The 515,761-nt window shown below is 40.3% G+C and overlaps 4 protein-coding genes across 5 annotated transcripts in view; all 4 read left to right on the top strand.

Annotated features, from left to right (window-relative positions):
• SLC13A1 (solute carrier family 13 member 1) overlaps positions 1-815 on the top strand; it is a 24,416-nt gene extending 23,601 nt beyond the window's left edge. The window contains exons 14-15 of the mRNA XM_068401155.1: positions 436-573; positions 675-815. Coding sequence (XP_068257256.1) covers positions 436-573; positions 675-815 — 279 coding nt within the window. The remainder of the gene's footprint in view (positions 1-435; positions 574-674) is intronic.
• An 87,253-nt stretch (positions 816-88,068) lies between these two features.
• CADPS2 (calcium dependent secretion activator 2) lies at positions 88,069-425,870 on the top strand. The gene is made up of 28 exons (XM_068400325.1): positions 88,069-88,392; positions 160,917-161,030; positions 203,371-203,703; positions 235,155-235,235; positions 240,519-240,755; positions 244,900-245,021; positions 268,659-268,770; positions 279,045-279,184; positions 305,591-305,657; positions 311,664-311,772; positions 312,941-313,144; positions 322,289-322,425; positions 326,046-326,233; positions 338,198-338,299; positions 342,075-342,138; positions 344,338-344,461; positions 358,471-358,574; positions 362,212-362,368; positions 372,001-372,142; positions 380,602-380,757; positions 383,496-383,643; positions 384,654-384,668; positions 389,515-389,589; positions 393,076-393,159; positions 393,277-393,309; positions 403,030-403,137; positions 421,335-421,439; positions 424,908-425,870. Exons 1-28 carry the CDS (start codon positions 88,069-88,071, stop codon positions 425,076-425,078), a joined length of 3,756 nt encoding a protein of 1,251 aa, XP_068256426.1. The 3' UTR covers positions 425,079-425,870.
• A 10,103-nt stretch (positions 425,871-435,973) lies between these two features.
• FEZF1 (FEZ family zinc finger 1) lies at positions 435,974-438,383 on the top strand. The gene is made up of 4 exons (XM_068402141.1): positions 435,974-436,771; positions 436,958-437,092; positions 437,337-437,469; positions 438,079-438,383. The coding sequence occupies exons 1-4, from the start codon at positions 435,974-435,976 to the stop codon at positions 438,381-438,383; spliced, it is 1,371 nt and encodes a 456-aa protein (XP_068258242.1).
• A 38,429-nt stretch (positions 438,384-476,812) lies between these two features.
• AASS (aminoadipate-semialdehyde synthase) lies at positions 476,813-510,245 on the top strand. Of its 2 annotated transcripts, XM_068401268.1 has the most exons (25): positions 476,813-476,893; positions 481,171-481,391; positions 482,548-482,724; positions 484,238-484,322; positions 485,053-485,120; positions 485,234-485,380; positions 486,385-486,463; positions 486,553-486,680; positions 486,851-486,999; positions 488,210-488,332; positions 488,487-488,598; positions 489,111-489,170; positions 489,264-489,331; positions 491,145-491,266; positions 495,639-495,768; positions 496,670-496,780; positions 498,070-498,178; positions 498,590-498,730; positions 499,844-499,879; positions 500,645-500,812; positions 503,101-503,196; positions 505,228-505,343; positions 505,530-505,618; positions 505,950-506,126; positions 507,750-510,245. In XM_068401268.1, the coding sequence occupies exons 2-25, from the start codon at positions 481,179-481,181 to the stop codon at positions 507,866-507,868; spliced, it is 2,823 nt and encodes a 940-aa protein (XP_068257369.1). In that variant the 5' UTR covers positions 476,813-476,893; positions 481,171-481,178; the 3' UTR covers positions 507,869-510,245. The 2 variants fall into 2 exon arrangements, with proteins under 2 accessions (XP_068257369.1, XP_068257370.1); XM_068401269.1 differs by lacking the exon at positions 499,844-499,879.
• The last annotated feature ends 5,516 nt before the right edge of the window (positions 510,246-515,761 follow it).

Raw genomic sequence — 515,761 nt, forward strand, 5'->3', positions numbered from 1 at the left:
CCGGCTTAGACACGTACTAATGCCCTTTCCCTCTCTTATGAAGAAACCTTAGTCCTCACTTCATTGAATCCCTCCTATGTATTACATACAAACTCAACTTTATTATCTTTCTTGTAGTGTTTTTTCTTTTAGTGCTTGTGCAGTGTTGCGCACTCTGCAATATAGTCTTATTTTATGGACTCAACTGCAATTAGAAAACATCAGGTGTGAATTCAATGTTCAGTAGCTATTCTGTATTAGAATCACCTTTTCTCCCCTGAAGCATTCCCAGATATAATCTTAAAAATGAGTTATCAGAAAAAGCTATTTCTCACTATTTAAACTGGCACTTCTGTTCACAGTTCACTTGTGTTAATATAATAAGTTTGTATTTATGTATTTCATTTGGCAGATGTGTCCCTTGACAGCTGTTCTCTCTCTTTTATTTTATGATAGGCTGAAGCCATTCATGTGAACCCACTTTTCATTTTGATACCTGCTACCTTGTGTACTTCTTTTGCATTCCTGCTTCCTGTAGCAAACCCAGCCAATGCCATTGTATTTTCATATGGTCATTTAACTGTTATGGACATGGTGAGTTTTAAGCAAAACTCCCTAAAGGGGAATTTTAGCATTTTAAGAACCTTCTTCGGTGTCTTGATGTGAGTTTCTGCTTTCTTTTTCCTCTCCTTTAGGTGAAAGCTGGTTTGGGCATTAATATCATCGGAGTTGCTGTAGTTATGCTTGCAATTATGACATGGATAGTGCCTATATTCGATCTCTATACTTACCCAAGTTGGGCACCAAACATCGCTACAAATAGCACTGGGCTGTAAAAAAAAAAAAAAAAAAAAAATCCTGGGGATTGGTTTGGTTTGGTTTTGTTTCTTTTATTTTCCACTGACATGTGGTGAATCACTTAAAATGCTTTTTGTCACCACAACGATAGGGATCCACATTACTATAAATGCCATATTTCACAGTCCCAGAGACTGACGATCCAGTCTGAGAGTTTAATCAGGAAGAGTGCTAGACTTTCTAAATATTATAAAGTTAGATCAAGTTTCTAATCTAGTTCAGCTAGTCTGAATTTTTGTATCTTCATGTTATGAAGGAAAAAATAAATGTGCATAGCCATTATCACTGACAGTTTGCCCCCATTCTGAGGGTAGTGGAATAATGAGATTTAGATTTTATTACTTCAAATATATTTTCTTACTATTGCTTTGGTGACATTCAGGGTTGTTCAAAGAACATACTGGGTTTCTGTTTTCTAGATTCAAACACTGTTTGAAATGGTGTTGATCACAAAAAAAAATCAGGCAGGGGATTGTCTTGGACACATAGTTTACAGACCTGTCAAAAATGCACAGAATATGGAGAAGAGCAGCACAACCACTTACGCAGCACTTTATCTGTTAAGCACCTTGTAATCTGGAAGGAGAATATATACTTAAGCATACCTTTAGTATAACTCCTTCCAGGACCTCACTGAAACATGTCGTTGTTGTTGTCGTTTAGTATTTTTCTGGATAGACAAGTATTGATAGATCTGAGTTGATCTATATGAATGGAGACTCAATTATCATCATACCTTTCTGCCAAAAGTAGACATATATCCATTTGATGAATGCAAGCACAAAATAGAGTGCTGAAGATGTGACACTCAATCCATCAATCAAGACTACAGTGCATCTTCACCAGGAGGCTCACGATCTCTACAGGAGAGGTGGCAGTTTAAGGTTACTAGACTGTGTTAATGTTGTAAACACAAAACAGTGAAATGTAGTCAGAATGGAAGTTTGGAGTTCAAAAATACCTTCAAATATTGATGTTTTATATGGTTGCTACATGTTTTTCGCAGTAAGGACTACAGTGTTGTTCTTTTCACCTGTTGGGAAGACCCGTAACAATTCGTAAAGAGCATTTAGTTAATAATCTGAATCAAAGCTCATGTATTCAGCTTGGGTCATCCTTTGGGACACCTTTATGATGGTTGTAAACCTTAATCTGTCTTTTACAGGTAGTGTAAATTGTCAATTTTTCCTAGCAACAACAACAACAAAAAAGCGCTTTTGTTTTTTGATTATGGGGTTTACATCTATTTTTGATAGAGCATTTTTAGAGTACAGATGTCAGTCATGACTTCTTTAACGTCAGAAAACAGTGTATAGGATTTTTATATATGTAGTTTGCTTCCATTAGCTACTAGTTGCAGATTCAGCTGCAAGGAGTTACTAAAGAAGCACTTTTTCTTAACGATCATATTTTTGTATAAGTAATTGCTATCCGTACATGCCACCACACTTTTCAGCCTGACTGAGGCTGCTGTCTCTTTAAGATGGCTACCTCCCTTTTCTTTTTTTTTTTTTTAATTTTTTATACAGTGTTTGGCAAAATAGAGCTATGTCCATGACTAGGCCAATCAGGAGCTGCCACTATACGAATAATGTTAACTGATCTGCCGCAGTAATGATTATGATTACAGATACGCAACACTCGGCTAAATTAAGCCTCTAACTCATCAGGTACTAGAGTGAAATGCTTATGCAGGTAGCTAATCCAAGATACACGTCTTGCATTATATGAGAAGTTGTCTTCCCAGAAGGATGTGCAGCACAGGAACAAGGAGCTCATGTTTTATGTAGGCCTTTAGCCCTGCAGGCATAAAGAGGAGAACCAGCTAAGAGAGTGCCTTTACTTAGAGGTTCCCCAGTATCACCTTTCCAGTTCTGCCAGTAATTTCCAGATTATTCAAGAGCAGTGGAAACAGTGAATCATAGACAATTTCAAGTGGAAGGGATCTCGGAAGACCATCTCATCCAATCTCTTGCTCAAAGCAGGGTTAGCAATGAATTCAGATCAGGTTGCTCAGGGATTTGTCTAGTCACATCTTGAAAATCTCCAAGATGCAGACTGCACAACTTCCTTGGATAAAGTTCTCCAGTGCTTTTCTGTCCTTGTCGTGAAATGTTTTGTCTTTAAACAAATGAACAAACATATTATATTAATTTTAGTGGAATAGACTAATTTTTCTTCCTTTTATTTGGGATAGATTTTTTTCTATATGTAAAACTGTTGGGTTTTTTTTTAATGAAACATGAAAAAGGGAGACAGCCCTCTTTGTGGCCTTATGTTCACCACTCCCAGTGGACATATTTTCAGTCTCCACTGGTCTGCTCTACAAAGAATCAACAGTATTATAATCATGTGGCAACTGTTGTTCAGACAGAGGAAATTTGCTAACTGCTTATGAGCTGCCCCCCAGTTTTATTAATGTTCACAATACAGAACTGGCTGTTGTAACTTCAGCCTTGAATATGACATGGAGGTCGACAGAGGTCCCTAAATGCACTGCTCTGTGAAATCAAGCTTTGACACCTGTATTCTCTCCTCAAGTTGCATATCTTTATGGAAGAAAATAATCATTTTGCACCATTTAAGAGAACTCTTCAGAAGTTGTCAACTGTAGTAAGTGATACAGTTTTCAGTGTAAGCTGAAGCTCAGTTTGTGCCAGATGATTTTCAGCTGTTCATTTGCTATACTTTTTGGCTTATTCATAGGATCATAGAAAACATGATAAGAAAGGCCCATCGTGTCTGAATCCTCACGTAAGGCAGACCACAGAATTTCCCTAAACTATTTTTTCAGGACTGACAGTGTGATAAAGTATCTTAGTAAACAAGAAAGAAGATTCAAATTGTTTAATGAAGGATGCACTTTTAAAAACTATTTTCACTACAGTCTGTGCATGCAGTGAATAATGTGCAAAGAGAGAAGGGAGGGATTTGTAAAGTAAAGAAAGTTAGTCATCTGTTGGGCCATGTATATTTATAAGTTATCAAAATGAAATGCAGAATTGCAAATAAACTTTCAGTGACCAGTATCTTAACTGTCATGATGTATCAAATTAGTGACAAAAATGAAATAATCAAACATGAGATTTTTAAAAGATTGTATCCTGTAAGTAAACCAGTCATGAATAAACAAGTTGGTAGCAGTGGGAATGTAAGATTTAACCAGGATTTTTTTCCCTTGTTTTGCTAAAAGTTTAAGGAATGGGTCAGACACAATCTTTGAGCTGAGTTGTTATTAGTGCTAACTTATTTTTAAAGTGTTTAAGAATCTTTTAAGTCAAAATGAACAACTCTGCAGTGCAGACATTAATATTGCTATAACTTCCTCACTTGAGAGCATTGAAATGGAGGAAAAAGAGAATTTCAAAGTGCTTGACTCTCTGGGTACCCAATGGGTGGATTTGGCTCTGACTGCAGGCACAGAGCACCATGCTGACTGCCAGCAGAAAATGTGTTCTTCATATGTCACTATTATATTCATTGTTTTGTCCAGAGTTTATGAGTATTGTGAAAAACAGTGGAAATGCATCTATAATTATTTTAAGAGTTGATTAATATATGATGACTACATGAACTAAATTGCTTTGTGCATAAATTTTCATATAAAATGGTGTGTTTTTTCTTTGTCTCAACTGAGTCTAATTAGTCTACTGTATTAGTACATAAGTAATATTTATTACTTCCTATTTATTTGTGGTCCCATTCCTGCTGAATTAAATGGAGCCTTTGCCACATATTTCATCAGGGGAGATGTGCCAGGTCTTTGTTCTCCTTTTCCATGGCCATGCTATATTTAATATACTTTCACTTTGCTTTTGGATAATGTGCTTTTAGATTACCAGAAACCACAAAACAAGTGGACTCTGGAAAAAGCTTCTTGACTGTTCTATTACTATGACCAGATAGTCAGATCAATCTTGCAGTGTAAATCCCCTTATGTATTTTTAAAATGAAATGTTTGTGTTTGTTTACTGCAAGAGTCTTGCTTGCTTAAAGTCAACCAGACTATAGCCCGAGGGCTCGCTGGGGAGCAACGCAGCACAGCAGCTCAGGAAGGGTGTAGGGGAAAAAAAAAAGCCTTATACCCTGGATCTTAGAACTTTTTGACTAGGTGTAGGCACCAGGCCAGTTTGCACATGAATTAGAACAACCAAAAGACTGTTGTATGTTATGTGCCGTTGCTGGCAGGACTGGAAGGCTTCTAGTGACCCCTTAGATGCACAGAAGTCTATTCCTGCCCCCCTCTCCCACCCTGCTGTTGGCAGCCCGCAGTAGGGTGCCAGCGCCCTGATGGTGACGCTCTGCTGCCCCAGAGCTCCCAAGGCTGAGGTTATTCCCCAGGGGTCAGGTCTGCACAGATTTCACATCGCTTTGCAGCTATTAGTGATAAATGGTAACTGCAAAGTTGATTTGATGATTTATGGTTTTTAACAATTACTGAACTCTTTGTCAGTGTTATTCCTTAATATTTTTGCCTTGTGTTTACGGAAACAGTTGTACTTTACCTGCACAATGCTCAATTTCTGTACGACTTTCCTTTAGAAAGTAGTAGACTCATCTACTATTTTTAAAATAAATATTTCCCAAATGCTGTACAGTCCGACATGTATTTAGTGATAAATTAACAAGAGCTAAAATTGTGGTCTGTGAAGAAAAGTTATCTTTCAATAAAGTGCCTGAGATTTCTTAAACCTTTTTTATTGTTATAATATCTCATCACCTGATATACATAGCAAAGAAGTGTACCTGCTGATAATAATTTAAACTTACTGGATATCAAAAAAGTCCATTTTTAAAAGAATTCAAAAAGGAAAAAGGTCTTTAACTGCTTTATAAACCAGTTAAAGTAAAAATTCTGCTCTCTGCTAGGTTCTTCTACAAACAGAATAAATACATCAGAGTTTTTAACTGCTTGGTGCTTCATTAGAGAATCAGAAAGCAATGCATATAGCTGTGCAAAACAGTCCCTGAGTACCTGGTACTTGACTCAGTGCCCCTTGAAGTCAGGAAGAATCATTTTAGGTCAGGGTGCTAAAGCAGACCCACAAGGATGGCTGGAAGATTCACTTCCAAGCATTTCATTTGGCCATCCTTTGATTAAGGACCTCAGGTTCTGCGGCATTCTGTTGTGGCAGATGTGAAAACTTGGGTGTCAAGCTCCAAGAGTGGGCTTCAGATTGATATCCTAAATTCTCAAAATGCCTGTACAAGGTACTGGGAAAAAACTAGTTACCATATGAGGGCTGAAGACCAGCAAGCCGATAGACCTAAACAATCAAAAGTAAAATGCTACTGAAAAGCATGTGCCTGAAACTCTGTTCTCAGGCATCAATCCAAGACTCCTGCATGGCATTTTTGTGCAACCTGCTTCCTTCACTTAGAGGTTTCCATTTCATCCTCCAACATCCTCTAACAACACAGGAAGCATGAAAACTACTTTTGTGATCCCTCCTCAAATGCTGAGTGATTTGAACCCACAGCTTTTACATCCCAAAAGAGAGCCCAATGTTACCAGGCTGTAACATGCATTCTCCTCCTGACAGACTCTGTTTAGCCAACAGAGGAGAATTTCTAAGCCCCAAAAGGATAGCTATAAGCCCATAGCATGGGCAATCAGCTGTGAGAGGAAGGTCTGGGTCTGACAGCTGGGACCACAATCACACTTTTGCCCTCTCCTATGGGTACCCCTCCAAGGAGCGGGGAGAGACCTTCACCCTGGGCAGCCGAGGGTGAGAATGTCTTGCTGTAGCTGGGTTGTGGTCCCACACCTCACAGAGAAACAAAGGCACAGTGACATTCAGACATGCCTAAAGTAGGAATCAATCTGAACAGTTTGAGAGACTGATTTGATATATCCAGGACTAAGCAGGCAGTCAGCTTTGTGGATTTTTCTTTGGATATAGGCCTTTGCATAAGTAAACATGGAAAAAAAAGTTCAAAGCCTATGTTAAAATACAAAAGTTGGACCTTCAGGTCAAGTGATTTTCTTTAACTAAAAATGAAACTAAATATTTTTATTATAAGTGGATTTTAACACAGGATTCACTAGGATTTATCAGGCTAAAAGGCTCAGCCTTTACCATGCACTGAGCATCACTGAGATAAGCTGTTCTTCACCTCAAATGTTGTAATTCATGCTATATGATGTCCATCTTCGTCTGTGTACATCATGAGTGTAGCTAGCAAAGCAAACATAAAGTGGCAAGCGTATGCACTAAAGCTACACAACACAAGCGTTTCAGGCATGTGTAACTAAGCCACAAACTTTTGATAGTTTTTACTATTTGGCTCAGCAGAAGTAAACAGAATAAAAGTCTCTTATTTATTGTAGTACTTGCTTGAGTGCATAACAAATGGCAAAAGCATTTTCTGCTCTCCTAGATGATTTCTCTGAAAAATTGTCCTTTATCAGACTTTTATGTTGTCTTGCCAAACTCTGTTTCTTATTGTAAAGAAATAAAAGGAAGAAAAGAAAAAAGAAAATAAAGGAGAAGGACAAAGGAGCAGGGAAGAAGGAAAGGAAGGGATGGGGAGTGGGGGAGAAAGAAGCTAACCTACAATCTGCAGTTCTGAGTCTCACCTTTCAAAACTGGTAATGATCCGTGTACAAGTCTGACAACTTTTGCTGACATCCTTCATGGATTTGAAAAGTTCAGTTTGCATAATATAGAAACCCATGTGCTGGCTAGTTCTTTCTTTAGATGCTATTATAATGCATCAGAGGAGAAGGAAATGGATGGCATAGATAGTACCATAATTTTCCCTGTTCACACTGTGAAAGCAGATGGAGTTTTGCACCCATTAAGAACAATTCTTCAATTCCAATAAGTCATTAACCCTTTCCTGGTTGTACTGCATTTTTTCAGTATAGCAATTCTAGAATTCATGGCTTAGGCAATATCTCATGAGTGATATTTTTGAACACCACTCTTGAAATTCTTAGGTGTGGAGCACCCTTCATAAAATAGTTGATTATGACTAAAGCCTTATAATCAGACCCAAAATTCCAGTGCCCTCCTGCAGCAACTCAACCCCTCACTCTCACGTTGTATTGCACTTCCAGGATGGTTTTACAGACCACATGGATAAAATAGATTGTGTTATGCATGATGCCGACAAGGTCAATGAAGGCTATTATATGACGTTGCCAGGAGCATGATTGTCTTCTTCTGCTACACAGTGATGATGGGACTAAATCATAGGAAATCTAAACCTCCTCCTAGCTAATGGGAGATGGAAACTCCCGTCTGCTTTGGTTCCCCTTCAAACCTAGCAAAACACAGGAGTGGACAGCAGATCTCGGTCCAGCCAAACAGGTCTTTTGTCTATAATGCTCCCTCAAATTGTGTCACAACCAAAGTTAGCTAAATGTTAGATGGACCCCCTGCCTCTCACCATGAACTTTACCTTGCTCTGTCACCTGGGAGCACAGCTCTTGGGAGAGCTCTGGAGATGGTCTTCTGACAGTGGATACCGCTACAAGCAGCTTGCAGTCCAAGGAGGGATCCTCAACCTGATTCAGCTTCTGCAGCAAGCTCCAGAAAGAGTCTTTCCTAAGCACATCTTGGGGCTTCTTCCTTGTCCACATCAGAGAAATGTCAAGCTATCTCTGATTTGAAAGCACTGGGGTGTTTTCCTGACAAGTAGATAGTGTTAGCAGAAAAGTAAAAAAATGCTGAGAAAACAATAGTACTAATTACTGCTAGCTACTGTATTGCGTAGGGCCTTAGCAAAATTGTGAGTGATTTTTAGGTTAGCAAAGAAAATGAAAGTAAAAACCCTTTTGAAAAACTGGTGCCAGACAACATTAATGGAAGTTTTGAGCTATTTAGCAGTGGATCAGAGCTATAGAATATCCCACTCCTTTTACTCATAAGAATAGCTGTAAGCCCTTTCAGTGTGACTATCCAAGGTTGTGAGCCACATCCTGCTGAAATCCATTTGTAAATAAAATTCATACACTTTTTCTACATAAATAAAATCACATCCCGTGATTATGGTTGCAAATTAAATAGAACTGTTTCCCAAAATACATGCTCCCCTGGGATAAAATGATGTATCTCAGCGGGACCAAGCAATTCATTGCCAGCATTATATTGGCTTCTTTCAATTGTGAAAATAGCTAAAGACTGATTGGAATGAGGAATTAGTTTGGGCTTTTTTCATGCTTTCTTTCCTGTGGCCACTAAGACCTCAAGGACATAGAAATAGCAAAATGTTTTTGTAGCTACTTATTACTACAGATTCAAAGAGGAAATATTTCTTTGTAATTTTGATTATAGCCAAGACAGTAATGAAATTTTGTTAAAAATACTTGCAAATGCAAAAAGTGTGGTAAAATAATTAAATGATTTGAATTTGGTTAACATTAGTATTTGCAGGTGATAATGCTGCTATTAAATTCAGGAGGTACTACTTCAGCTAGAAATTAATAGCTAATGAGAAAAGAGATCTGCATTCAGATAAATGCCAAATTCTTCTACTGAATCATTCAACAAAGTAGACTTTGGATAGCATGCTACAGAAAGTTGTATAACACAGATTCTAAACCCTGATATATAATCTAAAATTTTCTCACATGAATTAGTCACATCTCAGCTAGCACCAGAGGACATGGTGACCAACTGATCTTTGTTGCCCACAAAGGATTCTTTGCTGTCTGTTTTTTAACATCTGGAGCTGCCATTCTGTCTCTTACTCAGACTTCTGCTTTCTAGCCTAAAAAACAAAGATGTTTCTGTATGTTCCTAGGCATGATACCAATGGCCAGTCATGGGCAGAGAAATCAAGCATGTGCAAAGAGGCAATCTATACCTTATTCATTGTGTTAGTCTGATTAGCTGTACTGCTCATGTCATTATCTGTGTATGGCGGCAGTAGCTCCTTTTTGAAATTCAGTAGCCTGAGGTCCTGGGTACCCAGAAAAATTGACAAAAAAGTATGGGAAAATCCATGTATGTTTTAAGCAAAGTGTAAGTATTAAACTGATAGAAGGAATCTTTCAGTAGGATGTCTGACTGGTGGGTTTTTCAACATTCGACAACTTTGCATTGCTAAATCACCTTAGTTCTTTTCCACTTTATAATAATTATTTTCTAAATATTTTACCTTTTTTGTCCTCTTCTGGACACTTTGCAGTATAGTCACATCCGTCCTGAACATGGGGGTGCCCACAGAGATGGGGATCTCTGTGGACCCAGTAATATAGGCAAATATACCTCATAAATCTAGATAAGGACTCATCAGTTCTGAGTGCAATGCAATCATCATTTTAAACCTCACACCTCTGTTCATACATCCCAAAATTAAGATTTAAAAAAAAAAAAAATTTGGAGAATAGAATAGAATAGAATAGAATAGAATAGAATAGAATAGAATAGAATAGAATTTCAGTTGGAAGGGACCTACAATGATCATCTAGTCCAACAGCCTGACCAATTCAGGACTGACCAAAAGTTAAAGCATGTTGTTAAGGGCATCATCCAAATGCCTCTTAAACACTGACAGGCCTGTGGCACCGATCACCTTTGTTAACCCCCCGCAGGGGGCTTGGAACTATATTGTCTTTAAGGTCCATTCCAACCGAAACCATTCTATGATTCTATGAAGATGCTCCAGGGGAGGTTTAAACAGGACGTTAGGAAGCATTTCTTTAGCAAGAGGATGGTCAAACACTGGAACAGACTTCCAAGAGAGGTGGTCCCCAGTATCAATACAGACTGGGAGATGAATGGATTGAGAGCAGGTCTGCAGAGAAGGACTTGGGGATACTGGTGGATGAAAATTTGGACATGAGCCAGCAACGTGCATTTGCAGCCCAGAAAGCCAATTTTATCCTGGGCTGCACCAAAAGAAGCATAGCCAGCAGGTCAAGGAAGGTCATTCTTCCCCTATATTCTGCTCTAGTGGGACCCCCATCTGGAGTACTGCATCCAGCTCTGGGGTCCCCAGTATAAGACAGACATGGACCTGTTAGAGTGGGTCCAGAGTAGGGTCGCAAGATGATCACAGGGATGGAACACCTCTGCTATGAAGACAGGCTGAGAGAGTTGGGGTTGTTTAGCCTGGAGAAGAGAAGGCTCTGGGGAGACCTTATTGCAGCCTTTCAATATATAAAGGAGACTTATAAGAAAGAGAGAAACTTTTTACTAAGGCCTGTAGTGACAGGACAAGAGGCAATGGTTTTAAACTGAAAGAGGGTAGATTTAGATTGGATACAAGGAAGAAATTTTTTACGATGAGGTTGGTGAGACACTGGAACAGGTTGCCCAGAGAAGTTGTGGCTGCCCCATCCTGGAACTGCTCAAGGTCAGGTTAGATGGAGCTTTGAGCAAACTGGTCTAGTCAAAAGATATCCCTGCCCATGGGAGGGGGGTTGGACTAGATGATCTTTGAAGGTCCTTTCCAACTCAAACCATTCTATCATTCTGTTACTCTAAGTCCCCATTCTTTATTTGTACAGTTGGTGCTGCCTTGCTAAATACAGGTCTCTGCACTTATCTTAACTAAGTTAATATTTTTTAAAATTTCAGATCATTTACCCAATACAACAATACAGTTTTGGATTCTAAACCTGTCTCCAAAGAGCTTACAACCCATAAAACATTTCTGTTATCCGCAGATTTTATTATATCATTCCGTTACATGTGATCTAAATCACAGATTAAACTAATGTTACTGGAATGCTGGAACCACCATATTCTCCAGGGTAAGCTATTAGACATATGCCTCCACTTTTTTGGCAAGTGACCTGTGTTTTTTGAGTGCAGATTTTGAACACAGATGTATGCCCACACTATATACTTTTCTTGTAGGTCATATCACCCTAATTTATTTAGGAGAATGTAATGGAACAAAAGCCTTTCTAAAACCAAGATAGATACATTACTTTCATTGCTTCTACATCTACTAGATCAGCCAAAGACACTGGGTAGTCAGAGAAGGAATTGCTTTCTTTGACATGACTTGCTCTTGACAAATTAGTGTTGGCTGTTTCTTATCAAGTTATTATCCTCTAAATATTTAAAATTGATTATTTAATTACTTGTTTCAATAGCTTTCTGGATATTGGAGTGAGTTTGACACATTTAGTTGATCTTTCTTTACTCCTGGCAGACCTCACTGTCTGCTATGAGGTCTTACACACAAGTGTTAATTATTCAGAAATTGTTTCATGTAAATTCCTTAAGTACTCAAGAGGGTAAATTTGATCAGTTAACCCTGGTCTGAGTACATCGTACTTATCCAAATGTTCTTCCACCTGTTCTTTTGCTATTCTGCCTTGCTTCCTATACCCTTAATAATGACCATGTATTGAGCATCTGATTGCAACTGACCTTTTGTATGAAAATTAAAAAAAAAGTAAAAGGACTGAAGATTTTGTCTTCTCAGTGACATCATTTTAACTGCTCCTCTTCCCTGTAAGTTATGGCCTACACTTTATATTCCTTCTAATTCATTTGTTAAACAATTTTTTGTCTCACCTTTTATGTCCTTTGCTACTTGTAGTGCATTTTGAACACTGGCTGGGGAGGATTCTGAAAAGGCAGGAACCAGTAAGTAGCTACCAGTAAGCAGTCCTAGTTCACGGCTTCTGCTCAGCTTGGTGTCTTTGTGCACGTCAGGCAGCAGAAGTGTGAGCATTATCAGATATCTAGACTTCAGGACTCTTGTCATTGCAAAAGCCATGGGAACTCAGACATTGTACTCAAAGGTACCCTTTATGAGTCTGTTCCTCAAATGTACACAAAAGTGGAATGGATGTGACACATCACTAATTTTTTAAGGGAGAGAGGAGGTATTTACGTTCAACTTATCTGTGAAAAAAAGAAATTACTCTCTGAAGTTTAATTGGAAGTTCAATATTTTACATTAAGTTCTATGGTTTTGTTTTTATTCACATATGGCAACCATGTGGTTTAAGCTATGGCTTTTCTTTACCTGACTTCTTTCTCATTGGCCAATCCGTGATAAAGGATTTTTGCTAAAATTAAAATAGAAGAAATGTTCTCAGTGTGAAGAGACACATAAATGGGCTTTTTTTCCTGCTTCAGGATGCACATCATTATTGAATTAATTATTCATGAGCATGTTGGAAGTTCTTTAAACAGCTGAGCAGAAACTTAAAGGTATCTACCGAGGATGTAATGGAGCAGCAATTTTGTCTATTTTATTTCTGAGGAGTGTCCATATTTATCCATGCTTTGCTGACTTCACAGAACCTTAATGAAATGCCTCCAAGAAGCAAGCAATGGCATCTAAATTATTTAAGGAAACATTCACAGCAGTATAATGGCTACTAACCCATCTCAAAATAAAGGTCAGTAAATCTATTAGGGTCCTTGATCTTTGCCTTGCTGATATTTCCAATTCCTCTATCTAATTTCCCTCCTATTTTTAGGAAAAGTAGTATAATTTGATCTTGAATATATTAATGGTCTGTGCCACTAATTGGACTGCAGGTAGCAGTTAGAAAAACACAAAGATGAAACTAAATAATTATCCACACACTTTTTTAGTTTCAGTTTTAATTGGCATTGCCTCAGCTAAAATCACATTTAAGTGAAGTGAATATGCAACATTACATACTCAGCTGTAAATATATGGCATCAGAAGCTGTTTAATGGATCTGTGACTAAATAATAAATTATATTCATGTAGCAACATGGTACTTACCACTCAGCTCTCACTGGAAAAAAGTTCATGTACAGAAGTTCAGTGTAGTGGCTAAGAGAGGTCCCTGAGGAGACATGGGCTTCTCTTCACTGTTTTGCTGTTGCCTCATGCTAACCAGTAGTTCAACCTTCCTGTGCCTTTTTTTTTTTCCTGGCCGTGCCAACACTATCAAAGATGAAGGAAAAAAACCCTCTCTACTTTCTTCTACGAGATTCGTAGAATCATAGAATAGTTTGAGTTGGAAAGGACCTTAGATCATCTAGTTCCAATCCCCCTGCTAACATTCAAAAGAAATTGCTCTATATTATTAGAGTTAGAATTAATATTTTAACTGGAACAAGGAGAAAAGCCAGAGAAAATGGAGATTTATGAAGGTCATAAGAAGGTACATGCTGTGTTGAAACTTTCACCATCTTCTTTTGTTAAATCTATACATAAAATAAAAATTCAGTACATCATACCACTTTCCAGCTTTAGCAAAATGCAGCCAACTCCAGGATGAAGGGTAGAATCTCTTCAGTAGTAAAAGGGCCAACACTTACTGTGTCACTCAACACTTAACCTGGTAAGAGGGACTCAATAACTGGAAAAAATGCAGAGCCAGGTATTATTGAGAAGGATGGCATGGTTCAAACAGAGGGAAAAATTAGGAAAAAATGATGAGCACTGTCCAGGTGTAGCTCGAAATGTTACTGCTTCATTCCACATAAGCAGACCATTGCTATTAATCACTCACAGCTGCGTAATGCCATCAGCAGCAAATACTAATGGTGAGTGCAGGACTTGTCTGCCTTAGCCAAATTATTCAATCATTTAAATGGGCTTTAGATGACCTGATCATAAGACTGATTTATATGAAGTTGCTTACCCAACCCATATGTACACTGTGACATGAATGTGGCTGTAAAGAAATATTATATACCACTTGCTGATAACTGAGTAGTGTATCATAGGATCATAGAATGGTTTGGGTTGGAAGGGACCTTAAAGATCATCTAGTTCCAACCCCCCTGCCACAGGCAGGGACACCTTTCCACTAGACCAGGTTGCGCAAAGTCCCATCCAGCCTGGCCTTGAGCACTTCCAGGGAGGGGGCATCCACAACTTCTCTGGGCAACCTGTCCCAGTGTCTCACCACTCTCTCTGTAAAGAATTTCTTCCTAATATCTAATCTAAATCTACCCTCTTTCAGTTTAAAACAATTACCCCTCGTCCTATCACTACATGCCCTTGTAAAAAGTCCCTCTCCAGCTTTCCTGTAGGCCCTCTTTAGGTATTGGAAGGCTGCTATGAGGTCTCCCCAGAGCCTTCTCTTCTCCAGGCTGAACAGCCCCAACTCCCTCAGCCTGTCTTCATAGGAGAGGTGCTCCAGCCCTCTGATCGTCTTCATGGCCCTCCGCTGGACTCGCTCCAACAGCTTTATGTCCTTCTTATGTTGCGGGCCCCAGGGCTGAACACAGTACTCTAAGTGGGGTCTCATGAAAGCAGAGTAAAGGGGAGAATCACCTCCCTTGACCTGCTGGCCGTGCTGCTTTTGATGCAGCCCACGATATCGTTGGCAAAGAGGTGTATCAATTATCACTCTGCTCAAAAAAAAAACCAAACCCAAAGGGAAGTGGTGCTTGCATTGTCTTAAAGTAACTGAGATGAGACTTACATTGAGGATGATGTGGTAATATTGCGTATTATTCGGGTCTAGCAATAGCAAAGTCAACTAAGGTTAACTGTTCCCCAGACTGAGAACTACCTGTAGGTGAGACATTCTCCTCTTGAGACGGTAGAGCCCAGTAGGACCAAGCATGATCCCTAGACCTCAAGTTTTGAAGCTAATCAATAAAGAAAACCTCAAATCCGTTTCAGCACCTAAACCAAGGAATGTTGTAAACTTCCTTACTGGCTGGCTGGCTTTCCTATCTAGTTCAGTTTCCAGCTACTTTTTTATAAAAACAATCCTCTCCTCTGTATCGTCATACTCCTTTTATCCTGAAAGAAATGTTCAAGCACGTGCACAAAAGAGGAGGCAATTGTCTAGAGATCCCTCAGAAGACTGGATTAGGGTTTGACTGATCTTGTTCAAATGCCCACAAGACAGTAGAAATGCTTCACTATCCAAAAATACCACACAGTTAATAAATCCCAAATTTCCAACAGCCCTAATAACTGTTTGTTTAGTCGTCATTGCTTTTCCTTTGATGTGACCCACAACCATGCCAGCTGGTATCAGGGTAAATCCCACACACAGACAGGAGTGCTAGCATGTGGAGATCAAAATAAAGAGTTATGACACACTTAAGACACTGTCTTCTTGAAACATCCCTTGAAGACATAGTACCAAGAGAACTTGGCCATTGTAAAAATAACCATCTGAAAGGGTCTCACAGGTGGCAAACTAAGACAGAGTTTTTTGAATAAATACAGTTTATTCACAGAATATAGTTTAAATGAATATTCCCATTTTGTAACAAATCAGTGTCTTTGTACTATAGGAAGAATTACTGTTCTCCGACAATTTAAGATTGTGCTATGTGGTCAGCCACTGAATGAAAATACTATTAACGTGACTTACAGAACTTAAAGCCAAAAGGTGACTTCTGATCAAACAATCTGTCTTGTCTGCCCTTAAAGATTCTGGAGATAGGAGTTTACCCTTTAATACATGTAACACTAGCAACTCTTATCATCCATGGGTTGGATGGTGGTTGGAAAGCATGGCTTGCTCTTTGTTCTGTGTTCACCTAAAGGAAGATATTCTAAATCTTGAGTTTTGCTGGAAATAAATTAGAATGCTGTGCTAGGGTGCATTTTTGTTGTTATTCTAGCCATTTGGGTTGAAGCTGGGTGAGAAAAGTAACCTTTTACTTCAAAAAAAGTGGAGGGAAGAAAAAGCAAATGCTGGTATTTATGATAAGCAAATGACAGATGTGAAAATCTAATAGCATGTTCATAACAAGGTGGATGAAATAAGCATATATGCCCAGACAGAATCTCCAGGTATCCTAATCTGACAAACTATGGCTATATTTCATCAACAGCAGAAATGGAATATTGACATCACAGAAATGCACATTAGCATTCCCTTTTATTCCAATCTCTTTATTAAACATGTGTTCAAAATAAGTGAATTATCATTTATCTGGATGCTAGACTGCAGAGAGAGCAATGATTCTGCTAACTGTATTTAGCTCTGAAAAGAATGGGGGAAAAAGAACAATCTAGGTGTATCTTCAATACATTTTGGTAAAAAAACATTTTTGAATCAACCACATATAGGTGTCTTTAAGAAGCAGCAGGATAGTATTTGTTGCAGGGCTTGTCAAACTGCTTATCACTAGTTTGTTCCAATATGCTGCTGGGTACTCTGGCTTGAAACCAGGGCATCGTGTCCTTAAAACTAAGCAATGTGTAAGTTCTTTACTGGATAGCAGCCAATGATACCAGACAAAATAAAGTCCATTGAGCTTTTAATGCTGCAGTTGTATAGTTAAAATTTACAGATAACATAAACTGGATATACCCAAGAGTATCTTCATCTGTTCATCATATTTGGGAACCTACCCAAGTGCTTTCCTTTCTATTTATTATGAATAGATTTACTCTGAAGACCATGATATTTGTTCCTCTAAATTTCACCTGTCCTGTAGGGGATCCAGCTGCCTGACAGGATGAATACTTTAAAAAAACCAAGCCTAAGTACCTATAATAAGAGATATTATCTTTCAGAAGCAGTGATGACATTTTTAAGCTCCAAGACCATCTCATTCAGTTGTTTTTTGTCCTTACAATTTCATTAATATTGTGCATATGCCTTAAAGAACAAATCAATATACACAGACTATTGGGAACTATTCTCCGTGCCCTGCTGGACATACATCACCAGTGATGCATTTAGTCGGGTGCTCTTCCTGCTCCCAGGCTCCCACGGATTCCTAACATTGCCTCGGAAAGAGTATTCAGCTTTTGTTTCACGCACTTACTATCCTCCAAATTTTCTTTTCTTTCTCATCCACCTCTCCTCATTCCTGGCATCACAAGACCTGGGGTCTTTTCCCTTTCCCAGCTTTTCTCCTCTATGCACATGCTATGTGGAGAGCAGGAGGGAGCACTTGGGAGCTGAGAGGGGACAGGACCTCTTCTCTGCCCCCATCATGGCCTGAGAAGGCCTGGGTTTCTTCCTGGAGCCCTCAGCAGGAGGAAGCATTGCCTGTGAGCTGCTATAATTTAAATGCAATAAACAAGCATGTATGTGAACATGTGTTTAGACAATCGCAGTGCAACCATGCTCTGATGCCTACGGAGGCCTACCTGAGCTTTCTATCACAAATAAATTAATCAAGAACAGCCCATCCATATAAAAATATTATCCCTGACATGCAGCCAGGAACTATGCTGTCTGCAATACTGTGATCTCTTGAATTGATTCTTCCATTGCAAATTAAAACTGCCTAAAGGCAGCTTTATTTAATCTAAAAAAGTTTTCATGTCTTCATATAAAATGATGGAGAGAGACTATAGGCATGCTATTGCTTTTAACTGAGTTTATTGAAAGCAGTTTTGTAGCCTCTTTTGGTCGTTGTCCTCTTCTTTACATGTACAAGATAAATAATTCACCTTTAAAGCCACAGTTGCTGTTCAAAGGAAATCAAAATCTGAGGTTCACCAGGCAAAAGTACAGGCTGAAGTAGGAGCTGAGATATTTAAAAGTCTAGTATTGAAATGGAGAAATGTTTTTCTCTGTATGAAATTCTTCTCACTACATTTTAGCCATCTACAGTATAGATGTTTCAATTAATCCACTTGTCTGGAGTCCCTTCCCAGTTGAGACAGAGAGAGAGATGCCCCCAGAAGAAGACGTAATTGACTCAGCAACTGTCCTACAGAGCACAACTTCAGTCCTCTGAAATGGCTCCTTCCAAAAGCAAGGGAGAGAGACTGGCAAGAGGATGCTTCAGCTAAGATGTTTAACAGTAAAACGGCTAAAAGTTTAGCCTGCTTCAAAATAGTGCCTCAAGCTATTTATCCCAAAGAGCCAAGAAACATCAGCTGGTTAAACATGGTGGCAAATGTCATCAACTCAATGTTCCCCACAGGTACTGGCCGGTTGCAGAGAATGGCTGGGCTGTGCAGACCCTGACCCGTCAATACTAACAGGCATGGCTGTGGTCTGGGAGCAAAACTGAGTAGTCCTAGAGCTGCTGGTTATTGCCTCCTCCATCCATTTTTTGGCTACAAATACTCTCCTGGCAATGCTGCAGTGATACAGAGCTTATTACTGGGTCTTTATTTGTCCCTTTCTGCAATTCCTTTAGGGCATTTTGAGGTTTAAGAGAGGTAGGACAAGCAACTGACAGTCAGTAAACTATGGCAATTTTCAGGGAGCCTATGGCTCCTGAAGTGATCGTTGTCAGCTGGTCTAAATTACAGAAATTTTGAGGCTATTCTATCAGTGTCTGGATTTCTCAGGGCTTTGAGAAAAGAAAGCAAGGATATTTTCTCCTCTGCTCAGTAAAAGGAAAAGAAAATTTCTTCCTGTAGGTTAGCTTAAGACAAAAAGAAAAGGAAAAAAAAAAACCTTTCTTGGGAATTTTGTTCATATGAGCAAGACATCAAAACCTTAAGTAATGACATTAGAATCTTTTTGATATGGTCTCCAGGGCTGCGGAGAAACAGAACAGAGAGAGATGTGTTCAGCCTCACACAACTCACACCGTGATCCCAGCTTGCTCCAAACACTATCCCATCAATCCTGATTCATAAAGGCAGATCAACAGAAGGAGAAAGTCATTATTGATTGTTCAGTGTTTCATCCCAAGTTACATTCTCTCAGAAATAATTTTTTGACCAATAATGAGCCCACTAGATGGCACTTACAAAAAAAAAGAACAGTTTGAAAGATTTTTTTATTCTGTCATCTGACTTCATGGTACTTCTCTAACATTCAACCAGCAATTTATTTAACCATAAGCATAGATTATGTACCTGATAGCTGAAGAGCTCTTAATAAGTGAAAGTGACAGGAAGACAGAAAGACTGAGATTAGCTGACCAGTTCTTTCCTCCACAGAACCCGAAGCTCTAATTTTGAGTCATATCATATTAATTTGCTTTTCTTCCACAAATTATTTTTAGTCCCAGCCCTTTCAGATTGATATGTAGAGATATAAAACAAGGCAGGTGCATGAGCTCCCTCCTTTTTATTCCTCAGTGTTACATTTGAATACTTACCAGTGGAGAAACTAAGAGCCAACAACAAGATTTCAATGCAGGATATCACATTACCTCTTTGGAAAGATATTTGTATGATTAATAATGGTTGTTGAAAGTACAGGATATGAATCAGCCTCTATGTCCTGACAATTGGCTCTGTGAGAAGAAATAAAAATCATCACACCAGCAGAAAAAATGTATTTATAAAAAATTGCTGGAAGTGATTTAAAGCAATCTACTTCTGACTTAGCTAGGTAATCACTACAGGTATGGTCTAAGTAAATAAGGATTTCTGGCCTGGCTTCAGTTTAAAAATATGAATTTATATCTCAGAACATGACTCCTAAGCAGGTCATTTCTGCTTCTTATGCACTGGGCTGTTTAACTGCTCAGTGAAAGGCATAATTGCTGTGAACGCAACGTCCCTAGCATAAAAAGAAAGAAAAAACCTTATTGCACAGATCTGAAAACTGGCCCAAATGCAGACGTACCTGAAAAAAAAAGATGCTGTCTTTGAATATCTTGGATCGATAGTGAATCTCTGACTATACACTGCAAAATAGGTATTCCTGTGCATTCTGAGATACAGCAATTTGTGGTTGCTTTTCCTTTGGTAATAGGTCTTATCTAGAGAAAATTATGGGTGAACGTACTCAATTAGCTTCCTGAAATACAGTGTCAGTATTTCTTTCTCCTACCTTTTTATCCATGGACTTTTTCCCAGTCATTTTTAGTTACTGCCTCCTGTGGGCTTGTGTAGCAGACATGCTGACTCCTTAATTAAAATTGCATGCCAGGAAGTAAGTAACTGCCAGCTGAATGCTTGCCTCCTACTGTTGCATTCTGTCAGCTCTGGGATGGCTTTCTTTCTCCTCCCCCCTTATTATTTTTTTTTTAAGGAAATGTCAGTTGCTGTTTCTGAGAGTAAATTTGGGAAACTCTGGAAAATTCATTTAATCTGGTGATTAAATATAGAAAGTGTCATTATTTTTTGTGTAGAAGGAAAACACAAGCACATTAAAAGTATGAAGTCAGTTTTCTGGGTCTGAATAATCCAAAGACCATGCAGATGAGTACTGGGATAAAAGCACTGATGGACAAACCAGAGTGGCTTACGCTGCATGTTGGTACCCATCTGGGGACATATCTGTGGAACACTCCTGGAATTAAGCAAGAACCTCCCATGTACATGTCCCACACCATAGATATTCTCTTTTCCTGAAGGTAAAGTCCTGTTCAGGGAGGAATGAGAACTGTGGACGCCTGCCTGAAGTTTCCCAGGCTTTGAGAAGAGATGCAGGGCAGCAGCTGGTCTTCAGGGACACACAGGTGAAGTGCACAAGTCTCTGCAAAGCAAGCAGGCTTGCACACTAGCGGTGCCTCCGCAGGCTATTGCCAAAAAGGCCATGACTGGGAGGCAGCAGGAGGCTGGCTGCCCCACGCTACTGCCCTTCTGGAGGCTGCTGCTTCTTCTTCTCTGTGCCTGTGCACTGAGTTTCATCTGGGATTTTTCCCTTTGAAAAACAATCACACCACCTGAACCAGGATGGAGTGGAGAGTTAGAAGCCATTTCTAGAGTGGGAAGGTTGAAGACACAATCATTAGGAAATTGTGAAGACACAATTAAGCTCTTGAATGCCTCGGGTAGAGACCAAGACATCCACTCTTCTCTGCCTACACCAACATTTGTTGATTTTCACCATTGCTTCCTGTGTTGTCAGGCTCAGGCGGTTGCCCATGTTGCTTGCAGGAGATTGAGTAAGAACAGAAACATTCTCCCTAAGAGAGGGAAATAAAAGATGTTTGGCAAAAGTTCCTCCTGTCCTTCCATTTCTTCCTTTCGTTATATTCCTCATCCCATGAATATAAACTCACTCACTGTTCCAAAGCTTTCCAGATATCCACAGAGGTTTGAAACAGGCTGGTTTGTTTGCCCTGATAAGTGGAATCCATCTCTATGTTGGCTGCCTGAGAGTCTGAAATTTCATCTTCGCTCTAATTTGGACAATACATCCCACCATGGACCAAGACTCAGGGCAAATACCAAAGAGGCCAAGCACCTGTGCTCCTTGGCTTCCAGTGTTTCTTCAGGCTCATCTCATTGCTATGAGCAGAAACAGGTGTGTTTGTTACAAGGACAGCAAAAGTTCCAAAATAAGCATCTGTTTCACTACATCAGTACATTTACAATGGCTTGTACCATACGGCATTCACAATGATTGCTGAACACCATTGGTGTTAAAAAGGACAAACAATGAGAACTGCTGATTTCCGGGTAACTTCTGCTCCTGGGCAGCTGGAGGCCTTGGCAGTCTGCAGTTCACGTGCGTGCTGTGCTCCACAGCTTCCAGGGAGAAACAAGAGCTTAGCAGCTGTGCTAGTTGGCTACTTCAGCTTTTCATATCTTCAGGGTACGTTTTTTTTTTTTACAATTGTCTTTGTTTTTTTCACTTAGAATAAAATCTTGACCCCAGGAAACTCGATAGGAAAGTTCCCATTGATTTTAGCTAAGCTAGGATGTCAACTTAATATTGTAAAATGGGAAAGAAAAGCAAAGGTTTAGAGACAAGTAACATCTTTTATTACAGTAACTGACACAGTTCGAAAAAACAAGTAAGCTTGTGGGTGAACACGCTTTGTAGTTCATATTGCAGCAGGTTAAATATTCGTCTGAAGTTAAAATATACATGACCATATGTTAACACAGCAGGATGAATATTTGAACTAATCTCCAAATTAATCACACTTTTCAGAATTAATTTTGAAAATACCACTCATTTCAGGCTTCTGTTTTTAGGTTGAAACTGATAAAGCACAAAGCTCCACCACAACCAAAACACTGAAACGAAAATAAATAAAACAATGGCTAAAAATACCCTTGTGATTTGCTCTAGGCTGTTTTCTTTGCCTAAGCCATCACAGTGCAAATTGAAAACCAGCCAAGAATAGATCCTCATGTAGATGAGATAGCAATGGCTCTCTTGCTCTGGTTTGTATTTCATTTCTTATTTTCCATGTTTATTGCAAGCAGGTAAGGGCAAAGGTTGTGAGTTCAGACGTCTGCTGCATTCAAACTTTTCTCGAGTTTGAATTCCAGTGAGGAGAAAAGGAGCAGAGAAAAACATGGATAAATACATGATAAAATTTGAAACAAACCTGTTTCTTTTATAAAAATACAAATTCCAGTTTCCCTGTTTGAAATTATATTTAGCTTCATAATTTAAGCTAACAAGAGAGATGTTAAAAATGAACCAAAATCTAAAAACCATTCAGAGTCAATTGGAACACTATATTTTTATTGCCACAAACAAACTAACAAACACAAATATGATCATCATTGTGCCAAAAACTTTCAAGATGTCAACTATTTATCTTGAGCTTGGAAAGGAAGTTCTTTTGATATCACAAAAACATTCTTGGAATGAAAAGCTTACTTCCTGGAAGAGTTGAAACAAAAGTTTGGCAGTATTTTTTCTCAAAAATAAGCCAAAAGACAGACAGACTAAGAATAGGAATGCCAGACAGATCACTAATATCTTGACAATTTATGTTTTTATCAGTTCTAAATTTCATCTACTTATACTCTAGCAGATGGCAATTTAAACCACCCAGGGACTAAGATACTAACAACTAATTCCCCCGCCGATCTTCAGAAGACCCTTTGAAGATCTAGATTTGGAGGATGTACTGTGTATCAGAGACCCAGATGTAAAAAACAGTTTTCATAACTCTGTTCCATAGGTGTAAAGTTGATTTCATTTATATGTGACATAGCTAAGTTAGATGCCTAAGCCTTAGCTGATTTTGTGCTCTGTTTCTAACTGAGGGATAAAAAGAGGCACCTCCTGTTGATGGTTTATAAGGCTTATACTAGAAATGTATCTTAGAATAAGCTGAATTGCTCTGCTTCCGTGTTTGCCCATGTAGATGGTAAAGGCACCTTGAATATCTAGCTTAGGCTTGGAGGTCTAAGGTTTGGGCATCTAAGTATACAACTGTGTATACTATTTACTCATCCCTGGAGAAATTATTAGATCTTCATGTAGCTCTAGATATGATTAATCACAAATGCAAGAGTTTTATTAGAACTTCCAATGTACTAAAATGCTTCCAGTGTAAGCAAACTGAAATTGCCCCAGGATAATGGATGCTATCATAATAGCTTTGAAGCTACTGTCTTGCTTCATAATACTGCTCTTTTTAAAAGCATTAAACATCAAATTGATTTTAAATGCTACGATCTGAAATCAAGAAGAGAGTTATAACATAGATTCATTTTACATAAATATTTTTTGAGTTTTAGAATTTCAGAGAAAAAATGAACTAGCTAAATACACTCTCTTACTGATATTTACAGTTAAGAACTCTCACGAAACAGGAGAAAAAATTGGCCATATCCTGACTGGCTTAATAAGGTAGACAGAAGAATCAAGGCTGATGAAATTAGATAACAGACTGCTACAAACAATAAAAACATTTTTAATGGGTTCTCTTTTTATTGTGAAAAGTTGTATGAAACTAACCAATGCACTAGAAAATGAAGGTACTGATGGGCTGGAGGAAGCATGATGCATCAGTCACTAAATACTCCAGACATAAGGCTTTGTACATTTGCAAGCTACAAGGAGACACAACTGAAGAGAAATTTCAGGCAGCTAAAAATTCACGCAAAGTAAGTCACCAGGCTGAAAGGCTTCCTGCAAAAATTTTCTGTAGAAAATTATCAGTGCCATGGATGAGATATCGAGCTTTGTGCTATCAAAAGATTAATCCTGCAAACTTCTAAATAAAGCATGTCTCTCCTTATTCTGTCAACCTATAAGAAATGCATAGAAATACTTACTGGTCTATACTTTTAAACAGAATAAAAAAACCTTGTATTAAAATACAATTATTGATATTTCCAACAGATATATGCCAAGTAAATTTAGTTGACAAGAGGTTAGCATGACACTGGAAATGTACTTCCCTTCCCCTGCACTCTTTCCCCGGCACACTTAAAATTTTTGTCTTATATACTAGAGCTGGAAAATTTTTTGTGGGCTTGCACTGGGTAAGATGACAGGAGAATGACAGGGGAGAGTCAGAACTCCAACTCATTAGTCTAATTGTCTCCCTCCAGAACTCAGTTTCTGAATATGAATTACATCTTGTTGCCCCCTTTTCACCAGCCTCCTACAGTATATCCTCACACATACACATTTTGTTGTGGATCATTTCTAAACTTATAGAAACTGCCTTAAATTAATTTACATTTTCAAGGGGCAGTTACTCTTAACATTGAAAGGGATGAGAGATTTAGTTTTTCAAACAAGCTCCCCTTACAGCACCTTCAGAGGAGGGGGAATTCCCTGCTCTGGCACAATTCAAAGTCTAGTTCTGGAGTTATGTTCAGAATTTAAATGGTTACATACAGCACTTTACAGGTGAAACTCGCTCATATTCTTAGAAACAGTTTATTTTTCAATATTCTGTTTGAAATTTTGTATCAGTTACCTATGTTCCTCATTAACAGATGAATTTGTTTTCAAGAACTGTTGCCAAAACTCCAGGCATTATACAAAAACAAGGAAAGCCTCTTAGAGATCAGTAGAAAAGGTTTACTATCCTGAGGAAATATGGCCTTTGAGCCAAAATCCTGGGTCAGAGTGGACCGAGTATCTGATGTACACTGGGAAATACACGTTCACAGACCTGACAAAGAAAAGACCCTGAGCGATACTTTCATGCCTGACAGAAAATAAGCAACACTTTATTTACAGAAGTTTAATTCTCTTGTCACAGAAGACTTAATCAGCCTCATACTTTGCTACATTCAGTACTCCAGAGCCAATTCTTTTTCTGTATAAAGATTAGCATGTGTGTCTGTACAAAGGAAAGCTCCCCCATGATCAGATGTCTCCTCTAAAATCTGATTTCATTGCCAAAGCATCATGGCTACTGGACAGCTCAAACGGAGGCCAAAGAGGGATAGACAGGCTGATTTAATCATTTGCCTGTCAGAATAGAAAATGAGTTCTCCATTCTATTGCCATTAGCATATCAAAGAGAGTGTGACAGGCATATGTAGTTTTAAAAAATAATAATTCTGTTTCTTCCCAGATGCAGAATCCATCTTTTTGAAACTAGCACCAAAAGAAAAGCAGAGCGCATTGCATATAATTCAAATTCGCTGACACCCCTGATCTCCACTTAAAGACTGGATATGACAAAAATGTTTGAAATTCTATTTGATTTTTGAGCTATTAATTATTTCACCAACAGTAACACTTCAAGAGAATCTGACACAGCAGTAACAAAACCACAGAGGTCAAGTATGAGATACAAAAAACCCCACCCCTACAGGATAGTGTTTAAAATGGCCATAAGGCATAATGCAGTACTTAAGATCAAATGATCTAAAGTGAGCTGCTACTGAATCTGAAACTCACCAGGTGCTTTTATTTTGGCCCTGAAAGTTCTCTTGCCTTTGGCACCTGACCTTAATCTCATGGAGACACCCTCATCACTGACAGCACCAAGTCCTACAAAAGGCACAGCTGCTATCTCTCAGACTCACAGAAAATGGAGAGATGGCAGTGATTCATACAGCTGGATCCTGACAAGCACTACCATCAAGGAAAGCAAGATCAGGGTTTAATTCCCTTCCTAATTTGGTGGGATTCAAAGCCATATCCCCACAAGAATTCAACCATCAGGCTACAAAACACTACCAAGTGGATGGAAGCATCCAATGAGCAGACCTAGTTCATGCTTTTGCTAAGGAGAAACAGGAAGCCAGATACTGCCTGTGCTCGTTCTTCTATTGATCAGCCCTGAGCAGCTCCCTTGCAAAGGGATTTTTCTGTAGACCAAGCTAAGACAGCCGGATGCCTCAAGTCACTCATCATTGAATCATCTCTATAAGGGAACTTAACTCTTTTTCCCTGACTACATTACAAGGAATGTAGTGGCCCTAGTTTGACCTTCCAAGTTACCTAACAGGGTTAGTGCCTAGTTTTATAGTGTTGCAATATCTGATTTGTCAGGGTTTAAATGGATTCTTTTCATCTCAACCTTACTGCACAAGGCCCTCAAGAGGTTCCTATAGAGTGAAGACAAAAACATATTCCCTGTGGCTATATGGGAGTTCAGATTTTTTTTTTCTGTAAATATGTCCTTTGGCTTTATGAATGCCTCCACAGGACAGAATTTTGTATGAATTACCCTACATCAAAATCAAAAGGAATTCCAAAGAAAAAAGTCTCATTTCTAACCTGAATGCATGAAAAATTAGTTCCTTCATTGACTGAAAGGCTACTTACTGTGGGATCGGCCTGTCTGAGCAGGGATCTTCTGCTTGAACTACAGCAAAAAAAGAAAGTGTACAACTGCTGGAAGCGGACTCAGGCGAGGGGGATTACAGAGATGCTGTTTGCCACTGTAGGGAGGAAATCCGTGCGGCCAAAGCTCAATTAGAGCTGAAGCTGGCCAGTAATGTGAAAGATAATAAAACAGGTCTTTTTAAAATATATTGGTAGCAAAAGGCAGGCTAGGAATAATATTGGCCCATTACTCAACGAGCATAGTCACCTCACATACAGGGACATAGATAAAGCGGAGATGTTTAGTGCTTTCTTCGCCTCGGTCTTCAACACCAATGAAGGGCACTGGGACCCCATCAGTCACATCTCTCTGTGCCTGAGATCCATGACTGTGAGAATGATACACTCCTAATCAACCCCGAACTTGTGCAGGATTTGCTGCTCCAGCTGGATCCCTACAAGTCAATGGGGCCTGACAGGATTCACCCAAGGGTACTTAAAGAACTGGCTGACGTCATAGCGAGACCTCTCTCAATGATTTTTCAATAGTCTTGGGAAGCTGAAGAGGTCCCAGTTCATTGGAAGTTGGCAAACATCACAATCTTCAAGAAGGTCAACTGGGATGACCCCGGTAATTACAGGCCTATTAGTCTCACCTCGGTGCCTGGCAAAATGATGGAAAAAATTATTCTAGGAGTTATTGAAACACATCTCAAAGACAATGCAGTCATTGGTCCCAGCCAACACAGGTTCATGAGGGGAAAGTGGTGTTTGACAAATTTGATTTCTTTCTGTGACAGGGTTACCCACCTAGTTGAACAAGGGAAGCCAGTTGATGTAATCTTTTTGAATTTCAGTAAAGCTTTCGATACTGTCTCTGACAGTATCCTCCTGGGCAAAATGTCCAGCATAGAGCTGGATAAACACATAATGCAATGGGTGAACAACTGGCTGATGGTTAGGGCTCAAAGAGTTATAGTAAATGGGGCTACATCGGGCTGGTGACTGATCACTAGTGGGGTTCCTCAGGGATCCATCTTGTGGACAGTGCTCTTCAATATCTTCATTATGATTTGGACACAGGATTTGAAGGACTACTATCCAAATTTGCTGCTGACACTAAATTGGGAGGAGCTGTTGACACTCCCGAGGGCAGAGAGGCCCTGCAAAGAGACCTAGATAAATTAGAAAGGTGGGCGATCACCAACCACATGAAGTTTAACAAGGGAAAGTGCCAGATTTTACACTTGGAAGATGGCAACCCTAGATGTACATACAGACTGGGGAACGAAAGGCTGGAGAGCAGCCCCGCAGAAAGGGATCTGGGGGTTCTGGTTGATGGCAAGTTGAACATGAGCCAACAGTGTGCCCTGGCAGCCAAGAGGGCCAACAGTGTCCTGGGGTGCATCAAGCATAGTATTGCTAGCCAGTCGAGGGAGGTGATTGTCCCACTCTACTCTGCACTGGTGCAGCCCCACCTTGAGTACTGTGTGCAGTTTTGGGCACCACAGTATAAAAAGGATATGAAGATACTAGAGAGTGTCCACAAGAGAGCCACAAAGATGGTGAAGGGTCTAGAGGGGAAGCTGTAAAAGGAGCAGCTGAAGTCACTAGGACAGTTCAGCCTGGAGAAGAGAAGACTGAGGGGAGACCTCATTGCGATCTACAGCTTCCTTACAAGGGGAAATGGAGGAGCAGGCGTTGCCCTCTTCACTCTGGCAACCAGTGACAGAACTCGAGGGAATGGCAGGAAGATATGCCAGGGGAGGTTTAGGTTGGATATTAGGAAAAGGTTCTTCACCCAGAGGGTGGTGGAGTACTGGAACTGGCTTCCCAGGGAAGCAGTCATGGCGCCAAGCCCGACAGCATTCAAGAAGCATTTGGACAATGCCCTCAGACACACGGTGTGAATTTTGGGGCTGTCCTATGCTGGGACAGGAGTTGGACTTGATGATCCTTGTGGGTCCCTTCCAACTCAGGACATTTTGTGATTCTATGATTCTATGATCTAAGTATGTTTACCAAATTCCTAGCAAATAATTCCAGGCAACACATTTGTGTTCCATTTATTTTCTGCCATCACAGCATACGACCTCCAAGGTTCGCTAGGGCTGACCTCTATTTTTTGATGTTGATGAGACTTTTGCTTCACATCAACATGTAAGACAACTGACAGCAAGACTGGGCAGCTTTCTACAAATCTCCCCTTCTTGCTCAGACTAGCTCACTGTGTTCCTGTTATCTTATCATTTTTCTATTGACAAATTTTTTCCTCATTCATATCAAAAAAAGTCAATGGATTTTATTACTTGTATGGGAGAGTGAAGTATTATCCTAAATCCTCACTGAGTATTTGGGAGTTATTACCTAAAACACTATTGGAACTTTGCATGTTTGGATTCTATAGCATGTTTTTTGCTGTCATGGACAGAGTGAAAGATTCAGGCTACATCTCCATGCTGTTAATGGTGTGACTGCAGCAGGGTAGGGACATCAGGCAGGCTCAGGTATATCTATATATATTTGACATCAAAAGCAAAGGAGTCATAGAGACAGGAAATGAAGCCCATACCTTAGGCAAGAAATCAACACAGTTTTCCAGAGTTTGGACACATCAGAGCTGCTAGTTCAGATGTGTATAACACACCTCCCATTGTACAGATGTAGCCAAAAAGCAAGACTGAATGCAGCATCTTTCTGACAGGAGAGCATGTCACATTTCAAGTAACTTCTGCTGGATCACACAAAAAGCTACTTGCAAGCACTTTAGTTCTTTCTGTTAATTCAACCCCAATTAACCTCAGAAGAGTTGGGGTTTATGCCTGGCTCTGCAATGTGACTTTGGGGAAACCAGCTTTGCTTCCCCGGGTCTCTGTTTCCCTTCTTGTGAAATGGAAGAATAAGAGCTATCTAAAGCATCCCAAGACCTAAGAGAGGAAGGAAATACAGAAAGCAAAGCACTGTTGTTACTTCACCTTATCTACACTACAACTTTTCTTCCAAACAGCGTTTTATTCTAAACAAAAGAAATTCATCAGAAGTTCAGCGTTATCCTTGGCCCATCATGTTTCTATGGTTACAGAGCCTGTGTTTTTCATCTGTAGAAACTAGTAAGAATTTTCCCATTTTAAAAGGCAGCCGTGCCCTGTCGCTCTGACCCTCCCTTAGCAAGGACTAGTTATTCTCATTTTGCCAGCCTCATCAAACACTGCACTGAAAGCATCTCCGAATCAGACTGCAGGACAAAGCATTTAAATACAAAGTAAGCATTATTTGCAGTAATACTCAGGAATGTCATCACAAAAAAATAGAAATGCAGGAAGGGATGCTAAACTCTATCCCTGAAGGTTTATCCAGTCTGTTTTTCAGCAGATTGGGCAAGCCTTTGCATGGTGGAGGGAACATGATCCTCTTCTTGTCAACGGCTGTGTGCCTTGGCCTTCCTCTCAAGCCTGTTGCATAGCTCATGTCAGAGACAAGCCACCAAGCTTCATCTCCGATCCAATCCATCTTGGGTATTTTCTCATGCCATTTGATTTTCTATATGAAGCGCAATACAATGCATATACAAGCATATATATTTTTATATATGTATATACAGTCACAGTACATAAGCAATACATGTAAACACACACACAAGCCTGTTTACTACACGAACCACCGTGAGGCAGTACAGATCCTTTTTCTCACCACCAACTGTTCCTTTCCACGATAAGAAGGCATGCTTCTCGGTTAAACTTAAGCTTCCCTTAAGCACAAGCTTGCAATCTCCTTAACATCCTCTAAAAATACTACTACTTTTCTCTTCTCTACTCCCCTGTGAAGAAAAGCAACCATCCCTTAGAAAAGAAGCAAATCCCATCCCTTCTCAGGGTAATGTCAGAATTTGACTGCTGCTGAGCCAGCTCCCTCTCTATTCCCCGTCCACCCCCCAACCTGTATATTCCTCATTTGCATTCCTCTCCTTCACACTTCTGTGGGATTTTATCTGTTGCTGTAGCATTACTGCAAATTACCACATAAAAACTCAAAGTAAGTTTGGTGCAGTGCTCTACCATGACTTCTTCACAGCATGCTTAATGGAGGGTTTTGTGACGACACAGAGAATAACCTGCACCAGTACTGTGCAAGATGTTCAGTGTGCTCTTGAAAGACTAATACTAATGCTGGATGAAGTATCCCTCTCTCTCACATTTGAGGGGAAAACATGTAAGCTCCCCCTAGGCCAGTCATGACCACCGAGCCCCAGCTGGCAGGTTTGTCCATTTGGAGTTGTCTGCACGTAAGCTTTGCTTCCGTGACCACATCCCTCTAACAGAAACCTCTGCAGGTGTTTTCTCCAAGATTTTTTTTTCCAGAATTCTTTGAGAGCTCCCATCCTCCTTGTAAAGAACTCTTTACTGAAATACTATTTCCATGATCATTCCCAGTCTTATTCCTTATTTTTTTCTGAACTACTACTAACTCCACCAGAGCTTAAGGAACCTGCAAGAGTGTCTGAAAGCAGAAGCCTAGGAAAAAGTATAAAGCAGAATAAGTAAATATCTTCCCATGCTTCATTAGAGGAAATGGAGATTTCCTCTAGTTCACTAAAGGCAACTTCTCTGTGTTTAATAACTCTTACTGTACTTGTCTTCCATGAACCAACACAGGCTTACCATGAACCCATGTCAAACTTCCACAATATCCCAGATCAAGGAGGTCTGGTCTAGCTAGGCATGGGGGGTGAAGCACCTCTTCCTTTTGTTTGGCTTTGTACAAATCTCTACCAAACAATTTCACAGTGTGTTTCTTTGGACTGTATCTTCAGTGCTAGTTTGTGTGAATTCACAGTAAGGGGAGTAATAAATCAATAGCCAGCGTGCTGTTCCAAATGATTGGCACAAAGTTTGAACTGAGCAGAGGCTGGCACAACCAAGATGTCATTAATTTAAGAGACAGATCAACTAAAACTCACAGAAGAATGTGTTGTTCACCTTTTCCTCTAGACAAGAGAGTTTAGAAAGAGCATAAATATTTAACTGTGAAAGAAGGTTTACCAGGTGTAACATTTGCCACAAAAGATGTAGGAGGATGAGAGCAGGGGTGCCTGGAGAGAGACATGTCCTGGCCTGTGTCTCAAAAGCTGCTGGTTCAGCACAATAACTAAACCCAAATGTTCTACTATTGCTTCACCTTGTGCCCCCAAATCATTAGAAATACTGTCAGGGCCAGACAGCTGCTCAGCCTAGCTCAGAATGTAGCCAGGACAGAACCTGCTGGATAGGGACTTTTTGGGGGAAAGGAAAGGACTCTTCTCCTACAAACTTTCCAAGATGGGGAAGGATCTATTTCATGGTGCTCCAAAGTGCCATCAGAATTTGTGCTACTCCCTTCTACATTTTTGTGAAAGAGGACAACCAACCACTTTATTTTTTTTCACCAAAAATGCAGCCGCACAATATTTATAATACTAGATAGAACTTTAGAATTACTATTTGCCAAAACTGTATCAACACTCAGTTTCATTGGAATAACTATAAACATTAATAATTAATGATTTTGTTCTGGATTTTTTCCCCCTTTTAAATGCTTTTTTTGTTAAGCCATGTGTAGATTAGAGCTAAATTATGTCTATCAATTTTAGATTGTAAGAGTTGAAATATAGCGATTTCTATAGAATCTGAATAAACTGCAACACCAAGACCAAAGTGTATTTGATGGGTCATTTTTTACTCTTTTGGAGCCTTTGAGGAAGGATGTAATTTTCTGGAAAGTTCTGAGAAGAGATCAATGAATTCTATTTTCAGCTGATGTAAATCAGCAGAGAAAGGCTACCTTCTGTTGACATCAATTTATACCAGCTGTAAATTGGGGGCCATAGCTTTAGATCTGGTTATGGTTAAGATTTATTTTTATAGCCTATCAAAAGCTTAAATGCAGTTTTCATTAAAACAAAATATAGTTTGACGATGAATTGGTTGCCAATTCCTCCTTAATTAACACATTCACCAAATACTAGAGCTAGCTTGTCATCATTTTGAATTTTCTAAGTGGAAAGAAGGAGAGGAAATAGATAAGATGTCAATTACAGCAAACTGCAATTAAGGTTATTGGCAGATGAAGACCCTCAGGGAACTAGAGTCCCACAAAGCAGTAAGCTTGATAATCAGATAGTTCAACTTTGTACTAAAGAAGTGAATGAGTCATGTTATACAATATAAATTAATCATTGAAAAGAAAATCTTAAAAGAAAAATAAGATAGAGAAATACACACACAAAATTCTCTCAGTTTTTATTGTCTTCTAAGGGTCAAATATTTCTCATCTGATCACGGGTTTCTTGACTACATGCAGAGCAGGGAAGCCAGGAGGTCCCAGCACACACCAGCTGTGTCCCAGCTCCATACTGGAGTGAGACCTGGGTGTGCCCCTGCCTGAATAACATCCAACAAGGGAGCCTGAGCATGTAGTCCCTGAGGAGACTAACTGTTCCCCAGCTTAGCTGGGGGGTGACCTGCTGGGCAACCTTGCGAGGTTGTTGATGCAACCTGTATGTCAATTTTCGCCACAGCACACCCCAGCAGAAAGGCCCAGATGCTTTTTCCTTCTGTCATTAAACCACAGCAAAAGCAGCCAGCTGACCTCCTATGCAGATTATCATAACAAAAGAGATGCCTGAGGACTGATATTGAAGACAATATCAGAAAGTAGGGAGGCTTCCTGAATTACTACCTTCTGTGGCAAATTAATTCAAAAATTACTGTGGCGAGAGAGAAAAACTCCTACCCTCTGATACTGAAGACAATACCAGTTGTTTAAAAATGGTGGCAATTGTTCCACCAGCCAGCGACCTTCTGCAACAGCACTTGTGTCAAGTGAGAAGCATGAAAACAAGATTGTTTCAGTTCACATTTCCTCCCACCACATCTCTCTCAAACAATAACTAGGCTGGGGAGAAAGGAAGTTATTGTCATCTTAACACCTGTAATAAAACATTCACACCAGCAGATATCTTGAGGTTAAACTAGATGAGATAACTCAGTGTTGCAAACAGCGTCTCTCTCCTTAACTGTGTAACCACCACCAAGGCTTTGCCATGAGAGATATGCTGCGCTGCCTTTACATATTCTGTTCTGAGAGAGATGCACAAAAGGGAGCTCTACCCATTTTCCTCCCTATTAGCACTGCCTAAGGAGTCGTATAACTCAGAAATACTCATATGACAACCACAGTCTCCCTTTCCTTTCAGCTTGGAACTCCATGAAGCTGTGCTATAATACCTTTTTATTCACTAAAGTCTCTTTTAAATCAAAATAATCCATTTCTTTCAGTATTCAGAGTCCCATCTGCTTACTCAGGGGACAGGAAAAAATTGTCATTCCTTTAGTCAGCAATAAAGCACCAGCACATTTCAGAGAATATCAGTAGAGTTTTAGTGTGACTTCTGCATTATTGTATGTTAGCTAAGTTCTCAATAGTAAAAGAAATTCTGACCTCAGTTTTTCTACTGACAACACTGTGGTGACAGGGATTACACAAGCAAATAGCTTCTATGGACTGCCTGACAGACAATATAGATAAACTAGAAGAGATATAAGTTCACATTGTCTCGTGCATCAGTAAAATTCATCACTGACTTTGACTAGTAGAAAATATATTTTTAGTGAAACTTATGTCGGAAAGAATAGAGCTTGAGTTCCAGAACTAAGATGGACTGGGCATAGAAACTGCTCTTTTGGTTCACAGAGGCAAGACATTGCCACTGTGTCATTTCTTCAGTGGTTACTTGAAAGAATAGGGAGCTTAGCACCCTGGGCATAGAAAGTATGAGAAAACTTGGCAATTATTCCTAATAGTTATCGAGGATGGCAGCTGCTTTTTTGCATACCTGACACATTGTGACTTCCAGCATCCACTGCAGATAATGGGGTTGTGCAGTTGACATCCACATCCCAGTGACAGGTCTTGGGCCACGTGCTTAGAGGGTAACCGGAGCCATGATGCCTTATCAGTAAGTGGCACTTACGCTGTAGTTTCATAATCTGCTGAAAAACACCAGTTCACCAGGCAAAGGGGGACACAACACCCTTCCTCATCCCGTCCGCAGTGGTGAGAAGCTGTCCAGTGCTAGCACAGAATGGGAGGGCGGGCTCAGAGCTCAGGCTGCTCCAGGCAACATTTACTGCTTTGAAAGAGTTTTTAATTTTGAAAAATTGTTATAGGTCTATACAGCTAATTAACATTGGCCCCAAACTCTCAAGTAACTTCTTTAATTTTTTTCTTTTTACTAAAACTTATGACACTACTCCATCTTGGGAACTGACACATCTGCCAGCCTCATGCTGGTGATCTATTACAATAAGACAGCGTAGGAGTGACAGGTTACCTTAAACAGTATCAGTATTAACTAGAATAGCAATGGATGGCAATTGGTTGGAATTATATACTATATATGTGGGGGGTTTTTAAGTAAGCCTAACTTTGGAAATAAAGTATACACAATCAACTGAAAGGAAATGCAGGTTTCCCCCAGTAATCATTAAATTATAATTTCTGAGGAACAAGATGCATTCCAGTTTAGAAAATAAAAAATACTGTAGTGAGAAAGACTTTCTGTTTAACCAGTGATACAGCACATGAAAGTACTGTAGTGGATTTTCCTTTATTTGAGTTCTTTACATGAGAATTATCTTTCCAAAAGACACACTGTAGCTTAAACGGAAAATAATGGATTCAGTGCAAAAATTACTGGCTCTACTAAGTCAAGTGGTTAGTTTACTTGATCACTGTGACTCTCTGCAGTTGAATATACGTAACTTGCTGAATAAAGTTGACCAAGATTAGTTAAGTCAGTGATGTACATAGACCGCAGACAAAGGTGTTGCAAATTATCAGGGTAATTACTTCACTAACAACCAATCCTTCTTCGTAAGCACACTGATACTCCAGCCCAGATCCCATCTTTTCACTAAATAATAACATAGCAACAGACTTAGGAAATAGAAAACTGTTTATTTTGGTGAAAGTGAAATGGATAAAGTGATGCAGGCAACAGAAAAGGGATTAGTGGTAATATTTAAAAATTTTACTCACTTTAGTTCTGATCAAAAGGAAGTTTTAAAGTCCTAAATTGTATTATGCTTCCACTTATTTTTCATATAACTCCTATTGTGCACGACATGAATAGAAACCTGCCTGTAAACTGTACCTTGAGAGCATCAAAAAGAATAAAGTAGTTGAAAGTTTGCTCCATAAGTCCTCACAGAATTTTGCACTCAGACACAAGTCAGGGAGTCACCAGAGTAGAGGACTTAACACAACCAAACTTAGATTTGTGTTAACTAATTAGGTTAACCAACTAATTTACAGCCTTATTTAGAGATTCACATTACCCTCTGGAGTTCTCTACTGTTTTCTCTTGGTGAGACACCTAGACTACTAACTTCTAATTTAGGTCCCTAAATTGAGCTTTTGTGTCCCCATTGTGTTAAGAAGATGAGAAAAAAATTACTCTCTGCAAGATTTGGGAAGGAAGGGAGGGAGAGGAAGATTAAAGAAGTTTTGAAGTAAACTGGGAAAGATATTTTCTGCAGTGTTTCAGAAAAGCTGGATCCAATTTTGTACTTAACCTCAGGGAGGAAAAACAAATTTTGAAGAGACAATAGGTATGTTAAAATGGAGCTACAGAGGTTTTGATTGCAAAAGTCCTTTTAAAGATATATATGCAATTAATTATTTAAGTCTAACAAAATCTTAGGACTGCGTGTAGAATGCTGATAGCCTCACCAAAGTTAATATTGAATATAGCATTTCTATATGCATTTCTATGTGCTTCTAGTATTGAATACACCTTTCAACTCCAGTCCTGTTCTTCCACTTTCTATCAAAAGAGAGAAAATATTATGCAATTAACACATAATAGCTCATCACAGACTAAACAAGTTTTGAAAAGTTTTTGAAAGAAATTATGATAGATAAAGTACTTGTCTATTTTTTAACATTTTTTGAACTTTGTTTTCCAATTTTCTGAACATGGCAATGGGAAATAGCATCATGGGGGAAATGTATTTAAATTAGTACAATTCATCATGAACTCTATACCCTTCTGAAGTTATATGATAAATATCGTCTTAGTAGTGTTTATTAGGAAATTGGGGGCCTATGAGGTCAAAACTGGGAGCTAGTTATTACCCTAAGAATAGCTCAAAGTCAAAGCCATCTTTTGGCTGTAATGGGTATTAGTTGATAATTTCAATACAGTCATGAACTAGCTTCCCAGTCATACCTGTCACTGGTTTAGATCCTTTACCTGTTTTGGACTTTTTTAGAGCAACTACACACACCTGCTTACATGTTTCCCTTCAAATCAGGAGGCACATTATCCTCCCAGTGACATGGGGCAGTCCAGGTAGAGGGCAGCACAAAAGCTGCAGTCACAGCACGAGCCTTGCTATTCCATCCCTCCATTTCTCCCCAAAATGTATCTTTTTTCTTTATCACCAGCTACCACTCCTGAAACCTCCTTCTTCAGGGAGTCCTTCTCTTCAGTCCCTCAAGACACATTTCAGTGGCTGAGAACCAGACAGTGTCTAAAACATCCTTGTATCTCCTCCTTCCTGATGGAAGAAAGAGATACACTTACTGTACTGTGCCTTTTTACTAGTCCTTGCTGACCCACTTTGTGACCTGATTGACCACATTTTCTAGGAAAAAGTGTTGTCTTCTCCTCTTCCTTATATCAGTCCAATTAAAGCTTTTAACCTCTTTGAGGCAGGAAGACCATCCTCTCCTTGGCTAGGGAGGTGAAAACCAGAAACTGTGCATGGCAACCTCCCTCCTGTGTGTTTATCCTACATGCAAGAAGCAGATCATGGGGCTGGCAGCCTCCCCCAATGCTTTGTCTGCAATAACTGCAGTGTCCAAACAGCTCCCGAGATTTACACTGAGAGCATATGCTGCCCTGGAATTTGACCAATACATTCTGCAGGGCTATCATGGCTTTAGAGCAGGCATGACTCACTTTTGTGATGGTAGAAAGCCAGTTATCATGCTAATAAATGCAACATGGAGGAAGCTTCTAGCGCTGCTGTTGAAATGCTCTCCTCTATGAAGTGTACTCCATCCACATCCTTATCTTAATGGATCTCAGATAAAATTGAATGCCTCTCAATCTAACTAACTCTTTCCATCCATCACTCTTCATACCCATGCTTTCTCCCTTAGTCATGCTTGTCAGATCTATGTTCAGTGGATAGTCACAGTGTGCAGATTACAACCTAGCCTTTTTTTCCCCTTTTTTTCCCCCAAAATACAATGACATCCTAGTTGGCCCATCTTATGTATATAGCTGTACAATATAGCTTTACAGTTTTATGCGTAGTTGAACTTTGTTGTCCTGCATCTGCCATTAAACAGTGTTTTTACAATTCTGTTACCTCAAACATAAATATAAAAAAAGAACATATTTACAAGAGTAGTTATGCAAAATTTAATACAATATGATTGATAGAAACAATTTATTTATATCTGAGCTATAATGAAAGCACATAGCAGAGGTTATCTCGAAAAATGGGTAAACATGTATTTACATTATACTAATTTTTAAGATAGTCATTATTAATTAATATTGAAATCTGATTATAATAAATACTTAAGGAGTACATTAATAATTGTTACTAATAACCATTATGTAATTAAAAGATTTTGTTTTCTGTGCATATATTTGTACATTCATCAATGACCACTGGGTTTAAATGACTTCACTGTAATTGTACATTCACTCTTCATGCAACCTTGTCTTTTTTTTTCATACCATTTATTTATGCAATATATACTTTATATCGTTTATGACAAACTTTTCGCCTACACTTTTCAGCTACTTCTCTGGACCATTCAAATCTTTTTCATTTGGATTCCTCTAGGTCAGGCATTGAAAGACCTGATCCAGAGAAACCAAAATCAAGTTGAATGTAATCAATTGACCTCAAGGAGGCCAGCAGCACCCCATTCACATTAAAAGTATTCCTGTCTGGCTCCTGTTTGAATCTTGGTATTTCTGAAAACCACTCACCAGTCTGGAAAGGTAAGACGCAGAGAGGAGGAATACAGAGAAAGGAGAGTTTTGCAAAAGCCCAGGGCAATGGGCAACCCGCTGGCACAAATGCTGGTGCAGCTCCTGGAGGAAAGCAGCTTTCATGCCTGGCAGGGCTGGATGACCTGCTGCTCCTGGGAAGTATCCATCAAGTATTCCCACAAGTGACATCAGCTTAAGCCACCCTCACCACCACTGGAGAAGCAAGGCTAAATTCAGTCTCTTATGTACCCTCAGTGAATACAACTGGAAGTGATGCTTTTTTTTCGTTTTCCCTCTGACATTTAGCACTAAGGATTTTTATTTGGCCTTCAGCTTGTATCATCCCTTTTCAGCAAACCCATCCTCTTCTTTCCTTTCTCTCATTTTTTTCTTAATTTTTCATTTTGAGTTTTAGTAGTGAAACAGAAACCACACTTAGCGATTCCTCCATGGGTTCTTCTTTCAAGTAGGATTTGCAAAGCCCTGTCTTCAGCAGCAAGTGCTTTCCCCGCTCCAACAAAGCCTCTACCTAACAGCACTGTTTACCTGTGTGACAACACTGCCCTTACAGGAATCAGGGACATATGGAAAGATGCAGAATTTAGCACTAGAACTTGTATGAATGTCCAGCTTAACTATCTATCCCGAGCTCTCACTGCCATAATTAGAAAAGGCTTCCAAATATCATAACGAAAAAGAAATGTATATGGCTTTCGCGGAAATGTCTAGCAATCTCACTTCAAGTATTATCATTTCTTCTTACACTTTTCAGTTATGTTGTTGCTTCTTGTAGCAGATGGCTAGTTTATATCTTTTGCCCTTTGCACGGCAATTTTTGTTATTGTTGTTTGATGAAATAACTGGCTTTCAACAGTGTTTTTAATTTAACTGATGTACTTTTCAGGAGATGGGTGAAACTTAAAAATGTTTGTTGAAGCCAAGTGTCTGGTCACAGACACACATTTTTAAAATGAGGAATATGCACAAGGCAATTTGGGTAGGATGTTCAGAATAATGGATTGAAAAAAGCTGCTGTTTATAAATGGCTATTTACATAATCTGCCATTTCTGTTATCTGCAACATTCTGCACAACAAAATTACTGCGAGCAAATGAAATTTAAATGTCACTATGTGAACTAACATTAGCCAAAGCACAAGAAATTTAAATTAGCTCATAGTTAAAGCAGCTTGCATGACACACTTAGAAGATGAAGTAATCTTTTCAGCAGGACAAGGATGGTGGCTCAGCCCTGGTCTATGCTCAGCTGGTAATTTGGCCGTCTCCCCCGTATTTTGAAGGTGAGAGGTGTTTTTCTTTGAAGGCGGCACACCAGCCTGCCAAAATAACACACTTCTCATGCAGGGGACCCACCTGCAGGTCATCTTATGCTTCAGTTTGAGCTATTAAACAAAGAAGATGTTCTCCTTTAACTGCACAATAATTAATATTGTCACATCTGGGACAACTAACCAACAATGAAAAACATTGAGCATTATGGGTTCAGTCCCTGCAAGTGCCTTCTGGCCCTGATTCAGCAAAACAATTAAAGCTATGTTAAATGGGAAGCATGTGAGTAGTCCCACTGAAGTTCAAAAATACCTTGTGCTCTTTAAAATAAGCACGAGCTTACGGTCTCTGATGGATTAAGGTAAGAATGAGCATAAATTGGTGGGAGTGAGGCTGTGTTTTGCCCTGTTCATAACAAGGTACTTGTTCAGCACTATGGGTCCCAACATGCTTTCTGAATGAACTCACACAGTATCTATGTCACTAACAACAGTATTTGGGGAGCTAGCATAGACAAAGGAACACAGAGTAAGGTATGTGCTCTGACCAGCCATCAGCAGTCTTTGCAACAGAAGTGATTTTTAATGAAACATGGTGGGGAGCCCTCTCATTAATAAACCATAAGCCCCCCCATCTATGGGAGTAGTGTGAGGCAGAGAGAAATAAGATGGTGCTGGATGGTTCTCTCCATCTTATCAGTGCATGTCTTCTAGCTGTCAAGGGCAGTCCACTGCATCAACTGATGTCCCTAGTACAGCCTGTGCATCCCCTGAGATCCTGTCTTTCTCCATCTCCAATATCAGTACCCACATGAAGACATTCTGTGAATCTTTGCTCCTGAATCACACCAGAGATATGCACTTGCTCACCAATCCTTGCGGCTGCTGCAGGTAATAAAGTCTCTTCCTTATATCCACCATGGCCTTAAGGGCTGAGGAACTCAAGAGGAAGAACTGTCTCTTAGGCTACAGCATCTGCTTGTGGATGCTCAGCACTCATTGCAGAAGCACATGGATCACAGGAGATTCAAGCACAGCCTTCCTCTCAAAGATCTCATGCAGATCAGCATAGCATGGACAACTATGTTCAGCTGCAGCCAAGAACCACACCTGTATGCATGTGTCCCTCATCTCTTTCATTTTGGATTCACACTGCAATTTAGTTTGTATGAAGCCAGCTCAATCCAGGTGACCCAGTGCAGCTTCACACTGGGACAGGGGAAGGGAACAAGAGACAGAGGAGCTAGAGGAGCTTTCAAATCCCCAAATCCACCAGTACAAACACCACTTTTGCAGATGTTGAACATGGCTCTTTTTTCTCCCATGTCCTTAAATATGCACAAGATGTACCATCCCATACACATCTTTTTGTAATGGGATCCATACATGACTCAATGATAATGACACAATCATGGAGATAAACGATGATGTTACAAAGTCTGCTGATGACACTAAGGTAGCATAGAAAACTGGCACTGTAAAAAGGTGCAGAGACACCTTATGGTCCCAGGTGACAGGATGAAAACAACGGCAGAGGAAATTCAGTATAGATAACCTAAGAGATGTGCATGAAAATAAACACTCCTAGCTTTACATATAAAAAGGATGGTCTTTGAAACAACTATTTCTAAGCAACAAAATTTGGTGTCATACTAGATAGCTTTATGAAAAGTAAGATTTCCCAGTCTTTAGAGGACCACTTCCCCAGAGAGGAATAAATTTATTTATTATTATATGTAGTCTTAAGGAGCACTTTGTAAAATAATTTGTTGTAAGAGTATTACAATCATACTTTAATAGTTTTGTATTTAAATTGATATTGTGAGATAAAACTAATGCAAATTGTTTTATTGGATTATTTCCTGCACTTTGTCAATTCCTTGTCAGGTTGCTTGTAAAGACTACGGAAAAATCCTGAGGGTACCATAATTATGTTTCATAATACAGTAATTATATGTTCATAACTTTAAAAAGGAGAAATCTTTAGGGATATCTTCCTTATATAGACTGTAGTATTACCACAATCTTCTACAGTAATCTAGAAAATTTAAATAATTAAATGCTTGCATTTGTTCCTGTTTTTAACTTTTTCCACTACCTGTGTCACCATGATTTGTTAGTACATATTTTTATACCCATGTATACTGAGTTTTCAGAGAAAATCTACTTATAAATTATTAATATTTTGGATTAATATGACAGAATTAAAATCAACCTTTCCTTTTAAATAATAACTCTTTTAAATAATAACTCTTTTAAATACTTTTTTTTATTATTAACTCAGGACGGCAGCAGGTACTAGATCAGTACAACCGAAATGAGTTTTGCTTTTCTGTAACTGCGTTATAGGACTAGATGCTCTGCCGAGTCCCTACCAACCTGAGCTACTCAATGGCTCTGTGATCACTGCCTGAGAGTGAGCCTGTGGCTAACTATAACTGTCAGACCCTTTCCTGCCCTGCCAGAATTCCCCCCAGTGGTTAACTACACTTTTTGTGGGAGGAAAAAGACCTGGCCATCATTTTTCATTTCTACTCTTTTTTTGTGAGAAAATGAGGAACCATGGTCTAATCCCAGCATTATAACTGGAGTCTGAAACAAGTCTGACTCTTGTATCAGTCTAACTCCATTTACTTTGGCTGCCTCTACAGTGGCATGAGTGTGAAACAAATCATGCCCTCTATTTTTTATCGTCATGCCTACAGCCAAAGTCAAGTGATACAGATCAGCCAAGACAAAGGAGGCCAGCGTCTTAAAAAGCAAACTGCTAAGTAGCTTCCATACCCTGCTTCTAAGCTGGAAACAGAACATTTCAAGGCTGAGACGAATAAAACCAGGAATGGTGAGAATCATCAGGGCTCTGGCAGAGAAGAGGAGGATCCCCGCACAATGCGTTGTCTGGTCTCTGTGCCTTTTCAAGTCCTGCAATAGAAAATTTTCATACTACTACATGTTACAGAAAGGAGTGGTAAAAATCAGAGGAAGAGGAATTATAGCCTTCCTTGGACTGCAGTTTTCTTCCATTTAATTATACTACTCCACAAAACTGTTATAAGCCAGTTAAGTGATCAAAGGCTATATTTATGTAATAATGTTTAGAAAGATTCAGCATAACAAAACTCACTCAACACACAGTTTGTCCTGCTTAACATAAACTCTATTATGAAACACCTAACTACATACTGACTCATCTGACCTGCTTCACCATGATAAATGGGTACCTGTGCCTGTCCATATGTAATGAATCTCTGCAGCAAAGGCCCTCATAAAATGAAAACTTGTAACAGTGGGTGTCACTGCATTAAATAGGATTAAAAACTAAAGGAGAAGTTTTGATATGTGAGCACACACAAGCATAAGAAATTCAAATGCACAAAATAGATGTGTCCTAGAATACTAGATTAAAGGGCAAGTAAAGGCTAAACATTCATTTCTAGCCAAGTGAATCAACAGATAACAGAAGATAAAGCTCTATCCCTCCAAGAACCTGACTCATGAAGAAATTAAATGTGAGCTAAATAGAAAGCTGAAATGTGAGCTAAAAAACAAAGGTGAAGAAGAAGGGTACAGGCATCCATTTACTGGAGTATTTAAAAAAATTTGGAGACTGAAGACTAATTTCTATTTTCACTTTCATCAGTGTAAACCCAAAGAAACTTCCCTGATTTCAGTGGAGTTGCTTCAGACTTTTAGCATTTTTAATGACAAGTCTGTCCTTGAACTCTCCATTTGTCAAAGATCAATCCTTTTCCTAAAGTTTGAGTACTATTGTCTGTTTTTCAGTGCTGTAGGAGTTTTGAATAAGATTGATATTTTATCTATCTCTTGATGTTCATTTTAATATTCAAAGCTACCAGATAGCTTCTGTAATGTTCTGTGTGGATACCTCCATAAACTGTCCTTATTCTGAATTCATTGAACAGGTGTTACATTTATACACCTGCAGGTGGTAAGGCTACCAGAAAGGACATCGAAGCAAAGCTAAACAGGACTTCTGATAGTATAATGCCGATTCCTCATTCGGCGTACAGCTATCATGAGTAACTTCAAAATGGGCAGGCTCCAAATGCTGAACTGGACTTAGATGGAGTAGTGGACAGAGTTAGGAGAAATAGTCCAGGAAGCCTCTCACATTCTACACAAAGATATGCTTTTATTTTATACACAGGAAGGAATACTTATCAGAGCCTCGCAAAAAACCTTTCAGAAAAAATAGACTCACATAAAAAGACGTTTTTAATTTCGTAACAGAACCACTTGGGAATTTCCTTTATTGTTTCATTGCTACGCTTTGTATATATTGTGTTATAATATTAAACAAAAATCAAAATTATTCCCTTTGATATGGTTTGAGAGAGACAAGACAAGTCTGTGACTTGTGAGGAAAAGGACAACTTTGTTTTTTTGGTTTATTGGCTGCCTGGCTGAAGGTGTCTTCCCAGCACTGTTGCTTTTCATGCTTCTGCTAACCACAATTTTTGACTAACCACCATTTCTGACTAGACAATGTCTTTACTGCTCCCCCCCATAAACAATTGCACAGAGTCAAACTGATCTAAAAGCTCCCATGATACAACCTCCTTACCTTAGTTTAGTGCCTTTTTGCATCAAGAGGAATGTGAGCTTCCCATACTGTCTTAGAGATGATCTTGCACCCTTTGCCTCCTCCCCACCCCAGTTCTGCTGTTGGAAGCACCTGCAGTTCAGGAAGGTTACTACAGAAAACTGGAAACAACAGATTCTAAACCTACACTGGCAATTTTCATGCACTGGCTAAGTGTCTAAATGGGATGAAGAATAGGACAGAGGTTATGGTTTTCACACTAAAATACAATAAAAAGTTATGTCGATCTGAAGCAAATGGAATTGCAGTCCTATTGCATGTCAAACAAGATGCAGTCTACACTTTGGATTTAGGGAATATTTAACAATATTTACAGTACACAGTAAGCATTTTGAACTAAGTTACACTAGTAGCCTCCATGACACTAGGTGCTACTTGATACATGCCAAACAAAGGAGGTAGACATTAACAAAGCCTTAAAACATGTTATCAAAGAAAATTATAAAAAATCTGATACATAAATCTTAAGGGCAAGATATGCAGAAGACCAACAGCTATTGATTTAATTTCTTAGGCTCAAGTGCTGAGAAACTTGGACTTTTTTATTTTTAGAATATGCCACCAACAGATCATGTCCATGCATAATAAAGTAATACAATACTATTTTTTTTAAAAGGACGATATTTCTCCAGTCCGAACTATAGGAAAAATTTTATTGCTTTTATGATCAGATCCACCTAGCACTTTTTCTCACCAAAATAAACTACAGTATTAACATGACAGTGGGCTTACACAGCCCTGCTTCTCTCCCACTATTTGGCACAAGGCAGCGACACAGCTGACAGTTGTCATTTACACTACTGGCAACACTTCTGTGTCAGAGATCAATCACTCTATCTACTGCCAAGTCTGAACAAGAATACAGCATTGGTTTATGTACAAATGAACATCTAATTGGCTGTTGGGGATTAAAGCACATAAAGAGTAAAGTCATAGCCACCGAGACTACAGGGAGACTTTGGGGAAAGAATACAGATATTTACTCAAATTTGGGTTAGTCAGGATACATGATAAAAATCTTTACTTCTGATGCTTTTTGTAAAGAGATGTAAATAACTCTACTTTGGTCCTCAACTCTGTCACATTCTCAGCCTTGTATCCAAATGTATTTCTATTCATTAACTAATAGTGATCATTTTAATAAGCTTTTCATCAGCACTGGCCATAAACGTTTTACTCCACCTCAATGACTCTTAACATCCTAAGGCTGTAAGGGAATTGTCTGAGAAAAATCATAAAGTGCGGTCTGGCCATTTACAGCAGGTACAGTTTGTCATGAAAATACCAGTGAAGAATTCCCAGTTGATTGTTAGTTACATTACAATGTTATTAACTAATCTAGAGTTTCCAGGGAAGCAGAGAGAGAAACAACCTCTTGATTTCCAAAGTTACTGGCTCCCCAGTATAATGCACCAGAAATCTGGATAAACTATATTCCAAGGATTCTAACCAATATAATGTTTCAGGCAAATAACCTAAGCCCTAGAGGTATATGGTGAAATGAACCTTCCTCATTACTTAATAATGAACACTAAATAAAGAAAAAGTTAGTTTAATTCTGATTGAAATACTAGTTCTTCAAAACTGCTATGTTATTTATAAAGTCCAGTTGGAAACAACTCTAGATCAGTACCCAGACCTGAATATACCTGCAACCAGCTGAACAGGCAGACAGATTTGTGCAAATACTCACATTTCAAGGTCAATTTATATTTATATGCGAGTCCTAAATATGCATAGATATGAAGTCTTGGAAAGGGAGTTCTGTATTCATGTGCTTGTTTATTTAACACACGAATGCAACACCAGCTACATTAAGCAAGAAAACATAATGTTTTATTAGGCAAGAAAAAGAGCATACAAAGGCAAAGGAAGCACTATTATCCCAGTTTTACAGAGCATGAAATAATGAACAAAGAGTTTAGTAACTTATCTTGGGCTACTTAGGCGCAGATTCACATAGAAATCTGTGGCGCAGGCAGGAAATGAAACCAGGTCTGCCTGCTTCACCCCTGTTTCTTAGCGCAAGATCGTCCTTCATCTTTAAGTCTGCATATCTGAAATCAAAGGCATACACATTCTTTCAGACTAAATCAGGGAAAGTTTGTACAGTTCTGTTCTTGCAAGTAGTAAATCTTTAACTTAATCTATAATTGAAGAGGCAGCATTTCCAGGAGGCAAGCTCATGCCAGGGCTCTGGTTCACTACAGAATATGGCTACTTATGAAATTTTCAGTACTTTTTCTAGCATCACCTCTGTGGTCCTTAAAGTTTTCCATTTGAACTCGCTATATCTAGCAAGATCATGACCAGAAACAACAGGACAGCAAGAAAACGAAGGAATAAAGAATATTGCAGAAATAGTCAGACCAAGAGACCACTAGCTTTTATAGAGCAGAACAAGAAGTATTACCTAATTAGACCTAAAGCCACAGGTTTGTAAGATGAAGTAATGTTGACAGATCATTGATCAGTGTCAGCTCTGGCTGGACATGTCTCCAGTGTGAACTGCACACCCACACAGGTCCCTGTTACACAGGTACCTGGATGTCAAGACCGAGGGACCCGCTGGAGTGTCCTGCCTGGCCACTCTCTTTCCTTTCTGAGAAAACCAGGGTGCACAGAAGAGCGATGTGGATTAGGTTTGCCCTGATGTAAAGTTTGCAGGTGGCCAGACTGGGCATAGTTACCATACTGCAGCCTTACAGTACACACACAGCTTCTAAGCCTCAGATCTTCCACCACATCTCCTGACTTTTGATAATGCTTGGCCCAACACAGCACTAAGACTTTTTTTAACCTTTAGCTGCTACTAAACCTTTGTGAGAAATATTTTCACCATTTGCAAAGAAAACATACCAGGAAAAATAACTGTATACCTGAAAATACAATTTTGAATAGTTTTTCCCCCAGTATAAGACACCCAAGGTAAAACAAATGAACTTCTGTCTAAATGAAGAACAAAATTATGAATGTAACATATCTGTGCTTTTATGGCTTAGAATAATTCCGTGAACTACTGTTGCTAACAAAACATACTTTGAGATCGCACAATATAATGGATTACAGAGCAAATACCACTGAGTTAAAGAGTTGGTGCTACAGAAGTATTTTATGAATGGGGAACCCACAGAGCCAGTTTCCATTAATATCAGTGATTTATCAGTGACATCCTTTACTTGTTTTCCTGAATGGAATGAGAGTCCCTGCTAAGAAGAATAGATTCCTCACCTCAAAATGAGCAATAAAAAACTAAGTGCAAGAGCCATACACCCTGCATATAATTACGTGTTGCTTGATTGATGTTAATAGAATTGCTCTAGGTGATGAGTTGGTCCCTTATAAGCATATAACTGCATGACCTCAAGATTCATATATTAAACATCGCTGGATAAATATATGTATAAAACTAGTCTACCTGTACTTTATCACTGCTACTACTGTTTCCCTGTCATGCACAGGAGAGACATAGATCTTTAGTTATCATAGGGTGTTTACAGAGACTAAGGCAGATGTTATTTCTTTTTACCCTTTCCACTTAATTTTAAAGAAGCTCTTGTCTTCTGGAGACACACAGAAAAAACAGCTTCTAGGAAATTTGCATTTTCACAGCCCACAAAGCTCTTTGGCCAAGAAAGCCTTATTGCAGTCAATGGCAGTTATCCACCCATCAGTCCTGCACAGGGCTGCAATTCTGTTTGCTTCTGTATCTGAGGCCTTCAGAGGGGAGCTCAGGTACATATGGAGAGTGTTTCAGTCTCTCTGGAGCCTAAGTGGAAACTTCTTTCAAAATCCTTTCTATTCTTTCTGCTGCAGCATCTTTACTTGAGCAGAAAAGTCAGAGCGGTCTCACTCGCTGAGGTGCCACACTCCCAGGGCCTCCCGCTTCCCATGGTTAAGCACTCTGCCCTATTTGCCTGCCAGCTATTAGCTGATAGCCAGGGACCTTCCCACTACATCTTCTAGTCCATTAGAAGGAATGCCATAGATTGTCAGCTAGTTCATTAAAGTTCTCCCTGTTTTAATTAAGAACTAATCTACACCCCTTGCTGAACTTCAGGAGCTTACCACATTCTTGATATTGTTTTGCACCCCCTTTAAAAATCTGACAAATTCACCCTGGGTGATTACAGGGCTTTCTATCCCTCATTTGACTTCCCCATGCTCATTGCTTTACCCTCAGCTCCTCACCCAGCCCACAGCTTTGATTACAATTTTCCCAGCTGCCTTGGGGGCCACACAGCTGCCATCATTCGCAGAAAGTGCTGCTCTGCTCTGACCTCCTCGTTTCCGGATTCTCCTCTGTCTCCCGCATCTTCTCACTGTGGCTGCTTGTCCTGGGCTCATCAATTTTTTCTGTTCAACCTCTCTATGACTTTAAATCCATGAGCCTTAATGACTTCTCATCATCTCTCAGTTCTCTCCTGCCTTCTCTGCCCTTTAGTTTGCTAATGTGGTAGTTGGTCCTGTCTCTGTTTATGTCTCCTCCACCTTTGATCATCACCATGGAAACCACCTCCATCTTGCCTGTCAATCAAGCCGGCACAGCCGGCACGTTTGGCTACAGCTCCAAAACGCCAACAGTTTTTCTAAATAATATTTCTAAACTATGATCTGTCTTACTACCCTGCAGCTAAATATTTGGCTAGATCCTTATGATCTCAATATTTGATTGCTGTGACATGTTTTTCACCGATTTTGACACGTGTCTTCTTGACCAACTGTAGCTATTAAAATTCTTCAAGGAGCACCTTCCTGGCTTGTGGTTACGGCAGCGTCACTTTCCTCTCTGTCTTTCCATGGACTGTCCTTTTGCTGCTACACACACATACTTGAATTCCTCCCAGCCTCTGTCTATTCTACCTGAACCTCTTATTTGTTGTTAGGAGTTAACTCGCAGCTTTGATTTCCTGTAACACCAGCTTCCACCTGCAAATTTTTCAAGGAGGCACCTTTGGGTTGTCTCTCCACAAAGACTGGCACAAAGGTCCCGATGGACATTTCCAGCAATGGCGGTTGGCACTGGCTGTTGCCACTGCCCTGACTTGCGTCAAATCTGCTGTTTCTTATGTCACACTTAGGACGCTGCCTTTAATGTGCTCTGTTTGTTGGGATAGATGAATCTGAACCAGGGCCTTGGGTTCCTGGGCATCATGGTGATGGAATTAATAATAAAGATTTCAAGATCTGAGTCCTAATAGACTCTCTCTGAACTTAAATCAGATCAAAGGAGAGCAGGAATCGGTCTGTGCATTGTGCACATCATTTTAATCTGCATAACATTGTTCTGGTCTGAATATGGTTTTACAGTATTCAAGGATCATTTTTTTCCTAGTATGTACTTCTTTAGCTGAGGAAAAATGAAGTGTTGTCACTTAATCACAGGAACCCTTCCTCACCACACATTACATATAAAGTCTTGTTATGATGTATTACACCTTGTAAAAATAAAAATAAATATCTGCATTCATGTGTCAACATGAGTGATTGCAGGTTTCGGGCTTTTTCACGGATACCTTGTCCTGGTTTGGCCCAAACCAGGCCAATTAGTCTTAGAGAAACCAAGGTCACTGCTAAATTCCTCACTGCTTACGAGTGAGGAGCCGAAGGGGGGTCGCACCTGCAGGGAGGAGCAGACAGGGCAGGTGACCCAAGATTAACCAACAAGGTATTCCATCCCATACACGTCATTCTCACTTTCCTATTTATCACTAACCCACTGCCTCCTGGAGGTGGGGCCCAGGAGGGATGGGCCCTCCTGTCTCCCACTGATTGGTACCAGCATTGCCAATTCTCCAGTTAAAAGCCTGCAGGTGTGATGGTAGGGGGAGCTACTGTATTTTCCCCTCTGCCTGTGCTGGGGGAGCAACTCTGCCTGAGGAGGATTTCCAAGCTCTCGATCTTGGTTTTGTATATATTTGATTATTTCTATTATTCTTATTATACTCTTTTTCATTATTATAGTTTATTAAAACTGTTTTAACTTTCCAACCTGTAAGTCTCTCTCCCTTTTCCCTTTCCCTTAGGGTGGTGGGGGGAGAGGGTTAACAGAGAACGTCTGCCACTGGGTTTAATAGCCGGCCCAGCTTTAAACCGTGACATACCTCTACTCTAACCTTTTAGGGTTACCAGTTTAGATTCACTTAGTACTCTATAAAACATACCCAGGAAAGGTCCATTAAAATATTCATCAAATTCAACATTCAATGACTTAAGTAAATCTACAAGATAAAGAAATAAGGTAGAGTAAGCAAATGAAACTGAAAAGCAGTTAAGTCAAGCAGCAGAAGAACTGCCTTAGTCTTAAGTCTTTTCTAGGTGATGAAGTCTTAATTTCCATACTGGGACAATACCTAGTTTTGTGGGGGACTGCTCTCTGCTAACTAAAGGAATGCAATTTATCAAAGAAGGTGAGTTAAAAATTGGGATTTGATATAAACTCCTAGGAGCAAATCTGCTTTGTGTTATTAGGGTGGCAGGTTCACGATGATGCTTGATTATGACCACAATCACCTGTTTAAAACTCTGTGAACAGTCTTTCAGCTCTATTTCCTATGTGGTCAGGGTGTTCAATAAGTGGTGCAAAGAAAAGATAGTCTGAACCAACCTCATTACTGATGATATAACAGCAGTTTAGGGGAAGTCCTCCATAAAAAACAAGTCACAACAGCAAGGAACTGACCTTGTGGGGAACCACAGCACACGCTTAGACAGGTCACACAACTGCACCAGGAATCGCTGGCTCACAAGCGACTAGATGGCACTGTTCTGCTTAGCACAGCTGCACACAGAAATACGTTTGCTTGTCTGGCAAAACACCCTAAGTCCTGGCTGAAGTCGCTCTCATCATCAGTATGAACACAAAAGAAAGAAAAGCCAAGCTTAATATCTTTGTATATGACTGAAATATGTTTTATTCTTTCCACGAAGTATTTTGGAGCCCTTATTTATTATAAGGCTAATTAAAGGTAACTATGCTTGAAAAATAAGTAATCAGACAGAGAGGTTTTAGGTATGAAAAGGTATTACCTACAGGTCAATATACTCAATTGTAGACTGGTATAAAATCCAAGCAGAATAACACTTTGTAACAAAGTGTAGCTTTTAACGTTTTAAGATCATTCTAATAGTTTAAGTAATTCTACACCGTATCTCCTAGTCTGGTAGTCTTGGATATGCTCTCATTAGCTAAATGTTTTAATTCATTATAGAGTCTGAGTTAAAACCAAGATGCAGTAAGCAATGAGAGTTTTATTAAAAACATTTTTCATGTAAGTGTCAATGTTTTTAAGATGAGCTAATTTTAATACTACTGATAGTCTAAGAGGAAGGCAACATCCTCTGTCATTCAGAGGGTGATTCAAAACCAATAATATATATGAAAAGTAATTGTATGTATGAAACTGGGCAACTCAAGGAGACTCAAAGAACAAAAATGTTAACAGTTAAACGATGACCTTTCTCAGGGCAGTGTTTGAACTAAGATAACAATCTCTGATTAACAAAATCAGGGTTTAACTCTGCTTTGCTGACATCCTAGGGTAATTTGTGGACTGCACTTTAAAGCTCAGAGCTGACCTGCCCCTGCAGAGCTAGCTGGAGCTACAGACCTATGCGGATGCATTAGCTGGAGCTCAAGGTTTTTCCAGCTCTGGTGGAATGAGAGGTGAATTCTTCATCATATAACTCAGGCAGAATCAGCCAAATTGACTCAGATCACCTCCTTAGCTGCTCCAAAGAGAATGCTTGTGTGATCCCATCTGTTCAGCAGAAGAGCTTGGGAAGAAAGTATTCCCAGAAAAGAGGCTGCAAGAAATGCTTATGGGTTCATAACTTCTTCAATCATTGCAGCTGTTTGCAAAGTTAATGTCTGTGCTTGACATCTTCTTTCCTTTATTGGCTGTCCAGGGCTTGGAGAAGACCTAATGTAACTCAGATTGCATGGGGGGGAGAGAAAATCTTTCTAATTAAAATAGCCTTTCCTGGGCTGCTTATGCCACTGTATGCAATAACCATGTACATCCCTCACCTCCAACTCAGACTTGGCTTTTCTTTTCTGCCAGAGCTGTGAGGAAGTCTGCACAGAGAGCTTGATGTGTTTGTGTCTGGCAAAGAGAGAATCTGCTACTTGCCAAATACAAAACTTTTAGGATCTCATTCTAGCACTTCAGCCTTTTAATCTGGAATAGAAAAGCCAAAACAGTGGTTGAGGACTTCTTATCTCATATTTATTCAGACTTCTAAAGTATCTTTTTCTACTACATGAAAGAATGCTGCAGACTGTTATGTGACAAAGGATTTGTCTGGTTCATCAAATCTTTTGCCTGGGGACTTTTGTGCCTCCAGTATTGACAACGAGGCACCTTCAATTTCTACTAGCTACATTATTCTTTAACAAACCTTTGCCCTACTATTACTATAGTCCTAATGTAAACTATTCAGCTATGCCCACAATTAACCACAGAATGAATTGCCTTGCAGCACAGAGAAAGAATTTATGACACGAAGACCTTTAAAATCAATTCAATTAAATTGATAGAATGCTTCCAGCACTTTGCCTGGGAGCAAAGCATTTCTCAGCAGGTCCATCAGGTCTGATGAGGGGAAACCAGACTTCCCACTCACGCTGCCTCCCGGCTGGGGCTGGAGCACACACATTTGTGCAGAGCAGCCTCTTTTCCAGCCTCTGATCCCACATGTCAGATCCACTTAGATGATGGGTCACTTCTGGGTGTTCAGAGGAACATTCAGTTATTAGTTTGTTTTTTTTTCCCATTGCAATTCTGTTATACTTAGCTTTGGTGTTAACATAAGACATTATCGTTATTATTTGATTAAGAAGGCTGTGAGGATAGTTTGTAAAATCCATAAGCTTTGTGGGAATATTACACCGTGTTAAAACTAGCTTCTCTGGGGTTTTTGTTTATTATTTTTCTTCTCTTTTTTTGTTGATATGGTGTGTTTTAACCCATTTTGGATCCTAAGTCCTTTGTTGTACAGCTGACTTAGTACAAGGGACCTAATGATGTGGGGATAAGAAGAAGCAGGCATGCGAAACAGTGGCAGGGATAGCTTTTCCTATGGCAACAAAGGGTTATTGTGGCTCGATGTAGAAAAATACAGCCTTTGACTTAGTCTCCTTTGACACAGGAGAGGCTGTTGCCCAAAGTCCTCCTAAAGCATAGGACAGGCAGGTGTTTCACTCCTGGCAGAGGTGGGGAGCCTAAGGTCAGAAATGCAAATAGCACAATGGCAGTGAGAACCACGGCCCTAGGTCTCACCAGAGTGTTGCATTTTTGCCCAGGTATTCAAACCTCATGAGTCAACCACCAAGCCTATGAGAGTACGTAAAAGGGTAATGTAGGAAAGGGTTATTTACTATCTAATATTTATGGCTGGGATATATTTCAAATCTCCTTTTTCTATCTAGAAACTCCTTAATTAAAACCTATTTTTCTTTATTAGCATAGAAAATCAAGAATCAAGCAAAATGCCATGAGATGCTACCTTCTGAATTACCAGTTCATTTTGTGTTATTTTTCTGCCTTATTTCCAGAGCAAATCCATCTTGCTGCCTCACCAGCCCCACTCTGCTTTGCTCATGAGCTCTCGTGATCTCATGATCATACAAGATCACAGCTTGAGGTAGGGTGGTTGTATACAGTAGGCAGAACAAGGTTGTGATCATGGTAATTGGCTGAGACATCCAGGCCTGTTATTGCTTAATAATAACCATATCTGGTCTTTTTTTGCACAGCAATTCTGTGTTAAAGTTCCTTCTGACTGCTTAGCTAACTAAGAGCTGTGGTGCACATAGTACAGCTGCACGCAAATAGTGCGACAAACATAGAAACCATCAGATATGTAAAATCCTTCAGCTCAGGGGGAAGAGACAGCCAGCAGAGAAATTCCTGCTGTGGAAAAACAAGGCTTGAGAAGACCTTGGTTTCCTGAAATAAAACAGTACTTAGCACTTCTTAGGAAATATAGTTCTATAGTTCAAATTATTGTTCTATACAACATACTGACAGAGAGATTTCAGAGAAAGGCCTATTGCCATTGTTAATTTGTGGCCACTTTTTAATTTTTCTTATTTGTTTTCAGCAAATTGATCTGATGGTGAATCCCCACTCCTGACCATGGTTACTTTATTCTCTCAATGCTATTCCTTAAAGAATGCCTTCTGGGTGGGGGTTAGAAAGAGACAGTCTTGGAGAAAAGACTTTTGTGAAATGCCTTCTGTATAAAACTATTTTAAGGACTGTGATTGATTGGCATGAATTTCTGTGGATGAACCACTAGTCACATTAATTTTAGCAAGAGCAAGTCCCGAGGATATTCAGATGACACTCTTTTTAATGCAGAAGGAAATTGATGTTTGGGACAGGTTGTCAAGTAGCAGTCGTATCTGTCACCATCACTTTGTGTGTGTGTAATACCTGAACTGGACAACTGTACAGAATAAAATGACAGTCTGGATGTGAAAGTTAGACAGAAGGATATAGAGTTTCAGATAGGTCACCTAGCTGTCTTTTCTGATGAAATTTTACCATTTTGAATTATATCCCAAGACAATAAGCATGGCAATTATATGAATAAAAATTCAGTCTAGCTATTTTATTTAATAATTTAATGATGAGTTTCTCCATGTATGCTTTTCTTCAGCACTGAGGAGTATCATTACAATGTAGAGAATGCTACTGAGGAGAAACTAAGAGGAAAAAAAAGGGGACCCACGGTAATCAATACAAGGGTAGGAAATCTGGTAGAGGCAAAACAAATGAGTTAAAAGACATGCCACAGGTTTATTAACTACTTAAAACTTTTAAAGGTGGTTGACATTAATCAAATGTCCTGACAGTCCACCACTTAGTCAGCTGGTTGCTCAAAAGTACTTGAGAAAAAACAGATGTTCGCTTCAAAACTGTGTGAAGTTAATTCCTGGTAGCAGAGAGAGAAAATTATGGGTTTCCACATATAAATCAAAATACTTACGCACAGAGAGGGTGGCATTAATGCAACAGCTCCTCAGCTCTGGTGATGATGGGAACGGTGGCTGGAGGTTTGGGACTTGGCGACAGATCAAGTAGATACTGTAGCAAAGGACTGGACTGTGCAGAAAGCAGGTTATACCTGGCATCAGATTCTGCAAGTACTCTTCTGCTTCTGGGGTGATACAAGCTGTGCAAAATGACAATAATGTGCTTAAATCAAAGTGGTCTATTAATTTATACTTTTGCCTGTGGTATGTTGCTATGAACACAAATAACTGTGCGAGGTGTGCATTACAACAGTGTGGAGACGCACAGCTGCAGCTACAGGAAAGAAAGGAAGAATAAATCAAACAAAACTAGCTGGCTTGAGGGTGCACATAGCTGTTAGACCTCATGGTGTTCTCAAACAGACTTTCAAGCTGTACACTTCTCACTGTGCTTAACAGCATTGTATTTTACAAACTTGCTAATAGATTAGTCTAAGGGAAACAGCCCTAAATCTCTAGCAGCTGATTTCATTCTCTCAGGAAGCTTTCTAATCCTCAGGTCCAATCTTTAATGACTTTTTGGAAATTGTAACATTGAAAAAAAATTCTTCCCAGAAATTTCAAGCAGGAACAGAAAAAGGAATTGCTAGTTTGATCAGTCTTACACTGCATGAACTTTCCATACTTAATTTTTACCCGTCAGATCAAAAGACTGAATTCTTCCAGGCTGCATTGAACTTCTTCATTTTCTTACAAATAAAAAGGCAGTAATATCACAGAAGAACCATGTTGTTAATATCTGAATAGATTTTGTGGCTCATGTAATTACATTTAAAAAAAAAAATTTAAAAATCTGGGTTCCCACGAACAGCAAATGGCTTATCAACCTTTCGGAAGTTTTACCTATAGAAAAACATCTTCTGCATTCAAATCCATAAAACCTCAATTTTAAATTGCATGTATACAAATAAATTCCTATTTTGTAACTGAAATCATGTTTACAAATGAAACTCTGAGGATCCTGCCATTTTAAAGAAAGCCAAGTCATACAATGTTTCAAGGCGTTTGTAAACCTAATTAACGGGCGGACTCAAATTATTAAAGGGATTACTGGGCCTCCCAAGTCTAGGTGTCTAACATTGGTTCAGTTGCTGGACTTCAGTGGGAATAAATCTAAGGCCATGATTTGGGAAAATATACACACTTATACATGTTTTTATGTAAAAGCCAAGACATGAACTCATACATCTTCTTAGGCCAGTGTTTTTTAACTAGATGTATCTATCATCTGAGTTGTCTTTCTCAGCAATATTTTCCCACATCAAAACCTGAAATTATATACCTGCTGCAGAATGGCGGGTGTAGAGGATGTTCTTGCATCCTTCGACTCCTGGTGCTCTCCTACACGATCGAACTGCCACAGATGACATTTTCAAGGACAGCTAATCACACTGCACTTAAACAAACAACAATATTCAGCTACAGAGTGTTGGAAAATCCAAGGCTATGAAAACAACATCACATTTTAAAGGAGCATAGTAACCATATTGTAGATTCAAATTCACTGGCAAAGTTAGGTAGCTTAAAATTTAGAGACACTGGCACTTTGTGACCCAAAGACCATTCACACACAAATGTATATTAAAAGAAAAAGAAAAAAAAAAAACAAAACCTGGCTGCGTGCAAGCTACTATTTTGTGGCAAATCATGCTCTTTTCTTTGCAATATACATAATGAAATACAATCCCTCACCAGTTCATCACTCAAAAAGCTAAATCTGATTTTACAGTGAAAATGCAATTTCATCTGATCAGGTTCCATAGTGATGAAATACTAAGCTTAACAAAAGAAACTGATGTGATATGTTTCAAATGAAATTGAACCACTGCAAACAATGGGTTTCTTCAGAGGCTGGCCTTGACTGAATGTGTTTTTCCACTTCATTTTTCAGAGAAATCATCAAGTCTAATGGCTTCAAGCAACCTAAGTGATGTGCAGGTTGAATGAAAAAAATAAGCAATGATGTCACTGAAAAAATGCCACACACAAAGAGAAATTAACACACACTGCACTGAAGGCCTTATCACTTCCCCAGTCCATCTGAGGAGCTTCCAAAGCAAGGAGCCCAACCTTAAACCAATGAAGTCAGTAAAAAAGTTTTTTACTTCATTAAACCCTGGATAAGGTCCAATGTCTGAAGAACGATGTGTGAAGTTAGTGTATAACCTGAAAAAGGTGGATACAGAGGCATGAGTTTGAATTTTTTATCAAATGTCAGAAGTTCTCTCAAGAACGGTCAAGAGGAAAGCAGAGGAGTGAGTTCTCAGCCCACAGAACCTGGCACCTCAGAGCCAGCCTGACAGGTGTCTGTGGCCAAGGCCAGCCACCACCCATGGACAGCATGGGCCATGAGCTGAGTAGAGGACACCAATCGCACAATGGCCCTGACATCTTCCATACCATACTGCTTCCTTCCCTCAGGAGGCTGAACGTGGATTCATGAAAGGCAGGTCCTGCTTGACCAACCTGGTCTCCTTCTATGACAAAGTGACCCGCTTAGTAGATGAGGGCAGGGCTGTGGATGTAGTCTACCTAGACTTCAGTAAGGCATTCAACACTATCTCCCACAGCATCCTCCTAGACAAACTAGTTGCCCGGGGCTTGTATGGGTGGACTCTTCAATGGGTTAAAAACTGGCTGGATGGCCGAGCGCAGAGAGTGGTGGTGAATGGGGCAAAGTCCAACTGGCGACCGGTCACTAGCGGTGTTCCCCAGGGCTCAGTTCTGGGGCCGGTGCTGTTCAGTATCTTTATAGATGATCTAGACGTAGGGATTGAGTGCACCCTCAGCAAATTTGCAGATGACACCAAGCTGGGTGGGAATGTCGACCTGCTGGAGGGTAGGAAGGCCCTACAGAGGGATGTGGACAGGTTAGATAGATGGGCCGAGACCAACGGCATGAGGTTCAACAAGAACAAGTGCCAGGTCTTACACTTCGGCCACAACAACCCCATGCAGCTCTACAGGCTGGGGGAAGAGTGGTTAGAAAGCGGCCCGGTGGAAAGAGATCTGGGGGTGCTGATCGACAGCTGGCTAAACATGAGCCAGCAGTGTGCCCAGGTGGCCAAGAAGGCCAATGGCATCCTGGCCTCTATTAGGAATAGTGTAGCCAGCCGGTCTAGGGAAGTGATCGTCCCTCTGTACTCGGCACTGGTGAGGCCGCACCTTGAATACTGTGTCCAGTTCTGGGCCCCGCACTTCAAGAAAGATGTTGAGGTGTTGGAGCGAGTCCAGAGGAGGGCGACCAAGCTGGTGAAGGGTCTGGAGGGTCTGACCTATGAGGAATGGCTGAGGGAGCTGGGGTTGTTTAGCTTGGAGAAGAGGAGGCTCAGAGTGACCTTATTGCAGTCTACAAATACCTGAAGGGAGGTTGTAGCAGAGTGGGAGTCGGCCTCTTCTCCCAGGCAACTAGCAATAGGACAGGAGGACACAGCCTCAAGCTTCACCAGGGGAGGTTCAGGTTAGACATTAGGAAGAATTTCTTTTCAGAAAGGGTTATTAGACATTGGAACGGGCTGCCCAGGGAGGTGGTGGAGTCACCATCTCTGGATGTGTTTAAGAAAAGACTGGACATGGCATTTAATGCCATGGTCTAGTTGACAGGGTGATGTCAGGGCAACGGTTGGTCTCGATGATCCCAGAGGTCTCTTCCAACCTGATTGATTCTGTGATTCTGAGGTGTAAGGAAAACAAAGGCTGGAGCTAGCCATGCTAGCCATATCTGAGTAGTGAGTAACACCGATCAAGAGACTCCAATGACTTCAGGGTGGGCAGGATTAGGGCTGTGCTGCCCACAACTGCATAGTCAATCTTTTCTGCATGGCTTCTTATTCCACACAGAAAAGTTGGCCATTTTCCTCTAAAGTGGTAGAGTCTTACAGAGATTTCCATCCTCTTTCCCTGGAAGAAGTGGACAGTATAGGCCTGAGAGTGTGTCACTGATATATAATTAGAAAAGGTTTGTTTAAGTCACAAACAATCATTACGAAAAATTACAAGTAAAACAGGAGGCATGTCAGTTTGAATTTAATCTTCCATGGTCTTTTACTTTCTTGCGCATTCTGTGAGAGTTTTCTTCAATACAGTAAAAATGAACTGATTATTATTTATTTTCTCTGTCTACAAATAAAAAATAAAAGGTGGGAGGGAAATACTCAGAATTGTTTGTTTCTTTTAGAGCTGAACTGCCAGCCAATTCTTCCTTTCAAAGCCAGATGGCTGTGAGCTAATTCCAGTACCAACTGTCCAATTCCTAGATGCCTGTTTGACAATATTGTTCTTCTTTATTTGTTTACTTTAGGAATAGGTCTGCAGGGAGGTTTATGGTCTCTATCATCATCCCTACCTAGGGGAAAGCCTATGTGAGCAAAGAAAGGGTTAGGAAAACAAAATCTGGGAGGTTTCCCAAGGAAGGCTTTCTCCTAATCCTTCCAGGAGAATAATGAGCTGAGTGGCTTATTGAAAGCAAAAGCACTCAATTGCCAAAGTGCTCCAGTCCTCACATGATATGGATATCTGGGCCTTCGCTGCAGGACAGTGAGTACATGTCCATAGCAGTGTTCTCACTTTAGGACTGAGCTCCACTGCCTTCTTGTTGGTCTTCAAAGCCCTCTTGCTCGGCAACATACTTCAGAGGGCTCACCTCAGAAGCTACAATGACTTCCAAAGAAGTTCTAGGGGAAATATGTAAATTCCCAGAAACCAGCTCATCGCTCCACATAGGAATCCTGCAACACCCGTGCAGTGGGTTGTCATTGGTGCAGATGCTACAATGGGAACCCAGTATTTACTTAACACAACAGTTATACATTGATGTTTCTAGGTTCACCCTTTCAAAGCTTGCCATAGTCTTTTTCTTGGGGTATTTAGCAATGCTGACACATCAAGCTTGTGAAGCCTGTTAACCAGTCTCAGCAACTAATCCAAGGGACAGTCAGCAATTCAGCTGATAGAGTTTGTCTAATTGATTGTAGATATGAAAATGGACCTACAAGAGTTTGTTGTTTATCCTTTGTAAAAGTACTCATAATGCATCAACGACTCACCTGATCAAACTAATCTTATTTTCCACAACCATACTCAGGGCAGTTGAAAACTGATATGAAGGGGCTCGACTGATAACACATACTTCAAGAGTTGTTTCACCAACTCCAGAACAGTGACTGTGAAGGCTCTAGACTTCCCTCCATGGCTTACAGATAGTGTTTAGTTCATAGTTTCAACAGATATATCAGAATAGTGCTAATAATAATGAAATTTTGCCTTCCTTCCACATTCATGTTGTCGCTCTAGGTAAATTATCACAGAATCACAAAGAATCACAGAATGTTAGGGATTGGAAGGGACCTCAAAAGATCATCTAGTCCAATCCCCCTGCCGGAGCAGGATTACCTAGATCATATCACACAGGAACGCATCCAGGCGGGTTTTGAATGTCTCCAGAGAAGGAGACTCCACAACCTCTCTGGGCAGCCTGTTCCAGTGTTCAGTTACCCTCACTGTAAAGAAGATTTTCCTCATATTTATGTGGAACCTCCTGTGTTCCAGCTTGCACCTTGTCCTGTCAAGGGATGTCACTGAGAAGAGCCTGGCTCCATCCTCATGACACTTGCCCTTTCCATATTTATAAACATTCATGAGGTCACCCCTCAGTCTCCTCTTCTCTAAGCTAAAGAGACCCAGCTCCCTCAGCCTCTCCTCATAAGGGAGATGTTCCACTCCCTTAATCATCTTCGTGGCTCTGCGCTGGACTCTCTCTAGCAGTTCCCTGTCCTTCTTGAACTGAGGGGTCCAGAACTGGACGCAATATTCCAGATGTGGCCTCACCACGGCAGTTATAAGTTATAAAACTAGGGTGAAAAAACAGAGACCTGCTACACTCAATGAGCTAAATCCATTTCTACCAGTTAGGAATCTGACAGATGATATATCAAGAACAGCATGTGGATCAAATTAAGAGATTTTTACATTTACAAAAATAAAGAGACTTTGAAAAATAAAAATATTCACAATTTCCTACTACTCTTATACGAAAAATTAGGTTAGCTTTTTTTTTTATGGGTGACACTTCTGAAAAGTTGACAAGCCAGTTGTTATCCCTGACAGCACAGAATTTTCACTATTTATTTTTTATATGATTATGTTAAAAGCAAAGTCTACTGAAATAATAATGACATAGTTCTCCTGTGATACGACTGCCTTTTTATTTCTAGGAAATGAAAGATGTCTAATACAGTCTTGAAGAATGAAGTCTATTGATCAAATGGGCAAAAATTAAGCATGGAATGCTCACACAGCTAACTACCCCTTTATACATAATTTTATCCTGGTGAAAATAATTTTGCAAAATGACAGCATCTCAGTAATTTCTACATCAAATGTTCCTTTACAATGAAACAGACAATTTTTCAAATGGCTGCCCCTGGAAAGGCAACCTGTTAACTGGGAATCACACCATGATCCTTCTGATTTCTTCCAGCTGTGTTGCTTTGTGGCAATGTTTCTGCAGGTCACATTCTGCTTTGCTTACATTTGTGCAGCTGCAGTGTTTTGGAAAAGTGTCAGGAGGGAGAGAACTGTGCTTGTGCTCTCTTGGGACAAAATTTATGTAGGGCTTCAAAGGGAAAGTGCAATTTTATATAATAAGAGGAAAGGTAGATAGTAATTTAGCAATTATGTGACTAGAGAGCCTGGAGATAGAGATGAATTTTGTGGCACTCTTTCGGTCATGCTGATGTGAACAGAGAGAGTATTAGGGTGAGCGACTAAGTTGCCTTGGGCAGGGCTTTTAATGGTGAGGGAGAGCAGAATATGGGATGTTAATCAGGAAAAAGCAACAGAAATTTGAAAGCAGGTTGATCTTGGGGAAATAGAGACAGTCGTTAGAGAATATGACCCCAATTACATATATTACCTTAGGAGTATTTGTACTTAACTCAGACATTATATATTGAATGTGTCATTCTTTATCAGCCCTTTCTGTTATATTAGAAGGGCTATACAAACAGCCACTTGAAGTTAACCTGAAAATTCCCTTTTTCTTTTTCTTTTTGCAATCAAAGACTTTCTAAGGGCTGGTGAACAAAAGTAATTGGCTTTCACACAAAAGTAGCAGGGTTTCATTCTGATTTGATAGGGGATTCATTTAAAATTGAGTTTTCCATGCCGTCTTTCTTAAAATGATACAAGTATATATGTTTTCTCCATTCTTATGTTCATGCAATCTAATTAACAGTAAAAGGATTAAGCTTTTCTTAAGAGTTGATAAATGTGAGGTTAATGAGCAGGGGAAGGAGAAATTTGAATCATGCAGCCACAATGTGTGGTTCTAAATTAACTGTAACCATTCAGGAAATGGACTTAGGAATCATTGTGGACAGTGCAATACAAATCTCTGATCTGTCTGTGAGAGCAGTTAAGAACCAAACAAACTGCTAGAATTTAAAAGCAGCAGGAGGGAAAGTAATAACGAAAGTATAATAATGCAGTTCTCTGAACTGACAGAAAGATGCATCTGGTTCTAGTCTCCTTATCCTCCCAAAAGACACTGTATAAAAGTAAAGAGCTCAGAGGTAGATGGTGAGAATAATTAGATATAGGAAAGAGAGATGGGAGAGCATCACAGAATCATAGAATTGTCTTGGTTGGAAAAGACCTTTAAGATCATTGAGTCCAACCGTTAACCTAGCACTACCATGTCCACCACTAAACCATGTCCTTAAGCACCACATCTACATGTCTTTTAAATACCTCCATGGATGGCTACTCCACCACTTCCTTGGGCAGCCTGTTCCACTGCTTGATAACCCTTTTGGTGAAGAAATTTTTCCTGATATCCAATCTAAACCTCCTCTGGCACAACTTGAGACTATTTCCTCTTGTCCTATCGCTTGTTACTTCGCAGAAGAGACTAGCACCATCCTCGCTACAACCTTCTTTCAGGTACTAGTGGACAGCAATAAGGTCTCCCCTGAGCCTCCTTTTATCAAGACTAAACAACCCCAGTTCCCTCAGCCGCTCCTCATAAGACTTGTTCTCCATACCCTTCACCAGCTTCATTGCCCTTCTTTGGATGCACTCCAGCACCTCAATGTCTTTCTTGTAGTAAGGTGCCCAAAACTGAACACAGCATTTGAGGTGCGGCCTCACCAGTGTCGAGTACAGAGGGATAATCACTTACCTAGTGCTGCTGGCCACACTATTTCTGATACAAGCCAGGATGCTGTTGGCCTTCTTGGTCACCTGGGCACGCTGATGGCTCATTTTCAGCCAGCCATTGATCAACACCCCCAGGTCCTCTTCTGCCAGGCAGCTTTCCAGCCACTCTTCCCCAAGCCTGTAGCGGTGCATGGGGTTGTTATGCCCCAAGTGCAGGACCTCACGCTTGGCCTTGTTGATTCTCACACAGTTGGCCTCAGCCCATCGATCCAGCCTGTCCAGATCTCTCTGCAGAGCCTTCCTACCCTCCAGCAGGTCAACACTCCCACCCAACTTGGTGTCATCTGCGAACTCACTGAGGGTGCACTCGATCCCCTCATCCAGATCATTGATAAAGATATTAAAGAGAACTGGCCCCAATACTGAGCCCTGGGGAACACCACTTGTGACCGGCCGCCAACTGGATTTAACTCCATTCACCACAACTCTTTGGGCTCGGCCAACCAGCCAGTTTTTTACCCAGTGAAGCATACGCCCATCCAAGCCATGAGCAGCCAGTTTCTCCACAAGAATGCTGTGGGAAACAGTGTCAAAGGCTTTACTAAAGTCCAGGTAGACAACATCCACAGCCTTTCCCTCATCCAGTAAGCGGGTCACCTTGTCATAGAAGGAGATCAGGTCAGTGAAGCAGGACCTGCCTTTCATAAACCCATGCTGACTGGGCCTGATTGCCTAGTTGTCCTTTATGTGCCATGTGATGGCACTCAAGATGATCTGCTCCATAATGGTACTATAGGAGCAGAATGGTACTATTTTCAGAGAAGAATTGTTACAGGTATGCACAATACAGAATGAAAAAATCTCTTTTAAAAAATATTTGTATGTTGTCTCTCTTTCTAAAGCATCTATATTATGGTGCAACCAGTCCTGATGGTGTCCGTACTATACATACTTCAGATCAGTCTTATCTATTTCTTAGGTGATAATACTAGCACCAAGAAATCTATATTAAAGATTTTCTTTAAGCCAGCCCTGTGGGCTCCTTGCTATTTAATCTGCCTTCTACATTTGCCTGTGACCGATCTCCTATGCCTAATGAGGCTTATTGATGCTGTTGAAAACAACACTTATTGGGAAACCAAATCAGCATGTGCATGCTAGCAGCAGGTGAGCCAATGGCAGAGATATGCATGCTACAGCTATGCAGACGACATACAGCTCTAGCTACCCTTCAAAATGTTTGATCATGTCAGTGTCAGCAAATTTCAAAGTGATGAAATCACTTTGAAGAATTTTCTGTGCAGCTGTCTGTGGTTAGAGGTACATAATCATTATGGCCAATTGAGCCTGTTGCTAAGGCATGCTCTCTCATTTCTTGGTGTCATTAAACTCTCACGGCCAGCATCTACGACTGGCCTCAGTTGCCTGGGAGACCCCATTCCACCCTGGTGAGCAGCAGCCAGCCTCCCTTACTCATACCTTCATGGAGTCTCATCCGGGCTACAGCAACCTGCCTTGGCACAAATCAGTCGAGTCAGCGGCACAGAGTGCACTTGCCCATCCCTCCAACAACCTGGGCAACTGTGAAACAACACATGCAGCACTGATTTCCCACAGAGTGCCGTTCAGGTTCACTGGAGCTATACTTTTCTTAATGATGCCCCATGATACAGGCTCAAACCATCTGGAAAATCCAGGATGAATATCATGGTTTATACGTCAGGGACAAAATAATTTTATTCCTAAATTATGGTGGAGAACTCAGATTTTTCAGGTGTATGAAAATGTGATATGAATTCCCATAGGCAGTAAGGTCAGCCACTAAATTCACCCTGTTGCTTCAACTGCAAAGAAAATATCTTCAAAATTACCATCTTTTAAAACAGACAACAGATTATGTAATAAAAATGAAATAAATACATAACCTTAAACAATAATCCCATCACAGCAAAGTACTGTGTTTCAAACATTTCTCTCCTTTGAGAACAGATGAAGAAGAGAATGAAACACGTGTAATTTTGGCCAGTTGGGTCATTTAAAGAACTACTGCCAAAAAACTGGGAGAGCTTGGCTGTGACTCACATTTTTCTATTAAAATCTCATGATGAAAAACCACACATTTGTGACAGATCTTGGCTCCTCAGTAATAGCACATCACATAATTGCTTGAATCTTTGGGCCTTTCTTATTTCTAAATCAAATTTCTTCAAGTTCATAGTTTCCAGGGAGGATTATGGTTATTTTTCTGAAGGACCTAATTTTCATGAGGCTTTTCAAAAAAAAAAAAAAAAACAAAATCCTGAAAATATGTAAAGCATATCTTTTGCTATCACAACTAAAAATCTTCAAATAACCTAGATCAGTGTTCTTTACATGCAAATAAAGTTATCTGGTATACTGTGGAGCATTTTATAAACATATTTAGATCCTGTTGAACATTAGATATGCAAGGAACACAGATGAGATACTGGTTTACACCTCCACTTTATCAGAATTTATTGAAATTCAGCTAGGCTTTCAAATTACCCATACAGATATATTTCCTTCAAATAAGCTTTATTCTTTTTTTAAAAAGTATCCCTTTAAACCTCAATTGTAATCAGGCTTCAGACAAAATTTCCAGATTGTAGTTCAATTCTAGACAATCTGCTTTCTTGAGTGCCTCTCTCTGTAAAGCCCAAAGAGCATCAAGTGCATTTATCATATTCTGATGCAACTCCTATCACAAGATAAATTTATTTTCATCTAATAGTATATCAAATATTTTACATTTCCTCAACAGAGGAAAAAAAAATGCCATTACAGAGCACAGCCAAGCACCCTGACAGCATGACGTGAACCCTAATGAATTAGCTGACAAATGAGCATGATAAGTTCTGCTCAAGTGTGCTCTCTAAATGGCAGTTCAGCAAATCTGCTTTTCACTGTATTTTTCCTTTGTAAGGCTAAAGTCCATGCAAATTAGTTCTCAGCTGGAGTGTCAGGTGAAATGTATTGAAAACATACAAAGAGCAGCTTCCAGTCCCTCTTCCAGCTCTGCATTATGCTCATCACTTCCTTTCTGTACACTAAATACTCCGAGCCTCGCTGCACTAGCCGTGCTCTTAACACTTATGGTCTATGACACTAAGAGGTAGAAGAGACAGAACAAGGACATTTTGACCACAGCACAAACCAGGCTTTGCTCCTCTGAGAAGTGGCTCCCTTGGCCTGTTGTAGCCTTTGTCTGAGAAGAGTCCTGCTGTAGCCTCCCAGGCCCACGCTGCAACTCATGAAACCTCCACTACACTGAATCTGCTAAAGACTTTTTGAAATTCTCTACCTCAATCATAATGCAAAGTCTGCCCATCAAGTGCTCTGCAAATCTTGTGCTGGCATATTTTGGCTCAGGAGCAGAGAATTGCACTTTATTGCAAATAATGTGGCACAGGAATCAAGCTACATTAGTTCCCCCACCTCCTTAAGGAAGTCCATACGCGCTTTGAAGATCACCATTGTAATATTTCTGATCTTAAGCATGTTTTTCACAACCGATTCAGCACCTGCATTTCCTCCACTCTGTCACAGTACTGGGTAGCCTGGATGCTTGTTGGTTCTTCTTTGTGAATTCGTGTTAGTCTTCACCACTCTCAGTGAGTCTTCTGCCCAAATAGAGACAGGACAATTCTCCACCAGATCACCAACCCACAGCTTGTCAGAAACCAAGGTCCTCCTGAACCATCAAAAAAGACTAGCAATATGAAACTTTAACTGTAGGATCATGTGGCTTTGGGATGGGATCACTCTTCATAACAGCATCTCCTACATAGCCTGAAGATCTCACATGACAATGGACATAAAAGCCAATATAATTTGGAGATGGAGGTTCCTTTGCTCTGCTGATGGATGGCAATAGGAAGAACTTCCCCAGTCTCAGCAGTCCTGACTGCTAGGTCATAGGGACAAGTAGATCAGCAGCCACCTCTGCAGGATGGTCTTAACTCAAGAGTGGAAGGATTTCATCTCAAAGCTGCATCCGTATTTGTACTGCCCCTCTGTTAACATCTCGAAGCTAAAATCCCTCATTATCCTCACTATTTAGCTACAGGAATGCCTGACAAACACACCAGGAATACTCAGGCATGGAAGCATGAGGGAAAAGAGAGAAGGCTCAGGGCTGCTCAGCCTATCCCAGCACTCAGGAGCCCTCTGCCCAGAGTGCCTCTTGGAGATGACAGTGACTTGCCGTACATCTGGAAGGAGTGCCTCTGGGAAAGCAGTTTCAGGAAACTGAACCACAACTGTCACATAGGAGACCACCACTGACATTGCAGGGAAAGCACTGCAATTGGGTGTGATGGTAAGAAAAGGTGAAAAAACTGGAGAAGGCCCATGGTCAGGCCAAGGATAGCAATTCTCCATTGCAGAGTTCCACTTGCAGAGGAAGCAAACGTACCTCAGAAATTACCTTTCCCAGAAAAACTGTGACAGAGAGGTCATATATACGCATGGAAAAGATGTTACGAAAAATGCCCAAACTTCAGCCCCCAGTCCATTTACAAAGAGGATGGGAATCCAATATCATAGACCTTTATGAAGCTACAAGTCTCTGCTTTCTATAAGCAGCCCACTAAGGATGTCAAACAAGCAGCAACAGGCAGCCAGGTGACCTCCACCAGCAGCAAAACACTGGTGCCTACAGAAGAAAAGGTGTAGTTGGAGGAGCTTGAGCAACAAGCCAGAATATAGAATCATAGAATCATAGAATGGTTTGGGTTGGAAGGGACCTTACTGATCATCTAGTTCCAACCTCCCTGCCATGGGCAGGGACACCTTTCCACTAGACCAGGGTGCTGAAAGCCCCATCCAATCTGGCCTTAAACACTGCCAGGGAGGGGGCATCCACAGCTTCTCTGGGCAACCTGTTCATGAATACCTGTTGGTATTTATTTATTTTAATACTACTAAATAACATAAACCACAATGATTTGGTAGCTGTTACACCCGAGGGGAGAGGGAGTGAAAAAGCCTTTGACGGGCAGACGGTAGGCAGATTCTACCTCTCTGCTAGAGCCTCTAAGTTCCATTACCATGATGAATAACAAAAATGAATATGGAACCTGGCCGGGGAAAGGAAGTGGTGGTGTGTGAAAGGACTGTTGTGTACCTGTCAGATGCAGGTACACTGTGTGGACCTGGATTATGAGGCTGTCCCACGTCTCAGACACCTGCCCTCTTTGCCTTTCAGAGCACCCATCAGAGATGCGGTCTGGCTCAGGGAAAGCAGGGCTGCAGCGATAAACCTGCAGGAACAGGCCCTGCTCCTCCTGTCCCATACGCAGATGCAGTCTCACTTCAAGACAGGGCCAAGCAGAAACACAATACTACAGTCGAGGACAGGAGTGGTGTAAGTTATGGAAATGCCATGGGATGTCCCCCTGCAGTGGTCACAGTGGATACGTGGGGAATTACAGAGGCACTGTAAGAGTGTATAAAATAAATGCAGGCTGTACCCCAGGCAGTCGTGTCCTCAAGAATCCCTACATCAGGAACAGAGGATGATACCTAAATATTCTTAATGGTATGGACCTGGTTGCTTGATTCATTACCTTCCTTTTATGTTCTCTCACAGAACCTGAGTGCAGAGGAGTAATTTGCTTCTGCTGTTGCTGTTACATGGGACTTGTTAGTGTATGTCTCTCCAGAGGGGACCTTTGCTTGGGGAACCTATTCCTCATGTGCCACTGATATCTTCACTTGTCAGAAAGACTGGTATCTATGACTTTTATGGCATATCTTAGAATTCATTTTAGAAGTTACTTCTGCTTGTATGTCATTTATATACCTACTAAAAACACAGCATTTAGTCATCAGCTCTCCTGGAGATAGCTGCTTTATAAAACAATAAATACAGTCCAGAAATACTTTACACTTTTCTTATTTTGACGATGGTGTAGATATATACATAAAGCAAAACAAGAATTCTGTCATGTTGGTTCATAATGGATGAGTTCATGAGTTCATCTTTTTTTTAACAGGTCTTCTTGGTTTTGAATTATCTAACAAGTTTCATAAAGTGAAAAAGACAAAGCCAAGGGGCATTTTGGCACTGTTGCATATATATAGCTTTTACCCTGAATTCATCCTTGCCACTGAAACATTCCGTCATTGTAGAAACGATGAGAGCACTTGCTTTGTTGATGCAGCACACTACCTAATGTACCAAATGAATGAGGTATCAGGTGGCATTATAATAACACAGCACAACAGCAGGGTTAGCTGTCTCTATAATCAGGTCTTGCATCACTACACTGAAAAGCAATCAGAATGCTGCTTGAAAGATGGCACTGTAGGAAGGAAGAAAAATTCCTGAAGTGTATTTAACAAGACTTCATGGGATTAAAGTAAACCAAAACCTATGGACAGCATCTGTCACATGACACAAGGTAGAAGTTCTAGCCTTACATTAGCATGTAGCCTCTTGAAATTAATCCTATAGTATCTGATGAATAGTCTGGCATACACTACATTTGCTTTATATATGTATATTTTTTAGCCTCCAATTTATATTACCTCCATTAAAGTAGCTTATGCTTCCCTCTTTTCTTCCTTGATCATCTGAACGGGTTCAAGAACCAACTTGCCTGCAGAGAGACTTTATCATATGATCATGTACTATTAAGAATGGTATTTCAGTTTTTGCTTAACAGCTAATTAGCAAGGAGAAAAATGAAAATATCTTCAAGTTTGTGCTGTATCTTTCATGAAAAGCAGTAATTGTTTTGCAATCTAGGGACCAAAATTAGGAGTATAAGCACAGAGGCTTTTCTACATAACATTTACTGGTGAATTAAATTTATTTGCCAGCTGGAAAGGAGTCTCTATCTTTCTAATGAGCTAATCAGGGTTTCACCAGGTCTGGAATCAACAGCGTCACAGGTTTATCCAAAAAGGCAAAGGAGGATGATATCTGCAGAGAATATCATCTCTGTCCCTCAAAAAGAGAGGGAAGAAATTAGGAGTCTCCATCTCCTGGTCTAGCTTGGATCAGCTCAGGTGCACTGCTGACACTAAGTGCTCTCCCTCTCCCTTGACCATGGTCAATTCACTCACCATTTCCTTTTGTCCTTACTGCCTACAGCATGATGCTGCACCAAACCCATCTTTCCTTCTTCCTCTCCTTCTGCATTAGCCATTTTGCATATTGTGTCTTCCCCGACTCTTGTTTTCAAGAAGAAAAACTGACTCAGACTATGTAGCAATAACTCCAGAAGTAAATGCATAACTGAAATAAATTATATTGAGAACCAGAGATTTATTAGCTGATCACTTGCTCCTGTCAGCTCACCCCTTCAGAGAAACAAGCAGGGAGAAAAATGTACGGGCAAACCTGAATGATTCACGCAGGCAAAATTCCCAGTGTAACAAGGTCTTTGGAGGATGGCAGCTTTCTAGCTGAAACACATGTGGAATTGCCAGGACCTTGGCAGATGAGACAATCTTTTCTCAGTCTGGCAGTTTCTTTTCCCTCCTCCTGTCAGCAATTTGGCTGGTTTGGGCTGGGAGCCACGGTACCAGTGGCAGCTCAGCCCTGGCTGTGCATTACTCCAGCCATGAGATGTGGGGGAAGGTGATTACTGAGCTATAATCCACCACCCAGGCTCCAGCAGGGTAATGTTGTAATTGGTTGCTTTCCAGCCAGTCTTCCATTCGACACCATTGTTCTCACCAATATCCTGCAACACTGTGTGTTGGCTGCACACGAAATTTCTGCTCTCTCTGCCTGTGTGGGTGGTTATAATGTCTCAGATTCATTTCTCCCACAGTCTTTTCATTTGCTGGCCAGATTTGGCCGTTATCGCTCATCTTATCCCTTTAAATAGAACCCCCAGTGCACTGTTTTGCCTTTTTCCATTAAAGTCATGTCTGGAGGAGTCCTTGGACCATCACTTGCCTTTAGCAAAAAAGGATGGAATGAAACTCGGTTGTGAAAGCAAGATACTGGCAGCCCATATTCTGAGTGCCACTAAAACTACCTTTCAGCTGTTTTTACATTTTTCAGGCTTGAACAAAGATGCTGTGAATAATATTTTAATACATGTAAATTAACATATTGGAGTGACTGGAAACTAACATTTGCAATATGCCTGCCAAAGAAATTGTGACTGCCACTCAGCTTATAACAAGAGCTCTAAGATACAATCACAACATACTTTTTATTTTTCAATGCAAATGACTGTGGTCAGATTCAAGATACAGCACCATCTTACGGATATTTCTATATAGACTAATGAGTCGAACTGTTTCTCTGCTGGAAAAAATGTTTCTTTGCCAACAAAACATAGCAAGGCAGAACTATCCATCACTGTGCACTTTCTATATATGTGAAAAGTCAGAATGAGCTCTGGGAATGAGAAAGGACATTGTTCTGACACACACACTTTGGCAAATTTTCCATTTAACTACCAAGTCTATGATAAGGATGCCGAGTATTCCCAGTATTCTAGTATCACAACTTCCAATAAGTACTAAAATTTCATGTAAGAGATCTCAAAACACTTGAGATTCATTTCTTAATCATGATATTAAAAAATACATTTAAGTCTCATTTTATTTGTCTCTTGGTTTCTGGGCCATTAAGACAAAGTAGGGTTATATTTTCAAGATTTCTCTCCAATTTTAAAAAATATTGACTATCTTTTTCATTTTTCTCTCCATGACAGTTGAAGTTCATTCCTATTTCAGTGACTCCAGAACCTCCAGAAAAAAAAAAAAAAAATTCAAGTAGCTAGGGCTGGCAATCTTGTTTTCCAGTTTAACTCCCAACTATTTAAGGGACAATGTAATTAAAGGAGGTGTAAATGTTCACTCTCATTTCATGCATTTTTAGTCATAAATGTCATAAAGAATCTTTTGTATAAGTAAAAGACAGACCCTACCTTTTTTTCCTTCCATCAACATTACAAAAATTAAACTAATTCAATTTATTTTTGCTGATTCTCACCTGGCAAGCAAAGCATTAGCTGAGGTTAATGCTTTGCTTGTTAAAGTATTGTATAAAGCATGGGAGACCACTGAATGCCCAAACTCATCAACAGTGACTTTGTACACAAACCCAGACTTCCTCTACTAATGCAGATCTGATTATAGGGAAAGAACATATTATCCCTTAAAAAAAGAAGAAGATGCCTCTTTGGGAACCCACATAAGTATGTGTTTGAATATAAATCTAGGTTTTAGTCTCATTAAACTCAACAGTCTTAAAGTTTTGTAGGTGCCTTCTTGACTTGGGTTAAGTTTACACGTAAAATGAAGTACCTTCCTGAACAGTGGAAAAAGCGTGTGTAGGATGTATGTCTGTGTGTGTATCATACACAAACTTTTTAAATTACATTACTGTTATCAATTATGTTTTATTACAAATACTTCTAAAATACAATCTAAAATTCTATTCACCCTGGTGACCCAGTAACAATACAGTACATACAGTGAAATCCTAAGAGTTTGGAAACATTAATTGATTTCTAAAATAACTTCTGTCTAGGATTTAATTTCTCTAGGAAGCATAGGCTCCAAAAATCCCATTAGATTGTATCCTTGAAACCTTCCTGAAATGTCACCACTGAGGGGCATAGAAGGAGAAAGGTTTTTCTTTGTCTTAGGCCATTAAGAGCATGTTGGTAGCTTTACCCACACTGGTCTATTCCAGGCCACTCACAGCTTTGTGATTTACAATAAACATCTTAAATTCCACTGGAAACCAATGGACAGCCAGTGCAGTATCCTGTTAACCAATAACAGTGTTGAGGCTTCACATCGAAACAGTAAGATCACACCTTCACCAGGTGATCAGGCAGGTGGTGCTGGTGATCAAAACCTCAGTTGCAAAATCTAGCAATGAATGGCAGGTGAATTTGGCACAATTCCTCCATTTCACTTTGCTAACTTTCTATTTAACAGCAATCTCATGCCATGATTTAGCAACCATCCCCAAAGGCTGTAATCCAAAGCACTGACTGCAAGATGCAGGACAGCAAGAAGAAATTATATTTGTATTTGTTGTTTGACTTTGGAATCCATTCAACACAAACATTTAAACACGTTCAATATGAAGAAAGTGTGTCACCTTCTGCTTGCATTATCTATTGTTAAGTCAAATATATTTCAGTAAACTTGTACTGAAGCACGTGTTTTAATCTCGGACACTACTCTCTTCAAATGAGTTTTCGAAAAAAATAGAATTAAATCAAAACAGATGAACTAATTGAAAAACTTATTTGGTAAATGCCCACTTTAGTTAAAATATCTATTATATGTATGAAAAGATGCAAAAAATGGAAAACAAAAGATTACCTTTGCTCATACATATGCCCTTACTTTAGAGGCAAACACAAGAATTATCTGGTAAATGTTTCCAGCTCTGCTTTTAGTATACAAAGTTGTTAATTCCAGAAAAATCACATCAGAGCTTCGTTCAAGATATAAAGCAAAATCTTACCTGTCTTGAACAATAAGAAGAATGAATTTATGACATCCTCCCTGACAGAATCACCAGGGCACTACAAACACAGTTCCAGTAACGACAGTGGAAAGATGAGAAAATGCTGAAGAGTCAAAGTGACACTATAAAAAGATACATACAGGTAAATGCAGTAGTACCAAGCCCAAGTTCTCAGGAATCCAAGATCTCAAATCATAATACTGCCTTTAAAATCATTAGATCTGAAAAAAGCCAGACTCACATTGCATTCTTTTTAGCCATCTCCTTTTTGACAAGCCATTAGAGCGCAGTCACTTCAACTTCCCTCCACAAGTGGAAGGGCAGGGGTTTTTAGGAGGGAGTGGGGGGAATATGAAAGCTTAATTCTCACTCAATATACTAACTGCAGTTGACAAAGTTAAAGATAACTTACCCAGATACTATTAAGATTGTGGCAAATTGCATGAATAACGCAACAATGTAACTTCATGTTGTAAGCACAAATTCCTGGGAAAAAGGAATCATTGGGTCACCTGTGTGGAATGAGCTGAACTGTCCTAAACCAGCACTGAAACTGTACTAAAACACCTGTATTGAAATCAGACCTTCAGCTACCCCAAGGCACCATGTTAGAAGACCAAGAGACTGAGAACATGAGAAAGCAGAAAATTTTCACATGGTGATGCAGAGAAAAGAGTGCAAGGTCACTTCCACTTACATGGTTTAAACTACTGGGCTGGTTCAAAATAAAATCTAAAGAAATATTTGATTCAAGTCCAGCCACGGAATAGAGATTTAAAAATGAGTGATTAAAAAACGGTGCCAGCTTGCTAGGTCTAAAAATATCCCCCTTCAGAAAGGCTACAAGAATGTCTTCTAAATGATAAATCCTGACACTAACAAGACTTCTCTTATCCCTGGTTTAAAAATGATTATGTTCTGGCATATCCAAGTAGCAACTCCATTCAAGTTCAAATGCAGGGCAGAGTTTAGGACCCTGCTGAAAATGAACAGAGAAAAGCCCGCTGAAGAGAAAAAAAGGGCTATTTCTGTCGCCAGTGGACCTTGAATCAAGTCTTAACTTATCAGGATTTACATTCAAAACATGGACAACTGGGTACGACTAGAAGGCTTTTCAAAGAGGCATGATCAGTGACGAGCTTTCTGCCCTTCCCAGAGTGCAGCCTTTGGGTATGCTTGGTACACATGCCTCTATCTATTCTCTGCAACTTTTTTCTGTGCAATAAAGTACATAAGCTGTTTGCAAAGAATTCTTCTAGAAGAAAATATATCAAATTCAAGCTCACACATAAGCATCTGAGCAGATTTTGACTGTCTGAGTACTCAAAATGCAGATTTCAACCGTGACAGCAGGGTCTCTTTTTGTTTTGACCATATGCTGTAAAAGGTCTGTCAATGTGTTCAAACACTCCCTTCATCATGAAACAGAAAATTACCATATATCACCCCATAAGGGTTTGAACCTTGCATGCACTAGGAAGACCTGGTCATAACCACAAAGTTCTCTTGTTGCGATTTCAAACTCTTGAAGAAATTTCCATACACTCTTATGATCCTTGCGGAATGGTTTGATTAAACAGCTAATCTTGTTTTGCCATTTAGGAATATTTCCTTTACCCGAATCATTTAGGATATGAGTTAATGACCCTCTGTACCATTTATTTCATTATCCAGAATTTGACAAAACAAACGTTGACTCTGGCTGTTCTTCTAGACATTAGGGCACCAATGCTTAAAGTTAATCTGTTTTCTTTTCCAGAAGGTTGATCCTCCACTCATCAGTCAGCGTGGTGCAGAACAGGGCCGTGTTAAATGACAGTTCATTTCCATAACAAATGGAATGGAAGATATGAAAAGGACACTGTCAATCTACCTGAACTCCAACATATACCTTAAAGGAAAACAAATTCAGTGTAGGTGACTAGACTGAGACTGAAGTCCAGAGTTTAGAACAAACAAGAAAGGAACTCCCTGAACTATGCAAGCAGTCATCCATCACACTATTCAGTTACAGGCCCGGTCCCTGGTAAGAGTCCACAGAAACTGCATTTTTAGTTAATTAGTCACTTATGTACACAGGAAGGAATCTGAGCTCACACATGAAACAAAATTAACAGGATAATAATGACCTCAAAATATTTTCTAAGTGGCCAGTATGCAAAACTGCAGGCTTGCGTGGTGAGAGTGGGAAGAACTGGAAAGGCTGAGCCCCTCCTGCATCCCTGTGGTCGCTCTCCCCACCTCAGCCCTACCCCTCTCATGATCACAGAGCTGTCCCCACCAGCAACAGCACTGCACAAAATCCTGGCTTTGACTGGAGAGTGGGCCCAAATTTCAAACACAAGCAGAATGACATAGGTGGCTGCTCAGCTCACAGTGTTAGGGAAAAAAGGCAGCTCTACCACTGGAAGTATTCAAAGGCCAGTCATATGTAAGCTCATAAAGTATTCTGTCTGTTCAGCTTGATGTGGTAAGGCTGGCGTGCCTTTGAGAGTACCACTTCGGGAAAAGTGTACTTCAGCTGGGAAGAAACAGGGATAATCAGAATTTGCACCCATCGCCTACGCAGGAAGACTGAGGGATTATGTAGCCCACAAAAAGTGAGCAAAAGGAGAATTCCATTTTATACAAAAACCTTCTATAAATAGGAAGGGAATAAACTGTTTTCCATGTTCGCTGCAGACAGATGAGACTTATAAGTTTAAATTTCTCAGGGACATTATGTAGATTTTAGCAGCTGTGCACTCATTGCTGACAGAGGCTGAAAACTCCCTCTCTTGCTCTTCCACCCCAGCTTTTCCCAGTCACTGTCCCCTCTCATTCTTGTCCTGTCCTCTGTGGGCCTGGAACTAAGCTCCAAGGCAATGCTGAAGGAAGCAGAGGAACGAGCCACTTGGTCTCCTCTGCTCCAGTCCAAAAGGCTCCACAAGTCTCCAGCAGGAACACAGCCAGCAGCGGCTGTGCTTCCTTCTCCACACCCTGGCATCAAGTGCAGAAACAGGCCAGGTCCCCCTTGCAAGTGCCTTTTCAGCACAAAAAGATGGACATTGTGGGGTTTTTCAGATGAACTCCTCTTGCACCCAGGGAGATTCCCCTCAGGGTCTTTCCCTCCAACACAGGGAAAGCTCTTAAGGTCTGCCCTTGTCCAGAGTAAGCAGAACAGGACCCATAGGAAAGTGGAGGCAAAGTGCTTTTGTCCTTCTGCGTGCCCAGGAACTGAGAAAACACAGTGCAGGGTGAGCAGGGCCAGGCTTTGGGACCTTTTGAGCAGCAATAACAGAGACTATGCTGCATGCTCCCATGCGTGGCACAAGTTTCCAGAATGAGAGGCTTAGGGTAACATTAAGACAAGCTTTCTGAATTGAAATAGAATTCAGTGTTGGAACTGTTCACCTAGGGAAGTGAAGCACTAGAAAGTATTAAGAATAAGGTTAGACAAGCGCCAGTCACAAATGAGTTAGGTGTAGTAGATCTTATTTGGGAGCAGAAGTACAAACCCGATAATTTCTTAAGATCCTTTCCAAACCTACTTTCTACTATTGTTTATAGACCTGAACAGGGCTTAAGCAAGCACATTCCTCTGGAGATTTTACAGGATTCACTGAAACTCACTAGCAATGTCTGGTGGTGTCACACATGCAGCATCTGTATCACCCTGTAAGAGATACCACATTCCATTATATTACTCACAAGACTCCACATGGCTCACATCAGCCACTTTTGAGTCATTTGGACTTGCTGAGAAACGAAGTATTTTAGTAAGCATTAACAATCCCTAGTAAAAATAATGCTGTCTGTGTGTTAATGATAACAACCACATGAAAGTATTAATGTATTATGGTTAAACAACAACTACTTTATAGCTCTGTACATTTCTTGGTGTTGCTAATTCAGAAGTTCATTAACCTATAATGAGACTAATTCTAAGATTTCCACTGGCATTATTAAACTATGAGGACAACAGACCCTGTGGTGTATATGGTTCTAACATCCTTCACCAATAAAGACAGGATGCAGGGCAGAGAGGCTTCTTGTGGGTAGAAACATTCCTTTAAGAAAAATGGATTTGGATATTTCTTTAGAATTTTAAAGTAGATATTGATGTCACTTTTTCAACCACACTGAAAAATCAGATTGCCTTAACTACTTGAGCTTAAGGTACGGAAAACAACACTATATTTCAGACACAAGGCTACCCTGAATCAAATTAATTCAAAAATCTCCATTTTTTAGAATAGCTTTTAGTACTAAGTGATGATGTGACACAAATTTTAATCTGGCCTCTTAGCAATAACCTGCTCATTACATTGATGATGCACAGCTTGTGAGTAATGCAGTGCCTCCAAAATGTCAGAGCAGGACATATGATCAGCACTTTCTCACATATTTCTGTACATTTACATACATATGCATGAACTAAACCTGAGCTACAAAACTAGAACCTATGCATGGAAATACTTTGATCCAACTTGGGTTTTTTCTTTACATGGATCAGCTATTGACATCACTTGCCCTGGTCAGCTGCCCCTGGGGACTCACCTGAGGAGAGGATGGGAATTTCTTTTAGGGGTTAGAAAAGCTAGTAGGAATCAAGCATGTGGACTTCCTATGCTCTTGTCTGAGACCTATCAGCTAGCTCATGAACACTGGCATCTAGTTCTGGCACACCAAAAGGAAGTATCAGGACATAAAGGACATTTTGTGCAATGCTTACTCTTAGGGAGTCAAATCACATAGAATAGTTTGGGAGGAACACTTTCGTAAACTCTGCAATTCTGATGCAGATCAGTGGAGCAAAGGTGTTTGATTTAAGTAGGAGAAGAAGAATGTATTCCTTCACTGTCTGCAAATGCAAGAGGCTGTGGTGGACGAGAAAGACTTTGCAGCAGAGCAACAGCATGATGATGGCTGCAAGAGTGAAACAAAAACGGAGAATCATAGAATAGTTTGGGCTGAAAGGGACCTTTAAAGGTCATCTAGTCCAACGCCCTCCTGCAGTGAGAAGGGACATCGTCAACTAGATCAGGTTGCTCAGAGCCCCATCCAACCTGACCTTGAGTGTTTCCAGGGATGAGACATTTACCATCTCTCTGGGCAACACGTTCCAGTGTTTCACTACCCTCATTATAAAAAATTTCTTCCTTGTATCTAGTCTAAATCTACCTTCTTTCAGCTTAAAACCACTACCCCTTGTCCTGTCACTACAGGCCCTGCTAAAAAGTGAGGTAATGTCTTCTCCACCTTCATTGTAATGCTTAGTTACTACTGTCAAACCCATTTTAGGCATGGCCAACACCAAAATGTTAGTGATTTATTTCCACAAATGTCCATCCAAATAGTTGAATCTTCACAAAACACCAGAAGTTAATGGAGACATGCCATCTGACATGCCTCTGGGAGAAATGCATTCCTGAAATGAAATGAACTTATATCCCAGAAATGAAACCTGCAGAAATATTAGCCACCTCCTGCAAACTCTTCACAAAGGAATGAAATAATCTGCTGCATGGGAAAGCTGGAGGACTGGGAAATGTATCAGCTATGCACAAACTTCTCACACCATAGAGCTGAGCACTGCATACTGGTAGCACATGAATGCTGATAAATTTATAATCATGAAGATCTATTGGACACTGTTTATCGCAAAGCAGAATACAAGCTCTATTGCTCTTTCTAACTCATATGATTCCAGGTGGATTGTAAATCCATATTACTTATTCCATATGCTCGTGCAGCATCTCCATTATGTATTCTTGCCTGGGCAAAAACTCATACATATCAATGGACAATAGTGTCAACAGTCAGAGGCCTTCAGAAACTGTAAGCCAGGCCACAAATGTGATATATGCTTAGCTTCACCATCATATTATTTTAAAAAGAATCATAAAAATATGGTTATTTCTTCTACATTACTTTTAGGTTTTGTACTTTTGTGGCAGTATTCCTTCGTGCTTTCAAGTCTTCCTCCACGAGTTCATGGTACACAAACAAAGGTGGTCACAGTGGCTAAGGCAAAGGGAGAGGCAATACTTCACCCACCACTCAGTACTGCCTGGGGTAGTATATTCCCATGATACAGCAATTACAAAGCACCCTAGAAACATCACTATCATGTCTGGCTTTGGCTACAACCTGCTTACGAATAACATAAGGTGAGATTCTTGCTTAATCACATGATTTGGCAATCCAAAGCATTAGGGAAAAATAGTACAAGAAGTGTCTAAACTGGCAATGCACTACATGAAGCTAAAACTCATTATCGTGAACTACTGAGCCTCAAAATAATAATGAATTTTACGACCAAAAGACAGTTTATAAGTGAATTACAAGGCACTGATTCTATAACAGGAAATCTTTACTGAGGATAGATATATTTTTATACACCTTATTTTCAGTCACATATTTTCCTAAATGAAGGCTGTGAAAACATAGCTAAAATTTTTATCTGCATCTTGAAATAAAATCTTGGATTAGTTCAAAACTGAGTTTTTCACCTTTAACTATTTTTACTGCCTTTTTATCTCCTAAAGAGAAAGTTTTATTGACAAAATCCTCATTTCATTGCCATATAAAAAAGAACAGTCCATTTTGTTAAAATAAATATGCTTTACAAACTACCTTAGGCAAAATATAATATCTAGGCAGAAAAAAATGCACTTGAATGAGTGCAACTGTAAATAGACCTGCGCTGAGGTTGGACAAAGCGAAGAGAAAGTACAAATAAAACGGATTAGGATAGATTATCTAATGAGAACTAATTAACGACTTTTCATTGTTGTGCCTGGATACTTTAAGCGTATAGGTATTTGAATATAAACATTCATCATTGACATTTGTGTACTTAACTGGTTGAGCAGCATTTGAACACAAGCATCTGAGGAATTCGGGGACAAGTTCTGACTGATTCTTACAAGACTGATACCACCGATGTTTGATGGTGGCATTATCAGTAAAGTGGACAAAGGGCATTCAGGAAGGGTAGCTTTCATGCTCTGCAGAAAAGTTTAAGATAAATGCACCAGACAAAGAAATAGCACCAAGAACAAAAAAGAGATCAGAAACAAAAACTTAAATAATGTTAGATGAGAGTAGCTTTACAGAATGGAAACACACAATACCAATTAAAGGACTGTGTTAAAAGCAGCTGCAGAAAGTAAAAGTGTTCGTCCTAAGCTGTTCGATATGATGATAGATATTGTCAATTCCTTTTATCAATGTAGTCAATTCCAAGTTGAGAACATTCTATTTTGAGCCTGGTCTGACAGAAAAAAATCTAAATCGTTCTTGTTTTTATCTTTTTCCCCAAATAAGGAGATACAGTGAGAAACGATGAGGCCTGAAAGCAAAGTACAAGATTTTTGCTGCCTTGCTAGAGGTCCTTTGCATGCAGCTCTAGGGAAGATATTTTAAATGAATGTTTTAAGTGGTGGAAGAAAGTAAATAGCACTCCTATCTTCGCTAAAGGTAAGCAAAAAGAACTACAGGCCAGTCAGCCTCACCTCAATCCCTAGGAAGGTGATGGAGCAAATAATCCTGGTAACTATTTCCAAACATATTCAAAGCAAGAAAGTGACTGGGAGTAGCCAGCATGGATCTACACAGGCAAAATCGTGCCTGACCAACCTGATAGGCTTCTATGACCAAATGACTGTCTTGGTGGATGAGGAGAGAGCAGTAGATGTCATTTATCTTGACTTCAGCCAGGCTTTCAACACTGTCTCCCATAACATCCTCATAGACAAATTGGTGAAGTGCAGGCTGGATAAATGGGCAGTGAAGTGGACTGAAAACTGACTGAACTGTCTGGCCCAGAGGGTTATTATCAGCAGCACAAACATCACCTGGAGGCCAGTAAGTAGTGGTGTACCCAGGGATTGATACTGGGACCAATACCATTTCACATCTCCATTAATGACCTGGATGACAGAGCACACTCTCTGACAGTTTGTAGACAACAAGAACTTGGGAGGAGTGGTTGATACACCAGATTGTTGTGTGGCCACTCAGAGGGACCTCAACAGGCTGGAGAAAATGGCAGAGAGTAATCTCAAGAAGTTCAACAAAGGGAAGTGCAAAGTCCTGCACCATGGAATGAAACATCCCATGCACCAGTACAGGCTCGGGGCTGACTGACAGGAAAGCAGCTTTGCAGAAAGATTTAGGTCCTGGTGGACACCGAGCCAGCAATGCACTCTTGCAGCAATGAAGGCTGACAGCCTCCTGGGCTGCTTTAGGATGAGTGTCACCAGCAGGTCAAGGGTATGATCCTTCCCCTCTCCTCAGCACTGGTGAGGCCACATCTGGAGTGCCAGGTCCAGTCCTGGGCTCTGCAGTATAAGAAGGACATGGACATACTGGAGCAAGAGAAAGGTCAGGGAGGTAATTAATGACTTGGAGCATGTGAGCTATATGGAGAGGCTGAGAGAGCTGGCATTGTTCAACCTGGAGAAGAGAAGGCTCAAGGGAATCTTATCAATGTGTATAAATACCTGATGGAGGGGAGTAAAGAACACAGAGCCAGACTCTTCTCAGTGGTACCCAGAGAAGGACAAGAAGTAATGGGCACAAAATGAGATACAGGAAATGAATTCCGTTTGAACATAAGAAAAACCTTTTTTGCTGCGAGAGTAGTCAATCACTGGCATGGGTTGCCCAGAGAGAATGTGGAGTCTCCATCTTTGCAGATATTAAAAAACTGACTGGACTGAGCCCTGGGCAACCTGTTTGAGGTGACCCTGCTCTGGAGGTTGGACTAGATGTTCTCAGGAGGTCCCTGCCAATCTCAACAACTCTGTGAAAATAAGAGATATCTTTCCCTCCAAAAAGGTGCAGGTAGCTAGTGGAGCAAATACGATCTTTTCTATAAAGAAGAGTCGTGTAATCTTGTGTATGACATGATCATCCTGGCCTTAACGCAGCAGTAGTTTTGAGATGACAATGCTGGACTGAGCCATTACATTTAAAAATGTTTGGGACCCGACTGTTTTGAAATTTCAGAGAGTTTATATCCCATGGTGCTTTCCATATCTTTGGTGGCAAGTTCTTTACAGTGTTACTTTATTTTTATTTGCCATTAGAATGAGAACAAAAGACACCCACAAATCTGAGTGCACATTGTATTTCTCTTAGTGAAAAAGTAGTTTACAGTAACCAGTTCCATATTTTTTATGGAACTGCCTCTTGTCTGCTACAGGACTAGCACTGCTTGCAATGATACACTGGGAACACAAGCGCTGATGCCTGACTGGTGATGGTGGTACCCACAAAAACTGTCCTTAGAAATTCCTGGACTAAGGAAATGTGACCAGAGATGTTCAATAGGTTGTCATTCATACTTTTCCCTGCCTGCCTTTCTGCATTTCACAAATTTTGCCTACTATTATCAGTTAATGTTAAAGACATGAGCCAACCATATAAATAACCCATCTATGTTTATATGACTGCTAAGCTTAGGACCCAAACTTTGAAGAAAGCCAGTGTGCTTGTCAGCATGGCTCTCCCTCAGTGCTCCACCTCATTCCTTTGGTAGAGATCCAGAGGCAGAACCCAGACTCCTGATGCTTAATCTTGCCTTCTAGCTAATAGCTGCTACCCACAGCAGCAGTAATTTCACCTTCTGGAAGCAGGTTCACTCAGCAGATAACTGCCGGCTTTAAAGATCTTTTCCTAAATCTTCTCAGTTCAAGAAGGACAGGGAACTGCTAGAGAGAGTCCAGCGCAGAGCCACGAAGATGATTAAGGGAGTGGAACATCTCCCTTATGAGGAGAGGCTGAGGGAGCTGGGTCTCTTTAGCTTAGAGAAGAGGAGACTGAGGGGTGACCTCATTAATGTTTATAAATATGGAAAGGGCAAGTGTCATGAGGATGGAGCCAGGCTCTTCTCAGTGACATCCCTTGACAGGACAAGGGGCAATGGGCGCAAGCTGGAACACAGGAGGTTCCACTTAAATATGAGGAAAAACTTCTTTACGGTGAGGGTGACTGAACACTGGAACAGGCTGCCCAGAGAGGTTGTGGAGTCTCCTTGTCTGGAGACATTCAAAACCCGCCTGGACGCGTTCCTGTGTGATATGATCTAGGCAATCCTGCTCCGGCAGGGGGATTGGACAAGATGATCTTTTGAGGTCCCTTCCAATCCCTACCATTCTGTGATTCTGTGATTCTACTGGAGGACTGGACACTTCAAAATATTGGTAATGGACTAGAGTCTTTCACCACTCTAAATCCAGCCCAGTTCATACAGTGAGAACTGTGTAGGCCTTCTGAGTATGTTGAGTTTCCATTCAGGGCTTTGAAAACTTGCCACTGCTAATCAACAGATGCCAAGAGCTGTGTGGGCAGAGCCCCAGCTGCCGTCGTTTTAAACCAGCATACAGGGCCACTGCTTTTCTGTGAGCCAGTCCATCCCTCCAGCCTTTGTCCTCCTGACCCATTCAGTAGTCCCCACAGAATCACAGAATCACAGAATGTTAGGGATTGGAAGGGACCTCGAAAGATCATCTAGTCCAATCCCCCTGCCGGAGCAGGATTGCCTAGACCATATCACACAGGAACGCGTCCAGGCGGGTTTTGAACGTCTCCAGAGAAGGAGACTCCACAACCTCTCTGGGCAGCCTGTTCCAGTGTTCGGTCACCCTCACCGTAAAGAAGTTTTTCCTCATATTTAAGTGGAACCTCCTGTGTTCCAGCTTGCACCCTTTGCCCCTTGTCCTGTCAAGGGATGTCACTGAGAAGAGCCTGGCTCCATCCTCATGACACTTGCCCTTTCCATATTTATAAACATTCATGAGGTCACCCCTCAGTCTCCTCTTCTCTAAGCTAAAGAGACCCAGCTCCCTCAGCCTCTCCTCATAAGGGAGATGTTCCACTCCCTTAATCATCTTCGTGGCTCTGCGCTGGACTCTCTCTAGCAGTTCCCTGTCCTTCTTGAACTGAGGGGCCCAGAACTGGACGCAATATTCCAGATGCGGCCTCAACAGGGCAGAGTAGAGGGGGAGGAGAACCTCTCTCGACCTGCTAACCACACCCCTTCTAATACAGCCCAGGATGCCATTGGCCTTCTTGGCCACAAGGGCACATTGCTGGCTCATGGTCATCCTGCTGTCCACTAGGACCCCCAGGTCCCTTTCCCCTACGCTGGTCTCCAACAGGTCTGCCCCCAACTTGTACTGGTACATGGGGTTGTTCTTGCCCAGATGCAGGACTCTACACTTGCCCTTGTTATATTTCATTAAATTTCTCCCCGCCCAACTCTCCAGCCTGTCCAGGTCACTCTGAATGGCTGCGCAGCCTTCCGGCGCATCAGCCACTCCTCCCAGTTTTGTGTCATCAGCGAACTTGCTGACAGTGCACTCTATTCCCTCATCCAAGTCATTAATGAATATATTGAATAGTACTGGTCCCAGTACTGACCCTTGAGGGACTCCGCTAGACACAGGCCTCCAACTGGACTCTGTCCCATTGACCACCACTCTCTGGCTTCTTTCCTTCAGCCAGTTCACAATCCACCTCACTACCCGATCATCCAGACCACACTTCCTCAGTTTAGCTGCGAGGATGCTGTAGGAGACCGTGTCAAACGCTTTACTGAAATCGAGATAGACCACATCCACAGCTTTACCATCATCTATCCACCGGGTTACATCCTCATAAAAGGCTATCAAGTTGGTTAAGCATGACTTCCCCTTGGTGAAGCCATGCTGAGTGCCCCTAATGATCCCCCTATCCTTGATGTGCCTAGAGACAGCACCAAGAACAAGTTGTTCCATCATCTTTCCGGGGATGGAGGTGAGGCTGACCGGTCTATAGTTCCCCGGGTCCTCCTTCTTGCCCTTTTTGAAGACTGGAGTGACATTCGCTTTCCTCCAGTCCTCAGGCACCTCTCCCGTTGCCCACGACTTAGCAAAGATGATGGAGAGTGGCCTAGCAATGACTTCCGCCAGCTCCCTCAGCACCCGCAGGTGCATCCCATCAGGGCCCATGGATTTATGGACGTCCAGATTGCTTAATTGGTCCCTGACCCAGCCCTCATCTACCAAGACAGATTCCTCCTCTATCCTGACTTCTTCTGGGGCCTCAGGGGTCCGGGGCTCCTCAGGACAGCCTCCAGCAGTATAGACAGAGGCAAAGAAGGCATTCAGTAACTCCGCCTTCTTTTTATCCTCTGTCTCCAGGGCCCCCACCTCATTCATCAGTGGGCCTACATTGCCTCTAGTGTTGGCTTTACCTGCAATGTATTTGAAGAAGCCCTTTCTGTTGTCCTTGACCTCTCTTGCAAGGTTTAATTCCAAGGAGGCCTTAGCTTTCCTAGTTGCCTCCCTACATCCTCTGACAACAGACTTATATTCCTCCCACGTCCTCCCTGCTACCGGCATCACCATCCATGGGTGTGTAGGGAGCAAGAGGACTTGTTGATCCACATGAAATCTGATGTGCCTTCCCTCCCCAGGGTTACCTTTCCACAGTGCCCTAACCACATTCCAGAAATTTAGCTTTCACATGGTGAAGCCTTTTTTGATTTCATTTTAGAGAGTGATGGTGGTAGGCTTTCTCACGTTTCTCACAGCCCTAACTGTGAAGATAACTGTTGTGAATATGAACCTCGCTGGATCTGCAGCTAGCCTGGCACAACGACTTCAGAGAGATGTCAACTACCTATTTGTGGCGGCGGGCTCCCAACAGAGGTATCCTGCGAGATCATCAGCTCACTCCGCATCTCAGAAGGGCACGGTTTCGGCGGCTTCTTTTTCTGGGGGCATTTGAAATGCCTCTCGTTTTCACCCACGCTCCATGGCAGAGGATGCCAGCGAGCTCGGGGACGGCAGCGAGCCGTGCCGTGCCGTGCCGTGCCGTGCCGTGCCGTGCCGAGCCGAGGGGAGGACCCAGCCCACCGCTCTCCCCTCCCAGCACGGCGTCCCCCCGTGTGGTTAAGCCGGCCGGCGAGCGGCGGGCGCGTTTCCCACGCCGGCCCCGCTGCCCGGGACGCGGGGCAGGGCGCAGCCGGGCTAGCCGCCGCCAGGACCGGCGGGCTCCGAGCGGCGGCCAGGGGCTTTCCAGGTCAGCAGCTGCCCTCGTCGCCGCGAGCCGAGTCGTGCCGCGTCGTGCCGGGGCAGGTGCGGCGCAGCCCCGTCCGGACCAGCCACCTCCGGGCCGCTGCCCCCGCCGGGGCGGGCGGAGCTGTCAGCTCGGCCCCGCCTCCGCCGGGAGCCGCTCGGAGCAATTCCCACGGCAACCCAGGCTCGACCCCCTTCCCAAACCCCGCCTCCCCTCCCCGCCCCTCCGCTCCTGCCCGGCGGCCGCGGCCGGTCGGAAACAGTCTGTGTGTAAACTCGACGTGTCCGGGAAGGTGCGCGCCGCTCCCCGCCTTGCTCCGCGCCCGGCCGCGGGGCGCGCCCGCCGAGCGCGATGCTGGACCCGTCCTCCAGCGAGGAGGAGTCCGATGAGGTGCTGGAAGAGGAGCGGCGGGACGTGCTGGTGGCGGCGGGCGGCGGCTCTCCGCGCTCCCTGCCGCCGCCGCCCCGGGACCCGCGGGGCAGGGAGGCCGGCGCGGCGCGGGCGGCCAGCCCCAGCCCCTCGGTGCTGAGCGAGGGCCGGGAGGAGCAGGAGCGCCTGCAGCGAGAGGAGCGGGAGAAGCGGCTCCGGCTGCAGCTCTACGTGTTCATCGCGAGGTGCATCGCGCACCCCTTCAATGCCAAGCAGCCCACGGACATGGCCCGCCGGCAGCAGAAGGTGAGCCCCCGCCTCCCCTTCCCCCGCCGCCTGCGCTCGCCCCCGCCGGGCTATCCCGTGCCCGCCAGCCGGCAAGTGCCGCCGCTGCCGCGCTCCGGCCCGCAACAGGTAGCGCCGGGCGCCGGCCGGGGCACGGCAGGGGGAGCCGCCGGCGGCACCGCCGGCGGCACTGCCGGCGCAGGAGGTGGTGGAGCAGGGTGCTGCAAAGGTAGGCTCCAGCGCGGCTTCTCCAAAACAGCACGTATGCCTAGAAATCCGCCCGTCAGCGGGGGTAAAGTCTGTTAAGTTTTTAGAGCTGCGCTTAAAGTGGCCGTGCGAAGGCGATAGGAGCGCAGGGCACGGGCCGTAGGGCCGGCTGGCAGGGGAAGAGATGTTGCTGCTTCTCGGCGTTGTGTGATGGATGGAGTTAAAGCTCCCAGAGGTGCCTCCTGCAAATCGTGTTCTGACCATCTGTGCCCAACTCGAGGAAATTCAGCCATAATTCAGAGGTGAACGAGAAAACTCTTTTGTTTCATTAATTATTAAGTGCGGTCGCTCTGTACAGAGAAACAATTAACATGTGTGTTTGTGATGAGAATGGCCTAGTGAAGGTTGACCAAAATTATTCTCTGCATCTTGTACATCAGAGACAAGCCCTTGAGAACTGGCAGGGATGTGGTGGGTATTTATGCTGTAACGGTGCTTATTCTCTGTTACTTTTGAGCTATTGTATACGTAGAATACTTGAAGTCTTGAGACAAAGTGCTGCATTTCCAGATAACCACTTAAAAGCTCAGTTCTTGAAATGTTTGGTCTAAAAAAATTTGTATATTTTTTTTTTGCTTTTAGTTATGTAAAACAAGCAAACAAAGCCAAATCAAAACAGAAAAGAAACAAACAAAAAAACCCCCTCCACTTCACTTTCCAGAGGGAAAGGATTCAGTTCCACTTGGCTTTTTATGATCTTGGTACTTCTGTATCTCTAAGGGTTTGTAAAATCCAATACTAAATGTTTTGGGGTGTCTGAATTATGCCTGCTATAGGTAATTTGTGCTTAGTGAGTTCTCTGACAAGTTAACGTGACGGTAATAATGAGATTATTTCTGGAAGAACATTTTGTTTTTATGAAGTGTTAGGTATTTAAACTGTGAAGCCTGTATAAAGACATCTTGTAAGCAGAAAGTCAAAGAAAACCTGGCAAAATGAGAATTTTCACCATCCCACCGAGGATTCTCCACCCCAAAACAGAGTCATCATAGAAATGATATTCTGAAGGGACATCTGGAGGTCATCAAAGTGTGACCTCCAGTTGGACAAAGCCAAAGCTGACCTGATGTAGTCTTACTATTAGTCTAGACTCAAGCAAAAGGCTCGAAAGCGTCCAGAGATGAGATCCCGCAACCCATCCGTGTGACCTGCTCCAGTGCTGCATTGCCATCTTCTTGATGGAATTTTCCTAATCAGCTTCCAAGTTACAACTTGTGGCTACCAACTGCAGAAGATACTGAACATTTAGAAGTCCTCACTGATCTCAGTCATGAAGTATAGGAACTGCATTTTAAAAATAACTACAGTGTTCATTATTTTTATTAATAAGATGTATGAGAAGAGATTACTGATGTGCAGCAAATAGAGATAAAACAGTTGTGGATTTAACATATGAGCAATGAACAGATTGATTGACAGAATTGACTTGATACCTCAAATTAAATGTTATATATTCTTGCTAATTGCTGGTTTTAAGTGAACTCTGACTTTTGGTTTAACTACTATATGTAGAAAGAGATTTTTTGTCATATTTAAGAATTCAGCTGCAGAACAAGGATGATTTGTCTTTCGCTGGTCAGGAGCTAGTGTTTTTAAATAAGACATAACATAAAAAGGTAATTCTTTCTAGGAGTTTCACTTCTCTCGAGAAGTAATGAAATGCGTATAAACATCCTCTTATTCGACAATTTGATGTACTGCCCAATGAATTACTGAATATAGGGTAGCAGAACTGGTCATGAGTTTCGAGAGTTCTGAAAACCTGCAGTGATAGTTCAGGATCGCTGAGCCCTGTACGAAGGAGCCCTCTTTTGTGCTCTAATTTTTGCAGTCTGTGCTGCGTGGTGGCCCGGTGTCAGCCTTATGAATGAGAGTGCAACCACCTGTTTTACAGTGTCCTGTAGTAAGATACTTTTGGATGTGTGATACCTGGACTCATATTCCATAGGGTGAAAGTCTGTCTTATTTCCTGAATGATTTTTCTGGCTGCCACGATATGATGCAGATGTGGACTGCCTCTTAATCTCTTTTTTGCTTCACATCTGACTTCTGTTGCATGACTGGCTGTCCATTGCGACCTAGCCTGAGATTCTCTACCTGTGTTATTTAACTGGAGCCATTAACTACCGCACGCCCTGTCCATCGTCAGTGGATAAGTGATCCAAGGTATCGTTCAAACCAGAACCTACGATGCTCTGTGGTTCCAGCTCCCAGCCAGGTCTGCCTGTGTCTGGTTGTGCACTCTTCGTAATGCTTTTGCACCAGCAGTCTTTCTGATAACATAGGAACTGTGTCCACCCTGCTAGAGAGCAGAAGTAATTTGTTCTTTCTGCCCATTCTTTTGGCATATTGCTGAGTAAATATTGTAGAATGCAGTTTGCTTCTTTTTTAATGTGGAACATATTATCCAGTAAGGGAATGAGATGGAATTCACATATCAAATATCCTCAATTGCATTGTAATATCAGTAAGAAAATGGTTTACAATATGGCTGGTTTCTTATGTTCTTGCTTCAGTATCAGATTAAAATGTACTATATGGTATCTTGAAACCATCATACTTAATGGACTGAGTTATACTAATTAGCATAAAGAATTTTAAATGCAGGCAGTGTTTCACTCCTCTGTTGTCCTTTCTCATCCTTCTTTCTTCTCACTAAGTAAAATTAGCTCAGCTCTATTGTGATAGATAAGATTAATTAAAAAAAAAAATCAAACTTTAAGAAAAAAAAGAATATCATAATTCACCAGAGTCCATCAGCTCTGCTGACTTGTTTTTAATGCCAAGTTCAATGTAATTTAGCCCAGACTTTTCTGAAACACATACTTTTATAATCTGGCTGCATTTCTTTTTTTTAATCTGTAGGATACATGGTAGAAATACTCTTTTTTAACTGTTCATAGTTGGTGACCTACTATTACATCCTGTCTTACTTTGGTTACTGGGAGATTTGTAGTGGAGAAGGAAGAATAAGCTAATATTAGAGATGGGGAACTGAAGCATGGCTTGATTTTTCAAGGTGGGGTAGCAGATCCTGACGAAAATGGAGTTAGTTCTATAGAGCAGAACTGATACGTACTTAGTAACATATTTTCAATAGATATTTATGGACATTTGGTCATGTATTTTCCAAACTTTTAGAGAGATATTAATGCATCAATGCGGTACATGTCATGCTTTTATCAAGCAAGGTTTGTCTGTCCCAGGTTTAAAGAGACTTCATCACTTTTTTGTAGTTTTCACTTTTTTTAAACGAGTCTTCTGGAACCTATTTCAGCATCTTTCTTTTTCTGCCTCTCCGTTCCTCTTCCTTTCTAGTCCAGCAAAAGAGAAGAATAGTTAGCTAATCCCATTCCTCTTCTTCTTCTCTCCCACCCCAGCCAAACAATCTCAAACCAGCAGATTGAATTTGCCTTCAGAATGGGATTTAGGTGGTAAAAAGAAGTGCATTCCCAGTGTCACTGTCTTCCATCAAGAGAAAGTAGTGTACGTGAACATACGCAGAGTCAGTGATTAGGTGATGACCCTGGTAACTGTGGTTTGTACTAATCAGGTGTACACTTGTATGTACCTACTCAGTTTTACTCAGGGAATGTGTGCCAAAGGCGGGTTCTGTATCTGGGAGATGAATCAGAGTTACATTTCCTGGGGAAGGAAGGAACAGTGAAGTGCTACAATTAACTAACAAAAAGGTGTTCCAGTGTTTTTCTTCCTCAACGTTTTGAAATTTACTTTGGTAATCAAGTGGTCACACAGTAGAAACCCAAGACTGTGAGAGAAGTAACACTCCTATGCTAAACAAGATTTCCTAATGCATGAAAAGCTTAGTACATCAAAGCTGATAATTCAAGTCTTGCTTTCATAGGTGATAAGCAGCAGAAGTAATTGAGCTGGCTGTTTAGAAATCATAACTAAATGAGTTTACTTCCTGAATACATGCCGACCTGTTTTCGTTCCATTTCTTCTCTTCTCTCCACCTGCTCAATCATGAGTACATCAAAACCACTGACTTCTAGTTAATACTCAAAAGTAGGAGTGGTACTATTCAGTAATTTATTTTCATCTGAACTGCATGAGTTTGTTCTTTCCTGTTTCTTGGATTCCACCTCTAAAAGAGAGGTTTGTAATGATACGTGTAACTTTATCAGGAAGACGGTTACACGCATGGACTTCGTTCTCTAGATCACAGTTTTATTCTCAATGTCTTTATTTCTCCTCCCCCAAGTCCCACTTTTCCTTCCTTTTGAGCTGGTGATGTGTGTCTACTTATTGATTGGCTGAGCATGTTTTGGGAAAGAAAAATTGTCTCTTGGCTTCTGAGCCTCCTTCATAAGATGCTTTTTTCCCCACTGCTAAGGTAGCAAGGAGAGTACACCCAAAGCCATTCTTGCCAGAAACTCTAGACACCTTTCAGAGGAAACTATAAAACTTGGCCATCTGGTCAAAATTCTGCTAAAGAGCTTTCTAGGAAGACGTCTTCCATTCCTACCTTCAACATTTCCTTTACAAATTTCTAATTATTTGTGCAGTGTTTCAGAAAGTCATTTTAAATCAAGTTTATTTGCATCTTTGTTTTTCCCCATCACAAACAGGTTGATAACACCTTGTCATGGTGCTCTAAGCCGCGTGTGTTTTTTTGCAGTCAAGTTAGAGTATTTTGGTAAATCCTGTCAAAACCCATTAAGATGCTGACCTACAGAGCTCTGTACATATTGAGACAAGATTACTGACAAACATATCTTTTTACTGCAGTTGGAACTTGCTCTTCGGGGAAGAAGTTGTTCTTGCCTGCAGTAGGAAAGTTGCCCACAATGGGCAATTGAGTCAACCATAGCTGAAGAAATACTGAAGGGTGATGAGAGAACCAGAGCCTTCTAGTTACCAATGTCACTTCAGAAATGACAATCCATCAGAGTTTTGTTTTAATCTCAAACTGTTCTGCTGCCCTGCCAGCTCAGCATTGATCAGTAGGGCTTGGCCAAAAGCTAGGCAATGAGCTGGGAAAATGAGGCTTTGGCAAACAGCTGTGTAATGAAGTGGACACGTAGGGACAGTCTGCAAACTGGTTTGCTATACTGAAAAAGTCATCAGTCTCTTCTTTTGCTTGCTTGTTTTGTTTTCCCTGCCTATTTTATCCATACTTGCCTTTGAAATTTGATTTTTTTTAATTATTGTTATTTGAGGGGACAATTTTAATTATTTTTTTTCTGAATGAGTGACCTCAGATTGTTTGCTTCTTTCAGTCACCCACACAGTTTGACAAGTGTGTTAACTCTGTTGGCAAATACTCCATTTAAAGTGCTTGAGGAAGACTCCTTATTAAGTTTTTTTCTACAGGGGAGATGACAGGAAGGGAGTTTGAAGAATCAGTCGACAGTCGCCATCTCTGCTGGAACAGTACGAGGGAATTAGCTGGCTGGACTGCCTTGCATTTCTCACCCTTTGCAGGCAGTTGTTATTCTCACATTATATTTTGTGTATCTGAACTTTTAGTAACTGGTGACAGAGAAGCAGAAATACCGAATCGACTCGTCTTGTCCTTATAACTTTCTCTTATATCATCTGAGAAACGTTCTCATTGCTGCCATGGAAGAACAAAGCTGGTGAAAATATTCATTTCCCCTCTGAACCATACTCATTTCCCTGTACCTGGAGAGGGGCAGTGTATCAAAATATTCATTACCATGTACTCTCTTTAACTGTAGAATATTGCCAGAGCAGAAAATACCTGTTGGTTGCTAGTTGACTATTCACTGAATGATGTATTTCTATAAAAGCACATTTACCATTTCCCCCCTTCTTCCCCCATGCACACCTGTTGTCACCAGTTCATGTTTGGGGACACTACTAACCAGTCACCTTTCCATTTGCACGCTGCTTATTGGACTTGGGTTTTCTCTTTCTGGCTTTGTACTGTTTCTTTTTAATATTGGTAAATATCATCCTGATGTTGCTTTTGGTATATATTGTTTTGCTTTTTTAATATACCTCTATATTTGTGTTCTACTTTCCTGTTATCTTTGTTTCTTTTTTGTGTGTAGATGTCTCCTACTTTGCTAGCTTAACACATCCGTCTCTCCTGTTGCTTCCCTTTTATTCGTATTCTTGCTAGAACTGGAAAGCTAATAGCTCAGGGGCAAAACTTGCTTCCCATTTATGAACCCAAGATGTGCCCATGGGGGAAGATGGAATGATGCGTCGTCTTTTAGGAAGGTGCTTGGCTCTCCTCTGCTGATTGAGGGATGTGTGTTGGGGTGCTAGTCTTTGTGCCTTGGCTCTGGTCTTACATTTAGTTGTACTGAGCCCCAGTTAGTATATTACTCTGTCTGAACTGGGTGCTAGACTCTCAGGTTTTTAAACTTTTTAATCTTTAAGTCTCTTTCTTCTAGTTTTTTTGGAACAGTGGCTGCAAAGATACCACCTATATTTCTTTCCAACTTACTTCTCTTGCTGCCTGCTGATGGCTGTGGCATGTGCAGGTCTGGTACTCAAACTTCTCCTTGTTTTTTAGCTGTTGCCATTCAGGAGGGGAGGGAGAGGAACAGCATCTGCTGAACTCCTGTTACCTTTGCCTAGTGCCTATCTCCAGTGCCCAGTTCTGCCTAGAAGTACTGGCACTGAATGGAAAGCAGCCCAGTTCTTGTGCATTGCAGCTGATTCCCACAGGTTTCAGAATAGCAGCTGTGAAAAGGCAGTTTTCAGTTTGTTGCTGTGTGGGGGAAACTCTGAGCAGCAGGAGAGGCAGAGTGTTTGCATGTGGGTACCAGGCTGCATCAGCTTAGGTTTGCGTTTTGGAGGTTATTTTCACAGCTGTAAGCACTGAAGTTTTTTCATTTTTTTGTTTAAAATTCTCTAGAAGTTGATGATACTTGCCCAAAAGAATTTATTTCTGGTTCTTATTTATTTTGCAGCAAGGAGATAAAGCATGTGCTTCTCTTCAAGCGTGATTACTTGTATGCATAAGTTTAAGAATGTTCTTGAGTGTTTTTCCTGTCAGGAAGAGAAAAAGCATTCATTAACAGCATAGTGAAGAATGAACAGAGCTATAGCAAGTCCTTCTTTAACTACGTGACCTGGTGAAGAAAAATCAGAAGAAGAGAAGGTGATTGTACAAGTATTTTTCTCGAGCTCTGTTTCCATTTTTCTCTCATGCATTAATTATTCATTTATGTTCAAATGTCTTGGCTGTGCGTTTTGGAAATAGAGGCCGGCAGCTTCTCTTTAATGAAAGTGCTGAAGGGATACTCTGAGTGATAGTATAGACAAAGAAAAAAATAATCCTTAGGACAGTACTTTGAGTAGACTTCTTTGGGCCACAGACAAGGACAAAGCCCAGATAGTGTATAAATGAGATCTCCAAAGAGATGATGTACATTTACAAAGATTAGGGGAGACATGGAAATCAGTGATGGGAGAGTTTCCTGGGCTGAGTTGAAGGTATTGAGAAAGTATGTCGAACTGAATTAATTTTGGAGTAGAGGAACTATTCAGCAAGGACAATGACAAAGTTAAGAGGAATGAATTTTTAGCAGAGAAATCCACTGGTCATGAGAGTTATGCTTTGCAACAGAAATGAAGGAGGAATATCTTGAGGATAAGGGTTTGCAAGAAAGATATTGGGCTAGGAAAAAGAGATAAGGATTAAGCTGGAAAAAAGTGAGAAGTCTCAACCTCCATGTCAGTGTAATACCGAATAGCAAGGGCAAAGAGTTGGTGAGAAACTCGGTGCTCAGAAGTTAGAGCCCGTGGAAATCAGAGTGGTAGGATACAGAGCATTGGGGAAAACAGTATTTTCATGGTCCCAGATATTTTTCTGCAGAAGGTTGCAGTTGTTTTATGTGTTTAGGTTTTTCTTATGGTGAATTCATGAGTTTTCTTTTAAAAAGACAAAAAAAAATCCACCTCCAGGCAGTCTGTGCTGAATATTTATTTTGCTGGCTTTTGCTCATGTCACGGTTTAAAGCTGGGCCAGCTATTAAACCTGCGGCAGATGCTCTCTGTTATCCCCCCCCCCTCCCCCCAGAGGGAAAGGGAAAGGGAAAAGGGAGAGAGACTTCTGGGTTGGAAAGTTAAAACAGTTTTAATAAACTATAATAATGAAAAAGAGTATAATAACAATAATAGAAATAATCAAATATATACAAATATATATACAAAACCAAGATTGAGCTCCCCTGAAGTCAGCCACGTCACCACCGGCACTGCAGGGCAGGCTCCGGGAAGGCCCAGGCTGGGCCTAGCGATGGTCGAGAGCTGGATTCAGGGATGCACGGATCGGGATCGGGGGCAGCAGGAAAACAGACGGAGTCCTCCTTGGACACCGGCCATAGCAGAAAGAGAGCGAGACCCTCGTGATCCCCCCCCTTTATACTGAGAATGACGTGTATGGGATGGAATACCTTCGTTGGTCAATTTTGGGTCACCTGCCCTGTCCGCTCCCCCCTGCAGCTGCGACCCCCCTTCGGCTCTTCACTCGTAAGCAGTGAGGAATTCAGCAGTGACCTTGGTTTCTCTCAAGAACAAGTACAGCAAGAGCCTTTCTGCACAACATCCCTACCGGTGCCTCAGTGATAACTACAAACTTCGAGCGTTATCAGTCCTGGAAGCAGACACTGTCTACGAAAACAAGCAGTTAGTTTCAGAAAGTGCAGTTACTTAGAGGAGACTTAGCTGAAAGTAAAAATCACTGAAAGGAAAATCGGCCTGGTTTAGGCCAAACCAGGACAGCTCAGAAGTGTCCCCGGTTTGTGCCTATTGCTCATACATTCCCTAATTTATTCTAAATCATGTATTCTGAGGTGTAGCAAGGTACTGGCAGCCATTTTTCATTCAAAAGTGTTGTACAAATGTTTTGCCATTCCAACTGTTTAATACATCAAATATGTATTAGTGTTAAAATATTAATATTGACCAGGTTTTATTATTTTTTATCTTGATCTCCTTATGGATGGAGCATAAGCAAAGAAAAGAAATAAAAATAAACAAGAAGTGTTTGTTTGGTTTAGAACTGATATTAAATCATCTTAGCAATCGGTTCCCCTCTGACTCTCTCTTCCTTCCTACAGTGTCACTAAAAGGCAGCGGATTTTTCAGTCTCCTACCAGTGGGGACTGAAGAACAACAAATAGCGGTGTTATTTGGAGATAGAAGTTAACAAACTCCGTTAGAAATTTTTGTTTCTTGTAATCTTCAACTTGCAGACTTGGAGTATTTGTATGAATGGACAATTAGATTCAGCTTGTTGTGACTTAACACCAAATGGAATATCATTCTCGTAACCACATATATGCTACAAACAGAATCACAGAATCAACCAGGTTGGAAGAGACCTCTGGGATCATCGAGTCCAACCATTGCCCTGACACCACCCTGTCAACAAGACCATGGCACTAAGTGCCATGTCCAGTCTTTTCTTAAACACATCCAGAGATGGTGACTCCACCACCTCCCTGGGCAGCCCATTCCAATGTCTAATAACCCTTTCTGTAAAGAAATTCTTCCTAATGTCCAACCTGAACCTCCCCTGGCGAAGCTTGAGGCTGTGTCCTCTTGTCCTATCGCTAGTTGCCTGGGAGAAGAGGCCAGCTCCCACTTCACTACAACCTCCCTTCAGGTAGTTGTAGACTGCAATAAGGTCACCTCGGAGCCTCCTCTTCTCCAGGCTAAACAACCCCAGCTCCCTCAGCCGTTCCTCGTAAGTCAGACCCTCCAGACCCTTCACCAGCTTGGTCACCCTCCTCTGGACTCGCTCCAACACCTCAACATCTTTCTTGAAGTGCGGGGCCCAGAAAATGGAGGTTCTGAGCGTGCTAGTATGTGGTTATGAAGTAATTGGAAGCATTTTAGCTTAAATATTCTGTGATACAGATTCTACCGATCTTGTTTATATGGTTTGGGGTTCTTTTTAGCATGCTTTGGCTCCCAAATGAAATTACTTTAAAAATACTTGAGATTTTTAAGGCCAACTTTTAAAGTTGTCTTTCTCTGCTATCCAAGTTTTTAGGCACCCTTACTTAATGCGTCCAGGCCTTTTTCTGTGATAATAAATGTTAGAAAATGACTAGCTATGTTTTGTGTATATAAGCCTTCTGTTTTACCACTTGGAACATAAAAAAATAAACAACTTTCAAAGGTAATCTGAGAATTATGAGATCTGGCAGCCTGTGGATATATAGATGTATTTTGCTCATGTGTTGCTGAAAAGGAAATAAATTAGAATGTCACTCTTAACCATGTAATCGATAGGTGATCTTCTTGATCTGCAGATCAGTCACCCACTAGTATCAGAATATGTGAGTTTTTGTGCGCGGCTCTCACTTGGACACCCTGTCTGTAGGATCGTCAGTACCTTACGGGACTGCTGTTACAGCAAGATGAAGGTTCGTTTGTCCCGTCTTTGCCCCCACTTCCCACAGGCTGGGGAATGTTTTAAGACCTCTTTACTTTCTAAATTGCAAGGAAGGACAGCGGTGCACTGTGAACAGGGCTGGGTATTATCGGGGGTCTTTGCTTGTCTCTTGCTCAAAGTTGCATTGGCGCAACAGGATTACAACATTCTTTCTGCTATTTTAATACAACTTGTTGTCTGTAGATGAAAAACATCACATAAGAATGAGAAGTATTATTTATTTAAAATGGCAACAAAATTATTCAGATTGTCATTAAACCACTGTTGTATGTGTTCTGAATATTTAAACTCAAATAGATTATTAACACATTAATTTGCTAACTACAGTTATTAGTCAGAACTCAGTCTGGAATGGGCTTCAAGAGGTCACAGACATGTGATAAAATCAATAAACTGGCTGAAGCCTCCATACATGACCCTCTTGCTGTCTTACAAGCCGTATCTCTTACAAGTGCACTTAATTATGCAGGGCAGCACACAAGGGAAGGAGACTGTACAGGCTGGCAGAGTTCTTCCCATATTATAAAAATCTGTTTCTAAACCTGACTGCTGTATTTTGCTAATCCATGCCCGATGGTGTTGGGCTGATGTGCAATGGTCCTGGCTACTGTCCAGTAGCTGCGGAAGTATGATCTGCTGAGATAACTGAGACACTTTTTAAAGGCAAGACCATCCCCAAAGGTAACACACTTAATCAGTGACAACATCAGCATCTGCATCACCAATTTAGCTCAGCTCAGGAGCGTGCTTTAAAGTCACCCTCCTTGTCCCACTTGCAGGGGTCTGGTTTGGACTGCATGAACACGACTGTGTGTGGGCAAAGGTGAACCAGAAGTTGCATTCTGGGATAAGTCTGTGCAACCAGACTCAAGTAAAGCTTCCTGAAACGCTTTTACTTTACGGTGGGTGTTAGGTCCTCAGCATGACCTGCTTCACTGTACAGATGCACTTTTCTGGTGTCACACTACTTGCCAGTGTAGACGTGACTTCGGAGAGAGTCAGAGAGATTTTAAATGCAGCAACTAACACAGAGTCAAGAAAGAGAGATGGCACCTAAATGAGAGAAATAGCACAACAGGGCAGTCTCCTTTCTGAGCCAGTAAAGCAGGACAGAATATGCAACGCAATGATAAAAACAGCTGAAGTAACAAAGTAATAGAGTCTTGCTATTCTGAAGTTAATTAGGGGCAACAAACTGCCCCTAATTACTATAAGTGTGGGATCCTCAGCAAAGCTGCCTGGAATTCTAATTAAAAGAAGTGATTATAAGAAATAGAATGCATAATTAATGACTGAGAAATCATTTTTCGAGAGTATCTTCAGACAGCAAATAAAGTGCCCTTGGAAAATCTTGTGACACCCTGAGCCATCCGCTGAAACTAATCCTGCAGATAAACCTGAACTGATTTGCAAGAGGTCGCTGTACTTACACTTTCTAGTGCAGAGGTAGGGATTAATGGGGGCAGAACGACAGGTAGAATAGGAATAGTATTTCCATTTTAATGTCAAATGCTTTCTTCATTTTTTTTATGTATGACTTCAATAGAACCTGCTTATGAAATATGCTGACATACTGTATTTTGTTTTAATAGTTGCCTTTGCAATAGTCTGCTGGTCATACAGTTGAATGGGGTCTTTAACGCTAGGAGAGGGCCTTTGGGTAGTATCCTTTCTGTGTTGATTAGTAGCATCTGTACGTGTGGCAACTGTTTGCTGTCACGTGTACAGGCCACGAAATGGACTGTGATTTCTCTTTTCTACGTTCTTGAAAAAATAGCGATCTGAAAATTACATCTGACAGAACAAAAAATTGAAAGTTTAAAGATTTATCTTCCCTGCGAAAAAAAAGTCTAACCCAATTAATGGGTTTTTTTAAATCCTAAGAAGTTCTTTAAAGGGGCTAATCAGGGGTTAAGTTTTATGCAGGCACCTGTTTGGGTGTTCCTGCCTAACTGGGCACTCCTTAATTTATGAGCTCGAAATGCTTTAAATAGCCTTGATCCTCAGTTACTTTGACATATTTATAGAAACTTAGATTAGGAATAACAAAGCTATAAACGCTTGGAAGCATCAAACCCTGAGTGTAATTTCCTATGCTGCTTCTAAGCAGGTTGAGGTGGGAGGCTGGAGGTGCCCCAAAGTGCTGGGGTGAGCATGGAGGCAGCCAAGAGGGACATGGGTCTCTTTAAGTAATTAGGCTGTGAGATGAACCCACTGCTGTGTGATGTCCCTCCAGACAGACATTACATTTCATTCTCACTGATCGATCTGCAATCATTGTAGTGAGCCCTGCTTTATGTGGGATTCGTGTTCATGGAGGGAGCAGACCCAGAACTGAAATATCCATATCCTCCATAGTGTCTTTTACTTGTTCTGGGCTTCAATAAATTGATTAGTATCTCTTTGGTCCCATAAGGTTGTGTGCTGTAATAAATTGATTAGTATCTATCTCTTCAGTCCCATAGGGTTGTGTTGTAACTCTGAGTGTATTAATATACTGGAAAAGGGGAAACAATCGACTCTTGCATGCCTTAAGTGAGACCACGACCACACTGTGCGACCGAGTCAGCGGGGTCCTGCTGCTGGTGGTGCATCCCCGCTTCCCTCCACGCTGTGATTCTGCCAAATTCCCTATGGGACGTGCAGAATACTCACATGTATGGTTATGTGTAAAAGGAGGGAGAGTGGGTGTGTATGCATGAGAGAGGCAGGGAAAAAAGCTATACATACTGATGTGAGGGGAGTAGAATGAGTGCTCCATAGCATGTTATGATCGAATCTGTTTTAAACACTGACACACTGAGCGTAAAATGCTGAATACAAGTCATTTAATGCTACTGCTTTTCCAGAAACGTCTTTTTCTGCTTGTTGTTGTAAAAATTGTAAATTGCCATTTACTTTCTTTAGAAACAAACACCACCCACCCTTCACACCCCCCCCCCCCCCAAACCAACCCAACAAACCCAACACCCCAAACCCTACAGATTTATATTTCTGCATTGGCTCAGTTTGGTAGCTACTTCATGTAAAATGGAACTCCTAAACCTTGTGATAAGGAAGCAAAGATGTTCCCATGGCTTCTGTTAGCAGAAGAGGTTTTATTTTTCATTAATGTTGAACTTTCAGAATTGATCTGATTCCGGAGGGCTAGCTCAGAGTGTGACCTGTTGAATACAGTACACTGAATTTCTACTTTTCTCTTTTTGCTCTTTAAGTCTTACAGGTATAAGACTTAAATATCTGATTTGTTTTTGTATTTGAGGATGGATTTATACCTTGGCTGCAGAAACTTGCTCTGGATTGAAACACAGCATATGTGTTCTCAGTGTGAAGGATAATTTATTTTCCTAATGTGATTTAATTTGTATTTTTTCCCTACAGTGGAAAAAATAATTAGTTCCAACAGGAAAACAGCTATCCTGATTGTGTGGTTAAATAAAAAAAAAAAAAGGCAAAAAAAATTACTCCCCCCTGCACTGCACAACTGTGCAGATAGCTCTTACCTTTTTCTCACTCTGACTTTAGTGAGGCTACAGAGCAACTGGCACAGCTGTGATAAGCCACTCCTTGGGTAAAAAAAGAAGTTGGCCCATTTTATTTTTAGTAGTGATGTAGTTAGAGTGGAACAGCTTCTTTGTATCAGTGACCAGAATCACACTGCCTCGGTGCTCATGAGACAAATAGGATAATGCATACTGATTGTAGTAGCTGGAGTGATGTGTAGACTCGGAGTCTGAGTAAAGAGATGTGAGATGTTGGAGCTCTGAGCAATACAGATGGTCAGCGATGCAAATCCGTTTTGATCTGTAATGCTGGAGAGCCTGGAAAATGGACAGAATTGCATAATAACATCAGAAGAAGATAGGTAGCCTCTAACCTTTTCCTTCAGAAAGGGTGAAGGATTTGGAGGGAGAAACTAGATTGTTTTGTCAATGGAGTGAACCCATCCTTGGACAGTATGTGCATTTGTGTGTTTAAGGCAGGTTCAGGGAATATTTATTCACTACAGGCATTCATAAGAGTAAGTAAAAAAAATAGAACTTAGGGTACTATCAAAACTGTAAAACTGTATCAAAATGCTTGTAAGTTGCTTGATAATTGTAAGCCTAATAATTTTAAGCGCAATAAAACATTGAAATAATTTGATTTTTTTTCTATATCAAGTAAATGAATTTGTGCAATCAGTGCAGAAGAGTGAGAAAGACCAGAATAGACTAAACTAATACAGTTTTAAAGAGGGGATGGCATTTAATGCAGGCGATCTTTATTTTTTAAGAGGAGCCATAAACTTGAGGATGCTTTGCGATATGCTGAGTTAGGGACACCATTTCTGATGCAGTAGCTTCTAAGCAGTTCCATGTGTGTGTTTGCTAATTCTGTGCATACAACTTAGCGAAACAAAATAAGGGCTTTTTCTGAAAGGTGGCACAAATAGAATATCTGTAGGTTTCCCCTCAATAGTTCTCGTGATAAAACAGGTATTTTATCCACCTGCCAGTTCATAAGATTCTTTCTGAATCACAAAACAGTTACCAGGGAATAGCACTCGGCTCTGCTACTGTATTTATGCCTTTAGTGATGCTTGTTTAATTAAACGCTTCGCTTTTGACAGAACGTGTAGTAAGCTGGGCTGACAAAGCTGCTGTGCCTCAGGTACGCCTAGTAAACACCCTGACATGTATCATGGCTGAATGAAATTATTGCTTTGCTGTGGGATGGAAAGCTTATCTTGCAAAATTATTGCAAAGCTGATTAGTGTCTTCAACACACAAGCAAGTTACTGTGTATCGTAGTTTTACATCAAATGGGAAGGGACCTCCTGGGTTGAGGCAGTCGCATGTCCAGAAAAGAGACCTGATGTCTCTTTTGTAAGTAGGTAAAACTTCAGTTAGTAGGTGTCCCCGCTGTTTTTCGTTACTCACATAGTTGTGGGACTTCTGTTTCCTGACTGAATGCATTTGCAGTTTGTTTTATACCCCCTTGCTGTTCTGTCAGCTCTGCCCTTCAGTTAAAATAACAGCTTTTCCTTCCTGAAGGATTTAATAGAGGATGGTGTCTCGTTCTGCTATACGAAACAATCCAAGCTCTGAGCCATCCCTCAGGCAGGAGTCTCTCTCCTTCTCTGATTATCCTAATGGCCTTCCTGTGTATGTTTTGCAGCTGGAATTAACGCACCCTCCTCATGTCGCCTTTCACGTTAGCTTAGTGCCTGGGGTGCGCTGAGGCAGCGCGTCTGAGCCTCCATCTCAGAGCAGCCAAGGAGGACGAAAATCTCGCAGAAGTTCTTGTGAGCCCTGGCCTGAAGTGGGGGATGCTGAATTTCATCCCATTTCTGTTACCGCAGCTCCAATGCTGGCTGTTTTCCAGTGCAGTTTTCTTACCCGGTCTATGTGCTAGTGCATCCCAGCCTCGAATTTCAATATTGGTCTTCAAAATCAGAAGATTACAATGTCATGTTCCTATTCTCTCTGTCATAACAGGTATGGAAATATTGCATTTGTGTTTAATTTGCAGGTACAGCCTTTCATAACTTTGCAGCTACCTTTCCAGAGATCTGCTATTTCTCCTTTAACACTTAACCACTACGTTTTTACAGATTTCATCCCCCCCCCCCCCCCGCCCCCGCCTTTGTGGCAGTATCTCAGCTGCTTAACTGTTGTCTAGATAAGATCTACAGCATTCTTTTAGCCAGAATAAAAGCAAATGGATTACTTGATTTTATCATCTTTTAAATAATTCTGGCAAATCTGTGACTTTGTATGACTAATCCTTCCCATTCTGGGTCAGAGTTTGCGCCGTTACCCTGATTCTAACCTTAGGTTCATATACTTCTTCTGAGGAGTCCATGGTCCTCTGAATATAGAGACCTGCTGCCCTGCTTTGGGAAAGAGGTTTCTTTGAGTGATGCTGGACAACTTTCAGGCTCTTCTTCTAAAGAACTTCCACACCACCTCATTCAGGTCTCTCAACTCTTCAGTCTAGATGATTGAACTGACTAACTCCTCTTAATTCCTTGATGTAGAGAATAAATTATCACTTCTCAGTTTCCAGGCTGAAAAGATCTTTCTGACAAAATGCAAACTGCTGAGACCGGATTCGTGTTCAATAACCATATCAACAAGCTCTCAAAAATAATTAAGTGCTGCAGTGATAAAGAACAAAGACTGTTCAGTGGCACAATTCATATGCATTCAGTTGCAGCATTGCTGTGTGCCTGCCTTTTAATTCGTTTTCAGCCTAGCTGCTATCAAAACTCCTGAGTTCCAGGTTGTCCAATAAGCTTCTGACAAGGCTGTTTCTGGCATTCTGCCCTGGCCACGTTTGGCACGCTGTAGAGCAGAGTTTAACAAACATCTGTTGGGTTGAGATTTTTGTTGACCACAGGAGGTTAAATGGTCAGGATGTGCTGATTTCTCTACAGAAAGTCACTAGACTGGTGAATTTTAATATACTTTTGCATGTGGCTTGAATGCTCACAGCAGACAACATACATCATGGTGCAATTATGCCGCAGCACTGGGAGTTAATTCTCCCCTCTAAAATATTATGCAGCGTACTTGAGCCAGTGTTTTTGTTTTCAGACCCACTGACGTGTATATACATTGGTTTTCTGTGCAACAGAAGACATAGGTTCATGCTTCCTTCCTACCTTCCTTTGACACCACAACTCTGTGGTCTAATAGAGCACAACAATGTGTGACTTCTGGGTCTACCTCATCTTTTATCCTGCCTGTAGTGCTATAATTCAGGCATCTCCCAGCACTGGAAAGTTTCAAGCAGCCTTGGCCTGTCTGCCTTTCTCCTGCTCAGCACTTCTAAGTAATTATAATTTTTGGAAAAGCTGGTACAAAGAACATACTGTGAATTATTCTGAAGGTCAGTCATTATTTCTGTGCTTCTTGGGAACAGTGCTTGCACTTGTGCTAGGGACCGACTGAATCACTTGGGAACTCTGTTCTTGTTCCTGTGAGGTTTACTTGCACAAAGTTAAGCAAATCTCATTCACCACAACTCCCTTCCACTTCTCACATGCCTCAACTATACTGGATTTTACAGAACAGCCTGTGTGTCTTTTCTTTTGGTTCAGGATTGTGTTTGTCTGATCCTTTGCACCAGAGGGAAGAGCTTTAGAAAGTGGAAAGGAGGCATCCTGTCCAATTAACTCGGTAGCCTGGGTAAAAGAGTGCAGATCTGGGAGCTGGGGGAAGGAATAAGCTCAATCTTTCCCTCTGAATGATCTGATTTCTCTGTTCTTCGGTCCTTCATTGTTATGCCCTCTGCAGAAAACATGTAAGTAATACAAATATTGAAAGTTGATTTTTATCTGAAGTTTAGAAAGGAAATTGTGTCTCCAGAATAGCAGACTCACCCCTGCCCCCACAATTCACTATGCAATTGCTATACAGGTGTGTCAGCTCTTCCTCTGGCATGTTCCTAGTCACTGTGCCATTTTTTTTTCTGTGACAGTGGGAGAGTTGGAGATGAGGAATCCTATTCTATTGCTTTTGGTTAGATACATAAATTGCCAGCACAGTGTGTACTGAAATCTTCTTAAGCAGCTTTTGCAGGATAAAAGGTAAGAATTTACTTGTGACTTAAACAAGAAAGGCCAGTGCTGAACATCGAAAGATCCATGGCTCAACCCCTCCTGGTGATCTGAGAGGAAAGGGTACTTAATAATTGTATGTGACAAGGTTAGTCCGATTTCTTTTTTCCAAAACTGAATTGTTACTGTTAGAAAAATTCCCTTTAAAGCAAGTGGATATTATAAAAAACAACAAACAACCCAACCTCTAGACTATGCAGTGTTTTGTGGAGGAAAAAAATGCAGGTTTTCCACTCCTACTAGTTTGAGTAAGCCATTGGTGCCACTTTAGACACTGATGGGTTGACTGGGTACCTCACTCGAGTTAACTTTAAACTTGAGGTTTAAAAAGACATCTGGAGACACTGTGTTTTCTTCCTACAGCTTACCGTTCCATTCATAAACAGAAAGCTACGGTTCAGCTGTCTCCTAAACTTGTTGTAAAACCATCTGCAAAGATCTTAGTGATGAGTTTATCTCAAGGTAAGGTAGGGTTTCTTCTTCTGTGTGAACTTAAATGAAAGACCTGAGGACAGAAAATAAACCCTGAACATAAACTGTGGCCAATCAGTGGGTTCTCATTGGACTAAAACGGGTCCTAAGGTCTTTGGAGGAGAAAGCTGTGGCTTCCCCCTATGTTTAAACATGGTGGAAGGAAAGACACTGTCACTCACTCACACACCCAAGAGGAAGAGCGGTTGGTTACTTTTTCTTGGCCATAGACTGGAGACAAACAGGACATGTTCACTGGACAGTGAAGCACATTAACCTGCCAATTTGGGATTTTGTCCTTGCTGCCTGTGCCTTTGTGTTCCTGCTTCATTGTGGTGCCGAGGTGACATGCCAGTCTCTTTCCCTGGGCTCCGTGGTAGTGCTCCCCATCACCTGGAGGGACTCCTCTATAAATGCAGACTTGTAGTGGTCCGTGTTTGAAAGTGCCTTTAGTCTCCCTTGGGTCTGGATTTTAGAGCTTTCGTTCTACTCTGGTAATTCCCCTGTTGGCCCGTTTTTGTTAAGCTTGTCTTTGAGCACGGTTGTTGTCAGCAGGGAAGGCTGGGAGGCTTTCAGCCGACTTCCTTTCATTGTTTCTTTCAAACATCTGATGTTATCTCATCTGCCTTCATGTTATTAAGTATGTGTGCTGTCCTGGAATCACTTAACCTCTTCCCATTCGCGTGCCTGCAATGCCCTGATCAGATCCTGGCCTTTAAGGAACACGAGCAAGCAAACTTTTTTCATTTCAGTGGGATTTTGGACAAGTAGATGCTCCATGAATATATTGTGAAGTTGTAACTAAGTATTTATGGAGAGTAATAGCTTTAAGACTATTTTCTTCTTTTCTTTTTTTTTCCTTTTTTTTTCTTTTTGTGTTTAAGAGGGGAACAAAAAATGGTCACACTGCTAAGCTCTAATTACAGTAGCTTCAGAGAGACCTGCTTGATTTGCCTTTTGAGCTCTGCACTGTGTCAGGTAGGTTTTGATCAAATGTGTTCCTGCCAGCATTCAGTCGTTAGCATTCAGTGTAAGTTAGTCACCAGTGAGTTATGGTCTGTGATATGGTCCAGGTCCCATTGCTCTAGTTCTTTTTCTCTTTATTGATTTCCATTCTCGTTTTCATTATTGCCCTGGTCTCTCACTGCATGCTTCCTAGTGCTTTTATTTTGTAGCTTTTCAGAATGAATATCCATGAGTCATGATTTGACATAAAATGCTAAGAATGACATTATGCAACACTTTGAAATAAACATTTCTGAGATTGTTCCTTAAGGTTTTTAAGTGGTAGACTTTGAGAAAAATCATACCACTGAAATGATAAGGCAGTAGGTCAAAAACAAAAAAAGGGCTGGTAAACTTTAGCATTTTAATTTAAATACCTCATTCTTGAATAGGTTTTCCAGCGTCAGGCAGAGAGAGAAAATTTTCCTGGCCATTTCCTTTAAGCAGAAATCAAGTAATTAAATCGTAGCTGGTGCAGAATTAAAAATATAATTGTACACTTTTTCCTAATCTATACAGATCTGAAAAATGGCTAAATAGCATTGTGTCCTCCTTCCCCCTGGATTCCTGTCTTTATCAGTGTGTAAACATCAAATGTCAGCTCCTCCTAGTTGTCTGCAGGAACACAACATGGTACGGCTACAGAGCCAGCCATGCTATTAAAATAGGTAAGTAAGAGCATGGACTATTATGATACTCAAAACATGCTAGTTTTTCACTGTCTCTAGTCAGCTCTTGGGCCTACATTTCTGGGTTTGTTTCTAGACTGGGAAATTTCCCCACTCCCCTTTATTTCACTGGTTTGCTTCTCCCTGGAAGTGGTATTTTGAAGACCTGCTGATGCAAGTGGGGAGCGCTTATGGTAAAAATGTGTGTGTCCCTTGTCTTCCTTTTCTTTACAACAGCTGTCTTGAAACTCAATGAGATTACGGGATGCAGCTGCAGCTGCCAATGTTTCATGATATGCTTTGCAGCAGTGCAACTCCCAGCCTCACTCCTGATTTTTAATGAAATAATTGAAATAATGTAATCTGAATATTATAATTTTGATAATTAGTTTCCAGGAGGGAATTCTTCTCAGCTGTGCTTGTTGTCATTGAGGAACAGCAAATCTGGCAGCAAGTAACTTGCTGGAGTTGCTGACTGAAACTTTGGGTAACTTGTCTTTAAAACAAAAAATCCCAAACTAAACACAGCCGGAGGAAAAAACTTTCTCTTATCACTCTTATCTTATGGTATTTTCACTTATTCATTAATATTTTTGCAGCGGGATTGGTATGTCGGACACTCTCCAAGCTTTGTTCCTTTGGTTGATGTGTTTTGAAGACTTTTTACCTGTGCAGTTTGTTCTCAGCAATGCACCTTGGTGTGAAACATGTTATTATTTGGGCAGAAGCACTTTGCTCACTCTGCAGTGGGTGCTGGGAGGATCTTTCCTGCCTGCTGCTCTGAGCAAGGCTGTAGGACAAGAATTTGAGAGAGAGAAATTTAAGACTGAAGGAATTTATCTTTTTTCTAAACTTCTTCCTACCTTCCAAAAACCTTTAAGATTCAGGACTACACTACCCTCAGTTTGAATTACCATCAAAACATATTTTAAAGCTCTTGAACTTTATGGCTCAAGGTCTAATCTTATCTGTTTATTACAGGATGAAATTTTAATTTAAGGCAAATTGCCTCCAGTCTATCATGAGGATCTCACATCTTCCTCTAGAGAATTTGGTGCTAGCCTTTGTCACATGCAGAGTACTGGGATAAACTGGCTTAATCTGAAACAGGGTGGAAATGCTTTTGATGCCTTAAGTGTTGTGGTTGCAGGAAATTAGCAAATCTTGATATTTAAGCAGTACTGTGGGACTCTAAAAGGTACCTATGAATTAAATATGTAGAGGAAAACAGGCAGAAACTGTAAAGTGGCTGGTATGTGAGTTTCTGCATGGTCTCAGAATGAGAAATTTTGGAGGCATGTGTACATGATGATACATCAGTTGTCTCTAGTTTTGGGAAAGACGTGTAGAACGTACTTTCTTAACTGTCATTGCAAGAGAGGAGTAATGTCATCAGGAAAGGGGAGAGGTTGGAAGTGCCTCAATTTTGCCTAGAGATTCAGTGACCCTTTGCTAGAAAGTTAGTGAAACTGCTGGCCGGATTGCTCTGCAGGCAAAAAGCCCTCTTGAGACTGAAGGGTACAGCTCTTCGGTCCTGCTCCAGCGGGCGGCTTGAGGGGAAGCTCCAGGTGTGCACGCAGAGCCCGCGCATCTCCCATTCGGGGTGACTGAATGAGGAGCAGGCTAAGTATTAGCAGAGGAGTCAATACATGGCATAAGGACAGGCAGATGAAAGGGTGAATAATTTGTTCTGAGGGAGACACTCTGGATTGTCCCTTACTGGTAGTGACGGACACCCTTGCTCGAATGTTTTGACTTAGCAGAAAACTGCAGGAGGGTTAGCGAAGGAAAATTGTCAGATAGATTTTTGGCATAATTGTTCAGAACTCAGTATACTTTTAGTTTGGACAGTATAGTGTTTCCTGGAAATTTATATTTTTTTCAAAAATGAATTTAATTGGTTTTACCTGCTTTGACAACAGTACCTATGAAGGTCAGACATGATTAAAAAAAAAACACCACCAAAACCTGTCCTTTTTTTTTTCTCTCTTCTACTTTGGGGATACTCGTTTAGTCAAATTAATAGGAATTACAAAACTGTTGGTGGATGGGAGCCTACTGTATATGACTGTGAAGATAAAAAGCAATATTAGAGAAGGGACAAGCATCTGAAAGACTTGGATAATCAAACTGGTATCAGACATTGGTTGTGTGCAGCAAATCTGTCATTATTTGACTTTAAATGCCTGTTGAGCTAATAGACAGCTAAGCAGTTACAATTGGCCTGTGACATAAAAGCAGTGGGATGACCTGAAGTAATGAAAGGACTTCAGTGTTGTTTGCATGAGCCCATACCACTGTGAAGAGGAAGTACTGCGCTGAAAATTAAGTGTGTGGCAATAGCAGCCCATGACCAGATTCTAAAAATGCCTTTTTTTTTTTTTTAAAAATTTATTTCAGCCTCCTGTCCAGAAATAGGTTTTCTCTCTGGCTGCTGTCAGAAATGGACAGGCTGGAAATTTATCCTCATAAAATGTGTTCGTGAAGCTGGCTTAGAGGGAATTGTTGATTTTTGCCAGGTGTGTTCCTCTTGAAAGAAGAGTCATGTACTATTCTTATGTTTATACAAGATTTCTGAGTGGAGGAGAAAAATACTTGGCTTTAAACCAGATGACTCATGGAGACTGTGAATTTGTTCTTTAACATGTGACTCTGGGACTTCATTGTATAAGCAACATAGTCGTTGATAATTAATTTTTTTTAGATTCTTTTCTAGCAGTTGTTCGTAGAAGCAATATGGTGTGGCTAAATATGCCTGAAAGTCCTGCATCTCGTTAGAGGTCAGGAATTTAGGCTGGATATGCATTATTTCCGTAGCTCTGAAGGTTAGCAAAAATGGAGATCAAATACTGGGCGAAAATTCCCTGGTCGAAAGATGAGGTAATGTTTTCAGAAGGTTCACAGAATCCTGTTTCTTTTCCTTATTTTTCTATTGTTTAACACTGTTTATGATTACATAATTAATGAAATACTGTTGTGAAAAACTCCGATTTTTGGCTTGCTTACACAAAATGTATTTTCTAAAGTAAGAGAGGTGTTGGTCTTTAAGTGTTACTCCCCTTAAGTGTGGGTTTTCTACAAGTTGTAGATTATTGTGGATGTTGTGAGTATGCTGCTGTCTTGTCATGAAACGTCTGGTTTTTTGGGTAATAAAACACTCCACTTTCAGAATATCTTGTAACCTGTGATGCTGCATCAAGATGGAAACAAATGTAAAGTTTTGTGTCAGCCTTTCTAGTGACTGTGCAATATTTATGTCCTTCATGCTATGAATGAATCTGTGTTCCTTATGCTACCATGCACTGCAACTACCCTTCATATATTTTACAAATAAAAGAATGGAAAATTTTCAGGGATATACCTAATTATTGTAAATTACAAAATTGTCTGTACAGTAGGATTATTTCTTTCATTTGCTACATGAGAGGCTTTATTACTTCTCAAGTGCTATAATGTTGAAGTGGCAGATATTGTAATGGATTAACCAGTGATTCAGAAATGAGTTAGCTAGTGGGAATGTTTTTATTTAACTGCAGAGATGGATCTGTCACACAAGAAGAAAAGCTTGGGAAGGGTGGAGGTTCAATAAGATCTGTAAATTTGGGCACACTTGTCTGGACTCCCATTTAGTTAGTGGTGATCTGGTCAGTGGAGGCTAGTGAGCATCAGTTCATTCATTAGGTCATGCACTCATTTGGGCCATTTATAAGGCATCTGCTGTAGAGTGAGGTGACTTGCTTGCTTGGCTACATTGACTGCATGGGTAAGGTCTCCACTGAGTGTCCAAAGGAATCTGAACACCTCCAAGGATGAAAACTGTGACCTCTCTCGACATCTGTTCAGGGGTTTGACCATTCTTGGGGCGGGGGGGGGGGGAGGGAGGGATTCCATAGGTGTAGAGAAGAATTTCCCACACTGAGTTCTCCAGCTGTAGGCAGTGTAGGTGGGACATAGCTGCATGAGTCTCTGGCTAGTGGGAAGGCCTAAGCTGGGGTGTGATGGTCGCAACCCAAGTTGTGGTAGGAAATATCTGTGTGACTCTGTCATAAGGAAATATATCCTGCATCCTGAAGTGTTGCCAAACTGTTTACAGTATGAACTGTATCTAGAGTTGAATTTGGGTGCTGGTCTGCTACATTTTTACCACATTGTGTTTCTCATGGAATCTCTTCCTTCAAGACCAGAGTTCATAAAATCCAAAGTGATTAGGGCTCACACAACATTATTTTACTTGCATGTAAGGGGAGCTGAGGGTGGAGGCCTTAAGAAACCTCTGCTTTCTCTTAAGAAAACAAACATTGCTTCCGAAAATGATTTCCCCATGTTTACTGGGACAAGCACCAGGATGAAGCTACCCCATTTAATTTTGGCCAGGTGATAGGATTTAAAAGTTTCTGATCTAAGGGGAGTTCAAGAACTTCTCTGTGAAGATGAATCTCTCTCTATCAGCTTGACTCTTCATTTCCATGCATACATCCGTGTTGCTGTAGTACACTGCTGTAGACAGGCACTTCTCAGCTGGTGGGCTGAGATGCTTCAGGGTCATGAAATACAGTTAGGCCCTAAGTTTGAAGGCATACTGTGCTATCTGAACTCAAGACAATTTTATTCCAGTACACATGACTAATAAAGTGTTCTGTCAGTTGGCCACACACCCTTTTCTATAATAGATATAAAAAAATAGATAGAAAGTACGTTTATTTGATTAAGAGGTATGATTATTTTTTTGTAGCTTATCTTGTGTTTAAGGCTGGACGTGCTTTAAAAAGGAACTGCTAAATATTCAGGAGCAGGCTGTCCCGGTGTGTAGGAAGACAAGCCGTCGGGGAAAAAGACCGTCCTGGTTAAACAGGGAACTTAGACTAGAACTTAAGGAAAAAAAGAGAGCCTATTTGCTCAGGAAGAAGGATCAGGTAACTTGGGATGTCTATAGGGATGTTGCCAGGTCATGTAGGGAGAAGATCAGAAGGGCCTCTACCACTTGCTGAATGAGGAGGGTAGTGTAGTGTCAGGGGATGAGGATAAGGCAGAGCTGCTCAGTGCCTTCTTTGCCTCGGTCTTCAATGACAGGACCGGTTGTCCTCAGGAGACTCGGCCCCCAGAGCCTGAAGTTAGGGGCGGGGGCTGTGTGAAGCCCCCGTAATCCAGGAGGAGATGGTTAGTGACCTGCTGTGCCAATTGGACACCCACAAGGCTATGGGCCCGGATGGGATTCACCCCAGAGTAATGAAGGAACTGGCAAATGAACTTGCCAAACCACTCTCTATTATCTACCGGCAGTCCTGGTTAACTGGAGAAGTTCCAGCTGACTGGAAATTAGCAAACGTAATGCCCATCTACAAGAAGGGTCAGAAGGATGATGCAGGGAACTACAGGCCTGTCAGCCTGACCTCGGTGCCAGGCAAGGTGATGGAACAGATCCTCCTGAGTGCCATTACACGGCACATGGAGGACAGTCGGGGCATCGGGGCCAGCCAACATGGATTCATGAAAGGCAGGTCCTGCTTGACCAACCTGGTGGTGGAGTCACCATCTCTGGATGTGTTTAAGAAAAGACTGGACATGGCAGTTAGTGCCATGGTCTAGTTGACAGGGTGCTGTCAGGGCAACGGTTGGACTTGATGATCCCTGAGGTCTCTTCCAGCCTGGTTGATTCTGTGATTCTGTGGTCTCCTTCTATGACCAAGTGACCCGCTTAGTAGATGAGGGCAGGGCTGTGGATGTAGTCTATCTAGACCTTAGTAAGGCATTCGACACTGTCTCCCACAGCATTCTCCTAGACAAACTGGCTGCCCAGGGCTTGGATGGGTGGACTCTTTGATGGGTTAAAAACTGGCTGGATGACCGAGTCCAGAGAGTGGTGGTGAATGGGGCAAAGTCCAACTGGCGGCAGTCACTAGCGGTGTTCCCCAGGGCTCAGTTCTGGGGCCGGTGCTGTTCAATATCTTTATAGATGATCTAGATGTAGGGATTGAGTGCACCCTCAGTAAATTTGCAGATGACACCAAGCTGGGTGGGAATGTCGATCTGCTGGAGGGTGGGAAGGCCCTACAGAGGGATGTGGACAGGTTAGATAGATGGGCCGAGACCAACGGCATGAGGTTCAACAAGAACAAGTGCTGGGTCTTACACTTCAGCCACAACAACCCCATGCAGCTCTACAGGCTGGGGGAAGAGTGGTTAGAAAGCGGCCTGGTGGAAAGAGACCTGGGGGTGCTGATTGACAGCCGGCTAAACATGAGCCAGCAGTGTGCCCAGGTGGCCAAGAAGGCCAATGGCATCCTGGCCTCTACTAGGAATAGTGTAGCCAGCTGGTCTAGGGAAGTGATCGTCCCTCTGTACTCGGCACTGGTGAGGCCGCACCTTGAGTACTGTGTTCAGTTCTGGGCCCTGCACTTCAAGAAAGATGTTGAGGTGTTGGAGCGAGTCCAGAGGAGGGTGACCAAGCTGGTGAAGGGTCTGGAGGGTCTGACTTACGAGGAACGGCTGAGGGAGCTGGGGTTGTTTAGCCTGGAGAAGAGGAGGCTCAGAGGTGACCTTATTGCAGTCTACAACTACCTGAAGGGAGGTTGTAGAGAAGTGGGAGTCGGCCTCTTCTCCCAGGCAACTAGCGATAGGACAAGAGGACATAGCCTCAAGCTTCGCCAGGGGAGGTTCAGGTTGGACATTAGGAAGAATTTCTTTTCAGAAATGGTCATTAGACATTGGAACGGGCTGCCCAGGGAGGTGGTGGAGTCACCATCTCTGGATGTGTTTAAGAAAAGACTGGACTTGGCACTTAGTGCCACGGTCTAGGTGACAGGGTGGTGTCAGGGCAATGGTTGGACTTGATGATCCCAGAGGTCTCTTCCAACCTGATTGATTCTGTGTGATTCTGTGATTCTGTCATGTTGATAATTATCTGTCCGAATTAGTTTTTTTTTCCCTATATGTCTTATATACCCCTTGCAACTTGCTCTGTTGTATTCGAAGAAAAGAGTAGTTGTGTTTTTAATGGGATATCAAATTATATTGAACTTTATTTAGCAAAACACATATACTTTTTTTATAAACATTTGACAATTATTTTCCCCTGAAAAAGGGCCTTTTTCTGTAGCAAGTAGCTTATTGGTTTGGGTTTATTTTGGTGTGATGTCTTTTTTTTTTAATTGTTTTCTTGTTCAGTGTTGGTTGCCTGCCTGTGCCTGTTTTTAGGGCTTTAGAAACACTGGTTTGAAGGAAGAAATAATCTCTCATGATGAGTTTCCCTTCCTTTTTTTTTTTCTCCTGCTGTATCAAGTGGTCCTAGAAAAGATACTTCTTCCTAAAATCTTCTGTCTGTAGAGAAGTGATTACCACAGTGCTGACTTTATAAAGTCAGATTTTAGGAGACTATATTGCTTGGTCTACCTATGCTAATTTGTTCTCTTGAAAAACAGAATCTCATTCTTTATATGATTTGTTTGCTTTCTGCTTTCTCAAGAGTATTAATCTTATTTTCGGTCATTCTCCTCAGAGAAAATCCTTTCAAGGTAGTTTGCTGCCTCTGAAACCTTTTATAATAACTTCATGCTACAGCTCCCATTGCTTCACAACATGCTTTCATACGTTTGCCTTTAAAATAAGAACAGAAGCTCTACCTCCTTTTTGCCGTTCTTAAAAGCAAACTTGCTTGGGATGTGGGCTTTTGAAAATTAAACTTGCAGGTTTGAAGTTTTATTTCAAAGGAAGACATAATGCCTTTATGAGAATGCTTTGCTTCCCTGCAAGCTTCAGGTTCTTACACATCAGAGGTGATACCTTGGGGAATCAGTGTTTCATTCAAAGAAACGGACGTACAGATTATAATGAATTCTAATATCAGGAAAGATCACGAGGTGGCGTTTCCGTATTTCAGTAATGTTAGAGCAGAATTGTCATTAAAAACTTACTAGTTTCTAATAAGTTTTGTTTTGTTTAGTTTTCAGCTGGCTAGCTTGGAAAGCCAGGTTTGATTACTAAGGTATTTTGAAATCTTATGAGAAAGACATCTGTAAAAGTGAATTATTTAATGAGTGTAGCTGAAGGTGCACGTGAAGTAACTGAAACAGATGAAAACTAAAATATAAAGTTAAAAGTGATGTGCTGCCTTTAGAGAACAGGAGCATAATCTGCAAGACTCAAAAGATGATGGAGTATACCTCCAATATTTTAGGAGTCAATACTTCATAGAAGCCATGTTATCTTGCTGTAGATGATTCTTTCCATGACCAGTTCTGGTCTATTATCTTTGTGCTGCTGTGGAGCTCGCAATCCCTTTTTTCCCCTTCTCTGGGAACTGTGTTCACTTCTGTCACCCATGGGACACTGTAGTAGGTATGCACCGTTCTGCTGGAATTTCTGGTCAGAAACGCTTTGGAAAGTTTTTGTATTGAGTTCTGGACTTATTTATTCCTGTGTTCATAGAAGGCTGTCCTGTATTGCAGAATCTAAATGAAGCTTAGGTCATGCAGCTTTTGTAATTTAAATTACACAGCTGTTTTTTTTGTTGTTTTTTTTTCCCCCCTTTTTTAAATTATTGTGTGTTTCTTTACTATATACCACTATTGTTGCAAGTTGGTCAGCTTGATAAGCTTATTTTGGAGCCACGGTACAAAATGTTTTTCTTTAAAAAAGAACAGGAAAGTCAGAACTTAAATGTCTACATTTGTGAAGTCTTAAGCCATATTTATAGGTCTTTGTACGGCTTTTTGTTTAAAAACTGAAATAGAACCCTAACATTATTCACAGACCTTTGGGGGAAAAAATCATTTTGTTTAGAAATTTCTTCTAAATTGCCTTGGCTATGGGGAAAAGTCATTTTGGCACTAGGTTTAATATCTTTCCCTGTTTGGTTTTTTTTGAACCTTTTGTTGGCTTTTATTTAGGTGGGACTGGAGAAGTTAAAGCGGTGACCCTGCCAGAGCATGCCTGGTGCTCTGGGGTCAGAACTGCCTCCCGTTTCTTAAGGGTGTGAAATTAGACTTCACCTATGGGGGGACTGAATTATAGCTCTGTTCCCTTGAACTTGCGCTCGTAACAACTGTCTGCCTTCAGCATAGGGATGCAGTTACTTAGAGGAGACTCTTACAAAGTGGGAACAAGCACGCCATGGGCATAATGTAGCTTTTCTATTGATTTCTCTCTTTGTTTGCTGCAAATCTTGTGTTCAAGTGTAACATCCTTCTAAGATCTGGCACTCGAGAATTTGTAAGAGCTCTTCCATCAGTGTGGCTACTTGTCTCTCAAGGGTAGAGACACTTTCCATGTGCTGCCTAGTAGTCTTCTGTGCAAACTCTTTGCTATCGAATAGTTCACTTAGGTGAGGGATGGAAAAGAACAAGCTGTTTCAGAGGGATAAACAAAAGTATTGTGGAGAGGCAGTCTTTCAAATAATTGCTACTTGTAATACAGTGGTCTACAGCACTTAAGGTGGTGTAGAAAGCTTACCTGTGACTTAAAGCACAAGAACAAATTGGCACCATAATAGATAAATTAATATTTGTTGGAGTCCAGTCTCACATCTGATCTGAATGCCAGTGAAAAAGCAGATGAGAAGCTTTGTGAAGGGTTGTAGCTAAGAAGATGACATTGCTGGCAAACATGGGCACAGTCCTGACTGTATTACAGTTAGGAAGGGTGCAGCTGATGGTCTAAGCTGTGGTCTTGGGAAACCTGGTGTGCAATTTTTGGAGTCTTCACTCTACCTGGAACAGCATGGAGCTGAGAGGCTGGAGATTTGGACTGGGTACAAGACGAGACTTGTATAGGCCATGGGACGGCAGGGGAAAGCTTATTTCAGTAGCTGTTCAAAGGCCAGAAACCTTGTCGCAAGTGTTCTGCAGTGAATCAGTGAAGGAGCTGCTAAGCTTTACATATCTTCATTCTCTCTGCTTTCCTCTTTTTCATACCATCTTGACCTCTCTTTTTCCTTTGAATGAGTACAGGGCAAAATAAATGACTTTGAAAGCACAGTAAGCTTCTTTGAAAAGAGATGTTAAGAAGCTGAAACTTTTTGGTGTTGCAGTCTTTTCATATGGATAGCACAATAATTACGTTGTCACAAAGGCAGTTTTTGTGAAATCGCTTAATTTGCTGTGTGTTTTGCTTCCCCCCCCACCCCCCCACCAAGTAGTTCTTTATCTGCAGAGGACTCCATTTAAAAAAAAAAGAAAAAATGCTAGGGGATGAGAAAGATGCTGTTTTTCAAAAATACATAAGTGAGCATAGCTGCTGAAAGGCCAAATGTAGGTAATGGTTAGTATGTAATGTCACTCAGAGTGGTGAATAATCAAGTTACTTGAAAACTCAAAGGTCACCTACCAAATGTCCTCTGTCAATACATTTCCATGGAGTCTGAAGGCATTAGAGGAGAAATGGAAGCAAGCGAAAACTGAAGAAAAAACTTGCATTTGATGTATTGTCAAAAATTCCCACATAATTCATGAAATGGGTTGCATTCATAGTTTTGTATTAATCGTAAGATTTATTTTAATTATTAGAGGCTATCAAAGATTTTTTTTTACACAAATAATGTTCAATTGCAGTAACATTTCCCATTGTCTTTATTGAATTGCAAAATTTATGATAAGCAGTTTTAAGATTTTTGTAAAGTATCTGTTTGCGGTAATGTGCTAGGAAATTTAATTTAATTAATGCTGAACTACAGATGGCCATAGGAGACATTTCAAACTTGCTGCAGGTTTGCATTCATTATAAATGATCTTGAGTTTATTTCCTTCAGACCGTTGTCATTTCCCTGTGTCCTGGTTCAATGCAACCACAGCAACTATTTCCAAATGATAACCTATTATCTTGATGTTTTGGTTGTAGGTGTTTTCTGTGCTGGAAGGTGGTGAAGGACTCAGCTGTGTGTAGGTGTGGATTTGGTTCCAGGCTGGACCTTGGGGCTTGCTGCCCATCACACGCTGCAGTTCCCCTCACCACCCTGGTGCACCGATGCTGCTGGAGCCCTCCTTGCAGCGTCGTGCTGTGAGTGTGATGTGACTTGGGCTGCAGCCACCTGGCAGCAGAAGGCCCCGGTGGGGGAAGCCTCAGGCAGCCAAGCTGCAGTGCTGTGAAGCTGCCCTGGCATGCGCTGGGCCCCTCTTTCTGCCCCTCAGGGTGCCTGACAGGCAGCTGTCTGCCATCCTGCCTGGTCATGCCCCATCAGAGGGGACATAACAGTAATAAGGACACTGTGCAAAACATCATCACTGCCCACATGGCTGGGGAGGAGCAATCTGCTGCCAGTGAGCACGGGCTGGGTTTTGGCTTTGATTTAGCCTTTGCCTTCTGCCAGTGCTTGCCACTTTTCGTGCACATGTTGAAGCGTATGCCATAGGACAGGCACCACACAGACAGCAGCTCTCCTTATTTCATCAAATTAACTTGTGGGGGTTCTCCGACCCAGTTCTTGCTCATTTTCCAGACTAATTTTTCTTTCCTTCTAAGAATCATGCTGTAACAGAGCTCTCCTACCAGTCTTGTCTCCTTGCCTTGTCATTTTTCAACTCCCCTGTGCTACCTCCAGGTCCTGTCCCAGCCTCGTTGCACAACCTGCCCCAGCTCTAGTTTTCTGTTTGCCCCAGTTGTCATCTCCCAACCTTTCACCATCCTCCTACTCTCTTTCCTTTCTTCATTCATCAAGTCACCTTCTATTTTACCATTTTTGAGTACCTAGTGTCAAGGATACCCTGAGTTGAGGAGGGTAGTCTCATTGATTTGAGAGAGGGGGGAAAAAGACTGGCAAAGGCAGCATTGCAGTTTGGAGTTTTCCCTTATAACTTTTGTTAGCTTGTTAGCTGTGTCAGAGGGCAGGCCAGCACTTGGGGTTTTGGCTGCAGAGGGAGGCTCTAGCTTCTGGAGGTTTTTCAGGGTACACAGCTGCAAAAGACTTGATTGAGTAGACAGAAATGAGAGTTTTATAGCTGTGCTGGGTTGACCTTGGTCAGCTGCCGAACACCCACCCAGCTGCTCTCTCACTCCCCCTCCTTAATAGGACAGGGGGAGAAAATAAGATGGAAAAGCTTGTGTGTCGAGATAGACAGGGAGATCACTTAGTAGTTATTGTCACAGGCAAAACAGACTTGACTTGAGGAGAATTAATTTAATTTCTTGTCAATCAGAATAGAGTTGAACGGTGAGAAACAAAGATAAAAACTAAAACATGTTCCGCCCCCATACCACCTCATCCTTCTCCCAGGCTCATTATCACTCCTTCATTCCCAACTCATCTACCTCTTCCCCCCACTCTGAGTGGCACAGTGGGAAGGGGAATGGGGGACCACGGTCAGTCCAGAACAGCTCTTCTCTGCCGCTCCTTCCTCCTCGCGCTTTTCCCCCACTCCAGTGTGGGTCCTTCCCAGGGGCTGCAGTCCTTCAGGAAGTACCACATGCTCTGGTGTGGTCTCCATGGGCTGCAGGGGGACAACCTGCTCCACCATGGTCTCTCCGTGGTCTTCAGAGGAGTCTCTACTCTAGCGCCTGGAGCTGTTCGGAGGTATTACAGCTTTTCCGAGAAACCTGTGCTGGTAGCAATGGGCATGGCCTGGGCCGCCCCTCTGGGTGTTGCTGTATTGGCTTGGTTGAGAGTGGGGGATCACTGCAGGCCGATATATATGAAGTTGCGGCCTAAAAATTTGTTTGAAATTTTTGCCGTGTGATCCAATTAAGGGGGTTTCCAGCATAGCACTGTCAGTCTCGCTTACCATAGCAAAACATCTATGTGAGTATGTTTAATCATGCATAAGAAGAGCCAGATTTATTAAGGAGTGAACTGTCTGTTTACACAACACAGTGATTGCTTATTTATTTGTGGATTTTGTTCTTCTCTATGCGTTTGGGATATTTTCTGGTAGAATAATAGTCTTGATTACTTTCTTCTGATAACATTTAAATCCATCTTCCTTCCCCTTTTCTTATTTGAAAAGATATAATTAACTTCTTGTTTGTTTTTTTATAGGTCTAGGTTGACTGGATATTATGCTTTTTCTATTTATCTGCTGTGGCAGCCAGAGAAGGGGTAGTGTTCAATCAAGATCTGCATGGTCCTTTATTGTATTTCTCCTTTTTTTTTATTTAAAACAAAACAATTGGTATAAATAATGCAGGAGGAAAAAACAGTAGGCTTTTTTATTCTGTCTACCAATAAAAGCTTGGGGGGCGGCGGGAAGTTTTTCTGATAAATATAGTCAGTTAAACACTCTTATATTAAATGTTATTGCTTCATGGCAATTATTGCTGTTCTTCATGATTCATCTTTAATATTAAAAAGAGAGAGGGAATGCGGGTCGAACTTGGCCTCCCTGTGTGTGAGGCTGGACCTTCAGAGGCACAAAGCAGGCACTGCTCTCTTTACATACTGGTGGCATTGGTGGGGTTTTTTATTTTGCAGTATCGGTGCCACAAGTATTCATACTCGAACTGGATGTAATTTTGAGGCTGGAACATGAGAGAGCTGTTTTAGTTGGAGGTGTCTTTGGAAGCTACTTATTTTCTATTTTTCTCTCCCTTAGGTTTTATCTATTACTTGAAGGAGACAAAGAAAACATGAATATAAAGGTTTTTGTCCATTGTGGCTTTGATCAGTTCCAGGAGGGGCAATGAGAGCTGCATTGCAGCACCCTGTCTCTAAAGGTGACCCTGTACCGCTGTCAGAGATCAGAGATTGATTTTCATCCTCCTAGCTTTGAATGTGTCAGGGAAGGAAGAACAGGGGACCAAACCTCTTTACAAAAGCTGGGGGGTTCTGCTAAAAGAATTTAGCAGAAATTCTTGGGTTTTCTGTTCTTTCTTTTCCCACCTGATACACTTGAGGGAGTGGTTAGTTTTGGGCTGGTGTTGAAAACTAATAGACAAGTAAAGCTGGTGTGGAGAAGGCTGACTATCATCGGGGCTGTAGCAGGTAGGGGAGAGCTCAGCGCTTGGGACGTGGGAGAATCAGGGAAGGATGGAGCTGGTGCCAGCGCCTGGAGAGCTAACCTCAGTGTTACTTGTACAAGGACATAGGCAACATCAAGTCTTACATCTTCAGTCTGTCATGGGGTGCATTGGCAACGAAGTTGTATTTCTGCATTTCAAGACACTTTCTTATTGTTCAAAATAGCAAGGAAAGCCAGCTAAGCGTATCCAATAGTCTGATATTCAAGCGTACAGAAAGATTTGCATGTGAGCCTGATTCTGTTCACATTTACATGCATTCTTGTACTTTTCTGCAGAAAGGAGGAATTAAAATCCTTTAATTAAAATCAGGCTGAAACGTTGATGAGGAATGGAATTAGTGTTTTACACTGTTATCTGAATAGTCCAGTTGACTTTGAGACTGTTGATATGCTTGAAGGAAAAGCTGTACTGAAGTACAAGTAATTTTGCTGTAAACTCAGTTTTATTCTTTCTTAATAGCTCACTTCTTAGCACTGAGAGATCTTGCTCTGAAGCAATGGAAATCCTAAGAATTGTTGTAACTTCCTTCATACTATTGAGCCCTTAGCATTTGGGTTTGCATACAAAACCAAATAAACAGAATAAAACCCCCAGTCCTACAAATGGTAAAATCTTTTGGCAAGTTAAACTGTAGTTCCTGTTTGTAGCTGTCTAATGGAGAGGTCTTCAAAACTCTGTGTGATGTAGAAGCACAAGACTTAATGCTTTCCAGCAATAACTACTGCTAGGGAATGTTTAATAGTCAGAAGTTCTCAGGCTTTAACTGTGGTAGTGCAATGCATAGATGCATGATGTGAGTTTACATTGTTCCTCTTGCTGGAGAAGTCACCTTGGCTTTTCTAGTGTAAATGGTCACTTGAAATATGAAACAAGGGGAAAAATTATCTGTGAGAAGACTACATCTGTGAAACAAGGTAAAACTTCTTCAGGAAGAATCAAGAAGCTAAAGAAATGCAATTAGAAATGCACTAGTAACCTACGGCTAAAAACTGAGCAGCCTCCAAATACATATAGTAGTGCAACTTGATGTTAAGTTGAAGTTGTTGATGAATTTTAATCAAAAAACATTTCAAATTATATTTGTCTTTCTAAATCAGGAGTTGAATCATATTCCCATTATTGCTTACTGATGCAAATGATACCACAGATTCCTTTTCAGATGCAGTGATTTCAGCTGGACCTTTAATAAGCGTAAGGCATAAATCTTTTTTAGGATTTGGGTAGAATTTTATTTGATACTTACAGTATGGTAATTTTACTGGCTTCTTTAGTTGAAATATCTTTTAATACATTTCTGACAGTTTGTGAGCTGGAGGATGACTTTTATGTACAAATTACATTTAATTTTAAAATAATGGATTTATCTTATTTTTTAATTTTTAAGTTTTAGGAGTTACAGCAGGGTTGAGGGAATTGGACCCTATATGGCAGAACGAGTGGAATTCATCCTACCGAGTGGGGATGTCTGGCTGAGCATGTACTGCAGGTCACTTTCCATCGTCAGCAGAGGAAAAGCAGGCATTTCTGGGCTGCAGTTTGTCTCATCTGTAGATATCTGAGTTAGGATGAGCAGATTGTGCTATGCCTGTTTGTCTCCACTGACTGGAAAGGGCTTAAGCTGATGGTTCAGCTGTGGACATAAATATATATTCAAAAACATCTCAGTTAGATTAGATGAATTATGCCTTTGATATTGACTGTGTATTTTGGGTTGGGCTTTTGAAGGAGAGAAGGGGAGCATTACAGCGCACACTGTCACTGTTGTGTTAAATTTTATGTAACTGGCTTTCTAAACAGCAGTCATGATGGGTGAGAAGGCTTGGGTTTTCAGAGTCGTTTGGACTTTTTGTTGTAGAAGCTTAGTCCGCATTTACTGAGAAAAAGTAGTATCTTATTAATAATGATTTTCATGCTCCTAGTTTGTCATACAGTGTTTTTGCAAATGCATTTGCTCTCTTGCGATTTTTTTTCTACAGTGCCTGTAAAAGTATTTAAAATCCTTCTGCAATCTACAAAAACCTAATAACTTATTTTAAGTCACTAATTTAAATGCTTGTTACTGTCTCCTTTTCCTGTTAATGACTGTCTTCTTTTGCATTACTTGAGTGGATCAGGGGCTTTCTACTTGTGAATTTAAATGAGTTCCTTCACTTGTCCAGTCTCGCCTCAAGATTTTATATTTTTCCTCCCACCTTTCTAGCTCAAATTAAAAGACAGAGCCTAGAAAATTCCTAGGATGTAGGTTGTCAATATGAATCCCTGAAAGTTCTCCCAAAACTTTATAAACTTAGAAATCTGTGTCTTGACATAACATATGCTCCTGAATCTGTGGAGGGAAATTGTCACTGGGAAGGCTTTGAGCTATAAGACTATGGACTTCTGGCACAGGGGTTTTATTGCCAGACAAGTTGCTGTGTAATTAACTGATGAGTTGGAATCACAAGTTCTTGTCAGGAAATGAACTACTACATCATTCAGAATTAAGTGAGATCTGTTTGTTTAAAAACAAAGTAAATTGTCCTCTGCTTCTTAATACTTATGCTTTTTTTTTTGTGGTTCTCTTTCTTTAGGAAATGGATTTTCTTAAAAATTCTGAGTATTTGGTTTATCTTCAGTAATTTTCATTTAAATGAAAACTATGACTTTCGTTTTTCATGCAAGTAGAATATAAAGAAATGCTGATAAAGACATAATTAGCTAGCACTTTCCTTTATGATAATGGTTTGAGGCTTTATAACTGCTTACTAGTAAGATATGGGAGAGGAAAGAAAATTGATAGTGTTGTGCTGTTCCTTCCATACACTCTTCTTCCATAATGCATCCATTGCATATCCTGAAGTTCAAACCAGAAACCTTCTCTACTGGCACGCCAAGTTTTAAGGGATAATTGACCTTCATACTTTCTAGGCTATAAAAGAGATAGTGGTGGTCTGTGTGACTGTGAATGTATACACATATAGAATGTACTGTTTAAGCAAGATGACATTTAGCAAATGGCTGGTTTTCCCCTTCCTCTATGCCCTTTGCTTTTCCATTATGTTAACACAGATTAGAACTAAATGGTCATCTCCTCGAATGCATTTTGTATGAATAAGCAAAGGAGGGGGGAAATGACTGTTGTATTCCCTTACATGCACTTATAGAGTCACCCCAACAATATAAATGGTTTTGATGTGTATAGTATAAGCATATCTGTATGTGTATGAATAAAATGGCAAAGAGTGTAGCTCTGAATGCTTAAAATACTGTACTATCTATAAAATACACTTCTAATATGCACTACGGGAGCTCTGCTATGAAGTATGTGCTTTTGGGAGAGATGTAAGGGGGAAAAAGAGGAGGCAAAAGAAATAGTAGAAGTAAATGTAAGAAGAGGAGATAACCACACACTGTTCTCTATCTTCAGGGAATCTTTGGTAAGCCAGGAGATCATGAGTTTCTCTGTTGTGCGTATGAACACTTTTGGTACTTTCAGTAGGTTGAGGAGAAATAGACTTGAATCCCAGAGACCTTGTTTGCTGAAAGTTTCACTGGTAGGAAAATAGGATTATTTGCTTTTGAAGTAGCAGGTATGATACAGTGGTGGGTTTGGAGGAGGGTTTGGTTGGGTTTTGGTGGTTTGGTTTTTTTTTTGAAAGACAACAATGCCTTGAAATGTCTTAATGTGTTGTGGTGGTATGCATTTATGGGGTAGTATGTATTTAGAGGGCAATGAAAGTATTTGATAAGGAGGCTTTTCTTCTTATCTAAACAGCCCAGATTTATACTTTCATAAAACATTTGTAAAATCATTTGTGCTACAAGGTTGTTGAAAGTGATGTAAACACTAATACATTGAAGTTTCAGCTAGTAGAATTTAGTTCCCTAATATCAGATGGAAGAATATAAGTAAATGAAGAAGTACTCTAAATATAGGTTATAAAAGAAGAAATGAGTTGTTGGAATTGTCTTCACACTGATAGCGCTTTGATCATAGTCTTTCAATCTAAGAAGTTGAGAAATATGAAAGAAACAATAAATCGCTTCCTTAGATTATCTTCTGATTCTCCCCCACTCCAAAAAGTTCTTAACTTTACTTTTTAATTTCTGCTTGTAGAAAATCATAGGCTTGCTTGAAAATCTTTGAATGTCTAGTCAAAGCAGAGCACAGAATAAGTAATAAATGTTATTTTATCTACTCTGCTCAAAACAACACAGCTCATTCAAAGACTGTAGCTGTTAGTTCTGTGGTTTTAGACGCTTTCAGAACTGTTCAAGATTTTGTGTATTATCTTGTGGGATGCAGCTGTTAGTCACCCATTTTACAGTTGAAATCTGTGGGCTTACATGTGGCTTCATGCTGAGTTCTGAAAAGAATTTAGCTCTGTAATTTACAGTGATCATCCAACATAGGAAGTGTGGAGGCTTCTCCACACCTTTCTGCACATCAAATAAAAAATGGTGGCAGGCTCAGAATTTATGATTCGTGTTTGGTTTTTGTAGTCACCAGTGAATCTTACTTAAAGACAACAAACAGCTTTGGCTGTTGCAGTAGTTCACTTACACATTTTTCCACTGCTAACAGTTCTTTCTCAGAGCATTTTTCTCTTTTTTCCCCCTTTGTTTTTATTAATTACCTCCTATCTCAATTAGGACAATACTAACAGTTTTTCCCTGCTTGCTTTTTTGTTTTTTAAGATCTTCAAGAATTAGTGAAAACTGGATTTTATTTTTTTTTCTATTTTAGCTTTTGCATATTTAAATGTGACACAAGTAGGATTTATCACCTTTTAAGGGAAGTATAGAAGATTATTATAATTTTCCTGTCCTAAGCAGTCAGTTTTCCCAAGCTCACTGGATCTTTTCTCGGCTGGTGGTTTTCAGCACAGGACTGTGTGGAAGTTTTCTGCTTTTTGGCCTTCTTGGAAAGGATTTGGGTCAACTTTAACATTCTGTTTGATGATATGCAAATTGTTGCTAATTGGCATAATTTTAAAATGTACAAGGCATTATTTAAATTTTATTTTTTCTTTTAATACGTATTGTCTTTTAGACAGAAAATGCTGGACTGCATTGCCTCTAAACTGAATTCATCCAAGGAACCCGTGGCTGTATTAGTGTGCCTGTGTGTTTTAGCACATTTAGCTGTTTAGTATTCTAGCAGGGGATCATGCCTGTTCTCTTCCCACAGATGACTCTAATGGGATATTTTATAATTGGATATGCTGCCTGCCATCTTTAGGCCACACTCTGTTCTTGGAGCCACGTATAAACATCTCTTACCCTGAAAATTCTGCTGCTGTCACAAAGTTAGTGGTTTCCTGGTGGAGCATATGTTGCCCATATGGGCTTCTCTACATGCTGCTTCCCCTCCAGTCATTCCTATCAACTGTGTTGTGAATCTGAGAGTTTTAAGTTCCAACACTGGTTGACCTACATAAGGCTGAGAAGTAGACTTTTTTTTTTTCTAAGCTACTGTAATTATTTTGGAGCAACTGTTAAAAGTATTTAGGAGAAGTTGTATTTAGAAGTAAATATGTTACACTTGCTTTGTGCAAAACACTTGCATTGTGTGCTTTTGGTTAATGGTGTTTGTTTGCTCAGACCAGGGAGGTGTGCTTTATGGTCTTGGCAGCTGACAGAAGGACGTGGAAGAGCTGCCGGTGTGCCAGGTCCCTCTGTGAGGAACGAAGAATGGTCTTACACCAGCACTGCCTTCCTGCATTGGGCTTACGCACCAGCTTCATGCCACACAGCGAGATGGAGAGGCGCTGGAGCGTATAAGAATAAGAAAAGCCAGGCTGGCAGCTGTCCCAGAGCCTGGTGGCTGGCAGGGAGTCTGTCACCAGTGCTGACCTGAGGAAGGGAGATGAGCCAGGGCAAGGACTGAAATGCGAGCTGAGCTGGATGCTGAATCCACTCTGAACACCAAAAGGACAGGAAACGGGGAAAATGAGTTGATGGCAGGAATGTGACATGGAAAAACCATCGATTGGGATTGATGAGAAGGGAGTGATAGCAGAGGACTGATAGCAGGGGGGAACGGCAAAGAGGTTTCCTCAACAGTAACAAAACATAAATTAAATGAATAACTGCCTAAGCAGTTTGTATTACCAAGCTCTGAGATAATTCACCAATATAATAAAATCAATGACATGCTGCAGTTCCTGTAGCCAAATATTTCTTGGGCAAAACAAACTAATAAAACACAGCACCGAAGGGCCATCTGCTAACGTGAGACACTATATTAAAACCTGTCATATTACCATTAGCATGTGTGCATATGTATAAAATGGAGTCCTACAGTTCCTTAAAAAGAAAAAAAAAAAGAGTAATACTGTTTGTATCTAGCAAAAAAGCTATTAAAATACAATGATTCTAATATTTTGCAATTCTCCTTGTCGATGTACGCGTTCGCGATTGTGTGGATGTTTTTAAGTGAGAGAATTCAGTCCTCTTTCCAAGAGGTAGAAATCATCAGTGTAAAGAACTATTGACAAAAGACTTAGCACCAGCCTCTGCTATTACCATAACATTCAGTAACGTGCTAACTAGTAATCTATGTAGGCAATGTAGTGGGGAAAAAAGTCCTCCCCTGAGAGCTCACTCTGCGTATCTCTGTGAAAAAAGCACTTGGAATTGAAAAAAGATGACACTGATCGGGGAAATCATAATTTTTTGGGACTGGGCCTCTTTGGCTCAACTGATACAAATTGTGTGTGGTTCTTACCGACTCCCTGCTGAAGCTGTAAGACCATGACACGCTGTGTGCGTTACCTCTGTGTCGTTGTCCTGTTGAAGCGTCATTGTTTTTGTCACACTGATAGGAATGTGCTTTTAATCTCAGATCGGCTTTAGTGAGTACAGAAGCCTTTTATTCTGGTAGTGGTTACATTGTTACTTGCTGGCCTTTGTACTGTGAACAAAGGAATAAACCCAAGATTTTTGTCACTTGCTCGGTGGAGTCTGGATTTTCACCAGTTCTTAACAGTGACCTGTTCCCGCTGTACCCTGGAGCCAGATGATCAGTTATTCAGTTCAGCCTGTTGTAGTGAAGGAAAAGCATTTCACTTTTTGTTCTCTGTGTGTTGCTTATACATCTTGCCTGGGAAATTAGGCAGCCTCTCATCTGTAAGATGGCTTCTAGAGGAAGGATGCTTTTGGAAAGAAGCCCTGTCCAGGACAAGAGTGCAATAAGCCTCTATTAAGACTGAGTTCTCCATCTTTTGAAATGTATCTTCAGTGACTAAGGAGTCTGAATTCTTCCCAGGAGCTGTGGTATCTTGATCAGCATCCTAACTTGCTGGAGGATGTCTCTCTCCACTGAGCAGTATTTTAGAATCTTGCATAGTAATACTACCCTGCTGTAGGGATAAGATGAAGGGTAGAAGCTGGAGTAGAGGCTAGTCCTTTTAAGCAATGTCTTAGGAAGATGGGAGAAGATGGCCGATCTTAAATTTTGGTTTCAGTGAGGTTTTCCTGTGCAAATGTAAATAAAACTGGGAATTACCTGTGCTAATGTAAACACTAAGGCTTGAAAGCTATGAAGCTATTTTTTGTTCTCCTCTGTATGTTTAAAATCTTTTCCTCTCCAGGAAAATAGAACCAGCAAAATCCCCAACCCCATCAATGAAAAAAAAAATTGAATCCTGGTCTGTGGCCCCATATGGAACAGGGAGAAGTGACCCATGTTTATATCATTCGTATTTGTTACTTGCAGGGTGCACTGTCAGTTCTGTAGGTCCATCTTCTGGTTTTAGTTCTCAATTTTAGCTTTTTTTAAGGCACAGCTAGTTGTTTTACCCCTTTCATCTGCATTTGCGTTCTGTACAGTTTCTGTACCTTTCTTGCTGCCTTTTGCTTTCCTATATCTCTGCCCTAAATGCTTCTATGAAATCTTAGAGATGTCCCAAAGAAACTGGGAGAGTTGCCTTTTCTAGCATTTCCTGAGGTAGTAATATTAGGGAATTTATGATTTTATTATGATTGCTGGTATACATTGGATTTTGGGGGATTTTTGAAAGTTTCTATTGAGTTTCAATAGCCGATGAACTCCCAAATCTATCAGTTTCATATGTTTGAAGTATATGATTCAACATATTTTCACCATTTTTTGTAGGATGTTGTTTCTTTTGGGAGAACAGGGGTGGAAGAAAAGGAAGTGGAAAGCATTTCCCAGTTTTAATGAATCAGATAAGATTAGCTGATTTGTCACAATTTCTCTGTGTGTAAGGAAGAAGGGGATGGGGCGGGGGGGACCAGTTGATGGTAGTCTGTAAAAACAGGCAATTCTGTGTTTGTTTAACATGTTGTACAGTAAAGACCATGAAAAGCTGCCACATATCATGATTCCAATGCATTTGACAAATTAGGACAGTGGAAAGACAGTGTCTTGAGGCACATCAGAGATGTTAAACACTGGATTGATTTGATTATCTCAGGAGGACTTTTAAATACTAGTCAAATATTACTGACTAGACAGAGCAAATTTCATTTCTTTTGATAACTTTGAAGTAATTTATTGTGTTTTTTTCTTTAAACCTTTCTTATAACAGTTCATCAACGTAGGACTTAAAAATGAAGGATTTCTACATTATCCTGGATAACTATATCCCTGTTAATGCTTTAGGCAACATGATTTATCTTTGAAGTCAGCTTTGTTCTGGTCCTGGGGGTATACTAAATGATTTCCATACATTCCTGCCAACGTAAATTTCTCTATGATTGTATTGGGACAATGGATGGTTCCATGATTAGATTCAACTGATATTTCAAATTAAAAATTCCAGGACTGCAGACATGATTGATCACGTGTGTGATTGCAGATTGGGCAATTAGTTTTTTAAATTCTGTTTGGAACTCATGTTTCACATCAGTTTAGAAAGGACACTTTGTCTACTCTGAAATAAAGGCAAATTTTTCTAGTTACTAGTAATACCTACTGCTGTCTTAGACTCTTCAGTCTGAACTCTAAACCAAGTTTCTAAGATTCAGAATTTGTCACTTGGATTGATTTCTTGCCCGCTCTGGACTGCTAGGCTGCAGGGAGTTCATTAACTAGTTGTTATGCTTCGTTCAACTCTAGTATGTATCCTTTATAGTCAATGTGTTTGGCCAGAGTTATAAACCATCATCCTTTCCTTCATTAATTAGAATACTAATGATCTTATTCCCCCTCCGATTTCCTACTACAAAGTTTATGAAGCAGTCTTGCACAACAGATTTAATAGAAGTGTTTTGGTTAATAAGACATCTGAAAATACTTGATTCAACTGCTTGGTTCAGTTCTTTTCCACAACTGCTTATTTATTTAAACTTTCTCTTGAGATTCATCTTCATCTGTATAAATGAGGTCACCGTATCACAGAAAACAATGAAGTGATTAGTTTGAATTTCCATCAGTTGTTTAACTGCCTATTTTTACAGCAATAAATGATATAAAACGAGTGTTCTTAACCTCATCCTCACTGAGGTAATTGGATTTTAGGACTCAACAACCCATCGCTTCTGTCCTGACAAATGCTCTGTTTGTGGAACTAGAGTTGTGTCAGTTGATTGCAGTTTTCCTGACTTAATTAAAATATCTGCTACTTTTATAAAACTTTACTGAGCTTTTGATCAAACATCTTAATTGTCTGCGCAGTCAACAGCTGGATTTGTCACTGGGGCACTGGGGTACCTCAGGATGGGAACTGTCCTAGATAGATACCTGACATGCAGGGAAGGCAAACATACATATATCTGTGTGTATGCTTTTATTAAGATTAATGTCATGTGAGAAAAACATTTTGTGATTATTTTTGTGGTGTCAGTCAGTGTGACAGTAGCGTGTATAGATATAATGGAGGCAAGTTAAGGTGATAAGTTTAATTATGGTTTTTTTGAGTCCTTGTTTTTTGCGATTTGAATGGGTAATTTAAATGTAACTTCAGTATACTGTTCCTTATCTTTTAACTGATAAAACATATTCCATAATCACTCCATTTTAAACCTCAGAACAAGAATTCCAGTTCTTGAGAACATACTATGAACTGCCTGAAAATGTCTGTTACTACAGAAAAAGAGGTGGGCTAACAATGCTGCTATTGATATAATGTATTGAATCGTAGAATCACAGAATCGTTTTGGTTGGAAAAGACCTTTAAGACCATCAAGTCCAACCATTAACCTAACACTGGCAGGTCCACCACTAAACCATGTCCCTAAGCGCCACATCTACGCATCTTTTTAAATACCTCCAGGGATGGTGACTCTGCCACTTCCCTGGGCCTGTTCCAATGCTTGACAACCCTTTCGGTGAATAAATTTTTCCTGATAACCAGTCTAAACCTCCCCTGGCACAACCTGAGACCATTTCCTCTTGTCCTGTCACTTGTTACTTGGGAGAAGAGACTAACACGGTGACTGCAGTTGGTCCTCTGTGTGGTCAAATATCTTGATGCACACACAATTTTTTAGTTTCTACATGGGAAGCCCAGAGACTTTCAGATGTATACAGCTGCTGAATCTAAACAAAGCTTCAGGGCAAGCATAAAATATATCTGAAGTCTAGGGCTTTGATTTAAATTCAAGGATTTGCTGCCAATAATGTTGAGATTCAGAGCTTCTATGGGATAGTGCATGCATCTTTTCTAAAAGGACAGAATGTCAGGCAGTGAAAATTACAGATCATTACCAGCTTCTTCTTTACCCATTTGTAGAATATTTTAAAATACTGAACTGAGAGAAAACTACATTGGATGTGTTATTTTATGCAAAGAGCTAAAAGCAATACTGGAATCCTGACAGCTTGCAACCTAGCTAATGGGCATCAGTTCTTTCCTCCAAACGGAGTGTTTAAAATAGGTGTAATGTAGCTTTATTGGAGAGAGTTTTGGCCAAAAATCATAAAAAGATTCCATCACTTGATCTAGTGAAGTGTTCCTTTTTTCCTTCTTTTTTTTTTTTCCCCAGTGAAAAATATGAGATGCTGAAGCGAAAAGCGGGAGAGCAGGGAAAAAAACAAACGAACAAAAACCCTTAACAAAAACCACACACCAAACTAAAATCCTGTGTATGCAGCTTTCAAATAATCATGCCTCTTTCTCTCTCTTCTCTCTGCAAGCCAAAGTTTGGGAAGCCCTTGAACTGTGAGATTTATTTTCCTCCTTGGTATTCATATTGTTGCTTTTGAGTGGATGTTGGTGTGGAAGTGGTAGTAACTGATAGGCAGCGCTCAGCTGGGGAGTGGCTGTACTGCCTTGCTAATGCTTCTGCTTTTTGCTTTTCCTCCTTTCTGTAAGTTTGTTGTGAATTGGGGGTTCGTACTCACTCCATTGCTGAGATCAGAGAGTATTTCAGAAGCAAGTATTCCTGCCTCTGACACTTATTTTCTCTCTGGCAAGGTAGCAGGAGCCAGTAGTGCCATCTGGTTGTCTTCTGGACACAGTGCCATCCCGCTGATGAGGCATAAATATCTGATGCTGTGTTTTAAAGCACAAAAAGATACCATTTTGTGTGAGGGCTTTTCCTGCTCTCCATATTGCTGCAGTCCTCCTCTTATTGCTTGCTTATCTTTGTTCTTCTGTTGAAATTACTGTCCTGTGTGCTGGCAGAAACCTGTCTGGGCTTGTGTGAGGAAACCCTTTTTCTCCTCTTTCAAGGGTAGATTCTGCCAGTGTTGAGATAGTTGGCATCTACTCTTCTGTAGTCATGGATGATGGAAAGCCTTGTTCAGGATGGATGGACATTTGGCCTTTGAAGTCAAGGAGAAAATCAATGAGAGTGTGGTGCAATGGACTAAAGACAACATAAGGCTGAAATGCAATAGGGACTGGAAGGGGTGGGAAGGATCATTTTAGGGTAGAACATCATTTTATGGGGACTAGAAGATTCTAATCAGTACTCTTTTAATATCATTTTCAACCTAGTTGAAAGATCCAATTGCTCCATCAGAAGCTTATCTGCTTTCCTGTTGTATTCAGCCTTTGAGTTAAAACTCACTTAGACTATACCAGTCAAGATTCGCTGTCCTCCTTCCCACATTTTCTTGTAGAATAGGTAGAGAAGGTGATAAGGAATTACATATTGATGAACCAGAAAAAAATCTGAATTGATATATGGAGAGTCTTGGCAGACATTTCTTACCATAGTTGGCGTAAGCTAACTGTGCTGCAGATGTATGACTGAATGTAATTTGTAGTTGTGAACATACTCTGTTTGTCTGGTCAGGATGAAAAAATTCAGATGTGTATACACAATACCAGCTAAACCATGCTCTGTTGTTAACAAAAGAGTCCACATGAAGATTTTTAGGCAAACTGATGCTCAAAAATACTGGAAGAAAACATATTCTGGCCCACAGAGGCAGAACATGAAACTTAAGTTCTTCAAAAATAAGTAAAAATTTAACACTTTTTGCCATCATGTCTAGTGAGGGAGAAGCCCCTTATGTAAGGTTGGGTCTTCAGACCTGAGTCATTAGGGAGTCTGTCCTTTAATTCCTTTGCAGTTTGAGTGTAATTCATCTTGAATAAAATAAACAAGAATATTCTAAAGTCAGGTCACTGAAAACTGAAGACACAATATTTAGCAATCCAAGTAAGTCATACTTCTGAATAACTAAGCTAAGCACTCAGCTCTTCTGAAACAGCATCCCCCCTCCCATGCACAACCCCTGCCGCAAGAAGTAATTAATCCTTCACAGCTACTTTCCCCATGCATATATGGTAAAGGCTGATTTGAGAGACGGGACATTACTTCTAAAATATTCATAAAGTATTGCTGTTTTTTCGCTTTAGGAAAAAAACGCTTCTGTATAGTACAATTGGATGAGTAACTCTTAGAAACACAGTTAAGACATCTATAGAGCAGTTGTCTTGTTCTGCTGTGGACCATGCAATAACTGGTGCTCTCAGACATGCTTTGAGATTTGCTCCCCAGTGGGTTTGATCTGACTCTAGTAGAAACAGGAGATTCACAGAATCACAGAATCACAGAATGTTAGGGATTGGAAGGGACCTCGAAAGATCATCTAGTCCAATCCCCCTGCCGGAGCAGGATTGCCTAGACCATATCACACAGGAACGCATCCAGGCAGGTTTTGAATGTCTCCAGAGAAGGAGACTCCACAAGCTCTCTGGGCAGCCTGTTCCAGTGTTCAGTCACCCTCACCGTAAAGAAGTTTTTCCTCATATTTAAGTGGAACCTCCTGTGTTCCAGCTTGCACCCATTGCCCCTTGTCCTGTCAAGGGATGTCACTGAGAAGAGCCTGGCTCCATCCTCATGACACTTGCCCTTTCCATATTTATAAACATTCATGAGGTCACCCCTCAGTCTCCTCTTCTCTAAGCTAAAGAGACCCAGCTCCCTCAGCCTCTCCTCATAAGGGAGATGTTCCACTCCCTTAATCATCTTCGTGGCTCTGCGCTGGACTCTCTCTAGCAGTTCCCTGTCCTTCTTGAATTGAGGGGCCCAGAACTGGACACAATATTCCAGATGCGGCCTCACCAGGGCAGAGTAGAGGGGGAGGAGAACCTCTCTTGACCTGCTAACCACACCCCTTCTAATACACCCCAGGATGCCATTGGCCTTCTTGGCCACAAGGGCACACTGCTGGCTCATGGTCATCCTGTTGTCCACTAGGACCCCGAGGTCCCTTTCCCCTACGCTGGTCTCCAACAGCTCTGTCCCCAACTTGTACTGGTACATGGGGTTGTTCTTGCCCAGATGCAGGACTCTACACTTGCCCTTGTTATATTTCATTAAATTTCTCCCCGCCCAACTCTCCAGCCTGTCTAGGTCCCTCTGAATGGCTGCACAGCCTTCCGGCATCTCAGCCACTCCTCCCAGTTTTGTGTCATCAGCGAACCTGCTGACAGTGCACTCTATTCCCTCATCCAAGTCATTAATGAATATATTGAATAGAACTGGTCCCAGTAACGACCCTTGAGGGACTCCGCTAGACACAGGCCTCCAACTGGACTCTGTCTCATTGACCACCACTTTCTGGCTTCTTTCCTTCAGCCAGTTCACAATCCACCTCACTACCTGATCATCCAGACCACACTTCCTCAGTTTAGCTGCAAGGATGCTGTGGGAGACCGTGTCAAACGCTTTACTGAAATCGAGATAGACCACATCCACAGCTTTACCATCATCTATCCACCGGGTTACATCCTCATAAAAGGCTATCAAGTTGGTTAAGCATGACTTCCCCTTGGTGAAGCCATGCTGAGTGCCCCTAATGATCCCCCTATCCTTGATGTGCCTAGAGACAGCATCAAGAACAAGTTGTTCCATCACCTTTCCGGGGATGGAGGTGAGGCTGACCGGTCTATAGTTCCCCGGGTCCTCCTTCTTGCCCTTTTTGAAGACTGGAGTGACATTCGCTTTCCTCCAGTCCTCAGGCACCTCTCCCGTTGCCCACGACTTAGCAAAGATGATGGAGAGTGGCCTAGCAATGACTTCCGCCAGCTCCCTCAGCACCCGCAGGTGCATCCCATCAGGGCCCATGGATTTATAGGCGTCCAGATTGCTTAATTGGTCCCTGACCCAGCCCTCATCTACCAAGACAGATTCCTCCTCTATCCTGACTTCTTCTGGGGCCTCAGGGGTCCGGGGCTCCTCAGGACAGCCTCCAGCAGTATAGACAGAGGCAAAGAAGGCATTCAGTAACTCCGCCTTCTTCTTATCCTCTGTCTCCAGGGCCCCCACCTCATTCATCAGATTCATCATGTTTCGTGTTTTTTCTTCTCTGGGTGATGTTGTAGGAATAGCTAACTGAGAGTGCCTTAATCGTACTTTTTGCTTTTAGTCTTAAGTTTGCATTTCAGCATAATTAACTCTGAATTTCAACTATTTGTAAGGCATAGTTCTGGAGGATGACTCCAATCTGTGAGCTAAAAACCTTGTGCTGGCACCCATAATTCCAATATACTGTGACTGTTCCTAGTTTTGAAAATATTGTTAAACTGCTTTGCATAGAGAAACACTGTATCAGAAATTCAGTTTCTGATACAGGCAGGAGAGATGATACTGTAGAATCAATGTATGCACTTTTAAGGGGCTTGGCACAGGACCTTCGGTCTGTGGTGCCTTGAATGTGACATCCATGCTTTCTCCTATTGCCAGCATAGTTTGGAGATGAGGAACCTTTACAGAATGCAAAGGTGTTTGTAAGGTAAGTTACCCAGAGAAACTTGAATGTGTGCAGTGTCTCTCAGACAACTAAGAACTTAAGAGTGCTGCTACTTTTTTTTGAACGTGCAAGTGTTCCTGTATCTGCCAATCACATGTGCAGAAGACATATGAAGCTATTTCCTGATGTGTCTTCCTCTTTTCTGCCTGGATATCTTCCATCATTTATCTTTTTTATGAATAACTTTCCTATTGTTATGTAGAGAAATCATGGACAATGGTCTCAAAAGCAATTTCCTGACAGCTTTTGCAGAGGTGGGGTCAGTGGTATAGAAGAAATGGAGCCAGATTCTTCTGAGAGATAGACAGCTAAAAGGATAAGATGCAAAAGTTGCAGACTGCAATAAAGTCAAGTCCAATCAGATATCAGAAAAAAGAAACTTCTGACAATGAATGTGGTTAAGCACTGGAACAGGTTGCTCAGAAATTTTGCAGAATCTGCATCCCTGGAGGTGTGCAGACCGGGACTGGCCAAGGCCCTGAGCACTGTAGTAGCTGTAATACAGGAGCTTTGATTGCTGACCTTGCTTTGAATGAGTTTGGACTAGATGACCTCTACAGATCCCACCCATTCTAAATTTTTCTGTGATTTTTGTGCATGAGCAATACACAAATGGTGTGTACTTGCACAGTATGCTTGATGCTTCCAAGAAATTTTGGATTGATTTATTTGGGCATATGCGTACCAACTGTATGATGTATTCAGACATGGACAGGAAAACAGATGTGTCTCAAAAGTGTGGGACATAGTGAGCTTTGGCAACATTGCCCAAAAATAAGCTACTGTTAGGAAAATCCTGGAAGGAAATATGCTTAGGTATACCAGTTTGGGAGGGCTGGGTCAAGCTTATTTTATGACATGATCTAGAACCATGAACTTAATGTGGCTGTCAAAAAAGAGAAGAAGCTGAACTGTAGCAATGCCACATGCACTGGAACATATGGGCTCTTTTCACAGCTGAAGTTGCAGAGGTGCTGCTGGTACTGTAAATGACGTTGGAAATAATCCTATACCGTGGGAAATACTCATGGTGACAGAGTTGACTTTTGGTGATGTCAGAATACCCTCCCTGGTTAATCTTTGCCTGCTGTCTAGTGTATTGATCAGTTAAATGCAGTTGTTACAAATTAGCCTAATTACTATCTATTTCCTTGAAATATAGCCTATTTGCTTGACTTAAGTAATTGTAACCATATGGGAAACTACACGGTTTTGGGGTGTTCTTTTTAAAAATATTCTTCAAAAATAAAAACTTGAGCAAAAGCTATACCTCTGGAAGAGCTGAGTTAGATTATTAATGGGTTTATTTGTGATTCTTAGAAAGCTTACTGCAGTTCTAAAGTAACAATTCAAACATAACCTTTTGGACATTATATGTAATGAGGTTGAATTACTGCTTCATACACTGGATGTTGCTCAGCCTCAGTTATGCAGTCTTTATCAAGTTCGTTATAGTGAGCCCTTGAAGGCTTAAATTTTTGCTTAATAGCTTAGCGTGTTGGAAACAAAACTTGTTCCAGTGTTTAGTTTAACCAGTAGCTTTATCTGTTGATAGTCAACTCAGCTATTTTGGTGTGTCTGTGCTTGCTTGTTTTCATCCTCTCTCTACTCATTTAACTAGATAGAAAACAGTTAGCATTATTATTTCATTCTTTTTTTCCCCCCCTTTGTTTAGGAAAACTTTTCTCCTTGTGTGGGTGGAAAAGATAGGAAGAGTTGTACATGAAGGCTATAAAATGCATATGGAAAACCCTTTTCAGTTTTATTATGTGCATATTGCAAATTTTGTGATCAAATGCTTGGACTTTGGGAAGAGAGAGGGATGATGGCTTTTTAATTTTCTCCTTTGTGCTGTATAGAATAAATATTTTGATATAACTGATTTTGAAAAGGGGCATCCTAGAGGTAGAAGATGTAATTCCTGTTAGGCAGTGTGTTTCCCATATCACCTGGAACAGCTGCACTGTAACAGGAAAAAAAAAAAAAACAAACCAACAGAACAACCCCCACCTGTAATCCTAAACTTCTCAGATTTTCTGTTCTCCAGGGTTTTTGAGACTTTTAATTACATGAAAAGCAAAGATGTAATTTTTAGTTTAAACTTAAAACATTTTTTTCTAGTATTGGCAGTAGTGCCTGTGTATCTTCCAAGAGCTGTATGATGTGTATTTTATTGCTTCTCTCCTATATTACTTGGATACCTAATTTTTAAGTATGTTAGGATGGTAGCAATTTAAGGGAGTGATATTGCTCTCGGAACCATAACGTATAATATGTTAATCAGACACATCATACAGCAAATACTTGTCAGCATAGAAGTAAAGGTAATTTGAGAAGAGTTCACTGATTCCATTTCTAGACATCATAAATTTGGGAATGAACTTCAGCAGGCTGCAGTGAAAGTGTTCTCGGCAGATTTTTAATGAACGTTCAGGAATAACTCAAGTAAGTAGGAAACCACATCTCCGCTCACTTACCTGCAACCCATGTTGCCCTGAGGGCTAGTCTCTGCTGTTGTACTCAGTTAAGGTTTTTCTTAAACCTCTTTGCTCCCTCTTTTCTTCCTTCTTGTACTTGTCCATGAAAATGTGGCACAGGACATTGCCCCTTGGTGCTTGGATAGCGTTGAGCTTTGTCCTTGCCTTACAGTCTGGCCAGTTTCAATGCCAGAAACCCTGGTGAATCTGGTGCTTCAGACTTCTGCTGTTTGTTCATGACTAACCAATTTCATTTATGTATGTCTTTTTTCCCCTCTATTTCTTAACATTATAAAATAAATTGTTCTAGTGTAAGCAGAAACTAAACACAATATGTGATTAATGTTTTATTGTCTTGTGTTAGGATGTCAGTAGTGAAGGGTTTTCATCCAGTGTAGAAGCTGGTTGACAGACTCCATCCTCTCCTTCATACCCTCCAACCAAGTCTTAAAACCAGTTGTTGTTTCAGAGTTGTTTACTGTGTACATAAAATCCAAGCAGCTTAGTAACCAAGCAGCAACAAATACCAAACTGTATTTGTAACATTATTTTTCTAGACTGTACTCCCTCGATTGCTGTTTTTTCAAATAAATGGTTGTTGAATTCTAATATTTCTTACAACTAGATTTTCTGTAACTGTGTGGTACTTTTCCTTGTCTATTTCCTTTAGCTAGCTCCTAATCAGAAATGTAAGACTTCTACAATATTTATTTAATCTTGATTTGACTTTTTTTTCCCTCTGCACTGAGTTTAACAAATGCACATATCCCAAAATACTGTGTCAATCCAGTTCCCTTTCAAACCTTAATGAACAATCTGTGACAAGCTAATTAGGGATATTTATAACAGTTCTAGACTTAGTAATATATTTATCTGCAAAAGTTATTAGATGCTATACTGTCCTCTGAACAAAGAAATGATCTTGTATGAGTTAAAATTTGGAGGTGGTAAAAAGGGAATTGGTCTATTGCTGTGTCCTGTCATAGAATCACATAATTGTTTTGATTGGAAAGGACCTTTAAGATCATCAAGTCCAGCCGTTAACTCAGCACTGCCAAGTCCACCACTAAACCATGTCCCTAAGCACCACATCTACACGTCCTGGCACTGGTTTAAGTGATTTAATCTCTAGCAAACATTAGAGAAGAGGAAAGGAACACGATCACTTATTGGCTGATTCCTTGGTTGAGCTGAGGGTCAGCAGAATATTGTTGCTATACAATGATTTCCACATTTGGGTTACTTTATCAAGTCAAAGGGCAGTTGTTTCTTCTATCCAAATGCTTTGGCAAGTGACAACCTACTGCACTTGGCTGAAACTTGTCTCCCTCACTTGGATCTCATGCCATCTATCCCTGCTGCACCCGACTTGCATCTGATGCTGTTGCCTTTTCCTGCTAGTCTCTTGTGTTTTATCAAACCTGATTCCACAGTGTGCCCTGGGAATTATTGCAGTCTAAATCAATAGTATAAGGCTGTCATGTTTTCTGTCACTCTTCTCTTTCCAGCCTCATTCCTGCAGAGGTACTACACTTTCACTTCCTAGCAGGGAAGTGTGGACTGTTGATATAAGAAAGGAACACTGAGGTTTCACAGGCATGACCTGTTCTTGCAAAGACTCGTGAATCTTACCATGAGTATAAAAAAGAACATATTTTTAAAAAATTAATCATAGGTAAATCTTCAGATTCACATGTTTTAGTAATGATAGTACTTATGTTTGAAGTAACTTTTTGCCTAACCCGATCATTTGGATTGTTACATTGGAGAATGTCTTGAGGCCTTTGTTCTTCATTACTTGATATATGGAGGCTGTACAAAAAGAGGAGGGAAATAAAACGTGCTTGCTGTATGCTGTGCAGAGTGAGAATGAAGACCTTAGAGGTAACATTACCAGTGGATCCTCTTTGTTATATCACAAATTAAAAAAAAATTCTTTCCTGGGGAATGAGTTTTAGTAACTACCTATATTTATTTATTGTTGAGTTGAATATACCTGTATGGAGTAAACAAATCTGTAGTATTATACTGCACAACCTCATTGTTTGTTGTGATTCATTTGGTTTGCTCTTTGAAGAGACACAAGTTATCAATACATCGAGCATTGTACAGAGTCATGTTTCAACTGGCAGACAGTCAGCTTTTGTTTTCAATATTCTGTCCTCTTTAGTATTCAGAACATGGAGGAGAACGTGATGTAAGGGAATTGGTTTGCTGTTTTACTGACTGACTCAGCCATTTAACTCTGTTCCCTCAAGGAATCAAAGACTGCAATAAGGGAAATACATTTTGCCAATAACTTTCTATGGAAATAAGTGCAGCTTATTAACTTTTTTAATTAATGCTAACATTATTGCACAGTGGAGAGCACCTTAATTAAACTTGTCTTTTGGTTTTCTGTTTCCTCTAAGTCTGTATTACTGATACTGAAATCTTATGTAAATCTAGCCTCTGATTTATAATTGGAGATGAGATTTTTTTTTTTTTAAGTTGAAACTTCAATTGGAAGGTGATTTCCAATTTCTCCCCTGGAGACAGAGGATAAAAAGAAGGCGGAGTTACTGAATGCCTTCTTTGCCTCTGTCTATACTGCTGGAGGCTGTCCTGAGGAGCCCCGGACCCCTGAGGCCCCAGAAGAAGTCAGGATAGAGGAGGAATCTGTCTTGGTAGATGAGGGCTGGGTCAGGGACCAATTAAGCAATCTGGACGCCTATAAATCCATGGGCCCTGATGGGATGCACCCGCGGGTGCTGAGGGAGCTGGCGGAAGTCATTGCTAGGCCACTCTCCATCATCTTTGCTAAGTCGTGGGCAACGGGAGAGGTGCCTGAGGACTGGAGGAAAGCGAATGTCACTCCAGTCTTCAAAAAGGGCAAGAAGGAGGACCCGGGGAACTATAGACCGGTCAGCCTCACCTCCATCCCCGGAAAGGTGATGGAGCTTGTTCTTGATGCTGTCTCTAGGCACATCAAGGATAGGGGGATCATTAGGGGCACTCAGCATGGCTTCACCAAGGGGAAGTCATGCTTAACCAACTTGATAGCCTTTTATGAGGATGTAACCCGGTGGATAGATGATGGTAAAGCTGTGGATGTGGTCTATCTTGATTGCAGTAAAGCGTTTGACACGGTCTCCCACAGCATCCTCACAGCTAAACTGAGGAAGTGTGGTCTGGATGATCAGGTAGTGAGGTGGATTGTGAACTGGCTGAAGGAAAGAAGCCAGAAAGTGGTGGTCAATGGGACAGAGTCCAGTTGGAGGCCTGTGTCTAGCGGAGTCCCTCAAGGGTCGGTACTGGGACCAGTTCTGTTCAATATATTCATTAATGACTTGGATGAGGGAATAGAGTGCACTGTCAGCAAGTTCGCTGATGACACAAAACTGGGAGGAGTGGCTGATGCGCCGGAAGGCTGCGCAGCCATTCAGAGTGACCTGGACAGGCTGGAGAGTTGGGCGGGGAGAAATTTAATGAAATATAACAAGGGCAAGTGTAGAGTCCTGCATCTGGGCAAGAACAACCCCATGTATGAGTACAAGTTGGGGGCAGACCTGTTGGAGAGCAGCGTAGGGGAAAGGGACCTGGGGGTCCTAGTGGACAGCAGGATGACCATGAGCCAGCAGTGTGCCCTTGTGGCCAAGAAGGCCAATGGCATCCTGGGGTGTATTAGAAGGGGTGTGGTTGGTAGGTCGAGAGAGGTTCTCCTCCCCCTCTACTCTGCCCTGGTGAGGCCACATCTGGAATATTGTGTCCAGTTCTGGGCCCCTCAGTTCAAGAAGGACAGGGAACTGCTAGAGAGAGTCCAGCGCAGAGCCACAAAGATGATTAAGGGAGTGGAACATCTCCCTTATGAGGAGAGGCTGAGGGAGCTGGGTCTCTTTAGCTTGGAGAAGAGGAGACTGAGGGGTGACCTCATTAATGTTTATAAATATGTAAAGGGCAAGTGTCATGAGGGTGGAGCCAGGCTCTTCTCAGTGACATCCCTTGACAGGACAAGGGGCAATGGGTACAAGCTGGAACACAGGAGGTTCCACTTAAATATGAGGAAAAACTTCTTTACGGTGAGGGTGACCGAACACTGGAACAGGCTGCCCAGAGAGGTTGTGGAGTCTCCTTCTCTGGAGACATTCAAAACCCGCCTGGACGCGTTCCTGTGTGATATGGTCTAAGCAATCCTGCCCCGGCAGGGGGATTGGACTAGATGATCTTTCGAGGTCCCTTCCAATCCCTAACATTCTGTGATTCTGTGATTCTGTGATTTCTTCCAGTACTATTTCTTGTGGGAAAGCAGAATTTTCCTGTGACTTTACTCCTCCTTATTTTTAAGTAGGACAAGTGATAAGGTTAAGGCCAGACTTTTCCAGACTTTTGTGCTCTATTTTCACAAAATTAAATTTCTCTCAGTGCTTTGTATTGTGCATTGCAATGTGTCTGATGGTCCCTGTTGCTTGCACAAAAGGGCTATATGGGAAATGAGTTACTGGGATACAACTATAAAGGACATGAAGTTTTTAGTTAAACATTGTTTTGAAAACCTAATAAAATATCCTAATGTAAGAATATTACAGACCTAAACCCCAAAGTTTCTCTATTAGTTGATTTAGAAAAATGCATCTGTGTAAAACTGGTGATATGACTGCATTATATCTCAACTGTCTACTTTTTTTTCACGGCAAAAGAAAGGAGCAGGTATTTGCAGTGGTGAATAATCACGTCTTTGGAAGACAATGGTACTGTGCTCATTGGGTAGAATTTGAAATAATAACTCAAGTGTAAGTGGCTTGTGTTGAATGTAGGAAAAGTTGGATCACAGAGATTATTTAGGGGGAAGCAAAAATTCTGCCTGGAAGGAGGACTGAGCTGAAGGCGATTTAGATTTCTTGTAGTCCTGGTCAAGAATTGCGATGTCTATTCATGAGCGGTGAGGGAAGGAAGGAAGGCAAGGGGGACTCGAGCGTGGACGACATTGTGAGCCTCTGAGGAGGGCTGTACTAGACCCAGGTTGACACCTGGGCACCATGGGAGGGATACCAGTATGACAAAGTAACACCTGTCCCTTTTGCTAAGTGAAAACTGAGGTGGGGGAAGAAGAAAAGAGAACTGTGTGTTGTCTGCTTAGATGAGCCTGTTGAATGAGATCTACTTGTACATGTGATCTGGGGTGAATGCAAAGGTGAAATCTTCTGGATCCTGTCTGAAGCATCTGTGAGGAAAAGATATATAAGCAGAAAATTGATTTATGAAAGCTGAAATATTGCAAAATTTTGAGAACAGTATAAAAATGGGGAAGAAAAAGATACAACGTGGGTTGTGATTGGAAAGAAATCATTGAAGATCTTGATGAAAGCTATTCTGATAACATCAGTGCATAGCTTATATAGTTTACGTAGAGTGGTCATAGAGATCTACAGGGAGATGTTATACATGGTGTAGTTTCTGCTTGTATTTTGAGTAATGTAGATTCAAATGTTAAAGGTACATTTTTGTTCATGAGGGTGGGGGGTGCTTGTTTTTCAGGGTCTTCTTCCTTTCTGCTGAGAGCATGCCTGACAGAAGATAAGGAGGAGAGGTGAGATGGGGAGCAGCATGCTAGAAACTCTGTGGTCACCAAAGCTGGAGGCAGGAGTAAGGCAAGAGGGGAGAGCAGATGTGGAGGCCCTGGGTTATTGCTAGAAAAGGGAGAATTTTGAGGGCCGTGGGGAGAAATTAAGGGGATGTTGGGGAGCAGTAGGTGCAGGCCAGCCCTTAAGGGGAGGCAAGCTGGGATGCTGGCCAGAGGCTGGAGTCAAGATCGGGTCTGGAGGCAGTGTTCAGCATCAGGCTCCATCTGGTGGTCCCCTGGGAAGGCCATGGTGATGAGGCAGGTCCAAGGCCAAGCCCAGGAGTCATGTCAGTGGGTGAGGATTGGGCCAAGTATCTGGGAGGCAGGAGACAGGGCACTGACAAGTGCCACGCAGCCACCACGGGGGCCAGGGGTGAGCGGCTCCCAAGGCAGGAGGGTCAGGACCTCCCTGCTGCCCTTCTCCACCAAAGCTCTTTGCCACGAAGGGGCCGATCTCCGACTCATCCAGCACGTTGTACAGCAGAGGTGACAAAACCAGGTATTTTACTCAGAAATGTTAACATACTAATACTGTCTGTTATTCAAGTCATCTGAGGTGTGAACACATGTGTGCTGGAGACCAAATTAAAGCTCAGCAGTTACAGGAATTGTGATGGCCTGAATCGTGAACATCAGGTTGCAGAAGGACTTGGTGAGAACCAAGGAGCATCCGTGTTGGGTTGCTTTATACAGCATTTTCACAAGGGAAGGCAGAATTAACACTCAGGAATGAAATTTGTAGATGATAATTAGTAGGTGGTGTGATAGCAAACACTGTGACTTCATTTCAAATGGTTAAGAAGAGGGAAATATTTAATTAAGTATAAAAGGAAACAGAATCCAGACTCTTGATTATGAAAGAAAAAAACAACAAATGTTTTCTTTTTAATGTATGAAGCTGCTTCTTCCCTCCAGAAAAAGCACAGGAACAAGGATGAGATGTGATGGGAAAAAGATGCTCATAAATAGAAGTAAATTCTAAAAGGCTTGGACGATGTGAATATGTACTGAGCAAAGGAATTAACTTAGCATAGCAAAAGGCAGCACTAGAAATAGGATTAAAATGCTGCAAAAAGAGGAGTCACTATCAGGAAAAGCCTGACAATAAAATCTGTTAGCTACTGTTATAATTTCCCAATTAATGATTATGAAGATCTCATTGCTTAGAGCCTCTAAAACAGAATGGACAGCCATTTATTTGTGATATTCTAGGGGGATTTTTCTGAGTACTTCTCCTTTTAAGGGAATTTTAATCAAGTGTTTTCTTGTGGCTCTTAGTTATATAAAGATTGCCCAGGGAAATATAACTTTGGATAGAATTAGTATACCAATCTCTCGGGCCTCTCAAAAAATGTGTGTAGTCTGACAGATTTATTTAGAATGTGAAAAGTGTACATTTAGATTTATATACTGTATTTTCCTTCTACATTTTAATGTTATAGCTTACAGTCCTGAGACAAGGTCATTTTTCCAGAAAGGTGAGTGAATTTGCACTAATTGATGAATTTACTTTACCTGTTAATAAAGATGCTGCAGAAAAAAAGATGTCAACAGATGTTTGAGTGCTGCATGTAAACTTTTCACAGACTAAAATAACGCTTCAAAAAAAGGGGAAACTATAGCCATGTATGGTATATGTATGTATAACCAAAATGAGATTGTGCAATGCTTGATCTGTGTTTCAGATATGTGGGTCAATATGACCAAGTGTGTAAATATGGAGAGTATGTCTATGTATTTTGGTATAGAAAGGATGAATTGAGTCTGGTGAACATAGACATCTGACAAAACATGTTTGATTGTAGTATTCTCAAGGATCATATGTTACCTCTGCATCCCTTTTGGAAGGCTTTTTTTTTTCAGTTTGAGAATTCAAAACTAAGTGGAGTACTGCTTAAAGCTGCAATCAGATGTCATTATAAAATCTGTATTGCTCACCCGGTAGTTTCAGCTGCATAAATTAAGCCCTGAGAACTTTCTGCAAACTGACCAGAAAGACTGTGATGATCTAGTCTGACTTCCTAATTATGTGCATTTAAAAATGCACCCTGTTGTTCCTTTTTTCAAATCCTTTCTGCTGGAACATGTAGCTCAGGAAGATGTACTTTGTACTTAAGTCTTCAAATGATGGAAAGTCTCCTACATATCTTGATGAGCAAAACCTAGTGGTGTATTTTTTTTTTCTTTAAGAATTTTCATTTGAGTGTATTGGATAGACTGCAGATGTTGAATAATGCTGTGGCCATTACACCTCTTGGATGTAAGAAGAACAAGATTTGTAGGGGAAAATTAATACCTTCTATGAGACCAGTCTGTATGATTGGGGGAGGTGGGGGAGGAGGAGGGAGTTTTAGGCATGTGAGATAGTCAAGTTTGAGATAGAAGCATAAAATTTCAGAGTTAACTGCTAGCTGGGGATAATTGTTCTTCATTTAGCTATGTTATGCTAATCAACCAGACAGTGTTAGAGAATTGATAGCTGTGGAAAGTGTACATGGGTATTGGGGGGGGCATGATAAAACTTTTATCTACGTATTAGACATGTCTCTGGTAGAATTTTATAATGCAACACAAAACTAAACTTTCTTGGGTTCATGAGTACTGTAGTCCTCTAGGTTTATGAAAATTAGTTCCCAGAGATAGCTCTGAGAGATGGGGCTGGGAGGTCAGAGATGGAGCACTTTTCATGAGAAGTGCCCTCTTCGCTGTTAAGGAAATGTTTGTGCGAGTTGGTTGCCATGTGCAGTTGCTTAGTTTCATCCCTGTGGTTTTCATGAGATCATCTGCTGTGCTGGTTCAAAATCGTATTATGTGCTGAGAAATAAATGTATTCAGGGATTTGGTTGCGTCTGTCACAGAGGATGTTTATTGTGAAGGCTATGCAGATGTTTGTATTTTTTGCTCAGATAGTGTCTAGATGTTGTTTGTGATAAATGGATTCCTGCTGCTTGTCAAAAAGTAGGAGATGGAAGTAGAAAGTAGAAATTTCTCCCACTACAGGTTCCCAAGGTAGGAGAGCACGTGACAAATGTAAGTGTAGAAATGAGATGAGGTGATATCTGGATAGCTCATTCAAAGCTGCAGTCTCTTTCGCAGCAGTGGTGTCCTCACCAGATGAAACTGAAGGTCACTTGGGTTAGCACAGTATTTTTTTTGTTTTCCTATGATCCTTAATATGATGGGTCATTGAGCATCCTAGTTCTACCATACCATAGCTGCACTGGGTTGTGTGTGGTCATGTGTAAAGTATGTGTGTCTGTATGACATGAAGACAAAACTGTTAATGACCTTACAGGCCAGGCTTTACCTCTATTTCTTTAGGTTCTTCTGTTTATTAATTGGATCAGAAAAACATTCCATCCAGACAACTACACTATTTCTAACAGTGGCCTTAATCAGATGCCTAGGCAGACATTGAAAATGGAGCAAGTGTATGTGGTAGTTCCCATAATTATATTAATCTCAGGAATTTCCTATACCAGATGGGGGAAGTGGGGGTTGTATTTAGTGTGTAGCATTTCTGTGCATGTAATCTGCAGTAGATTTCTCTTCCATAAACTTGTCTAGTCTCCAAAGTAGAATTTTGGTACCTACAATGTACTTTGGCAAGGTGTTGATACATGTCTGTTATCCGCTAATCTTGTTAAATTTTCTTGACATGAATTTGTTAGCTGGAGTTGAAGGCATGTAATTAATGAGATGATAGTTTTCAAATGTGAATTTATTGCCCTTAACCCGAAGAGTGATTCAGTGGTGTTGACTGTCTGCTCCTATCTAGTTCTAATGAAGCCAGAAAGCTTTAGTTCAAAATAACTGTTTGTGCTGCAATTATCTATTAACAAGTTACCTTTCCAATCTCCATAAAGAAGTGCTATTTTCTTGTTTCTGTTGGGATGATGAACTGGAGGAGCGTACAGGTGGGTTGACCAAAAGATACTGATGTACAAGTATAGTAATTAAGCATAGTTTGGCTTGGAAAATGGAACTGAATGCAGCCTCAGCACGTTCTCAGGTGACATCAAACTGAGAGGAGCACTTGGTAGCAGAAGGGCTGGGCCGCTACTTAGGAGATTCCTGACTTCCTGGACAGATGAGCCAGCAAAAATCTCCGGATGTTCAGCACAGACAAAAGCTAAGCCACACTTGCAGGCCAGAGCCCCATGCATCTTTACAGGCAAGGAACTGACTGGCTGGGTCTTCTGCAGCAAAGGACCTGACGATCCTGATGGAGAGCAAGTAGAGCATGAGTTGGAGGAATGAAGGCTGGCTGCATGTTCAGCTGTACTAGCAGGAGTGCGGCTAGCAGGTCAAGGAAGTACATTTATTTTCCCATCTGCTTGACAGTGGTGTGTCCATGTCTGTAATACTCTGTCCATTTTTGGGTCCCTCAGTAGAACAGTGGTATCAACAAACTGGAAGAAGTCCATCAGGGTCCCCTCAGATGCTTAGGGAGGCAGAAGACATGATACACGAGGGGAGGTGGAGAGGTCTGGGTTGGTTTGCCTGGAGAAGATTAAGAAGTTAACTGCTGTCTTGTAGTCCTTAAAGGGGACAGGGCTATAAAAAAGATGGAGCCATACTCTTTTTAGAGGTGCACAAGAAAAGAACAGGAAGGAATAGTCACACACCATAACACGAGAACTTCTGACTAGATATTAGGGGGCAGGGCAGGAACTTCAGAAAAAGCATCGGAAAAGGTTAGACAGAGAATCTGCAGTATCTTCATCCTTGGAGATATGTGAAGCTTGTCTGGACAAGATACAGAACAGCATGATGTATCTTCAGAGCTAGCCTTGCTTTGAGAAGGAGGTATGACTAGATGAACTCTAGAGATCCCATCCATCCTAAATTTCTCTGTTTCACAGCCATCACAGAGAAGGTAAATGGAGTATGGACACAGTTCTGCTTATTAATGAAACTAGATAAATTTTTGTGGAAAATATTTTGTAAAATTACCTACTTTGGTGAAATAATTTTTTAAACATTATCAGAACCCAGAATAAAATTGATACTTTGTTCTGGATTTTATTCCAACTTTTATTGTTATCACAGAATCACACAGAATCAGCCAGGTTGGAAGAGACCTCAGGGATCATCGAGTCCAACCGTTGCCCTGACACCACCATGTCAACTAGACCATGGCACTAAGTGCCATGTCCAGTCTTTTCTTAAACACATCCAGAGATGGTGACTCCACCACCTCCCTGGGCAGCCCATTCCAATGTCTAATAACCCTTTCTGTAAAGAAATTCTTCCTAATGTCCAACCTGAACCTCCCCTGGCGAAGCTTGAGGCTATGTCCTCTTGTCCTATCGCTAGTTGCCCGGGAGAAGAGGCCAGCTCCCACTTCACTACAACCTCCCTTCAGGTAGTTGTAGACTGCAATAAGATCACCTCGGAGCCTCCTCTTCTCCAGGCTAAACAACCCCAGCTCCCTCAGCCGTTCCTCGTAGGACAGACCCTCCAGACCCTTCACCAGCTTGGTCACCCTCCTCTGGACTCGCTCCAACACCTCAACATCTTTCTTGAAGTGCGGGGCCCAGAACTGGACACAGTACTCAAGGTGCGGCCTCACCAGTGCCGAGTACAGAGAGACAATCACTTCCCTAGACCAGCTGGCTACACTATTCCTAATAGAGGCCAGGATGCCATTGGCCTTCTTGCCCACCTGGGCACACTGCTGGCTCATGTTTAGCCAGCTGTCGATCAGCACCCCCAGGTCTCTTTCCACCGGGCCGCTTTCTAACCACTCTTCCCCCAGCCTGTAGAGCTGCATGGGGTTGTCTATTATCCTGAAATGTGTTGCCACAGAATGTGATTGGCATATAACTTGTACTTGTCAGGTGCCAAACAGAAATTACAGTCTCTTATTTTTGCTTACATTTCCATCACTGAGAAGAATAATTTGGAGTTCTTTTTGATTCCATTTTTCAGAGAAGGGAAAATCTTGTTATTTGTGAAATGTTCACGCAATTGTTTTTCTTAGAACTGATAGAAACTGAGAAGTGCGTGCAGAAGTTACATGTGTAGGGAAAAGCTAAAACATTTGCAGAACCAAGGAAGGACTGTATGATCACAGTGTCTCCTTAGAAAGTGAGCTAAAACGGAACATGAATGTCAACCTTGGAAAGATGAGAGTAGGTTGGAGGAACATGTATTTTGCTGATACTTCCGTTAGTTCAAGCAGCTCTGCTGTAGCCTCCTCAGCTACACTTAGAGATCTTTGCTGGCAAAATGTCCTGGTGTAAGGTTGTTGGCAAATAAAGCTCTTCAGTACAACACCTTTGAGGTAAGAAAAAGCTGTTTCTGGTAGCTTAATTTATATCTGGAGAAGTTTTGCAAAATGAGAAGGCTGATTTCTTGGAGTAAATAGTTTTTCTGACAAGTAGTTATGGGGGTGCACAGTTGACATGGGGTAGAAAAGATGTTGTAGATGCAGAGGAGGAAGGCAGGAGCTGTGCTGTCGGAAGTGATGCAAATCCATTCAGTCCTGCACAGTCTGAACTGCTGTGATTCAGAGCTGTACATCTGTCTACATGTTAGCAGCAGTTACCTGTAAAACATCCCTCAGTTTTCATTTCTGGAAACACACTGGTAGCTGAGGTTCCCACCACGGGCAAGGATCACTGCGTGCATCTCTGCTAGGCATAATTTTCATGGTCACCCGCACAAGCCATCATCAGCTTTCTTGGCTGGAGGTTTGCTTGCATAGCTTTCAGGCATGGCTGGTCTCCTTGTGACTCTGGCAACCTCAAGGAAGTGAAGCCACGGTGCCAGTGTGTACTCTGCGTGGGAGATGGCCCCAAACAGTGGTGGCATGAGGGACAGCAAGATATAGTTGGACTAGCTGCAGCGTGTCTATGCAGCCACTCAAGATTGAGGGGAGATCAGTGAAGTCTGCCGCACAGAATAAACAAATACAATAATATAAATCTAGCTGATGATAGTCAGCTAAAGTCTACAGCAAATCTCAGGCAGTAGGAGTAGGTACAAAGAAAATGATTGCAGCTGCACTAACAACCTCATCTCAGAGGAGATAGCTTATATTGGGATGTGATGTTTACTGCATTTAGGACGCACACATAGCAGATACTTTCTTTCCTAGTGTGGCATAGTCTGTAAAAGGTTGACAATTTTTTTCAACAATGAAGAAATCTATCATTGCTATGTAGTTAAATTTTTCTGCATGTCTTTATATCTTTTCATTCTTCTGTCCAAAAATCAGGAAGAAAGTCTGATTTATCAGCCCCCCCCAATATTTTTTCCTCTTCATTATCAAAATACTTATTTTTCTTTTCCTCTCAGATGGCCAGTCTGACCTTTTTGGAAGCTGTCTTCAGTTCTGTATTTTGGCAGTCAGTGTGGTGCACTTGAATTCCTTCACATCAATCAGACTTTGCCTTTTCTCACTGCCTGTGATTTTTGTCCCATCCCCTCTACTCCCTGAAGAAAACCAACCCCTAAACCTTCTGTTACTCATGAAATGTTTTACAGTCCTGTCAAAGAATCTTGAATATGCTGCTCTGGACAATAAAAATATTTAAAGTTTCAGACAATGATACAGAAAATATTTCTAACTTACAATGAAATACCCTGTAAGTGGAATTGAATGACTAGTACATTATTGTTACTGTTTCTGGTTTGTAAAAAAGTGGCAGACCAACAAAAGGTAAATGCCATGTTGTGCTTGTTTGATGATAAAGAATGAGACATTTGTTTGATAAATGTATTAACGGATTTTGGAAATCTAATATTTGATTCCATGAGGCACTGATTTGTTGCAGAGGGATTATGTACACAGGGTAGTCTGTGCTGAGTGGCAGCAAACAGAATCCTTACAGACACTGTTTTCCTTGGAATAACTTCAACTTTAAGAAAATCAAAGAACAGCTAAGGTTGCTAAGTGACAGCAAAATATTTATCTGTTATTTAGAAAATCAAACCAGTTTATGCAATGAATAGTAAAGGACAGCATATACTGTGTGCCATCCACATGCTGTATAGGACCATTATTGTACGCGATAAAGACCTGCATAATTCAGCACAGTAACCACAGCTATCACCCCTGTCTTAGTACTGAGGTTCTCTAATACTATTTATTTAGTCTTCGTCCTCAGAAGAAAATCTCTCGAGTAATTCAGTATAAATGAACACCCTCCATCTCTGCTCTGAAACACAAGTAATATTCTTGTTTGTGTAGGCAGATACTGGAAGAGGAGGCAAAGTGAGGGAGAGGGAGGGGAAATGGAGTGAGAATCGCTGTTTATAACTGGCTATTTGCTTTGCGGGCATATTCTCACCACTGATGTGAGATGAAGCTCATTAACAGCCAAAGATGTGGCACAGGCGTTTTGTTTTTCTGGAAGGAGGGGATAATGATGGGTTTAGCCTAAGGCTCTGTGCCTTGCTCTCGGCTCTCGCAGAGGAAGTGTGCATCTGGCTTTCCAGAGTCCAGCCCTGTGGATCAAGACCATGGGTAGTGGTGGTAAACTGGGATTACAGCAGGGTTGGTCACGGATGAAGACTTGGGTGGCTCCTGAGTCTTGCTCAGCAGTAGAGTGAGAGTTGTTTCAAGTGTTAGATGCTGTCCTGCCATTTCTAAGTCTCCTTTGGGAAGAGGAAAGCCTGCTGTGATGGGTTGACCAGTACCCCCGCACAGCTAAGCTGGGACACCCCTGCAGAGGAGATGCTGGAAGGGAGTCACTGAGCTCAACATCTTTGAGCATGCTACTGTGGTTGGAGGATTTGGGAAGGTGGGGAGACCAGAGAGATGGCAGTTAGATCAGCACTTAACCAGCTGCCTTCTAAGGCAGAGTGAAATCATATGAAACAAAATCTAAAAAAACATCAAAAGACATGTAAAGCATGTACACGCTCCTTTTGTAGGCATGTGGGGCTTAGGCTGAAAACTTGATGTGCAAGTGAACCTGTTAAATGTATAGGGCCTTGAACGCATGGTCTATTTGAATTGTTGGGAAATTATTGGTAGTTGAATTTTTATTGTGCTGGAAGTGGGGTGTTAAATTGAGCATTGCTGTAAATGCATTAACCTGTTGTATTATCCAGGTTTGGTTCTGGCTGAGAGTATGGGCAAGTGAGATGAATTATCCTATAGTGAAACTTAATTCATGACATCAGAAAGTTAGTCCTTGGCATAATTTCTACTCTTTTTTCCTTTTTTTCCTCTTAACAAAGAGCCTGGCAGGACAAGAAACAAAGTTATGTTCAAAGAAGTGTGTGAGAAGTTGGATGGAAAAGAATTTATTTGTACTTCCATTTCTGTTCATTCAGGAGATGCAAATTTTTATCTCCTGACTGAAATGGAAGGGAGAGACAGCTATTTGAGGAAATGCTCATCGGGTTATTTCTTTTTCCACTCTGCTCTCAAAAAGTATAGTTTTGGCTAAAGTTGTCCAAAAGCAGCTGCTGCTGTGGAAGGCATTGGACAAAATGGCATAGTTTTGAAATAACAAAGCTTCTTATTTTTAGGAAGTATTTAGGGACTTAAGTCATGTTTGGTGCTACAGATCATAAACATTGCAGCTGAGAAATTGGGGAGCGGCTATTTGGTTGGCTCCTCCCTACCCCTTTCTTTTCGTAGTCTGCGTAAGAAATATTTTTTCTAGTTCCCTCTATAATTGCAGTCATCACCTCCTGCTATTTTCCTAAAATACCCGTATGGTCTGGGAAAGGGTAATTTCACACTCCGGTGTGGGAGTAGAGAAGATGCGATGCCGTTGCTTTTGTTAAGGTCGGGGGCTTATCGATACTCGCACAGATTCCAGCTCCAAGCATGAAGACGTGCAACCTGTGGTTATTTCTTTGCTATATTTCTAAAATTGCCACAAGGTGGCAATGGCTCAGAGTGTTATTGCTCCGGTACCAGCTCTTGGGTGACTGCACTTGCGGGGAACAGGGGCAGCAGCAGGCTGTGGTTGCCAGCCAGCATCCGCGGTGCTCTGGGGCATGGGCGGAGAGGCTGGTTGTGGCCAACACAGAGGCCACGTTTTAAGCTTTTTCATTTTAAAGGCCAAAGTTTGTAGGGGACAGTTGTGCTGTGAGTTATGTCTTTGCCAGCTGCTGTTGGCTGCGTATGTTTAGGGCAGTAGTGAGCTGCTCTGTGTACTTAGGCAGGGAGAAGCAGATGAAAATGCTCTAAATCTGGCATCAAACTCTGTGAAGTTAGGGTTGGTTTTTTTTTCCTTCTTTCTTTCAAAGAGAAGACAAGCAGTATTACTGTTACAAATACATACATACATGCTTCGTTTTTCCTTCAAAATGTTGGAGTTTATTATTTAATGAAGTAAAACCTGTGACATTGGAACAACTCCCCAAACTGCCAGATCGGTTTGAAATGCAACGTCTTATAAAAATAAGAATTTAAACTGTAAAATCCATTTATTGAAATTGTTTAAAGGTATGACTGGAGCTAAAACAGAAATGCCTCTAGGTTTTCATATCCAAATTTCACTTTAGAAGGGAGAAAGCAAATCTTTAAATTAGTGCTCAAAGAGGAATATATTGGGATATAAAAGACTTCTTTGAAATGTTAAAATGCAAGGTGAAAATTTTTTTCATAGCTAAAAGCTTGAGGCTTTTTTGATATCTTTGTATTACTCTGTAAATTATGAAAAGTTTAATTGCTACTGCAACTTGAAAAAAGTTATTCTTAATTTAATTAAATAGCTCTTTGAGAAGTTTATTCTATCTTAAATATGTTTTCATTCTTTGATAATCTATTAAGGTTAGCAAATGTAAAGTAAAAAAATAAATGTTACTCTTTGAGAAAGGCACAAGGATGGAGAGGAAGAGAAATTTCTCTGTTGCCTGGCTGCGATAAAGAAAAAGCAAATTTCAGGGCAGTTAATCCTGTTTTCCCTTAAAGTGGTCTGTGCTTATCTTCAGTCATTCTGCAGAATGCAATTGAACCTGATATTCTGAGTCGCCGGGATTTAGTTACACATTCTCCCATGAAGCAGCAGTAGTTATTTATGAAGTATCACACAGAGTTACGACAACAGATTTCATACCACTGGGAGTGCGAAATCCAAATAAGCAATACAAAACTGAAGCAGGCTGATGGAAAGCAACAGAATCAGTGAGGCTTTGCTGTACGCTTCAGGTGATATTCAGAGTTCAGTTTGCATTTGGGGGTACATGTAGTAATGTCAATTTTTTTGTTGTTTTACTGCTCATGGTTCTTTCTATTAGAATTAAAATGTGGACACAGTGGCACTGACAGTAAAGATGTAAAGAAGTAGTGAGGGACTGAAAGCAAAGTCTGACATGTATGGGTCTTGCACAGAGGAAAGGGCACGTGCAGTGGAAAGGTAGTCCTTCTGCAGAAGGATTTTGAGCTCCTTTATGTGAACTCCTACCAGAAAGAATCTGGCCAGGCTTATTGCCCCCAAGTTTAAGCCTTTCACTTGGGATTCTGGTTATGCATGATGTCCTCATCTCTTGTTCCTTGTTAACCAAGATCGACAGCTTCAAATGTAGCCCAGACTTGGATAGGTTGAGTTGTTTGGCAGTGTCCAAGAGTTAATGTCCTGTACAGCCGCCTGTTTCCCTCCATTTGCTATTGTGGCGTTCTAATGCAATTAACTTCCCTTTTATCTCCACATTTCTAAACTACTACTTTTACTGTTAGTTTTGTTTTGTTTCATTTTTAAAGGCACTTGGCTGCAAATTGAAGAGCGTTAATGAAACGACCAACATAAAAAAAAAAAAGATGAGTGAGAATTCACAGTATACTCAATATTCTGACAAAAAAAAAAACAGAGGAACAGTATGCTACAGCAGACTACTGTAAATTGTTCTGTATCTTGACAGTTAACAGAACTGCATCTCTATATATGACAGTACTTGGGACCTGTAAAATAGACTCCAGATCATCCTTAGTGCAAGGTATAGCTTTTCATATTTTCCATTGCAATTGTTATTATTATTTAATTTTGCAGGAGAACTTTATTCCTCTACACATCCAGATTTCACCCTAAAACTTAAGTAATTTAAGAAATGTACAATAATCCTAAAATGCCACTCAACCATTAGAATTGCTAACTACCTGAAGCAGTGAATATGAAAGCCATATATAAATATTTTAAAGGCATTTCAGTTTGCTGAACTGCAGTAGTTACAAATGAGGAAGTCAGCATTAAATTTATATTTCATTGCCTTATTCATAATGTTTTTGTTTGATATGTGAGTAACAGACAAGCAAATCACCTAAAGAATGATGTCTACAAGCATGAAAATACATTTCCATAATTGCCTTGGCAGGAAGCCCGCATGTTCTCGTGGCAGAGCTGTGACTATTCCATGGGATGAAGGAGCTGCTTGCTCAGCAGTCGTGCACCATCTGCGGGAGCACTTGGCCCTTTAAGTCCCCTATGAGAATAAATGTGTGCTGAAAAAAACCATCAAACCATCCTTAATGATTTCCATTTTCCGATATCTCAACTTGTCCAATATCTTTAGAAAATAAGAGAAGAATAAGGGGAACTAAAAAAAGGGAAAGACTTATACTGCATATATGGGAATAAATCATAGAATCATAGAATGGTTGGGTTGGAAGGGACCTTATGGATCATCTAGTTCCAACCCCCCTGCCACAGGCAGGGACGCCTTTCCACTAGACCAGGTTGCTCAAAGTCCCATCCAGCCTGGCCTTAAACACTTCCAGGGAGGGTGCATCCACAGCTTCTCTGGGCAACCTGTGCCAGTGTCTCACCACCCTCACAGTAAAGAATTTCTTCCTAATATCTAACCTAAATCTACCCTCTTTCAGTTTAACACTGTTCCTCCTCGTCCTATCACTACATGCCTTTGTAAAAAGTCCCTCTCCCGCTTTCCTGTAGGCCCCCTTCAGGTACTGGAAGGCTGCTATGAGGTCTCCCCGAAGCCTTCTCTTCTCCAGGCTGAACAACCCCAACTCTCTCAGCCTGTCTTCATAGGAGAGGTGCTCCAGCCCTCTGATCATCTTCGTGGCCCTCCTCTGGACTCACTCCAACAGCTCCATGTCCTTCTTATGTTGGGTTCCCTGGATTCTTATGTTGGGGGCCCCAGAAAAGGTTGATTTCTGTTAGGAACAGCTAACCTTTGTGGTGCAGGTTCTGTGCAAGGAACGGATGTCTGGCAGACAGGTGGAGAGATGCCATTTTTGGTGTATGTGCAGGCATAATACAAATACTTCTCTCCCATTGATTTTTAACTAGCAGTGGTACAGGCTGGCAATGTGTCGGTGTTGGGTTGCTGCTCTCAAGAGCTCATGCAGAAAGTTTTTTCCAAGTCACAGCAACCTCTGTTGAAGTTTGCGTGCCTCAACAGAAGGCCTTTTCTTCTGTAGGGGTTTCCTGGGGCTTGTTCTGTATTGCTAATCATTTTGTTAAGTTGAGGAACAGAATTATCATGTATTTTTAACTAGCTTGGATTTTTTTCAAAGGCATAATTCTTTGGCTTTGCATTGCTACTGCCTACATTTCATCATTTTTTCAGAGGATTTCTCATATCAAGTATTTAGATGTCATCTACACTATTTTTTCCTGTGAAAATAGAACAGCTTTCAGGTTTGCATTCAATTTGGAGAGAGTTTTGTGGTAAATTGCTACATGTTTCATAGAAGCACAAGACTTGACAAACTTAGCAAACTTTATGCAGGATGAAAATTGTACCTTGATGTGAAGGAAATAAAAGATTGTCCAAGGTAGGCATATTATCAGGATAGCAGAGATTTTGCTGATCTTGTAACAGTGTTGTAGCTTAAACGGCTTCAAAGTGTCGACATGAGAGACCTGAAAGCCTAAGGTCACCATATTTACTGTAGATGCCAGAAAGTTCTTCTGTAAGAAACGATGATGTGATTGGGTTAATGTTTATTTGTTGCAGGCTAGCCATTACAAATACAACTCTGCTGTCTGGAAAAATATTTTCAATTTCTGGCTATACATTTATTTGTTTATTTTTAACTAAGCAAAATCCAGGGAGGATGAAAAAACGTTTCAGTCAGGTGTGTTTGAATTTTTGTAATGTTAAATTTAAAGGTCAGGAATGCTCACTGGAATAAACGCTTTACATTAGTTTTAAAGTTCTGGGAAAGCAAAGCAACTATTTTTAACTGTTGCTTTGTTATATTAGTGTGTTAGTGGCAGTCTCCTTGATGTGACATTCTAACTTCTCACAGATATGATAAGGAGAAATATGTTACTAAATATTTCAGGAGTTGATAGGAACCTTGGCAAAAGGCCTGCGTCTGATAAAAATGGGTTGATTGCAAAGTTTAATCATGTAATGTTCTCGGCTAGGAGTCTGTTTTCAAAATGCACTCAATTTTGATATGAAATCCATCAAATGTAATTTGGTATCAGTCTTGGAGCCTTGTGGCTGCTGTTCCCTGAGATTAGTTCTTTCACGTCATTCATAGTGGTATAACATCAGTGGCTAGAAGTCCATTTTCTTCATAGGGAGCATGTTTCATCCATTTTCTTCACAGTGAGCGTGCTTGTACAAACATGCCAGTGGTAGCACCTAGATTACTCCAAAATATGGAGGCATCTCAGTTGTTTTGCACTTATTTGAAGGCTGAAAAAAATTTGAAATATTTAATGGTGCTGTTGCCATGAGGAAGGTCAGCCATTTTATTCAGCATATGCATATAAAATATTGCTCAGAAGAAATATCCATACAGTCTTACTCGTAGCATCCCGAGGACACAAGGGAAAGAGCAGAGGTATAGTTGCATGCTGAGTGAGTGCATGACTTGCTGCAGCAACCTGGCTTGCCCAGGTGGGACTCTGAAGAGCTGCGACTCACTAGGGAGCCAGCTGGCCCAGGAGCCTCTGCCTTTTCTTCACTGTTCACGTCTTCCAAGTGTGTATAGAGCTGCATATTTTTACTTCGAGACTAACTGCATTTATTATTGCCCTCTCTTCTTTTTTTCTTGCCTAGCTCAATAAGCAGCAGCTACAGATACTGAAGGAACGTTTCCAGGCCTTTTTGAATGGGGAGACACAAATCGTAGCAGATGAAGCATTTTGCAATGCTGTGCGAAGTTACTATGAGGTATGTTATGTGCTTTGTTTTCTGTATTGTTTAAAAAGTTCATGAGATCTCTTTTAATGCAGATACAAGGAAATGAATTTTAAGTTTCAAAGGCTGCGAACTTCCAAACCTTCTAGAAACAGCTTCCTCCTACTCCAGCTTTGCTCTTTTAAAAGTTGAAATCCACTGCCTGGGCACAAGAGATAAACTGAACTGGAAAATATCCACTCTTTTTGAAGAAGAAAAAAAAAAAGAAAAGACAAAATGAAAAAACCCTGGTGCTAAAAACCTTTCTGGCAGTGTTTGATACAACTAGGCACCGCTATCTTTATCTCCCTATGTCTAAGTTACCTCTTTTAATCAGCGCTTCAGCTGTAAGTTACTATCTTGAGAAATATGTCTTCTGATTTTTAGTTACCGTGAAGAGTTTTTTTAGAGAGGAACCTCCTGGTCCCTTCTTTCCATGCAGCTGGGCCAGCTCTCATATTCTGCTGTGACCTCCCAGGCGTGCTCAGTGCCTATGGCCACCAGTGCAGATCTGTAGATGTGGTTTTAATTGCCTAAGGGACAGGTCCCATTCCAAACTAAGAGGACAGTTCACTGTACTTTTTGTAACATCAGCAGTGTATGGCTAGAGAATTTATTTCTCACTCTTAGCAAATGGTACTGCGAATTCATTTTGTCTCATCTAACTTCAAAGTTGCTCAATGAATCACAAGGGCTGTATGTTAAACTTGTATTTCTTTTGAGGGGTCTTCCTCCATATTTCAGTCTACCACATCTTTTTTTCAAATTTTTTAGCTTTATTTTTTATATATTTTTTGTCCTTTTTCTCTGTCAGCTATTTTTTGCTAGTGAATGAAACTTTTCTTCATGGAGAAAAAGATGTGACATATCCTAGCTTGGTTTTTATCTACATTAAATTATGTTGCAAAAAAAAGACGGGGTGGACAAATGGTTTCCCTGTTGTACAGAAATGTGAGAACTCAGTTCAAGTTTCTCCAGATCACAGTCTGATCTGTACTGTGGCAGTTGAAATGAAGGAAATCTCATAAAAACACTTGTGAAAGGATGGGGATGGGTCTAACTTAGTTTACAAGTCTGCAGGTGAAACAAGGGAATATGAACATTAACGAGGTACTACGTAGGGGTGCGAGAACAGTATTGTGGTGGGTTGACCCTGGCTGGACCCCAGGTGCCCACCAAAGCCGCTCTATCACACCCCTCCTCAGCTGGGCAGCGGAGAGAAAATATAAACAAAGTCTCATGGGTTGAGGTAAGGACGGGGAGATCACTCGGCAATTACTGTCACGGGCAAAACCAGACTCGACTTGGGGAAAAATTAATTTAATTTCTTGCCAATCAAATTAGAGTAGAGTAATGAGAAAACAAAAACAAATCTTAAAACACCTTCCCCCCACCTCTCCCTTCTTCCTGGGCTCAACTTCGCTCCCTATTTCTCTCCTGCCTCCCCCGAGCGGTGCAGGGGAATGGCAAATGGGGGTTGCGGTCAGTTCATCACTCGTTGTCCCTGCCGCTCCTTCCTCCTCAGGGGGAGGAGTCCTCACACTCTTCCCCTGCTCTACCGTGGGGTCCCTCCCACGGGAGACAGTCCTCCATGAACTTCTCCAATGTGAGTCCTTCCCACGGGCTGCAGTTCTTCACGAACTGCTCCAGCGTAGGTCCCTTCCATGGGGTGCGGTCCTTCAGGAACAGACTGCTCCAGCGTGGGTCCCCCACAGGGTCACAAGTCCTGCCAGCAAACCTGCTCCAGCGTGGGCTCCTCTCTCCATGGGTCCACAGGTCCTGCCAGGAGCCTGTTCCAGTGCAGGCTTCCCTGGGGTCACAGCCTCCTTCGGGCATCCACTTGCTCCGGCGTGGGGTCCTCCATGGGCTGCAAGTGGATATCTGCTCCACCATGGACCTCCATGGGCTGCAGGGGGACAGCCTGCCTCATCATGGTCTTCACCACAGGCTGCAGGGGAATCTCTGCTCTGGTGACTGGAGCACCTCCTCCCCCTCCTTCTTCACTGAGCTTGGTGTCTGCAGGGTTGTTGCTCTCACATATTCTCACTCCTCTCTCCGACTGCAATTGCGCAGGTTTTTTTCCTCCCCTTCTTAAATTCGTTATCACAGAGGCACTACCACCATTGCTGATGGGCTCGGCCTTGGCCAGCAGTGAGGTCCGTCTTGGAACTGTCTGGCATTGCCTCTGTCAGACATAGGGAGAGCTTCTGGTGGCTTCTCACAGAAACCACCTCTATAGCCCCCTCTATCAAAACCTTGCCATACAAACTCAATACAGCTATAGAAGTTGTTAGAAAGTAATCCTTTTTTCTATATAACTGATGAAGAAGTTAAGACTGGGAAGAAAGACAGTTTGGAAGATGGTGCAGGGCAAGGCTGAACTAGTTAGCTGCCCAGCAGTAGGTTTCAGAGGAGTGGGATGTCTCAAGATGCTGAACGTGGGGTAGAACATAATGTTTATGTTCATTCTTTCAGCATGCTGTGTAAGAAGCTTCATGTGTTAGAGGAAGTAGCCTGCCCTTTGGAAACGATGTGACAGTGAATAAAAATGATTTTAAAATAAATGCCTAAAGAGTAACTGTCCTGTTAAGATTTACTTTGTGTCTCTTGTTAATGAGATTTTTTTGAACACTTAGAGAACTATGTTTTCCAGCATATCTGCTGTTGCAGTGAAGGGCTACGCTTAATAATCTAAGATAGTCCTGTAAAATGAAAGGTTCAAATTCTCCAGCTGTTTCCAGCCATTCACCACTTTGAATTAAGTGTACAAATGTTCCAGCTGTCCAGTTTCAAACAGAGGATTTCAAAGATCTTGACATCACTGTCAAAGCTATAATAATACCATGGGCTAGTGGGATCTTCATCCCACGTTAATACACTGTGAGCTCATCTACCAGCTGTAATTTAGTTCTTTAGTCTTTTATTTTTGTTTATTCCACCCCCCAATTCCATTTTCCATTCTTTCCAGAGATTTCCTTCCACACTTGCACAACCTTTTCCAGTTGTGCAGTTAGAGTCAGCATTTGCTAGTCATTTTTCATTCTTTTCAGGATTGTGGTAGATAGTTACCAATATGCAATATTAGATTTAATGAATGTTGCAATGCTGGAATCCAGCTGGAGACTTAGTTCAAGCTACTGCTCCTATTCCATGCATTTTAATCAAATTTAATGCATCTTACTACGTATTCTCATATCATCACTTATGTGTCTCTTGTGCCTTTTTCATTTGCTTCGTTACTCATTTGTTGAAAATATTAATCTCTATTACTTCTTTGTGTGTTCTGTTGCTGCTGTGCTCTGATGCTTTCTCATCTCTGTCTTCCACATGTGATCCAGTACATCTCCTGTTCTATGGTGTTGGTAGTTTGAATTATGGACATTTTGCTTGTTCCTGCCATACAACATCTCATAAGCTTCAGTGTTAACTTCCTTATATTTTAGTTGCTGAGCTACAGTTGGATTTTATCTGACGTGGAAGGAAAAAAATACATGGTCTGCACAGTAATTACTTTACTCTGAAAATGATTAATTTTTCTTTAATCCTATGCAGTAGTTATGGTTTGAGACTTACTACAATATTGCTTGCAAAGCCAGGCTATTCTCATTACAGTAGTTGATTTTCCACACCCAGCTTTTTAATGTTGAGTGTGAAAGAGAAAGTTTGTTTTGGGCATGTGACACAAATCTTGTATCACTAGTTGCAGGTGTTTTGAGTCACTAAATCTGTCTAAATTACTGGGTTTGTTCAGAATTTGTCCTCTTAAGAATCTAAGAGTAAGTTCCTAGGATTTAGGGATTTACTATAGCTCAGTATTTGATTTACTTTTGTAGAAGTATTTGCTGAAAAAGTAATTTATTTACTAAGTAAATAAGTATGAATTTCAGCATCAGTTTTACTGTGTTGTAAGAGGGTCATGCTCCTGTGTCAGGACTACTTGGGAAGGTTTGTAGTGGTCAGTTTTGTTGCCTTATCCTCCAGCATTTTGTCTTTTCTAACGCTGCTGTGGTTTGTAAGACTTTCTGTTAATATTCTGGCATTTTTTTTCATTTACCTTAAAGATCTAATGGGAAAACAATTCCTAGCAAAAGTTGCATAAACTCTTTAACTCTCCAGAAATGGTTATTTTCATGTTCTGCATAATCTCCCTCTAGCATCCCACCACACTTCCTTAAAGTCTCAGTGAAATTTAGCATGATTCGTTTTTGTATACCTATAATTAACATTGTCTTGAGGAATTATTTCCTCTTCCATCCCAGTTTTAGAGAAGGTATGGAAATGTTTACAGTTCTCTTTCTGTAATCACTCTCTCAGAATTAACACAGGATTTTTTTTGTGGAAAATTCCATTACAGACATTGAACCAGATTATAATTGGTAGAACATCAGATGTTGGTGATGCTTTTTGGATAAAGAGAAAAATTCAATCATATGGCAGTTTATTATGAGTAATTATATTGGACACACTGCTAAGTGTAAAATTAAGTGAGAAAGTGACTTCTGAAATCAAGTCTTTCTTTGCATATTTCAACTCTTTTTTTTTTTAAAGTTATCAGTAAAATAGTAGATAATCTTTCATTCATCAATTCTTGCATGCTCTTTCATTGAGATTGGAAAATGCTCTTGTGCAGAGCCCTAAGAGGTTCATTCACCACCTCTAATATACATACCTTTGGTAGATATGTATATACCTTGGGCTAAACTCACGGTGCTAATTCTTTAGTCTTGAATGTATGCAGTCTTAGATATTTGTAGAATGGGTGCTGTCACAGTTTAAAGCTGGGCTGGCTATTAACCAGGTGGCAGATGCTCTCTGTTAACCCTCTCCCCCCCCTAAGGGAAAGGGAAAGGGAAAAGGGAGAGAGACTTATGGGTTGGAAAGTTAAAACAGTTTTAATAAACTATAATAATGAAAAAGAGTATAATAACAATAATAATAGAAATAATCAAATATATACAAATATATACAAAGCCAAGACTGAGAGCTTGGAAATCCTCCTCAGGCAGAGTTGCTCCCCCCAGCACAGACAGAGGGGAAAATGCAGTAGCTCCCCCCAGCACAAACAGAGGGGAAAATGCAGTAGCTCCCCTGCCATCACACCTGCAGGCTTTTAACTGGAAAATTGGCAAAGCTGGTACCAATCAGTGGGAGACAGGAGGGCCCCTCCCTCCTGGGCCCCACCTCCAGGAGGCAGTGGGTTAGTGATAAATAGGAAAGTGAGAATGACGTGTGTGGGATGGAATACCTCGTTGGTCAATCTTGGGTCACCTGCCCTGTCTGCTCCTCCCTGCAGCTGCGACCCCCCTTCGGCTCTTCACTTGTAAGCAGTGAGGAATTTAGCAGTGACCTTGGTTTCTCTAAGACTAATTGGCCTGGTTTGGGCCAAACCAGGACAGGTGCAAAGACCTGTAATGAATATTTCAAATACTGTAAAAACTTCTTCAATATTGTAATGACTGCAAGTTCTCAGCTTTTCAGCTCTCTGCTTAAAGCATTGTGCAGCTGCAAGAAATTTTATGTACTGGTGTTTTTCCTGTTTTTCTTGCTGCTTCTTTTTAAATATGTGGTTCCAAGCCATAATTACTGCATGCTGCTTAAATCTGAATGTTAAATGCAGGATCCGTAGCAGTTCACACTATGAGGGGGTTTCAGAATTTAAAATGAGGCTTAGTTCAACTGTACCTGTTTGCCTGTGAGACAGAGATCATATTTAACTTAATTTCTATTTAAATTCAGGTGTTGTGGTCCTTGGCAAATTAAATTGTTGTCTGCCACTGTCAGGCAATAGGAAAGAACTGAGGTGTGGCCAATAGTGAAAACTGATGAGGCAGGAGATCCCTGTACAACCCTAGCTAATAGATCGGCACTGCCTGGCTTGGGGGGAGGGTTTAGGAGGCTTTAAAGAAAAAGTCAACTCAAAGTAGAAAACAACCAAAATCAACAATAAGAAAGAGCAGAGGTCCCATGTCATAGAATCATAGGATTGTTTGGGTTGGAAGGGACCTTAAAGATAATCTAGTCCAACCTGCTTGCCATAGGCAGGGACACCTTTCACTAGATCAAGTTGTTGAAAGCCCTGTCCAACCTGACTTTGAACACTTCCAATGATGCGGCATCCACAGCTTCTCTGGACAACCTGTTCCAGTGACTCACTACCCTTATCATAAAAATGTCTTCCTTCTGTCCAGTCCAAATCTACCCTCTACAGCTTTCTAAATGGTAAGAAAAACCCTTTCCCTTCCCTCTCCACAGTGGGGGTAGGTGACACCTTTCAGCTTCTGCAGTAAGTAGAGCAAGTGTCCTACAAATATATTCCTCCTTCGGTACCAAATCCTGAACTGCCAGTGCCAGCCATTGTGGGTAATGTGTTGGCAATGGAGGAGCAGGGCGTGAATCCTGACTGCATGTTGCTGTTTAAACGTGCACAGGTGTCTGTAGGCACATCTCTCCTAAACCTGACTGGGCTGCTTTGGTCAGTCTTTGCTCATGCAGCCTCCCTTCCCTCTCCTCTTGAGGTCGGGGACACCTTCCTTCCATGTGCTGCGGGTGGCATACAGGAAGGATTCCTCGTAGGGTTTGGCAGCTGGTTGAGGTGGTCATGGTGTGAAGCAAAGGTGGCCAACCCCAGTCTTGGACATATTCAGAATGGTTGATATTGGGCTGTTAAGGAGTTTGAAAGTTCTACAGAGACTGAGAATGGAAGAAAATTATATGTAAAATAATCCTGTGAAAATCTGCCAGTGTAGATATGCCTGTGATAATATCACTGTTTCTTTGTTTTGATCAAATCTGTGTGAGCATTTACAGGCATCCTGAAAATGCTTTCCTTCCCTTAACACATAGCAGTTGTTTGGCCCATAGTGGAAGCACATGCCAGTGTGACAAAAACATTGATTATTTCTTGCACTTATCCTTAGAAAAGGATGAATTGTGTTTATTGGAGCTTTTTATATGAAGACATTCTGATGTTGGATTAGTCTGAAAAAAGTTGACATATTTCTATAAAGGAAGGAGTGAAGCAATGATGCTATTTCTGCCTGTAATTATGGAAAACTTGGTTTGAAGGTTCTTTGTACGTATGTCAAGGAAGTGAGGGGCAAAAGGATCTTGCTGATGAAATTGCAGAAAAGATCAAGCTTTCTGGACTAAGTGGTATTTTGGTTGCTTTTATGGCTTGATTTTTAATATTAGCTATTTTAGCTACACAGTTTTTATTGAAGGCAACAAAAGGCATAGTTGATCCTGATGAATATTTCAGCAATGAAGAAGACCCCTGAAGGAACTGAAAAGCATTCATTAGAAACAAAACTTAGTACACACAAAATAAATCATAACTGTTGGAACATTGTGTTTTGATATTATTGAGGCAAAATAATGGAATTGGTAAACATTTGTTTAAATACATTAGGATAATAATTTTAGAAGCTAACTGGGTTTCAGGGCATAAATTCACTGTTTTCTGCTTCTGTTTGTTTTTCTCGAAAGTCATAATTAGCACACATATGTATTGAAGAATATGGGCTTTTTGCTTTGTTCAGATCTTCAAAAACCTGAATACTAGGCAAACTTGGGATTTGTTGTTGATACAGTCTCATTTGGAGAAGCTGTTTCAACAGGACGTTTTCTTACATTAGCTTTAGGATAACCTTGTGTTTTGCCTTGTGAGGGAGCCTTTCAACAACAATAGGTTTATAGTTGCACTTATCAGCACTTACACCATTAGTTTCCTTCCAGTTGCTTTAAAACGTTGGCAAACTTAAGGCCAGTGTAATGTTGGCATGGGGGCTGTTATTTCGGGGGTCTGGTTTAGGCCAGCACTTTGAAAAGCTTCACAAAAAATGTTTTTAGGCCACCTTCAAGAAAAAGGCATAACGAAGGTTTATCTAGGTCATGCATTTCATTGCAGAAGCTCTATCTAATGCCTTCAACGTTTTGGATCAGCAACCACAATTTGGCGTGTAATGGAGATTGTCTCAGTGTTAGCACTCTAATTATTTTCCTCAAAGAAGTGAGGGGGAGATAAGATACAACAAATTAAAACACGCTTTACATGATCTAAACCTCTTCCGTGCTAAGGAGAGACCTGATAGCGTCAAATTGCGGGCTTTGCGATGCACAGCATTCTCTTGAGAGAGTGTTGTATTGCTCTTGCATGGAAAGTGTGTCAGTGCTGAAATCCTCTAGTCTCTTGCTTTGTAAATAGCTACATGTAACTATATTCTTTGCGTTTTCAAAGACTGGAAATCCTGTTTTCAGTTCCACCTGTATGGTGTCAGAGAAGCAAAGCGTTTTGCTGTACATCTGCACAAAACATAATTGCTAGCTGTTGAAGCTATGTCTATCCAGTCTCTTCGGACACTGATACTTGTGGATGATCAGTATGAATTTGACTGAGGATGTCATTCATACAGTTTCCGTTTCAGCATTACCAGTGTAGTCATAACAGACCTGTATTTCAAACTTCTAAATGAGGTAGGTAGTTGATGGATGGAGTTTAGTGCGCTAATTGTACCAATCCCAATCTTTTCAAGTGGTGTGTGTTGATAGGAAGAGAGGAAGAAATGACTCTTTGAATTTAGATGAAAAAAAAATCCCAATAATGAGATCCTTTTTGTTCATTTTGTGACCACTGTTGTTCCAGGCAAATAAGGAATGCCTTGTAGATCAGACACTACACTGCAGAAGTAATTAGTGTTCGGTAGTAAGGTTTGTCTCTACTGTAGTAAGCATTGTGTGACATTATTTACTTGTGTGTTAGGTAAATTCTGAATGTCTGTTAATCTGAACCAATTAGAAAACCAGGAATGGCATAAATTATTATACAACAGTGAATTTGGTCTGCCTTGCTTAATTATTTTTCTCCTAATCCCAGTGTTGTTTTACTCAGTCTCAAAGGAAAACAGAATTTGTCTGGACGTTGGTTTTGCACAGCTAACAGCATGTTGCACTGAGACATGGACTATACACATTTTTGTTGATTTTGTCGTCTGGGCAAGTAAAAACAGTGGAGTTTTTTTCATCTAACCTGATACTAATAAGAAATGTGACCGTTTAACATCAGTGCTGCAGAAATCTTGCAGGAGATACCAAAATTTTGTTCTCTTTATTTAATTTGGAAATCATTATTTGGAAGGATTTTTATTTCACTAGATGATGAAAGGATGAAAACTCTTGATCTTTTTAAGTTATCTTTCCCACTACTTTTTCCAGGTCTCAGCATAGAGCTCACCTTAAGGCCCTTTGGAAATGGAAATAATACTGCAAAATATTTCATTAAAAGAGTTATGTTAATGCCAATTTCCTTTGTGCATTTATATTGTGGTATCTGTGTGTTCCAGTCAGCAGTATCTCAGGGACTCTCCAAACTAATGGGGAGCAACAGGACACTTTTTTTCTCCTTCCAGCAGTCAAACAGATCTTCAGCCCATTCTCTGACTTGCTGTCTTCTCCATGACCAGAGGGAGACATGCAGTTTCACATTAATAGTACATTTGAAGTTTCTGAAGACAAGACAAGTGAAAATTTCCGCAAGATGCCTATGGACTCTGTTTGAGCCAAAGTTAGTCCAGCCAGGGTCTCTTTCTTCTGACTCTGTAGGCGCTGGAATTTTCTCACATCATTTCTTCAGGCTTCAAGTTCTGATTAGAGATCCGCTGTAGAAAGTTGCCATATTTTTCTAATTGATCATTCCACTGAATTACAAGCAACTAATAGCTAAGGGATGTCTTGAAACTAAAAACAAAACAAAGAAACAAAAACCCCAAATGCAACCCACCAAGCAAACAAATAGTAAAGGAGAAGACCTCCTATTTTATGTACCATGAGACTGAATTTCTAGGACTGGTATTTAGTCTGGATATTATTTCATTTACTCTTAGATTTGTAGATGATGGGATAAATAACTTCTGTTTGCATATTTTGATTGAACCTCTCTGTTACTGTTTTACTTTGTGATAGAAAGCTTTACCTGTTGAATCCTTAGAGATGTGTCACTTGTCAAAATCTTTTAAACTTTAAAGTAATGTCTTGGAAAAGTGGCATTTTGTTCTTAATGGTGAATTGATAATCTCTGAGTAAACCAAGCTAGAGAGAACATGGCAGCAAGGGATAAAAAAGGTCAGCAAATGCATGGCTGAAATCCAGAAGTCAGTAAATGAGAAGTGAGGTTTTAAATTCTCACTGATCTCTCTCAACCCCATTTCATTTCTGTTCTAGTGCTGATTTCAAAAGACAACAACAAATTCTTATATCCTGAGAATTGTGGAGGCAGAACACGGACAATGATGATGTCAATATTTTCTTAGTAATTGTTTTTAGGTTTTGATTGATCTACATTTCCCACTATAAAAGCCAAATTGGAAAAGAAGATTCTTCTCAAGCTTTTATTTTCTGAAGTAAGCTTTATGGTGCCATAGAGATGGCTTTTTCTATTTCATGTTGCCTTAAAAAGGTTTTACTCCTCACAGAGCAAGAAAGAGGTTTCTTCAAAGTTAAATCCAGGCATAAAGTTGCTATCCACCCAAGATTCTCGACAAGAAACAACATTGTCTTAAACGGAGCATACTAAGAGGAATAGATTACCCAGTTTGTTCCAGTTAGTAAATGCCTGCTTTGAGCACTGCTAATGTACAGTAACTGCCTCATTAAGGAAACTGTTCTTTCCACTTGGCCTTGCCATCAAACCATTTCCCCTAGTTTCCTAGTTCAGTTTTTCTTATTAACTTAAGCTCATTGCTTAGCTTGCTGTTTTTTAAATGCAAATTGTACAATCTCTTCTTTTATTGTATTACCCTTTGTATAAATGGGTCTGTCTTGTGCCTCCTTAGCAAAATAGAAATGCTGAGCAAATTACATATTCTCAATCTGTAGTAAATTATTTGATATCAGGCATTTGTTATGGTCCCTCTCTGGACCTTTCACTTTTCTTATTTCTAAATTAGGCTTCCAGACACAGCCCCAAATCCTGGTGCAGTTCTGATACTTTGTACTGCTTTATATTATACTCCTCTAATTCCCCTCACCCCGCAAGGTGACGGTCCTTACTGAAGTGAGTGATCAGCAGGGATATGAATGTTAAGGCTGATGTAAAGGAAGGAGGATTCACAAGTGACCGTACCAGGGTAGGAAATACTGTGGGCCTTGGAGCTACGTCTGCAGGTGTTTTGAGCAGGTGTGTAGGGTGGCTGCACACAGAGCTGCCCTGCCTGTAGTACCTTGGTTAGCTGGTGCAGAACCAGCTTCTGTCTGTCTGCTTGCCGGCACGTTGTCATGGAGGTGTACTCCAGCGTTCGGAGCCGAGTCCCACACAGCATGCCTGCTTGCATAGCTGCCAGTGACTGGCAAGATGATTAAAGACACTGCTACTGTCTAGTTTTTTTTTTTCTTCTGAAACAAAATAGTCAAAAGATGCAGTTCTGCATCTATATTCATATGGTCCTAGACGTGCATATGATTTCTTTGGTCATCTTCTTTCTCTTTCTTCATCTTTTCAGCAGTGATGGCAAAATAAATGTTAAGATGTTCACCTGTGACATGCTACTAGGCCAGCACTTCCCAGCTAGAAAGCTGCAACTGGGTACTTGGGCCTCGTGAGCATTGCATACCTGTCAGCGTTTTCCATCAGTTTGGAATGTCAGCGTGCTGGCTCACAGCTCGGCATGAGAAAATAAATAATCTCCTGGGGGTGAAACTCTGATGTTTTTGTTACATTTAAGTTTTCTGTTCTTGGTGTACCTTTCCTAAAACCAGGAAAGGTTTTCCTTTGAGACCAGCAGGCATCCTTTGTTTGGTTGTGCTTGTATCTCTGTGTTTCACTGTGATAAATATGCACCATGAATAATCGGTTATTCTGCTCATCGTATGCAGATGCTACTGCAGCAGAGCCTTCCAAATCCAAGTAACAAGTACTTTAATCAGAGATCAGATTTTATTTTCAATGAAATCCAACATTTTCTCAGACCTTTCTTCCTGACCAGCATAAAATTAGCCACAAATGCATACTTCTCTCCCTGTTTTGAGTCTATTCACTTGCAAGTCTTCTAGAATCTCCTTTTGAATAAAGAGAATATAACTTTATCAGTTTATATACAGAATTACAGCTTGTTTATTTGGTCTGTCTTAGTTCCTCTCCTTGGTTTGTTTATGTCCAGACAGTCTAGGATGCTGTGGTAGAAATCTGTGGACAAATTACAAAAGTCAGTATCCTGTTACTGTCCCTGGTCTGTTTTACTGGTTGTTGCTGAATGCAATTCAGTTTTTAATGCCTTCAAGAGTATTTCCTCTATAAGTAGTTAAATTAGATGGAAACAAAATGAAACAAAGCAAAGCAAACTGTCTAGTTCTGTATTGTTTTTCTTTCACTGTCGTAATGAGCGGTGGAACATGCAATGTGATCAGTCGTATTGAAATGCCCACGTCAAAGCCCTTTGGCTTTACCCTCTCGTACCCTTTACCTCTTTCTGCACCTTCCTCCAGGGCAGTGGTGCAGCAATTTCTTATTTGAGATAAATCTGAAAATTAGAAAATATCCTTTATTTTTGCCATTAATTAAGAAATAATTTTATAATTTTAAAATCTAACCTTTTGTAATGGAAAACAAGTTACCTTTTTACTTGGCTTTCAAGATTTTGGTAGCTCAATAAAACTTAGTGGAAAACTACGAAAAAAACACAGAGCCCAAATCTTTTACAAAACTTGATTTAAAAAAAAAAGGCAATGAACAATTACAAATTTCCCAAACTTAATAATATCCAAGCAACAGTGTCAGATCAAAGTCCAAGGAATTCAGTATCCTTTCTCAGATATTGCCAGATCAAAGGAGATGTCTGATGAAAAATACCTGGGCAGGGGCGGCCCACATGATGATTTCCGTGAGTGTTCTCCTTGATTCCAGTCATCAGGGCTCAGGGACATCCTCTACTTGGCCACCTTTCCATCACTGGTCACAGCATAAGGCAATTAACCAGCTCTTCAATTTTGTCTTTCAACAGCAGGAAGAGCTTGTTATTACGATGTTCATATTTTGTGCAGGCAGTCTTCTGTGTCTGGAAAATGAGACTTGCATCAATTGTTAAAATGTTTCCTTTTCTTGTTTCTCAGGTTTCTCAGAAGTTTTTTTGGGGGATAGGAAGGAGGAATGTGGGTGAAGTTTTAGAAGCCCTGTAGTCTTAGCTCCGGAATCAATTAATTTCCTTGTCCTTACTGTAATGGAGCTGGTTTTAGTTGCTATTCATCCATTCCTTCTCTGCTTATATTGGGAGGGAATGATGGACTTATGGAAGGGGTCTTAAAATACAAAATTTCTTCTTCTGGATAGTGGCATCCTGTCCTAACAACTATACAGATGTTCAATTGTGAAAAGACCAAGCAGGCTGGTCCTTGGAGCCCCAATAATGATGTGATTTGTGTAGCTGGAGAAGAAAGTTATTTTGAAATAAAGGTTCTGATCTCAGGCTTGCAGCAGTAGTTGGTGATTAATTGTAAATGATCCCTGTTGCCTTATTCCAACTCTCGTCCTTCTGACTGTGCTTCAGACATGCAGCAAGTACAACTGAGAAAATTAAACAAGGGAACGAAAAGAAGTGATGCTTTCCATTTAGCTCCCTCTGTTTCTCTGCCTGCTTTGAGTTGATGGATCTTCTGTGCCTTGCTCCTGCCAAAGGACTCAGAGGGCAATAACAGTGAGCGTGTGTCTCAAAGTGTGCTGGGAACCCACAGCTCCACCACGGCTGTGCAGCTCACCGTGATGCTTTTAGCTCTGTTTCCCGCTTGGACCACTGATCACATCCCTAAAGGCACACTAGGGAGTAAGCTAAAGCTTTCATCTTTCAGCATGAAAGAGATTTACCACTTTCCTAATCCAACTAGCAGTGAGTACTGCTTCAGAAAGTCGATCTCTGCTGATGATGAATTGATGAAGAAGGAAGAGTGTCCTTCCTCCCTACTTGGTTTCTTCTCTGAGCATGTGAATCGCTTATAACTGCATTTTTCCTTCACTTCAGAGAAGGGTCAAAGAGGATGGACCGCTTTTCTATTTTTGTGTTTACATTTCCATGAACATTTCCGTTGAAATTAAAGATGAACTTGATACAAGTATCTGTACCTAAACAGAAATACAATTCTTTTGTACAATGGCTGTGACGTACAGTGTTAACTATACCAACAGCTGTATACCTTCTTCATATTAGTCATGGTCAGCTTACTCTGCAGCTCAGCTGCCACTGATGCTTTTTTTTTTCCTTCATATGATGGCTATACCATCAAATCTTTTTGTCTCTGAAGGATTTTCAAATGCGCAGAGCTGAATGGTTAAAAGTACATGTTTGTCGTTTGCTAACAACACGTTCTATTATCATATGATGCATCAGATAGGGTACAGGAAATCTCATCATTTGCATGTATCATCTGAGTGAATACCAAAATCTGCTGTGAATCCCATTGCCCTCAGCTGTCTCCTCAGTGCAGTACCACTGTTGGGAACCACTTCTCACCTGAGCCTAAAAGACTCTTCCAACTGTAGAAAAGCTCCTGATGCCACCGTTGTAGTACTCTGAGTGTAGTATAGTTCAACACCAGCGTTGAAACAGTTCAATGACGGTGTTGAACTTCAAAGTTAAGATTGAAAGGAAGGACAGAGCCAAGACCACACCAATTGCAGGCCCTGAAGAGAAGATGAATAGGAGAAGTCCAAGATGAGTTGTCACACTTACACAAGTAGAGAGTTTATCACTGATAGAGGAGTGAGCTTTAAACACACAGGACTTGTGGTAGTGGCCGTTGGCCCAGATATGTATGAATGCTGAAGTCCTTTTTGTGGATGACTCTGAAAACAAGATGTCACCCCAGGGTCTACTTGAAAAGTACTGCTCTCTCCTGGAAGGATGCCTTTTTGCTGGCATTAAGCAAGGATAACTCTCCTACGCTTTGAGGATGAACCCAGAACGAGTATGTAGCCTTTGTTTCCTTGGCAATATCACAAAAATGGGTCTGAGAACTGCAAGTAGGCTGCTATCCTTCCGACGTGCCAGCCTGATCACCGTGACCCAACATGTGTGCAGCTTGTATCTAACTGCATCCTGTAGGTCTGCGAAGAGGAGACTGAATTGTCTGCCAGCATTACAAGACAGGCTGATGATGCAGAGGTCAGACTTTGGTAACCAAAAAAATTGCAGCGAGAGAGGAAAAACTTATGTGTGAGGGTTGTCATAACCATTTAAAGACAGCCTGTGGAAAAAAGATAAGGCAGAGCTCTTTGAATAGGAGTCACAGAGAAATTTCCAAGCAGTTGAGAGGAAAATGTTTTAACTCTTTGTGGTTGTGAAATGCAGATTTTCATTCTACTGTTAACTCTGAGAAGACTAAGTTGTGTGTATCACTTCAGAATCGGATTGATCACCATGGGTGTCTTCAGGCTCAGCATTGTTTTATGGCTCTTAATCTGAATATGCATAGTTATTTCTTCTGAATTTTACAGTATGAAGATTCACAATGGCTATAGGCTTCACAATAATTCTTTCTTTAAACCCAGTCTCCTCTACTGAAAGGGAAGGTACGTCTGTCTTTCCTCAGGTGAGACAGGAGGCAATCGCTGCTTCCAAACCATGTTCATATTCAACAGTTAAGAAGTTGAGTAAGTGGTCCTGAAGGTTTGAAAAAACACGTAGGTAAATAACCTGTGCTACAGGGACTGGAATAACTTCAGGTGTCAAGGAATGAGACATTTCTTTTAGAAGTAGTACACGAGCCCTGTCTGTGTGTGAGCCCAGACCTGAACCTTTGAAAAAGTAATAATGACAGTGAATACTGGTGGCAGGGGAGTCTGCGAAAAAGGAGCTTGCGTAGGCTGAAAGTTGCATTCACTGTAAGCAGTAATGAGAAGTCCTTCTAATTAGTTTTAGTTTAGAAGGGGGAAAAAAAAACTTTTTTAGTCAAAACTCTTAAAATGTATTGAGGTTAACAATCTAGAAAATATTACTTAAAACAGTCTGCAAATTTAATTTTTGGAGATGGTCTTGATTTGTCTGTTAGCCTAAGTTAGAACAGAAGTTAAAGAATGTTAAGTTGATGCTGTTAAACTGTCAGAAAAGGTTACGGTTAAACAGCAGTGTGGACGTGTTAACAGCTTTCAGTAAAGGCAACTTCCCCTTTCCACAGAACAGACTATGGCAAAGGAGTTGATGATTTGAAAAAAAGAAGTCTACTTTTCATGTCAAAATAATGTTGTAGACAGCCTGTGAGATGGAATTTGATTTGTTGCCTTCAGCACCAAAAGCATGACTCTTGACACTCATACTATAGCAGTGTTGCTTCTTTTTTTATCACCTTGTTCTTTCTCTGCATAGAGCAGGTAGCAGAAAGGTCTCCTCCATCTGCTGCATGTTCAAATGTCATTGCTTTGTTTGAGGAAATGCTCAGGACTTCAGTGTCTGGCATTCTTCTGTTTGGATACCAATGTAGTAATAGAATAATATTTATATTAAGAATATTTGAACTAATGGAAGTGTTTAGCTCAGTCATAAGCTCATTGCAATTCAGAGATTTGGAATAAGTACAAAATACCTAAATTACTGTGTTTTTTGGGGTCTGGGTTTGTTTTTTTTTCTTCTTACTTTGTTCAGTAAGCATTATGGTGAAAGAAGGTAAAGTGGGTCTGGAATATATAGAAGCTTTAAAATGGGGGTCTCAAAAAGCCACAATGACACTTTTTAAGATTATTTCTGTGAAAACGTTCCTGGAGCGCTTGAGGTAATTCACACATAGCTCTGTGACCCAAAGTGATCTAGCTGTTACCTGTCAGCTGGATCATGGCTTGGGCAGATGCCCTGAGCATGGCCCGGTAGTAAAACAAAATGCATTCATGAAGAACAGCTACAAGGGAGGATGTTAAACTGAAACTCAGCACACATTTAGCTAATTAATAGAGCTCTAGCAAGGGACTCATCACATTACAGCCTACAGAAATTTGTTTATTCTAGACTACAGTAGCATATCAGGCTATATTCTGGAGAAACACTAAGGTTCTGGTGCTCACATCTGGATTGACAGGGATGTTTAAACTAGAAATCCCCTTCAATTCGTTAGAAGATCTGTGCCAAGTTTCAACATGTGCTGTGCAAGGCCCGGAAACCCACCTTCTCCCTTAAGAAGTTTCAAATTTTTTGAGTTCCTGAATAATAACCAGACATGATGTTTTAAAAAGCAGAATTTAAAATGTTTTTTTCCAGTGGTCATCTGTTCAGTTGAAGGGGGAATAACAGACCAAAACTCCTTGGGAATTTTCTATGCAGTTATTTAGAGTTCTAGCATAAAGTCTGTGTTTTACACAGAAACTGCTGGTACTGCCTTACCTTCTGTGAGGGGTGGGTTTGATAATCAAATGCATACTCTGCAACAGAGGGCTAGTGAACTTAAATGGCAAGAAGCAAGAGGCTGCCATAAGTAGAGCTGAATGTTTGTTTCTTCAAATTTGCATAACTAATCGACAGCTCATTAGGAAAGCTGAAAGCTCGATGCAGGAAAATAAACTCGGTGCAGCAGAGGGAAAGTATTGTTACAGCATTTGGGTAATAGGGAAACTTCAGCCATGTTAAAAAAAATTATCCTTCAGAAGGGTAGATGGAGTGGTCTGTCAGGAGCCCTCGGGAATAACTTTCAGCTGGGTTTGTTGGTGTTGCCACTCGTTTCGAACAGTAGCCGTGATTCTGCAGCATGACGCTTCACTGCTCTAACTGCAACCAGAGCAACAATAAATCTTGTTGCTTGTTCTGGCTTCCTTCTCTGAGTGATCCTGTTGTCCCTCTCCTGGGTCTCCATGCCATGTTGGACGGCTGCGCTGCTCACTTGCACAGGGCCGCGACAAGCAGAGTTCTGGCCCCAAGGGATGCCGCTGGGTGGGCTTGTGAGTGTTGTAGCTGGTCCAAGACCTCTAACGTGCTTGAGGCACCCAGTGCTGCTGCGCAGGGTCCCTCTGTCTGCTAACAGCATCCTGAGACACACTTCTGGAACAGAAACTCTGGCCAGGGCAGTGTCTGCTGTGTCGTACTGATTAACGAACAGGGTAACCAAGGGTAGGGAATGAAAGGATGTGTCCAGCCTCAAGGAAAAGGTGTAAAAAGCAAACAGCCCCGCCCACAACAAATCCACCTCAAGCACCCCAAAACAAAAAAGGTAGTAATTATGTTAAAAAATAACTCTAATCATATATGTCTTGTGGCTATGCATATTTTTTTGTGAGAGCAACAGGAAGCGACAGTCTGAAAGATAAGAAATGCAGAAAAATTAGCTTCATAGATAAAAGAGAAGGCATCTCATGAAGGCCACTGATTTAAGTTTGAGAATGGGAGAAACTTGTTTCTTAATTTTTGTTTCAAAGAGGGGAAAAGTTATCATGGAAAAATTATATTTAGATGGCTTTGGTTGGAGATTTCATGTAACTGGTCATAAAATACCATCAGCTTTTTTAAGGCTTCTTGCAATGCTTTTCCGTATAAGATAGACTTCTAAAGTGAAGGAACTCTTTTGGGTCATGTAAAAATAGGATTTAAAGAGTAGAATTTCCATAGCAGCATTCTGAAGCTCATCTTGCCTGTTTAGCTGGCCCTGTGCCTTGTGCTGGGAGCATTTCATGATGTTCTTGAGGAAAATGTTGCAGGGAGGAGGAGGTTTGTTAAGAACTAGCAAAAGTTTCAGTAGTCAGAGGGCTGTATGAAAAAGATGGGCATCACCCAAGCCAGAAAAGAACTAGGTTGCTGGTACCTAAAATTAGAAAAAGATTGTACCAGATTTTTAGAGAGTAAACTGTAGGAGAAAGCAATCACTTCGGGATAATACATTGTTTGTAAATGAAAACATAACATCATATCTTAGAAAAAATAGGAAAAAATTGTAAAAATCAGTTACTAAATAGTAAAGAGAAATCTAAACAAATAGCAGTTAAGCAGAGCATGTAAATTAAAAGCTGAAAATAATTTCCAGTAAGTTCAGCCTTAAAATCCAAGTGAGTAGTCGTGCAAATGCTCCCTGTAGTCAATTGAAGGGGACAGACATCTTCAGGACGGTGCAGCATATTTTCAGATGGCAGGAACCAAACTGTCATCTGTAGAGAGCAAGTGATAACTCTTCAGAGGGAAGACTACTCAAGAAAGAAAACAAAACAATAATTATTCTGTAAGACTTTAATTGCTGTCTACTGCTGCATTTGTTCCATCTCCAGAAAAGGATATAGCAGAACTAAGAGGGCCATGGGAAAGGATGTCATATATATATATATGTGTATATATTTTATATTTATATATAAAACAGTTTGCAGGGCTCTTCAGCAAGGCTGCTGAGTAAATGCAACCACTCTTGCAGCTCCTGAAATGCAGCAGAATCGCTGACTTCCTGAAGCTTAAAAAACAGGTGAGATTCACTGGTTGTGAGGGTAAAAATGTATGTGGAGAATTAGGAGCTGTTTAATAAAAGTTGATTACCCACAAACCATGATTGCAAATATGGTGGGTGAAAGCAACCATATCCCGGAGGAAGGAAGGCCTGCAATTAAACTAAGAATGAGTGTAAAACAGCTGGAAGGGGCAATTATCAGTATAACTGAGAATATATGAAGCATAGGAGATTGATAAGAGAAGTATTTATTGAAGGTGGGGAGAAAAAGAAAAAGAAAACCCATAGTTTTCAAGGCAAAGATGCATGTTCTCTGCCTTTGATTTAGCACTTCATATAGTTCATAAAAGAAAAAAGAGTGCTATAAATTAAAATGCCAAACGTGTTCCTTAGCATCTTCTGTAACTACTACCTGTAACTACTATTAAACCAATTTTAGTCTAGCAAAAAGAGACAGAGCTTTTATCTATTTTTCTTGTTAACACAAGAAAAAAATTAATATGACAGTAATTAATGTGACAGTAATTAACTCTTTGGGTAGACTTCCATAACAGCTGGTTGATTGGAGCCTTTAAGATCAGAATAGGTACCTTCTTTGATATATTGGTTAAATATAAGCTAGTTTCCCTTGAGTTATCAGGCACATGGTAACTGAGTAAGATTCCTTGCTCCGAAGGTCAGATGTTTGTCTTCTAATGATGAAAACAAGATCAAGTCAAGCTTGCAAGCAATTTCTGACTTTAGGAACTATACTAGCAATAGCTTCTCCAGAGTTTTTATCTATTTTTCTGTCTACTCTGTTGTCATTTCACCTTCTGTAAGGCTTCTCTCCCGTGATTTGTTCATACTCTTGTTTATGTATTTAGATTAATGATCACTGGTTAGAAAAGGTTAACATGCCTTGGAGGAGGATTAAGAATACAGACTACTTCCTCCCAGGTGGATGGTGTAATATCACTAGTCTGGAGAGCCAACTCTTCCCATGTCTCGGCTGTAATAGGAAGATGGAGAAGGTTCCTTGACTGAGGACAGTCAGTCTCCTCATTGATAGAGAATTAATTCTTCTAGGAAATAGGAGATGTAGTTTTCATTCTCTCCATCCCCATCACCTTATTTCATGGATAAAGGGGCTTCTCGTCTGTGTCTGGGAGAAGTTATTTGATCATTTCTCTCCAGGACAGTGTTCAGGACTTTGAGGCAGGTTAGGTTCTCCAGCTTGATGCTTCACACATGAGCTCTGAAGAGGAAGAGGATTTTTAGATAGGATCCCTTTTCTCTGTGTTTAGACATCTGTGCACCATGTAATGTTACGTCAAACCACCTGGTACACTGATTTAGCATATGGAGGCACCTAGATCAGGGCTCTCCACTGCATGGTAAATTCCCACCATCAGAGCACCAGGGGCCTTCTGAGGTCTGTCCCTGAGTTTCTCCAGCTCCTTGCAGTATAGAGAGCATCTGTGGCTTCTCATGTCAGTTTGCCACAATTACTTCAATAATTGATGATTTGAATAAATGGACAGAGTGAAATTAGGTTTTTATTATGTGTATGTAAGTGTTTTCAAAGACAGTGGTTTGAGGATTCAGTCAAGGCAACCTTAGTGAAAACTGCCTGTGGAAGGATTTCTCACCCCTGTCTCACCGTCCCTGCTGCACAGCCATGCTGTGAGCCAGACTCTTCTGTAACAGAGGTCCTAAAACTTTGTCCACTCAGAGATAGCAAATTTCTTTTTTTAATAAAAGGCAACTCCCCCTCCCCCCGCCACACTTTTTCACTTTCAGATATGAATAATCATGACTCTGTTCTGACATGTGAAAGAGCTTTACTATTATGTGCTCCACGTACTGTGTAGCTCATGATTCTTACAAACACAAAGTAAAGTGAACCTAATTAAACACGTGCAGGAATGAAAAAGGAAAAGTCGGGAGAAGGGGAGAAGCCACCTTTGTGTGCTTGGGATACATATCTATAGTACATTTCTTTCCTACTCCTGTTTGCACAGATTAGAAAATGTAACTTTTTTTCTGCAATGTTCCCAGAGTTCCCAACTAGATAAAATGAGAAAAACTGAATTACTGTCCTCTGATCCTAACTGAAATACCAGAAGATGTCATCTAAAAAGATGAGAAAGTCAGTAGCTCAGTTCCATTGGGTTTTAGATAGATGACATTGATTTCTTTTCTACGGTTGTGTTGGAATCAGAAATTCATATTGCTTATATAGCATTTAGACTAAAGTCTGTTCAGTATAATGGATTATTCTGAAGTGCTCTCCAACCCCTCAGTCATTTCTTCTCTGAATAATGTGCCAGAATGGAAGCCCGGCCTCAGGTTTACTCTAAAATTAAAGACAAACAAAAAACCACTAGATGAAGCATAGTGAATTCGAGCATAGTATCCAGAAAGTTCTAGCAAATTAGGGGTAGCTAAGCTACTTCTGGGCTGGAACCATGCAATATTTGATAACATGTAACAACACTGCCTTTTCTTTCACATTGTGACTTGCTTATCAGATAATGGGCATAATGTTCATAAATGGCCACTGTTCATAAACAGTGTTTTCGATGAGGAAAACAGTGTTGTGGACGATGCTTCTGGTGTATTTGTTCAGTTTTGTGGTTACTTCTGAGTGTGTCTGGGCAGGAAAGAGAAAGGGACCTGGCTGTATTTCAGTGGCTGCTGCATGCCGGGTCAGGGGAGACCTCTGATGCGGGGAGGCTCTGTCTTCCTGGATGAAAGATCTCTCGGGGATCTTCCAGCAGGGAGCAGACCCTGCCTAACAGGGAATAAAGAGCAAACTTATTTTCCTGGAGACCAGGAAGCCATTGAAAGTTTCTAGACAATAAAACAAAACTGTGGGGAAAGGGGTCTGCCTTGAAGGGCTTCTTGACAGGAGATTAAGTTTTGAGTTCAAGGACTGGTTTATCTTGATTACCTAGTGGATCTGAGTTCTCGGTATTCAAAGTTTCCTTCTAGATTACTATTTCAAATTTTTTTATAAAACATAGCTTTAGAATTTGGAAGCTTTGATATTTTCTGATGTGCTCAATTTAAACTGAAGGTGGGACAAAGTTGGTATAGCGTCTTATCTCAAATGGGATAGGTAAAGGCAGCTGTTATAAAAGTAGCATCTTGCTTTTAATTAAACACAGGGAAGTATTGCCGGAAAGCTACCATGAACCTTATTTAAATTAAAGCCAAGTTCTCGTCAAACTTCAATATAAATCTGTTTCTGTTGCTGACATTAAGACATAACTGCCTTTGCTGAAGTTTTAATTTAGGGTTTGTTCAAACCTAGCAGTGGCTGCTCAGCTGGATGTTGTTTTATTTTGGTGTCATCCTTTGCATCTCAAAAGAACAAAGGCTGAGAGTGACAGTGAAGTTTTCATCCTTTTTGGCAATGTGTTTATGAGCTACCTCTATGATAATTTCACTGCCAGTCTCTTACTTGACGACATTGCAGCTTTAATTGCTTCCTGATTACAGGAGCGATGCTGCACTTTGCTCTGTGCCTGGAAGCTTCAAGATTTTTGCTATAATTTAATGCAGACAGATTTCAAATGCAACCTGCCAAATTATATATTATCTTGGAAGTTAAAGGTGTTGAACTTGGCTCTGTCAGCGTGTGAAGAATTACCTGCCAAAACCAATTGGATGCACTGAGTGAAGAGAATGAAAGCAGCTCCAGGTAATGCCGAGGCAGCTTTCTTGTGTTTGCTGTAGCTTACGTGTGTTGTTGTAGATGCGTGCGTCTTCCTAGCTGTGGCGGCTCCACTGACACGTGCTCCGGGACGTGGCAATGCTGCTATGCAGCTGTATTCCAATGTGCTGGACTTTGTAGTTTCTATCTACCAATCTTGTAAAAACTCCTTCCTCCTTGACTTGGCAATAGAGAGTTCACTTTTTTCTCTTGTTGGGCAGCTATGTACTTTGTGACTCCAGCAAGTATTAGACTGACCTTCTAATAGGCCGCCTCCTGTTACAGTTTTGTTCCTTCTCTTAATCTTTATCCCTTACCTATTCAAGTTCCCCCGCCTTTTGCCTGTTTCATGATTTATGGGCTCAGTTCTTAGTGTAAGGGTGAGATAATAGGAATTGTTTCACTGAGTGGAAGCATTAATTCTGCAAAACCAACAATATAAATTCTAAATACGTGGCTTATTGCTTTTTTACTAACTGATTTTTTTCATTACTTAAATAGTGATCAAGATATATATGCAAATTCCACAGTAAGTTAATCTGTTTGTAATATAAGTGTCTTGGAAGGTACAATCATTTGTAGAAGTGGCCATGATGAGGATGTTGTTTCTGGCTGTCATAAAATTTATGATTAAAATAAAAAACCTTGAGGGATTATTCTGGGCTTTTCAGAGCATCAAATTAGAAAATCTGTGTTTGAAGATGGCAGAAGGCTCTTGGTATGAGTAATGTGTTTCAGAAGTTGGCAGACGAATAATGCAAACATTTCCAAATAGCCTGACACAGACTTGAGTTACCTTATTTATAAAAACTACTTAGATCAGTGCAAGTCGGCTTCTTAGGTAAGTAAGCGGGAAATATGTTTTCAGAATAGTCTAGAAGAAGCTGTAATAGAATGGTATGCATTAGTGGAATTATGACTAGAAATTGAGTGGAATAACAAAACGAAAACTAAAATGAGAAGAATTTCTGATCAGACTTTGGTTTTGCAGTGTTTAGGATTTAGCCTTAGAGGTGACAAGAGATAAACACTGTTCTTTCTGCGCATTGAAAATGCATTAGGATGTTGACTAATAGGCTAGTCACAATAACGAGGTAACTTAAGCCTTATCGTGGTGTAAGTAGCACTGTTTTTACAGCAGGAGGGTAATCTTTGTTTGCTTATTACATTCAACTTGTATACCATTTGCATTTCTTGCCAAAGCTCTTGACTGGCTTAGCCTGAAAATATTTGGGAATATCTGTATAGTTACTATTGGCATTTAAAAGAAAAAGCTAAAAAATAAGCATACCTTCCTGTATCTTTCTAGTTTATTGAAACCAGTGCCTATAATTGGAGAAAAGAGAAAGAGACTGAAGTCTTGTTAGTGCGAATTTGAAACAGGACTAGGAGCAAACCGGAGAAGGAAAACTTTTCAACATCATGGTGGTTTTCCTTTCTTTTTTCCACCCTCAGTTCTCTACCCCATACTCATTGCTAGGAACTGTTAAGCAAAAAGGTTCTGAGATTGAGAGTTTTGGGGGGGATTAGAGGGTGGGGCTCCATTACAAGAGCTGTATGAAGATTTTTTTTTTTTCCTATTCTACGTGCAATTGTCCAACAAAACCGTCCACACAATCTTGAAATACACCAGATTAGTAACTAGGTTTTGTCTTTTGGTAAACAGCCAAAGTTAGCTTTAAGGAAGAGGTTCCTCTGACTGTAATTTCAGAGTACCCCATTAACTGCAAGTGAAGTTTCATAGGTTTTTCTACTATTATCAGCATCTCCCTCCAGAAGCACAGACAAGGGAAGGTATCGATGTGGAAATGCTGAGGGAGGACGACAAAGCCATGTGGACATCTTCCCTATTACCCCAGCCTGGTTGCAGATTTTCTTACCTCAGCTCTAGCATCCTTTTGGACTTTATGCAATATCTGAACAGTATGGCCACCACGGAGGCCAGGGGCGGTGGGAGCTTGGCAGGTTGCAATTGGTGCTGTAAAAGGTCAAGGCAGTTACTGACTAGTGTGGCTGTAGGGAAGTTACTGTTCACTTTTGTGTCTTAAATTGTTTGCTCAGTTAAATCCTTGTCATAGAATGTACTGCTAGCAAGGCAAAATAACTGATGATTATATAGAATAAATAAATAAGAAATTGAAGGTCTTTCTGACTTGGATCATATATTGAAAAAGAATCTTTAAAATGGTCTAGAGAATACTGTAGTGGAGTGAATTAATATTTTCAAAAACTTAAGTACTCTGAAGAGAGAGCAAACTATGACTAAAAAGCCTCAAAGTTACCATTAAAGTTATTTGGACCTTGACATATAATTGGAATGCATAAAAATAGTCTAATTTATAAAAGTTTGCACTTTGCATGCAAAAATCTAGAGGGATTAAACTGCAGACCAAATGTTCATTAATCTTCCCATTGAAGCATTGCTGTCTGAAGTGTAGCCAGCTGTGTGATTATTAAATCTAAAGAAGGATTTAAGATTCAGAATGCATTTTGAAGCTTTTATGTGTATTATAACTTTTCGACCAACACCATGAATTGATCACCCTTGTGAAAAATTAACCAAGGAAAATGTATTGTTGTTTTCTGACACACAAAGATTACACTTTATAATGGGAGAGAGAAGGGAATGTATTTATGATAAAGGCTAACCTTTTAAGAAAGTTGTATTGGAATAAAAATATTTATAAGGCTACAGTTAACAGCTAAATCCTACATGCCACTGACTCAGTGTCCAACAGCTCTGTATAACCTTTGTACCACTTTCCAGGATAGAAATGCGTTATAATGAGTGATGAGATGGTATTGCTGTAAGAGAAATGTCCAGACAAATAATAATGCATTCTAAGTGTAAAAATAAAACAATTTCCCAAGCACTCCCATTTTAGTGATGCATTGTCCTTGCCTACATTTTCACTCATGTTCCATTATTGATGTCTTCCTCTTAAAACAGAAACACTTTGAAGTACACATTGTCTTTTTTGGGGGGGCAAGAAGGCAATTTCTGTAACACCAAATATGTTGTCATCGTGAAGCAAGTATTATCTATCACTTCATCTTGAACTTAAACTTGACTGTGATGTTCCATCCTTTTTCTCCCAAAATAATCTGAAGTCTTCTGTTTGGCCAGTTTAGAAACTTTCGGAAAGCATTTGCACCGCTTGCCTTGAGATGCTTTGTAGAACAGTCTGGACAATGAATCTTTGTAAGCTTCTCTGTCCTCATTGTGGAGAGATTCCTCCAGGGAGTGCTTCTGAGCAGAGCCTGCGTTAAGTGCTCTGAGTTTTCCTCTGGATGAGTGTGCCCTTTCCCAGCACGTGGAAAAGGGTTTAAAATGGGTGAGTAGCATAGCTAAACGTGGGTTGTAGGACTGTTTGTTCTTATTCTCTTCTGAATGGTTCTTTTCGCTTAGTGCGTAAATACAGATGGAGATACAATACTAAGACATTTCATTTTTCTCTTCGCTGAGAGTAGACGTTGCTAAGTTTTCAACTAGATGGGGTTTTCCTCCTTTAATCTTCTTGTTTGCATCTCTTTATTTACTTGTCTCAAATCTTACAGCTCTTGATGTCTACAGCAGTTTTTACCTTTTTTTTCTTCTGTTCAGCCTATTTGTTCTTACTTGCATCATTTTAGTAATGATGGGATTATTTTTTAAGCAGTTGTAGTGGTTTATCCTAGCAGCTGTTGAGTCATACAGGAGATGACAGGTGCAGACAGCCTCTCTTTTTGGTTTTGGGATGGGAAATACACAGCTGCAGTTCTTTCTCTGAGATCTTTCTCTCTGCCACTTCTTCACACTACATCTAATTCTCAAAAATACTGTTAAAATGATGTCACCCTTCATTAGATGGAATATCCATCCAAGTTTTTTCCTTAGATGGAAAGGGGCTGAGTTTTCCCATGTGTGTTTTGCTTCCTTAAATCCTGGAGATCGGAGTAAGAAAAAGATGCTGTATTAAAAGATGAGACATCATCAGTAAGCCTTGCAAGGCTCAAGAGGGTCTGTTCTTGTCTTTGTTTTCCAGTGACTATCCAAGTTTTGCAGTATTCATTGTGTGTCAATGCTTTTCCAGTTTCCTTAGACCACAGAGTGGACTCAATGCTTTAACCTTTCTCCCCACCCAACAGCATCCCTTCCACCCCACCAAAAAATAAACCACCAAAACTAAATACACAGGGAAAGAAAGTGGCAGGTTAATTGCTTAAATTGTCAGTTTGCTGACACTCTTTTGGTTGCTAAAACAGAGACAGAAAAAAAAATGGAGTTATGTGATGGTGTTTCAAGTAGCTTCAGCCAAATTTCTGGTTGCTCATGTGGGTTTTGAGCGTTCGTCTGCACTGGCAGAATATATAAATTGGAAATGAAAAAGTGATCTTGATGAGTAAAAAAATATATTCTGAAACAGTGTCCTCATTTTAAATGGAAATATTTAGGGTGGTGGTGGGGAATAGGGACTGAGAGTATCTCAGCAGAGCTACTCTGACTGTAGGCTGCCTGGTATCATGTTTAAAAATAGAGATATAGTAGTATGATCATTCAAACTAATAGCTGTTAATCCATACTTAGGTGAAAGTGGTTAACGCAGGAGAACATTAATGGTAATAAGGAAATGAAATAGCCAATTCTTTTCATCTCTGACAAAATAAGCCCAGTGCAACACCAATGATGAAAACTGTCACTTACATAAGTTCCACTTTTCAGTCAAGTGGAATAAAAATTAGAACTGTAAGTGACTCTAGAGGAAAATACAGTGAATGAAGGACTGTTTTCCCTTCCTTATTGTACTTGCCCATTTACTTCACTTTTTCTCAAAGTTAATGCAAGAAATTGGATCTTATATCTAGAAAGATTGTTCCTTAGAGATAAACACTATTCTAACAGATAAAGTGATGGGTTTTGTTGTATTTTGTACAGCACTAAATAAACACCAAAAAAGTCAGCAAACTGAGGACTTCCTTATCAAGGCGAATGGAAATGTGGGCTATTGAATTTGAACAGCTGTGTATTTTTCTCAAGTTTGCAGGTACAAAAGGAGATCGTTATGCATAAACTAATCATCATGTGAAATAAATAAGCAGGCTAAGTAAATTTTTTTTCTAAACCTTTCAGCATGGCTGGTTTTGCTACTCATTGTTTTTGTGTATATATATGTTTCCTTTTTGAAGCCTGTTTCTTTCAATCTTCAGTTTCCTCTTTCTTCTTTCTGCTTTAGTATTTCTAGCTGCTTTTGTTGTCCTTCACCTTCTTCCCTCATGGCCAGGGTCGGACACCTTACTTCTGGAATTTGTTTGCCGGAAAAGGAATGGGACCAATAGTACAGTGAGAGTAAGCCTTTTTTCAGTGATATCTCCAAGTCACGCTGTGGTACACATGCAAGTTAACAGCCTTTTTCTGGCTTATGGTACCTAAAATAGACCCTTTGAAATTCTCGCCACCTGGAGCTTTCCATTGGTTCCCAAAGGGAGGAGTTCTGGTCAGGCAAGACCAGCATACTGGGGAGCAAGTTTTCAGCTCTTCTGTAAAGAGGGGAGAAACTCTGGAAGCAATGTGTTGATGATCTCCTAATGCTCACTGAATTTCACTTTACTAACCAAGAAAATGCCCTTTGGCAAAAAGAGGATTTGCAAATTACTTCTTTGCCAAGTAGATGTATATAACCAAGGGCAGTGAGCATGTTGCAGCCGTACACAGTGGAGGAAGAAGTTCCTTACATGGTCAAGGAAAACCTCTGCTTTGTGTCTCCATGCTGAAATGGTTTCATGTCTGCTTTAATTGCCAAGTGTTGAATAAACTGGGAAAATAGCACAAGAATGGGTTGGTGACAAGACAACCCCTGCACTTAACTTGCAAACAGACAACTGTGTGCTTCAAAGCATAAAACTCTTTTCCCTCCCTTTGGGGTTGCATGTTGTTCCATATAAAATACTTTCACTTGTGTTTATGGCTTGTATCAGTCAATACATTAAAAAGATGGATGTTGAAAACATCTCATGTCTAGCATGAAGTTTAGGTTTCTCTTGCTGTGATGGCAATTAACATCTTCCCCTGAGCAGGCTGACAACCAGAGTACCATTTGTACTGGAACAGGCTGCCCAGGGAAGTTGTGGAGTCTCCTTCTCTGGAGATATTCAAAACCTGCCTGGATGCGACCCTGTGCAACGTGCTCTAAGTGAACCTGCTTTGGCAGGGGGTTGGACTAGATGATCCTCCACAGGTCCCTTCCAACCCTTAACCATTCTGTGATTTCTGTTTTGGAACTATTGAACTTAATGATTTATTCTCGATCCACTCTGTGCAGTCTGTTCTTTCTCCTATATCTGAAGGTCTTGAGAAGCATCAACAGAGATAATACGGCTTTTTTAGCAGGAGAGAGCTGTTGGATAGAAAAGCCTAGGCCTGTACAGAAACTGCTCAGTCTCCAGTGACATTTATGCATTTATTTCCACAGTTAAACGGGAATGATGAGTGGACCGTATAGGTGTGAGTTCAGATCTCATAGCATTGTCAACAGCAGACTTACAATATCCTAGCCAGGAGGAAAGCAATGTGCAGAGGGAACAGTACTTCCTCCCTGGCAGCAGATCAGATGTCCCAGTCCCATTATTGAGCATAGAATTACTGAGACTTCTTTTAACAGCAGGCTGTTTCTTATGTTTCAACAAACCAAGCATCACAACATTTTGAAGTATGCAGATCTATTTCTGCTGTCCTTTTACCTGTTTGTCAGTGAATTTCTCCCTGCCATAAACAACTGGAAGACAAGAAGTCATTTTTGTAATTACTTGCTTGTAATTACCCACATGGAGGGTCTAGCATAAAGGTACTCGAGCCTCATCTTTGGGGAAGAGGATTTGCTTCTTTGTGTCTGCCAGTGTTGAATATGTGGCTGTGGATCAGCCTGCACAGATCTTGAACCATGTGAACTTTCATTGCCTGTGTGAGCAACGTAACTCGGGAGGGAAGCTGGACCACTTTGGAGTTGTACATCCAGGTGATATTTGGAGAATGACTCCTCCGGAGTGCTGGTACCAACTGAGGGCCAATGCCACAGTCCACAAAGTCCCTCAACACGCTTCAGAGGGCCGGTGAATGCTGGAGCTTGGTGGAAGGAGAGACTGTACTTTTAAAGAGAAGGTAGCAGCGGCTGTAGGAGGTAGAGCTATTGCTAAAGTAATCCACAACTGTTCTCATATAGGCAACAGTATATAACTTGCTATGTCTCACCAGGGTGAAAAAACTATTGTTGCTGTTGTCAGCCTTGAAAGGAGGATAAATATCCTTGTTCCAGAGGGGCGTCTGGATAACTTTAATAAATGAATCCAGGAGAAAACACTGCTTCTGGATGAAATAGTTTTGTGGATTTTTTATGGTGATTGTCACTATAGCTCTGTTTGTTCTTGTGCCTAAGGCACAAACATTGCAGTACATGAGTCTGTGAAATGTGTAGCCATCAGGAACAGAAATTTGGAAAGACTTTGGGCAATTGCTTGTGCCAATTTGAAAAAGGAGGCAAAGAAACAAATCCCAGTGCACAGTATTATGTAGTATGCTTACAAGCATGTAAGCCTAGAGCAGTAGCACACATTTTAATTTACGAAAGTTTGGCTTTTAGTGGGTTTTTTTTACAGATAGCTGGTTGCTAAGCTGTGGGAAATATCCAGTGTGCAGCTATGATATTGCCCAAAAGAGCTGAAGAAAACAAAGTAAACCTTCTAAAGATTTCAGCTTGTGATGGTTTCTGAACCGTTAACTCTTGATAAGAAGAAATCATAGCTTAATATACGCCAGAAGGGTAGTAGACATGATATTAAAAAAAAGAAAAAAAGAGGAAAAATATTAAGATTATGGCTCTTCAGATGATGATGGTTTATTACTTTAAATTTTATTTCCTTTTCTCACCTTAATGTAATGTGATGTTTTAAGGAGGTCTTAAGAACAAACGAAAAAACCTACTGTTAACCAAAATTTAAGATTTTTTTTATATCAGCATTTTTGTCCCCTGAATTAGGGTAAACTGTACAGTGTAATATACTTTTAGGAGAAGAAACCTGTGTTTAAAAAAATCATGACAGAAATACTTAAATAGAGAAATAGGAGTTTATTAGTGTGATCTCTTAAAATTTCAGTATCTTTGGCTTTTACCTGAAGGTAAGGACTCTGTTCTGAAGACTTACACAGATAAAGAAAAATGGCCCTTTAACTCTGATAATTTCATTGAAAAAAAAATCAAAATAGTGCCTGGAGGATGCTTTAGGGGATGAAAGGAAACAAGGGAGGGAAGAAGACCTGCAAGCCAGTCTTACAAATATATTTTTTTAAAAAAACATAAAAAATACTTCTGATTTCAAAATACTGAGCAAATCTCAGTAAGTAGCTCAATTCCCACTCATGTTCAGCCACCAATAGTTATTAAAAGTAGTTATTAAAATGCATTGGTAACTATTAGTCTCTTCTTCGAATATAAATGCTGTTTCAATGGCTAATGCGGTAATTTTGTTCAACTAGCATAAAAATAACTAATATGTACTGTTAGATGTACAAAGCTACTGCATAAGCTATTTATTTTTAACCTGAAATGATCTTGTTCTTGTAGCCTGATTATTTGATCAGACTAAACCTAATCTAAACATCAACTTCATAATTTTTGGAGTGTTTTTTTATTTCTTTCTGGAGTCTCGTAAGTGCAGTGAGAACATAATATCTGAAACAATGTTTTTTTCTGCATCCCCAGGATATAGCAGCAAACAGTGTTAGTTACAATATGTGTTAATTCCTACTAGGCATAAGCCTTTGTTCTTAAAATATGTAGCTGTGGAAGCTGTTCTCCAAGCTGTCAGAAGTTTTTTGCACCTTCGTCAAAGTAGACTCAATTCTTGGTGCGATGCATTGTGTGGTTTCAGAACACAATAGAACTACTGAGGGCTGTGTGAGCTGCTCCCAGAGGACATTGTTCATGCTAATGACTGAAATGGGGAATATTTTTATTCCTGTGGAACAGGAAGCACTTTAAGAAGTGGGTGAGAGCTGTTGACTGCTATGAGAGTTGCTAATGAGCTTCTGTATGGGAAGCTTTGAGGAGCTGCTGCAGTAGCAGCAAAGGTGCTATTTAATATCACACAGTAAAAGTCCTTTGTTTTGCATCAAGTAATGCTTCTAGCACAGCATGATGATGCACATCACATAAAATTTTTAAATAAAAAAGTTATTTTGATTCCTCTTAGTTCCTGGAAAGAGAATTATTGTCTTGCAGAAATTTTAGAGCTCAATTTAGCCCTGAAAATTGCTGGCCTTTTTAAAAAATTTATTCTGTGTGTCATAAACTCGAGAGTTCTGGTAACTGTAAGCAGCACATCAGGAGCTTGAGTGGAGAACACACCAGAAAAGCACTTCAGAAACCTGAAAAGCATTCACAAACTTAAGTGTTCCTTGGACTTCCATCAAAGTCCTTTTTGCCCTTATTCAGCCTTTATCAAAGAGGTATTTCTATTATTTTATATTTTTTAATTTTAATTGACAATTTCCAATATGACATAGCTGCCATTAATAGTTCTAGCTTTGTTTCAAGCAAGCTTAAAGGAAAAAAACCCCACTAATACAAGAATGATTCCTTCAGGACAAAATTCTGCCCTCTGTAGTCGTATGTATGTATCTGGTTGATAGGGTTCTCCTGAAAAAAATCTCCAAAGAAAAATATCTGTAAGCCTTATCTGACAACCTTTTTTCTTAGTTATATGAAAAAAATCAGTTTTAACATTAATGTTTTTTAAAGATGTCCCCAAACTTCAGATGCAGTACATTGGCATGAATAAATACATTGGAGATCTACATAACTAACTAGCTGGCTCATCAGTCTTCGTGAGCTGGTGTAGGAGAGACAGTATTTGGCCCTCATATAGCAATACACTTATAATTAATGTGTGGAATATGTTTTAAAAGCCCTGGAAACACTGGAAAGGCGGAATGTGTGATGTTATCGGACTTTCCTTATGTCCTTTGTCCTTATGTCCTTTTTCCTTATGTAACTTTCCTTACATGCCTTACAGTGAAATTTTTTTTTTTTTCCCCAAGAGAGAGTTTAAACTAAACTTTAAAGGTTTATGTGGGGGCATTGATATTCAATGAATGTAGGATTGAAGTATTGTATAGTAAGTAACAATGACAAGCAGATGAAATTGGGGCAGCTGTTATCTTGGGGACAGTGGGTCTATCCCCACCTTCACCAAAATCTTTTGACTTTATTTCTCTGCACTGAGCACAGGAGATTGACATGGCAGCACCACAAAATACAGGAATGGGAAGTGTATCCCACCTGCCCAAGGAGGATCCCACCAGCTGAAGAGCAGTAGTGCCATCGCTGGTGGCGGTAATAGGGTGAAGCAACACAACTCCCAGCAGACTGTGCCTCTGTGACAAGCTCCAAATCCAACTGGGAAAAAATGCCCTTAAAGTGTATTTCTTCATGAACAGGATGTGACTGGGACTTGGAGAGGCCAAATCCTCCCAGTGGTTATGCTTTACAATCTTGATGGTGCCCTGTCTGCTTTGATCACAAGCCCATGGATTGGGAGTTGCTTGCCTAAGCATTTTGTTCCAGGCTGGGAAGAGGACAATGTGGGAGTCAGCACCTGGCAGAGTCTTTGGAAGAACTTCACCATTAAAGAATGTGTCTGGATTGGTGGTGATACCCAGATGACCACACTGCAGTGCTTGCAGCTCCTTAGCAAGCCTTAGGAGGCCAACAGAAACAGAGATGTGGATAGTCCTGATTAGAAGGAGAGAGTGTACTTTCACAAGCAAAATGAAGTGTCCAGCATCAGTTGGAGCAATTGGTGCAATCACTTATAAATGTCCAAGTGTAGGTAATGAAGCGTTTCCTATCGTCTACATCAGTGCAGAGGATACTGTTACAGCTGTGATTGGTAGTCTGGAAGACAAGGGCATTTTATGCTTAATTCAGAATGGCATACAAGTAGCATAGCAATAGAAGTAGGAAGCTACCACAACTCCTAGGTGAACTATTATTTAGAGGCTCTCTTGGTGTATAAGGGCTGTGGTGTTTTATTCCACCTATTACTGTGCTGGAACATGCAGGATACCAAGAGCTTGGATTGAGTAATGCCAGAATTTAACAGAAGTGGGAAAAGCTATTAGGAAGCTTGAACTATGTGTTGTAAAGAAAGGTGAGAAGGAAGCTGGTTCAGATAATATCTAGTATGTCTAGAAGTTTACTGTCCCAGAGATGTAGTGTGCATTTTGAGCTGCAGCCATCTTTTCCATGAGAAGTGCATTGAGCCCTGACTGTTAAGACATAAGATGTGTCTAGAGTGTAAATGTGATCTCCTCAAAGCTAGAGGAACAGCAGTGATTGTCGAAACTGAAGAAATATCTCTAGCTGCTCTTGTGGCAAATTAAGTTCCCAGTGCGGCTTTGCTTAATGAAGAGGAGAATGTCTGTGCAGTTGCACTACCCGAAGGTGTACAGGGGCCAGATGAGTAAGGAGTTTCCTTTCCAGAGACTGAGAAATCATTCTTGTGGTCCTTCTGCCCTTCTCAGTAACATTTTGAATTTTAAAAGAGCAGACAAAGTTTTGCTTAAACAAAATCCTATGTTACCACACAAAACTTGTACACAAAACGTAAGAAGCAATAAGTTATAGCTGAATTCAATTTCTCTCCAAGATGGGTAATGGATGAACATGATGGACTGCAATGCTTTTCTCTGTCTGTGTGTATACACACATGCATTACATAGACAAATATGCATATTTATATCTCTCTATATATACACACACACCCTGAAACTAAAATTTCAGTTTTCACATGGTTAATAAGGCGGCAATTTTGTGTTGAAAAAAGTGTTCATTATAACTTATTACCTACAAAAACAAGGATTTTTATTTTATAGCACTGGATATACCAGATATGAGTGGTGTTGTGCAAGAGGTTTGTATTTTAGACACAATATTTTTGCAATCAAAAATATGGGTGAGGGGAGAGAGTTCTTTCTGTTTTTTACTTTGGAACAGAATGTTACTATGAAAGTGAGATTTTGGTTAAAAATCCTATTGTATACATATTTTTCCCTTTTGAGGTAATGTACTGTTTAAAGCACACTTTTTGTTTAGAAAGTGTGGGGGGCTTAGATCATAAATTTTGTCTTCATCAAACCCTTTTGCAAAGTTTTCTGCCTGAGAATAATTGTAAAATAATTTGGTCAGTGCAAGCCTAGTATGTTGCCAGTTGGTGCTGTGCCTGGAGCTGAGTCAGCCTCTGCTACAACTTATATATAAGCAAGTAGCTGAAAGGTCATATTTTATTGGTATGTGTAGCAGAATTACAAAATGTGGGGTTTTTTTAATGACACCACTTATACAAACTGGTAGAAACATTATAGATATTTATAACTATTTTGTTGGGGTTTTTTCTTCCAAACTTTAATAGAAAACTCCATCAGTATGTGTCTTTCAAATGAAAGAAAACAGGTATAAAAGTTTGTAATGCATGGCCTAATGGGCCTCATATTTAATCCGTTTACAAAGAAAAGGCAAAGGTTATCTACAACTGAGTTTATGCAAACTCTTTTGCATATCGCTTATATTTTTTCTAAGCTTTACAGTAGAGAATAAGATTATCATGTTTGTGTTGCCTGCATATATAATTAGTTAAATTTGGTATGATGTTCAATAAATAGAAATGTTATGCAAGGGGTATGTGCTAAAAGATGTAAAAGCAGTTCTTTGATTAATATTTCTCAAGTTGTAGGCACTGCTAAATAATGATCTTTCATCTTTAAACAGAAATATACTTTTAATGTAACTATCTAGTACTAAAGACTATTTTGAATTAAGCTTTTTACTAGCATTTGCAACAGATGAAATTGCGTATGTATAATGATTGGAAAAAAGTGAATTTAAACCATGCTTCAGTAAATAGATGCAAATGATAATTCTTACTGTAATTATAAGGGAAGAGGAAATTGAGGTGGTTTTTTTTTAATAATTCCTTACCTGATCATCTTTGAATGACTATGATATGACTTTATCCTTAACATTCTGTGATTCTGTGATTCTGTGAGGAGAACTTTATTCATCAAAGACTATGTACGTCTCAGTCCAAGAGTATTTAGAAGGGCTCTAAATAATGTGAATTACACAGATCACAGAATCACAGAATGTTAGGGATTGGAAGGGACCTCGAAAGATCATCTAGTCCAATCCCCCTGCCAGAGCAGGATTACCTAGATCATATCGCACAGGAACGCGTCCAGGCGGGTTTTGAATGTCTCCAGAGAAGGAGACTCCACAAGCTCTCTGGGCAGCCTGTTCCAGTGTTCGGTCACCCTCACCGTAAAGAAGTTTTTCCTCATATTTATGTGGAACCTCCTGTGTTCCAGCTTGCACCCATTGCCCCTTGTCCTGTCAAGGGATGTCACTGAGAAGAGCCTGGCTCCATCCTCATGACACTTGCCCTTTCCATATTTATAAACATTCATGAGGTCACCCCTCAGTCTCCTCTTCTCTAAGCTAAAGAGACCCAGCTCCCTCAGCCTCTCCCCATAAGGGAGATGTTCCACCCCCTTAATCATCTTCGTGGCTCTGCGCTGGACTCTCTCTAGCAGTTCGCTGTCCTTCTTGAACTGAGGGGCCCAGAACTGGACACAACATTGCGGCCTCGCCAGGGCAGAGTAGAGGGGAAGGAGAACCTCTCTTGACCTACCAACCACACCCCTTCTAATACAGCCCAGGATGCCATTGGCCTTCTTGGCCACAAGGGCACATTGCTGGCTCATGGTCATCCTGCTGTCCACTAGGACCCCGAGGTCCCTTTCCCCTACGCTGCTCTCCAACAGGTCTGTCCCCAACTTGTACTCATACCTGGGGTTGTTCTTGCCCAGATGCAGGACTCTACACTTGTCCTTGTTATATTTCATTAAATTTCTCCCCACCCAACTCTCACAGAATCAGCCCGGTTGGAAGAAACCTCAGGGATCATCGAGTCCAACTGTTGCCCTGCCACCACCCTGTCAACTAGAAAAAAAAAGAGTAGGTGTGCCTTCTCTTTCTGTACATACTGTACATCTGTGTCGTGCAACTACAAGTTAGGTGACAGTTGTAGGTATGATCATAGAATCACAAAATCAATCAGGTTGGAAGAGACCTTTGGGATCATCGAGTCCAACCATTGCCCTGACATCGGGCCATGTCCAGTCTTTTCTTAAACACATCCAGAGATGGTGACTCCACCACCTCCCTGGGCAGCCCATTCCAATGTCTAATAACCCTTTCTGAGAAGAAATTCTTCCTAATGTCCAACCTGAACCTCCCCTGGCGAAGCTTGAGGCTATGTCCTCTTGTCCTATCGCTAGTTGCCCGGGAAAAGAGGCTGACACCCACTTCTCTACAACCTCCCTTCAGGTAGTTGTAGACTGCAATAAGGTCACCTCGGAGCCTCCTCTTCTCCAGGCTAAACAACCCCAGCTCCCTCAGCCGTTCCTCGTAAGTCAGACCCTCCAGACCCTTCACCAGCTTGGTCACCCTCCTCTGGACTCGCTCCAACACCTCAACATCTTTCTTGAAGTGCGGGGCCCAGAACCGAACACAGTACTCAAGATGCGGCCTCACCAGTGCCGAGTACAGAGGGACGATCACTTCCCTAGACTGGCTGGCTACACTATTCTTAATAGAGGCCAGGATGCCATTGGCCTTCTTGGCCACCTGGGCACACTGCTGGCTCATGTTTAGCCGGCTGTCGATCAGCACCCCCAGGTCTCTTTCCACCAGGCCGCTTTCTAACCACTCTTCCCCCAGCCTGTAGCGCTGCATGGGGTTGTTGTGGCTGAAGTGTAAGACCCGGCACTTGTTCTTGTTGAACCTCATGCCGTTGGTCTCGGCCCATCTATCTAACCTGTCCACATCCCTCTGTAGGGCCTTCCTACCCTCCAGCAGATAGACACTGCCACCCAGCTTGGTGTCATCTGCAAATTTACTGAGGGTGCACTCAATCCCTACGTCTAGATCATTTATAAAGATATTGAACAGCACCGGCCCCAGAACTGAGCCCTGGGGAACACCGCTAGTGACCGGCCGCCAGTTGGACTTTGCCCCATTCACCACCACTCTCTAGGCTCGGCATCCAGCCAATTTTTTAACCCATTGAAGAGTCCACCCATCCAAGCCCCTGACAGCTAGTTTGTCTAGGAGGATGCTGTGGGAGACAGTGTCGAATGCCTTACTGAAGTCTAGATAGACTACATCCACAGCCCTGCCCTCATCTACTAAGCGGGTCACTGTCATAGAAGGAGACCAGGTTGGTCAAGCAGCACCTGCCTTTCATGAATCCATGTTGGCTGGCCCCGATGCCCCGATTGTCCTGCATGTGCCGTGTAATGGCACTCAGGATGAACTGTTCCATCACCTTGCCTGGCACCAAGGTCAGGCTGACAGGCCTATAGTTCCCTGCATCATCCTTCTGACCCTTCTTGTAGATGGGCATTACATTTGCTAATTTCCAGTCAGCTGGAACTTCTCCAGTTAACCAGGACTGCCGGTAGATAATCGAGAGTGGTTTGGCAAGTTCATTTGCCAGTTCCTTCATTACTCTGGGGTGAATCCCATCCGGGCCCATAGCCTTGTGGGTGTCCAACTGGCACAGCAGGTCACTAACCGTCTCCTCCTGGATTACGGGAGGTTCACACAGCCCCCCGTCCCTAACTTCAGGCTCTGGGGGCTGAGTCTCCTAAGGACAACCGGTCTTGACATTAAAGACCGAGGTCTCTCTGAATGGCAGCACAGCCTTGTGGTGTGTCAGCCACTCCTCCCAGTTTTGTGTCATCATTGTACTTTTTCTAAATAATAGAAGGGTTTCCAAAAGATCATGGCTGATCTGTCAAATCTAGTTCCCTGTAGAAATTTTCTTTGTCCCCACAATAACTTTTTCTGGTATTTTATATTTTATATTCAAACTTCTAATATTTTTTTCTCTCCAGTTCCCCCTTAGTGTTGAGAGACGTAAGATAACATTTTAACACTGGAGGTTTTTGAATGGTTGTTTAATTAGAACTAAGTCTAGCGTTCAGACAATCCAAATACAGGAATAATGGAAAGAAAAGCCGACAATTTAGTGAATGTAATTAATTAGTATTTTGCTTTAAAGATAGATATCAACACAAATATTTTCCCTAATGGGGATGATTGGGCTGCGCATCTAATCCACGTTGAAGAAAAAGTGTTGGACTATGTTAAGACTACTGCAAAAGCTTATATATTTCATTGTAAAAATGAATGCTGCCAAGAAAGTATCACCAGTGTTGTAAAGCATGTATGTATCCCTAGACTCTGGACCCACAGATACTCAGCCAGATGGGCTTTCTGGAACAATGGTGGCAACAATAATTCCATTGGCATGAAACTGGTGGCATGCCATTCTCCGTTTAGTAGCAATTCCCATAAACTTTTATTTAGAATTTTTTAAAAACAAGTAGCCATAAAACAGCTCAGAAAAGCTTTGAAACTGAGGAGACAAATCTCAAGAAATATAACTGAAGCAAAGGATTTTGCATTTAGCATGAAGCGTACCATATGTCTTTCAGGAACAGGAATAATGAGACATTTAATAGCTTTTTAATGCATTTTACTGTGTCAAATTTGAGGCACATATGGTACACTTCTAACTGAATTTTCATTCTTTTATGGTTTTCTGTTGCAAAGTCTTGAAAATTGAGTCTTTCTCTTCAAATGAAATTACTTTTTAATTATCTCAAATACAAGTAGTTCATTTTAAATATGATGTTACATTTTTTTTTCCCTCAGGAAAAATTTTTGGTAAATTGACACTCAAAAAGGAATAGTGCAATAAGAGCTTTAGGTTCAATGGATTCCTTTTCAGAACCAACCATGTACTTTTTGTAGTCTGTTATTCACACCTTAGGTTTATATTTTGAGTAATTTCCTTTAATATCAGCCATATATTTTGTGAAATAATTTTCTTGGAATAATTTTTGGAAATTTAATAAAAATACAGTTTGTGACCCGAAACACTTCAGAAGGGAACATTTTAAGGTCAGGGATACATGCAAATTGTACTTTGTCTTTGCACATACCTGTTGTTTTGCCCAACATGAGCATGCCATCATTTTGTCAATGTTGCGGGCACCAAGTGTTGCAATAGTGCTCCCCTTCCACGGGCAAGTGTTGAAAAAATGGAACCAATTTTTCCTGCAGTCTCCTAGAAAATCAACTTCAAAATCAGAAATAAATTTTAAATTACTCTGGTTCATAAGTCAAGGGAAATGCTAGCAGCTTTTCAGCCATTAATCCAAAATCCAAATCCAAAATGGCTTGGAATAATATGACTGAAAGAAGGTAATGAAAGGTGAATGATATTCTGATGATCTTACAGTGTGTAATTTGCGCCTTCTTTTTTTTATTAGACTGATCCAGTTATATTAGCAATACATAGGGTCATGTAGTCTTGGATAAACATGAGATTTTTGGAAGGGAAGAGCCTATAAATATTCTTAATTTCACTCTTTCTTCTGCATCTGCTTGTCTCTCATTGGGTATGCAAACTAATATGATGGAAGATTTAATGATGTTTATGAACAGTACAAAGTAGCTGACGTTAGTTTGAAGTAATCTTTTTTAAATTTTTTTTTTCTGTTTGCTTGCCTGTGAAGCTGTTGGAGTAATGAATCAATTGTAATTGCAGACTGTTACACCAAGGAAAGGCTTAATATCCTTGTACCTGTTTGTGTTGATAAGTTTTATTGCTGAGTGGAATTTCTGATTTATTTTGAAATAAGATTCAATATTTGTGTAGCATTTTGAGGAAATTAATATCAGCATTAATTGATAGTAACCAAGTCAGGTCCTTTTATGGATAAGAATTTAACCTTAGATATTGATGTTTCCAAAAAAAAGGAAATCTATCATGGTACAGTTAGAGCATAAAATGTGATTAGCAGATATTGGTGATGGTTTTTTTTTTTAATAATCTGTTTGGGCAAGTACTTTTAGGCGTTATCTGCAGCCTTCTGTACTGTGCCATCATTGCATTCTCATAGCTCTTGGTGACTAAAAAGTCTATCTGAAAATGCATCGTTAACTCATCTTCCACTTCATAGCATCTGATTGAAAAAAAGCAAACAGTCACAAAGGTGATGGATAGGAAATCTGTTTAGACTACGTAGTATATGTTTTTTGTATTTCAGCTCTACTTGGGGTATTGGTGTGGCACCCGAGCAGTCCCCAGCAGCCAAGCCTTGCAGGGTGGAGGGCCTCGACCCATCTTACTCTGCTGCAAGAAGCCAGGTGGTTTTCCCTGAGTTACTCATTCAATGACATGATGCAGTTTATCCCTTGTCCAAGGCAGACATCAGTTGTTTATGCAGATGAGCGTGCTGCAGTGGTCATCTTTTTGTTGGCTGCATTTTGTAGAGGAACAGTTTCATGAGACTTGCTGCTATAAATGAGCTGTCCACACACGGTGGCTGGAAAGATCAACCTTGCCAAGGCCCATGTTAGAAGAAGAGATGAATGAACTGTCCTTGAACACTGAAAAGTTCTTAAAGAATGCTGATTTAATTGGTTTGTTGTAATTTGCCTTGTCATATCTTAGAGTATGCGTACTTGGGAGGGGGTTTTTTGTGCTGGTTTTTGTTTGGATTTTTTACACAGAGAATCCCATATTGTGTCTCCAGTATTGTATCTACAGTAGTAGAAACAGTTCTGTATCTTTGAGTCTTTCTTCTTTCTATGGTTAATATTGATGTAGTCTTTCTCCAGTATTTTTTTTTCCTGGATTTCTGTGTCATCTTCCATGAGATTCTTGGCTGGCTCAAAAATCGTATTTTAACTCATCCTCCCAAGTTTTGAGACAGTGTAGCTTATCTATGAGTTACTTACAAGTATCTTTAGACTTCTGCGGTTTTCATGGAGAAAAGATTCATTAAATTTTAAATTAGCTGCTGTTATTTCAAACTTCATTCTAGCTTAGCTATTGTAAATTTATGCATAAATACTTTAAAAGCTACTTAGTTTAAGTACTTATTCAATGCAGAAGCTTACTTTTTCAACATGTTCACTTGATTTTTATGAAAAAATAGCAAACTTGGCCTGTATAACTCTTCCTTATAAAGCCATCTTACATAGAAGCAAAATATTAGCTTGTAATCCCTTTATAAGGGTTTGTTTTGTGTTTGTTTCCATGACTAACTTTTTCTGTTTCTTTTTTTTCCCTCTTCCTTTATTTTAAAAGGTATTTCTCAAGAGTGACCGGGTTGCAAGAATGGTTCACAGCGGAGGATGTTCTGCAAATGACTTTAGAGATGTTTTTAAGAAAAACATAGAAAAGAGAGTCCGAAGTTTGCCAGAAATCGATGGATTAAGCAAAGAGACAGTGTTAAGTTCTTGGCTAGCCAAATACGATGCCATATACAGGGGAGAAGAGGACTTTTGCAAACAGACGAATAGAATGGCCTTAAGTGCTGTGTCGGAGCTGATTCTGAGCAAGGAACAGCTTTATGAAATGTTTCAGCAGATTCTAGGGATCAAAAAATTGGAACATCAGTTGATTTATAATGCCTGCCAAGTAAGTATTGGTGCCACTCGGTTCTGTTGTGTCCAAAATATCTCCCCCCCTGCCAACGGGTCAAGTGCTTCCTCCCTGTGTGTAGAAGCCTGCAGTTTTAAGTACATCTCCACAGTCCAAGGAGATGAGACTCCTCAGGAAGGAATCTTTGCATCATTTGGTCACTGGAGAGCACCTGGCAAAAGAGTATGCCAGAGTATATGGCACTTATGCTACAGGGATCTCCTGAGACTTTTTACACTCTTGCAGCTCCAGTGATTTGGGTGATTCTGCAGAATGTTCTATGGTCTATATACGTGCATACCCTCATACAAATTACATATGTATGTACATACATTTGTGTATATGTGTGTACATCTTTTAAAAGAAATTTGCTGGCATAAATAGATAGGTGACGGGTGTTTGAATTCAGGATGCTCTTGGCCATCCAGTGTCTAGAAGGTCGGTATGTTAGAACGCAATGTGCTTCATTTCAAACACCATCTGTGAAGCTAATTTGCACATTTTACTTTTCTGTTTTGTTGGATAAAAGTGATATTCGCCATAAATTACTGAGGCCAAGACAAACAGTCTATTCAGCAATCATATTTGGATTTATATGTATAATCTATTGCTAATCAGTAGTGTAAATGGTATGTAAAAATATTTTATCTGGCCATTCTTCATAGTGCATAGCATTTAAACTGAGCTCACATATCTTTCTACACTGTCTATAAAATAGCACACCAGACTACAGCTAAGCTGTTTATCATATATTAAGCTGAAGGCTGGCTTGTAGTTATGGGCCATCTTAATGCAGGAACAAATGAGGAATCTTGGACATTGTTGCCTACTCCTTTTACGGATTAGTGTGGCATGAAATCATGTAACTGTTCTATGATTGAAACATCTGTGGTGTTTAATGCTTTTCAGGGTTGTAGATCCAACTTTCATAATGAGAAAGTGTAGTATTTTATTCTGCATCAAATTAAGAGGGCTTCTGTTTTCACTGTGAGCTGTTTTCCGACAGGGTGGAAAGAGACTTCTGAATGAGCTGTGTTTTGAATGGAAAGAGACAGAAAATATTCCTTCTTTTTGTCCTGTTTGCCCCATCTTTTTCCTTTTGCCTCTTAATTCACATACAGAATCACAGAATCACAGAATCACAGAATGTTAGTGATTGGAAGGGACCTCAAAAGATCATCTAGTCCAATCCCCCTGCTGGGGCAGGATTGCCTAGACCATATCACACACGAACGCGTCCAGGCGGGTTTTGAATGTCTCCAGAGAAGGAGACTCCACAACCTCTCTGGGCAGCCTGTTCCAGTGTTCAGTCACCCTTACAGTAAAGAAGTTTTTCCTCAAATTTAAGTGGAACCTCCTGTGTTCCAGCTTGCACCCATTGCCCCTTGTCCTGTCAAGGGATGTCACTGAGAAGAGCCTGGCTCCATCCTCTTGACACTTGCCCTTTACATATTTATAAACATTGATGAGGTCACCCCTCAGTCTCCTCTTCTCCAAGCTAAAGAGACCCAGCTCCCTCAGCCTCTCCTCATAAGGGAGATGTTCCACTCCCTTAATCATCTTCGTGGCTCTGCGCTGGACTCTCTCTAGCAGTTCCCTGTCCTTCTTGAACTGAGGGGCCCAGAACTGGATGCAATATTCCAGATGCAGCCTCACCAGGGCAGAGTAGAGGGGGAGGAGAACCTCTCTCGACCTACCAACCACACCCCTTCTAATACACCCCAGGATGCCATTGGCCTTCTTGGCCACAAGGGCATACTGCTGGCTCATGGTCATCCTGCTGTCCACTAGGACCCCCAGGTCCCTTTCCCCTACGCTGCTCTCCAACAGGTCTGTCCCCAACTTGTACTGGTACATGGGGTTGTTCTTGCCCAGATGCAGGACTCTACACTTGCCCTTGTTATATTTCATTAAATTTCTCCCCGCCCAACTCTCCAGCCTGTCCAGATCTCTCTGAATGGCTGCGCAGCCTTCCGTTGTGTCAGCCACTCCTCCCAGTTTGGTGTCATCAGCGAACTTGCTGACAGTGCACTCTAATCCCTCATCCAAGTCATTAATGAATATATTGAATAGAACTGGTCCCAGAACCGACCCTTGCGGGACTCCGCTAGACACAGACCTCCAACTGGACTCTGTTCCACTGACCACTACCCTCTGGCTTCTTTCCTTCAGCCAGTTCACAATCCACCTCACTACCCGATCATCCAGACCACACTTCCTCAGTTTAGCTGCGAGGATGCTGTGGGAGACCGTGTCAAACGCTTTACTGAAATCCAGATAGACCACATCCACAGCTTTACCATCATCTATCCACCGGGTAACATCCTCATAAAAGGCTATCAAGTTGGTTAAGCATGACTTCCCCTTGGTGAAGCCATGTTGACTGCCCCTAATGATCCCCCTATCCTTGATGTGCCTAGAGACAGCACCAAGAACAAGTTGCTCCATCACCTTTCCGGGGATGGAGGTGAGGCTGACCGGTCTATAGTTCCCCGGGTCCTCCTTCTTGCCCTTTTTGAAGACTGGAGTGACATTCGCTTTCCTCCAGTCCTCAGGCACCTCTCCCGTTGCCCACGACTTAGCAAAGATGATGGAGAGTGGCCTAGCAATGACTTCCGCCAGCTCCCTCAGCACCCGCGGGTGCATCCCATCAGGGCCCATGGATTTATGGACGTCCAGGTTGCTTAATTGGTCCCTGACCCAGCCCTCATCAACCAAGACAGATTCCTCCTCTAACCTGACTTCTTCTGGGGCCTCAGGGGTCCGGGGCTCCTCAGTACAGCCTCCAACAGTATAGACAGAGGCAAAGAAGGCATTCAGTAACTCCGCCTTCTTTTTATCCTCTGTCTCCAGGGCCCCCACCTCATTCATCAGTGGGCCTACATTGCCTCTAGTGTTGGCTTTACCTGCAATGTATTTGAAGAAGCCCTTTCTGTTGTCCTTGACCTCTCTTGCAAGGTTTAATTCCAAGGAGGCCTTAGCTTTCCTAGTTGCCTCCCTACATCCTCTGACAACAGTCTTATATTCCTCCCAAGTGGCCAGCCCCTCCTTCCACGATCTGTACACCCTCTTCTTCCACTTGAGTTTGACCAGCAGTTCCCTGTTCAACCATGCAGGTCTCCTGCTACCCTTCCTTGACTTCCTACCTGTTGGGATGCTCTGATCTTGAGCTCGGAAGAAGCAGTCCTTGAATGCTAACCAACTATCTTGGGCCCCCTTACCTTCTAGAACCCTGTCCCATGGGATTTCCCCTAGCAATTGCTTGCAAACACCAAAGTTGGCCCTCCTGAAGTTCAGGGTTGCGATTCTGCTAGCTATTCTGTTCCTGCCACATGAGATCCTGAACTCTACCATCTCATGGTCACTACAACCAAGGCTGCCCTCAACCTTCACCTCTTCAACCAGACCCTCCTTGTTAGTGAGGATCAGATCCAGCAGCGCTCCTCTCCTAGTTGGCTCATCCACCATTTGCATCAGAAAGTTATCATCAACGCACTGGAGGAACCGCCTGGACTGGGGATGGCTGGCTGAGTAGGCCTCCCAGCAAATATCAGGGTAGTTGAAATCCCCCACAACAACCAGGCCCTGTAATTGAGAGACTGCTCTCAGCTGCCTGTAGAAGGCCTCATCACCCTCCTCATCCTGATCAGGTGGCCTGTAATAGACACCCACAACAGTATCACCCCTGCCAGCCTGCCCCTTAATTCACACCCACAAACTCTCAACTCGCTCCTGATCCGCCCCTGGACAGAACTCAATACATTCTAGCTGCTCACTCACATAAAGAGCAACTCCACCACCTCTCCTTAGCGACCTGTCTTTCCTGAACAGGACATAGCCATCCATGACCACATTCCAGTCATGCGAGGCGTCCCACCAAGTCTCTGTAATTGCCACTAGATCATAGCCCCCCGACCGAACACGGATTTCTAACTCCTCCTGATTATTCCCCATGCTGCGTGCATTGGTGTACAGGCATTTCAGGGAGCGAGCTGGGCACACCGATTTGACCCCAGGGGGATGGGAGGCCTCCTGGTCTACCTCAACACTAGAGCGTTGCCCCAGTGTTGCAAGCCCAGCTACTACCCCATCCCCCTTCGAATCTAGTTTAAAGCTCTCCGAATGAGCCCTGCTAATTCCTGTCCCAGAACCCTTTTGCCCCTACGACATAAACCTTTCCCATGTATCACTGTCACACCTGTTGTCCTATAAAACCAGCCATTATCAAAGAACCCAAAGCCCTGCCTGTAGCACCAGTCTCGTAGCCAGGCGTTAATAGAGAGAATCCTACTGTTCCATCCCACTTCATCACCTGAAAATGGAAGGAGGGAGGAGAAAACAACTTGTGCCCCAGACTCTTTCACCAACCATCCTAGGGCCTTGTAGTCTTTCTTCATCCCCCTCAGACTATGGGATGCAGCTTCTTCCCCACCTGTCTGGAAGATCAGCAGGGGGTAGTAGTCTGTGGCCTTCACCAGGTTGGGGAGTTTCCTGGTGATATCCCTGATTCGGGCTCCAGGCAGGCTGCAGACCTCCCTGTGATGGGAGTCAGCTCTGCATATTGGGCCCTCAGGTCCCTTTAGGAAGGAGTCTCCAACCACTAAAACTCTTCTCTTCTTCCTTGTGGAGGAGGTAGCTATACACCCGTCAGGTTTTTCTGACTGTGGTGGGACCTCTGATATAGGTTGCCTCTCCACCACATCCCCGTTGGACCGGCTGTATTCCACTAGGGCTTCATATCTATTGCTCAGAGGCACCTGTGGAGGCAAGGTAGGCAAGGAGGTCACTCGCCTTTTGCCACGGCCATAGACTTGCCTCCACTCACTCCTCTCCTCGAGGTTATTGTTTTCCACCTGAGAGGGGCAGAGTACAGGGGTCCCTCGATCCTGGGAGCTCTCCGGCAGGTGCTCCCATTTTTGTTGCAGGGAGGGCAGAGCCTGGCTCCACCAGTCTATCTCCATCTCAGCCTCCCGAATGCTCCTAAGCCTTTCTACTTCGGCTTGAAGTCTTTCAACCTGGCTTTGCAGCTGTGCCGTTCGGCCGAGCAGATCATCTACTTGCTCACAGCGCACACAGCCCCCTGTCACCACAGAGACGCTGTAGCATTCCCTGCAGCCCGCAACCTGCACCATCGCCTACTTCCGTGGGAGCTCTGTCTGGGTTCCCACATCCATTTTGGTCTTCTTCCACCGGGTAGATACCATTGTTCATGTGATAGATACATTGATACATGTGAATCATGAAGCTAACCTCTGGGATGTGCAGGATGGTAACAAGATGAAGTAGTACTGAAATCTTGGGGGCTAACTGGGAGGAGTGGCTGACGCACCGGAAGGCTGCGCAGCCATTCAGAGGGACCTAGACAGGCTGGAGAGTTGGGCAGGGAGAAACTTAATGAAATATAACAAGGGCAAGTGTAGAGTCCTGCATCTGGACAAGAACAACCCCATGTACCAGTACAAGTTGGGGACAGACCTGTTGGAGAGCAGCGTAGGGGAAAGGGACCTGGGGGTCCTAGTGGACAGCAGGATGACCATAAGCCAGCAATGTGCCCTTGTGGCCAAGAAGGCCAATGGCATCCTGGGGTGTATTAGAAGGGGTGTGGTTAGCAGGTCAAGAGAGGTTCTCCTTCCCCTCTACTCTGCCCTGGTGAGGCTGCATCTGGAATATTGCATCCAGTTCTGGGCCCCTCAGTTCAAGAAGGACAGGGAACTGCTAGAGAGAGTCCAGCGCAGAGCCACGAAGATGATTAAGGGAGTGGAACATCTCCCTTATGAGGAGAGGCTGAGGGAGCTGGGTCTCTTTAGCTTAGAGAAGAGGAGACTGAGGGGTGACCTCATTAATGTTTATAAATATGGAAAGGGCAAGTGTCATGAGGATGGAGCCAGGCTCTTCTCAGTGACATCCCTTGACAGGACAAGGGGCAATGGGTGCAAGCTGGAACACAGGAGGTTCCACATAAATATGAGGAAAAACTTGTTTACAGTGAGGGTAACTGAACACTGGAACAGGCTGCCCAGAGAAGTTATGGAGTCTCCTTCTCTGGAGACATTCAAAACCCGCCTGGACGCGTTCGTGTGTGATATGGTCTAGGCAATCCTGCCCCGGCAGGGGGATTGGACTAGATGATCTTTCGAGGTCCCTTCCAATCCCTAACATTCTGTGATTCTGTGATTCTGTAATGCTGCTTGTCTGGGTTTTTTATGCAATAGAACATAGAAGCATGGGAGAATACAGTTTGGAAAAGACCTCACGAGGTCATTCAGTCCAACCTCCTGCTCAAAGCAGGGTCAACTATGAGGGCAGACGAGGGCTTTAACCATTCATGTCTTAAAACTTCCAAGAGTGGAGATAGACTGCACAAACTTTCTGGGAAACCTGATCCAATACCTGAAAACATGAATAAATAACTATTTTTTCCCCAAAAAGTAGATAAACCGTTACTTATAGTAGAAACTCTGTATGGATTCCTCCCTCCTCTGGTGTCTGATGATTGCTAGATCTTACTTTGTATGTCACTGTGAACAGTCAAAATCTGCTGTTAGTCTACGTTGTGCTAGAGGAATACAAACAAACCTGACTGTAGAACTTTGAACACTTAAACAAAAAAATTGTTCCCTTAGTCTACAAGTGGTTCTGATGATACAGTCCACTAGGTTCTTATATCTGTATACTTGAAAGTTTCTTTATTTTGGTTCTTAATTGTACAAACGTTGATGGAACAAAACCAGTTGGCAAATATCAACAATTTTCTGTCTGACCCTGGTCCATAACCTACGGAGAGACTGAAACATCTCAGTGACTCATTTTTGTCTTCTACCATGGTAGAATTTTGAGCATGGGATGATTTTCTTTTCTATTTTTTGAATTGCAAGTTAAAGAAGAAATAATCTTGTGGTAGGTAGGAAGGGAGAAAGACTGACTGATCATCGTGATGTGTGCAAAGATGACTCAATAGGATTAAGAGAAGACTCTTCTCTTGCTCTTCCTGGTTTTGAGCACTGAAGGCTGTAAAATCTCCTGTGCAAGTCTCCAAAATACACATAGTTTACCCTGGATTCATATAAGTATTGGAGGATGGGAAGAAAGGGAGACTTACTTCTTTGGGAGAAGATATAGGAGCACCTACGTATTTCAAGCTGGGAAGAATGGAGAGGGAAAGGCTTCAGGCCTGTACCCTTCCTGTTTGGGGTTCTAGCTTTCTGAAGATTTTAGTTTTCCAAGGCAAGGATGAGATAACTTTGCTAAAGCAAAAACTTTCATTGTGTCCTCCAACAGAGCTGCTACCAACCGTATATTTCATATCCTGCTCCTGTTGTCCCGTCAAACACATAATATACCAAAGGTATGAGGAGAGGTCTGTTGCAAAGAAAAAGACACCAATCATAGCCTACCCAGGAAGTGTATTGCCAACAGCAACAACTGTCTGATAATGTAATGCCTTTTCTCTTTTAGCAAAACCCCTTATTTCTCATTATAGTTTTAATAAATATTTTAGTTTAGGCTGTACCATATTCCTTTCTATTGACAGTGTATTTGTAGAAGATGAAATGAAGTTAGACTTGGATTTCAGTCAGCACCAGCAGTTTTCATTCTGCCCTAGAAGCCTCTATCTGTCTTTGTATGAAAACGCTCACTTTCATTTCCCTTTGCTGTGGCTGTTTAGAATACTAGAGACTTGCAGATAATGATAATCAATAGTGTATGGGAGCAGTGAGATAAGTGAAAGTCCAAACAGATGTTAAAATTGTATTTTTGATAGAGGTTTTGATGAGTTGGCTTCTAGCCTGTGCTTCTAGCAGAGAATCAGATATATGAAATTCTGTATATTTTGCAGCTCTGAGAAACAGCTGCCCTTAACAGCAAATCTGTACAGATATAATTTGTGCAGAAAACTCTTCTTCTTTCCCCCCACCCCCCCTTTTATATTCCTTCCAGCCCTTTGGAAATAGGAAAGAGAAAAATGTCTTACAATGTCAATGATAAGAGTAAATTATCCTGCACCTACAGGGCTGCTAAGCAGACAAGGATGCTATTTGTAACAGCAGGAGGTATTGTCTGCCAGCCTCCTCCTTATGACTGTCTCTGCATTTAGAAACTTTTTATTGGTTTTCAGCAGCTTTTGCTCCCCAGCCTGTTCTAAATGGAGTGTTCCCTTCAACTCTTAAACCCTTGGTATCTTGCAGCAGCTCATCAGACAATTCTGCTAGGGTGTGGGTTACTGGTGGTCCGCACAGGTTGCCAGTCTCCATCCTTTGTGTGATAGCAGTGAGAAACAGTCAGCACAGAAACAATCAGCACAAAAACTTAATCAAAAATAAAGTGAATAGTAATAGACCAGCTCTTGGACATTGTCAAACACAGTCCACATAGCTATGAGAATTTTGTGCATTTTTCTCGTTTGTCCTTAGGTAGTGAACATTAACAGGACATTCACATTTAGGATGTTGATGACTTCTTCTGTGATCTTCTTTTCTACTTTACAGTTTAGAGCAACGGCAGCAGCTGCTGCCAACCACCTATCTCTTTGTGATTAAAAGATTCAATTTTGTAAGTGCTAACGCTTTCACCTGATTTTTATTTACATTGTGCTTCTTTGAGCTGTGTTTTATGATAAAGAAGTGATTGCCAGTTAGGTGGGACTTAATGAGCTCCTTGACTGGCTTTTGAGATGCCTGGCCACAATGTGCTGTTACGGTTTCTTTGATTTATAGAGATCAAACATGATATAGTCTTTTTTCTTTTTTTTTTAAATTATTCACTGATGTAGACGACAACTTTGATGCAGAAAGTCAAACTGAAAGTCAAACTCAAACTAATGTGTGGTCATGCACTATTATTACACCACGTCACCAGTACCAGAATTTCTGTACCAGGTAAATCATAACTCACAGAATTCACAGAATTCACAGAATTCACAGAATCAACTCCACACAGTTTATTTTATTTTGAAAGTACCTTTATAATGTTGACTTTTTTGGCTGACCTAAACCCCTTGTCTTGGGTGTGAGGAGGAGAGAACAACACTGATTTTCATAATGAAAAAATTCTTTCAAGTCATATTCTCTTTTCTGAGAGGTAATAAATAATTTTGAGCATAATGTAACAGTTTTTGAGAAGAGTTATTTACTAAGTCTTCTACTGTCGACTTTTTGGGAATCAACCACAAACTAATTCCTCTGGAAATAGCTTTAGATGGTACTTTGCTGCAAGATATAATTTTGTGTTTAAAAGCCTTGTATTGAATCTGGTTCACATCCTTTATTATCTTTAGCTTTTACAAGATGTAACTCTTTGTATAAGTGTCTAATATTGAGAACAATGGACTATATTGTATCTTCCATAATAAATTTTTGTATTTTTAGTTATGAGAATATTTTCTGTCAAGAATTTATCCTGAACTGAAGTCTGCTTATGGTGCTCAATACAATTGGACTTTTTCACCCAGCACTTCATGAAATCCAGTTAATTATGCAGTTTTGGAAATAAGTCAAGTTAAGGGCAATTTAATTTGCAGCAAGGTCCTAATGACTTTTGATGTTTGTAGTTCTGATCCTTTCCTCAGTAAAATCATGAAAAGTAGTGCAGTTATTCATGGATCACAGGATTTCCTGTACTTATGGATATTTTTCTTAGAAACTTTCATAACCTATATAAGCTATAGGGACAAATGCAAATTTATGAAGCACAAAGAATAATGATACCTTTGTACAGAACATTTGAGAGTAGAGTTGATAATCTTCTTCTTGAAGCAATTAAGTAAGTCGAGGCAAGTCACAGGAAAAAAATTGGTTTGGGCTGTATATTGTAGAACACATACTGTTATGCAATATGTATATCTGAGTCTTTTTAGTCAAAAGAAAAGATACTGGCTCCGTGAGATGTTATAATGTGACCAGGGCTTCAGCTAAGCCAGTATCTTTCTGATGGTCACCAATGACTGTCATTACTTATTTCATGATAAATTATACCTGATACAGCAAAGTAACCTCTGAAGAACGTTGGCAAGGTCCATTGCTGTATTTTCAAGGTAGCATCAGGTGTTAGGTAAGACATCCACTGATGTCTTAAACATCCCTCTGGGCTAAAAATGTGGTTTTACCTGGCCCAAGATATTCCTACTTCCCTGTTTAAAAAAAAACAAAACAAAAACAAGCAAACAAACAAAAAACCCCACCACAAAACACAATCCTCGTGCTGATCACCTGCTTTATACGGGAGATCTGCTACAGGCCTTACCTGGTAAGAGGTTGCTGCTGGGTAGCCAGCGCAGGCCCCCGGCGTGGGGCAGGATCTCTTTGCTCTCTAGATAAAAGGCAGTTTTTCAGAGACTGCAGAGCAGATGGCAGATGGGGCAGGAGTGAGGGGAGAAGCTGTCCGGGCTCTCAGTGGGCAGAAAGGACTGCAGTGGTATGGGAGATCTCCTGGGAGAAGAAAAGCAATCATTTTGTGAGGCTGTGGTAGGCTGTAGAGTTATAGTTAGTATTCAGGTGTTGACCACATTTTTATATGATAAATGTGAGTCCAGAAAGTTTCTGCACGCAGTCATGATGCAACAACGATATGCTTCCTTACAGAACAGGTCAATGCTTTAAAATTGTCATATGTGTCTGTCAACCTGAAAAGCGTTTCATGACTTTGATAACAGAAACGTTCAAATGTTCACACTTCAGGCTTGTTCACACATCGACTCTATTGGTTTCTGGTACCCATAAAAACAAGAATATATCTTCTCCCATGCACTCCTCCTCACAAAAAAAAAAAATATATCTTCTTTCTGACTGATTTTCCCCTGTTTTTCAAGGGGAAAAAAGATCTGTCGCTGTCTGTTCTTGAGCGAGAGCAGAATAATTCAAACCAAATATTTCAACGGAGAAGTAAATGGTCATTTCTCACAGGATTTTAGGTGTTGTCTCTTCTTCATGAGATGTCACTCTTGATTACATGCACATAGGAGTTTAATATGAGGTTATTTCAACAGTTATCTTTTTTAAAAGTTTTTTTTTGCTGAGGTGCTTCATTTGTCTTCTGCCTCCATTCGAGAGATCTGGAGAGGTCTTGCTCAAGAGAAAAGTTTCAGTGCTTTGGAAAATAATGCTGCAACATCAAATACTCCTCCTAAGATTAGTTCTGTAATGGGACTGCGACAAATCCAGATCTAGACTGAGCAATGTATGTCAGGCCAGTTTGGAGTTTGATCTTAATAATTGTGAGTTCTAGTGAAAAAGGAATTCTTGGAACCCCCAAGTGATTCAGTTCTCTTAACACACACTGATGATATTTTAAAAGAGAGAAAGAAGTTTTAGCTCCTGTAAACAAGGTTTTTTTCTATAATAGCAGAGTTTACTTTGGAAAACAGTCTCTGATTGCCCCAAAGGGTGTTGATTTGTTCTCATTTACTCTAGTGATAGAAGGATGATTGATAGAAAGAATATTAAAGCATCCTCAGAGAAGCAAGTTACTTTTTTAGCATGTTTAAATATCTGATTCTGAACAACGTTTAAAAGCCTTGCAAGTTACATAATGGAGAAGTACTTTGAAATATTTATGTTTGTAGTTGAAGGAATATTGAAAAAATACCAGAGAGAAATGGTGCGTTGGCAGCAGTAATGCATTTTCAGTACTTGAAATATTGCAGTATTCTTCTTACATTCAGCTATTGGGTGAGAAAAATTGGCTTTGACATCTTCATTTAAAAGGAAAACTTGAGTGGGACATCTGAGAAACATGAAAATATTCAAAGATTTACTTGTTCAGTGTAAGTGTTAAGAAAAAACATAGAGGGATAGTTTTTCACTTTTAATCACTTTTAAGACAAAATTTACTTGTGGATTTTTCTATCACAGTTCTCTCTTTGTGCATATGTGGCTTCTGTTCTTCTTGTTTTTTGTTTTCCACCTGTGTGAAGGAGTTGAACATTTATGATCTCTAGTAGCCTGAGAGCCTACCAGTATTCGTAGACGAGTGGATTTATTTGTGTTTTTCAAAGTTAGCATCCTTCTAGGCCTGTTCTCCTGTGTATCACCTTTTTTGTCACAAGAGGTAAGCCAGGCTGAGAATTACCCATCGCCCCTGCTCTGTCTTGTGCATCCTCTGAGGATTGAAATCATCAGTGTTGGGATTTTGGCTGCAGATCTTCCTTTCGAGTTGTTTTGTTTTCTGAGACTGTCTTTGGCATTCGGTGAGTGCAGGAAAACGGCAGCAGAATGGGCATCGTAACATAAAAAAATAAGTTGTTTTTGGCTTTGTTAAAGCAGATCCTTTTAAACTTCTATTTTTTACCTTTCCCTGTGTTTCTTTACCTAAAATATTCTTTTGGAGCCTTCATTAAGTAATTAATGCTGTTTTGGCATTCTCTTCAGTTCCAGATCCAAGGGAGTTAAGCTGCCTCAGCACTTGAAGCCAAATATATCCAGCATTTAACTTGCACTTATATTAACATCAGCAATGCATTTGACTCGTCATGTTTAATATTACCAGCTGAGGATGAAGTTCCTCTAGTTTGGTATTAAGCAATAAAAACAAATCTTTTCTCGCAAGGGCTGTAGTATTATTTTTTTTAAAAAATGCCTTTTTTTTTTTTTATTAAGGAGAGATTCTGTGTCTTCGGGTAAATAAATACCAAACAAATCATTTTTACAGCCACATTTCCAGACTGATGATTAAGTTTATTAATGTGTCTGGTTCCTAGCTTATATATGTATTTGAATGAATGCTTGTGAGCAAGCTGAATAAGGTAGTGACCCTTAGCATGAATGTGTCACCTGTTCCGCTTAAAACATGGTAGTATTCTGTATTCCCTCTTTATCAATTCAAAGTAAAGCAGTTTTGCTTAGAACAGTCGCTTCCATCCCAGGAATCAATTTGACTATTTAGATTTGTTCCTCTGCAGGGTTTTTAATCCTGTGAGGTGTCTTCAGCAGCCAGTGTGAAGCCAGCAGAAGCAGCTGAAAAAGCCACAGGAAAATAATGAGTCTCTGTTTCCATATCCCTCTCGCTCACTGGTACTGAATATCTTGTTCTGAAGCTTAGCTGCTTTTTTCCACCCATTTTTTGAAATTTTTAAGAGAGAACCCTCTTAGCTCTCCCTTCTTGAGAGGAAGTTTTCTTGCATCTGGCTGCCTGGAGAAGGTTCATATGGGTTCCCACACCCCAGTCACTCCAAAGGGAAAGATGCAAGTAAATTTGGAAATGAGCCAGCTAATATATATGGTAGAAACATATTTTAAACAGAAATGTCAAAGCACAGACATAATAGAGGATAGACTGTCCTATGTCAGAAAAATTGTTTAAGTAAAATGGCTGAGAGATCTGCAGCTCTTTTTGAATATGCTATAATATGTGTTTATTGTTTATCCTCTAGGAAGGTGATTTTATGTCTGTACTGAAAATGAGAGAACTCTCAGGTCACCTTTTCAGCTGTCTCCTCTGCTGAGGCTGTCATAATCTCTAGGATCTGATCTCTCAATCTCTAATCTTCCAGGCTGTCCACCTCAGACACCCTCTCACCCCAAAAGAGGATTGATTCTCAACAGAAGAGCTGTCATGCAGGGAGATGCTCCTTGGCCTGTCATTTATTCCCATATTTTATATTGCAAGACTCAAAGATGGTTGTTCATACCATCCAGACTCAGTCTGCTGTCAGTACTGAGGCTGTCTGCTTTGTGATTAGATGTTCATCATTTCAAACTTCTGACATATTTACAAGATAAAGTGCCTGTTTCTCTCTCTATAGGTCTTCTATAGGTAGGTAGGTTATCTTCATTTTAATTTTCTGCTACAGGCATGGAAAATTCTCAGGCCAACTGAAATAACCCTTTCTTGGTCAGTAACATGAGTAGAGAGAATTAAAAATAATTGCAACCTTCAGTCTAAAAGCTTACAGCCTACTGGGAAGGGGAAGAGTAAGAGGAGAGTAAAAATAGGATTCATCTGTACTTTGTATCCTCTATGGGAATTTGTTTCTTGAGATAACAAATAAATAAATTGACTCGCAGGCATTTTAGATTTAAACAGGAAAAATCTGAAATAAAATTGAGGCTACTTATTTAGTAGAAATGTTGATTTCCTGCTGCTGTTGAAAGGAGCCATTGTATGGTAAGCACTCTAGGGCTATGACAGAATAAATATCCTTTTGCAAATGAAGTAAGGGAAGAGTTAATCCGTCCATCACCTCTGAATAAACTGTTTTCCTAACTGGTTATGCAGTGCCAAGCTTTTCTAATGTTGGAACACTAGGGCTGCCCATAGATGAGGGAACATAATACTGAGCCATGCCTGAGAGAGCCTCCAAAGGTATACACAATTTCTGGAGTAGCTTTGTTTTATTCCTAGGAGCACTGTAAAATCATGCTCCAGTCAATCTGGCACAGCCTTCTCCCCATACCATGTCTTTCCTCAGGAGACTGGAGACAGCAGGATCTTGCCTGAAACACCTGTCCCTCCTTAGGGAAACTTATCTGACCAATATTCCAGTTTTACCATACTGGAACAACTGTTACATTTTACAGATGGATAGCAGACTTCCTGTAACTGGTGTTTTCCCACCTGTTTAATGTTAGTAGTTTCCTCCTATTCCCATGTTTCCAGGAGCATGGAAGCTAGAAGCTTATAACTTCCGGCAGCAGGAAAGGGCTCCCTGTCTCTCTGCAACTGTTCATCTAGAAAACTGGTTCAGGACCCTGGCAGCAGAGGAGTATGAGTGAGTCCTGTTGTGGGAAGAATGCGTGTTGAACACCTCAGGTCATGGGATTGGGACGAAAGCACAAAGAGGAAGCAACAAATGTTAGTATTTGGTGACTCCACCCTGTCCAGGACAAAAGCACCTATCGGCTGGCCATGCATTTTTACTTGCTTCTAGCCTGGATCTGTGATGTTGCAGAGAGATTGCTGAGGCCCAGCTGGCCTTCCAGCTACTTCCCCTTGCTGCTTGTCTGTGTGAGCACCAGTGACGTGACCTTGAGGAGATCAAAGGTGACTGTAAGACTCTGAGAGCAAAGCTGGCCCAGGGTGACACATCCAACCTGCATAACTGATGTCATCAGTGAGGCTTTGACCTTTGGTTGTTGCACATTGTTTTGAGAAGAACTAGTAAGAAGTGATAGAATGAGTCTGACAAGAAAGCGTGGACGTGTTTGTGGACAGGATTGCTAACCTAATGTGGAGGATTTTAAACTAGGTTTGTTAGAAGATAAGGAGCTAATCTCAGGGTTAAATGAGAAAGCAATGCATGTGGAGAAGATATGTATGGTAGAAGACTACAAGGGAGACAATAATGTTCCTTCTCGGAAAGGAGAGTGTTCATAAATGTATCTACACTAATGCCTACACTATAGTATCCACGCTATTTGAGCAACTAATAAGTCCAGTCTCTGGCTTAGTATCAGAAGGGAAAGTAATATTGGTAATGATGTGGTGAGGGTCAGTTACTTACCACCTGAACAAGAAGTTGAGGCTATCTACAAGCAATGAATAGAAGTCTCCCAATGCCAGGCCTCGATCCTCATGGTGGATTTCAGACACTGCCGCCAAATTGCTGGGAGGGTATCATGGCATTGTGCAAGGAATCGAGGAAGTTTCTAGACTATGTTGGTGATAATTTCTGAACGCATATGCAAGAGGAGCAGTTGGGATTAGTGCTCTATTTGACGTGCTGCTCACAAACAGGGAAAAAATGGGGGTGAAGGTGACCACAGGTATCAGCTGGGCTGCAGAAATCATCAGTTGACAGTTCAGGAGTTGGAGGAAGGCTGAGAAGGTAAGCTGTGAACTTACTCTCTATTTAAAGAATTGCTATGCAGAGACCCTTGAGAAGCTGCCATGTGGGGAAAAGGAAAACCCAGGAGTTGGCGGATTTCTTAAGAAAACATATTAAGAGCTCAGGAACAAACCATACTGTTGTATAGAAAGTTTGAGAATTATAGGTATTCCCTTAATCCCTGGAAAGACTGTGGAGTACAACCTCTTGCAATCCATTTTCACATGCCTAAAGGTAATCATTGTTAGTTTACATGGATACCAAGAGCAATAATAAGAATAATTGTGTTAATAAGAAGAGCAGTGGATGGTAATGTACCTCGACTTCAGTAGGGCTTTTAACATCATTGTCCACCTCATTCACATTTTTAAGTTCAGGAAGTATGGTCTGGACAAATTTTCTGTTAGAGGGCTTGCAAATTGGCTAGGTCACCCTGCTGAAAGGTTTAAAAGCTCGGTTGGTAGCTGGGAACACCGTACTCCAGAGTTTAGTATTATTAAGTATTTTAGTGACAGCTTGGATGATAAGACAAAATGTATCTTCAGCAAATTTGTGGACAGTACTAAACTGAAGGGGAGGGTGATGCAGCTGGCATGCTGAATGATTGAGGGTGATCTTGGGCATTAAGCTAACCTCATGAAGTTAATCAAGGAGAAGCAGAAGGTTTTGCACCTTGGTAAGGGTAATTGGGCGTGATTATGGACTAAGAACCAACCGGTTGAGTTGCAGCACTGCTGAAACGCATGGCATGGCATGGCATGGGGGGTCAGGGGCATGCAGGACACATGTCAGGTTGAGTAAGAGCTGACAGTGTCCTTTAGTTGCAGATGAGATAATGCTGGGCTACATTAGAAGAAGCGTAAGTAGGAGGCTGAAGGAGTTGTTTTTCCCTTCTGCCTGGCAGTGGTGAGGGATCTAGACTTGTGTAGCCTGGCAAAGAGGAGTCTAATGGGTAGTCTAATAGCAGCCTACCACAAGCAGCTTGGAGGGACATTTCAAAGACAAATATGACAGGTATTACTGTGTAGTAGCAGATGGTATAACAAGAGTTAACTGGCACAAGTTGTGATGTAGGAGATTCAGAATGATCATTAGAGGAAAACTTCAGTATGAAGGTAGTGGAGCAAAGGAACAGGTGAGTCAGAGAAACGGTGGAATCTCCATCTTGGAGGTTTTCAGAACTTGGCTTGCGTAGCCACAGCTGACTCATCTACTGTTACCAACTAGGAGGCTGGACTTAATAACCTCAAAATTGCCTATCTAACCAATGTTTCTGTAGTTCTGTACCTTGTACTTAGAACAAAAATGAAGAGAATGTTGATAGGAGGAGCTAACAACGGTACACAGTTCTTGATGCAAACACCTAAATATTACTGTTTATATGTTTGCTAGGTATCAAAGTCTTGTTATAGTCAGTGGAGATCTAGCCAAGCAATGGAACCTAGAGACCCTTCCTTGCTGGTCAGCTGAACTCAGTTTGAGGCTTCTTAAATACTGGACTACCGTTTAACTAGAGTTGGCTGCTTAAAGAGCATATAGAGTTTTGGAGTCTATATGAGTAGGAGAAATATGTTTCTAGGCTGGACTAAATAGAGTTCGTCTTTCTTTGGGGATAACTGATGTATGAGGTGTTCTCTGACCTATTTTCTGAGATATGTGTTACCAGTGAAGTTGTTTGTAAATATGGGAATTTTCTGGTTACAAAGTCTACTTCCGGAAGAGTAACAGTTGATTGTAATGTAAACTAGATGTTGGCTCTTTTCTTGCATCACAAAAAAAAAAAAGTTCCCCATGTTAAGGACTTACCAGCTACATGCTCTTAAGCAATATATTTTCATTTTCGTGGTTAAGGTCTTTTTTCTGATCATTAAGTAAGCAGAATACAGACTGAAGTTCTATAATATGATTTCTTTTGGACCTCACTCCAAACATGAGCTCTTTCTTACTATCAGCTTGCAGCCAAGAATCCCGTTGTACTCATTATTAGTCCTGAGCATGAAGAATAGTAAGAAAATGAAAACAATTTGATTAATACAGTACACAAAACTCCTCACTTTTGGGGATGAATGGAGTAGAGAGTTGGTGAAGATCTAGCTGTGGTCACCTTAGCAATTTTTCAACCTGTCTGCTAATTTGAAAGAAATTTGGTGTAAGAAAAGAACTTGGAAGGTTTAATGGAGTACTGTGTAAACAGATTGCTTGATCGAAGTAGCAGGTTACAGTTCTCCATCAAGAACAGATGATCATATCTTATTGTGTATCTAGAGTATACACATGGAAAGAGAGCTTTCTACATGCCCCAGTCGTGGGACGATTTTCAAACAGAACCTTCATAGATACGGAAGTCAGTTTTTCATGGTGCAACACAAAGATGTAGATGGGGTTTGCCTTCCTATGCATTTACCTCTAGATTACATCTATTTTTTAGTGCTTACTCAACTACTTAGGATTTTTATGGATAGATATGTACACATTACTAATACCATTGACTTCTAGAAAAAGGTAGCAATACAGAACATTCTCCAGCTGATGCTACGGTATTGAATGGAAAGGGAGAAAATGGGATTCCATTTCTGTCATCTTATAGCCTCTCTCCATCATATTTACGAACAACTTCAGTAGTATCTTTCTATCCAGCGATTTTCGTAAATAGTTTTTCTTGAAGAAATTATTAGCTGATTTTTAAAAATATCATTATTAAAATGCTCAGATATTGTATATATTTAAATACACATGCAGACTTTCAGCTAAATAGAAACATCTTGCCTATTTGAAAGAAGAACTGTTTATATGCAACTGAGTGTTTTGGTCTGGGTGGGGTTTTTTTTCATGGTGCATTTTGAAAGCAATGTCATACACAGTTTTTTTGGAAATCTGTGATAAATCAGTGCTTCAGTTGTGAGTTGTCAGCCTGAATTTTAAGTTTTCTATCTAGTTAAGTCAGCCACATAAAATTATTTAGGGAAAAATACTGGCATGACAATCAAGGTGTTTTTCCTTACTTAATGCAATGCTCATTAACATTAATTGCCCTAATTGCATATATTCCCTTTGGTTTCAACACTCCAAAAAAAAATCTAATCAGTGATTAATAAGACAAGAAAACATTCTGCATTATATTTTTGGAGAGTGAGGAGGGTAAGCAAAAGGAGAGGGGATTTCCTTCTGAAGCAAGGATAATTTTAGTAAAATATAAACCACTGTGAGCCCATTTAGTATTATAGGACATAAATATGCATATACCAACAAGGTTTGCATGCTAATCTTTGGGTTGTCTTGGGTATGGTAATCTGTGTGCAGGTGGTGGGAGAAGAGGAGAGCGGAAAGGTTTTTCTAAGGAGGATCAGGACATGAGTCATGGCTCTTTTAAGGCTCATCACTTCCTGGTTTGGGTGGATGTGGGAGGGTGTTCCCTGGCCAGGACCTGAAGGCAACTTTTATTGAAGGAGACAGTCAGTATCTTATTTCAGCAGGATCCGGGGGAAGGTAAGAGGGAGAACAAGAACACTCATTTCTTTGATCACCTTACTGGAGATTACCAGTGTGGTTGGGACCTCCACAGTATTTATGGTAGGCGTGTTGATAACTGCTTAAGTGCTTTTAATAACTCTCTGGAGGCTTCTCAGTCTCTCCATTGATTACCTAGGGACCCTAGGTTTCTGACTTAAAAGGTACTTTGTTTGCATGGTACAATAGGCTCTATGCTTAGCTCTAAAGCTTTTTTCACTGCCTAGCTGTAGGAAGAACACCCATACAAATAACAAGGCAAAGACTGGAGTGGAAAATAAATGAAAGTTAAAGTCTTTTGTGTGGAGATTTATAATTTTGTGGTTGCAAAGTTGGTGTGGAAAGCATTTTGCATAGTTAGGAACAACGGAAGGGTTTGACTTACATTTTGGAAGACACAGTGCTGTGATGAGTGTGTAGAGTCTGTCTTGACAGCATCCCTGAACTCCAATATCTGGATGTGAAAAACAAGATACAGTTGGATAAAATATATTTACAGTATGACATATTACAGATCTTAATTTTTCCATTCCTGTTAATAAAAGAATGATGCTTTGCATTCACATCCTTTATTTATCTTCTTAATATTTAGAGATATTAGATCTGTAAATAGTAAGAAACTGCCATTATTCCCCTTCCTTCTCTCTCAGCACAACATGCTTTCCTTGAGTTTTCATCCTGTCTAGCAGAGGTGGTTGAATATTGTAGTCTCGACCAGAAAGAAGGGCAAACCTGTGTTTCAGCTATTGATCTGTGCAATTGTCACAAATGCCAAGAGAACAAGAGGCAGAAATTTCCATTGCTTGTAGTGACACTTTTGAGCTGTGCTAACACTTCTTTCTCTTCTATAGTCCCCTGCTGAGCCACTAATGTGGATCCTAATGTGATTCTAATCATCCTAAGGTGGCTTCTGGAGTTTAATGTTAATACTTGTTGATTTAAAAACAGTGCTGTTCTTAAACAGCCAATGGGCTGACTTGTCATCAGCCCATGACACTTTTTTCTGAATGACCAGTTCTGTAGTGAATATCCAAGGCCTGATGGTAGTGGTTTTATGGTGCAGTCTTGATATTTTAGGAGGTTTGGGGGGAAGGTTTCTTTTCTTTCATTTTGATTGGTTCCTAGAGACTTCAAGTGTGATTTCTATCTGATTCAGTCTATTTAGAAGTGTTGCATCTTTATTCAACATCTTCATGAATGTCCTGGAGAAGGCAATGTAAGGGAAATCTCAAGAGTTTACAGAATATATTAAACTGGTTTGGGTGCTCTAATGTTGCTCTAGTTGCAGGGAACTCCAGAAGGACCTCTCAAAACTGCATGGGCAAAAGCGTAACAGATAAACTCTAATGTAGCTAAATGTAAGGTGATACATCACAGGAGAAATAAACTAGTGCACACCTGCAGGTTGCTGAACTGGGCATGGGCAAAAGCGTAACAGATAAACTCTAATGTAGCTAAATGTAAGGTGATACATCACAGGAGAAATAAACTAGTGCACACCTGCAGGTTGCTGAACTGGGCATGGGCAGTTACAGCTCTAGAAAGACACTTTTGGTTCCCTGTGTTGAAATCATTAGTTCTGTGTGCAACAGTAGCATCATTTTCCTGCTGTATATAACCTTCTTATGCCCATACATTGAGTATTGTGTGCAGCTTTGGTCTCTCCATCTCAGGGGTATAGGGGAAGTCAACGAGGACTAGAGGGTGGCATTGAAAATCACAGAACAGCTGCCTTTCGAGGAGAGACTGAAAGGCTGAAGCTCTTCAGTATGGAGGTGAGAAGGCTGACGGGGAGGAGTGTGGCTGAGGTTTACAAAGTTACAAAGGTAGTGGCCAAGATGAATGTGTACCTTCCCTCACCAAATGCCACACCACTGGAAACTGGGACACTCAAGGAAGCTTGTAGGAGATTTAAAATGGATGCAACGCTTCCTTATCTGGCTTTTGGAGAACTTCCAGAGCATTTTGTAATGGGGAGTGATGAGGGCAGACAACAGCAGGAGGTTCAAAAAAAGGTGCCAAAAAAGATATAACACAGTAGTTTGTAAAGTGAGCAATTTAGAATAAAGCATGATTTATATTTTTTTAAATTCTTCTTATAGAACTGATTTATAGAAGTGAAACGGCTTCTGTAAACTAGATGTTCTATGAGTTTGCTAGCCTTTCTTCCAGTTGTCTGTATATGCTTTTAAGCTTTAAACCAAATAATCTGTCTTGTTTTCTGCAGGCTTTATTGCCTCTTTACCCATTGTATACTTGGGAAAGACAAGGCTCTTGGCTTGCATTGAACTTAAATAGATTCTTCCTGGACCTCTTTTTTGAACAATTTATAAATGCAATATATATACAAATAGGATAAACTAATTGAATTGTTTTTAGTTTTATTAATGTTGATGCTTTACCTAGTGGAAAGTGCATGAAGATAATGCTCATGAAAGCAACAGCCATATTACTTTTAAGCATGCGTCAGAATAAGTGCTGTGGGATATGAACCACTCTTTGGCAACAAACAAGCAAGAATCATGCAAAAGGTTACATGTATACTATTTTCACTGTACACAGTGGCCATTAGATATGTACAACTAGAAGTATATTTAAATTTCTGGCTTTTTTATCTGTTTCAGTAGGGGCAACCATTTGTGAAAGAAGTGAGCTGTAGTTGAATTATGAAGACAATTAGGACTACAGCTAAAACCAAAATGTTATTGGAGAAAGAGGCGTGGTTTGCAATTTTGGGGCTCAGCTTTATAGAATAGAGCCTCTGCTACAAAAATAATTTGAAGGGAATGTTCAAGGAAACTAAGCAAGATTGAAGAGTCTGTTGTTGCAGAAAAGGGCATCAATGTAGTGAAGCTGTTCTTGGTCAATATTGCAGTCAGTGTATATATATGTTGATGTTTATACAGTTCATAAAATGGATATGTCTTGATTCTCCTCATTGCAGAGAAAGTCAGAAGAGCACCAGAATAATGTCATTTATGGACAAGCTTGTGACAGTGTGTCAAAACCAATATGAACTGAAAAGCCATTTAAGTAGTGAATAAAATAAAATTCTGGGGTTTTTTAATGTTGGAGTTTTCTTTTTAAATTTTATTTTTTGGGGGGGGTTTCCCTTTCAGAATGTGCTGGTAGGAAGATCCAAGTAATATAATTATTCCAAGGCTGTGTGAAGAGTCTCTAATACTTACAGAGAACTGCTATAAAGAAAATGCAATCCAAGAAATGTTAGCAAAAGAAAAATCATCAACTATCTAAGTATCTGCTGTCTGATTTTTCTCACCTTAATGTCTAAACAGGACAGATTGTTGTGCATAAACAAATATTTAAAATATTTATATCTAGGTCAGTGTATCTTTTTCACTAAAACCCCACATTGCATAATTAACAGCCCCTGTGAACCAAACAAAGCTTCAGCTTTTATCTTTGCATTAAATCAGAAGAAAAACTAGTAGCTGACTCAGTACTGAGGTAGGGTGATTTCCTCTGTAAATATGTGGGCTTAGCAGACTTTCTTCAAATGTTAACATCCAGATACCAAGGCAAAAAGCTGATTTGCGTGTATTCTTGAATTTTATTTATTTATTTACATACCACATGTCAATATTTGGCTGAGAAAGAGATCTCTCTGCTCTTGAAAGTTAGGTTAGCAGAACACCAATTTTCACTTCAGTTCAGTGATATTAAAAAAAAAATGGAAAAAATATTTTATTTGGGCAATCAGTGCAAAGCAATGATATGAGAGTGTGTTGTGGAAAAGACCATGCATATACATTAGTGAAAATCCTGGCTGGGAAGCTCTACCCTCTTCTCAGCACATATAGATAAAAAGAGTTCTGAGGTCTGTTCAAATCCAAATAGACAAACAAAGAACTCTGTTGTGCAAGGACATTTCCATTACTTTTCCAAGTGTCCTGTTCACAAAATATCAGATTGAGTCAGTAGATGAAAATATCCAATAAAATATTGAAGACTGCATTTTAATTTGGGTTAGGACAAATTTGCAACTGTTAATTTCTTTTTCAATTTTCTTCCATAAAGATAATATTAAATAGAAGATATATGTTGCATTTCAAGAATCCTTTGAAGCTCTTTTTAAAGATTGAATTATTCTGTGCTGTTTGGGTCATATAATTTTGGCTAAGATTGGTGAGTTTAATCAAGTTAGCTGTTAATAAAAGGCATTTGACTTGTTACAGTTTCTCTAAAAGGTTAATATTAGTCAAATATGAAAGACAATTGTTAGGGAAACGGTCATTGAATAAAGTTGCACTGTACATCTGCACATCACAATGTAAAAGAACCTGAGATTTTCTCAATAATACATGGTATGTATTTAATTCTCTAAATGTCTTACCACTTACAGTGTTGGCTAAGTACAGTGAAAGTTTTATCTGTGTACATGTACTTTATGTTAAGTTTTGAGTGGAGTTCATACAAATTTCTAACTATTCCTATTACATGTATTGTGGTCGGCTTGAATACTGTATGTGATTCCTTTCCTGTTTTAAGTCTCGTTGAAGGTTTTCCTGGGGTTTTTGGTATAGGTAGCCCCTGAATAAGCTGAAATCTAGTTGCGAGAGACTTTTCAGTTGGTGATGAAACTCTCAAAACTGCACTTCATGTGTTTTCAAAGCTTGAATGTAAGGAAATGCCATATCAAAGTCTCAGCTTTGATTATTTTGGAAGCTGCCAAAGTGTCCATCCAATGGCTGATTAAAAAGAGTCCAAGGTTTTAAAATTGTATAGTTTTCAGTTTTGTTTTTGAGAACTTTGAAATTTTTTATTTCATTGAATTAATGTAATCTTGACTTCAGATTTTGTTTTGATTTTAATATTTTTATGATAACTATTTTTTACAAATCAATATATAATCAGTATAATTAATGAGTACAAACAATTAGTATAAATGATATCTTCTGCCACCTTAATCAGTCATATATATACAAATCAACATTGAAATCACATAAGCAGGTCCAGAACTTTATAAAAATGTTTCAGAGACCAAAACATCTCACCTTCTGAGGTTGTGCATGAATTTTTTTGTGCTTCTGGTATTGTATAGGGCTTGTAAGAAAATTTTCAGTGAGGTGTTATATCTCATGGAGTTATTGAAGGTATTCAGGCATGGCTTTTGAAAACGTTGATTTGACTGGATTTTATTTTTTTATCCAATTGAAGCCACTGTAGAATATTTGACTATTGACTGGCCTTACTCTTTATCTTCATTATTACTTGTTAACAATATTGGCTACAGAGGAACTGATATGCTAATCACTTGCTCTGTTCATCTATACCCCCTCCATCCTAATTTCAATATTTATATTATTGTAAAACTGCTTCTTCCCCCCCCAAAAAAAATGGAGAAAAAAAAAATAATAGCAGTCAGTAAGAATTTGTATTAAAGCAAATTAATTCAAACTGGTGCTTGAGCTTTTTGCTGGCACTGTGTTGCTGGAAAACTGAGTGATCAGCTTGGCCAGTTGTCTGAAAGACAATCTTCTTGTGCTCTGCTAAAACAAAATCGATAAGAAAAGGCTGTGAGGCCTGACGGCGCATTGTGTAAAGTTGTTAGAGCACCTCATATGGGCTTTGGACCTGCAAGGTTTAGAAGTCTACTTGCTGCAGGCAGATTGAACGAAAAAATGCTTTCAGTGGTTGCTGAGCTTGTCTTTTGACTTAGAATTAACTGAAAATATGTATACTGGTATTCCACAAGAGAAATTATTTCAAAAATAGGTACCTTTTTCCCACATTTATTTTAACCATTAACAGATTTTCTCTCTCTGATATCCTTCCTCTTATGTTTCACTTTGATTCTGTGTTGCACATATTCTACAACACACCTCTGAGTTTATTTGCCAAATCTAGCATTTTGTTGTTGTTTGTGTGTGTTGACTGTTAAAAGGAGCAAGATGGTAAGAGGAAGATTTAGGAACTGAGTTTTTAAAGTTTGTCTGTGGCAGTCCTGTGGGAAACCCACAGGATTTCACCGTCACACAGACAGGGTCACCCATCAGCATAGCCATTTGCGTGGTACATGATAGGGACTTGCAGGGTGCAGAGAACATGAGAGAGTTTTTAAATACCGTTTCATTAATCTGTTCTATGAATCTGAATTAATCCTCTGTATAATCTATACACAAGGAAGATAAAAGATTTTTAGATTGAAGCTGAACGGCATAACCTCCTCTGAAATAGAGGAGTGACTACATTTTCTTGCCTTTTACAGCTGTGTCTGTCTTGCCATGAAACAGGAGGCAGAAGATTTATGAAAAGGTCACACAGAATCACAGAATGTTAGGGATTGGAAGGGACCTCGAAAGGTCATCTAGTCCAAGCTTCACACGTCCTGCCTTTTAATCAAATTTCATTTTTTCCCTCCAGTAGGAAGTGGAAGCAATGTACTTCTGTCATGATTTTGTTCTTCAGAATTTAAGTCCTGTTGAATTCATGTCCAAAAGTGTCTGCTGTCATAGACTGGATTGGGCGCTCTGTTTTCAGCCTGACTTGGAAGTTTTCAGTCCTTCTACTTTTACATTTATAGCTGCTAATGTTGGTTCACAAGCTTGGGAAACTTCGGGAATCTCCGCAGGCTGTTTGTGTTCAGGGCACGGCGGCTCCTTAACGCTGCAGACACCTTTAATCTCTTCCCAGTATGTTCCTTTAGAGCAACTCTGCCTGTGTAAAGATAAGAATGGGAACAAATCCTGCGAATCTTAGAGCCAGCAGGTCTGTCTGAAGCAAAACTCATTTTTTTTTAGAGTCAGAGATAAGAGTAACAAGGACAACGGTCTGAAAAACGCTGGTATTTGCATCTGCTACACCTACTGCCTGCTTGCTGCTTACTTGATTGACAACCAAAACTGAGCACTAGGACTTGTCTGTCCTTCTCTTTCTCTTCCAGCCTTGCTCCTGGATGCTGTTAGTTACTTCCAGAAATCCATTTTTTTTCAGCATGATGTAGTCACAACACTTTTAATCCAAGCCCTTTACTCCATTTGGTGTATGTTGACAGTTTTTGCCTTGTCTGTCAGACACTAGTCAGGGGTGGACCCTGCAGGTTACCTCACGTGGGAGTCCACAAACAACCTGTCAGCTCAGCAGGGCCCAGACTTGGTTACATGTGGCAAAAAGTGGCTATAAAGGAAAAATGACCATTACTGTCACACAGAGTGAAAAGACTTTGGATTTTGCGTTGCAGAAATAAGAGCAAGTCCTAAGACGTGTACTGTCAGTTTAGTCATTAAATGTAGAGAAATTTATATCGTTATGGACAGGTAAATGTAATTGCACATTGATGTTACTGTGACATTAATGAAATAGTTACTTGGAGGAATTATTGGTTAGTTTGAGCATTTGTGACTGTAAAGAACAATAACTTACAGCAGGTCAGTACTCATCCATACTCAAATTGGTCTTGTTTCTTGGGCAAAGGAGATATGACTTACTTTGTATGTAGAGGAATGCAAATGAGTGCCATGGGCTTTAGGCCAGTACCTCTTGGAAGCATTAGTACCTTTTTTACCTTAAGCTGCTCTTGCACATTAACCAGATTTTTTTCCAGTGTACCATTTTCCTTTTGCATCAAAATACAGAAGTATTTTACAGTCTTTTAAGTAATATTTTTTTAAAGTTATTATTTAAATAGGAATCAAAAAGTATACAGTCTTTTCCAACCTTTTAAAATATGTAAACATTAATTCATTCAGCTGTATTTCTGTTTTATGATGTTGAGGCCACACACGAATTAAACAGCAGTTTGTCGAGCAAGATAACATGCAGTTGATCCAAATAGTGATTTTTAACTCTGATAAGCTTACAGTCTTTCTTAAAGGAGCAAATATCTGAGGAGAATGGCCTCCATGCATATTCAAGGCACAGAGCAGCACGACCTGAAGATGAGTCTGAATGCTGAACCTGATTTAGCTTTTGGTAGTGGCTGTTTGCAGCTTGACTGCTGCAAACTTCATTTTTCAAAGGTTCATAACATGGCCAGAGTTGAGCTGATTTTCACAGATGGGGCCTTGCTAAGTTTCAGATCCTTACTTCAAAGCAAGATGGTGCTAGACCTCTTTGACAAGACGTTAATCATTTTTCTTATTACGAATAAAACAGTGTATTGTCTTCCCTGGCCTCTTCAGAAGCAATGACGTGTTTTGTTTGAAATTGTTAGAGCAGAAATTTGGAGTAGAAAACTTCAGTCTGTCTTTTAGAAGTCAACACTTGTATAAGCACTGTAAACATCCTCTAATAAGAATTGTTGGGCAACTTGCATGTTGAGGACATTCCCACTCCATCTCTACTAATAAAGAAGTTAGTAATAAAAATGATTGCCCTTTTCAGAGTGAGAAAAAATAAAAGGCAAGTTCAAGCATTAATGAATAAAAACATTTTTAAATAAATAGCTTGATGTCTAACGGTGACAGGTTTATTTTAGAAAGCTGTTTTTATATAACATCATTGGGGAAAAAAAAAAAGATTATGAGCTACCACTTTTTTTTTAATGAAAACAGCTTCTTATTTACCCAAGCATAGTCATTCATAACTACTGATTTGCTTTTAAAATCCAAATAATCATCTTTACAAAAAGAAAGGGCAGAAGTTACACAGCTGTCTTATTCATACTCTTACTCAGTTGGGAATTTTCCTGCTGAATTAACTAGCCCTCAAAAGGGGAGTCAGTCTTTATGCCTAAGTTTTACAAGTCTTGGGGGCCAGATATATGGCATTTAGGGGAAACAATGGTTTGTTTGGTCAGAACTTCTAATGTATTTTATACTGAAAACAGGTCTCTGCTGTCTGTAGACTCTGCTGTAGTGACGTCCCCTGCTGCTAAAATACTGACTAATTGGTTATGTGAGGTTTAAGCAACATGAGGAGGATCTCTAGTGTTGGTGCAGTCAGCAAATAGCTATGGTGTATAATTACTGCCATTGCAGAAAGCTGAAATATTTTTATTAAATGGAGCTTATATGTACCTTCTTTTAAATTAATCTCTAAGGCTGTGACGTTTTTGAAAAAAAGCATGCCTTCACATCTATGGGTGGGAAGCATTATGTGATGCCACGTAAATTCCAATTATTCTTTTAAAATAAAAACCCTTTGCTTGAATTTTAAGTGATTACTGATTAGTGATTTTTTTTAACCAAATTTCAGTTGCAATGCTGAGAAGAATCTGAGTTGCTATTCTGCAGTGTTAAATTTATATTAATTTCTGTGCATAGTGTTATATGCTTTGCTTGTTTATATTTACAATTTGAAAATTACTACAGTGATTGTCATAACTCTGTATTCCACAGATGTCTTGGGTATGGGTTTGATCCATGAATATGGAATTAAGGAAAAGAGTACACTTAATGTTAACCCTTATCACTGCTTCCTGCCTGTATATTGGGTTGTATCAAGTGTCTTACCTATGTGAAAAAACACAAGTCACAAATTCCAAATGCCACCTGCATTTTCAGAATCTACTCAGTCTTACTGTTGTCACTTCAGATTCAGTACATATACAAAGTATGATTGATTGAACATTCATAATCACTGTTTTGCTTACAAAGTTGTTTTTCATGCATTTTGTTAAATTTAGAATAAAAACAAGTAGAATGACCTTGCATGGAGCATGATATCAAAGTTATTGTTTTTCTCATTGTCAGTTCATTTTGCATACTGCACAAATACTAATACCAACAACTTCACTTCTTACTAGAATGACCTACCAGTTGTTCTTACCTTGCCTCTTTTCTATGAGTAAAGCAGCGTTCTTCAGTGTTTCACCTCTTCAGCTTCTTTCCATACCTTACAAAACATCATTACATACCTACATAACCAAACCATTAAAATGTAGAAGTATCTCAGGAAAGAGTGAAGTTTAACAATAAGTAAGTAAGGAAATCGACACATTTTTAAGTGCTCAAGTACAAAGAAATAATAGGAAGCAATGCACAGTTAAGGAAAAAATGCTAAGATTTACAAAACTAGGTTGCACCTTCATTAACTTAAATTATCATTTCATGTGTTTTTTAACATGGAAAAATAACTAAATATCAATCAATCAACAAAAGTTTTTGCCTCTTCAAATGAGTTAATAATAGAGGTAGTCATTTAAGTTGTGCCTTGACACAGGAAAAAGTTTTAGCTTTGTTCTGCTCTCCCACACCCTCCTTTTTGCAGAAATCAAAATTCAGTCATCAAAATTACCTTCAAGCAGATATTTTTCAAGCAATAGCCTGTCATGCATATATTATTAAAATAATGTTAACCTTCTCTTAGCTCAAAAAGGAAAACAAAATTGTTTTTCGTATTAGACTAACTTTCATAGGTCAAACAAAAATAATTGCAAAAATTATGTGGTTATAATACAAAGGAAAATAGAAGTTAGAAATATTCTTGGTGACAGGTTCAATAAATAGTCTCTTACTCTGTTAAGAAATGGAAGAATAAAAATTTGGGAATTTATTTGAAATACTGTAACTATAATGACATGGCACTTAGTGCCATGGTCTAGTTGACAGGGTGGTGTAAGGGCAACGGTTGGACTCGATGATCCCTGAGGTCTCTTCCAACCTGATTGATTCTGTGATTCTGTGAAAACCTAAAAAAGAACGCTCTTGCCATTTATGCTCACAGTCAAACTAGAAGCAGATTTGCAGACACACTTAGCGGGAGGACCCTTCCAATCTGAAACATGACCCACCTTCTGCTCTCTAGTTTAAACTTGAGCCTCTTCTGAGCCTGACACCCATCAGGTTTTGTTCTCTTGCTTTCTGGTTGTCTGGATCAGTTCCTGCAAGGATCTCGTGAGACGCCAGATTGCACAGGTTGACACATTGCTTGTTCTGTCATCGCTTCTGTGCTAGCAGTAGAAAACTTTTCATCCTGTTGCTAAATGTAGTCAGATTTGCATTTTACATAATGCTGTGACTGACCTGTAAGCACTGGATAGTGTATTTTTAATCATTCCTTTTCTTAAATTGGGTTTTGAAAGAAAAAATGCCTGATTTTCAAGAGCGCCTTGGTTCAACAAGATCTACTGGATTTAGCTGAGCAGCATTGCAAATGAGATGGTGTTATGTGTTGGGCCTGATGCACTGAATAGCGGTCTTACTTAAAAAGCTTAGTTGAATGTAATCAGTCATTTACCAAACTAATTGTGTGTTCTTTAGCTGAAGATCTCATTTAATTAGAGAACCAATTTTTGCGAGTTTACATCCCCAATCAATTTAAGATTTTTTTAGTGAAGAGCAATTCAGGTATCCTTAAACCTTAGCTGCATACTAAATGCACTGGCGTCGTATCAGTGTGTCGCATTGTGTCTGTGGTTAGTCCTAGGGCCAGAGAGTGCCCGTCATTGGGACTCCGTCTTTGTCCTTGTTTGGCGTTTATTCAGGTAAGAAGGCAAATTGTGCCTGATCTTTCCCAGGTGCATCACGCTTCTTCCTCTTAAGCAGCCGTGCAGGTCAGTGCCTTGAGGTGAAGCCCCCCTTCACCTACACTGTCCCCCTGAACCCTTAACAAGTGAACAGGTGAAAAATGAGTTGGGGAGTCTCTTTTCTGTTGAGACCCGGCTGTTCTGTTGAGGTGAAGAGATGTGTCCGTCCCTTTACCTCCCTGATTGAAGTCAGATGTTTAGTCATGATTATTCCCTAGGTATGAAAATATTGGAGACTCAAAAATCGGATATGCCTTGATGTGAGCAGTTGGGCAATATTTGGGGAAAAGAGCTATGTGAGTGAAATAATATCATACTTAGAATGCATAGCCACACAGTTTTCTTTCCCTATACCTATATATTCCTATACAGGAACTCATGGCACCAAAGAGCAAATTTCCTTGCAAACATTTTCTAAGCCTGTCTGTCAGTCCAGTTTTCTGCTTCATGGAGAAAGGTTCTCAACTGCTGTTTTTGTAAGGAAATAATGCTGCTTCTGTTTAGCCTGAGTATTAAAAACTCAAGGGAATGCTGGCTGCCCTTCAGAGACCCTGACTGCCATGGGTAACTGGTGGTCATTACATTTCTTTCATCTTGGTAAGACTCAAAGCCATGTATTTTCTTAGTGTTTCACTGGTTTTAAGGCAAAAAAGATGCAATTAATTTCTGTGTTGTTTTTAACTACATTACTCACTATAAAGTTAAAATATAGTGTGTGTTTGTCACAGTTAACTTTATTTTTGTTCTCTGTCCAAGTTGGATAATGGAGATGAGCAAGCAGCCCAAATCAGACGTGAACTAGATGGACGACTACAGTTGGCAGAACAAATGGCAAGGGTAAGTGGTTGCTTTCATGTACCAAAAACATATCTTCATATGAGATTGACTGGGATGATACATAGTGTGTGTTTCCAGTTTCTGATTCTAAAATTAAGATGATCATCTGAAGATGGTCTGGCAGATACATTTCTTTCTGCTCTGGAGTATCAATGTCAACAGGTGTAGGAAGAAAGCAAAACTTGTTTTTTGTGAAGTCACGTGCTGTGTGATCCTACCTTTCCTTCATCAGCAAGTCCAGTGGTGAAACAAAGGCTATGTTATTTGCACGTTTGGGATTATGTATTTTGGAACTAAAACAAGTCATCTTTTACATACAGAAGTGCGTTATGCTGTGATTAAGGTATAACCATTACAGGCTATAAGTGATATACTTTTTAAGTATATATAACATAGTTTACATTTATAGATTAAGTTCATAATGATTATATTGGTATTGCAAGCAACAAAACTGAGTGAGTCTTGTAGGTCAAATTAGTGGTGATTAGGTAAATTATAAATTCTTTTTGTAAATTTTAGAAAGCCAAGCCTATTTTTCTCTCCTATAGCTTGTATTTTATTTCAGTGGACAGGATTATGCCCTTCTATATTAAATATCACGGGTGGGATTGGTGTTCTCCCTGGCGATATCTTATTAAATTTTGGAGAAAAACTCCTTTTTCACAGACAGGCAATCTCAAGTCTCTTCAGTCTTCTGTGAAGCCTAGGCTTATAATCAAAGTTGTCCAATAATCCTGTGTTTGCTCTGTTGCCTTCTTGCCTTTAGCTCCAAAAGCTACAAAATATTGAAAGCATCGATGTTATACTCTGTGTGTGCAGAAAAAAAAATATTAATATGATATTAATTGTAAAGCAATTAAGTTTGCTTGTTTCTTTAAAAGGAAAAAATTATCTTTTAGGTCTATGAAGTTCATAAATAACAACTTGGAGGTGTAATCTTCCTAAAAAGCAAAATGCTGTCCATAAAAGTTTCAAATTCATTTTAAAGCAAGTGAAAATTATGAGCGCTATTTAAACTGCATAAATCTTGTTCATTCTGTCTCTAATGTCCATTCACTGCACATCTGTAGATCTTTTAAAGAAAAATTTATTTATCCACTTTTTTACATGAACCAGTACTTGAAAATTATCATGATTGCCACAGTGTCATATGCACATTTTTGCATATAATAAGGAACTCCATGTCCTACATGGTACATCCCAGTCAGAAATCAAGAGTTTTCATACATCTATTTTAAACTACTTAAAATGCAGAAATTTGGGGGGGAGACGGGGACTTTGAGAGCTAGTCCTAATTCTAGCAGCTGTGAGAATTAAGATCATTTAAGCCTAAGCAATCAAATGCTGCAAAATACAAGCTTTATTCTCAGAACTCAAGAACAGGGTAGAAAGCTTTTTGATACTGTATTATGTATTCTAGCATCTTTGTTGGTAAAGAAAAGGGGTTTTAGTGATTACCTGCCTGTAAGAGAGTTATTAAACTGCAGTCTCAAAAGATCAGCACAGCTCAAGAGAAATCTCTGCATATAGCTTTTTTGCTGTTGTTGAGGTTTCATTCCTGGTTCATATAATACTGATTTTTCAAGTTGTTAATTATAAATGAGATGTTTATTTTAGCAAAAAAAGATAATTTAGCCTATTTAATGGAGGCAAGCACCTTAGAAATATGTTCATCTATGACAGATGTTAAAGAAAATTGGCAGAGTCCGGGTCTCTAGGTTTGCTGGTTTTATTAAACAACTCAGAGTTGGACCACCACCACAGTGAATGGTACCTGACTCAAATTCACTATCGGTTTATATAGAAACTAATAATCAATTACATCATAAACATTTCATAAGCTTCTGTTAATAATCCACTAACTATTTCAATTCCTCTTTCTTCCTTCATCAAGAGTCCACAAAAGTCCATTCTTTTCCATTGGTTAGCTGATCTTTATGTTCTGGTTCTGCTCCGACTCCGGTCGACACCCCGTCCTCGATGTTCTTGCCGTGATCAGTGTCCCATCCTGATCCAGGCTGACCAGAGTCCGGTTCCCACCGCCAGTGTCTCCTAAACATTCAACCTTAAAAACAACTAAAGTTATATTTAAAACCTTATCTATGCTAATTTTTATTTCTAAGTGTCCTATATTTCTTTTAAGGTAAAGAAAAGGTTAACCATACATCCCCTTTACTAAAATCATCAGAAGGTAATAATTCTAGGCCTACTCCTGCTTAGCTACTCATTAAGCTTTGATTGATGATTTGTTCAGTCATAGATCAGGATTACACAAGGAGCTCTGAGAACAATATCCATGGATTGTGAAAGCCCACCTGTGTTTATTCAGATAGACTTATATTAATTATTCTGTTCTTCATTCTATTTCACCCTTATTGATCCTTGTCTCCCTAACTCCTAAGAACTTTACATTAATTATGTGAAAATTTCTATAACACAGAATAAAATCAATGGGGAGTTTGTGCATCTATTAGAGTAATAAAATGCACCAGTACAGGTTAAGAGGTGATCTGCTAGAGAGCAGCTCCATGGAGAAGGACCTTGGAGTCCTGGTGGGCAACAAGTTATCCATGGGACAGAAATGTGCCCTTGTGGCCAAGAAGGCCATTGGTATCCTGGGGTGCATTAAGAAGAGTGTGTCCAGCAGATCGAGGGAGGTCCTCCTCCCCCTCTACTCTACCCTGGTGAGACCTCACCTGGAGTATTGCATTCAGTTCTAGGCTCCCCAGTTCATGAGGGACAGGGATCTACTGGAGAGAGTCCAGCGGAGGGCTACGAGGATGATTAAGGGACTGGAACACCTGCCTTATGAGGAAAGGTTAAGAGACCTGGGGCTTTTTAGTGTGGAGAAGAGAAGACTGAGAGGGGATCTGATTAATGTGTATAAATATATGAGGGCTGGGTGTCAAGAGGAAAGGGGCAACCTCTTTTCACTTGTGCCCTGTGATAGGACAAGGGGCGATGGATGCAAGCTAGAGCACAGGAAGTTGAACCTCAACATGAGGAAGAACTTCTTTACTGTAAGGGTTACAGAGCACTGGAACAAGCTCCCCAGAGAGGTTGTGGAGTCTCGTTCTCTGGAGACTTTCAAGACCTGTCTGGGTGCGTTCCTGTGTAACCTGCCCTAGACTGGTCCTGCTCTGGCAGGGGGGTTGGACTCGATGATCCCCAGAGGTCCCTTCCAACCCGTAACATTCTGTGATTCTATGATTCTATTTGCCTATCTATTTCTTTGTGTGGCTAAATTTAAAGTAATTTAAATCAAAGCATGTATGACCTAATGGGATTTTCTACCTATTGTAAGTGGTGCTATACTTTTCTAAGATAAACTTTTATGTGGTCTTATGAAGAGTCTACCCAGTGTCTTTTCTCCTTGAGAAATACATCCTGAAAATCTATTTTAGCTCTCTCAGAATCTGGACCTAAAAGCTTGTGTGTACATAAACCTGATCAGTGTCTCACATCTGTCCCCAGGGTCTTTGTTTCAGGATATGTTCCAGTACGTTGCAATCAGAGTTCCCAAAATTCCAGTGTTGTGCAGGGGGATGTGTTTTTCAGACAATCTGGGCTTTTCAAATCAACATAATTACATTCCTGTGCATATGCACTAAAAAGTAGTGGAAAAACCTCACTATTCTTGTTGTGTCTCTAAATTATTTTAAATATTATGTGCTATAAGACGGTTACAAATTCACCGTCTTAAAAAAGCAAAGAAAAGGTGTGGGGGGGTGGGAGGGGTGAAATTTGTAGACCTCAGAGTCTTTATGGAGGATCCTCACCCTTCTTTTGTGAGGGAGAGAAGTGGCTACAAACATTCAGGTTTTACAGAAATAAAGGCATCCAAATATTCTGATAGTGCTGTCTTAAATCATGGAAGATTCTAGTCATAATAAATATACAGCAAAAGGCATTGTAAAAAGTTTCCTCAATTTCTATATTGGGGTGGAAAAAGCACCTTAACAAGATGAAAGATCTTTTAACAACATAACAGTCTGTCTTCTCTGTCTTCTGTGTTGGCATATTATTATTTGAATGATCCTCACAGGATAAGGTACAGTTTGAAAAACACTCTAAAGTGGGGTTTTTTTTGCTAGAGCACACTGAACCTTACCCTATGTTTTTAGTTTCTAACTATAAATAACTTTTTTTTTCTTTTTCAATCTGTAATATACTGGCTCTGTAATGCTGTAATGAGCCAGACCACTGGATTTGCTGCAGGTGTTTTGGGCCACAGTCAATTTGCTTGGTCTTCGTTATTGAAACAAAATCAACTGTAAAGATTTTTTTAATGTAAAACATTTTATGATACTCCTTATAACAGCTAACAATAAAAATTGTCTGGTTTAGTAGCAAGCTGCCTACCTTTGCAGACAATACGTGGGGGGCAGTGTTTGTTTCTCATTTATACGTAAAACATATATATTAGAATACTTTAGGTTTTTCTTTAATCTTGAGTGACATATTCTCCCAAGCTGCCCTATATTCAGTATCAGGGGAGAAACTGTGAGTAAAATTGTCTCTGTACATGTTCATATATGCATCCCTCTTTGTTATAAACACAATATATAAACACTATTGTATTACTCCTACAAAGGAAAAAAGTGATTAAGTTCTTCCTAACCCTTATGTTTAAAATAATCCTGTGTGTAATGTTCAACATTACTTTCAAAATGCATGACCTATTATTAAAAATAGAAATAAACAATTATAGGAATTTCGTGTCATGGTTGTAGTTTAACAGCTTTATGTTAGAAGCATGAATGTGATTGACTTATTTTTGGTAGAATGGGAAATGGATGAGTAACAAAACTATTAGTGGACAGTTCATTTTGTCAATTTATAAAATATTTGAAGGTAACATTAAAGGTATATTGTCAAATGATACACTTAAAACACGTGTATTAGAAATATCAAATGTGTACATATTCAACCTGGGTTTATGGTTAAAAGCTTCTGGGGGGGCAAGAGGTTCCATTTTTACAAATGCCCCTTACTTTATATTTTTTATGTATTCAAAGAGATATTTTTGTGTACTATATTTGAGGAGTAAGATGGAATCCTCAATTCAAATTACATTTCTTCTTGTCAAACTTAACTATTTATAGGATGGGATTAGCCTTCCCATTACTGTTTTAAAGATAGATAGAAAAATAGATAGACACTGGTATTAAGACTTCTATTTTTATTAAATATCTCTTCACTGAGAGTAAATCAGTAAATTAACATGACATATAATGTGGGATGATTTTTTTTCCTCCTAACTTTTAAAATATGTCTTCCAAGGAAAGAAAATTCCCACAATTTGTAACAAGAGAAATGGAGAACATGTACATAGAAGAGTTGCGGTCTTCGGTGAATTTGCTGATGGCAAATTTGGAAAGTCTTCCAGTGTCTAAAGGTGGACCAGAATTTAAACTGCAGAAGTTAAAGCGATCACAGAATTCTGCATTCTTGGACATAGGAGATGAAAATGAGGTTCAGCTGTCGAAGTCTGATGTGGTCCTCTCCTTCACATTAGAGGTAAACACATATTTCACAGAAAACTTGTTGACAGTTTAAATTGCTAGAATATCTGTGTCTTGACACTTTTTTTGTTATTAGTCCTTCCTTGGTAATTTTAAAATTTTATGTTAAAGAAGTAAATGATTCTTTGTCTCTCTGATAATTAGGAGTTAGAATACAGCTATATGATGCTTTTTCCTCTTGCAGCAGTAGTTGCATTTGGGCCCACACAGCAATGTGGGCAGTTGAATGTCCCACACAAACGTCACTTTAAATGAATTCCAGTGCATTAAATAACTAAGTATACTTTTGAATGTAATAATGAAATACTGTTGTTATCAGGAACTCCTTCATGGAATTTTACAAACAAGTTGTGTTTTCTCACTGAAAGCGTTTAGAGAATAAGCAAACAAAATTTTTTACATAGTGGATTTTTATAAATTTCTGCATTTTCCTCAAGGAAGTAGCTCATGTTTACTGAGATTATGCAGGAAGTCTGGTCTATAGGGTTGCAGTCCTAATCCATATAGAGCTGAACTGACTTCAAGAGGAAACCACAAATACAGTTAGTTACCTAAACGTATCTGATGACAGCATCATCGCTCAGATCCAGTTCTGCAGATGTGCATATCAGGAAATGCTGATCTCTCTTTCAATAATAACAAATCAAAACATTTCCAGAGTGTATATTATGTATTTATTGGTCAGATGGTGCCGCACTTGTGTTCTGCACTTGAAGTGGCTTTTGTTTGTTTAACACAACGGATAATGTTACAGAATAAATATTTCAATTGTTAAATGGTTTAAAACAAAACAAAAAAAGTTTATCTTTTAAACAATGTGTTTTCTTAAGTGAAATTAGCATCTGCTTTTTTTCATGTAATATTGAAAATTCAGATCAATTTTTCTTTCCCATGTCATCAATATACACATAGAATCAAAAAAAATGTCAAAAATGGACAGATGAAAAAGCTTAAATCCTTTGTATAACAGATAAATGACTTATCCCACTGTATACAATTTAAATATTACTAGCTAATAATGTAAAATCCCAACATTAACTTTTAAAGACTAGTAAGATCCATCATTCCATATGCCAAAAAGTATTAATTCATCAAGCATGTAAAACTGGAGTGCAAGCCTTAGTACTGAAGTATATGAAATGCTAAAGTAGTTTTATAACTCCTGTAACTGAATCCTGGGCATCTCCATCACATGTGCTGTGTCTGCCTCAAGTGGAATACCAAGCCTGGAATGGTCCATAGATACCAATAACAAAGAGTAGTTCTGAAGCATCTAAAAAGTACCTGAAAAAGTTTGTTGATAATGTTTTCTATCTTGAAGGAAGTTTGCTTGGTGAGGGAGGTAAGAAGAAAAGCTTTCTCTGTGCCTCTAGAGAGAAATTTTATGTATGTACTAAAAATGATGTGATATTTGGGGGAAAAGCACAGTAAACAATTGAAACAATCTTGAAATGAAAAATGACAGGAGATATAATTTCTGGTACATTTGGAACAGGTTTGCTTTGTTTACAGCCCTTCCCCTCTCGCACCAGAAATGCAGACTACTAGGTCTGGTGAACTTAGCTTTTTTTCTTTTTTCTCCCCCATCACTGATAAGAATACACACAATGTTCTGCGAGGTTAGTAATCTACAGTTCATCCTGTGCAAGGCAAAGAATTAAAGTGTTACCCTACATGTAGCAGTTTTTAGTAAGGCAAATTTTCATTTTAAACATGGTGTTAACCACGTAAGTTGAGTTTCTTGGTGGACAAATATGTGCATATCTTACTCTTGGGAAGCTGAATCTCACAGGATATAAGGGCAAGAGGAAACAGCTGAACTGATATTCATTTAGACTGAAACATGGAAGGCGTTCTCATTTTCTATGCAAATGGGCAAATAAGAAAAGCTGATTGCATTTCCTTGGAGACAGAATACTTTATTTTTGGAAAATGTGAGGTCATATGTGCACAATTTCACATTTCTTGAGTAACACGTAAGTGTATTCATGTCATGTCTTTAGTGGCGTGACTTAACGAAGTTGGAGGGTAACCAGCAAAATCCCCACTGAGGGCTGCTGCTCAGGCACATGAACAAACAGAAATCTCTAACGTGTCTAAACATTAGGACAGAGTATAAGAACTCAATGAAAATTTCTTGGCGAGGGGGAAGCAGCTGAGGTTCACACTGTCGCTGTGTGCGGTTATTAAGACAGAATAGCAAAAGACGTTAGTAACATTTATAATGTTCTGGTGGGAATGGACCTTGCTGACTAAGATAAGAGACACCTTTGCATGTCACTGCAAGCAACAGTGACTGGTTTTGCAAGTTGGATGTTTCCTCAGATAGCCTGTTTGCAGAAATTTCTAAAATAAATAAATAAAATATCAAAGTAGTAGGAGAAGACTTAATCACTTATGTTCTTCAGCTGTTGGACAGTTTCAGAAATAAACAAACAATATTTAGGAAGCTGATTATCAGCTAATGAGCTAGTAAATCAGCTAGTGACAGCTTACTTCCTAATGAAATGCAAGTTTTTTCTGTTGCTGGAATCCAGAATTGCTACCAAAGGCAAACGTACTGTGCAATTAAACTGGAAACTCGAAGAAAAGAAGTATCAACATAAAAATCAATAAACATGAAGTCTGCATTCAACAAGGACATATGTTTTGCATGTGGAAAGACCATATAGGCAGCATTAGCTAGAAGCGTCTCTAGTGCAGTCTCAGTGATTGTTCATCACTGTGATAACTGCTTGAATTCCTGGACCACAAAAGGTGAAAAAGAGCGATGATTACGTCACTCTCCCTGAGTTGCTGTTGTTATTTATAAACCATAATAGGCAGTGTTGATAATTTATGAGTAATGTAAAAATGTTCTAAATGATCAATGACTGTCATCTCACTGCAATATTACCAGACTAGCAATTTTATGAGACATCTAACTATTACTAAGGTTCTGGGAGCTTTAAAGCACAAAGGATTTTACAGCTGGGGTGAAGTTTGGCTTAACATACTTGAATTGAAACGAACTGGCAAATATACGAACAGTGTAGTAGCAAAATATTTTAGTAGTTGCTTGCTGACCTAAGAAACCAATTGCCTCTAATGAGACCAAAAGTAGTTGTTACTTTTGTCACCTGTAAAACAATCAAACAAATACTGGTTTTCGTGTATAGTTCAGTTGAGGACAGCTTCTCTGCTGATTAAATGGACTACATTTTCCCCAGTTTCTTCTCATAGGCTCAAATGGGGCTGGGAAGAAAAGCAGCTTTTCCAAAGCAAGCAGGGAAACCTGACTTTCTTCTCAAATCTTCTCTGAATTAGAAACATATGAAGTGTAAAAATTCCAATAATTTCACACATTGACAAACCATAAGGTTTATAAAAGGCAGAGAACATTTGAACTAGGACTGCATTTGGGTCTTCTGAGCTATAACTGAGTAGTTTAGAGGAGCTGAAAAACTATGGGATCTGCCAAGCTCAGAATTTCCCTCATGAGGAAATTTCTCAGGGCACAGCTGGCAGAAGTGGCTTTTTCCCTTTCTCTTCCCCCTCGGCCCCATATGCATGCTGAACCTGGCTGCAAGTACTGAGCTGGGAGAAGAGAAAGGAGTAGGTAGAGGGGAAAAAGAATTACGGCTGCTGATAGTGATGCTCTGACCTGTCTCATGCTCAGCACACCACTGAATAATTTCTGAGATTCAAGGGTTGCAACCTCCAGTGTCACAGCACCATGATTAACCTTTCAAGATGTGATCAGTGTACTTACTTGTCTTGTTTACAGTCTGACTTAGTAACCTATTCATTCTATAAACACTTACTCAAATGACTGACTAAAAGATACATTTCCTCATGTATTAAGATTTAGAATTATATTTAGACATTAGTCTGAAATTCAACGACTAGCATTTAAATTATGGTTGGAGTGAGTGTTTGGACGTTGTCCAAGTAGAAACAGAGAAAAAATTTCAATTCCTACTATATGTTATTGAAAGTGGAAAAAAGAAGGCAAAATTAGAACTCTATCTGTGAAGATTTGAGTGGGGTTTGGAGATTTTTTTTTTCTTTTTTTTTATACCTACATAGAGCTTAGTACTGCAATAGCTGTGCCATGTAATGTTTTCCAAAGGATAAACTATTTGCTTTCTTTTCCTCAGATTGTTATAATGGAGGTACAAGGTCTAAAGTCAGTTGCTCCCAATCGAATTGTCTACTGCACCATGGAAGTGGAAGGGGGTGAGAAGCTTCAGACGGACCAAGCAGAAGCTTCCAGGCCACAGTAAGCTGCTCTGCTGTCACTGCGTCCAGCATCTCTTTCCTTCATATCACGGGAGAACCTAACTGCGTATCTTTCCAGTTTTTACAATTAAGTTAGCACTAGGTTATATGAAGTTTTTTCCTGGGTATTTATCTTAAATTCTTTCTAAAAAATGAAAATACAAATAGTAGTTATTTATGGTGAAGTAAGTACAAAGTGTGAATGCTGTCCAAATAAATGCCATTGAATGTATGTGTGAGAAAAAGAGCTGGAGACAGCAGCATTGTGTTCTTACCTGCATCCTCTGAAAATACAAACTTCTCAACAGATGTTTAGCCCGAGGTGATTTTATGTAGTCAAGGTTAATGTGCAGGTGGCCTTGTGGAGTGTAACTTGTACAATTGGTGAAAAATCAATACTTAGTAATCAGTCTTGACAAAGCTTACTGACCTGCTGAGCCTGTTCCATTTTAAATTATAGGATCCACTTCTTTCAATTAATTATTGAGGGAGGCAGTCAGCAAATTGACTTGGAGGGGAATAACATCATACCATCTGTAGTTGAACCAGTCAGAGTGGCAGAGAGGAAGAAAATTGTGGTTTTTTTGGTTGATTTGTTTGACCTTGCACACTGACTTCAGACACTTTTCTCTCTGTTAAAATGTCATTTGGAATCTTTTGTAGATAAATTCCAGGCAGCATGTTGGGGTTTTACTGGCACCATAGCGTGCCTTGTGAAAAACAATTTAAAAATTGCAGTTGTTACAGTATCTGAGAAAGCATCTTCAACGGAGTTAGGGTGGTAGTTTCTGTTCCATTCAGACCACAAATACGGATTTCTGTTAGGCAAAATTATAAGCACAGAGTGTTATCTGCCTTTTCTAAGGTTGGAAGGAGGAAGAGATCTAATTTGGCGGACTTTCTCCTAGTTACAGGAAATGTCATTGGCAAGTAAGCCAGCAGCCTACTCTAGTACCATATTCAAACAGCTTTGCACAACTCTAAGTATGTGGAACAAGAAGTAAAATTCACTTGTCGCAGTCCCTGGCTGTGTTCCTTCTCCAGTGCATAGGAATGTTCAGTCTTATCATTTACATGTAGTACGTGAGGAGCTTCTAAAAGCAACAATAACGTAAAAGACACAAAGATATACGCATTGAAGCAAGGTCATAAGTGGGTATGCAATATCCTCTGCTCGTTTGTGGACCTGTTGGGGCATTCTGTGGTGCCTCAGGGTCCCAGGAGATTCACAAGACTTTCTCATGGAGGGCACATCTCCAAGCTGTGCTTTGTTTTCAAACTCAGAGTTGCTGTCATATTGTTCCCTGCAACAAGTGCCTCCAACCTTTGCCTACTGTCACAGTCAAGGTTCCTTTTTCTTCTGATGGTGTGTCTCTCTTTTTCTCACCCTTGAACTTGTTAGCTTCTGTTTTAAATTCTCAATTAACCCCTGATGTCATGGGTATGGGTCTTCAAATCTCCCTAAATCAGCTAGAATACACAAATTTGTGAATCTTGGGCACAGTCATTCTCCTTCCAGAAAGCAGTTTGTAGATGTTAAGGGCCTTGTTTCTCTCTAGCTGTTTCCAGATATGGTGGAAAAAACGTGGTAGGCATGGTTCATGGTCAGTTCATGGTTTAGTTATTACATAATGAGGGCTGCAGCTTAAAGTTGTAAAACCAATCAGAAGGTATACATTGTGTATAGATACATCTGGTAAAAGTTAATAACAGATTAATTGTTTTTCCTACATGTCAAAGTAGAAACTTTGTGAAAAGGAAGTTCCAGAATAGATGGAGTCAATTGGAGAACAACTGGAGTGTTTCTAGGTGATGTTAGGACCTGCTCTGAGTGTGTAAACTGATTAAGTGGATTTCAGGCTCAATAGGTATGAGTTGAATGAATATGGGAGAAGGACAAGTTATAGGCTATTCCATATAAGTGATGCTGTATGAACCAAATTCATGTGGATTTGTATGGAAAAAAATATGCATCTTTAAGAAGTGGATGATTGAGAGATCCCCTGAACTGTACACTGGAAGGACAGGAATGGGAGTTACTGGTGCCATTGACCTGCTATCCTACAAAACAGTGTAACTTGAAGGGACACAGCTGACAGCTCTAAAATTGATCTAGTTCTTGTGCTCTTCTGAGTTGTACTCTTCTCCATTTCTGGCAGGAGTAATGATGAGGCATTGGTGTACAGTATGGTTATGAGCATATAGAGACGTGTAGTTTGTGAGCATATATAGAGATGTAGTTTGAGACAACGGAGGAGGATATTAAATTAGACAAGCAAGAAATTAGCAAATTATGGGCAAACAGTAAAGAAGATGGAGGAAGCTGCCTATGGAATGGGAGATCCTTTATTCCACAGTTTAATTTTTCTGTTAGAGCCAGATCAGGTTTTCTTGACAGTAGCAATATTGGGGTTTTTTTGGCTGATGGCAGAGGGAACTAAGAGGGCTTGGCAGTGTTTAACCAGAAAATTGCACTGGTGGAAGAGAGCCTAGGAAATACTGTTATAGGCAGGGAGGAGTCCCCAAGTTTCAGAAGACTTAAGGTGTGTCTCTTTTCTTTCTCCTATCCCAGCCTGTGCCCAGTCCTTCTAAGATCTTTCTTACTTTTATCACCAACACATCCCTTGCCCCACGCAGTCATCTGCCTCCTCTTGCCCTCCTGCTTCTTCCAGCACTCATCACTATTGTCTGATAGAGGCTGGCCAGGGTGATGGGGAGGGTCAGTCACTGAGTGAAGGGCTGGATGTTCTCCTGCAAAGAGGAGGTATGAGAAGAGGTGGAAACAGAAGTGACTTTCTGCTCCCTTTGGTGTTAGTAATGGTAATACTACTGGGAAGAGAGATGCCTCCTTTCCCCCTCAGTCCTTTGCCAGCAATGGGCAAAGTCATGTAAGTAGTGACCAGTGACCAGCTGGGCAAGCACAGCCAGTCCATCTCTCTTCTGATACAGAAAAAACAAGTTGTCAGGTGCCCTAGGCTGCTGCCTACTTTGCATGCTGCTGGAGCTGGCTCCTTACTGGGATAATTTTCGGTACTGTCATTCTGATATGAAGGAAAATAATCAGTGAGACTGGAGGAGAAAACACAAAACTCATTGCAAAAAATAAAAAAAAAAGAATCGAGAACCGTAGTTCAGCTCAGCTCTTCAAATCACCAGCAGTAACATATTTGTACTGACAAATCCCAGATAAATGAGAACATAACTTCAGATTTTATATAGGACGTGCAGCTAGAAAAGGGTAGCAAAGCCCTCGTACTAAGCGCAGAATGAGACAGTGATGAAAAGTGAATGATTACCACCAGCCTGCTGTGGATGACTGCTGCCAAGAGCTCTGAATCATGTGCTTGTCACACACATTTTCTGCCATTGGTTTATCATTTTAGACTCATAGCTACATTTATGAAAAGCAGTATAAAGAATTATTTATGCCTATTTTTTTCATCTGCAAAACATCAGTGTATGCAGTGCAATGCTACTACTCAGTCAGAAGTTTCAAAAGCTTTGACAGTGAAAAGGAGAAAACAAGATACTCAGACGAATGCTTCAAAATGGAGTGCAAGCCAGTGTGACCTTAGAATGGAGATTAATGGAAGCATGAGTCAAGTGGAGACTTAATTCAGGATTTATCCACTATTCCAAAATGCTGAATATTTTCTCAGTTATTTTTATGAATATGTATTTAAGTATTCCTCTGAATCCCTGAATGCTTCCATAAGAGTAATAAGGAAATTAGAAACAATGTTCTTTCTTAAAGGGGAAAGACCTAATTAGAGTCTCAGAGAGGAGAGCACAGTTTTATCCTGACAGTTTATCAGTAAGAAATATTTTCTGGTTTCTTATTACCTTTAACCCCTGTCTGCTTTCTCTCTCTTTGACTAATAATTTTGTGAGTTTTTATTGAAGTGCTTCATTTCTTTCTTTAACAAGGTAAATAAAGCACTGTTTATGTATATGTTACTGAGTAGCTAATGGTCATTCTAAAATGCAAATGCTATAGAACAATATAGTTTGACTGAGCATAAGACTTGGACAATTTGCAAACAGATCAGTTATACAGCTTCACATGCAAACCATATAAAATTTTTATTACTGCCTGTGAAATATTTCTTCATTCCTTCCAACTGTTTCATGCCTTTTAGCCCTGCTGAAAATCCCTCCAACATAGCCTGTGACCTTTTCTGCCAGAGATCAGCAAGCAGAGCCTTCAGAGGACCCCTTCAGTTGTATGAAGCTTTGCATAACTTTCTTGCTGCGAAGCCACAGGGGATCATCTTGCAAAATCCAGCACTAATTTCATTTTTCAAATGTTACTGATGTGGCTTAGTTTTTAATCTTGTGGAGTCTGGTGTCCACATGTTTTCTTATCATTGATATCTTTTCATTCTGAATATTAAATAATGTGATTTCTTGAAAGTGTTGTCTTTTGGTTATGTGTAATCATGCCTAAAGATAAAAGATGGGAATATGCTATCTTTTATCACTATAAGTGACAGTCTGTTGTCACATATTTATGCAATAGGAAAAGATCGCATTTTGCATGATGAGAAAATTTTAATGGAGCCAGGATAGTCTTCATGTAAACAAGACAAATAAGGTGATCATATTTTGCTGTCAGTGATTGCATAACCTTACAAAAAGGAATATTATATATTAGAAGTATGTGAAGAATCCATGATTAAATATCTGACCAGAGGAGGCAGGGAGCCTCAGTTAAGACTGCACAAATAAAGCAAATGCTGCTCACGTTATTTTTATGCCAATATTCTACCATCGTTAATTCCATAAAGTATTTGAAGTATGAGTACTTGTGGATACATAATTAAAGTTTACTTAGCAAAAATTTTATAGAACAGTTTAAAAAAAAAAAAGAAATTAAAGGCTTAATTTCTAAAATTTAGAACTTCATTAAACAACGTGGTCACTCATGAAAAAACTAATACTTTTTTAATAGAATGTTTTGAGGATATAGCCTAAGATGACGTTTCTAAAGGGAAAAAGTATAGACAACTTTTATAACCTGTGACAATCATATTCCAAGCATCAGCTGGTTTTATTTCTTCACCATAATCCCTGTAACTTTCTATTTTTATTTTTAATTAAGGGAAACAAAGAATCTTTCCCTTAATGTTTCTATCTACCGGCAGTCCTGGTTAACTGGAGAAGTTCCAGCTGACTGGAAATTAGCAAATGTAACACCCATCTACAAGAAGGGTCAGAAGGATGATCCAGGGAAATATAGGCCTGTCAGCCTGATCTCGGTGCCAGGCAAGGTGATGGAACAGATCATCTTGAGTGCCATTACACGGCACATGCAGGACAGTCGGGGCATCGGGGCCAGCCAACATGGATTCATGAAAGGCAGGTGCTGCTTGACCAACCTGATCTCCTTCCATGACAGTGACCCGCTTAGTAGATGAGGGCAGGGCTGTGGATGTAGTCTATCTAGACTTCAGTAAGGCATTCGACACTGTCTCCCACAGCATCCTCCTAGACAAACTAGCTGCCCGGGGCTTGGATGGGTGGACTCTTAAATGGGTTAAAAACTGGCTGGATGGCCGAGCGCAGAGAGTGGTGGTGAATGGGGCAAAGTCCAACTGGCGGCCGGTCACTAGCGGTGTTCCCCAGGGCTCAGTTCTGGGGCCGGTGCTGTTCAATATCTTTATAGATGATCTAGACGTAGGGATTGAGTGCACCCTCAGTAAATTTGCAGATGACACCAAGCTGGGTGGGAGTGTCGATCTGCTGGAGGGTAGGAAGGCCCTGCAGAGGGATTTGGACAGGTTAGATAGATGGGCCGAGACCAACGGCATGAGGTTGAACAAGAACAAGTGCTGGGTCTTACACTTCAGCCACAACAACCCCATGCAGCGCTACAGGCTGGGGGAAGAGTGGTTAGAAAGCGGCCCAGCGGAAAGAGACCTGGGGGTGTTGATCGACAGCCGGCTAAACATGAGCCAGCAGTGTGCCCAGGTGGCCAAGAAGGCCAATGGCATCCTGGCCTCTATTAAGAATAGCATAGCCAGCCAGTCTAGGGAAGTGATCGTCCCTCTGTACTCGGCACTGGTGAGGCTGCACCTTGAATACTGTGTCCATTTCTGGGCCCTGCACTTCAGGAAAGATGTTGAGGTGTTGGAGCGAGTCCAGAGGAGGATGACCAAACTGGTGAAGGGTCTGGAGGGTATGACCTATGAGAAGCAGCTGAGGGAGCTGGGGTTGTTTAGCCTGGAGAAGAGGAGGCTCAGAGGTGACCTTATTGCAGTCTACAACTACCTGAAGGGAGGTTGTAGTGAAGTGGGAGTCGGCCTCTTCTCCCAGGCAACTAGTGATAGGACAAGAGGACATAGCCTCAAGCTTCGCCAGGGGAGGTTCAGGTTGGACATTAGGAAGAATTTCTTTTCAGAAATGGTCATTAGACATTGGAACGGGCTGCCCAGGGAGGTGGTGGAGTCACCATCTCTGGATGTGTTTAAGAAAAGACTGGACATGGCCCCATGTCAGGGCAATGGTTGGACTCGATGATCCCAGAGGTCTCTTCCAACCTGATTGATTCTGTGATTCTATGATCATACCTACAACCGTCACCTAACTTGTAGTTGCACGACACAGATGTACAGTATGTAAAGAAAGAGAAGGCACACCTGCTCTTTTTTTTTCCATTTGATACTGCTCTGTGTGTGATACATCTGCATAAATGAGGTTAATTTTGGTCAGTAATACTTTAATTACGCTGTTAGTTTTCAGTAATCATTCCTTATATTGTTTACATGTGTAGGAATCCGTGTTACTGCTCTTGCACAGGAGAAAAAGTAGAATTGAAAAAGTTGTCCCTGCCTCATATTTCTTCAAGTCTTAAGTATAAAACTAGAGACTAAACATAGGAAGAAACAAGGGACAGAAGCACAAGTGTTTGCTAATCAGATAGGCAGTAATCAGATAGGGAGTAATCAAACTAGCCTGTTGCTGACAAGCCGACCAGCTCTCCTTAGGGTGTGGGGGTTTTTTCCGTTGTTTCTCTGCATGCTTTTTTGTTGAAATGAGCATATTTGCATATGAGATTTTTACAGAGGGATAATGAGATTGCAGTTTCATAGTGTCTGATTTAACTGTGCTTGGCTTGTTGTTCATATGCTTCCTATTACACCCTCTGAGGATAAATCCTCTTTAGGATTTAGCTTCTTGAACAGAGTCTTTAACTTGATGGATTTCACCTGTTCTTTTGACTATTACCTCTGGAAGTTTTTTACTTACAGATAAGTGCAGTAAAATCTAGCATTGATCACAGAATCACAGAATCACAGAATGTTAGGGATTGGATCTAGTCCAATCCCCCTGCCGGAGCAGGATTGCCTAGACCATATCACACAGGAACGCGTCCAGGCGGGTTTTGAATGTCTCCAGAGAAGGAGACTCCACAACCTCTCTGGGCAGCCTGTTCCAGTGTTCGGTCACCCTCACCGTAAAGAAGTTTTTCCTCATATTTATGTGGAACCTCCTGTGTTCCAGCTTGCACCCATTGCCCCTTGTCCTGTCAAGGGATGTCACTGAGAAGAGCCTGGCTCCATCCTCATGACACTTGCCCTTTCCATATTTATAAACATTAATGAGGTCACCCCTCAGTCTCCTCTTCTCTAAGCTAAAGAAAGAGACCCAGCTCCCTCAGCCTCTCCTCATAAGGGAGATGTTCCACCCCCTTAATCATCTTCGTGGCTCTGCGCTGGACTCTCTCTAGCAGTTCCTTGTCCTTCTTGAACTGAGGGGCCCAGAACTGGACACAATATTCCAGATGCGGCCTCACCAGGGCAGAGTAGAGGGGGAGGAGAACCTCTCTCGACCTGCTAACCACACCCCTTCTAATACAGCCCAGGATGCCATTGGCCTTCTTGGCCACAAGGGCAAACTGTTGGCTCATGGTCATCCTGCTGTCCACTAGGACCCCCAGGTCCCTTTCCCCTACGCTGCTCTCCAATAGGTCTGTCCCCAGCTAGTACTCATACATGGGGTTGTTCTTGCCCAGATGCAGGACTCTACACTTGCCCTTGTTATATTTCATTAAGTTTCTCCCTGCCCAACTCTCCAGCCTGTCTAGGTCCCTCTGAATGGCTGCGCAGCCTTCCCGTGTGTCAGCCACTCCTCCCAGTTTTGTGTCATCAGTGAACTTGCTGACAGTGCACTCTATTCCCTCATCCAAGTCATTAATGAATATATTGAATAGAACTGGTCCCAGTACCGACCCTTGAGGGACTCCGCTAGACACAGACCTCCAACTGGACTCTGTCCCATTGACCACCACTCTCTGGCTTCTTTCCTTCAGCCAGTTCACAATCCACCTCATTACCCGATCATCCAGACCACACTTCCTCAGTTTAGCTGCGAGGATGCTGTGGGAGACCGTGTCAAACGCTTTACTGCAATCAAGATAGACCACATCCACAGCTTTACCATCATCTATCCACCGGGTTACGTCCTCATAAAAGGCTATCAAGTTGGTTAAGCATGACTTCCCCTTGGTGAAGCCATGCTGAGTGCCCCTAATGATCCCCCTATCCTTGATGTGCCTAGAGACAGCACCAAGGACAAGTTGTTCCATCACCTTTCCGGGGATGGAGGTGAGGCTGACCGGTCTATAGTTACCCGGGTTCTCCTTCTTGCCCTTTTTGAAGACTGGAGTGACATTCGCTTTCCTCCAGCCCTCAGGCACCTCTCCCGTTGCCCACGACTTAGCAAAGATGATGGAGAGTGGCCTAGCAATGACTTCCGCCAGCTCCCTCAGCACCCGCGGGTGCATCCCATCAGGGCCCATGGATTTATGGACGTCCAGATTGTTTAATTGGTCCCTGACCCAGCCCTCATCTACCAAGACAGATTTCTCCTCTATCCTGACTTCTTCTGAGGCCTCAGGGGTCCGGGGCTCCTCAGGACAGCCTCCAGCAGTATAGACAGAGGCAAAGAAGGCATTCAGTAACTCCGCCTTCTTTTTATCCTCTGTCTCCAGGGCACCCACCTCATTCATCAGTGGGCCTACATTGCCTCTAGTGTTGGCTTTACCTGCATGTATTTGAAGAAGCCCTTTCTGTTGTCCTTGACCTCTCTTGCAAGGTTTAATTCCAAGGAGGCCTTAGCTTTCCTAGTTGCCTCCCTACATCCTCTGACAACAGACTTATATTCCTCCCAAGTGGCCAGCCCCTCCTTCCATGATCTGTACACTCTCTTCTTCCACTTGAGTTTGCCCAGCAGTTCCCTGTTTAACCATGCAGGTCTCCTGCTACCCTTCCTTGACTTCCTACCTGCTGGGATGCTCTGATCTTGAGCTCGGAAAAAGCAGTCCTTGAATGCTAACCAACTATCTTGGCCCCCCTTACCTTCTAGTACCCTGTCCCATGGGATTTCCCCTAGCAATTGCTTGAAAAGGCCAAAGTTGGCCCTCCTGAAGTCCAGGGTTGGGATTCTGCTAGCTATTCTGTTCCTGCCACATGAGATCCTGAACTCTACCATCTCATGGTCACTACCACCAAGGCTGCCCTCAACCTTCACCTCTTCAACCAGACCCTCCTTGTTAGGGAGGATAAGATCCAGCAGCGCTCCTCTCCTAGTTGGCTCATCCACCATTTGCATCAGAAAGTTATCATCAATGCACTGGAGGAACCTCCTGGACTGAGGATGGCTGGCTGAGTAGGCCTCCAAGCAAATATCAGGGTAGTTGAAATCCCCCACAACAACCAGGCCCTGTAATTGCGAGACTGCTCTCAGCTGCCTGTAGAAGGCCTCATCACCCTCCTCATCCTGATCAGGTGGCCTGTAATAGACACCCACAACAGTATCACCCCTGCCAGCCTGCCCCTTAATTCGCACCCACAAACTCTCAACTCGCTCCTGATCCGCCCCTGGACAGAACTCAATACATTCTAGCTGCTCACTCACATAAAGAGCAACTCCACCACCTCTCCTTAGTGGCCTGTCTTTCCTGAACAAGACATAGCCATCCATGACCACATTCCAGTCATGCGAGGCGTCCCACCAAGTCTCTGTAATTGCCACTAAATCATAGCCCCCCAACCGAACATGGATTTCTAACTCCTCCTGTTTATTCCCCATGCTGCGTGCATTGGTGTACAGGCATTTCAGGGAGCGAGCTGAGCACACCGATTTCACCCCAGGGGGATGGGAGGCCTCCTGGTCTACCTCAACACTAGAGCGTTGCCCCAGTGGTACAAGCCCAGCTACTACCCCATCCCCCTTCGAATCTAGTTTAAAGCTCTCCGAATGAGCCCTGCTAATTCCTGTCCCAGAACCCTTTTGCCCCTATGACATAAACCTTTCCCATGTATTACGGTCACGCCTGGTGTCTTATAAAACCAGCCATTATCAAAGAACCCAAAGCCCTGCCTGTAGCACCAGTCTCGTAGCCAGGCATTAATAGAGAGAATCCTACTATTCCATCCCACGTCATCACCTGAAAATGGAAGGAGGGAGGAGAAAAAAACTTGTGCCCCAGACTCTTTCACCAACCGTCCTAGGGCCTTGTAGTCTTTCTTCATCCCCCTCAGACTACGGGATGCAGCTTCTTCCCCACCTGTCTGGAAGATCAGCAGGGGGTAGTAGTCTGTGGCCTTCACCAGGCTGGGGAGTTGCCTGGTGATATCCCTGATTCGGGCTCCAGGCAGACTGCAGACCTCCCTGTGATGGAGGTCAGCTCTGCATATTGGGCCCTCAGGTCCCTTTAGGAAGGAGTCTCCAACCACTAAAACTCTTCTCTTCTTCCTTGTGGAGGAGGTAGCTATACGCCTGTCAGGTTTTTCTGACTGTGGTGGGACCTCTGATATAGGTTGCCTCTCCACCACATCCCCATTGGACCGGCTGTATTCCACTAGGGTTTCATATCTATTGCTCAGAGGCACCTGTGGAGGCAAGGTAGGCAAGGAGGGCACTCGCCTTTTGCGGCGGCCATAGACTTGCCTCCACTCACTCCTTTCCTCTAGGTTATTGTTTTCCACCTGAGAGGGGCTGAGTACAGTTGTCCCTCGATCCTGGGAGCTCTCCAGCAGGTGCTCCCATTTTTGTTGCAGGGAAGGCAGAGCCTGGCTCCACCAGTCTATCTCCATTTCAGCCTCCCGAATGCTCCTAAGCCTTTCTACTTCGGCTTGAAGCCTTTCAACCTGGCTTTGCAGCTGTGCCGCTCGGCCGAGCAGATCATCTACCTGCTCACAGCGCACACAGCCCCCTGTCACCACAGAGACGCTGTAGCATTCCCTGCAGCCGGCAACCTGCACCATCGCCTCCTTCCGTGGGAGCTCTGTCTGGGTTCCCACATCCATTTTGGTCTTCTTCCGCCGGGTAGATACCATTGTTCTTTCACTGAGCTGGGAAATACCTGTTGGTGACACCCCTGCTTCACAGCTCCTTGGCACCTTCCTCGCCTTGTGCACTGGGAGGGAGTCAGCGCCCTCCCCAACGAGCTGCAAACGGCTGTGGCCTCCCCGCTCCGGGACTCACACAGTCACTGCTGACTCTCCCTCTCCCCTCTGGCCAGGGACTAGTCCCTGTCCTCCCAGAGGCTCTTTATCACCCGATCGACAGGGGGTGGTGCTACGCCCCCTCCTCTCCTCATTCGTTGCCGGGAACTTCCTTGTCCGGGGTGGGGGGGAAGCAGCTCGGGGCTGCTGCTCGGGGGGCCCAGAGTATGAAAACCGCCCGGTTACAGCCCGATGTCGCCCTCGCCCCCGCACTCACCTCAGTCGCTGCCGCCGCTGCCGCCGCTGTCGCTGCTGCTGTATTGATCTTACAGAGGATAACAAAGTACAATTTTCAGCCTACTTTTGGCATCCAGACTTATTTTCTTTAAAACATAAATACATTTTATGCAACATTTACAAAAGTGAAGTTGTGTGTTAGATAACCTCTGTGTATTATTAGTAAGATCATTTCGAAGGCTAAAAGCCTGAGAGATGTAATTGTGTTCATGTGGACAATGTTGAAAACTTGGTGAAGGTGAGCGTGGTACTTTAATAAGTATTTTGGAATTTTAGGGAAGCCGGTGGGGTAAGGATCATGACAGGAAACAAGTATTTCTGCTTTCATAAACTAGGTTTGATTGAGTTGCATAATGATTATTCTCATTTGCTCTAAGATTCATCTTTATATCTTCAAAGGATAAATTCCATCATGGCTTTCATCGTGTCATATGTCAGTAAGTCTGTCTTTTTTGGATTTTCATGATTGGAGCAATTCACAAAATAGGGTGGAAGAAATTGCTTTTCAAAAAATTGGATGCTATGAGCCAATACCATATATGTCAGTCTAGTATCTAGCTGTGAAGAGGAAAAAAGAAATTGCCAGTAGGAAATTACTTGATGTTTTCTTGGTTCTTCAAAGGAAAGATGGAGAAGAAAAAAAATACACATTTATCCCAGCCTGTGTTCTGGATTAATGATGGAAGATTTTCACAAAAGGAATATGAATTCAGCTCAAAATTTACGTCCCAGTTTTATTCAGTTATTCTTGATCAATGGCTTCCTTCTTTAAAGAAAGGAAATAATACCTAATCAGCTCAGATATAAAGAGCAATATGATATCCACCAGAAAAATATATGCGATTTCTAAAATAAGTAAGTTTCTATGCTATGTTCTATCATTGATTACTATTTTATATTGTCTAAGAGATTTTTTACCTCTCTTATGGCAGAGAAATATGAATTACATATAGGCTCTTAATAGTAAAAGAAATTTGAAATTCAACTGGATAATAACCTGAGCAGCCTGATTTTAACTGGCCTTGCTCTGAGCAGGGTTTGAACTAGATGACCTCCAGAGGTTCCTTCCAGCCTAAATTTTATGGTGATTCTATGATTAACTCCCAAAATATTATCTCATAAGTCTCTCTATCTAAGGGACTTCTGAAAACCACTGCTGTTAGAAGGGAATATTTACTTGTCAGATCAAGACAAGTGTGGCATGGAAGAAATTGGGATGAGAGGAGGAAGGAGAGAATAAAGTTGGTTGTAATCTCTATTCTACTTGAATAGTTAGCAATAAACGTAATCCTTCTGCCACCAGGGCATATCCTTTTTTAATTTTCTTCACCTTAATCTTTTTGATTGTTCTGGCTAAATTCTGGTTGTTCTCCTTGCTCAGCATGCTAATAATTGACTGAAAGTAACCAGGATTTCTGCCCTGGTGTAATGTTTGCACTTGTGAAGACTGCGGCTTTGGTGTATCGCCTTCTGCTGTAGCGCTTAGACCCCAGGCAGAAAGCCAGTGAGATGAAGGCTTTATGATTAATAGGTTCTCTGTTCAGAGTCAGCTTATTAACCCTCCTCATCTAGTGTCCCTGCTTGAAAGAATACCTGTTTTGGGGTGACTGTCTTCTTTTAAAATGTATAATGACATTACATGTCTCTTGCAAGACCGATATCAGTTTTATTTTGTAGTGCTTAGAAGAAAAATGTTTTGGATCAGGCTAAGCTTCATACTAATATAGCTACATGATCTCTGGCTGGGTCAAAGTGAAGGCAAAGGCAGCCTGTAAAGTATTATGTAGAGTGAAGGTGACCTGTCAAAAAAAAAGATGGGTCTGGGAAAGATTACCTCAAATTTTACCTCCAGTCTCCTTCTAGAATACTCTGGTAGAGTGGATTTGAAATTTGTCGTTCAAAGTGGTCTGTACCTGACTCATCTTTGGAAAATCGAATTATTTTTTGTGGGCAATAGTTAACGTGAAAACAATTGCTTTGGATTTCTCTTAAATTTTGATATGATCAGAATGTCCAATTTTACATTTTCAAAATATACCATTCTTGTACCTTGGTTTGAAGAGACCTTTCCAAAATTTGCTTATATTTGTTGTAAGCAATATAATACAGGTACATTCAAAATAATTACTAAACATTTGACTAGATGCAGTGCTTGAATTGGAACAAATTTTATGGTTTTATTTAGTTTTGGTTTGTTGTTTTGAGTGAAGAGAAAGGTTGAGGCAAAGGGTTTAAAAGAAAGAAGTTTTTGCTTTTGAGCCCTATTCAGGCTAAGAATACTTTGTACATCTCAAATGCTCATGACACTCAGAAAACTGTTTTTCACCCCACCACGGGCAGACTCTTCTTTACTATCACTGTGTTAGTATGTGCATTGATCCTCAGAGGTGTCAGGAGGTTCAATACTTTTAGAATACAGAATAGTCCACTGAACAGATGAAGAAAAAAAAATGTATAGATCTTGAAATTTCTTAATAACTGCTTGGCATATAAGGTATGAGTCTACAGGTTAATGTGCCCACTTGAAAGCCGTACCAGCAGATTGAGTGTAGGAGGACAGCAAAAACAAAGGCAGAATAATGTGGACAGCTGATAAGAACAGTAGGAGACAGAAAGAGGAGTAAAAGAGGTTTCAGAATAAAAGAGAAGTGGTAAGATGCCAGATGGAATACTGACATTTTCTGATTTGACTCCTGAGTCTTCCCTGATAAACTGCAGGCTCAGATAGGTCGGCCTATTTTGTGATTTGTTTTCCCACATCTTTGGACTGAGATCATAGAATCATAGAATGGTTTGGGTTGGAAGGGACCTTAAAGATCGTCTAGTTCCAACCCCACTGCCATGGTCAGGGACACCTTCCACTAGACCAGGTTGCTCAAAGCCCCATCCAACCTGGTCTTGAACACTGCCAGGGAGGGGGCATCCACGACTTCTCTGGGCAACCTGTTCCAGTGTCTCACCACCCTCACAGGAAAGAATTTCTTCCTAATATCTAATCTAAATCTACCCTCTTTCAGTTTAAAACCATTAGCCCTTGTCCTATCACTACACGCCCTTATAAAAAGAAAATGTAGATTTTTTTTTGCCAAGAAAAATATTTGCAACCTAAACCACATTTTAAGCATTATAGAAAGGTACAAACATACAAACTCTTCCCCTTGTGGTTTCAAACTTGAATTCCAGATCCCACTGATGTAATTGAGACTATATGAATAAATATATATTGAATAAAATAGTGGTTGTAATGTTACATATAAGAAATAATCATTACCTCCAGAGAGGTTGTGGAGTCTCCTTCTCTGGAGACATTCAAAACCCGCCTGGACGCGTTCCTGTGTGATATGGTCTAGGCAATCCTGCTCCGGCAGGGGGATTGGACTAGATGATCTTTCGAGGTCCCTTCCAATCCCTAACATTCTGTGATTCTGTGATTCTGTTAGTCTATTAAATCCTTGATGCTGCATAATAAACTTCTGTCACTTGTTCAGTAACATTTCAACATCCTTTTTCAAAAACTTTCATTAAGGGGAGAAGGTGGAATGTTTGTATTATTTTGTAAGGTGTGCAAAAGACAGAAAATAAACATGCCTTTGGGTTATACGAGACAGCTGTTAGCATTAAGGCCATGATTTCTTGTGTGGCATCCTGGTGTCAGTCATTGCCAAATGGATGAGCGCTCCTAAGAGCAAAGGAAATGCTTACGATATTTGTCCAATTATTAGTGGAGAAGAACTAGCAGCAATTAGTACCATCTAATGCTGCCTTTGGGAGTCTTAGTAAAAAAAGACAGTATCAGATAAGTATGGATTTAACTCTATTTTTGTTTGGCTGAATTAAGCCCCCTCGTCAAATTAAAGATGTATTGTCAAATTGCTGTGGGGTAACTTGCACTGCTGCTACAGCTGCTTGCTCTCTCACATTTTTTCTCTCTATGTCTGTAATATGCAGTTGTAGTTAGTAATATGCAACACTTAATGAATTCCACATTCACACAATACTTCACTAACAACAGAATGTTTGTCAGACCTGAATTTAAGGTGGTTTGAACTAGGTTAAAGTCCCAGTGTAGTCCGATGTGTCAGGAAGGTGCTGTGAGTCTCATCTGTCTTTTGATTTCCAGGCCTTTCATCTCATGTCTTGCACTGTGATTTCTAACCTGAAATTGTAGATACCTAGTTTTCTATAGTTAAAGTATGTTTCTAAACAAAGTAGAAGCAACAAAGTTGGTATAGATTCCTGAAATATTTGAGACACAGAGACGTTAGGGAGACCTGAACGTTGTGTTTTCAGTCCCAGCTCCAAGACGTGCAAAGATGAAGTGCTGGTAAATCTCTTATTCCTGTGGAGCAGTCAGCTGCCTGACAAACTGATTTTGGTGGGTCTTCCTGCTCATTCCAGCTCTGTAGCACATCCCTGCATGGGTAGGAAATAAGAAACTCTTTCTGAAGACCTCTTAGGGTGATTTAATGAAGAATTAAGAAACCTGTTGAGGTAGAATTATGCAGTAGATTTAAACCTAGAATGAAACCTGGAAAGATACAAAAGGAGGCACCAAGGAGACCAATACACTCTGGTATTGGTTTCAAGAAGGAAAAGATTCCTAATTGCTGAGAAAAATCAGTTCCTGATGGTGTAAAATTCTGTAGACTTGATATTTTGTCACAAATAAAATGTTCCAATAAATAGTGCTAAAATAAAATTTCTAGATATTTGTTTAGAATAATAAATTTTATAACATTCACTCCCATGTAAGACTGGAGATTTAAGATCTCATAAGGAAAAGTTTTGACTAACAGAGCTGTGATTAGAGTGGAAAACCTGAGAGAGAAATTTGCTGCTGTTTCCAATATATGAAATGTGTTCCAAAATGAAGTAGAAAAATAAATTTGCTTAGAGGGGGTTCTGTGACACAGTGATAAATCTTTACCTGAAATAAACATCCACCTCCTTGCTGTTAGTGGGTACTTTTGAAGTGAAGGGAAATCAACTTTGGCAAAGGCCTTTGCTGCTAATTATGCTATCAGGCCATGTACCTCTGACAGCAGTGTAAATATGATGAAAAGACCGGGGCTTATGGCTGAAGATGATCAAACATCAAATCATTGCAGTTTCTATAGTAAAGAGAATGAGGAGGTGACAGCAGAAAAATTATGTATACAAAGGAAAATAATGTGGCAAAGTGAGAGGCTAAAGAGGCATGGGGGTTTTTTTCAGGTTTAAATTTGCTGGTTTTAGAGGTCTCAAGTATGCTACACAGGGTGCAGCTGACAGCACAGTGACACCGCAGCATTTAGCACTGAAATTATTGCTACTTCTGACTACTTTTCTAGCAAGATTTAAAAAAAACCCAGACAATAACAGCAATTTTTTAACTTGATATGAATACTGCATGAGATCCACACTTGTTTTGACAAATATTTCGCAATTCCAATCTAGACACATTCAGCACCAAAATTGTTCACGTTAGCAAAAAACATTGGGCAGATACTCATAAATTGACGGATCCTCTGAATGTGTGGAAGGGGCTGATTTGCTGTTTCCATTGCTTACATACATTTGGTAGTTAAAGCATACGCTATTACAAATATAAAGCATTACATTTTTCTATTATGTTAAGAATTATTAAAGATCTACTTTTTGTAAACAGCAGTTCCAGAAATTAGGTGAATTGATTTGCCTGTTCTTCCCTCTCAATCTTCATTCCACAGTTCAGTATTTCCATAGCAGAGCAAGCTTGAAAGAAATGATCTGCAACATACTTTGACTCAAATGAGATCAAAATAGCACATAGAATTTCCTCCTTCTGTTGTCACCGAAAACCAAGTTACAACCTTCAGGTTCACCTGCTCCACTGTATGAAAAGCAGAAGTCAGATGTAGGATTTATTTTCTTGCAGAAAATATTTCACTGTTGTTGCTATTGAAAGTTAAAATATAAAGAAAAGTAACTTTTCTTTATTCAATGCTCAAATTCTGGAGGCCACGTTGTTAGTTCTTGTTTAAAAACAGTCAAAAAGTTGTTCAATTAAACAACTAAAAAGTTATTCCGTCTTATGAATAATATAAACAATCCTTTCTATGGTGGTTGACTTCTTTTTAATCTGTGGATCAGAAAGACATTTCTGAGAAGTACTATATTTTCTCCAGGACAAGAGGTAACCCCAACTTTAAAAGAAAAATACAGATTTGGCTGGCCTATACCTAGCATCTTAGCTTTTAAATTTAAAGGAAATGTTCTGCTATAGCTAGTCCAATGAGATTAAGCAGAAGTGAGAACAGGAAATATTAGCATTTCGATAGGTATTAATAAATGCATCTGACAGAAGACAAATGTGTTTTGGAAGAAAAATGTTAAATTTTTGAGAAACCAAGTGGATATAATTATATTAGCACATAAAATCCATACATTGAAATAAGAAATTATAATAATGGTGATCAGATTTGCATCATGATAATTACTGTTTGGGTATTAAACCCATCCCATCCTGATGGGATGCACCCGCGGGTGCTGAGGGAGCTGGCGGAAGTCATTGCTAGGCCACTCTCCATCATCTTTGCTAAGTCGTGGGCAACGGGAGAGGTGCCTGAGGACTGGAGGAAAGCGAATGTCACTCCAGTCTTCAAAAAGGGCAAGAAGGAGAACCCGGGTAACTATAGACCGGTCAGCCTCACCTCCATCCCCGGAAAGGTGATGGAACAACTTGGTCTTGGTGCTGTCTCTAGGCACATCAAGGATAGGGGGATCATTAGGGGCACTCAGCATGGCTTCACCAAGGGGAAGTCATGCTTAACCAACTTGATAGCCTTTTATGAGGATGTAACCCGGTGGATAGATGATGGTAAAGCTGTGGATGTGGTCTATCTTGATTGCAGTAAAGCGTTTGACACGGTCTCCCACAGCATCCTCGCAGCTAAACTGAGGAAGTGTGGTCTGGATGATCGGGTAGTGAGGTGGATTGTGAACTGGCTGAAGGAAAGAAGCCAGAGAGTGGTGGTCAATGGGACAGAGTCCAGTTGGAGGCCTGTGTCTAGCGGAGTCCCTCATGGGTCGGTACTGGGACCAGTTCTATTCAATATATTCATTAATGACTTGGATGAGGGAATAGAGTGCACTGTCAGCAAGTTCACTGATGACACAAAACTGGGAGGAGTGGCTGACACACGGGAAGGCTGCGCAGCCATTCAGAGAGACCTAGACAGGCTGGAGAGTTGGGCAGGGAGAAACTTAATGAAATATAACAAGGGCAAGTGTAGAGTCCTGCATCTGGGCAAGAACAACCCCATGTATGAGTACTAGCTGGGGGCAGAGCTGTTGGAGAGCAGCGTAGGGGAAAGGGACCTGGGGGTCCTAGTGGACAGCAGGATGACCATGAGCCAGCAGTGTGTCCTTGTGGCCAGGAAGGCCAATGGCATCCTGGGCTGTATTAGAAGGGGTGTGGTCAGCAGGTCGAGAGAGGTTCTCCTCCCCCTCTACTCTGCCCTGGTGAGGCCGCATCTGGAATATTGTGTCCAGTTCTGGGCCCCTCAGTTCAAGAAGGACAGGGAACTGCTAGAGAGAGTCCAGCGCAGAGCCACGAAGATGATTAAGGGAGTGGAACATCTCCCTTATGAGGAGAGGCTGAGGGAGCTGGGTCTCTTTAGCTTAGAGAAGAGGAGACTGAGGGGTGACCTCATTAATGTTTATAAATATGGAAAGGGCAAGTGTCATGAGGATGGAGCCAGGCTCTTCTCAGTGACATCCCTTGACAGGACAAGGGGCAATGGGTGCAAGCTGGAACACAGGAGGTTCCACATAAATATGAGGAAAAACTTCTTTACGGTGAGGGTGACCGAACACTGGAACAGGCTGCCCAGAGAGGTTGTGGAGTCTCCTTCTCTGGAGACATTCAAAACCCGCCTGGACGCGTTCCTGTGTGATATGGTCTAGGCAATCCTGCTCCGGCAGGGGGATTGGACTAGATGATCTTTCGAGGTCCCTTCCAATCCCTAACATTCTGTGATTCTGTGATTAATTCCATGAATTATTAGGTATCCTCCTAACCTGCTTTTCACCATTAAACTTGAACAGACATATAGTTATAGAATAAATAGCCAAAAGTATGGAGAAAGTTGTCAGAATTTTACGGTGGAAATCACAAGTGATCCAGTAAATTCATATTTATTGGATAGGAAGGCTATATTTATGATCTTGGCATTATATACATGATTGGTACAATTTACTTGCACAGTTCTTAGTCACAGATGATGATGGGACAGTAATTTCTCCAAAGTTATTTTTTGCAATTAGATTATAGGTAATTTTAAGATGATCTATACACTGGAAGTCTGATGTCTCTTTTTATCCCCTCAGATATAGAAGCTGAAAGTGTGATATCCGTTTCAATGGAATTTGGTTAAAATGAAGTATTGTTCATAAACAGGAAGAATAAACAAATAGTTTGTGGAATGGGGTATGACCAGGTGTCATAACAGAAATAGCCAGGAAAAGAAAAGTTGAAAGCTATCACAGCTTGAGCACCAATACAGTTTGATTTCAGAACAGTAAAATGTATTTCAAAATAGGCTAGCTTAGGTGCACCTGCATGCTTTACTCAGTCTATCCCATGTTTTAGATCACCCTTAATACATGTTGGGTGCCTGGTATCTTGTTATATTCATGGCACAATCTTTACAGCTCAGAACTTTATTTTCAACAAGATAAAAGTATATTAGTGGGTGCTGACAGTGAAAAATACAGACAGTAAGGCCATCCTTATTACTACACCTCATTTTATACTGACAAAACAGAAAAATGCAAATTGTGAATTGTTATTAGCAGCAATGTTCATATGGGTTAGCCTACAGATGGGAGTTCAATATGATATGTTTTGGTTATGCTGTAATTTCTAACTTCCACTTCAATTAATGCCTGATGCATTAAGAGCGTGCATAATAACATAATGTGCTTTTACATGTACAGCATATAGATAAACTCAATTTGTGTCTGGATTATTGGATCTCTCGTACCTGTGTTCATTCTTAGAAGAAGCAAACTAAAATGAACATGATACTACTTCTATTTTGGCTGCTTTCTCCCAGCTTCTGATTTCTAACGGTAGGAGGAAGGATACCTCTGCAGCAACAGAAAGCTCCAAAGAAATAGAGCTTGTGTTCTAGTAATTCACAAGGAATAATAAGGAAGATGAGCTATGAGTGTTGTGTAGTTTGCTGTGATATTGGCAGCTGAGAGAAGTATCAGATGCCTGCAAGTAAGTGTAATGCTAAAGAATACAATTGTGGATTTGCCTTTTCTAACAGAACATGATTCCTCACGTGCTCTTTCATGAGGAATGATGTTGAAGTCTAGGCAGCAGAAATCTGTGACCATCTGCTCTACCAGATAATTCACTTCCAAAGACATGATCTTAAGAGGGTATGAGAGTTAGCTGAAGTCCTGATCAGCAAGAAGCGTGAAGATCAATGTGTGGAATGTTTCCACAATGAACATTAAGCTTTAGGTATAGATTCAGACCGTTGCTTTTCAGCCCAGGATTTTCACTTACTGCTACAGATGGAAAAAGCAGTGGAAGAAAGACGTCAGTCAAGGATGGTAATCAGATCTGATATTAAAGATGATTTCCGGTACTACATTAGTGTCAACAACCAGTAGATGACCCAGTGTTAGTCCCATCCACATCAGTCTCTCATTGTGCATCTAAGTTAGAGAAGCAGCAAATTCTGCCGGGCTCCCTGGGCAAGGCTTGCGTGTGCCCTATCCCTTCCTGCTGTGACCTGCAGAAATGGAGCCTGGGTATGTGTCTCCAGAGAAAGCTGTACCACTTTCTGCGGAGGTCCTAGAGGCAGATGCTGGGGTGACCAGACCCCAGCACATCCTGTAGCATGTACCGTCTGCTCAGTTGGCAGAAGCTGAGCTGCTCCTGGTGATGCTCTCTTCCTAGAGCAGGCTGTGTCTCTTCTCTTCCCTTTAGGCAGAATGACTTCTTCTGAGTTCTTTTCTTTTGTCTGTGAGTTAATGCTGGCACTAGATCTTTGTAGAGAGGCTTTTGTTTTGTTTTGTTAATTTAATATGAGTTTCTCTTGATTATTTGGGTGGTCCTATCTATTGCGGTGTGCACAGTTCGAGGCTTCTGGAAGCTCAGGGACAAATTATCCTGGTGTTCGAGAGAAGGAGAGAGAGTGCATCTAACAAAGTGCTTAGATTGTGTTTGCGATTGCAAGGCAGCATTATTCCTGAATAGTGGGATCTGGGGGTGAACTATCTCATCTTTTTATGAAGATGCTTTTGCCTTGGAAATCTCATTTCTGTATTGTGACAAAACCTACCCCCTGGGACCACTGTTGGGAGAGCAGCAGTGCTAGGCGTTGTCTTGTCCTGCAACTGCAGCATCTATCACCAGATCACAAAACAGGTTTTGTCCCTCTCAGGAAGGTAATTTCTTGTCAGAGTCCCTGTTTCAATTACCATTTTAGCTGAGGCTAAGGTTGTGTCCACCACAGACAGAGCGAGCATCAGACAAAGCAAAGAAGACAGAATGTAACGCAAGAGTCGATTAATTTTCAATGAACCTCACTTTTGTAGTCTGTCATGTGTTCAGCCACCTGTGGGACTGGTTTATACAGAGCCACCGCTTTCTTAAAACTTTTGGGGTTCGGTTGTGTTTTACTTTCTAGATTTTGTCTTGAAGACTGTAACTCATGTTAGTTGAAGGATTTTCTTTTACCTATTAGCTCCCTTTGCTGGAGGATTACTACTGTATGTTCGTTTTCCAGCAATGGAGAGGCCGTGTAAATTATTCTTGAAAGTAAAATGAAAATACTGCTTTTGTAAATGAGGCCCTCTAAGATTTTAGCTTGTGTAATACATCCTTTTATAGGGCATACTCTTAAGGTCACCTATTTTCTTTATTTCTTTAGTTTCTGCTAATTGTAATATCTCAAGTAGTGGAAAAAACAAAGATAAACCGGAGCTGCGCTTCTTTTTTGCATTTTGTTTGTGCCTGGAAGCGTAATCAGAATCAGTATCGTCAATGCAATAAATACCATGCAGTTGTTTAGGAAAATGGAATAGCTTGTCGGAGGAAGTTACAATCTAATTTGTATTACCTTCCTTTTTTTGTACCACTGGCACATGGTGGGGGGAAAAGGCTGACAAACCAAGTATTCTAACTGAGATAAGAGATTAAGAGCTAGAAGTTTGTCTGCCTAATGTAGCTTCCCTAAAAGCGTGAAGCTGTGTGGCAGTAATTATCTTGCAGAGCTATAGTCACTCTGATAAATACAAAGTTTTTCCAGTTTTTGCATTTGTGTTTACATTTTTCCTACATGCTTATACTAAGTTGTAACATCCATGAAACACAAAATTTTCTCTGTTCAAGTCTCTTACTTTCTGCATAGTTTGTTCACTTAAAGTTAAAAATATAAGTATTTTTTTTAGAGTTGAGACATGATTCTTTGCTGAATTAATTTGACTTGTATGCACAAGACAGTGAACCTAATATATTTAAGAGAAAAAATATTTCTCTTCCTGTTCCCCCTTTCTCCCTTTCCACCTTCCTCCTCCTCCTTTGCTTTCTTGCTTGGTTCTGTTTTCGCCTATGAGGTTATAATTTCAGTCCTTGGGTTTTGCCATTAAAAAATTTATTACTGATTTTTGATGACAAAAGTCATATGGAAACCCCCTGATTTGCCTTATCACAGAGAAAAGCCAGTTTTCCCATGTAGATGTTTAATCTTGGATGCTCAAAAATATACTACCATGCCCTCTCACCTCAAAAGTTTGGAAATTACGTTCTAGGAGTGCATTAATAAATATTCTGTGCAAAAGATTACAGTCCTATCACTCTCAGGCCTGTCCTCTGCCCCAGTTAAATTCTGTTCTTTTATTTATTGCAGATGGGGAACTCAAGGGGATTTCACCACTACTCACCCTCGACCTGTTGTCAAAGTAAAACTCTTTACAGAAAGCACCGGGGTGCTGGCACTTGAAGATAAAGAACTAGGAAGAGTGAGTATTATGTGTAGAAACAAGAAGTATGTGAGAATTCTTGTGAGAAATGATGCGTGGAAATGCGAGTATTGATAAAACATGCCATAAAACGGTATAAGGTATTCAGTACAGCACCTGCTCTGCTGCAGCTCTACCAAACAGTGATTTTCTTTTAAGGGTGACTTTTTCCAGTGTTCAAAACCTGATATGTTGATTTGGATTGCCTTTCAGAAACTTGCATTGGGGATCCATGATGGTTCCCTTTGTCTTGTTGAAAACTTTTTATAATTCCTAGGTGACCTGCCAATGCTTGTAGCTGTTCAAATTAGGACTGAAGAGGGGAGAGAGAAGACTTGGCACATAGTAAATATAGCAAAGGAAGGACTTAAATGAAGGAAGGACTTAAGTGGTGGAAGGATACAGGGGAAAGGAGTGATGGAGATAATATGTCAGACTAAAATAAGTTCTCATTCTTGTATTGTACGAGCTTCCCTTCCCTCTCGACATTTTCCCTATCTTGACAGGATCACTTATCCTTTTTTAGGCCAAAATCAGGGGCTAGAGAGTGCAATGTATCATAGAAAGAGGAGGGTAGTGTGAACGAGGCAGAGAGGGTCTGCAAATCTCACCCCCCCTCTATCTTCTGTTGAAATTCTCCCCACTGACATGTAACGCATGGAGGATAGCTCATGTTTTAATGCTCAGTTCTGCATTCAGTTATCGCTGTTTCTCATTCAAGCAAGGACAACTTGTTGGAAAGATCAGGGCTCTTCCCTATTTTGTGTCCTCCAAGTGCGGGCAGCTGCAAAAAGACAGATTCTCTCACACATTGGGTCACTTGTTAAGGCCAGGACTATATCCTCAGTATTACTTCTTGCCTTCTCTCATATCCCTCTAAGAAGCCTCCAGGGTGACTTGGTCAAGGATGGCTGAGGTGAAGGTGGGATCTGCATGGGGAAGGTTTCCAATAGTGGTAACATGCTGGCAGGAGCCGAGCAGGCACCTTGGCAGATAGAGGGGAGCCACAGAGGTGCAGCTGAGCAGACTGGAGTCCGCAATATCTGGATTCAAAACAACAAAAAGAGACACTGAAAGGGTGGACTTGCAGGTACTGTGTAGTGCTATTAAATGCAAAGAAGTTTCTTCTCTGTCTCTGCTTACTCAGTCCTTTCAAAGAAGCAAAAGGAAAGTCAAGGCAAAGGTGCAGGGCAGTGGAGAAGGGACTATGTGGCTGTTGTGAACAGTAGCCAGCATAGTCATTGCCAAGGAGTCAGAGAAAAAAAAGAAGCATTAACAGAATAAAGGGGGTAAGAATTACAAGTGTCAACCAGGATCCTCTTGCTCTGCAACCTTAAATAGCCGAACTTCAGATATAGGCTTGGTCTGCTTTCTTACACTGCAACTTGTCTGAGTTTCTAGAACAGGAGGTTAAAATGATTTTAAATTTAAATTATTTTCAGGAATGGAAACATTTCAAATGTAAAATACTGAATATAGCTTTCGCCTTAACTGTATCCTGTGGCCCCAGATGATTTGTTTTGTGTTTTTTCCCTGCCTCCTCTCCCTTCCCACTGCTGACTGCCTTCTGACACATCTGTATTTGTCAGCTGGTCAAACCAGTTTAAAGAAGGTAATAACTTTCCTTTCTTGATTTAGAGTGGTGAGGGGAGAGAGAGAAAATAAAAATTGGTAATTTAGAGGGGCTAGAGCTGAGCTTGCTGCCCTGTTGTTGGAGTCTGGCCCAGGTTTCCCAGAGACAAAGCAAGATACATAAAAGGTGAGTGAGGGAAGAGCAATCTTCTGTTTCTGTGTTGATTCTTACTCTCCTGTTGTTTGTTGGCAGAGAGTCTGCATGCTTTTATCAGATGCTCTGAGATTTAGTAGTTTGTACCAGAATTAGGCTATTGAAATCATTGCTTTTTGCTGTTTTTCCCCCGCTTTGTCACAAAGGACAAAGGCCATCACCTTTTTTCCCTTGCATTAAAGCTTGTGCTGAGATTGGGCGTAGCAAACAGAAGTACCTGAGAGGTGCTTGGATACTGATTTTATATTTTATAATCCATTCCTGATTTACCAAAAATGTCCAGCCCCTATCCTTGCCCAAAAACTACCTTCTGTAAAAGAGAAGTCAGTAAAAGATAAACCTCTCAATGACCTTATGTACAGCGCATGGTCCTTAGCAGTGGAAAATAACATGAAAAAGGTTATGTTGGTTGTACATCAGCCTGTTTGGGCATCTGGTCTGTCCTCCTGCGCCTCCCAGGTCTGGCAATAGCCGGGGCTGCTGTCAGACACCTTCCAGCTGGTGGTGGTGGACGCTCAACTCAGGAGAAGAGGGAAACTGCCAACTTATCTCTCTGGTTTAAGCAGAGTATTTGAGAGTGGTGGTTGCTAGCTTCAGGGGAGATTGGGAGAATATTTGACAGAATTTTACAAAATAGTTTTAAGGTACTATGTACGCTAATGGTATTTATTTTAGCTTTCAAAGGCTTGTTTTGTTGTTGATGTCTTCGTTTTCGGGTTTGAGAGATTTAAATTCAGGTAGCCTTTGAAAATATACAGGGTCCCACGGGGTAAGTTTAATTCTAATAAGGTTTGGCAACTTTATACCTGGTCAGTACACTGCAGTGACTTGCAGGAGTGCAGCTGATTCGGGAAGTTTTGTTATGCTCTGAAAAGGCCTGAAGATACTTCTGCTGGTATTTTTTCTGTACTTAAAAACTTCAACTCAAACCTGCCCCTTCTGAGGTAGGCTTGCTGTGCACATTAATTCTCATCTGTCAAGTACTTTCTTCAAAGCATGTGTCTTGACCTCATACCACTTTTATACATTATTGTTTGCATTTCCCATACCCTGCGGTTATTGTGAAAGTTTTGTTCTATTTAATCTGTAATTAGAAATACAAGACGGCATCAAGCTACATGATTCGAATTTTGAACTTGTGTTACAAACCAAAAGGTTTCTTCTACCACCAAGGGAATGGCTTTTTATGAAAGCAGATCTAAGGTGTGAAATGTGGAGCCAGCAAAGGCTTCCCCAGAGCTGCAGAGGAGGAGGCGTTTCCATTGACCTCATCAGTTCATCGCAGTCTCTCACACTTATGGACTTAAGATGTAGGCCCTGATCTCAACAGAGCACTACAGCTCCTCGGCTTAAGGAGGAGACACTGCTGATTTCCAGAGGTGGCTAGCTCATGTCGGAGCAGAAGGGATGCAGGCTCATGCTTTCAGTGGAGAGGGCAGTCCAGACTTAGAGCATTATATAATCCCTGTTGGGAAGCAGAGGCTGGGGGGCTGCTCAGCCGCTGCTGCAGAAGTCACCAGGTAAGCACCAAGGGACAGAAGGGTTGTTGTCTGTACTTAACATCTTCTCCCTTCGAGGCATTTAAGATGTGGTTAACCAACAGGAAGTAGTACTTACTGTGTTGCTTGTCTGACATTGCTCTCTTCCTCTAAAAAAAAAAAAATAAATCCTGTCATGAATGCCAAGAGAAGATTTTGCTTGCTGGGGGATATTATTCTGTCTCCCTGCTGACTGCTTTAAAAGTGTCTTCAATCAAAAAACAAATCTTAACCTGTATTCTCTATTCTACACAAACTGGAGGACAGTTGGACAAACTCAGTTTTCTACTGAAAGAACAAATGGAGATGAGTGCTGCACAGGAGGGGAAAGGATGTTATTTGGATTTGTATTCTTCAGAACATGAGCTTCTGGAGTCGTGGTCTGTGTCTGTGGTTGTGCGGATCTCTGCGTACAGTGAGCCACTGAATTTAACTTCTAGAAAGTGAGGCACGCTGCATCTTTGAAGCTAAGTTTCTTCTAATAAGGAAATGTTAAGAACTTACTTGATTGAAATATCTTTGAAATGTGTGGCACAGTTCTTATGTGACTGACAGTGATCTGGCCGCTTCAATAATTTTTGTATGGGCGTACAGAAGGCAGAACTGATGTTTGCATTTGTATGTGCAACAACAGAGGAAGCGTGAAGAAGCCTTCAGAGTTTGGAGTAAATATGTCTGAAAAATCAGCCTGGTCGTTTCTGAAACTGAGGAATCTGACACCACTTTTCTTTGTTCAGCACTTTGTGTTTGAAGATGTTCAAACCTAGTAATTCAAAGTGACAGCCATTGTGCTTGCTTAGCACACATGTGAATACAATGTGAGAACAGCAGGTGGTGTTTGATTGCTGATACTTCTTGAATATAAGAATATTTCAGCCTTGTCGCTCTGACTATTTAATTAAAAGGGAACTATTGTCTTACAACCTGCTTATCACAGTCGGCTGCAGCCAGCAATAATTAGCTGTGCAGTTATCGTTTTTTTCATTGGCGCTGGTACTCTCGATTTGATTTAAAGACATTGTAAAATAGCTGTACTGACTAGGTACCCGTACTCACATGGTTGCCTAGTTTCTGAATGCTGACTGCACCGGGTATGTTGTTTATCTTCTGTCCTGCGTTCAAAGGGCTGCTGAGCAGAGACAATTTCATACCATATGTTAATTTAAAGCCTGCCATCCTGTGGAATGTGTTTCTATCCATCACATTTTGAAATGACTGAGGTTTCACACGTCTGAGTTTTTCTGTCTTTTTTTTAAGTTTGGAAAATGATAAGAGATTGCTTCCACTCCCCCTTTTTCTCTCGCTCCCCGAGCAGTCTGCCTGTCAGCACCCTGCTATGTCTGGGTGAGCGTTATTGTTTCCACGCTAATGGGTTTTCTCAGTAGCTTCTCTGAGAATGCCTCTTGTCAGAAATTCTTGAGATATTTTTCATTCAGGCATGCTGTCTCTTAGATTTGGAGGAGAGGCTCTTTGGGAAGGACTTAAAGACAATTTTTATCAATTGATAACATCTATTAAGGTAAGTGTTCAGCTGGCAGCATCCGCAGAGGTCCATTGATATTGCATAAATTGCAAAATCTTCCCGGTTCTTTGTCAACGACAGTATTTTAGTAGCTCTTTCACCATGCGCCTATTCAGTATTTCTGTTTGAATTTTGTTTCTTTTTAACCACCTGTTACCCAAAGCTTTGAAAAGCGAGAGATCGCTCAATAGGTGAGATGATAGAGCTTATGTAAAATACTCATAAGCTCCCTTGGTGATCAAGCTCTTATTAACCCTTTCTTTATGGGTTCCTTAGATGAGAACTTTTCTGAGGGAGTTACTTTCAAGAGAGCCATCTCCTTTTCCCACTTCTACCTCCAACCTTTTCCCTTCCCTTGAGCTTCTTTTGCTTCATCCTCCTAGCAGCAGAGCATCATGACTTAACGCTCCGAGGATGCGAGTGCAGTGCTGTGCTTGGCAGGCTGCTGCTGGGGCGTTCGAGGGATCTTCACTTTTTTTCACACTGACAGCAGCTTCTGGCTTTCTGGCATTAACATTAACCTGTCTTTGGGCAAGGGGCTGACATAACGCAGAATGGCTCCAAACTCTCAGGTTAGGGGAGAAGGTGACTTGAGAGGAGTCAGTAGACATTTCTATCAAAAACAGGTAGGTGTCCCCTCAGTAAGGCTGAGGCCAGAGTTACACAAACATCATAACATTAAAGGATCTCTACACTGTTACTAGTCATCTATTTCCTGTCCCAAACCAGCTTCAATAGTTTTGGTCAGTAATACTGTTTTCAAATCAGTAAAACAGAGTGTATTTAACTAGGAAATTTTCCTATGATCTTTGCTCAGACAATGACCAGCAGCATAAATTTGCATCTGCCAAATAATAATAGGTGCTTATTTCATAACATAAAATTTGCTTGTCCTCTTTGCTGGCACTGGCATCTTTTCAAATCATTACATTTTAAAACATGAAAGAAAAAAACCTTCCATAGAATGAATTAGTCCTGTTGCATGATGAAAGCTTCAACAAATGCAGTTGAGGGAGCATATGATCTTATGTGTCGGGCACTCACTGTTTTTCATAGTTTTAAATAACCACAGATTGAGTTAGAAGTGTCTCTGGTAGAGCACGGGAGCTAAGGAACTTGGTTTGTCCAGTTCATCGTGGGTTTTTTTGCATGACCACAAGTATATTGTTTATTCTGAACAGAGCTCGCAATGCTGTTTATGATTAAGGCCATGTGACATAAGATTCAGTTCTCAATTGCTTGTAACTTAGCCAGACCGTAAGTGCTGAGGCTAAAATTTTTCATCCTAGGTATGGAATAAGATTAAAAAGAAAATGTGGGTTTGGTCAATGGCAAAAAGTGATCATTTGTAGCACCATTTGTCCTCTGGAAGAGCACATCAGGCATGGAAACTTCTTTTGTCTCATAAAATCTTCTGGCTTTCCTGTTGTGGACCATGTAGTTTGAAGAAAGGACAGGAAGCTGGGTGCCAGAAGCATCAGGGGCTCCCTGGGGCAGCAGGGAGTGGGGCAGGTTGGGGGACACTAGGGCAGCCTCAGGCGTCAGGCACCTTCCTGGCGATGGGGACAGGTTGAGGCCATCTGCTTTTTGAAGATGGCCCAGGCTGTGTTATGAAGAAGGTACTGTTGATGGGCTGCATCATATTTTCTTTAAGGTTGACTGGTGTGAGCTGTACTGAAGGCGAAATAAGGGTTTTCTGTAATAGCCTCTTGTCATCTGCCTCTCAGCCAGGGTATTAAGAAGCAGCTGCAGATCTTCACTTTCATCTTTTTTGCTTGTGACAGTGAACCAAAACTCAGCATAGTCTGCTCAGAGCTACAGTGATTACCAAAGTCTGGTGCCCAAGGTCTGAGATCTCAAAATGTGTCTTAGACCATCACAACTTGTAATATCTATCTCAGTTAGAATACTTGGGTCAAAAGAGTGGATAACTCCAGTGCTTGGGTTCAACTCTTGAATATCATGTTTTTGGGTGGAAGTAGGGGATGGGAAGGGGGAGCAGCCAGGATGCAATACCGATAGGAGGTATTTCTGCACAGTACTTTTGACTCTGAACCTTCTGCTTGGTTATCTGCTCTGAGAAAGCAAGAGTGTCCCAAGTTTGGATTGTTCAAGCTTTCAGAGTATTTTGGACAACTCAACTTTTCTTTCATACCTTTAAAGATATGATCAATGTGCCAAAGATAGAGGAGAGTTAATAGTTGCTTGGCTGGATTGACTGTTTGTCTCAGGTGTACTTCAAATAACTTCTTCTATTGTGATCCAGCTGGGGACTTAAATACGCAACTAAATCACAATAAATGATGGTTAGTCAAGTCGTTGAATGATATTAGCTTCATATCTTTCAGCCTGTCATATTGTAAGTCCAGGAGAGAAACATTTTCAGTTACTCACAATTAAGAAACAATGTTTTGAGAACATCATCTTGCAGAAATCCATAAATGTGTTGCTTTATAATATTTAAGATTTCTGTGTTTAATTTACACGTGAATTAAGAGAGGCATAAAGTGGACTTGCTACTTTTTCAGTTACAGTGTGGTCTGGGGAAATGTCATACTAAATATAATTGGATCACATGGTCGAGTATTTTTAATGATCGTGACATGATTGGATGGCGTGGATGTAGTCTATCTAGACTTCAGTAAGGCATTTGACACTGTCTCCCACAGCATCCTCCTAGACAAACTGGCTGCCCGGGGCTTGGATGGGTGGACTCTTAAATGGGTTAAAAACTGGCTGGATGGCCGAGCGCAGAGAGTGGTGGTGAATGGGGCAAAGTCCAACTGGCGGCCGGTCACTAGCGGTGTTCCCCAGGGCTCAGTTCTGGGGCCGGTGCTGTTCAATATCTTTATAAATGATCTAGATGTAGGGATTGAGTGCACCCTCAGTAAATTTGCAGATGACACCAAGCTGGGTGGGAGTGTCGATCTGCTGGAGGGTAGGAAGGCCCTACAGAGGGATGTGGACAGGTTAGATAGATGGGCCGAGACCAACGGCATGAGGTTCAACAAGAACAAGTGCCGGGTCTTACACTTTGTCCACAACAACCCCATGCAGCGCTACAGGCTGGGGGAAGAGTGGTTAGAAAGCGGCCCGGTGGAAAGAGACCTGGGGGTGCTGATCGACAGCCGGCTAAACATGAGCCAGCAGTGTGCCCAGGTGGCCAAGAAGGCCAATGGCATCCTGGCCTCTATTAAGAATAGCATAGCCAGCCAGTCTAGGGAAGTGATCGTCCCTCTGTACTCGGCACTGGTGAGGCTGCACCTTGAGTACTGTGTCCATTTCTGGGCCCTGCACTTCAAGAAAGATGTTGAGGTGTTGGATCAAGTCCAGAGGAGGGTGACCAAACTGGTGAAGGGTCTAGAGGGTCTGACCTATGAGGAATGGCTGAGGGAGCTGGGGTTGTTTAGCCTGGAGAAGAGGAGGCTCAGAGGTGACCTTATTGCAGTCTACAACTACCTGAAGGGAGGTTGTAGTGAAGTGGGAGTCGGCCTCTTCTCCCAGGCAACTAGCGATCGGACAAGAGGGCACAGCCTCAAGCTTCGCCAGGGGAGGTTCAGGTTGGACATCAGGAAGAATTTCTTTTCAGAAAGGGTCATTAGACATTGGAACGGGCTGCCCAGGGAGGTGGTGGAGTCACCATCTCTGGATGTGTTTAAGAAAAGACTGGGCATTGCACTTAGTGCCATGGTCTAGTTGACATGGTGGTGTCAGGGCAACGGTTGGACTCGATCCCAGAGGTCTCTTCCAACCTGGTTGATTCTGTGATTCTGTGATTGAATTTACTGAATTATCTCAACCCACACTGTTCTGATACTATTAATTTGCTTTAAGTCAGCTGAAGCAATGCAGTGCACAGCAGCTATGTTTGATGTGTAGCATTTGGGTCATTAATAGTTCGTTATACTTTTTAATGGAGATTGCCTGTTAGTTTACTTACTGTAAACACAGTCCTAGACTAACAATTCATAGTTCTCTGTGCTGCTGCTGAATAATCTACTATAGTGATATTCACAGGTATAAGAACAACAAAATAAAATAAAATTGGAAAAGTATGATGTCGTAGGAATCTTATGAAACTTTTAGAGGTTTTAGACACAGTGAAAGCATCCTGTAGGTGAGATTTATATCCCCCAGAGAAGACATAGGAGTTGATACCATTTTATTTTTTAAAGTAGATGATTATAGAACAGCAACTAAAAGATTAAAATCTCTTAAGCAGTGCTGAAAGGAAATCTGAGACAGAATAGCCTAGAAAGTTCCTCTATGGACAATGGCAATGACATTGCATCACAGTGTGCCATAGTGGAGAGAATGCTTTTAATACAAATTTCAGCAACTTTTTACATTTGCCCAGTGTTTTGGTTTCAGTGATTTCATGTGAGCTTAGTTTGTGCCACCTGATGATATGGTACACAATGGTTAGTATTGCCCTTAAGGGCAATATTAGTATGCAGATAATTCATGCCTGTCAAATGCTTTGTGTGCATGTGTGTTTGTGTGTAATGATAAAAAGTTTGATGACAAAGTTCTTTTAGCTCTCATTGTTAAAGCTGGAAGACATGACAAAGTGTAATACAAATACAACACAGTGCATACTTAAATATTCTGCCAGATGCTTATTCATTGTGAGAGGTTTGAAAATGAAGCTCCAAAATACTTCTTTAGAAATTCAGAAAAGGAATTGTCAGTACTGAAGTTATGAAATAATTACACACTTGTCTGCTTACATAAATGTTTTAAAAATTAAATATTTAAAATTCAGTGTCTTTTTTATTTTTTTATATGTCTACCACTGTAGATTAAACAAAAGGTTTCTGTCATATCACATGTGAACTGGACATAGTATCTTACATTTATTATACTCCATTTGCAGCAAAGATGCTTTGGAATTAATCTCCAATTTCTGCTATTTTTACTATAACTGGCTTTTATTAATGCTAATGATCAAAAAAAAAAAGGAGTTGGTAAGAAAGAGCTTATTTTGGTTTTCTCCACTCAAGCAGTGTCACTGCTGGAGGGAGGATCTGTTGCATAATGCTACAGCACATTGTTTCAATAGGATGTTTCCAGCAGAGCACTGAGTAATGTAAAGGTTCAGGTTCTTGTTTAATTGTACATAACCATTTTCAAGTGTCAACTGTTCCTTTTTGTTTAACACTATTAATTCAGAATGAACTAACAGAGGAGGAAATTTTATTAACTCATAATATGAAAATTCCCATTTGTAAGAAAATGAATGAGTTCATTTTGGAAATTCATCTGTTACAATAGAGTAACTGGTTTATTAGATTTATGAAATGTTTTTTAGTCATCTTTCAGATCAGAGGATATGCAACAAGAATCTTCACTGCTTAGAAGCTTCCATTAAAGACTAGCAGATTTTTTTTGTATCAACTCATTGAAGTTTTTATTTTATGACTTGCAGGTAGTGTTGTATCCAACATCCAATAGCCCAAAGACACCTGATCTGCATAAAATGATAGTCCCCAAAAACAGCCAGGACAGTGACTTGAAAATTAAACTGGTGGTGAGAATGGATAAACCACCTCACATGAAGCACTGTGGGTAAGTGTCCATTTTCTGGCTGTTTGTATTTGTTATTTTGCCTCATTGTGCCTGTGTTTAAGTGTATGTAGCTAAAAACATAAAGTTTGTAAAACATTATAAATGTGTACAGCAGTTCCTATAGTATGTCATTGTGTTATATCCTCATATTATACATAAAGTTTGGAATAGTCAGGGATAACATTCATTTCAGATGTTCAGTGATGTGTAAAGATAGATGATGAGCTAACTCTGAAATGCAGAACTAAGAGTACAGTGTCATTTAGAAACTGGTTTTGAATGTTACCATTTATAGCACTTTAGGAAAAAAGTTTGTATTGAGGAGAAACATACTTTTCCATTAAAATAGGATTAATTGTATACCTGAATGGGATAATGCTTGTGACATAGTCTCCCCTTTTCTTTCTCTATCTGCTGTATGGTATTTCTCTTGAAAGCAATTTATGTATGAATACCAGTTTAAGGATGTTTTTCCTGTCTAACACTGACACTATATGGAATAGATTATTCATAAAGACCAACTGCAACTGCTATTCCTCATCCCAACTGCAAAACCAGGTAGTGTTGCCGACAGTGAGCAAGACTGTACCTGTTGCTATAAAGAAATTACCAGGGCTATTTTCCATCCTTTAACTTCTTCTGAATTAAGTAGAAGTACATTTCAAAAAAGGAGGACTATTCAACATCATTAATGCAGTGGCCATACTATTTAGATTTCTTTTTAGTCTCCTCCTGTTGATATTCTGCTTGTTATACACAGATAGCAATTGCCAAAATTTCCTATATTTGATACTTTCTTTTAAAAAAAAAAAAACAACTTAAGTTTTGGCAAAGCTGTAATTGGTTGGGCTGAAATTTCCCAGGTATCAACTTCAGCCCTCATTTTGGTTTTGGGAAACTTAGACACAAATGATCAGGACTGTAACAATGAAACTTGCTGGCTGGAGACCTGTGGCTGGTGACCAGGAGCTGGGAGGAAAGAGAGGGAAACCAGTCCTGGAGCCAGTGGGGGAACTGGAGCTACTGTGCTTGGAGACTGGGGCTGAGATGAGAAGATTTAGAAGTAGAGCTGCAAATACATGAATGAGGGAAATGAGATAATGTGTCATGAGAGAGCAGAAAGACTGGGGTGACATGAGTAAATTGGGGTGGAGAGGACCTAGGGAGGAGAGAAAAGTGCTTGTCTGTACTGAAGCATGATGCTCTCCTGTCACTCCCCACCCCCTGCCCCGTTCATTTGCACTCACCAAACACCTCTGAAATGGTTTGGTAATTGTGGCATATTCTTCTCTAGATTCAGTGCACTAGCATGGTTTCAGTCTCCTGCTGCTGGAAGGTATTCAGCCAGCTGAAGTAGTGAGCACTGCAGGGGTGGCACAGTGCTGCCTGCATTCTTCAGTAGTTTGTCAAAAGGCAGCCATGGGGACGGGATGACTTGAACAACATCAGTAATGAATAATACACAACAGATGCATCTAACTTGCATGTGACCTGGTTCGGTTGCATACTCCACACTACAGCTATATCAGGGATGTTGTGTTCCCATGCACTTATCTCAACAGGTGACTGGGAGAAGTCCCCATTTTTGATCAGGTCACTGATAATGTTTGGGTTGTGCTGTCTGCAACCCCAGTTAGGGTATAACATGCAACTTATTTTGACCTGGGTCCAAAAACAAGGACAAGGCTCCCATGCTTCCTCCCATCGTGCTCCTGGGTTTCCCAGAGGCTTTCTTGGCTGAGAGCTATTCTTCTGGGGTCTTCAGAGGGTCTTCCTGACCCCCCAGTTTGTGTTTCCATACTGGTTTATGTCCCTAGTCTTGTCTGAGCATTAGATGGATCGCCCAATCAAATATTACTTTCAATAATTTAATTTAATCATTATCCCTTTCATCTGCCACTGCTGGTTACTTCCTCACGTTGATTTTGAACCCCAGTCTCCTGGCACAGTTGTTTAGTTCTTCATTTTACTTCAGGGTCACTGCTGTCACTATTCTCCAGGCAGATATTGTTCTTCACACCAAAAATGCTCAAGGTCGGTCATTGTTTCCCTTTATAGCCACTAGCTGTAACGATTATTACTTACACATTTGTCTAAAAAAGTTAGGGCACTGAGGAAGGGCTGTATGGACTTCTCCACCATAAATATATGTGAAATGAAATAAAAGGTTAATAATTCCTCCAATAACCATTGAAAAGGTTGATGAAATACTGTATGATGGCACTGGAGTTGCAGTGAGAGTAAGGAAGAGGGTGTGTGTTTGGAGGGAAAAAACACCTGCCAGAAGAATTATTAATGTGTATAGTCAGACACCATCAATGTTATGAAAAGCCATCGTCCAGACACACTCTACAGCCTTCTCTTGACTTCTAGAGTGAGTATAAGTATTAAGTGGTCATTTGCTATTTTTTCAATAGGGATTCCCACCTGCTTCAACACACAGATTAAAGCTATTGCGGTTCTGAACTGATACTGTGTTATCAGAGAAATCCTCATTTGTGAAGAGGCTGGAAACATGCAGTAGAGGATGGACAGTATTATGGGAAGGCAAAGGAATATTTTGTGGTTAAAGTAGTTGAGGGATGCCTGGAAGAACTGGCTTTTGCCCCTGTTTGTGCAACACAGAAGGACCTGCCTGTAAGAGACTTAAACATTTCCACCTATAGTAACTGATGGCATGTTGTGTGTTTCCTGTGCCCAGTTTGATAAAATGGAATCTGATTTCACAGAGGTGCCCAACACTCACTGCTACTAGCTGAATCAGTGGAAACTGGGCTGTAAATATACAGTGTGCTATTAGAGTCCAAACACCTAAGAATTAGATCTTCATCTTAATATCTGAAGCCTAAAGTTTTCAGTACTTCAGGTCTCCCATTATGAAGTGAGAATACCACCTCTCAGTGTTGTAGACATTTGAAGGTAAATCTTGGGAAGCAACTGGTAGAAAAAGTTCCTGCACATCTCACGAGCTGGAGGACGTGGGGCATGGTCACAGAGCTCTGACACACGGTCAAAGGCTTATGCTCTGCCAGGCAGTGTTATTGCGGTGCCAGACTCTGCAGCTGCCTGGCGAACCTGCATGAGGCAGAAAAGCAAATAGCTCGATTCTCTCTGTAAAGCAGTGTTTGCATAACATGCAATGAAACAGGCCGTAGGAAAAAAAGAAGTGTTGAAGAGCTGGAAGGCAGCTGCTGCTCTCCTGAATAGTGAAAAGGGCTGGGAGGTATTTATTTTATTTTTGTTTTGTTTTATTTTATTTTATTTTTAGTATGTGGTCAGATATTTAAGCACAGTGTCACAGAGTACACAAAATGAGGGGAATGAAAGGATGAAAGAATGTCATCATCCTTGCTGCTACAATTTGAGGTTTGCAACCTTACCAACAGACTTGTAATGTAGTTAGTGTGATTATCCCAGTTAAGTTCTAAATCTTCAGTTTACTTTACAGAAACATCTCATGCTTTATCTTTGCTCAGTCGTTGAACTAGACAGCTTACGTTTTCTGTGTCGGTCTGAGTTAACAAGCTAACATACAAGATTCATATTTGTCTTGTAGGAGAAAAAGGCAATCTGTTGGCATTGGATAATGCCTTTCAGCTGAGAATCTCAAAATTTATTCAAAGTTGAATTAAAATTTTACCCCACAGCCAACTGCAGAATAAGGGGTTTTATTAGATTAATGTTCTATCATCGTGATTAAAAAAAAATAATAATGGTAATAAGAGACTGTTTTTTCAGATGTGGGAGCTACACAAATATTTCAGTTTCTGCAGGGTCAGCAAAACCCACAGGCCCAAGCTAATTGTGGGTTTCCCGTTTTACTCCTTCAGAAAAATTTCTCCTCTTTAAGACTGACTGTACGTAGTGACACAGGGGATATGCTGAAAGACTTCAAAACCTGTCTCACACTTATGCTTCAAGGATATTCAGTTTTACAAATTATACTGTCTTGTATTTAAACTGAGATTTTTAATTCACAAGTAGTATTCTGGACTGCAGCACCTTCAGATCATGTTCCCTCTTTGGGTTTCCACAGTCATAACAAAAATTATATTTCAAAAAAAATTATAAACTTGGGAATTTTTCCATTATAAATTGTAACCTTTCTAAGAGCAAGAAATAAAAATCCTTCTGACTCAACACTACTTCCTATATAAAATGCTAAAAGCCTGTTTATTTCTGTCGAGTTAGAATAGCAGCGTTAGGGAGGCACTGTTTGCTTCAGGAAGGCTCACTTGGCTCTCCTTAACTCATAATTAAATAAGAGTTGAAAACCAAGCAGGACAGGTTAATCCACTCAAGATATGTGGGTTACTTTAAGTACTTTTTCTGATGTGTGTCTTTTTTATTTTAGTGTGCCTTTGCACATCCACATACATTTAAAGCATGCATTATTTTTAAAAGTAGATTTTGTGTCAGTTAAGTTGTCTGTTAGCATAGCCTAGTGGTTACTAAAGGGTATTATTCTATCACTTCCAATCTAGAAATAAAAAAGGGATACTGAGATTTTTTTCAAATAGCTTGCTTTAAAGAGATTAGTAATGCTTAATGGTCATACCAAAAAAAGGAAAATAAATAATAACATAAAATTAAATTCTTACAAATTGAGCAGCCTGAACAGGTCAATATAGTATAGTATTATTTGGATTTGTCTTCCGAAGTAAAACATTTCAGCACAGCTCATGTCGAGAACTTTTTCCAAGATTCGAAACGCAAAATTCATTCTTATAAGTTCTGTTCTGCTTTCTGCTATGACATGTTGCATATAGAAATGTTATACCTTTAATTTCTTAAATGTTTGTGTTTGGAATATACATTCTACAAGCACTTGAGTAGGTACATGCACAGATTTTCCCCCCATCTCTTATCTGTAAAGCAATTATTTGGCGACTTTTTCGAACTTGTACTCTCTGATTGTAAGGAATGTTTGTGAAAAAAATTTTGTCTCACAACTTTTATTATTATTATTATTATTATTATTATTGTGTATTTTCAGAATATAAAGATCATAATGACTTTGCTAACCTTTTAGAATTTTTTCTCTTGTGCACCTGGAATTGACTGAAATGTTCTTAGGAGAGCATTTATAAACAATAAATATAGCTACTGGTTCCTATATGTGACTGAAGTATCACATTTCTTCTCCTGCTGCTGTAGTTTTAGAGCTAAAGGAAATCTGTGAGACGAATGCCCTGGCTAGCAGTCTTCCAAGATGCAGAATTAGAGGATAAGTAATTTTCCTTTCTCATTTTTATGACACTTGTCACCCGTTGATGAAAGTGTTCATTGGAGAGGAAGGCAAGTATAATTATCTCTGTTTTACAGATGAGTGAAATGAAGCACAGGAATGAACAGAGATCACCCAAGGTCACAGGCAATTCAGTGACCGAGCTGAGGATAGCACTGGGGTCTGCTGGCTTCTCAGTGGGTAGGGTTGTAGTGCGTGACCTGGATAAACCATTGTCATAGCTACTAGTGAGCTCATAAGTCAACTAAGAAGAGCCATGGGGACCCTGAAGTTAGCCAGAACAATGGTGGTGCCAGCTCTTACATACTGCTTGTCCGAGGTCACCTAGCAAAGAAGGGCAGGAGGAGGAACAGAATTAGCTTTATAACTTCAATATGTGTAACCTGAAGGCTGATCTGAAGTTGAGATCTGCTCCCAGTATCGTTATTTCAGAGAAATGTGCAAGGTGAACACATTGAAATAACTCTATTTCAATTCCGAGTTACTTTTACAGATAAAGTAAGGTGTCAGGAGTACAATCATACTTCTCTTAGCAAGTGCTGCATGCTCCCTGTCTCAGATAGGCCTTTGTGTTGCGCATAATAAATTTGAAACCAGTTTCAGACTTTTCTCTGAGCTGAAACACATAGATATGTACCAGTAGGTATACAGTTGCTTCAAAGTGAAGATAAGTGTTGGAAACCTGTATGTATCCAACGTCTTAGAAAATCTTCCCTAATACTTTTTATAATATGGTAATATATACCATAGGCTTATTCAATTAGTATTTTTTTCCATTAGATAACAACAACAACTTTCTACATTACTTTTCAACAGTTACTGAAATACTTTTCTCATTGGTGAAGGCTGTAACATACATATTTTTTTATGAAAGGGAGAGGGGGCTGCCTGAGAGATTCCTGTTGCTCTTTCTTCTGTTATCAACACAGCATAATTGCTTGGATCCAATGTTAAGATAAGTAGATATTTCTCTAACTGTACCATTTCTTTATCTAGATATGTAAACTCTTCTGTATCTAAGATTTGATTTCACTTTCCACGTTTGTGTGCAGCACATCTAGTTGAAACCAAGAAGTCAGTATATTAGCACCATCTAGCTTTCTGTTTGTTGCTGTTGCACTTGTTCTTCCAGCTTAAAAAAGGGTAGCAAAGCACTGACTTCAGCTGCTGCTTCAAAGAGCAAGATTCTCATTGTCCTTTGGGAGAAGGCTTATTTTTCAGTTTGTAAACATCAAGACTGGAAAGCATAAGGAAAGGCAAATGGAAGAAACTGTGGAGTTTGTTTGAATTTTGCAAAATTTGCATAACATCAGATAGTTTGGATTCCTTTTCTGACCGTTTAGTCATATGGCCTCCCTATAGCACCCCAAAAATGTAGGTATTTAGGCTATGTCAGAGTTCTCTGTTTTCTCAAAGTCACTAGGTAGGGAGGAATACCTTGACAGGTTGGTTTATCAGTATGAGACTTTGGCTATTGAAAAAAAAGGAAAGGTACACTGGAGTTGGTAAGGTAAATTTTTCTCTATATATACTGCGTTCAGAAGAAGTATAGATTATCTACTAAATTAAAATAGATGCCTAATCATCCGAAAACAAAGCTTTGGAAAGATGAATTACCAGAGCAAGAGGTGGGCTTCAGTCATGTCGTCTTTTTTCTTCTGCCTAGTTCACAATTTCTCAAAACTAAATTCAGGTCAGATATAAACTATGCGTAGCTACCTAAGTGATTTTTAAAAGCTAAGTCTCCTTTTATTTTAAATGAAACTCAGGATACTTTGGTAGACAGTAAGACAATTTCTCTACAGCTATAAATATTGAACTTTATAGATAAAATTGTCTGTATATATGCTCTTAGGAAGACGAATGAAATTAAATAGATATTTTATATTAAATAAATGTCACTTCAGTTAATTCCTGTAAGGATTTTTTTGTTTTCACTGGTGGTAGTTTTGGGTTTGCAATGTCCTCTGGCACATATAGCTTGTTCTATTTGGCAGCAGACACACTTGATTTGTATTTTTATCATCTACAGTTTTCTTCAAAGCGTTTTCTTATCCTGTCGTAAGAACAGTAGAGTTGTAAGAAATATGGGTGGAGTATATCAGTGCTCTTTATCATTTCTATTACAATTTCTATTGCAGGTAGTCCTAATTAGTCTCAAATACATTTAGGAGTTAAATCTTTCTACAAATATCCGACACAGATTGCCCACTGCCATTTGCAACATCAGTATTTTGAGATGACCTGTAATCCATATACAAATGGGAGGTTATTAAACTACCTGTTTGTGTGCCATTGATGAAAAGATAATTCCCTGCCACTCGTTCCTCACGTGTGGGTGAAGGGTGCCAACCATGAAGGAGAGTCTTAGTCTTCACCTGAGTCGTGATTCACTAACCATATAACCAAAAATGCTCCTATTTCCTGAGGCTGTCTCAGTTGTTACCTTGTGAAAACTAAGATCCCATCACAGAAATCAAGTGTATATTCGAGTCAGCTGGGTCTAGGTAAAACTTAGTCATTTCCCCTAGCTATGAATTTTAGTGTGCATAAGCTTTTCTTGTCTCTCCTGTTACTGGCAAATGGGACAATGGTTGCTGAGTGTAGCTGGCCTCAAAATTAGCACCCAAGTTGTCCTAAGCAGCTCATTCTCAACTACCCATGTAGATGAACTCTTTTCCAAAGAGTTCCTTAAAAGCTAATGGGGATGTGAGTAATATGGAGGATGTACAAAAGCAGACATATGTAAAGGGAATTCTCTGGTAAAGAAACTTTATGAAGCAAAAGTGAGTTAGAGGTTTCTTTCTAATCTAACAAAGTATTTCAGATATGACCATTTGAGGAGGCGTATCAAGAACTTCTGGCATATAGAATGAGACTGCTGAGAAACTAAGACAAAAATCTGAAAACTAAAACAGTGACTTTACAGTTCAGCAGAAATATTGGTCAGATTTTGGCCCATAATCAACAAACATTTTTATATTAGGGTCCAATAGCAATGGTGTATATTTTTTGTTTAGTCAGAAGGTCAAAAGTGTCATTCATGTAGCTATAATTATCTTATATTTCTTGCCACATTCTGACAAACATCCTCATTTTTACATTCATAAGGCAACATACACTTGTATATACTAAGGTAAAAATTTCATGTGTATGTTATAAGCAGCGTGATAGAGTGGCTTGATTTTTAATTCACTTTTAGTGATGTATGGATGCCTTACTATTATTTTTCCAAGGTATCTCATAGCAGTATTTTCTGTTATGCTAGTTTAAATCGTGCTAAATGCTAGTATTTGATTGTGCTAAATGAATGCTTGCATTTTGCCATGGAGAAAAGTGCTAATGTGTTAACTGTCTTCATCTAAATGATTTTAATATGATGATACACTTTTGCAAAATCAATTGACTGTAATCAGTTACTTTTTAAAAATGAAAATTGAACTCCATGAAAAATGACACGTTAAAATTACATTAATGATTGATTGGATAATGATGATGGGTTAATACAAAATTACTATGGAAGGAAGAAGCAAAAGTGTTTATCCTGCTGCTAGATCCTTAGAGAACAGATTATAGCTATGAGCCTGATTTTCAGTCCTTCCCACAGTAATTGCTTCTGAGGAGACATGGGGAATCTTGAAGACCTTAATGATATGCCACTGCCACTTTAATTGCGAAGGGAAGCCAAGAGAATCCTAATTTCCAAGAGAAGCATTACTAATTAAGGTGCCGTTCTTCATTCATTCCATAGTAATTAATCTGAAATATTTGTAAAAACTGAGATACAAATTTAGATCCAAACTCACTTAGCTTAACCACAACAGACTTTATGTGAAAAAGATCTATGGGTTAAACAAGGTTAATAGTCTGAGAACTTAAAATATAATTTATTTCTTTAAAAAAAAATTGCTTTGATTTTACTCATAACTCTTCTAAACATGAAGTAAAAGAATTGAAAATAGATTTAAGAATCTGTTTTCATGAATATGTAATTTATATTTAAGTCGTGATTCTACTCTCACATTAAAAAAGTCATTAAAACTGTTTATATAGGGTGTTCCGTTTTCTTGTATTTCACTGAAAAGCTGCATGCTTCTGAAAATGTTAAGATGGATTTTCTTCAGCTCTGTGATGAGCAAAATGGTGCAAGTTCAGTTGTGTATGTATTGTCTGTAGATCATAATTTTAACACTTGTTCCATGTCTTCCTCCCTTCACCAGGATTGAGTATGCATAATTGATTCGATATGGAGAATCCCCATAATCAGTACTGCATGTGTGTCAAATCCTTCTTTGGTTCATCTTTGCTAAACTCCTTATTCAGCCTCACAAAATAATCAATCGGAGTGAGCTGGTTCTGTTGGTACCAGTCCGTTTCCTGTGTACTGGTTTTTGTACCTAGTTCTCTCCTCAGCGTTCTTCACTGCAGTTATGTAAGTCTCAGTGGGTTCTAAACTCTTATTCTTTTGGCATGGATTATCTCTCATGGCTTGCCTTCAGGTGTAAATGCAATTTTTTTCTTATCATCTGAGATCACAGAACCTATGACTGAGCATCTCAGTGACCCATAAAACAGCTAGGTAGACTTTTCTAGTCTACACTTTCAAATTTCTGTCTGCAATTCTCACTGTTAAATCTCTGGCCATCTAAACTTCCTGGTCTTTTTTTTTCATGTGTGAGGGGAAAAAAGAAGTGAAAAAAACCCTTGGCAGCAATTTTCAGTTTATCACCTTAGAGAAGGGCTCACTTTCAGACCATAAAGGCGGTGATGAGCTGTGGTACAGCATCACTGAGGATTTGTCATCATAGTTTTTGTGACTGACTCCTGATTCGTGGCTACTCCACTTGAGCAAATTTGAATGCAGCATCACTGTGTGAGAGAGACTAGTTGAGTGAGTACCTTTTAGCAACAGCCACTTGTTGCAGCAGCGGGATGAGATTAAGCCCTATACCCAGATGGCAGATTGCTTGTGATGATCCTACCATGGAGAGAGATGTAAAGGATGAATGGTGTGAAGAGCAGTAATCCGGACTTGTCTAACTGAGGCACCTATGAAGGATTTTTAGCCACTGATCGCTGCCAAAATTATGCTACCCGATACAAAGAGATGGTAATCTGGAAGACATGAACTGTGCTTGGCATGTGCCTCCTTCTTGACTACAAAGGGAGCCAAGTGTGAAGTGTGCCCAAACAGATCCGCAAAGTGACTCAGTGGTTGCTGAGGACATGATAATCAGCTTATATGCATTTCTGGGGATTTAGTTCAGTCTCTGCCTGGTCTTGTCCTAGACTGACTGCCCTTTAGTGGCTGGAATATGTGAGATGCGTTAGCCAAGCACCGCACCTGATTTCACATGCTCTGAATCAGTTCTGCAGTGTGAAACGAGTGCTGTAACTGGGGGCCATGGAGAGGTTCTCTTCAAAAGCACACTCCTTATTCAGACTAAGTTACCAACGTAGATGCATCCTTTTTTGTTTAGGTACTTCACTTAAGTACCTAAAAGTAGTTGGGCAACAGCTTCTATTGATGCCCATGTCAAGGGTTCAGGCAAAGATTCAGTCCTGAAAACATGCTCCAGTGAAACCTTACATTTGTGCTTGTAAATGTTTGCTTTATTGGATTTTTTAAACATATAAAGAATAGTATCTAAACAGTCTTGCCTGTTATTAGAAATGCTCAAATCACAACTTCAGACAGCTATTAATGTGTAAAAAGGAATTTTTCTATATATTCATTACATATAACAAAGCTAGTGGTAACTCAGAAGGCCAAATGATGAACTAATATTTAACTGAAAATAGACCTTAAGTTCATTAAATTATAGGTGAGGAATTGAGAAAATCTAAACTTTAGTGTGATTTATAACTGGCTTTTGTTCTAAACCACTAAGTAGTAACTTTGGTTTAAGTTTAATTTACATATAAGTGTTTTTCATATACAAGACAGGAAGAATAGATGGGTTGACCATTCAGTGCTATGTGGATTGAAGGTAGTATTAAAAAAATAAATGTTGGTATGTTGTAGCAAAATATGTATCATATTAGGTCCTCACATGGGAGATCATGATCTGAGACGTTTAGTCTCTACATATACACGAAGTGAAATACAGGCAGGTCATTTTTTTTCTTATGCATCATTTGTCATACTAAAATGAGAGCATAGAATAGGCTGCTTATTTTTACTACAATAAAATATGAACAGTTTAAAAATTTTTAGCTCATCAGAGGTGTTCTAAAATTTGCAATAATAATTTGAGAGTAGTGGGAACTTCCCAGTAACTTTACACGCTTAATTGAGGAGACTCTGGTCTGACTGGAACGTTCAGGTTGTCTTCTTTAGCTTAAATTTCTTTATGCTATTGTTACACAGTTCCAATAGCTTTGGAAAAGTAACATTCAGAAAACATCTGACTTTTACTCTTAGTTTTGCTTAAAACTTGAGAAAAAAAAATTGCTACTCTGTAAATACACCCAAAATATTGCTGAAAGTATCTTTAGAATGAAATTGCAGAAAAGTATCCCTGCTTCATAACCTATTCCAGAATTCTATATAGTAGAATATATATATTTATTTTGTATTGTATTGTAATTTTTAACTTTTTTGCTGTCTAAGTTCCTTTTAAAAGTCGTCTGGAAACTTCCCCTACGTGCATGAGTCTCTAGTAATGAAGATGTAACTGATTGTTATATTCATAACATTATTACTGTACATAGTCACCTAAGCAATATTCTTATTTTCCCAGACTGCAGGACCAAACATAATTGAAATAATTGTTTTAGTCTTTGTTTTACTTTATTCTACTACAAAGCAGCATAGCACACATATCATGCAAATGAAAGATGCAGTTCTTTTATTAGCCTTTCTGGTCAGGTGATCTGACTTGTTTTATGGTACCATACACTAATCTATGACATAGATTTTAAAGAAAGAGTTATTTCCACCTGGCATACATTGGCATTGCATATTGTGTGGCATGGCCTGGCATTATTTCTATACAGAGAGTGCCAGTACTGTTAACTGTAAGGATGGGGGCATGCCACCTGCCTGTTGTGTCCTTCCATCACTTGTGCTGTCCATCTGTTACTTGTAGGAAGGTAAAATTCACCTAATTTTTGGGTTTTGAAATATAAGCCCTTACAAAATTAAAGGCACTTATGACAGCAAAATTAATTTTAAATGCTAATGGCATGTAACCAATCTAATCCTCTCTATGTGCCAGAATGCTGGCTCAGTTAGATACTGTAGGGTCAGTTGTGCTATACTGTGTCTGAGGATGGACTTCAATTCATAATACTCTATTCTGTATGGGCAAAAATAATTTTAACACAATACTGGATGTGGCTGATAAATTTCTTACTTACAACTTTATATTAGTCGACATGGGGCTTAAACGCAGAGGTAGCTTTTTATAAATGCAATTTAGTGGTGTTTTTTTCTCCATGGTGGTATAATTTCAATGATCACAGTATTGCATTTAATTTTGACATGGTAACAGAGTCCCCATGGCCCTGCGCTACTGTTGTTTTGCCCAAATAGTATATTCATCACAGCCAGCTTCCTTTAAGTAGTCCACGTCCTATTAAATGTCAACACAATTGTGTTGGCAGTTCCGTACTGTACCATTTTGTCAGGGTCCTTGAGTACATCTCACGTCCCCGAGTAAGCAACGTGACAGCATCACCTTGATAGGCTGGTCGTTTCTGCGATGGCATCAGTGTAGCGGTGCTTTCATACAGAGTTCTGCACAATTAGCTCACTCTGTCTTTTTATTTAAGTAAAAACTATAATGAAGAGTTCACCCTGCACTGCAAATAATCTTTTTAGCATGATTACTGTCACAAACCTGGCTTAATATAATCCCATCCTGAATTAATTTTGTTCAGCAATGTTGTATTGCTTTGTCTTTTCATAATGTGTGGGATTATTTTTTCACTTTATGCATAAATTATAAAAGAGAGCAGGTAAGTGAAAAATGCATGTATATTAAATCCTGTGCATCGTTTGTCCTTGAAGCAAGAGACAGAAAAGACCTGTTAGGTTATCTTTCATGCTGCTTGTATGGAGTAAACTGGGGACAAATTGACAGGGGAAGTGTTCTGATAGGTATAGGTTTGAGTTCCACCACTACGTCTCCATTGGGGTCAGACCACCTTCCCTTACTTTACCATGTGGAGAGCTCCTCTATAAGGTTAGAAGATTGCCAACCCAAAGCTGCCATCTGCTTTTCTTCAAAGTTTATTCCAAAGATGAAAAGCTGTATAGTTCTGGTGAAAGAAGTGAACACAATTCTAAATACAAAACTAGTAACCCTTGCTCAGTAAATCAGTGGCTTAGAAGTTACTGTTCTTATTATGTGTTCTTCCATTTGTGCTTTTGACCACTGATTTAAATTTTGGAATAATTTTAAGTTCAAAGTTTTAAGTGGAATGTGCCATGCAATTGACCAAGAAACTTGGTTCATTTTGTAGTAGTGCTGGCATGGAGAAGTCTACCTGAGGATGTGCCCCCTCACAGCCGGACTCCTGACGGACAGTCTCTTTTCTAATATTGAATGTTTGTGGCTCTTTAGCCTTTTTCATCTGGTTGTAAGTCTGAGCTTTGAAGGGCAAGGTGAAGTCTGAAGACTTAGACTACAGAATGATTCCTTTTAGGTTAAGGGCAGTAGGCTGGAAACCGATACCACATTACTTGGGCATGGGATGTCATTTTAAGGATCTTTCAGTCAAGCCATTTAGAAATACATTCTGAGTAATTAATGTATTCAAACGAAATTGGTGTTGTTATGCAAGCACCACAACTGGGGCTTGTATTAAAGATAACAAATGTTGCCAGTAGCTGTGAACATGTGCTAGACTAAGATCTCTAAAAATGTTACAGTTGCTTTTCTTTCATTCACTACTTAGGCAAAAAAAAATGCATCAGACCAGAGGAACCAACAATTTGCATAAATGCAGCTTTACGACTATTTTGTATATTGAGGAGCAATGGATCCATTTTCAAACAGAAAATGACTCTGATCCTTAGATTAGAATTGTATGATTAAGATTAACTTAAAGTAATCATATGTCATGTAAAATTTTATTGCCATTATAGAATGTGAGTGTTCAATTTAATCACAAATGCTACATTCATTTTTAATTGAGCTGTATGTGTATTCTACTTAATGGAAGGCTTGGGTTTTTTCCTTGCACACTCAATACATTTTAATTGAACACCTGATTCCTGACACCAACACATTAACATCTGGACACTATCTATCTTTATGCATATAGAGATGCTGATTAAAACTTGGCAGAAAAGCAGATAATAGGAAAACAAAAAGACAACATTATGGAACACTTTCAGCAATAATTTTTTATTATATATTGAGATGCATTTAATTATCTTATTTCATTTAATTAGCCCCACTACTTAGGTCAATTGTTTTTTATTGATAACGGCATGTTAGCAACTTTGCTAATTGGCACAAAATAGCATGTGACTGTACTAAATGTCTTGTCTTGTCTTGTCCAAAATAATTTCTTATGGTTTTTTTGCTTTCCTGAGACTTTTTATTTCAGTCTTTTCACTAATATATAAAATATGTGAGCAGGGAGTGGCTTAATTTAAAATTTAGCATTTCACTTTTCATTTTTATTTCTGAGTTAAAGACAAAAAAGATTCTAAAGAAAAAGTGTTTATTTCCTAACATTATATTTTAGAATCAAAAAGTATTACTCTACCCTTTGTACCTTTTAGAAATTTCAGTCTTTCTTCAGAAAGGAGTATTTTTAAGCATTCTTTATCATTAAGACATTAAGCATCTTAACGTAAGTTAAGTTACTGATCTGTTGTAGGCCAATGATGTAACAGAACTGACAACTCTAGCAGAGTATAGATGAGCTCAAGTTATATAAATATTTTAGTGCAGAAGATTAATTTCCAGTTAAATAGTAACAGAGATTATTATAACAGAGACTTTATGGAAATGTAATTGATCAAAAAAGATCTTTTTTCTACGTGAGATTATTTCTTTGAATAATTTATTATACCTGTCCTTAATTTTAGATTCTTCTATTCCAAACCATTTTTGATATTTTTCTTTAAAGACATAACATATTTTTGACTCAGTAATTCCTCAAGATGTATTTGGTATCTCCATACCAGGAAAAAAAGATTACAATTTTACCAGTTAGCACTTTTTCAGTTTATCAAATACTGATACTTTTGCAAATTATTTCCATGCTTTTTGAATTTTAGGATAATCTTCATAATACGTGTGTTCAACTGTGTTGGCACTTCAACAGATGAAGTAACTCATCATTATGCAATGAATGTTCTCCCCCTAATTTGAGAATATTTGTATTATTAATATGTGTGACTCTGTGCTCCCATGTATGCATGATTTGTGGAATAATAAGAGAATCTACTTATTTAAAATATTCATTTTAAAACTATTTCAAATATAAGTTTTACAGTCCTTGCACTGAAATTTAATTTAACCACTTTTTGTGGTTACACAGTGGGATTTTCTTTCCTCTTCAAGTCAGTCACAAACAGGTTGCCCCCATCAATTTGAACTAGATTTTCATAGCCTGAGCTGTTGCGTTATATATATCCTGACATCCAGAGGAGGGCAGCATGGTTAAATTAAGAGAGAAGATGGGAATATGGTTATAATGCAGCTAAATGAATCTCACTTTTTATTGTTTATATAGTTTTGTGAAAGCTTTTATAATTTAGAAGAGTGCATATTTTCCTAACCTATACAGATAAAGCAACTGCATGTTAATTTTAGAAGTTTCCAAGTGTAGCTTCTTAGTAGCTATAAAAGTGAAGTTTTTCTATGTATATATACAGTCTATTTTAGAGGAAGGTTTTAAAATATTTAATGTGGGAGTTATTAAAGCCTAGTTGAAAGTTGAGCTCTGCAAATTGCAATACAATCTGTTATAGTATTTTGGTAAATCAAATGTTTGGAGAGTGGAGGTACCTATTCCAGCAGGTGTAAGGGACACGGGAACTACTCTGGTCTCTAACTCTTGACTGAGTTATAGCAGGAAATTAGTCCTTTTTTATACATATATATACGTCTAAAAATATATATACACACATGTAAAGTTCTGTTTGGGGAAAGAGATTGAAAAATCTCAATCTCGGATTTGAACAATAATCAATGAGTGATACTAAAAAGATTAATTATATTTTTTGTTCCACTTAAATTGATCACCAAAACACTCATAGGGGACATTTTACCCTTTGTGTTCTATACAAATAAATGCTATTTTTAAAAAGGTATTTCTAAAACTTCAAGTGAGGAGAAACCACACAAACCTCCCCTCACATCCAATTCATCAGTGTTACAACTTATATTTTCTCTTTGATTTTGTGGATTTTTTTATTTTATTTTTATGTAAGGGCAGTTTCACAGTTGAATATCACTTTAATATTGCTATTTTGGGGAGGCAGTTGCTTGTCAGAGCAAGCCTGTGCAGCAGGAATGGGCTGACCCCAGTAGATGGCTCTGATACTCCCTCACAGGTGGTAAATTCTGTATTCCTGAAGTCCTACTTCTACAGCTCCAAATGCAAATCAGCTCCAGTTTGATAACTCTAGTGCAGGGACAGTGCGTTTGAATGTTTTTATTTTCTATATATTTGTTATGGTAAAGAACTTTTGACAAAGAGCAAATCCATACTGTTCTTATGGGCTTATAACTGTGTCGTATATCACTTTTTGTCTTTGTGTGACCGGACAAAACAAAACCATTTTCAAGATATCCGTACCTTATTAGCATTTCTTTAGGATTTTTATTTTTTTCCTGATTTTAAAAATCCTGAATTCCATGAAGGGATACTAGTGTAAGTTTCTTAAAGGGGATATATTTCTCAGTGATGCAATTCTGTTGTTTCCTAGAATAACTCCTGTGGAATTCTGTTTTAGTTTGTTTCTGTGTGGCATTTCCCAAGAAGAAACACCAATCATGTTAATGGTTCTAACATAAACTATTTTACACTGGAAGCTGTCACTTCCAGTGCCACAAGGCAATCACTAAGTAATACTAGTAGGTGGCAGTTTCAGAGCGATCCAAAAGATCTGCTTCTAGGCACAGGTAGTTGAGATGTGAAACTGTGCTACTAGGTGTAGATTTTGGAATTTTAAAAGGGTTGAGAAAACCGTTATGGAAAGTCATTGAAACAAAAGTCCATTAACAAGTAGTAAATACAGAGACACCATTTCTAGATAAGGAAACTCCTAGAGCCAGTAATAGCATGAGTATAGGAGAAAATCCTGGGGGTGTATAACTGCATGCTTCCATTCAGTTGCTGCTTCCCTCCACATCCTGTTGGGAACATGGATATTTTAAGAGAACTGATTGACTAGGTCATACTATGAAAACTTTCTTCCTTGTTCTTACTCCTATATTGTCATCAAAAGGTGTTCAGGAGTATAAAAGTACTTTTATGACTCTAAGTTTTGATGAAAGGATCATCTACAGTTGCCATTCTGCACTGGTAGCTTTTCCAAGGCGGAATGTCTCTATCAGGATGTTAGATTAACCTTATAGTCTTGGACCAAATGTTCATCCAACCTGGTATCATGTCTCCCACTGTAGCCAGCAGGAGATGACTGGGAAAGTTTATAAAAGTAGTCTCAGTGCTCTTTCAGACTTCACCCGTCTGCAGAGCAAGGCCTTTCTGAGCCAGGTATGATTCTTTGTGTACACTAGCATTCAATGCAATTGAATTTCTCTTTCACAAACCTGTCCAGGAATGCCTAAAATGTACAATGAAATGAAACTAATTTATGTTCATGGAAACAAGCCGTAACAGTTGCTTTGCTGTGTAAGAACGGAAATTAATGTCTGGCACTATTCCTACATTCCTCAGAGGTGCTAGAGATGAAACAGAGACAGTCTGCACCACTGATAGAGGCAGCATCATGTGTTTTTCTCCTGTTGTATGTTGATGAAAAGAGAGTGGTATTCCTTGGTTCCAATGTTTACATGAAGTCTGGTAGATTACAAGGGAGCTTTCCAATCTATGAGAGCATGAAGTGTCAAAATTTTAATCCAGAAGGAAATCACATAGTTCCCAATAAAAACTGTTTTATTTCTGCAACATGGGGAGAGACTGCTATTTCAAAGATAGTATATGCGTTCCAAGAAGGTAACTGCATTCTCCCCACTGTTGCTTAAATTGTACTCCAGCACTTTTCATTCTGGACTGCTCTGCAGTAGCACAACTAAAAAGTATTTTTTTCTACCGAGTATGCCAAGCATTTTGAAATCTTTACGGTCAACGTAGTCTCTGTTCATTATCAGCTAAGTTCGGTCATTACATCCACAGAAGCTTTACCTATAGCACTGACTGAAAAGAGCAAACTAACATGTCTTATTCTGAATTATGCTTTAGAATGAGTACTTTTGTCAGACTGCAAACAACAAACATTTTCCATGAATGTCACATAATCTACTTTTCATGATGCGTAGGTCCTTCATTTCATATATTTTCAGGCAACTAACTGCAACACCTAAGTTTGGAGTCTTGGCACTGTAGGGATCTGGTACAGCCAGTAGAGACAGAAGGGCGCTTCCAAAGGGTAGTTTGCAAAGCTCTGAAGCTGAAATATCCCCCAAGTGGTTTACATGGGATCCATAAAAAGTACAAGGGAAACATGGTCACTGAAAGTGGCATAGTGGAGTTGCAAAGCCAATTTGCTGTTTCCCTTTGGAACATTTTTTTAATTCATTACCAATTTGCATGTTTTGACACATGGAGTGAAAAGGCTGAACAGCTTTACAGGCTTCTGAAATGCATTTTCCAATGTCTGGAAGACAAGGGCTGGTGTGAGGCTTTCCTGAGTGTTTCTTCTGCTGCACTAGAACGTCGGGTTCTGAACAGTTCTCACTTTTCTCTGCTTTGGTTTCTCTCCCACAGAAGCTAATATAATAATGCTAATGTCCCTCACTGGACATGTTGTGAGGAGTAATTACCTGAAGTTTATAAAGCACTACTCAAGTGTCAAGCAATGTTCCTATTAAGAAAATAATGATAGATAAGTTAGGACTTGTTAAACTGATTTGTTTCAAAACTTTGGTGATGTTTTAAAATAGTGTTTTTAATTGAATTATTTCAGGGAGTTTTTAAAAAAATCCAGCTGTCAGGAATTTTAAAAAAGAGTTTTAAAACATCATAACATTCTGAATAAACATCATCTGTCTGCACAAATTGAAGGAAAGTGCTAGACTAATTCATTATCATAATTCCTGTGCTTCGTTTCAAATCACAAATAGGGATACCCGCTGTAACATATATCCTCATGCCTTTGCTAGATCAAATGTAGCCCTTTATACTAATTCATAAGAACTTTAAAAAACCTACTAGTGATGATGAAAACAAATGTTATGAGAATACTTACAACTGACAATCTTTAAGATGGAAATGTATGCATCTTGTTCTGCTTATATGTTTTATTACAAAAAAAAAAAATTGGCTCTGCTGAGGTCTGTATTTACAGTATTAAAGTTATATCAATTCAAAAGTAGCTTTCTAGACAGAGAAAAGACATACATAACCAGCCAGAGATAACGAAAGCCAAGTATCATTCCTAAAAGAGTTCACTGCTCTTACTAGCCTCTGCCGCTCTTCCCAAAAGTGGGCTATTTTCAACACTGGGACTCCAGAATTGGAGTTGCTTCAGTTGGCAGCTTAGTTCATTTGCTTTATACCACTGTGACACTGAGCAGGGTGTTTTGACTGGTTCCATAAGTGGCAGTGTATGACCTAGAAACAAATGCAGACTTTTCATATTAACAGGTCTTCAGTCATTTAGGCTTTCTAGATCACAACTAAAATCACTGCCTGGCTGGAAGAAGGATCACCAGTTTTTCTGCCTAATTGCATTGTCATGTGCTTCGAGTGACATGGAGAGATGTCTAGGCTGGATGCCCGGATGCTTCTGGGTGCTCAGGATCCTTCTGAGTTGATTTAAGGTCTGGCAATGTAAAGAACTGTTGCCACAGCCAAACTGGATGCTCAAGGGAGAGCAGTGCTATTGAAACTTTTTCTACTACATCAACGTTAGCATTTGATTTCAGATTTTCACTTTTAAAACCGGTCTCTTCGTTGTTCCTGCTTACTGTGCTTTGTTTCACATCACGGAACAATTTGTTCACAGACTGTTATCCTTTTAGATGAAATTAAACCAAGAGATGAGCTCCAGGGATGCGCCCATATGTGCCACAACTACTGGTAGCTCTTTGGTCCATGGGTTCAGACTAGAGCTAGTCCAAAGTAAGCTGCATCAAAAAGCACGGAGAGTGTATGTCTGCTCCTCAGCACCAGCTGTTTCGCAGTTGTGCTGCATTCCCTGTTTACATTACAATTAGATTACATTAGAATCAGAGCACTTTCTACATTTATGTTGCATCTGAAGGATTTCATTCTTTTGTTGCCTGGAATTCTCTCAAGGCTAAAGGGTATTTTTCTGTCTTGACAAACACTCCCACTTTACATACCAAATAGGTTTCATGATATGACATAAATTGGATTAATAATTCTCAAGTTGCCATTGCAGTTACTTCACAGGTTCCGTAAGTACTGGCATGCATATTCACAAATGTTGAAGCGCTCTGGAGTGCAGTAAGATATCACTGTTAAAGAATCTAGGGATATCTGATCTTCCAGCATACCGATAACCATTTATACTGTAAGTGAAATGTCATTTAGGGAGGAAAAAAAAAATGTTTTCCTGCTCATATTATTAGTATCTTGCCCAATGGAATAAATGGAAGTGTTTTCTTTGGCTGTGGTGTTTGTATTACTTGACATTCTTCAACATTTCTTTATCCTTAGCAGGCATAATTACAGTAGAAGTTTAGGCTGATTTTTTCGTTCCATATGTTGAAGGCTTATTTAGTTCTCTTTCTCAAGAGCAGAGAAAGTACGAAAATGAATCAGAGAATGTTTACAGCTAGGTTTCTTATGACCCAGGTCATATTGTTGTCTTGAATCAGTTTCCTCTCTCATCCTCAGCTGAAGACAAAAAAAATGGCTTAATCTTGTGGGGTTAAATAAAAGAAGGAATGCGGTGCAAGGAAGATTCCTTTTATGCAAGTGCGCAGGGAAGACTGAAAGTGCCTGTGGGCATTTGGTCCCCATTGGCTCTCAGAGCGAATGCAATGATGCCCACAGATAGCCTGTATTGTTGTCAGTTAAATGGGATCATGAGTGTCTGAAAGGTGTTCGAGAATGAACTGAAAATCATTTTCACAAGTGGATGATTACTTCTGCCACATGTTAACTGAACTCTATCAGAGTGGCCCAGATTTTTGAGACTGCATTAATTGCTCTTTCAACCTTGACTGAGGTTTCTCTTTAAGAAAGGCCTTTGCTGGACTAAACTGCTACATGTATTGATTTTTCTTTCTGTATTTTTTTCATTGTCTGTGATAAATGAAGCCTTTTACAAGTAGAGAATTTATCTTTCAAGATGTAGATAGATTGCTTCATTCCTTAGAATAAAAAGGCCAGTCTAAAAATGATCTCTGTAGAAGTACTAAGTCCTTTCTCATTTCTCTAGCAGTGAATAGCTCCAGTATTCCACACTCAATTATGGTTTTCAGCTGTTCATTAGTGCTGATTTTTTCATCAAAAAGTAGAACCCTGCACTCCCGCAGCATGGACTTAGAGCAAATAAGCTGCCATCTTCTTTCCTGTGTGTTCCATCACATAATTGAAACTGAACTATAATATTTAGCCATATGGTTTTGCATTTTTGTAACACAAGGAAATGCACTTGGAAAACTATTCAACCTTTATATATTTAAAATATAGTGATGCTCAGACTTTTTAAAGAAAATGGTTGTTCAGTTTGTTCAATTTCCAGAGGAGAAAATGATACTGACTGAGACAAGAAGATATATAAAACATTTTTATCCTGATGTTTCTCTGCTTTGTAATGGAAATGTAATTTCTTGTATTTTTATTTGTTTTCCAGGAAAATGAACTTTAAATATTAAATGTTTATTTTTCTGCCATATTGTAAGCATTGTGAGGTATAATCAGGTAAATCTGTGACATCATACAGATCTGATTTTTATTTTTTAATCTGGGAGTAAGTGAAGAGAAAGAAAGCAGTATTAAATAATGTTGAAGAAAACAAAATTCTAGAACTGTTTTTGAGAGCAAAAGTCTCAGGAAAGTGATTTCATGGTTTGTATGTTTGGTTGCATTTTCATATTGCTACAAAACTGTTAGAAAATCCTTACATTGGTGTAACACTTAATGACTCAACATGTTTGATCAAGGTCCTATTTTCTATGTGCTGTATAAAAGCAGGTGTATTAGTCTTAAGTTACTGGAAATTATGAGTAACATAAAAAGACTGAAGAAAACGACCGAGCATATGCGTACTAACTATAAATGTGCTTTCTAATGTGCACATGCACAGATATAGATGTTATGTATACGTATCTTATTTATTATATTAATGTTTTTACATAATAAAAGTCTGCCATCTGTATCTGTTTCTGTGTGCATCAGAAAACCAATCTTTCCTAACTTCTTGTCAGTCTACTCATTAAACACTCTCAAAACATGGTCTTAAAGTCAAAATAAATCTATTTAGTAATAAGCAATTACTATTTCAGTGCTCAGATACAGGGGAACTATTTCAGTATCTTCTTTCTCAGTGTGTGGCTGAACTGTAATAATTCAATAATTATTTTAGATTATCCCAACTCTGGAACCCAAATTAGAGTGAGAAAAATTGTAGCAAATGGTGTGGTTAATTTTTAGAAATATAGAATTGGCTACTTCTGAATATCAGTTTCTTCTTTGTATTGTACAGAATATTTTACCTAAAGAAAGGTACAGTGTTTGAAGGAATGGCTATTGTATGTTTCTTGTTGCTGCTGAGGGTGTTTAAAATAGTCTGAACAATTAACACTCTGCATCTTGTGCATATTTTTTTTGATGGAGAGAGTGAGTGGGGCTTGTAGGTAAATACAGATACACAGATGTGTAGAGAAATATCAGGCTGCTGCTCTGTGAGTTGTTGACTATGAGGGTCTGCTCTGGTTTGTGGTACTGACATTTACCTGAGACCCATGAAAAATTATGCAATTCCCCATCTTAAAAATAAAACATTCTTCAGCTTAGCTCTAGGACTTAGTCCACTTCTGAATCTGTTAACCTATTAATTTTCTGCTCCAGTTGTGAAACCCAGGCGTCATTTAGTTCTGCAAAATGGCTTTTGTAGACTTTTTCTAGACATCAACTGCAGTTTCTACAAATCCTAGATATCACTGTCCCAATTTAACAAGGTTCTTAGGTCCTTTGCTTCCCATTTTTTTCAGTGGAAAATAAATGAGAAAGAGAAGGTCAAAGAGGATTCTAGAAGTCCAGGACATTTGGCTCCTTCTGGTATAAATGTTAAACTCTTGAGTAAGAATTAATCTCCTCATCTTTAAGGAGTATGCACACTTAAGATGAGCACAGGATATATCTGTTGTAAATGGCTGAAACTTTCCACATTAGAAAAAACCTGTCACCATTAGAGATGGCACTGGAAGAGGGATTAAAAACATAAGATTGTAAGTGTGTGTTTATAGTGATTTGTAACACCACGTAACATAAGGCCTTGCACTTGTATGCTAAATCCCAGGTTTGTGTCGTGAATGCTGTTTTCTTTGTTACCTAATCTTATCTAAGACCAGCAGATTTTAAAGTTAGGTGGTTAATGTTCCACTCCTTTGTTTCCCAAGGAAGCTCTTATTTAACATCTTAGTTGGAAGTCATTTAGAGGAGGAATAAAAAGTGCACATTGCTATTTAATTTCTTTTGTGTATGCTTTCTTATTTTATAATTTTGAATTTACTGCAACTTGGGATAGTTCTACCTGTACTGCAGGACCATATGTGGTATATCTTACATGAAAACTAATTTAAAAAAGCAACTTACCTTTCTCTGATAGCAAAATATTCTTTAAATGATCTCTTATTTTAAAAAGCACTTTCTATAGCAGGCTCAGTTAATAACAAAAAAGAATGAATTAAACCTGGTGTTTCTAGGGTTGGGTTACTTATTTTTTGCCGTGTTCCTGTTAGAAAGTAAAGTCACTGCTGATGATGATACCAGGATTACTCACTGCTGATAATACTGGGATTACTCTCAAGCAAGAAGACTCCTCTGTTAGTCTGTGGCTCCTTTACAGTCTTTTAAGGCATGACAAGAGGGTGGGGACATGGTCAGAATGTCTTTGTACTGTAGCATTTGAGGACTGTGTATTCTCAGTTGGTCTTAACAGTTCATGGGACAGTTGTCTTCCAACATATATGAGAGAAACCTACAGGATATTCTGAGGGATGCAGTGGCAGAATGGTATGCTTTGGGGAGAGTAAATGGTCTGATTTAGGGAAACATGCTTGGATCTTTGGAAATATATATGAAAAGTAAAACAGTTCATATTTTGTGCAGGAAAAATTTACTTCTGTGAGGTAAATGCTTCTTTAGTTGCAAAACATTATAAACTTTTAAATAAACCCTTTTTTGAGTAGGCCCTCTTTTGGGAACCTTTCTGACACAGACCTTACTCCTCTCCTTTCTTTTTGTTGAATTTATAATAATCATAGAATTAAGAAGTTAAAAAGAGCATGGCAGGATCTGGACTATTCAAAGAAAGGTACGTCAGCTGGTAATCATGTACACAAAGCCAATAGTCCTCTCTCTCGTACAAATAAAAAGCAGAGTAACCAAGCGAGGCAGAGCTTCAACACAGGTATAGCAGGAGGTGAAGAAGGGCAAGATACCTGTGTCTTAGTAATGAGGGAGCCATTATGTTGTTTGACAAACCACCATGGTAAATAAGCATTACGCTGAACATTAATGTTAGACAAAAATTTGTCCTTTGTGATACCTAAAGCAGTAAAGAGTGTGCTTGAGTGTATGTCCAGGACAGGTGGGGAAAGAGTTTTGTCTGTACCTTACTTGACTGTTCCACCTGAGTTACTGGTTGATTGCTGTTTTTCAGCTGAGTTCAGAACCATTGGGCAACAGGGCCCGAAAAGACATCAGAAAGTAGAGGGCAGCAGACTCCATCCTCTTACCAAAGGCACTTGTCCGTCTACCAACCATCCAAACCATCCTAGTCATTATAACTTCTCCGTAATATATGTGCCAGCATCTGCTGGAGAGTGCCCCGTGAAGCCAGCATTCATTGATCTGAATAATTTGGATCTTTGTTCTGCCTGTGACCTACCTAGTTGTACTAGATGCCCTTGATATAAGCTGGCCAACCAGAAGGGACATCTCATAGGTAATATCTTGCTCTCCTGTCATGTTTTAAGCAGCAGATACTTACCACTCGTAGGCTATTGCTTACAATCCCACAGCTCATCTTTTCCTCTCGCTGTCTTTGTTAACAACAGTGCAACATGACCACAGTGACAGAAAAAAGTGTCACTATAATGCCATAAAACTTGCTGCAACTTCTTGGGTAATGAGGGTGCTTCTTCTACCACCAAACAGTATCAACATCTGCGGTTTTGTCATCTCACTGGTTGATACTCCTGATTACATTGTCTTATTCAAAGCCTGGAAATTGCCAAGGTGACAAGGAGTTTTTTGTAATCTAAGAGTCTTTATAGTGAAGTGCTTCTGTTTGGGAAATTTGATTCTAGTTTACTCTGGAAAAAAAATTTAGTCTTGTGTGTCTGCTGACATTTTGTTATTTGAGCATTTTCCCAAACTGACACTGTGATTGACTTCTCACAGACTAGAGAAAACAGTAGCAAATCTATGGAAACGAAATGGAAAAAAAGTGTTGTGGAGTTTAACTTTTCTAACATTCAGTATTTCTGTGTAGTCAAAAGTGTTCTACTTTAAGCTATCTTTTCTATTTTCAGATGCAATTGGTGAATATAAGTGATAAGCAGGTTAGTCTTCTCAAACATGACATCTTTTGTTTCTACTTTTTATCTTGAGTGAAAAGGAATATCTCTGCGTTTTTATGGTCTGAGTAAATAGAAGAAAAAATCACTTCTTAGATTGAAGAAGCTGCTTAGAAGAAGCAGCACAGTAGGTAGAGCAAATGAATACACTCATTTGTATTGGGTCCTCCTAATATCATACTTCTTACTAATGGAAAAGCATTCCCTGTATTATTTCCTTTGCAGATATTTGTACGCTCTAGGACAGAAGGTTTGGAAGCGGTGGAAAAAACGCTACTTTGTTCTTGTTCAGGTTAGTAGTCTGCCATGAAATTTCATTAAAAAAGTAGTTTTAGGACTATCAATTTTCTTACGTATGGTTTCTGGAGCCGTTACTAAATCAGTATCTTCAGGCATCATATGCAGGCACTACTCCAAGCTTCTTACAGCCTAGAGACATCCAGGGTATTTTTTTTTAAATTTACATATGTCATAAACAGAAATGCCACTGAGTTTTACATATATGTAAATGAAGTCCCTACACTGAGCAATGTTTCAAATGAAACCTAGAAATTTCTGAATGAAAATTGTTGTGACCTTGAAACATTCCATTGACAGCTTTCTAGCGAGCACTCAATTTAAAATAAGGTTCTGTTTCACAAAGTGGATGGTGCTTACTCATTCATTTATTCTCTCAACAAAGATTTCCTGCCTTTAAAATCAAATAAAAGCAACAACAGTTACTATTAAGAACTTTTTTGTAAATATTTTTGAACAATGCTATTTTTTGTTCTTCCTTGCAATATTAAATTTGGTAAATTTATGTAGTTACAGAAAAATCTAGTGTAGCAATTGTTCTTGGACGCAAAAATGTGCTGGGCTGATATTTCATAACTTTTTGTCCAAACCTAGAACTGGAAGCATTTTCACATGCTAGTGAATGGTGACATTAATATGAGATTAATAGAATAGGAATAGAAAAATAGATTTTGAGTGGTCAAAACTGAGAAATTAACAATTTTTGTGAGTCTTTGGAAAAATCGTTATTTTATGTTTGTGCTTGTCTTCAGATTGCAGTTACAAATTTGATGTTCTTCTGAGTCAGTTCAGAGAACGCTGTTCTGTGTCCTTTGTTTTGTTGACAGAAAGCTGTTAAAGTGTGAGTCTCCATAAATGTCATACAAAGGATGAAGCCTGTTAACGAGGCTGTTTTAAAAATGAAGGCTTCTAAAACTACTTCATAGAAAGCCTAATTCCTTTCTCTACTGCTCTGTCAGTCACACTCACCTCGTCTCCTCTTACTCTTAAATGATGAAAATTGTGAGGATGTAAAAAAAAAAATCCTGAACAAGGTCTTTAATAAAGTCGAGTTAAAAGCTGAGAGTATTTGCATATTATTCTTACTAAGCTTAATGTCAATACAGTGTTCTCCCTGGCTTCAATGGGAATTGCCTTGCGTATTGATAATCAGTGAGTAATGGTGATAAGGTTGAACAGGATCTTCTGGAAAGTCATCTGAATTCATTTGTGTTCTAATTTTACCAAGGTCCTTTGTGAAGGGATGGGGACTTTTTGTGACTTTATCAAGATTTGTAAATGTTGGGAACATCTCTGTGTACAATATGGAAGTGAAGGGAAAATAACTTAAAGTTACAGGGGAAAAAAAAAGGATAGATGCTCCTTGTCCTTCATGCTTTTCTTTAACACTCCTCCTACTTTACATCCCCCCTTTCACAAAAAGAAAGACTTTGTTCTCTTCGTCTAAGACACAGTTGTCCTCTGAGTTTTAAAGTGCGCACCTAAGAGACACATAGTTTTTCTGTGCATGTGATATGGAGCCACCTAGGAGACCAGTTTATTCCAGCCAAGTTAATTTTAACTATCTTCTGCTTTCTGTGCTGAAATTGAAATACGGGAGGAGAATATTACAGGAATTTTCCACCTGTGATGGGATTTAGACATCTCTTTAATTTTAAAGCAGCTATCAACTCAATAAGGCTATATAAAAAATACTGTGTTAAATCAATATTTACTGTCCAGACAGCTCTGGCTCATTTATATAGTCCAGTCGTGATACATACACTGACAATAAGCTGAAGTCAATACGTGTGAAATAAGCATTCAGTAATGAATATCAGTCTGTTGTATTGATATATTATTGACATAATGATGATTCTTCCTCTATAAATGAGGAAGAATGCTTACATTAGTAAAATATTAAGACCATGAAATTCAGTTCTAAGACAGAGGCTATCAGTATGATTTACACTTGCTTTGGAAATTTAACTCAGGTGTGAAATTAGATGAATAATGTTGATGTTTCAGGAGCATGATGTGAGTAATGTGCATCTTCGTTATTGCTACACATACTACAAGTTGTTAGTGGTTTCTGAAAGAACAGCTCAATGTTATAGGAAGATTACAGAGTCTGAAATTTTAACCTCTTCATTATATTAGCTTTTCTTCCTTTTACAATCCAGTAACTTCTCTAAAAGATTATTCATTTCAAACTGAAAAAAAGACAGGGACATAACGTGTTAGGTAAAAAACCTCAGCTGGACATGCGGTGTTTTCCTTCATTTACTGTCTGATAATATCTTCCTCCAGTGCAGATTCACTTCTGTCATTTTAATTTCATCTGTTCTAATGTTTGAGAAGTCAGTCATTTGTTTCATGGATATTTTTTTTCTAAACACACCAGCCACGCAAGCTAATTCTTGCTGCTGAACTCCTGAAGCAGGCTGCCCAGTGATGCCCTGTAGCAGGGACCACAGAGTCAGCCTCCAGGTTTGCAGTAACAGTTCCTCCCAGCACATTAAACAGGGTCTTTCTGCCCCATGAGGACATACCCTAGTGACACTGCTCGTAAGTTGTGTCCACATTTCTGTGCCTATCTGTCTGTTATGCATGCACAGAGTGTTGGTTTTCCACTTTGTTACAAAGTAGGTAGAACAGCTGGTCGTCAGGTGTTTGGACTTCTGGAAAATTATGAAATTCAGGTAAATCCAGTTGTAGGAAGAGGGTTGCCTTTTCTTCTGTCAAGAATTAACTACTTAAGAAGGTGGCTTGATTCTGGTTTTGTCTGAGAATGTGTTGCACACAGTCCTGACTTTTGAGTACCCGTTATTCCATGAAGTATTGATGCTAATTTGCTGAATTCTAAGGAAAAACTACCTACAGCTCCATTAACTACTAACGGTACACTTAAGCCCGGTCATAGATCTGTATTAAACAGTGTAATTTCAGATTGTGCTGGTGGTTCTCTCTATAATAACTGATAGCAGCCACTAATAACCATAAGGAAAAGGGTTTGAGAGATGGTGAGTGTAAACAAACAAGGCAAGTTCTGTATTTCTTTGTTTTGTTGAGACATTTTTTCCCCAACAAAGTTTTCTGGGGTTTTTCTTTTTGTTTCTTTGTTGGAGAGACTTTAAAATGTCTCATTTTCAACAAAAAGATGAAGTGTAAGACTGATTGTGACATGAATATCTTTTAATAAATTGTTCCTTTAAAATAAAAGAATGCATTTGAAATATGTTTGAAAAAGTAAAATCAACAGCATTATAATCTCTGTCTTGTTATAGAGACGAGGTTAAAAATGAACAAAGACACATAGCTCAGATCTTCCACAAGCTTATCTTCAAAAACATACAGTGGCTGAAGAAACCTGAAAAATTAATTTCCACAATTAGTGTCTGCTAGCTTCCTTTTTGATGGCTCAGTTTGTCTGTACAGCATGGTTATACAGAGTTGTTGACATGCAAATGTGAGTGATGGGCGTGCTTGCCAGGTTATTTCATTCAACAAAATAGAATAATTTGAAAAACGTTTTTCCTGCAGTGCCAGCTATCAAAAATTAAACCTGTAGGTTGAGTTTACAAGAAAAGGAGAGGAGGGAGCTCTCATGAAATACGATGCTGATTGAAAGGATTTAGAGGCGTGCAACTAACCAACAGTTCCCTCCGTTCTTGTGCGTGAGGGCAAATATGGGTTTTGGGAATATAAGCAGGGAAATACCAAGCAGTAACAGAGGTGATATTGCTGCTGGGCCTAGAGCAGATGACATGGCGCAGGGGCTGAGCCCTGTCAGGGCCCCGAGGGGACCACCGGCCCTGACTGCCCCTGCCCAGCCCCCCCAGGGCCCCCCACCCTGCCCACAGCCCAGGACCCCCTTTCAGCCTCCTGGGGCCATCAGCCCCTGCCCCAGTGACGCCACAGCAGGGCTGGTCTCCAGCTCCCCATGGCCCTGCCCTGGCCAGCCATGGGCCCTGCTGAGCCGGGCCCAGCTGCAGGCCAACATCCCAGCCCAGCCCTGGCCTCTGCCCGGGGAGGTGCCCGATGCCTGGGGCTGGGGCTGCCCCGGTGCCCCCAGCTGTCCTGCTCCTGGCTGGGCCCTGGCTGCCAGGCCCTGCCCTGCCGCCCACGGGATAACTTAAAATCTTTAAACTGAAATACAGTAATTTTCTAAAATACATACTATAAATGAAAGCAAAACTCTGGGCTCAATGCACAAAGAGCAATGTGAAATTCTGTCATGTATGTTACGCTGGAGGATGAGCTGGCTGGTTGTAATAGTCCCTTCTAGCCTGAAAATCTGAATTTCTGAAAGTGGTGGGCTATGTTGTTTTTTGTGTTTATTTATATTTAGCTCTCTCTTCTCTGTCACAGCCCACTTAAGTGACTATACTAAATTTGATGTGGAGAGCTAGCACTCAGTTTTAGTGTTTCTCAAATTCTTATCTCCTATAAAACTGCCTTCGCTTAACTAATGTTTTAATTACATTGGAATACCTATGTTTAATTTCTCTTGGCTGTAGACTTCTGCTGTGGTTCTGCAAACATCAGTTCAGCATTTGGGGCCTGATGGGAATTTTGCAGAGCGCGCTGTAACACTTGTTCCTTTTGCTTCTACGCGCCGTGGCAGAGGATGTTCAGTCACCATACACTGCATGCACATAGCACAGCATAATCCTATTTCAAAAAAAAACGAATACTTAAAATAATGAAATATTTTTAGACCACTATGCAGATAATAATCACACCTCCATCCTTATTTTCCAAAAATGTCAATCTTCTACAGAGAGTCAAAAATCTTCTGTCAATAGCAGTTGAAGTCACTGGACTTTGAGGTGGAATGGTGTGCAGGTACAGCACCAGCAAATATATGAATGAAGCTGAAATCAGCTGTGAAAATTTTACTTCAAAAAGGATCATTCCTGAAGTTGTAGCCAAAGCAATAAATCTAGGTAACAGCTGAGCAGTCAGCAACTGAGATAAAGACGGTCCATTGTCAATCAGACAAGCTCCTTGCCTATCCTTAGATCCTTGCATAATTTTACAGATCTAAGAAATGATATTATAGTTCAAAACAAGTAGTTGGCCAGGTATCCTTCAGTCCTTGGAGACGAGAGTTTGAGAGGCCCATGTAAATTCAATTCCCTTAAGTTTCAAGTGTTCAACAGATTCACAAACTCTTTCTTCTGGTCACCTTTTATAGTCTTCTCAGCTCTTCATTCTAGGCTGGGAACATCTCGGTTTTCTTTCAGTGATTGCTTTTCTTCTCCCAGCTGTTACATTCCTTTCTTTATCTTTCCAGTCACTTTTTTCTCAGCTTTCCTTATCACTTTCTATTCTGTCTAGGAAGTCTTAAGCCACATGGTGACAGATTCTCTTCTTATTGCTTTATTATTTTTTTAATAATGGTACTTGTGAAGTAGCTGATGTTGTTCATGCCAGCTGCAAGCTGCTTGGCCTACACAGTACTGTATCCAGTGAGCCAAGCAACCTGCAGATGGATGTGAACACAGGTGCAAAAGATGCAGAAATTAGACTATAAAATCGAACTGAAGGTTCTGGTACTTACCATCTTTAACTAGAATTGGCCAGATTATGTGTTCATCTTTCCAGTTGCATGATAATTGTGGCACTCCTTATGCAAACAGTACTTTGATTTTTTTTTTTCCCAGCTTCTTGGAATACAGGACTTTTTTTCTCACACAGTAGACTGAGCAGTTTGGTCAGTACCACTGTACCAAGTATTTTCCCTACCAGAACCTAATTTGCTTCCTTTCAATTTTTCATAAAGCAACAGCCCAAAATACATTGTATTTCAAGAAACTGCAGAGAGATGTGTTTATGGCTTTTTTTTTCCTTCCTTTTGGCAGGAAGGGGAAAGAATGCGAAGTTTTACACTGTAAATATTTCGGGGGAAAAAAATGGGGTTTATTTCTTCAGCACAACTGAAAGCTTATTCAAACAGTGATACGTGTATTATACAGTTCTGGAATGGAATTCAGCAATTAAGTCCTTTCTTATTCAGGTTAGCCAATACACATTTGCAATGTGCAGTTACAGAGAAAAGAAATCTGAGCCTCAGGAACTGATGCAACTTGAAGGATACACTGTGGATTATACAGCTCCTCACACAGGTACTTTTCATGGTTTTGAAGTACGATATGTTTGTGTAATACAGCTGATTCAATTTGTTCATTTTGATCTAGCAGTAAAAAAAAAAAGTTTCTTTTTCTCAGCACCTGAAGGTTTTGCAATTATTCCACTAGGATTTTCTACTGTGAAAAATCATGCTTTTTGAAAGAAGCTTGTTGTAAGAAGAATGAACAATAAACTTACACTAAGGTTGCCTGAAACATTGTAAGACCACATGTGATACAAGGGAAAAATCATGAATTCTAGTCAATCTTTCCCTTTTCTCACTGTTTTTGATGGTGGAGTCATGTGTCACTGTACTGTGAAGTATATTCATAAATGGCTTAGAAAAGAAGGTGAATGATGACAGTGCTTGCTAAAGACAAATTACTCAGAGTAATCAAAAATAAATTTGAAGATATCAGAAAAATCTACACAAGGTAGTATTAAAATAGCAGAGGGAAATCGAAGTTACACATGTAGAGAAAAACTATTTTACTCTACCTAGGCGGTGGAGGATTATGAGTTTAAGAGGCTTCTAAGATACTGAAGATTGATCTCTGGAAACATTGACTCGATGTTTAGAATAATTGAGAAGGTGAACAATGCTCAGAAAGTGTTTGGAAAGCCAAAACAATGTTGTCACAAAAAAATCCCCAGCACAGCCACGTTGACTGGTGTGTGTTGTTCTGGTTATGTGCTCTCAGAACAAAACATTGGAACAAGAAAAAGGTACCAAGGAAGGAGCAGCAACACTGATAAGGGGTATGGAGCTGCCTCTGTTCAAGAAGAGATAAAGTTGACAGGGACTTCCAGCTAAGAAAATGATGCCTAGAAGGAGGGTATGTTAGAGAAATGCAAAATAGCATATGACACAGGGAAGATGAATAAGAAATAAATTGGAATTGAATTGGAAATGGATTTATGGAAATATTTTCTCCTGTGACTTCTATATTTATTCTACTTATATGTTACTTCCATGTATTACCATTTGATCCTTATAGCTCTAGATTTTATCATATTTCTAGGTCATAAATATCTATAAAATGTTTAAACATCCATCCCCCCACGCACACACACAGAGAGGAAAACTAATAATGTAATAAAGAGTGATGATGATTTAGAAGTAACTTTTATTTTTTAAGATTACCTTCCTATTTCCTGCTCCAGGTCTTCAGGGTGGTCGAATGTTTTTCAATGCTGTTAAAGAAGGCGACACGGTGATATTTGCCAGTGATGATGAGCAGGATAGAATACTCTGGGTTCAAGCCATGTACAGAGCCACAGGTCAATCGTATAAACCTATTGCTGCAAGTCAAGCTCAGAAAATGAATCCTAAAGGAGGAAATGTCAACACAGATATATCGCCACTTTGTAAGTTGGCCTTCTTTTTCTTTTGTGGCTTTGGTTTTGGTTTTAGTTGGTAAAATATGTAGCAGCTCCCTCAATTAACTTTAATTAAGCAGAATTCATTCACTAGGGAAATGTGCCTAGCCAGAAGGTCTTTGACTCAGATTATTATTACCAGCCAGGGAAATCCTGACTTGCAGGTCATTATTTTTATTATAAACCATGAAAATAAGGCAATTAGCTTCATATTCATTACAGCTGACCCACATATTACCATGGAGATAGTGTTTGGTTTACATTATATTTTTCAGTAGCCAGACAGTGTAGTGTTGAATAGAAAAGCATTAATCTATTCTCAGAATTTCATAGATTTATGTCAGCTTTATCATACATTCTATATATCAGTTATCTAAAAATTACAATGCAGACAGTACATTGTGAGCTGAAAGGCACTAGATGGGCTGCTGGATTTTTGCACCCTTTGGTATAATATTAAACTACATATGAACTTTTTTTTTAAAAATCAGGTTTACGTTTTCCTCATGTTTCTTTGAGGAAAATATCGTTTCAAAGAAAATCAAGGTAGATAGCATGTATTAACCGTATTTTGAAATTTTCATATAATCACTTTGAAAGTATTCTGTCGTGTAGGTACCTGCACATGTGAAGCACATATGACTTCTTTTTGTTTTTTCGGGGGCTGAGGGGAGCAAATTTTCTATCCTATAAAACTAGTGCAATCCAATGATTTTTGTAATAGCCATCAAATGTTTACAACATTATTGGACTGTATACAATAATCCTTCTTTATCATGTATCTGTAAATGTAGAGTGATAGAAGGGAGACACGTGTTTTAGACTCAACTTAGCTTAATGTCTGAAGTCTATAGCAGGTTGGCCAAAAACCATTCTCCTGTGTCAGTCCTGCTATAACTCCGTCTCACAGCCTTCCATTCATCCTGTAATCTTTTATCATTATGCAATTAGAAGACAGTAAAATGTACTTGTTAAACTAGGTAACAGTTATCTAAAATCCTGACAGAGCTGTCAAAAACATTGAAAAAAAACATGGTTTATCTCACAAAAGCACTGACATCTGTTGAATTTTTAATCTGAACCGATTTGGAAGGGTGAAATAACCATGCATCACGGGGGGCGTTAAGGTGAAGTATTTTGCTGAATGTAAGTAACACTAGAAAAGCAAAGGTGGGGAAACAGCCAAGGAGTGTTTTGGCTCACCTTCTGCCACTTACGTGGATCTGGGCTGGGTGCTGGGAGTTCACTGTGTTCCCCTCCTAACGTTTCTTCTTCATGTGCATCAGTTAGAAAGCACAAAATAAGTGACCATAGTCAGAAGTAGCCAACAAATTACTCATCTTCTTGGACACAGGATTTACATGGAAGTGAAAGCAACTAGAAAACACTGACCACAGGGCAGGGAAAGTTATAGAAAGAAAGAGGTACAAAGAACAATTGCAAGTTTGGGTAAACTGAAATTATGTTTTCTGAGAGAAAATTACAGATAGTGGTAAAGAATTCAAAAACAAGATTGACATATCTCGATATTGCCTTAGACAGTTAGAGTGACTACAGTTCTTAAGTGGAAATCATATTAAAAATAAGATTTATTTTAAAGACAGTTTAAGGGAAGCTCAGAAGCCTCAAAATATAATATATTTTTCTGTCATGCTTATGTATCAGCTTGCACAAACTGATATGACTGAACTGTATATAAATCAACAGTCAGTGGTTAAATTATTATTTGCCTTTGGTTTTATTACACTTCAATGTTGATATTTCATAATTAATTCACAGAATTCTTTGCAATAGAATAACTTGTGAAATTTAACTTCATATGAGGTTTAGTTTTGAAAGAATCAATGTTTGCCTGATTTCTGTAATACCTCCGGTTCTGCCTACATGAGGAAAATTCTATTCTCCTTCTTTTGCACTTGAGGTAAAAATGAGCATAAGAAATGAATCCATTTTTAAGAAACTGCAAGAACTAAGGATTACAGATACAACCTTAGATAATTTTCTAAGACTCCTGCTTCATTTACATATACTGTGCTGATTTTCTTGGGGCACAATTTTACTCCTATGAAGAATCTATATCTGACCTTTTACAGATTTGAATATGCTCAGTTTCCTAAGAATTTAATTTTGTTTTCCCTTGAAAAATGTTAGTATAAAATTGAGAGTATTTTAATCAAGGTATAACACTTAGTGCTTGAGAGCTACTGTGTTTATCAAGTGAAATTCATTTCCATTTTTTTCTTCTTCGTTATGATACATTTTTAGTATTAGGAAATACTGTTATGACCAGAGAATTCGTCAACTACTTTTTTATGTATCTTCTTTTTCAACCATTTCCAGCTAATGCAAGATCGCATTGTTTTAGTTTTTAAAGTATGTCACACAGCCCTCTCTCCACATACATAAAATGGAAAACAAACTAGGTCTTTGTAAAAGAAATGTCCTTTAATAATATTCAAGCCTTGAAAGTCTGTCCCCATCTTCCTCATCCTTTAGGAAGGTAAGAAATGCAACTCATTCATCCTGATAAAATGTACAAAAAGAGCTTTCAATAACTTGAAAAAATGTAAATGTCTTTAAACTGCTGGATGTAGAGAAAACCAGCTTAAGGAGACATGTTTCAATGTTTTTTTACATATTGTGTTTATAAATTATCTTCTGTAGCCCTGTAATTCTCTTGTAGATAAGAGAAGCAACTGAAAACTGTCATTACAGAAATTAAAACATCAGATGATGAATAATATGTCCCATACCTAGCTGTATTAAAGTTAATTTTTTGCTAGAAATAAATTCTAACATTTCCATTTTCCATGGCCTTATAGAAAAAATCTACCTTCCAAAGTTAGTTACATTATTAGCTGAAAATGACAGCATGTGAAAGTGCAAACATTTTATTAAATATTTAACATTTTTAATCGAGTGAGATGTGTATATGACAATAAATGACACTTTGTTTTCACAGTCTCTACTGTTTTCTATATTGTCGAGTGCAAAAATCTTTAAGTTTTTATAAGCTGTGGTAGAATTATTCCTGTGATCTATACCATGAACTCCTTCTGTATGAAAGAAAGTAATAGAAAAGGAGTCAGAGACTCCTTTTGTGTAAAAAAAGGACATATTTCTTGCAGTTATTGGTGCCTTGTTCCACATAAGATAATTCCTTGTACAAAAGAGTGCTTAAAATGACATGAACAAGATCCAACCACCTCAGAGCTGGGTCAAAACAAACACATCAGGAACTCCTGAAAAGAAACTAGACGTGATTATAATAAGACACTCAGGGTCTGACTGATCTTTGCAGCAATTATCACAAATGCAGAAAATGGAAATGTTGCTCTTGCATGTGCAGCAGCACTCCAAAAGGCCAACTTACAGGTCTCTAACTGATCTGGATGTGCAGTCTCTTCTTGTTGATGCTGTATGGCAGTTTAGGATTGTTCATGTAAGGCATTTAAAAGAAACTTGATATTCTATACTACCAGTGAGGTAAATACACATTTAAGTGTGGCACTGGAATCAAAGTACTATTTTACCAGTCCAACTTCTATAATTAATACTAGCCAATTTCTTCATTTCTAAATAAAGCAAGTTTATACTGCACTTTTGTAGTATTAGGTGGCTCCAAAAGCGAAGACAGGCTAATGTCAGCAATGATCAAGAAAAACAGAACTACCCTTCAGTTCCACTATTCTGAATAAACATGCTATTACGCAAAGGACAGAGTATTTAAGGATGCATAATTGTAGAAAAGACAGAAGTTTTCCAAGGACATGAATGTTTCAGGGAAAGCACCAGTTAAAAATAGAGTCATCTGAGTCACATAAAGGTGCAGGAGGTGATCTATTTCTTAATGAGCAGTGGATTAGGAGATCTATTCATACAGTTAGAAAGGCTGCTGAAGTGATGACCACTGTTAATAACTTGGTCATAACAAAGGAGTAACAACAGCACACTAGGGGATTGTTATGTCTTAATGAAGCAACACAAAGCCAAACATCATTCTGATCCTACACCACCATGAGTTCAGAGATGTGAAAATCTGTGAAAATATCTGCAGAGAAAGAGGGGAGAGACAGATACTGGAAAACCAAGTCAGGTGGGAAATCGTTTGATCTGAGATGTCTAGCTTTCCTCATCTCTCTTTTGGAATGATGTCACTTATCAAAACAGCTCACAAAAATAAAATAATTTGAGATTTTTCAGAGACCATTTATAACAGTTTTCATAAAAATTAGAGCCCATGTACAAAACATAAAATCCTATTTATTAAGTAGCAAGGGAGTAGCAAAGGAAGTCAAATACATAGGCCCATCACGTTGGTATTACAAGACATCAATCCAATGACAGCAAAGTTGAAAGACATTGCCAAATGAAACGGATTCCATCTGACCAAAAGAGCAGTACAGGAGACTGTGTGGGACATCTAAATCATCTGAGTGGAGCAGTCAGTGTTGTTGTAATCAAGAAGATAGTGCAGGCAATTTGCCAAATGAAGAAATGATTTCGGGATTTAGTCATGAAATATAACTATAACATTTTCAGCTTTTGGATGTACCGATGATAAGCCCTATAAATTTCTCTCCCTATCATAGTTTAATGGGTATGGGAATAAATTATGAATTCCATATTTCTTTTAAATGTTATTTGTACAACTCTCAGTCTCTGAACTGGCTACATTGGAGACTATTGTGGGAAAAAAACAGTATATGATTAATATTAAGGTACTGGTGTCATAATACATAGACACAAGAAATACCACTGCATAACCTTATGGTGGTATTGCTCAGTTTTGGAATAATTGCTAATGTGCTTGTAAAGCAATTCTTTTAAAATCATTCTGAGATGTATGTATCTGTATGTTCAATTAATTAAGTCTTTTAGAAAACAAACACAAATAAAATATATTTCTTCCTTTGACATAGTTTTCTCAGCAGGTTTGGCATCTTTATATCTATCATACACTTTGCCACCTGGAAGAGTGGAGTAACTCCACCATCCCTGCATGTTCCCCCATTCCCCTTCATGCCCCATTCCTGCTTGCCTCCAACTGCCCCCATCTCCCTTTTAGAAAGAAGAGGTTAAAACTGGCCACCACCGTGCTACTCAGAAACATGCAAAAACTAATTGGTATCCTGTTCAAATTTGTCCTTTGGGCAAAATACTGGCAGTCCATCAGTGTGCTATCCCCAGCCTGATGGTCAGGTCATACAGGCCAGCACTGCTTTCTCCTATTCTTCCACTTAATAACTCCATCTGTTATTTCGTTGTCTGAAATTTAAATGATGAGATTCTGGGGGCATAGATTGTCTCTTTGGCCTGTGTTTCTAGCATGTAGCACTTTAGAGTCCTGGTCAATGATCAGGAGTCGAATGTTCCCAGTGTAAGCTGTCACTATCTGTATGGAGTGGCACTTGAAGGAATGTAATGCATGTCTTGCCACTGTCTTTTGCAAAGAGCATGTACACCTTCATCTTCATCCAACCAGTTCCAGCCTCTTCTGTGTCAGAGTCATAGTTCTTACCCTACTACTCCCAATCTCTAAATCTTTTTAATCCCTACAATACTAGATTTCTTGTCCTACCTGCTCTTCTTTCCTGTCTGCCTGAGTTAGTTCAAATTGCTTCCACGGTGCTTAAACTCAAGCAGGGATGTCACTGAGAGCCACAAAAGGGAGGAGGTCACCACTTTGCAAGGCCAGTTCCTGCAGTTCACCTAGCACAGAGTAAATGCTACAGAAAATGTGTATTTGCTTCTGGGCTGGAATGGGGCAGAGATGATGCCTAGTGATTTGGTTATCACTAGGAACCACTCAAGCATGTGCCATAAACATGGAATTCTTGGTAGTCTGAATTCACTCAACTCTACTGAGTCACTGAGGATGTGATGATTTTTATAGCCTTTGCAGCTGGACTAAAAGGGAAGTTTCTTGCAAGATGGCAAAAGGCAATATTCAGATGCTATTTACCAATATCAATATCTTTGTCTAAAAGAACACCCAAAGAATTTGCTAAAAACTCCTGCACAGCTTTTGTAAGTTTTTTCTGTATTTTTAAAATATACATATTTGTCCTACCTTGATCTAAAAAAAAATGATAGTTTTTTTGGCTGCTGGTTTCCAAAAGATTAAATAAATACACAACCTGAAACAGACAGTTGTAACATGGCAATAGGCAGGCCAAACAGAGTTTGAGTTAGAGCAATTTGAAAAGCAGGACAACAAATTCCACTAAGAAGAGAAGACACACTGATTGTGAAAAAGCAGCAGAAGTATTACTGCTTCAGGGTTCTCCCCAAATATCTTCCCAATATTCCCCAAGATTGAGAAAGTGAAGAAAATAAAATGCATTTGCATGTAGCTTGAACAGGACATCTAAAGATCATTTGTGTAGGCTTTTGAAAAATACAGTTGCTAACAATTTTTAAAGGTAGGGGGTGAAATAATTTTTACATCAGAGTCGTATAACATTTATGAATTCCTCATAATCTTTGATCAGGTTCTTATATTTTTTAAAAAATCCATTTTGTTTCAAAAAGATCTACCAGTTTTCTTGTATGTATATAATAAGAATAAAATAAAATGTAATGTGTTACAGTAGATCTATTTTTCTATTATTTCCTGCTTGCCTACAGCTGGCAACGGTAAGTTTTTAATTGTTTTTCTGTTGCTAAAATGTATTTGGTAACAGAACTTCTGGTTACAGACAATGTTATTTGTACTGTTTGATTCACTTAAAAAGATGGTGATCCGTCATGGATCTTTCTGTAGAATTTATATTTCTGTATATTTTCTGTATATATTTCTGTATATATATTTCTGTAGTATTTATATTTTCAAATAAATTTTTTTTCCTTCTTTTTCCCAAATTATGTAATCGCAGATTCTGCTTTCACAGGCTGCATTGTATTTTATAGGTCACCTTACACATTCTGATCATCTGGATGACAGTATCAGAATGTTGAATCTGTTTCATTTGCAACATCCAGTCTCCTGATTTCAAAATACTTAATTACTTGTCAGTACTTACACAGATTTTCTTTTAAAAAAGAGGAATCTTTTATATTTGTGTGGTTAACCAGAGAAAAAAATCAAGCTAGTTAGTTAAAGAAAAATTCAGCTGTGTATAATTTGTATGTGAGACCAATAGCAGAAAGAAATATTAATCCTTTTTCTTTTCTGTCATCTGTTTTATTGTAAATAATGGCTTGGTAAATCAGATATTCATATAAGAAGGAAAATTTACAAGAAATGTAGAAACCAGTCACTTACACATTAAACGTACCGGGTCTGGAAAACTTTTATCTCTGTATGGATCATTTTGGAAACTATAGATAACTTCATGTTGTAGTTTAGTACTTTCAGTAATGTAGTTGTGTTGATATCGGTTGTTTATCTTTGAATTCATGTGTTTAAATACATTTGAATTGCACTAATTAAGAGAGAGCGTTTCATGTGCCTATGTCAAAAATATGAGCTGTTTGTCATAGGTTAGTCTAATATTGTTGATCTATGTAATCGCATATGCTACTGATCCTTAAATCATTAAAAATATATGCTGCTGTTTCTCTGGGGTGACAGTCTCATACCTTACACCATCGGTGTATTGTCATACTGTTTATTTGCTACATCCACCTTGGTGAAGTCTGTCACATGGATGTGACTCTTGCTTTGACAATGCAAAGCCAAGTGATATGAATTAGTTTCTGCATCTTTCCAGGATGTGATGCTGCAGATCTTTCAGCTTGAATTAAATAATTCTTCCATCCACAAATACAGCTGAAAGTTGGACTTGACATGGATCAATATGATCTGGGGCTAAATTTCTAAATGTGACTGATTATGTTAGCATCATGCCCACAGATCAATATTGAGTTTTATTATGAACCTGACTCTATAATTGGGTTTAATCAATAAACTTTTGTCTCCTTTTCTTTAGAAATTTTAGGTTTGTACTATGCAGGTTTTCAAAATTGCATTTAGGATACACTTAGATCTATACTTTTCTAGTAACGAATATAAAAAGACCTAGGTTTGAATTTAAAGGAACAAAGAGCTAAGACCCTATTGAAAGGCGAAGTCAATTTTTAAGTTGATAGGACTGTTCACCCCAGTACAGTCTATAGAATCCAAGACAGCTAATGTGCTAATACATAACTAGTCCTTTTGGGCACTGTAAGGCTTTTTCTGTCCATACTTGATAGATAATTCACATTGAGGACTTCGACAAAACATAGCACTAATAAAAGCAGTCACTAGAGCCTCTCTTTTGATAAACCCGCGGGGTTTAAAGGCGCTGAAAGATGCAATCTGTGAAGAACAATAAATTTGGGCCTTTGATTGAAGTGCCATTTGGGATGGTATGTTTTCTCTATGTATTTACACAAAAATGCTGCTCCCTTTTTCACTACTCTTTGCTGGAAGGTTGAAGGAGCTCTTTGCCATTACTACATTAAGGTTTGTCTCATTAAAAGCTGAGTACAAAAAGAAGGCTGGAAATGACCTAGCTCAAGCCAGTGTGTTCATTTCTGCTCCAGTTTGCCATTTGAGAAGTAGGCTTCAAGCCATGGTGAATATTTCTATGAGTGGTACTTTGATCTGTGGTAAAGATGCTCTTTCTTATCTGAAGAAATAAATGCATAAACCTTTTATTTTTTTGCAATGGAGGAAGGATATTTATTTGGTTATTTTGCTAAAATTAGAAAGAGAGCCACACAAAACCAGGAAATTAGAGAACACGTTTTTTTTCATACTCATAACATTGTTTTCTAAGTTCTAACTTTTGAAGAGCTCCACTAGAAAACCATGATTTAAGAATTATTTTAATGTACTATGTAGTATTTTCCAGTAGCCTTTCTAAATTTTGTTTAATCTGTCAATGGGCAACTTTATTTTTTTTCACTGTTACACTACATAGATTGGTATGATAGAAAAATAATTCAGTAATATTATTTTCAGATTAAAACCCAAGATTCTATAATAAGTCACCTGGTAGCATCTACTTATGTGACTTATTTCTTTGAGATATTTTCAAGAAAATTTATATGAGACTTAAATACCATGTGTACACTTGTGTTTGTAAATCTGCACACAAACTCACATGTATTGTTCTGCACGTTTTTCCTTTGTATGAACAGATACAGACCGTGGTCAGAAACATGGCATGGATGAGTTTATTTCTGCTAATCCCTGCAAATTTGACCATGCTTCCCTCTTTAGACTGCTTCAGAGGCAGACCTTGGATCACAGATTGAATGACTCCTATTCTTGTTTGGTGAGTACTGGCTGGAAGATAGATATAAAGAAGTGAGAAATAGTTGTTACAAAGTAGTCCTTTCTTCCTAGTTCATTCAATAGCTGCGCTTGTAGGTGGAATAAAGGGTCCAATCGATTGGTTTCAAATTTGAAAATTATACACTTGCAAGCTGCTGCTGTGCCACTCAATAGAAAGCAAAGAGACCCAAACTGTCTCTGATTTTATCAGCTGAAATTTATCATGTCCTCTATGAAGGTTTGAATAAAAACGGAAGGTTTTGATAATGTTAAGAGCTCCTGTGGTAGGATTTACTGACACCTGTACAGGCATTTTAAGGTACAAACGTAGTCACTTCATGTCAGACATTTTCACTTATCTTGTAATTCTTCATTCCACTGTGGTGTGAAGAAGGAAAAACACCAGAAGAAGGGAAACAGAACCACAGGCAATATAGATATATGAGCATGTATGTATTACCTGAATTGCAAATAACAAATGGGAGTGTAATTATTAAACAAAAAAAGTGTAAAATGTGATCTCTGTATCAAAATGAATGCTTTTCACATTCAAAGACAACTATAAAAGATAAGATATTGGCATAACATGCTTCTGTGTTTGTAGCTGCAGTTTCCCTTTCCTACATAACATTTTCTAGTCTATGCTTTGTGGACTGGGAGCTGAGGATGGGACTGCTTCAGGTTTTGTTTTCAGTAGGGAAAACCAGCAACAATCTCCTGGAAGTCCATCAGATTATACACACTTGTTAAACAAGTTTATGTCAGTCAGACCTCGTAAATTCCTGAGGCTTTATTTTTCACCTGATATCGTGTCTGAAATAGTGATCTCTCACTGAGGACCTGAAATGCCTCATAGCACATAATTTTTTTTCGCTTTACTATCCCAACAGCAACAAAAAAGGATAACTTTTTTTTACTTCTTTTTTTCCATTGGTCTGACTAGTCATATAATACAAAGATAATGATGGCTTTTTTAAGTTTGTTTGCAAGTGTAAAAAAGAAAAAAAAAATGATTATTTGATGACAGTTGCTTCCTTTTTAAAATACTACCAGATAAGTATGTATAGAAAAAGTTAAAGGACTCGTTTTCTGTCTGGGAGTTGCACACTGAATCAAAGAAGAGGCCCAAAGGTACATCTGTACAAAGTAATTGGCACTCAAAGAGAAAATGGTTAGCTTTCTAACAGTGCATTGGGGTCAAAATCTTTTTTTATAATAATAATAAAGTAAGACACTTAATATAACCTTGAAATCAGGAACTTTTAGAAGAGGTTACGTGAAATACACAGTGCTATAGCAACCATAAAGCAGATGCATTTCTTATTCTTCTTTTTAAAATTCAGCTTTTACTAAGTAGAATGGGCGATCATTTTTTGTTTAATCACATATTTAAGATTCTTTTTTAATTTAAAAAATTGGGAATGTCAAAGTAGCGATGGAATACATGAACATATAAGTGTGATTTTTTTTTTCTTGCACAGTTCATTTCCTATCATTTTTGGAAACAATGCATCCCTTTATTTCAATAAATATAGAGTAACCACACATACAACTTGTAAAGATAAAAACAAAAATGAGTAAGAATTAATATTAAGCACAGTTCTGTATTAAATTACTAACTGACCCATTGTTCTTTAATTTTATGTTCTTCTTTTTTTGGTGGGTTTTTTTTCAGTTATACAATAAAAATATGCAGTTATCTAATACTCTGTAGCATTTAGTTGTTACGTGTTTGTGACACTTACGCATGGTATGGGATTGAACAAGGGCAAGAAAGGCTCATATTTATATGAACATGACCACAGTAAAACAGATCTCTTGCAGAGACTGAAGTTAAAGTAATGAGTTCTTTAAAAATTTGTATTTTTGTCACAATTTTCTGCTATGAGAATGTACAGAAATTTTAATAATTCTTTCCTTTTGCATGGGTAGGCATTGACATGCAGCATTTTGTTATGTTTTCCATAAAGATGTAGAGAGAGATCAGTGACGATGATGTCTTGGCAGAATATCAATCAATCACAATAATCACTGTTTATTATATCTAGGTATAGGTTACATATTATTGCAGAAATTCAGTTACAATCCCTTTTCTTTCTTCTTACAATGGAATACCATTATTTTCTAGCAAACACCTATGTAAGTTATGTGAGCCATTGGAACATGACTGTATATTAGTTTAAAACACTGAGTACTGTTCTGGGTGCTGTAATAAAGCTAAGTGTTCTCTAGAAATAGCTGAAGCTCTTTAAAGGCAGTGGAAACATTAACTTCAAAGAAATTAATCAGGAGCAAATAAATTTATGAAATAACTTTGAGGTGTTCTGGTTTGCAAATAGTAAGTTAAGTTAGGGGAGAACATAAAATTTAAATTCCTGTCTCATGCAAGTCTTTTGGTAAAGTTAAAAGACAGATTATTTAAACCTGATGTGAATGTATTTTTAAATATTGTTTAATAGTATTTGGGCTGGTATTTTTTATAAATATTAAGCACCTGGGCTTGCAGAAGTATTCACAAGCAATAGGGAAATACTGGTATTCAGCTGCTAAACTGATGTTATAAATTCATGATTTGCAAAATCATTTTTCTTATCCAAGTTATTTATATATTTGAGTTCAGGTGTTCCTCAGTCTCTCTTAACCATTTGGCAGGGATGATGAGAGGAAAATATCACCACAATTAAGAAAAGAACAAAGAAAAATGCTTATTTAGAACAGCCATGCAGTAGCTGTGGTGTTCCAAGGTTCATGTTTTTCTCCCTGCTGCTTTTTGGAAGCACACTGTGCTATCTTTTTTCATGTTAGGAGGCAAAGCAATCAAGGCTCTTCTGTTTTACATTTCTACATCAAGAATCAATTATTTCTTTTACACTCTGGCTTCACTCAAAAACTATTTGTGTGGTGGGAAGGAGTCTGTACTTTCTTCATGTCTGTGTCAGGGTTATTCCGTTCTGGTCTCATCAAGACTCTGCCCGAGTAAGCCCTCAATATGCCCCAGAATATCTAATTATTATTTAAGGTGAAATCATACTCATCTTATTCAGGTGGCTTTTAACAAACTACCCAGCTTTCTATCTCTTTACTAGTATAAGTTGTTAAGAAGTTGTTAAAAAGTGCATGCGTGTTACCTAAGAAATAGGGTAAATGGTCAAATTGTGATTCTCTCACATTAAAGTTGCAGCCATGGGGAACTGACTGTCCAGAAACTGTGTTTTAACTGTCCATGTTAATGTCCCTCACCATTACACAAATGTTCTCTTGTAGCTTGCAATTAATTACTTGAACAAAACTAATTCTTTTAAAGGGTTAGTTTATTTTATATTAGGTATTGATATAACTGAATCTGTACCAGACTTTGGATGTATTAGCTTATTTTTGTAAACCATATACTTCATAGTAGTGGTAACTCAGAACTGACATTTAACTCCTTTCAGCAAGAGGGCTATTGTTGGTTCTAGCTTCCAGTGCCATCAGCATTAGTCAGATATAAATCATTCTAGTATAAAAAGTTTATGTAATGCACATAAAAATATATGCCTCTGTTCTTTATTTCATTGAAAAGCTGTGAGTGGGAAAAGCAATCTCAAAATGTTGTGGGTTTTTTTTCCCTTTCTCTTTCAGGGTTGGTTTAGCCCAGGTCAAGTCTTCGTATTAGACGAATACTGTGCTCGATATGGAGTGAGGGGCTGTCACCGCCATCTTTGCTATCTCAATGAATTGATTGAACATTCAGAAAATGGTTCTGTCATTGATCCAACGTTGCTCCACTACAGTTTTGCATTTTGTGCTTCTCATGTTCATGGTAACAGGTAATTTAATGGTACATTTTTAAATTCATAGCCTTAGGAGGAAGCAAAAGTATAGGCTCTTCCATTCGCCAAGTAGGGAAGTTGCACACGCCAAAAATCAGTTCATGAAAGTTTTTCTAGAGGTCTTGGAGGTTCTATACAGATTACTATATTTAAAAAAAAGTCTCCTTTCAGTTTGTAGTATCTTAATGCAGTGTGTTTTCTTGGGCATTGTATAGACAGGCTGATTTAAGGCTAAAGACATCATCCTGGTAAAAAGGTAGTCTTCTACATTCTGCATTTGTGTTGTGTTAGTGAATGGTGTTTCCAGTGAACATTTTGAACAATATTGCAGTTTAAGGGAAGCTGTGACTCTATTTCTACTAATCATACTATACTGAGTTCTAGCTGTGCTACCACAAGGAGAAAAAACATATTGGGAATGTGGTGTGACCCCCATCCAGGGGGAGCTAGGACACTTCTGTAATTCTTTCCACTCAAGGGACAGGCTGCTTCAGGAGCTGTTGATCACAGTGATGCTCTTGGGACAATGGCTTCCTTCCACTTGCAAGTGAAAGACTTGGAAAAAATTAAGTTGTTGCTTTGATGTGCTAAGCATTAGGAACATTGGCACACATTCTTTAAAACAAGCTTTTGCCTCTTCTGTGTCTTAATCCAAATTGTGAGGGAACTAGATCTGCTGTCAAACAGCTGGTATTAGAGATAGGATCATTGGATAATTCAGGTTGGAAGGGACCTCAGGAGGTCTCTAGACCAACCTCTTGCTCCAAGCAGGGTCGTTTGTGAGATCAGACCAGGTTGCTCAGGGCTTTATCCAGTCAGGTCTTTACCCAGTTTGAACCTGTCTTATTTCAATGTAGTTATATCCATTGTCTCTTGTCAACCTCCCAGTAGCAGCTGGGGAAGCTACCATTCAGTCCCTCTAGATACCACCTATTCTCCAGGCTGAACAAGCCCAGCTCCCTCAGCCTCTCCTCAGAGCAAGTGCTCTGGCCTCTGACTGTCATGGTGGCCATCCACTGAACTTGCTCAAGTTTACCCATGTCTTCCTTGTACTAGAGTGGGGCGTAGGGCAGGCAATCTGTCAAATTATAGGACGAGGTGCATTTATACCCTGCTGTGCACACTAGGTTTGTAGACTGCAGTAGGAAATATGTTTAAAAAGTTCAAAAATAACAAGGGAAAACCGAATAGATCTCCCCCCTCTCAACTGATCCAATCCTGCCACTAAGGGAAAACCTACTCACAGTCCCAAAAAGCGATTACTGTGATGCTGTTAGTAAATCCACAAAACTGAATTCTGGTAGGGATCAGAAGAAAGATAGGTTTTATTTCCAACATGTATGGTTATGTTGCCTTGCAACCAGTCAGTTACAGAGGCCATTTCACTTGTCATCGAGCCAGTGAAGAAGGGACAATCCTTAAAAAGGATATTGTTTCCTTCATGGGCTCAGACAAAGTCTCATCTGTGAGAACAGGAGCTGGGCATTTGTGACCTGAGTGTTTTGGTAGAGGGAGATTAACATTATGTAATCCTTGATAATAATATCCAAAATCAAAATGTTCTTGAATGTGCCTGAAATACTCTTAAGAATCTTAACGTTCATACTGGTAAGTTAGGCAATTTTCTGGCTTTTACTTGGTAACCTATTTTCTGTAAAAACATGCTGCTTTTGTCAGTTCCTGAAGAACCTGACACATTTGTATTTCCTATTGAGTCTAAGTCTGTGTTGTTTCTAGCCTTTTTATTACTGGTTTCAACCTAACAGGACAAATATATAGTGATAATTGCTCAAACTTATTTCACGAATTCAAAAGGTAGATACATTTCTTTTTATTTCATAATTTAAGTGAAGGACAACAGTGCATGCAGTGCATGAAAATATCTCAGGGAGCACATCATTTACACAGTGGTAAGCACTCTGTATTCTGTCTGTTCCTTCTGTATGGATATTCTCTGAATAGCATTAAGAGTGTTTTAGGAATAAAAGAACTGTTGAACAGAGAGGGTCTGACTAGAACTGAGATATTGTAAAAAGGAAGAAAAAAAGAAACATGAAGAAAGAAGAAAAGTAAGTCAAGGACAGAAGCAGACACACTCACTGAGGATGACAGACACACACATATACGCACATAATACATCCACTCATTCATCTGCCACAGCACAAAGAAATAGTAAAAGGGAAAAAAGAATTTCACAGACAATGCACAACAGGCCAAAGTTCTAGGCTGATCCCTGGCTTTATACATCTTAGTTTTATAAGTCAGGCTGAGAATTAGAAAGACCACAGAACAAAGACAAAGAGCTTTATACTCTGGGCATGATGTATTCAATTTATATTTCACCTTTGCTTCACAGAGGGATCTTAGACCTTCCACTAGCCTGAGAAAGATCATCAAAAATAATCTTGAAGTCAGGTGAGGGAGGAGCATGTAGAAATGCAGCCGTATCTGTAGTTCAAATTGTCAATTTCTTTTAGGCATGAATTTTAGCGTAGCAGGCAATCTAGTGATTTCAGTCAAATGATCAGATAAAGGTGTCACTCGCCTTCATTTCTGGTAGTCTGGTGAGGAGAAACTCAAGCACAAATCAGAGCAAATCTACCAAATATACCGGGGCCATACTAGGACATATGCTGAGCACACCAATGACTACATCTGATTTGCTAAATAAAACTGGTGAGGAAGCAGTGTCATACAATGGACCTCAGCTGTCCATTAGTCATAGGCACTCTCTAAGATCCCAGGCATGGTTGTGGGATTGTGTGTACTGAATACTGCTCCTACTAAGCACTATGAACAAGGCTGAATCAGCTTTGGCTCTTTCCACCCTTTGTAAGTCTCCAGAACTCTTCTGGCAGATTTTGAACCCTCGGGTATCCCCTATGTTCTTTTGCTGCACCCTAGGACTTGAAATATGAACTCTGATTCATGCTGCACGCTGTAATGCTCTTGCAGGCTGTAACACAATAGCCATGGTTTTATTTCAGAACACCTGGAATAAACACATAAAAGTAAATTGTTGTCCTAGAGTTTCAGGGACATTGTGGAGCACAGAGGAGACCTGAACTGAGCTCTGGTGTAGGCTATATGCAGCAGACCTTGCCACCTAGTCTCAGGACAAGAGGGCAGTCCTCAACTGTTTTCTTTCCTGAGACGAAGATATAGGTAACAAGTTCTGACAGAGTTATCAAGCATACCGGTACTTAGTGTGTCTCATATGCCAGTGTTGTTGGTTTGGGAACAGAAACGTTTATGCAAGATCGAACACGATATGCTGAGTCCTAGACTGAGGAATTCAAGCCTCATTCGTGCCTTTCCATTCCTGCTGAGAGGAGCATTATGACTGAGCTAACAAACTGCTTAGGTAGAGAAGGTGTTTCTGCTTTTGTGAATGACATTCTTAAGACATTCTCTTCCTAAATAGCCAAAAACCAAGATATTTTAGTAAAAGAGTAGCCTTGCTGAGTGTTTAAACAAAAACACATCCTTGTTTCTGAATCAACTGATTCCTTTTCCTCCAGTAAATAAAGTCAGCTTTCATTGGCTGTGCTTCTGGTGCTAAGTAGCTTTACAGCAGCATTTCCTTTGGCTCCTCTTCACAATGTTTTTCTTCTGAATTGTTGCACTTTATGGTCCCCATCAAAGTCATTAGTTCACAAGTGAACTTTTCACACTGCAGTTATGCATACACCTGTGTATCTCTGGTGAAAGTGAAATGGGCAGAACAAGGAACTATAGGATATTCCTGAATGCTGACATTTCAGTCTAAACAGTCCAGGTAGGAGCTATTGTTTTCTTCCCCATCACGTTCACTTTTGTCTACTTTTCATGCTGTGACTTCTATTCAGTCCCTCTTGTCTGAAATGGATGCTGGTGAGTATCACATGAAGTGCAAAGTGACTTCTTTCCACCTGCTGAGTTACAGACTGAATTGAAAAATTCAAAATTCAAGCATATTCCCTGGTTATACCTTTTTTCTCTTCAGAAAGCAAGCCTATTTATTGGAAGTTCATATATGAGAATTGAAGGTGAAAGTAATGCTACAAAAATCAGTTTCTAACTGAAGATAAATAGTTTCTTTCTGCCTTCATTTTGAAATCTTCAGCGCATGTGTGTTTGCATAGAAGACCAATCATATTGAGTTAGGGTTCTTCTAAGCCAGTCAGTCATCTGTCTCCAGCATTTAGCTGCTTGGAGTAAGAAAAGGGCAAGCATATGCAATATTTCCTCTTAGTGCTCTTTCAGTCTTTAACTCTGCAGCTCAGAATATGCCTGTTCAGTAACCTGGAGTGAGTCTCTGTTTTAGGTACTTGTCCATTGCACCCCTGAACCTGTGTAAGCCCTTCGCACCCTAAACACCTTTGGCAGCAAGTTCCACAACTCAGCTTCCTGTTGCTTGAAGAACTCTTGCTTTGAACTTGACTCCTACACATCTCATTTCATTCTCTGTTGCTATTGGAAGAGACAGAGGAGAGACAAAAAAAATATCCTTGCCTGTTGTCTCTTTGCTATCTAAGATTCAAGAAATAGGAGTGAACCATGCATTGATTACACTGGATGGATGTTTTCTGCTAATTCCTTATCCTTTTGTGGTAATTCCCAATGTTGATTTGCATCTTTGACTGCTACTGAACAGGGACAGTTTCATGGAATTATGTATCATAACACCAAGATCTCTGTCCTGAATAGCAACTGATTTTTCCTTGCATTTATCTACCTTGATCATCGTTGGCTGTTTTATTGTTACTTGATTTCATAGTGTCCTTCTGGAATTACACACTATGCCACATAACTATCATTACAATTGCATTTACTGTTACCTCAGTCTCTTAGCTGTTTGGCAGGTTATTTATGTATATTGTAAAATAACACAGGTCTCAGCACAGATCCCTGAAGAACTTTACTGATAACTTACCTTCACTGCAGGTACCACCATTTATTCCTACTCTCTCTTTTTCCACTGTAAATGTGAGGACTTTTACTCTTAGTGGCTGCTTAATTGCCTTAAAAGCTTTTGGTTAGGGACTCTGACAGAAGACTTCTGGAAATACTGGTACAGTCAGGTAACACTCATCCACCTGTTTTTGATCCCTTTGGAGAACTTCAGGAAGATGAGACGATAAGATTTCTCTGCCTTATGGCTTCAAAGCCATACAGACTTTTTTACAATAGATAACATTTACCCCATTTTCTTTAATTTTATCCTTAAATATCCTTATATTATGGTTCCTTCTATTTTTCTGGGATGTGGGTAATGCTTACTGGCCTGTAGTTCCCCCTACCTCCCCTGGACACTTCTGATTTTTAAATTGATCTCACATTCTTCACCTCCCATTCCTCTGGAGGAAGGCAGTTCTCAGTGAGCACTTTCACACAACCGTAGGTAATTCAGTTCTGGCCCTGGCAATTTACTGCTGTTTATTTTTCTAATTTGTTCCGTAAGCTTTTTCTTAGTTGCTTTAATTTTGGACAGATTCTGTGCTGAAAATAAAGATTTTTTTTTTTTGCTGTGAACAAGGATTCCAGTGTATGAGTCGTCTTAATTTCCTTCATAATAAACACCAGTGCAAAGAATTCATTTCATATCTCTACAATAGCCTTGCCGTCTCTGAGAGCTCCTCTTAGATCCTTGCCATCATTTGGCACTGTAGACTCTCTGATAGGCTTCTTGCTCCTTGTTATGCTTGGAGGAAATATCTTAAAAGTGGAGTAAATGAACACATAAGAGAAATGAAACTATGGAAACTTCAGAGAGTGCTATGCATTCATATATTTCTTTTCATTTTTCAGTGTTTTGTGATAAGAACCATTTATTTCCATTTTACACTTTGTGTCAAGTGATAAAAGAATGTTCAGAGAAATCATCCCTTTCAAATCTGGGACAAAGAACTTTGTAAAAATACAGAAAATAATATTACATTGCTCTGTCTCTTCTAATCATTTCTTGTGGAGCTTCCAAATAGATATTTCCTTCTCTTCTGACTAAGTTAACTCTAGAATTAAAGTAAGGTTGTCTGTATCTTGCTGGTTTCTCGTTCATTTTATATCTTTCATAAACAATATCCAATAAAATTTAATCAAAAATTCCAGAACTTAAGTCAGTAATTTCACCGTTTATCTGCACATGGTCACCATCTGACATGAAAGGTTTTATCCAGTTGATCTCTTCCCAGAAGTGTTATGTTTTTATATGTATAATGTTGTATATAAACATATTTGAATAGCATGTAGACTTCTTCTTAGATGGTTTTCCCAAGAAATCATTATTATCAGGATTTTATGGAACCTTTCAGTTTTAAGCAGTAGAAAATGCTTCCTCTTTTCTGCTGTGCTTCTTATTGACTCTCAACCCTACACATTCTGTCTGTGTTGTAATGATAGCAGGTGCAAGGTCTTCTTTCACTGATTTTTATTGGCAATTGGGCCTTCTGCTTTAATCTTAGATCTGTTCTGAGGCTGTCCAACAGCTGGAGGAAGGAGCCTGAGATCCCTTGCAGTGTGGATTGTTAGGGAAGTATGTTACATCAGAAGTTATATTCCATCAGCCCACCAGCTTCTTATATAAATTCTCTCTCATGTTTGATACAGCATCTAAAGACTTAACAAGAGTTTTTGTTTTGTAGTTTGTCTCATTTGTCTATCAGTCCTGTATAATGGAAATGGTGAGAGTGGATATCTCATACTCGAAAGCGTGTTTTTATGCAGAAGTCATTTGTTATCAGTCACCATTTCCCCAGAATAATGGAATGAGAAAATACACCTTTTAGTATTGGTATGCCATATGAGTTTGTGCTTCTAGATGCAAAGCAGTGTTCTCTCAAAACTGGAAAAACTAGTTGATCCTTGGACATTTATATCCCTTTTCTTCAAGTGAATGTAATCTTCCCCTTTTCTGAGGCTTGTTGGGCAATGCTGAGAATAGAACTTTTTCACTAGGTCTTTCAGTTTTATGTACTGCCCTGTGCCAAGCATCTTTCGTCATCCAGTTCGTCCTTCATTTTCATTTTTGGAAGCTGATCATCTTCAAGGTATATGGAGCACAGAGGAAAGTAAACCTTCTTTAATTTAATCTGTATTCTCCTTTTTAAGTGGTTCACTTATAAGCATCATATGCCCAGGCCTCTGATGTGAGGCCTCTCTAAATAGTTAAGTTTGTTTTTTTCTAGTTAATGTTGTTCAATTAGTGACAGAGCTTTCTATATATTACTGTTATAAGTAGCTACAAGAAAGTTATCAGTAGAGTTCTCCTGAGTTCAAAGCTAGAAGCAAAGTTCTTCCCCCTGTTGCAGGTACCAAGTGAAGCCATGTTGACCTCACCGTTGTTTAAGGAAGGATTCTGTTATGTGATGGAAAGTGCTAATAACTATAGTAATGTTATAATAAAATGTGTCCTCACTACAGTATTAACAAAGGCACATTTTTCAACACATCAAAACCAAATCTGCTTCTGAAACGTCTAAGAGAAATTGTCAACAGAAAATTAATCACAGTTCACACATTATTAAGAAATATTAGAACAAAGTTCTGCGTATTTAAGGTGATACTTGCCATCTTAGTCAATGAAGGAACAGCTAATGCTATTACATACTCTCACATTCCCTAAACATTGTACATTGTTCTATCATTAATTTCAACTGATTAATGCCTATACATACCCTTATACTTTGGGTAAAAAGATTTTATATTAGTACATGCTTAGCTTTTCAGTAGAAGGGCATTAATGAATCCCACCTAAAATATAACTGCATGAAAGATCATTAAAATTAACCTGATTTATCATCTTAATCTGTTTTAGTGGCCTTCAGAATTGGTCTTTTTCATTCACTTGTCTAAAAGAGGGTATGACCTGTAAGCAGATGTAGGATCAGCCTGAGAAATGCATACAGCAGAAGGTTCTATTGTGCCATTTTTTTTGTCAGAATGCTTGAAGAATAGTTAATATAAACAACAAAATGCTTGGTCTTCAAGTGCCTGCTGGTTAAAGCTATGTTTAAATGCCACGTGATAATTTGCTCTCTTCATTTTCTGTTAATAAAAAGACGTCTGCTCTGCCTGCTTCTAAGCTGATAATGTAAATTATTGTTTTTCTTAGACTTGTCTAACATAACCATGGACTCTGCAAAAGACTTAGTTAATACAATTGTGTTTTAAAGGAAAATTTGTGTATTAAAGTCCTTGGATATCAAAGTCCTATAAATAGATAATAGAAACTCTACATCAAAATTCTAAACAATTTAATCTTCTCTTTACTAAGAAACAAGAAGTCAAACTTTTATCGTGCTAATTTGAAAATTGTCACTGTTCTTTCCTGTTATTGTGCATCCTGCTGAATTTAGAAACAAGTGCTCTTAGAAAGCACTGAAGTCTTCTAAAACAATTTGTTTCTAGGAGCTAAGATGACATTTAAGTTTCGGTTTTGTTTTTCTTACACCCTTGAAATGTAGTTTATTATATAAATGTCTTGAAGAAAGACTTTAGCTGAAGTATTTTTCTTTTATTTTGTTTTTCATCATAATTTCTCATCTTTCTCTGGCAGATTCTTTTGGTCAGCCTTACTGTTCTCATCTATGTGTGTGTGTGTACATGTTAGAATATCAATCTGCGCATTGCTTTCCTCATACGCTTTGTTTTCATGACAGGCCAAAGTGATGGTCTGTGTTTTTAATGAGGAAAGCTTATTGAAAAGACTATAAACATTTGTAAAATATACAAATATGCAAAAAGCATGAGTATCAACAATGTTCCAGAGGAAAAAAGAAAAGTCAGTCATGTTCAGTTAGTATTTCACAACGCTGTCTCAACAAAACAGTCTTGCTTAAGGTGACAATTTAGTCTCTAAGAGGCCACTAGGAGAAGCTGTTTCCAAAGTTGAGGGCTGGAAACAATCTACAGGTCAACCCAATGTCCATCATATCTAGCTCCCATTGGAACTGGAATACCATTTTTAGCTCACGTGCCATAGCTACTCACAAAAATCTTGATCCTATAATGCATCAAGAGACCACTGCAAATTATTACAGGTTTTAAGACCTCTAGACATCAAAATATTTCTAGAGGGTACTCCAAGCCTTAAAGGATTATATCAGGTGAGGAAAAATAGTCTGTTCCCTAAATCCACCACCTGATCAATCAGCTTCCCTAGAGTGACTGCCATCAGGACACCAATCTTGCAAGATTGTCACAGTAAAAGTTTCTTCAAAAATTCTGGCCAGCCTCTGTTTTTGGTGTCATTATTTAAGTGTCTCATGGTCGAACAGCTACTTCCTACTTGAATTTACTAGCTCTAGTTCATGAGGTATTTATTTCAAATCTCTTTTGATATTTAAGTCTGAGTGAACTAAACAATTTGAGATGTGACCAGAGACAGCATTACGTCTGTGCCAGTTAGACTGTGATCTAAGCAGACAAGACAAGCCAATCCAAATCCAATTGACAGAGTTCTCAAAACATAGAAAACTAGTATAAGTGAGAGAGAGAAGGCTGCTCAGGTTTTGAGTGTTCACTGTTTCACCTAGTTCTCTAATACCAAAAGCAGTTGTGGAGAATGAGGAGGAAAAGAATGTGGAGGAAAGGAAAATTCATTCTCCGTTTATCTTCTTGAGAAGATAATGTTAAAATGAAAACTCTTCTTAAGACAGTCCATCACTTTTCTTGGCTGAGTCCTTCAAAGAGAGGTTTCAGGCTGCATTAAGAAATCTGAATACCGGTTTTGAGTGGAAAAAGTCAAGTCCAAACCATTATTCATAACATTTGGGATAGTAGGAAAGGCACATTTGTTGTTGTTTTTAGTTGCAAAATAGTTCTTGAGTAGTTTCTGGATGACTTAAACTTTTGAAAACCAAATGACTGCTTGAGTCTGATTTTCTTGGCAAGCACAGTGATTTGTAAATAAAAATAAGCAGCTCAAAAAAAGTGCTATTTTATTCTGTCTTTAAAGCAATTAAAGAAAAAGATCTATAAGACAAAATGAGTCAGAATTTTGAAACTTTATATCTATTTTTTCTATCTCAGCTCATCTCAGAGTCAGATTCTTTTTTCTGTGGCTTCTTTTTTCTCAGTAGTAGGTAGACATTCCCAAGAGTCGCAAAAAATGATTGCCAGCACAATATGTGTATCAGAACTGTGTTATAAAAATGCATTTTTATATTCTGCTTGTTGCAATAAGGCTAACAGGAAGAAGCAAAATAATGATTCAGAGTTTGCGTTGTTTTCTAAAAGCATATTTTCAAGAGACGAGTTTTTCAGTGCGATAGATGGTACATTTTTCTAACACCTTTTTGTGTACTCTTTCTTTTTTCTTCTGGGACATCTGCTTCTATCCTAACATCCACTGAAAATATATTTAACAGTTCTGAAAATTTTAGGTATTGTTAGCAAGGTTCTTTGTGACAACAGACTCAGTGAAGTGACAGGTCCCTGGTACGTAGTGATCCTAGCCTTAGTGCAGGTTGACAGATATGACATCCTACTGGCTCACCTTTTTCACTTATTGTTATCTGGACCCCTAGGTCTTTTCTGTCATATATATGACATGCCTCAGGGAGGTTTAATATGACAGAACTATTTGCTTTATCACTCCAGAGCACAATCTCTCCTGACAATGAAATCAGACAGTGCAATTTACTTAAATTTGAACCCTTTCCATCTGTCAGAAGGCTGAGGTAAAGTATCCTGGCATCCATCAAAAGAGAGAAGATAAGTCATTTGCTCTTTCACATCAAATTTATACAATAGTATATTGATGTGCCTGGTTACTCATATCTCCACCATATCTGATTTTTATTGTTATCTTCACAATAATTTAAGGAGGTTAGGCACTCCTTCCACCTTGACTTGACAGATCACAAATATAAGTGATTTAAGGGGTGAGAGAAGTGTTTATGTCATGACCAGGTAGCAACTTGTCCCTACTAGATTTAAGTATAGTGGAGAAAGTAAAAGTAGCAGTTTAGCAAACCAATGTTGTCTTTCTTCATGTCATTTTACTACAATTTTCTCAGTTCTAGAAACATTGACATGCAGTTTTGGAGGCTCTGGAGGACGTACAGGTTGGATCCACACTTAGTGTCAGGGTAGTAAACTCAGGTGGGAAGCAGTAGCTGTTTTGTTACCCTGGAGCTGGAAGTTAAGAGTAACAGGAAGTTTTCAGATACTTCTTTTTAAAGTATGCTGTATGTGGAGAAGTTGTGACTGCATGTAATGTGTATTTAAATTTCTTTAATTTTGTCACTATTTTAATATAAATACATTCATAAACCTTTATGCTAAGACTCTAAGTGTGTGCTTAACGTACTTAGTACAAGCCTTATTATTAATTCTGGGCATTTAAATTTGATGTTTAAAAAAATGCCAGTGCTTTTGTTTTTTAAAGGCTATTCATTTGTTGCATCCTTTATGCTATATTTATATGGAAGTCTTCTTTACATGCTGCTGTTTGTCATTATGGGACGGAGGATCAAAAATCTATGCTCACTCAGCAGGGGGATTCCTAGGTGTTACCTGCTCTGGCTTTTCTCACTGTAGTTTGCCTCCCACCTTTATTTTAAAATAACTTTCAGCCACATTGTGCCTCTGGGAAAATATCTGGAAGATTCAAGGAGTTTAAATTCAACAAGATCTGAGTAGGCCCCTCTATTATGCCAATAGTACTAATTTTCTGGAGAAAGGATATTATATATCTTTGGGAATGATTTGGAAGAAATATGTGCTACCTTGTGTTCATATTGGGATCAGGTAGAAACTTAGGACTTGAATTTAAAAGTTCAGCTCAAAAGTTAAATTATTTGTCCAGTTGCAGTCTGCTCTTTAGCTATATCCACAAGTTACTGTTTATCCTTCAAGGCAGTGGGGAAGGGGAAAGGAGAGTTAGTATGCATGTTAACTGAAAGCTTTAAAGATCACTGGTCAAAGAGGAATCAGCGTGAAGAGATATCAACAACTATTAAATATTTAATATTACAGGCCAGATGGAATTGGAACAGTATCTGTTGAAGAGAAAGAAAGGTTTGAAGAAATTAAGGACAGACTTTCCTCCCTTTTAGAAAACCAAATAAGCCATTTCAGGTGAGTGTATAATTTATTCAATCAATACTAAGTTTGTTCTGGAAGAATTTTCTCATGGTGTTCAATTTTGGTCTTGAACAAGTGGAGTGAAAATAAAATAGTCTACCTGCAAAGAATTTTTGAATATATTAAGTATGGAATAATTTGTTTACACAAGTGATTGTGCTTAAAATTTATTTGTGTATCATGTGAGTTGTATTTTTCTATGGTAGAAAAGATTTTGCAAGAACATAGGCCTGATTTTGTTGATCCTTTTAAACTTTAAGCTTTCTATAACTCTGACTAAGAAAATTGTCTGAATGAAAATGACTCAGCCATAGTAATTTCTGGATTAGTGCTGATAAGAAAAATCATATGAGTAGAAAACATCTTTGATAGATGGCAACTAAATCTTTTCTATGTGTCTAATGTAATTTTCTTGGTTTCATGATATACTTATCTTTCCTATATCAGCTAAGGTCCATCATCCTGAATAAAGAGTTTGTCATATGTCAATGACTGTCAATACCAGTAGAAGGTGTTTAGGGAAGGAGTACAAGAAACAGAGCAAACTTGGGATGATATTTCATTCTGTTTTCCAGCAATGGATGGTTTTTGAAGCTTAGCATAAAAATGGCATATAGACCACCGAATCTATTAGTTTATCACACTAAGCCAACCTATCTGCCATTATTCTGTCAATCTAATCCTTTTTTAGAATATATTTAGAGAAATTTTTTGCCTCTGTATCACCTTATGACAACCAGTTCCACAGTTTAAATAGTGCTGTGTGAAACAGCTTGCTTTTGTTTGGCAAGATTGACTGTAATTTTTTTGGATGCCTCTCTGGTTTGAGGAGGTAAGTGTCTAGTATTCGCTAGTATCTGTCATGTTCATAACTAGGTTGTTGGGGATTTTTTGAGCATAGAGGACATAGCAGTCTTCACTTGGGACTTCATCTCTGTATTAAACTGAAGAGAGCTAGGATTCTCCTTGGAGGGTATTCTTTTGGGGAAAAAATTATGCTCCCTTCGTTTATTTCCTTTAAAGATTCATCCCTGACACCTTTCCTATTTCCTGTCTTCCATGGGATTAAATAGCTCTTGTAAGAGAGGCAATACAGAGCAGCATAGGACAGAGTGCTTCCTACCCATGTCTTGGAAAGGCAGGAGAGTACTGACAAAAACATCATTTGCAGGGGGAAGGAAAACTTGTTTCTGTTACAATCTTCTCATGCTTGCTACAAAAAAAAAAAAATGAAGTATTGGAATGGGGAGAAGACCTCTGGCCTGTAATTAGCATACTTATGACCATATCCTGTCAAGTTTATGGTAGAAACACAATCACTGTAATTTCCAATGAATATAAGTACTTTTACTCATACACAACGGTGAGGTCAGTGAGAGTAGCCCAAAAAAGATTGAAGCAGCAGAAGCCTTCTGAATATATACAGAGAAAGGAGGGAGATAGGGGAACAAGAAGAGAGACTAGACATCTTTTGAATAATTCTGTTCACCTTCAGGCCTTTATGTGCATGAGACTAATAAAAAAAAGGTATAATAATGAGTCACCATCGCTATAAAAGACATATAGATGTTATGCCTTTCAGCTAACCCGCAGCTTCCAGTTTGAATACTCCCCTATGGCCTTTTTAATTTTCATTTTCATTGCTATCAGTCTGGCTCCATGATGATTAAGATGCAGTCTGCCCATCTTGTGCTGGTGGCGCTCATCTAAAGTATTTCCCAGTTCTTAAGGTACTTAAACGTTCCTCTCTGTCATCTTACCTACCCACTGAGACTCCAGATCTCTGCCTGCCTCTCAGGCATCCAATGTGGAAGAGCCAATATTTCAGAGAAAGCTGTCATGAGGGTCTTACACTTTAACCTCTTGCCTGACTGTGTGAATTTTATCTCTGGAGTGTTCCTCTTACACTTCTGTATGTTGCTGGTACTAATGTAGACCATAAGTGCTACTCCTTCTCTAGTCTCCCCTAGATAATTTATATAAGTATCTCCTGAGGTCCACTAACTTTGTACCCAGCAAGCAACTTACTGCTTGGTTCTCTTGGATGTTGCAGACCCAGTTGTCCATATGTCTAATAATTGAATTAACCACTGTCACTATCTATGTCTCCCTATCCTTAAAGATCCCCTCAGCTCTGGGAGCATCTTTGGCACAGCCAGACAGTGTGAAATTGCCTGCCATGGCAGTTTTATGCAAGAGACTGAATTTCTTCTTGCCAGCAAGATGCTGCTTCTCTGCCTCCTCAACAGCACAGAGGTGGGACAGCTAAGTGTCCCTTTAGGTCTCTACTGTGAACATTTCTTTTCCCTTAAGCTGCTTATCTCAAGAAGACAACTCTTCTCTGTCAGAAGCTCCTTGCACCAATTGCACGCATAAGCTTGCTGCCCATGTTGTACTCATACATATTGTCTCTGCAATAAACTGAGTAACCCTATTCTACTGTGGGACTTCTGTCTGGATCATTAACTTAAAACTGATTGGGTTTTGGAAGCTTGTTATGTTATTTACATTGCAGAACATACCTGGAAGGAAGTCTTTGATTTGAAATACTAAGTATAATCAAGAAATGAGTGACATTTATTCAAAAACTACCATTAGAGGTTGATAGGAATAAACAGTAGGAAAGGCAAATCAAGGATTGTGGAAATATACTGAAAAGAGAGGAGGAGACAAATCACCTAAAGGTGTGTTCTGTTTTAAGATGACTTAATGCCTAAAGGCCATTAAATCTGCTTTGCTAATTTGTTAATCTGTCCCCAAAAATTGTTAGCACTACAGTAAGAAAGAAACAAAATGAGGCAAAGCAAATACTGGAATTCTCATTGCAGGAAATCCTTTTTTGACCTCATTTACAGGGCTTTATTTTTCCTGACCAAAAATGTATATCTAGAATTCACTGGTCTGAATCCTTTTATCATTAGAAAAGATTTTAGTATTGGAAAACATTAGAATATGAGGCTACCATTCTCAGTGAGTAATAATAAGAAAAAAATAATCTCAACAAAATAAAAAATCCTTTTTCCAATTGGGGATATCCCAGCAAGATTTTATGGACAGGATTAAGAGAGGTTACAGTTGCCTGAGAATTGTAGTCTTATTGAGCTGATATGTTGGATCATTCAGTAGACAAAAATGAAAAACAAAGCTATGAATAGGATCACTTTTTAATTTACATAATTTTAGAAGTATTAAGGCAGAAGTGGGTATGGTTTAAGTTGTAGCTGATAAAATTTAAGATAACATAAAATGCTTTTCCAAGCTATTTATAATATCATAGGAAAAAATATGGAATATCTCCAGGCATTTTTATTCCCATATATCTCTAGAAACTTAAATATCTGACATTTTGTCCTATCTTAATCCAATATTAAAACAAGATATAATATACAGAGTGTTACTTCACTGCTCCAGTAGCTGTCATGGCTACATGAGAAATAGTACCTCTTTCCAGGAAGATGACAATTAAGCTCATCAGAGGCTATTAAATTTCCTTCATAATTGAGAAAATGGAAGTAATGCTTTTTGTCTTTTGTATTTTTTCTGTATTTAGGCCTGAGCTGCTGGTGAGCTGATACTGCTGTACTACATATATATGCTCCATGTTAGACTGCTGCTTTCGTTAGTACTTCGTGTATGGGAGTCTTCTGCTAATATAATTTAATACAAGTTGTGTACAGTTACATCTCAAAGTAAATTCTTAACTTAGGTATTATAATTCTGATCATTTTCTCTTCCTCTTTTTTCTTTTTTTTTTTTTTTACTTTTTAAGATACTGTTTCCCTTTTGGACGTCCTGAAGGAGCGTTAAAAGCCACACTTTCATTACTTGAAAGGGTAAGTTTGAGAACATATTTTAAACTCTGCTTCAGTACTAAGCCTGCATTTTTCTTTTGCCTTCAGGCTGCTGAAAGCAGACTCATGTCGTCTCAGGTGTTTTACTACTGGTCTTAACTGTTCACTGAGAGGTTTTTTTCTCAGCATCTTCCACAGAGGCAAACAGCTGTTTTCTGTAGGATTTATTTATTGGACTGTAGTGACTCTCTTTCTTTATAATTTAGTGATTACCCAGCATTGCCTCTAAAGTAATACAAGTCTACTCTACAGCCCCCCTTTCCTGCTTTCTATGGCTTCTATGCTGCTGATGTTGTCTATACTGATATGTAACATTAAAAAGCTTCTGTATAATCCAAGTAATCTTCCATAAATGCATAATCTGAGTCAATTTAAGAGGAACAAGCTATATGCAGCAAAACTGACATGGGCAGCTGTAAATGTAAACTCTTGCCTGGCAAACCCTGTTGTATTGACTGGAAGGGAGAAGACCTCATAATGGTAAAAGCATCTAAGTCATCTCTGAGGAAAGAGAACCTTAAATTCCAGCAGAGATTCCAGAGGAATTGTATCAGCAGGAGCCCGATGAAGGTATGAATTGAAAAAAGCTTAGATCCCAGTCTGTGTTCGCTTTGCCAAAATCTGAGGGGTCTGGTCCCGGGGAGTGTCAGTTGTTCTGCACTGCAGAACACTGCATGGATGGAGATTCTCTCTTAGAAAACCTCTGCCATGCTCAAAAACACGTGGGAAGTCTGGGTATATATGTTTTCTTTCACTTATAATCTCAGTGATTTTAGTGCTGTGTAGATTCCTTTGCGTTATATGAAACAGCCATTTCCTCTCACCGTTCCTGCTGTTACGAATGACAATGGTAATCTCTTATCTGGTGCTCAAGCAACACTGTTGTCAGTCTTGACTGGGAATAAATGTACATGCCTACACCTGTGGATGCACAGTGGGTTACAAACATTTTATTTTACCTGTCTTTGAAAATTTTGAAAAAAAATCAAATGCAGAATAAAAGTTTTTGAATACTGTATTTTCACTTGTTGATAACCCAGAAGTTATTCATTTAAAAAGATGCAAGTTAACAAAGGTAGATATGTCATATGTGTGTTCAAGTAATGGAAGAAGTCTGCTTTGCAACAATGTCTTTGTAATAGCTTCTTTGGTGCTGAACCTGTTTCTTTTCTACCACATCCTTCCCCAGACCATATCTCTTGCTCTCTCCCTTTAACAGTAATCTTTAGATATGTTTTATAAGAGGGTAGCTTGTCTGGGGATCCATTGGAGAAGCAGTTTTAAAAGGTTGTGAGTTATCTGAAATTGTATTATTTACATTAAAATGTGGTAAAAACATACTGAGTTTTGTTTACACCTACCTGTTAATGGAGTTTAGAATTAAAGTAAAAATGCAAGTGAATTATTAACAATATTTATTCCATTTTTTTATTATGAATTTCAGTGTTAGCAATCCAGAGGATATAATGTTGCATTCATGTAAAGAGGTATTTATTTTCAGTTTACCTCACTTGAAACAGGGAATCCATTTTATCAAAATCCTGTATTTTAAAAATTAATAGGCTTTTAAAACTTGCAGGTTTTAGAAAAGCTTTATACGATCTGTTCTTCTGCTTGTCTATAATAAAATATTCCACCAGAAGTTCAGTGTTTCCCCTGCCTACTATAGATGACTGTTTTTCACAGCAAGGACATGCTGAATTTGAATAACTTTATGAAGGAAGAAAAGCAAGTCGGTATTAGCTAGCTCTGATGGTGGTGTTCACAGTTTCTCCTATACACTGTTGAAGGGTCAATGGTTATGCATTGGTGGAAGCTTTTCCACAGGTGAGAACCAAGCAAATTTCCACATCCACATCTTTAGTGGGCACCATGATCCAACCTATCCATGGAATGCTCTTATTATACTGGTCTTGGCATCATCCAAGTGAAGACTGACTGGCATGCTGCAAGATACCAAACAGTAGGGGTATTGTATATAAATAACATTTAGGCAGTCAAATCAGGGTTGAACAGAAAACTTCAAAGACAAATATCTAGTTCCACCAGCTGAAATAGTTCCTTTTTGGTTTCTGCCTTTAATCATTATCAGAACTGTCGTAACTTTAGGATACTTTTATCCTTTTCCCTTGTGTTTTGGGTAATGAGTGTAATCAAGTGGTATAATTGTCTCTGGTACAGGTTTTAATGAAAGATATTGCCACTCCCATACCAGCAGAAGAGGTGAAGAAAGTGGTTAGAAAATGTCTGGAGAAGGCTGCCTTGATCAATTACACTCGACTTACAGAATATGCCAAAATAGAAGGTTAGTACAGCAATCAACTGCCAAAGTGTCTGTAAAAGCCAACAATGCCTATTAACTGAATATTCTGTGAGCAGCCTGTTCCCTTTCCTGAACAAACCTCTTCCACAGCAAGGGGAAATGTCTCATTAAAATCTCAGCTGGTGAACTATGGAGCTTTTTCCTATTCATTGCTTTAATATGCCTCCTGGGACCCTGTCTGAATGGAAGACTAGGACTTCTTAATTTAAGATGCCCTTTGTTCATACTTTTGAGTTCTCCATAAATCTAAAAGGTTGTTCACGGGTTATTTTTATTTCTCTAACTATTTCTAGTAACCAAACTACTGACAGGAAATCTCTCCTTATCTGCAGTAACAGTACCTTGAAAACTCTGGGTATAGATGCTTTTCTGATGTACTTATAAGGCAGGCAGATAGATAAGTCTTATTTATTTTTGCTGTTGTGTTGTCAGATATTTAATAATAATCTGATCATTAAAACCTCAATTTCATCCTGATTTCCTGAATGAAGTAGTGGGACAAAATACTAGATCTAATGGTAATCGGCAGTTTTTCTGGAATTTACATATGTTCTAGAATGTATACCATGAAATTAGTGAAGGTTTGCTCAAAAAAAATGGCTAGAATACACAATGTTGTTTTAATGTTTGTAAACCTTATGTAGAACAAAAAGGAAGTCATAATAGTCAATTGCCTTGTCAAGACACATCTGTTATTCTCCATAAAGTGCAGAAAGTTTGAGATATACCTGTACAGATATATTCAGGAGTAGAAAACAGTGTGTGCACATCTATATAACTGGTTTTTTGGAAGTAGAGTCAATTAGAGGAAAATATATGAAGGATGAATTCTGCTTTTAAAAAATCCAATTTTTTTCATAGTATGTTTTTTCATTGCATGTATTTCTAGCAATGTACTAGAAGAAATAGTTAGCATAGCAGCAAAATGAAGAAACCTCCTATGTTTAGCAATATTATAAAGCCAACTTTTTTTCCTTTTTCCATTTCTGCTCAAATTCTCTGAAAAACATGAGTTAACCAGTCTCACAAGTGATTAACAAAAAAACCCATCTCATCACTATAGCAACCAGTATTATATCATGGGAGTAACAACATGAAACCATCTTAGTAACCAGTTTATCATAATTAATTATGATATCATGTTGTGTTAAAGAAAGAAGGATGAATATTAAATCTATTCTGGAAAATGAAAAAGCAAAAGTACTATTTTTCTTAGTTTTTATCTTTCTGTATTCATAAAAGGGGTTTTTTGATGTTCAGTATTTCAGTTTTTTAGCAAACCTGTTGAAACAATGGATGTAAAAATAGAAACATTTTTAAAAGGTGACAAAAGCATGCAAAAGATATCTAAACCCACTGACGCTAAAACGGATTGGAAAAGTTTTTTTTTCAGTGAAGTAAATACATCTTTGCCCAGGATTTTTAACTATATCCTAGAGAATTGTGGCAGTTCCACTGCAAGTAGCAAATTTTGCACTTTAAGATATGCACGCTGTTACACTGCAGTAAGCTGGAACAGCACATAAAAGTGCCATCTATCCCATGGCATATTTTGACTTGCAGATTTCTTTTTGGGTGTATTGTCTTTTGGTTGAAACATAACTAGATTTCTGTAAGTAGTTTTACACTCATGTAATTGTAAACCCAAAGCACAATAGATAATTGCACATATAAGACTAGTACCTCAACAAGAAATAGGTTGAGTACTTTTCTGAGAATAAAGTAGAGTACTATTTGAAAGTGAAGGGCTCCAGCGTCATAACATCAGAAAATTAAAACGCATTGGTTTTCAGTAGCAATGAGACCTGTGTTTGTCTCTTTCTATACTCAGGTCATTACAAATATCCTACATTTTTACCAGTATAAATGTAATAGTTTTCAGCAGTAGGTTCCATTCTGCTTCTTTAGGTTTATGGGAGCATTATTGTATCTGTGCACTGAAATTACGTTCTTCTCTTGAAAGTAATGCATGTTACTGTTTACATTGATTGCTTACTCCTCAAATTGCATACAGAAAGCATAGTCATTATCTTTATAACGTTACCAATGTCCTCAAATGTAGCTGTTGTACATTACTGGGATTTTTTTCCTATTCTTTGAATATTTCTTCAGTGAACAACATCATATCAGTCAGTCAAACTGCAGCTATTGCATGGTAATATCAGCTATATACCAATAGTAACTACCTAAAAAGTAGAGATGCAAAGAGGGCTCTAACAAAAATAATATTCTTATATTCTTACATTCTTATATTCTTTTACTGTTATTTGTTTCTAAATTCCCAGGCACAATATGAATGCAAACTCAGCCAGTGAGCCTGAAATAGAGACTATATAGAACTAGTAAATAAAAATGTACTACCTAAACAGATACACCATTTCTCCCTCAGCTGACAAAACCCATCACTTGGATGAGGTGACTGTCAGGACTCTCACTGCTATACTCAAGATTTTAAAAAGATTTTAACTGCTTATTTGGTATTTATTCTACTCTAATGAAACTAAAATAGTTATATTTCTGTAATGATGTTTTTCTTCTCTGTTTTTTTTTTTGTTTTATATTTAGCAACAGCAGAAAAGGACTCAGGTGATTACTTTGTGTTCATGTCTGCATGTATTACTGATTTAGTGTGTTGTGTCTGTTGTTTTATTATTTTTGTTGATTTCAACAATACCAAGATATTGACCAGAACATGTGTGAACAGTAAAATTAATTTTGATGTAGTATAATCCATGCATCCTTCATTACTTAACTATGATGTGCATATTTATTAGCAATTTAGATAATGTTATATTTTGGAATATGATGCAATTGTATTTTCTGTGAAAGAGGTGTAACTAAGTGGTGCAGAAAAGTTTGGCTGTTAAATTCAAAATAACTTCGTGTTTTTAGAGAAATGTAATTTCATAGTCATCAGCAAAAATGGTATCAATTTTTTTAATGGGGCTGCTGGATTTATTGATGAAGATCTTGATAGGAGAACTAATTTCGTAAAGCTGGTTTCATATTTCTCTGATACGGCTTTGTTTAGTGATATGTTTATTTTTCTAGTTACAGCTGAAAGTTGCAAGGATGGTAGTTCTTTGTGTTCCTAATTTCATGAAGCTGACATGTTGTATATTCTCCAATAGTGCAGAGGGTGTTTTTGAGTGCTTATATCCAAATATTTAACAGTGATCATAAAAAGAGCATAGCTGAAGTAGTAGTTGTGGCTGAGTAGTATTGGCTGCACAGAAGTATGAGGAATTGTGCATATATATACTTCGAAATAGATGCACGCACTACTTTGTCTTACCTTTTTTAGACATACACACAGACCCAATGGAAGCCTGATCATGATGCTTCGTGGGGTTTCCACAAGTATCAGCCACAGTTATGGGAAGGGGCATTGAGTTGGTAGCTTTCTCAGGGTGAAATCATTTTCCATCTGGAAAGACAGACTGGGTTGATTACTTTAAAGGCTGCATGAAAGTAGTTCAAAATGGAGCTCCTTGCCAATGAGGGACTTGAAAGGAGAAAGATGGTTCATTTTTGGGGGAACAGCTGCTTTAGCCAGTAAACAAGCAAAAAATACTAGCAAATTATAAAAACTACTTTTTTCAAAGTCAGTGTTCATAACTGAAGATTCAAAAAATTTCATTGGTTCCCAAAGCTTCCACTGGTTTTCATTTGAAAACTTTAAATGCCCTGGAAATAAAAGAGCTCTATTTGGAATTGTTACAAAAGAGAGCAGATGATGCAGTGGTGGTATGGGTTTTCATGCCACAGCCTGTCAGAATGACTTGATACGAGCTCATGTTGATCAGGTAATCTCCCGATTCGTTAAGCAGGTGATTCAGAGCACTTGGAGGCCCCTTCAGCAATTCCTCTGTGAAAGCACCTATCTCACGCCATCAAAAACAAATGCATCCTAAGAAAGTTTCCCTCCTAGGCTCATTAGGTCGGAAATATAGACCATTAAGCACAGATGACACACAGTTACAAGCACCCAAAAAAAAAAGAAGGCTGTACCTGATTTCAGTCATTTTTACATTAGGTTTGTGCACACTTTGAAAGAAACTATTGCCATGTTCTTAGGATAGCAAATCTGTCCCTTAAGTGACCTGGCAAATCACTATATTAGAGAATGGATGAGAGGAAAGCCTATCACATACAGTGAGTAAATGGAAATTCACTCTGTGAGTTAGGTGAAGCTAGAGGTTTATAGGCTGTGTTTATAATTTAATTGCTTAACTAAATTCTGCTTCTGACTAAAAATGCAGCTGAAAATTAATCAGACAACTCAGAGAAATTACTTTTTTTGAAAGGAGTAAATAGACTGTGTTCCACCAGAATTTTTGTCCCATTGAAGCCATTCCCCTGATACAAAAGGTGAAGCAGCTGAAAGGAATCCCAAAAAAATTATATTTTAGCTTGGCTAACAGGGCCAAATCCTGCTCCTGTTGGTGTCGCTAGCTAAACTCCTACAGATTTTGTCATGAACTTGATGTACAGTATGCTTAGCCCTAATAGGATGCATTGCATTGTCATGGAAAATAAGGAAAAACTATTTCTTGGTAACTTGTTTACACTTTATCTTGTGTACTAGATACTGTATACAGAATCTTGAATTGCAGGAGTGTCCTTGCTAGGTAATACAGAGGTGAACATGCAAATTCTTTTTGTTGCGAGAATCCTTTTTCAGCAGTGTGGTTGCCAGGTTCCCGGGTCTGTTCCCCAAGAGCTCTCATTTTCACAGTCTCAATTGAACAAGACTCTGCTTTCCCAGAAGACAGTGGTTACTTTCTTAATGGCAGACGCAGTGGTATAAGCAGCACTTGCATCAACAGGATTTGTTTGCAGTCAGGATGACATTTTATTTAGCACTCCCATGTCATTGTACTATTATGAATATAGAATAGCTTCTTTCAATAAAAATTACATTTGCAATGACAATTATACAGGGTTCAGCATGTCATTCCTTACGACATGTACAGGTGGAATTCTCATGGTGTAGCTAATGTGTTCAGTCAGTATAATTGCCATTATGGGGAGAACAGCAGCATACCTACTATTATAATTTTGAACTATGTCTAAGAACTCTCATAATGCCCTTATAGTTTGCAGCAAGGATTCATAATTTGTCAAGGAGATGATCATAGCATCAATATGTGAAAATCTGTTTTTGAGTATAAACCATTTTAATTTCAGCACACGGTGCCTTTGACGCTTCACTACCTGAAAGTACTTTTTAGATCATTTGTATATGGCATATTTTCCTGTCTTATTCAGTATTTAATTTAACTCTTCCTATAGATAATGATGAACATAACTGGACCTGCTAGATGGTGAGGCCAGAGACAAATAGCATTCTGCAGATGCATTTTGTATGGCTTCCAATGAACAGCTTATCAAAATTTGCATGCTTCCCTCACCTGTTTTCTCTCGTTCAAAAGATGGCCTTCCTTATACAGAATTCTTATTTTTTACTTATATTTTATACACATCCATCAACACACACAGAGAGTAATAAAACACTTTATTTATTCCTTCTCAGAAAGGAATGGTTTTCCCCATTTAAATTTATTTGAAATCTGAATAGCTGAGCAGTAATGGGCTCTGCTAGTGCTGCTGTCATTGCCTAGAAGTGATAGAAACTTACTTGTAAATACAATTTTCAACACAAGGGCATTACGTTGCTGTGGAGAAAAAAAGGGACTGGGTTAGGGATTAAAGTGGTAAATGTCTGTGAAGCGAACAGGGCAGTATCTGTCATTCTCCATAGATATTCATTTCTGAGGCAACAGACAGATTGTAAAGATTTGAATTATTAGGTAGTTGTCTTTTAGCTCATTATTTTTAAAAGTCTGGAGTAACCGAATATACTGGGCTCCTTCTGCCAATCAGTTTTAATAAAAGGAATGAGAATAAATTTGACTAAAATCAGAGCAAATAGTTACTGTGTAGTGTGCAATTGCTCAAAGACAAATTACAGTTGACATCCCAATATTTCTTTCTACAAGACAGACTGACAAAGGCTGAAATAACTGTTAACTCCATAGAACAGAAGGTCAGGAGCAACTCAACAGTTTGCTGTTTTTTAAAGGACATTGATCGTTAACATACTCATTACATACAAGTTTCTAAAGGAAGGGTAGTATGTAAATGCCCTCAAGGCTCAGAAGGATCTATCTGACTTAAAAAGAAGAACACTACAAACATTATTGAAATTGAGAAGGCAAGTGGAGAGAGTCATTGTACCTGGAGAGAACTTGATTAAAGCTCTCCATGCATGTTCATTTCACTGAACAAACAAAAACAAATGAGTTGCACAGCGGCATAGCACCTTCTTGGTCCTTGTTTGTTGTGCAACTAAATAGAAAGAAGAGGATATGGGCAAATATCCCTGATTTCATTTTGGCACAGAGAACTGGAAAAGAACCCTTGGATTGTTAGGTCCACGTCCTGATGCCTCCTTCATAAAGGTACCCACATCCTCTCTTAACAGCTGGGCTGAATCAGTCTTTGTCACTGCTCTTCCCCTTTTCCACCCCCTGCTTCACCCCATGTGAAGGCCATTTCAGGTCCTGCTTGTTCTATAGGTATAGGAATCACCTTATAGTCAAATTAGTTCCTATTTTTTAGCACACTAACCTTGTCCTTTATCTCAGATAGTTCCCTCCTTCATTAGCATTTCATCAACTCCAGTTCCTCCTTGCCCTATGATGCATTTTTAGACAATTCTTTTATACTTATACATCCTAGGCTTTCATCACCTTGTCTCAGAGTTTTAGCCTCCTGTTCTTCATTTTTATCATCTTAGGAGCCTTTCTCTGTTAAAGTTTGAATTCCACCTTCTTGAACACTGGTGACCAGAACTGTGCAGTCATCTCTATGAGATGCCTTGCAACAGTACTAGTAGTACTATTATACCAGAAATGCTTAATCCAGTATATTCAAGGAATGCTTGTCTTTGCATGTCTATATCATGCTTGTGGCACACAGCCATTCTGTGAAAAGCTAATTCAACCCAGTCTTCAGAGTTTCTATCATTTACAACTGATGAGTTCCCAGTTTATAGCAAACGTCTATTGCTGTTAGTGTGTCAAAAATATATTGCTCTCCCTCTTAAAGCATTAAATTTTGTTTCTCTTTCCCATTCTTTGGAAATATCCAATTCTTGTTCCTGTATTTTGACCCTGCTGCATATTGCCAGCATTTTACAACATTGTCATCAGTGCACTCCTAATATTTATTCTGAAGTAATTGGTGAAAATATTGAAGCAGCTCAGCCCTAAGATGCGTCTTCAAGGTTTTCCTCATGAAACCTTTCTTTCCTCTTTCTCAGCACTACCCATTGCCTTTCTCTTGAGGCAGCTTCTTTATCCAACACACAGTTTCTTAATCCTCATTTTCTTCAGCTTAACTGGTAGTTTCCCCCATGAGGCATAGTATCAAATGCTTTAGTAAAGTCACAATAGATGAGATCTACTGACTTTCTTTCTAAGAAAATATTCTATCAGGAAAAGCTACTGCACAAGTCTAGTGAAACATTGTTTTGCAAATCTGTGTTACATTTTATTCTGTTTTCTGTTCATTTTATGTCCTCAATTTAGTCATTTTTTCAAAATTTACTTTAACATCACTTTTCCTTCCTCCTTACCTGCTGGCATTAGATATGCTATTGTCATCTTTCAGTAACTCCCTAAAATTTAGACTCTTAAAATTATTAGATTTTTTTAAAAAACGTTTGTTACTAAGTCTCTACTTTCAAGTGCCAGTTTTCTCTCGGTCTAGGATGTCAGTTATTCAGGTCCCTTCGTTCATGGAGCTCTTGAGTTTGCCATGTTTGTTACCTCTGAGTTTTATTCCACAGGAACAGAAAGTGCTGAGAACATTAGTTCTTTCCCCTTTTGAAGAGAAATTAGAAGTGAGGGAAAGGAAGAAAATACCAACTGCTAGTATCTGTGTAGCCAAAACTAGAATACAAAATATCATAAATTAGGTGCCATTGATCAGTAGTTAAAAATTGAAATTTCTTTTCATCTCTGCCTGTTTTATTTTGCTTTTACCTCTTCAAATTTGTTGTTTCATTTTTTTTTCCAGCTTCACATGAGCCAAAAGATTTCCTTTAAAAAAAAAAAAAATCTGTGATTGTTCCATAAAGGTAATTCCATTGAATACTATGATACATTTTAAAAAACTGAAAACATTGTAGTGTGACCCACTTTATAAAATGATAGGTTATAGACTAAGAGATGTGAACTCTAACTTCCTACAAATCTCATAGTCTCTCTGTATGTAGGTGATAATGGTAATTAACTTAAAAATTTTTTTTGTCCCTAGAATTTAAAAACCTATTGAATTCTTAGAAAGCAATTATGGAAAGACTGGTTTCAACTTCGTAACTAAAGCTAAATCCCATTATTTATATAAGGCTAGATTTTTTTTTAATCAGAAAAATATAGGATGTCCTCCCAGATGTCCACTCCTTACTTTTTCATGCAGAATTAATTCTGTGACAATTTGCAAGAAAATACACCACAGTTAAATTGAAATTATTTGTGGGTGGATTATCCCAGTTGCAGATTAACTCTGAAGGGTCAGTTCAGGTCTAGTAACATATATTAGCTGCAGTTTATTGATGTTTATACTGCTTTTGGTACAAATCTAGAAGCAATCTTGCTGGTTTCACATGTCAAAAAGCCCGATTTAATGGGCCCTACTAGAGCAGAGTTGGCTTCATACCGCTCAAATTATGATGTATCTGTATTATCAAATTATATTATGACCTGCTTTGCTGCAAGGCTTCCCTGTCATCCCCTCTGTGTTAATATGAGTTAACTCTCAGGCTGCTGTTTCGAGAGAATCAGTCAGATTCCTTGGCAAGAGAGCTGGTACAGAATAAAGGTTAGCTCATTTAGGCTCCATGCACTACAACTGGATTTGGAAAGAAGTACATAAGATTTATGTCCTTCTGCACAGTATCCAAACAGGCAATATTCCTTCAGAAACTCCAAAACTTGCTCAGGCCGTGCACTGCTGTGTGTGCAGCACATCCTGGAAGGAGTTTGACAGCCAACAGTCATCGCATTATCTGCCCTTCTGTGGGTCTAATTCTGGCACATGCGTAGAAACTAATTAGTTAATGGTCAGACACCTTCGTTAGTAGACATCTTGCGCTTTCTCCAGGCTTTAATGCTGGTAGCGTTAATGTCAAGTAGCATAACAGCTGAGTGCTGCCAGCAACCAGAGCAACAGTGCCAATAAACATTAAAACAAATGCCACTTGTCTTATGTGAAGGATCAAAATGCAAACTGGATGTTCTGTTGCAGTCTGGCATAAAATGAGCTGGACCAAATCCTAAGCTGCAACATCACCACAGAAGTGTCCAGCCGCATCTAGCTGTCTGGTTGTGAAGTTACCTCTAAGCCCACTGGGGCTATGAACTTGGGGTCTCTCAGCATAATTGCCTTTTTTCCAATATCCCTGACATTGGTCTGTGGGAGACCCTCTGGCCTGGAGACAGCTTAGCTCTCTTGAGTGTCTTGATCTGCGTATGCTTGTTTGAGAAAAGGAGGAAGGATGAAATATTGGATAGGTACCTCCTAGCTGCACTGTACTCATACCCGAGAAGGGGAATCACCTCTTTAATCAGCAGATTCCTGTGCTCAGCAGTGCCAGTGAGAAATTAAACACACATGTTTAACAGCTTACATGCTGGGGAGAAAAAGAAAGAGGTGAACTGTACATTTGTCTTCAAGGATAAACTCTCTTCTGCAAAGCAAGCTTAAGTTAGGTTTTAGACATACTGTTGTTAGGTTTTAGACATCCTGATGGGCTCGAGAAAGGAGGAATGGGGAGAAGTTCTCTGACCTGCGTGACACAGGAGGTCAGACTGAATCATCTGTCAGTCCCTTGTAGCCCTAGGCTCCATCAGTCCATGAAGCAGTCACCTTTTCATTTCAGTAGCGTTTTAGTCAGTTAACTTAGCCCATTTAACAATATTTTCTTCTCGGTACCGATGTGACTCACTGATAATGCGTACTTGAGAAAGCATCCAGTATTTGCAAAGCCTGGCTTGCTTTTTCGTTTTGACAGAATGTGAAGCTGAAAACAGGTGATTGATGGCTTTTTCTGTTTATTTTCTAAAAAAATGTCAAGCAGCATATTTACTGACTCGTCTCCTGCTGCAACTTGTTAGTTTGAGCAGTGTAAACACATCTTAACAACCCTTAGTAATTATGGAGAGAAAGACATCATGAATATAATGAAAACTGACAGCACGGATTTCCATTCCTGTAATTTTTTTTATACTTACAAAGACAAGCACAATATTTTGCTCAGTTGTTTTGGAGGTTCTAAAACTTCCAGATAACAGTTTATTGGTTCTCATATATCAACCATACTACTTGTTTGGTAAAAAAAAGTTAACATTTCATTCTTTTTCTCTTAAATTACTTCGTAGCCCCTTGTTTATACACTCGTGTAAATAGTGGTTATCCATAACATATATTCACTAGATTTTGGAAAGTGAAAGGTCCTTAGTTACAGAGAAGAAGTCTAGCTGATGTTATAACTTACAGATGGAAAACAAAGCTTTAGATGAAGCCTAAGCAAAATGTAGGGAAGCATGTACCATCCAAATGAAATTGCATGTATTGATTTATTCTGTGAATAAATAACAACAAAATTAGAGATTTGTCCAAGGATGCAGAGTGAGTGCAATTCGCTGCCACTTTTTCTTATCAATAAATCTTACAGGAACATAATGATTTTTAAAATATTGTCGAAAGCTGTATGAAGGATCAAGAGTAATTTGCGTGGTTTTAGCAAGTAATAAATAGTTTCGGAGTAAAGTAATAAATAGCATAGGGAATTTCATGCAAACTTGAAACTGGAGTTCATTGAGCCTAATCTGTCCCACATTTTTAGTCATTCCTACCATGAAATGTCATTCAGAAACTTGCCATACTCATCTCGAAGGGAAATTTACAGTTTCCGTTCTCTTGTTCCTCCTAAACACACTAATCCTATTGAAAAAACTATTCCTGAACATTAGTCCCATAATGATGGAAATCCTTGCAATTTACGCTTAAGTAATTTATCATGACTGATTTATTTTTATGCCAGCAGTATCCCTGATCATTAAGTATGTCTTCTCCTTCCCAAGTGTTCCCAGTGTGGGAACACTGTATTCCCACATTGCCTGTGCGGGAGCACTTCTGAACCCCTTTTTCATCCTTCATTTTATTAGGCTTATTATGCTTTTCAAACAAATAAACAAACACACAAAAAACCCAGACTCTCCATTCAATGCAATTTCTGATTGAAATTCAGAATTCTTATCCTTTCAATGCCATTTCTGATCAAAATTCATCACTTCAACACAGATGACCAGAACTGCATTTCCTTGGTGCCTTGCTCAATAGAATTAATACTTCCCTGAGACCATGTTTCTCTTCATCATGATCTCGTCACAGTGGTGGTTCAGGATAATCTCACAGTTAGCTAGTAAATCTGTGGTCTTTCTCGTGCTCTCCCTACTGATAATGATGCCTGTTCGATAGCCATTTTTAGGCTATCTTGGGGGCTCGTCCAGGATTTGAACAGAATCACAGAATGGTTAGGGTTGGAAGGGACCTCTGGAGATCACCTAGTCCAATCCCCTGCCTTGGGCTTGAGTTTATTCCAGGTGTGGAATAAGTGAACTTACTCCAATGCAAAAATGCAACATCAGATTCAGTATAATTATCAGAATTACTTTCTTACTAATTTAGAGGAGCCCTTCTAGGTTAGAATTCTTGAATAGTTTACAGCTTAGTTAGTTTCATTAGGAATGAATGCAATTATGAATGTAATTATTTTGTTGACTTGGTTAGTGGTAAGGTCTGTTAAGATCAGGTTGAATTTGTAATAAAATGGGTTGTTTATGCTGAAATCAGATGTGCCAGTCATACTCTGTATTAATATCACTGGTTTCTTCCTAACACTCATTAACATCAGTAATACTGATGGTGATGTATCAGCTGTGTGAATAGCACTTGCTGTATGTTCAGTGAGGGGAGGACACCAACCACTAGAGGAAACAGTTTCAGTCCAGGATAAGCATAGAAACCACTGTTTAAGTCTGAATCCAGTAGCAGTCTTAATACTACAACCTAAATAATAGAGGCTGGACCAATCCTTTCTAATCTTACTTGGCATAATACATTAATGTAGTAGTGGTTATATTAATATAATTTTTCTACAGTATCAGATTTGCAAATTCAGTACAGTGTTAATAACCGTGATCTTGACATTATGAATGTAGTTCTGTGTCCTGTCATGTTTTTTGTGCTTGGTCCATGTTCATATAATAAGTCTTTCTTGAGTTAGATTATGGTTTTGGGAATCATATTATTTCAACATGCCTGCTTATGTGGTCTATTTTAATAAGATTTGAAAAAGAATTTTTTAGTTACTTCATTAACTAATTTGCCTGATTTGTTTTTTGCATGAAAACGATGTGGTTTTGTAGTCACCTTTAAGTAGGTGTGTGCTGGAAGTTCTAATCCAATGTTTCTTCAAAAATTGCATTAAAGCTATGTATTTCATCAAGGTACTATGCATCAGTGTGTTAGTGATGAAGAGCTGGACAAGGTCACCTGCCTTTAACGTGTTTGAAAATTTTGACTTGCCAGAAATGTTATGTGTTAAAAATATTTAGGGCATGCAGTTTGATATTCTTACTGATACCAAGGAGATTCTGTAAGTGTTCTAATTAATCAGCTCATGTTCTATGTCATGATGAATGCATGAAGTGGGAAAGAAATGTCAGCAGAATTTTCTGCATATGAAGATGCATCTTCGTGTGATTTGCTATTCATGTGATCCATGAACATGTGCAGAAAATGAGAAAATAGGATTCCTGAGACACTCACTCACCTTATGTTATCAGCTTCATAAGTCCTCTGCAAACCTGGTTAATGTGACCATACTTTATATATGATTATATTGTACAATATCATTTCCATCCCATGGTTTACTCTTAGGGACAAGAGCTTTGTTAAGTCAACAAGCTCAGATAACTAATATTGAAGTTATTCCTAATGATACAAATTACGTAGTTGGTCAAATTACTTCCACTGATCAAACTACGATTGTAAAAAAATTCAGTTGGTCTCTTCCCTTATCTCCCATGGGATCTGGTCCTGTAATTTTTTTTTAGTTGAAAAGTGAACTGAGTTTAATTGCCCTGTAAGAATTTTAGTTACATTTGGTTTACCTTTGTTATTTGCTTTCTTTTTAAAGTCTGCTCTATAGAATGAGTGATCCTCATGTCATTTATAACTTTTGCATTTGTCCTTGTTTTCTTTTGTGTGGAGTTTTTAGTAGGCTGTTATAACATCTTTATTTTATAGCACTACTTTTCACTATGGTACTGAAAAGAATGGAGATTCACTCTTATTGCTGAACAGCAGGTAGAAAATTACTTATTTGAATAATTATTGTTTTGTACTTTTCTTATTTTTAAATACGCCTAAAATGCAATGTCTTGTTTAGATGAAACATTTGGCATTTTTGACTGCTGCAAAATGCATGAATCTTGCTGGTGATAGCAATGAGTCATCTAGCGAGAACGGCATTGTACTGACAGTACAATAGCAAAAAAGGTCTCTACTGTCTGCTGTGTTTGTATATCTGACCTTGAAGAGAATTAGAACTTGCTTGTTGCAGAAGTTGATCATCTAATACATTGATGCACCTGTTAGTTCTCACATATTAAATCTGATAATGTTTATAATGATGAGTGATTCTTTTGTGAATTAAATATTTTCTCTTTCTAGTGATCTGGACATTCAGCTGCATTTACTTGTATTAAATGATTGTCCTTAACACGTGAAATTGCTTATACTTCAGAAAATTGTAACTTTGCACCATTCCCATTCCTTTCTGACCTTGTTTTCTCTTACTGTTGAATCTTATTTGTAATTAAAGCAATTTTGGTTTGCATTTTATATTCATATAGAGGCCATGAACCAAGCAACACCTGCTAGAAAACTGGAAGAGGTTCTTCACCTTGCAGAACTCTGTATCGAAGTATTGCAGCAAAATGAAGAACATCATTCAGAGGTGAGGCCGTAACTGCATTTGCTGTACAGAACGATTTGTTCCTAGATTTTTTCTCCCCTGATGCGAAGCAATTCTGTCAAGAAACATTTTAGCTTTACTTTCTGACATATGTTTAAGGCAGTTCACATTTACAGAGGAATGATCGACTTGAGGCTTATGAAAAGTGAAGTGAAATAAAACTCTACTTGAATTCGCTTGAATGCACTGTAGGTTTAGAAATGAAAATTAAAGAGCATAAAATAGAGAAAGCATCTTTGTGCTGGAGGTGGTGAAATGGTATGGAAACCATTCATAGCCATATACAGTTGTTCCTTCCAACTTTTCACCTCTCATTCAAAATAGAAAGAAAATACAGCTGAATGCTAGTTTTCGTCATGCTATGTAGATCTTAATTTTAACATAAAAATAATGATGGGTATAATAATCACATTCACATTGCTCTTCTGTTGATTGGAAAAGTACTGCTTTTAAACTTGCACTTTTTTAAATGGCACTATAAGGTAGAAGAAATAAAACTGAACAATTTCATGTTTCTTACTCGCAAGTCTTTTGCTTCGTGTTACAGAAACCATAATATTTAGTATATTTAGAATTATGTCACCTTTTATATCAAGGAATTACAAAAATAAACTTGACCAGATACACACAATTGTAAATATTATTAACATTTAATTAATAAATACAGTTTTCCAAGGTTCAGGAAATTGTTTTTAAAATGTTCTCAAAAAACTTAATAAATATTTTGGGGGAAAATATGCAAAGGGATAAATATGATTTAGTATATATAGTTATAAATTTAATCATTCAAAACATCTGGTTTTATATCACACTATGGAATCTAGTTTTTAGCTTACATCTGTCATGTGTGAACTTGTTATAGATGTTTTATCTTACACTGAAGAAACAGCTGTTTCAATGATTTGAAATTAATTCCCTGGAGGTCCTGTTCTACACTACTGTTGCCACTATGTTTCTCTGTAATGATTACTTAATAAAGTGTATATATTGTTGTCTTTGTCTTTTGAGGACCTGCGTTACTGTAAGAATATTAGACTTCTGTGGAAAAGAACACAGAAGAAACAGATCATGTATGATTAAACATCTCTGTTCAAAGATTACTTTCCATACTACTTATTTGCAGTCAGAGATGTGATATTTTTCAGAAGGGTAAATACATTGCATGTGCCTTTAGAAAAATCAATTCAGCAAAAGTTTTCAGTCTAATCTAAGAGAGCTTGAAAAGAATAAAGATAATTTTAAGATTATTTTCCCCTTCCTTCATTCATGTAATAAATGTTCAATTTTACTGAAATTTATAGAGCATGCAGAATTTCAATATTAAAATATGTCTGAGAACAAGATCACAGAATTATACATTCCCTATTGAAAACTGAAGATTAAGTATGGTGACTTCACATGATAATGTTAAGTAAATGTTGTGTTTGATGGTGCAGTTGTCGAAAAGGATCAGTAATCTCTAAAATAGTATATCACAGTTTTTAATACTAATTTGTTTTTTTTTTAATTCATAACACTTCCAAATTTCTGGGATTCCCAAAGGGAAGAGAGGTATGTGATTCCTGATGATCTAAGCATTATTTTCCACAGTTTATAGCATGGAACTGTGCATTGAATGTGTAGAGTAAATTGTTCTGATGATTTCTGGTGTTGTATTGCCACATTTGTGTGTCTTTCTAGAATCTAAGAACTTCGGTCTTCCTTTAATCCGGTCAATGTTTTTGTTCTCTTAGAATTGTGTGTCACGAATTGCTAGTTGCCTTTAGCCTGTTTTCACAGTATCTATAATGACTGAAAAACTATCTTAGCTGTAGTATTTGTTTTTCTATTCTTCTTCCTTGCTGCCTAAGCAATGATGGGTAGTTCTTGAGAGGGTCAGAAGAATTTCTGTCTGGATTCAAAGTGTCATTTGCAAAGGGGAAGAAGACAGAAAGAAAATATGCTGGTTTTCTGGTTTTGGTTTTGCTTTGTTTTGAGTTTTTGGCAATATTTTCTGAAAAGAGTTTTGCTTGCCTAAAAGGGACACTTGCCAATGCCTGTATACATTTATTTCCTTCTTTCTTTATTTCTTTGCATTTAATTATTTTCTAGGGTAAGGAGTCTGTTACTTTAATGAGCTCCCATTTAGGCAGGATTTACTAACAAGAAACTTCATCCAGTTTGAGGAAAAAGACTCTATTTCTAACTCTTGCCAAAATTTTTGAAGCCTCATCTGTCCTTTTCACTATGGTGTCAATCAGCATCCTTCAATCCTCAACATGCAAAGTACTTTTTAGTAACAGCAGAGGATGCTCAGCATTTCTTTGAAACCTCTTGCCAATTCGTCTTTTCTCCATTTGCCCCATGTCAAAAAGAATTACAGACAGGCATCAGAAAGTCCAGGATGCAAAAAAATATTTGTACACCACTTTTCAGAATTTCTCTTTTGTTTGATGCCTTTCAGACCTGTGTACATAATTCTACATTACCTAGGATCTGCATTTCAGAAATGCAAGGGAGGATTTCTATGACTTTATTTGAAGTTGTGGGAACTAGGCACTTGTATAGATCAAGCTACATATGTCCCATGTTGGTAACTCAAAAATATTCAAACTGAGATATTCAAAATGAGGGGCTTAAGTTTGAAAGCAAAGACAATTTCTTACCTAGTATGTGTAGGTATTTCTCACTGTCAGGTGTTTTTGTTAACTCAACAAAACTCTCAGCAGTGTGTGATATTCATCCTATTTCATAAGATCACTTCACCATTCATCAATTCCAGGATCATACAGCTCCCTCTGATCCAATACTCAGCTTCAATTCTGACCTTTTAAAGCCTAGATTTAAGTGACAGTAAAAAGGTACAAGAGTTATATGTGAAGCTGTCTTTAACAGGGAGCTGGCTTTAGCTGCTGACACACAATTTGTCACAGATTTCATCTCTTCTTTTAAGCTAGATTACCTAAGAATCTATTTTTTTACCAAAGAAAACTGTGTATTCTAACATGTTGTTAAGTTACTTAAAATTAATATAGGCATTAGTGAATTTCTAAAGAAGTATTTATAGCATTGGTGGAAGGAAAACTGGATGCCTTCCTCAGGAGAAGCCGACATCTTTAAGATAAAAATAGTAATTAAAAAGCACTCTGTATCTATTTAAAAAACCCTTAGACTTTAAGGAATAAAATTTCACACTAAAACCATCCCTTCTGATTAACAAATGAGTGCAAACTGTATTCACAAGAATTTATTTGAAAAATAAATTAATCTGATTACATATAGCCTTAGAATTGAATGAAATCAAAAGAAGCATATACCGTAATTTTTCAAGGACGAGGCCTTCATTCTTTTCTTTGCTCTCTGGCAAAAAGAGTTGCAGGGATTTATACTCCTTTTTTGATTTTTGTTTGCTACATTTTTTTTCTAATTATATCATCTTTCCCAGCATAATCTATTTGATTTCTTGCGGTTTTGATGCAAGGTTTTATAAAATATTTTCACATTTTTCACTTAGCCTGTTCATCCTCCCCAAATGAGACAGGACATGAAGTGACATATCCGAATGTATTTTGCCATAGATACAACACATCTCTCTGCTTTCTGACTCGTGTTTAGTAATTCTATTTTGTCATGTTTGCAGGCGTTCGCTTGGTGGCCAGAATTACTGGCTGAGCATGCAGAGAAGTTTTTGTCTCTGTATTCTGTTGATATGGATTCAGCACTCGAGACACAACCGCAGGACTCCTGGGACAGCTTCCCACTTTTCCAGCTGCTGAATAATGCCCTCAGAAATGACAGTAAGATCTTAAGTTTTTTACTTTTTGTGTGCATAAGTTTTTTCAAATGTGCCCACACCTTAGAAACATGTTTCTAAATAATATAATTCTCAAAATAAAAGTGACAGTGCCTATGTTTATGATATATATCCTGGTGCTCCATTTCTTTGAAGTTGAACAGTTTCTCTCTATCCTTGCACCATTTCAGTCCTTATTCTGGCAATCCCTTAACCATTCGGTATTCACAAATTGCTCGGTTTTAAATCAATGATGTACAAGCAGCATAATATGTATTTGGTATTTCATATTTAATCTATACTGCTTAAATAAAATTGTAGTTAATATTTCCTTCTAAGGCTTCATGTAAACTACTTTCAGACTAGTTATGTCTATAAAGGTATTGTAGGCTTAGCATGAATGGAATAAGATACACACAACAAATCAGAGTGTTATTTTCACTTGGTGTATTGTTATATCATTATTTGAGTTGGACACCAAAATTTGAGATAGCCATATTATCTTTCTTTTATTCTCCTTTGAAGAGAGAAATTTTTTTTTATAGTAGTTAAGTGATGTCCTAGGCATGTTTTGTGTGAAAGTGATTTTAATAAAGGAATTAAGGTCATAACCAATGTAACCAAATAAAATTGATTAGGTATTAATTTAAAAACGTTGAATTGCACCTAACATTTTAAGACATCATAAAGAATAAAATATGTTATGTTTTATATGTTTACTCATATTCTATTTTTAAAAAATGAGAAAATTACCTACTGTTTTTTTAATTATTTTAGAGATCCAAATGCTGGTTTTATTGAATGATTCAATTATTATAAAATTTGATTTTTTTACTATAAATGCAAGAAATCATTTTTAACTCTTCCTGGAAAATTCATTTCATTTCTGTGGAAGTTCAATAGCTTTCAAGAATTTTAGCTTTGTGTATGGAAACTGCTTGACCGAAAGAATGGAAAATAGTATTCAAGAGCTTTTCTTCGAGGTTACACATATTGCAACCTATATTATTTATCATTGCATTATTGTTAACCTTAGCTGACAAGTGTTTATTGAAATATATAGGTCATCTCAGTATAGTACCTGTTGGCCACAGCAGCATATAATGAAACTAGCAAATGTGCAATTCACTGTAACACAGTGGATGATGAACTTCATGGAGGGAAAGGGACAAATGGACAGGGCCACTAAACTAAAGCGGAACCTTAAACAGGATTGTTGAAAGTCAGTGTTATTGCACCACAGTGGGTGTGGTCTAGGAGAGAATGAAAGAACATTAACATCCAGTCTTAGAGGTCTCTTTTCGTGCATTATGTTTCCATACCCTGTCATTTAGCAATGCATGAAATGCCATATTCCTGATGATTTCTTTTTCATGTGTCACGGTTTAAAGCTGGGCCAGTTATTAAACCTGTGGCAGATGCCCTCTGTTATCCCCCCCCCTCCCCCCAAAGGGAAAGGGAAAGGGAAAGGGAAAAGGGAGAGAGACTTCCGGGTTGGAAAGTTAAAACAGTTTTAATAAACTATAATAATGAAAAAGAGTATAATAATAATAATAGAAATAATCAAATATATACAAATATATATACAAAACCAAGATTGAGCTCCCCTGAAGTCAGCCACGTCACCACCGGCACTGCAGGGCAGGCTCCGGGAAGGCCCAGGCTGGGCCTAGCAACGGTCGAGAGCTGGATTCAGGGATGCACGGATCGGGATCGGGGGCAGCAGGAAAACAGACGGAGTCCTCCTTGGACACCGGCCATAGCAGAAAGGGGCGAGACCCTCGTGATCCCCCCCCTTTATACCAAGAATGACGTGTGTGGGATGGAATACCCTCGTTGGTCAATTTTGGGTCACCTGCCCTGTCTGCTCCCCACTGCAGCTGCAACCCCCCTTCGGCTCTTCACTTGTAAGCGGTGAGGAATTCAGCAGTGACCTTGGTTTCTCTAAGAATAAGTACAGCAAGAGCCTTACTGCACAACATCCCTACCAGTGCCTCAGCGATAACTACAAACTTCGGGCGTTATCAGTCTTGGAGGCAGACACTGTCTGCAAACATGCAGTTAGTTTCAGAAAGTGCAGTTACTTAGAGGAGACTTAGCTGAAAGCAAAAATCACTGAAAGGAAAATCGGCCTGGTTTAGGCCAAACCAGGACATCATGTTATCCTAGTGAAAGAAAATGCATCTGTTAGTGTTTCCCTTAGTTTGTTTTTAAGATATTCATGAAAGTTTCATCTGGCTCCTTAGTTGGACAAACTGCAACTACAGAAACGTATTAAAATTGCCATGCTGGTGGTAATTTAAGCTCAATTTAGAAGGCGGCTCAGAAGGAATTGTTCCATTTTGGTGCAGTTCTCATAAGAGAATTCTGCAAGGTGCAGTCTGCATTACTTTAAGTGGGTGTCTGATCATCTAAAATCCAGATTAAAAATCTGAAGCCTATATTCAAGTGTCTTTCCTACCATCTTACATTTTCAGTTTAGGAAGCACATCTCTAGTTGTGATGTTTTGTGCACTTAATTATTTGGTTTCTGAAAGCTGTGGAGGTATTTTACAGTAGTCTTATAAGAAGGATTTGTGGCACCGGTTTTAACTACATTATTGTGTCGTTTGTGTTCCTTTGCGCTTTGGTTCCAACCTGAGAGAAGTGATAGAAACAAACAAGGGTTGTCCTCACATAAAAGAGGTTGCTGGTAGGCTACTGATTTTTCTTTCCTTAAAAGATTAAATGGATAATAATGCTAAATGATTAAAACAGCCTTAGGAAAGACATTTTATGAAAACTTTTAGGTCAAAGCAATTATTAGAAAGATTATAACACCTTAACTGAAGGATACGAAAGGACTGCTGTATGAAATGTCACACCTGTATACCAGTTTCAGTAATTCCCTAATGGTAATAGATATAGTAAATGACAGTTTCTGGCAAGTGAAAGCCATCTGGAAAATTATACATTTTTTTTCCCCAGAACTATTGGAAAGCAACTGTGGAAATTAGTCACCTTTTAATCGGTGGATATGTCAGCAAGTGACCATTCTAATGAGAACTGATTCCCAAGTGGCACATACCTCAGTGCTTATTCTTTAATTAACAGCCTTTTCACCTTACAAGTGCATTAAAGCCATTAGAAAGAGCTCCCCATGCTTATATAATCAATTTTACAGTCTTCCAAACTGAAATAAATAATTCTGGCTTTACCCTAAGTAAAAACCTTTTCCTGAAAACTATCAATCACCTTTATAAAGATAGATTTAGAAAAAAAAATCTAAAAAGGGAAAAACTGGAATGTGGTCTCATGAGGATAAAAAGGCTAGTGTTAATAATTAACAAGGAGAGTGAAGTGGAGTAAATTAGCCATAATAGAGCCCACAGTGACTGGCAAAGTCACCTCTCATTATCAAAAAACTCATTAGGAAATGAAGAGGTGGAAATCCCACTGGGTTATTCTCAGTCTCTGGCTATATCAGAGATTACTTTTCAGATTTCTTTCAAATGAAGAACTGTTAGGTCACCATATTGCATATTAGGTTAATCTTCAGTGAAATTTGGAGGACTGACACCTGCGTGTTATTCTATCTCAAGAGCTTTAAATGAGCTCTAAATCTTGGATGCAGGAGTCAGTTTTCACATAAACCTGACATGAGCGGACTCCTAACAATAAAGAAACAATCCAACATTTACAGCATTAAAAGAAACTTACATGTAAGACTATTTGTATAACTATGTCACTAAAATATAATATCAGAAAGACTATGAGATAATGAAAATGCATAGTCTTTGCTATTCAAATAATATCAAATGTCTTGTATTACATAGTATACAAAACATTGTACAAAATTCAAGCCAAATACTTCAAAGCCAATATTCATTTAACAATGAGAAAAAAATGCATTTTCCAATACAGTGTATAACTTTTCATGAAGTAAAATGGGGGAGGAGAGGGGAGTCCTGACTGAAGCTTCACATTTCTGTTATGAAGGCCTCCATTTTGAGTCACTTTAAACTTCTCCATTTTTTTCTGACCTTATTCCACACCAATTAAGAGTTCCTCAGTAAGTTCATCAGTGATTGCTTTCCTGTTAAGTCTAACTGAAGAACTACTTAAAAAAAATGGATGGAGGAGTACGATCTTCCTATCCTATAAAATATTTCAGCTTTTCTGACAAGAGCTAACAAATAACAAAAAGTGATTTAAAAAATGACATTTAGTGTGGAGATGAGTAATAGATTGTAGATAAATTTGTTGTGATTTTTCAAAATGTAAAGGTTTGGAAAAAATATTGTGTCTGCTTTTATAGTATACGTTTTAATGATCTCCAAAGTTTCATACACAATTATTCCTGACTGTGTAAAGCTTTACAGATTGTACAGCGATAACAGTACCCAATATCTCTCTATGATAACGAAATTATTTTTTCCAGAATTGGATATACATAGAGGGATGAAGTACATGGTTGTCCCAGGATTGTGTCTTGTTTTCTGTAATGACCGTGTAACTTTTTGTCCACAGAGCCTATAAATTACGTTATGAAGGGGCCTGCTCTAGAGGGCAATCTACTTTCTGTAGTTTGATTATTCAGATTAATCAAGTTTTTAGTGCCTCAGGACAGACATATATTAATTCCTCTTCATTTAAGACGGTGTCAGAGAGATGTTTTAGTGGTATATGCCTGGTTACATGAAGTGCCTATGTATTTGGCTTATTTTAGAGGTTTTTCAATTGTATATTCAATATTCTGCTCCTTTCCTTGCCAAGTTTGCTTTCCAGGTGTCACTTACTGACACTAGGTACTGTGCTGTTGCTCAGCATTATTGCATTACTACATCGGCACAAATCAGTCAAAACTAGGAGTATTATAAAGTTACCTCATAATCTTCGTTTTCCGTCAAGTATTACTCAGTGAAATGTCTGTGTACCTGCTCTAACTCAGCCATGGTACACCCGTAGACGGTCTGATGAAGCTGATTTAGAAAAATCAGGATGTTGAGTGTTAGCCTCTTGAAAGCCATTGCTATTATCATGACTATTGATTTCAAACAGGAATTCTTGGATATGTTTTTTCCACTATTGCTGTTGCTAGTAGCAGAGTGGCAAACACCGCCAAAGACAGCATCACCTTCCTGTACATCACTTTTGTACTAGAATTTATGTATAACATCATAGCCCCTATCTTCAGCTACAGGGTGGAGACAGAAAACAATTTGTGTTTAAGGTAATCAGGGCAAACTTTATACCCACACCAATGCCTCTCATCAAACCTTACACTTCTCATTAAATGTAGTGGGAAACTTTTCTTAGATCAGGGACTTACGAGTTTTGCTCAGTCCTATTAGGAGCTGGTTTGAAATCATAACCTGCCTTCAGATAAGAGCTACATGTTTTGGTTACTGATACTGAGAGCTAACTCAGGCTGCGTTATTGCTTACCAGAATATCCAATAACTTTTTTGACTGAATGGGAGTATTAGGCACAAGAAATTTGTGCAATAAGCTGTTCATGTCGCTCTGTCTTGTAAAGATGAAATAAATTTTTAGCTTGCTTCTACATAGTACATCTCTAAATTCACTTTTAAAGTGTGTCTTGTATGTAAAAATACACAACAATTTGTATATAAGCTGAGACAATTGCAATTTTCACCACAATTTAAGTAACTGATTAATAAATGCTCTGTGGAGACAGAATGTAATATAAACAGGAAATGAATGGAAATATAAACTTTCTTTTTACAGGTTATTTGGTGATTTTCAACTGCCACGAATAGAATATGGAGCCCCAAGGAAATTTCCTTCTTGAAATTTACTGGGTTTGTTTTAGATTTAAAAATATGCCAGAAAATCCAAGTGGTGCCTTCCTGAGAATCCTATGGAGAGCAGGATAATTATAGACTGTCTGCCAAAGTGCTAATTTTGTCAGTGGAAAAGAGACTTGTGTTAACCTGTGTCATTCTTCCTTTCCTTTGATTCTGCAGAAGCTCTTAAGGACAGCGTAACACGCTGACTCCAGGATAACTCCTAAGCTGTGCCTGTATAAGTAAAAGCAAAACAAGACTCACAGCTTCTGTTGTACACAAGCACAGTAGATCATTTTCCTGCTATTAGAGGAGAAACCTAATTGCAGTGCTGCATTATTAGACTGTACTTTTCATCTCTGGTCTTTTCTTGTCATATTTTAATATATTTCAGCTACGTAATATATAAAAATTGCATGACTTCCATCTTCAACTTCAGTATTTAAAGATTTTTTCATCTGGGGATCTGTTTCCGTTTCTATAATCCGTTTTCCGTTAATATTGTCTATGCATTAGCTTGCCCTGGCATAGGCTTTTATTTTGATGTTGTTTGTGTGAATATGAGGTGGCTCATATGAAGAGGATGTGGGGTGTCTATATTGACAAGACAATGGAGAATTAAGCTACATAGCTTTGAAGACAAGTGGTAGTTGAGGGATTTGAAGTGTGGCATTTCCTCAAGGATCACTTGTTTCCCATCTGCTTTGATGCACGGGTGGTACCTTTTGGCACGATCAATTCTAATCATAGGGTAGAGTGCCATGAGTCTGCTGATGATACTCAGATACATCACTTACCCCTGTGCTCTTGAGTTTTTTCCCTACCCTGCAGTAATCCTTGACGGAGATCTCCAGATGAGTAAAGCAAAGCTGCCACGTCCTCAGCCCTGGGAAAACAGAATGCTCACCGAGTTGTTGATCTGAGACAGTGCTCTCGTGTGTGTGCCCACATACAGAGGGATCTCTGTGGAGGTGCAGTCATAGTAAGAGTCTTGGCATTATTTTGGGAAGTTTCACTTCCCTGCAAAGACCGGTGTCAGGATGTTAGGAAAATGATTCAGCTTTTTAAGTTGAACAGTTTTTATTGCCCGTGACTTCTTTAAATTTCATTCTGACTATGGAATAACAAGAGTCACCCTCCTTCCCATGAGGCTTTATTACTGTAATTCCCAGAGTAGGGCTTGTAGCAGAGAATTTCTGCAGTGTGCTCAGAAAACACTAAACTATCAGCTCATCCGTTTGAGTAACTGTGGTGATTGCCTGATTAATGCCAGTCTTCACTGATTCCCTATAAAGCAGCAATATTGACTTAATTGACACAGTAGTATTCTTGGTTTGAGCTCAAAGTTGCCTTGAAAAATCAGCCTAATATATAGCTTGATACCAGCCACCTTTTGTTTCTCAAACAGCTGTTTCATCAGCTGTTTACTGTGAAAACCTTTGTGTTAATATCCAAATCCTTCTCAGTTGTTATTGTTGCTGGTCACAGATGCTGCATTTTTAAGATATATAAATACAGGAAAAAGAACACTGTTTTGAGTGCCTGATGTATAAATAATTATGCCAGAACTAGCTAGTTAACAAGTAGTTCTATGAGCAGTGTAAATAATGGAGCATGTTTGTAATGGACTCATAGGTGCTCCCAAGGGTGGATTCTCGAGTGTTTAATAAGAGATGAGCCTATGCCGCTGCCTTTTTCTCAGTGGAAACCCTAATAATCTCTGCCTGCTACCTAGCTGCCTGTTTTCATGAAACTTCATACATCTATCATCTCCACCCCTGTGTGTGATATGGTTGAAATTAGCAAAAAGTTTCAAAATTCTGAGCAAGAGAGAAAGAGGTGAACAAAATCATAGAGAGCTAATCGCATTAGTATTGTCTCCTTAGGTAAAAGTGATTGATACATAATTTCCCATTACTCTACAAGGATGTTTTCAAGAAAATAGTTCTTGCTTTCATATCATTGTATTTAAGGAAAAAAAAATACTATTACTGTCCAGACATTCAGCAACAAAGGCACTTCCTTGCCATACAAGTAGCAATAGGGAGCTGAAACTTGATGACAGATTTTCACCATAGTCTCCATCTCTCCCCTGTTCAGTTTGTGGCAGACGTCATTCAGGAATGGAAGGCAAAGGAGTATCTGGAAGCTACAGAAATTATTTTTATACGTTATACATGAAGTTCTATCAGTAGTGGAACAAGAGGGATTGTAATTTTATGAGATGGTTTCCAGGGTTTTGAGCCCTGTGATCCAGCCTTTTCTTCTTAGGAAAAGGAAGAAGCGTCCTCAAAATGCACTTGTGGTACTCATCCAAATCAAATGAGAAGCCTGGATGCAGGAATAGGTGGTAGGAGAAACCCACAAGAGAATTTAAAACAACAGAATATGGGTAGGAGAAAAGGAGGGCTACCAACATCATGAAAATTTCTCTCTGTGGCTCAGCTTGCCTGTGTGGTTTCCATGTACACATGGGAATATTCTTATAGATCCTAATAATAGTGCTGGATTAATGGGTGAACACAGCCACATTCAAAACATGAAATTGATATACTCCCTTGGTGGAACAGGACATTAGTGTGCTAAGAGTTAGGAATTGCTAAGAGAACTTTTCAGGGAGTAGAGGGACAACCAGTGGTGGTGGCTAACTAATTTTCAGGTTTTAAGCATCTTCAGTTTGCATTGTGTATACAGTTTTTCATGCAGTAAATCCCATCTGTGAAGCACGTAATTTTCTGCTGCTTGTAGCTACTTTACTTTTCTTGGGTAATATGCTTCATGCTTATAGTGTGCTCACCAATCGACTCCATTTCTTTCAAAAAGCAAGAGAATATCTCTAGGTGTGTTACATGTTGTCAGCTTTCCTAAGTGCTTTGGGCAACTAGTTTTCAGGACTTCGTTTAAATAGTTATAAATCTGCAATTACTCTAAAGTTTGAGATAATTGCACCAGAGAATTAGCAAACTTTCCGAAGGGAAGCATAGAGTTAGCGCCCTTTAAAATTTTGCAAGACAGTTGAGAGGGCAGAAGAGAGGCAAGCTTGGCTGCTGAGGCTGAGTTTCACATGAACACAGGCTGGCTGGGAGGTACTTTTGTTCACGGGGGTCTTGATGAGGTTTGTGCACATGTCAGGATGGGAAAAGCTGGGATTCTGGTGGTGAGCTCTGGCCTTTCAGACTTTTATGTATGGACATCCATAGGCATACCAAGACATGTTTTTTGTTCAAGAGCTCATTGAATGTCCTGTGTAGCTGTAGGCAATGGTGCAGGACTTTGCCAGCTCCTGAGGACACAGAGCAGATGGGTAAACTGTTCTTATTCCCCCAAACACTCATATGTCACATGTTGCCTTCTTGCATTAAGTAATCTGGAGGAAATGTTGTATACCTCTATATTTTTGCACATAGCCTAGTGAGGCTGGAATGTTTTACTGTAACCTTTGTTTTTTTTAGCATAAGTAGAATAAAAATAGTTGAATGACGTTCAAATACTGTTTCTTTGGTTTGTTTTTTTTTGTTCTGTCTTGGTGTCTAAATATTGAACAAAATTGCTAAGGCTTAAATTCAGCAAAGTATGCTATTAATTTTAAGAAGATGCAAAAGCCTTCTGGTTCAACAAAGAACTTCAGTATGTGCCTAATTTTTGTTACAGTGACAGTTTAAAATATACTGCAGCATCCTCATGGAGTACTTAATTTATCTTTTATGAACTGTATTTCCTAGACAGACAAGCCGGATCTTGTTCTTAAAATGCTTTTGTGTACTAAAACATTTTAAGAAATACTTTTTTTTATAGGAAAATAGAGAAAGGGATGGCATTTTTTATTTGTGTTTTGTTTGTTTTTAAAGCATTTTTGTGCAATGGAAAGTTTCACAAGCACTTGCAAGAAATTTTTGTTCCCATGGTCGTCCGCTACATCGATCTCATGGAATCATCAATTGCCCAGTCCATTCACAGAGGTCTTGAACAAGAGTCATGGCAACCTGTCAAGTAAGTGCATTCTACAAGATCTGAGCAAAGCACCTGCCTATAGCTTTCTGCCTAATCAGGTGTTCTTCCCCATTGTCCTCTAAATATTCTTTTTTTTATTGCGTTCCTACATTGTTTATTTCTTCACAGGAGCATCAGCAACAGTCTTCCTAATGTAGCTCTTCCAAAAGTTCCAAGTTTGCCTCTTAATCTTCCACAAGTACCTAGCTTTACTACACCAACCTGGATGACTTCTTTGTATGACTCCACGTGTGTATTCTTCAATAACCTTCTGACTGTATGTCAGCTCTGCATGGCCTTGCTAGTGTTCTGTGTAGCTGTATTTGGATTGCATGGTGTTTATGACCTCTTAGTTGGAAATTATTGTTCCTTGGGAGTGAGCCAAGCATGGACTGCTAGTGAGTTGCGCTTTCTAGTGCATTAAAACGTAGCAGTCTTAAACCTGGTAACTTACAAAATCAACTTGGCAAAGGTCTGTCATAGTATGAATGGTGTTTAATACCCTAAACAACCTAATGACTCTTCTGAATTTATAAGCAGTGGGGATTTTTCATTTTAGATCATGGTTTTGTAAAGTGAGGCAGCCCATCAGATTTTTGCATGAGTTTGATTAACTCATTGTATATTGGTTCTGAAAATCATTGATTGCAAATATTGTCATTAGATTAAATATCCATGTTACATAAAAATAGTAAAAGGTTAATAAGAATATAATTACATCCATTTCTTTGTCTGTTTGAAAAAATATGTATTTCTTTTTGGTTTCTCCCCAACACTTCAGTGCTCTTTTCTTAAAAAAAAAATAGAGCAGACGAGCCCTGTTCTGTGGGAATATTCCCATAGTTACAGGCCAAATTTCTGTGTGAGGACACATTCATATACATTAGAGAAAGGCTCAAGAAGAACCTTATTTTAGCTAAAGTTGTGTTAGGAAGGGATGAATGTGAAAGACTTCAAAAAACACACATTCAAGATGCAAAGCTTGATAATATGAATTCAAGCCAAGTATTGTCTTCTCAAGTTTTGTGACAGACTTAAACACTCCTAACAAGCACTCAGATCAATTACTGCAAGAGTTCATAGAATCATAGAATCTTAGAATACCAGGTTAGAAGGGACCTCAAAGATCATCCAGTCCAACCTTTCTTGGCAAAAGCACAATCTAGACAAGATGGCCCAGCACCCTGTCCAGCTGAATCTTAAAAGTGTCCAATGTTGGAGAATCCACCACTTCCCTGGGGAGATTATTCCAATGGCTGATTGTTCTCATTGTGAAAAATTTTCCTCTTGTGTCCAACGGGAATCCCCCAGGATTAACTTGTACCGATTACCCCTCATCTTTTCCATGTGACTCCTTGTAAAAAGGGAGTTGATTGTGCTCTGCCAGACTTCTGGCACTTGTCTGCTGAGTATTATGATTGTTGTTCTGCTTCTACTAATTCCCCTAAAAGTTGACAAAATTCCTCTTAATCCTTGGCTTTGGTACCTTTTGTGTTTACAATAATAATGCTAGGTTTCTCCTGATGTGCTTATGCAAGTCGTTTCAGCTTTGAATACAAACTAATTGGTCTTCTGCTACTCAGCTCCTTTCTGTTATTCCCCAACTATCAAGGGTTACTTTTTTTTTAAAGAATAGCTTTCAGAGTTAAGAGTTGCTATAATCTTAGATGGGATCTTCTTACAGTCTGTATTCTAGCAGCCCCATCCAGTAAAAATACCTTGTACGTATTAAAATTCATGTATTTTGCATATTGAATTTATAACTAACTGTCACGGTTTAAAGCTGGGCCGGCTATTAAACCTGTGGCAGATGCTCTCTGTTAACCCTCCCTGCCCCTCCCTCCGAAAGGAAAGGAAAAGGGAAAAGAGAGAGAGACTTACGGGTTGGAAAGTTAAAACGGTTTTAATAAATTATAATAATGAAAAAAAAAGTATAATAATAATATTGGAATAATCAAATATATACAAATATATACAAAATCAAGATCGAGCTCCCCCGATGTCAGCCACATCACCACCGGCACTGCAGGGCAGGCTCCAGGAAGGCCCAGGCTGGGCCCAGCGACGGTCAAGAGCTGAATTCAGGGATGCACGGATCGGGATCGGGGGCAGCAGGAAAACAGACGGAGTCCTCCCTGGACACCGGCCATAGCAGAAAGAGAGCAAGACCCTCGTGATCCCCCCGCTTTATACTGAGAATGACGTGTATGGGATGGAATACCTTCATTGGTCAGTTTTGGGTCACCCGCCCTGTCCGCTTCTCCCTGCAGGTGCGACCCCCCTTCGGCTCTTCACTAGTAAGCGGTGAGGAATTTAGCAGTGACCTTGGTTTCTCTAAGAATAAGTACAGCAAGAGCCTTTCTGCATAACATCCCTACCGGTGCCTCAGCGATAACTACAAACTCCGAGCATTACCAGTGCTAGAAGCAGACACTGTCTGCAAAACATGCAGCTAGTTTCAGAAAGTGCAGTTACTTAGAAGAGGCTTAGCTGAAAGTAAAAATCACTGAAAGGAAAATTGGCCTGGTTTAGGCCAAACCAGGACACTAACATATAATAAATATGGGTTCTAGTTGGGGGATTATAGTGATAGATCTTTTCTAAATGAAGGTTTTGGTGTAGCAATAAATTCCTAGACTGTATTGTCAAAAAATGTGCGAGTATAGTGAAATTCAGCCATCGGCTCATCCTCCTTGCACATCTTCTGGTATTAAGGTTCATGGTGTGTATGGCAAAGTATGTATAACATCCTAAACTAACCAGTGAGGTTTTCAAAGTGTTCAGTGAACACTGAGGTTGACATGTGCTGTAAGCACCTGCCAGCAGTAGCTGTCGCTCTGCTGCTTCTCAAGAGAAGTGAGGACGAGTGGTGTCCCCACTGCAGTGCGGCCTTTGTAAGGCCATCATCCGCTTTCAGCCACCCCACACAGCGTCTGAGAAGAGGTCTGCCAAGATGCTGGCTCTGTTTTAGGCACTTCTTCATGTTCTTTTTCCCTAAACATAGAGCTTTAAAGTTGTATTTTATAAAATGTGTATAAATTAACATTCAAGATTGCAGGTAGAATTAAGTTACCTTTGTAATACTGTGGAATTTAGGTAGTATTTTAAGAATCAGCCTACCTACATCCTACTGAAGAGCAAGTAACTTCTTGGAATGGCCATGTATTGTATTTAGATCAAAAAATAAAAGTAAAGGCACTGCAAGCCAGCTATTCCTCCTCCCAAGCTAATGAGTTTCCTCTTTGCTGCTGATTATGGTTTTTCAGCTTCCAGCAGAGGAAGCACTTAGGAACATCATTACCTCATTTTCAGTTGTTTTGGCTTAACCTTTTATTATTGGGCATTGGAAAGGGAGATATGAAAAGGGGAAAGTGTTATGAGTAGTAGTCTGTTTTTCTTGATTGGTCTCAGGAGAGGACAACTCAGAGGACACCTTGGCTAGACATGCAGAGCACTGTGGATTACTGTTCCATTTGGCTAAAGACAACATCCTGAACGAGCAAAAAAGTTTGAATATTCTGTAAAAGTCTCTAATTAGCCAGAATGAGGGGGTTTTTCCTTACTTATTCATTAATTCAAATGTACTACTTTAAATTCCATTTTCATTCCATTTCATATTTTAAATTTAATTTCTCCACCTCTTCTGGACCTGGCTTTTAAGTTAATTTGTGAATGTTTTCAATTGTTTATGGTTTAATTTATATATTGTTATTTTCAGTGCAGGCATGACATAGATTCACTGACCAAAAATATTGTAGATACAGACCTGAGGTTGTCTGATGCTATCTGGTGCTGGTCTAGAACATCAGGTTCAGCAAAACTCAGGGATGAGGAAAAATGGAATAAGGTACATGCTTGCAGGAGAATAGTCCTGTCTTGTCTTCCAACCAGAACAGGCAATGTCAAAGGAAATGTGTCAGCTATATTCTTCCTGCTATGACTCAGCTATAAGGAGTGACAAGAGGGACTGGCTGGAGCAGTCGCAGTGCTCTGATTGTGACATGAAGGGATCTGGTCTGAATGTGTCTGAGCTCTCGTGCTGGACCTCTCTGTGTGTTTGTGCAGGCTGAATAAGTCAGGAGGCCACATTTCAGCGCTGTTTTGGGGAGTTGAATCTGTAGTGCCACATATGTTTCAGTTGTAGTGCTTGCCTCCAGTAAAGCGGTAGGAGGCCATGGTCTGCATTTTTAAGGATGGGTATTTAAAAGTATAGCCATAGGACTGATGGAATAGTGAAATTTAGCTGATCTACTTCCCGTGCCATAAGGAGTTTTGAATATAGCTAGTTTCTATTGAGCGCTCTGGAAGACAAATGTATATTGTGGGCCAAATTTCTTCTCTTCCAAAAATACTAATATGCAGAAAGAAGGAAGACTGAAGAAACATATTTTGTTTGCTTGATCCTAAGGTTGCCTCACTCTTGAAGTAAGTAAGAGGAACCGTGACGTAACTCTGTCCCTAATATCTTTGAGGGACTGTACACAAGCTGTGACTTGCCAAAGTTCTGCTCCATCCATCCCCCTCATCTGGTGGTGGAAAATAGAGAGATGGGGCTCAGCGCCATTGACTCTGTAATTGTTGAAAATCCTTTTCTGTTGAAGAAATTCTCAGTTTACTGTCTGAGCCCTGAATATGTGTCATGAGGCAGCATAAAGGAAGTAAAGCTGGACCTCACAAGCTGGGGGCTCACAAAGGACGTTGAGCTGGTGCCCTATTTTGTAAACAGTCCTCACAAAACATTAATAGGTAGTAACTCAGTAATAACCTTAAAAAAAAAGATAATTGCAGTGATTTATAAAATCACCATCATTGCCCTTGGTAAGTTCTACATGAATGGAAGCCAGCTGCTTTTGAATCTTGTGGTTGATTGAGAATGTCCTTAGATATTTAATATTTCTCCTATATTTTCATATCCCAAGCTACCCTATGGAGTTTCACTTCTAGGCAATAAATATGTTCTACATCTACTCTGGATCATGTGCTGATCTTGCAGCCAGTGTGCTTTATTAGTGGACTGTTTGATTAATTGCTACTGCTTAGGTAGCTGGCAAGCCTAGGGGGAAGCTGACTCTCTCAGCTGTCACTATATAAGTGAATTACTTAGGAGACTGTATGCAACTCCTAAGTTCAATATTCTGCAGGGTCTTGGAGAAACATTATGTATTGGACCCTTTTTTTGTTGTGTTCAGTATGATGCAAGGCATAAAGCCATAAAATAATTTAGATTAAAATGGACCTCTGGAGACACCTGATCCACTCTCCCAATCAAAGTGTGACCAAATACAAAGTTAAATCGCCATTAAAAAAAAAAAGGATGGGCATAATATTTGCCTCTTTTAATCATTCAAAACCTCTTACTGCCATGACCTGATTAAAAAGAATGGACAACTAGATAGTATCTTTTGCACAAAGAACTACTGCTGAAAGCTTAAGTTTTGACCAGCAGAACAGTGGAGTTTGTGCTTAATTTTAAAAATATAGAAAATATAGATAACTATATTGAATATAGCTTTTAAAGAAAGAGTACCAGTTCCGTTTCCTGGTAGAGCAATATTATTTCATTCATTGGATTGAAGTAGCTTTACCATGCATGTTCAAATAAAAACTTTTCAATAGCCAAGAATGGGTCCTGTCCCTTCACAAAAAAAATGGTTCTGGAATTATGGATGTAGATTCAAATGCTTTGGTGGTTTGATTCGAATGCAGGGATTCCTCCTGCTGACAGGAGGAGGTAAAAACTGAGTTTGGCTCTCCTTCATGTTGCACTTTATGCAGTATTAAACCCTGAATCTACCAGTTCCTAGTAGAGAAAGCAAATCTATAGACTGTATAACCACTTCAGGGTATTGAGGTATGTGCTGACAATTAATACTGTTTCTAAGGCTTTTACTGAAGAAGGGCCAGGAAAAATCCTAAAATCCAAATAAAACAAGTAGGTAGTACAAATAGCAGTAACAAGGTGATTGAAATCACAATTTTCTGCAGCATTTAACAAACAAATTAGACGTTTGTGTCTGGATGTGTGAACTAGGAACAAATAGTTTCTGTTGTAGCACTTCATTTCCTTCCCCATCTTATTAGTATAATATGTTAGTCCAATTCAAATGTCATTGGACAATGCTGAATAAAAAATTGAAGAATGGAAGCTCAAAATGATATGAAAAGAGAATGAATGAATTAGTGTTTCTCACAGAATTAATTAGTGTTTCATGAACCTGTGTCTATTATTACATTTATTATAATTGTGAAACTTTATTTTGTGGTCTAATGAAACCAAATTAAGTGGCTACGAGGGAGTGAACGTGCATAGGAGTACATTGCTGTTATTGAGAGCACATTAGTCCTCCTGAGTCCTAAAGAATTTCAGTTGGAATTCCGTTAGGCAAAAAAGGAAAAACTATGGAAGAATAAAAAATGGTTAAATTATACAATCTGATGATGAAAAATGGTAGTTCTGTTTCTTGAGAAAGTATGTTTATTTTCTAGAAAATATGTGTTCTTATCAACTGTAATATACATACTGAGATTGTCCCCATTTCTGTCCCTATATAATTTGTCTTCTTTTAACTTAGTCATCTCAAAAATTGACTTAGTCACTTTTGAGTCAAATAATGTATATAACGTAGCATCTACAACTTCACTCACTGCCGATGTACGCAGCAGATGTAATGAAATCTTCAATGTTTGCTTATCATATAACTTAAGAAACAGTCTAACAGGATTATAAACTTTCTGAGAAGTTTTGGTGGTTTGTTATTTCTATTTCTTAACTAAATTTGCTTATTTAAACTTAGGGATGCTCCCTGTTCAGGTTCAACCTTAACAGGTAACGTCCCTATGCAAGCTGTAACCTTAGCAGTCCCATGGGCCTTTTTCCCATTTCTGCTGTTTTCTTTCAGGAGCACAATACAATGTAAAACTACTGTTTAAAATAAGTGGGGGAAATATGCATGATATCAAAAAGCCTGTCTAAAACTGTGGAATATCCTGCTACGCATAGTGAAGATACCAAAATTTGCACCATTTAAAACCAAAGCCAAAGTCAGGGTCGGTTGCTCAGAGCCAGCCTTTTCCTTAGGTAGGCACCCCCGCTCCCAGCTTGTCACCCGCTGTCCAGCCCTTGCTGGCTGCCCCCTTTGCCTGGCCTGACAGCCCCTTTCAGCACTGAGATGGCATTGCAAAAGACAGCAACGGCTCTGAAGCCATGGTAGCGTTAAGGCAGTGGGGCAAGAGGGCAGTTGGGTGGCTCTGGAAGGTGGTGGGATGCTGTGAGACTGAAGCAGTGTTCCTGCTGCATCTGTAATGCTTTTTCAGAGCCCTGAACATGGGCTGTGCTTTGCTTCACTTCGCTGCCCGCTGTCTTGGCTAACCTGGTGTGAACCAGTGGTGGTGCTACTGTCTGAGGGGTTCATTGGGTGGTCAGATATTAGAGATGCTTTTTATTTTTTCATCTGTTTTTTAATCTGACCCTGCTTTGTCCTGAGCACACTTAGCACTCGCTGACTCCTTCCATGAGAGCTGGGGTCACTTAACACTTTGATAATTATGTTCTTTTGTCATGAGGCAGAAAAAAGAAAATGGCAGTAGTGACATATTTGAACTATTTGGATCTGAATTGGGACTGTCAGGCTAAGTTTTGGTTGCTTGTGTCACTAACGTCCTGGAATGCCGTGCTGTGTAGTGTAACTGTCCTTAAACAATAACCCAGGCATTGCAATAAAACGCATCATGAAAATGTAATTAATCTGTGATGACAGTGGAAGTGTAACTGCAGTTACTGCTAAGATTAGCCTTCAATTGTTGTATCTTATCACAAGCAAATATCTTTAAATTTAGCAATTGGTTCAAGGTGGAAGAACTTTAAAACTACGTGAACAATCTGAGATGACATAGAGAATAGTTTCTGTTCTCTTTTTTCCACCAGGATCTGACGTTATTCCCTCAGTTAGAATTAATGAGCATTTATCAAGGGACTATTTGTCTGAGTATCTCTTCTACAATATTACTACTAGCATCCTCGTTTCTTTGGTAGGCTTATCTACCAGAGTTATGAAGGCAAGAAAACATATATGCAAAGTCTTCACAGTTTTGAAAAGGTCCTTACTAATTAATAATTCCTGTCCCCTTTATTTTTCCTGTCTTGATCTGAAATTTGAGCTACTTCATTTTCCATGTTCCCCAACATCCCATCTGTCTCCCTAGCCTGTCATATTTCTCAGCTAACAGATGAGAAAACTTTACTTTTTTTCACCCTAGTGGGATTTATTTTAAATTTTCCGTGACCATTTTCACATTCTTGGAATAAGAGCAACTGTGCTATGAGATACAACGAAGTGAAGGAGGATGATGGTGTGATAAGGAAATCGTATTACCTTAGATAATCCTGTGGCAACTGGGATAGACATCCATACATTTATCTTCTTTTTCTTGGGGACTTTGTTTTGTTTCATTTCTTATAGCAATGGCTCAGCTACATCAGAAGATCTTTTCTGGAAACTGGATGCTCTGCAGATGTTTGTTTTTGATCTTCACTGGCCAGAACCAGAATTTGCCCACCATTTAGAGCAGAGACTTAAACTCATGGCCACTGACATGATAGAAGCCTGCGTTAAAAGGTACAGTTGAAATTGTTGATTAAAAATTGGGAGAGATTTGTAAATTAACATAGGAACAGCCATACTGACTCTCAGAGGTACATCTGTACCAGAATCCTGTCATAGGAATCAGGGCAACTGTAAAGAGATCATGACTTGTGTGTATTTCCCAGCATCTGGCAGTCAGCAGTTGGCAACATCTAGGAAATACCAAGGAGAATTTTTACGTATGTTGTGAATAGACCCTTGGAAGTAAATAAACCAAATCTCTTTTTCTATTCCATATTTGAGGCAAATATTAACAAATCTCAGAATTCTGCTAGAAGGAATCCTTTTTCTTTTTGTACATTTCCCTTCTCCATTACTATATTATTCTTTATATTCAGTTAATAATGCTACTTAATTTGTCATTAGAGTACTGTCTCTAAGAAATATATTACAAACTGAAGAGTATACAGCATTTCTGCATTTATACAATAAACAAAAGAAGGCTATCTGTAAGTCATCCAACTGAAACGAAGTTTTTTATTGCCAAGCTTCTGGAAATTATGAAAATATAGTGTTGTTTTTTTCTTGAACTGTGTCTTATAATTATGGGTATATTCTTTTGAATTAAGATAGGTGATCTAAAAAGATCTCTGCCATTGCTTTCAGTACATATTGTTGAGTTTAGAAGAAATTTCTGTATGTGTAGAAGGTTTACAGGGATCTCCTGTTAGGTGCTTCAGAATCCATGATCCCACATACAGAGAAAGCTTAGTGTGGATACATAAAAATACTGATTTTTAAAAAAATAAATAAAAGAGTGGGGAAGAAATAAAGAAACAAAAAAAGTTTGTAGACAATTTAATAGTGTCAATCAGAAAATATACAATATTGATAAGGAAGGCCAAAGAAACAGAGAAGCTTTAATGTCCACTAAGGTTAAATCTGATAACATAGTATTTTATTATTTTCTGTTAAACGTAGTAGGAACAAGGAAAACCTCAGACTTTGTATCTGAGCCTGTTGCTAGAGCTACAGTGATGAAATCATGGTAAAAAAGGCAGAAGCATTTCACAAATGTGTCTATTTGATTTTGGAAGGGGGATGATATAGTGAATGGAATAGAAGTTTAAGCTCTGTAGCAAAGGGAGATATGAGACAATATCTACTAAAATTGAAGTCACATAAGCTTGCATCCATCTGTTCTAAAGAATTTGGTGTAGAAGCTCAGTCAACTACAAATATCTAACAAATCTTAGAAAAATGGTGAAATCTCAAAGGACTGAAAGACTATCAGTGTGATCTTAGTCTTAAAAACCATAAAAGGAGTAGCATTGAGAGGCAGTAATATGTTGATTATATTGCCTTCAAGCCTGGAAAAAGATTTTAAAAATCTTTACACTGGGGCTCTTATCAACAGGACTAAAATACAAAGATGTATCTAATTAGTACTATTTAAAATAATTTATTGAAAAATCAGTCTTTTCAAATTCATCTTATGTCTTTTTTAAAGATTATTACAGATTAATGTGGGAAAGGCAATTGTGTTAATATAAATACTTGGATTTCTCCTAGGCAATAAATCTAATGCCACATGTTGTCATTATCTAAAACTTTGCACCATACAAATTTGACGGTGTGGATTTTAGCGGCACACATAGAATAGGTTAAAAATGGCTCACTGTCAGGATCACAACCAGAGGCTGAGAACAGAATTGTTAACACAGAGGCATTACAAAAATAATTCCTTATGGATCAGTTTTTGGTCTGTGATACCAGTCCTGACATCTTTGCTGCTTGCTTTTGTAGAGAGTAAGATTATTCTGGTGGCGATAGTTTAATTAATATTACAGAATGATCCTAGTGTCAATACGTAAAATGTAATAATACTTCAGAGTTAATACATAACACACTAGTGTTAATACACTGAGTATGTTTACTGTGGTCAAATATACCATACGTCAGGTAACAAAGTAAATTATATCCATAGGATGGATTGTATTGGACAGTAACGACTCAGAAAAGAATGATGGGACTGTTTATTATAACTCTTATTGTGATACTAATATGATCTATAAGACTTTTTAAAATGGAAATAGGATGCTTCTGTTCCCATCTTCTTAAAATATTGTGTCAGTTTCTGGTACCCACATTTAAAAATAAGGATGGAAATCAAACATTACTTTTATATTTATGTATTCTGAACTATTATAATTTATTTCAGTGACATTGCTCCTTATTTACACTGGTGTGAGAAGAAAATAGGGGTCTTGTACTATGTATCTCTCCTGATACATCATAGTTTTCAATATAAATATTAATATTTGCTTAATAAAAAACTCCTTTTCTTCAATAAAATTCTCTTTTCTATTAAAGCCAGAAGAAGATTTTTTGATTATATTTCTTAGAAGCAAGTATTTGATATGATAAACCACATTTTAACATAGAAAAGCTGGAAAATGTGGGGTACTTCCATTGCTTTAAATTGTTCTTAGTCATCATACAATGAAGCACATTGTTGTCTAGTAGGCAAGAAGATAATAATTTTGTTATTCAACTGAATTAGCTGAAGCAGTGCAGAACCTTGAGATTACCATCAATGCAGTTGTTTATTGAATGGGTGGATATTCTGCATTTACAGATTTTTATTACTAAGATGTTCTCATGTGCACGTACATTGTTAAGCCAACATGTTTAGTAAGGTTTATACATTTGTACACTGGTTGTTCAGAATTATCAGAGACTCATATTATGAATTGTGTCTTAATGAACAGAACAAGAATTGCATTTGAACTCAAGCTTCAAAAGACAAACAAATCAACAGACTTGCGTATCCCTTCCTCTCTGTGTACAATGTTTAATGTCTTAGTTGATGCCAAAAAACAGACGGCTAAACTCTGCATACTGGATGGGGGGCAAGAGGTAGGTGGAATTTTGTACGTTTAATTCCTGTGTTTGGTTAGTCTGAAACATCTCACGCTGCAGACAGTCCTTAGCAGATCAATTTCAAAGTAGCTGAAATGTGTCACGCAGCTCTGCTTGTACAGGAGCATGCATAGACTGCTCCCTAGAAGCAACAAGCAAGACACAACCCTTCATCTTCCACCAGAGAAGACACAGAGTGCTTCTGTAATTTATTTGCTTTGACCTGTGAGTCTGCTGAACATTCAGACAATTTCTTGACTCACAGCCCTTCCAAGAATTTCTCTTGGGTTGCAGCAGAGAAATAGCCCACTTCAGGACTCTTCTGTAATAGTAAAATAGAGACAAAATATTGTCCTTTGCAGCCAGGTTTTAAATGGGTAAGGTTTGTTTTTAAATGGCTCATATACCCAGCATTCATGCCTGTATACATGCTGAAAATAAAGAAAAAAAATAATCGGGTAATTTAATGGGATTTTTTATTTGGTTTCCAAGGACGGGGACCATTTTAGCAGTAGTCTGCTGCCAGGACTGCAGATACTCCACAATGGAGCACTGATGTGCTTTCGAAGGATATTTAGACTTCACTGACTACTGTCCTTCCCACATTGTCACTCTCGGCAGGAATAATCTGTGGAGTGAAAAGGGCATACTACATAGACTGGTGAGATTACCAGCATAAAATTAAAATTGTTCTTGCTATGCTAATGCATTAGCAATGTAATTTTGTTTGATTTGGTTTTGGAGAGAGGGTAAAAACATTTGTCAGCATTTGGCAACAAAAAAGTATGTCTGCTTTGGGCAGTTTCACATTTGCGTTATTTGGTCATATTGTTTGTGTTGATTTTTACATTTCTGTACTGTGCTTTTCATTTTATTGACTCATCTTATTAAGCTGGCATATTTGATGTAATTGTCTTTTTTTTTCCAATTCAATGAGACATTCATCATTTTCCTGTTCTACCCTGTCATCTTTATTTTTCCTTTTGGTTTTCCATGACATGAACCAGTTTGCTAGTCAATGGGTAAGTGTTTTTTCAGTTTTATAACCCACATTTTTTCTTTGGTTATTAACAGCCACTTTTTATTTTAAATGGTAATATTGCTTTTCTTGTTAATTTGTTAGCCTAGCCCTCAGAATTCCTTTATAGCCTGACCTTGCTACAGACTAATCATCAGCTTCTTAGTTCTTCTCTCCTTTTTCATCCTCTTAAGGTGGTTCTAGATGAATTCTTCACTCTTCTGCTTTTTAGACCCAGTGTCCTGTCTTAACCAGGCCACAAATTTTTGGGCTCTTTCAGCACTCAGTGAAGAAAAAGAGCAGCAAACAACTTTCTTCAGGCTCATCAGAAATAAACCACAACTAGCAGTTCTTTCTCTTAGGCTGATGATGTCGTTTCATCTTTTACTTGCTGTCCAAGCAGTAACCTGCAAACACACATGTGCGCACCCTTCTTTGGGCACAGACAATACCAGTACCTCCATAAAGACCTGCAGACAGAGGCTATAGCCTCCTTCTCCACAGTCACATCATTCCTCTCACTTGCTCTGGACAATGCCTCCTGCATTGTCAGCCAGTCCCCTCAGAACCAAAGTTCAGCATTTGCGGTTACCTTTTGCACTGCAGACCGTCACCAGATTATCTTCTGAAATCTTTCCAGTCTCTAGATTTTCAAGCCCCATCATACACTCTTCACAGCACAAAAAACAGAAATACAGCCCTTGTTCCCTAGTAGGTCTGACCATGACCCCAAATGCTTCCAGTGTTTCTTTTCAGTGTAAGAGTTTGACAATTTAGCATACCTGTGATGAAATGCATACTTCTTTCAAAGTCCCCAAATTAATCATCATCCCAGTTCATCTAATAAACCAAAGGAATCTCAAATTTTTCACATATCAGAAATTATCAGATAATATGGAAACTTCCTTCTTTCTCTTTGAAATATTGTCTATCCATTTCTTCCATTCCCAAGACTTTTTTGGAAGATTAAGAAAAAATTGGCTTTTCAGTTGCTTGTAGCTGACATCATACTTCTTTGAAATGCTTCAAGATTTGCTGGGCTACATACTTCTGGAATCTGCCCATCTGTCAAAGCAGGCAGAAGAGCATCTCATAACATAAATGGTTGCATTTCTGACTCCTCTGTAGAAGCTCTGGCATTTCCAAATACTCCTACTTAGCCACGTGGTCTTGAAACCTTTTCCATATTACCTTTCTTTCTCTTGTCCTCGTTTATTTTCATTTTAGGCTCAAACATGGTCCCTTATGCCATTCAAGAAAAGCATTCCTGAGTTAAAATTTTTTAAAAGGGCTGTTCATTCACCTAAAACTCAACACTGAATATCTATCTGACAGCTTCTAGAACTTATTCTGCAAGTGATGGAAGGTGTTATTTAATTAGATGGTTAGACTCAAACATTTCCTTGAATACAGAATGCTCTTTTCATTCCCCGTGTGGAGCTATAAGCAGTTGTATATCTTGTTCAAGTAGAGTCAGATGCAGAAGTTTTCACTCTGTGTTGTCAGACAGGAGGGAATTCTTACTTAACATGTAATTAGGGCATTCTGGTCATGGTTAGCAATCAGCACCTTGAGTTTAGAGTTTAAATTTGATTGAGTCCCCTGGTTTTCCTACGTTACTTCATGCACCGCTCACCGTTCTCCCAAATGTCTTCCAGTTAAGTGCACCCTCATAAAAAGTCACTAAGTCTGTGATTCAGGAGGTCTCCCCCCCTTGCCTTCTGGATATCATCTTAAAGCCTTAGAGAAGCACAGCGTAATTTGGCTACACGGATGATCATTACATTGTGTTTAAAGAGAGCTCAGCTGGCTGGGTGCCTTCTGCATTGGTTGGCAGTTGTCTTAGGAGAGTTTGAGAAGCAGGTCTCGGGGAGAATCACCTCATCTCAGACTAACTGTTAGTGTCCGCAGCCTGCTTCATGGACAACCAGAATGACAATTCATGGAGGACCAGGGAAGGGTACAGCAAGACAGCTAAGTAATATACCAGTTGCTGTTATGCCTGCCTGACTTCTTAGTTTCAGTGAATGTAATCTTGGGTAGTTGTACGGTGAGCAGTATTCCACTTCCTTCTTTCCTGAACCAGAAGCCAACAGGTGCTACTTCTTTAGAGTCCATGGATCCCAAGTCAAATAAATAGCAGCAGCAAGGGAAACTTTTTCTGTCACACAACGTTCAATCCAGAGATTTTTTAGCCTTTGTTATTTTTGATAAAGTTTAAAACCTATTAACTTACAACTTTGTGATCTAGATGCTGCAGTATTCTGGCAGCATTCACCTTTTTGAGTATGGTAGGTAAGGATCACACAGGAAATATTGCTGGAGGCAAGAATCAAATAGAAAATATTTCTGGGGCCACTTAAGTTGACAAATCATTAGATCCAAGCAGGACCTTAGATCTGAGTCACAGCTTATTTGTTGTTTTTTGTAACTGGGTAGCATGAGAAGAGTAAATGCCATTTGGTCTGTACTGTTGAGCTATTTTAGTTGTTTCAGAATTCCAGCCTCCCAGTACCCTGTCGTGCTTATAAGAGAGACGTACTTTTCAATTTGGGGAAAAATCAGTGATGTGCCGTTTCAGTGGAATGTGCCGCAGCCAGTGCTGTGTATATCTGTAGAAAAATTTAGGGAAAAGTGGGCTTTCATTTGCTGAACTTTGTTTCTGAAGCTATTTTGGTTCACACAATTCAAGGAGGAGATGCATTTAGCTGCATAAGTAGTATAAGATTATAGCTGATTTGATAGTAAAAGTTGCTTGCTGAGCAAGCTTGGCAGAAGTAGAAAAGCTGGAGTACAACAAGTGCTGATTTCAGGATCGTGCATACAGCTTCTCAGCTCATATTATTTTATCATTAATTGCACAATATTTGCCATCTTCCTGTAGCCTGTCTTCTGGAGTCAGATAATCTTCCACAAGGATCTGAAGTTTTGTTTTGTTGGGAGTGGCTGTTTTGGTGGATGTTGGCACTGGGGAGGAGTGGGTTAAAAAAATTTATGATCTCATAGGTTGCAAAATAAATCTTGAAAAAAAATAAATTAAATTCAGGTTAAAAAATCAAAAATTATGTTAAATAAATATCATGATTTTGGAAGTTTGTTGTGATTTTTGAATAATTTGATTTAGTACTTGTTTTTCTTGGTCATACAGTGAAGTTACTGATTATATTCCATTCCTATAAAATTATATTTGCCCTGTGGTGATTAAAAAAAAAAAGACAAAAAAAACAAGAAAAGAGAAAAGCAAAAATATAGGAACTATACATAGATCCATTAATTTAATGTGCTGTGGACATAAAGTTGCAGAGACTTTATGGGAAGGACAACTGTGATCGTAGGAATATGTATAGTTTTGACATGCATCTATGGGAGTGTAATTGTTTATTGTTTTCAGAGAGTAAGAAACCAAGTGTAAGCAACAGATGTCAGACAATTTGAGGTGATTTAAATCCTTAGCAGATCAAGAGAATATTATATGTGTCAAGACATTAATATGGTTAGAATAAAATATATCTGGAACTATGGAAAGTTCTTTGATGTATTTCTAATACCTTATTTCACTCTTCCAAGATGTCTGCTGATGTGTGTCTGAGACATGTATTCACATTTTCCAAGTGTTTTTAAACTTTAAAAGAAATTAAAACCAAAAATTAACACGCTTGGTGTTGGTACCTGGAACAGATACACATGTGTGGGCAAACACATCTCATAGTTTTATTCTCTCTTAGTTTAAATGCAAGTTCGGTAGGTGCACTGTTTAGAAAAATCATTCCTAAATATATTAAGCAGATCAGATTTAATGTTTTGGTTTGCATGGCAACTCCGAGACAGATGGAAAATATCCTTTAAAAACTTACAACTCTGAAAACTATTCAGCTGGCAGCTGCTAAGTTAGGCTACTGTTTATGCTGACCTCAGTACTTTTACTCCGAGCATTATGCTGTTAGCTGTTCCAAGTAGCCTTGAACTGTGAAGATAGGGTTAGTCTTTACAAGTCACATTTTCTGTGAAGTGGCTATTGGGGACAATCTTTGCTGTCAGATAAATGTTTCTAAAGGAAGAATTACTGTTTAAATTGATGTGCCTCCTTGACAGAATGGGATCCATAGTTCCTGTTAATTTCGGGAGGGAACTCTGTAGTATTATCTAAAAAGTCTTTCAGATTTATTTTAAAAGCATTTACTTAAAGGCACCTTCTTTGTGAAAAAGCAAAAGAAAAAGGCTATGGAGAATGAAGTCTGCTTTATTATGCCTTTTATGGCCTATTAATTTGTTACCATCTATTCTGCTTTGTTGATGAAATTTTAATTTTGCCCTTGCTTAAGCATATTGTAAGATTTGTATAAACTGCAGCTCACTGTGCTAACAGAAAGGCTCTTTTAGGATGAACAATTGGAGCTCATTTTATTTCTAGAGGACATTTAAAATAACTTATGAATGAGAGTTGTCAGACATGAAATGCTGTATTAATTAAATCTTATTCTAGTCTTTTTGCTTCTCCAGCTAAACCAACCCTTTAGAAAAAAAATACATTGCCACCTTAATTATATAGAAGAAGACAAAAAGTATCCTTCACATTCCTTTGCCTGAATAAGAATAAGAACTCAATTCATCTAAATAATAACCCCATTAGCTGCTTAACTCAACAGTGTACATGGGAAAATTTTCAACACAGAATGTAAGAAAGTGTTGATTGGGTGGATCGTTTTCAAGGGTTTGTTCTTCTGATGTTCAAAATGATAATTTTGAGTAAATCTAATCTGGCAGGGTTATCAGCTTTGTACCATTTATGACTTATGACAAAAGTGTGTGTTCATATACATGCTAATGCTTCTTTATCTTTTGAAATACAGCAACAATACCATTCAAAAATAGATGACTTGATTGAAGAAACTGTTAAGGAAATTAGTTCACTTCTGGTTTCAAAGGTAAAACAATTCAGATTTTAATTTATAATTAAGCAGAAAAGTGCATCTCTAACTATTGAACTTCTGAAATGTCTGAAAAGTATCACACAGGTTTTCTCTACACAGTGAGACGGGGGGGGACAGCAACATGATTTGTAAGTAATAGTCATCCAAATAATATTGAATTTACAAAATTAAATTTTATAACCCATTAGGTAAACAATTTCTTGCAATTATCAACTTGCTAATTGGATAAGTTTCTCTTCTGTGTTTCTGTTATAGATAAGAACTGGTAGGACTTGATTATGTCAATATTATCTTAAGTAATAGTGTGGTTTATTTTTTGATTAATTTTTCACATGAAAACTTTCTTCCTGTCACTAGGTAGTATTTAAATTTTGTATTTGAAGATGGACAACATCCAGAGTATCAGTATAATTTTTTATGCGATCTTGCGCCACAAACCACTTAATTTAAAAATATTTTATAAGTTGCTATTTCTTTAAATTGACCTTTTAGGTTTTTTATATTTAAAAAGAAAATATGTTTTGACATGACATAGGTACTTGGAGAATAAGTGAAGAAAACTTAAACAATGTCTTGTGTTACTGTAGCACCTCTACTCCAGCAAAAGTCTTAAGTGCTTGATATAAAAGAAAAGATTTCAGTCACTAATAGTTTGAAGGATACAGCAAATAATAACAGAACAGAATGATTTTATAAGACATTTTGTTATCTGTGCAATGCAAACTACCCAGAAATATCTTATTTTCAAAGTCGGAGAAATAAGCTGTACATGTACAATTTGTGAGTTAGTGGGAAAAAAAATAAGACCCCGCTCATATTTTCATCATGCCTTCGTTTTCACTTGTTAGAGCTTGCTGGCACGGAGTGGGGGGAGCAGGAATCTCCTTTCAGGTTGACACCCACCATGCTTGCACAGGAGTTGAAGAGGAAGGTTCTTGTGGAATCATTGTAGAAGTTTAAGCAAAATGTGTCCACTTACTCATAAACGTGTAAAAAACACAGACTTTTTTTCTCTAAAATGAAGTTTTGTTGTAAATGTAACTATAAATGGTTCAACTCAACAGTTTCGAGTTTTACGTGCCACCTGTCATCACTCCGAACTGACCTGTCAGTTTATGGGTTTTGTGTTATTGAAGAGGAAGAAAGGGGAATTTAATCAGAGCAAATCATGCTATTAAAAGTTAAACCTTTTCATTATTTTTTTTAATATCTGAGCTTATAGAAGAAAGAAGAAAATAGTCATATTCCTCCTGAATGTATGTACAAGAAATTCTAGAGACAGCTGCTGTCAATGCAGAGGGCTTTGCAGCATTAGATATCACATATGCTATTACCAGAGGTTGAACTCTCGGAACAGGAAGCAAATATTCTGTGTCACTGGCTGATCATTAGAAGCTTAACCAGTCTCTCCTCACTTGAGACGTGAAATGCCAATGGCATCCTGATTGCTTCTGTTTCAAGGCAGAAAGCCTCTGAGGGTAAAGAGGAAGGCCAATGTTTCACTCTTGGTTTTGGCCAGGAAAAATGAACATCGGTGTGCATAATATCCATGTGTGTTCATTTTTTTTATCTAATATATTTTCATTATTTTTTTAGCCTTTGCCTCTGTATTATTTCCTTTGTGTTCCAGTGGAATAAGTGTTTCAGTAATTGTTTTTAGCTGCAAGTCATCTATGAAAATAAAAAGAGTACTTTCATTTCAGTGACACTTGGTAAAGACTATACTGTGCATTTTGTATGCAAGACTTACCAAGCTAAGCCATTTAACAAATCACAGAAATAGCAGAAAACAAAGTGAAACAAAGCACAGTGTGTCTCAGGGTAACCAGTTCAGAGAATGTGAGGTATACGCAGAAATGCTCTTAGAGCTTTACGTGTCTGTACACTGAGATCTCAGAAAACAAGTTTCCAGCTTCATAACAAAGCCTTTCATTTAAATGGACATCCTTGACACTGCAATGTTTTGCTCTCTGTTCTTTTGTGTCCTACTTGTACTGGAACCATTTGTTGGCACTGTGGACACCACGTTGTTTGTGAGATCAGCCCCTTCCATAGCAGATCTTTGCACAGTAAGACTGAACACCCTTCTGCAGAAAGAATCCTTGCCAGTCAGATAAAATGAATTAAAGTATGAACGGCAGCTTCTCACAGGCATGCAACAGCAAAGCAGAAAGCTGGTATTTGGTCTAATAAATGGACTGTAATTATGCTGTGCATGGGGTGCAGAAACAACTGCCACTCTCTCTCATGATGTGGTTTTATTCCTTGATTGGCACCTACCTACCAGTGTCTTAATTAATCACTGTAAATATGACAGGTTAGATTGATAAATGACAAATGTAAGTTTGCACTTGCTCCTGCTCCTTGAACTGATAAGAGCAGGGCTTATCGTAAAGTGATGATCTCAGTTCCTCTGGAGGTGACACTGTTGTGACACTGTTACAGTGCCCATTAACAGCATGCCAGATGGAATTTTATTCTGTCCTCACACTCATAAAATGATACTCGTGGTTGTGGGAATGACTGTGTTGGGAGCAACGGATGACTTTTAAAACAATCTTTATATAAACTGGAAAGCGATTCATATGTGTAAAATAAATGTGCACAAATACTATGGCTGACATATTTTATGCTATATACCATGAATGACTTGAGCAACATAACATCACAGAGGGACGTGAGAAGGGGATTTGTTTGCTTTAAGGCTAATTTGAGGAAGTTTAAACATTAAGGCTATAATTAATGCAATTAATAAGGTCTTTTTTTGGTCAGAAATAAATTTTGGCAAAAACGCCTTTTCATGACACTTGCTGAGGAGTTATGCTACTCAGAGAATTGCAGGTGAAAGTATGGGGGAGAGGAACCACACCATACCAGAGATTTGGGGCCTATATTTTCTTGCCCGGTTTTGGCCATGTAGTAGCAGTTCAATGGCATGTGCCATTGCTGAAGATGAGCTGACAGAAAACTCTAGTGCTATTACACTGTCGGGTGAAATCAGAGCTGGGTTTCTATTCAACAGCAAAGGTAAGAGGAACGTGATATCAAGATCACCACCTTTAACAGTTGTGCTCCATTATCTTTGAAGCTGTGATCTCAGAAACTGTGGTCCTAGAAAATAACGTGTGTTTTCTACCCAAAACACATGCTGCGTACACACACTCCTGTATTTAACTACGCGTTCTGGACACAGCAAAGTGGTGTTGGGTAGCAGACCCACATCAGGAGAATTTTTGGGTTGGGTTTCTATTTCTGCAGTGGTTCAACAATTACTTCCATCAGTTCAGTTGATAGGTGAAGCTGATAAAAGAACATTGTCCTTGGTTTCAGCACTTTGTGAGATGGAGAAAGTGATCGAACTTACAGTTTGCATTGCCCTGCTGAACAATGAAAATCCAAGGAAGAAAAACTCACATTCTCATTAAAAATATTTACTTTTCGTATTGTACATTTAGATTTTTCTCTGTGCTTTTCCTCCAGGTTGTTTCAGTGTTAGAAGGTGTGCTGTCTAAATTGTCAAGATACGATGAAGGCACTTTCTTCTCATCATTAGTTTCATTCACTGTAAGTGTTCAGATTCACAATGGTTCTGTTCTTCTTTCTGTGCATAATTCTGAAATTGTGCACAATCTGTAGTAATAAGCACTTAATGTGTGTTGGTTTATTTTTATTTTTCTAAAGGTGAAAGCAGCTGCAAAATATGTTGACGTTCCTGTAAGTACAACCGTTTTAATTTATTTTGTCTAGTGTTCATAATAATTAAAAAAATAAGGGTTTTGCTAGCTCACATTTTTTATTGTTGACATTTTGCTTTCCTACAGAGATTCATTATGGCTTTACACAGAGTATTTAAACAGCCACTACAATCCTCAGAGAGCATTTCATTTCCCTGAAGCAACGAGTAACTCTCAAAGCAAAGCTTAGAAAGGTTATTCTCAATGCACTTTTTCAGTTGTGGAAGAGTGAGGATTGTAATTTAGATACCCTCTTGTAGGGGTCTTTCCATCATTTGGCTAAATTGTTCAAATGTAGAGGATAAGCAACAAGTAAAAGCATCATACTTGACTACCCATTATTTATTGATTTCTTACTTCAGGACCCAATCTTGCTTGTTTAATCCCTTCCTTGCTAAATCTCTATTTGATTTACCATTGCTTATGCAATGTTTGTGTGGTATAAGTAAAAACTAAAAAGGGTAGCTGTTGGAGCTGTTTTATACATAAAAGCAAAATTCAGCTACTAGAATATTTTTATTAGAGTATCGTAGTAGAATATGTTTTCTTTAAAAAAGGAAGGAAAAAGTTATCAAATATTGTCATTATCAGTGTCAATAAATATCCTTTGTTGTCTCACAGCTCTGTTTTCTCATCCCTTTTTAATGTGATTCTAAAACAATCTTATTTGCCAAGCACAGGAAAAAAATGACTAAAATTATTATGTTAATGACCTTACAAGAAATAAAATATAGAAGAATGCCAAACATGCTGGACTGCATGGTCGCCAGCAATCCTTTCAGCAATTCTATACTTAAAAATGTAATACTTGCAAGCTTAAATTATTTTTTTAAATCCTTGCATACTAAATAAAAGGAAAAATCTCTGTTTCTGGTATTTGTTATTTTGCTATTTTTATATTTGCTTTATTCATAAGATAATGGTGGTGACGTGGTGGTGTCAGGGCAATGGTTGGACTCGATGATCCCAGAGGTCTCTTCCGACCTGATTGATTCTGTGATTCTATTCTGTGATAACAAATTGTAACTTTTCTGTTTGGATTATGTTTTCAGAATTTTTTTCTTGTTTGGTTACATGTGGACTTTTTGTTGAATTATACAAATGCTCTTGTGTTTTATAAAAAAAAAAATGGCCCAATCTTGCATTCAAAGGAATGACTTCATATCAAATACAGTTAATTTAGAATACCTCTTGTTAATATGTTGTGCTGTGGAGCTGCCCCAAAAGGTCCTTGGTGAGGCACTTAAGATTCAAAAGCCTAAAGAAAAAATTACTGAACAAACTAGAAATTCATTGACTTTTTCAGGTAACATGAAAAACTCTCCAAATTACGTAGAATATCTATGAGAAGGAGATGTCAAAGTCTTTTACCATTGGCCTGGATATGTTGACGTTGGAAGTTAACAATAAAGATGAGACTGAAAAATACTTTTGCCACAAGCACGGGGGAATATTGTGAGTCAGGTCACACAGGGATACACTGCGCCGGAGAGAGGGGAAGGCAGAGCAGGGAGGGGGTTGCTGGAGCCCTGTTGCCTTTCTCACATTCACTGAACCGTGTTGCTTGGCCTGAAGAGACAACCAGATTATAGACAGGCTATCAGGATCCTTGCATTTTTACAGCCCCTTCACTTTTCAGATATCCCACACACCTTTCTCACAGCCCAAGATGTGAACTGGACCACAGTACTACAGTTGTAAACTACAGGTGTAAACTGTACTTCAGGGAGGCTGTGGATCTGACCAAGGAAACATTTTCCAAATTCTGGAGGTCATTTTTCCTGGGTTGAAGGATTTTGATAAGCTTGGATTTGGTTTTGCATCTTCACATTCTTTCCCTTTTTGTGAAGATGCAGTTAAGGCCAAGAACTGACACAAGTCACTGTCACAACTGACAGCAAGGGTCCAGTCTGAACAGGGTCTAAAATCACCACTTGTGACAGTTACAAATTCCAGCTGCAAAAGGAGGCTGTAAGTCATCACGTTACAAGGTCATCTCCTGGGCTCACAACTGAAGTGAGAAGTGGAGAGGGCGGCAGCACAGGGTGAGGAATTTACACTGAGCTCTTGGTCGTGTGATGGTAACCCAGCAAGTCTGCACTGAAGCTAATTAAATGCCTCGTGTAGCTGTGTTTTGAACTGATATGGTTTAAAATCTCTTCTTGTCCCTCCTTACCATGTATCTGCATGTATGGAAGTGACTTAAAGGTGAACACAGTAGGCCCATTCTTTTGATAGTTGCAAATATGTGCAAAATTGCACTTTGTTAGATGGCCGCATTCTGCCCCAATGCCCCACCTCCATTCGAGGATCTCACTGGGTCACCTTAGCACTGACCTTGGGGTCCTTGAAACAGAGCTGTTAATCACTTGGTGGAACTGGGGAAGAAGGAGGTTGGGGGTGTAAAAAGACCTTTGGGATTTTTTTTGAGTGTGTGAATTCAGAAGAGTTTTTGATCTGTGATTACCAGGCTCAATATTTGGCAAAGAGGGAAAAATATGCTGGATTATAGTGAAATAAGAAGAAACTAACTAGACAAAAGAGATGTTAGAAGAAAATGAAAGTGGTACTGAGCAGAATGTTTTAGAGAGAGGATGAGAGGTAAAGGGGATAAAAAAGTTAAAAGGTAAATAAAAATAGAAATAATAAAGAAATCAAAAAGGAGGACATTCTTGGATGATTCTTGGTCATTTTGAGGAAAAGATTAATTCTGTTAATATTGAGAGGGCATTTAGACATTAAATAGTTGGGCACGAAGATGCACACTCACCAGAAGGCATCCCTCAACTTCTCAGGGCCAGGGTGGGAAATGTAGACACAGACTTGCAGCTCATTTGGCAGATATGTTTGTAAACGTGTTGCTATCTACCCTTCCATTTGTTAATCTTGCCAGAGAATTACAAATAGCTCTATCCAAAAAAAGAGTTTCATCTTTTTTTTTAACCTGTTTAAGAAAACATTCAACATAAGCCTCCATTTTTCAGAATGCCCTTTATGAAGTGGGATGTGCGCAGTCACAAGGAGCTCTCATTGCTTTCCCCAGCCATTGTGTATAGGGCTCTATGGGCACTGTGTACGTTTTGATAATTGAAACACCAACAGAAATACCAGGAACAGTGCAAAATAACCGAGACTAAGAAGAGTAACAACAAGGAAGGCTTGTGATTTCCTAAAAATAATAATGAAAAGATCTAGTTGCTATTACTCTCTTTTTGTTGGTAATTGTCACAGTATGCCACGCTCTGAGGTGAAAGAAATTGTGGCTGCTGTGCACGTGAAAGAAACCAACTGTTCACAGGAAAATAACACAAACATTACACATATAAGTAGTATGTCAAGGATGCAATTTGTTCTCTTGTTAATGCTATGTTTTGATATTTGGGAATGCAGGAGCTGATTTAGGTTACATTTTTTTAAAAAAACAACTCACCCAAATCCACTATAACTCTTTGTTACTTTTTCTTGAAGCCCAAGCAATCCTTAGGAGATGTAGAAATACAACCTGTCTAATTTGTTTCTTTTTTTTAATGTTCTGTTCACAAAGCCAGTTAATTAATGATAATAGGGAAAGAATGAAGTAGAATTAAGGGCAAAAAATGTACATTGTTAATCTCAAATTATTATTATTCCTCAATCATGTAGATAATTTCGTGTTCAGTGTCTCATCATGTAAGTCAGTTTTGCACACAAATAATTGTGTCTCTAGCTGGTCATTTGTACACACATTTGCCTCATTTACAAATGTAACCAGAGCAATTACTCATACAAATTGAGCATCCAGTTACATGCATATGTATATACTGCTTTTTGTTCAGAAAGGTATGTTTAAATCCCTTTGTAGGAGCCAGTAATCTATGCCAGTCATGTAGAGGGCACAGAAGGAACCTAATCCTCCCTCACTTCATGTAGGCCACCTGTCATACCAAGTGCAGAGAGGCCATTTGAAAGACCCGGGGCTGACAGCAGTGCACAGCTCGCACAATGCCAGGCCCCTCGCTCCGCTCCTGCCTTTATGAGGGGATCAAAGGTATGAAAAGGGGCCTCACACATGTGCCAGCATTTGACTTATGGGGTCCTGTAGAGGCCAGAGTAGGAACTCTGCCTCCTACCAAGCAGGTACACATTGGGACCTTCCAGATACCTCCATTCCCAAATATCACACTTGTATTGCATGGCCTCATTTAGCAGGTTTTAAGAAGCAAACGACTTTTTCTGGGAAATCAGTGTTTATTCAGGTATGGCCATACTGTGCCATTCATTTTTAAGAAGGATTTACTTGGAGACCTCTGTTTAAAAATAAAGAGCACACAACAGTCATTATCCTCATGCTCAGGGCTTCTCCTGCCTTCCTCCTCCTCCTCCTCCTCCTCCTCCTCCTCCTCTGTATATCCCAACCTGTTTTCAGATCCGTAAAAACAAGCCATTGCAGAACTGGAGGGAAAGCCCTGCATGATCTGTTTTCAGTGAGCAGTGTTTTTGAGATACCTCTTAAATGGAGATCAGAAGGATGGTTTCTAAGCTGTAGGAAAGTTAAGCTAACATAGTTATTTTGGGGGAAAACAGCATATTTTAATACCTGCTTTTGTCATAGTAACTGTGGTGTTTTGAAGACCTTTTGCACTGCAGAATCAAGATCCTGGTGCAAACACTTGCACACCTGTGTTGCCCCATGAATACAATGAAACTACACATGTATGTAAAAGTGTTTGAGTAAATGCTTGTGGAATCACAGCTTAAATTCTCCATGACAGTCCTCAAAATACATGTTTAGGCTTTGCCAAGGTTGCTTTTTCATCTGCAAGAAGATGTGTTAGAGGCAAGGAAAATGCATTGTAGTTTTTCATTTAAGCAAAATATTATTTTTCATAACCATGTGAGAATAAAATGTTCCCTTTCTAATAGACTGATTATACAAATGATGGATCTTCCTGCCTGACTTAAGTATTTTGATTTGTAAGAAATGAAGGGAGCGAGGATCTTGTCAGGAGTACAAGTAGTTTCTATTCCAAAAATATTTTAATGATATTTTAATTCTGTCATTCCAAAGCCCAAGTGATGAGCCTTGCAGTATTTACAGGAGAAAATTCAGGCAGTGAAATTTTCCAACATGCTCTTTCATTTGGTGGTGGACACTGAACAAGGAGCTCCTGTGTTTCTCACAATAGCCCCCTCCAGCTCATCACTCCATTTCATTGTTATAGCCACGCTGTAGTTAAAATGTCTCCCTCCAGGATGCAGAGGAGGGAAAGGGGGTGGAGTGGAAAGCAAACATAAAATGGGATGAAGTTTGGTATTATATAGTTAGTCTCTAACATCTGTTCTCATCTTTGAAAAATGAACGCTTTCACAGGATAGCAACTAGATAAAACTAGGGGTTTGGGTTTTTTTGGTAATATCAAGAATACAAGTTTGTTTAATACTCTCTGATGCTAAGAAATGTTCTGTGAGAAATGCCAAAGTGAGAATAAACGTAACTCAAGTGTTTACAAAGGTACACGGGTTTTATTGAGATTTGTGGCAAACTGTCGCGTTGCAAAAAGCTGTGCAGAAACTTAGGTGTGTCTCTCCTGTAGGGAAAGCCTAATATTAGTGGCAGTGTTAAGCTTGTTACAAACCTTTCAGCAGCAAAATATTTGAATGCCTGGCAATCAAGGCAATGCAGCATTAGTTTTGACCAGGTGCCTCAGGCAAATTTTGCCAGTGGTAGCTCTGTATGTCAATCCCAATACAACTTCTACATCATCTTGGAAACTGGAATAAGGTATTTTTAAATTTGCCTCCTTGTTAAATAGACACTATGATAGTGCTTTCCTCTTTAAAGGGGGAATGTTAAGCTGTTTCTCCTTTATCTGGATTTGTTGCTATGAAAAAGTGCCTGTCGATCTGGACCCACCTATCAGTGAATAGTAAAAGAGACAACCTGCACCTGTGGGATTAGGTGCAGCAGCAGGAAGTAGGAGCACTTGCAGTATGTAATTAACAAGGATTTTTTTTTTCCCCAAACAGCATGTTCATCTTGCCAGGTTAACTAGTGATTAACCCTAAAAAAGAATGTGCTGAAGCCTACACCCTTGTTTAAACTCATTCACTCGCCAGTGTATTCAGTTACTTGTGTAACCAGCGACAAAGTAACCCTATTTACAACTCTTCATTTCCTGGTATTTTATTTGATGTCTTTGTGTTTCCAGTTTCTCCATTCATCTCTTTGTTTGCCTCTCTTTCGTTTTCAGATAGGCAAAACATCTTGTCTTCTGTTATGAATAAAACAAACCTACAATAACTCTTTAGCTGTCATATAAAAACACTTTTTTACTTGGGGAAGTTTTCAGAATACCTTTTTTTATACTTACCCAGATAAATATACCAGGTTAAATCTTCTCCCAAAGATGTGCAAATAACTCTCTCCCATTAACTTCAGCAGATGTTTTACCAGAGATTCAGAGGAGCAGAATTTTTTATTTTGGGTATAGAAGTGGAAACTGAGTTGCTTAAGTCTGTCTGATGTTAGTAATGAAATACCCCCTGTGAGAGTTACTTAAAATATATCTCAGTTTCTGTTAGTTTCTTTTTTAAGGGACATCCAATTGCTTAATAGGGTTTTTTTTTTATTCTATGTTAGCTTAGGGTTTTCCTGAAGTTTAATAATCCAAAATAATAGAGGAATGATAGCATCATGTAATCAGAGGTTCCCATCTAATACATAATCCCTATTTTAAAAAAAGATAAAACATGAAATATATAGCACTAAGCCTGTTTTGATGCTTATAATAGCTTTCTTTTCTTCTTTCACATATTTAGAGAAAACAAATAAATTCAGTGCATGCAGAATGGAGGGATAATGAAGTATTTGATATGCTACTGGTTCATTCAATGTTTAATGTGTGTTTTGCCCACCATGAACAGAGATGCTTAACTTGCTATGATTTTGGTGAGTTTTTAAAACAGAGTCATACTGTTAGAGTATTGATAACTTCCTTACCCAGACATATTTCTACTGTAGGCAGACACTGTTTAAAAGGAAAATTAATTTTTTTCCACAGCAATTTCAAAGATAATTATCCTGCACACATTAAAGAAGGATGAAGTGTTTTAAAGAACTGTAATTCTAATTGGTAAATGTCACCAGCTGTTGCAGTTACTCTTACTTGTGTATATTCTTTTAATGATTACACTCCTGTGCCACAAGCTACATGAAAATATATTCACTAGGTGTGAAATTCCCATATGTCACAGCTTCAGGACTAGGTAAATATCTCAAAGATAAGGGGAGAGTTAATGCTGATGGGAAATGTTATTTTTCTAGCTTTGGCTGTCTGCAAGATGAGCATTTTTTATTGAACTTAGTAAAAGAAAAAATTGCATGAATTGGAGACCATTAGGTTTTAGCATTCAGTGGAAGATTCATTTTTGCATTTAATATATATCTCCAAGAACTATAATCAGCCTTTCATTTGTTAGATTATCTCCTTCACCCACCCCCGGAGTTTTCAAAATATTTTCCCATTATGTCTCCGAGTTAAAACTAGTCCAATTCCTATAAATTGCCTATCAAGTTTTAGAAAGTACATAAGGTTTCAATGCTGGTTTTATTCTTTTCTACCATCACAAATGAGTATACTAAGGGAATATATGGAGCTTTCTGTTTTAAATCTCCTAAATCACTTTATGACTTACTTTAATTTAAAAACATTTCTGTCACAATTTCATGAAGAAGGCACATTTTTATGAATGAAATCTATTTATTTCTGTGAACCAGGTTTTCCAACAGAGAACTGTTTTATCTATTGTAATCTTACATTTTTATTTCTATGCTTAGGATCAAGGTGTGTAACTCAGATGTAAATATAAATGGTCCTGCTTTCCTCCTAAGAGTTTCATGTAGGCATGTATGTATGTGATAAGTTTTTGAAATGAGCTTTCAATGCCTCTGGAATAACCAATCTAAATGTGCAGGAGACATTTCAGTTTTTCAGTGTGAGTTTTGGAGATGCTAGGAATGTTAAACCAGTCCATCATTCCACATTTAACTGTTACTTTTAAGAAATTAAACTGCCATTGATGCACGTGTATAAATGAAAAAGAAAATCTTCTTATTTTGGATCATATTCCTATATGTGTTCATGGTAGATTCAGGAAAAAAAGAGAATGAAGCTCATGATCCAGGAGGTTTCATTCGCTGCAGTTTTGAGCGGTGAATGGTCTCATCCTGTTACCGTAATGGCAGTTTCTGGACAGGTATTAGTTTGGGCATGTTGCACCTTTCCTTCCCTCTTGTGCTCAGACCTGTTTGTATATATTATATTACACTCAAGATAATAAGAAATGAGAAAAATTAAAGTTATCCACTTGTAGACTAGAAAGGAAGCCTTAATGTAAAAATATATGTAAATATTTTAACTATATGAGCATGTTTATGCATACAGGCCTTTAAAATATGCTAAATATTTTACTCTTACAGCTTTGTACGTATACTGTTTTCAGACAATAACAGCTTCTGAGAAATAGAGATGACTTATGCCTGGGATTCAGGGATTGGGTATAGCTGCTTTCGTCTTCCTTCCCTAGAGCTGTTAATTATTCTGTACAGAGTCAGTGTTAGCCAAATCTGAATCCTTTATAAATAGCTTTGTGCTAAGGCTTACTGTAAAGTATTATAAAACTTAGCCTTCTTTTGCATGCCATGAACTTTAAAAACTATTATTTGGGGGCAAGTGATACTTTTACAAACTTGCTCACACAGAGGGCATTTACAGAAGACTTTCCAAAGTGCTTATGTACATTCTTGGTTCCTGTTAGAGAAAGGTGAACTGCTGACCAGCTCTGCATACGTTGCCAGGAAAGGGGATGTTGCAGGCTGTTAGGGGCTTTAGTGTGGAACAACATTTTGTGGCTGCAGAGGTCCAGAAGTCCCAGCTGGGCAGGAGAGAGCAGTTTCAGCAACCACTCTGGCTGGTCTGCCATGGTATCATGTACACATGACGTATTCTACCCTGTCCCATGTTTGGCAGTGTGGTATGAAAATTATGCCTACTCTGCTATTTATACAGAACATAGATTGGTACAAGAAGAGAAACATATCAGCCCTTGCTCCTTCCCTGGTCATTCTCTGAGCTGATTGTGCCAGTGCAACAGTTTCAGAAAAAGAGGGGTACAGGTCTACTCTCATGCCAACCTTTTTAAGCCATTACTCTCAGGGAAATGCTTGAACTTAGTTAGAACCGGAGTTAGAAGCAGCTAACCTCAAACACAAAATTCAGCTGTACATTGGAAGCAAATCGCAACAAATCTGAGGCAATGCAAAAGGAACTGAATACTTTTTTTAACCATTTTCTGAATGTGATAGCAGGATCTGGACCTTGAGTGTGGAGCAGCTGTGAGAGCCTCACTAACAAAAAAGGGGGAAATGTCCAAGTTTGCCATTGACGTTACCAGAGCCATTCTTCATTCCATTACATATGGCGATGTAGATTTGTGACTCAAAGCATCCATAAATTATAACACCAAGAAATTTAATAGTGAACCCTCCTGAACTTGGTAACTACCCAGAATTCACAGCAAATTTAGTAAATACAATTTATTCATGTGTGAACATTGTAATATAATCTCAGTTTTCATTATGTTTATCTTCTTATAAGTCTTAATTGTTGAGTGGTCTCTTTCCCTTCCCACTACTTTCTCCCCTTACTTTATGTCTCCGCAGAAACCGGGGATGGATCTAGCAGATACCTACATTATGTTTGTTCGACAAAACCAGGATATACTTCGAGAAAAGGTCAATGAGGAAATGTACATAGAGAAGTTATTTGATGTAAGTAACTACCCTTGCAAAGCTTGCTGGTATCACTACTACATCAGAAGGGATACACTGCATTTTGATGGTATTCGACAAGCCGTTCAGATGTTCTTCCCTGTTGATCATTTTTTTCTTTTGCTTTTTATTTACCGTGTTCAATGTCAAGGGTGGCCTTTCTTTAAACATTTTCTGCATGAAACTTTTAAGTGCTAGAAGCCATAAATAAAATTAGTAGAAGATTATTATTTGAAATAGTCATTTTTCCACTGTGAGTGCTCCAATTTTATTCCATCTTTTGATTTTGAATGTGTTAATGGAGAGAATTGGATTAGCGTGATTTGTGGACTCCATTGCAGACCTAATTACCCTAAATAAAGAACTTGTACATATCACTGCCTGCTTGTATACAAAAAGAGGACAGCTATGCCAGGTACATCTACAGGCTTGACTGGTACTTTCATGGAATGACTTTTAGAATTTTGTTTTATGGATTTTTAGTTTAAGACTTATAATTCCTTAAAGTTGACCAAACATTTATTGAGTTGTCGAACTTGTTTTCAAAATTCTAATCCTGCTTCTGCAAGTTCAGAGTAATCCTCTTCCTCATCCTCGACGCCCACACATTGCTAGCCAGCCTGTATCTTCGCAATAATTTCCCTCAGCTTTGATACTGGCTTCCGCAGCCTCCCTCCACTCATTCCTTTGCCCTGATTCCTCCTCTTTTTGTTAGAAATGATCACCTAATCTACCAAAATTTTCCTCATACAAGGCTCTCCTATAAGGCCACTAGCAACACTCTTGGGCATATTTCTGCTCATTCAAGTTCTAACCACTAATTTATGTCTAGTATGTCCCTTTCTGAGTTTTCTGAAGGAGAAGCAGTAGGCAGCTGAAACTGTACCTTATGTATCAATTCAAAGCACTACACATGTAAAATATGTGTAAAATAAAAGTTATGTTATTATAAACTTGGATCAATTTACATGACAATGATGTCAGTCACTTATAATTATGTAGGAATTTGAACAAGGAAAGAAGTAATCTCTGGCACCGTGCAATGCAATTTATTACAAAACAAATTCTGAAACATAATACAGACTTTGAAATGTATTTATTTGTGTGTCATCTCCTAAGTATTTTAGAAAGCTTTGCTGGCAGTTTCTTTTAATTATGCAAGTTACAGCAAATGTTTTCATAACAGCAATTCACAGCCTTTGCTGTGACACTACAGTTGTGGCAGTCACAGAAGGTCCCATAACATAGACTCTCAGCCATGGTATGTCATGTCAGTGTTTGTTGTTTGTTAGACTGGGTGGTCAAAATGAGACTTATCTTTCAGATTTTATATTTCCAGACACTCCAAGGCAGCTTTACAAAAAAAAAGTATCATCTGTTTTAATAAGCCAAGTGCTAATATGTGTGAAAAGAATGATTTTATAAAAGCTTTGATGCCCTGCAGGGGTAGAAAAATTATCATTCATCCAGCTGGCACCTTCACAAAATAGTAAAACCATATTAGCAACTTCTGCTTCAGTTTGCTTTTGCACTGAATCTGCAAGCATATGTTTCATTTTCAAGATTCTGGTTTTTGTTTTTCTTTGGGGTTATTTTTGCTTATGTTGTAATTTTCTGAATGTTAATAAAATTACTTGCCTAAGGCCAAGTCTAACTCTCACTGGAGAGACCACATCATTGACTTTGTTGATGTAGTGGGACTGGACCAAGCCTTAGGCTGTGCCCATAGCAGTAAACTGGCCAGGGCCTGGGCACAGGGCAGAGAACTAGCAGGTGATCATCCATACCATTAAGTCATCAGCATGGTTCCTGGCGTGATTTTGGGTTAGGCCAACTAGCACTAACCCAAGGACAGAGCCCCAGTACAATTGTGTGAGCATGGGTCGAGGACCTCTTCCAAGTTTGATTTCAGCAATCAAGCTTTTCAGCACAAGAAAACATCTCCTGTATGGATGCAAGCCGTGACATAGCACTTGCTTTTGAGACACAAAACCGTCCCTGTCCCCTTTTATGCACTAATATGCATTGTATGCTGTCGTAGCCAATGCTTGTAGCTGTAAGGAAAGAGAAAAGATGTACATGATAAGTATTCTGTGTATCAGATATCAATTTGTATCTTTACTTTTCTTCGTATGTGGTGGTGTCACATTTCTACATGACATCACACTAGGAGTTATAACCAATTGGACAGAATCAGATAAATGCACTAACAATTATGTAAGCTCATAGCTTGCAGAAATTTAAAACAAAGGCATTCACTGTGTTAACTCACCTTTTCCAAGATTAATTCAGATTTAGAACAGCATAGCTGAGCAAGATTTTGCCCATGATTTTTGGAAGGGATTTTTAAATTAGTGATATAACAAATAGATACTCTTATAAAGATATTCTTTATAAATTCAGTTCTGTCAAGTTATATCTCAATAGAAAGAATAAAATATGTTCAAGTGTTTATGTAAATATACTTCAAGCCATTCAACTGGCTACAGTTGTAGATCACTGTTGATTTCCCCTTAAAATACATTGTATTTCTGTCCGATAAGAAGTCATCAGCCAAGCAAAACAGGAAAAGTGCATGTCTGTGTTTCAGTCAGGGAAACACCTCATCCAGAATAACCAAAAAAACCCAGACTGTTCTATATGCTAGAAGTGATAGTTATAGACAAGATCAGGCCTCAGACACTATTTTAATCCAAAAAATGTGTACTTACGAACTATTTATGCACAGATTTCATTTACTTGATTCAAGGCTGTTATATACTGACAGCTATTACAATGACCGAGAACTTGATGTCTATCATACAAAGTAATGTACACATCAAAGGGGATCATTTAAATTGAAGAATAGTATTGATACAAGTAGAAATATCTGCCAGGGGGTCACAAATAGGTTAAGGCTAGAAGTTGAAAAATTTTCTGTCTATCTGAGAAGTCTCAAACTAGGGAGAAAACAAAAAATGTGCATTGTTTTATGGTGGTGCTTGATAAGCCTGGGAAAGCACTACCATGCTATACAAAATGTGAAAAATCAGGAGAATGGAATTTAAACTTGAGATATTTATCCTTACATATGAGAGAGGCTCAAATCTCCAGGGGATTTTGAAAGAAGGCTGGGCCGCTAGTCTGTTCTGCACCATTTTTAAACCATTTAAGTCATGCTATGCTTCAGTACCTCTGCTGATCATGCAACAGAACCAAGGTGGTGGTTTTTTCCTTCATTTTCTCTGAATAACTTGGCTTCTGGGTGCATTTCATTCTTCACCTCCTCTGGAAGGGGTGTAGACATTACACAGAACAATATGGCTTGGTGCTCCTGGTAGCACTGGTCTCTCAGTCAGTGCACCATCTTCTTGTTCTCAAACTAACCACCAGATTTGGAGTCACAGAGTTTTTTGCTTGTTCGGTTTGTCAGTGACATTTAGGACTTTCTGTCTTCCTTTGTGGTGTTGGACATGGTCTTCTTCATAAGATCAGCTGGAAGTTTTGCCTGTCAAATTCCTTCCTGTCACAGGAACTCAGGACATTTATCTCCTACTTGTATGCTGTAGAAGCGTATAGTTGTGGGCTCTTACTTGTTTGCTTGTTTGTTTTTAACACCACAGATCTCAAAGACCACTAGAAAGTTTTGTAATGTGTTGTACATGTGGATAGTCTACAGTAGCTCTGGGCTAAATGTCTGCTCCATGTTCATGATTTCCATAGGCTTAATTCAAGGAATGATCCATGTGATTCCTTCCGATCCCATACTCCACTGAAGTAAATTCAGACAATGAAGTTACACTGGGACAAGTTTCTCTAATAAACTCAAATAAAGGAAACTTTTCTACCATTAATGCTGCAGTGACTCAGGTAGATTCAATGTATAGCAACTAAATCATGAAGACAGGCACTACAGTGTTTGTTTAACGATTATAATTTTTAATTATGATTAAAAGTATCACCCACTGAAACTTTTTTAAAGTTTAATCACTTAAACCAAGAACTCATTTTTTTAAAATAATGTTTAGTAACATGTTTTAGAAACAAAGTTGCACTTTAATTTCATTTTTTTTTTAACCAGTGTTTGAAAAATACTAATTTTCAGAAAAGGCTGTAGAAGTACCCATTGGTGAATGGGAAAATGAAGTATTTAAATAGAGTTACACAAACCTAGAACAGATCTAAAATATTACTAATTATTATTAAGGCCCCTCTTATTTATAAAGATAATCTGTTTGACAGATGATATAAGAACATTTGTGCAGCCTATCAAAGAACAGTGCTGTGTATCTGATCACAAAATTAACAGATGTAAAATATATCCAAGTATTAAATTCCCATGGGGGCTGATTCTACACTGTCAAAATCAATGGAGTTTTACCATTAACCTCAATAAAAGTAGTGCTGTATCTATAAACATGCCAGGTTATCATCACTGACTAGACTTAGAATCACTTAGAATCATTTCTACCTGACTTTTTAAGATTGAGCTAATAAGTCTTCCTACTCCTGAGCATTTTAAATGAAATTAGACTTATAAATTAAAAACTGTTTCCTTTAAAACAAAATTGGATTTTGCTAACAAACCCTAGGTTTAAAAACATAAGTCATTTTGCATAAAACACTACGTAAAACGTCAATGCAATACTTTCTGTAGGAATGTAAAGTTCCTAAGTGCCACATTGATTCTCACTTTCTTGTACCTGTTAATTGCATGTGAAACATGCACATTCTTGTCTGAACACAGAAAAATTTCGTTTTGAACATTTTCCCTTCAAAATTCTTCTTGGTTTATTTGCCATTAAGAGCATTATCTTACAGGTTATATTTGTGTTGGATCTGTTGTGAAAAACTTACAGTGTAAACAGATGCACGATTCCAATTTTATTAAGACTATATATGCGATGAAGTCTTTATGCAATAATTGATTGCTGCTTTAAGAAATAAAGAATGGTTTAAGAGAACAGTTCTAATGTGTCAGTGTTTTACCATTGATACAACTTAAAGGTTTTCCAATTTTTTTAGGTTCTAATTTCTGGGAAACCTGTGCACAAGTGTACCATAAACACATAAAGTAGTCAGAGTGAGCATCCTGGAAAGGTCGGTGTTGGCAAACAGGTCCCTACATTATCTTGCACCTGTTAGCACATGTTAACTTTGGCCCTGATTGTCCATCTCTTATATGTGTTAAACTGGTGTGGTGTGACTGAGTAGTTCTGTTGACTTCAGAGGGACTGCTCATGTAGGTGGATGTCCTCGGGGTTGTGGCCTCGTGCAGGGTAATGATTGAACGACCAGTGTAAGAGATGTTAATGGCAGGGAACTCATATAACTTTCTTTGGAGTGCAAAAGACTGAACGTCTTTATGAGTGGTATAAATGCTTAAGGACTCCAGATTTACATAGCTGCTTTTGGCTTTTGGATTTCAAAAGTTCAGATGTAATATGATATCCTTTTTCTGTTGAAAAAATGCTTGTATTTTATCTGGAATGTGAATTAAATGCTAGTAGTGTTCCCATATGACAACCATTATTTTCCTTTTCCATTATTAGCAGGAGTGGACGATTTAAGTTCAATGATGTACTTGAGGTTATTTGAGGTAGTAATTATTCTCCAAAGATTACTGTCATGTACCCCATTCTGTGCCTAAATGGAGATATGAAGTACTCATCTGATTAATTTCTGTTTGCCGTCATATCTGCAAGTGCATTTTTAGCAAATGCTTTATTCTATTGCATCATTTCTATAAGTTTTCTGACCTTTTACAAAAAATGTGTTAAAAATGTACAGAAGCTTCTCCCTGACAAGTGAGTTAATCTTCAGCTGGTGTTACGCAGCTAAGAGGAACGCTTATTTTAAATGTGAGTTCTCTGTAGTACCAACTCCTTGTGCTGTCCATTCTATCTCAAAAGCACCATTAATGTAGTATTTATATTCAACAATGTCTTTCTAGAAAACTTCATTGTGATTTTTTTCCTCATTCTCAAATTGCTTCCTGTCACATTAATTTTAATAAGTAATCTTATTATTATGTAATTATTTGCAAGTGTGTGATTTGACAAAATGTCTCCTTTTTGATCTAGATTATATGCCAAGGCAACTTCAGCAAGTTGAGACTAGGTAGAACTGGTTAAAGGCCACGTTTCAATCAAAAGCTGTGTTTGTATTAACTTCTGAGAAACATGAGAGGACCGTGCCTAATTACTTGAAAGAGACTCAACAAAAATGGATTGTAGCTTGTTGATCTTCTTACTTCTTTGATAACTCAGAATAATCTTCAAGAAATATGTGGACTTCTTTCTCAGATTCTTGAAATTTGATCACAGTGCAAAATTGTCCTTTGGCACAAACCCAGAAATACACATCTTTGCATGATGCACCTGGACATATGTGGCAGGTCTGGTAGAATCAGCTAATTAACAACACAGGCTTAAACAGGCACCTCATCTGGCAGTGTAGTTAGTTGCCTGATGGTGCTCAGCAGGATTTGGTAGTGCTTTTTATTTTTCTATCCTAATGGTCTGCTGCCCACCTAATTTTGCCTTATTGTCAGCCACTACTTACCGCAGCTTGAGGCCCTCCCAGGAGGCTAAATTATTATCAAAGGATTAGGGAGATGTAGCCTTGCAGCTCTGACATTTCTGATTACTTGTCTATGCCAGAACACTAATTAGCTGTGACTAATTAAGAAAAATGTTCCTGCCATAGAAAACCATTTAAAAGAACTGAGAAGTAGAAAAGCAATTGAAAAGCTGAGCAGTGCTCGGATTTGACGATGCTCTTTAGATTTTCACCGAAGTCTTAACTCACCTTTAATTATGTCTAAAATTTTATAGGGAAAATAGAAAGCTCTTGATATGAAAACCACTCTGCAGTTTTCTCTTGATCTGAAGACATTCTCATAATTTTAAAAGTTTGTTGTGTCTTTTTCAGTAAAAGAAAGAATTTTAGAGAAAACTGTAGGCAGTGTCACGAAATGTGGACTGAAAAAGTGAATTATATTACCATGCTCAAATATATGAAACTTTTCTGCAAGGTGGAAGCAACATCTTGCAAATGTACTGTTCAAAGTCTTTTCCAAATTCACTAAATTATTCCTGATACTTTCAAGTTGATTCCCCTCATTTTTGGGGATAGAAATTTCTATAAAAGAACAACAGTTCATTTGAAAGTTGAAAAATGTAACCTCTACCTGATTTCATATAGTACATAAGTTTTGAGTTTGTTTTTTTTTTCTGGAATATGCTGAGAAAAGGAGTGCCCACTCTTGGAGGATGCTGATTACGCTGCTTTGAATCCAGCAAAGCTCAGTACTGTTGAAATCAGTAGGACTGCAACATACTTAAAGCAAAGCATGTGCTTCAGAGTTTGCTACTTCAGGATCAGAATATTCAGCACTTTGTAAGCTGTTTTACACTGTAGCTGAGAGTGTTTTCTCTAAAGGAAACCATAACACAGTGGCTAGGTTTGGTATGGTTTTGATATGATACATTTCCTCACTTTTTCATTTTTTTTTATGGCATTTTTAATTTCTGAATTTCCATCTTGTTGGGTATCAAGCAGCCCAAAAATATATAAAGAGGTTTTCTCGAGATGTTATGTCTTCCATAGTCCAGTCTGCATTTAGTGTTCATGGAATGGATATCTGCCACCTTTTTCACACTAATTCAATCATATTATTTAAACCTTCCCAGTGGGGAAGTAAGAAGCTATGAAATAGATATTCTGATATCTTGCTAAAAGAGCTCTTTGGGTGTGAAAGGGAAATAGAGAATTATTTTTCAGGGCACTTAATCTCATATCCTGATACTCAGAATTTCTTATGCTGTCCTACCCCCTAGTTTCCCTGATTTGTGTGAGAAGCTCATTTTTTTTGGAAAAAAAAAGAGCAATATATAAATTGCTATAAAAAGGAAATTCAAAATGTGCATCATGAATCAAAAGAGGAAAACAAATGGAAAAAAAAAACAAACTCAAGATTTTAAAGCCAATCTTATTTTTTTCTGAGGGAATTTTATCAGCTGGGGTGGAACTGCAAGTGGTTTTTACTTGTTTGTTTGGGGAGGGGCTATAACATTGGGATCTTCCAGTACAGTTTCCCCATAGACATTTCTGGTCTGTACTGTTCATTCGTTTATTTAACGTAGTTAAATGCATCTATCCATCACTCACAGTATCCATTCACTAAAAACAATAACAAATTCTATCAAATGAAAGAGAACTCCTTCCAACATCCAGGCACAATTTAGTCCTTTAACCTTTTTATTCTGCTAGGCACGAAGTAGCAGCATCTCATTCCAGGCACTGTATTTTTTTTCTTATCTAGATGGCTTGAAATGTGTCAGTAACTTAATGGAATCAATTGAGCGTGGACAACTATAAAAATATAAAATAGCACTGAAACTTTAGATGAGTCTGTCAGTAAGTTTTAACTGTGGCTGCAGCTTTCACATTCTACGCAGTCAAGAGAAATCAATAAGGATTGTACCATTTATATTGTCTTATCTAATGTTTGTTCACCATGAAGTGCCAGGCACAAGCACCATCTAGGGAATATTGATTTCTTGATATACTGTAATTCACACACATATAAACAGCAGGAGAACCTTGTGGTTTCTCAAACCTTACTTGCGGGTTTGATATTTATACTTGCATTTCATTTGGGTCAAGCTTAGTTTAAAAAGGAAAATCAAGCAAACCTCTGCATAAGAGTTCACAAACAGACACACAGCCACATTGTTGATCATATTACACGAAAAATAGTGCCAGAAAGCATAAGAATAATCTAGTTTTACTATAATGAATCTGGAGTAATGGAAAAAGGTTGCTATGTTGTAAATCAAAATCGTACCAGGTGAGGATGCTGCAGAGTGCTCTGACAAAGTTAGTGATTCATCAGTGGAAAGATCTTCTTACCCTGTTTTATCACAGGGAACTCAAGCTCTAGTGCTGATTTAAATGTGCAAAATTTTACCTATATAGCGATTATATCCTTTAAATAATTTTCAAGTGTTTCATTATATATTTTCTTAATTTACGCAGCACTGACTATCCTTTGTACTTACACTGTACTAATAGTGTTTACAATGTGCTAGAAAAGCAGTACAAATAATGCACAGAAAAATCATCTCAAAAGAAAAAAATGCAACACAGCTGTAAAATCGGCATAGCTGAATTGCCGAATTGCACACGGGCAGTAGGGTCAGAGATGGAAAGGAGCAAACCAGGCACCTGCCCAATCCAAGGACACTTTCTCCGAAGAGATGAGTGGAGGAGAGGAGCAAGAGGGAGGCAGGAGGCTGGACCTCTGCTCCACATTAGCGCTGCTCTGTGTGGTGCCCAATCAATGCAGCGTAGGAGAGGAGTGGCTACACCGCTGTGCAACTCCCTATCGACTTCACAGCTGCATCCAGCCCTGTCATATGCCACTACAATAACATACAGAGTAAACAGGTGATGAGTCAAGATTGCTGAGGTGGAAAGGAATGAGCTGCCTGTAAATACTCACCCAGAGGAGCCCAGGATGTTTTAAATACTCTAATTAAAATATGTACTTGACCTCGTTCCACGTGGAGCAGGGATTCTAAACAGAAGACTCCAAGACAAGGGCTACTAACGTGACTCAGTACCTAAATGCTACAACACAGATTTTGGCCCAGCTTTGGTCCACCTCATTTTTGATACAGGTAGAGATATTAAGAGCGTACTCATGTTAAGGGAGAGATGCAGCTCAGAGGAGGACTCTGCCACCTCCCTGAATCACCCTTTGCTGATGCCTCACATCAGGGAGTCCCCAGGGAGTCCCAGATGGCTGGGCAAAAGCAGGTGTAGGTGTCTCAGTTATGTGCCTTATGGGCAGAATGAACCTGGACCTTTAACCTTACTAATGTTACGCATGTGCTTAGGCAGACTGCTTAGCATTTGTGTAGCTAAGCACATTCATAAAGTTTGTAAAACTAGAGCCTGATAGCAACAGGCTGGTGTTATAGTGAGTAACAACTTGGTCATTTTGCATCATGTTCATTTCTTTATTTTGGGGGTCCAAGCTGGCTTTCGTTTCAAGGTCACTCAAGTGATGTTCCCCATTCTGTGCCTTAGAGGATGTTTGCAGATATACACAAATTACAACACAACACACAGTGTAGCAAGACTGACAGTGTTTGCTCCAGAGTTTTAGCACCAGGATAACCTATGGAAGTACTGTTCACAGATGCACCGCATACCCAGAGTGGAGTAGGGAAACTGTTTGTGCTGTTAGTCTCTCGCGGTCATGAGCATTATGTTAGTACCTAGTATTTAAAATCAGAACAGCAACATTACATATGTCCAGATATGGAAGGAAGTTATGCATATCTAATTTTGCCAACTTCCAGTTTCTTAGTCCATCTGCCATATGTGAAGAAGCCAGAAAAAAACGAAGGTCACAAACATTACAAAGTAGCATAAACACTGTAAATTGCTGTTCAGCAACCAATATACAATGCAGGGAGAGATGAGTACTGTGTATTTTGTATTAAAAATGTATCTTTGTTTGTGAATTGGCAGCAGTTCCATAGCAACTAGCCAGCTTCTAAGTATGCGTCTAAAATATGAAATATTTACCTTCTTCCTAAAAGATAAGATTTTGTATGTTAGATGTTCTTTGTTATTTCAGAACAATATCCTTTTTGCCTAAAAGTTTCAAAGATACTTAATATGCTTTTAAATGAGCCCCGTTCTCTTATTTTCTTCTCATTAGCAATTTCTGAAAACTAGCCTGCCTAATTTGTTTCGTTGTATCACCAAAATAACCCATGCAATAACTGTTCACTTGTTTTTCGTCATGAGTCCTGCTGAACGGGGTCTTCCTGTCAAGGTTTGGGTTCCTCTTTCTGTTGAGCTCCCTTCGCTTTTCTGCCAATTGCTTTGGGAGTGACAGTACGAATCCTTCATTCAAATAGGCAGGGAAGAGACTGACTGTAGACTAAAGTGTTTATTACATCAATTAGTCATTCTTACGAAAAACAAAATGGCTTTTGAGCTCCCTACGAGGTTCACTAGAGTAATGGCACAAAAAAGGCAGAAGGAAACCCAAGGAAGAGTCTCACTGGAAGGAAGAAAACCTTTCTTCCTTGACCAAGTAAGGGTGCAAGAGGCAAGTTAATAAATCTGCTACAATCACACACAAAACTTAAAAAAAAAATAAGAAAAAGAAAAAAGGAGGGAAGAAAGGGAAAAAATATTAAAAAAAAAAAAGTTGTGGTTTGTACTCAAACGGAGTTTGTAATTTGCAATGACCAAGCTAAAGAAATCTTGGTCCTGATCGCTTTATCACAAGAAGTATGAGTGTTGAAGCAGACAGTGGTATATGGTTTCTTTCTTGCTTCTCCTTTCCTGGTACATGTAGCTGTAATTTAGGCTCTGAAAATTTTTGCACATCCCCAAGCCAAAGTTCAAAACTTGGCTTAGCATTTCAGGCCCAGAAGAGGAAGCAGAACACAGAAGCTGGTTGAAAACCTGAGACGTTTCCAGGAAGATGCCTTGACAAGTGCTGCTGAGCATTAGAAGTGTAAGACACTGGTGGGGTGGAAGAGGTGTGTGTCAGGGGTTTTTGAGTTTTTTCATGTGACACTTAATACCGATTTAACCATTTGCATTTTCCAGATCAAGGGCTTTTAAACATCTGATTTTTGGTGCAGGGAAAAGGCTTCATTTGTTTGTACTGCCAGCTAACCCCATGGTTCCAACAAGGCTAACTCCATGGATTTTCCACTCATGCTTCATTTAATCTTCATTTCTTTCAGTTTTTCTTAAATGAAAGTTCCTAGGGAAAAAAAAATTGCAAAAGGAATGAATGTAGTGGCATCATAGTGACCCCCAAAACCAACAGTACGCTCCTTGATCTTTGTGAACATTTAAGAAAATGCAAAACTAAGCCCCCCAAGCCTTCCAGGTCTGATGGCTGCATATTAAAGGATATACACTATTATTGGATGAAAGCTAAAGTACTTTAAAGTACACTTTCAGTTTGAGTATTTGTACTGATTGTATTTTATATATTTTAAATAACAATAAAAGTAATGCATCCTGATACAGTAAATATACAGGAAGTGAACACATGGGTGAAGTAGTGCTCGATCAGTGCCCATAAAATGGAGACACAATTCTAACTCTCGGCATAGTCGTAATGTCAGCTGTTTCTCCCATATTCATTTTGCTATGAAATTTATGCCACATAAAATTTTTCCTCCAGTCATAGCAGTGCTCTGAATCAAAAGGTGGAGAAATTTTTCGTGTTTCAGAGAAATAATAAAAATTTCTTTGATGTCCTAAACAGAAAGATTACTATCTTGCCAAAACCCAAACAGCCGGGAGCATTAGGATAGCTATAAGAATAGCCAGGCTACAAGTGTACTTGAAAATTTTATTGTATCTGGAAATGGTATAATTTCTGTTTCTACAGTCAGAGGCCAACTAACTGACCATTTCTGCCAACTGAATCTCACTGTCTGTACTGTAGGAGCACATCTCAAGAACATTAAATTCTCTGTTGATTCAGAACAATAATGTTGAGACACATACAGGCACAAAAAAAAACAAAAAACAAAAAAACACACCAACTTTGCATGGACTTCCCACGAAGGCAAAATTCTGGATTTTGGTGAAAGTATTTTTTCAGGGATGGCACTGTAAACTTGGGTGCTCAGAGTCAAACCTAGCTCAACATTTTATGTTGTAGCACTGTGAGGCTATGTATAATGAGAAACCACATCCTTGTGGGGTTGGATAATATGTCGCAGAAGGGCAGTGGCTGTCACCATGAAGCCACATGGAGCTGATAAGGGGATGGAAATGGTCTTGCATGAGAGCTTTCTCTTCTCTCGGGTTTCCCCAGCTTCTGTTCCTTCCTTTTCCTGGTCGCTGACACAGCTGATATATTTTCTATTTCTGTCTACCTACAATTGCCTCAACCTTCAAAGGTTTATCAGGCTTTCTTAATCAAAAGGCTACCTAAACCTGAAGGAAAAGCATAAACATCTTGTGCAAAGTTGCTTCATTGTTACTTTTAGTTTGCAACTAAATATTTTTAATTTCTGCAAAAATGTTAAGATATTTAGAATGTTAATTACTTCTTCTGACTTGATTTCTTATTTTGGTGTTCCTGTATGTACATATCTTCTGATGTAACATGGTGGCCCACAGGTTGAGAAATCTTTTCCAGGTTTGTTTTTTTTTAAGAGTTACCAAGGCTTTCCAGCTTTCAGAAGAGTGTATGAACTCGTCACTGCTCAGGTAAAAATCCTCATTGAAGTGGGTGATGTCTATACCTAAATTTGAAAATATAGCTATAACGTCTAAACCTCAGAGTGTTTTCAAAGACACTACAAATAACACTTGTTTCCCTCATTATCATTAACATGCAACAAAGGAAGTTAGTATGATTATTTATGTTTTACAAAGAGGGAAATAAATTGTGAAACTCAAGTCAGGAACCTTTTTCTAACTTTTGCTGTTTGTATTTTTAAAGAATAACTTATTTATTCTTTTATCATTTAACTTTTTTTTAAAAATGTTCTACAAGTTCCTTGGCACACTACTAATGCTAGCTACCAAAATCTTGAAACGATGCAATAGCGTTGCCTTTTAATAAAAACTGGGCATTTTAGCATTTAATATTGAATATGCTTATAGTATTTCTTATGCATTTTAGCTTATGCTGCCTTTGATGTAGAATCTCTTCAGTAAGAAGAATACTTTCTGTTATTGTTCCTGGTAGGAAAAGTAGAGATGGAGGAAGTAAAAACATCCTGTTGTCGTCTGAGCGACTCAATTCCTGATCAATAGTGTGATAAAGGCTTTGGTAGGAAGATAAAATGCAGTTCCTAGAAAAGCTGTTTGCCTGCCATATTCAGCAGAAAAAGCATTTTGACAGTGGCCATTTACCAAGAGCAGGCAAGATATAGAAACTCGACGGGGTCTTGTGTCTCAGGCGTTAGGGATACCAGCCCTAGAAGGACTAAAGCATTGTGTATTAGTATGTATTGAGCCTCCTTCCAGGTGGCAAACAGCTGCACCTTTTTTATAAAACTTCAAAAATAAACCCGAAGTGCTTGCTTTCAGCCGATAAGTGTCATATTTAATTGAACCGTTCTGCAAATGTTATAGCTCAGGCACCCAGAAAGATGGGGAATATTTAATATATTTGTTTTGTATTTCCACCAGTCACCAGAATAATTAAATTCCTTAACTACTTCTCTTTAACTTGCCTGAAGAAAGCACGGTATGTTGCTAAATCGCTTTTCACTGGCCCTGCCGAGAAACAACTTTAATCCTTGTTAGAAAATTGCCGAGTCTGGGCCTGACAAAGAGCTCATGCCTGGCGCATTGTGAGCGCTGGGAGCAGGGCGAGGGGAGCCCTTTACAGCTGCATGCCTCCAGCCCGCCTCAGCTGGACTATTTAGGCGAGGAGGTTCGTCAATTCCTCCCGACAATGGGGCGAGTTTTTCAGTGCCTGTAGCCGCGCCGAGCCCTGTCGGGGATCAATGCTGGCCATTCAAGCTGCACCTTCTTTCATTGCTTTGGTTTGTTAATTTAAGACTAAAGGTCTGCTGAGGGGGTTTAGGGTGTTTAAGAAAGCTGATGAACTGTTTAAGAAATCTGATGAACTGAGAGCGTTTATAGCCCTGGTGTGGCAACTATTGGCACTGAGGGAGCTGTGTCCTTGTTGACCCTCTTGTTATTAAAAATGCACAAGTGCTGCGCTTCTCAATATTTCAACACTCTTTCATTGTCAATACCACCTTCTGAGCCCTTCAGCTTGTTGCTTGCTCTAAAGATCTTCTTAGATTGGGTTTGAAAACTTCACCTTAAACACTAGATTAGACTGATGTTCTGTTTTCCGTGCTCCTGTTGATTTGTTGAACCTTCCCAGGGCTGGAAAGCAAGTAGCAGCTTGATGGGGAGACGGACCGCTAATATGATTTACCAGTCTACAGTCATGCACAATAAGTGTGAATAAATACAGGGGTCTCACAGAGTCAACCCTAGCCTTTCCTTTTCTCTTATTTTTTTACTTTAAAAGAGGTATCTCAGGAAAATGAAGTAACGCATGCCCTTACAGGAGCTGGATGAGCTATCAATAAGAAGAGGGGGGGAAACAGAGAGGCAAACATATTTTTGTGAAAGTGGTTGGCTGCTGTTGTGTGCTGGTGTGAAAAAAATATATAATAAATACTTACTGCTTTATTCTTTTATAGTCGACAGAAAAGAATATGACAGTAATACTGTATCATTGACATCTGCAAGAGTCTTATTGTCCTTTCAGTGCTATTGTTAGTAGTGGGAAAGTGACTTTTCCTTAAAAACAGTTAGAAGGATTTTTTTAATTATTACTACTTAAAAAATACATAATCTCAGCACCATTATCTAATCGCTGAAGCTTGTGAGTTTGCAGTAGATTCCCCATAAGTCACAGTAGATGCATCCCTGCCTCTATAACATGCTCGTGGTTGTCAAAATGTGTGGCCTTGGATTCCACCTCTGAGAGGCATTTGCAGTGCTGTGCATGTTAACAGGCTCCAGAAGAAGCAATAGGGAAATATTTACTTTTCTTCTTATGAAGTCCAGCAGATTTATGTTTATGCAGCTTCAGCCTATACTAAGTGCTCAAAACTAGTGGGTATAAGGCCAACAGTGAACAGGAATGCTATCCACAGGTACCTCTGGGAGGACTCTAAAAATATACTGGATGTGATTGTTACTAAAAATACTGTGACAATTCAAAGTAAGAATATGTCTTTTTCTAATATAATAGCAGTCATATTTTTTCTGGACAATGTATGTTTACAGAGGAGCAAGTACCATAGGATCATTTTGCAATCACTGAATTAAACATTTCTGCTGAAAGTTTAATGTATTAAAACTAGTCAGGAAAACATATTCTATTGTAATCGTTCACAAATCTGAGTAGCAAAATTAATTCCCTCCAATTTCTTAGCTTTGTTTTCAGTGCATGTAAGCACATCACAGGTATGTACGGAGAGTCCAATTTTTACTGCATCCATCTTAATTAAGTTATCTGGCTGGGCTTTAAAACACTTTTTGCCAGCAAACTGGGACTGGGTCTATTCTCAGTGATCCAGCACCATTCAGGGTGTTACATGGGGAAAACCAATCACAAAATTTTTGGTCCTGTCTGTAGTTTGTTCATGTGAGCAAGCTTGAGCCCCTTCTGCTTTCTACTTGATACAAGCCAAATACATCATGGATGTGTTATTTGATATTTTTATGGAAGAATATCAATTTTGAGAAAACTCCGCTACTAAAATCGTTCTCTCCACCGTGATTATGTTAAAGATTAACAATTGTAGAGTCTGAGTGATAATATAATAATTGGAATCATGTTATTGCAAATAACAATAGATATTCTGCACAGAATGCTTGGCATATGAATTTTTATGTTTATTAGATTGATAGAGTTCCCAGAGTGAATAAGCTCAACTGTGTTTTATTTTCTAGACATCTGTATACATACAACACCTGTCATATAGTTTACATCTGCCACTTAGTAACAACTCTGTCACATTAAACATATTTTACAGGTACTTATAAAAGAAATAAAAACCAACATGCATGTTTGGGGTGAAATAATGTAAATAGTATAAGAATGTCATGCAGTGATAAAAAACCAGTATTTTATGGATACCAAATCAGTCCCACATTTTATTGAATAAATCAAACTATTTTTATGAAATGCGCAGCTGTCTGCATTTTGTGTGATGTGTTTGTTCACTTCTGTAAAATAGTAAATTAATAGGAGAAACTCTAAAAAATGTAAAAGTAATTTATTCCAAATGATTTATAATTAAAATACATTTTAACACATTAAACAAAATAAATGGAAGTCATTATTGTATTAAAATCCTATTTCTTATTTCAAACTTATCATAAAACTGATTGATAGCTACAATGAGATGAGACTGTAGGGAAAAAGTATTTACCTATAATTACTGTATGTATTTAAAGCTTTTGCCAGAGAGCTTACATTTTGATTAAATAATTCTATTTTTGTCTTTTGTTACATCCAGTAGCCAGTAATTTGTCTTCATTTTTTCAAAAGGTATTTTCTTTTATTTGTTAATGTAGAGGTGGCTCATGAGACATGTTAGATCCTTCCTTTGAATTACTTCACACTGTATACCTTGCCTAACATGCTGAATTTTCAAATATGCACAATGTTTCCTTCATTTGCATATCTGTGTATTTTGTAAAGACACGGGAAGTTACATTAGAAAATGATTTAAGCCTCTTTCCTGTGGAGAAAGAGACTAGAAACGGAGCTGTGACACAAAGTCTTTTAATCTCTCACTGCTGAAATGAAAAAAAATCCCTTCCTTTTTACAGTTCGACTAAATGACATCTGGATGCTATTTTACAGGAGGGGGAGGAAAGCTGCTACAACTATGTTTAGTAAAATCTCTTTTAATACAGTTAATGTGAAAGAACTGTTATAGTAGCTATTTGGATCTGAGCATTTTTTTACGGTAACGTAGACACCAACAGCAGAGAGCTTATTCTTACCCCAACCATTTGTGCAGCTTTGAGTGAAAACATACCCATGCCTAAGACACAAAAAGGAAATAAGGTAGGCTTTAATTATAATTAGTAATTAACCTAAAACAAAACCTTAATGTGTTTATTTTGGGAGGGGTGCAGTAGTGTTTTGATTATACTTAAATACAGTTTCCATGGATTTCTGAATTTTTTTACTTAACAAAGAAGTGAATTAAAAGAAAAACGCAAGACAGATTCCATATTCTATGTTTGATGCTGTTTTCCTGTTTGGATTGGAAAATCTAGGTATTGCAAAGTCTCTCTCAAGATACCCTACCTGTGTTTTTTCCCTTGCTGTTTTAGCTGTCAATTCTCTCATGTAATTGTGTATTTAGTATCCATTCTTACTGACACATAGCAAAGCGCATAACATTATTTTGCTTGAAAATGTTGTAACTGAAAGATAAAATGGCAGTTGCTAATTCATGTAAAGAGCAGTCTAGGTCAAGTTGTTTGATTTCCTACTGACCCATGCAATTCTCTTAACAGGAGATTATATAATTGTTGACTTCAAGTGCTGATCTGTGATCATTTCAAAGTGTTTCATTACCTCTCATTACCAAATCTGTTAAATAAATACTGCAGTCTTGTTTGGTGTTTTGTTTTTTTTTTATCCTTCTTTTCAGCAATGGTATAGCAGCTCCATGAAAGTCATATGCATGTGGTTGGCTGATAGATTAGACCTTCAGCTTCACATCTACCAGCTGAAGACTCTCATCAAGATAGTGAAGGTAAATAAAATGTGTTTGAGTTAGACTGCGTAGTAAAGAGAGAAAAGTGATGAAGTATTAACATGGATAATTCCCTAAAAATTAAAAGTTTTTAATAAAGTTGCAAGCTTTTGTAGTTTTGTGTTGGGGTTTCTTTTTTCCATGGTAGTTGCAAATTTGAGAAGAAAAATAATTTATTAAAACCTCTAATGTTATTGTATGTGCACTAGTAATTGTCATCCATTCTGGACTCAGTGACAATTATAATTGTTCCAAGGAATTTTAACCAGCTATTGCTATCCATACAGCAACATTGTATGGTATTCCTAATAGATTATTGTTTGTCATAGTACTGATTTTTTTTGTTTTACCTTAATAATCACAATAACATTCTTTCTCCATTTTTCCCCACTTTCCTAAAAAGTAACTATTTTCCCTTTCTTATGCGCGTGTGATTCTAGGTTCAATTGGAAAACAATATGCAACATATTAAATAACATTTTCTAATCTTTCATACTCTGGGATAAGTATCAATAGAAAACCAATCCCTCCGGTCCAGTCCTCAGTCATTTACACTGGCCATCCGGTGCTTCCGAGCAAAGTGTAAAATACCTTGCAATAGGCAATTACGGGTTAACGTACCGTAGAAGAAAACTTCCTCCTAGCCCCCTTTCAGATCTCAGTTAATACCCTTAGGCAAGAGACAGAAAGCCATTTCAGATTTTATTCCAAAGCCATTTCAGATTTTATTCCTCTTAATTCTGTCTTGTTTAACTCTGAACATTCTTGTTATCTGTATAAATGTGGAATAAGAAGCACCTGTTGTCAATGGTGACCTTGATTTCTTCAAAATATTTTCTCATGATGTTCATGCAAGACTGTAAAGTCAGAAGCATTTTAACTCATGGACACTAGAATTGCAACTGCAACTTTCAGGATTCAATAGTTAAAAGGAAAAAAGAGAGAGAGATGCAAGAAAACAGTCATAATGATGATGTCATCATGGCTCCCTGAACCACCCAAGCTTAGATTTGCTATTTTTGACCTTAACTGATTTCTCTGGGTACAAGATTTGGCTCTTCATTATGTGCCAAAGTGGTAGAAGCAGTTTGCTATTTGTGGTTGAAATGAATGGCTCTTGTGAAAGGTTTAAAGCTCTTCTCAAGTGAAGGTAAGCATCCTCTGGGGGGAAAAAAAAAAAAGGGTTATACGATCTAAAAACTCTGCCCAGTGAGATCTAAGAATGGGCAGACTAAATTGTACCAGTTAAGTATCACCCAGATTAAAGGAAGAGGCTTTTATAAAATTGAAGTTCAGGTGAATGAGCAGCACTCTCACCCAGCCTTCCTTCTGCAGCCGGGCACACTGATGAGCCTAGTTCAAAAGAAGCAGGCTCCCGGTGACAATGGGAATACGCTGGTTGTGGCGGTAGCCTTTCTGTGCCCATACACCCAGTTTGCTTTGCACCTAAATTCCAAGTGTGTTATTCCAGGGCACCTTCTGTGGATACAGAAGACTGAAGATGAGGTCAGTTATAGAGGTACCAGTCAATGTACTGGAAGATAGAAAATCTTGTCCACCTGTGTTTTGGTGGGTGAGGATGGCAGAACTGGAAAAACAGGAACTTGTCCAATGGGAGACTGCTGGGAAATAAGAAACAATGGTTCAAGTAGAGTATCATAAGAGGCTTTCACTGCCGCAGCCCAGCTGGGGAGAGGCACGTGGAGGGGCACCGTTCCTCCAAACTCTAGAGTGAATGGAGGGACTTCTGTGTTTGCTTTTGGAAAAACTGGGAGGCTGTGTTGCCCCTGTCATCGCTTGGAAATATTCAAAAAAACAAGTAGGAAGTCATTTTTAAGGGACATGGGATGAGTAAGAAATAGATTATTCTTTCATGTTTGGGTGCAGCAAAGGTAGTGGCATTATTAAGAATGACCAAAAGAAGAAAACATTGCTTCTTCCCGTTAAAGCCAAGACTGAGGGATGATGACACAAAGGTATTGTTAGGTATCTGAGACACGTGCAGAGGGACGTGACTAAAGAAGGGTCAAGGACCAAGAGGAAAGTTAGGGAGAAATGAAAAATTAAGCTTGGAAGTGAACATTATTATCCTGCAAAAGTATGTCAAAAGAAGAGCAATGACTGAACCCCAGAGTGCTGGTCTGAGAACGGGAGGAATAAAATGTAAAACTGAAAGAAATTGCTGTAGGACCTGTTAACAGCAGAAAAGGAAATTGAATACACAGTGTTATAAAAAGGGAATGTGATGGTGACACTTGAAAAAGACCAGGCAGGGTACTCGCAGGAGCGTGTGAGCAAAACATAAGCTGCATCCATTGACTCTGAAGATGACCTATGAAAGTCAAATAAATCTTGGTCGCAGTAATTCAGACAAGTTTTAAATAATCATCATAGATAGTGACAGAAAAAATTCTCCCAGCTGAATGTTCCCCATTTTGAGAGATATCTTCTGCAGTTATCTGAAGTATTGAGTGAAACAAGATCAGCTCTTCTCTCTTTTCTTTCTCTGAGGGTCTCCTCTGGCAGAGGAACGGGCCTGATAGTCCTTAATTATTTTCCATTATCTTTTTCCTATAGTCTCTTCCATAAACATTGGGAACTCATAGTAACAGTGTACCCAAAGTAAGAAACTAGCTAGATCAACTTGTCCTTCTTAAGCTTTTTAGGCTAACTTCAGGAAAGATTATTTCAAATGTATTACAACTTCAAATAAAGAAGGTAGAGTAGATAGTTTTCCATATGCTCACGTGAACATAGCATCAATGAATAAAACAATTCCACTCAGAATTCTTACTTGATAGAAAGTCAAAGAAGAAAGTCCTATCTGCTGGTTCATAGGAAGGCTGGATACCAGAGAAACAGAACTTTCTCAAGTGAGAAAAAAAGAAATATGTAGATGTGAGTCAAAATGTAGATGATTTAGAATGTAAATTAACTGACTGAAGTAGTCACCTGAGAAACATTTGTATTCTTGAATATAGATCATAATCTAAAAGTTATTTTATTTTTCCACATTTGACATATAAATGTAAAGATAAATGCAAATAAAATCATGTCGTGGGGAAAGAGTCAGACATTTACATTTGTTGAGAAATGACAGAACTACCTGTAGCCAAATTCATATTTCAATATGCAGTTAGAAAAACTCTTTGTTGGTTTCTTATTGAATAAATGAGACAAATGGAAGTTACTGAGAAATCAGCATACAGTTATAGAAATGTAGTACAAAACACAATCCCATAAAGGAATGACCATCAAAGTGCGGCTTGTAGACTCTCTACAGTTTATAGAAATCTCATGCAGCCCAGAAACTAAGACCACAAAATGTTTAGCAAACTCTAGATGATAGGTCCTTAACTGCAGGAGGAATGAAGCTGTTCTGCTGGCATGCTAGAAATGGACAGTGTATAGTGGAAGACTGCTCAGGCTTGCTCAAGTCCAATTCAGGATGTTTTATTTTTACCACAGAAAACCTACCGAGACTTCAGACTGCAAGGCGTGCTGGAGGGAACGCTGAACAGTAAAACCTACGATACCGTTCACAGCCGTCTGACCGTAGAGGAGGCCACAGTCTCAGTCACGGATGCGGGAGGACTTCAGGGCATTACTATGAAAGACAGCGATGAAGAGGAAGGATGATACTATTTCACCAAGCGTTTGGAGTTCTGGGGTGATGCCCTGAGGGTGGGGGTTGTCTTTGGCTTGGGGGTTTTTTTGGTAACTTGTCCTTGTAGTTACATTTATAGTTTTGCCCTATGATATAGGCGCAGAAATGCAATTTACTCCATTTTTTTAAAAACTGAAAGTAAGATTATCAGAGGAAAAGTGCCAAGGACTTTTTGAGAACAATGGTTGTAGCGTATTTTAATGTATAGCTTTGCTTAGGGCTGTGAGAACACCGGCATGGAGTTTGAGTTCCACTTGTGATTACATTTCTTTCCCTTTTGTTCGTTACCATTCGTTCTTGTATCTCCATCAGATATTGATGTCCTGTGCAGAAAACAAAATGTGTGCCTCACTTAAACCCAACTATACAGGAAATCATTCTTGGAATAAGTCAGTGCCCTAGGTAAAAAAATAGTGTCTTTTCAGGATTACACTTTGTTTACATTTTGTGCTTGATTTTACATTATTATGTGATGTGCATTAAAATTTTTAATCTTGGTTCTTTGTATTTTGAGGTTGGTATATAAGTAGTAGGACTTCAAGAACAGTCAAACACATACAGACTACTTAGAAATGTTGTTGTGTCTATTCACTTTGCAAATTTGAAGGTATCTCACCATGTTGGATGTCAGTAAGCTTGCCATCAATGTTTCTATTTCTGTGAAAAATTTCAGGCAATAAGAACACATTTTGTCGTGCCCACTTCTGTATCTACCCAAGTTTGTATAGAATTCTACAATTAAAAGATGTTTTCAGTATTTCAAACCATTTGAGCTGTTGTATGATTCCTCATGAGAACAAGGTTTTTTTGAAAGATTATTATATTGGGTTTATATAGTGATCTACAGTGAACATATATCTGCTCTACAAACCAAACATATAGCAAACAAGTATCCAAGGACACAATACCTTTATAAAGAAAAAAAGCAAATAAAAAGCCCTCACTGGCAGATGAACAGGCAGTGCCCATTGCCTGTTTTCCTGTGCCCTCAATATGAGCTGGAAAGAATTCAGATTTTCATCAGTCAAAACTCACACAACTTATGAAAAATGCAGCTTTTTTTTTTTAATTCCTGGGTTTATGTAGACAAAATCGGAAAGATGACAGAATAGAAAAATGATATCCAAAGAAGTAAGGAGGGTTGCTGAGGTCCTTGTTGAGCCATAGTGTTATACTTGAAGGGCTTTGCTGATGAACTGTTGAGGATTTGCAAGGCTGGTGTGAAGTTTCCCAGCAAGAACAGGCTGTAGGACTTCAGGGGCCTGTTGCAAGCATGCAGGGATGCAGAAACTGAGAACAAGAGCTGCAAGGAAAGTGTTTTTCAGCACACTTGGAAGCTCAGCCAAGCAGGGGAGGGCAAGTTTATGCTTCTTCCTAGCTGTCTAGGGAGAAACCCAAAGTGGCAATTTTTTTACTGTGGCAAACCAGCTTCCTCATCTGCACGTGAGCTGAGGTGAATTCAGCGGAAAGGAAGAAATGGGAGCTGGTGAGGAAGACCATTCTTCTCAGCTCTTTGTGTCCCGACGGAGTGCTCAGCCAGAGGTGCCCGAGGAGCCTGGGAGCGCAGGGGTGCGGGCACCCCCCACCCCAGGGTACGTGCAGCTGCGGTTCAGTGTGTGCTTCGAGGAGCAGCAGGGCAGGAGGCGGCTGCTGCGGGGCTGGGCGGCCGGAGGGGTGGGCAGGGCGACACAGCGTGCTCCCCTCCATTGCATTGCGTTCATGGTGCCAGCTCTGCCGGGCTGAAGGGAGCGCAGGGAGCCTCAGCAGTATTTTCCACCATCCCCAGGCTCCCCGATGGGTTTGCTGGTTTAGGTTTTGATAGCAGTTAAAGAATTGCATATCCCTTTCCCCTCTCTCGTCCTAGTTGTGCCAGTGCATGGAAGTTGACGACGTTTGAAGGGCCAGGTGGGGCTCTGGCTGAAACCCAGGCTCGGTAAGGGGCAGCCCACCAGGCCAGGAGCTACACCCTCAGTCCCAGCCTGGCTGTGGCAGGCAGTGGGGTACGGAGGAAGCCAGGCTGCCCAATGGAACACCCAGCTCCCAAACTCAGTGAAGCAGAGATCAGTGCCGGACAGGCCCAGAGGGAGCTTTGTCTCTGCGAAGATCCCCCTGCTTGCCCTCTCCCCACCATCTTTACATTCCTAAGACCCTGCAGAGGTGCCTGTGGAGGAAGAGGTGAAGGCAGATGTCACCACAGTGGCCCTGTGGTGCCTGCCAAGGCCTCCCAGTGCAGGAGCATGCCAGGTCCATGCAGGGCTCTCCCAAGAAGACGACATTAGGAGATTGTTAAGGTTCTGAGATGACAGAAGGGTAGGAAGCAACATCAAAACTAGACACTGTCCCTAGCAAGTACTAACAGTGTGGGGACCTGGAGTGAAAACTAGAAACACTGGGACAGAAGTGGCTGTCACCAGCACAGCCCAGGAGGTGATGGGTCCAACTCTTCTCCAGCAGAGACCAACCTGGCAGTAACGCATCTGCCCAGCCCTGCTAGCCAAAAGCCCTGGGAAAACCTGTCCCAGGTTGTCCCCATACCAAAAAGGATTTTGTGGTAAGGCAAACAACTATCCCTATTGATTTGGACAATTACAGAGTAGGTTATAGTAATTTCACTTGTCAGGGCCTCAAGAGGAGTCAGGGGCCATCATGGTCCCCACAGGCTTCACCTGGGACCCCTACCCACAGCCTCTGCCCAGGGACTCCATCTTGGCTCAGTCCAAGTCTCTGTCCCAGAAATGGAGCAGGAGTGCTGGTTTCTAGCTCAGCTACAGCCCCGCCTGTGCTTGCTTATGGGCCCTGTTGATCCAGACCCTGACCCATGGATTGACTTCGGACCTGCCTGATCATCACCAATGTGTCAGTGATCTGGACTCTGGATTGCCACCGCCTCTCCCCCTGCCCCGGCCTGACCTGCTCCCTGGCTGGGGGTCGTGGGACCAGCCCTGGCTGGCAGGGCTCTGCCCTGACAGCCTGGGGAGTCCCCCTAGCTCCCTGTCTCTTAGGGAGCAATCAACCCTTTCTATGCCCTGACAGCCTGGGGAGTCCCCCTAGCTCCCTGTCTCTTAGGGAGCAATCAACCCTTTCTATGCCCTGACATCATCTTTAAAAAAAAAAACAGCTATGAGTTTTGTGGCTTGAAGAAGATCTGAGTTACTCAGATTTCATGAAGCATGATACATGTACACCCCGTATGTCGAGCACTTTGCTATACAATTTCATCTGCATGCAGTACTTGCAAGACATGTCTGTCAGTAAGATCGAGATGAGTAAGGAAATAGTAAAAAAAACAAAGATGATGTAACCATGAAGAAGTTAAAAGATGTTTGTGATTTCAGAGAAATTAACTCAGACACAAAGTATCTGATAAGTTATTATTAGAAAAAGGCAGCACCACAGACATCACAGGAAGGCAGGTACAGAAATGACAGCACTCCAAAGGTCATTCCATTTCTTACTAAATCACATATTTTCTTAGTAACTAGATTTGTGAAACCGTGAACCAACGCCGAGCTTGAGAAGGCCAGTGAGTATCTGTGTGACAGCTCCGGAGTCGGGAACCGCCGCCGTCAGCAGCCGCGGCAAAACCCCACTGACATGGGAGCCGGGTCCGCCTTTACATTTTAATGTACGCGTTTAAAACCTCAGCATGCTCCCGGGGGCGTGTGCCCGTCGGGGAGAGGCCAGCATCACCTCTCGCTGTACGACTTGGTGCGAGGCAGCCAGCGGGTCTCCCGCCGCTCTGTCCCGGGGCTGTGCGGAGCTGCGGGGGGGGCACTGCCCCAGTCGCCGCCCCCATCTCCACCCCCGCTTGTCCTAAGCGGGCGCGGAGTGCGGGGAGCCCTTAGCAAGGAGGCAAGCGGGGGGTTGTTTAATTCCCTCCCCTGCATCTTTGTGGCATAAAAGGGGCTGTTGGAGCCGAACCAGAAGAAGGCACGACGGGTGCGCTGGGGCCGGTGCTCGGGGCCGGGGCGGGAGAGCGCCAGCTCGCCCGCCGTCGGGGCAGGGGGATGCCCGGAGCCAAGAACTCGCCCCCTCGGCTATCTTTCCCCCCTCTCCCGGCCCAAGAAGGCAATGGGCAAGGCAAGGCAGAGGTCGGGGGAGTGGCCGCGGCGGCAGGGCGGGTTTGGGGCACTGAGCCCTCCACCTCCAGCCGAGCTCAACCCTCCGCCGCCGCTGAGGCCAAGAGAGGAGAGGGTGGCAGGCCCGTCCCGAGCTCCGCAAGTCCCCACAGCTCCCGCCCCGGCGGTTCCCCGCCAGTGAGACTGGTGCCTGTAGGGCCACCCCGTCTACATCCGATCCAGAGCGGAGAGCGGACAGCCCCCGGAGCAGCTTCGGAGGAAGCGCTATAGCGAGGAGGCGAGCGGCCTCCGGGGGACCGTGTGCTCATCGAAGGCGCCCAGAGGAGCGGCCTCCCTCCTTGGCCCTGGGCACACAGCACACACTCAACGCTTCCTGGGGGAAACCTGGGTCAGGCTCTGGGTGTTTCCAGGCTTGTGGGGGCCAGAGCTCCTCCCGGGACACGCCAAACGCTCGGCGCGGAGGGCGGCCGGGGCACCACAGCGTGGGCAGCAAGTGTGGCTCCATGAGGAACAGGGCAATGACCGCGGGGTGTTGGGGAGGGGGTGTAAGGCTGGGGGGTGGGTTGCTGGCGAGCCTTCCTGCACAGAGAGTGCCCCTTATGTACCGCGCGAAGGGGTTTTGAGTCAAACGTTTGACTAGCGGCAAACGAGCGCGTAGCCCACAAGCGGGAGCTGCGAGGCAGCAACAGGGGAGTCCTCTTGCAGAGGGAGAGATGGACTCGTTTTGTGCTAAAGGGATGGAACCTGGGACCCCCGTGGGACCCGCAGAGACACCTCGGCCGGCTCGGGCTGCCCAGCGCAGCCCCCGGCCCGGCCGGGCTCCCAGGCGCGTTTTGTTCCAATAGAGACCTACAAAACAAAACAAAAACAAACAAACAAAAAAAACACAACACCAAACCAACAAAAAAAAAAAACCCTCAGAACATCAAACAACCAAAACCCCCAGTTTTTGACCTTTAGGGCAATACTGTTCCTCCCCGAGGGCTGCTCAGTTGTCCTCCGTGTCCATGCCCTGGTGGGGACGCTGGGCGAGCAGCCGGGGGCGGCGGGGAGCCCTCGCCGGGCGCCGTCCAGAAGCGGCCACGACGGGGCATGGGTCCTGCTTTTGTTCTTATTTTCACGTTTTTCACCTAGCTTCTCCCTCCCTCTCGGCAGCGGCACACCGAAACGGACCCCGCCACAAGCGAGCGGGGTTTTACCCCGGCTCCGCGCCTGGCAGCCTGTTGATGGCGGACACCTCCCCGCCGTCAAGGCGAGCCCTGCGTACTCCGGTGCCGGGAATGCAGCACACAGGCGCCCACGCAGCCGGCCAGCTCTTTGCTTTGCTCCAGGTTAGCTCCCAATACACTAGGAGAAAACAGAAACAAAAATAAGTTAATTGCTCCTGATCCTATTCAGGAATCTTAAAAATAAATAGCTTCCCCAAGCCAAAGAGCGCAAGGCTTTCATTTAGCAGCAACGGGGCTAAACATTTGTTGAACTGGGAAAGGAACAAATGAGAAGGTGTCATTCATGGCTCCAGCTGCCGCTGGCCCCTCCCAGCCACTTTCACCAAGGGCCCTTTGGAGCTGATGACACCGCTGGGTCCCCTCACATGCGGACTGATCAGATTAGACGTGATTGCTGCCGTTCACGTTCGTAGCTGGCACACTTAGAAAAACCGCTTGCATGAATTACGGGAGGGCCGCGAGCGCTGCTTTAGAGGGTCACTTGTAATTTCGATTATATGTGATTAAAGGCTTATACGTGAAATGGCTTAATTTGCACCCGTTTGGTTTTCGGTTTAGAGGGGTCTGTACGAGACGTACTATACTGTCAAACTTTGTTTTACCTCCGGGAACACTTGAGTTTAGCGGGTCAGTGTCAACTGTTTTTCTTTTGTGATGGATTCGGTTAAAAATAGCAATAGTTTATTCTTTTCCCCGCGGTGGAACAGATATAGAGGGATGCTAACACGCACTCACTGTATGGGGAGACTATACATAGTCTAAGAAGGTATTACGTGTATATATATATATATATGTATATTTTCCCGGGAGAAAATGTCAGTGGAGAAAACGTCGAAGTGTTACAACTTAAGAACAAACCGACAAAGCCCAAGAGCCTTTGCCCGCGCTCCTGAAGCAGCAGAGCCCGAGGCTGTTGCCCGGTGCGCCCAGGCTCCGCCGCCGCCCTTCGCCCCGGCTCGCCGGGGCCGGTTGAGCAGGGGAGCCCCGTCCCCCTCCCCAGCAGCCGGGCGGGCAGCGGCAGCAGCAGGTTCCCACCGAAAAGGACGGCGGCTCTGGATCTCCCCTAAGGCCGGCTGATAAACGGGGACCGCCGCTGGCCCACCATCCTGGTAATCCCGGTGTCTGCTTCCCCCCGCTTTCACTCTTTCTCCCGTTTATATTTTGACTTCCCTTCAAAAGACAGCAAACAAGCGAGCCCAGCAGCCAGGGGCTAATTCCGAGTTTTAACAAGCCGGGGTCAATGCGTTTCGCGGCGGCGGGGCGGGCTGGCTGGCGGGCTGCGGGGAGGAAAGCCGCTCCTCGGGCTCGGGCACGGCGGCGGAGCGGAGCGGAAGGGAGCGGAGAGGAGCGGAGGGGAGCGGAGGAGAGCGGAGGGTAGCGGAGGAGAGCGAAGGGAGCTTTCGTCCCGTGACGGGGGTAAATCGCCTCTTCACAAAACCGGCAGGTTGGGAGGGAACGGCGAGGATTGGTATTTAGTGAGATCAAACCCCAGCTTTCGCAGCGAGTCTCGGTGGTAGCACTATTAATGATGATGATTACAATAATAATAACAGTAATCAGTATCTGACCAGGTGCCGTCGGATCCGCCGGTGCCGCGGCCAGAAGCATTTTCCGTAACCTCCCGGGTCCCTCCCCATTGAACTCGCCCAGACAAACGGCCCCTGAGCCCGGCTGCCCGGTGCCTTCCCTTCCCCGGCCGTGGGGAGCGGGGTCCGAGCGCCCGGCGGGAGCTCGCTGCGAGATGCAGCCTGCTCGGGCAGGAGGGCCGCCGACAAACACTTCCAGGAAAAGATTAACACACGCAGCAGAAGGTTAGCGGAGTTATTATCCTTTTCAATTCATTTTTTACTTAAAAACGCAATGGAATTATTCATTTTATTAAGGAGGAAGAAATTAAAGATTAGGCTTTAGGCCGTATTTTACCTCCCTCTAATCGCCTCTGGGATCGGATTGGAGTAATCCTGACGACGAGATGAATTCGCCGGTGACTCGTATTTTGAGTGCATGTAGAGATACGTTATGATAATAATACAAGTGAGCAATATCAAGAACATAGCTTAGGAGCGAATGAAACACAAAACCGATTACGGGGAAAAAGAGAACAGCAGCTTTCCCGGGCAGAACACGAAATCAACTCGAGGAAAAAATCGAATTGCCCTTCATTCCTCCGATGGTTTGTGACTCCGGGAGGCTGGCGGGCCCGCTCCTTGCCCCGCCGGCCCCTTTTGCCGGGGCTCGGTCCGTGCCGTCGGTCCCGGGGAGCCTGGCCCACACTGCTGCCCGCAGTGCCCCCGGCAAAAAGAAACCGGCCAAGAGGTTCTTTTTCGCCACCCTCAGAGCCTGTAAGTCTCTCTGCCTCGGAAAAAACTCCCCGCATCAGCACGACTGCAGGGTATTTGCAGCTCGGCAGATAGCGAACATCGCTAAAAAGATGCGGGCTGAGCGCAAGGCAAAGCTCGGGACAGGACTAAAAAAATATGTCGACATTGATTTTAGGGTCTATAACGCGGGCAGCTCCAGCACTAGCAAGCCTCCGTCTCTGAGACGGAACAGAACGACTTCCCAAACAAGAAAAAAATAAAAGAAAAAAAGGTAAAAATATGGCTTTTAGATCGCTATTTAATAATCAGGCATGAACATCAGTTTTCCTGTGCAGCATGAAAAGAAACGGAGGCATATCTGTAAAGAAGTAACGAATCATAAAACTCCCGCTTCTCCAAGAGTGTATCTCGGTACTGAGGAGGCCAGCATAATTGTAATGGCAGGGCTGTAATTGCCGCTTTGGGATATTTACCCTGCTCAAATGACACTACATATTTTACTTTCAAACACATGTCAAAAAGTCAATCCCAAAAAGACCAGTTAAGAGCAAGCTGTTAACATATTAAGTATATGGGATTTGAAGCCTCTAAAACCCACTCAACAATAATTCCCTTCTTCAGCACCAATCAAGAGGAAATTTGCCTAGATTGAATTAAATGTAAATTGCTCTGAAGGAGGAAACTCTCCTCTGGCAGACACAAAATAAACGAGAGACACCGACACCCTGGAGAAGCGGGTAGCCCGGGGCAGCTGCCCTTCACGGCCCTGGGGGGACACGGCTCCAGTCCCCCAGGGTCCCCGCGGCCCCCGCCCCGGGTCGGTGGCACCGGCCGAGCCGGGGCTGGCGGTGCCGGTGCGGGAAGCAGCAGGTACGAGGCGGGGGGCTGCGGCAACTCGATCCGGGGCAGCAATTACTGTCTTAACGCCACGACCCGTCTGCCGGGGGGGGGGGGCGGCTGCGGCTGCGCCCCCATCCCGGCCGAGGGAAAGCAGGGAGTGGGGCTGGAGCGGAGAATCGCGGCCAGGACCCGACAAGGCCTGGCGCGGCACGGCTGGGGCCGTTCCTCCGCCCCACGCTTGTCCCCGTGGCTGTGTCCATCCCGGCGCGACCCGGGGTCAGTGCCGGCTCCTGTCGCCTGGCTGCGCGCCGGGGCGCCGAAGGGACGGGGGGGACACGGAGGTCGCAGGGCGGACGGGGCGCATCCTCCGCAGCGAGATATGGATGCCCGGGCTTCGGCCAGCTGTCGGACGCCTGTCCCGGGGACCGCGGGCGTCTCTTCCTCTGTCCCCCGCAGCTCCCCGATGCTCGCACAGCAGCTCCCGGCTGCGGAGGTACCGTTGTGCCACAGCTGCTGCCTTGTCCTCCTCAAACAGGGCCGCGGTGACCCAGGGCGGCATCGTCCCGGTCACAGCGCCGAGGGCAGGGATGCCTCCCTCCCCGGGGTCCCAGCCCTTCCTCCCTGCTCCCACTTCCCCACAAACGGGTTGTCCTAGGCCGGGGGAGGTGGGGGGAGACACAGCCATTTGCAGGCTCCCCAGCTGGTACCCGAGCAGCGGAGGCCGGACCTCCCTGCCTGGCTGGAGGCTTCTCTCCACTACCAGGACCCAGGACCACCTTCCTCCCTCGCCCGGCCCCGGAGAAGGTCAGTGATGGGCCGCGGGAGCGGAGGCCTCCCCGTGGGCCCCTCCGCCGGAGGAAGCGGCCGGGCTCTGCCCCGCGGTGTCCCGCCGGCAGCCTGCTCCCGGGCGGGGGGCAGGACGGAGGGACCCTCGGCTGCTCCCGGGGATTTCGGCAGCGGCCTCTGATTCACCAGCCAAATGAACCCCAGGCCGGCGGGAGGAACGGGAGCTTGTTCTGCCCCCGAACTGCCGGGTGGTGGGACAGGGGGTGAGTACAGAGCTGTCCCGCTCCTCTCCCCGACATCCCCCTTCCCTGTGAGTACAAACACCCGGGGCGCTGCAGCTGCCCGTCTGGAACGGGCGCCGCCAAGCTTCGCTTAAATACATGGGGAGCGCATCTGTTGAGGTGCAGATATATCTATAAGCAGTGTGTGTGCTGTATATTTCTTCGTGTATCTACACCCATCCTGAGTTTTCGGTATTTGTGTTGTGCATGGATTATTTACGGACGGAGATGCTATACCTAGTGTATATGCAGGTTACTTTCTCTCTCTCTCTCTCTCAATAGTGCTTCAGATTTAAAAGGTACTCCCTCTTCCTACCTCCTTTTCCTTCTTTTCCCCAGCCCCAGGTTTTGATTCATCCTTTTTGCTCACAAGCACTCGTTGGATTTGGCCCGGGTTGTTCCGCATCCCCATGCATTGCTCTCGCCGTCTGCTTGTCGCAAGTCCCCCGCTCATTTGTTTACTGTGTTTTCCAAAAGCTAACCGCCACCTGACCTTGTTCTTTAAAGCAGTGAGCAGACCAGGAGCAGTCCCAGGAGCAGAGCAGCCATCTCCCTCCCTCAGACACACCCACGCACAAAGAGAGCTCGGGCTGGAAAGTGGCAAGGAAACAAACAGCTTCCCCTCCAGCCGCTTCTTCTGCAGCACTTCGTTTGACAAATACCCTGACGCTTGCCCTTGAATTGGGTTTCACATTCCTGTTTAGTACTTGGACAATGATTTTAGATGATGTCACTTAAAGCCAAACAAGAAAATTGATCTCGGATTTGCTTGGCCTCTAAAGCCTGGTTAAGCAGATTGCAAATAATAATAATAATAATAAAAGAGAGAGAGGGAGGGAGGCAGAGGGGAGAGAGGCAAGAAGGAGGGAGAGCCACCTCCTTCCCTGGGCGGGGGAGGCGCGGGCGCCAATGAAAAGTAGCCGCTTACTGGGGTGGGGGGAAAACTTTTTCTGTTGACTGTTGGAAGCGAATTGAGCAATTATCTAGTTTACCTTCTCCTCTTGGAAGTTAACGATTGGCGAGATCTTGGCTGCGTTATTGACACAACACTTTCTATTGATAGAAATAAGTAGCGATTGTCCTGAGTCATTGGTGCGCCAAAGTAAACTGTGATGGGCTGGCATGAGTCCACTGGACTGAGAAGGCTGGTTCCGCCGGCGGAGGCTGTGGTGATGGTGGCGGCGGCGATGCTGGTCTCCCTCCTTGCAGATCGGTGACAAGAAAAGGGGCAGAGAGAGTGAAAAAGAGAGAGAGGGGGGAGAGGACGGAAAAAAAAAAAAAGAGGCGTCTACCAAAGCGGCTCAAACCGGGCGAACAAATGCAAACCAGCCATGGACAATAGTGGCCACCACACGGCGACCAAAATCCTAGCGACTTCTCCGGCCAGAGAAAGCCTGTCTGCCAGGAGCAACATGATCAGCACGCCCAAGCCCCTCGCTTTCTCCATTGAGCGCATCATGGCGCGGACGCCAGAGCCCCGCTCCATCCCCGTCCCGCAGCTCCTCCACGGCTCCGTGGCCAAAGGCGACCCCAAGCACCCGCTGCACCTCAGCTCCTCCATCCCCTGCATGATCCCCTTTGTCCCGGTGGCGTACGACCCCCTGCCCAAAGCGGCGGTGGCCGGAGCGGAACCCAGGAAGGCTCATTTAGACTCCTCTTCCTCGCCCTCCTTTAGCTGCGGCGATCTCTTGAACTGTGCCCTGAGCTTGAAAGGAGAGTTCCCCCGCGATGCCCTGCCCTTGCAGCAGTACAAACTGGTAAGACCCCGAGTGGTCAATCACTCCTCCTTCCACGCCATGGGAGCCCTGTGCTATTTCAACCGAGGCGACAGCCCTTGTCACCCGTCCTCCAGTGTCAACATCCACCCGGTGGCTTCTTATTTCCTCAGCTCTCCTCTGCACTCGCAGCCCAAGGCTTACCTGGCGGAGCGGAACAAGCTGGTGCTGCCGGCCGTGGACAAGTACCCGGCGGGGGTGGCCTTCAAGGACTTGTCGCAGGCTCAGCTGCAGCATTACATGAAAGAAAGCGCTCAGATCCTCTCGGAAAAAATCGCCTACAAGACCTCGGAGTTCAGCCGCGGCTCCCCGAGCAGCAAGCCCAAAGTTTTCACTTGTGAAGTTTGTGGAAAGGCAAGTAGAGCCGCAGCCCGCCTCCCTTCCCCCTGCTTCCCCAGCCTCCTGCCCCCGTCCGTCCTTCCGTCTGTCCGCCGGTTCGTCGGGCGCTCGCTTGCTTTATTTTTAAACGACAGCTTCCCCTCGGCGCCCTCGCTTTCTAATCGCAATTATTATTTTTTTTTGTTTGATTTCACTTTCAAGGTATTTAATGCACATTATAACTTAACTCGCCATATGCCGGTGCACACGGGAGCCAGACCCTTTGTTTGCAAAGTTTGCGGGAAGGGCTTCAGACAGGCGAGCACGCTCTGCCGGCACAAGATCATCCACACCCAGGTGAGCCTTCATCCCTTCTCCCCTCCCTCGCTCCCTCCCCGATACCCCTCCGCTCATGCTCTTTGGGGAGCCCGGCGTTGTCCGGCCGCTGCGAGGGGGGCGGCTGAGCCGGAGCCGCTGGGGGATTTCGTTTGCCCCAAAGCGCGGTGGAGACCCCGCAAACCAGCACACAGACCCTTCAAACCATCACGCAAACCCTGCAAACCAACCCACAAGCCGTGACTTGGCGTTTGCTTCCCTCCAGGAAAAGCCACACAAATGCAACCAGTGCGGCAAAGCCTTTAACCGGAGCTCGACCCTGAACACACACACGCGAATACACGCCGGCTACAAACCTTTTGTCTGTGAATTTTGTGGCAAAGGATTTCATCAGAAAGGTACCACTCTCCAGTGCCCTCTCCCTTGCCCAGGACCCCCCTTAGGGGAGGTCAAGCGTCGGGACAATTTGCGACGGGGAAGGGCGGGGAGAGAGTTGATTTTGGTTTTAATTTCTGTTATTAGAGGTTTAGGTTAATGTTAAGCGTCCTAGCCCCGACACATTTCCTATGGCACGTCTAACGGAGTGGGGCAGGACGTGGGGTTTCGGGGGAGCGGGGCAGCCTTCCCGCGGGCAGCACCCATTTTCCGCGCACCGCAGCGCGCAGATTCCCGCGCAGTTCGGCAAACGAGTTCGCCGCGTTTTTCCCCTCCGAGTGCAGGAGTTTGGCTAGATTTTCTCCCCCTGTTGCTGGGAAGGCTAAACCCAGGGGTTTTATTCCTGCAATTGATGTGATTTCGGTTTATTCGATAATTCTCTTCTCGTCTGTCAAAGGAAGAGCCGCGGGGAGGATGGGGAGAAGGCGGGTGTTTGCTAAGAGACAGGCGGTCGTTTTCGGCTAAAGCCGAGCTCTGGGGATGGGACAGGGTTTGGGGAGTTGTTTTTTCCCCTCTTTGCAGCGTCCAGTTCTCAGCCCCAGGTCCCTTTGCCCTCCTTCTCTCGTTCCCAGGCAATTACAAAAACCACAAGCTGACTCACAGCGGGGAGAAGCAGTTCAAGTGTAATATCTGCAACAAGGCTTTCCACCAGGTGTACAACCTGACCTTCCACATGCACACCCACAACGACAAGAAGCCCTTCACCTGCCCCACCTGCGGCAAAGGCTTCTGCAGGAACTTTGACCTCAAGAAACACGTCCGCAAGCTGCACGACAGCGCCCTGGGACTGCCCCGGCCCCCCGCCGAGCTGGGGGGGCCCGACCCGCCGCCCCCGCCCGGGCCGCTGCTGCAGGGCCCACCGCCGCTCCAGCCGTGAGGGGCGGCCCGGGCGGGAGCTGCCGCCGCCGCCGCCGCCCGCCTCCTTGCATGCACCTGTTAAGCGGTTTTGTGTATTATGCTCTATATCGCCACTAACGTTTATGGGACTGATTGTTTCCTCTTTTTTTTTTTTTTAAAGACTCTATTTTTTTGTTGTTGTCGTTGCATCTCAGATGAAGAGATGGTTTTTAAAAAAAGAAAAAGCGCCAAGCCAATTTCTGCTGTATTTATTTGGGATCTGTATTACCCGAGCCGGGAACGCTGCACCACTTTAATTATTTCGATGTATATATATTTCCATTGTGTTGATCCTGCCCTGCCTCTGCTGCCTGCTGGTTATCCCCCCCGCCTTCTCGGTTTCCTCCTGTCCCTCTCCCCTCTGAATATCGTATCTATATGGACAGAGCTGGTTCGCTGTGTACGGATTTGAATTTCGGTTTGATTCTTGCACGTGAGAAAAAAAAGAAAAAAAAAAGAATTCGTTGATTTGGTGGAAATAAATATTTGAACACGAGTGAGTGCGGCGGCGGAGGCCCGGGGGCTGCGGCTCGGCCGGGCGGGCGGGCGGGCGGGGAGCGCCGCGCTGGTGCTGTCTAACCTCTCCCGCTTCCTTGCCAAAACACTGAAACAACCGCTAAAGACTTTAATTAAGAGGGGTAATTTGTTCGGATTGATCAAAGCCGGGTTGTTATGTTATTAGCTGCTCAGCAGACTCTGCCAAGCCGAGCCTTGAAAGCGGAGCCCGCTCGTCGGTGGGCGCCTGAGGGGCGGCGGGAGGGAGCGGCTGTGTTGGTAGCGCCCCCGGGGGTAACCGAAACCGGCATGAAAAACCGGTGCCGCCCCCCGGGAAGAGCAAGCGTCCCCGCTCACCTCCCGCCGCCCGCGCAGGGCCGTGCCCGCAGCCCCCGCCTCGGGCTTGGGGGTCTGTTCCGGGCAGGGGGGGCCGCGTCGGGACACGGCGGGGGGAAGGGGGCGGGCGGTGCTTCTCTCTGGAGCAGGGCCCGAGGACGGCGGCGCCGGAGGGGTCCCCAGGGCTCCCCGCCCTCCCCCGAGTGGAGCCCTCGCAAACGGGTGATTTGGTCCCGGGGGGCATCCCTGCTCTTGCCCAGGTTTAGTAGCACCTGGAGCCCTCCCTGGGGTTGGGCTGTATAGGAAGGAGCGAGACGCGATGGTTATAACCGTGCCTAAAGCGTTGCACCCCGGAGAGGGGTACCCTGTTGCAGGCGGCGCTCCCGCTCCCCTCCCCGGGCTGCCCCGCTCAGGGGCGTTTGCAGCCCGCAGGTCTGGCCTCCAAGTTTAGGCCGGCGGCACTCGCCTCACCGCGCACCGTTAAAGGTGGCGGCGAGGGGAAGCGAGCCTTTCTCCTTTCGCACATCTCGGATTGCTGAGGCAATCCCCTGAACGGACCACTGTACTTGCAAAAAGCAAAGCAACAGGTCGGACCTACAGCTCAGCCAGCCCCCCCGCCACCCCGCAGGGCTCAGCCCCTCACTGAGCCCGGGGCAACCGAGGGGACGCACCGCTTCCCTCCCGGCTCCCGGGGAAAGGCAGCCCGGAGCCTGACTGCTGATTTGGGTGGCGGGGCTTAGTGCGGCCCGCTGACACGCAACTGCGTGAGAGGCCCCCACGGAGCGGGTCTGCGCTTCGGAGACCTCGGGGAAACGGGGAGCCGCTCCCCGCGTGTCCGCGCCGATTTGGGGCGGCAGGGGCAGGCGTGGGTGGCGGAGGGAGCGGGATGCAGGAGGTGAGTGACCAGCTGAAGTGACCCCGGGCAAACCGGGAGGCTGGGTGGGGGGTGGGCAGAGAGGAGAAGGTCGTGCAGAGCACGGGGGACAGGCTGGGTTTCCCCTGAGGATCCGTCCCCGTGGTCACTTCGCCTCCAGCTCTGCCTGGCTCCCCAGGCCAGGAGAGGGTCATTCAGGCTTCAGCAGGGATAAATTCCTCCCACAACAGGTGACTGCAGTGCATCGCTACTTCCTCTTCTTTCCTTGCTTGCCAAAGGTAAACTTTTGCAACATGTAATGAAAAGTAAGACGTCTCAAAGATCCCACTGAAATTATGTGGGTGTGCCATTCCTGTGAGCCTCTGCTTGAGTGAAATAAATCGAAGCAGAAGTCCAACTTACTTTTCTCCTTGCTCAGCAAGTGTGATAGTACAAGATACTGCAACTATACTGGCAAGGTGCTAAGTATTTTCATTTATACAACTCTTTCCAAGCACTGCAGTATATTGGAACAGTCACAGAAGTATTTCATATCGTGACAAAAGGATATGAATGTAAATATACAATGAAATGAAAGGAGAATCTAATCTGGCCACCTTGTGATGAGTGTGTAACAGCAGCCTCAAATCAAACATCTACATGAGGCCTGAGGACACCACAGAAGACTCTGTGCTCTGGTTACCCAGCTGCCTCGCAGTTCTTTGCTCTACCTTGTTTCTCCAGATTGTTTTCTAAGTGCTGGAAGAAATGAGGGCTCAGGCTTCCCCAGGCAGCAGCAGTTAATTTCTTCCTTTTGTGTGGTTAGAGAAGGAGAGAGAATTTCTGATGTTGCTTGACCATAGACCATTTACAGGTTTATAAACAGTAATTGGTATTTTGCCTTCCCTCCTGTAAAAGATCTGCAGCCACTGCATAATCTGGGTTCTTCTGTGTCTTTCTGATGAAAAATGCTATTTTGATAAGGAACTTGTGCGCAGGAGTGACCGTGTATTGAAATGGAGTGGAAATGAGGCACTCTAGTTTTATTCCAAGGTGAAGTAGAGAAAGTCAGAGATGGGCATGGATAAGTGTTTCTCCTTCCTAGATTTCTTGAGGTAAACACTACAGATGTGGGACTTCACAGGGAGATAAGGATAGCTCATTTGTTATTTCGCTATATAAAACCATATTTGTGTCAAAGGCTGGGATTAATACATGTCTTGGAAGGCCTGTGCAGCATTACCTTTCATTTCCTGTCTTTCAAGATTAATCTCGAGTTAAGTGAATTTCTAGTTAATGGTCAGAGGCAATGCAAAGCTGGTGAAATCATCACGAGAGACAAAAGCTATAATTTCAAACACATCCAAAGCTTAGAGCTGTTAACAGCTCTCCTTGCCACAGACAAGATTAATACTTCTAATATTTGTTTTTAATTGTGAATAATTTTGATTGATAGGAGAAATGGAGTCATCTGTACCTAAAGGAAAGGTTATGTGTTCTGGCTCCTGCTTGCCAGGCAGCATCATTGCCATATTATCCGTATCCTGTATGACAACTGGTCAGCCTCATTCTACCAGTCCCTTGTGGGTGCTGGGAGGAGAAGGGCATTGGCGTGTCTGAGCTGCTAAAACAGAGCTGCAGACTTGAGTATTAGCACCCTGACGACACTGTAGCCCACCCCTCATCAATCACAACAGCTTCACTTTAGTACTGAATAAAACAAGTCTGGTGCCTGTGGGAGTCGGGAGCAGAGAGCCCTTGTAAAGGAGGAGCTGTTTGTTGCCCTCTACCCCCTGTCGCCACCCAGGATTTCTCAGATGGGACTGAATTTTGGAAAGTCAGATGCTACAGTTCTGTTTACATGTGTCAATGCTCAAAGTTCTGTCTATCTGACAAAGCTACCAGAATTACCAAAGCTGCCATATATCGAAGAAAAGGGAAAAAAAAGAGACAAGGATAGCAAATGACTTTTGGGTTGGTTTTTTTTTTTTGTTGCTGTTTTTAAAAGAAAAATTCATGCACATCAAAATGTAAACTAAGCACAAAGCTTTTCAATAGCTACCCAAACCCATGCTGTAGTTCACGGGTAGTTAAATAGAAATCCAGCATATCTTAAGGCACCCAAAATGGATATTGGACAATATTTGTCAAGGAAGCATTTTGGTTTTATTTTTCCTTTTTTTTTTTTCCTTCTTTATTAACACAGTGGTGAAATAGAGGGACTAAACAAAGTGTCACACATTCATCTGGAGCCAGCTCAGATGAAGGCATGTTGGTCACAGCTTAGTACCAGAACAGTTTAATTGGAGGGTGTTTGAAAACTGGAAATTAGAAAGCTCCTACTCTGCACCTCATGTGCTGTACTTAGAATGGGACAGGCACCATGAAGAAAATAGGGACCTAATTTGCACCTGGCATTTTGACATGCTAATATGAAACAATTACAACTCTGTAGGAATGTAAATCTTTCCACCCACTGATTATTTGGCTACTGGGTTGCTCAGGTACCATCCTTACAGAGGGAGAATTGTGTTGTACCCTGCTGGCAACTGTAGTAGTAACAATTCAGTAGTAACTCCCACCTCTCCTGTAAAAGCAGTGGTAGTTTTAGCTCCTGTAAGAGCAGCGGTAGCTCCAGCTCCACTCCATGCTGGGTCCCCTTCTCCTCCTGGTCTGAGGCTGCAGGCTGGGTTACTTTTGGATGACCACTTAGGGGCTGCAGAGCACACTGCGACCCCCTGCAACAACTGGTTGGGCTCCCTGTTAGTCCCATGGGTTGGAAGAAAGTTGTCATTTTGCTTCAGTAATCTGCGACTCTTGAAACACCACAAAACTTCTCGTTTTAAAACCTCTGGTGGCATCATGAAGTATGAGCAGCGTCTGTCTGCGGTCCTCCTTTGAAGCTCTCACGGAAGTTAGTTAGTGGCTCCACTGTTCAGTCACTCTGTTGTAATCAAACTCTTGCGTATTCGATTAGGCACAGTATTAAATCCAATAACCATGCCTGTGGGAATACAAAAACTCCTCCCTTTCTGCTTTTGAGATGGCTAATATTTCACCACCATTGTTATGTGATTTCTAAGAAATCATCTTCAGTTACCAATCAATTAAAACACATAGAGAAGCTTTTTTTTCCGATTTAAAAAAAATAATTATATGAAAAAATATTAGATAATAAGTTTTATTTTGTGTGGAAAACTAGAGTGATACTTTGCAAATGTAAGCGTGAGCAGCTTATCTGCAGCTGCACAGGTAGGTTAAACATTTATTGTCAGGGATGGGACTATAAGATTCAGTTGCAGACTGACACTGCATGTAAGAGAAGCCTTGATTCATGGTACTTCAGTTTAGAAGGATTAAATACAACTGGTGACACAAAGTAAACCTTTTCAAAATATTTCTAAAACACCTGTTAACCTCTTGTTTTTACGATGAAACATCTGAAGAGTTTATACCTCCACATAAAAACCTTGCCTAATTCAGGTTTAAAAGAAATAATCTTGAACAAGAACTTTCTTTCTAAATAACAATAACCAAAAACCCTTGGATGATAAATACGTTCAGATGAATATTTTTTTCTGAACAAGCAAGAATTTGTAAAAGTAGTCTCTGCTGAAGAAGTTAAATGAAATCTGAACCACAATATGTTCAGAAATGTAATCGTTTAGCTTTAACTAGAAAAGGTTTTGATTGATTGTTTCTTTTCCTGTGTTCATCAGAAAATAAAAAAGAAATGGCAATCTTATTTTTTAACCTGCTATATTTTAAAGGAACAATGTGTTTGCTCTTAAAATAAATAATAAAAAATTATTACGGGAATGCAAGAATCACATAGTATTTTTTTCTTTTATGTTTGCCAGCAAATACATGAATCTACATATCGTAAATAAGAATACATCTTAAAAACCATTTTGGGCTGCTTTAACTGAATACTAAGAGCTGAGGCCCAACGCTTGCTTATGTCCAGTAACCCTTTTGCATCCCGTGAATCTGGGAAGTGCAAGAGATACAGAGAAATGAATTTACATGACATTTTTCAATTTATGGGAACATCCAGTTTGAAGAGCTACAGTAGAACTGGCTAGAACAGCTAGGTAAAGACCAAAACAAATTCATAATTACTTTTGTGGACAACCTGTAATTATTACGGTTCCACATAATAAAGTAATAGACTGTTTTGATTTGCTAGTCCTAAGATGCAGAGACACCCTTCCCTACAAACAGTGTTTCTTCTGTTCTTGTGGATCATGCTGGTTCTTTAGGTATGTTCTTCTCACATACCTTAGAAATGCAGTGTACAGTTAGATTTTTTGTGAAAATATTAAATTACGTAAGGATTATAACTACCGCTGAGTTGCATTTACTATATTTAACTTACATCTGTCTCTATACTAATTATAGAGGGTGCTACTTTACAAGATTTTTTTCTTCTGAATCTTTTTGTAGAAATTTCTTTGACAAATCAGCATTTATAACTCTCTGTAGAAGTTTACAAGTAGATTTTGGCAAAACATCAGTATAAAAACGTTGTGTTGGGAGGAATTTGCTCGAAACCAGAGATAACCCGCTTAAGGGTAAGGAAGAGTCTGCTGGGTTGGGCTCTTGCCTGAGGAGGTCACGCTCACGCCCCTTCTGCTTCACATGCTTCCAAGCACTTCAGTAGTGTCTGTCCCATGCTACAGAGCCAGTGTGTCTATTTTGGTCATTCCTGCTTTCCTTGGACTGCTTCTCTTCGCGTAAATGTCAAACGGTCATAGGATCAGAGAGAGGGCTGGAGATTGAACTTGGGTCCCAGATCTGCAGCATGTGATTGGCCCAGCTGCAGGTGTTCAGTACCAATATTTTTCAAGAGAACAGCTTTTTAAATACGGGTTAATTCAAAATGATATTACGGTGCTTAAGCAACTCATAAGCAGATAGAAATAATTTAAACGTGGATGTCAGGTGTCTCAGGAGCATTCCCTAGTCCCAGGCTGTTTGTTATTCCAGATTCTGGGAATTAAGTTTTCATTCTGTTCAGAAAAGGACTGTTGGTTACCCAGGGTGGGGTTGCAGCACTTTTGAAAGATCTTGGTTTCACCCTCGTGCACAATGAACATAAATTCTGGAATTACGAGATTATTCGCTAATTGGCATTCTCGCTTTCCCAGACAGTTTTGTTGGTCATGCTCTATGTATGAGCCATCTGCTTCTTTTGCAGAGCTCTTGCCCTGTTTTATTTTAATTTCTTAAGGAGCATGAAGCACCAACTTGTAAAGTGTCCCACAGTCTTATCCAAGGTTTAGATATAGTTACCCCCTCCTCCCTTTTTTTAATCAAGTGGTTTCCAAACACCAGATGGAGTAATTAGGTTATGGATAACTTATTTTCCGGATTTTTGTTTTCTTTTCGGAAAAGTTCAGTTCAGAACAATCTTTTCAAGGCATGAGTCAAACCAGCCTGTCTACCTTGGGCCATGCTTACACCAAAATTTTGGGCATCTTAACAGGAAGCAAACAAACATAAATGTCTGTATTTTCTATACCATCAATGGAGAGACATAGGTGCCTCTAGCAGCATGAAAAAGAGATTCAGTCCCTCCCGTGTTAGGTACTGCCTTCACTGCAGCTAGTTTGCAGTTCTTCTAGCAGCCTCCTGAAACAATCCAGTTACCAAAGCATCCCTCTTCTCTATTACAACTTCTGGGAGGACAAGAGGAAATCCCAGCAAATGGTGCTAGTGACCACTTTTTGCATAATAATTTGGTGGTGAAGTTGCTTATCCACATAGCTGGAGGATGGACAGCTGTACCCTGCTTTGCTGGGCTGACTCACAGTGCCAACACCTGCATCCTAGGAGGCCACTCTAGTCCTCAGGCCATGGAGTACGCTGAGTGAAAGCGCTCTCCAAGCCTCCTAGTTTGCTTTGCATCTGACATGAAAACATTGATGGGGCCAGCAGGACAGTAAGCAAAAAGGACTCCTTCCCCTGCCTTCCGGGGAGGCTATGTCCTCTTGTCCTATCGCTAGTTGCCTGGGAGAAGAGGCCGACTCCCACTTCACTACAACCTCCCTTCAGGTAGTTGTAGACTGCAATAAGGTCACCTCGGAGCCTCCTCTTCCCCAGGCTAAACAACCCCAGCTCCCTCAGCCGTTCCTCGTAGGACAGACCCTCCAGACCCTTCACCAGCTTGGTCACCCTCCTCTGGATTCGCTCCAACACCTCAACATCTTTCTTGAAGTGCGGGGCCCAGAACTGGAGACAGTACTCAAGGTGCGGCCTCACCAGTGCTGAGTAGAGAGGGACGATCACTTCCCTAGACCGGCTGGCTATGCTATTCTTAATAGAGGCCAGGATGCCATTGGCCTTCTTGGCCACCTGGGCACACTGCTGGCTCATGTTTAGCCGGCTGTCGATCAGCACCCCCAGGTCTCTTTCCGCCGGGCCGCTTTCTAACCACTCTTCCCCCAGCCTGTAGCCCTGCATTGGGTTGTTGTGGCTGAAGTGTAAGACCCAGCACTTGTTCTTGTTGAACCTCATGCCGTTGGTCTCGGCCCATCTATCTAACCTGTCCAAATCCCTCTGTAGGGCCTTCCTACACTCCAGCAGATCGACACTGCCACCCAGCTTGGTGTCATCTGCAAATTTACTGAGGGTGCACTCAATCCCTACGTCTAGATCATCTATAAAGATATTGAACAGCACCGGCCCCAGAACTGAGCCCTGGGGAACACCGCTAGTGACTGGCCGCCAGTTGGACTTTGCCCCATTCACCACCACTCTCTGGGCTCGGCCATCCAGCCAGTTTTTAACCCATTTAAGAGTCCACCCATCCAAGCCCCGGGCAGCTAGTTTGTCTAGGAGGATGCTGTGGGAGACAGTGTCAAATGCCTTACTGAAGTCTAGATAGACTACATCCACACCCCTGCCCTCATCTATTAAGCGGGTCACTGTCATAGAAGGAGATCAGGTTGATCAAGCAGGACCTGCCTTTCATGAATCCATATTGGCTGGCCCCGATGCCCCGATTGTCCTGCATGTGCCGTGTAATGGCACTCAAGATGATCTGTTCCATCACCTTGCGTGGCACCGAGGTCAGGCTGACAGGCCTATAGTTCCGTGGATCGTCCTTCCGACCCTTCTTGTAGATGGGCGTTACATTTGCTAATTTCCAGTCAGCTGGAACTTCTCCAGTTAACCAGGACTGCTGGTAGATAATCGAGAGTGGTTTGGCAAGTTCATTTGCCAGTTCCTTCATTACTCTGGGGTGAATCCCATCCGGGCCCATAGCCTTGTGGGTGTCCAACTGGCACAGCAGGTCACTAACCGTCTCCTCCTGGATTACGGGAGGTTCACATAGCCCCCCGCACCTGACTTCAGGCTCTGGGGGCCAAGTCTCCTGAGGACAACCGGTCTTGACATTAAAGACCGAGGCAAAGAAGGCATTGAGCACCTCTGCCTTTCCCTCATCCCCTGACACTACATTACCCTCCTCATTCAGCAAGTGGTGAAGGCTCTCCTAGACCCTCTTTTTGCTGTTAATGTATTTGTAGAAACTTTTTTTGTTATCTTTGACCGTAGCAGCCAAATCAAGCTCTAATTGAGCTTTGGCCCTTCTAATCTTCTCCCTACACAACCTGGCAACATCCCTATAGACCTCCCAAGTTACCCGACCCTTCTTCCAGAGCAAGTAGGCTCTCTTTATTTCTGTAAGTTCTAGCCTGAGTTCTCTGTTTAACCAGGCCGGTCTTTTTCCCCGACGGCTTGTCTTCCTACACACCGGGACAGCCTGCTCCTGAATATTTAGCAATTCCCTTTTGAAGCATGTCCAGCATTCCTGGACTGCTTTGCCCTTCAGGACCAACTCCCAAGTGACTCTATCTACCAGCCTCTTAAACAGGCTAAAGTCTGCCCAGCAGAAATCTAGAGCAGAAGTTCTGCTCTTGCCCCTCCTTACTTCCCCCACTATCGAAAACTCTAACCTTTCATGGTCACTGTTCCCAAGACGGCCACCGACCCTCACATCTCCCACTAGTCCTTCTCTGTTCACAAACAACAGGTCAAGCAGGGCCCTTCCTCTAGTGGGCTCATTTACCACTTGCGTGAGGAAGTTGTCCTCCACACATTCTAGGAACCTCCTAGATTGCTTCCTCTCCGCCATGTTGTATTTCCAGCAGACATCTGGCAAGTTGAAGTTGCCCACGAGTACAAGGGCCGGCGACCGGGCGGCTTCTGACAGCCATTTGTAAAACGCCTTGTCCGCCTGCTCATCCTGGTTGGGTGGTCTATAACAGACTCCCACCGTAATGACCGCCCTTCCGACCTTCCCCCTGATCTTTACCTGTAGACATTTAACCTTGTCATCCTCACCATCTTCCTCAATTTTGACACAGTCCAAGCACTCCCTAACATACAGCGCTACCCCACCGCCTCTCCTGCTTTGCCTGTCCCTCTTAGAGAGCTTATAGCCATCCATAGCAGCACTCCAGTCATGAGAGTCATCCCACCACGTTTCTGTTATGGCAACCACATCATAACCTTCCTGCTGTACAGTGGCTTCTAGCTCTTCCTGTTTGTTGCCCATTCTGCATGCATTGGTGTAAATGCACTTCAGCTGGGCTAATGGTCTTGCCCCCAACATAGGCCTGTCGCCCCTAGGTTCATTTGTGGTTGCCCTGGTCTTATCCCCCTCCCCTACTGGACCTAGTTTAAAGACCTCTTGATCAGCCCTGCCAACTTCTGGGCCATAACCCTTTTCCCCTTCTGACTCAGGTGTTCCCTATCCAGCATAAGCAGGCCTGGTGCCATGAAAGCCGCCCCGTGGTCAAAGAAACCAAAATCCCACCTACGGCACCAGTCTCTTAGCCACATATTAATCAGGCTTTTGGAGGGGACAGAGCTGCTGTTCTAGCTGCGTGCCTTGGAGCGCATGTACTGTTTTCAAGCAGCCTTGGAAGCAGGGATGAAACCCCAGTCCTATTGCCTTGCAAGTGCGTGCCATAATCACTGGCTGCGCTATATCTTGCATGCCTGGCTGCACAGTGTCTCAGTTTAGAGAAGAGAGATGAAAAATGCTCTCATGTAAGATATTGTGTGGCTTGCTTCTTTTCAGCTTTCCCCTTGGATCTGGGTACTGTCCATCTTGTGTTGTCCAGATTAAGGACTTTTCATGCTGCAAGAGCTGAATTCTGACATTTGTTAGATTTCATTATCAAATGTAACTCTTGTTTGTACCTAGCAGATTTTAAGAAACCTTAGGCTCTCATCAATGCAAGCTGGAATGACTCTTTCTGGAGCCCACGGTTGTGTCCGTATTCAACCGTGAAGACTTTACAGCCTGGCAGAGTGCTTGGGCAGATTGGCTGTAACTGCTGCAGGTGATGTCAAAGCAGTTGCTGTTTCCAGTAGCTAGTACAGCTGAGGGAACAGAAAGGTTCTGGATTCTTCAGTGAAGAATTAAACTCATAGGAGACTTCTCCTGTCTCTTTAAGAAATATCTCAAAATTAATTTGAATTTATTGAATTGTTAAAACTTTGCAACTCTTTGGAATAATCAGGAAACCTGTCCTTCATTTGCTTTTGAAAAAGGTTCTTCCTTGGAGGGGAATTTCTTTTGGGTATCAGTACCTTTCCAACAAAAATAGTATTTGAAAATACTATCACTGGAGAATGAGTACATTTACCTAGCAAAGGCTAGCATAAGCAAATCTGACTATATAAACCTCCCCATATTTCCTACTCACTTATAATACTTATAATACTTTGGGTTGTATGAAGTCACATAAAAGAGAATGCTTCTTGCTTTATCTGTGAAACATTTGCAACAAGTGCAGACAACCTTCTTGACACTCGGATACCTATCAACCTCTTCAAATGTTTGAGAGCCATCGTACCCATACCTTCTAGCCGGGAAGCCAAGAGGCGAGGAAGTGCTAGAAGGAGGAGTTTCATGATGGTCTCGGGACTGCTGGGGCTGGATCAGATGTGAAGCTGAGATCTAGATGAACTGGTGGCTATGCTGGCAGACACACTCCTGCCTTCTTGCCTCTTCCCCCCACTGGGGACATGAACTAACCAGCACCCCATGTGCCAGCATGAACTCACTGTGAGTCATTTGACATCTTCTCAATGTGGTAGCTGCACTTGTAGGGTGTGTGATCCATTCACAATGAAGAACTGCATTTTGGAGACCCTTGATCTTGAGCACTGAGGCTCCTGCCAGGCTGTGATATGGAAGAGCTAATGTAAAATTATACGGTTCTGATCACACTGAGGGTCTCTGGAGTTTGTGTGAGGGTTTTTTGTGGTTTGTTGTTTTTTTTTTTTTTTACTGAAAGTGGAATTTAAATCCCATTAAAGTGAACAGAAAAAACCTCTCTCCTTTGAGTCCAACTGGTCAGATAAGACAATTTTGTGTAGGCGATTATCCTATGTTATCAGGAATCTAAAAAAGTAAAATATGGTTTATGGTACCTTAGTTTGTAAATAATAATTTTCCATTTCCATGGGGCTTTCCTGGCTGTCAGGAACACCATATCCTAACTGATCTGGATGTTCTCAAGTATCTTAGAGTTTTACTTTGTTACTGTTTTTAAAAATCTGGTGATATACCATAGTATTCTGTTTTCTTGTAAAAATGAATACTTCAGTATGAGCAGCAGCAGAGCTTTACAATTCAGATACAGATTTTTTAATACATTTCTAAAGGTTTATCTAATAATGAAAAGTGCTGTGTAATTTTTAATAAAATAACTTATTTTTATTAAAAGCTTAGACAGAAGCTTCTTAGAACTTAGATTTTGCCACCAACTTCAGTAGGACCAGCGTGAGATATCAGTATTTGAAAGATGATAATAAGAATATGCTGAAATATTATCCGCTTTGGTATTTAACTGCTTTGTGAAGATGTTATGTTAAAATCTAAATATAAGCATTCTGAAGATAGAAAGAGAGGAAGGTGGAAGTGTATCCCAAAAATCTAAATATTCTGTTTATATCTGTAAAAATGTTTGGGCATCAACAATGGTGGGTATAATAAGTAAAGCACACAATATTTTCCACCCACATCTATATTTATAGATAATCCTGCATTTTTGGAGTTAGTAGTCTGATCTCTTCAACAGATCTCTGGGCAGTGTCATTCCACTGCAGATGTATACCATGCAACCAGCCTTGTACTCACAGTGGGATACTGCTGCTAATTGCAACAGTTGTAGCTCAGAATAAGGTAGCAGCTTCTCAGTGAGATCTAAACAAATTAAGGTTAAATTTAAATGATTCAATCAGAAAAAAGAAAAACCAAACAACAACTGTCTGTTGCTTTTAGAGTTCATTAGCTGTTAACACTAATAGCACTGTAAAGGGATTGCTAATTTTCTTGTGAGATATTGTATAGGCTATTATCAAATAAAAGGGAGTAGGTTTCAAATGTGACTTGATGGCTCAGGGATCTAACTCAGGTCTTCTTTGAGCTTTCTGAGGATAGATCCCTTCGTATTCGGGCTTTTTGGTGGGCACAGTCAAGACAGCTCTCATGGGATCTTTGTAAGGGAGTATCATGTCTGTTTGCTTTGTTTCTTTGTTTTCCCAAGACAGGAGATTTTCCTGGTCTTTGCCATAAGGAAAGCTGCAAGGGGTCAGTATCTATGAGTTGAGAAGGTATTTTGTTATTGGCTCCTTCTGTCCTGAACCTTCATCACACCAGTGAAGGAACCTGTTGCCAAGGAAGACAGATGGAATTCAAAACTGTGTTTTTTTTTTTAAATCCCAATCTGACCACTAATGCCATAATTTTATATTTGTCCATATTAAAGACAAAAGTGGGTCATAACAAGATATCCTTGAATGATATACTCTTTTAATTAAGAGAAGGATGCTCCTCATGATGATGAGGCGGGTGACTAGAGCACCGGTTCTGGCTATAAAATTCTAAATACATAACAGATCCCTCCCCACTCTGAAGAAACAGTCTGAGTTAGGCTTTTGCACTGGAATTACACTGATCATGTCTAAGACTGTAGCTAAGCACAAAGAAACTTGGCATGTAAAACCAGACATAGGAGAAAATCTTCATTGTTAAAGTCACTGACAGATCCTGTCATCTCTGTGAAATCCAATTGAACTAAATCTTTGCTTGATGATTCAGCTGTGAAGGGCAGAGATTTAAGCAATTGTTTTCTGTGGCTGGTAATTGAAAGCAAAGAGTGGAAATTCAGTGGGAGGTTTTTTGGAAAACCCAAGGCTAGAAACTTGTTTTTCCATAATTTCCCTTTGCATAAGTCGTTAATTCTTTCTCTCCACCCCTCTCTCTCCCTCACACACGCACATAGAGGAAAAAAAATACTTTATGTGTGTTCATTCAAACCTGTAACTGTATACTCATTTTGTGTCTGGGGCTTTACAAATTCCCGTAGAGAGCAGGTACCTGTGTCTTACTCACCATCCCAGTCTGAATCCCTGGTTCCGTCAGGGACCGTTGCACATGAACACCTGGCTTGCATGAAGTCCTCCTATTCAACACAGAATCAGAACAGAAACTGCTTGTAAATAATACCGTCATGGAGACACAGAGTCTCCTTTAGCAAAAGGAAAACTCTGTACAGGTCCTGCCACACAACCATGTGGTTGGTTGTATTGGCTAATTCCAAAATAGTTGATTAAATAGAGCCAGGGAACTGTCTTGGGCACTGAAACTCAGTTGTCCATACTATCAAACTAGTTAGGCCAGTCATTAGCATGATTTAGTGTAGGCCAGCCAAAACAATTCCCAGGCATGGTTAAGGGATTAGCATTGGCCAGAGACCATTCCCACTGGGCAGGCTGGATGTAGCCACTCTATTTTTGGAGAGTAAGAAAGCTGAATAATATAGATACAGGCCAGTTTTGTGCCAACTAGGTTAAGTGCCTGCAAACCAGCCCAGTGCGTGTTTTATTTACTAATACAGAGGCAGCCTTGTGCTTCTGCAGTTCAGGAGGTGTTTCTATGGAAGGGCTGGACTGATTGCACATCTACAGGAAAAACAACTGTGCTGGGCATATAGAGCACGCCCAAGCCAGCAGACTGCTCCCTCACTTTATGAGGAGTGTTGAGGAGAGGACTGGACTGAAAACTTTAAGAAGCTTTAAGAAGCTGCCAGGGCTTCTTCAACCATATGGTCCACTCAGACATAGGACCATGTGTTTGGTGCTGTCTGGTGTGGTTACACAGGCCTGAAGCAGCATTTAGAAGGTGGTTATATATATTTTTCTACACTCACAATGTCTCCACTTCGCAGTATTTAGTGTCACTGCTTCTATACAAAGTGATGAGCCTAACTTAACATATTGTCCTGGGCCAAACTGCTCACAGAAAGGGAAAATGACCTAGAAATATTCAAACTAAACAAGTGTTACAAGCAAGACTTCATAATACATGCATTTTTTTCAAGAATTCTGTCCAACAAATTCAGTGAATCATTGGAAAGCATTTCTTTTGGTGCTTTGTCTGACATTAACCTTCCCTAATAGAAGGTGTTCACAGCCTAATTGTCTACCAATGATCTACCTGTCCAGACTCCCCTTAGAGTCACTAGAGAAAAATAAGCATTTCTAGAGCATGATCCATCTCCTCTAAAACTGGTAGCCAAAAGGAATATAGCTTCACTGCTGCTACATTACTTTTTTGTGGAGATGTTCTTCAGTTGTGTGCCCTGTATGACCTGTTTCTTCTGTTTGTCTGTGCGGGATGCTAAAGTAAAATGCTTTGCTTTATGTCATTTTGTACATAGCTTCCCTAACAATATACATTCTGACATTCCCTAACAATATAACAATGCTGACAGCGGCGGCAGCAGCAACAGCGACTTGAGGTTAGTGCGGGGGCGAGGGCGGCATCGGGCTGTAACCAGGCGGTTTTCGTACTCTTGGCCCCCCCCGGAGCAGCAGCCCCAAGCTGCTTACCCCGGACCCAGAGGTTCCCGGCAACAAATCAGGAGAGGAGGGGGCATAGTCGGAGGCACCGCGGGCGATTTAAACGCACCACCCCCTGTTGATTGGGGGTGGTGATTGATTGGGTGATAAAAAGCCTCCTGGAGGGCAGGGACTAGTCCCTGGCCAGAGGGGAGAGGGAGAGTCAGCAGTGACTGTGTGAGTCTGCAGTGATTGGGTGTGTCCCAGGACAGGAGAGGCTGCAGCAGTTTGCAGCTCGTTGGGGAGGGCGCTGACTCCCTCCCAGTGCACAAGGCGAGGAAGGTGCCAAGGAGCTGTGAAGCAGGGGTGTCACCAACAGGTATTTCCCAGTTCAGTGAAAGAACAATGGTATCTACGCGGTGGAAGAAGACCAAAATGGATGTGGGAACCCAGACAGAGCTCCCACGGAAGGAGGCGATGGTGCAGGTTGCCGGCTGCAGGGAATGCTACAGCGTCTCTGTGGTGACAGGGGGCTGTGTGCACTGTGAGCAGGTAGATGATCCGCTCGGCCGAGCGGCACAGCTGCAAAGCCAGGTTGAAAGGCTTCAAGCCGAAGTAGAAAGGCTTAGGAGCATTCGGGAGGCTGAAATGGAGATAGACTGGTGGAGCCAGGCTTTGCCCTCCCTGCAACAAAAATGGGAGCACCTGCCGGAGAGCTCCCAGGATCGAGGGACCCCTGTACTCTGCCCCTCTCAGGTGGAAAACAATAACTTAGAGGAGAGGAGTGAGTGGAGGCAAGTCTATGGCCGTGGCAAAAGGCGAGTGACCTCCTTGCCTACCTTGCCTCCACAGGTGCCTCTGAGCAATAGGTATGAAGCCCTAGTGGAATACAGCCAGTCCAATGGGGATGTGGTGGAGAGGCAACCTATATCAGAGGTCCCACCACAGTCAGAAAAACCTGACAGGCATATAGCTACCTCCTCCACAAGGAAGAAGAGAAGAGTTTTAGTGGTTGGAGACTCCTTCCTAAAGGGATCTGAGGGCCCAATATGCAGAGCTGACCCCCATCACAGGGAGGTCTCCAGTCTGCCTGGAGCCCGAATCAGGGATATCACCAGGCAACTCCCCAACCTGGTGAAGGCCACAGACTACTACCCCCTGCTGATCTTCCAGACAGGTGGGGAAGAAGCTGCATCCCATAGTCTGAGGGGGATGAAGAAAGACTACAAGGCCCTAGGACGGTTGGTGAAAGAGTCTGGGGCACAAGTTGTTTTCTCCTCCCTCCTTCCATTTTCAGGTGATGACGTGGGATGGAATAGTAGGATTCTCTCTATTAATGCCTGGCTACGAGACTGGTGCTACAGGCAGGGCTTTGGGTTCTTTGATAATGGCTGGTTTTATAAGACACCAGGCATGACGGTAATACATGGGAAAGGTTTATGTCGTAGGGGCAAAAGGGTTCTGGGACAGGAATTAGCAGGGCTCATTCGGAGAGCTTTAAACTAGATTCGAAGGGGGATGGGGTAGTAGCTGGGCTTGCAACACTGGGGCAACGCTCTAGTGTTGGGGTAGACCAGGAGGCCTCCCATCCCCCTGGGGTCAAATCGGTGTGCTCAGCTCGCTCCCTGAAATGCCTGTACACCAATGCACGCAGCATGGGGAATAAACAGGAGGAGTTAGAAATCCATGTTCGGTTGGGGGGCTATGATTTAGTGGCAATCACAGAGACTTGGTGGGACGCCTCGCATGACTGGAATGTGGTCATGGATGGCTATGTCTTGCTCAGGAAAGACAGGCCGCTAAGGAGAGGTGGTGGAGTTGCTCTTTATGTGAGTGAGCAGCTAGAATGTATTGAGTTCTGTCCAGGGGCGGATCAGGAGCGAGTTGAGAGTTTGTGGGTGCGAATTAAGGGGCAGGCTGGCAGGGGTGATACTGTTGTGGGTGTCTACTACAGGCGACCGGATCAGGATGAGGAGGGTGATGAGGCCTTCTACAGGCAGCTGAGAGCAGTCTCTCAATTACAGGGCCTGGTTGTTGTGGGGGATTTCAACTACCCTGATATTTGCTGGGAGGCCTACTCAGCCAGCCATCCTCAGTCCAGGAGGTTCCTCCAGTGCATTGATGATAACTTTCTGATGCAAATGGTGGATGAGCCAACTAGGAGAGGAGCGCTGCTGGATCTTATCCTCACTAACAAGGAGGGTCTGGTTGAAGAGGTGAAGGTTGAGGGCAGCCTTGGTTATAGTGACCATGAGATGGTAGAGTTCAGGATCTCATGTGGCAGGAACAGAATAGCTAGCAGAATCACAACCCTGGACTTCAGCAGGGCCAACTTTGGCCTTTTCAAGCAATTGCTAGGGGAAATCCCATGGGACAGGGTACTAGAAGGTAAGGGGGCCCAAGATAGTTGGTTAGCATTCAAGGACTGCTTCTTCCGAGCTCAAGATCAGAGCATCCCAGCAGGTAGGAAGGGTACCAGGAGACCTGCATGGTTAAGCAGGGAACTGCTGGGCAAACTCAAGTGGAAGAAGAGGGTGTACAGTGGAAGGAGGGGCTGGCCACTTGGGAGGAATATAAGTCTGTTGTCAGAGGATGTAGGGAGGCAACTAGGAAAGCTAAGGCCTCCTTGGAATTAAACCTTGCAAGAGAGGTCAAGGACAACAGAAAGGGCTTCTTCAAATACATTGCAGGTAAAGCCAACACTAGAGGCAATGTAGGCCCACTGATGAATGAGGTGGGGGCCCTGGAGACAGAGGATAAAAAGAAGGCGGAGTTACTGAATGCCTTCTTTGCCTCTGTCTATACTGCTGGAGGCTGTCCTGAGGAGCCCCGGACCCCTGCGGCCTCAGAAGAAGTCAGGATAGAGGAGGAATCTGTCTTGGTAGATGAGGGCTGGGTCAGGGACCAATTAAGCAATCTGGACGTCCATAAATCCATGGGCCCTGATGGGATGCACCCGCGGGTGCTGAGGGAGCTGGCGGAAGTCATTGCTAGGCCACTCTCCATCATCTTTGCTAAGTCGTGGGCAACGGGAGAGGTGCCTGAGGACTGGAGGAAAGCGAATGTCACTCCAGTCTTCAAAAAGGGCAAGAAGGAGGACCCGGGGAACTATAGACCGGTCAGCCTCACCTCCATCCCCGGAAAGGTGATGGAACAACTTGGTCTTGGTGCTGTCTCTAGGCACATCAAGGATAGGGGAATCATTAGGGGCACTCAGCATGGCTTCACCAACGGGAAGTCATGCTTAACCGACTTGATAGCCTTTTATGAGGATGTAACCCGGTGGATAGATGATGGTAAAGCTGTGGATGTGGTCTATCTCGATTTCAGTAAAGCATTTGACACGGTCTCCCACAGCATCCTCGCAGCTAAACTGAGGAAGTGTGGTCTGGATGATCGGGTAGTGAGGTGGATTGTGAACTGGCTGAAGGAAAGAAGCCAGAGAGTGGTGGTCAATGGGACAGAGTCCAGCTGGAGGCCTGTGTCTAGCGGAGTCCCTCAAGGGTCGGTACTGGGACCAGTACTATTCAATATATTCATTAATGACTTGGATGAGGGAATAGAGTGCACTGTCAGCAAGTTCGCTGATGACACAAAACTGGGAGGAATGGCTGACACAACGGAAGGCTGCGCAGCCATTCAGAGAGACCTAGATAGGCTGGAGAGTTGGGCAGGGAGAAATTTAATGAAATATAATAAGGGCAAGTGTAGAGTCCTGCATTTGGGTAAGAACAACCCCATGTACCAGTACAAGTTGGGGACAGACCTGTTGGAGACCAGCGTAGGGGAAAGGGACCTGGGGGTCCTAGTGGACAGCAGGATGACCATGAGCCAGCAGTGTGCCCTTGTGGCCAGGAAGGCCAATGGCATCCTGGGCTGTATTAGAAGGGGTGTGGTCAGCAGGTCGAGAGAGGTTCTCCTCCCCCTCTACTCTGCCCTGGTGAGGCCGCATCTGCAATATTGTGTCCAGTTCTGGGCCCCTCAGTTCAAGAAGGACAGGGAACTGCTAGAGAGAGTCCAGCGCAGAGCCACGAAGATGATTAAGGGAGTGGAACATCTCCCTTATGAGGAGAGGCTGAGGGAGCTGGGTCTCTCTAGCTTAGAGAAGAGGAGACTGAGGGGTGACCTCATTAATGTTTATAAATATGTAAAGGGCAAGTGTCATGAGGATGGAGCCAGGCTCTTCTCAGTGACATCCCTTGACAGGACAAGGGGCAATGGGTGCAAGCTGGAACACAGGAGGTTCCACATAAATATGAGGAAAAACTTCTTTAAGGTGAGGGTGACCGAACACTGGAACAGGCTGCCCAGAGAGGTTGTGGAGTCTCCTTGTCTGGAGACATTCAAAACCCGCCTGGATGCGTTCGTGTGTGATATGGTCTAGGCAATCCTGCTCCGGCAGGGGGATTGGACTAGATGATCTTTCGAGGTCCCTTCCAATCCCTAACATTCTGTGATTCTGTGATTCCTTTCCTGCATGATATAATCCACGTCTGCTAAAACCTGTAACATCTTTGCCTTTGCTACATGCTTCTGTTTCTAAGCTGGCGTGTCTGGTGCCATACTGCTGCATTTCGTGTGTGTGTAATTATTGGCTGGTACCACCATTCTGTTTTTTAAGTATGTCACTGGTGCTAGCGAATATTTCTCTCTGCTCTTCTGAATAGCTTGGTCTGGTTTTCTAATGATTTTTTCTAATATGAAGCTGTCCTATGTTAGTGATTTCTTTTGTATTTCTTTTGAGTGTCATCCTCTTGTGATCTTTATCATCATCATGTCACATTTATCAGTGAAATAGCTATCTTGTATTAATAGGTATAACCGGGTTACCCACTCACCAGCTGCCTCTGTGGGTTCCTGATTTCTCTCATAGAAAACACTTCTTTGTATGAAGGGTCTTTTTCTTGACAGAACAATAAGACTCAAATGGCATAAACAACCTACCTGATTTTTTTGCCTCTCTGCTTCAGTGAGCTTGCCACTTGAGACCCTTGCTCTGCTGATATCTCTGTCTTTTTGCCCAATATTATTCGGAAATGAGCAGCTTCCTGGATTGCAGACCACTTAGCTGCTTCAGATCCTGCACGGATTAACACCATTAACTCCTTCCACTTAGTTCAGCTCTCTTCAGTGGCTTCTGTTTTCTAAAGTCCTTGCAGAACACATTTCTGGCATTATTCTGCACAACGGCCATGGTCAGTTATCTTTTTTTCTGCTGATATTGTACCATCTTGGTGAGACTGCTTATGGCAATGGAGGGCTGTAGATGGATACACTGAAAGGCCTGTGAATAAACAGCAATTTGAATATCTATTTTTGTACCCTGGCTCATGCCTGTCATGTTACCTCAGGGCTTAAACTCTTACTGGAGCCCAAAGTCCCAGCTCATCCCTACTGTCCATGTGTTGGGCATCTTCTACGCCTGCCTCGGAGAGGGTCAGCTGGCTTCCCACATGGGAAAGGTAAAACACGTGAGGGTCCTGGGTCATGCTTGAGCTCTTCCACTATAATTAATATGGATGCAAAATGGCCTGGAATGCATGTCTCTAAAAACTTTGACTAGCGTGTGGCACCTAGACTTGATTGTGGTTACCAAAACCATGTCAGAAATACCCTTAAACAGAAAGTAAGCAAAGCAGTATCTTGCGGCCAGAATCATACAGAATCTAGGCACAGAGACAGTAATTTCCTAACAACTTAATAACATCAGCCATAACTAAACACAAAGCCTATGTGACAGAAAAAAATAGGGGCAAAAGTATATGGGTACAATGCTTGCAGAATTATTTGGCATTGGCATGCATCTTTTCTCTTAGCCCCATGACGCTATTTCTAATTTAAAATAATTTTCAGTAATAAAAATGAGGGGATGCAGAATCTGTGTGGAAGAGTAGTAAATGATTGCTAAAACACGACAGCTAAATCATGGGTATATTGTCAGGGTACTACTCAGGCAAAAGTAGTTGTTGGAATACGGTAGGGGAAAAGGTAATTAAAAGAGAGGGATTTTTTTGTGGCATTAGTAACTTCTGGTTTAATTGTTAGTTAAGACTAACATGACCAACCTCTATTAAATAGGGAAAATTAAGGGTTTAAGTGAGATTAACTTGCCCATGAAAAACAAGTTTGGCTGTCAGAGCTCTGTCCTAGGGGAAGTACATCTATTAATTAAACCCCACATAGTTCAGCAGAAGGGTAGCAGTGGAGTGTGTGCTGGGGTTGATGTGCCTTGGCAGGATCTCTGCTCCTGGAGAAGCAGCTTTGGGCTGGACTCTTGATAGCTGAAGTGGCTTGGGAAGATACTACAGCCAGGAGTTTTCTTCCTCTGTATGAGGAAAAGACAAATACTGCTCCCAGCTGCTATTTTTCATCTCTAATAAAGCTCTGTCTAGTAATGATTGCTCTTCGTATTTTCCAGAGCCAGAAAGGAGGCTCATGCTCTTTTCACAGGCGCTTGGATTTCCTCACCAATTTTTTTCAGCTTCTAACAGAAAATGAAACACCATAAATGTCATGTAGTAATTGAATGACAGCAATGGGCAGGGAAGAAATGACAGAAGATCTTTTTCTTTGACAGTGAATTGCAATGAGTGATGTTACTAGACAGAAATGATAAAAGATGACTTGTTTAAAACAATAACTGAATTTCAATGAAAAGTGCTGTCCTTACATGTTTGTGGGACTGGGCTTTCTTCCATGCTATTCTTCTCTTTATGGAGCAGATCATCTTGAGTGCCATCACACGGCACATACAGGACAACCAGGCGATCAGGCCCAGTCAGCATGGGTTTATGAAAGGCAGGTCCTGCTTGACTGACCTGATCTCCTTCTATGACAAGGTGACTCACTTACTGGATGAGGGAAAGGCTGTGGATGTTGTCTACTTGGACTTTAGTAAAGCCTTTGACACTGTTTCCCACAGCATTCTTGTGGAGAAACTGGCTGCTCATGGCTTGGGTGGGTGTACGCTTCTCTGGGTAAAAAAATGGCTGGATGGCCAGGCCCAAAGAGTTGTGGTGAATGGAGTTAAATCCAGCTGGTGGCCAGTCACAAGTGGTGTTCCCCAGGGCTCAGTATTGGGGCCAGTTCTGGTCAATATCTTTATCAATGATCTGGACCAGGAGATCGAGTGCACCCTCAGTAAGTTTGCAGACAACACCAAGTTGGGTGGGAGTGTTGATCTGCTTGAGGGTATGAAGGATCTGCAGAGGGATCTCAACAGGTTGGATCAATGGGCCGAGGTGAACTGTATGAGGTTCAACAAGGTCAAGTGTCGGGTCCTGCATATGAGTCACAACAACCCCATGCAATGCTACAGGCTTGGGGAAGAGTGGCTGGAAAGCTGCCTGGCGGAAAAGGACCTGGGGGTGTTGGTCAATACCTGACTGAACATGAGCCAGCAGTGTGCCCAGGTGGCCAAGGCAAACAGCATCCTGGTTTGTATTAGAAATAGTGTGGCCAGCAGGACTAGGGAAGTGATCGTCTCCCTGTACTCGGCACTGGTGAGGCCGCACCTCAAATGCTGAGTTCAGTTTTGGGCCCCTCACTACAAGAAAGACATTGAGGTGCTGGAGAGAGTCCAAAGAAGGACAACAAAGCTGGTGAAGGGTCTAGAGCACAAGTTCTGTGAGGAGCGGCTGAGGGAACTGGGGTTGTTTAGTCTGGAGGAAAGGAGGCTGAGGGGAGACCTTATCACTCCCTACAACTACCTGAAAGGAGGTTGTAGAGAGGTGGGTGTCAGTCTCTTCTCCCAAGTAACCAGTGATAAGACGAGAGGAAATGGCCTCAAGTTGTGCCAGAGGAGGTTTAGATTGGATATTAGGAAAAATTTCTTCCGGTTATCAAGCAGTGGAACAGGTTGCCCAGGGAAGTGGTTGAGTCACCATCCCTGGAGGTATTTAAAAGACATGTAGATGTGGTGCTTAGGGATGTGGTTTAGTGGTGGACTTGGTAGTGTTAGGTTAATGGTTGGACTTGATGGTCTTAAAGGTCCTTTCCAACCAAAACAATTCTATGATTCTATGATTCTGTGATTCTAAAGAGGAAGGGAGGAAAGCCAGCCTGTGAGAGACACTGGTCTCTGTGAGTTCAGTTCCTGGTCCAAGAACTCCAGCTACTTGAAATGTTCACATCCTCAAAGAGAGGGCCTTGACATCAAGGCTAGGTCTCAAATGGAGCTAAGATTGTGTGAAAATCTTCCTGATGGGGACCAGGACTGGGCAAGTGGCTTACTTTTGCACAGAAGAGAGAGAAATCTTGTGGAAATTGGAGTTGAAAGATACTTCTGAGGAAGATAGGAAATCAATCTGATCATAGATTTGTGAACTGGAGGTAGATGAACAGGCTGCATTGGATAATCCTTTAAAACTCATGGATCAGAGGAGTCCTTTAGAGGTGGACTCAGGACTCAACTGGGAACTTTGGGCCTTGAGGGCAGGAAAAGACAGCAGGTGGCAGAAGGACAGGGTGATTTGTGGACTGGGGAATGAGAGGCTGGAGAGCAGCCCTGCAGAAAGGGATCTGGGGGTTCTGGTCGACAGCAAGTTGAACATGAGTCAACAGTGTGACCTGGCAGCCAAGAGGGCCAACCGTGTCCTGGGGTGCATCAAGCATAGTATTGCTAGCTGGTTGAAGGAGGTGATTGTCCCGCTCTACTCTGCACTGGTGCGGCCTCACCTTGAGTACTGTGTGCAGTTTTGGGCACCACAGTATAAAAAGGACATGAAGATACTAGAAAGTGTCCAGAAGAGAGCCACAAAGACGGTGAAGGGTCTAGAGGGGAAGCTGTACGAGGAGCAGCTGAAGTCACTAGGTCTGTCCAGCTTGGAGAAGAGAAGACTGAGGGGAGACCTCATTGCGGTCTACAACTTCCTCACAAGGGGAAGTGGAGGAGTGGGCGCTGACCTCTTCACCCTGGCGACCAGTGACAGAACTTGAGGGAATGGCAGGAAGATATGCCAGAGGAGGTTTAGGTTGGATATTAGGAAAAGGTTCTTCACCCAGAGGGTGGTGGAGCACTGGAACTGGCTCCCCAGGGAAGCAGTCATGGTGCCAAGCCTGACAGCATTCAAGAAGCATTTGAACAATGCCCTCAGACACATGGTGTGAATTCTGGGGCTGTCCTATGCTGGGACAGGCGTTGGACTCAATGATCCTTGTGGGTCCCTTCCAACTCAGGACATTCTATGATTCTATGATTCTATAACCTGGGCTTTTCCAAAGAAGTCCTATTTCCTGTAAGTTGAGTGAGACTTTTGGACATCTAGCAGCCTAGTCATGGCAGTGACAGTAGCTCCAAACATGCTGAATATCTGAACATCGAAGTGATGGTGCATGTGCACGCACAGAGCAGCTCTGTCATGGACACAGTAAACATGATGTACCTGGGAAGTGTCAGCCTGTTTTGCACATATTAAGCAGTTGATTTGCACCTGCACAATAAATACAGCACATCCTAAGCGTGTGTCTAATGCACATATGCACAATGTCTGTACAGAACATGCATTGCAGAGTCTACTTCCACAAGGCCCAGACAAAAATACAGTCTGTGGCAGAAGACTTCTGGTATTACCTTTTGCCTTGAAAACCCTTCACTGGTACCCTAGTTTTTGGATGAGGACATAGACAGGACTGATCTGTCCCTGCTTCCCAGTCCTCTCCCTGTCCAAGACTACCCCCCTCATCCTTCCAAATCCCAATGCTGCACTGCATTCTCTGTTTTGTGGACAGAAATGTGATAGATCTCATTATACATGGCTAAAATGATAGTTTGCAGTTGTAGAACCTCAACAAATGGTTCTATACATCATTTATGTCACTGTAGTAGCTGGGAGGCTTTGTCATGAACCGGATTATCCTCCCTCCCCCATGCAGGTACTGCACAGACAGAGGACTCGGCCCTGCCTTACCTGGCTTATTGCTGAAAGAGGAGATGAGAAATCATAAATGGATATTTACTGTAATCTAATATTATGCAGTACCTAATCTATTATTATCTGGTACATTGTACATGATGCTGACCATTGTCTAAAGCTTGTGAAATCTTCAAGAACTGGACAACTATTTAAACTACAGTTTCACTTGTTTACACTTTTAGTGCCTGAATAGAACATACAAGCAAGGTTTAAAAGTTGTTTTTAAAGTAGCTAAGGCTATTGGAGAATTACTACTCAGTAATTACCACTAATAAGTAACAGGTATTTTTAGGTAAGAATCAAAATTGATACTCAGCCCTTAAAAAGTCACCTGTAATTTTGCTATGATCTGTATGGGTGCCTTTCATTTTTAAAACAAGCAAATGCATGATGAGTTTCAAGGATGGGGCTAGAACCAAAATTTATCTTAAAAGCATGATTCATCCACATTCAGGAGCTGACTCTTACAACAATATGATAACACCACCTTTACGTCACTGAAAGGAGATACTCTCTGAGCAGAGGAAAAAAAATAGGCAGTCCAAATGACTACATGGTCATGGTCAAACAGAAGAGACAAAGCCACTGTAACAAATTCACTGTATTCCTCATAAACAACTCCAGATTTTTAAGAAAAGAAATGTGCTCAGAGAAAAGCATGGTTTTTTTCCTGACTATCTCCTCGGAATTCAGCATCTCTTTTGTTAGAGAATTGTTTTGAGTTGAGGTTTAAAAAAAAAAAATTTGGTGCCATCAAGTGGAAACATTCTGTATTGCTGAGAAGAGCTGGCAAAGTGGCAGTGCGTGGATTTCACTAGATATACAAGCACTTTAAACTGTTGCAGTGGAAATGTTTTCCCCATCGTACACATTATATCCTGGTCTAAAATTGGCAAGAAATCCCACCTGTTCATATGATTTAGGAACTAACATCCTCCTCTCTTACACACGGCAAAAATATCTTGTTTTTTGACAAATCACATTTATGGCAGTCATTAAAGACTATTCCTCTCTGGTTTTGTGATTTCCCTGTTGTTGACGTGGCAGGGTGGGGTGCTCCTGGCAAGAACGCTCCCTATTGCCAGATCCCTGTTCCAGAGCACAGCGGTCCCTCTGAGGCAGCTCTTCCGCAGAGCCAGCCAGCAGTCAACGCCATGTGTTGAATTTGTTCCAGTGTGCAGGGATTAAAAGTCACATTCCTTTGCATTTCTAAATTTCTCATGGTAAACACTTTTTTTTTTTTTTTAACACAGGATCACCTGACAGGAGGGAAACTCACTCTGGCATGTCCCCTTGCAGTGGTCCAAGAAGCTCCTTAGTGTTTCACCTCTGTTCTGGAATACCCTACTTTCCCACTGGAACTGGCAGAGAGTAATGTCACCTGGAGATGCGTAATGCTTGACACTATCATCTATCTAAGCTGCTTGTTCGCTGAATGTTGATCGAATCCCTCGGCTTTATGTTAGGGAGGAATTGCATGGGATAAACTTCAGCTCAACAGAAAGACTAGTCATGGGTTTCAGAGACCTGTGCCACTTAAAAAGTACCTTTCCCACCCTCTGGAGGGTTCTTTTTCAATATCAAGACACCCGGATTAACCTAAGTAACTCAGGACTTTGTGTTATTTTTACTGAGTTTTTCCATGGCTATTCCAAATGTGTTAAAACCAAATATCTAGATATTTATTATTTTAAAAACATTTATTTATAAACTGAAGTAATTTTATTTTTGAATGTTAATAATCATTCAAAATAAAAGAAGTTTCATTTTTGGTGAAGCAAGATTCTTCAGTTCGAACTGAAAATCTTTGAAAATCTTTGAACTCTTTTGTTAAGTGAAATATTGGAAAACCCCTTCACTTTGGTCACTTCTAAATTTTTTTTCCAGTTTCTGAACTGTTATTACACCAAAGTATGTTGTTTCTGTTACATTCAGGGAGATCATTCTTGCCATCAGTTGTCACATATAAAGTATAATGTATTTGTAACAGTTAGACTCCACGATTTTAAGGTCTTTTCCAACATAAATGATTGTATGATTCTATGATCAACTACCACATTTTCCTCAAGGAAAGCAAAAATGTTAGATTGTATTATTATGCACACACGCATGGACACACGCACACACACTATATATACACACATATGTATGTATTTATAAAAAAATTCTCTCCATGGTTTGGCATCTCTGGCAAAGTACTCTCCTGAAGCATCATAATATTCAGTCATATTTAGACCAAAATACTGTATTATACTCTGCTCTGGAAAACAGCTGGGAAGGTATGACAAACTCTAGCATGTCATTGCCATGTTTTCATCCCCTCAGGCACATAGTGAAAGGGTCTGACTTGTGAATAAAATACCACTGATGCTTTTGTCACTGTAAGGTTTGACTCCTGCTTTTTTTTTCTCGGTGATCGTTAAGGATGCTTTAAATGTATAAAGCACTCTGCATGAGGTCTGGAAACCAGAGCATAGCTCTAGATCACTGAATGCCGAATATGCTCCTGGCGTGCTCCTGTGCCACCTAACCATGTCCTGCTCTGGGAAGAGGGGTGCTCTGGAGCCCTATCCCAGTACTGTTCCAAAGGCTACTGCAGACAAACATTATTCTCAGAGGGGCTGCTTATACACATTTGAAAGGTTTCAGAAGCCCACTACATTGCAAAGTGGTTAAAAGGATATAACTGAGAATTGGCCCCCTTAGATCTCAGGGGAATAGTATGACTGTACTTGAAATACTAATTAACTTAAGTTAATAGTGTTAATATTGTCCAGTGTTGCATCTGGTGGAGAGACTAACTATCATACATACATGGATATTTTAGGAAAAAGAGCAGATAGGACATGGGCAAACACTTCAAGGATCTCATATGAAGTACATTTAACTAGGTATTTATTATATATCTTTGCTTCCAGTGTCTTACCTTTTGAAGCCTCCAGGGATATTGCTGTGAGGAAAGCATGCAGTTGTTTTTTATGCGTATAGAGACTAATATGTAAACTGTAAGACCTCACATCAGAAGAACAGTGTACTCCTGTTAAAAGGAACAGGAGTTTGTTATTTAATTCTTTGGAAATGTGGTTTGGCTTCTAATATTTGAGAGAGAGAAAATGGTTCTATAATCACTTCGAATAACATGAGAATTTTCCTTTGTTCATTTTTGGCCGCTAACAAATGGAGTTGCATCCTGTGCCTTGATTTTGATCAGAATCTTTGATTAGAATCTCTTTTAGGAGTAAAAACATTTGCTTTTAAGTCAGTTAATACATGCTGCTGCTCTCCATCTTGATCTTCCTAATAGGCAGACCTTTTCTCGTGTTTTGCTGAATAGTGTCAGAGCCATTAGTAATTTAAATTTTACATCAATGTTAAAGCAATACCACAATCACTAAAAATTGCTGAGGTCGCTCAAAGACTTTATAATTGTGTAAACAATATTTAATTTGTGAACCTAAAGGCAGCCTTATTTGATTCATTCTAATGTCCTTCTTTTCAATGATAAAATGATAAACATTTTAATTTTCTGATTAAACTGACACTCTGAACCAGACTATTTAAATAATTGCTATTATCTCAAGTTTAGGGCTGGAATTTCTGGTTTTTGTGTTCTTTCTGTTCAAGAACTGAAATCAAGGAAATGGTTTAGTGGTAGACTTTTGTTGCTATGGAACTATTCATTATCTTATGATATGGGATGCACAGAGCAGAGACACAAAGATTTGATTTCATAAACACAATATGAAGCTTTTAATCCTTTCACTCTTACTGAACAATTTATGTGGCACATTAGTTTTCAGTACATTTTTTATTCTCCAAATTTTTGTGCTGGATGTATTTTAAGTGCTTTCCCGAAGAAGATGAAGACATAGCATATGAGTATGCATACACGTGTGTGTTTGTGTGTGTATGTGCATATAAACGTGGTCACATATGCTTATGTGGTGGGTCTATAATTTTTCCTGCAGTGTTTTTAGACATACCAGATTTAAAACCTAAGTAGTGGAAATCACATAGAAAGATAATGTGCCTTGGGTAATGGTATGATGTTTTATGAGGTATTTATGGGGTACAAAAATATTTTTTAAAGGGCAGCATAAAAGAAGCATTTTATGTGTCAAGCACCTGGGCAGATTCCTGGGCAGGCGGAATCGGCTGCAAGGGAAAAGGAACCGGGTCATAAAATTCATATAGTAAAATACAAGGATTAAAAAGATGGGAAAATCTTCACGGCGTTAGATTTTCGAGTCTAGGTCCTGTCCGTGGCCCTTATATTCCCTCTGTGGAGAGCTGTTTTTCGTCTGCACTGCACTCTTCCAGATGGTGGACTGAAAGGAATCTCCATAGCTACATGGATGGGAAGGCAGAGAAGGCTTTTCTGCACTTACAAGACTATTCAGGCTCTTACCCTAATGTACCACAGTTTATAGTTAACGATCATGTAAGAACACTTCATATTTTGGAGAAGAACAAGGGAAAAAAAGATTTCAGTCCAGACTTCACCCGCTAACAAATTTTGGAGTGGAAAGTTCACATTGTGAAGAAAGTTCACATTGTGAAGAAAGATGATGAGATTAGTATGATTTATTTATTAATTTATTTTGGTATCTACCTCAGCTTGAAAATACTGCTCTGATAAATAAAATTAGACTGTAAGGCAGAGCGAGGAGGAAACAAAACAATGCCAGGGGTAAGATCTCACCAGGGAAAAATACTAAGAGCCTTTAGGCAATAATGGAGGAGCTATTAATTGGAAAGCCAAGGCTACTCCCTGAGCTGTGAGCTTGAGAGGGAGTGTGTGTGCATGTGTGTGAGTATCTGTGTGCGAACTCAAATGAAACTTGCATTTCAGCTGTTGTAGGCTGGGGACACCAGGCCTAAGACAAAAGAATGTTGGTGAAAAGGAAGTACTGCCCAAACCATCAGAGACAGCTGGGGATCTCTCTGGACAGAGAAAGAGGACATACAGAAAAGACAAATTATAAGATGCAGTCTGTGTAGACATGCGAGGCTAGACTCAAAAACTCTATACAAGGTTCAAGTAATCATTCTGCTGTATTGAGATGAGCAAGCAGGGAAGCACACCAGATCGGGACCAAAGCTTGTTGGTGAGGAGGAAGATCTTTAGAGCAACTGCAGTAGTAAGCTGGTGGAACATATTAGCTGGCCTTATCTCTGAGAGTTTGCCCGAAACTAAACCCCAAGCTGGCAAAAAACCCCTCTTGCTTGAGTCAGAAAATCTGCTATTTCAAGTGGCTGAAACCAAAAGAGAAGACGCTTGATGACTGGAACAAACCACTAAATGAAAATTAAGACCAAGGGGTAAAAGGTAGATGAAAATACAGTATAGTCCTAACTATGTGATGGGGGAAGGATGGAGAGTACCCTAGTTAATCTAGTGACACAAATACCAGGCAAATGCTTTGGATGGCCTTCATGCTGCTAATCAGAAAATGCGATTCTTGAACAAGCCAAGGGCAAAGAAATACTCAGCTTCCTGAAGATCACCTTCCAGTCCAGTACGTACGTATGACTCAAATGTCCATCCACTAGCTTTTTTTAAAAGCAGAAACAGTGACTCTAGAGAAGGCAATTTTGGTCATGCTGGATGTAGGCAGTTTTGTTGTCTACCTGTCTGGGTAAGGCTTTAGTTTTATAGACATAACAACAGAAACAGGGCAAGTGAATTGGCCGATTCCCAGCACTCAAAAAAGGGGAGCCAGCTGCAATACACCTTGTTATGCAGGGCAATGACACACCAGGTGTCTGACACTTTTTGTGAGGGCGGTGGTGCTGAGGAAAGGCGGGGCTGCAATGTTCTGCCTATCTGTAAAAAGTGCAGGGCTACCAGAGTTGCCACTGCTAGAACAGATGAGACACTGACAGACTTGCAACTGGGCAAAATGCATGTGTCTTTCTACACCTGATCTTACAAAGGTGCAAAGATGGACTTGCAGGCAGGCTTCAAGCAGTATTCCACTCTTCTGAAGGACTTTGTGAATTCCTGGTTCCATCTTGTGGATTCAAAGAAATTCTAGCTAGCTCCTCTGACTGTCTCAGGAGGGATGTAGAAATCACCATGGCATACATGAATGTATTTTCACCCAGTCATAGAAAAACCATGTGGCTCATGGTGAAAAGTGCTCAAAATCTTTAATGATTTTGAGCTGGTAGAGAAGAGTGAAGTAGCTAAAATGATGCTAGAGTGGAGTTTTGTCCTCCATAATTCTATTATGAATGTGATTCCAGTAAAAGTATTGCAATTATGCTCTGTCCACAACAGAAGGGTTAAAACTCTCTGCACTTCCTTTATTCATTTGGTTCTTTTCATAAAGGAGGGAGAGGTAGGAATGAGGAGGATACTTCATTACTTTTAGGACTATCAGATCTTCTTCCTCAGAGTAGTTTGATTCTACTGGACTATACAGATTTACCAGAGTTGTTAGCAACCTCAGAGGAGAGAAAGACAGCAAAGGTCTCCCTTTTTAAAGAAGCACTAATAATAGAACTATTAATTGTGAAATGGCAAATAACATACATCCTGCATAGCAAGTCTGTTTTCTCATTCCTCCTTCACAATGGCAGAGCTGAGGAACAAAAGGACATAACTCGATATTTACCTCTTCAGCAAACAGTGCCAGGTTTTGATGCTGGAGGTGACATTTTGAGCAGAAGACAATCATCATCAGAGGTTTTGTCTCCCTGCTAGGGATGTAAGGAGGTGCCTGCACAGGGGTTAGTAAAACTTGGGAAAAAAAATTTAACTAGATATGGATATTTGTAACCCATCTACACTTGCTATGCACTTTTGCATGAATAAACTGCATGTTACATTTAGAGAATCAATTTTGACTTTAAACAACCATAAAAAAATTTCCTTGCATAGGCCAAAATGCAGTGGAGCTTCTCGTGTTACAGGGAAGCTGCAACTCCAAAACTGAGGGGAAGTGTCCAAGTGGCCTCTTCCCTTGAAGAGGGTAAGAAGGTAAAAAGAAGGTAATCTCAATTACATGTAATGGGTAATCTCAGTAGGTTCAATTTTAACTGCTTTTGGTCTCAAAGAAGAATTTTGATCAGAATATGAGAAAATCTGGTGGCAACCGGATCCTCATCTCCATTTTCCAATAACATTACAGACTAGCTAAAATAAACTCAGTCATTTATATATGAAACAACCTTACATTTTGGTGGGCTGTCATGATAAACCATAACCAGTGAGATCGACTTATTATACAGGGACATATTGTATAAAGCCAATACTAAGGTCAATACTAGCTTCACTACACACAGGCTGACAATTGAAATGGTTTTATTTACATGTATAATCAAACAAGCAAACTTTTTGTACACTTTGGTATTTTTTTTTACTAGAAAAGGAAACAATGGAAGCATGATAATTCATGATACGCCTCTTTTCTTCCATTTGCATCCTTGTTTGTTCTTTTTTAGTGCACCATAGAAATTAGGAATGCAAAAGACTTATTCGATCACATCCTGAGTTTTACCCATAGCTTCTGGTGATGTAAGAATTTCCTTTCTAGTTTAACCATAGTCCAGTTTACAGCTGAACCACTGAACAAAACCGAAAACCGGACTTAAAGAGTAATTTCTGTGTTTCAGTATGCACACAAATTGCGTCAAAGTAGAAGTGCCTTCAAAGAAATGTTTTTGATTAACCTTTTCCAAAGATGTTTCAGAATCACCTTATTATGACACCCAGAAATCACATGTCATTTGAAAGCTGACTGGCCCTTGGGTATACTGTCACCCTGATTACATGCAGGAGCACATTGTGGACCTAGTTTGGGATAGCTGCTTGTTATTCTTGGGTAAAATTGTGGTTACATCCTGTGCTTCAGGACCTGCTCCAACATGTAGTTCTCAATGGAAGCCGAACTCCAGCATATTGAGGCAATAGTCTAACATGCTTTTTTTTTTTTCTTCAGCCATCGTGGCTTAAGCAGATGTCTTCTTTCCCTCCTCCCATCCCTGTCCCACTTTGTTCCTATGCCTGCACACACCTTCAGTTGTTTGAGTCTGCTGGGTTGTACTGGAGAATGAAAAGTATCCTTATTAAAAAAATAGCTTTTTTTTAGCCAGCTCGGTTCTGTTTCATTACATGGCTACAGAGATGGTTGTGCCGGTCTAGAACCTGTCACTATACATGTTACATAGTTCTTACTATTTTCATGGTTTTGTTGAAATTGTTTTTAAATCTCTGATTTTAAAGGTCCGTAAAGAATCAAGAACACTTGCAAAAAAAACATTAGTCAAGAAGTCCTGAACTTCTATTCTGACACTAATCTGAATGTGAATTGTGGGCTGGACCATAATTTTTGTGTTGGTTTTCCCAGCTTTAAAATGTGAATAATACACATTCCCCTACTGCAAATCGATAAAGACATTAGTGGTACAAAAATGGAAAGACCTAAATGCACGTAAAAAGCTATTGGTTTTTGTTGTGACTTTTTCAGAAGGAGGTCAGCCCTTTCTGACAGAGACACACTGCTGTTGGAGGAGATAAGGCAGGGACAACCATTATTTGCTGAAGGAGCCTCAGAAGCAAGGTTGCACTTTTAATGCAGCTACGGCATAATTGCTTTAATGGACTCTTTAAGCACTAAAACCTGATTCTCTCAAAAGAAGGCCCCGGTTTTGATTTTATTCACACTATGGATCCATACTTAGTGGTAGATTGTTATTGACTTGAAAGCCCTATTAGCGTGAGCATCGGTAAGTCTAATTAATAGACTCAATGAAGATTCTTATGGAAGGATATTTCAGACAGATTATTTTAGCTGAGCTGCTGCAGTTTCTTGCAATGAACCTAGTACTTGTCTTCTAAGGAGCCTCTTCACTAATTTGATATCATAGGCTGTAATTTTCTGTGTTTATGTTTATTTGCACAGCAATTTTAAAACACTTATCTGAGGTCTTAGGAATTACGAGTATGACTTAAAAGGGCATCTCAATTTGATGCAGCAGTCTAAATACGCACTGCAAATGCAAACGTACCAAGTTTTACGGTGAACGTGGACATATATGATGCTATTGTGAATTCTAGTGTGTACAAATGGGAACAGATATACCCTATGTCTTAGGCATTACTAAAAGTAGAATGTCTTTCTTTGGGGGTGCTGTAAGCCCTGAGAGATGGCGGTTTCCCCTACTGGGCAATAGGAATGTAAATATATTCTCTACGTGATTGTAGAGAACACAACACTCTGTGTTGTTCAGTGATGTCTAGTACTCTGCTGTGAGGTCAGTATTCACAGTGGCAGTCAACAGCCACTGCAGGTAGTGGCTTTTGAATAAAAGGTCATGTTTTTCAATAGCCTCATTCTGACTGAAAGCCTGAAAGCTTCTTGGAACTTCTTGATCTCTGCAGTATAAAATCAGAATTAAATGAGAAACAGAGTTTGACAGGTAGATACACAGCCTGCAAAAATCTCTTCAGGATGCCAATTCCCCTGTTCATTTGAGACCTAGGGAGAAATCCTAGCCCAACAGAATTCAGTGTGACTTTTTCATTGACTTCAATAGATTCAAGATTTATCCTTGATATTCTAAGAATAAAATCTATGAAGTCCATCTCTCTCTAGGTGCTCTGGGAGTTTATTGTTACCATAATGGAAGTCAGCACTCCCCCCACAGTGCTGAGTAAAAAGCATTCCAACTGGGTAAGAATTAGACCTTATAATTAGGGATTGTCAGACAGATGGAATCACAGTCCACCCAAACCAGGAGGTATTTATTACAGAGAACAGCTCCAATTCTATATTAGCATGTTTTGTAAAACCTGAATTCCAGATTTGTTTTATTCTTTTTAAGCCATTCTGCCTTCCCTATCTGGAACACAGTACAGTGCAGGTGGGATTCAGCTTACCTGGCTTTACACTGTCACAGCATGAGTCCATGCTGGTTACTTAGGCTGCCTTTTTCTCTGTGGAGCACAATAGCCACTTTTGGAGTTGAGTTCATCTGGTGTGTTTTAGATGCAGGAAGTAACTTAAATAGTGCTGATAAAATTCTCCATCATCTCCTTTCAGAGATGGCAAATCAACTCTCCAACAGGCATTTTGGCAGAGCACCTCATTCATGTCCTTACTTGTTCTGCTCCTCCTGCTTGCACTTAAAGTTCTGCTCCTGGATACAGCCAGAGTCATGAAGTATATCTCTGTGAATAGAGATGGATGGATCATTGGTTTGCTGGTTGTTTTCGCCCAGCCTGGAACATCATTTCTCGAGAACGTTCTAAAAGGATCAGTAAACTAAAATGTACAAACCCCAATAATTTCAAATTATACAAAGAATACTTGACCCCAGGTGAAGTGGCATATATAGATTATTAGCTAGAAGTGAAGTCTCTTATATACACATGAAGGAATCTCAAAATAGAAAGTTCTTTCAAAAAGAAATGTTTTGAAAGTAAAATGCTTTGGTGCTAAAAAATTGTTTTAGCCACAGTTTTTTAAAATTCGGTTCTGTGTTTAGATGTTGGCTCCTGCTGAACTGACTGGAGCTTCGTCCCTGCTTATATCCAAGCAACGTTCTCAAATTAGGAATCAATCTACCCTTCTCATCTACAGGAGTCAGTAGGTGACTAGATCATATCATGGCCCCCACAAAGGACAGTGGGAACTTGTAAAAAGTTTTTTAACTACCATCACAGTAGTTAGGGCATTCATTGGTGACTCAGATATAAGACCCTTCAGTTATAAGTAGTCATTTACACACAGTATCTGCCAGTGTAAAAAGCTGAGAGAGGCTCACCTTAGAAATCCCAGTTTTCTAGTGCTTATGCTACCGACACATGCTTTTAAGTGAATGTTTTGAATGGCACTGCAACTTTGAAAACAGCTCTCAACTTCCCAGTGGTGTGCTCTAAGCATTGCCTAGTGGACAGACTGGAGCCTGCAAGACAAGGTAGGGTATGACCTGTACAGGTGAGACAGGTGGGCGGAGAGGAACCTAGTGAAGTTCAACAAAGGCAAGTGTAGGGTCCTGCACCTAGGGAGGAATAACCCCATGCACCAGTACAGGCTGGGGGTTGACCTGCTGGAAAGCAGCTCTGCAGAGAAGGACCTGGGAGTTCTGGTGGACAAGTTCACCGTGAGCCAGCAATGTGCCCTTGTGGCCAAGAAGGCCAATGGTATCCTGGGGTGCACTAGGAAGAGTGTGGCCAGCAGGTTGAGGGAAGTTATCCTCCCCCTCTACACTGCCCTAGTGAGGCCACACCTGGAGTCCTGTGTCCAGTTCTGGACCCCCAGTTCAAGAAAGATAATGAACTACTGGAGAGAGTCCAGTGGAGGGCTACAAAGATAATAAGAGGACTGGAGCATCTCTCCTAGGAGGAGAGGCTGAGGGAGATGGGTCTTTTTAGCCTGGAGAAGAGAAGACTGAGGGAGGATCTTATCAACACTTACAAATATCATCAAGAGGATGGGGCCAGACTCTTCTCAGTGGTGCCCTGTGACAGGACAAGGGGCAATGGGCACAAGCTGAAACATGGGAAGTTCCATCAGATAATGAGGAAAAACTTTACTTTGAAAGTGACAGAGCACTGGAACAGGCTGCCCAGGGAGGGTGGTGAGTCTTCTTCTCTGGAGATATTCAAAACCCACCTGGACACAACCCTGTGCAACATGCTCTAGGGGAACCTGCTTTAGCAGGGTGTTGGACTAGATGATCTTCAGAGGTCCCTTCCAACCCTTAACCATTCTGTGATTCTGTGATTCTGTGGTATCTGTGTCACATTTCCATTGGAAAGGCAGACATGGCCTGGCAAAGGTGCCCGACTTCCAGAGAGAGTTCACAGCTGACAGCTCTCGGCAAAAGAAGTCAGATCCTTTGAGGAGTGTCAGGTTCAGGCACAGTGCCTTCTCCTGGCATGCTCTGCTGAGCTGCCAGGATGGCTACCACTCAGTTCCTGTAAATACCTTTTTCCATGCATTTCCTTGCAGCACAAAGGCTGAGCTCCCAGCTCAGGCCTGGGAACTCCAGTGCAAGACAGAGCATGTTGTGTGTGTCATCCTTCGTTTCTCTGGGTTCAGTTTCCTACCTGCAAAAGTTAGAAGAGTACTGAGAAATAATTAGGCACTAAACCTATAAGGAACTATTGCAGACAGTCTTGAGATAACAACTTATTCAAAGAAGGAACTTCCTAAAAAACTGAAAACTTAGAAAATAATAATAAAAAAATGAGCCAAGTAGATTTGGTGAAGTTACTTACTGCAGTAAATTCATCATGGTTTGGCTCCCAATTCATTCAGCAGACAAAGCAGCTCCTAAAATACTTTCATTGATTTAATCAAAGACAGGCTGTGCAGGAGTATGATGATGGATTCAGCCATGTACTTTCTACTAGTTTACAATATGAAGTGATCAGTATGACAAAATAACACAGGATGATGAGGGACCATCACTATTGCGTCTTTTTCAGTGTCACGTTTGAATTAAATTCTACAACCACCAAATAATTACATATTTTTGCAAGAAGAATGGTCATATTTGAGCAGGAAAATGGTCCGAGCAGGAGACCGTGGGGAGGACAGGGCTGTGAGGGGTCAGGTGCGGCCTGTGCTCGGCCTTGCCCCGGTCACAGCGTGGGGAGGCCCCGGTGCGGAGGCCGCTGTACCCGTGCTGGGGCGATCGTTGTGCCGGTGCTGGGAGCCTGCAGGGCCTCGCGTGGGGCCCGCGGGGCACCCCGCTGCGCAGGGGGCTCCGCAGGCCGCGGGGCCGCCCGCTCCCGCCTGCCCGAGCCGCCGCCGGGCGCCCGTCAGGCGCCGGGGGAGCGAGGGGGGAGCGCCGGGCCTTCCAGGAACCGGGGGCGGTGAGGGGGCGTGCCGGCGTCCGCCGTGACGCCACGGCCAGGGCCCCTCCCCATTGGCGGGCAAAGGAGGGTGTATCCGGAGGGCGGCTCGCGGTTGGCTGCCGTCCTGGGCGTTGGCGGCGCCGCTGGACGCGGGCCGGAGGAGGGAGCCGGGCGGGCGGCCGTGCCTGCCCCGCTGCCCCGCTCGCCCTCAGGTAGGTACGGCGCTGCCCGCCGCCCCGCCGCGACCCCCGGCGGCCCCCGCCCCCGGCGGTGCCTGGCGCTCCCCGCGGCAGCGAGCGCGGCCTGGTGCTCTCCGCGCGGGCAGCGCTGCCGGCAAGGCGGCCGCTCCGCCCCAGCCTCCGGCGGCCGGTGCCGCCCGCCCGGCTGCCCCGTCTCCCGGGAGGCCGGGGGGGCCCCGTGAGAGCCGCAGCCGCATGCTCAGCGCGGCGAATCACACCGGCGGCGCCGGGCGCTTTGGTTTCGCTGAGTCTAAGGTAGTGAGTGGAGGCACAAGTTGCCCGTGTAAGTGTCCTCGCCTCACTCTAGAACTAGGATCATATTCAAACTGTGTGCTGTAATCAAAGGCACTGCTGTTATTTTTATTTTTTTTGCCTTCGCTCTATCGCTCAGCGCTATTTTAATGTCAGTGAAACTCAAAGTTGTGTGGAACAGCTCCCACGGCACGGGTGGTGGAGAACCGGTGCCGCTCGGCTCCTTCGCTCAGCCGCCGTGCTGAGGAGGCCGCGCAGGGATCGCCAGGCCTGGAGTCCTGAAGTTACTTTCACGTTTACAACAGGATATCAGTATCTCTGTGGCTAAGCCTGAGCACACACAGGGAGGCAAACGTATGAACCTCTGGCCTGCTGAGGTCACGCGGGGTGTTTGCTTACTGCCCTGATGCCCCTCACAAGTGCAGGGCAGCTCGCTCCCTCTTGAAAGAGGCATTTTTCTTCTTGTAGGACTCCTCCGTGCAAGGAAAATTTCCTTCACTGCAGGCTTGGGTATGAGGTATGGGGCATTGGTATGAACTGCTCTCATGGTTATATTTTAGTGTGCAGTAACAGTGACATTGTATGGCAAGACTTCCTCTGCTTTTGAGAGGTACCGACATGTTCTCTGAGGATCCTCTTAGCATGCTGAAGAGCGGTGTCATAAAATAACTCCAGCTTCTGTACAGTAACTTCTGCTGGTGGACAAATACAGCGATGGTAGGAAGACCACACTTGGAGCTAATGTAGAGGAGGTGTGCTTCTGTTCATACCGTCCCTCGTGTGGTAGTTTTTCTGTTTAAGCAAGCCTGGGGTTAAACAGGACTTCTTAAGGCTTTAGCATATAGAGATTTTACAAGATTGAGGCATGAGGACAAGCAGGATTTTCCAAGTGATTCGGATGCAGAGATTCATGTAGTTATCAGTTAAAAATTGCTTTGGAATCAAAGGTCGTATCTTTGAAGCTTCTATCTTTGAGATCCACATCTTTTAATCACATAAATATCTGAAGTCCTTAGGCTCCTAGGTATTTGGTGCTAGACCTGTGCAGAGCCCTTGCCATTCACAGCAGAGCTAAGCAGTGGCATATATGCTTCACTGGGAGTGAAGAGGAGGAGAGAGAAAATAAAGGGGTAATCCTCTGCCGTGGCAATCTGTCCTAATGAAGCTTTTCCACTTTGCATAAAATTTTGATGAGGAAGAAAACCTATTGCTCCTGGCCACGCATATGCTGACTGCTAAGAGTAGTTGTCCTTATCTTCCATTTTTGGGTTGTGTAAGAATTAGTTATGTAAAAATACTTAGCAGTGGTCGTAAATATTGGGCTTTCTCTTTTAATCAACTGCTCGCATTACAGCCTGTGTTCTACTTTCTTTCTGTGTGCTTGTTACTTCTTACTGTTCTTGATGCAAGCTTGGATAAGTGCTTAGTCTTTGCATGTTTATGCTGGCAAATGAATTTAATTAGTATCTCTACATTTTTTTGAAGACCAAAATGGATGTGGGAACCCAGACAGAGCTCCCACGGAAGGAGGCGATGGTGCAGGTTGCGGGCTGCAGGGAATGCTACACCGTCTCTGTGGTGTCAGGGGGCTGTGTGCACTGTGAGCAGGTAGATGATCCGCTCGGCCGAGCGGCACAGCTGCAAAGCCAGGTTGAAAGGCTTCAAGCCGAAGTAGAAAGGCTTAGGAGCATTCGGGAGGCTGAAATGGAGATAGACTGGTGGAGCCAGGCTTTGCCCTCCCTGCAACAAAAATGGGAGCACCTGCCGGAGAGCTCCCAGGATCGAGGGACCCCTGTACTCTGCCCCTCTCAGGTGGAAAACAATAACTTAGAGGAGAGGAGTGAGTGGAGGCAAGTCTATGGCCGTGGCAAAAGGCGAGTGACCTCCTTGCCTACCTTACCTCCACAGGTGCCTCTGAGCAATAGGTATGAAGCCCTAGTGGAATACAGCCAGTCCAATGGGGATGTGGTGGAGAGGCAACCTATATCAGAGGTCCCACCACAGTCAGAAAAACCTGACAGGCATATAGCTACCTCCTCCACAAGGAAGAAGAGAAGAGTTTTAGTGGTTGGAGACTCCTTCCTAAAGGGATCTGAGGGCCCAATATGCAGAGCTGACTCCCATCACAGGGAGGTCTCCAGTCTGCCTGGAGCCCGAATCAGGGATATCACCAGGCAACTCCCCAACCTGGTGAAGGCCACAGACTACTACCCCCTGCTGATCTTCCAGACAGGTGGGGAAGAAGCTGCATCTTTGCTAAGTCGTGGGCAACAGGAGAGGTGCCTGAGGACTGGAGGAAAGTGAATGTCACTCCAGTCTTCAAAAAGGGCAGGAAGGAGGACCCGGGTAACTATAGACCCGTCAGCCTCACCTCCATCCCTGGAAAGGTGATGGAGCAACTTGTTCTTGGTGCTGTCTCTAGGCACATCAAGGATAGGGGAATCATTAGGGGCACTCAGCATGGCTTCACCAACGGGAAGTCTTGCTCAACCAACTTGATAGCCTTTTATGAGGATGTTACCCGGTGGATAGATGATGGTAAAGCTGTGGATGTGGTCTATCTGGATTTCAGTAAAGCGTTTGACACGGTCTCCCACAGCATCCTCGCAGCTAAACTGGGGAAGTGTGGTCTGGATGATCGGGTAGTGAGGTGGATTGTAAACTGGCTGAAGGAAAGAAGCCAGAGAGTAGTGGTCAGCGGGACAGAGTCCAGTTGGAGGTCTGTGTCTAGCGGAGTTCTGCAAGGGTCGGTTCTGGGACCAGTTCTATTCAATATATTCATTAATGACTTGGATGAGGGATTAGAGTGCGCTGTCAGCAAGTTCGCTGATGACACAAAACTGGGAGGAGTGGCTGAGATGCCGGAAGGCTGCGCAGCCATTCAGAGAGACCTGGACAGGCTGGAGAGTTGGGCGGGGAGAAATTTAATGAAATATAACAAGGGCAAGTGTAGAGTCCTGCATCTGGGCAAGAACAACCCCATGTACCAGTACAAGTTGGGGACAGAGCTGTTGGAGACCAGCGTAGGGGAAAGGGACCTGGGGGTCCTAGTGGACAACAGGATGACCATGAGCCAGCAGTGTGCCCTTGTGGCCAAGAAGGCCAATGGCATCCTGGGGTGTATTAGAAGGGGTGTGGTTAGCAGGTCGAGAGAGGTTCTCCTCCCCCTCTACTCTGCCCTGGTGAGGCCGCATCTGGAGTATTGTGTCCAGTTCTGGGCCCCTCAGTTCAAGAAGGACAGGGAACTGCTAGAGAGAGTCCAGCGCAGAGCCACGAAGATGATTAAGGGAGTGGAACATCTCCCTTATGAGGAGAGGCTGAGGGAGGTGGGTCTCTTTAGCTTAGAGAAGAGGAGACTGAGGGGTGACCTCATTAATGTTTATAAATATGTAAAGGGCAAGTGTCAAGAGGATGGAGCCAGGCTCTTCTCAGTGACATCCCTTGACAGGACAAGGGGCAATGGGTGCAAGCTGGAACACAGGAGGTTCCACTTAAATTTGAGGAAAAACTTCTTTACTGTAAGGGTGACTGAACACTGGAACAGGCTGCCCAGAGAGGTTGTGGAGTCTCCTTCCCTGGAGACATTCAAAACCCGCCTGGACGCGTTTGTGTGTGATATGGTCTAGGCAATCCTGCCCCGGCAGGGGGATTGGACTAGATGATCTTTCGAGGTCCCTTCCAATCCCTAACATTCTGTGATTCTGTGTGATTCTGTGATTTTCAGCATTCTTTTTAAGCCATGTAATTAAATGTTGGTCCATTGAACACATTAAAAGCCTTCCTTTACAGCAGTACAACCAATTTGTTTCTGTAACAACATCCCACCAAACTGAGATGCAACAAAGTATGCTCACAAAAGTAGGGTGTAACTAGAGTATAAAGTGTCTGGTTTGTGTTTTACAGCAGATGTTAAAGGAGACCAGAACTTTTGCACGAACAATTTTTAGAAGCATGCATATACATGTATTATTTTGCTACTTTGTCTTTGCTGCCATCAGGCTTTACCATGCTCCGAGCCTTTAGTCACACAAATGGTAGGTGTGCATTCCGTCATGCTAAGTGTTGGCATCATCGTAAGGCTGTGCTGGCAATCAGGAGAGAAGATGTTAATGCATGGGAAAGAAGAGCACCTCTAGCACCAAAGCATGTTAAGGAATTGACACAGATGGGATACAAGGTCGTGGTGCAGCCATCAAACCGGAGAGCCATCCATGAAAAGGTAAGGTCCCATTGTGAGTTAGATAAGCAAAACCATAGTTCAGTGATTAACCATAGTACTGGAAAAATAATATGCAAAGGACATACATGGGAAAACATATTATTAATTTTGTTGTTAAATGAGGAGTCATTGTGTCCTAGTGGAGAGAAAAAGGAGTAGTTTGTTTAGCCTTTTCATGTAATGCTGGCAGACTGGTGGGTTTTTGGAGTTGTTTTTATTGATTTCTTGCCCTTTCATTTGTCTCTGAAGAAGTTCTAGGTGCTCTTGAAGTAGAACTTTGGAATTCATCTAACACTGGTGTTTTCATCTTCTGTTTCTGTGGAGGCAACGCTGTAAAAAATAAGCATATTTAAAAACAAGAGAGTAAGGACAAATCTGGTGAATCCCCTTTCTGCTTCAATCCCATACCTCATGTAAAATGAGGAGAGAGGGTTTTTTTTCTTTAATGCTGATAGCTTCAAGACTGAGAGCTTTTGCAGTTCTTGTAGCAGCAGTAATACTCTACTGCAAGGTATCTGAGCCAACAGATAAAAATTGAAACATTGGTAGGGAACTAGTGATCACTTGCACATATCACCTTTTAATTAAGGCACAGTGCTGCTTTTCACCAAAGCACAGATCGCATTAGGTACACAACTACAATATTGAAAGCTGGAATTTTAATATGTTTTTGAAATAAAGGAGAACAAAAATTTTGATATGGAAAAAACATCCTTTTAGAAGTTGCTCTTCAGCTTGGACTTAGTCTTATATGATTTTATAAAATCACACATCATCAGTCTTCAGATTAATTTGTCAGATTTCTCTAAACTTATTTCCAAGTATTTCAACACATTACAAAGGACTGTTCATTATTGCAATATTATAAGATACTTTAAATGTAGTAAAATATCCTTTTTGTAGTCTGTGAATTTAAGATGAAGGATTTTACTAACACATAATTATGTTTCGGCCTTGTATAATAGGATATTAGCATGGAAATTCAGTTTAATATTTGATACCCTTTTTGATAAAGAGGTTTATGAACATATCACATGCAGTAACTTGTTTCTGCTTTGTAGAATTATCTATTTGTCCTCTGTTCTAGTTGCTTATGTGCTGAGATCTGAATATGAAAAAAAACGGAAAAATTTACTTTGATTTCTCTCTTTCATAGGATTATGTCAAAGCAGGTGGCATTATTCAAGAAGATATTTCCGAGGCTTCTCTGATAGTAGGTGTGAAGAGACCTCCAGAGGACAAATTGATCCCTAAAAAGAACTATGCCTTCTTCTCTCACACTATTAAAGCCCAAGAGGCAAACATGCCCCTTTTGGATGAGATTCTAAGACAGGTAAATTGTGTCACAGTGAAGACAATTGGCTGTTGGCATGGGGTGGAAACTGAACTTAATGCTGAAGTGTGATTGAAAGCTTGCTGCCTAGTATGGTTACTTTCAGCGTGCATATGTGTAGATAGCTAATGAGGACTGTTTTCAGTGTCCTTTCCTGGAGCCAAGTATTTCTTGCGCAGAGGATCTCGTGCTTGCAGTGCTACTCTGTTTATGTGCGTAAGGAATATGAGTTGCGAGCATGGTATGCTCAAGAGAGGTTCACGCTGTGTGAGCACGAAGGCTTGTTGGAAAGTTGTTAAGCCAGAGTGCACATTGGTTGTTACAGAGGGAGGCAGCCAGTTCACTGAGAAATGAGCAGCCTCTTGGCAGAGGATGTGAATGGGTCTGCAGCAGCTGGAGTGGCCTGTTGGGGAGCTCTGTGCCAAGAGTGCATGGGCAGTGCAGAGACTCTTTAAAACAAGGATTCCAGGCAACTTTTAGGTTTTTATTTTTATACTTGTTATGAATTATTTGCCTTTCTTATATATGCCCATCAGCCTCTATCACGAAGGATGACAAAGACGTATGAAAAGGTAGTTTGTAGGTGTCCTGGTTTGGCCTAAACCAGGCCGATTTTCCTTTCAGTGATTTTTACTTTCAGCTAAGTCTCCTCTAAGTAACTGCATTTTCTGAAACTAACTGCATGTTTTTGCAGACAGTGTCTGCTTCCAGGACTGATAACGCTCGAAGTTTGTAGTTATCACTGAGGCACCGGTAAGGATGTTGTGCAGAAAGGCTCTTGCTGTACATATTCTTGAGAGAAACCAAGGTCACTGCTGAATTCCTCATTGCTTACGAGTGAAGAGCCGAAGCGGGGTCGCAGCTGCAGAGGGGAGCGGACAGGGCAGGTGACCCAAAATTGACCAACGAGGGTATTCCATCCCATACACGTCATTCTCGGTATAAAGTGGGGGGATCACGAGGGTCTCGCTCTCTTTCTGCTATGGCCGGTGTCCAGGGAGGACTCCGTCTGTTTTCCTGCTGCCCCCGATCCCGATCCGTGCGTTCCTGAATCCAGCTCTCGACCGTCGCTAGGCCCAGCCTGGGCCTTCCCGGAGCCTGCCCTGCAGTGCCGGTGGTGACGTGGCTGACTTCAGGGGAGCTCAATCTTGGTTTTGTATATATATTTGTATATATTTTATTATTATTATACTTTTTTTTCATTATTATAGTTTATTAAAACTGTTTTAATTTTCCAACCCAGAAGTCTCTCTCCCTTTTCCCTTTCCCTTTCCCTCTGGGGGGAGGGGGGGGGGATAACAGAGGGCATCTGCCGCAGGTTTAATCGCCAGCCCAGCTTTAAACCGTGAAGGAGCCCGCGTCTCTCTGTGTTGCCCAGGCTACGCTGCAGTGGCTATTCACAGGCGCGATCCCGCTACTGACCGTCACGGGAGCTTTGACCTGCTCCGTCTCCGACGTGCCACTGACTGCATTCACTGAAAATTTTAATACTCAGTTTGCTATGTATTTTCAGGAAATTCGACTGTTTGACTATGAAAAAATGGTTGATCATAAAGGAATGCGAGTTGTGGCCTTTGGAAAGTGGGCTGGTGTAGCAGGTATAGTGCATGAAGTAAAGGCAGGCTTGCAACAAGTAACTTCTTTTAATACTTCTGGTTGTCTGTGTTTCCTGAAAGTTGAGGCTTGCAAATGCGTTTTTAACTGCATTTTTAACTCTTGCTTTTAAGAGCTTTTTTCCATTCTGTTTTGTGCTCCCTGCTTTTGATGAGACTACATGTCAAATAGTCCCATGGTTTCCTGCCAAATCTACTGTTTTATGTTGTCTTGAAGTCCTGTTTGTCTATTCAACTAATCTGAGGCAGACTAAATATCAAGAGATCAACTGAATTGCCTTTTGAAAGAAATGGCTGCTGTCAGTCCTGTGAGTTTGAACAACATCTGTTTGTCGCTCTGTTATCCATTTACATAATGTGAGGCATGGTTCTCATTCCTTTCTACTGAACTTCAGCTCTGTTTCTTCAGGAGACTCTATTATCTTCTCCTTTGGAATCTGGTGGTGATGTGGATGCATCTCATAAAAGGATATCCAAGTATTAAATGGTGCTGAAATGCATGATGTTGGCCAAGAGCAGGTTTAAGGTCATGGCCCGCTATTGAATTTCTCCTTCCCTGGTTTTATGTAGACTTTCTTTAGGAGTAAAGTATTAATATGAAACCACGGCCAAAAATATCCAGGATGATTTTAGACTTCAGTCAGTCTCTGCAGTTTCTAACTGCATATTCATAATCAACACTAATGGTCTGATTTTTCTTTTTTTTTAACAATAGGAATGATCAACATTCTGCATGGATTGGGATTACGATTTTTAGCCCTGGGACATCACACTCCCTTCATGGTAAGAGTATATGTGTATGTATTTTTCTTTAGCAAAATGACATTTGCACATCTGCTAATTATCTGTATTTGAATAAGGAAAATATCTTGATGGTTCTGTGCCTTTGATTTCAGCACATTGGGATGGCACATAACTACAGGAATAGCAGTCAGGCTGTGCAGGCAGTACGGGATGCTGGGTATGAAATTTCACTGGGATTGATGCCAAAGTCAATTGGGCCCTTAACGTTTGTGTTTACAGGCACTGGTAATGTTTCTAAGGTAAGAATTCTGTCTTCAAGATGAAGTGCTATATTATTTTTAGAAGAACTTCTTGGCATTTGATACTTATCAGGTTAAATGGGTTGATGAGTTCATTTTGTTTGCTTGGACTTCAGGTTTTCCTTTGCCAGTAGGAATTTTTAAGTACCCTAAACTAACACCTTTAAGATGAGAATATGGCTGACAAGGCTGACCATGCTAACTTCTTACCATGAAAAATGGGTTAAGTCTTACTGCTCCTCTCTCCTTTCCCACCTGCATGATTTTTGTCTCCCTCTCTCTTCCCTCTGTTGACACTGGGCTCACAAGATCTGTTGAACCACCCTATTGAAGTATGGGGGAAAGAATTATTTTTTCTAATACTTACTGAGTTTTTATGTCTGTTTTTATAGCATTGACTTGGCTTACAAGTGCTGGACTTTAGAGCTATTTTCTACGACATAGGAAAAAGGCTTATCCCTGGTTTTGGCAACAACGATCAGTTAACTGGGCTCCAGCTATAAAGTGACATTACTGCCTATGTAAATGTGTGTTTTCTGGACAAAAGGATAGTACGTCTGAAAGGCCTGTGTTCTATGATCACAGCTCATTGGGAAAGTCATCTTGAAGTTCTTTGCCTTTAGAACAGCCTGGTTGGTGAGGAGTGGCTTCAGAGGTCTTTCCCTAAAAAGAAACTGCTCCTCAGAGTGGCAGCAAAACCATCTATTGTGGCTGAGTTGAGGCCTCCCAGCTCTGCCATTAGAAATATAAACCAGGCGTTGGATGGTGGGTCAGGCATACTGCAGTAATGGGGAATGATGTAAATTCCTTGTACAAAGAGCCCAGGCAGCTTTGTTGTGGATAAGTGGGGGTATGTGTGAAACGGTTTGTGCATCTCAAGATGTTCTCTGGCAGGACAGTCAATGTGCATGGCATTTTTGTATTTGTTTTCACACACCAAATGAGCAGTGTTACACTGCCTTTATATTCTCTGCTCGTTCTGAATCCTGCTTCATGGTTTACAGGGTGCTCAAGAAATGTTCAATGCCCTCCCATGTGAGTTTGTGGAACCACATGAGTTAAAGGAAGTTTCCAGATCTGGAGGTATGCTGTGACAATAAAGTGATTGAAAACACTGGAACCCTTTGTCCAAATATAACAGCTAGTTTTGTTTTTTTTTTTTTAAACCTCAGACCTCAGAAAAGTCTATGGGACAGTTTTAAGTCGTCACCATCATCTTGTAAGGAAACGTGATGGACTGTATGATCCAGTAGACTATGATAAACATCCAGAACTTTACACTTCTCGCTTTAACACTGACGTGAGCATCTCTTCTGTTCTTTTATGAAAGGTTTTCCACAGAGTGTTGGTAGTTACTACACCTTTGCATATCCATCCATTGAGAGAGCATTCATTTAAAACACTAGACCAGGTGCTTTCAGCTTCTTAAAATACTAGATGAAAACATCAAACATCTAACTTTCTTTGCAGATTGCACCCTACACAACTTGTTTAATTAATGGCATATACTGGGAACAACATACTCCTCGCTTGTTAAGTCGACAGGATGCTCAGAAGCTGCTGGTGCCGGTTAGATCTGCTGCTGGTGCAACGGAGGGCTGTCCTGAGTTACCACACAAGTAAGACACCTCTGTTCACTTGTAACAATTCTTCAGCACCATGATTAAATCATAATGTTAGGCAGTTTCACCACAGTATCTACCAAATGATTCTGTTTCTTACATTGTTCCTCTTGCACGTTGCACAATGCCACCTTAATTCTGCTTTTGTTCTTCTGTGCTTTGCAGTCTTGTTTTCACAGTTCAGAGTTTTTCAAAACATCACAGTACAAATGATTGACAGGTATTGGCTGTCTTTCTGCAAAGGTAGTTCTGCCATTGATCCTTGTGCAGAATCCAATACAAACAGTGTGACATCTGGGAAATGTACCTACTGCACCATTATTACTTGAAGTTTCTGTGCTTGAGCAGAGTTTGTTGCTGAGGTTCTTCCTACCCTGTCATTTGGCTTGTACAAGTTCAATAACTGTTCCTTAACACCTCTGATTTCTGCAGCAGGTAGCAGAAATGCTTCACAATCCTGAATAGCTTTAAGGATGGAATGTGGGGTGCAAATCCAGGGTTAGTCTCCTTTCAGTGTGGGTGGGAGCCACCCTTTCTCTAATAGCCCTGTGTAATAGTTCACTGGGAGACTGGCCTGGGGATGGATTTGGGGAGGATATGGCAATGTATCCTGGTGAGGAAGCAGGTCTTTGTCTCTTCTCTGCCCACTCTTGACACCTTTCTTTCTCTCACATGACAAATAAAGAATTTAAGTGTTAACCTTGAGTGGAGCCAAAGGTTGTGAGTTAGGCTAATGAATGCTCCACCTGCACCAGCTGTGAACTGAAAGGAGGCAGTTGCCTCTTTAGGTTTCCCTTTGTGACGATGAAGTTATTCTAGTGCAGGACTGCCCAGTGACAGCTTGGGGGAATTGATAGATGGATAATGAATGGGAGTTGTTGGAAGGACATGGAGTACAGAGAAAAAATGATGGATGAGTGGATTCTCCATCTTCTGGTCTTTGAGAAGTTACACATGAAATATGGATCCTGTTGATGTGAATGGAAATCTTATGACTACAGTAGGGCCAGATTTCCATTAAGTTTCTGGATGTCATCGTTTGTGTTGTGTTGACTTCTAAATTGGTTAAGATGAATGGAACTACAAGTCTGATAGATCTTCTCACATTTCTTTTGTTTCCTCGTCACTTGTGATCTTTTATACCTATGCTTCTTAGTAATTTGGATAATGCTCTATTCTGTTGTCTTTTTTTGTTTAATCACTTTAGACTTCTGGCAATATGTGACATTTCAGCAGACACTGGAGGATCTATAGAATTTATGACAGAGTGTACAACAATTGACAGTCCATTTTGTATGTATGATGCTGACCAGCATATTATTCATGACAGGTGGGAGAGCCTTTAATTTTTATTGCTTTCCTCTGTAATTTATACAGTGAAACATTATATTGAAAAATCATGCATTTGAAACACTTCTGAAAGGTGGTACCTTTCAGGTACCAAGGACAAGTAGGTTAGAAGAGCCGTGCTTTCTCTCTTTCAGTGTTGAAGGCTCTGGGATCCTCATGTGTTCCATTGACAATCTGCCAGCACAGCTTCCTATAGAAGCAACAGAGTACTTTGGCGATATGCTTTTCCCGTATATTGAAGAGATGGTAAGGTCTTATGTGTCCAACAAGAAGGTAAAAGACTCAGACCTTGGTCTGCTTGTTTGTTGCTTTTCTGGTCTCCTGTATACATTCAAAAGGAATCTGCTGTAGAACATAACTGACTTTGTACTTAAAAAAACCCCCAACTTTCTAAGTCTTGAGCCAATACTTTAAAAAAAGCAACATGTGAATGAGACATTAGTGACCTGGATGTGTTAGGCATTTGTCAAGAACTCTTGAAAACAGGCTCTGGCAGGTAGTTCATTGCTCCTGGACCCTGCAGTAGATGTCTAAATCTGATTTTCTTGGGGCACTCAACAATCACTCACCATCAGACTGCTGTTTGAATTCCTGTATTTTCATAGTCAAATGACACTGATCAGGGCCAAGAGAATTCCAGATCTACAAGATATTGGTATTGTTGCATGCATTTAAATGTTGCTTAAAATCTTGATGTTTTACTCTGAAAAAAAAATGGGAAATAAAATGACCTGATTTGAAATAACTTATCTCCGTAGCTGTTATCAGAAGGCTCAGAACCTCTTGAAAGCCAGAATTACTCGTCTGTTGTTCGAGATGTAAGTTTTGCAATTTGATACTCTGCTTGTTTTCCTCTGCTCTAAAATGTACAGGTACAAAAAACCCTCAAAATTTGTTTCATGTATTTCTAGGCAGTGATTGCATCCAATGGCTCACTGACAGCTAAGTATGAATACATCCAGAAATTGAGGGAAAGCAGGTAATGTATAGCTTCTTAAAGTTTATTTTGTTCCAATTAAAAAAAAAAAACCAACCTTGTCTGCATTCTGTATCCCTGTTTGCATTTATTTACTCATCTGTTTTGGTGGAATACTGCTGTATTGCACTGTGTCTAAATGTCTCCTAGCTTGACGATTTCCTTCTTTCTTCATACACATTGCCTAAATCATTAACATGTGTTGTTAACTCTCAACTTAATTTGAAGTCGAGAAAGTGCTCATTTTTCCATTCCTTACATTATGAAGACTGTTTCACCAGAGGCAGAAAACAGCCACATGGCAGTATTATTCTGTTACTCCTTGGCCTTTTAAAATGGGTATAACATACAGTCCTTTGAAAGGAATGGCTGAAAGGAAAAGGCTCTCTAATATACCTTGGATCTAGTTTCCTCTAGTATGGTTCAAGTGCTGTGCTGTATAGCATTGTTCTGTGACTGGATGTATTCAGGAGCCTCTGTGAGACACTCAGACTTTTCATTATATTCCTGTAGCTACAGCTTTAGCTACCACTTCATCCATACCCTGTCTCAGTAGTTACCTGCCAATGGTAATATGAAAGAAGTAGCACTGAGTGGATTAAGCTAACAAAAATATATATAACCTGGATATCCCTTCCCATTGCTCCCTATTACTAATAAACACCTATAGTTTACCTATGAAAAATGTTAATATGCCTGTGTAACCTCTCAGTAGATAAAGGGGAAATTGAGGAACTTGCTTATACACTTCTGAAGTTTCCCATAAGTGTGTATCTTTGAAGGTCCTAACTATTTATTGAAATTCGTTTTCAGGATAAGAAAAGCCAAACCTCAATCTCCATTAATTATGTTAAACAATAAGGCAATGAACAGGTTCCTTTTCTTCAACACTAAAAAGTGCTTTAAGAAAATGTGTTTTATTTGCTAGTTTTTATCTGCATAGTGATGATACTTTAGACAGACAGTTTTACAATCCTAATTTTACAACTTAATGCAAATTTTAGTTAAAAGTAAAATAATTATAAACAACCAAAATGTGTTTTCCTACTATAATTTATATGTTTATGAGAATATATTTAAACAACTGCTGAACTATGTTATTCTGGTTGGCAAAAAGAAATGCAAAATCTCATGTGAATACGTTTTATATTGAAAGCCAAGAGGAGAGCTATTTCTTAAATTTATTTAGGAGAGTAGTAGAAGCTTTGTTGAAACACTCTGCAATGGTTTTCAAATCTGCGTTCTTGTCTGCAAACAGGATTTCTTAATTAGGCATTAACTTTTATTTGACTTTTATTGACTATCATGTTCCTATAATGGACTAATATGAACCTAGTATAACTTACCTAAAATACACTTTCACCAGCATGGTTTTGTGTACTTTAACAGTTACCCATGGTGTAAAGGGAGCAAGGCGGAGCCTGGAATCCCTTTCTGACAGCCTGACATGACATAGACAGCTTGGCAGTCCTCAAGTGATCAGGTTACAGTAATTTGGCCATTGGGAAAAATACAGTGACAATTGAGGAAAAATTTGTTGAACAGCCAGTAGCGATTGGAGAAGCAGTGGACACATTGATGGATTTGACCATGTTTATATTAGAGGAAAGAAACTAGAAGTTATGCAGCAGAAGAATGGAAGCAGTACTAGACAGCGATTGCCCAGTCTTGGGTTAGATAGCCAGGAACTTGACTCTTGGTCTGAACAGAGCTCTTGGTTTGCAGACTTACTAAAACATACTTATTCTGTTAGCTTTAGCATCTTACAGTTTCCTTCTTCTCGGTGGTTTTTAATTTTGCCTGTAACACCTCCTAGGGAATACGCTCAGTCGCTGAAGGTGGGTAATAAGAAGAGGGTTTTATTGCTCGGATCTGGCTATGTTTCTGGCCCTGTACTTGAATATCTCACTAGAGATTCCAACGTTGACATCACAGTTGGTATGTAAGACTTAGCTTGTTTTTCATTGAAAAATTATATCTTATTTAAACCTGCTAGCATGGCAGAACCTTTCTTATAAGTAATAAATGGATCTGGTTCTGAGAACAGATAAAATCTTTGTTATTATGCACAGCAGGAAAGGATTTTGTAGCTTTCTGAGCATTTTGAGTTTATATAATCGATTTGAAAATGACATAGCCACATTCAAAGTTTACTCTTTGCATGTGTAACTTATAGGGAAATTAGAGGTATTTTTCCTTCTAACCTGCTTTGGGCTTGGGTGTGGTTTTGTAGCTAGTCAGTCACTTTTGTCAGTGCTTGGCTGTGTTTTCAGCCTCACACAAGAAGATTAAATTGTTTTTATAGACGTCTGTATGAGTGAAGCCTCTGCTGTTGTTATAACCAGGACTGTGGTGGTAAACCTTCAGACCCTGACCTTCCCTGATGCGAACATCAGCTCCACATGCCTGCTTGTTTATTCCTCTGTTTTGGTTTTTATCTATAGCATATTTCAGGCTGGGCATCTCAGAAACACTTTTCTGTACCCTCAATGATGACTTTACCCCAATTCTGTGATTTCAGATTTAAAATCCAGGCTATATTGCCTGAAAGATACTTTGCTGGGAAGTGATTTCCTTTAAAACTTACCATTGTATTTCTGTTGATTTTTGTTGTTATTGTTGTTGCTTCGGTTTGTTTTTTCCCTTCATGCTACTTTCATACTTGGCTCCTTTTGCTACCCTTTGAGGTGATAACCATAGTACTTTTAACCCCTGGGAAAAGATTTACTAGGAAGAAGAAGGGAACTTTAAGGAAGCTGCACACTTGTTATTAGCACTGCCTGATGCGGTGAACAGGGAAGGATTACAGCAATGTGCAGTGTCCGTCCTCTCATCAGTACGGAGGCTGCATCTTGTCCCTGCAATGCAGTAGCAGTAAGGGAAACCAGGTGAACTGGAAGATCTGTTTTGCCAAGCACTGAGCAAACAGCAGGTGCCTGTTAGCTGGGTAGCTTAAAAACATGCAGTTTCTACAGCACGCACAAAAAAAAAGCTCAGAAGGAAAGAGACACAAAGATGTTACTTGTCTAATATTTGACAGCAGGCAGGTAGATGAAGAAAGCATAAAATGCACATTGCAGTGCCATGTTTGGTTCCCTACTGTTAGGCTACACCACTTTAAATCCAAATGATGAAAATCTTAATTGTGAAACCTTCATATAATCAACTTTTTTTGGTTTAATTTGTAGGTGACTTTGCCTGGCTCTTTTCTTTCAGCACAAGTTGATTAGTAGGGTATGAAGAATCACCCTCTGGCAATGTTTATTTCCCATTGACTTTGGAGAGGCCATAAAGAAATAAGGCCCTACGTTAGAGGCACAGATGCTTTTCATTTTCTGTAAGCCTGTGCCCCACCTGCTGCCTTCATTGCCCACTCCTTTCTCCTGGCGGAGTTCTCATTGTCATCCTTGTGCTGGCAGCGTGGTGAGCCAGGACAGGAAACCAATTCACTTTCAGTCAGGTGTGGGAAATACTGGTTGTTTTAACTTGGATCACTTTTTCAGTTCTGCTTTCCTTGTAATGGTAAGTCCTGATGGCAGTAGGAGCAAGATAATAGGAAGGAACAAGTGGAGGCAGGCAGAGACTGGATTTCTCCCTTTCAGTGATAATATTAGCAGATGCAGGATTGGTAGGACTAAGCCATAGGTAAATACTGAAATTAGTCACATTGAGTCTGGACCTTTTAGTCTTATTTGTCCTAAGCAAAAGATTAATGTTTTTATCTTTGTTATGTTAAAAATGGTGAATGATGTAAATTGTTTTTGCTTTCAGCTATTAAGCTGTTCTTGGCTATAAATATTAATTCTGTTAAAATGTACTGAAACAGAGTTTTGAAAGATTTTTTTTTTAACCAGATTTATCTATAAACGTATGGCTACATGGAATGAGGGATGGGGTATGCTTTCCTGGGCACCTGTTTGTTTACTAAATCTGTTAGTTAGCTGTGTTGAATCTGCATGTTCGTCAAGACCTTAAAATTAGTTGAGGTTTTTCCCTTCTCACTTAAACCAAGCACAGCCTGAAAAAAAACCCCAGATTTTCCTCTTTGAGCTTTTTCCCCTCCTGGACTTCTAGTCAGCTTCTTGCTTTTCAGTGAAGTAGTCAGTGCTTTTGTGGAAATAGCTACTACCATAAAAAAATGATTGAATACTTCAGCTCTGCATTTTTTTGGCCAGGTTAGACAAGTGACCATTTTTAAAACCAGGAGAAAATATGTACAGCATAGTGACCTAAAATACTTTAGGCCTTAAGATAAATTGTTACACTAATTGAAAATGGTTGTTTTTCAGCAGGATGATGTAATCCAAAACCAGTTTACTTTTAAAACACATTGGGCATACAATTTTTCCATTTCAATCTTCCCTCAAGAGTCAGTGCAACACAATATTTCATTAAATTGGGAAACACCAGGCATGCTTTTTCTTTATTTCCATGTGAAAGTCAAAGCAAGAGCAAAACCTCTGCCTGTTTCAAGGCTATTTAATTATTGTGTTTCAGATGAGGTTGTAAACCTGCAAGGAAAGGCACTTTTTGGGGTAGGCAATTTTTATTTTTTCCCCTACCTTTCTAGTTGTACAGTGCTTCTCCAGCAAATTGATAAGCTCATGAATGCCAGTAGTATTTAATACATCTAGGACCATGATGCCAGTTTCTGGCATTCTAGTTTTCTCCTACACCTTGTTCTGCCAACCAGACCACTGGATGACTCATTTAAGTAAAGGTTGGTAGACCCAAGGGGTGATGTCCCCCCCAAATCAAAGCATGAAGATCCAGTCTGTTGTGTGATTGTCCACCAAATAAATAAGGAAAAGAAAAATAGCTGCTTGGTTTCATAGTGCTGTATGTGGGATGTTGTTGAGTTCCTACTTGTTACTCCTACTTTGGTTCTCTTTCTCTCCTTTTTAAAGTTTTTCATTTCTCTGATCCTTTTGACTCTCTACCCCTAACAGTTTTTCCACTAATACTCTGTCTCCAAAAAAAACAAAGTACTGGTCTGCCTGAACAGGCTAGTGGTACTTTTGACTGGACATAGTAGAGAGCTGTTGTTATATTCTTCTGCTGGTCATCTTTATTTTATTTTTCCCGGACCTCACATGGTAGGGTTATTGCTCCAGTTCAGATGAGCCACCTTCTTCTATATCACTAGAAGTGTTTACTACAGCTCTTGCTGCTTTCTTGTGATCTTTCTCTAAAACTTTTCTCAAGCCTGAGCATACTCGTCCAAGCACCCCTCTTGTGTGACTGTTATTTGCATTCTTCACTCTCAAACACTTTCTTTAATTGATCTGCTTCTAGATCCAATATAACAGTACATTTCTAAGGATTCCAAAGGAATCTGCTTTTATCCTTCCATACGTGGTTTGGTCACTTGTTCTTTGAAAACTTTGTAATGTCTCTTTCAGTATGTTTTGACACTTACCAAAGAGTGGCAGGTGTTCATCTGAAATATCAAGGGCTGAACCTCCAGTATGTATATTTTTTAAAACCTAGACTATATCTTCCCACAGGTTTTTTTATGAAGGGCTAGAGTTAAAGACATGGGAGTATGCTTTTGGGGTGGATCACAGCCCTGCCTAGCCTATAATAAAATCGTTGGGGTTTTGTAACTAGTTAATGACACTTTTGTGACACATTTTTGCATAACAGATGCATTCATTCAGCAGACTTTTTTCATTCTCTCTAAAAAACACTTAGATCTGAAGGTCTGCTTCTTTCTGTTTTAGTTTATCTGTTTTCCCACCATATGGGTGCTCAGTTACCTGGCAAATGTAGACAGTGCTGCTGTAGAAAACCATGCTGGGAGGACAAGTGAACGTGATGCAAGTGAGACAGTGGGTTCTGGGGTGTCCTACTGCACAAAGAAAGGTTTAACAGTCCTTTACCTCATGTTCTAGACCTACTTCATAGAGTAGAAAAGAAGGGAGATGACTTCTAGTTTTGCGTAAATAATTTGTGTTGACCTAGTCTGCTGGTAGGAAAGACTTGTTAATTTTAAGTACACCCACAAAGTTGCTAATTGGTTACAAGTCTGTTCTCATTACACAATTTAGCAGTGAGTGATTACTCCTTGTAGATTCTTGTTCTTGAGTTATAGCTGCTATGGCTTGACACTGGCAATTGATAATAAAATTGACTGCTTTAGGGAAGTAAGGTGATTTATGCCTGATTTCTCTTCAAGTGTTAGCAAAGGAAAACATCCATGTAACTGTTTCTCTTTGGGAAGAAGGAGGTGTGTGTAATTGTACATGGGAGTGCTTTGGACTTACCTTCATCTTTAGGTAACAATTGATTTATTTTACTTTTAAAACAGCATCTGTCATGAAGGAACAACTTGAACAACTGAGGAAAAAATACAGCAACGTTACTTCAGTTCATATGGATGTCATTAAGCACGAGGAAAAGCTGTCCTCTTTGGTGAAGAAACATGACCTTGTCATCAGGTCAGAAGTCTGTGTAAACCATGATAGGCTCAACCCTGAGTCATGCTGCTTCTTTCTCCTAGTTCACTGAACTAAATCAGCATGGTAACTTTTTTTTAATGCCCAAGAACTGGGGTTGTATTTGTGTATGTAAATAGTTGGCCACTGCCTTCTCACGTAGCGGGGCATCAGGACTTTCAAAGGGGCTTTGACTGCAGCATCTCTTTAGAAGTGTTCACCAATTACGTGGACAGGCTTCTTAGTGTGAGGGGCCAGTTGTGTCCACCAGCGTATGTGTTCCTGGGATCAAATCTGCATGTTTGCAAGAGGAGGCAAAATTCTGACGTCTCACAGAATCACAGAATCAATCTATCTCGGTCATTTCTCCTGAATATCCCGTTAAGAAAGATCTCTTTCCAGGTATTGAAACAGGGGAGGAAATGACTTCGTAGTCCTTGCCGTTTTGTCCCTTTTGCCATGGATGTCATGAGTGTTGTTTCCTTTCCATGTAGAGCATGCTTTTCACAAAGTACTTCAGCAAGATCATTGTAATGCAAGCTTTCTCAAGGATGGTTTTACAGTTTTGCAGCTTCTAAACCTCCAGCATGCCTGTTTAGAAAGTGGCCTTGAAAAGAGGTCAGTGATTTGTTTTTTACAAAGAGAAATGTGACAAAAGATGCTGTCTAAAGAATGACTTCCCTATTGTCCTGCGCCCTGTTCTGAGTGCATACAACAATGCTCTTCTGATAGGGTAGCATTTCACTTATGTAGGTGTGAAACTGCTCAGGGCAAGGCAGGTGTGACTGTTGCATTTACTTGAGCTCTTTTGTAGGCATACAAAACACATTTGTGAGTGTCTTTCCAGTGACAGCATAAGTAACTGGTTGGGTTTTGATGTTGCATAATTCTCCTTCATTTGTAGTTTGCTGCCTTATTCAGCGCATCCTTTGGTTGCTAAGAAATGTATTGACAACAAAGTGAACTTGGTAACAGCCAGCTACTTAACACCAGCTATGAAAGAACTCCAGGAGAGGTGGGTATGACAGTAGCGTCTCCCTGGTGTTGCTTCCTTCTTTAGTGCATTATCTGAATATTTTGCAGTCCATTACACCTGCAACGCTTACTGTGAATTACTGGTTTCTGCCTTCTTTCACCTTCCCTTTCTATGACAGAGGACTAAGTGCCTTTTCCCAAAGTTGTATGTGGAGGCTGTGGCAGAGCGGAGAAATGAGTGCATACCCCAGCCTGTTCAGACTAGTTCTCTAAACACTGGAATGTACTTTTCTGCATGCCCCATCTTATTCCATGTTAATGTGCCTTCCCCTTTTCCCTCAAACCTGTTAGGATGTTTGAGCTGAGCAGGTGGGCTGTCCTGTTCTACCAGTGACAGAAAGCTTGTTTGTCATCCTTCGCATTCCGCTAATAAAAACTCATTCTTGGCTTTTACCTACAGTAATATCCTACTTCATGCCACCTTCTTTTGAGCGGGCCCACTATATTAGTCTCAAATTGGTGACAGTTCTATTCTAATGTTTCTGTTGTCCTACTTACTATACGGTTAGAAGTTGGTTTGGTAATGGAGCTTCATCTAGGTGCTCCTCTCAGTCATGGTACTGGAAACTCTGAAGTGAATTCAAGTGAGTGAGATGAGAACTGTACATGCTGTGTCTCTACAAAAGATAAAATAGAGAAAACTAGACAGGGTAGAGAACCAGTGTTGCAGACAATGAGGGAGGTTTAGGAGCCTCTCCTCCCTTCTTGCTTTGATGCCAAGAGGTCATATCATGCTCTCAAAAAAAAAAAAAAAAGACACTTCTCATTTGTCAAAACACAACGTGATTCTGAAAATAAATCACCTCAGTTTGTGGTGATAAGTGAGCTGCTCTGGCAGTGTAGGCAACTGTTAAAAAAAGAAAACCCAAATGCTTGTAGTTTGGGAAAGTAGGCCTTTCAGTCTCTCTCCCCTGCAGGAGCTGTTTAGGGCAATTAAGACTAGCTCTGTGCTGTCCTCTGCATTGCTACCTTCCTGCATTACAGCACCATCCAGGAGAATGTGGGATATGGAGTAGCTGGTAGGAATTTCTTTTTCTACCAGCCCCTAGATGTTGCAGCAAAGTAAGAGAAACCAAGGCTACAATGACTCAGACAATTGTCACTGTTCAGGTTTTAACATCTGCTTCTGTTTTTTAGCACAAGCTGCAGACAGAGCCCAGAATTTACTGTGTTGGGGAAAGTTCACTGGGCCTTTGTTGGACAGGTTTCCTGAACAAAAGGCCAGTAATAGTGACTATTCTGACAGCTCTTCATTTCTGTTATTTTTAGTGTAGAAGCTGCTGGCATTACAGTTATCAGCGAAATGGGTTTGGACCCTGGTCTTGACCATATGTTGGCGATGGAATGTATTGACAAGGCAAAAGATGTTGGTGCTACGGTAAGGTTGGCAGGTAGTGCATAATGCTGCCAAGATTATTAGTAATGTTCCTTTAACACCATCCAGGTTTTGGGCATATCACTGATGTGTAACAGACTCTGGACACCTTACTTTTTCTGATGCTTGGAATTTGGTGCCAACTAATCCATCAACTAAGATGGCTTTGCCCCAGTGTATGTTTTGGTTTCCTCTCCTTTATGGACAGTACCTGCAGTGTGACAGCTTGACACTGTTGCTCAGTGAAATTCTTTTGGTTTTCCCTGTCTGCTGTAGATCTGATTTGGCCCATTTGGGGGATAACGTCAACAGAAAGTTTAAGAACTAATGGGGATTCTGCAAGGTAGCTCCGTACTATTTGCATCCTGGTCTGTCTTCTCGTCATTGTTTCTTTCCTGTGGATAAATCTGACAGGTTGTATCCTACACTTCTTTCTGTGGTGGCCTACCAGCTCCGGAGCACTCTGACAATCCTCTGAGATACAAGTTCAGCTGGAGCCCACAAGGAGTGTTGCTGAATACAGTTCAGTCTGCTACGTATTTAAAAAATGGAGAGGTGAAGTAATCCTAACATTTCCATTTAAAGCCAGGCAAAGAAGGTGGAATTGGGCTAAGGAGGGAACTGGGATTTGTAAGGTGCTGTGTTTACTTTCAATCCAGTGACAGTCAGTTGCCTAAGCAAGTTGCATACATTGCTTAATCCTGTGTTTGGAACGTGATGGTGCCTGGCTGCTGCCAGCTTAATTCTTACTTACTATATGGAATCGGATTGCAAAGGAGGAGCGTGTTCTAATGACTAAAGCATTGGATTGAGGTTGGTGTTCTGGGTTTAGCTTCAATCCCCGTTGTGTGTTGCTTTTGCCACATAATTGCCCTGTCTTTGGCTCTGTGGATCAAAGGTGAGAGCGCATCCTTCTACTTGCTTTTCTGTCTAGTCATGTTTGTAAACGAAACAGCTTCATTCTGGACTTGCACAGTGTATAGCAGAACTCTTGATTTCTTATTCATTTGGTGCAATTTGTAATATCAATGACCCACTGAGTGGGTTTTGTGAAAGTGCACAGTGCTTTCTGATGTGTTTTAGATAAGCTCTGTTTTGCTGTTTGTGCAGGAGTCATTAGAGTAGACTTAACCTAGAAAATGTCACTGCATCTGTTTTATGGAAAGATTGTAACTGATTTGTGCAAAGCTATTGCAAGCCATTGTCACATTCCTGCTTTTCAGTCCTATCTGTTTGATCACTGCCACTTGCTCAGAGTAGTTACTGAGCAGGGGCTCTTCAAATGTCAAGGAGACTGCCTTGTATAACCACTGTAAAGTTTAGCTAACTAAACTTTTAGATCTGCAAAACTGAGAAATCTTTTGAGATGTTTCATCATGACATTTTGGTGCTCCAGTGTTCTTATTGCAGTAAGAAAGGAGAAATTCAGGGATTGTACATGTGATCATTATTTAAAAAGCAACAACACAGTTATAAGTTTCAGATGAAAGGGTCTCTTGGAGAATGTGAAAATGTTTCTTACTTAATTCTGACCTGGTTCACCCATTGCCACAAAAAATTAGATCACGCATGTGAATGATTCATTATGAGAGCACTATGAAAGCTTGTCAGTAAATTGTGCAATTTTTCCTCCTTGCTACTAAATCCTTATCTGTCTTTGTTGTGCAGGATTCTTCCACACTAGTGTCTTGCCTGACAAACACAGTAAGATCTTTGGGCATTGCTGTAGACTTCAGTGCTTTAGCCTTTCTTCTAGAAGGAAACCTTGCCCCTTTGCGCAGAATTCACAAAATGAGTTTGTATTGATGCTGCATAGCAGATCTGTGCATCAGCTGCTTGAAGGCAGCAGGGTTCAAGGCTTTGGTTGGGAGTGATAATAGCACTAGTCAACCTTATTTTGTTTTCCTTCCATGGTGTGTTCTTTCTGTGCTTTATAGCTGCAAGTAAAGATACACATGGGCAGCAATTTTCTGTCAGTGTGATATCACCTCGTTTATTTTAATCTTAAAAAAAAAAAAGAAACAAACCCCCATCCTTCTCTTTACATTTGCCTTCTCCTCCCCCATAAAAAAGGAGAATAAAATAATTGACGAAAAAGCAGGGAGCCTATGGGCAGAATCTCCCTTCACACTGGTGTGTTTTGGGGAGGTGCTCCAAAATTTAGACTAATGTAAGTGAAATGGGAACCTGCCACTTTAATGTAAGTGCAGCAGGAATTAACAGCGTGTGTGAGAAGGATGTGGCTTGTTTTAGCCCTTTGATTAGTAATGGCTGACATAGTGCATGCTTCTCCATCACAGGATGTGCTTAAATGGCTCGTGCAGCTGCTTTATTTAGTTTGGGCCTTTGTTTGCACCAGAAACACTAAGCATATTGTTCCTATTTTGGGCACACTTCATCTTTTCTGTTGTAAAATAAATTAAATAACACTGCATCGAAATAATATTGCTGTTCTTTCACAAAATGTAGATTATCAATATTCCAGCTGGAGGAGCATTACTTGATTCTGTTACTCCGATGGATTTTTTCCCAGGATTAAATCTTGAAGGTTTTCCTAACAGAGACAGTACAAAATATGCTGAGCCGTATGGTATTCAGACAGCTCACACTTTGTTGAGAGGCACCTTAAGATACAAAGTAAGTTGTTGTTATTATTAATTATTGTTTTCTTCAAGAGGTGAATGTTGTCATTTCAAGAGAACTATGTATTTAAAAGTCAGTCTTTTATAGCTCTGCACTTGCTATTTATGAGCTTTCCAGTATCCCAATTGAGAGATAATTGAAAGCACTTTTCTCATTTTTTTTGATGTGGCTTTACTTGGCTTATTTAACAGGTGTTTGTTGCAAACCAGAAAAATAGTTTTACTTGTTTTAGGCTGCTGGTCAGTTAGCTTGCATAGTCTGTATCCGTGTTTCTTTTTTTTTCTCTGGCTCTCTACTTGGTGTCAGATCAATAGAAGATTAAAAAAAAAATAAATAAATCTGATGAGTTTGTGTGATGTGTGTTGCTGTTACGTATTTTTCAGACTTGATCAATTCTCTTAAAGTTGATAAAAATTTGAACTTACAGTTTGTTGCGTATATTCCTATGAAAAACGTAATGTAAAAATCTTACAGAATTATGATTTTCCATCAAACTGAGAAATTTTTTTCATTAAGTAACTGGAAATCTTGAGTTTGAGCAGCTTTTACACATTTTGGTCAGTTAAGTAAAATGTTAAGTGATAAATGTGTTTTCCTTCTAACCGATAGACTCTTTTCCTTTCATTTGTTAGACGCACAAAGCAGAATCAAAACAGAATATTTTTTTCTTTCAGATTTCTTTTTTTATTATTTTGTTGGTCAATACACATTAAGAAGGAATAAAGCTAAAACCATATTGAAAGCTTGAAAAAGCTTTTATGGATGTCGTGATACGTCTATTGAGTTAAGGTTTATGTCAAGGTTTATGTTATTGTTTTGTACATGGCTTGAGGAATGATGTGTATGTCCTTTCTCTCTTAATTCCTCTGTTGCAATACAACAGGATTTTTTCTTTATTTCTGGGAGGGAGGGAGGCTTGCTTAGCAAAAGAAGATTCAAGGCCAATGTGGGCGAATAGGGGTTACAAATTGCAATAGCTCTCTTTTTGTCAGTCTAGATACGATCTCTTGTTCAGAAGCTAAAAATAAGTGGAAGGCATCTATCTCGTCATGAAGGCTTAGTATGACAGTATCTACTCTTCCACTTGGTGCCTGGTAAAATTTTATTCTTTTGTATAAGTGTTAGCACAAGGAAAAGCAAAAATGTCAGGGTGACATGAAGAGTTGTTATCAGTGTGCTGCAAGAATGATGTTTCTGTGGTTAGTGCTGTTACCTTAACTCCCAAAGCAGGTCCGTCACTTTGGGTTGGGGTGATGTTGGTAGGGTTGTGTGGAAGAGCTTGCCGTACCTCTGTCTGCGTGGTGCCTACATGCCAGAACATAGGGCTGAGCAAGGCAGAAGTTAATGTTGGCCCTTCGCACATGCTGCTGTGTTGCAGAGCAGAAAGCGATCCGTTTGATGCTGAGGCTCACATCTCCTCAGAGAGCCTTTTCTAGATTAAGTTCAGATAGCTGATGGAGTCAGTTTAAACAGAGGTGTCACAGAAGGATCTCACTGCAAGGCCATCTGAGCTGATAACCTAGTGCTGGTGGAGGTGGCGCCTAATTATAATTAGCCCTCTTTCAAGGTGCTTTATTTCCACCATTCTGCTTGTTTACAGTGTTTCTAGTCACTTGCATGTAAGTCTTTTCAGGTATCCAGCAGCTCTGTGCGAGTGTTAACAGGATACAACCAAAAATGAGCAGAAACTAGTTGAGACTTCTTTTATCATGCAGCCTATTGCAGCCTTTGCAGTTCCTTTTAAATACCATTCCACTGCTGTCCTGGTTGTCTCTCTGATATTCCTGAAGGAAAGATACAAACACACAGGATTCTTATCTCTAAAATCAGTTTGTCTGATGTCCATGCAATCACACTGGTGTAAAACTGGGGGGGAGCTGAGTTCAGAGTTGGGCTCTCTGTATTCAGGACTTTGCTTATGGGCCAGCTGGCTGATATAACCCCGTCTGTAATGACGTGCAGGAGTTTGAACTAGTGCTGGCCAGCTTAGTCCTTTGATCTCACGAACCAGTGCTATTTGCCATGGAAGTACTGATGGCAGAATAATAAGAAGTCATTAAAGAGGGTATTGAAAAAGTAGGAGGAGGGGTGGAGAGGGGCTGAGGAAGGTACCACTCTGTAGCAGTAACCCCATTGGCATCACGTTATTGTGGCTGTCTTCCCATGGGAATAACGCTTAACACTGCCATGGTTGTGTCCACCACTACATTCAAATCAAGAAGAAGTATTCGCCTCAGTTTCAAGTGATTATTATTTTTAACCATGTTATTCTTTTATTTCAGGGATACTCTAAAACTATGGGAGGCTTTGTAAAACTGGGATTAATTAACCCAGATCCTTATCCTTTGCTAAGCTCAACCACGCCACCTCTAACCTGGGTGAGTTACTCTGATTACTCTGCCTTCTTTCCTCTGTTTTATTAATGCTTTTCTTATTGCTGGGCTTGGGTGTGCTTAGCAATGGGAATCTTGTATTGCATCCTGGTCTTCTCTGCTTTTTGTTCCTGGAAATTAGGAAGATTTTCTTTAGCAGGAATGTAATACAGCGCTGGAACAGATTCCCCAGAGAGACTCAGGAGTCTTTGATGCTGGAGGCTTTCAGGACTCAGCTAGACAAAGCCATGGCTGACTTGAGTGCTGGTGGTAGTCCTGCTTCAAGTAGGGTGTTGGGCTAGATGACACTCAGAGGTCCTGTACAATATCTTTATGAATTGTCTTAAATTTTCTGTTAGTCAGAATCCAGCCCTCAGTGCCATGAGTTTGCAGTGTCCATATTGGTACTGGCCCATCATCTTCAGTGTAAAAGTGTTTTTTAGGAGATCAAGAAGTAGGAGATCATGCCTAAATGAGTATATTAAAATATTTTTTTTTCTGTTAAAACTCTGTACAATCTTTTTTTTTTTTTTTCTTCTTGTTATCCTGCTTTTCTGTCTTGCTTGCTGATGACTCACTTCATCTTAATCTCAGCCAAAGTATGACTCCTATGATGTGCTGCTGTTACATTTGACAATCAACGTTTTCGTTGCCTCTGTGGGCAAAGCAGGGAATTTCATATTTCAGTACGGTCTAAAGAGAGTTGAATTTACAAACCACTTACTACTTGTCAGGTCTGTTTATCTGTCTTGTGAGAAATTTTTCTTCCATTTTGCAAACGCCTAAAGGAGTAACTTTGTTTATTACTCAGATGAACAAATTCAGATCTGTCTCCTGTTTCCTTCCTTGTGCTTTTATTGGCATTAATCTGGAAAAAGACACAAGGGTTATGCTGTGTGATGATCCGAGGAGAGCACAGTATTTTTCTGATGATGGCATTATTTCAAGTTAAGAATGTCTTGAGTGTTCTCAAAAGCAAAAAAGCACAAGGTGAAGAGGCTCAGTCTTGCTTGTCTCTGAATAACGTACAGCGCTGCCCATCTACCCAAACTCAGGAGTTTTTGGGCTGCCATATGGACTGCCATTTCAGCAGTGTCCATTTCAGTGACTATAAAACAGTCCACCACCATCACAAAATGAGCTAGGAATAACTTTTATTTTTATTGAGATGATTTTTGTCCACTTTCAATTCTAGGGTTGATATCTTCAAGTTTTCTTTGCAAAGATGGCTAGAATTTCCCGTCCCTCTAGCCTCAGTGAATAAGGATGCAGTGTCATATAATCTGTGAAAATAGCTATGAACTCATTAGTCTCAGTGCAAACCTTATCTCAGCAATGTTGTTACATCTTAGTATTTTCCTTTTATCTCCTCTGCCTTGTGTTTTTAGTTTTCTTGTAAATAGGCTAACCTGAGATTTTAAACAGACTCTGCAGTTCTTGCTTGCTTCATGTCTTGTTCATGGCTCCGTTTATTATGTCTTGCTGTGAGTGAAGCAAGCAATAATTAGCAGCTATGTAGCACAAAATGGCCTTCAGATATGCACAAAAATCTTCAGAAAGCTTCTTGGTAACATTCCCAGGATTGCCACAGCCTTATTCATCTCATCAGTCTGTTTCCTTCCTTTTGAAAGGGACATTCTCCATTTCTAGACCAGCTGAAGGATATCCTTAGGTCCCTGGCTCTCTAGCTGCCTGCAGGTGGCTTCTCTTTCACCCTGACATCCTCCCAATATTCCCTTGTTTATGCAGATTTCTATGTTCTTTCTTCACTGCCAGAGGAGGGGATAAAACTGAAAAGTAGGGGGAAGCTGCTGAAGGGTGGGGTACAAAGTGTTTTAGGAAAAGATGACACCTGTTCTCACTTGTGATTAAAAATCTCAAACTATCTCACTTTCCTTCTACACATAACCTGTCTTCTCAGACGTCCTGGATATTAAGTGAGCTTAGTGGAGGAGTGAGTTCTTGAAACCTTGACTGAAAAGGAGTGGGAACAGATGTCAGGCCTTCAGGAATCTTTTTTCTTTTCTTTTAATACAGAAAGAGCTGTTGTGCAAACTGGTTGGAATTAAGCCGCCTGCCAAGTACCATGTTCTTAAAGAAGCTGTATTTAGCAAACTGGAAAAGGACAAAAGTCAGCTGGAGGCAGTGGAATGGTAAAATGTTCCAGTGATTTTTAAAGGTTTTTTCTTTTTTTGGAAAAAAAAGGTTTGCGATTCTACCCATTTTGGTTCATGTTGAGACTGTTAAACTAGTATGCTGAACAAGCTGGGAATTACAAAGCTGAGACTAAGCTGATGATAGGCAGCAATGATATAAGGCTGTCTCGTTTCTTCTGCCAGGCTAGGTTTATTGGGAGATGAACCAGTTCCAGCAGCAGATTCCATTGTGGGGGCTCTTGCAAAGCATATGGAGATGAAGCTGCCCTTTGGTATGTGAGAAATTCTTTTTTTGTGGCTTTGAGTGGAACAAGTCAATATCTCTTATCAGCCTTAATTGGATTAGTTTGTTCACCTTCATTAATAAACCTTCATGTTAGGTTTTTAAATGTCTTGTGATGTTCTCTACTCTCCCAGTTTATCCTTTTCTTTCCCTATTACATTTTTTGTTTCATCTTAGTATTCTGTCCTCCTTAATAGTCCCTATCTTAAGTAACTTCACTGATATTCATGCTGTGTATGCATAGTGTCTTGCTCATCAGGAACCTCATCTTGATATGACTGAACTACAAGTAATGAATAGTTTGTGTGCTTTTCTCTTAGGCACTGGAGAGAGGGATATGATTGTTATGAGAAATGAAATAGGTCTCAGGCATCCTTCTGGTCATTTGGAAGACAAATTTATTGATCTGGTTGTCTATGGTGATAACAAAGGATATTCTGCGATGGCTAAAACAGTAGGATACCCCACGGCTATTGCTGCTAAGATGGTTCTTGATGGTAAGTGGCTGTTCAGACTTCAGTAACAGTATTTCAACCCTCTGTATCTTCCTGCCTGTAGAAAGTAGATGTGTAGTGCTTCTGAAGTGTACATATGTATATTTTTAAAAATTTGTCAAACTTTTCCTGTCTTCTTTACCAGGAATTTTTAATCTGTATGTTTGGATGTTTCAATGACAACTCTTAATTTACTACTTAATCTATAGAGATTTTTAGTCATTTAATCTTAAATCCCTGGTGTAGAGAAGACCTTTAGCATGGTAAATTACAATTGATTATGCCCCAGTGAAGCAGGCTAACATATACCTCTGCTGAACAAACTAGCGACTTCCACTACTGCTTTCTGGATTGATGACATTTGAGGCTTGGGGCATATTACCTGATCATGTTGTGTATGTATGAACAGGCAGACCCTGCCTAGTCATCACCATGGTTAAGGAAATAGTGTGATTTCCCCTTGCCTGCTCTTAATCTTTAGAACTTCATTCTTCTCCTGATAACTGAACTGAGCAAAAACTGTGGGTTTTTTTTGTTGTTGTTATTTTAAAAAACCAACAACCCAAACTTTTGAAGTTTAGATGCTTTTCACCTAACTGCAATTTCACAGCTCTAGGAATTAAATTCAAGCTGTGTATGCTACTATGTGTTTCAAATTATTTTCCTTATTCTTTGATACAGTACTGATGCTGTGTGAGAACATAATGTCAGGGTTGATAGATCTGCATAGACATATATGTAAAAAAAATACAAAAAATAAAATTTATATAACTGCAAATTGGTATTTGCATTTGTGGTGGGTTGACCTGGTAGTGTTAGGTTAATGGTTGGTATTGATGATCTTAAAGGTCCTTTCTAACCAAGATGATTCTGTCTGTGATTCTGTGACCTTGGCTGGCTGCCAGGCACCCACCCAGCTGCTCTCTCACTCCTCCTTCTCAGCCAGACAGGGGGAGAAAACAAGATGAAAAAGCTCACGAGTTGAGGTAAAGACAGGGAGATCACTTAACAGTTACCATCATGGGCAAAACAGACTCCACGTGGGGAAAAATTAATTTTAATTTATTGCCAATTAAAATAGGTTTGGATAGTGTGAAAAAAAGACAAATTAAAACAACACCTTCCCTCACCCTTTTTGCCAGGCTTCAATTCACTTCTTCATTCCTGACTCCTCAGCCTCTTCCCTCTGCCCCGAGCAGCACAGCGGGAAGGGGAATGGGGGCTGTGGTCAGTCCATGACAGCTCCTCTGCTGCTCCTTCCTTCTCAGGCTTTTGCCCTGCTCCAGCGTGGTCTCCACCACGGGCTGTAGGGGAACCTCTGCTCCGGCGTCTGCAGCTCCTCCTCCCCGCCTCCTTCTCTCACCTTGGTGACACAGGGCTGTTTCTCACAATTTTTTCCTCACTGCTGTGCAGTGTTTTGCCCTTTCTGAAATAAATTTTCCCTGAGGTGCCCTGTCTGTGGCCAAGGGCCTGAGCTGTGCCCAGCGGCTGGAACCAGCTGTATCTGGCACGGGGCAACCCCGGCCTCTTCTCACAGAGGCCGCCCTGCAGCCCCCCAGTACCAAAGCCTTGCTGAGAAAAACCCAGTAGAGCACTTAACACTTTTTTTTCCTACCTTTATTTCAGGTGAAATAGATGCCAAAGGCATGGTTATACCATTGAGGAAGAATGTTTATGGACCCATACTTGAACGTGTTCAGGCAGAAGGCATTGTGTACAGTACGCACAGCGTCATCAAACAGTAACTGGGAGCAGTGGATTGAATCGGGATTTGGCTTTGTTTGGTTTTCCCCGCTCCTTTAAGAATCTCAATTTGGACCAGCTAAAGGCAGCACCTGCCGTTTCACACATAAATGATGCCTTCCATAAAACCGATTGCCTGATTTTGATGTAGAAATTGTAGATACCCAGATGCATGAATTGTGGTATTTTCCTCTTAAAACTGTTACGCTTTCATGTACCTGTTTCAGCATCAATCAGATTTTTCCTTATATCGTTCCTAAAATATCTTGGGACTCTTTTTTTTTTTATTAATAGAGTTTATCTTCTAAGTGTATAACGTTATTATTGAGACAAATTTAATATGAAAGAAAAATCTCTTAGTGGATTCTTAAGTGGTGGAAAAGCCTGGTTAATGAATTCCATTGATTAACTTTGATTGTTCATGTGGTAAAAATAATTTATCAGAATAACAGAGATGAAAGTGATACTTAAATTTTAAGTCTTCTTGTCCCTTTCCCTTTAACAGTATTTGTGAATGTTTTAACAATAACAATATGCAAGAAATAGTTTATAAATTCTGCACTACTAGCAAATAAGGTCCTGTTAAATCTTGAAAATGCTCAGTTGTTAAATATTTGAAAACTAGATCTTAATGTTTTTTAAATCCCTTTCTTATGAATGTAAACTTAAATTAATTGGAGGAGGGAGGAAGTTTAAAGCAAGCCTCCCCCCACGCCCTTTCCTGTTACAGAGTGGAAGCTGGTTGCAATATGTTGAAATACCTGCTGTTACGTGTTGCCTTGTGCTGTGAAGAGAGCACATTAGCATTTAGCTCTGCAGCTAGGAAGGACATTCTGAAATACCACACAGTTAATGTGCTTAGAAGCCGCTCCAAATGACACGTTTACTCTTTCCACTTACTTACACTGTGTGCCTCGTCCCGGTTAAGTACTGTTACAAAGGGAATAGACTATGTAGTATAAGCAGCTTTGAAATGTAGTAGCCTTAGAGGTTTAAATCACTACTTTTTGAGTTAGTGTCTGTTCTTTTGCTATCATGCTTTTGAAGCGTTCGTTTGGGAGCCTATCCGTACTGCTCAGTACAGTGCCACTTTAGACTGGTGAGAGTTCGCCAGCGTACCAGCTCATTGGATGTTAAGTGCTGCACTGCACAGATGTGCCAACCTGGCTCTAGCAGCAGCTTAGCTGCATCAGGCCAGAATTGAACTTTAGCCTGAGTGCAGCTTCTCTCTGACAAAACAGCAGTTGCCTCCTGCCAGTTCAGGGCTGCTTCTGTGGCTTTTGCTCGGGGATTTCTGCACCACCTTGCAATGCAGGCATGGGGTCTGTGAGGGGTAATGCTGTGGGCAGATACCATTTGCACTGGTACCTGTGCAACTGCCTAGAGCTCACCTTTTCTAAAGCTGAATACTGATGCTGGAAGCTGTCTGCTTTCACTTTTGCTCACAAGTGCACCTTGCTGATAAACGCACAGCCTTTTACCTCCTGAGAAGCATAGTGCTATTATCTTGGCTCCAAGGGGCTGGAATTCCAGGTGTTGCTCTGCCCGGTAGGAAAAGCAGCCATAACAATAGCTGAAGTTTTGATCTCCAAGTCTTGCTACTCAGGATTTGGATTTTCTTTGTGTAGATGTAATGAAGTAGCAACTGCAACAAAGAGGAGGGTGAAAGGAGCCAAAGGGAGAAGGAAGAATGAAGGGCAGAGTATTATTGTCAAAGAGGAGGGCTTTTTATACTGAACCACTGAATGCTTTTGTACTGTCAAATTTGGATTCTGTTACAGTGCCATGCATGTTCTGAGTATCGGATGAAATCCTGGCTCCACTAAGTTGCTTCGCTTCCCACTGTCCTTACAGGCTGTTGGGTTGTTGTATGGCTGGTACGTGCAGCTGGGGTAAGGATGGAGCTGACAACTAAGGGTTAAAATTAGGCTTGTATCTGCTGGTCCCTTCCAGTCCAGTGCTTGGTGAGACCAGGATTTCACTCGAGAATTCTCTGTTCCCTCCTTTTCCCCACAAATACACAACCATGGAGTTGTGACTGTATATGTGTGTGTACCTTGCTTGCTTTTCTGCCCAGGAAATACAGTATGCAAGGAAAATTGGATTTTTTTACAAGTATGTGATCTCTTTGGAGCACTAAAAGAATGAGCACTAGAGAGTGTTTTCAAGAAACACTGCTACTATTTTTGAAACATTTTGTATCAGAATATATTTGTTTCCCAGTGCAATGTTGCTTTTTGTTTTCTAAGTTTAGACTTGAATTTATCGCTCAGCTTTTTGTTTGAAGATTAGACTTCTCAGTTCTCTTTGCATATTATTGGAAACATAATTGTATCTTACACACAAGATGATTGCTTGAAAAATAAATCTGAAATCCTGTGTTTTGTTGTCATGTCATCTTTACAGCCCAATGAGATGTATATGAATGGGATTTGGTTTTTTTACATAGATAGTTATATTCAAAAGGTGTCTACGCATGGACTTCTCTACGTACATGAAATACCTTTCCATACTTCTTGCTATACACACAAGAGAAGACCCTTCAAGGATTGTTTAAGCATCCACATCTAACACCCATCTATATATTTTATATACATGCATTTATCTGTATCTAGACATCATCTTCAGCTATAATTTGAGAGATGTAATTTTTTTAGCATGTTTTATGCTTGAGCACAGACAACTATTTAAGTGGAAAGCTACAGAACAGTAGATGTATGACATCTCCCTGTGCCCCAGGAAGAAATGAAAGCTTGGTGTCTCAACTGCCTGTCTCAGCCTGAGGGCCTTGCTTGGCTGAATACGTGGTTTGGTTTCTGCTATTGCTGCCTGGGCTGAAAGGCTCTTAAGCTGTTTGTTCACATCAGTCTGCAAGAAACAGATTGTTTGTCACTGTGTGTCTCTTATTTTTTCGTTTTGGAATTTATTCTAGTGCCAGCTCTCCATGACAGATAAGATCCCAATTTCTTTCTGAGACGGAGATGCTCGAGCCCATTACACTCAGACTGCCTTCCTTGCCTCAGTGTTTCACACACTCTCAGCCTCGAATATTCCTATGGACAAGAATTACATTCCTTTCAGAGACTGGAGTACAAAAGTGTGACTGCCAGGCAAAGGGCTTAAGCTCATAGCACAACAGCGGTTTAAGGGGAAAAAATCTGGGGTACAGTGGTTGTGATTAGGCTGGAAAACTAACAAGAGGAGGGGGAGAAAAAAATAAATTTAGCCTTGAGTGTCCAGCAGAATTTATCAAGGTAAATCAAACAATCTCAAATACACTGACTGAAACAAGGGAATTAATTCCATAAGCCAGAAGAGATTTTTTTCTTGTTCACTTTTTTTGGCTCTGAAAGGAAAGAATGCAATTTGGAAACAGAGGGGAATCAGAGGTAATGTGGTCAAATGTCCTGAGAGAGACTTCTCTTCCCTCTTGTCCCTTTGCAAGTCCCTAATTCACCAAAGCACAAACCTGTGAAACAGAAATACACCTTAGCCTTGCTGCAGGGAAGCAGTGAAAACCAAGACGCCTCAGACTTACAGTAGTAGCTCGGTCTTTGTTTCCGTTTTTAACACCAATATGACAATTTTGCTCCTCTCCTCCCCAGCCCTGCTTTGCTTCTGCTTCAGAACAGTTAGAGGAATGAGTTCAGCTTTGCTAAACTCATTTTGAAGTAAGCATTTACCACAGAAAATTTCAACCCATCTGAAATCACACACATTATGCTTGGATGTCGTGATGAACTGCGCCAGGCAAAGCATTGTGATAAAACATTGCTAACTAGCTTAGGCAACTGATTTTCAAAGTCCATACTAAGGTCTTTAACCAGTACGCTGTTGTAATGATAGCTATGGGTTTGTACGACTTCTATTCGTCATTTATTGCTGCCTTTTGTAAAGCTTTTCCATAGGTATTAAATCTCGACATCACAGTCACTAAGAAGTTGGTGATGTTAGTAAATTACTTTTAAGTTTTCTTTTTATTTTTTAACACTCTACTCACAATGTCTTAGGAGGAAGCTCACTAATCAAGTTTTCCTTGGCACACATGACTTACAGCTTTGTAAAAAAAAAATCTTACACTGACATTGTTTATTAATACCCTACTTCTTGCAGGAGATACATAACATCTTTTCCACACTTGACCCAGTTTGGAAAGGCAGGCTATATGTCTTTTGAATCTGTTGCTTGGATTACAAGAAAAAATTAATTAGAATATGGCCTTTGTCTGAGAGAGGAACTGACACGCATTTATTAAAATCTGTAATCCATCATGGTTGAAGATTATAGAAGATTTTTTTTTATGATTCTTATTTTTTTCTAGATCAGAACCAATATGTGTGAGTAAAGAGATTATCCTAAGCACTTATGTTTTAAATAACTTGTCAGTATGCTAAGATGATGAATGTGGTTACAAACATCTCTGGAAGAAACCTCGAACGACAGCTGATTCCTTGGATTATCATTTTTAAATGTCTGCAAAACATTTAGGTTGAAGCGAACAGTTATATCAAGATGGGATTTTACAAAGGAGGATTCCTTTTTCGCTTTTGGTCCACAGAGGCTTGAAAAACATAGCAGAATTAATTGGCCTAAAAAAGACTTTTTATATACAACTATATGAAACTGTAAATGCATTAATAGAAGATAGAGAAATAAAAAGCATGAAGTTACATGAGGCTACAAGCCAGTTTTCCTAAAGAAAAGCTGGAGAAGTAGCACGCGAGCATTAATAGTTTCTATTGTTGTGTGCTGATGTGGTAAAGTGCAGAAGCATCCGCTAAGAAGATTATGGAATACAGTTTGCAAATGGCCATAAAATCACAATTAACGCCTCTCGTACGGGCACCCCTCGAGATTAAGAAAGAAAAAATTGTTTCTATATTTTTGGAACGAGAAGAGGGGAATTATATAATATAGCTGTCCTCGTTTGTGCAAATGGAGGGTGTCGGTCAACCCAAGTGCTTTAGAGGAAGCAGTAAGGAACCCCCAGGCCACCTGGAAAAAGAAGATACTCCCTTCCCCAAAGAGCAACTGTCACACACCTCTGTGCGCACCAACATTGTGCCTGAAAGCTGTGAAGAATGTGTATGTGTAATTCAACAGTGTTACAAAAATGTGTATCGTTTGGGACAATGAGCCTGTTCGGTACATTTGTAACTCTTGTGACCCCCAAAATAACACAAATTTAGTAAGGAAAAAACCCCTATATCCTATTCTTCAAAGGTGTTTAACTTGGCTAGGGATACATTAGAACTCATATCTCAGTCCCGTACTTCCCGGACTTCAGAATTAGCAAATATGCAGGTATGACAATGACCACAGGGAAAAAAAAAAGTGTAAAACCTGAATAAAGATGCCTTGGCTCAGAAAAGTAGGTTCCCTCATTTCTGAATTATTCAATCAACTAGTGATGGCTTTGAACTGAAGAGGCAAGTACTAGTATCTGCAGGCACATCGCTGGCACTCCTGGCCCAAGGCTGAGCTACCTGCACAGATCCCAAGAAACTGCTGGGCATGAGAGGGGAAGCTGCTGGAGAGAGCAAGGGCGAGCAGCTGATAGATGTTATGAAGGGGGCCATGAAGTCTGGCTGTGTTTCACAGGTGGTTTATGGGGAGTTATGTGAGGGAAGGCCAAACTCTGGTGGAGACCTTTCGGAAAGAAAAGCATGGCCAGAAGTACCAAGGTAACCGTGTGGATAATACCAGGTATGTCTGAGATGATCTAAGTGGCAGCATCGGAGGTTTCACATTTGGGTATGTTTCTAACAAAACTGAGGCCCACGAAGAAAAGGTAATTAGGTTGTTTATCTGCAAAGAGACAGCGACAGCAGTGTGGAGAAACAGAGGGATCAGGGAAGATGGGGAAAGAATAAGCAAGGGAAAATGGAGAGAAGGGTAAAAGGGGCTGCGTGTACGTAAGCAGGCTGCTGGGCAGCACCCTTGCCTGTTTGCGCCCTATGCCTGATCGTTGCCTGCTGTCCTGCCTTCTTTTTAAATCCTCTTCCTATTTGCTGTGTGATGAATCCTGTTTCTACCAGTCTGTGTGTGTATTCCCCTGTGTGGAACACGTGCCCTGTGTGGTCCTCTGCCAGATCTGCAAAGGGGACTGGGGCTGAGACAGGCAGCTTGTCCCGCATTTGGCTCTGGTGGACCCTTGGGGCTCCAAGCCAAGGTACTCCACCACTCCATAACCTCTGGGACTGCACTGCTGTGGTTATAAAGAGAAGTGGTCAAGCGCCAAAGAGAATTCAAGGGCATTAACATGTGAACATAGTTTTACAAGACAAACTATGCATTAGATTGTTTCGATTATTTTGTCTAGATGACCTTTTTTAAAAAAGAGGACAAGAGCAGGAAAAATTTTGCTTTACTGCTAGCTATTCTATCATTCTATGCCATTCTGTCTCCTGGTCTAGAACCTTCACGCTCATTTCATGTATCAACAGCATGAGGATTTTTAAAATTTTCCACTGTTCAGATTCCTCTAAACCTAAATTTGTTGTGGCTCTGTTGCAGCTTCACCTATCCTCAACTGCCGAAGGGGTCTAGGTCTATCTGCTGACACACTGAGATCCCTCACACGCCCTTGCCTCAGGATATCAATCAACTAAAATCTCCAAGTCCACATCAGGTCCGTCTTCTCCCATTCTTATTTTTCATTGGAGTTACTGTCCATTAATTATTGTGGCATCTGGTCCAGAACCGTATCTCTTCTCTCAATATTTCTATGTAGCAACTGATTGTACGAAAGTGAGTAAATAATAGCTACTCCCATGGACTGTGTTAGTTTTAAACAAAGACCTATTCTACTCTGGGCTCCTCCACCCTCCTCAGTGCTGCAGCCTTCAGGACAATCAGTATCTTTTCTTGCAGGTTCAGAAGGTTACTGAAGAGTGGTGTGGGGGACCACAAAATAGCAAATGAATGTCTCAAAGTTTGCAATCGTGTACATGACTACCTGACCTTGACGACATTTTCTGAGGCGAGAAGTTAGTCGCCTACTAGGTGCGAGTGACGTCTCCACCCTGCAGCCCTCCACCCCCTCCCAAGAGACCCATCCGGGATATTGGGCGACAGACTGGCCATGGGCCAATCCTACGGCACAGGAACCGGAACTGTGACTGGTGGCCCCACGTCACATGACTCTGCAAAAATACTCTATAAAAGAGGCCGTTTTGCCCCACCATGTGCGTGCCCACCCCCGACTGCAGAGAATCAATGAGGACCGACGAAACACCACTGGGTCCGTGGTGGTGACTAACCCTGCTGCTCTCTCCGCTCTCCTGCTTAGTTTTCTCCTCTCACTTCCTCCCTTTCCTATCGCTTCGTTTTCTCTCTGCCCTCTTGTTCAATAAAGCAGTCTGAGTGGCAGCATCTGACCTTCATTTGTGTCTTAATGTCGCTCTCTGGGATCGCAAAGAACCTTCTCAGAGCCCAGAATCTAACTCGGGCCCTGACAAGTGGCCAAGTTGAAACAACTTGCACAGACAACTTGCTTTATCGCTTCCCAGTCTGACTTTTGCTTTGCCAAAGGAGGCAGCAAAGAGCTCAGCAGATGAATGAATGACTTGAAGCAAAACCAGCATGAAGAAGTCTTGTGAGCAGGCAATTAAGGCAATTTGGAGGCCTGGGACAGCCCATTAGCCTGTGGTCGACCAGACTGGGAGACATGCAAGGAGAGGCTAAAAAAGGAGCTAATGTGAACACTGTGGGTACGGGTGGAAGTGGTGCAGAGATTAAATAACAAATAAGTTTTCCAAAAGTGTCTTCTGAACTCGCATATTCCACGGGAAGAGTAGCCGTCTCCAGGTCAGCCTTGAGTCCTTACTCTTGTAAGTCAAAGCTCTCCTACATGACAGTGACAACTGTTTACTGTACATGGAAGACCGCTAAGC

This window comes from Nyctibius grandis, chromosome 5, assembly GCF_013368605.1.
Source record: "Nyctibius grandis isolate bNycGra1 chromosome 5, bNycGra1.pri, whole genome shotgun sequence".
NCBI classification, from domain to species: Eukaryota; Metazoa; Chordata; class Aves; order Nyctibiiformes; family Nyctibiidae; genus Nyctibius; species Nyctibius grandis.

What these genes read in the sequence shown, in the direction of transcription:
- FEZF1 (XM_068402141.1), top strand. Translation starts at nt 435,974, where the DNA reads ATGGACAATAGTGGCCACCACACGGCGACCAAAATCCTAGCGACTTCT. An exon ending in ACAAGATCATCCACACCCAG is followed by an intron (nt 437,093 to 437,336) that starts GTGAGCCTTCAT and finishes GCTTCCCTCCAG; the next exon opens with GAAAAGCCACACAAATGCAA. An exon ending in CAAAGGATTTCATCAGAAAG is followed by an intron (nt 437,470 to 438,078) that starts GTACCACTCTCC and finishes TCTCGTTCCCAG; the next exon opens with GCAATTACAAAAACCACAAG.
- CADPS2 (XM_068400325.1), top strand. Translation starts at nt 88,069, where the DNA reads ATGCTGGACCCGTCCTCCAGCGAGGAGGAGTCCGATGAGGTGCTGGAA. An exon ending in TCCTCTCCTTCACATTAGAG is followed by an intron (nt 240,756 to 244,899) that starts GTAAACACATAT and finishes TCTTTTCCTCAG; the next exon opens with ATTGTTATAATGGAGGTACA. An exon ending in TAATGCCCTCAGAAATGACA is followed by an intron (nt 362,369 to 372,000) that starts GTAAGATCTTAA and finishes TTGTTTTTAAAG; the next exon opens with CATTTTTGTGCAATGGAAAG.
- AASS (XM_068401268.1), top strand. Translation starts at nt 481,179, where the DNA reads ATGCTCCGAGCCTTTAGTCACACAAATGGTAGGTGTGCATTCCGTCAT. An exon ending in TGTCTTGCCTGACAAACACA is followed by an intron (nt 499,880 to 500,644) that starts GTAAGATCTTTG and finishes CACAAAATGTAG; the next exon opens with ATTATCAATATTCCAGCTGG. An exon ending in GAGGCACCTTAAGATACAAA is followed by an intron (nt 500,813 to 503,100) that starts GTAAGTTGTTGT and finishes CTTTTATTTCAG; the next exon opens with GGATACTCTAAAACTATGGG.